At 43.2% G+C, this 576,716-nt stretch overlaps 1 protein-coding gene across 5 annotated transcripts; it reads left to right on the forward strand.

Moving 5' to 3' along the window:
* The first annotated feature begins 15,570 nt into the window (after nt 1-15,570).
* On the forward strand, nt 15,571-483,376 carry AFF2 (AF4/FMR2 family member 2). Of its 5 annotated transcripts, none has more exons than XM_041740303.1 (21): nt 15,571-15,713; nt 168,414-168,546; nt 177,869-178,729; nt 301,761-301,805; nt 329,821-329,907; nt 335,606-335,642; nt 335,969-336,002; nt 377,877-377,973; nt 395,925-395,962; nt 447,571-447,730; nt 449,490-450,497; nt 452,064-452,185; nt 455,548-455,767; nt 460,664-460,953; nt 461,503-461,566; nt 464,884-465,020; nt 469,327-469,398; nt 469,749-469,842; nt 472,338-472,390; nt 477,607-477,797; nt 482,890-483,376. In XM_041740303.1, exons 1-21 carry the CDS (start codon nt 15,667-15,669, stop codon nt 483,009-483,011), a joined length of 3,912 nt encoding a protein of 1,303 aa, XP_041596237.1. In that variant the 5' UTR covers nt 15,571-15,666; the 3' UTR covers nt 483,012-483,376. The 5 variants fall into 5 exon arrangements, with proteins under 5 accessions (XP_041596237.1, XP_041596238.1, XP_041596239.1 ...); XM_041740304.1 differs by having other exon boundaries at nt 168,414-168,534; XM_041740305.1 differs by lacking the exon at nt 329,821-329,907.
* The last annotated feature ends 93,340 nt before the right edge of the window (nt 483,377-576,716 follow it).

The following is a 576,716-nucleotide window of genomic DNA, read 5'->3' on the forward strand; positions in this document are numbered from 1 at the left end:
TCTAAATTTACCTCTGGCACCATATTAACTGTGTCCCACTGATTTTGATATGCTATTTTCCTATTTTTATTCAGTTCAAAATACTTTTTTTTGTAGATTTTAAAAATTTATTTATTCATGAGAGACACACACAGAGAGAGAAGCATAGGCAAAGGGAGAGGCAGGCTCCATGCAAGGAGCCTGATGTGGGACTCGATCCCAGGACCCCAGGATCACAACCTGAGCTGAAGGCAGTTGCTCAACCACTGAGCCACCCAGGTGCCTCTGTTCAAAATACTTCTTAATTTTCCTGGAAAATATCGCATTCACTTATGGGTTATTTAGCAGTATGTTGTTTAATTTACAAATATGTGGACATTTTCAAGATATCTTTGTTATCAACTTCTGTACTAAAACTGTTATAGTCTAAGAACATAATTTTATTATTTCTATTCTTTTAAATTCAACTTTTGCTTTATGGCTCAGATTATGGTCTATCATGGTGATTGGCCCATGTACCCTTAGAAAGAACATAGATCTATATACTGTTGGCAGGTGGAACATTCTATTAATATCATTTAGTAAGGTGGTCAGTAGCATTGTTCAGCTTATCTATATACTTTCTGCGGTTCTGTCTACCTGTTTTATCAATTACTGAGAAAGGAATCTTGAAATCTCCAACTATAAGGATAGATTTGTCTCTTTATCCTTTCAAACTGATCAGTGTTTTTGCCTCATGTATTTTGAAGCTCTGTTGTTAGGTGTATAAATGTTAAAGATTGTTATGTCTTCTTGAGCAATTGACCTCTCATCATTATGTAATGTCCCATTTTATCCCTGACGACATTCCGATGTCTACTTTGTCTGAAATTAATATAGCTTTCTTTTGGTTGCTGGTTGTGTGTTATATCTTTCTTCATATTTCACTTTTAACCTATCCACTTATTTCTAATCAAAGTGGGTTTCTTGTAGACATAGGGATGCATATTACTGCTAAAAGCCATGATTCACAATAAAGATATATCATTTATGAATATTTATGTACCAAATAAGACATCAACCACCTTTATGAAGCAAAAACTACAGGATATGGCACTAATAATGGAGAGATTAATAAACCACTCTCAGCATAAAAAAGATCAAGCGGACAATAATTAAGCAGAGAGAGGAGCTAAACAACACAGTCAATTGGGTAGATTTTATGGAAATATATTAAATTCCCTTATAAGAGCAAATGTACACTCTCTCAATAAACCATGGCACAGGCACTGATTGATACTAGAGCATAAAAAATATCAGTAACTTCCATAAAGCAAAAATATTACAAACAATACTCTCTAATAATAATGTAATAAAAGTAGACATTGTTAACAAAACAAAAAAAACAGAAAATGCTCATCAAATTGGAATTAAGAAAGCCTTCTATTAAACAATAGTTCAGTAAAATAGAAAATGTAAATTACATTACAGAATTTATAAAATAATTACATTGAAAAGACTATACATCAGAATCTATGAAATACATTCAAAGCAGTGATCAGAGAATAATTCAGTGCACTATACACCTTTATCAATAAAAGGAAAGGCCTAAAATAAATGAAATACTTAGCTCAAAAATAACTAGGCGGCAGCCCGGGTGGCTCAGCGGTTTAGCGCTGCCTTCAGCCCAGGGCCTGATCCTGGAGTCCCAGGATCAAGTCCCACGTCGGGCTCCCTGCGTGGAGCCTGCTTCTCCCTCTGCCTGTGTCTCTGCCTCTCTCTCTCTCTCTCTGTGTCTCTCATGAATGAATGAATAAAATCTTTAAAACAACAACAACAACAACAAAACAATAATGTCATAATAGGGGTGCCTGAGTGGCTCAGTTGGTTAAGCATCTGCCTTTGGTTCAGGTCATGATCCTGGGGTCCTAGGATCAAACCCTAAGTTGGGCTCCCTGCTCGGGGAGAATCTGCTTCTTACTCTCCCTCTGCCCTTCCCCCTGGCTTGTGTTCTTTCTCTCACATAAATAAATATAAAAAAAACTTAAATAACTAGGAAAAAATTAAAAAATGTACAAGGAAGAAAATAATAAAAACAGGAATTTATGAAGCAGAGGATAGAAAAAGAGTTAATTAGTAAATCAAAATCATTGGAGATTCCTTTTTGCAAATTATCAAAATAGTTAAATCAGTAACTAAAGAAAAGGAGAAAGTAAAATTGTACAAAACTAGGAAAGATAAGAGGGAAGAAATATAAATAAAATCTGAGATACTACTTTTCATGTCTTTATGTAAAAACATTTAAAAACCTTAATTAAGTGGATGATTTCTTATGAAAATCTAGATTACTGAAAATGAGCTTTTGATTTTTTTTTTTTGATTTAGAAAGCTAAGCTGACCAATTTTCATCAAAGAGATACAGAAAGTTTAAAGGTTTTACTCCCATACCAAAAGAAACACCAGACTCCGATGATTTTACAGGGGAATTATATCAAATCTTCAATTACCAGTTTGTCCTAATGTGCTGTAAATTCTTCCTGTGCATTGAAAAGAAAGGAAAACTTTTTAACTCCTTTCAGGAAGCAAGTATAACATGGGTAACTCAATGAGATGAAGGCAATATTAAGAAACAAAACTAGAGAACAGCATCACCCATGAATATCAATGCAAAAATACTAGATAAAATATTAGCAAACAGAATCCAATACCATATTATGAAAATAATAAACCGCGACCACGTGAGATTTATTCCAGGCATGTAAGGTTGGTTTAATAATAAGATGTTCATTAATACAGTGTATTAATAGACCTAAGGAAACAAATCATGTAATTATCTCCATAGATGTTAAAAAACCTTTTGACAAAATTTATTATCCATTCACAAATAAAACATTGATGAAAAGAATAATTTAATATGTGACAAAAGTGTTATCTCTAATCACTGGGGTCAAGATAGTATAAAGATGGACTTTTTCATAAGAATTTCCGGGAAAACTGGGAGGTTATTTGAAAAAAAAAATGTCCTTTTTTGTTCACATAAAATACATAAATAGACTCCAAATGGATTGGGATCCAGATGTCAAAAATGAAACCATACAAGTACTGGAAGACTGGTGGGCAAATTCCTCTTAACTTTGATATAAGGGATGCCTTCCTAATTATAGCTCAAAGTCCAGAGCCAATAAAATAAAAAAAAATCAATGAATTTGACTATGTACAATTAAAAAATACATGGCAAAGAACTATAAACAAAGTCAAAGATAACTGACAAAATGGGAGACAAATATTTGTGACATACACCACAGACAAGAAGGCTTATACCCTTTCTCTATAAAGAATTCTTAAGGGATCCCTGGGTGGTGCAACGGTTTAGTGCCTGCCTTTGGCCCAGGGCGCAATCCTGGAGACCCGGGATCGAGTCGGGCTCCCGGTGCATGGAGCCTGCTTCTCCCTCTGCCTGTGTCTCTGCCTCTCTCTCTCTCTCTCTCTCTCTCTCTCTCTGCATGACTATCATAAATAAAAAAAAAGAATTCTTAAAAACTTAGGGACAACCAAGAACCCAATATAATAAATGGGTAAAAGACACGAACAGACAATTCGCACACATGAACACATAGACACACGTACACACACATGCACACATGCACATGTACTTTCCAGATCTGTCTGCTGAGAGATGTAGGAGCAATGATCCCCTATTAGCAATGAATACACCCAGTGCCCAGATCTTGGTTTCTAAATCCCTTGCTCCCATAAAAGCAATCAGAGACCCTTGAGGAAGTGGTTGATTCCAGGGCCGAAGCAAAGAAAATGCAAGATGAATGTGGAACATGTTGTGGTAACTAAAAATAAAAAATTGCTCAAAACAGTGGGTGCTTGTCAATAGGAATACAGATTTCAAACTAAATGAGCTTCCAATGGCCAAATATCGTACAGTCTGTGAAGCAAACAAAATAATGATAGTATTAGATTATAACTTATAAAAGACAATAAGTGTACATGAGTCCATGGTGATATAAATAATTCAATAAATGGGGGCAGCTCTTCCTTAGAGAATGATGCCAATTGATAAATGAAGAAGGAAAGAGGAAAATAGAAAAATCACCATTAAAACATCACAATAATTGTTTCAGCACCATCCATTGATGGATATTAAAAATGATGGGCAAAGATTTGTGGAGAAAGATTATTTCCACAGTCTCAAAGTGTCTTCCCCAAGGTCTTTATTAATTATGATGGGCAAAGTCATTACTTTATAGTGGAGAAACCCAGCAGACACTTTAACTGGGTGATCAAGGTTAACATCACCAGAGATAACACGTTAGCACCATGAACCCCATGATATAATACACTGAGGAGGGTGCAGTATTACCTCTTTGATATTCTTACCAGAATTGCATGACCTCAATCTAATCATGAGAAAACAGCAGACAAACTCATATTGAAGGACATTCTCAAAATAACAAGCCTGTGCTCATCAAAAGGATCAAGGTCATTAACATCAAGGAAAAACTGAGAAATCATCACAGATTGGAGGAGACTAAAGTGACAGGGCATCTAAATGCAACATGGGATTCCAGATTGGATTCTTGAACAGGAAAAAAAAATGAGATTGGGTGGAAAGGGGTGACATTTGAATGATTTCTGTAGTTTAGTTACTAGTATTGTACCAGTTTTCCTTTCCTGGTTTTGATCATTTTAGTAGGCCTCTGTAAGTTGTTAACATTAGGGGGAGCTGGGTGAGGAGTATATGGCAACTCTTTGTACTACTTTTGTAACTGTTCTGTATGTCTAAAATTATTTGTAAGTAAAAAACAAAAAGACAGACAGATACACCTCCCCTTCTGAAGCTGTTGTTCTGATGGGGAGAACAGAAAATAAAGCATAGACATAACAATAAACTTTAAAAAATGGAACCTTCCCCGCCCCTCCGGAAGTACCACAACAACCTGGAGCGACACCCAATTTTAAGGTGTCACAGGGATAAAGGGACTTAAAATCCTGCACTTGAATAGTTTCTGTTTGCTGCCTTGAGCTGCCATCGTGGTTCTTTGAGGAATCCTTGCTGAATTCCTTTTTGGATGTTAGCATAAATACATGGAGCCTGAAACAGTTTGAATCGGCCATGACAAGGACTTGGCTGTTGTCTTCCCTCACTCCATTCAATTTCCTTTGATGGAATCCTCTCGAAATCAATTGTCCTTTTCACCCCTTCTGAGGAATATATCTCACTGAGGAGATCACTACCGATGTACATCTCTTAGAGAAACAAAGGCAGGGGCTTGGTCCCCAGAGGAGATTGGCCCTGGGGCTTCTGCAGACACCCTAGTCCAATCTGTGCACAAACTTTTTGATATGAAAGTTTAATTTTTACAATTAAAAGGTAATACGGGGCATTACAAAAATTTCTGGAAAGCACAACAAAGTGAAGGAAAAAATATTCACCCAAATCTCACTCCCTCATCTTCCCCGAGAGACTACTATATACTTTTCGATGCATTTGCTTCCAGTCTGCTTCCAATGCACCTGTTTTGTGTTTCTCAGGGCCACACTGTTTATATAATTGTGTGACATAACTTTTACATTCCGAACACAACCTTTTTTTTTTTTTTTTGTAGTATTACAAGCCTTTTGTAAACATAACTAGAGTGCCTCTATACCTCCTCGAGTTTGGGCTATTTCATTGGGAGAACTGACTTGTTGCTCTTTCTAAATGATGCCAACTATTGGCAAGTTTTGCAAAGAACCATGTGATGGAGAGGGACAGGCACTGAGCTTGATGCGGGAGACATGGGTTAGAAGCTTGACTCTGTTCCTTATAAAACTTTCAAACTGTGTTCTGCTCATTTTCCCTCCCTGGACTTTTTCATTAGCCGCAAAATGCCATAACTGATGCACCATCCCCCAGGGTTCTTCAAGCTCTAACATTCTATGAGAAGAATATTTTATTTTTTTAAAGGATTTTATTTATTTATTCATGAGAGACACACAGAGAGAGAGAGGCAGAGACACAGGCAGAGGGAGAAGCAGGCTCCACGCAGGGAGCCTGACGTAGGACTCAATCCCAGGTCTCCAGGATCACACCCTGGGCTGAAGGCGGCGCTAAACCACTGAGCCCCTGGGACTGCCCCGAGAAGAATATTTTCATTAAAATTTTTTATGAGGCTTTTTAGCAATTTTCTTTTTTTTTTTTAATTTTTTATTTATTTATGATAGTCACAGAGAGAGAGAGAGAGAGAGGCAGAGAAACAGGCGGAGGGAGAAGCAGGCTCCATGCACCGGGAGCCTGATGTGGGATTCGATCCCGGGTCTCCAGGATCGCGCCCTGGGCCAAAGGCAGGCGCCAAACCGCTGCGCCACCCAGGGATCCCCGCTTTTTAGCAATTTTCAAAAATTCTGTATGTCTATGTATCAACATTGACATTGATATTTACATGTTGATACCTCAAAGGTTATATAGGACATATTTATATGGTTCAGAATGTCATGTAATGGCACCCGCATAGTTTTGTTTTGCTATGAGGCACACTGTTTGGCACCTGGGAACTCTGAAAAAACTTTTAAAAGTTTTATAAATTATCCCCTGCTTTGTATAGAATGCCCCTGTTTATATATTATAATAGTTTGCATAGTCTTAGCCACATTCTCAGAGGTCCTTGATTAATGGACTCACCGTAAGATGTTTGTTCCTTATTTTGTGATTATCTTCAGGTCTTATTGAGATTGGGGACTTGTCCCTATAAACTGTCCTAATGCCTCTCCAGCCTTAGAAAATGTTAACTATAACCAGAATTCTTGCAGAAAGTTTTTATTGTTATGCTATCAGGAAACTTAAAGGAACTACACTTTGATGAGTGCTATGCATAGGTTCTAACTGGCTACATGGAAGCCTAATAATACAGGCTAATGGCTCTGAAAAAAACAAAAACCTCACTCATTAAAAATGTGCTTTAGGTCAAAGGCAGATACTCTAGCCAAAACCGTGGTACGTGAAAATGGAAGGAAAATACCAGGTAGCATGTAGGTCCTATATTGGCGGGATTTCCATAACCCACATATACTAGGAAAGGATACCACATTGGGAAAAACACACATTACTAATGAGATTAATGGGAAATGAAAGTATAGTCAGCTCATTTCCCTTTCCAGAGCCTGTGGCTTTGTTTTTGGTTTTATTCTTTAATTGAGAACTATTTTGGTACCTTATACTCCATAGAGTCAGTATAATTCTTTCCAGGAAGGCCTGCTTTAAATAAGGTAAATTGCATGTGTTTTCTAAGAAGAGCTGTGTTTTCTCTCTTCAAGCAGTGCTATGGGGCAAAGTGTCTACCTAACTTGGGATCTTTAGGAACTTAATGAACACTTGTTGACAGTTATTGACTAGAGACCACCAATCCTCAAAACAACCAACCACCTTGAAGATTCTATTACAGACTATTGGATGGAAATTTGTATTTTTCTCCAAAGGAAAAGACTTTGCTTAATAGGTCAAAGAACAAGTGTTTTATGATGTCATTACAAATGGTGCAAGATGCAACAGCTTGAGATTTCAGGACTGCAGGATTTAGGCATTCTGCAGAGGCTTAGGACACATGGTTATGGTTCTGACTCTGATAGAACTAGCTGTGTGATCTTGGTGAGCAATCCAGGCCCCTGTTGGGCTAGATATAATCAATAAGACTCCCAGTGGTGCTGATGTCCTATGATTCTTTTTTTTAAAAGATTTTATTTATTTATTAATGAGAGACACACAGTGAGAGAGGCAGAGACATGGTCAAAGGGAGAAGCCGGCTCCCTGCATAGAGCCCAATGTGGGACTCGATCCCAGGACTCTGGGATCGCACGCACCTAGAGCCAAAGGCAGACACTTAACTGCTGAGCCACCCAGGCATCTCTGATATTCTATGATTCTATGATCTATAAAACTAAGTGCTGACAGGAAAGAGAAAGGCAATCTTGGGGGCATTATCCTGCTGATAAATTCAAATTTAAGTACAAAAAAAAAAACCCAAAAACAAAACCCTCATCATGGCCTAATAAGTAAGGTCACAGGATCTGGTGAGGTGACATAAGGAAAGGCTACTGAGGCTCCAGGATGACACCCTGAAGTGCTGCTCGGGGAGGGATGTGGCCCTCTTCCTGGCTATAGTCTCTCAGAAGAAGGAGCTTTGGACTGGAAGACACCTTTTAATTGGATTCCTTGTAGCAGAGCAAAGTAGAGCATTGGGTAGAGACAGGCAGGGCCATCTCCCATTATCATTGGCAGTAGATCCAGAGGGGTCTGACTCATTGAGGTGGTTGTAGGTTTAGGAAAGGAAAGCCTAAGTCACGCTGTTGGGAAAGTGGTAGAAAGTCTTCTCAGCCGCGCATCTGCTCCAGTCCAGCTGACTGTGAGTCTCTCTTCCATCATCCCTATCTGGCCCAAGTGCTGTGAAAAAGAGCAAGGGACAGGTGCCTCCCTCCCCCCATAGAACAAATGCACTAATTGTACCTCTGATGCTCATCCTGGACTTTCAGTTAAAGGATGAATGAGTTCTGGGATCTAATGTTTGGCTGATATATAGGGATCTAGCATACAGAACTAATGGTACTATAGTTAATGATACTGAACTGTATACTTGAAATTTGCTAAGAGAATAGATCTTAAGTGTTCTCAACACACACACACACACACACACACACACACACACACACACACGGTTACTATATGAGGTGACCTGTGTGTTAATTAGCTTGATTGGGATAATCATGTTATGATATATATGAATATCAAACCATCCCTTTGTATATCTTAAATATATACATTTTAATTTCTCAGTTATACCTCAATAAAGCTGAAAGAAAGGAGAGAGTACTTCAAAGGAGGAGGGACTTATCAGTGCATTTTACTTCCTGAAAATAGAAAGGCAGAGCAGCTAAAATTTACTGTAGGCAGTCATTTCATGTCTTCTAATGCCACTGCTAAGGATTTGATTGTTAGCAACTTAATAGAAAAATAAAGGTTTCACATGATGCTAAGAACCAGGAAGCTTTAAACAAACTCACTGATTTAAAACTCTTAAATGTTTGATTATGAAAATCAATAAGCTGAACCCTTTCCAAAAAATGGTTACCAAGTTAAAAGAAATTTCTATTTCTTAATATTATTTTGACTCACAGCTTATTAGCCGGACTCAGGCACCCACGGCATGTGTGTCCCTTTGCCAAATAGAAACAAATACAAAACAAAACAAAAATACAAAGGCAATCCCTACAAACACAACCAGTGTAGTCAGCACCGCTGATCTCGCCTGATGGAGAAGCCTCTGAGACAGCAACCCTAGGGATGAAGAGAGCACGTATCTATATGGGGCTTTTTACCATTTACAAAACAGTTTCAGAGACATTAGGTTCCCTCTCTCTGACCACCGGGAAAATGCTTACCTTCCCTCTGGAATTCAGCCCTTCAGCCTTGCAGAGTGGGCTCCGGGAAAAGAAGACTCTTGGCAACGCTATGAGAGCAGCCCGGGGACAGGGCTCTGAGCTCCAGGAAGCAGATTTTTCAACCACCGGACCAGGAACGGAGATGATGGATCTGAGTAATCAAGGTGACTCTTCACTTTACCTTTCTCATCATTACAAATTACCAATCTGCACTTGGCCATGGATGGAGGGTGGGCGGAGGGTGTTGTATAAAGGGACTTCAAATCAAGGAGCCCTAGAATGTCAGGGCTGGAGTGTTTCCAACCCCCTTAATTTATAGACAAGACAGTGGAGTCCTCAGATGCAGGAGAGGATTCCCCAGTGACATCTCAGAGCCAACCACCAGGCACTCCCCCACAGTCAGCCTAAACACTATCTTCAACCTAGATTTCTAATCTCCAGGAAAAAGACCCATCTGAGTCTCCTTAAGTGATGAAGCAAGAATTACTCCACCATCTTCTTGCTTCCTGTTGCCTGACTGACTTTCTTTAATATGAGGGCATGGCTCAGCCAACTGCCTTCCCCCTCTTCAGCCACAGTTGAGATGGGGGAAATTGCACCATGAGAATTTTTTTTTTTAATCCAACAGTTAACTGATGCCACTGCAGTCCCAAAGTCCCAGAATCAGTTCCTGGGAATGGCCCTGGGACTGTAAACAGTAAGGTGGGAAGGAGAACACATGTTGGATTCAGAGCCTAGATGACCTTGTCTTAGCTTTCATTGCTCAGTGGTCCCATCGTATAATCTTGGCAAAGTCATTTAACGTGTTCCCTCAACTGTCAAACCGAGATAATGGTCCCTTCCTTGTCGCCTTCCCCACAGCCACAGTGAGAGGAAACCCTTTGTGGGTGCAGAATGGAGGGTGCCAGGCAGCAAGGATGAGTCCCTGAGCTTTGGCAGCAAACAAACTAAATGCTCTGTGACTCTGGGCAAGTCCTCGGCCTCTGAGAGCCTCGGTTTCCTCTTGCAAGATACATATGATAGTAGCGCCTACCTCAGAGGATCATGGTGAGGAATAAATGAAATAATGTACATAAAATGCTTGGCGCAGGTGACCTGGGCGGCTCAGTCGGTTCAGCGTCTGCCTTCGGCTCAGGTCATGATCTCAAGGTCCTGGGATCAAGTCCCACATGGGGCTTCTTGTTCAGCCCTGCTTGTGCACACTCTTTCTGTCAAATAAATCGATAAATTTAAAAAAAAAAAAAAGCTTAGCAGAGCTCCTGGTACATAATAAAGGCTCAGTTGACATAATCTCTTTTTTCTTATGCTAAATATGTCCAAGAAGTCATAGGAACGTGCCATATAAAAATCATGAAACACCATCATCAATACTGTACATCTAAATAAGCAGTGACTGACATGAAGTTTGGTGGTAGGTGATATTTAGGACTCAATGGAAGCCCAGAGCCGGGGACTTTGGAAGATCTCTGAAATGGGGTCTTTGTCTACAATAGTCAGAAAGCCCAAGAGAAGAGACTTTCCACTGTGATATATGATTGAGACCCAAAGTACAAAGTGGTAGAACGAGAAGTTCAGAGAATTGCCTTGATGTAATTTCAGTTCATCTCCTGGGATTGCCACCTTCACGGAGACTGGTCCGGTAGGCCCCGGAAGACTTGGTACACAGCAGATCCTGTGCTAGGCTTTGATGACACAGACCTAGGCCCTTCCCTCAAGAGGCTTTACAGTTTCTGGGGGCACTGACACAGAACAAGGATGGATATTCTGGATTCTTTTTCTTTTTCTTTTTCTTTCTCTTTCTCTTTCTTTCTTTCTTTCTTTCTTTCTTTCTTTCTTTCTTTCTTTCCTTCTTTCAAGATTTCATTTATTTATTTATGAGAGACACAGAGAGGGAGGCAGAGACACAGGCAGAGGGATAAGCAGGCTCCTGCGGGGAGCCCGATACAGGACTTGATCCCAGGACCCCAAGATCATGACCTGAACCAAAGGCAGATGCTCAACCACTGAGCCACCCAAGGGCCCCTGGTTCTTTCACCTGTGTGTGAGAACTGCCTTGAATTCAGAGTCACACAGGTCAATTCATTCCAAACTCATGACAGCACCAGGCTGCTCTGCCAGAGGAAGAGCCACAGTAGTGGAAGTTGGTGCTTCCCAAAATGGAGCCCATGGAACTCTTCCAAGCATGCTTGTTTCCGCAGGTGAGCTGTTACCTTGACCAGAATTTCTTCCTAGAGAGTAACGCAGCCTGACTGCACAGTGGGTCAGAGAGAAATGCTTCATATTTTAAGCAGAAATCTGAGGTGTGACAGGATGACACATGTATCACACGCTGTCGATTTGTTCATTTCTTGGAACTGACATTCACAGTGAAACTTTCCTAAATTAATCTTAATTTTAGACACTATCTACCAGAACCTGTGTGATAGTGCCTTTACTACAACTGCAAGAATGGAAGATTTCAAGTTCTTTGAAATGAAGATTAGTACCTGGAGACTCCAAATTAAACTCCTTTAGAAGTAATTCAAGTCAAAATCTCACTTTAGAAAGTCTGAGAATCAGCATTTCCATACAATCAAGCCTCTTAGAAAATGATTTCTGGTTTTGCCTCAAGAGATAAAAGACCCATCTAGCCTCTTCTTCGTTGTGATTCTGTTCTCTGGGGCCAGTGGTCCTCCCAGGAGGTTCTTTGGGTCAGGGTTTTTGGATATGGGGGGGATTGGTGAGGTGTGGAGCCCCCCACCCCCTCCCCCGACTGGGTCAGAGAGAATGGGAGAGAGAGAATGGGAGAAGCCAACAGAGCGAGGAAGGCCAAAGGAGAAGGGATTCAGCTTCTGGAAGTTGGGCTGAACTCAGAGCTCTGTGGCCAGACCAGAGAGGGGCTTTTCCAGGCAAAGCCAGAACAGCCTGGCCCAGAGGAATCTTCCACCTTAGCCGAGGTGCCCGAGGAGTGGAACCGGACGGAGGGAAGCAACATGACCCGAGGGACTGGATGTCTGAGCTGCCAGTAGGACAGCAGCACTTGGCTCTGCTCCAAGACAGCCTTATTTCCTTTCTCTTGCTCCTGCCCTCCCTGCAACCCGCTTTCCCTTTTCAGAGCTGCTGCTAAGCACACTGGAGGAAGCTTGGCTCCGAGGCATATCCGAAGGTCCTCTAAGGGGCTGAGTTCTAAGGCTCTGGGGCCCCATCAGAGCCCGAGCTGGGGGTGGGGGGGGGGAGGAGGAGGAGGAGGAGGAGGAGGAAGGAAGGGAGAAGGCGAAGCTGCTACCCTGTGTGGGAGCTGATGCTGACAGTGAGCGAGTGCAGGGCCTGGCAGGCTGGCTGGCCTCAGGGACAGCCTGGCCCCTTTGATGCTGCCTCTCTCAGCAGCCTCCCTGTTCCAGGAGGGTGGCTGGGAGTGCGAGCTCCTTCTGCCCAGCCCAGCCTTCCCTCCTGGTTTTGATCTCGGGAAGAGAAAGCCCCTGCCCCTTTTCGGAAGCAGCAGCAGGCACCACTTGTCTCTTCTCTCCTTCCCGCAGGCACTTCTGTTCCGAGTGCTGCCTCTTGCTGGCTCCTTCTGCTTCTGCTTGGTCTTCCCGCTGATTGGGAAGAAAGTGCACCAGTGGGGTGATGGGGGTCTGGAATTCTTAAAGGAGCAGCTTTATTTCTGTTGGAAATTTATTTACCCAGCACATAATTTTTCTTGTCTTTCCACAATCGATACAATCTGGTGAGAAAAGTGAATACAAAGTGACCATAATCACCACATTTAAATGTTAATTGTGGATGTTCTGGTTTCTCTCTAAGGATTTTCTAGCAGATCAAGCACTAGCCCTGGCAACAATCATTATTAGCAATCAAATCCAATTTGAGAATCGTTTACGGAGGGCACAAAGGTTGGGGGGCCACAGATCTGAGCAGGGCAGCCCCTGCCACCTCAAGGGTTCCCAGGCGAGGGCTGGAACTCCCAGGAATAAAGAAGCCACCGAAATCATTTGAAAATCCCCTGCACCAATTTTGCCAATAGCTTTTTCTCGATGGAGGCTTTGAGCAGAGGAGTTTACAAGAAGCCAAACTGGTAAGGCAAACTGAAATGTAGTCTTCCCCTGGTTGCTCCTTGGTCGGTTTGCACTCAGTCAACCAGTATTTGTGAAGAACTTGGTTTTTTAATGCAAAATACATAAACATTTGAGCAAAGCCTCACTGGGTGCTAGAGTAACCACATCTTAGCCCCCTGTTTCTGTATGTCAGTGATGTGCTTTTTTTCTCACACTGAGATTGCACAAGAATTGAAACTCTGGGCCCCTTGAAGTTCACATTCTGAAGGCAGCCACTTCTTGAAGCTGTGGTACCTTCTACCTACTTGAAGCTGTGGCTTCCTTGATTCGAGGTTCCAGTCCAGTTTCCCCTCTAGGAGAAATGTCATATCTTGAGCAAAGTACCCAGTCTCAGTGCCTCCGTTTCTTCTGGGGGGGGGGGGGTGGAGAGGAGAATAAAGTGAAGCCATTTGGATGATTTGGAGAATATGAGATAGTCTTAGAGAAACATATTCAAACAGAAAGAGAGTGGCCAGGATGGCAAGAGCCAGATGGCAGCTGGATCAAGTCTCTATTCTTAGGGATGAAGAAACTGAGCCCCTGGGAAGAAACTTTGCTGAGAGTCACACAGAGAGTCAGTGATAGGATCAGAACTGGCACCTTGCTCTGTCAATTCTCAGTCTACTGCTCTTCCTAGGAGTCCCAGCCTTAGGATTTCAATAAGGCGCCAATACGATTTCCTCTGCAGAGGAACATGAAGAAGGCAAGGGAGATGTCTCTAGAGCACGAGCGCTGCTGAAACGGAGAACCGGGTCGCGCCCCTTCCGACACCCCTACTGCCTTGTCCCACACCCCGACTGCCTTCGGTGGCCAGGAAGCCTTACCCGAGGGTATTGGCTAAAGGGCTGCACTCAGTCCTGGACCACCACTGGAGGCTGAAGAGAGGAATGAGGCTGCACGTGGGGACAGACAGATTCTCCGGCCAGGAGTGAGACAGGCAGCCGGCGGGTGGGCACACACCCGGTGGCTTTCCATTTGCCGGAGGAGGAAAGAGCAGAAGTCCTTTGCCCCCGGGCCCGTGGCGGCTGTGCGGGGAAAGGTGATAGCGCAACCGACTTTCCCAGCCCCCTAATGACGTACCCGTGGTTCCCACAGGGGCAGTGGCTGCCGCCTACCCGAGCAGCCCACGGAATCCGGGGCCCCGAGCGCGCGGACCTACTAGGTGCGCGCCGCACCCCGCAGCCCGGCACGACAGTGCGGCATGCCTGGCCGGCCTGGGTGCGGACACGCGGCGCCGCGGGGACGGTGAAGGTGACCGCCTTCTCCTTTCCGGCCCCGCGTGCTCTGTGCTGCTGGCCCGAGGGATGCTCGGGCCCGCCAAAGTTTGCTTCGATGCTGGGGAGCCGAAGGAGAGTCCCCCGGGCAGTGGGGGGTGGGGGCGGGGTCGACCCCCATCCACGCAGCAGTTTGTGTGCCCTTTTCTGGTTCCCACCAGTAACTCGCGTGGTGGGAATGGGCGGGGGTTCAGAGAGGGGGGGTCCCCTTCTCGGGGCCTGCGTCCTGAGCCCCTCGTCCGCATCCCCGCAGCTGCCCCTCGGGCTCGGGTCCGGGTCCCCAGCCCTGCAGCCGCTCTCGGCAGCTGATTTTGACAGAGGGGGGTCCCGGGCGGCGCAGGCGGGCGCGGCGAGCCCCTGCCAGATCCGGGGCCGATAACGTGCCGGCTCCATGTCGCGGCTTCGGGCTGCCCAGGCTCCGCCCCCTGTGAGTGTGTAAGTGTGTGATGCTGCCGCGGCCGCCGCCGGCGCCGCCGCCTGTGCAGCCGCCGCCGCCGCCGCCGCTGCCGCCTCGGCTGCCGCGCCGCGCCGCGCCGCTGCCGCTGCCGCTGCCGCCCCGGCCGCCCCCGCCGCCGCCGCCGCCGCCGCCACCGCCGGCCCGCAGCCCGCCAGGCGGGCGGCCCCGCCGGCCCGAGCCCCCAGCGCCTGCAGTCGCAGCGTCGGGGCGCTGGGCGCGCGGGCAGCTGCGAAGCGAGCGGACCCGAGCGGGCGGCCGGGCACTTCGTAGCCCCGTGCCGCCGCCGCCGCCGCTCCGGAGCGCAGGACCCGGCACCCCCGGCGCCCGCCGCCGCCGCCGATGCGGCCTGGGCACTTTTAGCCGGGCGGGAGGGCCGGAGAGCCGGGCCGCCGGGAGCAGCGAGCGAGCCGCGCCGAAACCCGCGCCGACCCGCCGCGAGCAGGGACGGACGCCCGCCTGCCGCCGCCGCCGCCCGGCCGCTATGGATCTATTCGACTTTTTCAGGGACTGGGACTTGGAGCAGCAGTGGTAGGTGTTGAATTTTGCCTTCTCCGTGCTACGCAGGTCCCCCGGCTGGGGCTGGGCTTTTCGCCTTTGTTAAGAGGAGCCGGGGCTGTGGTGGGGGCGCCCCAGACGCCCTCCCACTTGATCTCAGCCACCTCTGGCCCCGCCGCCGCGACTCCTCGGTCGGGTGCCCGGGCGGGGGGGGCGGGGGCGGGAGGTGCGGGCAGAGGGTGGGATGCGGGTCCCCACAGCGTCGCTTGGCACTCCCAAGTCCAAAGAGTTGCGTCTGGCCCAAATCGGAACCCGTGCCGCCCGGGGGGTTAGCCGCACGACCTCCGCGGGGATTTTGTATGCGCACCGCTGGCCCCGGCCGGTCCCCCGGCGCACCGGATCCTGCCCGTCCCCAGTGCTTCAACTTTCCAGGTGTCCAGCCGCGGGGACAGGCGGCGGCAAGGTGCCGCCGGCCTCCCTCCGCTTCCTCTGCGGCCACCTCCCCCCCCCCGCCGCCACCTCCGTCCCCGCGCCGCGCGCACACCTTCCCTGCCACTCGCTCAGCCCAAGTTCCCCGCTCTCGGGCGCCTGGTGGCTTCGGGGGCCACCAAGCGGGGGTCCCCGGGCCGACTTCGGCGTTGCCTTTCTAGCCTGAGGGGTTTTGAAGTTGGCCCCCCGAAGTCGGCTGCTCGGACGTCTGTGCACATTTCATTGCCGGCTGGACCCCTATCCGCCCCCACTGGGAGGCGGCCGCAGGTTTCTGTAATGGGCACCCACCTCGGATTCCAAGATTTAGTCAGCTTTACCCAAAATACCGTAAACTTGTCTCTGAGAGCGTTTTGAAAGATGGTGCAAAGGTGATTGGGGAGCCGGAAAGTTGTTACTCACTGCATGCTGTGCGCGCGCGTGTGCATAAATAGTGATATACATATCTATTAACTTCTTAAAAAACTCCATCTACTGCCACATGCGTTATTATTGTTAATCCGTCACAATATTTTAACATATCAATCGCCCCCCCACAGCCCGTGGAATGAGACGGGGGTGGGGGGGACGATGCGGCTGCACCGATTTAGAATTGCATTCTTGGTTATTGCCTTTTTAAATGTAGTTAGGGTAATCCACAATAGCGACCGATTGTGCGAAATCTTCTGCAATGTTAAACTGCTAGCAGCCGTTGGCTATGAATGCTGTGTATTTTTACAAGGATTTCCCTTGCTGATGTGATATTTTAGGCAATTTCCTTCTTTAGAAAAGGGTCATACTCTTAGCCAATAGCTTCATTATGCCAATCGTGACTCCCTTAGTTGCAAATCCAAGATAATCAGAACTTAAATGCATTTTATTTTATAGCAATTCCGGGTAAATCCTTGAAGCCACAAATTACGCTGTATCAGTATTAATCTGTAAGGCATTTTTGATACCATGCAGGGTTTTATCAGCCCTGCAGAAAAACATTATGTTACGATTTTTAATAACCATGCTGTTATTTAAAAGTAAGGATCACAATAAAATTACTCCTCAATTAAATATTATGCTCCTGCACACAGCCTTTACTCTGCTTCACTAATTTATTTTGCAGACAACTGATAACCACAGCATTACTATTTGCATACGATTTGCCTAATATATGGTGTGGGTAACATCATTAATTTAACAGACGTTGTTATAATTGATTTCGTGGGTGTAGTTCAAATGTCAAACATATCCAAGGTATTAGGTTTTTAAAAATGTGTTTGTTATATGATTTTAATTTCAATTGAATCTTAGACACATTCACTTGCATATTTAATGGGGATGGGCTCTTTTGATTTCTTTTTTCAGAAAGACACGTCCCCCCCCCCCCTTCTTGGAGGGCTATTTTTTCCCTTACGAAGGAAAATTCAAAACCTTTTCTCCTCCAGTTCTGTAACTATGCCCCATCAGTTAAGAAACATGTAGACTTGGACACTCTGTAGATATTATGTGAAATACGGATGAATTAATGTAACACATCTGCATAAATAAGCTGGCCTTTACCCCCTGTGTGCAGGTTCCAGGGAAAATTCTCCTTCTTACTGTTTGATTGTGAGGGGCAAACTTCCTTATGAATCTCTAAACATTTGTAATGAGGTTTGTGCATCAGTTTTGACCCCCCCGTCCAAAAAAAAAGGGGGAACATAAATGTGACAATAGTGGATGAGCTCAAAAGCTTGATAGTGCCTTGAATGGAAATCTGTCCCTTTCTAAACTCTGTGGACATCTAGAGCATGCCAATTACATGTTCATTACATGTTCACTTCCCCTCCTGGGGAGTAAGTAGCTGCTTAGAGTGCTGGCATCCATTTCCCCCCCCCAGGAGGTCCAAGGAGGAAAAAGGCGCCAGCCAAGTGAAGGGTCTCATTTACATTGGATCTTTTCTCAACATTCACTTGTGGAACAGAAAACTCTGAGCTGTCTCTCCCGCAACCCTAGACATCTGACAACAAATGCATCAGGCCAGCGCAAAAACAAACTCATTTACCTAGACTTAATGAAGGAAGACTTTACATACACAGGCATATGTGTTATTTGCAAACACTTGACTACAGTAAACAAAAAGTACATGCCCATTTACAAACACACATTTGTCAGGATGAATGCAAATGGGAAGGATGGGGCATGAATGACGCTGCAGTGTGCTTCTGTGCTTGATGTCAACGCTCAGTGCCTAAAGGAACAGACCCCCTGCACAAACTGCACAAGTATCTTAATGGGTCATGCTCTGGACTCGACGAAAGGGCCAAAGCACAAGTTCTTTAAGATTCATGGATGAATGAGCAATGTTCACCTGAGTATGAATTTAATATGAACCATTCTGTGAAAGAGGAGGAAGGTGCAGAAATCTTGTCTGTGTGCACCAAAGACACCATTGCTGTCACAAAAAAATGAAAAAAAGGTAAAGAAAAAAATGAAATGGAGCTGTTTTAATCATTGCATAGATTTGCCTCTAGTAACTCAGTAAATGAATTCTTGAGGTGTCTGGAGATCTTGTGGCTAGATTTAGGCTTGTTTACCAGCAGTGGGGATGTCATTAATTCCCATTTAAGAGGGTATAAAAAGCAAAAGCAGAGAGCCTACAAAGCGTACAGCCTGTCAGTCCGGTGAGCACCACCTCCCCCCCCCCCCCCCCATATTGATCGGCTATTGCTTTGTGACAGGCCAAGGTCCTTTGTGGGGATGCTTCTCTTCTTTTCATTAATTAAAAAGAAAGAAAGAAAGAAGGACAGACAGATACAGAAAGGGACACATTCTTAAACATCAAAAATGAAAAGAAAACCACCATGGCAGCAAACTCAAACTGTGAAAAAGTCTAGTGAAAATTGTGGTGAGGCAGTTGTGACGGTGGCTGACTTCTCGCGGCGAAGGCCGGCAGCAATTGCTTGTAGTTTTCAGTGATGTCTCACAAGTAGCCTAATTAGAGGCGAGCTTGCACACGGGCAGTTATACAGGAAGAAACTTAAACTCACTAAACTGTTATATAAATAGAAAGTTCAAAGGTCTGCAAGGGGCTGTCAAGGCTGGGAAGGGGCCATGTGCACACCAGGCTTCTTCTCCTGGGGGTGGGGGGATGCAGGCCCCCCCCCCCCCCGGGGGGCTGCCCCAGCAGCCCCTGCTTTCCCCAGTTTTCCTCAACCTCACGGGGGAGGGGGAGACCCTGCCTTTCCAGACAAAAGTGAACTGTTTCAGATGCAGCCGGGCATGGCCCGTGCACTGCAGCAGCCTGGCCGCCACCGCCAGCTCCGGGTGCACAGGTCCTGCGAGGCCTCTGTGGCTGGCATCCTGCGCAAGAGGGGAACAGACCTGTTTATAGATGGGAAGGTGGGAAGGGGGTGGGGGGAGAACCCATCCTGTCCTGGCCTTGGGGTGGTAGGAATGTGGAGGCCTCAGGGCAGGTCCCTGTTTTGATTAAGGCCCACAGGTTGCCAGGATTTCTCATTCTCTACCTGCAGCCATTTATCTTTCCCCCTTCCCCTCTGTTTGTCTTCCATTAAAAGGGAGGCAGTCTGTGGTCTGTTTTCTTTGCTAGTACAATCTGCATTCTCCAGTGTGCTCGAGCATTCATTCAGCCACCCATTGGGGGTTGGGTCTCTTAAGGGAGCATATGGGGAGGCTAGACTTGAGGCGGTGAAATTAGCTGATGTGATAAGGTCTCCCCCCCAACCCCCCCCAACCCGCCCCCCCCCCCGCTCCAAGAATAAAAGCTATTTCTGTAAATCTTAAAAAGGCCCATCTATTGGGCAAGAAAGAAAATTATCTCATGTTAGAAATCAGTTTAATGATACATGAATTGTTTTGCTAATGATTCAGTCAAGCATTTAACAACTTTAAAATATACAAATCAAGATTGAAAATGACTGCCTCAAAAATGAATCTGTCATTATAGACATAAACGAGATTCCAAACATTTAAGCATTTTGTAGATGGATAAAAATTATATTGTATTTAAACATGCTAATTATTGTTGAATAGAAATGACTTTAATGTGCTGAACCTTTATTTCATGCCCATTATTCTTAGCTAAGACTATTTCTTGCGTGCAAAATTTGTACGCATTTTACGTAATTTCAGAATCATAAAGGTCCAATAAAATGGCCATCTCTGGAACCGTCTAGAAGCTATAGCCCTGTGAGCTTGTAGTTCCTACCTCAGAAAGCAAAACTGCCGCATACCTGATTAGCCTGTCATGTAGACAAAACAACTGGTACAGTGACAACATTTTTCACTTTTAATTTTGTCTTTCTTTTTCTGATTGTTGTGGGATAAAGAAAAATGAAAAAAACTTGTTTACTGTTAATGGAAAGAAATGTGTTGCTGGTTCAAGAACTTGAAACCACAACTCAAGGAAACCTTTTGAAGTGTGTGTGTGTGTGTGTGTGTGTGTGTATGCATCTGTGTGTGTGTTTCACCTGTGCATATTAGAACGCATCGTCATTGTTGCTACTATTATTTGAGTATTTACTCTGTGCCCCAGGCATCACCGAGTGCTTTAAATAGTCAATCTCACTTTATCCTTCACACATCTTTATGAGATAGGACCTGTTATGATCTCTATTTTACAGATGAAGTGATGGAATCACCAGCTACTTGGTGATGCAGTCCAGGTTCTACCTTTGATGGAGTTGACCCCCAGAGCCTGCACCACGGACAACTGACGTTTTGTCTGAGCCTTTTCGACATGTGGAATCCTTTCCCGTGTGTCACCTCATTTGGTCCTTGTAAAATAGGATATGCAGGTGGTATTCCCATTTTACAGATGAGCAAACAGCCCTAGAGAGGTTGTTTGATTCACTTAAGTTCACGCAACCTCGTTAGTGGTAGAACTAGGTCAGACATCTACATCTCCTAATTTCCAGGTCAGGTACCTCTCCCTGAAACCTCATTGCCTGTTATTTATTGTTATTGCAGGATTCTGAGCATTTAGCTGTCACTGAAACCAATGGATTGGATTGTGTATATCATACTTGTGTTAAAAAAAAATCTGTGGAATTCGCATGTAATTGACTAGCCATGGAAGTCTACTTTTTTCTTTTAAATACAAAAAAGAACAGTTCATGTACTGATATAATCTCTTAGCACTTCTTTGGTGGATGCCCCTTTAATGAAAACATGTGAATGGCAGATTTTATATATATATATATATATATATATATATATATATATATATATATATGAAAGAGGCAGAACTCAAGTCCTTGGGAACTGTCCATTTAAATTTGAATGCCTTCAGTTTGAAGATTTGACACCTGCACATAAAGAAGACCATGGTATATTTGGTTGTTTTAGAGCCCCAAAACTGGGAATCGGAGATTGGATGACATTTCTTTCCAAAGCTTAGTCACCTAAGTCCTTTGAATTGATCCTCACGATAACCTTTTGGGTTTGTCAGGACCAATATTGTTAGCTACATTTTATAGATGAGAAAACTGAAGTTCAGAGAGGTTAAATGCCTTGCCTAAGTTTACACAGTAAGTGGATGGTCTTAGGATTTGTGTTCATTGCTCTTTCACTGCGTTACTGCTATTGCATTAAGTCGTTTATGTTTAAATTTCCACACTGCTTCCTAGGGAATGGTGTATCACCCTCTTGCATCATCTAAGAGCACAGTGCCTTTCCCATTACAGGTGCTCGATAAACATCTGTTGATTGATGTTAGAGCCCGTCAACTCAGAGGGTCCTATGCAAATGCTTGTATCTTTCAAAGATAGTTGCTCAGTAAATCCTGGTGCTAGTACTGGCCCTCTGCCTCTTTGATAGAGTTTTAATTGTGTGTAATGTTTTTGAAGGGCTCCTAGCCAGTCTGGCCTCTATTGCGAATGTAATGAGAAAGAAAAATGGTTACAAAAAGACGCTTGAGAGGACGAGGCAAAATTAGAACCCATGTTATTTATTGGTGTGATTTAAAAAAAAAAAAAAAAAGAATTCCTGTGAATTCCAAGATACGCGTAGAACTGAGAAAGCCAACTTTTAAGGCATAGGACACGGGAGCTAACAGACTAGAATTGTGTCTCAATCCGTACGGAGAACGTTAAAGAAGAATGTGTGACAAAAATCTGAAGGAATTGAATGGTGGAGGTTGGGATTCCTCCAGCTTTCCTTGAGTTTCAGCCTTCATGACTTGTATTTCATCACGGGAAGGCTGTTTTTCTACTTAACTGTAGCAGATCCACGCCATAAATTATCATGACTGTTAAACAAAGGTCCAGCACTAGGTTCCTCTAATGTAAAACTTTTATGTTGCACTTTAATGAAATTTTATATGCATGTTCAAAGCAAGGCACACTTTACGCTGCGGAGAGGGCGATGCTCTGAATTGTTGAATTTATTTTAAAGTAAATCTTTTCGATGACCTTAGCTGCTAACATCCACCTACTTACTGAGCTGAGAAAAATTATCTGAGGGCTTAAATAAAATGGCATGATTTAAGCAGGGCTGACAATAGCACTACAGCGAGAATCTGATTTTGATTATGGATTGCTCGGTTTATGGAATGCCATTTTTTTTATATACCTGTGCATTTTGCTTCATTTGAAAAAGAAAATCAGCCAGTGATTTAAAGTAATCTTTGATTTGGTTCTTCAAGAGGCATGTGCTGGTATAGGAAGGTTTAAAAGCCACACATTGGGAAGTAAGCTAAGGAAACAGGGTTGGCTTTCATTACCAACTCAAAATCACTCATCTGTTTATTTTTTCAATGTTCCCTTTGGTGAAAAAAAAGGATAAGAAAAAAAAAACTTATTACCTCTGTCCTATGAAGAATGATTCATTTTGTTGCATTTCCAAATAAGTTTTGTTGCATTTCCAAATAGAGTTCTCTGTATTGTCTATGATCCTCAGTGGAAACCAGATCTCAGTAGCAGATACTGGTTCACTTGGTGGCCTTGATTAAACTATATGCCTGGAGTCCGAATTTTGTGTTCTGTAGGCAGCATATCTCCTGGAAATAGCATTGAAATGGTTTCTTTCTTTTACATTAATAAAAAGTAGAACTCCACTTATCTGGTAGTAATACTGCAATTGCAGTGTCTGCTTTAACAATCATTGGAAGAAGAAGTTTCATAGGAGTCTGATGTCTGCTTGGTCTGGGGGTCTCTAGCATGGTTTGATCAGACCAGCCAGCCAGAAGGAGCATGTTACGAAGTCAGTTTAACCTTCTGACTGTGGCAATATGTACACGAGGACCTAGCTATCTGGTGAACAATGAAAAATGAAATCACAGAGGCTTTACTTCTCCTTCCAGGATGTCAGTCAACTAATTTTTTAAACAAATTAATTTTCCAAAGGGACTGGTTGTTTTCGTGCCAGGTCGGCACAGCCACAGTAACTAAATTAAATTCCAGCATGATGGATGTTTCTGATGAAGTGCCATGGAATCATGGAGAGGTCTCATCAATTAGCCATTATTTATTTGCTGGCAAAAGGCTTGGCTCTGGTGTTTAGAAATTAATCAATCCCTCCAACCTGGTGCTTAAGGACTGGAGGGTGCTTCAGAATCGTGTGGTCCAGCCTCCTCATTATACAGATCCGGAGACTGAGGCCCAGGATGAGGAAATTGGCTTGCCCAAGGACACACGATCAGTAAGTGACACAGCTGGGTCGGGAGCCGGTGCCCTCATTCAGTGTTTGTCAACTGTCTCAAGAACTCTTTTTTTTTTTTTTTTTTTAGGAAAGAACTCTTTTCACTGTGTACCTGCTCTGTGCTCAGCACTTTGTGAGGTGGCCACTCTCTGGGGGAGGTGAAAGGAATACCAAGCTTGGTACCTCTGGTACCTCTGGCCCCACTGAATTGACAGCACAATGTAGAACTAGATTTAGGGAAATAGCGTGTCATGGATATAAGTAAAATAGGAATTCAGAGAGAGCGAGAATGTGAACTAGAGTCAAAGAAGTGGTCCTTATTGAGTGAAACTTTGAGTACCATCCACACAGTCCAGAGTGTAATGGAAAGCCAGAAATCTAGATTGTTTAGAGGGCCAGGAGTAGCCAACACTCAATAGTAAACAATGACCCTAGCCCCTTGAGTTCTCTGGTTTGACAGTAGCTTACACTTGTGACATCATTACCACAGTTATGTTTCACCGTGTGGATGGAGTGTTCTCATTAACACTGACCACCATTTGCTGGGGGGCAACCACAGAACTCTTGACAACTATCTTGACTCTCTGAATTATGGAATTATTTGCGCAAACATTCTTCAAATAAATACCAAATGAAAATTTGTTTTCCTGAATCAGTTGAAATAAATGCTTGTAAATTAGTACAATTGCTGACAAAATAGCTATTTTCTTTCCTTTAAAAAAGATTTATTTATTTATTGGGGGGGGGGAGCAAGCGCACACAAGCAAGAGGAGGGGCAGAGGGAGAGGGAGAAGCAGGCTGTGGGGCTGAAGCAGAGGGAGAGGGAGAAGCAGATGTGGGGTTCCATCCCAGGACCCTGAGATCATGACCCAAGCTAAAGGCAGACACTTAACCAACTGAACCACCCAAGCGCCTCCAAAATAGCTATTTTCAAAAGAAGTGTATGTTGTGGCTCTTGAGATATACCCAAATATATTTCTTCTTTTGTTTTTCTTCTTTTTTTAAATGAAGAATTAACTCATTTTTCTGGAAAGTGGGTACCAAGATTTTGACTTTTGCATTTCCTTTCCCTAAAGAGTGAGTTGGTGCCTTGGCACCATTTAATTAGGGTTTATATCTGTGTTTATGATTTGTTGTTTGGCCACCAAATAATTCTTTGTCTGGCTATCTCATCTGTCAGATCAGATCTTAGCTTGGTCTCTGGGAAGCCACTGGCTGTCATCCCCCTGCCTCCTCTGCCCAACAAACTCACGTACTCCTGCCCTGTCGTGTTAGACTCCCCTCCTCGGTGCTGACGTATCACCTTGAACATGACTTGTGATGTACCTGAACTGTCCTGAGGGATGGGAATACATCTTTTGTTTCTGTATTCCTAGTGTCTGATCCATTCAGAGTGCAGCATCATTCATTTATTGGTTTCATTCAGGCACTGTGTTAAGTCTCAAAATATGAGGTGTAGGTGGGAAGCCATAGTAATAATAAAGTGAAAATAATAAGCAGAGCTAACATTTCCAATGGGACAGGCTGGTTTGTGTTATCTGATTTCCCAGTTATACAAGGTGAGGAGACTGAGACATACGGGTTCAGTGACTCGCCCAAGGTCACACAGGTAGTATATTGCAGAGCTGAAATGAACACATAGGCCACCTGAATCCTCAGCTTCTCTGCTAACCCGAGAGGATACCCCAAGGGAGATGTTAGGCAAGTGGCAAGCATGTTGTGGGGCACCGCAGTGGATTGGGTTGATGAGGTCTTTGTCACCCAGCTTTGGTATTTACAAATCAGGCTGGGTTTGAGACAATAGAAAAATCGGAGATGTAGCTGGCCTGGTATCTACAGCAAGAGACCGCAAGATTCTCTCCTCTTGGATGTAAACAACAGATTAGGTGTATGGCAGGGGACCGCGATGATGTGTAAACTTTGAGTTAACTCAAACTTGACAACAACAGGAGCTCCCTGGGGATGGGTGTTTTGTTTTGTTTAGTTATATTCTCTAGTGCTTCGGCAGTGCTCACAACCTTGCCTGGCACACAGTAGGTGCTCAGTGATTTTTGCTAACTGAATAAATGGATGGATCTATGGTAACCTGCTTCATGCTTTGTGTGGTCAGGTTTGTGCAGAGAGAGTTCAGAGATGTGCAAGAATGAGGTCTAAAGAGAAGAGTTAGAATCACGGTGGTCAGACAGGTAGGTACAGGTGGGTGTGTTGCCTTGCCTTCAATAGATATATTCTTGAAATAGCGTGCTTATTAACATGCTGTCAGTTAAATGCTCTATATGTGCATCTTGCTTGCCAGGAATCCTGTGGGGAATTCTTTATTAGGGCTCCCTGATAGCCCTAACTAAGCTTACCAGGTTTGTGATTTTAGATTTTTTACATACAGCATTCCCCCACCCCCAATTTATGCCTACATTTAGTATCTATGTAATGCTGTGATGGTTATTGTGGCAACTTTAAAAAAAGATGTCTCAGTTTATTGTCATCATTGGATGAGACAATTTTTTTTCAGGCTTTTGACTAGTACTAAGTGTTGAGTGTCGGGGGAAGAACACACCTTCAACTTTTGCGGAGTATTTTTCTCCACACTTTTATAGCATTTTCTCCTGTGAGCCAGATGCCTTGTTTGTTTGTTTGTTTTGTCTTTCTTCTTTGTCTTTCTGCTTTGGTGGCTAACCTAGGATTTGGGTTTTCCTAACATTTATTTTTAGACTGAACACATTTTCTGTTTCAGCCTCTGGAGGATTAAGATTTCAGTTTTGTCCCAAGGATGTGCAGAAAAGGTTCCATATGTTTTGTGAAATGGTTTGCTAGTTGAGGTATGAGACCCAGCATTTGCAGAGCATCATGTCACATGCTTTACGCACAAGACCTCATTGAACACGCACGCCAAAAGAGGTGTTTTACCCCTGCCTTCACAGAATTAGAATCAGCTATGTCTGAGCCGGACATAATAGAGTTTGATGGGTGATGAGGAGCATCTTTTCTTGTGTCCTTTGGCCATCTGTGTGTCTTCTTTGGAAGAATATCTGCTCATGTCTTCTGTCCATTTTTTTAAATTAGATTATTTGTATTTACAGTGTTGAGTTTCATTTTTTATATAATCTAGATACTAGCCTTTTATCAAATAGGTGTCATTTCCAAGTATCCATCAACTGATGAATGGATAAAGAAGATGGAATATTACTTAGCCATGAAAAAGAACAAAACTTTGCCATTAGCAGTGACATGGATGCTGCTAGAGAATATCATGCTAAGTGAAATAGGCAGTCAGAGGAAGGCAAATACCATAGGATCTTGCTCACATGGAATTTAAGAAACAAAACAGAAAAGCAAAGGGAAAAGAGAGAGAGAAATTAAGAAACAGCCTCTTAACTACAGAGAACACACTGATGGTCACCAGAGGGGAGGTGGGGTGACAGGATGGGGCAAATAGGTGATGAGGATGATGGAGGGCACTTGTGCTAAGCGCCAGCCAATGTATGGAAATGTTGAATTACTGCATTGCACACCTGAAACGAACAGGACACTATATTTAAGTCATTGGAGTTAAAACCTAAAAAAATATTCTAATGGGAAACTTCAAAGTATTAAAAATAGTCTTGGAAAAGAACCTCTAAACATCTGTTTACTGTTTTCCCAGTGCAAAATTAAAGGTGACACAATGGACATTAAGGAAGACAGATAAAAGGTAATGGAAAAATCTGGGACATTTTAGTCCAGATAAAACACCCAAGTAGTTCAATTAATCAGATATTAAGATACATAGTGGGAGGAAGGACTGTAGGTACTTACAGGTCTTTAATATGTTAGGTCTCATAATCAGAAACGAAACATTCCTGAGTAGCAAAGATCCAGGAGAAGTGCAAGAGCTATAATGGACCTTTTTTTTTTTTAGATCTGCTTATTTATTTTGGAGAGAAGAGTGCAGGGGGAAGGGGCAGAGGGAGAGGGAGAGAGAGACTCAAGCAGAATCTGTGCTCAGCGCTCAGCACAGAGCTGGACATGGGGCTTGATCCTACCACCCTGAGATCACAACCTGAGCCAAAAAGCAAGAGTCAGATGCTCAACTGACTGCATTCCCCAGACGCCCCCACAATAGACCTTTTTTTTTTTTCCACAATAGACTTTTTTAAAAAAGTTAAATATAGGGCAGCCCGGGTGGCTCAGCAGTTTAGCGCCGCCTTCAGCCCAGGGCGTGATCCTGGAGACCCGGAATCGAGTCCCACGTCAGGCTCCCTACATGGAGCCTGCTTCTCCCTCTACCTGTGTCTCTGCCTCTCTCTCTCTCTCTGTGTGTGTGTCTCTCATGAATAAATAAATAAAAATCTTTTGAAAAAAGTTAAATATAAACTATATCCCTCTTGCTACAGTTAGACATTTTGACCAGTCAGTTTTGAAGTTCTATAATGGTGCGTATATATTCAGACTGAATAGTAGAAGTCCCCACCTAGAATGATGAAGCCCATTACTTTTGGATTTTGATTAGTATTTTACTCAGAAATTACACTAAATGCCAGTGCACACTCTAATGCCATTGAAAATTGACATGACTGGCACACTTCTACCATTCAAGGTTTTGTAAACAATTGCAGTTATTCGTGTATTTTCAGCAAAAAAATAGAAATTTGATGACCCTGTTTCAAGAGATGTAAAAAGCTAAAGTGAATTCTAAATGTAGATTAGTAGCAAATGATGACAGCCAAACTAGTATTACCTCAGTTGATTAATCTATAAGGATACTGGTCAATGATTTTAACCAACAGCTATGCATAGTAGAATCCTAATGGGATCTGTCTGTTAAAATTACATAAAGTAGAGCATTTGATTTATTTCATAGTTTCTCAAGGCTCAATTTTAACTTCATACAAATAATGCATTAGTCACCCGGGATAAATGACACATTGAATAAAGTTGTGATTTTGTCTGCTTTTCATAATCTGATTTAGCACAGGATTACATCTGGCCTCGTAGTTTATGCCTATCCTAAACGTTTGGAGGGAGAGTGGGATCCTTACATCTCCTGCTTCATATGTCATTAGATGAGAATGGACTGTATAGCCCTTGCCCAGCCTATGATGTGTGTGGAAGTCTTTCTAACTTGGGTGTAGTATTAAGAACTACCACATCTGGGGTCGCCTGGGTGGCTCAGGCAGTTAAACATCTGCCTTTGGCTCAGGTTCTGATCCCCGGGTCCTGGGATAGAGCCCTGCATCAGGCTCCCTGCTTAGCAGGGAGTCTGCTTCTCCCTCTCCCTCTGCCTCTCCCCTAGCTCATGTTCTCTATCTCTCAAATAAATAAAATCTTTTAGAAAACAGAACTACCACAGCTACAGTAAGGCAGATGGAAGGTTTTAGATGTTGTCCCACTTAATATGTGATGAGCTGACACATTTCAGTTTTGGTTGGTAACCAATTTGAGGTGGGTTACGTTTTCAGGCCTGGAATATGCATTATTATAAAGGACATTTAATGAAAGAACACAAATCACTAAAATTCACTAAAACAAGTTAAAAAGCAAGAGACCACCAAACTTTGCCTAGGTGCCACATTCCAGCCCACCATCTCTGGTCATGCCTTTACCCTTAGCCCTGGGGTTGGGAAGTATTTCCCTTGGCCCATGAATGGGGTAGTGGTTGCTCCAGGGGGGTATATCCCTCTGAGCCTTACCATGTCACCTACTACCCAATTTCCGGGCCGAGACCTGACAACTTTTTCTACTCTGATCACTGTTATTGCCATCTTTCATTAGGTTCGTTGCCGTAATGGAAGGTGGAAAGGTGAGTTTGTCCAACAGAAAAGCTTTGAAATCTGTTCGGCCTATAGTTGCATACCAAAATTAGAAGAAAGGAGGGGTTTTACATTCATAGCTGACTGGAAATATGTGGGCTTATATTTTTAAGAAGTAAAAAACATGATTAGTAGAAAGTTCCTAGAACTTCATGGACATCAAATAACTCTTAAAAACATGTAAATGATGAAGTATGAGGTAGATTTCTCTAAATTGAACATAATCATAAAAATTCAGGGAGAAGCAATATATTCTGCAAAATTTATGAGTTTTTTGCGGGGGGAGAGCTTGCAAAGCTTGACAACCCCCAGTGCATCTGGCCTGGCACATTCCTGTTTGTAATGAGAACCTTATGAGGTTCTGGGCCTGCCCCCCAGGGGGTATCATAAATGATATGCAAGTCAGAAACTTCATGGCTCATGGCATTTCTCAGAGATGTTTTAGTTAACCCAGCCACAGGGGCAGAAGTTGGGAAGAGAGTCCACTCATAAATCTTCACAGAGCTTTCATTAAGTCATTTCTTTGCTATTGTTTATGGGAATTAGAGAGGGGAAGACAAAACTGAATGGATATACCCACCTGACCTCACAGAAATGATCCATGTTCTTGGGGTTGATGTGACTTTCATCATTTCATAGCCCCCCCCCCCTTTTTAACAACCACCACCACCACCAGAAAACCACAGAAGTGTAAATACCAGTAATGGAAACTCGAATGTACAGAGACAGAAAAAGAAGGAAGAGTGCAGTGCCAAAGTGATGGCTGTTTTTTTCCAGGTGTTTCTTCTGTCTCATCCTTCCTTATCTTCCCCGTGTGCTGTGAAAGATTGGAATCGACTTCAGTCTCACTCGTGTAGGATGGGTGGTGTCCAGTGGCTGGGAGGTCATGTGCCCGACGTTTGTGAATTCATTGGATTTGCTGAACGTAACTGTGATGCCACTTTATCATCAAGAGATGGGACCTTATTCCAACCCCGATGCTGCCTTTTGGGAGGGTGGGGAGTGGGGGTGGGAAAAGCTTGAGTTGACTTGGCCTGTGTAATGTTGACCCTTTAACGAGCTCCTACCTCCAGCTCCCCCGTGAATTCTTGCCCCTCTCTGCATGTGCCCGGGGCTCAGCAGCCTTTGGGAGAAGCCTGGTGTTGGTTTGAACTGCACCACCCTCCTTCTGGGGTGTGGGGGGTGCCTGACTGCCGTAGTCGGAAGAGCCTATGACTCTTGATTTCAAGCGCAAGGTCCTGAGTTCAAGTGCCATGGTGGGCGTGGAGATTTCTTCAAGAAGAAAAATGAATGACACAACCCTCCATCCTCTTTCCCCTGCCTTGCTCTCGCCATCTCTTGAATTCCTGACATCCATTCCTACAAACAGCTTAATTGGTCCAATTTTCTTTGCTTCCTTGGGTAGGTCTAATAGCATTCAGGCAAAGACAGCATGGGCATCACTGTCCTTTTCATTGTCTTCCTTTTAATCATATCTGTTACATCTGATCAATTTTCAGACTTGTTTACCCTTTATTAGTGAGCTGGGATACTTACAGCCGTGTTTGGAAAGGGGAAAAACAACACTGCTTTCTGGGAGCCATTTAACTCATTTCTCCTAAGGACTATTTGTGCATTTTATGAGAGACATGCTTAAAAGGTTATATGGTGAATGAGGCAGCTACCCTGGAAGACTGAGGAGATGAGACAACAAGAAACATTTTTTTAAAGGGAAAAAAAGAGCAGTTTTCCCCCTTCATAAGTTTATTTAGAAAGGGTGACAGAGAAACTGCGCTGTATCCTCAGCTGGGAAAGAAGTGGCAATGACATCTTGCAAAATGTTTCTGTGAATTCCAAATCGTCAGTTCCAAACTCTTGCAGGTGATAGGGATTTATGCCCTACCAACTCGAAGAATCGGAGAAGCCCTCTTTTTTTTGTCAAATTATTTGCCCTTCATCTTCAACAAAATGGAAGGACGCTGGAAATGGCAGCCATTTTGCTTTGGCCACTTCAGCCACACTTGTTTCTACTTCTGGTGTCTAATAGTGAGATGGAATTTTCATAAACAGAGAATGATGGTTTATGGAGGCTTCCTAGCACCAGTCCTGGTACTCTGCATCTACACCTCCATTGCATATTGACGGGAATTCAGGCTCTCTGGGAGGCACATTTGTTTTCTCACAACAATAATCTCCCATTTCAAAACTGAAATGTAAAAATCATAAAAGCTATAAAAATATAAAAAGAAATATGATCAATTTTCATGAATCAATTTGAGCTCCTTTTCAGTGGTGTGTAGGCAAAATGATAAATGCAGCTATGGCTTGATTCTCACAAAATGGGAGATTGTAAAGAGCTGTTGCTGTCTTTGAACTTGAGGCTCATGGAGCTCTTGAAGGTTGTTAGAGCGAGGCCCTTTCCTCAGTCTCCCCACCGGTGGGAACCCAGCCTCTGCCAGGCCAAAAAAACTGGAGGAGATTGAAAATATACTTCTTGAGGCAGCTAATTCCCTATGTGGACAGTTCTGATAGAAACTGCATGGTATGTACAAAAGGGGCCTCTCTGAGCTTCCAGTTCTGGGTTGCATTTCTGCCCTGGAGACCACACAGAATAAATATAATCTCTTTGGTTCACCCGAGCCCTTCGTGGGTTTGAAGACAGTCTTCCTGTGTTCACTGTGTTCTCATTTCTTAGGGCAAAACGCCCCAGCTTGTGGATAATTGCTCAGAGAGACTCATAGTGACCCTGCCTTGAAATGCATATGGGAGGTGGCTGTGCCCTGAAGGCTCTCGTCCTGTTTTTTTAGGGTAGTTAGACCAGAGGGAGGCCTCTCTGCCCTGTCCATACAAACTTTTTCAGAGGTTGGGGTGATGAGCAGATCCTCAGAAGCCCTTGCTCGAGGAAACTTCCCTCTGGATAGTTTCTCCTTTAATTGCCACAATATGGGAATCCCAAAGGATGGAAAGACTAACAGGAACTTTTCCAGAAGGAATCAAATAACTAAGGTTGAATACTGGGGCCTCCGGGGAAACTGTGTATCTCTCTCACTGTGGCCACGTTGGCTTATACTTGGCAGGTGCGATGGCCCCCGTGTATTGAGCAGCTACTGTCCATCAGACACTCTTTCTGAACACTTTCAAAGCATGAACTTTGTTCAACCTTGCAGTAACCCTGTGAGGTAGTAGACATGTTTATCATTGACATTTTTACATCAGGGAGATTGTAGCCCAAAGAGGCTAAGTCAGTTGCTCAGGATCACGTAGGTAGGTGTGGTAGCAGATTTGAACCCTGGCACTGTAATAATGCACTGTAAGACGGCTTCTCAGAGACAAGTCTTGAGATGTTGCTCCACACTGGCCACCTCCTAATAAGCTACTACTTGGATGGTGCAAAAAGCCCCTCTTCTTCTTGCTGTGACCATCACTTCATCTCACACTACACCCTTGACTGGTCACATTCTCCTTGTGGTCTCGACCGAAACCCAACCTTTGTGATAGATGAAATTCTAAGTGTTTGGTCTTCTGAACTGGGAAATAGATGTTCATTCATTCCTTCATTTGTTAAGTATGCGCTGGGTGTCTACCACTGGCCAGGCTCTGGGGATCTCATGGTGGCCATTGTAGAAATGGCCCCTGGAGACTGACCACTAAATGCTAGGGTGAGTGTTGGGCCAATGTTCTATCTGAGGATCCTTTCAGTTGTAAGGATTATGGCCCTCTTTACGATGACAAGAACAGATACCCCTTGACCAGTCCTACTCAGTACCACTGCTCAGGTTGGTATGTGCTGGAGATCTACATGAAGGAGGGAGCATGAGAAAGAGGATTGGCTGGAGCCACCGCAAACCATCTCCAAAGACACTATTCTGAAAGGGCTTGAGTCATCAGTCATATGTGGAAGCGTATGGCACAGGGCATCTGGCTCTCTTTGTGGCTTCTAGGAGGCAAGGATGACCTCACGCTGCCTTGAATAGTTTCTTTGGTGTCCAGTACTTATTATTTTGTGCACCTGTTGCATGAGAGGGATTTTTTTTTTTCATGAGAGGGATCTTAAATCAAAATCTATCCTCTCTGACATTGCACTTCAATGTTGGTTACCACAAAGTTTCATTCACTATTCAACAGACCATTTCCTGTACTGCACTACTGATGAATTTACTGTAAAGCCCCGAATTCAGCTGTACGGTAGGGATTCTCTGCGCCAATAGGAATCTAGATTATGAAATAATTTTCTCACACATTATTGTCACTGCTACTAGTGGGGCATCCTAAGATGAGTAATTTCTTGCTACTGAATGCTTTTTTGGTAAATATTTAGTTTAGAATCCAGACCAGAGCCTCGACCTGGGGGATGAGCCCAAGGAGACTTTAGATTCCATTTCGTTTTGGTCCAGTCTTGGCACTGGAGTACGAATTTTGCTGACAAGACCGAACACAGCCAGCTGTTTTTTTTCCAGAGAGTCACCTTGACTCTTGGTGTGCATGATAGACGACAGCCGTGGTGTTAAGAAGTTTATTTTATTTAATTGGACGGTGGTCTGTTGTATTTGCAGTGCTTTGCTGGCATGGTCTACCTCTTCCGCAAGAAAGTTCTACATGACCATGGGTCATTTACTGACTGTCAGACGAAACCTTTATAAGCCCTGTGCTCTTGTGCTCTGTCCCCAGCAGTGACCCCACAGATGTCTGACCCTTGATGGGGAGACGAAGGAGTGGCAGGTGGCGCTTGGTCACTTTCCACTTGAGTGGAGGTTACTTTGTGGAATCTCAGGTAGGGGAGTGTGTATGTCTTGTGTTTAAGCTAAGACTGGCTGACCCTTATCGGGAATGTTGTAGAGGGGATTCCAGCGGTAGATAAAGGTTGAACTAGATGACCTTTGAGGTGGTTTCAACTGCTGAGTTTTTATGATGCTTTAAATTCCCTTAGGAGAAAAGCTGTGGTGTAGGGCACTGGCTATGAATCTCAAGCTTGAAATTGTCGGAAAATAATGCCCCACTCCAATCACGCTACACTCACTTTAAATTTCAGAAATATACGGCTCACCATATTTTGACTGATTTGGGAGGAGGGACTGTGGTGAGAGGGAGAATAGGGAAGAAGATTACTTGCAACATGAAATACAACAGACAACGAAAATAGCATCAGCACCCCAAACTTTAAATTAAAAAACATTTTTTTAAAGGATTGGGAATCACTGACACATATAGTGTCTAAAAAAATGTTTGCCTCATTTGTGAGCTCGACAAATAGAGCCTGTTAATTACCATTGCTGCGTATTGGCATTTATTTTATTTATTTTTTTAATTAATTTTTATTGGTGTTCAATTTACCAACATACAGAAAAACACCCAGTGCTCATCCCGTCAAGTGTCCACCTCAGTGCCCGTCACCCATTCCCCTCCAACACCCGCCCTCCTCCCCTTCCACCACCCCTAGTTCGTTTCCCCGAGTTAGGAGTCTTTATGTTCTGTCTCCCTTCCTGATATTTCCCACACATTTCTTTTCCCTTCCTTTATATTCCCTTTCACTATTATTTATATTCCCCAAATGAATGAGAACATACACTGTTTGTCCTTCTCCGATTGACTTACTTCACTCAGCATAATACCCTCCAGTTCCATCCACGTTGAAGCAAATGGTGGGTATTTGTCGTTTCTAATTGCTGAGTAATATTCCATTGTGTACATAAACCACAATTAATAAAATCATGAATGAGAAAGGAGAGATCACTACCAACACCAAGGAAATACAAACGATTTTAAAAACATATTATGAACAGCTGTATGCCAATAAATTAGGAAATCTAGAAGAAATGGACGCATTCCTGGAAAGCCACAAACTACCAAAACTGAAGCAGGAAGAAATAGAAAACCTGAACAGGCCAATAACCAGGGAGGAAATTGAAGCGTATTGGCATTTAAATGGTGCCTTATCTAAATAGAGAGAGTGATGCTGGCTGCTTCTCTCCCAAACTTCTCTGTTCTTGCACTTCTGCCTCCATTTGGTTATTTGCAGGCTCGTTACAGAAGTGGCTTAGCTCTTCTCTGGGTCAGGAGGGAGGTGCTAACACTCTCAGGGTGGAGGATGTGTATTTACCTCCCTCTTAGCCACTCAATTTCTGCGTGTCTTCAAAAATCAAACCCAGGCGTCTTATCCTTCGTTGTTAATAACACCATGGAATAAATATTACAGTCTTGAAACACATTCTTAACAAAATCCCTTGCAGCGATTTCTAGCTCAGTTTGGTTTATAGTAAATGTCTCCCACTCATGTAGACCCGAGAACAATACAGAGGGGAAGAAACTACAAATTAAAAAAAAAAAAAAACCAAATGAGAAAATGAGAGCTTAAAAACTCAGGGAGGAATTTCACCTGTCCCTTGTGTTCACACATCATAATGTTCACCTGTGCCTATATATCGCGTAGACTTACACACACATGTAGACATACATATATGTACACACGCGTGCATACAGAAGTTAGCCATAGATTCTAGGCTTTTGTGAAACTTAATCTCTTTAGATATGTAGTCCTGATACCCAGGACCCACCTTCCTCCCCGGTACATACAAACAACCTGTCTTACTCTGTTAGCCTTTTTGTTTAGTTGAGGGCTGTTTTGTCTAAACAACTTATGTCATTATTTTCTTTTAAACACTCTTTCTTTTAAAAACAATAAAATAATCAATGCCAGCTGCCCAGACACTTGTGCATTTAAAGAAAAAAATTATATAAAACCAGCTTATATCGGAGATGCTTCAAAGGGGGAACTTTTACTATCCAGCATTTTTAACCATATAAAATCTGTTAATGTTCAGGATGCATTCTGGGCCTGATGCTTGTCTAGAATGATTTTCAAGTGTTTCTGAGTCCAGGAAAACCCCAAATGTATGTTGCCCCATGCCCTTTAACCCTCTTTAGTTTTGAGACCACTGTGTATTTGGAGGGAAGTGTAATCCATCTGTTTCTGATTCATTTACACTCAACTCATCAAAATGGTGTCTTGTAAGAGCCATTTGATGTTCAAGAAGCTTTTGTGCGTTCTTTAAAATAAGCTTTTGAAAACCTTCCCCAACACCCCCACTTCCCCTCAGAAAGGCGTGTTTTGCCGAGGATAAGCAGACTGAATTGCCAGGGGGCTTCAGGTGGCAGGCACTGGGCTCCCATGTTTGCGCATTGGGTTGTTGGGCTCATCAGGTCACAGAACTCTTCTGGCTCTTCACACTGGCCCAGCTGGCTCTGTTTTGGATGCAGTGGAAGGGATCTCTGAATAAATCTAAACAGAACAGGGAATTGACTGCCCTTAACCAGAACTTTCATTCACCTCTTCAGAGAAGAAGGGCATTTGTCCCAATTTGTCATCTGAAATAATATGTCTGAAAGTGGAAATAACTCCATACCTCACTCAGGTGCAATGTGTCCTTTATTTTTAGACCTTCCAGCTTTTGAAAAAGAATTTAATTTGCCTCACCGGCAGTTAATTTTTTTCTATTTACTAAACAATATGATATAAAATAATCAGAAATCTCTTTGATTTCTGCTGGTGGCAGACAGTGTCCCCAAGAAGAAGTCTGTGTGGAAGTCAGTTTAGTGGAGCATAAAGAGCACACATTGCTAAGGCCAGTGTGGGCATTTATCGGTGCACTGCCTACATTGCACTGAAAATGAACTTTGGCCTGACAGGAGCAGTACAATTACAGGGGAGCCTCTGATGGTGCCACTGTCACCATTCCTGCACCCTGTGACAACACAGAGGGCTGGCTAATTGCAAACCCAGTACGGCCTCTAGTAATTACTTCAACTCAAGATACATTCAGGTATAACTCATGATAGCTCCACAGCCTGGGGAAGAAACTTTTGCTTTCTTCTTACTAAGAAGTTCTCTTAAATATTTATTAATTTATTTGAGAGAGAGAGAGAGAGAGAGAGAGAGAGAATGCAAGTGAGCGAGGGAGGGGTATGGGGTGGGGGAGAGGGAGAGAATCCTCAAGCAGACTCTGTGCTGAGCATGGAGCCCAAAGTGAGGCTGGATCCCAGGACCCTGAGATCATGTCCTGAGCTGAAATCAAGAGCTGGCCGCTCAACCGAATGAGCCACCCAGGCTCCCCAAGAAGTTCTCCTAAAAAAGAATATGTCTACTTCCAGGAATTAACACTGAAACATATCATAAGAGATCATTTGAGTTCTCAAGAGACATTTTCCTTCTATTATAAACACTAAGAAAGTCTTAGGATCAAATTATATATATTCTGTAGTGTGTGTGTATGTGTGTGTGTGTGTGTGTGTGTGTGTGTAATCTCCAGGAATTTTTTTTAAAGATTTTATTTATTTACTCATGACACACACACACACACACACACACACACACAGAGGGAGAGAGAGAGTGAGAGAGGCAGAGACACAGGCAGAGGGAGAAGCAGGCTCCATGCAGGGAGCCCGATGTGGGACTTGATCCCGGGTCTCCAGGATCACGCCCTGGGCTGACAGCAGCACTAAACCGTTGAGCCACCCAGGCTGCCCATCTCTAGGGATTTCTAAACTTGATAACGCCAATCCTTGGATTTGTCCTGATGTGGAAGCCAGTGGCTCCCTGACTACCTAGGTTCTCAGTTGGGGCCACGTGAATATTTCACATGAATATTTCAGGTCAGATTCGATCTGCTCATGAGTTCTTATTCTCATAACTTGTGAGTGTGTAGCTTCAGTGTGAAAAAGAGAGGGGTCAAATGAGTTGTGTCTGGGAGTCCTGCAGTGAGGTTGAAAAAGCATCGCATGTGTGGAACAGGCTTCACCCCTCCACAGACAGCAGCCCTGCCAGGTCGGGGCAGTGAGCAGGGGCAGAGTTTCAAGTGAAACCTTTGCCCAAATGTAAGCATCTGTCACTGCATGGCCAGTGAGCCGGAGCCTTTCCCTCTGCACTGGGGGGTGCGCAAAATCTTGCAGCTGGCCTCCCTGGGTCCCAGCGGGTTCCAACTTGCCTTTGGGCTCTCAAAACCTCCCCCCCAAAGTTCTAATGCAAAATAGTCAAACCATGGCTGTTATTTGCCCGCCACCTGTCCCGACCTAAAGTCTTCACTTCTCCAAGCATGGCAGGTGCACAGCGCTCTATATTTAACTTCGTGGGCTCTCGCCGAGGCAGTTGACAAGGCTGTGCGCGCATTTGCGTGGGCTGGATGACCAGCTCTTGTCTCTGGTCCATCTGGTGATAAGGACAGTTTCACATTATGTGTATTTTGGGGGGCATTTTGTATTAAGAGGCGAGAGCGGGCTTTCTGGGCATGTACTCACTTGTTTATATAGAAACAGGCACACAGTGCATCTACGAAACATCAGAAGAAAAAAAAAACACAGGCTTGGAGGGAAAACTTTAGTTCCTTCTTGCTGGGGCATCATGCTGCAGGGACCTTTTCAGTTTCGTATTCACTATTTTACTATTTGTTCTAGGGCTACATTGGGTGGGACTTAAATTTTAAATGCACATTACGTCTTTGAAAAGACTTTTCACATACCATTGTACCACAGTTGCTTACAATTGATGTGGATTTCCACTGACCCCTGCTAAGCAGGAGTAGCATCACCAGCCCTGTCTCAGTTTTTGCAAAGAAAAAAATCCCTCAACAACCCTAGTTCATTAAGATATCCCTATCTTGTTGATATGATCAGGCGTATATTTTTAAAAAAGATTTTCTTTATTTATTTGAGAGATGGAGAGAGAGAGCGAGAGAGAGCATGGCAGAGGGAGAAGCAGACTTCCCACTGAGCGTGGAGTCGGACCCGGGGCTCTATCCCAGGACCCTGGAATCATGACCTGAGCGGAAGGCAAATGCTTAACTGACTGAGCCACCCGGGCGCCCTATCATGCTTATACTTTGATTTGTTGCAACCTAAGCTTTTTGGCACATACTCATTTATAAACCATTCCAATACCTTAGTGTACACACATACACAGAGGCGTACACATACATTAAAAGGAAACTGAGGCACAGAGAAATCATGCACCTTTCCTGAGGTCAGTGTTTATGTTGGGCATAGCAGTGAGAAATCATCCCTGAAATTGGAATTCAACTGCAGTTGCTAAAGCACTTGCTCCCTGCAGCATCTCTGTGGAATGCAAGGGTGATGTATATACATATAAATCTTCATTAAGATGAACGTGAGATATTATCATAACTGTTAATGTTAATATCTATTTTCAACATTAATAACCAGATGAGCAAAATGAGGCCAATAGATCTCGGTTCTGTATGTGATTAAAATTATTTATTTTCATTTCAAGTGAAAATGTTAAGTCAATTGCATGGTTTCCTCTGGATTTGTAATAGTGACATTGTAAAACATACACGTGCACATATACCCCATTCATGTAATTAAACCGATTCATCAAACATATTGTTGGAGAATCTCGGAAACGTGTGGGACAGAGGATTAATTAACTCAGAAGCATGTAAACTCCAAAAAGTTTGTCAGTCTATTTTTATTATACATATGCTCTTCCATGTATGATTTGTGACAGCTTAAGGACAGATGGCCAAGTGATTTACAACTCTGACTTCAATTATATACCATGTAGTTCAAGTGAAAATAGCTCTCTTGCAGCCCAAATAGAGATGTTAGCAACCATTTATAAGTGTTTTGAAATTCGAATCAAAGTCGAAGCCTTCTTTGTTTGATTTCAGGCAAAAAAAAAAAGTAGATCTCCTGTTCTTAAAATAATCTCTGAATATTAATTTCTGTTCCTTGGGCAGTTTTAAAAATGTGCAAGTTTAAAAATGATGTTTTTTCCCCTCTTTTGTGTAATTCGTAGCAGATATTTCAACCCTGTCACCTCTTAAGAAAACCCTTAGATCCAGCTTCTCCAGATTGAGGAAGAAATAAATGATCCACTGCTCGGTGTCATCATGTAGGCAGGGATGAGGAGGATGGTCAAGGGGAGAGAATTCTTTTTTGTGTTTTGACATGTAAAGGCACCCACCCCACCCTTATATTTTCAAAGTGGCAGTGTGATTCTCATTCAAAGCATGGGACACCATGGAAGAAACCCTTCTTTCTTGCCACTTACTGTTAGTATTTCAGTATTGATGCATAACTTATGTTAAAGCCTGTGGGGTGTGTGCGTTTGTATGTGTGCGTGTGCACGTGCGCATGTACACATGTGGTCTTGGTTGTGGTGGTGATTTGAGAAGTATGTGCCTCCCTCCTGCAGACTATAACCTAGCCTTTTAATGTGAGGAGAGAGAGTAAAAATAAATATATGCCTCAAGAGAGAAGAGGTGGTAATATATTTTTGCCTTTCCATTTTTAATTTGCCCATCCTAAATACCGTTCCAGAAGGGTTTGTATGACTTTATACTTTCCAGAAATATTCTATTTTTGTAGGCTAATGGTTCAGTTTACTTCTCATTTCTTCATTGCCTTTCAGATAAGTACTTCCCCAGGAACTTAGTATTAAAGTTTGCCTTTCCAAATGTACCATATGGAATTCCCAAAGGAAATTATTTTCCAAGTGTCAGTCTCACTCATGAATTTGGCTGTAGAGTTGAGTTCTTTTCCTAGCACAACCCCCCCTCCCCAATTTGAAACATTTTCATAAATGAAAATACGGAGGGACTGAAAAAGGATCCCTGGATACTTGATTTCCATAAACATTTATTCGTGTAGAATTTTCCAGAACATTCCCGTCATAAAGGGAATGTAGAGGCAAAATCTGAACTGACAAACTTAGAATCTAAGAGGCCAGGCGTAAAGAGCACTTTTCCATCCTCAGGGTTGTTTTCATACGTAGATTCAGAGACATTTTCTATGTGTACTGCTGATGCCTTCCAAACAGCAGGCAGCAGGCGGCATGTGTGTCCTGGGACACCGGTCTAGCCTTCCCCTGGATTCAGGACTTGTGGTTGCCACATCACCATTTGGAGCTACGACTTATAAAGTACTCAGTCTCCTTGTCGACAAGTGTTGCACCCCTCCCTACAAGTTCTAAGAAATCAGGTCAGTTGAATTTTCTAGTATTTTTGGAATGCAAATTACCCCTACAAAAAGCTTCAACTGCAGTTGTAATTGTGGCTTGTTAAAAGTGAAAAACAGAGTTGTCAGAATTCTATTAGGAAGGAATAGTTTGGGTAATATTTTTCTGCTGTATTGACCTTGCTACTCTATAAAAAGCAAGTGAGTACAACATTTCATTTGTGTGTGTGTGTGTGTGAGAGAGAGAGAGAGAGAGAGAGAGACAGAGAGAGAGAGAGAGACAGAGACAGAGAGACAGGGAGACAGAGAGAAGTTAGTCACTGGTTTCCTCTTCTTCCTTTCTATAACCAAACGTAAGACGTTAAAAGAGCTTTGACATAACATTTAAAGTCTAAACTACAGCCAATGTCAATATTATGTAGCTAATATTGAGTTTAATCAAAAAGGTCTGGCTAATGTTAAAGCTTATAAAAAACAAACAAAATTGTGACACTTATCACTAAACTACCACTATTCAAGTCTATGGGCGATAACCTCAGCTTAGTGAATGAGCTGACTTTCAGAGATAATGGTGCTATTAGTCAGATTTGGTCCCTTTACCTTATCTATATTACAGATAAATAGCTCATATTTAAATAATCAGAATAGAAGACTTCATAAATATACATTAGGTTTTGGGCTATAGATTTCAACACTGTCTAGCTGTAGATAGAGCTCCAAAGAGATGGATATTAAATGTAGTAAGTTATCACTTAAGTGTTTTGTAGTATCACTGAAAGGGATCACACCCGAACCATAATTAGAAAGATTTTAAATGTTAGAAAAACAATTGAGTGGTGCGATTCACAGGGAAAGGCAGGAAGAATGTTTTTGAACAGTTAAGCCAGCTTGGAGATGAATGAAGGCAGACGACAGGTTATGCGGGGTGTGTGTGTGTGTGTGTGTGTATACACGTGTGCACGTGCTTACCTATATAGTTTATTGTGTGGTGGGGTCCCAGTGTGTTAGTGGGCTACAAAGAAATCTAGAAGTCCTGAGTGCCCTGAAGGCTCAGAACCTCCACAGAGCACGGGACCTTGATTGCCAAGTTCGGGACTTCCAGGACTCTGCAGTCGCCCAGGCACAGCTCTCAGAGACATACCCTTAGATGTAGTGACATCCGCAGATGTTTCTGCGAGTCGTTGCAGTAGTTGTTTTGAGTCCATGCGATATCTTGGGTGAGCAAGAAAACTGGCTGAAATGGATTAGGAAATCCAGGCAAAAAACTTGGTTTTCTACTCAGAGCTTTTCCTTCTCCCATATCGATCGATTTAATCACTTAATCAGTTGACTCTTATTTTATTCCACTCTCCTCTGTTTGGGAGAATATTATTTTTGCATAAGTAGTCCATCCAGCACAGATTCCTAACTAGCTGGGTATTTCCCCTCGCCCCCGTGGCTGCTGGTGTAAATAAGCTGCATCTCTGCATTGGTAAACAGCACCAACACAATTTTCAAAAATGACTTTGAAAAAAGACATTACTGTCATTTGTATTTATTTCCAACATTCAAGATAACTGTCGATTCAGACACATTTGTCAGAAATAATACACAGAGATCCTCTGTACACTTACCCAGTTTTCCACTTGGTAATATCTTACAAAACTATAGTATAGTATTACTGTCTCATTATCGTGAAGCACATTGTCCCAGACTTCACCAGTGGGAGACCCTTCAAGTTGGTTCCTGTGTTCTTTTGATCTTTGAGCACCTCCTTAATTTCTGATACAGTGAGATGCTCTAGCTCATCTTGTGTTTTGTTTTTTTTTTGCCTTTTTTTGCTTTATCCCCGAGGGCCTTTGATTCCTTCTATTGGAAAATGGTATTTAGAGAACAAGACCTGGGGGTTAGGTGTGCCTTTTTTAAAAAAGATTTTATTTATTTGAGAGAGAAAGAGCACACGCACACACAAGCAGGGAGAGTGGCAGGCAGAGGGAGAGAGAGAAGCAGACTCCCTGCTGAGCAGGGAGCCTGATGCAGGACTCGATCCCAGGATCTGAGGATCATAACCTGAGCTGAAAGCAGACTCTTGACCTACTGAACCACCTGGGTGCCCTGAGCTGTGCTTTTTACTACTAGAATGACATTATTTGTATGTTATCTCAGTACACGCAGCTACAAGATACTTGTATGTGCTTATCCCCAGATACACACATACACATGCATCTGTATCTATATCTGTTCATCTGTATAGGTGGTAAAATGCCACAAGGTCGCACTCCTACCACCTATTCCAGTCAAAGACCACCATGTTCCTGTCTTCCCCCTTTGTTAAATGGTAACTCCTTCCTCTAAAATCGAGAAACCTAGCTCTCACAATCCACAATACACTTTTTTATTTGGGTCAAACCTACCATTACTAACCCACACCACTAGGAAAAAATGATTCAGTCAAAAGTCACTGATAGATTCTGAATGGTGGTGGATGGACATTTGAGGAGGAATGAGATATTTACACAATTTATGTGTCTCTGTCCACAAAATATCGCAAGGGGAATAAGAGTACCTTGCCATTGGTGAAAGCTGGTGGACACCACCTTAGCCAAGCGATCAAAGGTGCCATTGTTAGATTTGGGACAGGTTGACTTCATCTGCCTCCCGTTATGAGGTATTGGAGAGGATACAACATCACTCTTCTGTGTGGTTCTTGATGAAAATGTGCAACTTGAATCTGATCCTGAGGAAACATCAGACAACAAACCCAAACTGAGGAGCGTTGTACACAATGTCAGGGTCATGAGAAACAGAAGAATGTAAGGACTACTACTTTAGGTTGAAAGAAACTCAAGGCACATGACAACTACATGTACTGCATGAACCTAGATCAGCTCCGAAGTCTATTTTTAGTTTTTTATAAAGTGTATTATTGAGGCAATTGACAAACTTTAAATCAAGTTGGTAGATTAGGTCTAACAGTAGAGTATCAACATTTAGGTCTTGATTACATAGTAGTTACATTGTGGTTCTGTAAGAGAACATTTGTATTTTCTGGAAATATAACTGAAGGATTTAGAGATAGAGGAGAATCATACCTTGGTAAAGGATATATGTATGGGCTTTTGTTTCATATTTTTGTGACTTTTCTGGAATTTTGAACTGTTTTCAAACCAAAAATGTTTTTAAAAAGAGGTAAGTGAAGGTCTACTTGTCTACCCCTATCATTTTCTGGAATAGTCATGGGGTCCCTTCTAAGCCATCTGATGTCATCTTGTCTGCTTGCCCTCACTCTAGTTGGGCTCAGATGAGCGTGCCTCTATCTTCCATCACTTCTCCTGACTGCAGAGAAACAGTTGAGGGACAGTGTACATATTGCCCCTCTGCTTACCTCTCCTCACAAGCTCTCCAGTGACCATTTGCACCAAGACAGTGATGATGCTTGGGAAACAGGGGCAGTGTCCTCTAAGTGCAGATTTCAGCTTCCCTGATGAGTCCAGAGTAGCTGATGGCAAGTAACAATTTGTGCCAGGAGAAGAGCTAGGATAATTGTAATTAATTTTGTTTCTTAAATTCACCCCTGGGAAAGGAAGAACAAGACAGCCAGTAAACAGTTAAGGGCTTCATTCATTTGTTTATTTGGTATTTGCACACACAGGTATATCTCACTTTATGTATTTTGTCTACTTTGGGAAATCATTAGCACATTAGTCAAGTGTATAGTATTTTTATGTCTTGTGATGGGTTTTCCACTTAAAAGGGAATTGAGGGGTGCCTGGCTGGCTCAATTGGAGGGGAGCACGTGTGGCTCTTGATCTCACAGTTGTGAGTTCGAGCCTCACGTTGGGTGTAGAGATGATTTAAAAGTAAAATCTTTAAAAAATTAAAGGGGGACTGAAATAAATGCCTTTGAAAATAAGACATCCCTTCCTACTTTTGATAAAGGAAATATTTTTCTGTGTTCGTCTATCTTTTGCTGTGAAGTGCACTTATCTGTTAGAGATATTCTTATGATGTGCTTGGTGCCCAGCACCTTAGACAAAATTCTGATCACAAGGTCTTGAAAGGAAGGGAGAGGAAATTGGTGCTGGGCATGATGTTATATGGGAATCACCTGGATCAGGAAAGGTTCTAGAACTGTGGAGGGAAGGCAGTGCCTTCCCAGTAACATTTTGGATTCATTTCAGGTCGTTGTGGGTTTTTTTCCCTAAGTAACTATAATAGTTTAAAATTATGAATATTGCTAAAAGAAACCATTGGTCTTCCGTTCATTTAAACCAGTGTATTCAAAAAGCCACATAGATGTTATTTTCATTCAGAAAATGACACAGCTGGGTATGGAATTTGCTTCAACTTCAGCATGCTGAGTGCAGGGGCTCCTTCTTCTTTTTGTTTTTTTTAAAGACTTTTTTTGGAGGGAGGCAGGTGGTAGATACCTAAACACATACAGATACCATGGAAAGGATTCAAGTGAAACATCCCAAATGCTGATAAATTCTTTGGAAAACTTTGCAAGCCCAGGGCTGGCCATGGTGGGCGCGGAGAGAGATGTGCGGGTCGTGCCTGGCTCTACCATCTTCACCATCTAGATAGAGCTTTCCTTCATCCTTCGCTGAAGATGGCACAGGCCACGGTGTTGTCATGGAATGAACCCTGGAGTAGGTGGCGAGGGAAGCTCTGCTACCTCCTGGCTCTGGGCTTCAGCTTCTTGAGAGGGACCAGAGAATCTCACAGGCACCTTTCTCGGGCCCCTTCTCTGTTCCCATGAGACAGGGCCTCTATATGCAAACCCAAGGTACAGATACACACGGCCACAGCAACGGGCTGATGGGTAGATGTGTCGACTGGCTATGCTGACATTGCTGTTCCCAACCTGATCATTAGTTTGTTTAACCGATGGTTGTTAACATATCAAAACCAAGCTTGAAAAGTGATAAATTGGGTGCCTGTTTGTTCTCTTGTCTCTGATGCGAAATGATTTTTTTGAACAACAACCTTTTGATGTGTACAGATCCTCCAGTGAGGTGAGGGTAAATGAATTGTGCTTTGAAGTTTCGAGCACCCTCGCAATCAGGTTTCCAAACCAAAGAATGAGGCATCTTGCAAACCCACCCAGATTTTCCTAAGTATTGCCAGGTGGTCGTAAGGATTATTAAAACAAAATTGGAACATTTTTCTTTGCTTCTGTTGTTGGAAATGAAGAGACATAAATGTCTCTCTTGGCATGGCCTGCTGCTTCCTCATCACGTTAGTTGCCCGTCTCGCAGGGTGGTTGTGGCTGTTGGACAGGTTAATATGTAAACGGGCCGAGAGCCTGCCTGGCTCGTCATAAATAGCTGGGCCTACCTCACAGGGCTCTCGGGAGCATTAGATGAGTTGACACATCTAATATACATTAAAAAGTATCTAGAATGGTTCCTGAGTCATACTGTTATAATTATTACCCTCAGGTTATCTGGGGGCAGGTTTGCTACTCGTTTCATTTGAGGAGTAGGTGCTCAATAAATGGTAGCTATTATTATTCAACAGTATTAGGCCCAACAACATGTAATAAGTGCTCCATAAATATTAGTATCCTTACTATTAAAATTATTATTGTGCTATGAAAACTCCCAGAACTCTCCCATCTGGTCGAGTCGACATGTTCCAAGGTAGATGATTTGACAGGTGTTGCCTTGGGGTGATTTGCAGTTTGGTCATACTTCCAGTTTGTGTCTTCCCCTCCCCGTGTCGTGTCCTCCTCTCTCCATGAGAACTAACCCCATGTGTGGAGATCTCCTTACTCTGGTTGTAATTCTTGTAAATTAGCTCTTTTTAGCCTGTTTGCAAATGTCTAGTATAGTTAAGCTGCACTTCCTCGTGTCACCAGCAGGTGCTGACGACTAACAGTGTGTGTCAGCCTCAAGCTGGGAATTCAGGGAAACAAATTAATGCCGTGCTCAGTAAACGGGGACATTGGAACTTGTGTACAATGAATTGGCCCACAACAAGTAATGCCAGTAGGTGTGGTACCCTATTTTTTTTTAAATATTTTATTTATTTATTCATGACACACACACACACGGACAGAGGGAGAAGCAGGCTCCATGCAGGGAGCCCGATGTGGCACTCGATCCCGGGTCTCCAGGATCAGACCCTGGGTTGAAGGCGGCGCTAAACCGCTGAGCCACCGGGCCGTGTACCCTATTTTTGTCAGAGAATTTAAAGCTTAAAGCCTTCTGCTCTTGTTTGTTCAATCACTTAGCAAATATTTGAGTGCCTACTATCTGCATGGTGCTCGGTTGAGTACTCTGGGAACCAATGACAAGAAACCATAGAAAACAGACTTTAACTTTGCCCTGGGCTTTTCTTTTTTTTTGAAATAGGTGTGCACACACAGGAAAAATGGCTTTAATGGTAGTTTGTCCAGACAAATAGTACTTCTGTCATTAAAACAGGCTTTGTTGAAGGTGTATCAGAAAGATTAAAGAAAAAAATAAAATTAAAATATAGTAAAAAGGATACCTGGGTGGCTCAGTTGGTTAAGCATCTGCCTTTGGCTCAGGTCATGATCCCAGGGTCCTGGGATTGAGCCCTGAATCAGGCCCCCTGCTCAGCAGGGAGCCTGCTTCTCCCTCTGCCTCTGCCTGCTGCTCCCCCTGCTTGTGCTCTCTTGCTCTTTCTGTCAAATGCATAAATAAAATATTTAAAAAAATAAAATATGGTAAAAATCTGAACAGAACATTCAAATGCATTTTTGAGAACGAGGTAGAGGTGAGCCTAGATGACACAGTACCTTCCCACCCTCCTTTGGAAGTAGTCTTTATAAAACACTGGCTTTATTAGGAGGACTGAATATTCACTTTCACAAAAGAAGGCAATTTAACTTCATACTGATCTAAACAAAATGAACTCCCATGTTCCAGAACTCTGAATATTTTCCTGCTGTATCTTCCATGTGGCAATGATATATGAGGCACATTTTTCCAACCCGTCCTTTACCTTGTATTTATTTTTTTCTAATATTTATTTATTTGAGAGACAGAGAGAGAGAGAGACAGAGAGAGAGAGAGACAGAGAGAGAGAGCATGCACACAGGGGGAGGGAGGAGCAGAGGGAGAGGGAGAGAGAATCTCAAACAGACTCCCCATTGAGTTCAGAGCCCTACACAGGGCTCCATCCCAGGACCCAGAGATCATGACCGGAGCCGAAATCAAGAGACAGATGCTTAACTGACTGAGCCAACCAGGTGGCCCTACTTTGTACCTTAAATAGGAAAGTATTATTTATCAGCATCTTCAGGAGCTCTATGGTGCATTCCACTGGGGCAAGACTGTAAATATGTATTTATTTGTTCATGATCACCTCCTATAGGTAAAACGTGACATAGAGGAAGGAGCCTGGGACCTCTAGGAGACTCAGTCTTTCCATCTGTGTGATGTGGCTGTTATGAAGGCCCTAGGAGACAGTGTAGGCAGAAGCACTTGTAAAACTCTTAAGCACTATACAAATGTTGGGATTGGTTAAGGGGTTAGTTTTAAATTTGGAAGTTATAGCAGTACGGCATGTGTCTGTCCACATAATAAGTTGGAAATATTTGTCTTCTTTTTTTTATTTATTTATTTTTATTTATTTATTTTTTTAATTTATTATTTATGATAGTCAGAGAGAGAGAGAGGCAGAGACACAGGCAGAGGGAGAAGCAGGCTCCATGCACCGGGAGCCCGATGTGGGATTCGATCCCGGGTCTCCAGGATCGCGCCCTGGGCCAAAGGCAGGCGCCAAACCGCTGCGCCACCCGGGGATCCCTATTTGTCTTCTTATTACCAGGAGATCAGATATTTGGTGGCTTCAAAAGGCACACAACTCAGCTGATTTCACTCTACTTTTATTTTTATTTATTTTTTTAATAATGTCTGTGTACCTTTGTGGGAAGAATAAGTATTTACAAGAGATCATGAATTGCCCTTTTAAAAAACAAAATATTGGACTAGCGTCTGCCTGTCTTATTTGTTCAAGTGTTGTTAACACTCTTCAGGGGTGGTTTTTAATCAGTTCATCAGCATCACCAAAAAGTACATCATTGAAATCTAGATTTAGTAACACAGCTAAGGCAGATCATACAAATTGACATTTGTACATTTTCCTGATTCTCATCTTGTGCAAAGCTAACTTAAGATGCCAATGACTCACAAAACATATTGTTTAAACATGTTCAGATTGCTAACAGACCATACTGTTATGCCTTTTAGATTCCAATAAACCATATGAAAATGCTAATTATTGAGTCTACATTAATTTGTATAAATTATGCAAATTGAGTAGCAATTAAGCACTACTGTGGTTGAGGTAGATTCCATGCTATTTTTTAACTTAATGTTGGACTGACATAGACTCTGTTCACTAAAATAAATTGTTTTATTGTTGAGTGTTTACAAAGCAATTGCTGATGGTAATTGGTTGTAGATGACACTATTGTGCATTTCAGTAAGATTTATTTAACCATATGCACTGCAACTGAAACACACGCACATAGGAAGAATGGTCAAGGAACGGCTTTATGGCAGTTCATTCAGAAAAAAAAAATAGAACTTCTGTCCATTAGCATAGACATTCCTCATGAAAGTCATTTGAGAAAGATGAAAACAAGAGAATGGGAGAGCACTTGGAGAGATGGAGTTAGGAATACTTGAAAGTAGACTGTAGCAGGAGGTCAAAGCACAATACTCAAGTCTTTTAAACCGAATACTAGGGAGTAATTATAATTTTATTTATTTTTAATTTTATTAATTTATTTATTCATGAGAGACACAGAAAGAGGGGCAGAGACAGAGGCAGAGGGAGAAGCAGGCTTCCTCCAGTGTGCCCGGTGCGCGACTTGATCCCAGGACCCCAGGATCATGACCGGATCCAAAGTCAGATGCTCAACCACTGAGCCACCCAGGAGTCCCAGTAATTGTAATTTTAGATTGCTCTTTGGTATATGGATGGTCTAACCAGTTGTGTGTGCTTTGCTCACAGTGGTTTCTCCCAAATCTCTGGATGTGCACAAATACCTGAACCACATAGTATGCCTGCATGCACACACCCACACGTGTATGCATTTAGCAGTGGGTGGAAGGGCATCTTCATACTCGATCAAACATTAAATTATTAAGTGTCATTGCCCTGGGAGCAGCCTATCCAGTTAGAAGGCTAAAACTCTGCAGGAGCTCATGTCCACCCGTTTCTCTGGAAAACAGGAATCTGCAATCTTCTGTTCCCACTGAGCAGACCTCCAGGCCAACCACCTCTTTGTCTTTGGGATTCAGATCGGGTTTTTCAGATGCAAAGGTTAAGCACGTTGGTACAATAATGGCAAGAGGAAGATAAATCCTTCCTTTCCTCCAAAATTATTCTGTGAAAGAGTGTGTAAATTATGATTTGCAAGTGCAGTAAAGGCTTTAATGGTGAAACGTGGCATTGTGGTGAGAAGCAGATCATGTCAGCCTTTGGTAATTTATTTCATTTTAGTTTCTCTAATCGGCGATGGATTTGGGGAATCTAGATTCATAGCAAGTGATCTTCCTGAGACTTTGACCAACATGAAGAGAATATGTTATGGAATGTCTACGGAGGTTATATTTATGCCATTATTCTAATAAGAACTTTAGTAAGACAAATCTGGAAAGCGATTAGTTTTACTGGCTTCATAAATGTGTTTTCCGTAACCTCCAAACCAATTTTCATCGGTTTTCCTTGGCTTGAAATATATCAGAATTCTGAAAAATCCATTGAGTAAATCATTAACTTCAGGTTTCGTTATGTAATATTTTAATAATGAATGATAAATCTCCTCCAGGACTTTTTCATTTTAAACTTTATGGCTTGAAATACAGCTCACTAAGTCCTTTGGTTTTCCTTTACAAACCATACTTAATTATAATCCCTGTTACTTTTGCCAGATTTTCCGTTTCCCTGGCTAAATCCTTCGGGGGGAAACAAGGTTTTAGAGCAAGGTCTGTACTGTGAAAATGTCATTCACACTAGCTCACTAAATCATTTAGAGCCAAAGGATTTGAATAGACCTCTACTTCCAGGAAAAGAGGTGAAGCTGTGTATTACCACGGGAGTCAAAACTTTGTTGCAGCTCTCAGATGGAATGGCTGGGGGCGGTGGTGGGCCAGCACTGAGCCAAGAGTCCAAAGACCTCTGTTCCGGACCAGCTTCGTGGCTTCAGACCTATTCAAACTCTGTGCCCGAGTGTCCTCATCTGTGAGAGTCCTCATCTGTCGCTTCCATAAAGACCAAATAATCTGCATATGGAAAAGCTCTCTGGAAATCTGAAAGGATGTCTAAATGGCAAGGATTATCATTTGTCAATAGAGCGAGATATTTAAAAGTCAGCATCACGCGTTGATTGAAGCTCAAACCATGATACCAGACAGGCCTCAGTTTTCACATCTGTGAAATGGTGAAAATGACAGATCATCCACCTTATGAGATTGTTATAAAGATTAGACAAATTCATGTCTGGCGCAGAAAAGGCACTTAATGAAGGTTAGTTATTACTGTTGGGACCCATTGTATTACTGTTGACAAAATAGAAGCATTGCTCATTTGTCAGGTACTAGATGTCTGGTAATGTTTTATTTCTTTTTGTGTTTATTGTCTACCTACAGAAGCTTAGATGCTTAAAACTGTATCGAATTCTCCAGGCTACTCTGGATTTGCTTCTAGATCATGGATCCAATCTTATGACCTACTTACTCCGTTGAATAGGATGGCCCCACAAACGGCATCTTGAGGTGCCATGTAGTGAAATGATGTTTAAAAAGTGGATTTCTGTGGTCAGAGGGGCATGGATTCAGATGCCGACCTTTTTCTCATTGCAGAACGGAGATACTTGTAGTACCTGATTATGAGATTATCCACACAAGAACTTGACCTATCATACTTACTAATCTTGGCCACTACCACCATCATTGTGATTGTTCTTCCAAAGACATTCTTGTTTTGATTTTTAATAATTAAGTCCAAATTCCCGAGACTGGCCTTGATTGATTGAAGTATAGTTAATTCACAATGTTAATTTAATTTCAGGTGTATAACATAGTGATTCCAGAACCCGATATGTTATGCTGTGCTCAAGACTGTGGTTGCCATCAGCGTACAACGCTCTCTTCCTACTGCTGACTGTACTCCTCACGCTGTACCTTTCATCTCCATGACTCCTAAGACTGGCATTTAAAAACTCTGTATAATATGGCCTACCTCCATTCTTTTCTTTCTTCACACATCGACATTTTAAAGGATAAGTATATCCCAAATCTTGCAGGGGACATCCTTCTCCCGAGTAATAATTGGTTATTTATGTGATATTCAGATGTAACCTGGCGTCCTATATTTTCACTTGCCAAATCTGGCTGCCTTCCTCCCATGCATGTTTCTTCTTTTCCTGCTTCCTCCCCTTCCTCCAAGGGGGAAAGACCTCTGGGAAGATAGAGCCTCCCCACCCACCTCTGGAGTCTGCTTAAGAGCCGCTCAGACCCCTGATTGTGTGATTATAGCAAGAAATGTTTTTATTCTTTTCCCTTCATTTCTTTTGGTTAACTTTTTTTTTTATTCTTGCTCTGCAAATGTGCGATGTGTAGATGGGGGGCCCACCCACTCTCCTCGTGGCTCCTGGCTGCAGTGGCCAACCTGGGTCACTGCCCTGCCCCGCCCTGCAGCCCCGGGACTCTCCTTGCAGTGCTCCACCCTGGCCAGTGGCATCCGCTTCTCTGGCACCATGCCCCCAGCATTGGCATGTTATATAAGCTCTCCTGTGTGATGCTGATGTGTGGCTTGGTAGGGAATAATTGCTAAGCCCATGCTGCAAGCTGTTCCTTTGACCTGACGTGCCCTCTTCATTTCCATGTGCACATTTTTCTCGTTAAAAATACCACCATCCTTGAAGACCCCAAATCCTGTCCCTTTGGTCATCTTCCCTGGACACTCGTCACCACCTGACTTCCATCAGGGGGCAGCCTTCTTGTGTCTGGCACCTTCCCCCGTAATGTTGGAAGCCTGGAGGGCTGGGGTGCCAGCTGGGATTCACGGTCCCTTCCCCTTGTGCCACGGTTGGCTGCCCAGTGGAATTGACTGATCATGTAGAGACCCCGACCTACTGTGAAGATACTAGAGACAGAAACTTGGTATGACTGCTCACAGTATGTTTTCCTGGAAAATTAATGCAGATATTTAGCAATCGTTTTATAACAAACTAGAATTTTTAACTACCTGTATTAAAATTTTGTGTTTTTTTAAAGATTTATTAATTTGAGAGGGGGCGTGAGGAGGGGCAGAGAGAGAGGGAGAGAGAATCTCAAGCAGATTCCCCACTGAGCATGGAGCCAAACGTGGGGCTCGATCCCACAACCCTGAGATCTATGACCTGAGCTGAAATCAAGAGTCGGTTGCTTAACCAGCTGAGCCACCCAGGTGCCCCCCTATATTGTAAAGAGAGTAATAAATATCTTCATAAGAAACATTAATATTAGGTTTTGGTTTCTAGTTTTACCTTGCTACCTCAAGTCCTGTAGAAGTTGTTTCAAAACCAAAAGAGGAAGCATTGAACTGGCTTAATTGTATACTTCACAGTCATGAACTTTGGGAATTGTAGTCTCCTATGTGTGACTCCTAGACACCCATTATGATATCTGTGCTTTTGTTTAAAACCGATTAAGCCAATAGGAAAATAAAAGATCTTTACCCATGTCAGTGAGCAGTGAAATCTGAATCTATAGCTTGCAATTGAAACTATTTTTTTTCCAAAGCCTTTGAGGGCTGTTACTCAGTCTGGTGTAAACAATTTATTGTTAAAGTCCTAGAATATTTGCATTTTAATTAAAGAAAATTTTAATTAAACTAGAAACTTTGTTCAGAAAAGGCAAGTTTGGGCAGCAAGTACACTTGCATGCTAAAGCTCTTATTCAGAGATGATGTACACTTCGGGAATTCTGTGTTTGGTGCCATTTAAATGTGGCATATGTGTCTGTCTTGCTAACTTATTTGAAAATGTCTCCCAGGCACCTTTGGGGATCCTCTGCTGGAGCAGCCAAAGGAGGCTGGCCGCTGAAGGGCTGCAGACTGGCTGGGTGTTGAGATGTTTTAGACAGAGATGAAGACAACAAATTAGATTTTCTTTGGCAGGGGATGGAGGGAGGTTAGAGAATCAAAAGAAATACAAAAGCTATCTTAATAGAAATATTTTAATACATTTTTGTGCACTGTGACCATGGGAAATAGATTTGACTGCACTGAAACTAAGTGCTTTTACTAAATAGCCTCTTAAAATAGCACCCCTATCGGAAGTTGGTCACCACGATCCAGAGGCGTGGATCTAGCCTTGGATCTACAGCAAGAAGATTGCATTCAGGTCTGGCTTCTGTCCCATTTTAAAAGCTGTGTATCCTTGGACAGGCCACAGAATAAAGATTGTAGACCTAGCCTCTCTCTGGACCTCAGTTTCCTTGCCAGTGATCACCTCTGCTCTTTGAACCACACCAGGCTTCTGTGATGGTCAAGTGATAGAATGCATCTGGAAAACCAGGCAGACACAAGGACCATTAACGCGCCCTATCAGTTTAAAACATATTTTGGTAAGATCTGTGAGGAAATCTAATGTAAAGTACAAAAACGGTGAATGATTCAAACATTCAGGGGAAGTTCCTCATATTGTTGAGATGCAAAGTAGACGTCTTGATCTGTCACGATTCTTAGTCCTGCTAAGAGTAAACCATGGCTCAGGTGTTGAACCCAACTTTCAGGTTGCCCACAGTGATGCATTCGTTTCACCTGAATCTGAGAGTCCTCTGAAAGATGAGATGCCTCAGTTTCTCTAAAGAGAAGCGTGACACTGAGAAGGCTTCTTAATATCCCATAAGCAAGTTCTGCAGACATGGCGACAGATGTTAAAGAAGAGGTTTGGCGAGCGTGGGTCAAGTTCCGGGGCAGACAAGGCTTAGGTGAGAGGTGTATCTCAGCAGGAACAAGCCCTGCCTGAGCTCCTCCCGTGTGCTGGGCACTGAGTCACCAGACCTAAGGCTTTCCCGGACTGGTGATGTGGTCCAGCTCTAAGTTGTTGACCGCCTGCTCTGTGACGGTAGCGGTGGTATTGGAAAGGAAAGGAGGAGAAATGCACTTCTAAGTTGTCATTTGTCCACGGTGTTCTTCCGTCCAGCGAGCGCTTATGTAGGGGCAGTCCCGTGGATCCTGCCTTGGCTCTCTCGGGAGAATAACAGGTAGTGCAAGTTTTTGTTTATTTCCAGGAGCTTTCTTTTTTTGTTTTATTTACTTATTATTATTTATTTATTTAAATTCAATCAGTCAACATATAGAGCATTGTTAGTTTCAGAGGTAGACGTCAGTAATTCATCAGTTGCATATAACTCCCAGTGCTCATCACATCAGGTGCCCTCCTTAATGCCCATCACCCGGTTACCCCTCCCCGCCACCTCCCCTCCAGCAACCCTCAGTTTCTTTCCCATAGTTAAGAGTCTCTCATGGTTTGTCTCCCTCTGATTTCTTCCCATTATGTTTTTGCCTCCCTGCCCCCATGATCCTCTGCACTGCTTCTTTTTATGTTCATATATTGAAGTATTCACAAATTTCTATTTTATTTTATTTTATTTTATTTTATTTTATTTTATTTTTTATTGAAGTTCGATTTGCCAGCATATAACACCCAGTGCTCATCCCATCAAGTGCTCCCCTCAGTGCCTGTCACCCAGTCACCCCATCCCCCCGCCCGCCTCCCCTTTCCAGGAGTTTTCACTGAAGTCCATTCACTGTTTGTGCCCTGATGGCAGGCCTTGCTTCCCCTTCCCACTGCTTAGCTCCCAGCTGCAGGCAGAGGTTTGGCCATTTGAGGAGGTGGGGATGATGAGGGGGATGATGAGGGTGTCCCTTTGTCTTGAGATGAAGCTCAGAGAGCAGAGGAGGAAAAGGCAGCTTCAGGGAGAAGCAGAAATGGCCCGATCAGTAGCATCAGGATTATTCAACAGTTCTCCCATCTTGTGGTAGGAAATGAGGCATTTTCAGCCAGGCGAGCTCTGATAGCTGTGTCCTTGTGGTGCCACGCAGGATGTGCGGGGGTGTGGGTGGTTTGTAATGAAGCAAGTTAAGAAATAGACCCAGACGTGGGCCATTTTCTCCTCTCCATAAAGGCGGCCTGCAGTGTGATTAGACCAAGCCCCCCCCCATACCATTCAAACCTTAAACAGAAACGCTGACAGATATCTGACTGAACCCAAGAAAATCTGCCTTTTCTCATGTAGTAGCTGTTTATCAAGGAATGAATTCAAGCAAATGTCATGGAGGCCTGTAGTGAATACTTACTACATGTAAGGCACCATACCTAATACAGTCACTGCACAGCTAGAAGCTGTGCACAGATTGCTGGGCTCAGCCCCAGAGACTCAAATAAATGGGTCCATCGTGGGGCCCAAGAAGCCACCTTTTAACAGGTTTCTAGCTGACGCCCACGCTGCTGGTCCGGGGACCACACTTGGAACAGCCAAGTTGAAAGGCACCCTACTAGATTCATGCTTCTCCTACTTTTTAATGTGTTAAAATGCAGATTGCAACTCAGTAGATGCAGAGAGGCACTGGCCGAGTCTACCTGACTGTTTGAGCAAAGCCTCTTGATGTGCTCACCAGAACAATCTGATCCTGCCAAGAACAGCATTTAAAAAGAAAATAAGCCTTGTATCCCCAAATAGCTACCATTTATGAATTCTTGCTGTGTGCAGCGTGCTGTGCTAAGTGCTCTGCAGGCCTTCTCTCCTTTAGTCCGGACAAGAACTGACTGAGTGGAGACAGTGCCCATTCCACAGATGAGACAACTGAGCCTCGCTGGGATCGCTCCTGTGACATAGCTGTGTTAGTGGCAGTCTCCAGACCTGGACCCAGCTGTGGCTGACTTTGAAGCCCTGGACTTCTGGACGATACTGTCGCCTTTCATTGCTACCCCAATATCCCCCTGAAGACTTTCATCTGATACTTTGAGTACCTGTCCTTCGATGGGTTCTCTGCTAAAGCAGAATCTTTATGGCTCCACACAGATAAACAGACAGGCTCTGCTAACTGGAAATCTTTGCAATTCTCCAATAAGTGTGTGATGGATTACAGAGTTGTACTTTGTCTTCAACTCTGGGTAACCTTTAAATGTAGTCTTATGAGAGTTATGAGCAGACAAAACAATGTCATATATTAGGCCTTATTACATACCTTGGACTTTTCATATCTGTTTTTCATTTCCAACTCTCTTTACTGCCCTGAAGGTGGGAGTTATCTCCTCTCGTTTGAACAGATGACAACTACAGAAGCTCCTTGAGCTGCTCAGCATCCCACAGACAGAGAGACTGAGCTGTGCCCGGAAGCCAGTTCTTCCTCTTAGGCCCTACTGCCTCTCGGTTCCTTTTCTGTGAAATGGGGAGACTAATACCCATTACTCAAGCAAATCCTAGTGCGTGGCATTGAGGAGGTGTTCGGTATAGGGGAGCTGTGTAGTAGTTTGATTATTTTGATGAAGCTCCCCATGGGTCGGAAGCCCTTGCTCCTCTCCCTGCCTCCCCTCCCCACCCCGATTCTCTGAATTGAAATAGACCCTGCCTGGCCCCCAGTGTGGACTTCTGTATCTTCCGGTTCGTGGCTTTTGCTCTTGCCGTCACAGTTTCAAAGAGTGCCATTCACTTCCCTTTAATTAAGGTCAATGCCCCATGTCACTTGGAAAGTTTCGGTGTTAGATTCTGAGCTGTGGGTTTAGAAGGACCTGATCCGAATTGCTAGATCGAGACGTCATTTCTGTTCTCGTAGCCCTAAACACCAGCTTGTTCCAATTAGAAATAACTGTAAGGCATCTGCTGAAAATATGTGCACTTTTGGTAATCTGGGGTTACTCAAGAGAATGGAAAAGAGGTTTATATATTACGCTGGCTAATAAAGAGAAATGTTAAATATAAACAGTATTTCAAGATGAGGACTAAAACAAAATACCTGAAGCCTTACCAAGTCCAGCTGGTTCATATTTACATTGCCAGGAGGAAACACTACAAATGCACACCACCTTCTACATTCTTAAAATTAAAGGGACAAATCGTTATCTGCAACGAGCCGTGTGCCAGAGTGGGTGGTGGGGGTGGGTGGGTATAATAGGATCGGCCAGAACAAAGACCATCACTGACCAGCCAAAAAGATGGGCTCCCCCCCCACCCTCATTTTTTCCTGAATCTAAAAACGAATCCCATTAAGTTGCATCATGACATTAGGACCCAGCTATAACAAAGAAAAGCCAATACCGTCACAGAAGCGAAGTTTATACTCTGCCCCCCGCCACCACCGCCTAAGCAGAGATGGGCCTGTGGTATAATTCACATTGACTCCGCTTCCCCTGGAGCAGACCCCACTTTCTGGGAGTAAATGAAGCATTTTTGGTAGCAGTTCTCCCAGTTGGTCTCAGGCCACTAGGGTCCCATTCACTAAGTTATTGCTTCAGGACACCGAATGGTGCCCTGGTGGCCCAAAATGAATGAATGCAGCTTCCAGAAGATCCTCACTTTCAGGAGTAGCTGGCACACAAGGAGAATCTGCTTCGCATAAGCCACGCAAAATCCATGCCACGAGATGCTTCGGAAGCTTCCAGAATCCTGTTACATCCAGTGTGGGTAAGAATCGTTGACATCTTTCACAAAAGCAAAGCTGCCTTCTTGCTACTTCTTGCCTTCTCTGTAGCCAAGGCGGGTGGGCAAACAAGGCTTACAAATTTAAGAGCTTTCAGCTTCGCTGGATGCTTTTGGAAAGAAAGAGCTCAGTCATTCAAACAGCGTGATTTTATGAAGTGACATTTTAGATTATGATATGACATTGGAGATTTGACATGATTGTGCTAATTGTGAGAAAATGTGCTACTTTGATCAGACTGGGATAAAGGAAATAAAAAGACATTGTGGTTCAACTTGTAGTAAAGAGTGGCTCATCCTCATGGCTCTCGGATGGTTGCCATTGGTATCTGCTCAGCATGGCACACACAACACAGTTAACGTGTCCCCACCCGTAGCCTGTTGCGTGCTCAATGTTGAAAGGAATTTAACATGTGAGCTTTCGTATGAGTTGTTTGCCTAATTCTGATTCCTTGTGCTGACTGGCATGAGACAGGGAGCTGGATTGTATTTAACTGGTTTTATTGTGACGTGACTATGATGGATGTGACAAGGGCCTCTATTATTCGCTGGGGAGTGTGGCCGTTAATGAAGCCATTAGCTGAGCTAAGGCAAGTGAGGAAAATAGGGAAATTACCATTATTCTGAAGCCATTAAGTTGTAATCCACCACTTTCTCTCCTTACTCAAAAAGGCATCTTCTTTTTAAGGCCTCCCTGACTGTCCTTTAAAGATTCATTAATTCATTAACTTTCCAAGGAGATGGGGGTGGATGGCATAGTTGAAATTTTAATCAGTCCAGCATATCATATTATTACCATTATGCTGGTGTCTGTGTTCATTGCTGGACCACATCAGGTTAATTTTAAACAAACCACATTACAGCAGATGTTGTTCTGTTCTGTGTGTAACAGAAAGAGCTTCCATTTGTAGAGTGCTTCAGAGTTCACAGAGCTCTTTCATGCTCAGTAGGTACACAGGACAGGCAGTATGTACCCCTATTTTACAGATGACTGAACTGAAACTTAGCGAGCCTAAATCACCCGCGGAGTGAATATCAGGTGGGAGGAAATGGGTTTCACACTCACATTCTCCTTAAATGTTTTTTCTTTCTTCTTCTTCTCTTTTTTTTTTTTCTTGCTATTATGACTCGTGATTTCCCCATGTAAATTTTTGGCCAGAAAAGTGAAACTAACCCCTAGTTAGCACACATCTCTTGAAAAGGAACGTCTTGCATTGTATACCATACCAAGTGTATCCCTCCTGAGTCATAGCTAAGCAGGGCTTTGCAAAGTTGGTTAAACAATGCCATTGTGGGGGATCCCTGGGTGGCGCAGCGGTTTGGCGCCTGCCTTTGGCCCAGGGCGCAATCCTGGAGACCCGGAATCGAATCCCACATCAGGCTCCCGGTGCATGGAGCCTGCTTCTCCCTCTGCCTGTGTCTCTGCCTCTCTCTCTCTCTCTCTCTGTGACTATCATAAATAAATTAAAAATTAAAAAAAAAACAACAATGCCATTGTGCTAGTTCTGGCTCTGTTGGGCATGGTCTGCTACTTCTGCATTTCTGTGGAGGAGAGGCAAACGCTGTCTGGGCGAGTCATAGATGTCTTCTGCAGCACTGGGAAGCTTGCCCTGTGGTTGGTTTCAGTTGACTCAAAACACACACACACACACACACACACACACACACACACACACGTTTTGCTCAGTCAAATTGAGCAAAGTCTACTTTCTGGCAAAGCAGTGGTTTCTTAAAGACACAGGCCCGGCTCCTCCTGCCCTCAGAAAATTACTGTTAGGACAGCTTCTCTTTTAAAGGGATGGTGAGGTCAATTTCCTTCGCTCACTAGGCTTGGCATGGCCCCAGATGGATGCATCTCCAAACCTGTTAGTACAGGTATGGTGCATATATGATCGTGATTATATACTTCAAGGCCCAAATGGGTAAGGGGTAGAAATGAAAGGCTTCTGCACCAGGGTATCAGTCTCAGGCTGTCCTGAAGGGGGGTGAGCAGATCTGCGGTGACCACCTTTGGTTGGCCATCTGTGTATGTGTACACCGGCTCCAAGGCTGAGGGGTGGCCAGAGGACACAAGGTAGTGGGATGGGAACTGAAGTAAAGAATATGTCTGGTTACATGTTTGTGTGTTTCCCCAGGTGGGCTGGAGCCTAGCCCTGCCTAGAAGCTCTGTGCATATTCGTTAAAGGGAAGGGGCGCTGGCTGGCCAAGAGCGATCTTGAGGGCCATCCTTCTCTTCTTCACCAGCGAGTCCATATGTGGAAGTGGAGCTTGGTCCTCCCCATCACAGGGTGGGGCACCTGGCGTGGAGTGGGAGTCAGATCTCTGTTCCTGCTGCCACCTGGCCTTGGGATGTTTCTGTGTCAGGTAGTAAATGCTTTCCTGATGACTTTTCATACTCTGGGTGGCAGAGCCAGGACTTGAATCTGGGCCTTCCTGAATCCTCAACCTTTGCCTATCCAAACTGGGGTCTCTGGACCAACTGCATCTACCTTACTTGGTGTAGCCTGTATGAAATGCCCAGTCTCAATGTCTTGCCTGCAGCGTCACAGGATTCCCGGGGGATGCAGATGCGCAGGAAGGACCCAGAAGCCCAGTCCCTGGAGCACACTGCCGATAAAGCTTGACATGCTTTGAAATGTGAATCTTGCACTGAATGAGCAAAAGCTAATGTCCTTGCTTTACTTTTTCAGAAGAAGAGGAAGGGACCTGACCTTGACTGAGGCACCAGCTGCTGAACATGCTTGGTGTGTTAGAGCCGGGCTTGCTCAGCCTTCCCAACTGCCCGGTGATGTAAGCACTGCCTTCATCACAGGATAAAGTAGGAAACCCAGACCTAAAAGACGCGAGGCAGCGTGCCCACAGTCATGGTCATGGTCATGGTCATGGTCATGGTCACGGAGCCATGGTTTATGCAGTTCCAAAGCCTTCCGAGGATGGCACGCTGTAGGAGGGAGCAGAGAGGGGAGATCCAGCGCAGGTGGCATTGCCAATGCCTTCGGGTGTCTCCAGAGAGACCCCTTCATTATTATTACTTAACAACTAAAGATAAACATGTGGTAACTGTTATTGGGGGAGAATATAACACCGGGCTGTCGGTGTGTGCTTTTGTCAAGTGCTCAATTATCTGCATGGCTTACCTTCCACTTTTTAGGAATGGGGTTAAAGCAGGTGTTCAGACACAGGTGTTCAGACCCTTTGTTGTCACCATCGTTGTCGTTTATTTTTTTTTGTCCCCCTGTGTTCCATGAAGAGAGAAGTCTTTTAAGCCAAAGCGTGTAATTACCTTCCATGGGAGGGAGCTGGAAAGATAGAAAACTGCCACAAGGTCAGGTCACTTGAAGCTGGTGATGTGCCATGGTCTGAGGTGAGGCAGTCCTTTCTGAACTCGGAGTGGACAGTCACTAAGTAGGAGGCCTTCCATAACCTGCCTAATTCATTCTGCAGTCACATTTCCCCTGAATGAAATACTCACCAGGTTTAAATAGAAACTAACCTTTGTCTGAATTACTTTTTACAAATGATTTTGGGATTCACCATTTGTTTTTTTTTTAATTTATTTTTTTACTGGTGTTCAATTTGCCAACATATAGAATAACACCCAGTGCTCATCCCATCAAGTGCCCCCCTCAGTGTCCATCACCCAGTCACCTCCAACCCCTGCCCACCTCCCCTTCCACCACCCCTTGTTTGTCTCCCAGAGTTAGGAGTCTCTCATGTTCTGTCTCCCTTTCTGATATTTCCCACTCCTTTCTCCTTTTTCTCCTTTCCCCTTTATTCCCTTTCACTATTTTTTATATTCCCCAAATGAATGAGACCATATAATGTTTGTCCTTCTCCGATTGATTTACTTCACTCAGCATGATACCCTCCAGTTCTATCCAAGTCGAAGCAAATGGTGGCATTTCTATACACTAACAATGAGACTGATGAAAGAGAAATTAAGGAGTCAGTCCCATTTACAATTGTACCCAAAAGCATAAGATACCTAGGAATAAACCTAACCAAAGAGGTAAAGGATCTATACCCTAAAAACTATAGAACACTTCTGAAAGACATTGAGGAAGACACAAAGAGATGGAAAAATATTCCATGCTTATGGATTGGAAGAATTAATATTGTGAAAATGTCAGTGTTACCCAGGGCAATTTACATGTTTAATGCAATCCCTATCAAAATACCATGGACTTTCTTCAGAGAGTTGGAACAAATTATTTTAAGATATGTGTGGAATCAGAAAAGACCCTGAATAGCCAGGGGAATTTTAAAAAAGAAAACCATATCTGGGGACATCACAATGCCAGATTTCAGGTTGTACTACAAAGCTGTGGTCATCAAGACAGTGTGGTACTGGCACAGAAACAGACACAGTGATCAACGGAACAGAATAAAGAATCCAGAAGTGGACCCTCAACTTTATGGTCAACTAATATTCGACAAAGCAGGAAAGACTGGAAAAAAGACAGTCTCTTCAATAAATGGTGCTGGGAAAATTGGACATCCACATGCAGAAGAATGAAATGAGACCACTCTCTTGCACCATACACGAAGATAAATTCAAAATGGATGAAAGATCTAAATGTGAGACAAGATTCCATCAAAATCCTAGAGGAAAACACAGGCAACACCCTTTTTGAACTTGGCCACAGCAACTTCTTGCAAGGTACATCCATGAAGGTAAGGGAAACAAAAACAAAAATGAACTATTGGGACTTCATCAAGATAAGAAGCTTTTGCACAGCAAAGGATACAGTCAACAAAACTAAAAGACAACCTACAGAATGGGAGAAGATATTTGCAAATGACGTATCAGATAAAGGGCTAGTTTCCAAGATCTACAAAGAACTTATTAATCTCAACAGCAAAGAAACAAACAATCCAATCATGAAATGAGCAAAAGACATGAACAGAAATCTCACAGAGGAAGACATAGACATGGCCAACAAGCACATGAGAAAATGCTCCGCATCACTGGCCATCAGGGAAATACAAATCAAAAGCACAATGAGATACCACCTCACACCAGTGAGAATGGGGAAAATTAACAAGGCAGGAAACAACAAATGTTGGAGAAGATGTGGAGAAAGGGGAACCCTCTTGCCCTGTTGGGGGGAGTGTGAACTGGTGCAGCCACTCTGGAAAACTTGGGATTCACCATTTGAATTACCCACGTGACTTCTTAGAGTCACGATGGCTTCTTAAAGCATCACACATGGGAAATGATTTGATGCCCTAAGAAAACAAGGGGGTTTCTATCCATTCTTCCATTTTTTTTTTTTTTGGTTTCTTCAACTTGGACCAACAGAACCGTCACAACAGGCATCTGTGTGTGTGTATGAGTGCATGTGCACATGCATACAAGTGTGTGCTTGGGTCTCGAATCGTCTCTGCTTTAGAGATTGGGTCTGTTGCAGGGCAGCATTGTTATGGGCAGGTTTGCCTACATGTTTATTGCTAATCTTAATGTTTTCTCTTGTGTTTTGTTTTATTATTATTATTTTTAAGTAGGCTCCATGCCCAACATGGAGCCCAATGCAGGTGGTTGGGGGGGGGGGGCTTGAACTCACAACTCTGAGATCAAGGCCTGAGCTGAGATCGAGAGTTGGACGCTTCAACTACTGAGCCACCTGGGGGCCCCTTTGTCCCGTGTTTTGTTCATACAAGTCTGTGAATGAGCTATTGTCTTATTCTTATTTTGAGGCTTTGTCAATTGCCTTGAACTCAGGTTTATGAGTATTTCAGAAGACGTTTTCTCAAAAAGCCTTTAGTGAGAAAGACAGGAGACTGTGAGTCCATTGAGCTCAGTTCGTGTGGGTGGCCAGGCCAGCCATTGGCAGAATTGGTGGTCCTATGTGACAGTCACCACAGTCATGAGTCAATTTGGGAGGAGACACTTAGAAGCTGCACAAATATCTTGTTGCTCTTTACAGTTTCGCCCCAACTTTAGCATCCATTGGTGGATGTTGCCTGCAGAAATACTTACTGTGGTGTTCTAATGAAGATTTTCCACTTCCCTCCTTCCTTCTACTTTTATTAATTGGAATCATTCTCCAAAGAAGGGCTACCCTTTCCCCCTTTTACTTCTTTATTCAGTCATTTATTTATACCAGTAGGAACTCACTCATGGACATTTATTTTATTCTATGGGTTATAATCTAATACCATTGTTATTCATGTTCCTGCTCAGATTGTTCTAGCTTTAGCCATTGCAGCCCCTTCATTTCATACTGGGAAACTTGCGCTTCATAGTTGGGTGCAGGAGGAACATGTGGGTGTTGACCCACATGTCAACAGCTATGCTCAAGTCTGTCAAATACTCGGGACTTTGCCAGCACAATCCCTGAAGAATGGCATTTAAAATAAGAGGGGTGCATCTTGTATGCATTTTAAGTGGTTACCCCATCTTAAGGCAGCATAGGTAGGGGGGCCACATGGTCAGCTTCCTAGTTTCCCTGGGACAGTCTTAGTCTGTACCTGTTTTCCAGGTGCGATAGTCAGTAATGTCCCCTTTCTCCCTCAAAAGTATACAGATTTGGATGATCACTCATACAGTCGCCCCAAGCCACTGGTTTTCAATCTTTTGCTTCCCATCAGAATCATCTGGAGGGCTTGTTAAACCACAGACAGAGTGCCCCACCCCCACCCCAGTTTCTCATCCATGTAGTTTGGGACAGGGCCTGAGAATGGGAGTGTGTAGCAAGCTCTAAGGTTATGCCAGTCTGCCTTTTGGGGACTCCACTTGAAGAACAACTGCCCTAAGCATAGGACAAGCACTCACAGGTGAATGAATGGTTGAAGTGTCCACTGTATGACAGGCACTGTACTGGTTGCTAGTCTAGTGGGAGCAGAGGGGCAGGCAGATGCAGGGTGATGAGATACTGCAATGGGCAGTGATAGGGCAAGTACAGGGTGCTCTGTGATTGGACCCCAGAGGCACCTGCCATAGAATTGAGGCCTCTCTGCCTGGACTCTGAAAAGAAGGTTGTATTGAGCTTCCAGCACCTGATTGAATCACCTTTTTCCTAGTCCATTCTACAAATGTCATAATTCAGTCATTGGACACCAACCAAGGGTCTAACTCAGCATTTTCTACTCTTAATTTTTATTTATTTATATTTATTATTTTATTTATTTAGTCATGAGAGACATAGAAGCCGAGAGAGAAGCAGGCTCCCTGTGGGGAGCCTGATGCAGGACTGGATCCCAGGATCCTGGGATCATGACCTGAGCCAGACAGACGCTCAACCACTGAGCCACCCAGGTGCCCCAAGATTTTTATTTGAATTCAGGAGTTAAGGAAACAGTTGCTTTCCACTCCCAGGATGGGCATGTACTAGTTCTAAGCACGATACATACACATGCTTGTCAAGTTGAATTGGATTCCATGTCTCAGTTATGTCATGGAATAAGGATGGAGTCATTGCTGTCTGCTACCTGTGTGCATCTCCTAGGCTGAACAGTGTTCAAAAGTGACCTTGCATCTCCATGGGATCCAGAAGGATAAGTACCTTATTACTGTATTTATTAAGGCAGGAAACATGAAGGGTTATGGCACATTTTGGAAGGAATTTTAGCAATAAGAGATGGAATAAAAGATTTTCAACTAACTCTTTACTTAACCACAAAGTGTACTTAATCAGAACAACCTATCCCTCAAATAGTTCAGTAGAATTATGTTTCCTTGGGGGTTCATAGTTTGAATATAGTGATAGGGGGCTGTTTTTCATAACAGCACTAGGAAAAATATTCCATAGGCCGATCACTCTAGTCATGTACATTTTCTGGTAAGCACCTTGCCTTCAGACTCTGTTCTCAACAAGGTTTAAGTTCACATTGAAATCTGTCATTGAACATGGCTTTTCCTCATATCACCTAATGAGAGGAGTTCAAGCTGATGGCATAGTCATTGGCTATCTAGGGTCTTGCTTGGGGTTAGGAATATTGCCCTACTTTCTAGGGCTAATTATTTGGCTTGGCCTCCATCCATCACCTGTTGACCAGAATTACCAACAGGTACTCTCTGTACTGTGCTCTGATTTTAGAGCTAAGATGAAAACAAAAACGTTTGGAATTCATCACCTTCAGAGTCATGGATATACTGTGTGACTAGTAAGGTAACCTCAAGAAATGTTTCACTTGTGGGCATTATTAACGTTTGTTAATAGAAAGTGATCTTTTATTCCTTGGCACGATGCCGTGGGATAGATTCATTTAAAATATTTCTCACTTTTTCCAACCAGTAAATTATGTTTATAGAGATGTAGTTAGTGACACAGGCAAGATAATAGTAATAGCAATACTAATTATATTGCTGTACATAAAAAAGTGACATCGATATTATCAAGTACCATTAGTGGTTCCAAATGGTGTTGGATGCAGCAACCTCTGATTTGAATATAGCTTGTGAATCTTGCTAAACCTTTTTCTCTCCCTCCACATTTGCAATTTTGCATTGGTTCTGCAGTTAGTTTTTATTTAAAGAGAAACAGAACCACTTGGGAGAGTCAGCCTATCCCTTTTATAGTAGTGGCTATGGGGACAGAGTTGACACCTGCTTCCTAAATGGCTTGGGTTGATGACCTTTATTATCTGGTATGCTAAGGACAAGGTGATCTCATGCCCTGGTCCTTCATGTAAAGGAAGCACGAAAGATGTATGTGTGCGTGCACAGGTACCAGTGACTACTATGATGATGACAAACTTAGAAGCAGTCTTTCCTTTTGCTATTTCTTGGTAAAAGCCAGTGTTCCACCAATAGCATCTCTAGCTTTTTCGTGTCTGCCATGTGTGTTCTGCATCGCTCCCCACATAGAACTGAATTTGAGACCCAATATGTGTCATTGTATCATGCTGTGTTTCCATATTATTGTCTCCCTAACACTTTGTTAATGTTTGAATGCTTCAATAGTGGGTTACACATAAATTACTTTCCTCCTTGTCTCTGAGGGAGAAGATCCCTTGGATGGGTATCTCACCGTGGTTCTAATCAGATTGTCAATAATACAACAAAATCCTGAAGGCTTATGTCTCAAGTATTCTCTATCTGTAGGCCAGGTATATTTAGAGCCTTGGAGGAAACTGTGTTAAGTTGTGTGCCCCTGTTTTGTGTCTGCTTTGGTCACATGCAAAAAGATACCACTATTCAGCACTGACTGGGTCTCAGGAGTTGTTTGTGTTTATTGAGTGGCTGGTAAGTGCTAGGGGCTGTGAGAAATAAGCATGTGATCAAGACATTGGCTTGGCCCTCGAGTCCTTTGCAGTCTTGTTGGGGAGATTATACATGCCCAACAAACACTCTGAAAAGTAGACAGAATTAGGGGCTAAGAGAGAGCCTGGTGGGGATTCAGAGGAAGGACTGTTCCTTTCCCACGGTGAGGGGTGAAGAGCAGCCTTGAGATGGCCTTTGTACGTGAGTCGATGAGAAAGGACAGATACAGGAGAAAAAGGCAAAAAAAAAAAATATATATATATATATGTAGTAAAGTCCAGGGAATGGTTTGTAGATGTATGTGTCTGGTTGTGAGCCAGGAAATAGGACAGGAAGCCCTGGGTGGGCCGCATGGGCTGGGTGTCTGCTGTGAGGGTGGCCCACTGTTCTGCACACCTCAGGGCCCACTGTGGCCAGGGACACAGCAAACTACACCAAAGAGTCCAAGGCAATCCTGATGCAGGTGGCCTGGTGCTGGCCCTTGGTGAAACGCAGGGACTGTCCTTTCTGGGGCTAAAAAGGCAGTGGGTCTTTGTCCACCAGCAACCTGCCTGCTGTGGGCCCATGACTATGGTGGGGATCCTCTATACCTTTCCTCATTTCGTCCTCAGTGTTTCCCTGTGGCCGAACAAATGCAATTTCCATGAGTTTCATCTGGTCCCAAGGCCCCTCTGTAATTAAGAAGCTCTCAAGGGAGAAGCTTTGACTTCTCAAGCATCCAGGTTTAATCAAAATCACACGAGGAGAAAGCCCTTCCTTGAAGACATAAATTGAGCTGGAGGTGCCCCCTTCTCCTTTGTGTTCCCCGTCCGTCTGGGTGTGTAGCAGGATCAAGGTCACATCTCTCTTCGTCCTGCATCTGTGTCACTCTCCGTTGCTTGCCCTGCCAGCCTCTGTCACTGGACAGTTACTCATGACTCAACAGAGGCCTTGTGGAAAGCAGGACAGTGGCCCTTGTGACTCAGCTGTGTCCCCACTGCAGTGGGCCTGCTGTGGTTACCTGTAGGTCTTGTGCCCGTGTCACACTTTGGGATACACTGCGGTGGGAGGGCTCAGATCAGTTCATTCTGCTCTGGCCACCCATGGCCCTCGAACACTGCCCTGTGCCCACTGGGTCTCACCCATGGACACTCTGTGCTGGAGACATGGGCCAAATGCTTCGTTTCCAGCCACCGCTTCCCAGGGTTTCGCTACATGCAGAGTTCTCATTATTTGTGTCTCAGAGCTGGCTGTGACTGAAATGCCCACCTTTCCTGAGGACAGGAAGCAGCCCTTTCCTACCAAGTTTAAAACCTCATGTTCTAGTCCCACAGTGTAGCCATCTCCATATGGTGGGAATACTTTGCACAGAATGGACTCTGACCACTTAGCTCATGGAACCAAGAGGATAAAAATGTAATCTTCATGTTTGTGTGTCTTAACATACACTGGCCAGATCGATCTTTCATCTTATTGTAATTTTTTTAAGAGGGAGAGAGAGGGGGTAGGCACAGAGGGAGAGGGAGAGAGAGAATCTTCAGCAGGCTCCACACCCAGCATGAAGCCCAATGTGGGGCTCTATCTCACGAGCCTGAGCTCGTGACCTGAGCTGAAACCAAGGGTTGGGCGCTTACCTGATGAAGCCACCCAGGCACCCCTAGATCGATCTTTCATCATCTTTAAAAGAGTTCAGATGTGATCTGTCGTGAAAATAACTCTGCACTGGCATAAAGGTTTTGGTTTTATGATTATTTTCGGTCTTGATTAGAAAGGAAGGACCAGACAGCTAAAGGGAACTTTTAGAAATCATCGGACTTATCCTCACAACATAGAGATGAAACATTCTAGGCAAATGAATACGTAGTTTGCTCCTGAAGGTGTCCTGAGAAGTAGTTGCCACAGCCTTGAGGGTGGGTAACTTTCGTGTTTCCTTACCTGTGAATCACAGGAGCTCAACAAACACTCGTTGAATTAACGAATGAGAGTTTATTGGAAACACATTTAATTGGCCAGCAAATAGGTTCTGAACACGTTTTTGTGGAGTGGACGCCTACATGAAGAGTGGACAGACAAGCCAGTAGGAAAGTTCTCAGCAGAGCTAAGGTGATTTTCTCCTGTTGCAGATAAAATCCTTTTCGTCTTACTCAGTTTGTGAAATGTGAGTGAGTTCCCTTGGCTCTTCCCATCCCCTGGATATTTGAGGGAATGAATTCTTCCCTCAGCCCGGCCTTCCTCCAGCTGGGTAATCACAGCCTCATTTACCTTTCTTCGGAGTTTCATCTTCCCGGGCCTGGAAGAGTCTCTGTGGCTCTCTGAGCCCCGACTGCATCATAATCCTCTGTGTGTTGTGGATCCCAGGCCCGGGTATGCCAAAGTGAGGTTTACGGAGGATTAGTGAGTGTTTTGTTTCTCAACCTGGATGATGGCAATCACAGACTTCATTAGTGGCTGAAGGAAACCCTAAGACAATAGAGGTTTTGTTGGATTTGTGATGAGTTTCTCGAAATCTGGTCTGACCGCTCTTTGCTCTTCCTTCCCCCAGCTGCTATTTCTAGAACTCACAGTTGTGATTAGACCGCATCAAGAGGGGAGGCTACTGTGTTTCCCTCTCGGTTATTGAAAACGATATGCTTAATAGTTTATTAAGCATTTTCAAAGAGCTTCCTGTGAGAGCTGGAGCAAGATCCCCCCCTCCAGTATAATTCCGTGGCTCCAATATTGTCCTTTGGCTGGAAAATATTGATCTGCCATTGTTTAGCCCCCAGTGGATTGCTTCTTATCTCCGAGACTGGAGTTTTGTGAGAATGAGGGCTGACAGAAGCCAGATTCAGTCGAGAGAAGTATGTCAGGGTCGGCAAAACGGCCAACGCTGAGAACAAATGGGGTGTTAACTTGGGACATTTTGTGTGAATTTTGTGAAATGAAGTTATATCAGGAATCAGGACCTTTGTGGTGCATGTTTGTTAAAGCTAATTATTTAAATGCCCCAGTCTCCTGGCAGATGGAGGGGACTGGTTTCCCTGGGTTCGTTATATATATCTTATAAGTCGTAAGATGAGACTGAAATGGGAACCTGTCCAGATCTTCAACAGTAAGAGAAGAATTGCAGAAGTTGGGGATAGCCATATGCTAGATGATAGTGGATTTGTCTTCTTTGTACTTTTAGGAAATTTTCAGCTTTGTTTTACGGTGCCCCCAAGTTGCTTTTTATACATAGGCCTACAGTGAGCAAGGTCTGTGGGTCATTCTCCTCAGTCGTTGCAACTGAGCCGGGTCTTGGGGGGCCTGATGCAGATGTGGGTCCTCTCGCTCATGGGAAGTGAGGGTTCCAGAAGGTTAGGGGTGAACTGTGGGGTGAAGACTCCACATCAGTGCCTTCGCCGGTGTGTACAGGCTCCGATTGAGAGGCCACAACTGGCTGCAAGGCCCTCTTGGGGGCAGATGAGAAGGGGAGCCCAGGCCCCGGCCTGGAACACACTGCACTGGAGCCTTGGAGCTGTCTCCACCTGGGGAGGCTCGTGCTTGCCCCCCCTTCCCCAAGGAGTCAGACACATGGGGACCCTTGCCAGGGTTGCCTCTGCCAGGCAGGCAGGGCAAAGGCAGGCCTCTAATTGCATTTTGGTTCTCGATTGTCCTGAGCGGTGTTCCCAAATGGCTCGCCACGCTCCTCGGCCTCACTTGGCTGTTTTGTTTTGGAGTGGAAGGACCAAGTTCAATATTACAAAGTGAGTCTCGACTTCACGGTACAGATCAAGATACCTTTGCATGAAGGAAAGAATCAAATCTGGGAGAATGGGAGGCTTTCATGGTTTTCGAATTTTCTCTCACATGTTTTGTTCAAAGTCTGTCTGCCTCTAGATATGGAAATCAGGGACATCCCTCACTTATTTATTACCTCTGTAGTGACAATCCCTGAGTCAGGGCCCAGATCGCTTTGAGTCGTCATTGCTCTGTGGGAGAGCAAGCAGAGAGGAAACGAGAGGCTTCTCCCTGATGGTTTGGACTCAGTGGTGAGACAGGGACTTACACCAAAGATCTGACATCTAGTGGGATTCACAGAATGCTCAGGGTGGTTCTCCCTTTTATGTCAGAACATATTCTTTGAGGGTGAGAAAAGAGGAGACTCTCTTAATGGGCAGATCTGAGGCGTTCACTTCAACGAGTGTTGACGGTTGCGTCCACCCAGGTACCGATGACACAAAGCAAGGTAGAGATGAGCTCTGTTCGTTAGCAGTTGATGTCGCCACGTCCATAATTCACAGCGGTCTTGAGCCAAGTTAGAAAAGAAAAAAAGAAACAAGTGATGCCAATTTTAATACTAGAGTTTAACCCAGCCATTCCAATTTCAACACAGCATTAGTGTAGAAATCATATCAAGAAACGTTACCACACTTTTGAAACTTGGTGTACATGACACAACACAACTTAGATGCTAACTTTCTAAAAAAAAATATTGTAGTGAACCACACATAGCATAGATTTTACAGTGGCTTTCTCTGAAAGGAGTTTTGAAAAAGTGTTTGAAATGAATGAGTAGGGGCTGCCCGAGTAGAATACCCTCCCTCAGTTTCCACTTCCCAGTGCCACAGAATTCCGGATCCCTGTGAACAGAAGGTAGTCATGCCTTTCTGTGACATAATCTGAAGACATGAACTACATGTGAGCCTCAGGCTGTGCCCTTGATCTATTCTTTTTCTTCCCATCTCTGACCCCCAACTTCCTTCCACTTCTGTTACATTACTGAGTGCTTAGTGAGTGCAGGGAGCTATAGAGTTGCTAGCAAGGGAAAGACGGTGCCATTGTCCTGGTCCCAGAGCAGCTGACAACCCAGTGGAAGGAGACACTTCCACATGCCATTGTAGACAAATAAAGACACGGCCATTGGATTAAACTTCTGGAAGATGAAGCCTAACCTTTAAAGCATGGTTAGAAGTTGATGAGGCAAAGCAGAAAGAACAGGCACGAAGAGTGAATAGAGCCTGAATAGACAGGTGGCTAGCTCCACCATTTACAGGCTGTGTCACCTTGGGCCAATTGCTTTATATCTCTGGGCCTCTTTCCCATCACCTATAAAGTAGTGATGAAGAGACCTACGTACCAGAGCTGTCAAAAAATCAAACAGAAAAAGATGATTAAACACCTTTTACAATGATTGGGTCATTCACTCATTCAACTATTCAGCAAGTACCTTAAAACCCCTACCACATACTGGCACAAAAACAGACACATAGATCAATGGAACAGAATAGAGAACCCAGAAGTGGACCCTGAAATGTACGGCCATCTAATATTCGATAAAGGAGGAAAGACTACCCATTGGAAGAAAGACAGTCTCTTCAATAAATGGTGCTGGGAAAATTGGACATCCACATGCAGAAGAATGAAACTGGACCACTCTCTTTCACCATACACAAAGATAAACTCAAAATGGATGAGAGATCTAAATGTGAGACAAGATTCCATCAAAATCCTAGAGGAGAACACAGGCAACACCCTTTTTGAACTTGGCCACAGTAACTTCTTGCAAGATACATCCACAAAGGCAAAAGAAACAAAAGCAAAAATGAACTATTGGGACTTCATCAAGATAAGAAGCTTTTGCACAGCAAAGGATACAGTCAACAAAACTCAAAGACAACCTACAGAATGGGAGAAGATATTTGCAAATGACATATCAGATAAAGGGCTAGTTTCCAAAATCTATAAAGAACTTATTAAACTCAACACCAAAGAAACAAACAATCCAATCATGAAATGGGCAAAAGACATGAAGAGAAATCTCACAGAGGAAGACATGGACATGGCCAACATGCACATGAGAAAATGCTCTGCATCACTTGCCATCAGGGAAATACAAATCAAAACCACAATGAGATACCACCTCACACCAGTGAGAATGGGGAAAATTAACAAGGCAGGAAACAACAAATGTTGGAGAGGATGCGGAGAAAAGGGAACCCTCTTACACTGCTGGTGGGAATGTGAACTGGTGCAGCCACTCTGGAAAACTGTGTGGAGGTTCCTCAAAGAGTTAAAAATAGACCTGCCCTACGACCCAGCAATTGCACTGTTGGGGATTTACCCCAAAGATTCAGATGCAATGAAACGTCGGGACACCTGCACCCCGATGTTTCTATCAGCAATGGCCACAATAGCCAAACTGTGGAAGGAGCCTCGGTGTCCATCGAAAGATGAATGGATAAAGAAGATGTGGTTTATGTATACAATGGAATATTACTCAGCAATTAGAAACGACAAATACCCACCATTTGCTTCAACGTGGATGGAACTGGAGGGTATTATGCTGAGTGAAATAAGTCAATCGGAGAAGGACAAACAGTGTATGTTCTCATTCATTTGGGGAATATGAATAATAGTGAAAGGGAATATAAAGGAAGGGAAAAGAAATGTTGGGAAATATCAGGAAGGGAGACAGAACATAAAGACTCCTAACTCGGGGAAACGAACGAGGGGTGGTGGAAGGGGAGGAGGGCGGGTGTTGGAGGGGAATGGGTGACGGGCACTGAGGTGGACACTTGACGGGATGAGCACTGGGTGTTTTTCTGTATGTTCGTAAATTAAACACCAATAAAAGTTAAAAAAAAAAAAAAAAACCCTACCACAGGGATCCCTGGGTGGCGCAGCGGTTTGGCGCCTGCCTTTGGCCCGGGGCCCGATCCTGGAGACCCGGGATCGACTCCCACGTCAGGCTCCCTGCATGGAGCCTGCTTCTCTCTCTGCCTGTGTCTCTGCCTCTCTCTCTGTCTCTCTGTGTGACTATCATGAATAAATAAAATCTTAAAAAAAAAAACCTTTAAAAAAAAAAAACCCTACCACATGCTGACTGCTGGGAATATTGTAGCATGGTGTGTATCCTCCCAAGCTCGATGTCTGTCCAAGGCATTTAATTTACAGTAGCTGTTTTATTGAGAGGAGAGGCAGGCTGGAGAAAGGGAGAGGTTAGTGGAGGCAGATAAGATTGGTGGCAAGAGTGGGACCCACCTCACAGTCTCACTCTTGCTGAAAACATTTTGAGACTCTTCTTCAGTATTTACCAATATCTGGGATTATTTATCTACTTAAATAAAACCAGAATATGTTGTCGTGAGGATAACAGGAGACACTTTAGTTTGATTTGCATTTGCCATGTCTTACCATCCAGATTTCACACTGGGATGAGGGACCAGGCTGTATCAGAATTGTTCACCCCATTCCTATGCTAAGTCCTTTCATCATGCTACCCAGACTTAGGTTTTTCTTGACTTCAGTGAATGCATAGTCCCTGGCGTCAGACCTGGCACATGATGTTGACTCTGTAGATGTGGGTTGAGAAGCTGAATGAGCAAATGGGTGGTCCAATACTTGTGCGCATCAAGGCTGCTCTGTGAGTCAAGCCTTGCAGTGGAGAGGCATGTAGCTGCTCAACCAAAGGGGCCCTGGTCTAGAAATGAGGATGTATGGATTACAGCCCTATCTCTGTCTTTCATCTGCCTTGTGACTTTGGGCAAGTCACTTAACTCCTCTGGACCTTTTGCCCAACCTGCAAAAGAATGAGTCTTGACTCCATGACCTCTGGGATCTTGTTTCACATTCTATGATCATCCGGCTCCCAGGGTTCATTTCCTCCATGCTCCAGGCCCCTGACATGCACACATTGTGCTTTGGGCAACTGAACTCACACCTATTGAGGATGGAGCGTGTGGGCAAGATTTTAGTGGTGACAGCTCAATCTGTTGTTGCCACAGAGGGGTAGCAAGGGGATTCTTGTCTCTGTTCGGGCCCATGTTTGGTTCATCTGAGCTGCATTTAGAAGTACACGTTAGTATTGTGCCCGAGTAAGTCTGGATTCTGCCCTCATAATGTAGTTTCTATCCTGACCTTTTTGATCTTTAATATGTTCCGCGTCCTAATTTGGACACCAGACCTGGATTTGTGAAGACATGTCTGGCAGCAAGATTGACGTTTCTTTTTGTAGTTGGGTTACTGTGGAAGCTTATGGCACCGGGCAGAGGAGTGTGGATTGGAGGTGTCCGAGCCCAGGACCATTTTGTATGGTCCTCCCATACAAAACTAAAATAACCATAAGAGATTTTTCTGCATATGGAAGAGTCTGCATTTTCAGCCCTGGACTATCCATTCAGTTTTTATGCATCAAATTATGCACATACCAAGAACCCTGTAATTTATGGAGGCTTGCTATTAGGTTTTATTTCAATGAGTTCCTTCCAAAAGGAACCAGCTTCTGTTCTGAAGAAATAAATAAACTGCATGAGGCAAACTTTCCTACAACTGGTTTTCAGCGTGGAGTTTTCAGGGTGTAATTTAGAAGTAGCTGTGGTAGTTTACAACTAGAAAAAGGGTATGTAGGTATGTAGGTAGGAGGCTACACGGACGTACTTGTGAATGAATGGAAGCCAGGGGGCAGAGGGAGAGATCTAGTGGTGCGGATTTCAGCTCAGTTTCACGTCTCTACCCTAAGGCATTCGATGCTGCTAATTCTTCAAAAGCCAAAGATTTGTTTTACAGAAGAAATTCTGATTTGATTAAGATATTGCTTCCAGACCTAATGTTCCTTTAGCAAATCATGCCTACATCCATGATTGGAAATAAACTGCATGTTATCTAAGCATAAAAAAGCCACATGATTTGGAACTATTCTACAGAAGTAACATTTAGTGTAATTACAGTACATTTAGATTAATTATAGTGCTGGTTCCGGGCGCCACCACACTTAAGACCGTATCAGCGTTTTCATCATTAACCCTGTATGGAAGAAGTTTGTCTTCTGGCTGTATGTTTTTTCCTCCAGGAAAACATTTGCATCTGATATGGGGCCAGATCACAATTGAAAGCCCCTTCTACTTTTAAGGTAACTTTATGAAGATAGAGTCTCGGAGGAATTATTCTTAAGACTGCTACTTCTGTGTAGGACCTCAAAATAGGCAGAGATTCTTTTTCAAAAAGTGAAAACGGTCAGAATGCCTAGGTAGGAGATCGACTTGCTAATAAATGGCTTGTGCCTCCCTTTCTGGGCTTTCCAACATTGCCCAGAAGGTACTGAGTGGCTGCTGCTTAACCAGCGGGCCCAGAACCTACCTGTTCATGCTGGCTTTGGCTCCATTCAAAGTGACCTCCTTGGGAGGCCCCGCCTTAGTCCATCAGAGCAGCTGCACAAGGTAATAGTTGGCAGTTTCATTCGTTTTCAGTATCATTTATAGGCCTCAGCTTCTCATCTCTCTGTAGCGTCGGTGATTTTTTTTTTTTTATTTCTGAAACCACCAAAAGTAATTTGGAGCCAGATTTGGCTACGAAGGAGGCTGATAAGGTCGAATACACATTTTACTAAAAAATGAGCTATGGCTCTAAAATAATGAGCTTCATTTTCATGCATGGTTCATAACTACAGCTGAAGGTAATTCCCTCAGAGGAATTCCAAACTCTGTTGAGCAATGCCTGTCTCCTTGAAAACAGCGTATAGCTTCCTCTTGGCGCTGCTTCCAAGGTGCTGGTATTCATTTGAATGTCAAATGTCTTCTGGCTTGTTCTATGAAAAGTCTCATTATTTTATGGTTCTACACCATATAAATAAAAGGAGGTTTCTTAAGAATTCTTAGTGATTGACTTAAATGGCATGAAAAATCATTCCGGTCTGTTATATGTGTCTAAAAAATCCCCTAAAATATAACTTTCTATAAATGAATATACATATTCTCCAAAATATTAGTAGTAATAAATTAGCATCTTACTGAAGACTTGCCATGAGTCAGGCAGTGTGTTTTCTGTGCTTTAACTCATGCACCTGTAATTTTTTTTTCTGATTTGATTTTTTTTTAAAGCGATCTCTATATACAACGTGGGTCTTGAACCCACAACCCTCACAGCAAGAGAGACATGCTCTGCCAACCAAACCAGCCACCTATGATTTTTTTTTTTTGTAAAGAGCTTCACGTGCCCATCTCTTCACATGGTATCCGTAACACGACTTGTGAAGGGCCGATCTGATATTTCACCCCATGTGATGCATCTCTACCTGTGACAGGCACATGCATTGTGGGTAGAGCCACAGTATACTGCTTCCCGCCATCCTCTTGGAGGATGAAGGTGAAAATTGAGACCATGTAGACAAGTTTTACAGAGCAGGTTATGTTAAATGAACAAAAGAATCAGGGCAAAAGCAGTGCATTTTTTAAAGTCCTGACCTGGTTTGATTTTTCTTTTTCCCTTTCTACTTTGCCCTGCGAGGTTATATTTTCCCTTTTCCTGGTACAGTCGTGCAGGTGAGTAGTTCTTATCAGGAACAAATGATGCCATAAATCTGGACCGAAATCAACGAGGTTCTGAGCACTGAGAGTGAGATGCTGTTTTCCATGCTTACCATGCTGCATATTTGAAGGCAGAAGCCAGAGATTTGGGTGTAGTTTCATACACAGCTCTCTCATTTACGGCCCTATATATAGCTGCTCTGTCACCAAGCTGGGTTCCCAATACCCATCTCCCCCTTTTAAACATGAGGAATATTTAGAAGATATAATAGAGAGCACATATGTTCTCATGTCTGTCTCCAAACATATAAGAAAAGAAATGGAAAATGATGTGCCAAACAAAACCACCTCTTGGTAATAACGCTATAAAGTAAACACTACAGCCTAGAAGTCTTGGAAGTGGCTCCCTACCCACCCCTGCCCTCCCCAGAGAGACTGGCGCTGGCTCTTTAGCTTTCCTTGGCTGGGGGGAACTTATTTACCATTGCCAAATGCATGGATTTAGTAAAAGGGAAGAAAATAGCGATGGAGAACATTCAGCTTTCTGATGACTGAGTATGGCCATTTCCTAACATACTGACTTTACTTGGGGAAAGCCCCTGGATAGAGACCCCGGGAGTCTCAGGCACCAGTTAGGCCCTAGAGCTACCTCCTGGGTGCTGTGTGCTCCCGTTCTCAGTTCTCACCCCCTTGGGTGTGCTAAGTCACGAAAAGTTGGGGCAAGCGCTGAGGTTTGCCCTCCCAAGAAGACAGGTCCATGCCCATCATTTCTTAGGTCCTGTGGGGGGAAGATAGTTTGGGGGTTGGAGTGGGTCTTCTCCAGTTGAATTTGTGGACAAGTGGACCGATTGTCTCCTCTCTCAGCACAGACATTGCTTGACTTGGGGAAGGACCAGGCCTGGGTGAGGCAGGTGAGGCATTTGTCCGAGCCCTGTGATTCAGGTGGCACCAGAGCCTCCACCATTGAGGCAAGGGATACTGAATGTGGTATTTGTTAAAAAATAAAATAATCAAAATCAATGTAAAAAAAATCCATGATGAATGAAAGATCTAATTGTTAAATAAAGACAGGATCGGTAGCAGTGCTGTTCTGAGCGACGGTGGAGCCCGGGGCAAAAGAAAAAAAATACCACATTCGTTTTAATTTAAAAAAAAAAAAGTGCCTTAAGATTCCATTTATCTTGATGACTGAGATTTTTGGACACGTCCTGCTCTCCTGAAAGCCCAATTCTAGTGCCATCTCTCTCAAGTTTTCCTTGATTTCTCTCTGTCCCCCCTCCACTGGCTTCTCTGTCAGGAAGTTTTTTTTTTTTTTTTTTTTTTTTACTACAGGAAGTATTTTACCTCTGGGCTTTCACAGCACTTTCTGCAGGTCTCCTGACAGCATTTGCCATGGTAGGGTCTAATTATTTGTTTGGGGTTTCTGCCTTTTTCAGAAGACTATGGCTTCCTTGAGGATAAAGACCACGTTGCCAGCCAGACATTCAGGAGGTACTCAAAAGTATATTTGCTGGCTGTTGGAAACAGCACATGAGTGCACGAATGTCTTAAATGAATAAGTGAAAATGACCTTTGAGTCTTTAGGGCTGAGTGGGTGGCCATTTCCAGTTATTCCTCATTATCACCCTGGGTTGCTGGGGACCCTGTCTTTGGGAATCCCAGGTGCCAGAGAGAGAACTTCCCTTTCTGAGGATGGAGCCAGGAGTCCGGCCATCATTAAGTTGGTCACACACACTGGTCCCAGCATCAGGAGTGTGTTGGGGAGCCCCAGCTCAGCAAAGCCCCCAAGCCCAGAAGGATTGTGCCCAATGGGGGCTTCGGGAGGCCCTCCACGGCTTTCTTCCTCCCGGGGCCTGGCCCCTCCGCCAGGGTCAGAAGAGGGGGTCTCAGAAGGGGGGTGCTCTCCTGAGATGAGATGCCAGGGGATGCCCAGGCTCCACCTCGCCCCACCCCACAGAGCCAGAATTTCCAGAGGCAAGGGATGGGAGGGGGGTGGCTGCCCTGATTTTGAAGGGCCACATGCAGTAGTAATACATGACCACACTCAAGAACACAGCCCCAGGCTTCTGTGTGTGCTGGCTGTGGGGGTGGCGGTAGTGGTGGTGGTGGTGGTGCTTCACGTTCTTTGAGAGCCACATTCTCTTACATATTTTTGTGGCAGTGACTCAATGGTGAATTGCCCTGAACTGAAATGGTTCATCCTAGGGCCTCCTACTAAAAGGGGAAAAAAGAAAAGAAACAAACAAACACAGTGAGGCAAGTTATACAATATTCATGATAACTTCCAATAAGAGACGCGGAAGTAGGGATTGAAATGGCCCCTTGCACATGGAGCTCATGATTAACATGCAGGGGCCGTGGGTTCTAATCCTAGCTGTAGGACACTGGGAAATCATTGAGCCTATTTATGGGAAAATGTTAATGAAAGTGAGGCGGTCCCCAGCCCCCACCATTGTTACTTCTTCAACAATTTAAGGCGACAGAGTCATGGGGGCCTGTGGCAGCGTGGCTCTGTCTACCTGATGACAAATGACCGGTCTGACCCATTTCTTTCATAACTACCACATTTAATCACTTGGCAGGTTGCTCTGGCATCGTGGAGACACAGCCTGGGCTTCCCCGGGAGCTGCGTATTGATCTAGTGTTAAGGAGCTGGGGCCGAAAGGCGAGGAAGTCGCACAATCGTAGAATACAGACCCAGGTCACACAGCCGTGGGATACAGACCCACGGCAGGACAGAGACTCCACTGCTCAGTGTGTGGCCGAGATGCTCAGGAAAGCAGCCCCTTCGGTGGCTCCTCTTGGTGCCCTGTGTCCTGCCCGCGATCTCAGAAGTGGGAGAGGCCAAATCCAGCCTGGGTGGCCTGCGAAGGGCCCGTCGGAGTGCAGACCTGAGCGCCAAGGGGAAGCGAGCATCTTCGGGAAGCTACTCCAGGAGATGGCGGCACAATTACAAAAGGCCCCGAGGCGGGGACATGCTTGGCTTGTTGGAGGAACAAAACGAGCCTTGTCTAGGACAGCAACCTCTCAGTGGAGGAGGTCAGGACCAGAGCAGTGGGTACTTCAAAGGCTGACATAAGCGATTTGAATCTGTTCTACCTGCAGTGGGAAGGCATTGGAGGATGTGAGGCAGGGGGAAGACGCGATCCAACGTACGTGGAGCCAAGGCCAGGGCCAGGGCTAGGGCGGACTGGCTGCTGGGTGGCCGCCACGCCACAGGGAGGCAAGAAGGAGGTGATGGGGGTTTCAGGGTGGGGGAGGCGCAGAGGTGAATGATTGGAAGCAGAGAGTCCAGTAGGTGCTGCTGGTGAGGCCCGTGTATAACGTGGGGGGGAAGGCCAGGGAAAGGGAGGCATTGGGTGGGCCCTCTGTCTTCGTATTCAGTGTCAGCCGGTCAGCGGCTTGGTTATTTATCTGGGTGGTGGCCCGGTCATTGGTGATGCTTTGCATTCATGTCACTAGGGTGTCTGCTGAGATGGCTTTCGAAAACAGAGGACTTATCTTTGCCAAAGAACGACTGATGTTTTTTTGCTTTGGTTAAATAAGAATAAACTAAAGCAGAACTACTTGCAGCCCACTCACAGTCACCTCTCACCCCCCAGCCCACACGCTCATTTGGAGGCTCTCAGATGTCCTGAGTCAGTGCGTTCCGTGACGGTACATGAGGCACTCTGTCTCGTTCCTTCTGGAGCTTCTCGTGTCATTGTGAATGTCCCGCACATGGCAGGACTTTGGTAAGTGCTTGTTGAAAGGCAGGAAAGAAAGTCCCTCGTTAGGACTTGCCTTCCTCTAATTTGCAGGGGTTATCTCGAACACGAAGGGGATATGTAAAGGGAAGTAAAATAAGGGAATCTCCACAGAGTGGGAAAGAAACCTTGGTTCACCGAGAAGGGGAAGACATGATTGAAGACAACAAACATGCTGAAAATGATTTCTCTCTCCCTGCGGAAGCATTCAATAAACCTACCATGGCACTTCCTTGTCTGGCAATATGATAATGTTTAGAACTGAAGTTGCAACGCTAGTTGATGATTTGAATTCAATCCCAGATACATTTTATTAATTGTTTTTTAAAGATTTTATGTATTTATTCATGAGAGATGCAGAGAGAGAGAGGCAGAGAGAGAGGCAGGCAGAGGGAGAATCAGACTCCCTGCGGGGAGCCCGACGTGGGACTCAATCCTAGGACCCTGGGCCGAAGGCAGACGCTCAACCACTGAGCCACCTGGTGCCTCCCAGATACATTTTAGATGTATATTTGGTTTATGTCTGGACACTTAGGATGACAGGTATACTGCCTTAAGACTATATTCAGTGACTAATAAAGGAATTACTAACAAAGGGAATTCCTAAATGGCCAGGGAAATATGGAGGAGCTGCTTCATTCACTGGATGTAGTCAGGGCAATGAACTATCTAGAAGAAAGGTATTTTTCTGCAAAGCATTTGCTAGTTGTTCTTTTTTTTTTTTTTTTTTTTTTTTTTTTTTTAGTTGTTCTTGATTAAAGGGAAAAGTGTCGACATTACTCAACACACTGTTTTGGAGGTATCTTGAATTGGGCTCACCTGGCTTATTGCACGCGCCTTCTACTCTGCCATGTGACACCATTTCACATCCTTACTTCTTCTTTCATTCTTCTTCTGTGCCTTTACTCTTGCTCTACCAGTGGTCAAGAAGACCCTTCCCTTACCTTCTCACCTCCAGTCGCCTAATTATCCTTTAGTGTTCGGCTGAAGTGCAACCTCCTCCAAGCAGCCTTCCCGATTTCCCCAGGCCGAATGTCTAGTCTTCCCGTGTGTTTCCTCTGGCTTATGTTATGTTCATTTTTTTTTATTATTGGCTGCTTCACACGACTACACTGTACCTATCTTCCACAGTCCCTAGAGAATGAATTCCACAAAATAATGCTCAATAGAGATTATTGAATGACTAAGGGGGATTCGAATAATATCATGATCGTTTTTCTCATCTTCTTGCTCTGCATCGGAAGGAGTGTGTGTGAAGAGTTGGCTGCTCTCTGCCCTGCTCTTTACAGCAGTTCAAAAACAGTTGCAAGTTCTGATACATCCCATGCAATCGAAGTGAAGAGGCAGGAGCAGGGATGCTTGTTATTAGCAGGATCAGGGACATGAGAGGGAAAATGATGCCAATGACTGCCCTGTTAGTCTCAACCTAAGAAACTGGCGGCGCTTGACTTTGTGGCTATACAGCCTAAGACTTTGGCACAGTATATATTGGAAAATAGTTGAATATTTCTCAGTACTTGGAGGAGCATTATGTAATTCATCTCCAGTTTATATATATGAAAAGAACAAATTCTGTATCCTTTGTATTTTATTTTCTTAGGTTGTAAAAACTGACTTCTTTCAACCACTTTATTCCATATTCCCCCAAAGGCATCAGCAAAAATTTATAGATATATTTTATTAGAGATGATTTGGTTTTTATTCCTTGGAAACAGAGCCAGAAAAACTTTAAGGTCATTAGCCATAATAATCTTAAATACATAGTCGTTTGAGTACGTTCGTTTCAGCTTTTTGGTTCTCTGCTATCTTTAGCTCTTTCCATTTTAAGTTCATAACAATAAAAATAAATCTCATATTTATTAGCTTTTTTTCATCCTAAGGTGTTTCACAAACCTTAGGAGTGCAAATATAATGTTGTGATCCATATGCTCGCTCCTAGGTTTATGGCCCCGAGAGCGCTTGATTACAATTAGTTCTATTTGTTGCATAACAGCTATGTGTTGCATTCTGAGCTCAACCCTGCAGACCAAAAGGTCAATAAGGCTGTCAGAAGTATGGATAAGTAGATAGGGATGTGTTGTTTAGCTAGCAATAAGGTAGGTTGTATGTATATAGCAATAAGGTAGGTAGGTATCTGCACATATACGTATGTATATACAAAGTATGTGTAAATGTGTATGTCAGAAGTCCATTGTCAGGTGTGTGCCTATGCTAAGCCCTCATTTCCTTTTTTTAAAATTTTATTTATTTATTCTTGAGAGACAGAGACACAGGCAGAGGGAGAAGCAGGCTCTCTGCTGGGAGCCCGATGTGGGGCTCGATCCCAGGGGGATGAAAAGTATGAAAAGTATGAAATCAGTTGCATCAGTATGAACACCAAAGCATCTGTTTGCTCGATACGTGCTTTGGGGGTAAAGAGTCAGCCCCCAGGCACCGGTGCTCTGTGTTGGATTCAGAGCATGGAGTACAGCATTTCAGCGACTGCTGCATTCCCCTCTGTTCCAGCTGAACACCACCTTATTGAATTACTTTCTGGTGTGGTCCTTTCACTGTCATCATGGTAGCAAAGAGGGAACTTTTATACTTAAAACGTGTCGAAATGCCAGCTGAGGCACCAGGGTAGACCGTGAGGCCCCCATTCCTAAGGATCTCTGCGTGGAGAAAACCATTTCCTCGCGAGAGCTGAGCCATCGCCCTCTCAAGATCTCAGGATTTGGGACACCTGGGTGGCTCAGCGGTTGGGCGTCTCCCTTCGGCTCAGGTCATGATCCCAGGGTCTGGGATGGAGTCCCTCATCAGGCTCCCTGCGTGGAGCCTGCTTCTCCCTCTGCCTGTATGTCTCTGCCTCTCTCTCTCAGCCTGCATCTTTCATGAATAAATAAGTAAATCTTAAAAAAAAAATCTCAGAATTTTGCAGAACATGCACGTTTCAAGTTAGTTTCACCTGTCGGAGGTGGGGGTGGCACACCCCGCTGTGGTTGTCTTAGGATGAGCAAGGTGCCAGCACCACACCAGCGTGTCTCTGCAGCCCCAGAGACCAGCTTTTCCTGCCTCCTAGGCGCTTGGTAGCTCTGGCTTCGAAGTGTCTAATAATTGCAGTTCACCGTCGGTGCCACTATTTGCTGACTGCCCGTGTCCCGTGCTGGATTGGGAACTCGGGGGAAACAGGGACTGTGTCTATGGCTCAGCGCCGCACCTCACCTGCCATGCTGAAGACCCTGTGACGGGCACTCAATGAATATTTATCGAGGTGGGAATAAATGAATGGAATCTGGTAGCAGACTCGACACATGCGACCACGCGGCGGATTTAGTCTTGATTGATGCCACAGAGAGCCCCATTCTTAGTTTTGAAGAACAGGCCTCGCTCGATGCCTCTTTCATGGCCTAACAGCTCTGGGGGTTTTATGTGACGGAGGGCAGGTCTGTTTGCTCGGTGATTACAAGGGACAGATACAATATTTACTAGCCTTAGCAACTCCTGAGCAAATGTGGTCCCTGGAGAAGGACACACAATAATAAAGCAGGGAAACCCAGCCGCTATCTTGCAGCAGAGCCACCCAGGCATCACGGCCGTGACTCCTGATCCTGTGGTCAGGTGCTCCGGAGTTCTCAGGGATAATTCACGGCAACACTGTGAGACAGAATTCATTGAAATCCGGTGACGGCTGAAGTATTTTGAAGGGACAAAAGTCAGCTCGCGGCTGGGCAGATACCTTGTTGACCTCTTGTCGCTCTCCCATCCGGCAGTGCTTCGAGGGCTCATGCTAAAGTGCTCGAGTCCTGATGTGACCCAGGAAATGCGGACGGACCGCGGCTGCTTCGCGCGTTGGGGACCTGGGTTTCTGGAAATGGAGCCCGCGCTCGGCCCCACTCAGCCCATTGTTCCTTGATTGGTTAAATGACGCTCTAAATGGACAACTGTACTAGCGAAAAATAAATGTTTTATACAGCGCTAGAAAAAGCTTTGGGGGGAAATTTTAGCCAAAGAACAGATTCTTCTCTTGTTTCCATAGAAACCGGTAGCGATCGGGGGAGTGAGGGGTTCTTTCAAGTGTACACGGTAGGGAGGCCAGCTCAGCGGTCCCCTGCGCACTCCAGGGCTGGCGCAAAGCCCCGCTCACTGGGCGCACCCCCGCCTGTGTCCCTTTGATCTCTCCGGGAGCGGGGGATACCTCGCTGCCAGTCCTCGCTCCCCCACGGGCCAAGGAGGGCTGCGGTCTGCCCTCGCGCAGCATCCCAGGACCAGAAAGGCTCTTAGTGGGCGTCTCTTGTTGAAAGAGGAAGAGAAAGGTGAACCTAAGGGAAGCTCTACTGGCGGCTGTCAACAGGCCTTCCAGCCGCTGCCCTACCATCGTAGCACAAAGTGTCCTGCTCCCATCACGACCGGCCCCCTGATGAGTGGCCCAAGCAAGCATTGGAGCCATCAGATGGTTAGGACAATTTGCTGCCCTTCCAACATGCCTGCTTGCATACAATCTCTTTCTGAATGAAATTCGAATTAAAGGTGTCTTTTTTTGGTTTCGTTTGTGAAGCTGTTACATCCGTGACAAGGGAATGCTGGGCAAGACTTAAATCAGATTCTGAGGCAAACGCTTTTCTAAAGCCTAATCAATACTACAGCTTTAAAATGAAGTTTAGGTCAAATGTGATGACAGGATGAAACAGGCGTGTTTTGCTTCAATCTGACATGTCCCAGAAGGTAAGAGGAATATCTAGTAACTGACAAAAGGGTTTTCCCTTTGCTTGACATTTACTTTGTATGTAAACAATCCAGTATATTGGCATGTCAATGTATTAGTTGGTGGTGGTCCAACACATGATGTGAATTTAGATAGTCTATCTTTCTGTTCACAAAAACACACTCTTGATCAACAAGAGAACATTTATTGCAGTCTTGCCTTGCAGTTGGCACAGCTGAATGAATCATTTTGAAATATAAACTTCCTCACATCTAAAATATATCACAAGAAAACACAAGACATAAGGGGAGTGGATTATGAAATAAAAGGAACACAGTTAGGAGTCCATAGGTTATAAACATCGACTGTCGTCAATAAAATACTGGGACAAACGTAGAAGACTGCATTTAGTGAGCATGGCTAAAAGCTGTGTCACTTCTCGAAGCTGTCCATGGAGGCGGTGTGGAGGGTGTGGAGTGACCTGCTACTGGCTGTGTGAGTTCAGGTAAGTCACTTCCCCTCTCTGAACTTCAGCTTCTTTATCTGCGAAAGTGACCATGTTAGTAGTGGGCGTTTCTCTTGTACCAAGTATTCAGCTGTCATCTCTCCACTGGGAAACGAGATCCAAAGTTTTCCTGAAAGATACTTTGGCAGAAGAGTAAACAGACTTCCCTAAGTCAGAAGCTTACGTGGAATGACAAATACTCCATGTTTCCTAGATATGTTTTATTCCGGCTCCCCTTCCCCTGGGAGTAGAGTTCTGGTGTGAGAATCTATCACATCCTTCTATGGATTGCAGATGAAGAAACCTTGGGACCTGAGGCTTTTCTGGAGGATTGTGTGTGTCCCAGAATTCACTCTGGGACTAGAGTCAGAGCATCAGCCTCATCTGCCATTAGTACTCAGAAGCTCTTCCTATTTCTGGATAAGCCTTGGCTGCCTAGCAGGCATATAATGGGAACTCGATAAATATCTGTTGAATGAATAAATGACAGTATTATGGAATGAAATTAAAAGTGTAATGCTTACCAAACAGATCTCATGACATTTGTTTCAATGCTTTTTTTTCCCCTCCCATGCGATCCATGGGTCATATCAGCCCATGTGCAACACATGAAAAAAGGGTGGCTGTAGATAAAATGGGAAGAACCCTGGTTTCTATGTCACTGGTTTTATTGATATATATACCAAAGTCTCCTATTGATGTGATTGGATTAGTATTTGACTTAATTTTGACTGGACCATGGTGCAGGCTGTAGTTTCTACTAACCCAAAATGACTGGCATTTGTGTGTGGTGATCTGTAATCCCCAGTCATTACTACCATCATTTAACCTAGTTTGAACCCTTCTAGTTAAATCACATCATGATATCTATGTAAATACTAAGTCACTGATTTCTGGACTTACTTAGCTCACAGACTCATCAATTTGACCCACACGGCCATTGCTGGTCCTTTATCACACACCATACCCACAGCCAGAACAAGACCTGATGTCTCGTCATATTTAGTGAGGTCGACACATGTGTCTTCAGAGAAGAAATGTGGAATGTATACCATGTTGTTCCTTTTCATTACCAAGCTGGTGCTAGTGACGGGGCTGATGGGGTGGCCGTGCAGATATGGTTGGAAGCACTACCGTAGAACGCGACAGCCCTTCCACCTCAGGTACCTCAGAAAGTCTTCCTTTTTCCTAGTGCCTGGAGCTGTGTATTCGCTTCCTAAGGTTGCTGTGACAAAATACTACAAATCGTGTAGCTTAGTATAACAAAAATGTATTGTCTCCTAGCTCTGGAGGCTAGAGGTTTGAAATCAAGATGTTGGCATGGCCATGCTTCCTCCGAGGGCGCCAGGGACAGGCTTTTGGTAGCCTCAGGTGTTCCTTGACTTCTAGACACATTGCTCTAATCCTCTTTCATATGGCCGTCTCCTTTCTGTGTCTTCACCTGGCTTTGTCTGTGCATGCCTCTCTGTGTCTACATCTCTTCTTTTCATAAGGACACCAGTCACACTGGATTCAGGTCCACCCTAATGATGTCATCTTAACCTGACTGCCTCTGTGAAGGTCCTATTTCTGAATGAGGTCACAATCCAAGGTAGTGGGAATTAGGACTCCAGCAGGTCTTTTTTGAGGAGAGACACAATTGAATCCACAATGACCTGTCATCTCGAAAGGTGGTGATTTGCAGCTGTGCCTCTGACACCTGTGGCCCAGATGGAACGTTAGCCCCCTCAAAGCAACTCTGATCTTTGGACCTGCTTGCTGGGCAAGCCTGTGGGCTACTTAATTGTTGTCCAGGCCCCAATATGTTAGGCCACGTGACCTAAGGCCCTGCTTCTATGGATCCTTAGACATGGACATGATTGCCATACCCGATCAATTACTGCAGCATTGCTTTCCAAATATTCCGGAACTCAAATTTGTCATGAATTCAGCCTGGCTTGCCCTCTACTCCCCTCCCCTCCCTACCCTGCAGTTAGTCTAGGTTGGTAAGTATAAATGGATCTGAATGATATAAAGAAAATTTAAACTTTTGGGCAAATTTAGTTTAAATGGGAAACCAGATGGCAAAGCTGTCTTGGATTGCAAAGTACAAGGTAGTATTGATTAAAGAAAGGATTTCTAAAAGTCTTGCAGCTACACTGTGTTCCGGTGGGAGAAGCTGCTAAGTGAGATCCTCCGAGGTAAATAATGCCAATTTAGGAAAAAAAAAGTTCTGAGTTCACTTGTTCTGAAGCAAGCATTCACAAAATTTAGCATTATCATTTTAAAACTACTAAATCTTTTCAGGAAGTTTGAGAAGGTTCCTTGTCCTAAGGACAATGGACACCTGAAAAAGCATTGATGTTCCAATCTAAGGATCAGCTCAGGGTTAGAGGGCCAGTGGTAGAAGGACTGATATTCTAGGTCCATCTACACAGAGGAAGTACTTTGTAGATATAATGAAAAAACTCATGCAGCGGCATTAGCAATTATTTCATTTAAAAATTGAGAGGGGCTTTCAACGGACATGATCAAGAAATTGAAAAGGTATCCCAAGAATGAGAAGAAACGTTCACAAATCATATATCTGATAAGGTACTACTATCTAGAATACATAAAGCGCTGGTACAACTCAATGTTTAAAAAAGAAATGACCCAATTAAAGATGAGCAAAACCCCTGAATAGACATTTTTCCAAAGAAGATAAACCAAAGATCGATTAAAACACAAGAAGGTGTTCAACATCCTAAGCCATCAGAAAAATGCAAATCAAAACCACAACGAGATAGCACTTCACATCCTCTAGGATGGCTAGCCTCAAAAAGATAGACAAGAAGTGTTGGGAAGGATGTAGAGACATGAGAATCCTTATATATCAAGGAGGAGGTAAAATGGTGCAGCCACTGCGGGAAACATTTTGGTGGTTCCTCAAAAGGTTCAACATACAGTTACCATATGGCCCAGCACTTCCACTCCTAAGTATATATCCAAGAGAATTGAACCCATACATCCACACAAAATCTGTACATGATTGTGAATCGCAGCATTATCCATATTAGCCCCAAAGTGGATACAACCCAAGTGTCTGTCAACTGGTGAATGGATATACAGCATATGGTTTATCCATATATTGGGCTGTTAGCCACAAAAAGGCATGAGGTCCTGGCACTTGGTACCACATGGATGAACCTTGAAAGCCTTATGCTAAGTGAAAGAAGGCAGATCCAGAGGGTCATATATTGTACCACTTCATTTATGTAAAATAACCAGAATAGGTAAATCCCTAGAGCGGTTGCCAGGAGCTGGGGGAAGGGCAGAATGGAGAGCACTTGGTAATGAGTACAGAATTTCTTTTAGGGGTGATGAAGATGTTCTGGAATTAGATAATGGTGTCGGGGACGCCTGCGTGGGCTCAGTGGTTGAGCGTCTGCTTTCGGCTCAGGTCGTGATCCTCGGATCCTGGGATCGAGTCCCACATTTGGCTCCCTGCATGGAGCCTGCTTCTCCCTCTGCCTGTGTCACTGCCTCTCTCTCTGTGTCTCTCATGAATGAATAAGTAAAATCTTAAAAAGAAGATAATGGTGTCAATCGCCCATTTCTGTGAATATACAAGAACCGCTGGAGTATGTACTTCAAAACAGTGACTTGTATTTATATGAATTCTATCTCAGTAAAGCTGTTAGAAAGAAGCTTCACTCACTAACTTTCACATTGATGATTCATTGAAACAGTAACTAGATCCACTGTTTACAACTTAGCCCAACAAAATTTCTATCGGGGAGGAGTATTTTATCCCTGGCATTTAGAATCGTTGCTGCACGGTGATAATAAATAGCAGACAGCCTTAAAAGTTGTTAGGGAAGATGCACTGCAATACATTAATCACCCTAGTTAGGTAAGAATCACCAAGCTGCTGGAATAAGAAGCACAGAAAATTTTCAGCAATGGGCCAGGGAACAGCGGCAGTCAACAGCCAGTGGTTTGCTGGCTTTCCAGTTGGACGATCAGCCATTTAGGGTCCTGTGAGCCTCTGGGACCCTGATGGGGGGGACCCTGATGGTCCACTGGGACCACCTCCACTAGGCGGGGAGCAAGCCAGATATGGGAGACTGGAAAATCCAGGCTAAGCGTACAGTTTCTTGTGTGTTTCTGTCAAGGGCAAGTCGATACCAACCTTGTGCTCTTTAAGATGGTGATCAAGACAACATTTTTGTCCTCAGCAATACCATAGAAGAGTCATGAAAGTTAGAATCTGTTTCAGTTGAACATCGGGGTTATTCTGAATTATATGTTGTTGTTTTTGTTGTTTTAAAAAGCATGCGCGGAGGAAAGCTAACTTTAATGTGAACACAACTGTTAAAAAGCAACAGCATATTTAAGGTTAATATCTCTCTTATTTCCACACATGGAGACCTTTAGTGTTTTCTTGCAGTCCTGGAAACCAGTTCCAGTTAAGTAATATAGGGATTTGCAATTTCATCCTCTGGAAAGAAAAGCTGAATGATGGGGGAAATGGGACATTCTATATATTTGAGGAGAAGAAAAACCATAATTTGGCAATAAAATTAGTATTAGCTGTCATGTTCTGGTCCAACCACTGAAACTAGGAATGTGTGGCAAATGTGCATTTCTGAGACTCCAAACTGAAATGCTTAGAGCTGGATTTTCTCACCCTTAGCGTGATGTACTCTGCCTTGATAAGGAGGAGACAAAGGATAAGCCACCAATCTTTTAAGAGAATAAATACAGAGGTTATGTCAGAGGGATAGTGGAGATTTAGCCCAATCTATATTTCTCAGAGCGGCATCAGGGTTTATGATGACCTGAATCACCCAAAGAAAAAATAAATAGTGTTCAGTAAGGATTTAGTAACAACTGGATTTTATCATTGTTTGAGTCCTGAAAATTGGTAACCCGTGTCTATAAGCATACTGATGGTTCATGAAAATATTCAGTGATCCACATTAGCTCGTTCAGTCCGGACAGCGTATTGTCAGTTCTCACCAATCTATAAACTGATTTTCTGATATGTAGATTGCTTGTGGCTCTCATGCCCTGGTGACAAAGGGGAGGGCTGGGACTTTGTGAATGGATCTGATTGAATAGCCCTATAAGTGTTGGTGTTGACAAAGCCAAAGTTAGTGGATTCTTCATTATGATTCATGGCCTCTTGTAGGCAGCCGCACAACAGACTGAGCCATAACCACAGCTCTGGGTCTGGTTGCTTTGATCCCAGTCAGTGACCTGGAAATCTCTCTTAATAATAGGAGCACACACATTCGTTCTGTAGCACAGCAACTTGCTTATTCTTGCTTGGATCAAACTGTTCACGGAAGGGAATATGACTGAGGATGTGCTGGGGACAGTGGGCTGAACAGGTGGTGCTTTTTCCTGTCCCTATGCTTCGGGGAGATGACTGATTAATTTGGTGCTAGGTGACTTTGGCCTTAGCCTTGTACCCACTTGCTAATCTGTAACAGTGATGATTGCCATTAACTGGGACTGGACCAGGCCCTTTACTCACCCTGCCGCTTACTCCTCAGCAGAAAGCTGAGGGGTACACATTATTCTTTCAGTTTTAGAGATGATGAAACCGAGAGTTTGAGAAGCCCCTACAGCTGGTACCATTCCCTGCCTCTGTTAGGATATTGTGTGGATTCATGAATATATGCATGGTGCTGGTGGACCTGTGTGTGTGTGTGTGTGTGTGTGTGTGTGCTTCCACATGTGTGTGTGATTGGAAACTGAGCGTGTTGGGCTGGGACATGAGAAGGACATGAGAAACCCTCAGGAAATGAAAGCCATACTTCTTTTGTTTTGCACAGCCCTGAGTATTTTACCAGTGCCTAACAGGTTCGATAGATAGTAGGCGAATTGAATTAAAATCTTGCTAAATAGATTTTGCAAGTTGGCTTTCCTTCTGTAATTAGCTTTCTGACAATTTGGGTGGTAATTGGTTGATGGAAAGAATAATTAATAATAAAGGTGGTTTATTTGTGGGGTAAGCATTTATCATAGTTTTCAGTCCTTTCCATCAGCATTTAATTCACGAAAAGGCTCATAAGTTAACGACAGAGAAATTATATTACTAAATATTGAATAGTAATTACAATATATGATATGTTTTCCCTTTAATTAGCAGATAGGCTGTTCATTATGTTTTAGATAATTGTTACATATCATTTGATTTTATTTCTTTATCATTTGTGGCAGGTGATTACATTTCCACAGGGTATAATTTTTTATCACATTATTTTGAAATTTGATTGCAAGATTATGCCATACAGAATTCAGTGTATTCAGATCACCCTGAATTCTCTCACATTCTTTGCTTCTGGAAGATTTGCATTTCTTTTTTCGTTCCCTGTATGTGCGTGATACATAACCTCGATAATTGTGCAGCTCTCTCTAAATGCCCCAAATCAGAGACCTTGGAACTTGAACTTGGGAACTTCTGCTGGTTTCCTGTTGTGATAGCCATCGCTTTGAAAAATCTGTCTCTTTTGCTAATAAATGCAAATAACGTATCAATGTAAACAACAATATAAAACGATATATAATAATGCAATAATGTATAAGCATTAATGATCTTGTAATCTCTAACAGTGTTGCAATAAATACAAACGACGGTAAAAGCAAATGTTACGTCCACTCATCTCTGAGCCCTGAGGGAGCTCAAAGCCTGGTAGTGGTAGCGGCTGGCTTACCTCTCCCTTCTCTTTGAGTAATTGGGCTGATAATGCCCCTCATTGCCCTGCTACAGGATTGACACTGTGAGTTTAGCTATGACAGGAAATCAGTAACGGTGTGTGTGTTGCTTGAATACATTCAGACCTCCCTGCCTCTGCTTTGATAATGTTATTTATGATGAAGGCGAGATCACAGGCTGCACAAATTATGGTTATTGCGGTATTCAGGCATTGGCGGATATGGCACCCAGATGCCTGGTCACAATTTGTCTTATTAACTTGATTATCTGATTTCCTACAAGTTCTGCAATGTCTAAATGGCAGCCTTTGCGGGGAAAGTTTCATAGAATTAGCACTGTTCTGTGCAAGGCAACCGGCTTGCTTTAAAATAAGATCCAATCAGAGGAAGGGGCAGCGGCTGCAATTATATGGACTCACCAAGATTGTTAGGATATTAAATGTGAGACAAAACTCTTTCATTCCCTCATTTCATTTTGTTCCAAGGAGTTTAAATAATACTGCCTCATGCTTTCAGTTCGATGTCAGTACTTCAAGGGAATAACTTTGCTATTTAGATTTGGTCATACAGTCTGTTTAACAGCTATTCCCTTTATAATGGCATGTTGCGGTTCCCAGCATTCCTTAGGGCATGCAGGGAGAATGGCATGGACCTCTTGAATAATTAATATGGTTTTCAGAGCAGTAGTCATGGAAACCCAAGCAGTGTCACATATTTGGATTATAAGAATTAGGCACATTTTGAATATTACATTGAACCAAAAGAGGTGGCTATACCCCAGAGATAAAAGCGTTTTTCCCAATTCCCCCGGCTCAGTGAAATGAATCTGGGTTTGTTTGTGTGTTTGTTTGTTTGTTTGTTTGTTTTTAGGGTGTATGTAAAACTACTCCATGCTTCAGAAGAAAATTATTTTTATACTTTGGTGTTTGAATTGCTTAATTGGTTTCCTTTGCTCTATATTTGGATTCCCTGTCTAATTGAGATGTTTTCACATGCCAGCTTCTGTTTTCATACTTTATCTAGTGCTGCTCATGGTCACAGGTTATTACTTTTTTATTAAAGAGAAAATGTAGAACTTAATTTGCAATAAAATAGCATAGACCACTTGCTGCCTTGAGTATCTTCAAGGTATCACATCCTTTCTAATGCTGCCCCAAACCTCTGATGATATTAGGTGGAGAGTTCGATAGTTGCTCTGTACAAAAAGGCTGCAGTGTTCCCACAAAGTTTCTAGACCTGTTCTGTGAGACCACTTGTATGGCTCCTTTATTTGTCTCAAAAAGTGTCTCTTCAGAATCAATATCGTCATTACCTTGGGTGTGTGTGTGTGTGCATGCGTGCGTGCAGGTGTGTGTGTGTGCGTGCGCGTGTGAGCGTAAGAAGTCAACCAGGCAATAGCAAAAAGCTATCATCCAGTCTTCAGTAAGAGTGTACGTGTAAAGAATAAGAATACATGGAAGTTATTTATAGAGTGTAAACCCTCTGGTTTCATAAAGGATGTTGTGCTGTTATTTGCTCAGGTTTATCCCACAAACAACTGCAGCGTCTGACGCTCCCGAGCCTCTGCTTTCCTACAAGTGATGAAGGAAGTGATTAGTAAAACCCTTAGCACAGAATGAAAGAGTCAGAATGATAAAGGAAAGCAAAGGCCTCGTTTCCTTCCTACTGCTGGTTTTCTGCCTGCTGTTTAAGCTTGACTTTCTCACAAAAACGTGTCCATTCAGGGAAGCCCACCCTTGTTTCACCTGTTTCCTCTTTGCCAAGTGCCCCGGAGCAGCCGGGTCCTCCCTGGAGTCCCAGATGCTCCGCTTGCCTAATGTGGAACTTTCTTCTAGGATGCACACGCTCAGTGGTGTCATCCTTTCTTCCCAAAGGTTGTTACAGCAGTGCCACCATGTCTCACCTGCACGAGGCCCCACCTGCTCATTGCCCTTCAGCCCGCACTGGTGCTTGCTGTAGGATTCAGGCTGCGTTGCTGGCCCGGCTTCCACCCATCTGTTGATGAGTTGCAGCTTCTCTGCTATTGTTTTGGGAATTACCAGACAAGCACTGGATCAGTGCTTCTACAGAAGCTCTTGGTTCTTTCTCTGGTCGCCCAGCCAGTGCAGTGTCCTACTGCTTTGTTGTTGTTTTTATTTTTTTTAAGATTTATTTATTTATGATGAGAGAGAGAGAGACACACACAGAGAGAGAGAGAGACAGAGAGAGAGAGAGGCAGAGACACAGGAGGAGGGAGAAGCAGGCTTCATGCTGGGAGCCCGACTTGAGACTCGATCCTGGAACTCCAGGATTGTGCCCTGGGCCAAAGGCAGGCGCCAAACCTCTGAGCCACCCAGGGATCCCCTGTTGTTGTTTTTAGATTAATTTATTTATTTTAGACAGGGGAGAGGGGCAGAAGGAGAGAGAGAGAGAGAGAGAGAGAGAGAGAGAGAATTTCAAGCTGACTTCCCCACTGAGCGTGGAGCTGGATGACGGATGCAGGGCTTGATCTCATGACCCTGAGATAAGACCTGAGCCAAAACCAAGAGTTGGACGCTCAACCGACTGAGTCACCCAGGGCTACCCATTACTGTTGTTGTTGTTTTTATTTTTGTCATGTGTTATAGTTATTGTAGGTCTTGGCCTTTAATTTTTTCTGTGAACTGATCCAGTCAGAAAATTCTGAATTACCTCTGATTCGAGGTGCTCTACCTTCTTGGAAATTCCCAGTCTGTTTTCATGGAGTCTATCTGCTTGCAGGGGCTTCTGGAATTATTCCCCTCTGCCTCTGCTTTACATCCAGGGCTGTCTCTTGGCTGTTCCCCCAGTCCTGACTGCCTTTCATGGTTTCTTAAGGTCATTTGCAATGGTTTTCCAGCCTCCTCCCTCCATGCCCATTGCTTTTTATAGCCTGTCCATACTCATCTTCGAAGGTCCTAGTTGAGGGTCATCTCTTCCCCTTTCATGGTACCTGGTGCCCTGAGACTGAACCAAGTGCCCTGTCTATAGACACTGCCAGAGCACTAGCAGGTGTGTTGGATGGATCCACTCTCCTGTTGCCCCCACCACCCAGAAACAGTGAGGGTATTCAGGACAAGCACTCTGTTTTATTTTTGTGGTCCCAGCATTTTGTACAGTGTCCAGCACATAGGGGGTGCCAAATAAATGTCCCTGACAACATTGGTTCCATTTCAAACTATGTCAAGATTGTCACGTTGGTTTTGTTAGCTCAGGTGATTTCTGCTACCTCTGGATGTGCTCTGTTTGGGAAAAACAAGCAAACACATCATGGGCCGCTCCGAGAAAACTTGTCACCTCGCTGGTGCTTCGCAGGACAAAGATGGTTCGATACAGACTGTGAAACATACCAATTTAAAATTCAAAACGTTAGGGCAGTCCCTGTGGCTCAGTGGTTTAGCACCGCCTTCAGCCTAGGGCGTGGTCCTGGGATCCCGGGATCAAGTCCTGCGTCGGGTTCCCTGTGTGGAGCCTGCTTCTCCCTTTGCCTGTGTCTCTGCCTCTCTCTCTCTCTCTCTCTCTCTGTCTTTCATGAATAAATAAGTAAAATCTTTAAAAAAAATTCAAAAAATTAAATCGATTTGAAAATTCTCACTTAAGTATGCACAGCTGTTGAAAAAAAATGTGCAGGGTGTCCAGTGACATAAATGTTAGGATCTGGCCTCTTAGGCAAATGTTTTAGAATGGTACTTCCCATCCCCTCTACCAAATCACTGCTTTCACCCTAATTAAATACCAATCGAAAGATCTCCCCTGGAGAGGGGCTCCAGGAGTTACCCTAGGAAGGACACCTTTTCCCAGAGGCTGTGCTTGGGTGTTACCCTAGTTGCAGATTTTGTTTCTAGGCTGGAGTCAGCCACGCTTGAGCCGTGCCTGTGTTAGCGCGGTCGCTAAGCTGTTTTGACGCATGAGACACCAGGGCTCTTGTGAACTTATGGAAAATGTGTCTGTGATCAGGAATGCAGCAGCAGACAGAATCAAATAGTAACTTGAAATAGAAATGTTTTGTTGTGACAATTAAGCACCATTGTTAGTCTCCATATGCTGAACTGAGAACCCAAGTAAGTCTGTAATTGATGGCTGGAATGGCTGAATATAGCCTCCGTATTTGTTAGTAGATTGTCTCCAGTGCATTTTTGTCTGTAAATAACGTGGGAGTAGTACACACATCTATATGGAGCTAAATTTCACCTGAGATGCACGCTCACAATTTTCTCTGAGTTTAGTACAAGGCCAAGCACAGTTTAATTCAGTGAATAACAGGCTTTTATCAGCAACATGTATATCATAGCCACATGTGTTTTGAAAAATAAAGTGCTTGTTGTCATTTGCCATCGTGAAAAGGGAGTTGTCTGTAGTAATATATTTACATGATGCTATTAGTCACTTATGCCCCCAATATAAATGCTGTGTCCTGTTTGTTTTATTAAATATAACAGGATAGCAAAGAATCTTTTGATGCTCAGAGCCCTAACTGGAAACGGGGCTAAATAAAATTAAAGAGCAATCAGCGCACGCAGCGTGTGGGAACCAAGTGAAAAGAGTCTTGTGTCTTGTGATCGTGTGGAAAGCTTGTGATGAAACTATGGGCTGGGCTTTATCACACTGGGTCCGCGAGGTGGGCAGGTAGACATGAAGTGATAGAAATATTTGTTAGAGTGAACGATTGGGAGGTGCTAGGAGGGGCAAGGAGAAGCAGCTGAATCTGGTTCTTGGCGTGCGGGCAGTAGCCAGGGGAGGATGGGCAGTGCTTCTTTTGTGACCCTATTAAACTGCTTTCCTTTCCTGCATTTCTCACATGTATTTGAGGGATAACATGTGGCCCTTGAATTTTTCCATTGCTCAGCTATGTTATTGCTGTCTCCTCTGCTGCCAGGTTGGTCTTTGCTCGGAGCCTGCGGACTGAGCCGGACATGCTCTGCTGCTTATAACCAAGGGACTGCTGTGGGACTGGTGCTGCAGCCACTTCTCTGAGAAGCCCTGGATTTGCCCGGCTAAGCTTGGCCATTCATATCCAGTGTCTTTGTGCCCCATGCCTCCTATTTGCCAGATGGCTGCTACTAGTTATGAGTCAGTGACGCTTGTGCTTATCAAATTGAACTCAGCTTCTAGGAGTCTCGGCTTCTAGGGGGCTTATCCTTGGAATGAGCCCATCCACCTTTTATAAAAGGGTTCCCAAGGGAAAAAAAAATCCAGGTCATTGGATATGTCTTTTAAGGGAAAAATTGTTAAAATAAAATGAAAAATAAATTTTGCCCATTCTTTCAAATAACAGTGCCATCCAAACAGAGTTGCAGAGAAGGCCAAAAACCTTGGTTTCCCCCCCCCCCCAAGGGAAACTATTTAAAGTGAGACACTTTGGTGAAGAAATTAAGCTTCTAACAGTTCTATTAAAAAAAAAAGAAAAGAAAAACTAAACTCAGACCACTGGTTGACATTAAACTACTTAATGTAAATAATAAGCAAGATCAACTTTATACTACTATTTAGGCTTAGTTTTTATTTTAACTTTTAATTTTTAGAGATGTTCAGACTCACAGAAAAGTTGCAAGAATCCTGTGAGGAATTTCCGTATATACGTGTCACCCAGATTCCCCCAATGTTATCACTTTACCCCATTTACTATTTCCTTCTTTGTCTCTCTATATAACTGTCTATGCACTTTTTTTCTGAGTTATTTGAGAATCAATCATAGACATGGTACAACTTCACCCCTAAATAGTTGAATGTCTATTTCCTAAAAAACAAATGAATTCTCTTACATGAGCACAACACATTAGTCACAATCAGGAAGTTGACATCGATGCAATACTGCCATCTCATCTAGAGATAGTCCGAGTTTGCCAACTGTCCCAATAATGTCCTCTATAGCAGTGGCAATCCAGCATTCAGCCTTTATGTCTTCTTTTTATTTTTTTTAAAGATTTTATTTATGTGTCAGCTTCCTCCTCTGTAAAGTTAACATTTTTCTCTTTGTAATTAATATCTTATGGGGAGATACTTTAAGGGCATGTCAGTTATTTTGCTCCTCAGCACAGTTTTACCTACAACTCAATTGAAAAGTGGGCAAGAGCCTGTGCCTAGACATTTCATCAAAGAGGGTTTACAAAAGCAACGATGACCAGCATCATCAGCCACCAGGGAAATACAAATTAAAACCTCAATGAGATTGCAATTCATACCCCCTGGGATAACTCTAATCAAAAAGACACACAATAACAAGTGATTGTTGAGGAAGTAGAGATTGATGAGGAGGTAGAGAAATTTGAGTCCTCGTACACTGCTAGGTGGGAATATAAAACGGTGTAGCTGCTGTGGAAAAAAGTTTGGAAGGTTCTCAGAAAGTGAAACACAGAGTTACTGTGTGCCCCAAGAATTCCACTCCTGGGTATATATTCAAGGGAACTTAAAAGAGATACCCACACAAACACTTGTACACGAGTATTCATAGCAGCATCACTTATAGTAGTCCCAAAGTGGATCAACAACATATGCTGTATCCATGAAATAGAATATTATTTAACCTTAAAAAGAAATGGAATTCTAGGAGCCCCTGGGTGGCTCAGTGGTTGAGCATCTATCTGCCTTTGGCTCAGTTCGTGATCCCGGGGGTCCTGGGATCAAGTCCCATATCGGGCTCCCTGCAGGGAGTCTGATTCTTCCTCTGCCTGTGTCTCTCTGCCTCTCTCTCTGTGTCTCTCATGAATAAATACATAAAATCGTTAAAAAAAAAAAAGAAATAGAATCCTAATATCTGGCTAAACCTTAAAAACATCATACTGAGTGAAAGAAGCCAGTCCCAAAGGACCACATATTATATGATTTCATTTACATGAATTGTCCCCAATAGACAAATCCATAGAGACACAAAGTACATTTGTACGAGGTGTTTTGCAGTTGGTGGTGATGGTTGCACAAGCTTGTAAATGTACCTGAAGCCACTGAATTGGCATTTGTTGATGATTCATTGGTGACCCCATCTGATCAGTTATTATGGCGGGTGCTAAATGATGATTTTTAAGATTTCACCATTCTGGGCAGCCTGGGTGGCTCAGCGGTTTAGCGCCGCCTTCGGCCTAGGGCCTGATCCTGGAAACCCGGGATCAAGTCCCACGTCAGGCTCCCTGCATGGAGCCTGCTTCTCCCTCTGCCTGTGTCTCTGCCTCTCTTTCTCTCTCTCTCTCTCTCTCTCTCTCTCTGTGTGTGTGTGTCTCTCATGAATAAATAAATAAAATCTAAAAAAAAAAAGATCCCACCATTCTTGTGACATTTATGTTGGCTTTCTAACGTGAAGACAGTCGTTCCTTGTGTTGTCTTTCAGAAGTGTGGATTCTTATGTTTTTCAATAGGCTGTAATCCTTTACCCATCATCCTGTGTTCTGATTCTCAAATTGTTCCTAGTTTGACCAGGGAGAGCTCCATGAGGGTGGTTCTGGTATCTTTTTGTCACATGCCCATCATAATGTAAGTCTGTTCTTACTTTATACATAAAGAATAATCCTGGTTCATGCTGTACTTTCTCTGTTCCAGCCCCGGAACCAACTGTTTTCCAAGGAATACCGTCAGTGAAAACAGCATTTGAAAAGCAAGATCTGGGGACTACATGTGCTAATTACTACTGGGCCACAATTGAATCTAATCCCTCTTAGCAGATTGAGCTAGAAAATGCAGGTGCATAGAAATGTGTGTATGTACATACATACATACACATTTATTATGTATTTGTCTATGTCATATAGTCTTCAATATATATATATATATAGACTTCAATATATATGTATAAATGAAACCTATAATTTATACACGCCCCCAAACACACAGAACCATGAATTTGTACTTATACCTCCAATTCCAATCCAACAATAGGCTTCATTCTATTCTTTTCCCTTTCCATATTTATAACTCCTTTTTCTGACGTTGAGAAACCTGGATCCCTTTACTCACTGTATATTACCTTCTTTGCTCAATTCTAGAATACACAGAAAGTCTCAAAATTGCTAACCCATGATATTATGAAAAGAAGCCTACTAACTAGTGTACAGTATTCACTTGTAGCTTTCTTTTTGTTCTTTAACCTAAAGGTATATAGTTAAAAGATTGGTTTCAAAAGTTACCCGGGTTCCTTCTCCATCTGCCTTCTGCCCTCCCCCTCCCGCCCCTTCCCGAGTGTCGTTATATTCTTCATTTGAACCATAGTTCAGTTCATTTGTTTCTTTGGGGGGCGGTTGTTTCCCAATCTTCAGTATTTATTACTTTTCTTTTGAAATCGTTGTGAAACATTTTTAACATGGTTTCAAATGTTCAAGCTTTTTCACTTAAAAATATGTCTTGGAGCTCACTCCATAGCAGTTCATAGAGCTCTTCCTCATTTTAGAGCTTATTTTATTTTATTATTTATTTATTTCTAAGATTTTATTTATTTATTCTTGAGAGACACACAGAGAGGCAGAGACACAGGCAGGAGGAGAAGCAGGCTCCCAGTGGGGAGCCTGATGTGGGACTTGATCTCAGGACTCTGGGATCACGCCCTGAGCCGAAGGCAGAGGCTCAATCACTGAGCTACCCAGGTGTCCCTAGAGCTTATTTTAATTAAACGAATCTCTGGTAAAGGAATCTCAAATAACTTATTGTTTCTTTACAAAAAGTTCCCTTAATCTTTTATTTTGAAACTTATTTTCAAATGCCTGGGACTTTTAAAAATGATGGCAGAGAATATGAAGGCATCATTAGCAATCCAAGAGGGAGAACTAGGACAATGGCCATTGTAATCATCAAATAATCAAGGAAGGGATTGAAAAACTGAACTTTATTATGTCTGCTTACCAGCTGTTAATGTGAATCACCAAGGTCAGCATGACCTAGTTATGTGTCCTTGGGGATAAATCATATCATCACTTTTTTTTAACTGAGTATCTACTTTGTACCAAGTGCCATTTGGACATAGGAGAAACATGAGATATAGTCCCTGATATTAAAGAGCTTCAGATCTAACTGAAGAAAGAAGCCAAACATGTATAAACAAAAAAATCAAATCTTGCAGAATGAGGTGCTGTTCCAGGATAGTAGATAATTATTTAACAAATGGATTGTTCCAGCTCCCAAGAATGTCATGACTGCTCTGAGGGTTCAGAGTCCTGGCTCAGCCTGGTCCAGTCAGGATATATTTGAAAGCTGGCATCTGAGATGGTTTGGGAGAGCACTTGGGCAGGTGCAGGGAACAGGGAAGCTGTTGCAGGATGTGAAACTGCTAGTGGGTACAACAGAGGTGGTATACATCCAGTGGTTTTGAGGCCAGCACCAGAGCCAGACTGCCCATCAGTGACCTTTGTCTCTAAAATGCAGGGATAATGGTACCTAGCATCTGGAGAACTTGTGAAGCTTAAACAAGATCACGTGTGCAGCATTTAGCACAGAGTCTGGCACATGGTGTGCTTTCAGTAAATATTTGCCACTTTTGTGTGAAAGCACAAAGGCAGAAAGCAGGGGACATAATTTAAGAAGAGTGAGTAAAGCAGTCTGATTGGATTGGAATGTTCAAGATGGGAGCAGTGGGAAGCAGAGCTTGAAATATATGTTAAAGGATGCCTGGGTGGCTCAGTGGTTGAGCATCTGCCTTTGGCTCAGGGAGTGATCCTGGGTCCCTGGATCAAGTCCCACATCGGGCTCCCCACAAGGAGCCTGCTTCTTCCTCTTCCTGTGTCTCTGCCTCTCTCTGTGTGTCTCTCATGAATAAATAAATTAAATCTTTTTTTTTAAATATATGTTGAGACTCCCTCATGGAGGGAGCAGCGTAGTAGCTAATATTTATAAGGGGCCTACTGTGTGCTGACCACTGTACTCTGTGGTACACATATCAGTCTGTTTACTCCTCTCATGAACCTTGTGATCTAGGGATCACTAGTATCCCCAATTTGTAAATGAGGATCACTTGAGGCACAGAGGTGTTAGGGAACTTGCCCAAGATCACACTGCTTCTGAGTGGAGGACCCTAGGTGTCAGTTCAAGGAGTGTGAATTTTGTTCTGTATACAGTGGGGAGCTATTGGTACTCTATAATTGTATGTGTGGGCAGGTGGGAGATGATTTACATCTACTTGCTTGAATTAACTAATTGGTCAACCTGCCTCTGATCCTAGACGAAGCCAGAGAGAAGAGGAGAGAGTAAGGGAAGGAGGGAAGAAGACAGGATGACAGAGAGGGAGAGAGAGATATCTAGGGCTAAGTAAATGAATGAATAATGACAGTTCCTCACCTTGAGCTACCTGTTTTAGTGTGTATAATGGTGTGTAATGGAGAAAGCATCAAGCTTAAGAAAATATGATATTCTTTTAAAAAGTCTCTAAATTTGGATGCCTGGGTGGCTCAGTTGGTGAAGTGTCCGACTCTGGATTTCAACTCAGGTCAGGATCTCAGGGTCGTGACATTGAGCTCCACATGGGGCTCTGCACCAGGTGTGGAGCCTGTTTGAGATTCTCTCCCTCTCCCTCTGCACCTCCCCTCTGCCTCTCTCTCTCTCTCAAAAAAAAAGTCTCTAAATTTGTTCACTGTAGATTCACTGATCCTGAGTGTGAAGTTGTACAAATACTCTTGTAGGTTGTTAATAGAAGCACTAGCTCAGTAGACACACAGCATTAACTAGCCTTGAGTTATAGGGTTTGTGCGTACTCGGAGCGATGTCATCACGTCACTTCCGGGAGCTGTTAATTTGGAAAGTGGAGGAGTTAGTTGCGGCAGTGCTGTAATTAGTGGAAGATAATCTCAGCCACAGTTTGATGGAAAGACTTTTTAGGCTTTTAGAGATTCAAGAGATTAATATTCTACACATGTTCATTTTAGGTGACACGAGCTTTCTTTCCTCTCCTGAGTATACATTATTACAGGAGGATAATACTCAAATTGTTGAACTAGAGTGGTGACAAGTGTTTTAGTAAATCTGTGGAAACACTTTGGAATCTGAGCCCTGTCAGTCTACAAATTAAGCAAATATATGCCCAGTTCATCTTTCCAATGCAGTTTAAATATTTGAAACAAAGAATTCTCCGGCGTTTGGAGAATGGGGCAGATATTAGACTAATAAGGGGGGTGCTCTTCTGAATACTTTGACATGTTTCCATTGGCAAGCAGAGAGCACTTTTTAAATGATCTGTATTACCATTGACCTCAGTGGGTGGTTTAACTCCTAGAATCACAGACTTTTAAAGCTGGCAGGAATTTTAGCCATTGTCTGGTCTACCCTCTTCATTTGACCCACTAGAGAGGGAGGCTCCCATACCTAGAACAGCTGGCCTGCCTTCTTTCTTTATTCCCTTTTCCTTCCTTCTTCCTACACTTCCCTCCCCCCCCCACCAGCTCCCTTCTCCTTCCTTGTATCCTGGTTTCCTCCCAACAAACGTTTATGTCCTGGGAAACTTCTAAGTGCCCAGCAGTGAACGAGGCAGCAAAGCTCCTTGCTTGCATAACCTCAGCCTGGAACTCTTAAACGTTTTTCTTCCAGACCGGAGCACGTCCCCACCCTACTCCATTACTCTGCTAGGGATTCACCGACCAAGATGATCTAGAGGGGGAGGTAGCTTCTGCTTTAAGCAAAAGCACACGTAAGTAACATTATGCAGCCAGCATTTTGCATATTTTAGGGGATAGGTACTGGAAGGGGCTTTCTTGTTTACCCTGGTTCTGACAAGCATTTCCAAAGCCAGGAAGGCCAAGCACTCCAAAATTAGATGACCAGTGGGAAATTACTTTTGAACGTATCACTCATGATGAAAATGCATGCATTTTAGTGTATGAATATTTTATTGAGCAAAGTGCCTGTGAATAGCTCCAGAATTTTGTAATATGCAGCATGAAGTATGTAATAAATTTCATAATTGAAAAAAGAGAGGTGATTACAAAAACATGGCTTTAAGGGGTCTAATAACTCCTAGAAAGAGCACACCCAAGCGTAACTGCTTGAGCATTAGCGTGCTCCATCTAGCAAAAGGCCTGTAGTAAATGTTAGAGTTGAGTCCTTAAAAGAAAACATCACACTAAAGGTACCTTTATGTCTTTGCCACGGGAAAGAGGCTGCGTGGGGAAGAGCGGCTGACCTGCATAGCCTGGCCCTAAGCACCTTCGCAAATGGGACATATGGAATCCAGAGTCATACTGGCTCCTGTTGGAAAAGCAGACCTAGAGATATAGAGATGTATTAGGTGCCAGTCCTGTTCTCTGTTGACGTCCTGCAGTTTCCCGGTTACCTGGCATGTGCTTTACACAGAGGAGGCATCCCCTGCACGTGGGCTTGTAGGCCCAGTTTTCAGGGTTTCTGCTTCCCCCATGATGCAGCCCCCACCCCCACACCGAGGTCCTCTTTAGGGAGCACCAGTGTGTTTTAGCTGATATGGCTTCACTAGTCCAGAGAATGGCTCTCTTGATGCCCTCGGTGGACTTTGAGCAGGTGTCTGGCACAGGCTCTAAGGCAGCACGTGCACGCATGTGGCCATATACGTAGCATGGCTTTCCACTTTCGGGAAATGTCAGCCTTGATCCAAGAGCAACAATGTTTGCTCATATGGGTAAAATGTTAACATTTCTAATGCGGTGACAGTGACGTGAGCTGGCCAAAGTCACTCTTTGACATTATGGAGGGGCAGTAGTGCTGGAGCTTTAAAGGTTTTGTTCATGATATGTGCAGAGGCCATAGATGGACCCAGGCAGTGGATATTTCACTGTCATTGCTTCATCACGTGTCCCCTTTCGTAGCCCTCCCGACTTTTGAATTTGCCACTTTGCACCCCAAGACGAAACCGGAGGGAACCTATTTCTGTAGGTCGGAGAGGGAGTGGACCTATGATTCTGGATTCCAGTAGAGAATGCATTGATCTTTGGGGTTGGTCAGTGACTCAAGTCACAGAAATTATGTGAAATTTTTCCTCCAGACCAATCATTTTCTGTCCCCATTAAAAAAAAAATCAGGGGTACCTGGGTGGCTCAGTGGTTGAGCCCTTTGGCTCAGGGGTCCTGGGATCGAGTTCTGCATCGGGCTCCCCAGGAGGAGCCTGCTTCTCCCTCTGCCTATGTCTGTGCCCCTCTCTGTGTGTTTCTCAGGAATGAATAAATGGAATCTTAAAAAAAAAAAATCAAAATCTGAGTGTAAACATATTATTAGCATGCTTTCCTTCCAGTGTGAAAAGTTGTGCTCAAAGTCAAGCAGAAATACCAAAGCTTATGCAATTTACACTAGCTTACCAATGCAAAGGCCCAGTTGGTTTGGTCACCAACTCGCCACTGTCACTTTGTTTTCTCTAATCGTCTTGCCTTGGGTTGTTGGAGAGAGCTGATAGGAGAGGAGGCTAGGTTAAAGTGAGTCCCAGGACCCCCGATCCTTCTGTCCACAGAGTTTGTCTAGGTGCAACGACACCCTTGCCGTGGAGATGAGAGGAGCCGCTGTGTGGCATTGGCTAAAAGAGACTGACACCGTGCCATCCATGGAGCCACATGGCATGTGGCCAGTGGGGAGCTGAGCCAGCTTGGCATTCACAGCGGTGGGGTTGGAGAATTGCCCAGGTCACACCTAGCCCAGCGGGTCTCTCAGTGTGGTGACAAGACAATCAACTTGACAGACTTTGAGAACTTTCCTCTTGGAGCACACGGGAGGCGGGGGAGCGGACACAGAGGCAGTGCGAGGCTTTTTAACTGTGCTGATGTGACTTTTTAAATTTACCGTCACTGCTGCCGTGGATGGTAATTCTGGCAGGGCTAATTATGAGGAATTCAAGAGCCATTCGCAACAGACTGTACCCTTCTCACTTTGATAAAAATGAGGCTCCGGTGTGAGAACGTTCCTTCATTAATATCTGTCCCCGAAGGGCTACTGCATACGGTGTTCTGAATCTGAATCCAGATCCGAATCCTTTTTTTTGAAAGATTTTTAAAAATTTATTTATTCATTAGACACACAACACACAGAAAGAGAGAGAGAGAGAAAGAGAGAGAGAGAGGCAGAGATACAGGCAGAGGGAGCAGGATCCGTGCAGGGAGCCTGACGTGGGACTCGATCCCGGGACTCCCGGATCACGCCCCGGGCCACAGGCAGGCGCTAAATCACTGAGTCAGCCAGGGATCCCCCAGATCTGAATCCTTTCACTAGCAAAGGGTACTGGCTGAAGCCGAGGAGGCAGGATTCCGAGGCCAGAGTGACCATTTCAGGAAAAATCCTGTAGCTCCTGCCTGTAGATCACCCATCTGGTGACATCCGGAGAGGAGGTTGTATTTATTTGCTTGCTGACGTGTTCTGAGTTTGGCAATACGGTTTTGACCACATTCTGTGTAGACCCCGCGGCGCGTGGGCTCCCGGCGCGTGTTACCCTAGTGGCTCTAGGGTGTGCATTTTCATTTTTGGGAAAATTGTGCCAGCACCTTACAAACTAGGCATTTGTCCACCAGACTGATGCATTATACCAAAGAGCGATCTTGTTACACGCAAACACATCGCGGAAAGTCAACTGCAGAAAACACCAATGTGAACAGTGCTGCTGTGAGGCCGTATTATGGAGGCAACCCACCTAGAAATGGAAATCGGTAAAACTGTTAAAATGCTACCTTTCAGCCAAACTGCAGCTCTGTTGTTCAATGGGTTGGGCACCCAGGCTGGTCACAGATCAGCTCTCCACGTCAAGACTTGTCGGAAACACGAGTGTTTCAGTAAAGGCATCTGCTAATCATTACCAGAAAGCACACAGTTGGATAGACATTAAAATCTACTACCTTGCATAGAGAGCAGAGCTGGCATTGTGAACCCAGAGATCTTCTTGGATTTGCTGGCTGTCTGAGGAGCAAAGACAGCCATGGGCTAGTAGGAAAAAGAAAGAAGCAAATCCATCAATATGTGATTAGCCCTTCCCTTCTGTCTAAAGATCATATTGCTCAAGGGGACCTAGACAGGCACACCACTGTTTCTCTATCTGTGTGCTCTCTTTAACACCTTTCCCTGCCTGGTGAGTGGCCACCTACCTGGGCCCCGCTTCTGGTCATCAACTAACTCTTTGCCTATCCACAGTCTGCACACTTTCAGATCTTTCTCCTTCTTCCTCCCTCATCCCCTCCCTTCCTCCCTCCCTTCTTTTTTTGTTAATTTATTTTTATTTTTATTTATGATAGTCACAGAGAGAGAGAGAGAGAGAGGCAGAGACACAGGCAGAGGGAGAAGCAGGCTCCATGCACCGGGAGCCCGACGTGGGACTCGATCCCGGGTCTCCAGGATCGCGCCCTGGGCCAAAGGCAGGCACTAAACCGCTGTGCCACCCAGGGATCCCCCTCCCTCCCTTCTTATTTTCTTTTTTTCTTTCGTCTCTGGAGCCCCCGAGACACTGGAAATCCAGTGAATGTATCCTCACCTGCCCAGATTCTCTTTCTGGAAGTGGGAGCAAACCCAGCATTGCCTCCTTCATGGTTCCAGGGTGTCTGAGTGTGGTAATGTTCTCAGTGGCATCTTTCTGGAAGAACCAGAGAGTCACTAGGGCAAGGTGGAATGGAGTCCAGGGTTACGAATATCCCAAATGAGGCATTTACACATGTATTAGATTTCTTTAGGAAATGTTTCCTACACCCAAGTCTCAGTAAAATGGTTACTTTTCTTTATGATTTCATCGAGGGGTAAATGAAGGCAGGGGAGGGGTTGTATGTACAAAACGACTGGAACATAACCCCAGATGCCATGTGTATACTCTTGTGATTTTTCCATTCAGAAAGTACTTGCACATATCAAAGTAGTGGGGGCGAGGTGGGATGCAGTTTACTGTGTAACCCCCGTTTTCAGTTTCCCTCAAATGCACGAAATGGTTGTTTTTGCTTCCATTTGACTCACTCTTGCCGCCACTTGGGTATTATAGACATATCAGTATAGGTGGTGAGCTTGTATGGTTATTGAAACATTAGCAGTCCTCATTCCAGTGTATCCTTGGTCTGGTTTTTCTTCCTCTTGAGTTTCTTGTTCTTGGTGTACTGCTGGTCCTGGGAGTACCATCAAAAGATAACGTTGGAGGTAAGGTCCATCCACAGACACGAACCACAGGGAGTAAGGGAGACATAGGTCATCAGTTCTTGGGCAGTGCTGGAATCAAAAGAACACTTGAAGTGTGTGGAGGTTTGTCTGCAAGTCGGTCTGCTGGGTTCATTGTAGGGCAGAGAGTTCCAGAACTCTCGAGTCGGAAGAGCTGACCCAGCCCCACTACTGACAGCTAGGTTAGTTCACCTATGAGAACTTCAGTTTCTCTCTCTCTCTCTCTCTTGGATCAAGGCGATAATCATTTCTACCTTGCTTTTGTCACGAAGGATCAAACAAAATACAGAGCAAGCGCTTCCAGTACCAAAGAGTGTCACGCGCGTGCCGATTATTCTTGTGCACTGTATATTATTATCTACATCCTTTATTTAATGGCTTCCAGCCTCGATCAGCTCTTTTAAGGCATGGGCTGGATTTATTGCATCATTAGCAAAGAAACTTCCTTTTCTGAGAAGGCCAAGATTAGATTCTGTGTAATGTTGCCTTTCCTAAAAGTGACCACTTTCAAGTACTAATTTTACGTGCTCTTGAGCATTTGGCAAATGAAGTGGAACACTTTTGAAAAAAACATCTTTCCATTCAGACAACTGTTTCAAAACACAGACCTATCATTTCTGATCAGAGCAAGGCTACACACCGTTTTCGATGGGATTTCTTTTTGTCGTTGAAAAGGCAGCTCGCCCCCAACCTGTTCCTGTCTGGGGAAAATGCTTACCGCCACATTTCCTCATTAGCTTTGCCTAAGACGGGCTCCTGTGTCACAGCTGATGGAGCCTTTATGAGCCTTTTAGCCAAATGACTGATGTTTGCCTCGTTATGTCAGATCTGAGGGCACTCCTGGCATCTCTCTTTATTCCCTGTCTAACACCATCAATCGAGCAGCTGCCGTGCACCCATGATCAGGCTGATTATGAAAATGTGCTCAGGAGCCTGATGACGCCAATTGTCTTTTATCTGAAGAGGCCAGTAGATGCTGCCTAGAGCTTGCTGTTCTGTGAACAGCGTTTCCTGTTCCGGGACGGGCAGGTGAGACTCACCAAGTCCGTTGACACTGGGTATGGGCCATGTAAATGAATTTTGGTTCATTATGGAAGAAGTTCCTGGAAGGGATGATCTGGTCCTCTATTCACCCGAGAAGATTCTTTGGTCCTTTCATTTTGATTTCTTGCCCAATAGACAAGTTCATTATTCCTGGGGCTATGGGAAGAAAGATGAAACCCAAGGCCTGCTACATAGAGAATATGTTTTTCTAAATGCACTTTAAAGAAATGAAGGTAAACGCTTGTTTATAGAGAGCAGCGAATTCCAGCTGTACCTTCACAAAGTTTTCCTGAATGGGTAATGACAACTTCCTTCGTTGCTGAAGATAAAAGATGATCTGTGAGGTTTTGTGGTTCTGGGACTGCTCCAAGCCTGCCTGACAGGTGGACTGCTCTGCATGTAATGGGGCTTGGGCTTCCTTAGGAGATTTGCAATCCCCCCATTCCCAAGCCAGTTGGATGGGGTTAGGGGCTATTGGCCCCATGGCCTCTGGATAGAGCGTGGATAGGGTGGATAGGTGCCTTGTGCAGTGTCAGCTATGCAACCTTGGTCTCATCAATGGCATGTGCATCCAGTGGAGCTTGGGCAAGGTGACTGGTCCCTGATGGCTCTGAGGTTGTGGCAGCCTCACTGCCTTGCCTCCTTCTGGCTTGCCACTCACCCAAATGTATGCTACCCATGTAGCATTTCCCTCGTTGCCCCTGGGTCCAGCCTCCCTTTGTATCCTTCCTGGCTTGGAAAACCAGAAGCTTGTTTTTAAGATAATTTAGTTCGGGACCTCAGGTTGCCCTAATGGTGTTTGAAATAGATTGTTCTGCAGACCCTGCAGGTGAGTGCAGGCTGACTGTACAGAAGGGCCTCCCCTACTTATTCAGGGAAACTTGGAGAGAGTGTAGCTGGAACTTGACATGCTCATTTCTCGTCATTTCTGACCAGCTTTCCATTTTCTAAACCAGCAAGTTCCTGTGGTGGTCAAACAGTGGGGAGCGATCTTTATATCTGTTTAACATTTTGTATAAATAGTGTATCATAAAAAAAAAAAAAAAATAAATAAATAGTGTATCATGATTGCATTTGTCTGTAATGACAAGGAGTCTAGTACATGGGTGTGAATAAAGGCCTGGTGGTACATAAAATATATCATTCAAGGCCACCTGGGACCTAAGGAGGAAGTTTGGTAAAGAGCATAGGTTTGCAACTCTGGCTTAGCATCAGACTCGCCTAGGGAGATCAGAAAACATACCCAGGTCTAGAATGCATACCTAGCAGTTAGTCCAAACCTCTGGGGAGTGCCCTGGTGTGGGTATGTTTTCACAGCTTCCCAGGTGATTTGAGTGTGCAGCCAGGGATGAAAACCACTTGTGTTGTAGAAGAAGTGTGGGGGTTTACCTCAAAGATGGGGTTTTAGCCTAATCTGTGTCTTTCTTGGCACTGTGAATTTAGATCATTTAACCTCTCTGAATCTCAGGATCCTTATCTGTAGAATCAGAATCAGAGGAATAGCTACCATTTATCGGTTGCTTCCTATGCACCAGCCATGAGCTGACTGCATTACACATGAGGTCTAATTTAATCTTCACAGAACCTTCAGAACGTTTGAGTGCTACAGCTAACCCCATTATACAGATGTGGAAGCTGAGGCTCAGGGAGTTTGGAGAATTTGTCTAGGGTCACGCAGATAATGAACGTAGAACCAAGACTCTAACCCAGGTGACATGGACTCCAGAGTACCGAGCTCTTAACCATTATTCTAGAAAATATGGAGCACCAGGGTCATGATAGTTTCTTTGCAGAGTTTATTTATGTCTGAATACTCTTTAAACTGTGTGTGGATATGCACATGGAAGTTGTTTATTAGTAGTGGTAATAGTAATAAGAAGACTGGGCTGGGAATTTCAGTTTATGACACATCAGCCCTTTGGAACGGCTTATTTTGAGCCAGCCAGGTTTTACTGAGGTCTGGAATCAATTCAGAAATACATCTGGGACACCGTCCTCAGGACCCCTTTTTACCTCATGTTTATGTCTGCCAAATTTCAGGTTCTTGCTCAGTGTACAGAGGTAACTATGAAACATCATATGTGAATTAGCTGCTTTGACTTTTTTGAGTGCTGGATTGATCACACGTATCTAATTTTACTCTCTTCCAAAGCCATACCAAAACTAGTGAAGGGACTTTTTAAGAGGGATAAACCCCACAGGATAGGGAAGATGGGAGAAGAAATTGAATTTGGGAAACTGGAAAGCATTCAAATAAATAGTAACTGATTTAGCAGATCTAGAAATCGAAGTCCTAAGCCTCCAGTTGGAAAGGCTGAGAATCAATCCAGCTCATGGAACAGAATCTCCCAAAAGCCCAGGGATCGGTGGTGCCAGATATCCCTGGAAGTGGCAGTGACTAGAGTCTGAAATATAGAGGATGAATTGAGAGCTGTGTAAGAAAAGTAGACTTCCCACTCTCCTCCTTTACTCTTTCATTCTCCCACTTCTACAGAAAATGGGAAGTCTGTTTTCTGAGAGTATAAAACAGAAGGTTTTCCTGGGGTACTTCCCTGGAAACAGGGACATTAAGTGAACACATGCATATACCACCAACCAAATTCAGGGACTGCCAGGCTGCTTCCCCCAGAATGCTGGCAGCCAGGATTCATCATGATATTCTAGAAACAAAAGGAGATAAAGAGAAATGTCCACAAGCTCCTCAAACAGGAAGAAGGAGGAGGGGAGGGGAGGGAGACAGAGAAAGAGAGAGAATGCACAAGCACAAATCACACAAAGGGACAGAGATGTGTATGAACTTCATGGCAACGTTGGAAGCTAGAAGACAATTCTGAGCGAAAATTACTTCCAACCTAAGATTTCTACCCTAGCCAAATTATTGGTCAAGTGGGAGGGCAGAATGAAGACAATTTCAGACATCCAAGATCTCACAGAGATTTGCCTCAGTAAGCTACTGGAGGATTTGTTTGTTCAGTAAAGTGAGGGAATAGGATGGCATGGCATGGAAGAGGATGGCATGCATACTGGACGGGAACACAGAAGTGCCAACATGGGAGACAGGCCAGGACAGGCTGCTGGAGGATGATGGTGAAATGAATTCCACGTGTAGAGGGGACCAGTCTAGATTGGGGAAGGTCAGAAAGCTCTGAATGAAATTTATCAAGGATCAAGTGATGGTATTTTCACAACTGGTATAGTTCAGGTTGGGCTCAGTGATAAGTGCATAAAAAAGCCAAAGACAAGGATTAACTCCAAAGAAATGTGCAGGAAAGGAAAATCAGAGTTTAGTAGATGGCTTAGTGTTGAATGGCATATGTAATCATAAGAATGTAAAGAGAAATTTCCAGGGGGCACCTGGGCAGTTCAGTCGGTTAAGCATCCGACTCTTGCATTTGGCTCAGGTAATGATCTTATGGGTCGTGAGATCCAGCCATGTCAGGCTCCATGCTCAGCACAGAGTCTGCTTGGGATTCTCTCTCTGCCTCTGCCCCTCATCACCCCCCCATTCCCCTCCCGCCCTACTCGCATGCATGTGCAATCTCTCTCTCTCTCTCTCTCTGTAAAATAAAGAAATGCATCTTTAAAAAAATTTCGACCTAACCAAACTTTTAATACAACATGTTAGGAAGCTGGAGGGATGGGAAGGACATCAATGTGGTGGTGTAGGGACAGAGAGAGAAGGTTGAGTGCTTATCTTCCACTGAGGTAAGTCAATAAAAAGTATTTGAAACTGAAAAATCCAGAAAGAGCCATACAGTTGTGTCATGGAGAGAGAAATGGGGGCATATGTGTGGAAAGGATGGACTCAAGAAAAGTTACAGTTGCCTCTTGAGGAAGGAGAAGGAGATGGGGGTTAAGTGCAAACCTGGAGACTGCTGTTTGTCTTCACAAATCACTTGGAACCAGTTGACTCTTTAGCATCACGTGCAGATATAAATTTGATAATACCTCAAGCATCTTCTGCTCCTTTTTGCAAAAACAGTGAAAAATACTTTGAGATAGAAAATGAACAAAGTAATAGAAACAATCTCACAGCAAGAAAGTAGGGTCTGTGCAGCCAGGGGAACAAGAGGCTGCCCCTGCCATTTGTGACCACTTGCATATTGGCATGACTGCCTAGCCAAGGGGCCAGGAAAGCAGTGCAAGGACCCCTTCAAGGGGCCAGGTCTCTTCTTTCATCGCCTGCATACTCAGTGGCACTAACTTGAAGACAATGGACACTTTTGAGGTAGTCTCTGAAGAGTATAAAGTGGGATTGCTATGTCCCATTTCCTTTGTCTAGGGATCGGGATTGTCCCTGCCTTTACCATTGGCATCCCTCTTTAGTATTTCAGCTTCCTAAATGAGGCTGAATAGTGACGTGCTGAACTCTGGGACAGATCCTAAATGCCAGTTAGCAAGGTTTAATGAAATCCAAGTGCTCAGCTCATGGGAAAATTGTATTAACAGATATCTGTAGATATTTACATAATTGACATGACTCATTAGTTTAACCAGGAGAATATGGGAAATATTTGTTACTGTTTTCACCTCCTTTTGTCTTTCTGCATAATAAAGATGTGGCGATGGCGGTATGTGTTGACTAACTCCTCAGGGAACATGATATATCTTGCCATAATAAGAACCCTGATAAACTCGCAGCGTTATTAATGAGTGACTCAGTAATCATGCTATGTCAACACTTCCTCTTGGTCACCAGGTAGCCACCAAGGGGTTGCCGTAGCTGGACTCTCTAGAGAAAGGGCCAGCAACATCAGATGAGGCAGATGGGCATGAGGGTGTTCAAACTACTGTGTTTTCTGGGGTGAAGCTCCAGTGAGTTCATTTGAAACAAGTTGTGCCTTGGAGTTTCCAAAGGCCCTCCGCCTGCAGGGTTTTGTAACAAGGAGGAGGGCTTTTAAGCTGGAAAATGCTTAGGAGCATTTAAAATCTCTAGCCCTGCTGTTTTTCTGTGTTGCCCTAAGAAAGGCCCTGGAAGGGGGTGAGGAAGCAAAGGTGGGTGAAGAAGGGAGTGCAGTAATCTCAAAGAGCATGGTGGGCTGGCCAGGGACTCTTTTTCTGTGCACCAGGTAAAATCCACACAGGAACCCTTAATCGCATGTTGTTCTATGGTATTATTAAGTGAATACATTTTTCATGGCCCACCTGCTAGTGTAACTAATTAACAGCCATTCTCATTAATTACATTGATCAGGATCATAAAATAATTTCAAATTGCTGAACATGATCAGCAGGAGTAAAATGGTTTCACTTTAATCCCTTAATGATTTTTTCATGATTAATCAAACAAAATATATGTAGTTATTTGATCCATTTTTTTCATCTTGGAACTGCAACTCAGGGCAATTATAGTAGACATAAAGTTGATGCAAACAGAACTACATTTCGTGCAGTAGCTAATTAAGCAATAAGGCACAATGGGGTGGGGGGGATATGATTATCATGAGATAATCACCCCCCTGAGGAGTCACAAAGCAAAAGGTACAGTTGAGTACCTGTGCTCCCACAGGGCTGTGATTACCTTCGGATAACCACATATCCCGCTGGCGCCTTACTGCTGATCGGAAACTCATCTGTTTTACGCAGAAATACATTGAGGAAAAATGACTTTGATCATAAGAAATGGTTCACTACAGTATAAAGGTTTCATCTATTAATAGTGACAACATTAATGCGTGCTTTAGAAGGTTAAATAATCAATCATACTGTTCTCATGTCCTCCATGGGTGTTGGAACTATTTTCAATTTATTGTTTACACTTTGGAGAATGCATACATTTGGTGGCTTGGGCGTGTAAAACAATATCTTCAGATGCTCACACGTCTGATAATTTTTTATCACATCGGAAAGTTCTTGCCTTCAAGGTACTAAACATTTTTGGGAATGAAATCATACAAGGATAGTAGGGCAACTTACAGAGTCTAAGAAAGAACAAAATACATCTGTTATATTTTAGCCATGAGCTCCTAGATCACTTTCAGCTACGAAACTTTCACAGTATTGTACAGCCAGCTCCAGACGTGACAGTGGGAATGCACAACCATTTAAGCAGGGAGGATGATTTGGGTTCTTTCTAAGACGTGACTCCCCTTCCTTTTCTCCAAAGGAAAAAGGAATGACAAGAATCAGACCCACACAAGGAAGAACAAAGCAAACTGATGGATATCCTTTCTGTGCGCAGGGCCATCTGGCAGGGTAGAAGGTCCTGCTCTCTTGGGTGCCACTGTCTGTGGCATTAGTTTCTCCGTCCTCACCTGTGCTCTCCATGGTGAGGGAAACGTGAGTTCACCCCCACTACCAGAAAAGAGTTATTTCTTCATTTAGGGACACTAATGGGATTGTGGCGGGGCCATGCAAAAGGAGAACAAAATAAAAATAGAAACCCCACCAGTCGCACCAACAGCTTCTAAGCAGTGTTAGCCTAACACCTAATGGTTGACAAACTCACATTTGACGAGGGTGCCTGGTGGTGTGCTGTTTGCATTTACTGTACAGAACTATTTCCTTCTTGGGCACCTGGGTGGCTCAGTCGGGTAAGCATCTGCCTTTGGCTCAGGTCATGCTCCTGGGATCCTGCGATCGAACCCCACATTGGGCTCCCTGCTCAATGGGGAGTCTGCTTCTCCCTCTCCTTCTGCCCCTCCCTCCCTGCTTATGCTCTCTCTCTCTCAAACAAGTAAGTAAAAACATAAAAAAAAAACCCTGTTTCCTTCTTGCCAACTGTAAAGAGATACCCTGTAAACTTTATTTTGACCAACTGGTCTTCCTTTTTTGTTATTAAAAATCACTATATTTGAGTTATACCTAAAATGATCAGATTTATTTCACTTCATATTACCTTCCCCCTCTTTGGCTAAAATATTTAGTGGCTTTTTGTTGTTTTTTTCTATTTTCACTGTAGACCAGTAACAAAGAACTTGAATGATTGTTGATTGGTGAAGATGTTCATCCAAATTGGCCCAGGTTTGTTTCCAAATGAGGATGCCTGGTTTAGCATCTGTGGGCTTCCTGAAGGAAATGTAGCTGTGTACTTATTGTGACCCTGCAAAATGAAGATAAATTGTGTCACGTGTAGGATACATTACTGACTTTATGACATGCATAAATTGACAATTGAGTGCATCCCTTCCATAAAAGCATCCTCCCATTGCTTATATTGTGTTTTTAATGTAACTTTGTTAACAGTGCAATGCTTTGAAAAATGTGAAGGTAAAACAGTTGGACACCAGACCCAGGGTTTTGCCTTCAAGTGTCAGTAAGTGCTAGTTTTGAAAAGAACAGTCTCACTTTAACCTTACTAAGCATTCAATTCAAGCCATGTTGCTTGATCAAGTCAAACCATTTGGCTTCATGTGGCTCTCTGCTTGGCATGGGGCTCTCTCCCCTCAGAAGCACATTTTGGTCAAGGTTAAGAGTGAGCAAGATTTTATTGAAAAACAAAATAGGCGCAAGAGATAGGCAATCAGTATGATCTTGAAACATTGGCTTCATACTGAGTGTACTGGTCTCGAGGCTTATCTCAGGTTCGCAGCAGTACTTAGGCTTACATTATGCATTACGAAGAGGAAATGTCAGTTATTAACTTAAGTAGCATAGGTACGAATTGTAAAAGGGCTTTTAAAGTGCCAAACACTGAAAAAGGAAATTAAATGTAGCTATTTATGATAGAGCTTTAGAAATACTTCGATTAGTTCTTGGGAGACCTGGCATTTAGATTTGAACCTATGTGCGGTCTTCAAACTCGCACAATTTATGTACAAATAATAATGCAGGCATCTTCCAGTATAATCATCCACGTGTGCCATACATGTGTTTGGCTGTGGATAAGCCCTCCCCCCCAAAGCAACCATCATGACTTTAGCCTTCTCTACGATGTGAACCGTCATGGTAGCTGATGAGTGAAGAGTGAAAACAATGACAGATGAAACTTCATGGATGAATGAAGGTCATTTGAAAAACTCTATCAGTTGCAGTGAGTTAATTTTTTTGAATTCCTGCTAGTCATCAACATTCGGTGGAGACCGAATGCCAGACACGAAGGAAGAGCCAGGAGAAGAACAATCATTCAAGTTCTTTGTTACTGGTTCCTGGAGTCATCAATATTTGGTGGAGTCTGCACCTGTAAGCATTGCAGGTGTTCTGATCTTCCCAGGCTAAGCAGACCTGATCAAGTCGTTAGCTAGATAGTCCATATAATACCAATGAAGTGCCACTTAGGACATGCTCATTGGCCCCAACAAGTGGGAGGCAAGCTTGACCAGACAGATAGAAAGGGCTCCTTTAAGAAGGGATCAGGGAAGGCACTGCTCCTCCGCTGGCCTAAATCCACTAATCTGATGTTATTATTAGCGATAAGGAGCAGTGGCCAGAAGAAAATCTCATTCTCTGCAAATGTCATTTAAATAGGACTCTGATATTTTCTGGTCAAGTCGACAGGCTTTAGTCAAATAGTGAGCACTTTATTTGTAAATGTGGCCTGGTGGGGGGAGCGTTGGTGGGAGAGAGAAAAGATTCAGTTCAGCAGTTCTTTGGCTGTCGGCTTACCAGTATTGATTAATCGTCTAGCAGTGGCAGCTGCTTCTTTATTAAATGTGCGGCTCGCCAGACCAGAGCTATCAGGTGTAGGAAATGTTTGTTGACAATTCACCTTTTCTCCCAATATGGCGCACCAGGCTCTTGCACGTTTCTCAACTACTGTTCCTGGGAATTCGGCCCCTTCCCCTCTCTACTCACTGCCTCCTCAAGCATGAGCTACTAGGGTGAGCCACTCCCCAACAGGTTGTGACTGCACAATTAAAAAAATCTTTGGACATATTTTATCTTTCTCCTCCTTCTTCTTTTTTGGTTATTGTGAGGCTCTGTGGGAAGATCTTGCCACTGAAGTACCAATTGTAATTACAGATGTAGCTCATATATTGCTTATGACTCCTGTTCTCAGAGTTGTGAAGCTACTACCCCTTGCTTGGGGCATGAGGCATCTTAAGAAGCCCTAAGAGCACCCTGGGGCCACTGGGGTCCTATGTCACAGGTTACCTGCTTTTTGTTTTGAAATCATACCCCGGCGAGGGCAAAGCCTTCCCAGTTTCCTCCAATATCTCAAAGTCCAAGGAGAGTTGACACTTCAGAAGAATCTGACATATATGTCAATCTCCAATGGGTTTACCCCAAATGCACCTTTAAGAAACACAAATCTGATCAAAAAGCTTTCCAACCCCTTCCAGATCTACCTTTAGGGATTCCCCAGCTCTTTAAGCTTCCATGGCATTTCACTTCTGTGGCCTTCACTTGGCATTTGGTGTAAATTATGTGTGTGTGTTACAGGTGCCTTTTCTTCCACTTCTGGCTAGAGTTAGAACTTCGTGTAAGGCAATGACTTTGTGACTGGGAATCATATATTGTGAATGTTTATGAACAGTTCATTTAAAAAGATTTTATCTAAGCCTCATAAATCATCATGGTGCCTTAGAAGGGTCAATATCTCAGCATCCTAACAACCACCTCTAGAAGCCTCTTTTGGTAAGTGACCTAAAAATGTTTGGTTCTACCCCATGTCCTCATTATTGATACACAAAATATGACCAGTATACTGATTTTTCATTCCTCATTCAGTAAATTTCCACTGCATGGCTACTATGTGCGCCACATTCTAGGTACTTGAAGATATGGCAAACAGCATGACAAAGCAAAAGGTAATACGTACCATTAAGGAAATAGCACTGGCTAATGTTGACAGGGAGGGACCGGGTGCAATGATGGAGTGAGGCACTACCTTTGTTAGGGTGTTCATGAACGGTCTTTCAGAGGAGGTGAAATTTGAGCAGAGACATGAAGGAAGAGCCAGGAGAAGAGTATTCTGTGCCAGTTGTACAACACATACAAAGGCTCTGAGGTGTGAGGGAGAGAAAGGAGGCCGGTATTGACACGAAGAGAGTGATTACGTTGGACAGCAGCATGAGATACATTCAGAGAGAGAAGAAGGGACAGATACATTGCATTCTGAGTGCAGTGGGAAGCCATTGGAGAATTTAAGTCAGGCAGTGACAAGATTTGATTTATGTTTTATTAATAAGAAGTTGCTTTGGCTTCTCTGTGGAGAATGGATTGGAGGGGGGGATAGTGGAAGCAGGAGGTTATTACGGCAGTTGTCCAAGTGAGAATTGGTTCTGGCTTAGACCAGAGTCATGGACTTATTCTAGATGGGGAGGTAGACAGAGAATGAAGGGAGGGGCGGGCAATACGGTGTCATTGTTAGGAGCTCATGCTTTGGAATGGAGTGGCCTTGGTTTTGGGTGAGTTAGTTCACTTTGTAGTTCTGACTTTCTCCATCTGTAGAAAGTGGATAATAATAGTTACTTCATAAGACTTTTTTTTTTAAAGAATATGTAAGAACTACTGCCAGTAAAGGGCTTATTAGCAGGGTACGTCATAACAAGCCCTCTGAAGATACTTACAAAGGAGTGTTAGGAGATGAACAACTTTGGAACTTTGTGTAAGTTTTTATTAAATAACTGATTAGGGGCATAACCCCCAGACAATGTGAACTGTCTGATCTGATGTGTTTAAAAGTTGAGTCAGAAATTCCAGGGGCAAAAAAAAAAAAAAAAAAAAAAAAGAAAGAAATTCCAGGGGCACCTGGGTGTCTCAGTAATTGAGCATCAGGCCGTGATCCCGGGGTCCTGTGATTGAGTCCCACATCAGGCTGCCCGGACGACCTTGCTTCTCCCTCTATGTCTCTGCCTCTCTCTGTGTGTCTCTCATGAATAAATAAAATCTTTTTTTTTTTTTTAAAGAAAAACTCCAGTTAGCAGAGGGCAAAGTCTGTAGCATAGCTGGCTATCTTGAGAGATTTCCCTTACTCGAATCATAAGAAATAACAGCAATTGGAAAAGTAAATTCTACGCAACACCTACTGCTCAGCATAATTTGAAGACCAAGAATGCCAAAAGGGTGAAACAACTGTGAGTAAAAAAGGGAGAAATTTCCAGATCTCGGGGTGTGATCTTCTTCTTCCGCTCCACCCCCTGCTCTGACACAGGGCTTTGCATTGAGCCAAGGGAGACTAGAAAGACTTCAAAAGCAGCTCTTGAGTGTGGAATTCCCTGAGTTCTTGTATGTTGAAAACATTTTCCCCCTTTTTCTTTCTGTAGCCCTGATGTAACCAGCCAGACACAAAATCTAGTGACTCTCTTTCACTGAATTGAGTTTTTTAAAGGCTGCTCCATTGCTTCTTTGCTTTTGTAAATTCCGATGTCATTCTTTCTCTCTTGCCTTTGTGAGTTACTTGATGGTTTTTGTCTAGAGGTCTTGAGAGCTTTATCTTTATCCTTGTAATCGAATGGTTTTACCACTTTATGTCTTTGAGGTGATCATTCTGGGTAATTTTCCTAGGTATGCATGGAGCCCTGTTGGGTGAATTTATTCTGCTCTTGCTTTATGTTTGGGGAACATTTTCTTGTATTGTAAATTTAAACATTAATTGTTCTAGTGTTTTGTTTTTCTTTTCCAGGGACTTCAGTAACAGGGGTATTATTTCTTCTTGCCTTCTTTCCTCTTGCACTACTTTCTCTCTGACCTTTTACACTTTTGTGTCTATGACATTTTCAGTCTCTCTCTGTTTTCCCTTCTGCAGTGTCTTTTCTTAAATTTTCACTTGAATCTATTTTCCCCTGTAATTTATTCTTTATGCTCCAGATAATTTTGTCTTCTCCATTTTGTTCCTGTGTTTCATCAACTCACTTCTCATTCCTTTCTGTTTTTCTTGTATGTTTCTAATTTTAGATTTTGCATTTCTGATTCAAGGTGGTTTTTCATATCTTCAAAATGATGTCTTGAGGATGGTCTTTTTAGTACATTTCTCTTTACAGTGTTAGCTTAACACTTTTCTTGTGCTTCTTAATTGTTTCTTGGAAAGGGCATTCCCACAATTGATGAGTATAAATTTTCACTTCCTATGTGATGACAGCTTCACAAAAAGTTAACATATATTAGGTCACAAGGCAAACATCAGTAATGTTCATAAAGTAGAAATAGTGCAAATGACACTCTGCAATCATGGTGTAATAAAACTAGAAAAGTACTAGTAATATAAAAACCAGAATGCCACTTTTATCTAGCAATTTTAAAAGCTCCAATTACTTCCTTCGTGAAATAGGAAATACGAACTTAAAAATTATAGATTCAAAGATAGAAATGATAACACCACATGTAAGAATCTCTGGATGCATTTCGAACAATGATCAGAGGAAGATTCATCACAGTGAACACTTGTACTAAAAAAAAATACGGAAGACTGAAAATAAATGGGAAAATACCCAGGTCAAAAAACTGGAAAAAATACAACAGAATACACCAAGAGAAAACACAAGGAGAGAAATAATAAAGATAAAAATGGAAAATAATGAGCTAGGGAACAGAAAAAAAGGGTAAATCTAATCAATAAATCAAAGTCCTGTGTCTTAAGAAATTATTAAAGTAGAGAAACCACTAACTTAAAGAAAAAGAAAGGATGGGAAAAACTTTACAAAATAGTAGATAAGAAGGAGGAAATATCTATTTGAAAAAAATTTAATCTCAAGAGACTTCTTTTCAAACATCCATGGAGAGTAGAAAACTTAAATAAAATTGATAATTCCCTAGAAAAATACAGGCTGCCAGAATGTAGATGATTTGATTTAGAAAGCCTTGAACATCTTAACACCTATGAAAGCAATAGAGAAAGTTATTAATGAACTACCTCACAAAAGACCAGATGGTGTCATAGTCCTGAAACTATGTTTATGTTAGGGTTGATCACACTTGTGAATATATTATAGATAATGAGTGTAGATGTCTCGCTGTTGGAAGAAAGAGCTACACAAAAGCAAAGGAAGAAGGGTAGAATGAAATTTGTGGTGTTGGATTGCAATTGGAGGTATCTAATGAACTCCTGTAGTGGAGATAAGTAAGTGGTAAGTGTGTTGCATACATATATATATTTCCTGGCTTGATCTGCTATGAGAGCCTAAACGTAATGGCATTCTCATAGCAATGAGCACACCTAGCACCAAGATTTTGTTTTTTAAATCCCATATTCCAGGGAAACTAGGAACACTTGGTGAATAGATTGATTCTAGCACTAGGATGACAAAAGAATAAAATAAGTCTGAGATATCTTGTGTCAGAAGTAAGGAAGTGCAAAAAGTTGTCACACCTTGGCAGAAGGACATAGGAGCCAACATGAAAAACCACAGAACGGTCAAATCTCAGACAATTTGTACAATAAAATAAATAATGGTAGTAATGCAGTGTAATTCATAGAATAAAATTAATCTCCATTAGCTCCTGTTTCTAGGAAAGAATAAATGAATGAATGATTGAAATACAAAGTCCCTATTTGACAAAGACCATAGTATTGTGTAGCAGGCCAGATCCACCAATGACTATTGAATCTGTAGATGAACATTTGAGGGGAAACAAGATATTAGCGTGGTCACCAAATCTCTCCCCCAAATTTTGATCAGTGGCAAAGGAGAAAAATGAAAAAAATTAAAAATTAGCGATGTTGCAGACATCTTGGGTTAAACGATGGAGGTTCCTATCACCAGTAATAAGATATATGGACCTCACGAACTTCCTGAGGTGATGCATGGAGAAGAGTAAGGTGACTTGGATGTCACTTCTGTGCAATTCTTGCCTATGTGCATAACTTACATATAACTGTGATAAAACATCTGACATACCCAAATTGGGAAACCTTTTACAAAACAATTGACCAGTATTCATCAAAAGTGTCAAGGTCATGAGACTTTGACCTTGAGAGAAAAGATGTGGAATTGTCACAAATTGGAGGAGACCAAGGAGACCTGACTAAATATAATGCTGACTCCTGAATGGGATCCAGTAACAGAGACAAGGACATTAGGGGAAAACCTGATGAGATTTAGTGTTTTATTAATGTCGATTCCCTGTTTTGTAATAATTGGATTGCAGTTACGTAGGTTAACATTATGGAAGGCTGGGCAGAGGATGTATGTGCATTCGTTGTACTGTACTTGCAACTTTTCTATAAAATTCTTTCAAAATAAGAAAAATTAAGTCAGCCTTGCATATAGATTCATAACGCTTACTAGCCGCTCTCATGATTTTCAGTGTATTCCCAAGCCTTATAAAGGCCATAATGTGTTATTATGAATGGAATGTTTGGCTCTCCCCTAAAATTTGTATGTTGAAACCCTACCACCCAATGTGCTGGCATCTGGAGGTGGGGCTTATGGGATGTAATTGTGATTAGATGAGGCCATGAGAGTAGAGCCTCACAAATGGGATTCCTGCCCTTTTAAGAGTCACAAGAGGGTTTGCTTCCCCTCTGTGCCCCGAGCCATGTAAGGATTTGGTGAGAAGGTGGCCATCTTCAGCCCTGACATGAGGGCCCTCACCAGAACACAGCTATGCCAGCCTGATCTTGGCCTCACAGCCTCCATAACTTTGAGAGATAAATGTTGGTGGTACCCCAGTCTGTGGTACTCCTAGCAGACTAAGATACATGTGAAGGCCCTATGGCACATTTTTCACAGTTTCTGTGCCATGCAAGTACTACCAACTTTCATTCACTTAATGCTAAAACTCTATTGGATATAAACCTTCAGAGTTTGCATTATCTCTGGATCAGGATTGTGAATGTCTAGTTATCATTTTACAACATAAGAGACACACATGCAAGTGCCAGCTAACAGATTTCTGGTTGACATGCTGCCATGTTAGGCAGTATCCTCCCCCATTGAGATCTGAGTTAATGAGAGTGGAATAAATAACTTGTTCTCTCTCTTTTTTTAAAAGCATGAACCCTGAGGGCAATTGACCTTGCTTCTGGGCATTACACAGCTCTATTGCCCTAAGGCCATGAAGAAGACTTTGGCTTCCTATGCCATGCCATTTAGGGTCATGTGCATTAAGATGTAAGTTAGAACATTGAGGTCCTGCTTGGTGCTCAGTACTTCAAGATGGGGAAGCAGACTCTTGGAGAGGTACAATAACTGGCCCCCCATGCTCACTCAGCCAGTGAGTAGCCCTTTTTCCCAAAGCGTTCAGATTCCAAAACCTAGGTGCTTTGCATGATCTCAAGTTGTTTCTAGAACATGGGTATTAAATCATTTGAGGATATGACCAGTCTAGACATGGAGGGCCAACATCGGTGAGGCATACACCACTCTCTAGAAATCCTGGGGGAATGTCCTGTATGTCGCAGATATGTGACCTCATACAAACTCTTTCTTTCATCATCTGAAGATTTCTATCAGTGAGCTTATGGCATAAAAACTTTATTTTGTATTTAATTATAAAGGAACAGATCGCTTTGGAATGGTTCTAAAAGTCAGGGTTTTCTTTCCTTTTATGTAAGTTATATCCTGATAATGCGCCCGGTAGACCCTTGCTACTTGTTCAGACCTACAGGAGGGTTTGGACTCTGAAGGATTCCTACCTGTCATGTGTAATTAGAGAATGAGAATGATAAGATGAGCCTTGTAAGAAGTTGTGGATGCCTTGTCATCTTTGGAACTCCTGCGAAAAGGGAATATTTAACATACCCTATAGAGAGGCGATTGTGTTCTGTGCACTAGAAGTTCACTATACAGCTTGGATCTAGCCTTGTTGCCACTCCTGAGGTCCAGGAGACAATGTGACCCCTGAGAGTAGGGTCCTCGATTGCCATTGACCTCTCTCTGTATCTGGTATTTGATTAGAGAAGTTGACAACAAAGCCATGGTGGGTTATTGGATTACGTAGTCTAGCAAGGCTAATTCCAGGATTCATAGCCTTGGGTTTAACATGTCCCAGCGTGTCAGTGCATTTGTCCAGATGGTATGATAAAGCTATCAAATTCTGTTCAAGCAAAATTAATTTTATTTCATTGTATTTTTTAAAAAAGATTTTATTTATTTATTTGACAGAGAGAAAGCAAGAGAGTGCAAGCAGGGGGAGGGGCAGAAGGGGAAGGAGAAGCAGACTCCCCACTGAGCAGGGAACCCGATGTGGGGCTCCATCTCATGATCCCGGGATCATGACCTGAGCTGAAGGCAGATGCTTAACTGACTGAGCCACCTGGGTGCCCTGCAAAATTAATTTTATTTCGATTTTTTAATAAATAAATACAAACCATGCAGCACTTCTCTATAAAGGAATGGAGGGGTGTCATGAAATCTGAGGACACAGATAGGGGATTGTGCCTTCAGAATCAGTGGGAAATTCTGGCTGCCTGGTGACTTTGGGGACGTTGCCTGGCTCTGCAGGAGGCAAAGGTTTTAGTTAGTTAGTTAGTTAGTTAGTTAGTTAGTTAGTTAGTTAGTTAATTTGGCAGAGGAGTTGGTGAAATATTCCAAACTGTTCTGTGGACATCTCCACAGAAGTCTGCATTTTACGTTCTTGTCCTCAAATTCAAACTTACTTTGCAGTGGCATATATATGTAAAGGTGCCTTAAACAATAGGAATGTTTAGTGCAGTGTAGAGAGTCTTTGAGCCAAATCCTGCCTTCGATGTGCACTTAAGTTTCCATTAAAGGGGAGTTGCAACTGAGCTAGCAGAGCTGAGGGTAAAATTTGAATTCTGCTGTAGGAAATCAGAGTATTAGAAGCTAGGATATAGAATTTCACTTTTCCCAGTGCTGACATTGACTTTCCTCTGGAGCATCACTAGCTAGTGAGATCTAGTTCAGTTGCATGATTTTTTATTTTTCTTCACTAACCCAAATCCAGAGATACAAATCCGGGGCTTACGGGGGGTCTCATATAGATTTGCAATATTCCTGAGGGTCTGTGAGATCTTAATCACTTTCATATTTTATTTATAAAGCAAATGTTTCATGACATTGAAACATTAAATGGATTTTACTCAGTCATGTGCAATGTATAATTTTCTAAAATCTCCGATTAATTTAATATGGGTGATTTTCATTCTTTGATACGTAGTCTTACTGTAATTTACAACAAGCTATAAATATTTGAAATGCCGTGGAAATGTGGTTTGGGGAATAGTATTAACACCTGCCTTATATGCTAGTTGGGTTATATTAAGCTCTGAACATAAATGGGTGTGTTTCTGGGACAGCATTTGAATTGTGCTCCATGTGAACCTGTGTATGTAATGACTGGCTGGATTATAAGGGGTTCTGAGCATTTTCTTAGCTTTTGATCCAAAACCAAGTCTCAGTTTGGGGAGTCTTATGGCAGCAGTCTGTCTCTTATGCCCTTTTAAATTTGTGTCGAAGCAGAACTGCCAAATCTGATCTTTCCCTGCTTCTATGGAAAGGCAGGTAGAAAGACAGCCTACAACCCGGAGACGAGACTTTTCTCTGGGATCAGTGGCCTGCCCTTTGTCGCTCCGGCATCCAGCTTGTCCTTGGGAAGCACGGTGAGCGTGAAGCACTTGCCCAGTTCCACTGCTGAGTAATCTGAACCTCATGGAACCTTACGGAACCTCACTTCCATTTTCTGTAAACTAGGATTGTTTTTAGAATTAGGTATTACACAGAGGCGTGCACACACACAGTAAGGGAAGGAGAGCGCACAAGCTCCTGGTACATAGTATGGGAACATCATGATTAACACTCTTGTTCATTTTCTGCTGTGAATAATCTTGATCGTGAATGGCTTGGTATTAAGTCACAGGCAGTAAAAATGGTCTGTGTGTTGGTCCTTTGGTAACTTGTATTAATGACCAACCCACAAGTAGAATCTGAGGTGTCTCACTCCTACTTTACGATTTATTGCACTTGATCATGTGCTTTCTGCCCTCTCAAGTATCCCTTGGCAGATGATGTCTATTCTGTGATGCATTTCCTTTCCAAACAATAAAACAAAACAAAGGTTCTTGCAGATAATTAACCTGTAGTGAGGGCAAAGTGAGGTGTATTTCTCTTTTCTGTTTTGTTCTCTTTTATTTTGAGGGAGCTGTGGTAATACCAGTAAAAGGTGTGGAGCTGCCTCTTTTTTTGGCCTGCAAGATTAGTGATTTATGGAGTCAGCTGGGGATCGCTTCTCCCAAGTGTATTTCTGACATTCTGACTGCATTTCTAATGGGTACCATGCCGGGAGAGGTGTGTGGGCTGATGCGGCCAATGTGCCAGGTGCTGCTACAGCCTGGCATTTGGGAAGTGACACCAGGTTATCTCTGCACAGCGTGACACTGGTCTCAACTGGTCCTGTCAGCCTTTGCAAAGTCCACTGTGTTAAGAGGTAGGATGAAATCTATTTCTCATAAATTTCATTTCTCCATATAAACAAGAACGCCCCTTACAAGGTGATTCAGGGACATTATTAAATGGTAAATACAGCAAAGGAAGAAAGAACACTTTGAAAGAATTGTGTTGCAGATACCAAAACCCACAAAATTAAAAAAATTTTTTTTTTTAAAAAAGATTTTATTTATTTGTTCATGAGAGACACACAAAGAGAGGCAGAGACCTAGGCAGGGGGAGAAGCAGGCTCCCTGTAGGGAATCAGATGCAGGACTCGATCCCAGGACCCTAAGATCATGACCTGAGCCAAAGGCAGATGCTCAACCAACTGAGCCCTACAGGCACCCCATAGAAGTTCTTTATATATTTTGGGTATGAACCCTTTAGTGGATGTGTTGTTTGCAAATATCTTCTCCTATTCAGTAGGTTGTATTTTCATTTTGTTGATTATTTCCTTTGCTGTGCAGAAACTTTTTATGTTGATGCAGTCCCAATAGTTTAATTTTGCTTTTGTTTCTCTTGCCTGAGGAGACATACCCAGAAAAAATTTTTATATGGCTGATGTCAGAGAAATTACTACCTAGGATTTCTCTAGGATTTTTATGATCTCAGGTCTTACATTTAAGCCTTTAATCCATTTCCAGTTTGTTTTTGCATATGGTGTAAGAAATTGGTCCAGTTTCATTCTTTGGCATGTAGCTGTCCGGTTCTACCAACACCATTTGTTGAAGAGACCGTCTTTTCCCCGTTGCATAGTCTTGTCTCCTTTGTCAAAGATTAATTGACCATATAATCGTGGGTTTATTTCTGGGCTCTCTCTTCTATTGATCTCTGTATCTATTTTTGTGCCTTCCATGGTGCATCCTTGTGATGTTTCTTTCTAATTTATTAAAAATGACAACGATGAATGCTCTAAGACTTGTGATTTTGAGAATGACATACTTTGGAAGGTGACACTTCCAGGGAGGCATTCGAATTTTAGGAGGTAATCTCTTAGGAGAAGCTGACTTGTTGTCTCCTGCTTCTGGATAGTTCTCATTGTCTTTCTGTCTTGTCTATGATGTGTTGTAATTAAAAAACAAATTTCAGGTAGTATTGTCTAATGGTTAGCACCAGGCTGTGAAAATGAGAGATATATTTGTGTATACATATGCAATATTAGTTTTCTCTGGCTGCTGTAACAAATCACCCTACACTTAGTGGCTTAAAACAACACACGTTTATTCTCTTAACAGTTCTGGAAGTCAGAAGGCTGAAATGGGTTGATAGGGCTCTGCCCCTGGAGGCTCTAGGGGAGAATTCTTTTTCTTGTCCTTTCCAGTTCCCAGAGGCTGCCTGTTTTTCTTGGCTGTTGGTTCTCTGTCATCCTGACCTGTGCTTCCATCATCATCACCCACCCTCTCCTCTGATTCTATCTACCTCTTCTAAGGACCCCTGTGATAACAATGGACCCGCTTACATAATCCAGGATAATTTTCCCACCTCAGCATCCATAACTCAATCACCTCTGCAAAGTCCGTTTTGCCACGAAAGATAACATAATCCCCGGGTCCAGGGATTCAGATGTGGACATCTTTGGGGGATGTTATTCCACTGACCACACATATGATTAATCTTGTGCTTCAGTCTCCTCATTTGTAAAGGACTGGGCAAAAATGCCCCCCATTCCCCATGAACCCTTCTACTCCTTGGAAATTTAGTGAAGTATTTCCCCCAAAGTGCTTTAAGTGCCTTGGGAATTAGTATCTATGCAAATAAAAAGTAATCAACAATGATATTCTAGTTGATCTCTGAAACGTGAAACTCAGAATTTTCTTACCTTGCCTTAGGTTCTTCCCTGCCCTTCCCTGCATTACTTGGTATCTTCCACCCCCTTAATCCATTTTACATCTTCACCTGAGCTTGGCTGAAAGCATCCTTTGGCACAAATCATTTCTTCCCTGAGCTGTTTGATGGAGTCTGAACTCTTTGGCCTACACCCCACACCTTCCATGGTGCCCCCAAACTACTTCCCCATACTCATCTTCCTTTGCATTCCTAAGTGTCCTCTTTCTTCAGACAGACTCAGGCGCTCACCATCCCCTGGGTGGGCTGCATGGACTCCTAGCCCTGAGCCTCATGTCCCGCCCCCATCCCCTGGGCCTCCTTGGGCACCCTCCCCCTCTGGCACGGCTCTGATTTCAACTCATCCATGAAGCCTTGCTTGCCTACTCCAGCCTTCAAGGTTTTTTTTTTTTTCCCTTCTGTGAGCCCTCTAGGAGTTATAATCTATTTCACTCATTTTGGCCACTGTTAGGGAGTGTCTAATTTGGTTAATTGTCTTTGCATGTCAATAGGTCCTATTTCTCCAAACAATTATCATCTCGAGATCAAGGGCCATACCTTTCATACTGGCAAGCTCTCCACTCAGCATTTAGCACCCAGTAAGCCTTAAATACATATTTCTTGATAACAGTGTGTGTGAATAGGGATTAGATTTGCAGACCTTTTGTTCTGGGATTTATTTTCCTGTGCTATTAATCAGGCACTTTAGGCCATTTAAATATATGGACATTTAATTTCTTAACTTGCACATGGAAGTCCCCTCTGTCTGCTCTAGAAAATTATGTACTGCTTCATTTTTCTGACTGTGAAGCTGTATGAAAGTTCATGTAATTCTGTGATAAGCTCCACAGACAACCTTTTGTAGTTTTGAGAATTGGGAGGTGGTTTTTTTTTGTTTTGTTTTGTTTTTTGTTTTTTGTTTTGTTTTGTTTTGTTTTGTTTTTAGCTTCAGTCCATATTATCTGACCGGGCACATCTAAAGAGATTTCTCATCTATGGACATTTTCCCCCTGCTTGATATATCCTCTTTCCTTGCATTTTATTTTTGTAAGGCATCATCTGTTTCTGTTTTGTTTGATTTTTTTAGTTTTGAGAGAGAGAGAGCATGAGGGGGGTGGCCAGGGGTAGAGGGAGAGCGAGAATCCTAAGCAGATTCCATGCCCAGCATGGAGCCCAACTCGGGGCTCAGTCTCACAACCCTGTGATCCTGACCTGAGCCGAAATCAAGAGTCAGACACTTAACCCATGGAGCCACCCGGGCGCCCCAAGTAAGGCATCATCTTTGTAATTTCCTCCAAAGATGCCCCCAACATGGGAGAGTAAACTCTACGCAAGCTGTTGTGTACACACTGCTTTCCCAATAGGGGAGCTCCTACCTGCTGCTGCCCTCCTGCCAGACAGAAAGGTCTGTGTGACTGTGTTAGCAGATGAAGATCGACAGTGTTTTGGAGAAAAATGTTTCTAGGGGCTTTCAAAGTGATAGGAAGACATGATCCTTAGACCCATCACAAGTTTGTGGGTTCCCTAGAACTGGATTTGTGAGTTGATCATTCTCCTTGTGGCATACCGGTCACAGGAGGGAGCTGGCAGTGAACATTTAGTGCAACATGATTTTCTGGTTGGTAAGAGGAAATAACCAATGTGCAGATATTTACGAACCTATTGGTGGAAATTCCAAGTGGTTTGAGGCCCTGGAAAATGTGGCCTTCGTGATCTTGGTTTTCTCTTTTTCTTTTTTTTTTAATTTGGTCTTTTAAAAGGAAGGGAAGGGAAGGGGGGAGGGAATCGTCCACAGACGTTACAAAATAATCACTGTATTTGTGTCAAAGCTGCTTTTTGAGGCTATAATAATGATCACATCACAAATTTTAAGACGGTCTTTCACTCCAGTTTCTAAATTGGAGAGGCTCTTTCCAGGACACTCAATGGTGACCATAAGGATCGTGTTTAGCTTTCATTCTGGCATGCCTTCATTTCGCACCCACTAATATATGAGGCCATAGAAATCAGAAGTGTGAATTCAGCCTTTCATTTATCATTGCAGTTCCCCACTTACCATTAAATCCTTAATTTTGAAGGCTCAAGTGCCTATTGTGCTGGCAATTAGCCAATTGCAGGTGCAAAATCTTGAAGGCATCGATAGGGAGGTCTTGGTGGGAATCGTCTTAAGAAGTGGATCTTGTTATGTGTCGGGGTGCAGGATTTGTGAAGGGTGAGTATAAAGAATAGTAAATGGATACAGATGCCATTCCAGGAAAGAATTGCTGAAGCCAGCGAAAATGAACATGACATTGCTTGTCTGGGGGTTGACCTCCTTTGCTAGGCAAAAGAGACCATTCACCCTAAGCCTTTCACAATTGAAATGGCCAGGGAGGCGGTTAGAGGTGCACCACAGCTCCCCCGTTTGTCTGCCTGTGAGAGTTCAGTAACCGTGTGGCCTTCCTCTCTGTCCCATTCAAAATCAAGGCCGGAAAAATTAGAGAGGGAGACAAACCATGAGAGACTCCTAACTCTGGGAAACAAACGAAAAGGTTGTGGAAGGGGAGGTGGGTGGGGGGATGGAGTAACTGTGTGACGGGACTTGATGGGATGAGCACTGGGTGTTACACTATATGTTGGCAAATTGAATCTAAATTTAAAAATTTTTTAAAAATCAAGGCTGGATGTAGGGGCTTGGCTTATAAACCGAGGCACAACTTGGCTCCCAAGCCCCACCCCCCCAAACCCTGTGCCGTAGTCCTGCTTTTTTACCCAGGCTGTTCCCTCTTTCTGAAATGCCTTTCCCTACTCTATACCCCTTGAACAGTCTGTCAGGAACCACTTCATATCCTCATCTCTCCTGAGAAACTTTTCCAGATCCTTGCACCCAAAGGTGAAATCTTTGTCAGACACATTCTTGCGGCCCCTTGTACCTCTTTTTTTTTTTTTTTTATACTTAGGCCTGAATTAGAGTGATTTATGTCTCATCCATCTGTGTATTCCTATAAAACCTAGCCCAGTGCTTTGGCACCGATTCATTAATTAATAACAACCATATATCCAGCTTAGGAAAAACTTGGCATAAGAAAATCTGAGCACATTTCTTTAAATAAGGTATATGAAGAGTTGGCAGCTCATTAACGACTTAATGGAGAGGCTGGGGGCCATCGGAGACAAAGAGCTGAATTGTTAGGATAAACTATCAATTGGTGATCAATTGGAAATGAAGACAAACCATTTTTAAAACTACAGTCGATGAGAAAGTGGCAATTGACTAATGGTAGTTTAATTGGCACGCACCTTTGCAAGAACACAGTGTCACACAGCCCTGCGACAAGCTGTGTTTGGTTTTTTAGTCTGCTACACCTTTCTGAAATATCGGGCATTATTGTCGAATTAGATGGGAAGCTGCATTGTCCTTTGGAGAAGGAGAAGTGTCGTTAATGGCATTTGTGGGTCTAATGTTAGGGGTACAAGGGAGCAAATGAGATACAGTATCCCAATTTTCAGCAGGACTCTTGAAAACCAACCTCGAGAGTCAGCTGAGTCCAAATTTCTGTAGCAGGATACTTCTTGCACAGCTGTCTTCTATTGCTTATTGATATTCTCTCTTAACCTGTCTTTCTGGGCAAAGAGAAAGGACTAATCATTTTCCCTGAATGAATGATTCTGTGCAAGAGACCCTATACATCGCTTCCCCTTCCTTCCGTCCTTCCTTCCTTCCTTCCTTCCATCCTCTCTCTTTTTCTTTCTTTCTTAGATTTTTTTATTTATTCATTCATGAGAGACAGAGAGAGAGAGAGAGAGAGAGAGAGAGAGAGAGAGAGAGAGGCAGAGACACAGGCAGAGGGAGAAGCAGGCCCCATGCAGGGAGCCTGATGTGGGACTCCATCCCGGGTCTCCAGGATCAGGCCCTGGGCTGAAGGCTGCACCAAACAGCTGAGCCACCTGGGCTGCCCTTCTTTTCTTTTCTTTTCTTTCTTTTCTATTCTTCTTTTCTTTTCTTTTCTCTTTTCTTTCTTTTCTTTTCTTTTCCTTTTCTTTTCTTTTCTTTTCTTCTTTTCTTTTCTTTCTTTTCTTTTTTCTTTTCTTTCTTTCAATTCCCCAAATGAAAGTCCATTTCTGTTAACTGGAATAATTCTTTGCTTAGCTCCAACGATTTTGTCATCAGTTCCTGAATGTCTGCAGCAAGTTTATATGGCCTTGGACACCCCACACAATTGGTGCCTGCCTCTTACTCCTGTTATTTCCAAGCTAAGGGCGTTCAAGCCCTTTTTGGAGTTAAGAGAGTAAAGAGAATCGTGAAATGCAAGAATGCTCTCTCGGTGGCCAAAAGACAGACTCTCCTGGGCTCATGCACCATTGTGGCATCTTTTTGCGACTTGCTGCCTTGCACACAGGAGATGTGTGATTAGTTGGGAAGAGTTAAAATGGAACTTTCCTTGGACAGTGTCATTCTGGGTGTTTTAAAGTTTAGATGGAGTTGTCAATTATTACTGTGGCTCTGCCTCATGATCCCTAAAAGAAAATTACCGTAGGTGAAATTAAAATGAATCATTCCTGATTTTCCAGTCTCTTTTCTATTTGTGCCTTTAGGGGGCCTTTAAGGACTAGAAGGCAGAATATTATGAAAGGAGATATATTTGTTCTACTCCTGTGAAGGCTCGATGCTCTTGGCCTCGCCGCCTGTGAATCATCCTGTCTTTCCTCCCTTGAAGGATAAATATGGCATTCATTCCAACCCATTTAGCCCATTATTCTTTTGTATATAAAATAGGCCCAATTAAGACATTCTTGTGTTAATTTCTGCATTCTATGTATGGCTGGAGTTTAAAAATATCCATCGCAGCAAACGTCTCAAAATGCTCCGTGCATACTGAACATACAGCCCTGGCCCCCCTCCCCAACCGAAGGCAATAATTCACCCAATCACGGAGATTTGCGATTTGCTGTTTTCCACTTACCTACATTAACGGTCTGTCTATGCACAATCCAATATTTAGATGAAAACATGTGTTTGTAAATATCTAGGGTTTTGAGTAAAAATTTTAATTTTCATCCAGATGTCTGGCATTCTAGAGACCCAGACTAGGAGTCTGCTCTCTCTCTCTCTCTCTCTCTCTCTCTCTCTCTCTTTCTCTCTGCATGTGTTAACTCATTCGTGGCTACTCCAGTGCACAAACGGAAGGAGTTGTGCTCTCCCTCCTCCACCTCTGCCATCCCTGCTCCTCCCCCCAATGAGGGGGCAGGGTCATTGCTTCGAGGTGTCTAACTGAAATTCCATTTCGTGTCTGCTGTTGGTTATGCCAAGTCATTAGACAAACCGCATTTGACCAAGTCTGGAGGCCTGGGCTCTAGTCCTCCTCCTATCACTTACCAGCCATGTGCTCTCCAGAGATTTATTTAACTTCTCTGGGCATCTGGCTTCTTCAACATTGAAAAAGGGAGTCCAGGGGCGAGTTAGGCCCCTGTAATCATTAAGACTCCATTCTAACCCAAAGTTCTGTGGATTCCCTTGGACCTCCCCACATCTAAAAATTAATTGCTAATGGATATTATGGTGCCAGCGTGCCTTTTGGTATCCCTACCAGCTGTGAGGTTGCTTTGGCATCTTGTGGGTAAGTGGCTAAAGTATACGATAACTAAACACATGGTTTTTGAAAAAATTTTTTTCAAAAGACAATTCCATTTTCTTTATGTTGATGTGACTCACCATCGCCTCACATTCACTTCTTGTAAAATCTTTCTTATATATACCTTTTTGATAAACTTAGCATGTAAGAACCTCATATAAAATATCTATTTCCCAAGATGCCATAACATTTGGTTACTAGAAAGATTAGCTTCCAGAAAAGATTCAACAGAGTTCCTCTGAATTATGATATAAAGCTTTGAATTTCAAAATGTTGCTTTCTGTTAAAAGGTGTCTTATGGCAGGGAGAACATGATAAACCTTTAAACTTAAGTGACATTTAGTGAGAATATATAGAGTATTATACAATGAACCTTATTCCTCATTCACGTTCACTTGCACATGCGCACGCGCTCTCTCTCTCTCTCTCTCTCTCTCTCTCTCTCTCCAAATATATAGATAGATACAGATTATTAGAAGAAGCTGAAGGTTATTTATAACCTGAATTCTATCCCTCCTGTAACTAACTCTTACAAAGAATCTAAATATCTGTTTGAGTCATTAAACAAAACTCATTTTCTTACCTAGGGGACAATTGAAGCTTATAACCTTTGAGATTGAATGAATCTAATTAAAAAAAATCATACCGTTTCATTCCTGTATGAATCTTTCCCTGTATGATGACATCAGCAGAAACTGGTACAAGGTACATTTTACAAGAGGGCCTCATTTTAGCTGGGAGGGTTTATTTAGGTACGGCTATAATTTTCTTAATGAAGAAGATAAAAGGAATTCCACTACTGGAATACAGGGGCAAGTCCTACACTGGAAGAGATTTCTAGCTGAAATGGATACCCACTGATCGATGCTTCTGGACCTGACACAGTTTCTTGCTCCCTGTGCCTCACTGCAGGCCATAGACCCAGTGACTGTCCCACAGCCCTTCAGGAGGAAAGAAGCCCCTATGCTCCTGAGTGAGGTTGTGGCCCAGTTGTGCGGAGGCCAAAAAATGGGTGGGAACACTCAGGGACTCTGGGGGGAACTAAGATGAACATTGTTTCCTTCCTGTTTCTTCTCCAGCTGCTTGTATTCTGTTTTCCTTTACCATGGCCTGTCATTGATCTTCAGAATCCCTCAAGCTGTGGGGTTGGGAGGATTCCCCAAGTAGCCCGACATACAAGCCCTCTGGCTTTCAGAAAGACCTGATAATTTGTCCTGCAGGAGTCCCTTCTGACCTCTCTTATCCTTCGGCTCCCGACTTCCATACAAAGGGCTCAGGTGGTAATGTCAGCAAAGCAGGGACAGAGATGGTGGGTGCTTCATGGCAGTGGAGGGGGGGTGCCATCTCACTGTGGAAGCAAAAGTGGGATGGGGACTTTTGACCAAATACATGGCTGAGCCTGGAGCATACGTTATATAGACAAAACCCTCCAACTGCCCCCCTTGACGGCTTTTCCCCCCTGATAGCTCCAGTGTGTTCACTATACCTACTTTTTGGCAGAGCTGTTCACAAACAAATTGGGAGAAACACGAGTTTCATCTGTTGTTCCTGCTACTGATCTTCTAATAGGTGGTAGGATGGCTGGAAGACGAAGGATTGGTGGAAGAGGAGCCGTCAAATTGATCTAAGACTTTTCTGTATTGATCAGAGCAGTATATCCCACATATGCATTCTGGAAACAGCCATGTGGGGGTGCTTTGTTGTATTTTGTGTGTCTGAGCTCCCAGCTGCACAAGCTACATAGAGAAGTCAAGGAGGAAGATATGTGCCTAAATATATGACGTGTTTTTTTGTCATCTTGCATCTCTGGATGACTTCCCCAAGGGGCCCTCTTGGTGGCTGCTATTTCACACTTGGGCTATGTGTTTTTCTGAGTTCTGTGTTTTCTACCCACACAGTTTTGTTTGCTCTAGCAGTTTTGCCAAGAAATTCTTAATTGGGATTATTGTCCTGACAAAGCATTTTCCTCACTGTGATTAGAAGTTCATCATTTGGGAGAGTGACGGTAATTACCACCTCGATGCAAGCCCTTTTGTGCTTAGCTTGGGAGGACTATGTCCTCGACATTCCACTAAGATGAGCATGCAGATGTCGTTAGCATTGTCAAACTCTGGAATTCAGGCTGGGCAGAGCTGTCACCAAGATAGGAGTCAAAGGCATTAGTTTTTCTTGGGGGAATAATGCCTTGAGCCATCGGTTGTATAAAGTAGGGCTTGTTTCTCATTCCTACTCAGTGGTCTAGCAAGTGATTTTCTTAGGAAATCCGTATGTGGTGGTTTGTGGCTAGCAAATAGAATGAGCCAGGTGGCAGAAGAGTTGGGTTTGTCATAAAGATTGTTTCCATGTTTCCAAGAACAACCTTCTGTCATACCATTCTTGTTCATAAGCTATACCTTAGAACTTCCCCAAGATATAAGGCCAGGATCTTTGAAAATCTGTGTTAATCTTTTCATTTAGGGGACACTAGAATTATAAATTGGTGCATTTCGTCTCACCTGATTAATTTCAGAATCACTCAACATGCCCTGGGCTCAACACAGAGTATAGCCATATCCTCTGTTTATGGTGATTTTGGGGGGTTGCAAATTCAACTGGTCTTACTCTGGAATGATGTCCAGATCAGAAGGGCTGGATTCCAGTCTCTCTGACACTCTGATCCTGATTTGTGACTTGGAGCAAATGGGCTTATACATCTCTACTGGATCTTAGCTACTCTGCCCCTAGTGGGGCTCTGTTTTGGCTCTCTAGGAGGTTTCGGGACTCTGTTCTCCCCCAAGGAAAGCAGTGCCTGTTTAGCCTCCAGATTTTAGCCAACTGTCGTAACCACTCGTTTCATGAAAACCTTTTATCAGAAGTGCCAACTCATACCATAAAGGATAGATGGGCAATCTCAGCTCTTCTTTTTTCTAGTCTGCCCTCTGTTGGCAATACCAGCGAGTATTCGCACACTTAAGGACGCTGCCAGAGAGCGAAATAATGATAGAAAACACTCTCAAAGAGAGAGCCATCCAAGGCAGTAAAAGCTTACGAACCAGACAAGTGTATGAATTCAGAAGAGGCAATCTCTGGGAGTTGTATTGGTCTGGCTGCTGTAGCACAAGTGATGCAGTAACTAAGGGCATACCTTTCCTGAATTATGGTTCCTGCATTAGAACAGGAGCCCTTTGGGATGACATTGGGACCAGTGGTTGGTTCACTAATCAAAAAGTTAGAGCAGGGAATTATTGAAAAACTATGAAATATAAACCATTCTACTTTGACTTAACATGTACTTGACATACATATATATGTGTGCATGCATTTTATATGCATATATATTATTAATATTATGTATTATATATATTATATTGTATTAAGATTTATTTCTGAGAGAGGGCACGAGGGGGGAGAGGCCGAGGGAGAGGGAGGAAGAGTCTTAAGCAGACTCCAAGATTAGCATGGAGCCTAACACAGGGCTCAATCTCACCGCCCCGAGATCCCCACCTGAACTGAAGCCAGGAGTCAGATGCGTAACCAGTTGCGCCAACCCAGGTGCTCCATGCATAAAATATATTTACTCACTAATTTTTGGTGGTCTTTTAAAATGTATCAGATATAATAATATAATATAATATAATATAATATAATATAATATAATACCATATAATATATGGAAGAGTACGTCTCAGGAGATCTGTACTCTGTCTCTCTGGGCAAATCACTGTCCCTCTCTGGCCCTTAGTTTTCTTACATGTAAAATGAAGGGGCTGCATAAAGTGTTCTTACAGCTCTAACTGCCAGTGATTTTAGTTGACTCTTCATGCAGAAGACCATGTATGGTCATTAATATTGAGAGGATCACAGACTGGGTTTCCTAAACATTTGAGAGGCTTAGAGCTTGAAACAAATTGTTTTGCAAGGCGCTTGGCTGGCTCAGTCGGTAAAGCATGCAACCCTCGATCTCAGGGTCATGCATTCTAGCCCCACGTTGGGCGTGGAGCCTACTTCAAAAAAATTATTTTTCTTAAGATCTGTATGAATAGGCATGCCCTGAAAAAAAAATGACAATGTCTTTGCATCCCTCTAGTCCATGGTGCCTAGCTGAGTGCCTGGCACAGGGGAGATGTTCACAGAAATGGGAGGAAGCACAGAAGGACTGGAAGGTTTCTTTTAGTCCTTATGTCTTACAGAAGTGTGTTAGCAGTTCCGTTAGGTAGTTCGTACATGTATGTCCTGCACAAACATTTGACTTAAGATGCCCTCGTTCAGTTGGTCTAGAATGAATGATCACATGTTTAAAACCACCTCAAATAATTTGAGGATCGAGGAGAGTTATAACTAGACAGGGAAGTCAAATGACAAAAATAAACAGACGACCTCCTGGAGGGAAGACCCGGGTAGCTGTTAGTCATTAATGTAAGAGAAACGGCACCCTTCCAAGTGTCTCAGGCTGCCCGGGCCACAGCAAAGCCACAGTCCTCAGTGGAAGCAGCTCCTGTCCCGCCCAGCTCTGTAGGAAATTCTGCTCTTTTAAAACGGGATTTTGTAATTTGGGCAGCACGTGTGCCCTTTAAAGCCTACAGGGTTAGGGCAAGGGCTGCAATAAGCTGACAGTTTTATATTCAGATAGTGATTTTATAAGTGCAATTTGACAAATGCCACGCATTTAATTCTTAAGTTGTTTCTAAACCAGTAGCTCTAGACATCGCAAGCCAATGATAAATACCATAGCATAGGCTTTTTTTTTTAAAGGCTAAATCTTTACAATTTCTGATTTATTGGGCAATTTTGAAGTGTTGAGAAATGCATCTTCTAAAGTTAAGCTTTTGCGAATCAGCAGAGGTTTTGCAGTCTGCAGCCCTCCCCCATCACTGCCTCTAAACTTGTCACCAGCCACTGTTTGAGGCTTCTCTCCTTTACTGCCTACATTTTCCAAAAAAAAAAGTCTTGTGCACACAAAACTATAATGACATAGCTTTAAGTGTATTTGATCCCAACATGACATTTTTATTTTATTTTTTTAAAGATTTTATTTATTTGTTTGAGAGAGGGGGACGGAGAGCATGGGTGGAGGTAGGAGCAGAAGGGGAGTGAGAGAATCTCAAGCAGACTCTGTGTTGAGTGTGGAGCCCAACAGGGGGCTTGATCTCATGACCCTGAGATTATGACCTGAGCCAAAATCAAGTGTCGGCTGCTTAACTGACTGAGCCACCCAGGAGCCCCATGACATTTTTTTTTAAAGGCTTTGCTTTCTTTTTCAGTGCAACATTGAAGTTGCTTCCCACCTTTGGAAGTAACGTAGCCATATTACCAGCATGACTTTACTTTCTATACCTGTATCAGTATACCTTTTATGTGGCCTGCGCAGTTCATATTTAAGTTGCTCATCATAAAGGGATGAGTTTCAACTCATTTTTACATTTTTCCCTTTATGCTATGCGTCTCCTTTTTATAGAACAATAATGACCAGAAGGAAAGTAGGACTAGATTGTTCCAAAAAAATGTACCTAGTGTTCACTTCTCTTTACATTTCTTTTTGCTTACACATCAATAGAATTTATGATACCATGTTACTTTCAATGTAAGACAAATTACTACTGTCCAAAGACAGACTCTAGGGCACCTGAAATCCAGGTGGGAACTAAAATCTCTGACATTTCCAATCCCATCCCCACTCTTCCCCCATGATGGCAATCTTTCTCCTCTTTAGAAATTATCTATGCCTCAAAACTGTATTCAGAAACATGGATGGCCAAAAAATGGAGTTCTAAGCAGTGCTGAAGGTTGTCTGAAATTTGGTTTGTACTCAGCCAATAGCACAATACAAGTGAACACGAGCAACCCACAGCCCGCACTTTGAATCTCCGAATGGGAGCTCCCTTTTCTCCTGTTTTCTCCCTTTGTGTGCTAATCAGACGAGGTGCTTCTCCTGGTGTAGCTGTCCTACGGGGCTCTGATCACTTTCCTTGGAACGAGGAAGGACCTGCCACTCCTCATTGACTTCTTCCTTGTAATTTGTTTTCTCTGCAGCCTTTGCTTGTCCACAGGGATGAGCTACTCCAAAGGAGGGAGATCTAACTTGGGGCTCCCCGCACAGCAGCCACACCCAGTCATTAGTTGTGAATAAGGACTTCTAGGCATTGAGCTACAAGATTGATGTGTCTGTGGCTGATTGAGCATGCTGGACCAGCGTGACTTGTGGAATTGTTATCTTGTCAGTGACAGATGTGCTTAGTGGTGGTGACTTTTGACCCCCTCCTCCTCCCAAAAAGGCCAAAGGAGCAAAAGGGAACTTCAAAGAACAGGAGTGTGGTCACCCTTTGCAGACTGAGAGAACATGTACCGTAATCAGCCTCATTATCCGTCACTTTTTGCCTTGTGCTAATCGGACTACTTTTCGTTTAGTGATATAGTGCTGCCCCTCCCTGCCTCCTCTGGATTGGACATCAAAGGATTCAGATTCTTTTATTTCCCTCATCTTATTAATGTGCTGTAAAAAAAAAATCACACTTTCTTTCCACCATCGGAGAAATGTCTTTGTTCCTAAAGATAGAAGATCCTTCAGCCATTCTGACTTCGAAAGAGAAGTAAAATGCATTAGTTCAATTTAAGCACGAAAGACCGTTATCACCAATGACCTGTTTCAGCAGGGCATATCATGGGGATTAATGACAGACTCAGGGGACCTGATGACCCACAGCAAAACCAAAGGGCCATTAACCCCCATCAGTCATTTAATTCCCAGGGAAAACCCATTGAGAGGTAATTATTGCTGTTATAACCTGAAAAAAAAAAACAGAGGTGCATGAATTACATTAATGAGCTCTGATCATTTTATTTTATAATGTTAGCCCAAGAAGAAGTAGATGGACCTAGAAATGTGAGTTCCCCTATTAAAATCTCTAAGGAAATACTCTTTTGCTAACAGTGGTGGTCTCAAGACAAGCCCACAAGGTTCGGTGGACTCCCTCCAATATTCTGTGTTCGGTTCCTGATCCCAGACAGTGTGGACCACAGAGACATGGACTTCAGGCTGTATAGTCCTAGCATGTCCCCTCTGGACCATTTACTTTTGGTGGGTTACTTGTGCTCAGAGTAGAGATGAGGCCTATGAAGCCAGGCAGGCCTTCTGCTTTCCAGCCCACACCCGAGTCTCTTCCCCCTACAGATGCAGGGCCAGGTTGAAAGAGGTAGCCTTTTACATTCAGGTGTGTACAAGGATCCTACAGGGTGGGATTGCGTAAGTGTAGAGACAGGACAATGGAGGGATTGGGGGCAGAGTAGAGACAAAGGATTGCCTGTGTATACAGGCTGTAGAGAACTGGGGTGAGGGACAAGTTTGCAGAGATGGACCAAGGCCATCCTTCAGGCTTGCTTGAAAGAATAAACACGGCACGATAGGGCAAGAAACTGTGCAGGTGCTTACAAGAGAAAGGGAACAAATTCGAGCCAGGCCAGTAGCATAGAAACTGATGGGAAGGGTTGGATTCTGAAGGTAAAATTACCTGGAAGCCTGTCTATGTCACAGATGGAGTAAGTGGGCCCCAGGCAAGAGTGAGTGAGAAGAGAGCAGCAGAGATGAGGCCCAAATGGCAATCCTGCATGACTGGGATGTGGGTGAAATGGATGAGAGAAATAAGCAACACATGAAGAGGAGTGAGCATGGGAGAGAAGGTGAGACCTTGGAAGGTCAGGCAGGAATGCCATTCAACCAGGTGAGATTTCAGGGCTTGAGTTCAGAGGGATGTCACAGCCTAGGGATTTGGGGGTCTTTTATGTAGGGCACTCTTCCAAGCCCTGGGATTGGCAAGCCCTAGGATTGGCCGGTGTGACAGAGGGCACGTGTGTGGTGGTAGAGAGTGAGCAAGCACAAAGAGAGAGTTGGAGACCTAGTCCCTTAGGGACTAGGAGGAGCAGAAGGTGTCAAGAAGGAAGCCGGTGAAGGTGCCTTGCTGCAGAGTTCTGTGTCCCAGAAGCCAGGTGGGAAGGGGTCGGGAAAGTGGGACCTCTTTGGGGGAACAGCAGTTTTGGAAAATAACGGTGCTGGTCACACAGCATCTGTGAATGTCCATGCTGCCCCTGTGAATTGTGCACTTGAAAATGGTTAAAATGGCAAAACTTCTCATATATCTACTCTGTCTCTAAAGGTATTCTATTGTCTGAAGTCTGTATTCTATATCTCTATAGATAATAAGGAGTAGGAATTGGGAAGAGGAAGCGAACCGCTTTTAAAATCGTTGCCCGGCAGAACCACGATTGGAAAGGTCACGTAGTGGCCCCCAGTCGCCCTACTTCTTTTGGTCATTTGGAAAATCATATTTGCATGGGGCTTGTTTCCTCGGGTGTCGGTCTTGGCTTGACATTATAAAAAGACTCACGGGGCTGTGAATGCATGGCCTCCTTAGAGCCGAAGTGGTCACATTCGTGTTTAAACATCGGAGCAAGAGAAGGGAACTATGAGATAGGCCGTTAGGAGTGCAGCCACAATGCTTGTAGATAATGATATGCTAATTGCCGTAAAGATACAGTGGCAGTTTCTTCGAGACTTTGCCACCTTCTCTGGATTGATAGAACAGCTGCACTGTAGTGGAAAACTAACTTCTGTCTTGGCAGATGAACTGTGGCGGTCTCTAGTAGGCACCTCTTGGAATGCTAAGCTGTTAGTTTTGCTCTAATTTCTCTTGGATGTGTTGGTTGGCATTGCCATAGCAATGAGCCTTTGCACCAGACATACATGTAATTTTTTGATAACTATCATTGTCCTGTTCGGTAAATGGAAATGAAATACGAACTTCCTAAAATATGTCCCATTTTAAAACAATGATCCAAGGGCAATAGAAACCTCATAGAGACTATGAGCCGCTCTCACGTTAGGCGTCCGGGGTGACTGAGTGTGTGAGTGTGTGTGCCTGCACAGGTTGTGGGGGGTTGAGGGGAGAAATGGGAGGGGATAACCTCCCTGGGCCTTAGTTTTCTCATCTGTCAGTGAGGGCCCAGGACCAGCTGACCTCTGAATGTACTTTCAAGTGTAAATATTATGCGCTCCTAATATTGTGAATGGAACAGCAACAGGCATGCCTAAAAGTTCGAGATAAAGCCTTATATGCTTTCAAGTGGCAAGTTGTTTAATGAATCAAAACTTTGAAAAGTCAAATATTTGATTAATTGCACCATTAACCTATTCCTATTAGTCGATTGAAACAAATTGTTTATTAAATTAATTTCCAGTTGGTAATATGTAAGTTTGTAATTGAATTAAAATCCCATTATGTATTTTCTTAAGACAAAAAGGCACATTGATATATAGTTTGATGAGTGAAGCGTAGCAAATGCTAAGGAATCAGCTCAGCTGCAAGAAGGATGATCTCTTACCAAGCTCTGCAGAGGGAGAGGGGGGCCCAGGAACCCGACCCTCTCAGAATCGTGGTTAAGCAAGCTTTTTATAGAACATGCCCTCCAGTGCACATTGACCAGTGAGTATGGCTCACGCTGTCCTCAACGAATCTGAAAAATCAGCATTTCAGAGATGAGGAGGCTTTTTGAGATCATTGGGTTCTCTTCTTTGGGTGTGAATTAGCAGCTGCCAGTTTAGCAGTCCTACAAGCCTGCTGGAGCCCCTCTAGTGATGGGGAGTTGGTGCGTTGGCTGTCCTCCTGTTCTTTTGGGTGGAGCCAAGCCATCCCCTATGTCCCCCTATCAGCCCCTCAGAAGGCAGCTCCTTCTTCCCCCAGCCTGCCCTTGGGAAATTGAAAACCTGGGGCCCCTCCATGCCTGGAGCCTTGTCTTTTTTTAAAGCCAAACATCCCAGCCCTTTCAATCAAGCAGCGTGCACAAGCAGCGTGCACAGGCCAGCGTGGAGCCCCCTCCGCTTCCCTGGAAGCGGAGCACATTCCATTTTGCCAAGTTCCGCTGATCAGTGGGCCCATAGAAATGCTCCCTGTGGGGAGTCAGGGTGACCAATTAGACTTACTTTCCTTCGGGGCCTTTGTGCCTGCCTGGGAGGCTCCTTGATGAGGGGGCAGGTGTTTCCTGCAAAACATCCCTAAGTAGGCATTTCCCAGCAGGCATTCGGCCCTCACTGGGCTTTGAAATGCACTGGGGACCCTATGGGGCATTTGGCATTTTGGTTTCCATTTTCTGGGTAAAGGACCTAGGTGGTTGGGGAGATACAGGATACATTTGCACTTGCCTTTGTAATGTAATTCTGGGGCTCCAGGGGAAGTACTTCTCCTCTTTGTGGTCCTCAAAGCCTTCCCTGGGTCTCCCAGGTGGGGAACCCTGTGGGTCACCTGGGGGCACTCCTCCAGCGACTTTCTTACCCCGGACTGGCCCCTCGTTCCTCACCCTGTTCCTCCCACCCCTGCTCTGGGTTGACCAGGGTGTAGACCCAGTCCCCACTGCTGCGGGAGCCTGGGCGGGGCTTGCAGACACGTGACCTCCCCTGTCTCCCAACCCCACCCCGTGCCCCTTCCTGTCCTGGGCTGGCTCCTTGCTAACCTTTTTGGGGCCCTTTCTCCCGACTGTGGAGCAGACCTCTGGTCCAGCCTGATGTCTTTTTCAAGGCTGCCATTCCAGAGCTTTCCTTTCTCCGGGGGGCTTGTCCTCCTCTTATCACCAGGCTCTGAGCAGTTGGTCTCATCTTATTGTCACTGAGCCTCTCCAGCTCCAGTCACTTTCTGCCTCGCCTGGGGAGCAGAGTCCTGCTCCCTCCCACATTCACCCCTTGGTCTGGGAACACTGGAGCTTTCTCTCCTCTTTATTGTCAGGATTGAGTGTCCTGGAAGATTCTGTTTGCCTGAAGACTCACCACCAGAGGAGCTACACCCTGCATGCAAATAAATCCCTTCTCCATCTAAGAATATGTAGTAAGGTGATACTGATAAACTTTTGAGGCTTAAAGCCACAAAGGAAGGAGGACACAAATTCCTGATTTTGCTAAGATTGCTTTAGGGAAGTTTTCAGGGAAAGCAAAAAAGATATATATGGTTGCCAGGCATACACAATCAAGACAAGGCCAAGGCCAAAGCCTGATGGATTGGACTGGAAAAGATACTAAGGGGAGACAGTTTCCCAATGAGGTGGTTTGGTGCACACACAGACAGTGCGAGGCAGCATGAGCTGTTGGGGCCAGGTCCCCTCCTTCTTGGTGGACATAAAAAGAACATAGAAGGGGGAACCTGGGTGGCTCAGTGGCTGAGCGTCTGCCTTTAGCCCATGTCGTGATCCTGGGGTCCTGGGATCGAGTCCCACTTCGGGCTCCCCACAGGAAGCCTGCTTCTCTCTCTGCTTGTGTCTCTGCCTCCCTGTGTCATAAATAAATAAATAAATAAATAAATAAATAAATAAATAAGATCTTAAAAAAAAAAAACAGGGAAGGAAGAGGGTCCAGGTGAGCGGTGGGCACCCCTTTGCCAGAGTTCCAAGGTGGGGGGTGGGGATTGGCCAGAACCAGGAGTTGATGAGAAACTCTGTCCTAAGGGTCTTCCAGGGCAGATGGGGAGGTGATTGGGAGCAGGTCTCAGGGCCTCTCGTGTTCATGGAGGAGCACTGGGCGGGCCGTGGAGACTCAGACCAGCTGTGGCTCAGGCCTCTGCCTCCATACAAGGTGGCCAGGGTGCCGTGGCAGTGCCTTGGCCCTACAGCTGTGAAGGGCCACATAAAGCACAGATAATAATGCTGTGTCTTCCTGTCTGTTTTAAAGCCCTCCTGTGTGAGCTGAGGGATTCTGTGGAAATGCAGCCATCATTTTTGAGTTTCAGTGGCCTACGAACCCAGTAGCAAAAGACCGAAAACTAATTTCTATTTAACTTGAATGCTAACTTAATAATCATATAAATACCTTCATGTTTAATGCTTAGGCAGAATTTCATTAAAATTTCTTTGACGTTAAGCCAAATTTTGAAGTGAATTGGAACTGGTTTGCATTTCTTAAATTGGTCTTTCTTTGGAAATAATGAAAAAGTGTTAGAGTCTTGGCCGAATTCCAATGACTGTGACTCAACTTGTTAAAGTTAAATTTTAATATTTACACATTACATAGTATAATATTTATACTAGGCAACAGATTGGGAGTGTGGAATTCAAAATAGGATACACTTTGACTTGGAATTCCAGTATGGTAACCGTTACACCCAGAGAATCGGGGGTTATCTAATGCTGAGGCCGGGCCGTTGGAGCAAAGGATTTGGAAATACAAACATTGCTAAGTGTGCAGTTCTCGCTTGCACTCGTGTGTTGGGTTTCATGGCAATGTGTGCTTTGTTTACTGGATGATCGTTGATTTCTGTCTCATGGAGATACTTGGGGGGCGGCTGGCTTGTACACGACACTGGGGCCTAGCTTGGCTGGTATTAGATCCAGTGAGGTGGCCAGTGACCTGTCCCAAGCCTGCCGGCACCTGGGCTGCCCCAGCGGTGGTACGAAAGGGATGGGCTTTCCATTGGAGAAGGAAGAGAGAGCTACCAAGAGGTGAAAACCAACACACAGGACTCTGGAAATTAGCCAGTACGAGCACTGTGTTTTACATGTGAGGAAACTGAGGCCCCAAAGGGTGACATAATTTGCTTGAGGTGACCAGGCTAGTTTGGGATAGGTCTAAGATGGGAACCCAGTCTCCAGACTCCCACCCAGGGGGCTTTAGCACTCCCAGTGGGAAATCCGCATGCAGCTGCCTGAAGGTTACAGATTTGCTGCTGTAAAGGGCATTCAAGAGTCCATTGGAGGCTGAAGGGCAACTGGATGATGTATTTGTTCCTCTCTCCTCCTCCTCCTCCTTGTCTTCATCTTCCTCTTCATCTTCTTCTTCCTCTTCCTCTTCTTCAAGATCTGTTTGAGAGAGAGAGTGTGTGGGGGAGGGGCAGAGGGAGAGGGAGGAGAACCTCAAGCAGACTCCCCCTGAGCATAGAGCCCCACCATGGGCTCGATCCCAGGACCCTGAGATCATGACCTGAGCCAAAACCAAGAGTCAGCCACTTAACCAACTGAGCCACCCAGGCACCCCTCTCTGTTCCTTCCAAAGCCTCCCAGTCAGGGTTCCACGGGTGCTGTGAAAAAGCAGCTCAGGTCTGAAGCGAAGAGGGGGAGGATCCGACACAATGCTCTTTCTCCCCAGTCACGGCCATGCGCAGATGGAGGTTTTGTTCTTACTGAGTGGAAGGCTGGACAGCTGAACCAGATGACTTTTGGGGTCTCTTCTACTCTGAAATGCTCTGATAGAAATCCACCTCACTAAGTTGTGGATGCGCCTGTGTGGCCACACTCAGGGCCCCCCAGCCTTCACTGCATCCCGCCACTCAACCAGACTGTGGGGTCAAGAGCCTCAGATTGTGCCTACCAGACAACATTGAGGCAACCGGTTACAAGGAACACGTTCTGTCACTCACTTGCCCGTTAGTCGGCCCCTCCTTCTTTATTTAATAACTCTCTCTGCTTTGTGCCAAAGCATGGGCTTTCCTTGGAGGGCTTCCAAGTTACTTCTCCCCAAGTAATCCCACACAGTCTGGAATATGACAGCCTTTTCACATGGAGTAGGTTGCTTGCAGACACTAAGGCCTGCTTAGTTTTTAGTGATTCATGAGTGTTGGAGAGCAAATTTCCTCCACCCCATTTTCTCTGTTCAGCCTCCTGTTTACGAGCCCCTTCTTGGAAGCCACTTCTCCTTAGCCTGGCCTTTCTGTCCCAAGCAGCAAGCTGGCAACAGCAAGCAGGGGTCAGGGAACCTGAAAGGAGAGCACAGGGAAGAGAGCACTAAATTACGAGTTGGGACCCGGGCTCCAGTCCAAGTCATGCCACCACTGCCCAGGTGGATGACACCGGGCGACCCAGTTCCCCTCTTTATACTTGATCTTCCCCATAATGGCAAATGACAGCTTTGATCTTGACACCCTCTCAAGACCATGTGATTGAAGGTTGTTTTCATGCTCAATTTTCTCCCATTTTCACATTCTCGGTTTGAACGACAATGAGGGTTTTGCAGGTGTGTGTGGTCTTTCGGGATGACTTCGCTCCTACTGGAAGATGTATTGTCATCCCTATTGTTGTAATGTCATGGAACCGTCTTATTAATCAATAAAATTGACGGGTTAATGCGTACGACTTGATAAATGAGTAACAATCAGATTTCACACTGCTGTAATATGTAAACAGGGCGAACCCATCTTTGATTGTTGTGTTCAACTACAAAGTAAGAGGGCAAGTGGGGCCCCACTTATCTTGAGCAATTGAGCATCTAGTCATTTGAAGTAATTTAAATGTCTTGTGCCAGTCTCTTAAGCTACTTGCATATGAATAGAAAACGTACTTCAGGTCACTTTCAGATGGCTCTTCTTATTGAGATTTACTGAGTAATGATACCGTATATCTTCTGTGGAAGTGGGCCCTCTTCCCTCTTCTCTCTCTCACCCAAAGGTCTGGTGTGTCTTTTCTTAGTGATAACAAGGATCAGGTTAGGCAACTCAGACAGAGCAAGCTACCTTCACAGACCTTTTCACATACATTATCCAATTTGATGGTCACAGCAAGGCCCAGAGACACTTACTGGTGAGAAAAGTCAAGCCTTGGAGGCTTGTCACGAGCAGGTGCTGAGGAACATGGGCTTTCGGGCTTTGCCCTGCATCCCCCATTTGGCAGTCTTCGTGTGTGAAATACTTTCCAGAAGAGACCTTTGAAAGCTTTAATGAATCATTCTCGTGCCTTCACTCATTCATCCCTGTTAAGAATATTGAAGCCCTATTAATGCCATGTAATGGCCTCGGGCACTGGGAGGGCAAGAGTGATTTATCTGTGGCAGACAGAATAGTGTTCCCCCAAAGACATCCATGCCCCAATCCCCCAAACCTGGGGGTATGTTACTTATATGGCAAGAGGGACTTTGCAGGTATGGTTAAGTGAAGGTGCTCGAGCTGGTGAGGTGATCCTGGATTGAACAGGTGGGCCCTCAATGTAATCACAAGGGTCTTTCTAAGAGGGAGGCAGGAGGGCAGGGGTCAGAGTTGGGAGACGTGTCATCATGGAAGTAGACATAAGAGAGAGATGCTCCGCTGCTGGCTTTGAACTTGGCTGGAGGGGTCATGAGCCAAGGGATGGGGGTGACCCTTGAAACCTAGAAAAAGCAAGAAAACCTATCCCCCCACCCCACAGCCTTTTGAAGGAAAGCAGCTATGTTGACACCTTGATTTTAGCCCAGTGAGTTGCATTTCAGACTTCTGACCTCCAGAACTGAAAAAGACTAAATGTGTGAAAGAGACCAAGTAGGTGGCAGTTTGACATGGCAGCCTCAGGAAGCTCATGTAGTGCCTGGCTCTGGAAAGTCACCCTGTGTTTCATAGGAGGCAGTTCCAGGAGAGTGGAGTAAGTGAAGTTGAGGAGGAGGAACTGCCAAGTGCCGGAGACCAGGGGGCTCTGCTCCTAGCCTGGATGGAAGGTGGGGCATCCCGCAGCAAGGAACATGAGTTCCCAACATCTGGGGCACTCTAGGGGGAAATGGATCCCCTGAGGATTCCATTTGTCCTGAAGGCTGGAGGACAGAGCAGTGGAGGACCCACTGCTCCTGAGGATTCTGTGCCCTGCCTGGCCTTCCAGGTGCTTCCATGAAGGCCAGCAAGCCCACCAAACGGCCATCGGTTATAGAACTATGTGAAATCTACATACATGAAATATATATGAGTGTGCGTATCTATAACTCTGAAGATCCATCTCATGCAACACAGCATATATATCAGCACAATATTCAACATCCATTAACTTAGGGACACACTGTGGAATTTGAAACAGCTGAAGCTTGAAGTTGATCATCTCCTTTCTTTCCAGTTTGCGTTAGAGCATACATTACGATGAATGGAGGCAATTACAGGCGGATTCAATGACAGTGCCATCATTTATTGGAGTATAATTCCTCTAGCCAATCAGTGCTCTAAGTAACAATAAATTATATTAGACTTCCAAGTATTACTTGAGCATGTTGGGGGCTATGGATCAATGGGTATCTGATACTTGAAAAGCTTCAGCATTCAGGTCTTGTTGAATCTGTAATTAACAAATGAAACTAAACTAATCATAGCAAATTGTTCATTTGACTACATCCTTGTTGTTGAGCACACTGTGTGCTGAGACACAAGAGTGTGGAGTGCTGTGGAGCGTGGGCTGGTGCTCTTGTGTGTCGCGGTGCCCTTCAGCAAATGAATGCATCTATCAGAGCATTCGGATGGTGTGTTCCTGTGATCAAATGCTTCATCCTTGCAGGCTGCTGATTCATCTGGCTTGCACAGTATGTGTTAATCAATGATTGTTTTATATTAGAAGGCACAGTTTAATTTTGCTACAGATTGGCTGGCGATTTTCCAAGAAAATATCAGTAAACTGAGGAGTTCTAAAAGTAACGTGTGAAATGTATGTGAAACAGGTAGAAAGAAACTGCTGGTGGCTTATGCTAATCAAAATTCTTCCTAACTATGGCAAGCACCTTGGAAAGAAAACAAGCATAGAAGGCTTCAAAATTGTACAGGGTTTAGATTTAAAGGCACAGTTATTGGTAGATTAAGTACCACTCTATTATTTATTCTCTTTAGTCTCTATATCTGAACAAATGCCTTTGTCTTGTAAAATGGAATTGACATTAAGCCTAGAAGAGTGCTTAGGCTCCTTTGATAATTCAGAGAAGGGCCCGTGCTGGTACCCCCCACACGAGCACGGTGTTTGCAACGCTCATTAAAAGTATTAGGGATCACAGTGTTCGGCAACTACTTAGCATAATTTTGTTTTACTAGTTTACTATGCACCAGTGATACTCAATTGAGTCATAGCATTAATACGCTTATAATATACAGTGTAGTGCCTCCATATGGTGCATCGGGTAGAAGCATATTAAACATATTACACAAACAGAGCTCAACACCTCACGTACTATTGATCAACAATGCACCAATTAGACAATACCACAGTCAGGAAAAGAAACACTGGCATATGTGCCCAAGGCCTAACGGAAAATGAGATTGAGGGAGCAACCAAGAATAGAGACGGGGACTGCTAGGTTAGGCTGTTACAACAAACCCAAAGGTACAGAGTCTTTTATGGCCCTGGGGCAGAGCTCTGAAACCAGGATCATTCAAACTAAGTGGGTTATTGAGTAGAACTAGGACATGACTCTTTTGCGGCCAGTGCCGTCCAATAGAAAGATAAGGTGAGCCACAAACACAAGCCACACAGAAAAATTTGAAATTTCCTGGTAGCCACATAAAAAAAAAAAAAAGGTGAAAAGAAAATGATGAAACAGGTGAAATGAATTGTAGTAACATTTGACGCCGTGTATGCCAGATAGTATTTCAATATGCCATGGTATCAAATTATGAATTCTATATTTAATACTACTTTTGTACCAAGTCTTCGAAACCCGATGTGTATTTTATCCTTACAGCATGTCTTGGTGCTCAGTTTCCCCAGTGGCTGCAAATTAGACAATGCAGTTTGGGATGATCCCACTGCAGTATCATGTACTTCATTGGACAAGTGGTACTTTCAAAGAATTTGACCATGAGGCTGAATGTGTTCACTGCAGAGACAGGCCAAGAGGGGCCCAGTGACTTACTCAAGGTCACATAGCTTTATTTTTTTATTTATTTATTTATTTTTTTTAATTTTTATTTATTTATGATAGTCACACAGAGAGAGAGAGAGAGAGAGGCAGAGACACAGGCAGAGGGAGAAGCAGGCTCCATGCACCGGGAGCCTAACGTGGGATTCGATCCCGGGTCTCCAGGATCGCGCCCTGGGCCAAAGGCAGGCGCCAAACCGCTGCACCACCCAGGGATCCCGGTCACATAGCTTTAAATGACAGAACTACTCTCAGAGGTCTTTCCACTGTATGATATCCTCCTTCCAAGAGCCCATCCTGTATACATCCCTCCATTTTTTTTATATGAAGGCACACTTACAGGCTATTAGCTATGGACTACTAATAATGATAACCCATGGAAGGCAATTTTCAAAAAAAAAAAAAAACCCTGAAAGAATGTCCCTTCGCTGTCACACTTAGCAACATTTCCCATGTTCTAGAAGAATAGAATCAGCAAACAGTGATTAGAGCACAAGGTGGCACAGTAGAAACGCAAAGCACTTCCGGACACAGACAAATCCCCTTTGCTTCTTGTTGGCCACACCTTAGCTGGGCTACAAGTTGAATATTAGGCAGTTAACTCATATGAGTCTCAGTGTCTTCATCTGTGAAATGGGAGGTCACCCTCCTGTTTCTCAGGGTCGTTGCAAATCTCACGTAAGATCATGCTTGTGTAAAGTACTTTGTGAAGTGAGAAGTACCATGCAAACATAAGAGTCTGTCGCTTTTCCAAAGAGGAGCAAAGATTTAAAATGTTGGTATGTAGCCACTTCATTGATGTATTTATTTTGTCATGACGTCAATAAAATGTGAATCTGCTTACCTTCAAAAATTGCATTAGTACAAATGAGGCCAAGCCCCCCTCAACCAACCTCTTCTTCCTCCCCATAGCCACCCGCTGTGCATCCACCTATATGGGCCTTTTGTCAAGGTGGGGACGTTTGGGTTCAGGCACTAGATCCTGGACAAGCAGTCAGTGCACATGCACTGTGGAACAATAGGCTGAATTAGTGACCTCAGGTAAGCAGAAGGCCCTCCCCTGCACAGCACAGCATGTCTCAATGCCACAATGTATGTGCTTATTTTTTTTAGATTTTATTTATTTATTTATTCATGAGACACACACACACACACACACACACACACAGAGGCAGAGACACAGGCAGAGGGAGAAGCAGGCTCCATGCAGGGAGCCTGACATGGGACTCAATCCCGGGTCTCCAGGATCAGGACGTGGGCTGAAGGCAGCGCTAAACTGCTGAGCAACCCAGGCTGCCCAACATATGTGCTTATTAAGTGTGTGTAAGGGGGTGCACACACACACTGGGCCAATCCATCGGATCCCCACTGGAAGCCTAACGTAAACCTGCCTCTCCCATGTACTCCTTCTTTTCACGAGATGTGGAGAAACAAGAAAAGCTAGCACTCTCTTTTCTGTATTAATTGGCAGGAAGGTTGGCCCTTAAGCCTTCTGTGACGTATTTGCTGTAGAGAATTTTCTCTTTATTCAGTGATAATGGTGGAAAGGAAAGAAAAATCTGCCACCGGACACTGTCATGGCCCCTTCAGCGACAGTAAGATAATGATGATAATGATGAGAGATACAGGAACTGCTGTTTGATCAATGAGAACAAGTTAGTTTTGTTTCAGTGTGAAATATTAAAATATTACATTGCAAGACATTGTCCATTTGTGTTCACTGCTCTTCAGAGAGCAAATGCAATGTGACAGAAGGATTTTAATAACAATAGCAAGCATACCTAGAATAAGCGCTGTTAACTGATGTCATTAACATGTGTCATGTTTTCAAAGATGAACGTGTTGTTTTAATTTGCTTTTTAAACATCCACAACAGGCCCTCTCTAAGCATTTAAATAAAACAGAAATAGTTCATTAGAACAGAAGGAAACTATCTGGATAGATTGGTCACAACTTGCTTGCAAGCATTTCTGACAGCAGCCCTCTGTTGAAGGGAAAATTGCACAAATTGCCAGTTATTATCATTTTTAATAAATAAGCCTTCTATCTTCTCCCTCCCTCCCTTTCTCCCTCCCTCCCTCTGGCTTCTGTGCGATTGTGTTCAACAAGCATATTTTCAGTGGGACCATTTCTATTACAGAGTGATTGAGCTCTGATTTACACATCAATTACCCACCTTCATGGAGATTTTCATGCTCCCCTAGCTGACATCAATGAAGCATAACTGCGTAAACGCTTTATTTCATACCAGTTTTGGATAACTGAGACTGATAACTAATCATATCGAGAGACAATGTGCTATAATACAGGAAACAATAAATGCTTCCCTTTGAAATCTCATCTATTCTTTATGAGCTCACCATTCACATGCTTATCTCAGCCATCCATTTCTTTCTGTATGGTGCTTCCTCTCCGTATCACAAGTGCAATTAGGGTTTTACCCTTGAATATGAGCATCGGCAAAGACCAAACTCTCATTTTCCAGCTTCCCCAAAGAGCAGGAAATCTCACTGTTTTGCTGTCACTGTTGTAGACCAATTTCGCCAGACATGGGCCATCCCAGGGACGGGGCTTGGCTGCATCTTTAATCTTTCGTTCACGTGTCCATGTTTGTCCCATGGGATCATCTTTGGTTAGCATGTACTTGAACTGTCTGGTGTGCAGGATGTGAACCCTTCCATCACTCAAGGCCCAGCCAGAACCCAGCTGCCTAATTTTGCTTCCCACCCCACCCCAACCTGAGAATGTTCCCACAGCGCTTTGCTCCTATAGGCATAGTGTATCTCACCCTGTACCAGGATTATTTTGGAATGGGTTTGCCTTACCCTTCTGGGCTGTGAATTTCTCCAACACTTGCAACATGTCTTTTTTTTTTTCTGAGCACCAAACATGGTGCCCGATGTGACGTAGGCACCCGGTAAATGTTTGTTGATTAAATAGACAAGTTAATTAATATATTAATTAATAGATCTTTGTCAACATTTGTCACTGAACTTGGGCAGAAAAAATATGTTTGCCTGTCATTTGTTCATGCAGTCAGTTAAAAAAAATTTATTGAGAGCTGAACACTGAGCTTGGCACTTTTCCAGATAAATAGGAAGCAAAAATGCGTTAGTTCCTCTCTGGCGACAGTTTCATTGAATAACCACAGTTCTCTCAGAGCAGAAGAGAGGGGAAGAAGGAGAGTTGTGCTGGAGTAGAAGGGAGAGGAATGGGTGACATGTCATTGGGAGTAAAACAGAGAATCCTAAGGTCTGGATCATCTGCACGTGCTCTGATGTGGCCTGACGTTTTGCTTGTGAACTGGCTCAGAGGTGCAGTCTGAAGGCGGGTTAGTTGGCTAGGGCTGCCATATCAAAGTACCACAGACTAGCAGGTGTTAAACAATAGAGATGGATCGTCTGTCTCATGGTCTGGAAGCTAGAAGTCTGAGGTCCAGGTGTGGGCAGGTTGGTTCTTTCTGAGGCTGTGAGGAAAGAGTGTGTTTAGGCCTCTTCCTGGTGAGGGAAGAGCATGTCCCAGGCCTCTTCCCAGGGAGGGAAGAGTGTGATCAGACCTCTTGCCCAGCTTGCCATGACTTGCCAGCCGGCTTAGTGCTCCTTGGCTTGTAGCAGTATCGCCCCCATGTCTGTCTTCATCTTCATGTAGTATTCTCCCCATGTATTTCTGTGTTCCAGTGTCCCTTTCTTACAGTGTCACCGGTCATATTGGATTAGGGGCGACCCTTCTCCGGGACGACCTCCTTTTAACTTACCTAGTTTCATCCACACTGACCCGATTTCCAAGTAAGGTCACATTCTGAGGGATATGAATTTTGAGGTGAACACACTTCAAACAGCACAGGGCGCCTTGTCGGGCACCTCGTTTAGGCAAGAGGCAGAAGTGGGACCCAGGAGAGGACGTTCTCCTGGGCATGCGACCTGTGAGAAAACAAGTGTGGGATCATGACTGTAAGCGGAGGGCCCAACAAGCCTGGCTGCATGCTCAGGCCAGAGCTCCGGGGTGCCTGCCACAGAGGCAAGGTCCAAAGGGTGAGCTTTTAGAGGGTCGATTTTGCCTGGGTAAAAATTAGTGAGTACACGGGGATCAAAGGGTTTGGTGAGACTTGAAAATAGAGTCAGCCTCTAACTGTCATTTATCAACTGCTCGTTAAGGGCATTAATTTCCTTAGTTGGAACGTAATTCAGCCTACGATTTCTGAGAAAATATTGTTTTAAATTAAGTAGTTATTGAAATTGTCTTGCTTATAGCTAACTGAAAATAAAACACCTTTTAAAAAGTGTCATTTACGAGAAGCCAGGATCTATTAAGGCTTTGACTTGGAAAAGAATTCCCAATCTTTAATGGGCATAGGGAGGAAATCCTTCAGGGGGCTTTTTCCTAACTCAAAAGACAGAGTTGTGCAGTGTGGGTTGGCTGCAGAGGCAGCAGGTATGGAGCTGGGGACAAGGCACACGGGACGGTGCCAGGATCCACTGGGGCTCGACAAGTGATCATCAAGAGCAGAGGGTCAAGCCAAGCCCGGGGCCAGCCAAGCATGGTGCACTGCCTGCCACAGGGCACAATTCCAGCCCACGACAAAGACTTCTTGAGCCATCAGGAGCATCCCAAGCGTGGCATCAGTGTCTCACACGTGGATCCATGGACTTGTTTCTATTGACAAAAGCTGCTCAACGTTTCCTGCAAGTAGATCAAGGTTTAGATCGAGAAGCTCTTTAAAACTCAGCATGATTAGCCTCAACTCTGAATAGTTTAAAGAAAACAATGATAAATGAGATCATTTCAAGTGGACATGAAAGAGGGCATGGAGGAACATTGGACGAATAAACAGGAAAATAATGTAACTGGTTACATGTGATTGGCAGGGGCACACAGGGCTGGTGCTGACAAGAGTGGGGATGAGAATGTTCTATGGCATTTTGATTTTTATATAGTTTAGGGTTTTGAACCCATTCAAGAGCCATATAAGGAAATACATTCACTATAGTCACTCTCTCGTTGCGGGTACTCTATTCTTCGAGAAGGTGTTTGGAAGGCTTCTGAATCATGAAGTTGTTTGCAGCTGTCTTGGTTTGGCCACATTGAATGCAAGGTGCTTGTCAGACACTGGTTTGTGTTGACCGGTGGGTCAATGAGCTAGAAGTGATAGCGGCTTGTCATTTTTAATGAATGGATCAGAAGTAGAGTTAGTTTTAAGTGATTTTCAATAAAAATGGAAATCGGACACTTCACCTAAGAAAATGTTACAAAAGCTGAAAAGAAACTCCGGCGTGTTTATATTTGTATTGTGCAATGCTGTCTTCTTGTAGTGGGGTCCCTGAGTGTGGAAGAGGAAGGGGTGCTTGACATGAAGGTGAAGGAGATACAGGAACATGGTTGTCAAGGGATAGCTCACACATTCAGAGCCACCAAGAAGAGGAGCTGAGGAGACGGGGTCCTCTCTCCAGCAGTCACGGATATTGGACTGTGCCTCTTAACCAACGGCTAGAGTGTGTGAGTACAAAAGAATTTAATTTCACTGCAAAGACTGCTTTAAAAAGGCATTGTGACAGGCTTCTAGAAGGTTCTTGAGAAGCTAAGTGCCACTGCAGGCAGATGGGAACCTTTGGGTTGCCAGACTCATGGTCATTCTATATGAAAGTGGCACCTCAAAAAAAAAAAAAGGAATTTTAGTGAGCTCTGAGAATATTAATAATCAATATCCACTTGAGTATCTACCCACGCTTGCTGTTCTGAGAAGCTACAAGAGCACCTCCCAAGCCGAGATATGCTGCAGGGAGTTCAGATTTTAGACATTCCCCCCTGGATCGTTTGTCCCATGCCTATCATGTCAGCAGAGCTTAGATGTGTGCTTGTGCCCCCTCTGTCCACGCCATCTCTTCTTCGTACTGGCATCTTATTTTAGGCAGAGAGGGTGGCTTCGGAATTCTGGCAGCTTCCACGGCCACTCTGCTTGCACTGCATACTAACTGTGTGATGCTTGGCCTGTTAACCTCCCTGTCATTCATGTGACACAGTTTGCTCATCTGCAAAGTGAGGGTGGTAGTACCTCATCAGAGTTTTGGTGAGGATTAAGTGAGATCATACTCATAAAATGCCTAGCTTAGTGCCTAGCATAGAGGAAGGAGTCAACAGAGAGTAGCCATTGGGGTTATTGTTGTTTTTTCTGCCTGACAAGTCTGTTCTTGCAGTAACTGCTTTTCACCTTCAAGGCATTTCTGCCGACATATATTAGCAATGTAGATTTCTGAATAATAGAATACATCTGTTCCCTACAGGGGCCTGGTTCTTGATTTACCTTCATGTTAAGTCCATCAGATTTAAGCATGCCCAAATAGGTGCAATAAAGAAGTTTATATAAGAATGATCCTATCATGAACGAAGACCAGAAGGTGTTTTAGGCCGGATGCCTGAGACCCACTCTGGGACATTCTGATGCGTTTGGTCTCACGTGTGACCCGGGCGTGAGGATTTATACGATCTTCCCTGGGTGATTCCCATGTGCAGCCAGAGTTGAGAACCAGATGATAGAAGATTAATAATGTTTAGGAATATTTTAGATTAAAAAGTTATGACTTTAAACCTCATGTCAGTATTTGTGAATGAAGTCCATGTATTTGGGGCCTCTGTCATGTAGATCCTTTTTGAGTCTATGGAGAAAACTTCTCAGCGGGAATCTGATGGAACATACACTTTGCCCTCATCTGTTACTAGAAAGACTTTAGACCTCAGCAGTAATGAAAATTTGCTATAATTTTTGTGGAGTAAAGGGAACTTCTGCAAGCTACATGTGAATATATTTGGCATACACAGGCCTTGTAACAGTGTTTCAGACTTTGCAAGAGCGCTGAACTAGGAATCAGGCGAGTGGTGTCCTGGATATAGCTGTCATAGTCTGGAACAATTTTCTGAACCTCCATTTCCCATCCTTACATGGAAATCATATTCCCGGCCCTGTTAATTTGCCAGGTGTTGTTGAGGCGCACATGAATTAACATGCAGTGAAGTTCGCTGTGATGAAGGTCAAGTCCAGTCAGGGTGCCAGTCATCCCAGCCATTAGTAGTTTCCAAGAGCTCTTCTCATCCCCCATCATATTTAACCTTGATACCAGCTGCAGGAAGAGGGAAGAGGAAGATTATTCCCATTTTACAAATAATGAAACTGAGGCTTAGAAATAGCGCTCTATAAATGATCAAGTGATTTTGAAGTGAAAGAGGTAGAGCCCCAGCTCAGCTCTCCTGAAAATAGATAACATCATTTCTGGACACACTGCAGAATTCTTCAGAACGCAGAACCTGTTTTATTGGTTGATGTTGTTTTTTTTTTTTTTTTTTTTTTACCAAGTTTTTTGCCATTTCTAGATGTAATAAATTGCCTTTGCTGCTTGAGTATTGCGTATTTCTTAGAAGTATTACCACATTTGGGGAGTTTGGTAGGCTAGTCAAAATACTTTTGTCCTAAGCCTAAGGCAAATAGTTTTTAAATTTATTTTCCGCACAATGTCTGTATTTGACATGATTTATTTATGTACAGGAAACCTGTCGCATGACATAGAAGGGACTTAGAAGCCAAAGACCTTTTCTTTAAAGAGTAAAGTCTGTTGGGAGACAGAGAGGACCCCAGTGAAATCATTATAAGCTCACAACAGTGAATCCCCTTAATAAGCATGGTGTAATATAGGACCAGGAAAATACAGTGGAATATTATTCAGGTGGACAAGGGGTGAAGTACTGATCTGTGCTACACTATGGATGGGCCTTGAAAATACTATGCTATGTGAAAGAAGTCAGGAACAAAAGACCATATATTGTATAATTCCATGTATATGAAATGTCCAGAATAACCAAATTCATTCAGAGAGAGAAAGTAGATTAGTGGTTGCTTAGGGCTAGGCTGGATGGGAAGATGGGGGTGGTGGTGACCAGTAATCAAAGGATATAGGGCTCCTTTTGGGGTGATGAGAATATTCTAAAATGATCTCACAGTAATAGTTGCAGAACTCTGGAATATACTGAATACCTCTGGATTGCACACTTGTTTTAGGTGAATTGAATAATATGTGATTTATATCTCAATTAAGACTGTTACATTTCTTTTAAAAGAAGAGAGTGGGGACCATGAATTAAGGGGAGCTAAGGAACACAGACTCAAGATGAGGAGAGCGGTTCTTGGAATGACTGCCTGACCCCACTGCAGGATGACTTGACAATTTTTGCCTTTGTTTTCAGAAGTGGACGGAAGGGGGGTTCTCCCCAAGGTGCCCCTACAAGGATATATCAAGCCAGGTTCCTGCCAGGACTCCTGGGAGTATTGGTGTATGCTTCATTTTTAAAAGCACAGATTTAAGGGAACTCTCAGAATAAGCATTCACCCATTTCCCTAAGACCTACAGAAATTGGCATGACCGAATGGGCAACTGACAGATGTGTAAATGTCTTATATATTTTCTCTCCTTTTTTTCCTATCTTTTTTTTTTTTTTTAATGAGAGCCAGTGTGAGTGGGGAGAGAGTCCATACGGTAAAGAGAGTGGTTGTATACAGAGGTCTCAGTGAGTCCTGCTGTCTAAACATGAGTTAGAAGTTCCACTGATTTAAGATTTCATTTATTTATTTGAGAGAGTGAGAGTGCATGAGCTAGGGGGAGGGGCAGAGGGAGAGAAAGAAGCAGACTCCCCTCTGAGCAGGGACCCCCACATGTGAGGCTTGATCCCAGGACCTTGGTATCATGACCTGAACGGAAGGCAGATGCTCAACCACTGAGCCACCAAGGCACCCCTAGAAGTTTGCATTTAAGTGCTTGTGGATATTAACAGATAAAATAAGTACATAGCTAGGGGGTGGTGATTTTGAGGGTGTTTAATAGCAGAGATTTTCTTTTTTTTTTTAAGTAATAGGAGCTATGTCAAGATTAGGTCAATGTCAAATTCAAAATAGGGCTGGCTGTTGGGGAAAAAAAGTACCACTTGGAACTCTGGAACATGTAGTAAGTATAAATACAAATTTTATAGAAGGCAGAAATTCATTCAGGAGAGCCATAAGGGGTGAGTTATGGCTTATGTTTGTCCCTTGGGTGAATTAAATATGTATTTTTTATGCTTTTACAAAGATATTAGCCAAAATAAAGGTATTTTAGTGCCAGTTGGATTAGAAAATGAGATTGAATTATTTACCTTCATGTATGTCATTACTACAGTAAATCCTGTATGAGTTAGTGGTATTTTTAAACAAACTTGTCATTTTAAGATATCAGTTCTTTTTTTTTTTTAACGTTTCCCCAACTCTCTTTGTAAAATCACCAAATTAGGTAAACGATGATTATTATACTTCATGAAATACACAGAGCAAATGGACTTCAACTGGTTTTACTCTCTCCCGCTCGGCTTCTCCCCGCAGATGTAGTTAATTTTTACGATCCCTTTAGGGTCTGTGCATTTGGTATAAGGAAACTAATGCTCTTTCTATACTTGAATCCAAATTAAATTCCTAAAGTTTTTTTTTTCTTCCTACTGGCAATCTCTAATCAAACACAATCCTAAGGAAAGTTGACCAACAGCGTGCAAATAGGACTGGTATTTATTCTTGAGTGCGAGAGAAGTGTTCGGCTGCAGAAGGCGCAGACCATGGGGTGTTCGGAGGAGACAAGTCTGGGCACTGGAAAACCTGCTGCGGGTCCCATCACCTTTCCGAGCTCAATTTCCTCACCTGGAAAATGAAGAGAGCAGAACTGCCTGACTGCTAATGTCTCCTCCTGCTGACAGTCTTTGTTCTAAAAGATGAGCCTGCGTCGTCCTCAGCTGGAGTGCGCTGCCACCAGGAGCTAATGAAGATGGCATGATTGAACTTTCTGCATCTCCGTGAATCTACAGGTGCCCTGGGTCTTACATCCTAGCAATGCACCTGTGGCTTCTAGTGATGAGAACGGGGGTTACTGGTGCACATGACCCAGTTTAAGTTCCGGGAGCGGAGCCTACCTGAGAGGAGGAGAAGATGAGGAGAAGTCGCTTGACCTTGGAGGTGCTAGAGGTGCAAGTTCACATCTTCCTTTGCCTTTACCCTGATGAGGGCTCGGCTCCACTCTCTGTTTTTCGGGAGGACCTTGATTTCCTCCTGTGTTAATCAGGGCAACTTCTTGGAGACTGAGGCCGGAGGGGCAGACTGGTGTGCGAAGTCAGAGCTGACAGAAGAGCCCCCTTCTAGAGAGAAGCTTCTCACCATTCCACCTTGCGCTGGAGTGAGTCACAGAGTAGTTACATGCCTCTTGTTCTTTCTGTAGCTAGTGCAGGGCTCATTGAAATGGGCATTCCAAGACCTAGGCTGGGGAGAGGGAGAAGGAGAGAGGGAGAAATCAGAGAGGCCTTTGGTTAATTCAGAGTAAAGTGAATTGGGCACCTGGGTGGTTCAGCGGTTGAGCATCTGCCTTCGGCCCAGGGCGTGATCCCGGGGTCCTGGGATCGAGTCCCGCAGAGGGCTTCTTGCAGGGAGCCTGCTTCTCCCCTGTTTCTCTGCCTCACTCTCTGTGTTTCTCATGAATAAATAAATAAAATATTTTAAAAAAGAGTAGAGTGAGCTGTGAGTGGCCGTTGGTTCTGATGGCACCCTAATGTGTGACACACTGTATTCTGTCTGGGAGACAACCAGCTGGGAGGACATCCTAACTCAAGCTGAGCTTTTGGGCTCAACCTTCCAATAGGGAAGTGGGTTTTCACACTGATAGGACCCATGTCCTCCAGTCCTCATCAGAGTGAATAGGGTTGAATGGTTCAGATTACTGAACTAATTCAGATTCCTGGCTGGAGCATTTCTTCATGGGCTGTAGAACCCTTCCATTCTTTGGAGAACAAGCCCAGGGGCGTCAGGATAACTCACATCGTGGCGGGGTTGGGGGAGACATATGCTTTTCCGTGGCCCCCGCAGGGCTCACCAGTTCAAACGTAACCTGCCTGCATCCTAAGTAAGAACTTTAATTGAGTAGATAAAGAGGTCCTCATAATTATAAACTGCAGTAGGTATAACAAGAGGCTAAATACATAGCTGTGGTTTTAATTAGCTGGTGCTTCAAATTAGTCCTTTTGGTTTCAGTCAGAAATCGGTGACGTTCTGCACTGTGAAAGCCTCACCACCATGTAGCCCCTTCTCCATTATACCTCGCCCTGGGAAGCTTTCACTACAACGCCCTGCTGAGCGAAAGAGGAAAAAGTTGGAGAGATTTGGTTGCCTTCCAAGCGTGGTGGTGCTCTGTGGAGATTAAATCCATTCTTGCCAGAGATATGAGAATTAACTGTTCTTTGTTATATGTGTTAAAAAATGCAGCAGGCAGTTTGCTTGCAACAGATAACACCCATGTGCACACTCAATCTGCTATTCACATTTTCGTCTGGAATTTGGTAGCTAATGAACTGAGGCAAAATGGAGCCAAGAGCCTCCTCGCAAATCAAATCCAGGTCGAAAGCGCCCAAAGTGCCCTGACTGCTGGCCGCTTGAAGGGTTGTCATGCGAGTTGATGCACGTTTCCTTTTCTTCTTCTTCTTCTTCTTCTTCTTCTTCTTCTTCTTCTTCTTCTTCTTCTTCTTCTTCTTCTTCTTCTCCTCCTCCTCCTCCTCCTCCTCCTCCTCCTCCTCCTCCTCCTCCTCCTCCTTTTGCCTTCCAGGTTTTAATTATATCTTTCCCTTGGAGGAGAAGAAAGGTAGTTTGCAAAGCCAAGAGACCCGAGTACTTCAGTTCTCTTCATGGGAGGATTAAATGTGATCTATGGGCCTGTCATTCTGGGCTGTCAGGTGCACCGAGGGAACAGATCGCTAGCAAACTGACATCCTGCTTGCGTTGCTCAGAAGCGTGAGGTTTGGGCTCTGGTATTGGGGTGGAGCAGAGTCATCTGCTGTGGCAGGAGAAGAAATTAGTGTCTTCTTTTGCAACCAACCTTCTTGGTGCCCGCACTGACTGCTTTGCCTGCCTCCACCCCAGGACACCTTCTCCCTCTTACGTTGTGACACAGAAGTGATGGGCTTGGGTTGTGCACCGCCAGTGTATGGTGTTGGAGTCTGATCCCATGCCCCGTGTGCAAGATCTGAAGACGGGACCGTGTCTGGCTGGTCACACTTCAGCCTCCAACACAAAGATGTGGGGACCCACAGCAGCCGTTTGCAGCTCTGATCTCACCCTGTGCCCGGAGAGGAAAGAGGATGCCAGCAAGTGTTATACCTGTGGGTGGTGTCTGAGACTCCAAAGGACAGTCTGCCTTCTAGGATCTGGACTTGGCATCTTCCTTGACCAGATGGGGTCCAGATGTGGGGCCTGGGCTTCGTGTGTCTTCCCCAGATGGTGATAACACCTGCTGAGTACTCTCATGACTGGTCCAGCGAGCTCCTCTGTGCCTAGCATTGTTCGTACAGGGAAAGCATAATGTATGTTTGGACAGCCTTTCGATGTTGCCACTTTTTTTTTTTTTTTTAAATTGGAGAAATGAAGTGTTGTTGATTCTGGAGACAAGACTATCAAAGTCACTTTGAATTTGTCAGTTCAAGGATTCCTGTGGAGAAAGAGGGATGATGAAGTGTAGTGGCATCTTGCACTCCGTGTATATCAATATCTAGTTAAGCTGCCATGGATATTTCATGCTCTGGACTCTTATTTTGTAAATTAAAAGTTACGATCCTCAGGAGCAAACTAGGCTACCAAGGATAGGCATTAAGGTCTGGGATGTATTCAAAACCTGTCGACTATACTCTTCTATCAGTGTATCTCTTGTAATTCCTTTAGCTATTATGTTCATTTGCATACCAATTATCTAATTAAGTCTTAACATGGCAGTATTAACATGGGGAAGGAAAGCAACATTTGTATAGCACCTGCTAGGCATTTTACATACGTTTATACAATTTACACTTGCCCCCGTATATTTGCTCACTTTGGGTAAGATTTCAAAGCAGAGGGGAAAGAAGACCCAATGGACAAAATAAAATCAACCACTTTTGAGATGTACAGATTTAGTGTGATATGCACATCCTTGCATTCCCAATGAAGAAAACCATTGCTTCATCAGGAAGCATTTCATTGTATAAAATCCCAGGGCCTGGAGTAGATCTTCAGTATTGTCTGGAAGCTTCTGTACTGATCCTCCAATGGGAAAGCCTGAAATGCCACGAGTCACAGAGCTACGCAGCGCTTATAAAACACATGTGCCTTGAGGTCATTCAAGGCTTTTGACATCTTTCATTGTTAGTAGTTTGTCATTCAAGCCAGACACCTTTCTTTGTGAAGAGCTTCCTCAAAAGGCTGTCAGTTGCCTATGACTCAAGCTATGGGCAGAGCAAATCGACAGCACCACAACAGAAGAGGAAGCGTGAGCGAATGAGTGATTCAGGGTTTTGTCGACTTCCAAAAACATCCTTCAACTCTCCTGTGATTTTGTTACAACAGGCGAACTCTGGCTATGGGCTCAGGACAGAATTACAATTGGTCTGTGACATCTCAGTTAATTCCTTTCCCTTGGGACTTTGTAACATCTATGAATTCTGAGCCCTAAGTGGTTGGCAACACAGAGCAACTTGAGTTCAGTACCATTCTGCACAGTGGACTGACTTTGGGTGTGGGGGTGGGGAGCCTGCAATTGCCGGGAGTATTCAAGCAAGGGCAAGAGGAGAGGATTCTGGAAGACTAGCAGGCATGAGTATGGTCTCTAATAAGCCATTTTCTATGTTCTTCCGTATTGCAAAGAGTTGGTCAAAATCTTAAAATCATTTGGGAGTCAAGAAAAGGTTTCTCTGCTCTCTGTGTGACGTATCCGTTCGGGTAGCCTTGGCTTGTATTGTTTATCTTCTTTTTGATAACAAGGGAGATCTGAATGACCTACATGACTAATTAATCTTTTTCTCCTTTTGTCTTTCTCTTTTCCTCTCAGCCACTATGAACAAGACCGTAGTGCACTTAAGAAAAGGGAATGGGAGCGGAGGAATCAGGAAGTCCAGCAAGAAGACGATCTCTTTTCTTCAGGCTTTGATCTTTTTGGGGAGCCCTACAAGGTAGCTGAATATGTATGTAATTTCTCTTTCTGGAACATGGTTGCTTGTTACGTTTTTGAACACGCTAATCAACATTTAATCTATTTTTAAAGCTCCCAGATAATTTCCAGGAGAATATATTTGACAAATGAAATCTTTGCATACCCTGTACTGGGGGCAATTGCAGCTTTCTGAAGAAGTCTTCAGAGACCAATTCTGTCTTCTTGGGGGAGTACCGTCAAATGTGGACGGGACTAGCGAGACTCCCCATCTCAAAGGAACCCTCTCCCTCCCAGCACTTCCTAGAGTGGACAATGCCTTCTTGGCGCTTGTCCCCACTTTGACTATCAGCAAGGCAGCCCCTGAAGGCTTCATCAGAAGGTCAATGGCTCTGTGTCTTTTCTCCTCCCAATCAGCGCCATCCACTGCTGGCAAGGCCACTGCTTTCCTTTCCCATGTTAGGTTGTTAACAGCTGTGGAGTGGTTTGAGTGCTCTTTGAAAATCATTGTTCTAGGACAAGGGGAAAAGCCAATCATTTTTTTCCTGGTGGTTAATCATCCTGCATGGGGAGATTGCCTCAGCCAGGGAGGGGGGTGAGTATGCCAGGTTGATTGCCTAGTGCTATCCTAGCTGGTTTGTAGCTCCAGTAACACTCATGCCACTATGTCTGCAAGTACTGATTTCACAATGACTGCCTCTGAACTTTCTATTTGGGGTGGGGCTTGGGGGAAGGATCTTATGGAATTGCTGGCGGCTGGTGAGAGTTTATTGAAATTTAGTAGCAGTGTCATTTTTGTAATGAAACAAAATGATATAAGAGTGAAGACAACAATCCAGGGCAGTTTTTGAGAACCATGCTTTTACAAGGACACCAATTAGGGGACAGTGACTTTTGGAAAAGGAAATGACAGCATGGGCACAAATAACACTTTTTGGGTGGAGAGTAAGCTGTTTGGATCGGTGACCAGTGAGACCAGAGTCTTGCTATCTTGTTCACCATAAGTAAGCAGCTCTTGACTGAGACTCAGGTGCCTTCCAAGTTCAAGAAGTCTGACCAAGAAAGAGAGTTAGTTTACCTAAACTACTCTTCTCCAATCTGTCAATAGTAGTATGATCCTTAAAACAGCACTTTCCCTAGCTCAATTGATTAAATTTACATACTACCTTTGAATCCAAGTATTTAGTGATATGATGAGTTTAGCAGACATTTGTTGAAGGCCCTCTATGTACTAGTCATGTCTTAGACCAATGTAGAAAGAGGAATAATGACTTTCTGCCCAGTGGCAGACCTCCTCACGAGCGAGGGAAGGCACGAGTGCATGGTAGCTGCTACAGAGATAGGTGGGGGACAGGTTAGCGGAGACTTGGCACCTTCTGCCGAGGAGTTTGGACACAATTCTGTACCTGAAGAGAAGTCACTATAAGCTTTCAAGTAAGGGAATGGCCAGAGCAGACAGAGAATTTTCAAGACGATGTTGAAAATGTGTTGAGTTGGTTGGAGGTGAGGCAAACGAAAAGGCAGATAGAGAAGATTTGTAGTTAGCTAAAGGGCGTTCATGGCAGGGAGGATTTCAGGCAGAGCAAGGAAGTTGACATGACAAGACTGGGGATCTGACCGGATGCAGAGAAGGCAGGACAAGAGTGAAAGATTCACATATTTTTGACTTGAGTAGATGGCAGTCTCATCAACAGGTTGTTCAGGAGGAAACAGGGTTAGTGCTTGCAGAGAAAAAAAAAGAATTCTGTTTTGAGCATGCTTGGTTTGAGATACCAGTGGGACTGAAGGCAGATATGGATGTAGGGATCTAAAGCTAATGAGAGTGCTCAAGAGAGCGAGTTAGGTGTTAGCAGGTAGGTGGCAGTGGAAGCTGTCAGATTATTGAGCAAGAAGGACAAAGATTATCTTGGGGAGCAGCAACGTTTAAGCAGTGAAAGAGATGGCAAAGTAAAGTCCGGGAACCTAAAAAGGAGTGAATGATCACAGAGGTAGGAAGAGAACTAGGAGAGAATCCTTTAATAGAAATCAAGGGGATACAGAGTTGTCTGGAGGAGTGATTTGTTATTTGTGTCCCAGAGGTAAGGAAAGGTCAGGACTACAAAGTACCTGTTGGATTTGGTAGTTAAGGGAGGTGGATCAGTGACATTAGGGAGAGTTGTTTTATTTGTTGATGGTGGCACTCATTGTGGGGAGCCAAACTGCCTGGGGTCTGGAAGTAGAAGAAATGTGAACACGTTTAGAGATTGATGGGAAGGCCCCAATGTCAGTCAAGAGGGAGAGGGTGAAGGGACAGGAGGAAGAGGTGATGATGAATGAGGTAAGGCTTCCAGAGCAAGCACAAAATCAAGAACATGTGAAGAGTGATCAGCCATAGGAAGATGTTGTGGCCTCCATTTTTTCCAGAAAATGGAAGAGAGGCTAAAAGATGGTAGATGCCTTCTCCCTTCTTGAGGAAGAGGAATAACCAGATGAGTTTTACACCTCATCTTTGGATAAGTTAGAAAAATGAGCTTTACTCAAAGAGTCATTCTTAAAGTTCAAAACCTACTCCATTCCCAATGCTATTTCCATTATGAGGTGTAGAACCCTTGGTTTATCCCCCTTCATAACTTTAAGTCATGTTGAATTAATGGCCTTGTACCTCTAAGGTAAGGGCCATCTCTTGTTAACAAGCCTGTAATATAGACACGTATTTATTTTTAGATGTAAGCAGTGTATTTCTGAGTAAGCAGTTAAAAAACCTGCTATCACCATTTCCAGAAGTTTTCAAAAGTCATCTGTCTCACTATGACAAGGGTATATCAGGGAGAGGCGCTAGGTGAGAACATTTGTCTAGCTCAGGGCCAGGCCTATTGTGTGATTAGTAGCCTGTCACCATTATGTTTCCTGATGGGGAAGAGCTGTTATTCTTTAGTCAAGACTGTATAGGAGAGAAATTAAGCTAACAGTTGATGACCTAGTGATTCTCTTTCTTTCACCATTGCTTTGATGACCAGCTGCCATCTTTGCTGTGTCTGTGTTCAGGATTCTCTGAGAGATCACTGGAGAGTATGCTTTTCCTACCCCCTTCCCATATTATGATACTAGAACTGCTGTGCACCTCTATCAGCTCCCTAGACCTGGACTGATGTGGACACCCTTGGAGTATCTGGACATGCCAGTGGCAGGGAGAGTTTTAGAGCTGGCCCATGGTCTGTTGGTAGAGACAAAGACATATCCCAACCCTTCCTTAGGGTTGTGGTGGGAATGCTTATCAAATTAAAAATCACAACTTCTGGTGGTGGATCAGGACTTTCAGGAAACTTCTTGCCACCCTAAAGCCTAAAATGTGGTCTGATCAGTTGTCCAGTAGTGTTGGTAGTTCATGAAGTAACCAATGAGCATTGGTCCCTAAAACCCACTGCCCTTTCTCAGCAATTAGAAGAAACTGTGATCTCTCATCATCCTGGCTGATTTCTTTCCTTTCATTGCTTCACCCCTACCATTCACAGAATGGAAAGAATGTTGACCACCCTTATATTTGGTTGGTGATGGGTAACTTCTCTGGGCAGCTGCTTCTGTCACTTATAACTCCAATCCGACTTTGTGCTATGGTGTTGAGAAGGATGTCTTCAAAAGCACTTGGAAAACATGAAGCTATATGACGTGTGTAGGCTAGTGTGGGAAGACTGGGCGAGATGAGGATGAGGAACTGGCATGTATCCAGTGCCTGCTGTACACCAGCCACGTGCTAGGGCTTTATATGTGCTTGGTTAGTCCTTATGACACCTGGAGTACTCGTTTTCCTCCTGTTGCCCACGAGGAATTTGAGGCTCAGAGAGGTGAGGTAGCTTCTCTACAGCTTCATATCCATGCCAGTGGTGAATCTAGACCAAGTTCTGTGTGGTTCAGTACCTGTCACAGGAAGCTGTTTATCCTCCCACTGGAGGTCAGAAGACCTGATAAGCTTATTACCTACCTCCTGTGGGACTTTGATGAAGAAACTTCATTCCTCTGACCTATAGTTTCCTCCTCTGTGAATTGAATAATAATACCTGATATGAAATAATCCCTGATAATAGTAATAATAAAGCAACATCAGCAACTAACATTTTATAACTCTTTGCACTCTACGAGAATGAGGAAAGTGAGGCACATAGAGATTAAGTGGCTTACCCAAGGTCATTGGGGTTGGGAAGGTAGAAGCCAGAATGAGATCAGAGCTGCTCTGCTGACTCACATGATGGTTGTAAGGATCAAATCAAACGAGTTGGGAGACCTTGCTTTGAAATCTGGAAAGTGCTGTACAAGTTTGAGATATTATCGTTATTATAATTAAAGAAATAGCAACTTACAGCTTAACAGATTAACTGAAAAAATATTACAATTAGAAAAAAAAGGAATGACTAAATCACATACATTAGCCACAATGAAATAAAGGGAAAAAATGAGCCTCAAAACTTAAATTATTTTGCTTCTTTTTATCAAAAAGAAATATGATGGTACAGTCGCCTCCTAGCGCATTAGTCTTGCAAATGAACTTCTACTACTGATTTGTAGATAGCATTAAAAGCAAACTGAGGCAACTTTGTGTTTCTTGGAGTAGCGAGAGGAAAAAAGCTTAAATGAAGGAGTGCTGTTAGTCATTAGCCACAAACCAGACATGTAATTTATGCCTGAAAATACTTGGAAAATGCATTTCCTTGATGATGGAGTAATTGTGATTACTTAGAAAATAAGAGCTGCTGAGGTTACCTTTGAGAATCAACCAATTATCTAGAATGGGAAGTAAAGAATTGGCCAATTGAAAGAAGCCTGTAATTGATCGAAATGGCTAAATTTCATTTTTGCCATGTTTATAATGTCTGATCAAGACTGCCAAGAATACCTTGCTCCTTAATAGGATCACTGAGACTCTGGAGGGTGAAAAAGAACATTCAGTGTAAATCAGAAGTTGCTGTTGTGTATAATGAGAGTCCATTGTGCAGGTTTTCTATCCGGTGGCTCTTATGTGTACATCTTGAGAAATTTAAAAACTGCTTGACAGTTACCCAGCTCCAGTGGTGGAAAGACAGGGAGGTGACCTAGGCGACCTGGACTGTACTGTTAATTATTTGGAGATTGTTAAATGGTGGACTTTTTGAGGCTATCTGTCTGTGTGTTCTCCGTGCCTTACCCTGCCTCATGATTGTTTGACTTTACCAGTATGTGTCTTAAGCATGACTATGGTAATTTCTACTTGTAGCCACGGCACGTCTATTATGCAAAGCATATGGATCTTCCTTCAATCAGCAACTGAAAGTGTCACCAATGAACTCAACCTTGAACTGCCTGCCATGCAGTTCCGCTCACAAGTCCCTCTGAGGCCATTGCTCTGTGAGGAAGCTAGTATAAGGGAGTTGACATCCCTTCATTCCTCCAGGTTCTCCCAATTCGGCCCCTGTGTCATTTGTGCACAGGAAAACCCCACACCTGGAGCTATTAGCCTAGCCCCTAACTCCACATGTAGATGTGCCTTCACTGAATTAGACGTGAATGCAATGCTCTTCCTTTAATCATCATAAGAAAAAGCCACATGAAGAACATCATTGCATCTTCTGTAGAATTGGTGCTGAAAAAAATGTTTTATTGTTAAGTTTCTTTTTAAAAAAGATTTATTTATTAGAGAGCGCACACGTGTGTGTGCGTGTGCAGGGGAAGAGTAAAGGGAGAAGGAGTGGGAGATGATCTCAGTCAGACTCCATGCTGAGCTCAGAGCCCAACATAGGGCTCCAGCTCACAATCCAGGAGATCATGACCTGAGCCAAAACCAAGAGTCAGACGCCTAACCGGCGGAGCCACTCAGGTGCCCCATGTTCAAAGGTTCTTGTAACTGAACCAATAAGAATTTCTTTTTACATTTTAGTATCTGGAAATCATTTGTCTTATTTAATAAATTAAACTATGCTTCCTTCCATCAGACAAAGAGAATTCTGTAAGCTCTGAGCTTTTCCTTTTTGTCTTCGCTACCAGGGAGCTCAAAGTGCAATTTGATGTTTAGTCACGGTAATGGAATCAGACTGACTTTTGCTTTTCTATTTACGTACCTTTTACTCCAAGCTGTTTCAAAGCCTTTATTTTTATATAGGTAGGGTATGAATTATAATTTGATTTTGTTCGTGTTAGTAACAGTTTTTTTGAGTGCTTGATATACACCAGACATGGTGCTAATAAGTCTTGAGGATATAAAGGTGAACGAAGGGTGGTCTCTGACCTTTAAGAGCTCATACTTATATGCAGGAAAATAAATCATTACTGTAGTATACCTTCAATGGTGGGAGGTTGATTTTCTAGACCTAGTCAGAGAACTTTTAATTTTCCTCTGATTTTATTTATGTAGCTATAGTTTTAGACATTGGCCAGTTCTCCTAATTTCAAGCATATTTTAAAACCTGAGATGGGAAAAAGAATCTTTGCATGCATTGGAAACCCAGAGCATTATAACAGTAGAGGTAAATTAAGAGACATTAAAACCTAATCAAGGTTCTCTCCATTGAAGAAAAGATGAACATGTCCCTTTTATTTACTACTAAACAGGAACAGAAATGTGACTAGCTTGCTTGCAAGCAAATGAGTCTTAAGGTTCTTGAGTCTTGACCACGTTGGCCTGGAGAGAGTGAGTTACTTTGTGCTGGTCTCTTTGACATCTCGAGGCACAGTTCTGATTCTGTAGAACTCAGTTTCTTTTTGTTTTTCTCCCCCCCCTTCCCCCCCCCTTTTTTAAACTCCGTTTCAATGGAAGTTCAGGCAACTTTTAATGAATGTCCAAGAAACTTCCAATGAAGGTTCAGCCAGTTGAACTTTGAGCTTCCTGGTAGCTAAGGCAAAAATGGAAAAGTGCTTATCTTACAGAATAATCTTTGAGGGAATCTTTGAGTTAGGGGCTAGGCTAATAGCTCCAGGTGTGGGGTTTTCCTGTGCACAAATTCATGAAATGAAGCAGTGTAAAAACAAAGACATTTAACATGGAAAATGAAATGGTGTTGTCTCCCCCACCTTGCTGGGTCAGATCCTTGAAAATAGTCAAGTACTAGTGTTCATTAGGCCATCATCTGACCTAAGAGGTTAACTATTTGAGGGGCCAGAACAAGTTTGCAAGTATCTAAAGCTTGCATCAAATTCTTACTGGGCGCTCAGCATGATGAAATCTCTTCATTTTGAATGAAGGGACTGAATGGGGGGAGACTGGGTTTTGGCTGCTGCCCAAATGTTTTGTCACAAGCCACCATGGAAGGAAACCACCATATCCAGAGTTTATTCTGGCCTTAGCTGAAGAGTAATTTGTGCCATTAAAATGGACAAAACTAGGGATTTTCAGGGAATGTAAGTGATTTCTACCCGTCTCTATCCATTAAATAGGCCTTTCAAATGTACTTCTGAAAATGGAGTGAGCGATTATCCAGCCGAGGATTATATAGAATGTTAATTGTTTAATCACTGCTTTAGCACCAAGGTTGCATGTGATGCAATATCAGATGTTCTTGTGGATAAGAAAGGTGAAACGGACATTTATTGGATTTCCGAAATTCCCCATCCCCAAGAGAACCCTTTTAGCAGATATTGAGCATACTTTTCCTTAATCTCTGGAATCCTATTTCCCTCACTGCCCTCATTTCTTTGGAAATGTCTTATATGATTTCACACATGCTATGATTTGGATACCGCATACAGTACATGGAGATCATGTTAACAACGAGGCCAAGGTCACCAGTTTGATTACTTCTCTGGTTGCTCCTTCTTGGTATCCTTTGCAGGCTCCTCTTCTCTCGATCGCTTAAAAAAGGTTGATACATCCCAAGGTGGCCTCCTGAGCCTGATCTTCTCATTCTGTATTTTCTTTCTCTGGGTGATTTCATCCATTTCCAGCACTTCACCCTCCATTCATCTGCACACTTCCATTATCACATACAGAGAACAGCACACAGCCAGACAGCCTAGGTTTAGACTGAGATCCCAGACTTGGGTAGGCACACTCCCTGTGTATTGCCAGGAGCTTGGGCTGAGTTAAGGGCATGTGAGAAATCTGAGATGTTAAACATCTGCAGTGGAGGCTGTACCAGTGGGGAGGTTGTCACCCCTTCCCATGCATGGAGAGCATGCCCATGGGCTCTTGGGACCTAGAGGCTACATAGGGTGGGTGTCTTCCCCATCCAGTGGTTCTGCTGCCACATGGCTCCATGGATGCCTGTAGCCTTGTTTCATTGCAATGGCTCGTACCAGGGTAGTGCAGCCTGGGTACAAAGAAGTCCTTTGCCCTTCCAAATACAACAGCTTGTTTTGAGAACACCTCTGTCTTGTAAAGGGAATAGTAAGAAGTCACTTTCAAAGATGAACAGCTGAGCTTTCTTCAAAATCTATATGCCGTTTCCAAGCATATAGCTGTCTACAATTTTCTAGTTATGAAAGCAGTGCTTTCTGTATTACAAAAACCCATGCGGCAACTTAATGATTTGAAAAACAACCACAGCCATTTTAACAAGATTAGTATTTCCTACAGGGGATGATATAACTGGTCTGTTGATTGTCCATAGAATGATTTAGTTGCCAACATCACTTTGGAAATCTGACTTTGTTTTGATTTACGTAGGCAACAGTTTGAGTTCTTGAACAAATTTTTTCTAGATCATTGAAAAGACACAGGAGAGCTTGAGTCAGTGTTGATGAACAATTGCACTATTTCAAAGTAAACAAACATGAATCATCAATATATACACAGTTGCCCCCAGAATATGTGGGCTGACACCAGTAATTTATACAGTCCTTTGATGAAAAGGAATTAGATTCGCTTTAGTCATGTTAGCTCAATTAGATGTTGAGCTTTTCTAAACCAATGCATTCACGACTGCACAGTTTCACTGATTTCCTTATCCAATGGGCTAAGCCTTTTTCATGGTATAATGTGGCACAAAGGGCTGACGTGTCAAGAACAAATATAAGTCAAACGTTCCATTACAATTCCAGTGATCACTAAGCTGAAGTTGTTCATCACAATATGGAATATAACCATTCAGTTCATCTGACCTAAAGTAAGTTACTTTGCTAATAAAATTCATAAGCGACGTAATTTAAAACTTTCTCCCAATGAGCATGTTTAAGGACAGGCCAGGGAGTATACAGACGTTAATCACACAACTCATTCCAAGAGGCTCTTTCAATAGTGTTATTGATTTTTTTTTTCTTACATAGCACATGAAAAGTATGAAATTATATGGCAGCATGAGAATTTTAAAGAACCCTATATGCTAGTCTACTTAGGGCATCTGTTTGAAACATTAACATTAGGAAACACAAACCTATTCATTCTCTCTCCTCCCACCCCCATCTTTTTGTTATTTTAGACAAACAAAGGGGATGCACTTGCCAACCGAGTCCAGAACACGCTGGGAAACTATGATGAAATGAAGGATTTGCTAACTAACCATTCTAATCAGAATCATCTAGTGGGAATCCCAAAGAATTCGGTGCCCCAGACTCCCATCAACAAAAATGAACCAAGCTTTTTCCCAGAACAAAAGAACCGAATGCTCCCATCTCACCAGGATAGCACTCACCCCTCGGCACCAATGCCTCCACCTTCCGTCGTGATACTGAATTCCACTCTAATACACAGCAACAGGAAACCAAAAGCCGAGTGGCCCCGAGATAGTCAGAGTGCTAGCACTGTCCCAGCCAGCCAGGCCAGTGGTCAGCCAAACAAGTTGCAGCCATCTACACAGGACCAGCCCCAAGCCCGACTGGAAGACTTCTTTGTTTACCCAGCTGAACAGCCCCAGGTCGGAGTAGTTGAAGAGTCAAATGCATCTGCAAAGGAAGATGGTAGTCTCAAATCCAGTGCAGGGGATCCGTTCAAAGAAATCTTTCAATCCGTCTCACCAGAAGAATCTGAATTCACAGTGCAAGCTCCTGGGTCTCCCCTAGTTGCCTCCTCTTTGTTAGCTCCCAGCAGTGGCCTTTCAGTTCAGAACTTTCCACCAGGGCTTTACTGCAAAACAAACATGGGGCAGCAAAAGCCAACTGCGTATGTCAGACCCATGGATGGCCAGGACCAGGCATCAGACGTCCCTCCGACACTGAAGCCCTCAATTGAATTCGAGAACAGCTTTGGGAATCTGTCATTTGGATCCCTCTTGGATGGAAAACCCAGTGCAGCCAGTTCAAAGCCTAAACTGCCCAAGTTCACGATTCTCCAAACAAGTGAAGTAAGTAATTTTTAAAGTTTTGTTTTGTTTCATTTTTTTCCTTAGTTGACTGCTCTAACCTCTATAATCAAGTATTCACCAGCAGCTCTTATTTACCTTCTTGAGCCATAGAGGAGACTCTTCAAGATCAGAGTCTCAGTCTCGATCTTCTGTCACTTCTGACTTGGCTGATTACCATTCTGCAAATACAGTCAAATCTCCATAATGTGGAATGGCAACAGACAAGGTCAGTCTGAGTGAATGAGAAGTTGCACTTAGAAAATAGTCTCAGAGAGTGCACTTGTAGTGATATGTACGAACTAATAACACTGGAGATTATAACTGGTCATAAGCAGTGTGAGGTCCACGCAAAGATTGGGAGTCACCATAGGCCTTCACTAGCAGATAGCATCTCATAAGCACAAAGCACAGAAGCTCCTTAAGGTACAAGAATATAAACATGTGGTTTGCTGGCATCGGAAGTGGAAGGCATTCTTTAAGAATATTAGTTTCTTGAATGCTTACTGGGGCCATTCCTTGGCAAGATCCTAACGTTGTCTTCCGTATCCCTCAATCTTGCCTTCTGCACCAACCGTCTTGCACAAGTACCTCCATAGCCCTCTTATACTACCTTGATCCCTTCTGTCAAAGCCAAAGGCATTATACTCAACCACCATCCCACTGGGTTTAGAGTGACTAAATGTCCCACCCATCTCAGGAATCATTGCCTTATAAAAGAGAAGTCGGAGGGACCACAGCCTCTCCCAAAGGAGTGAATCGCTAATGATTGGATCCCAGGCCTTGTGGCTCCTGGGTGGGGGTCATATATTGGGTGCCCCCCAGATACCACCACGTAAGCGGCTGCCCTACTGCACCTCCAGCGCTTGATTGGAAGAAGCCACTGCTTTTAGATTGGATTCCTGTTACTGGTGCCTAAAGGCTTGAAAAGACACAGAGGAAGAAAGTAGGTTGAAATTCTTACTCAATGGGAGGCACAGACAGTCGGTGTGAATTGTTGCAGATTCCAAGTTAGTGGTGTCTGAATTAGAGAAATCTGACTGTATGCGCCGCTCTGGCTCTCACACCCTCGTTCACACTCAGCAGATGCGGGGACTTCAGAGGATGATGGGAACACCGAGGGAGGGAGGAATGGGGCTGTGGGTCATATTTTCGGAATGCATGCTTTTCATATCTTTTCATTTCTGAGGCCGTCTTGCTTCTTGTATCATTATTCATCAAGTCTTGTCAAGCTTCCTCCCAAAGATCTCTCCAGCCTGTCCCCTCTTTACCCTCCCTGCCTTCGGAGTGCCCGTGGGCCCCTGTGATGGCCCCTCCTCTCTGCTCTGCCTCTAGTCTCACCTCTCTTCCAAACCATCCTCCATTCGGGCTGACATCATGGGCAGATCCAACCATGTCACTCCCTGCTTTGGATTCTTCCAGTGCCTTCGCATCGCTTCCTGGACAAGGTCCAAGTTTCTTAGTCCTGCATACAAAGCTCTTCACTCTGATTCCATGCTCCTTCTCTGACTTCCCATTTCATCATTTCTTCACCTGCAGACGAAGTCTCAGCCATGTCGAGTGGCTACCTGTGGTTCCCCGTCATGTCACGCGATATCATGCTTCCTTGCTTTTGTGCCTGCTGTTCTCTCAGCCTAGAACGTCTTTCCCTCCCCTCTCCCTTGTCTTCTGGTGAAGCCCTGTTCCTCCTTCAAGTCTGCTAGATTGTTCCTTTCTCTGTGAAAGCTCCCCTGCTTCCTCTGGGCTCCTCTAGCGCCTTACCATTGATTTATGTGTCTGTCTCCTCTACTAGACTGTGAGCTCCTGGAGAGCAAGGAATGTCTCCTTCTTTGTATCCCGAGCGCCTAGCAAATGCCTGGCACCCAGTAGATACTTAATAAATATTTGTTAAATGAATGAAATTAAAAAATGGTTACTTGAGTACATTTTCTAAGCCATGGTGTTAATCAACTACCACAAACAAAGGGAAATGAATGCTTGAAAATCCATCATCAGTTAAATCTCTTTAGTTGTGCCCTATCTGCCTGTGTCTTACTCTGCTCTGCTCCTGCACAGTCGTTTCGAAGTCTTCATCCTCATTTCCACTGGATGACTTCATATGGGATTGAAATCCTTAAAATCCAACAAGAAGCCTGTCTTGGGAGAGGAGTATAATGAGAGGCTGGCATGTATCATTCTTGTCCCTTCTCTTGCCCTGGTATCTGGTGTCATTCCCTCCTGCCACAGCAATGCCATCACTTGGGGCCAGTCTGGGAATGGCACTGGCCCATTAAAAGGTCTGTCAGCCTGTGTCTGGACCTCATTAGCCGAGGGACAGGTCACAGACCCAGTGAGATTCACTCCATTGTAATCTCTCTCTTAGATATTCACAACATGGCTGACCCAGATTCAGAAACGACTTCATGCTTTTTCTTTTTTTTTTTTTTGCCTTTCTTTCTTTCTTTCTTTCTTTCTTTCTTTCTTTCTTTCTTTCTTTTCTTTCTTTCTTTCTTCTTCTTCTTCTTCTTCTTCTTTCTTTCTTTCTTCTTTCTTTCTTTCTTTCTTTCTTTCTTTCTTTTCTTCTTTCTTTCTTTCTTTCTTTCTTTCTTTCTTTCTTTCTTTCTCTTTCCTTTTTTTCTTTTTTTTTAAACTCAATGCTCTGGCACACCAATGAGAGCTACGTTTCCAAAGAGAGTCTGAGCTGTCTTCAACTCTGGAGATGAACATCCAAAGAGCCACCTATGTGCACACAACCTTTGGTGATGGTACAAATAGACTTTGGTAGAGCCTCGTACAAAAAATGGGTCAGATGTAATAATGTCATGATGAGAGATCAGTGGAGAGAGTACTTATTTTAAAATATAGGTCTCAAAGAAGGATTTGAAAGAGGGATGGTCAGAAGCTTAGGGCCCTCAAGTCAGGGGAACATATTGGCTTCAAGGGAAATGTGGAAACCAAGAATAGGATGCAAGGAAATGAGAAGTCTGACAGCTGGCCCGAGAACTTACAAGGGTGTAGGTTAAAACATGAGCATAAATATAGACAGGGTGGAGCATTATGGAGCATTGCACCTAATGGAGTTTATGTGGCTAAAACTCTGACCAAGTCTGGAAATTCACCCTATTAAATCTTGATGCACTTTTCAAAAGCACTTAGCATGAGAATTCAGCCCCGGTCCCTGGCGCCAAGAGGTCCAGGCATTGGGTTCTGGGTCCCCAGTCAAATTAGCCATCACTGATGAGTGGTAGCATTATTCCTTGGTTATTGCTAAAAGGGCTTGTCCGGAGAGCAGCCAGGGGGCTCTGTGAGTATTCCCCACTCTGTCCCTGGCTCTAGTGAGAGACGCCAACTTGTGTGTTCATGAAGTACATTTGGGAGCTGTGTGAAGTTGAATGACCAGAACACAGACAGTATTCTATGATGTACAAATAAGCAGATATGAATATACTTGTGAGTTGAGAGACTGAAGTAGAATGAGCATGTGCATGTGCCCATGTTTGCTTATGTGTCTATGCTCGTGTGTAGAGTGGGGAAATTTTATTTATGGCCCATCCTTGAAACATTTCCTTGCTTCTTAGAATTTCTGTATCCATGCTAAGGATTCTAGAAATCTAACCAACTTTATTGCAAAAGGTCAGCTTTTCAATGGAAGCATGCTTTTGGAACAAAATAATTTGTTTAAAACTTAGTTTTGCAAAATTTACTAACATACCAGGCAACCTCCCCCCCCCCCCACCCCAAAGACTGATGTGTTTTGCAGTTGAGCTTAGAAGAATTTTCTGGGAACTGCGTCTGAAACAGTAAAAGACCTATTTATATCAAGTGGAAACTGAGGGTAGCTTGCAGATGGTATTTTATTAGGAAATGAATTTGTTAATAAATGTAGCTTTATACTTGATTTTATTACAGATGTTTTACTTATGTTTCTCATTAGGATAAAAATCTTTTGGTGTGGCTAGCTTTGCATTTTGGCACAGTTCATTGGTAGGATTGTTTGGGGGGTAAATAATCACATGTAAATTAAAGGATCGATGATAGATATTAAGTATTTCCATCTTAGGTCAATAAGCTTTCATAAGTACAATACTAATGGGTGGAGTGCCATCACCATAAAGTATCATTTGCCTCACAAGCTGCTCTTGCCTGTGACCTAAGGCTGTCTGAGGCCACAATTGCCTCAAAATTAGGAATCTCTTAGAAGAGTTTAATGGAACTGATACAAATGATGGGATCTGCCTTTAGCTTATTTTAGTGGCTGGCTTTGTTGACCAGCTGAAAAGTTATTGCTTGCATTTGTGACTTGCTCTATTGGTTTTGCATCCTATGCAGTGAACACTGTGGGTATAATTAGCTTTATTTATTATGAGGTAGATAGGAAGCTCAAGTCTCTTGTGGGAGAACTGCAGAGAACAGCATTCATGTGCTGTAGCTTAGCATTCATGTGCTGGATGTGCCCCAGCAGCCCCACAGAAACCACAGAGGCAGCTCCTTCAAAGGATGGAAGGCCATCAACTACTGGGTGCAACCGGGTCAAACAGATTTCACTTGATATACATCACGAGTTTATTTTTGGCCCATTCTTATGGAAACAAAATAGTCTCCAGTCCAGGGTAATAATAGGATTTATTCTCACCTCATCGGGAATGAATGAAGATACCTCTGAAAGTCTTCACACATTCAGGGTACCAGCAGAGGCCTTGATCTTAGCACTTATTCCATGGAAGTGTAAGATCCAGAAAGCTTTGTAAATCCTCTGCCAGCCCATCACCTAGTGCTTGCTTTTTATTGAGGCTTTTTGACTAACTCTTCCAACCACATGGTGCCATGGGTGCTAAAATTCGTTTTCCTTACCACACCTCTTCATTCCCCCAGAATTTTAGTGTCTCCCTAAGCTGACTGAAGTGGCCCCAACTAAGCATCTGGAAAGGATAGCCAGTAAGACAGATAGAACCCAGCCAGAGCCTTGCATTGTTTGTGACTGAGAGGAGAGAGGTGCTGAGTAATCAGGAAGGGTGTCTTGGGGAAGGGTAGCCAAGACCATCCTCATAGTCTTAGGGCTGTTTCACCAGACATTGATGCATAGAAGCAACTCCAGAAGGTTTTACAGAGATAGAATGCAAGATAAATTTTGAACTTAGGACGCCTGGGTGGCTCAGTGGTTGAGCGTCTGCCTTTGGCTCAGGTCATGATCCTGGGGACCGGGATCGAGTCCCGCAGCAGGCTCCCCACAGGGAGCCTGCTTCTCCTTCTGCCCGTGTCTCTGCCTCTCTCTGTGTCTCTCATGAATAAATAAATCAAATCTTTAAGAAAGTTTTTTTTTTAACCTGACCTTGAATACTGGGTGGGATTACAGTAGGTGAAGAAGGATCAGGAGGGAAGTTCATACTTGTACAATTCAGTCATAGGTGGGGAGATTGGCAAGTACAAATAAGGGAGGTCAGAACCTGCAAGATACATTCTGAGGATGGGCCAGTTTGTCTGCAGCTGTGGGGTTATAGCACCAAAGTGCGATGTGGCAGCTGGATGGTGATGGTTAACTTGAAACTTCACCTTTGCAATGGCTTCATGTGCTCTGACCGAGGACCTCGCTCGAGCCTGTTGCTCTCACCAGCTCCAAGCAGTAACTTCTGAGCTCCGGTGTTCCCTCTTCCCTCTTTTCTTGCTTTGGAGACATCAGCTTTTCCTGACAGTGCTTTCCCAAGGCTCTTTCTACAGTAGTGCTGAAGTGGTTGTTCTGGACCACACTCTCCTTCCATGCTGCCCCCCAATGTGCATTGTCTCTTTCTCTCCATTTGCTCATCAGAACGAGGCAGACTGAGGAGTAGAGCTCAACTTTGGCTTTAGTAAAGATCTTGCAGATCCCTGGTTTTGTTTTTGAGTGTTTTTTTTTTTCCCTCCTCATTTCCTCGAGTCCTGTTCTTTAGCATCTGTATTTTCTTTTCTGAGGCTGGATATAAGTGATTGTAGCCCTCGGCATCCTGGAACGTCTGCTATTTTTTGCTGTGCTGTGCTTTTGAATCCCTTGTCACTTCTAACATTCTTTTGTTTGGAAAAAAGCCAAAAGATTGACTTGTTCTTATTCCATGAGAAAAAAGAAAACCTTTAATTCCTATACCACGCAAATTTAAGTCATCCTTAATAATGACATGTGTTTAAACATCACTGTTTATTAATAATTTCAGTGAATCTTTAGAAGCTAGCTGAAAGTCAATCTTATGTGATGGAACACATGGTGTACTAGCAAGTAGGGCTTGGATGATGTCCTACTGAGCTGTGGATTCCACGTCTGGCCTTGACTTGCTCTGTGAAGTCTTGAGAGAGCAATTTTGCCTCCTGTTACATGAGGAGTTTACGCTGGGTCTCCAGTGAGGTTTCTTCCAGCTGTCCATCTCTAAGGGCATGCTTCTCCTTTGCAACGGGCCCAAACCTGCCTTGCTTGGGAGGTAACTTCAGTTGTTCCCTGGTTGCCCACGCCCTACTGAGAGTCTGGGGACAGCGTAGAGGGATGTGAACCCTGCCTGCACCAGCCTCTTAATCAACCACTCTTCAGAACAGCTGGGGAAGTTTTAAGACTAGGTAAGTAGGGGAAAACTAGAATTGGATCTTCCTTTGGGGTTGGATACTAGCTCAGCCCAGATTCAACTAATTTTTAAAAAATATAAACAGCTATCTGCTATAATTCACTGGAAAACACCAAGCTGTGAACTCAGGAAATAGCCTCCTAATCCTTTTGTCGCCACCCACTCACATCATGAAAGATGGAGAACTTCTATTTTCACATTACTTCTCGGAAAATATTTTGACAAATTCAGTATGCAGTAAAATGATAAGCTTTTCTTATGTGTGTTCCAAATCATCCTGTTATCACTGGATATATCGATTAGCTTAGTACATTCTGAGCCAGTCATAAAAAACAGGCTGCTCACATTCTGTGTTAAAGAATAAGAAAAATTGACAAGTAGATAACCATATTGATTCAACCCAAATAGTGAATGCAAAGGGCTTTAGAAAGGAGTTATAAACTCTTTACGGCTGTTGTAAGTCTCTTTAGTATTTTTTAATTGATGTGAGAACAAATAATCTTTAATTAACTATCTTTTTAAGAAGTGCTGTGCTTTGGTTACCAATGGAGTTTATAATGTTGGTGACTATAATAAACACCTTTGCCTCTTGTACTTGATAATTTATAAATGCTTTCACATACGTCATCTTATTTTCCCCTAGCTACATTGAGGAGTGATTGACAACAATTGTGTCTGTTCAAGGTATACAAGATGTTTTGATATATGTGAACATTGTGAAATCATCCCTAGATTAGGTTAATTAATATATCCATCACCTTATATATCTTCTGGGTTTTGAGTATGTGGTGAGAACACTTACAATTTTACTCTTTTAGAAAATTTCAAGTATACAATACAGTATTGCTAACTGTGGTCACCATACTGGATAGTTGATTTCTAGAACTTAGTCATCTTCCATTACTGGAATTTTGTACCACTTGACCAACGTCTCCCTCTAGCCATCTTATTTGGATCAGATTCTAAGACCATCCAGGGTTATCATTCCCTTTTCATAGATGCAGAAGTGTAGTCTGAGAGAGACTTAGAGTTTCTCGCCTAAAGTCACACAGCCAGCAAGTGACTCTGCTGGGACTAGAAGCCAGGTCCTCAGTGTCGTTTTCATGATGGCATTTGGTGTCCAGCGTGCTACTATATATGTATGGGTTAATTTTCTAAAAGTAGCTTCTCTGCTGGCACATAAGGGGCAAGAGAATAACAAGCTGAATCCAGCTTAAGTTGAAATTCCCTTGCTGGGTTCATATTTCAAAAGTCTGGGGCCAAGCATACCAAAAGAGCAATTTTTCTTGTGGTATTACAGGTTACAGTCATATGTTTTTCATTTACAAATATGGTGAGAAGTAGTGTTTTTGCAATATTCCTAAATGAGTAACATATGACACAACTTGTTAGAGGACCTTTTCTTGGTTCATGAAGTTTCCGAGTTTTTGCCTATTTGGTAAGATGGTTTAAGCAGAGTGCTCAGACAACATAGCTAAAATCTGGATTTCTGGGGCTGAAACAAAACCACCATGGAGATAAACCTGACACGTGACTGAGAGGTCAGTAAAAAGCAAGCATGTAAATAATCGCTATAGAAGGTATGAGTAAGACTTCTCTCAAATGTCTGAGCCCCCCACGTAGACTGATGAAAACGGCTTACAGATCATCAATTTGCAAGAGTAGTTAGCAAAGGATGGGCAGGTTCCCTGGCTTTTATTTGTAGATACTACATGGGTGATTCTCCCTGGACGTCCACACAATAATGCAGGTCATCCATGGACTCCCTGCCCAGAAAGTCACTGTGAGCATAAGTGAGCTACGTAGCTGTGAAAGGTCTTTGAAAAATTTATAAGACTCTAGAAATGGAAGATATATTACTTTTCTATAGATGCCCTAACAAAGTATCATAAACTGGATGGCTTCAAACAGCAGAAGTGTAATCTCTCATGGTTACCGAGGCTGGAGATCCACAAGGGTGTTGGCAGGGCTGAATTCCCTCCACTTGCTCTATGGGAGAATCTGTCCTTGCCACTTCTACCTTCAAGGCGGCCCTTGGCTTGTTGCAGCTTTGCTCCCATTGCTACCTTCATCTTTACTCGTCTTCTCCTCTGTATGTCTCTCTGTGTCCTCACATCTTCATGTAAGGACATTAGTCATTGGATTTAGGGCCCACTTGATATCCAAGGTGATTTCATACCTAGAGCCTTAACTAATTACATCTGTACAAAGACCAGATTTCCAAATAGCCACATTCTGAGGTTCTGGGTAGACATGAGTTTTGGGGGGCCGCTAGTCAACCCACTCTGAGAAAGGGTCATTCCTCTACTTCCCAGGCCAGTAATGGAGGGAGGCCAGGCAGTGTTCATTGTGAAAAACCCAAGCCAGTCCAAAGGAGGAAGGTGGGCTCCTCCATCTCAGAAGCCACTTCAGGTTTGTAGCCCAGTTCTCTGAGCTCTTCAGCTTAACTGTGCCTATGTGAGAGAACATTTCTGTGAATAAGTGATTAAATACAACTGCAGAAAAGTGATTTTTAAAAATCTTCTAGAATAGTAAGTATAAAGGGTTTTTTTTCTCATTAAGTAATAAAGAATTTGTCAATACAATTGACTCAATTATGAACTAAAGCTTAGGTGGGCAAGCTTCTTCTAAACATTTTCAGTTTTGTGGGCCATACAGTCTGTGGCACATACTCCAATTTGCCACTGTAGTGTGAGAACAGCCATGGGCAGTACTTGAATGAACGGGTGTGGCTGGATGCCAGTACAATTTTACCTTTGGATACTGAAACTTAAATGCCATGTGTTCCCATGGGTCATGAAATGTTCTTTTCATTTCTTTCGACCATTTTATGGTGTAAAAGCCATTCTTAGCCTGTGAGCCATACACAACTGGGCAGCGGGCTGGATCTGATTTGGAGCATGTAGTGTGCCAAGCCCTGGACTAGATCTAGACAAAGCTTCAGACAGCAAAACACGCTTGGTGTCCTCTGCCTGTCATCACCAGGAAGATGTTTGAGCAGAGAAGGGAGGGAAGTCAGCCCTGCTGATGGTAGAGGGCAGTATCCTAGAGATGGGAGAGATAGCTATAGTTGAGGTAGAGTTGGCCCCTGGAGTAGAGGCGCTGCTAGGTCTATACACAGGTGGATAAAAAAAGGCTTTGCACCCAGGATCAGAAATACCTTTCGCACTACAAATCACATCACCATTCGAAAGGGTTCTTACCTTAGTAACTCATGAGGTGACAATGATGTGTCTTTTGCCGTCTTAGAGCTGGAGTGCCCAAGCTCCCAGGGCACTGAAGTTTGTGTTTGACTTGGGTGGGGCATCATACGGGTTTTTGAGATTCCAGGAAGAACAGATCCTCTTGCACAGCCTGAGACTTTGAGTTAAACGGGATGAAAGGACTGATGGTGTGTGGCAGCCTGCACTGGCTCTTCAGAGCTGCTGTGTCAGGGGGGTTGTGCACATGGGTATGCGTCTGGATGTGTCAGTGTCCACATGTCTCCCTGGGAGGCCAGAGAAAGCCATTGGACTTCTAGGAGGAGAAGGTTGGAGAATGATGGCTTTCTTGGTACTCCGTGAAGTTTTACCTAGCCTCCAGGAAGATATCTAGGTTCTGGAGGATGGGTAGGAGAAAGGATCTATCTCATTAAGGCTTTAAAGATGAAACAAGGTTAAGGTAAAACTTCAAATAGCTAAAATACGTGCGTTGATGAGAAAAAGGAAGTCAGATCTTAGCTAGATCAAATGAGCTAAACTAAAGCTGTAGAAATTAGTGGGGTTTCGAGGGCCATGCTCCTGTGATAGAGGGGTGCCATGATAGCTCACTACTTAAAGTATGTACTGTAGAAGAATTGTTACATCTGTGTTGTACTTTCATTAATTAGGTTGGTGGTGGCCAAAGTAACTGCCATCTTATACAGTCTCAGGAGTCACTGTTCAGTCAGGCTACATGTGTGAACAATGACTCCTGAAGCTGGTTAAGAATGTGGCCCTGGCTTTAAAGCAAACCTGCCATTGGACCTCCCCTTGCCTGTCAGCATGTTATTCACCCAGGTCTTGAGGTAAACTTACCGGGGAAGCTGGCATCCTCTGGGAGACCCAGAAATGTCCTCTCAGGCACCCGATAGAGATGCATACCAGGATGGCTCACCCAGAGTGGGGTCCCACTAAGTGTACCCATGTTGTCTCTCTGTATTTCTGCTCTATTTGCTTGAACAAATGTGATCTTCAGATCCTTGGGAAGATGAAGATATCTAACATCCTCCCAGGCAAGATTGATGGGTAAAGAGGACCCACATTAGAGAATTCAGTTTGAATCCACAATCCACCTAAAATAAATCTCAAAGAAAATGGTCTTGTTGGATATTTGAATACAACATTTGGCCCAAGGACAGACATAAAAAAAACCCCAAGTGTAATATTTTGAGTTGTTCACATTGAATCTGATATTATGAATTGTGATGTTTTAAATCTGAAAATATTGTCATTTGCATTGTGGGAAAGGTCTGTTAGAAGAGAATATCTGTAAGGCAGATCTTCTTTATTCTGTTTGTTTTATTCATTTATTCATTTGTTTGACAAACTTTTATTGAGTACCCATTGTGTGCCAGGCACTATGCCAGGAGCTTGAAGGCCGACATGATGAAGACATGTTGCCTGATCTTAAGTAGCTTAAGTCAGGTGATGTAGACACAAAAACCGAAATATCACAGTGAAATATAATAGATGGTTGTTGAGTATTCTTTGGGAGTGGAGAGCATGGCTGGCTAAGACTGTCTGAAGTGTTCAAGAAAGCCTCTTCAAGAAGGTAGTAGCTGGTGTGCTAGCTCTTGAAGCGTGATTGGAAGTTTTCTTGGTGAAGTGGCAGTACGAACATTTCCTACAATGTCAGCCCACATCAGGCTGTAAATGGGTTTGATGATTCCTTGAGAGGCAAAATAATCCACTGTGTTTGGGGAGTTCAGATGGAAGATTGGTTGGGAAGATTGGGGTCTTGGTGTCAGCCCTAGGTGTTGAGGATCTTTTTAATGCTCTAAGTATGGCAGGTGATACTTTAGAAAAGCCATGCTGGAGCAGGGATTGGCTGGATTGCAAGAAGGGAGTAGCGGGCATGATAGGGCTGGAGAGGTTTAAGGCAGAAAGAACACTGAACAAGCTATTAAAATATTCCAGGCAGAAATGCTGGCAATTTGAATTACAGCCATTCTTGAGATTTTTCAGGTTGATTTGATGAGATTCAGGGATCAATTAGATGGGCCATTGAAAGGAAGCCAGCAGAGAGGGTCTAAAATGACTTTGAGGTTTCTAGCTTGGGCAGTCCGTGGATGGTGACACCATTACCCAAGATTCTTTACTTTGACACCTAAATCTTCACAAAACAGGTAAGTTTCTTCTGTCTGTTTTACTGTCATGTTGTCATGATATTATAGCCTTTTAATGTCATGATATTTGATTGATGTTTGCACGGTGCTTCTTATGCAAGGCTTTGTACAAAAAGTCATGATAATTTTCTTATTCTTCAATGAAGGATTTATTTCCTATAAATGGCCTTTTTGGTTCTCCACTTAAAAATTAATATCTTAACTCAGGAAGATTATAGTATTTCAGAGAACATGGGAAATTATGCTGAATACTTTCTTAGAAATCATAGAATTGAAAGTGACAATTTTCTCTAAGTTATGGAGTATATTAAATGTTACATTATGTTTTGTATGTTGTAATTTTTGAAAATTAAATGAATGCATTTCCAGTTGAATTTCTCTTGTAGTGATAGCTGTGGACTCTACTATGATCCTTCCTGATTTTTTGTTCCTTTAGATTCACACTGTCTCCACAGGGAACATGTTTACAATGGTGGCGTGTTGCGGTAACTTTCTACTCAACACTATCCTCATCCTGGCCATGATATAATCTTAGGGAGAAATTTCATTTTTGATGTTGGTGGAGTTGGAGTAGGGTTATTGTGACTGGCTATTTAGGTAAATTGTTACCTTAAAAACTGTTCAGCTCTGCTTCCTTGCCTTTATTTGGTGGACATGGTCATTGCCTTTTCAGTTAAGGTCATGAATTTCTGGAAGTGGAAGCAGAAGAAAGGAGCAGAATTGAGTTTACAACATGTTTGCATTCCATGGTTACTAGGATTGAAATGATGTTTTTTGAATACAGGAAAAGATCATAATGTATTTACTCAGTTTTACTTATCCACTCCTCTCCTGTCATCAACTGCTTTAAATCCTCTCTGAAATTTCTACATACTTCCATATTTGGACATTCTTCTACATGCAGACTTTGGGAGCTGGAAAGCCTCACTTCCCACGTAGAAGCCAGGTGGGAAAAGATCTCATCAAAGGCCTCACTGTACCAAGTTATAGAGCTGAACCTTGAACTCCAGACTCGTAACTCTGGACGTTAAGTTAATGGAAAGAAGTGGTCACTATCTTAAAGAGCAATGGTACAGCTTGTAGAATTAGAGAATATTCATGCTGTAAGGACTCTGCAAAGCCAACCAGTCCAGCTGGCTTAATAGAAATGTGTTAGTCTGCTACTAGGCTGCACGTTCCTCACTCAATAATGGGCAAATCCTTAAAGGCCACACATGAAACTTTCATCTGAGAGTACTTGCACCAAAAATAATCATGTGCAACATGGAAGTTGGCCACTTTCCACATCTCAGAGATACAGATAAAAGTTCATTTGTTGGGATGTTCCAGCAAATATATTACCAATTGTGAAAAAACAACCTCTAGTTTCCGTATTTTGACTTATGAAGGAAAAGGCATCCATATCACATAAATATGTTCTTTTCACCATCTGGGAGGAAAAGAAAAAAATGACAACTGTGGTGTGTTATTGAATCTTCCAGAAATTAGCCTGTAGGGTTTGGGAAGATTGAAAAATTGAAGGCCAGTGCCTTCTACACACACAAAACCAAAAAAAGGCACGCTCTCCATTTGCTTCAGCACTGGTTCAGTTCTTAAATAGAGTTAGTCCAAATCCCTGTTCAAAATGTCCATGTGTTCTATATCAAAGCTTTGAGATGGTAAAATATATATTGGGTTGGGAAGAAATTACTGATGAAATATTACACTTAGTTTGTGGATTTTAATTGCAACATAACTTATTATGTGATTCCCATAGGTAGACATAAATACATTTCTTTCCAAATTGTGTAACGATATAACACACAAAAGCCATACAGTAAAACAAGCAAAAACTGAACTAGATCACTGGTAAGAAAAGATTACTGTAAATTTTTTTAAATGGCAAACTGATATTAAAGTCAAAGTGGCATGGGGAAAAAGAAAGAATTCACTAATAGGAGTTTAAAAATTGTGTCTTCAAAAATCAAGAGGATATAGTACTTGGAGCTAGAAATAACAGTGTTGTGCTTCCTGTTTTGAATACGCCATTAGGCATTTTTGTCTTTGCATTCCTATTTAATCTGTACAGCATTATTTATTCCAATAATTAGTGTTAACTTTCTTGGCAGTAGGCAATATAATTACCTTTAAAATTTAAATGGAATAAAAATGCCTTGAGAACATGGTTTAGGAAAACTCTTAATATTTATTTTCAATTGCCTCTTTAATTATTCATTTAGTAGTATTTGAGGGGGAAAAAAGGCATCTTGGAAACTGAGAGGCCACTGACAGAATGACATCCCAGATGAATGGCCTCATTTCCTCAGTTGGTTGAGTAACATCATAGACAGCGAAGAGCTTAGCAATGCCAAATGGAAACCTTGCTACCTGTGCACCTTGCCTGTCTAAATATACTTCATTTAGATCAGCCCATGCTGCTTTTTCTTATTCTGATTGGTTCTCCCTAAAATAAGTCTCTATCATCATCCCTGTCCCTCTCCCTTCTAGGTATGTAAAATCCCAAGGCTGTAACTCACTGAATTACAAGCTTTGACCTCTCCACTCCCTGGGCAAGGAGGCACTTACTTCAGTTTATTGGAAGCCTCTTTGTGCCATTTATGTGACTCTTGATTTCAAATGTAAATATGAAAGTGATTATTTTTATAACTATATAAATTCATTAGAAACCACTTTTTAAGCTTAATAAACCCTATAATTCTGAATAAGCATGCTTAGTTTCAAGGAAAATCAATGTCTCTAAAGATGGGAGGAATAGAACTGGCCTGTTCTGAGCCATTATGAAGAGCAAAAGCAATCTCAGGGTAACATTCATTCATTATGTAGTGAGCACATCCACATGCATAATGTAGTTTCAGCCTTTATGGGGGACTCGAAAATGTTAGAAGAGACGACTGGGTTTTTGCCAGTTCTAGTCAGAATACTTGGCACAGAATAGGTGCTCAGTAAACATGTGCTGAATAAGTGAATGAATCCCTCGAAAGAGTCAAGAGTCCATAGCGTGTCTGAGGTGACCAGGAAATGGTGACGAGAAAACGTGTCTTCTGTTGTGTGCTAACAAGGTACAAACGGAAGGGTATTTTTGACACAGGCCTTTCTATCAGATGAGGGCCCTAAGATTGACCAGCCAACAAGGATAGGACTGGAGGAGGTGACCCCACTAGGTGAGGGGAATTAGATGACCAAAGATGAAGAGAAGAAGTAAGAGCAGTTTTGATGAGGAGCAGCCAGTCACTGAAGCCGCCTTGTTCGACCTTGTCAGGCGCCCCTGATGTGCAGAGTACACAGGGTGTGGCTTTGGGAGAGATAGAGTTGGACAAGATTGTGCCCTGTATTCAATAAACTTATCTCTAGAGGGGTGACGGATAGTATGTGCACAAATATCCACAGAACAAGACCAAATACCAGGGTTCCAGGAGAGTGCAAGCACCATGGGAGCCCAGAGGAGGGAGGAGGTGGGGCAGGCTGGGAGGCAGATCAAGGATGGGTCTGGGGAAGCATTGCCATCTACTCCACATTCTATAGAGCACTGGGATGAAATAATGGCAGTTCATTGTCTTTGAGAAGATGATGAAACCTCTAGCTCCTTTCCCCAAATGAATAGATCCAAACATTTGTCTATACAATTGCTTAGATTTCCTGAGGACAGTCTGTGCACCTTCCAGGGTGTCCCTGTACCCCAAATTGAGACCTCTTGTGTAGTGGGGAAAATGGCTGAGCTACATTCAAATTGCAACTCCATAACCTCTCGCTATGTGATTTGGCCACGTTTTCAAGCTCTGTCTTGATTCTCTCATCTATGAAACAAGGACAGTAATACCCACTTCAGAGTATTGAGGCATGAAATGAGTCAGTAGAAGTCACGTGGTTACATTGTGAGGTGCCAAACACATTCCACTTTTCACAATACCATGTGGCTGTGTATGTTGCCCCGAGAGCAGGGGAATTGGCTGCAGAGCTGGGTTATTTTAGTAAGTGCTTTCTTTCTTCTGCTCGTTCCCACCAACCAACAAACTATTTGTTTTAAAATAATCCCCAGTACATAACAGGGGATGAGCATAGGGGGCACAATTAACTGGGAAATACAATCCCACACTGGATTCCTAGCATAAGCAAATTCAAAAATGAGCCTAAGCGTTCTCTCTTGATATTGTCCATCACAGTGTGCTAGAAGGGGCATGTGCGTGTGCACACATTTGTCCATGTATGCCTGTGAATAATGGGGCTTTGTGATCTCTTTGTTTCACCTTCCCCTCCAGAGGGCTTTGTGCTTTCACACATACTCGATATGCCTTGAAACCATCTTCCCGTATTTCCCCATGGTCTATTTTGATTTACTGGTGGATATCTCGAGATTTTGATAGGCGCATCCTTATTTGTACAGAAATACAAACAGAAGTACACATATATATTTAAACACACACAAAAGCCTGTATTACAACAGTACAAAAGCAGCAGGTGACAAATGCATACTGTAGTTGTGGTACAAATTCATAATGTAGCTTTACAAACATGATATTTACAGAAGTAAAAGGAGGGTGGCAATGGGTGGTTGGGTTTAAAAGCAAAAGTTACGCAGCTGGTCATCATACAGGTGACTCAGGTTGGTTTTGTACACTGTGAGCATTTTGATTACGGGGCTTAAACGTATGTAATCCTAATTTTAAGAAAACTGGTGAAATAAATACTTGTTGCACAAATAAAAGCCCTTCCATTCAGCTTTTCATTGCTTTGCAATTATTTTCTCCCAAATAAAATGAGTAATTATTGGAAAGTACTTTTAGCACACACACCATGGGGGCTAAGCTTGTTCCTGACATCCACAGTCCTTTGAATGGAAGTGCCAAAGGCTCCCTGCCACGATGGGCCACAGCCAAGTGTCCTGTGAATCTGCGTCTCACAGGTTACATGGGAAAGAAAGGACTGCCACACCAGCCTGCTCCTGAGAAAGATGCAAAATGCAAGGTCTAGAGAAGAGCGACAAGGTCTTGTGTGAGACTAGACACTGATTAGGTATTTCATACATGTATGTTGGTGGATGGGAGGATAAGCGGGCGGGAAGATTGACAAATGGATGGTTGGATGGATGGAGGATGGTGGGCAATTCGAGCCACCCAGTGAGGTAGCAAGACTAGAAACTTCAGAGTAGATCAAGGCATGGTTATTCACTTACACGAAAAAAGGAAACTTTCTCAAAACAAGATCTTGTGATTTGGCTCACTGTAGTGAACGCTCTGTGATTTTCTGATAAAAAAACTCACATAAAATGATCATAACCTGTATTATTTGGCTTTCTTTCCCTTTGTGCTGAGAAACTCCACAAAGTTGATGATTTGGGTAGGTTCTAATTCCTCCAGCTCAGGTGTTGGTGAGCTATACGATAGAAATCATGGTGCTCAGGAGATGGCAGGTAGTATTCTATTGTTGTCATCATTATTGGAAAGACAGTCTTTCTGGAGCCAGGAATCACAGCGGGTACATGTTTGGCTATACCACACCCTTACCCGAGGTGAACAAGATGGAGAGATCCAGCGAGAACTTTACCAGCAACTAGCAGATCTAACTTGTGGTCTTGGGTCTTCTTGTATCAGGCAAGTCTCATCTCTCCTGCGAGCCGTGTATTTCTCGGCTCTATAAGAGGGAGAAGTGATCCCTGCTTTTTTTTCCTTCGAAGGCTACATGAAAATATCCTGAGGTGATGGATGTGCAGGTGCTGTATAAACTGTGAAGTGCATTATGCATGCAAGACGAGAGTGTCCCAGATCCTTTTATCTGCCCACTTGACACCACGTATATGTTCTTCTTCATCACCATGGTTGTGAGTGGGAGTGTATCTGTCGGTGTAGTACTCAGTGGCTGAATGGATTGATCATTGAGGTTAAAATACTGTGTTTTGAGCTCTAACTTTGCATGTTTGCGAACGTTGAGAGTTGCCCACATGGAATTGCCTTTTCTGCTTTGCTTTCTTGTGGGGGGTTGGGGAGGGGCGGGTCTGGAGTGGCCCTGGATCGTTGCTGTATTAATTTGGCCCATATGCATTTTATATGTTGGTCTCAGGTCTTTTTAAGTGTAGAGTTTATATTCAGGGCCTGTTCTCCCCTCTCCATTGATAAGTTGTGACTGTGGTTTTTGTTTGTGAGCTTTCCAAACCTGGCTGTCCATCATTCCACTCAGCTTTTCTCTTGATGAAACAGGAGCCCCAAATGCTTTGTGTATTCCTGGCCAAGGTTTAGATTTGAGCTCTTCCTGAGTGGTAAGACACTTTTAGTCAGCATCTTGTCTCTCGGAAGACCACTTTGCTGGGATTGCTGACTTTTGTTGGCTTTTGAGACTTGGGGAACTATTTAGGACATTTCTTTTTATGAGGCAACATTGCCCAATGGAAACTGGCTTTCTGTTGACTTTACATCATTAAAATGAATTTGTGCCTGGCTTACATTAATTTTACCCATACCTAATTGCTCAGAAGATACCCCGTGTGAGAGCCTATGCAAACATATTAAATGAAGATAAGCTAATGCACAATCTCGATCTGAAAGGCATTAAAAAATTTAAAAGCATCGTCATTGGAGAGGAAGTGATGGGGAGGCTATTCTTAATCTGAGCAGGATCGTTATTGTTAGAAAATGATTAATGAATATAATTGGCCCTTCCTAATCAGAAAGCTTTCAAATTAGAGTCAGCCCTTAGAATTCTGACTCCTTTCAATTCAGCCATGCCCACCAGTTTTGATTTTGAAGGAAACTTTTGGTTGGCCTTTAAATCTGTACTTTTAGCTTCAAATGCAGCATCTGTCTGCAGTGTGATATGTGAGCCCAAATAGCATTTGCTGAGAAATGCAATTCGTTTTTCCAAAACATTTTTAAAAGGCAACATAGCAAGTCTGATAAAGGGATCACCTGTAAGTACATCATTAATGAGGCAGAGTCCAATTTCCTAACCTGGGCCCCCTCTTCAAAGCACAAATTCCTGTAACCACTCGAAATAGCACTTAGGCACTTAGAACAAATATATACCTGGCCACCTACACACCTATTTGATTTTCTAAATGTCAGAGCAGAGCTCCAGAGTTTAAAAGTGAACCTCAGTAAGCAAGTATCAATTTACAGAATAAGCACCCTGGTCACTAAATTGAGAAATGCATTTGTAATTATTTGGTGAAGTAGAAATCAGGTCATTGCAGTTACACGTTGGTTGTTGTACCATAAACTCAAAAGGGAAATGTCTTCATTTTTTTTTAAACTAACATTGCCATCTTTTAACCTCGAGTTTGTTAGAACCTATTTTTCCATGAGCCTTATCTGTATTTTTTAAAAGATTTTATTGATGTATTCATGAGATACACACACACACACACACACACACACGGGGGGGGGGGTTGGCCAGAGACACAGGCAGAGGGAGCCCGATGTGGGACTCAATCCCAGGACTCCGGGATCACACCCTGAGCCAAAGGCAGACACCCAATCCCTGAGCCACCCAGGCGCCCTGGCATTATCTATATTATATGTTTAGACACCAAAGCAGTTCTTAGGATCCAACAGCTAAGTAGAAATAAACATGTACTTTTTGAGAAGCTTTTCTAGTGTACAAAGAGCGACCATTGCTTTTCTGATTTAAGTAGTATAACTTAGAATGGGATCAAGGTTAGACATTTCCAACGAAAGACATTTCTGTAGGTGCTTAAGTTCAAGTTAAATGTGTTAAGGCCCAAGTTAGAATCAATCTGATGTGAGCCAGTTTCGTATGAGCCACAGTCCTGGGCAATGACAAGTGAAGTGCTCGATCAAGGCTTAGCTCAGCTCTTGGCACTGACACCATGGGGGAGGGGCTGAGAAGGGGGAAGGACAGATGGAAGAATAGTGACCAGTGGCTAAAAGTAATGTAATAATTAGTTCTATACATTCATTAGTTCTTGCAATATTTAAACAGAACCAGGAACATTTTCAACTCAGTTAGTTACACCTGTCCCATAACAGGGATTATTGAAGGATGCCAAAGGAATACCCCGGGTCACCTGAAACATTGGCATAGAGATTTTAAGGTTTCATTCCTTTCTGTCTAGCACAAATTAGCACAGGGGGTGACTTGATTTCCTATGAGTTCAACTTTTTTCTTTTTTAAAAATACTGGATAACATATCCGGAATTATGAATACCTAAATGAAATATCCAAACCCTAGAATGCGGTGATAAAATCCCTTTGGACAAAAATCTCTTCTGGTGAAATATCACTGTAGATAGGAGCCATTTCAGAGGTTGCATTCCTATACAAGTACAGGTTTTGGAACTTAATGCTCCAGTTGGCCAAATATCTCCCTTTTTCTGAAGAGCTCCCTTCCAGTTCCTTACCAGAATACCACTTTATCTTCATTTTTAAAAATTGCTGGTTGGGATCCCTGGGTGGCGCAGTGGTTTGGCGCCTGCCTTTGGCCCAGGGCGCGATCCTGGAGACCCGGGATCGAATCCCACATCGGGCTCCCGGTGCATGGAGCCTGCTTCTCCCTCTGCCTGTGTGTGTCTCTGCCTCTCTCTCTCTCTCTGTGACTATAATACATAAATAAAAATTTAAAAAAAATTTTAAAAAAATAAAAATTGCTGGTCTATTTAACTCTTGTGCAAAATTTCAGAACTTTAATATATGGCTTTCACTCATTCATTTCATTTACTCATATCGTTCTCCTTCTCTTTCTTTCCATCCCTCCACTTCCTCCCTTTCTCCCCCACCTTCTTATCCTACATTCCCTCCCTCCCTGCTCCCCCACTTATACTTTCATTTTCTCCTCAGGAGATTTGAAGTCAGAAGGCCTATGTACTTTTTAATTTCAGAAATTGCCGACATGGAATTTAGTAGTATACTTTTGGTGAAAATTGTCAAGTCTGTGATTTTTAGCAAAATCTAAATGAATCTGTGATAACTAATACAAATGTAATAACATGTTGTGTTTCTGTAATGATTTCCATTCTGACAAATTCATGCCAATTTCATATATATATATTTCGTGTGTGTGTGTGTATCTGCAATTCAGAAATTGAGGGAAGAAGTGAAATCATTGAACTCGTTGCATATGTGCTGAATAAGAGGCCCAGGCAGAAAGCAGGTCTTCAGACTCTCACATAAATGTATACAGCAGGAGTGACTCCTTCCCTTCTGCTTTTCATTCCAGAATGCAGCACCCAGTGACCGAGCACCTACTCTGTGCTAGATACTGACAGGGTGTGACCCATATGACAATATGAGTTGTTCTGAGTGGGATACTTTAGAAGTGGAGAGAGACATGAATCAGTGCTCAGGCAGTTGACACCAGTGGTGGGACCTTTAGACAAGTGACTTGTTAGCCTCTCAAAGCTTCACTTGTCTCAACTGGAGATGAGAATCACACAGACATACAGGTGGTGTGTGCGTGATGCCTAACAGTGCCTGGTTCACACAGTAAGTCCCCCCAAAGCATTCATTTCTTCCTCTTCCCTGGAAGCCTTACCACCACTGCAATCCTGTGCATTTTTGTCTAATACTTAAGGACACTGGGCAAATGCTGTCTTCTGTTGGGCTATGTAGCACGCATGCATGTCTTCTAATGCTATTTGGATCATGATTCGCTAGAGAGCTGAGTGTGCCTTATTTATCTTTGCATTTACCAAGAAACCGTTAATTGATTAGCTATTGATGGAACACCCTCATTTTGCAGCAATATTTTTGAAACAAGGTAGGTATAGATCAGCAGGTAAAATAAAGCATGCCTGCATGGGATGAATACACAAGAACTTGTGAAATTAAAGACCTCATGTGGCCTCCAAGCATGCTTTAGTGTCATGCTCCAACAGTGGCTGTGACCAAGGACATTTTGCCAACTAAATTCTGATATCAGAATCATCAGTTTTGATTTCATAAAACATGTGTTGGCGTTTTCATTAGAATTGGGTGAAAGTGAAGAAATGGCCATCTCTATATGACAGGATTTCTCTTAAAAAAAAAAAACAGATCAAATGATCAGGTTTCAGTTTCAACTATTTAAAAAAATCTTGCCAAAAACATGTTTTAAAACTTGCAATTTTGTACATTTGGGGATGGGTTTGATTTTTTTAGATGTTTAAAAATAACATATGGAGATTGCAAAAATCGAAAGTTTTCTCATGGTGGTAGCCTTGTTTCTTTATTTTTAATTAAAGTCAATTAGGTGCATATCAACGTGTTGATTTGGTAGCAGCAGAAAATTCAGTAGTGCCTTTCATACTAGAAAAAATGTTGAAAGGCATATTTTCAAATGTCATTTAGTTGATGAGATTTAGAGTTTTCTACATATTTAGTTTGCTCCTTAAGATGATATTGGTACTTAGATAAGAGCTCATTATCTTGAGACTTTGATTTCCCTTCTGCTTGATCCTGCTGTGAAACCAAAAGCTTGTGTCTGTAACTTCCTGGTCTCTTTCTATACAGTGTTTTTCCTTCATGGCACAACTGAGGGTGTAGGGAAGTGTGCCAAAGGGTTTAATTGACACTGATGTTTAAACAGATAAAGGTGTTAGAGAAAACCAGCTGGGTAAAGAATGTGGCCTTACATATGATAAATCTCATCTCTGCTTTTCTTCTCCTCCTCCTCCTCTCTCCTTTCTTCTGTTCTGAATACCTGGTATGCACTAGACATCAGATATGCATACACAGCTGCCTTTTAGACGTCTGGACTTGGATGTTCCCACAGGTGCCCCATACCTAACTAACACTGAATGGTTGATGGCCCTACCATGTAATCACCTAAGATACGTTCCCACTTCCTCTTGCCCTGTCCCCTATCAGTCATGATGGCCTACCTTCATTTACTTTGAAACTGTAGCTCCAACGCTTCCGCCATCACCTTACACCAGGTGATCGTCATGACTCAGCTGACTGCCATACCTGCTTTACTTGCCTCTGGTCTTGTCCTCCTTCTCCCCACCCCCCATGCCTTCTGTGCCTTGCAGCCAGGCTCACCTTTGAGTGTCTCTCATTGCCTAAAGGTAGAGGTGAAGCCTCCGGAACTCTCTTTTGACCTGACCCTTGCTCCATGTGTTAGAGTGGATGGCTTAAACAAGACACTTGGTTTGTGTGTGTGTGTGTGTGTGTGTGTGTGTGTGTGTGTGTGTGTTTGGCACTTCTTGAGGCTAGAAGCCCAAGGTCAAGATGTCAGCAAGGTTGATTTCTTCTGGGGCTTCTCTCCTTGGCCTGTAGATTCCCTCTCCTCCCTGTGTCGTCACATGGTCTTCTGTATGTGTCTTTGTGTTCTACTGTCTTCTTATAGGGACACCACTCATCCAACTTGGCCTGAATGACATCACTTTAACTTAATTACGTTTTTAAAGGCCCTGTCTTCAAACACAGTCACACTCTGGGGTACTGGGCTTTAGGGCTTCAATACATGAATTTTGAGGGGACAACTTATATAACACTTGCTTTTCAGATACTGGCACTCCAGCAGACACTTGTTCTGCTTAAGGCCTATCTTACTATATATGGAAACACAGGTTGGGCGTGTGATTCTCACAGTGGGTACTAGGGTATTGGGGAGTCCCGGGGTTTTAAGCATGTGTGTTCCCCAAGACCGCTGCTGGGCAGAGAATGTATCTTCTTCTAGGTCATGGATTCAGCTGACCTAATTGCTTGAGTGGCACTGCCAATAGGCTGTTCTGTAGAGCAGAGGTGAACAGATACCCTTTGATAATGTTGGTGGCACTGCCTAATCCCAAGGGCTTTTCCCTCAATCTCAGCACCCAAAGCTCTTGTCAACTATTTAACATGTGCCCATCAGCAGAATGCCATGTTGATGTAATCAAATCTAATCATTTGCTTTTTTGCAAGCATATTTGAAAGACTGTATCCTTAGCTCCTCTGGGTTGATTTGCTGCTGCAAAGCAGACATGGATACTCAGAGAGCAGTTGACTGGCCTTGGTGCATTAGTCACCTTACAGATGAATGGAATCTACTGGTTATTTGTTCATTTAGAAATGTACAAATTATCAATAGCCTATTCTCCCCTTGGTGTGTTCAATTGACTGGCATTGTTTGCAATCTCTAAAGTATTTTCTTTGTGTATACAAAATTCCAGAGTCATGTGCAGTTGAAATATGAAATTAAAATGTTATCGAAAGACTCAGGCTTTCTCAGCCAAGTCTGACAGCTCATCTAATGGAAGGCCTGTTTGAATCAATGGACCCCTGATGTCATCAGACCCAGACTGCTCTGGTCAGAGGAGAGGAAGTGTCTAGAATCATAGATCTTCCAAAGGAAAAAGGCTGCTCATTTGCACTGGCTGCAGTTTGCAGTGAGGGATTGTCAGTAAGAGGCCACTTGATAAATTTAGCAGTAGTGATCAAATATTTGAGGAAGAGAATGCCCCGAATGGTCAGCATATAGAGTTGATGCTTGAACAATGCTGGGGTTAAGGGGCCAACCCCTCCCTGTGCAGTCGAAAATCCTATCTGACTTTTGACTCCCCTCAAACTTAACTATTAATAGTCTACTGTTGACCAGAAGCCTTACCAATAACATAAAGTCAGTACACACACACATACTTTGGATATTATGTGAATTATATACTGTATTCTTACAATAAAGTAAACTGGAGAAAATAAAATGTTATGAAGAAAATCATAAGAGAAAATGCATTTGCAGTACTGTCCTGTATTTCTAAAATAAAAAAATCTATGTATATGTGGACCTGTGCAATTCAAACTTGTATAGTTCAAGGGTCAATTGTATAATCATTCAATGGCAAGTCAAAGATAACTGTATAACCTGGCGCAGAGCTTTTTGTTTTCCACTGAATCAACTGTTACTGCCAGCTCTCTGGCCATGTGGACCAGAGACTTGTTCAACTACAAAGGATGAAGGAAGGATCCATAGGGATCATTTAGTCCAAACCTCTCATTTAGACATTTGGGGAAAATGAGGCCCGACGAGAGCAACATGTTGCTTTGGACAGTGTGTTGTGCCAGTGACAGGGCAGGAACTAGGATTTAAATCTCCTGACCCTCAGTCCAGCCTTCTTTTCTCAGCATGCAGGGGGATTAGACCTCACCATTTAGAGGGACTGTAGCTGGCCAGCTTAGTGGAGGGCAGTATTGCTTAGTGGTTAGGAGCATGTACTCCAGGACCAAACTGCCTGAATCTGCATCTCGTATTAGCTCTATGACCTTCAGCAAGGTATTCTGTTTGTCTTAGTTTGCTATGGCTGACTTTAAAAAGTATCCCAGGCTGGATGGCTTAAACAAGAGGAGTTTATTTCCTTACAGTTCTGGAGACTGGTAGTTTAAGATCAAGGTGTTGGCAGGGTTGGTTCCTGGGGGCTCCTTGGCTTGCAGATGGCAGTTTCCTCCTGGTGTCCTCACCTGGTCATCCCTCTCTGTGCATCTGTGTCCTAATCCCCTCTTCTTAAAAGGAAACTGGTCATATTGGATGAGGGCCCACCACAATACCTCATTTTACCTAAATTACTTCTTTAAAGGCCTTATTTCCAAATACAATCCATTTGAGGTACTGAGGTTTAAAACATTAACATGAATTTTGGGGGGCATGCAATTCAGCCCATAACCATGACTTTAGGTCTTGGTCATCTTATCTACAAAATAGAAATGATAATAGGTCCTCCTCCAAAAAGGTGTGGGAATTAAATGAGTTGGCTCCCGTAGAGTGCTTAGAGCAGTACCTAGTATGTGGTAAGCCCTCATGAAACCTTACCTAATATTCTGGAAAGTCAGGTCCAGAATAGTTTTGAGGCTATTTTGTTGTTGACCTGTAAACACAGTAATAGTATACATTCCTCATTTCCAATGGATCTTTAATTTGTAAACCAACAAAGACATGATCTAAAAGATTGTCAAATCAGACTTCTCTAAATGGATCAGTATAATTTGAAACACACTGAACCTTCATGCTGACGGTTCTGAGAGTTGGAAATGTATTATGTTTAATGATATAGTCTTGGATAATGACCCCGAAGGGTAAAAATAACTAACAAAGGATAGAATTGTGGTTCTGTTTATGCTTCTACTCTCCTGGGCTATTATTTAATAGAGCCTTTTTTCTTGATCAGTTGGCTACCACCAGAAATCTCTTTTGGGCCCTAGCTCCCTAGTGGATGAAACATATGAAATACAGACTTTTGAAAATGTACATACATTTTTTTTTACTTTCACTCATTTATTCAACAAATGTTTATTTTATGTCCATGTATCTTACATGGTGGTAATTGCCATCTCTCACCTCAAGAAACTCATAGTATAGAGAGATACAGGATTATAAGTAAAGGAAATGAAGGAGAGATGAGTAGGGAGGCACCCTCTTAGAAGCACTAATTCGGCCTAAGAGAGCCTAAAATGTTTCCCAGTGGATGTGAGTGAAGAACTAAGTCATGAACTATGACTACAAATTGGCCACAGAGCCAAATGAGGGCACAGTATGCATGAAGGCTGGAGAATCTGGATGAGTGTGGTAGTGAGTGGACACCCCATAGTTTGCTATTGCTGGACCATCTCACGTGCTGGCTGGAGTGGTCTGTGCTGAGACTGAAGGTCTTGTGTCATCCTCAGGAGGTCAGATTATATTCTGTAAAGTGGAGTTGGCGTACAGTGATGGCCAGCATTACTGCTTGGTAGCAGCGCTCACTCCCAGTGAGCCTGAATGAGGCCTCCGACTCCACCTGGACACAGCCATAACTACTCATCACCTGAAATTGGCCTCTACCTTAGCTGTGGCAATGATCAATGAACAAAATTAAGGCAGAAACATTGTTTCTCCTAAAAACAATTAGTCTTGGAGTAGTAGTCTGAAACTATCCAAGTTGTTAGTTTTCAAAATGTTCTTCCTTGCTTGATTTGTAGATGCGAGAGAAGTAGTCCTTCGAAGAATTGAATTTAGATGAGATGCAACAATTTGGGTTTACAAGGGTTTCCTGAATAAAGGAGAAGATAGAACTATCCCTACATGTTCATTTGAATGTATAAAATTCTTTTTCAAAGGTTTTTAAAATTAATTTATTCATGAGAGACAGAGAGGCAGAGACACAGGCAGAGGGAGAAGCAGGCTCCCTGCAGGGCACTTGATGAGGGACTCGATCCCAGGATCCTGGGATCACACCCTGAGCCGAAGGCAGACGCTCAACCATTGAGTCATCCAGGCGTCCTGAATATATAAGGTTTTTAAAGTACAATGGAATGTTCAAGTATCATCATCGTTCCGCGGCCATGGGTATCTTGGCCTAAAACTCAGCATGAGAGAGTTTGAAGAATGATTCACTTAGTATTTTTACATTTTCTCCAATGGATAATGATTTTTTTTCCCACAAATCCAAACAAAACAGAACCCCTGAGATTACCCTCACCTGTAATAAGGTAAGCTTTAGAACACAGTATATTGGTCAGCATTACCAATTTGTATCACAAGGTCTATGGGATGCACCCAATATTCTGGAAAACTTGACTAGGTTTTCTGTGTGCTGTTTTGATACTTGTGTTTTAGTTCACCATGGGAGAGATTGCTATTAAGGTAATTTAAACTTAACTGGCCACTTCTGGTTTGGGTGAGGTTTATATAATCTTTAACAATCATGAGTTACTAATTTCTGGTAAGGTGAAGTCACATATATTTTGGCACTAGACATATATAAACATATAAAACCTAAGATATATTTGCACATTTTATTTATTTTCTGGTGTTATGTACACAGAGATCACAGATGTTATTGACATGTAATAATGTTCTCACAGTTCAGTTTTGCGAGGAAGCCAACTCTGAGATGGCGATTTGTATGTGGGAAGCATTTTGAGGAGTGCTTTTAGGGTCAACACCTATGAAGGAATAAACTGAAATAACTTTTCAAAGTTGTCCCAAATTTAGACCAGGTGCCAGGCCTTTAAACCACTGCATCATCCAGTTACTAGATACATGCTGTCCCCAGGAAGGGGATGCGACTTTGCATGAGGAGCTCTCTTGGGCTAAGGGCAATCCCTGGAAAGGTAGTTCAGTTAAGGGGAGTCAGAATGCTCTCAGTTGCTGGAGGAATGCATGCTTCTGCCTGGAATAGAGGCAGGGGTCTGGGACACTGGGGGCACTGCATGGACACATGCATTTATACAAATATGCATGTTCTTTGCATCTCATGGAAAGTGGTCTCTCCACTGATGGTGGTGTACCTAATAAATACTTAGCTTAGGACTTTTCTGCCTATTTTTAGTTTTTCCACTATTTCTCTCCGGAGTGCCCTGATTTACATATCTTTTCCTTAAACTGTCCCCAGTTGGTGTAACCCGATCCTTGTTTCTGGCCCCCTGGACCAAGCCACGTGAGGAAAAGCTTTCATTTGCTATATACTGTTATAATTCTTTTATATGCATGCGAGTGCCCAAGCCCATTGGCTGTGTCTGCCAAAGGACAGGAAGCCATTGTCTCAATTGAATGAGTGTTTCTGGCCTCACCTGCCAATAAGCTGTCATTTGGTATAGACTTATATTGAATTCAAGTTCCTTTCCTCATGCCACCCACCCTTTAAAAATGAAAGTCAAAATCAGAGTCCTGTTTAAGGATGAAATACCCAAGGGCAGAAAGCTGTGCGATTGGCTAGTACCAGCCTCCTGATGATGCCTTACAGGGAGAAGCTCTTTTAGCTGGAAAAGACCCTTCACTCACAGGCATGTGCTCTAGGGCATGACTCTTGTTAACCTGGAAGGGACCATTGGATACAACCTAGTGTCCATCCACAGTCCCAGGTAGGGTGTGGAAGAGGGGACAGTAAAGCTCATAAAGTTCCAAGGCTACTCATGAACAACATGTTTGAGTATTTTCAGATCTTAAAAAGAAAACATGGGCTTCGTCAGGCTTAAATTACCTGGGGTTTGTTTGAATGTTTTGATGCTCTAACTCCAGAGAGATACATTCACAGAAGCATTTGCATTCATGCAGCAATTGTCATTTAATTATAATGAATGAATTTCTAGCCTCATTTTAACTTCCCAAATATCGACCAAGTGCCTACCAAGTAGAAAGCAGAATTTGTCTGATAAGACCCCATCTGGTGATAGGTAGTGAGGCTATGCATTTGGATGGTGCTGACGCCTGGTCATGATGGAATCTGTGCCATTGGAGACGTTGCCCCAACTCTGTCTGAGATAATGACACTGTAGTGTAATGCATGTATATAGAATCAGAAGACAGCCCTGATGAATAACAATACCATCTGACAGCAAATAATCAACGCGGGAAATTTAGGCCACAGCAGCTTGCTTGCTCTTTACACTGTCATGGTTGATTGGTTATTCTCATCACCCTTTGTTTAAAATCATTTCAGAATTAATTGGCATTCATTAACGAGAGTCTTTGCAGTGGAATTGCAGAAACAGTCATTAATGTAGCTAATAAACATAAAAAAGAAAAAAAAGGTCCTATTACTGGGTCCCTACAGGCTGTTAACTAACATTTTGAATAAGAATACATAAACATAAATTAAACATTTTTCAAACTGCTAAGAATGTGGGAATTTCACACGGTGGTCCGCAATCATGCTTTGAACTAATTTGTTCCTTTTTAAAAAGTGTGCTCCAGAGAAAGTAGTTCAGGTTAGGAATCTTCGTCTTGGGCGATCTCTCAGAGAAGCCAGGCCAAGGCCAGAGATAAGCCATCCCATCAGCCAGTAGAGCTTACGTAAAAGTGGTCTTTTAACATGCTGGGTCTAACATCATGGCATTATTTGATCACGCAGGAGGTTCCCAAGGTAAGCACCTTCCTGAGATTTAGAGAAAGAATCATTTCGCAAGAGAGAGAAACAAATCTCTAAGAACACATGATGATTTCTTGACCAGGTGTGGCGTATCAGCGTTATAAATGCCAAATCTTCAACCACCTTTCATAAGAATGAACTCCAGAAAACATCCACATTTTTTTGCCATGATGGAATGATGCTGACCCCTCTGTTTCCACCAAGGACCCAGGCACTAGGACTCATGAATATTTTCAAATGAGCTTTTAACCTGCGTCCCTGAATATCTTCATATGCACAGATCCACTAATGCCCAAAAGGCACAGCATTCAGGAAGTGATCTGCAGCCAGGCTAGAGAATCCATCCAAATTTCTCATTTCTTTTTTCTATGATGCCACCAGGCATTTCCAGTGAGCTGAATGGAAGTGAAAACAAAATATGGTTTTAAAAATTCACTTGACTATTCAAAGGATAGGATATTTGTATTGTATGGTAATGTGGACTATTTGACTATTCAAAGGATAGGATATTTGTATTGTATGGTAATGTGTTTTTTAAATATTTTATTTATTAAATGAGGGAGAGAGAGAGAGAGAGAGAGAGAGAGAGAGAGAGAGAGAGAGAGAGGCAGAGACACATGCAGGCTCCATGCAGGGAGCCTGACATGGGACTTGATCCTGGGTCTCCAGGATCAGGCCCTGGGCTGAAGGCAGAGCTAAACTGCTGAGCCACCCGGGCTGCCCCAATGTTGTGTTTTTAAGAACAGTGCAAGGCATGGGGGTGGGAGAACCCTTGCTCTAACACCAAGTACCATACCAGCTTCCTTGACTTACCTCTGCCCAACTGCGAACCTGGAAGATTCGCCAATGTTCTCTAAGCCCTGTGGGCAATGTCCTGGCTGCCAGAGGCAACTTTCGGGTACACCTACTGCTTTAGCTCCCACCAGTTGAATTGTACGGCTAGTGGGAGGTTAGCTGTTTGTCTCTAATCCTGTTAATGACAATTGTATTTAGTATTGTAATTATGTAATTTAACTCAGTATTGTATAAGCCAGGGAAAAATGAGTGTGAAAAAAAGGAAATTGTTTCTCCTATGACATGAAGTTGAATGTTTTGACAAAACTCAGTTCTGTTAGTCTCCCATTGTTGTCGTAACAAATTACCACAGAATTAGTGGCTTAAAACAAATTTATTCTCTTCTTCTTAGAAGTTAAAGATCTGAAATGGGAATCATAGGCAAAACTCAGTGTGCCTGTCTGTTCTTTCTGGAGGCTTTAGGGAAATTTTTGGTTCTTGGCTGCTTTAGCTTCGAGAGGCTACCTGCATTTCCTGGCTTATGACCTCTTCTTCCATCTTCAAAGCCAACAGTGCATCATCTTCAAATCCTTCTCTCTCTGACCTCCGCTTCCATCCTCACATAGCCTGTTCTATTCCTGTTTTCACTGTCACTTTGCCCTCTCCAACACTGACTCTCCTGCTTCTCTCTTACACCTTTGAGGACTCCCGAAATTTTGTTGGCCTAGGATAGCCCAAGACAGTCTCCCCATCTCAAGATCCTTATCTTAATCACATCTTACAAAATTGTTTTGGCCACATAAGGTAACATATCCAAAGGTCCTGGGGATTGGGCTATCGGCACCTTTGAGGAGGCATCCTTCTCTCTACCACAATCAAATCTCTGGGCCCCAAAGATTCATGTCCATCCAACTTGCAAAATATATTCACCCCATCCCAACATATCCAGAAGGTCTCCCTCTACCTATTATTACATCAGTAAAGTTCACTTGTTTAAAAAATGCCATAAAAATAAGTATTGATGAGACAACTATTAAAGATTGAGGAAACAATTATAAGAACCTAAAAGATTCTGCACTAGGATTACTTCTTTTTTTAAAGATTTTATTTATTTATTCATGAGAGACACAGAGACATAAGGAGAAGCAGGCTCCCTGTAGAGAGTCTAATGTGGAACTAGATCCCAGAACCCTAGGATCACGACCCTAGCCAAAGGCAGTTGCTCAACCACTGAGCCACCCAGGTGCCCCTGTACTTGGATTGCCTCTTAAGCATCTTAAGTTCCTAGTCCACTTGCAAGAATCTCAAACAAGCAATATTTGAGGTTGCACTAGAGGTGTGGTTCATGTGAGAAGTATGTTGTGGAAATCCAGCCTGTGTTCTGTACTCACAGGCTTTGGCCTTGGATTATAGAGATTTATAAATGAATTAACAGTTTTATGGGTGAGGTTATAATACAACTTTTAACATACCAAAATGTGCTACACCATTTGAACAAAATCCTTTGATTCAGTGACCAACTACAGGTTGTAATCAAGTCCAGCTGAAAAAGCTTCCTTAACCATAGAGTGTAATTCTAGGCTGAGAGTTACTATCTCAGATGAATAAACAAAGTTGGGAATTATGGGTCTTGTGTTTAGGTCTTGCCACTACATCATCTTCTGTCAGCAGATTGGGCTACTCACTGACACCCAAACTCCTCATGCACATGTCTGTCTTTGGCAACAAGGGACATTTGTCTTATCTCTGGTTCTCTTTTAAAAGGAGTCAATTTAGGTAAATTTATAATTCTGAACTTTGGCAATTTGATGAATAGCTTCCATAGCGAAGTATCTGAGGTCACTGGGTCCGCAAAGACCTGGTGGGGGTGTTGTATATGCTAAGCAACAGAGTCCCACCCAGGGCTCTGGGTGTCTTGTCTACTGACAGTTATTTCGGAGCGTCTAGAAATTATGATACTGTAGCCAGTTTCTAATCTGTTATAAATTTAGCCTAGAAAAATATTTTGCTAATGTATTTGAGCATAAAAATACCAGGACCGGGTAATTTGTAATGGGATGCTGATACACTTTTAATAAATGCCCAGTCTCCTCAGAAGTTCAAATGCTGAATGTATTGCAACAAAACATAATTTCATTATGGCAGCAACTGTACACGCGTGTGTCTGGGGTATCCATGTAACTGCGGGCATCATAGTACAGAGGATTTCATATTTAACTCTTAACTACAACTAAAGTCAGTCCTGATGTGATAAAGAAAAATTGTGTTAACCTTTGGTAATTAGAATATAAAACCAGGAAGACTAAAAATTGTTAGTCTAACTTTTGTTTATTGACTAGAACATTTAAATGGCTTCAGGCATCACAAAACAATAAAAAAATGTGGCTTCCTATTGGGTCTTTGATCCATTTTAATTTATTTTTGATGCTGTATGCAGTTTCTGAATATCTTTTGTGGCTTGTAATAAAATAGCCGCAGTGCAATTTTGCATGTATGTCAAGCGACGCGTGACCTGCTATGCAAATGTAATACCAAGGTGCCAAAGCTGAATTCATAATGTTTCCCAGCTACAGAGCTGTTTAAGGCAGTTTAGAAATCAATGAATATGTAATATGAAGGTGATAAGACCTAAATAAAAACCCTATTTATCTACTATGAAAAAGTATTTATACACAGAATACTTAGCACAAGCAGAAAATGGACAGAGTTTCCAATTATATGGTTTGCATAAACAAATGTTAAACTGCGTGCTCTGCATAGATAATAATGTAGGCAGTGCCTCTGCATTGTACTTTAAACTTTGAAAATGTTTACAGATGTGTTCTCCCTCGTAGGATATAAATAAAATGAAATGTGCAGCCAAAGCAGTGGATGTCCTCTGAGTTCCAGTATTTCTTCTGCGTAGTATGTCAGCTTAGATTCTATACTGTATCAAGGACTGAATCTCTTTGATACCAGGGTAAACAGATATGTGTCTCCCGATGTCTTGCAGTCAGTTTTGCAATAAGAGAAATCAATTGACAGCAATTGATGAGAGTGAGAAAATCTTTTGGCCAGGTTATTTTAGAATGTGTAATATAATAAGGGTCTCACCTTTTGATATGCCACTATTCACATCGATGTAATGCTCTCGATTCTGAGGGAGTAGCTATGCCATAATTTGAGGAAACATCTCAGGAGCTTGCCGACTGGTTCCCTGTGTAGTAACTGGCTCTACCGTGAACAGAGACGGATGGGGAGGGGAAGGCAGGACTTGATTGATGGGCATCCGTCCTAGCTTTTTATCATGAGAAAAATATATTTCCACTTCTCCCTAGAGAGTGTTACAAAGCAAGCTAGTGTGTTTGTGTATATGCAGTGTGTGTGCACACATGCATATGTGAGTATGCATATGTGTGCAGCATTTTTGTGTGTGCACGCACGCATGCACACACATACATATACACACTCAATCTGCACTGTTTTATGACACCCCTGCCAGTCAGATTCCAGACACATTTATATCTTCTGGCTTAGAGGAAGCTACCACAATAATGACTAATAGTGTGTAGAGCAGTCAAGGAAAATGTAGGGATGGGATTTGAAAAAGGCATCCATAATGCCATCTGGGTGGTGCTGATACTTGGAAGAGCTGGAGATGCACCTATCTGGAGGCCAAATGCTATCATAACAAAGTCAGAAGAAAGTCCAAGTGATAGGGGAATATCACAACTCTTGGTAGATGGTGATAAACTTTCCTACTGGGTCTGTGTTTAGGTCTTTCAGGGGGAAAAAATCAGTTTCTAGAAACGTAGTGCGATGAAAGCCACAATTTGTCCTTAGACCAGTTGCCAGAGTAGACACTAGAGCTAGAAAACTGGTAGTCTCTGCCTTTGAATTTTCACTTGCCATATGTTTCCTTTGGAAAGCAGCAAACTCAATCAGAGGGCTTAAAAATCAGACAGTCATTCTGAGGAAGGACAAAATAAAGACTAAATGTATCTAATATAATCTCAAGATTTTCATAGCAAATTTTATTTGCATTGGTGTTTGTCATTGTGTATTTTCCATTAAAGCTTAAATACCCAGTAACTTATGCATTTCACCCGAAGGTTACATATTGCTTTCTAAACGAGATGTGATGTCAGGTACTGTTCATTTTATTTAACAAATGGGGAAGCTGTCAGGGTAAGTAATGTGATCCTCCAAAGATTGCTGACATATTTGGGTTGTGGAGACTGGTGAAATGGAGATTTGGCAATTATCTGGGTCATTTTATCAACAGAGACAGCCAAACTTGATAATTCAGACAAAAAATAATCTACCTTGGCCACTTTTATTGAACAGATGAACTGAAAAATTGCCAAATCCCTACTTCCTCATGCTCCGTTCAAACCAGCCTTGCCTGCAACAGTGCCAGGCAAGCAGGCTGACTCCCAGGGTAGGCTCTCGTTCTACTTAGCTTAATTAAATATCCCAGACACCCAAAGTGATGGAGTTACCCATGAGAGTCCTTGAGCCCCATATTGAACCAAAGAGAGGTGTGCTATTGGCGTTAGGAGGTGCCACCCCCCATGCCTAAACAAGCCACAGTCTTGACACGTAAGTCCTGGCAACCTCCACAAACTCTCCTCCCATAATGCATTCTTCCCAGGAAGCTCTTCTGACCCTGGCCTGGTGCTGATGCTTTTGGGAAGAAGTGGCTCCTAAGGGATGCTTTGGAATATAGCTACAGAAGAGCATTAAAAATTGTTGTTGTTGTTGTTGTTGTTGTTGTTGTTGTTGTTGTTTAGAAGGAACATCTGTAGATGCTATTTTTCAAGATTCAAATTTACTGCCATCAAACAGGCCAAATGACATTATCTGTATTTAGCCCTAGTCTGTTGCTGTACTCCTGAGGATTGAATTGGCAAGCAAATGTCCTGTCAAAATGCTTTCTGGGGCTGGAAATATTTCTACCTCTTACAGATTATAAGGCTCAAAATGAACTAGAATTCCCCTAATAAAATTTTAGTTTGTCATGTAGGGCCTTTGTCCTTTGTATTCTGTGAAAACCTTTCTTTCCTGGGTATGATGATAGGGAGTATGTATGTGTGTGTGTTGTGCCCATGTGCACATGTGCCCACACCATTATGGTAAATTGCCTTGGTGGATTCCACTCAGCTGTGCAAAAATCTGTAATGCTGGCAGGAGCAATTATATCATGTCCATAATATTGAAATAGACCTCCCAGATTGAGAAAAAAGTGGTGTTTGAATGGGCAGACAAAATCGTGTTCTAAGTGATGTGCTTGTAAGCATTTTGATGAGCATGAGCTTATGTGTGGAAAACATCTGAACTGTCTCTCAATACCTAGTCAAACACTGGCTGGTTTGAACATTTAACGTGCTTTTTTTTATGAGACTTTTAAAAACTGTATAGGGCCCTCTGTCTATTCTGATTTCCATTCCTTTGTGGATAAGAAAAACCTGTTCATTGCTCTATTATTTATTGCCGTGATAAATGACGCAATTTCGAGGGAATTCATATAAAGTCCAAATGATGAAAAATCCAAAGGGACTCTGCATTTAAAATATAACACATTGATCACTTGCAACAATTATCCATGATTGTGGATTTTCAAAAAAAGCAACAATGTTTTGAAGTTATTTGAATGCTCATGCAAAAGAGCACTATTTTCCTAAAGGAGGATTTTTCTAGACTCGTCACTTTAGAATGTAGTTTTTGGCGTGTCTTAGGGAAACCTCTTATGACATACCCATGCTCTCGTTTTTAACCCTGAAGTGTAATTTACTTAGCAGTTAAATGGATTTTATTTGCGGTTGTGTGTCTGTACATTAGTCTGTGACTTACTGTGAAATTTGCCATCTTTGCCATGACCAACCCATGAAATTTATCATCTGTCTTTCTGATTTACATAAAACTCCATTTACAGTCATCAACCCCAGTTCACAAGCGAAAAGTGTGAGATGACAATCCTCAACATGGAAGCATTTTGACTTTGTATTTCTTGTGCGATGAAAAGGTAAATTGTGAGAGTGAAGCACGTATAGATATTTTGACATTTATATATTTAGGTTTCATTTGATCCTAAGTGTGCCATCGTTATGAATTCATTTGCTATTACTGGAAAAGTACTTAGTATAATGGATTCATTTGGTATCCATGTGGATGTCACATGTTCTTTTATACATGTTCTACTATAATTTTATTTCAATTCCACTTTAATTCAGAATTGGTTAATGGACTCTATCATAACTATAGTTCATTTTTTAAAAATCCAAACCTCCCAACTAAATTTTCTCATACTTAAAGCTGTTGAGCATATGCCTTGGAAGTAGCAAATTTTACTTGGTCCTTGTCAGAACTATGGAGTAACAGCAGCTCCGTTAGAATGGAGTGCATTGTTGACAGCGGGGTGCAATGCAAGGGAAACAGAAATGGGTGGGGCACTGGGTGTCTCTTTCAGGTAAACCCTTGACTCTTGATTTCAGCTCAGGTCATGATCGTGGGGTTGTGAGATCGAGCCCCATGTGGGACTCTGCACTGGCCATAGAGCCTGCTGAAGATTCTCTCCCCTCACTCTATTTGTGTGCTCTCATGCTCTCTCTCTCTCTCTCAAATAAATAAGCAAAATAAAATAAATGCTGTTAAAGGTAATGGTGGTAAGGGAAAAACAAACACCATTTCCAAGCAAGTTTTTCTGTACTTGATATGTTATTCTGTTAAATGGTGCCTTCTCAGTCCATCCTTTGTTTTCCTCCCTGCCCCACCCCACCACCCAATCTTCATACTTTCTCTGTCCCTTCAGGGCTTCAGTAGGGATACTTTACCTGGTAGAAGGAATATTCAGCATGGTCAGGAGTGTCACATGAAAGCCCTTCCTGGTATCTCCAGACCATGCTGATCTGTCATCCCCTTGTGGAGGGTTCTTGGAAGTCACTTTGACACTTAAGCAGTACAATTACCTAATGTGGCAGCCCACACCCATGCAATTCACAAGGAATCTTCCTAGGGCATTTTCAACAAAAGTGGCTTCATAGCCAATTACATCGGAAAGGGCAGACAGTCTGCATCAAAGCTTTGGATTGCTGAGAAACAATAGCATAAGGTCATAATTTTAGTTTGTTTGTAGAGCGATCGTGAACTGTTTGCCCAAGATTCGGTCTAGGGTAAACAAGGCCCTCTAGACTCACTTGGAAAAGCCAGCAAACTCACTGAAGCTCTTCGCGTATTAGGCTCAGGATGAAAAGGCAAGGCTGAAAGCTGCCAATATTTATTACAGTATTTGATTCAGTTGTTTTATCTAATAGTAAAACCAGTCAGGGGGAGACAGAGACTTTGAGGGACCAGAACAAACAAAAGTATATATAGATATAGATATAGATATAGATATAGATATAGATAGATAGATATAAAATTACTTTATCAAGATGTGTTGTCAAGGTGTTCAGATCTCTTTATCCTACTGCCTGGGTTTCTTGTTGCCTTTAACAGTGTTGCCATTGGTCTACTCTATGGTCTATTGCAGTTTTCTAGTTCAGGAGCAGATTACATAGTAGAGTTCTTTTCATGTCTCAGGGCCATGACAACAAAGTAGTGCAAGTCTCAACCAGGATATTTCAGGTTATGACATGGGTTGTTTTTTTGTTTGTTTGTTTGTTTTGTTTTTTGGCCCTCATTCATAATTAAACAGGATCTCCTCCTCCCATTCTCAGTCAGAAAACATGCGTCATGCCAAACGCTTCCTTTAAAATCATATCTGGTACCTGTATCATGGCTGGATGTGTATCCCAAGGAGAATGATTATCATGACTTGGATGTAGCCCCCAAAGCACACCCAACTTGGAAGGTAAAAGAGTGGCTTTGATGTGGAGGGGAGTCATGAATTATGAAATTGAGTTTTTGTTTTATAGCTGTTTGAGGGTGTAAATGCCTTGCTTTATTCATCACTGATCCAGTGTACAGGCAGTATATCCATAATGGAATTTCAGAGGATTTACTGTATGGTTCTCAGCCTTATCCTGTACCCTCACCCTGCCACCGATGCTGGTGATGCTCAACTTACATCTCCTGTCCACGATCACATTTCTAACTGCACAGTAAATGTTTACCTCGATGCTTTGCATATACTAAGAAAGCCAACTATTTTATTCTTAACCACTACACTTATATTAATGAGTTATAATTATTAATGAAACCTTACATAACTCAGAAAGATGGACCCCCATAGTCTTTTACAACGTCATATTTTTCATTTTTGTCTGATGAAAGGCCACCATCCACACAGGCACCCAGACTCCCATCAGACACCCACTCCGAACATCCCATCATTCGCTTACCTGTCCATATACCCACATTCTCTTCCATCTAACTCATTTTCCGTATTCTTTGATTGACTAATTTAAAACAAAACAAAACACTTCTCACCATTTATTTCTCTGCTCAAAAACCTGGACAGTATTATGTTTCCTGAAGAGTGAAGTCCAACCTCATCTCAACTCTCAGCCCCAAGCCTATCCCCCATTTTCCTTCTCCAGAGCTCAATTCCGCCCCCATGAACCTTGTCTTCCAGCCTCTGATGTCCTTGTGTGTACCAAATGCTTTCACATCTCTTTACTTTGGCATAGGCTAGTTTAGGTTGGAATAATCTTCCTTCCTCCCAAAATCCTACTTATCCTTTAAAGTTATCTACCAAAGTACCTCCTTCTGGGACATTTATAGTGCTGCCACATCTCCTAAGCAGAATCAATGATGCTTTCCTCTTTGGACCTTTCTGAATATCTTAGTCATGATATGTATCACACTTTGCTTTTTTGTCATATCACCTCTGTCTTTCTTTCTGGAATGTGTGTTCTCTGAGTAGGCTTTTTGTTTTATTCATCATGGTATCCTCAATTCCAAACACAGTATTTTCACATACTGGGTACTTTATAGATGTGTGTTAATTCAGTCTGCTGGAGTCAAATGGGATCCACGTAAGCTGCATAAGGTTAGGGTACAACAGGAATGACTTCATGGTGGAGGCGTTATGCTTCTAGTGGTTAGCATGGGATGTCATTTCTTATTGTGATCAAAATAACAAATAGGTTCTTGGTCGGCCAGGAGGAAGTCTACAGTGTTTTGCAAAAGGTCAGTGATCATTGCAGTTGACTCAGAACTTTTAAGAGTGTGACATGAGAGTTTCACTGAGGGCTGAGTGCCACAGTTAAATGGAGCATAAGCTGGAATGGATTAGAAAGGGAAGGGAGGGCTCCAAGCTTTATCATAGGAAACAGAGGCAGTGAACTTAGAGGAAGAGAATATACATCTTCCAATCTGTCAAATGGAAGGGAAACTGGATTAAGCTTGTTCTTTGTGGCTCTAAGAGATGGAATCCCAATCAATCAGGGAGGCCAGTTTTGGCTGAGTGTTCAGTAATGTATGCCTCATCCTGAGGCAGAGGAGGTACAATGGGTCTCCTGCTGCAGAAAATATGTGAGGAGAATCTGCACAGGAGAGTCAAGTATCACATGGAGAGTTCACCTAGATGACCACAACTAAATGGCCCTTCCAACCCTACAATCCTATGGTTCTATACATACAGGAGGGCTCTCCTTCACATTCCATACAATGTATATGGACTCAAGTTGTCTGTGTACATTTCAATCCTCTATCAAGCGACTGGGTTTCTTAAGCCCCTTAGCTGGTTTATTTGGTTTATTTATTTAGCTTCTGATGTCATTTTTCTAACTTCAATGTAAGAAGCACCTGTGCTGTCCAGTTAAGTCTTCAACCTTGCATCTCGGGGCCTTGCACTGCATTTGCAGTTACAGGGGTGCATGCTTCCTGTGGCCCTGCTAGCTGTGGTTCTTCCTAGGAAGCCATATGGGCAGGATGTCATTTTGGACACGGTCCAACCAGCAAGGAAACAAGTGCTTAACCTTGGCATACAGAGCAGTAGAATTGTACACCAGAAGGAACCCTTCGTAGTTTCTGTAAGGGATCTCCCACTGTTGAAGCCACTGGCATTACTCTTACCATAAAAGCTACATGTCACATAAGCTCAGCTCTCAGAAACTTTGAAAACACCCACACATTAATGGTAACCTACAAGATGAGAAGAACTCCCAATGCTGTAATACCTGCATTTCAACTGAGTTGTCCCAGATACGTTTAAATACCCGAGTGTTTCATTTTCCAGACTTAAAATGTTCAGGTTAGAACCATAGGGTGTGTTGATGTCATATCTAGCCTGGAGCCCAAGGATGCTCTTTCTTTTAAGGCATAGAAAGATTAAATGGACTAGCTCTTTTGAAAAGAATATGGTTTTCTGTGTTGCAGTTTCTGGTTCACTGAGCATTTACAAGGTTATTCTATAGTTGATGAGTGATAATTTTGAGTTTAGTGGGAAAAAACTCATCAGCCACTTTGAATACTGTCTATAAATAATCTTAAAAAAGGGGGGGGCGGGATCCCTGGGTGGCACAGCGGTTTGGCGCCTGCCTTTGGCCCAGGGTGCGATCCTGGAGACCCGGGATTGAGTCCCACGTCGGGCTCCCGGTGCATGGAGCCTGCTTCTCCCTCTGCCTGTCTCTCTCTCTCTCTTTGTGACTATCATAAATAAATAAAAATTTTTTAAAAAGGGAGGGGATCCCTGGGTGGTTCAGCGGTTTAGTGCTTGCTTTCGGCACAGGGTGTGATCCTGGAGTCCCGGGATCGAGTTCCGCATCAGGCTCCCTGCATGGAGCCTGCTTCTCCCTCTGCCTGTGTCTCTGTCTCTGTCTCTCTCTCTCTCACTCTCTTTCTCTGTCTCTCACTCTCTCTGTCTCTCATGAATAAATAAATAAAATCTTTTAAAAAAATAAATGTGTTGTCCGATGCTTAAACCAAAGATTCTTATTTTAGGAGAGATAACATTCTTTCATCCATCTGGCTTTAGAACTAAGCCACCTCTCTCAGTGGTCTGTCATCTCCTTGAGGGCAGAGATTATGTTTTGTCTTTCTTTGTGTCCACAGGGCCCATCAGAGCCACTTGCACTCATGGTAGGGGCTTTGGAGCCGTTTGCCAGAGTGAATGGTTTTAATTTAATTTGGAAAGTTTTGATCTGCTCTAGCTTTTAATTCAGTTTTGGTTTCCTAACAATAGATCTGATGCACAAGTTGGAAGAACCTAGGCTGTTAGAAGAAATCTCAAAAAGCAATATGAATATACAGAGAGACAATTTAATTCTCCTTTCTAGGGATAATAATAAAGTGACCTCTGACACTCCTCTCAGTACCCCTCTTTGAGGAGTTGAAATGCTCTGCTTGCTGTATTTGTACAAGGATATCTTTTATTAAAGTTTGATCTACTCATTGTAGGGACTAGGATCTGTGCATTGTAATCCATAACATATTCATCTGTTTTAATTATCCAAAATAGGATCTCTTTGGCACTTCTGTGTTTGGAAATTCTGTCCCAGAATTAGGCAGATTTATAAAGAGTATATCCTGTTACAGAATTTAAAATACTACATGTTTTTTTTTCTTTTTCTTTTTGGTCATTTGGGGAGAGGAGTAGAAGTTGCATTTATTGAGTGTCTCGTATGTGCCCAAAAAATGTGATTGGTTTCAGTATGCAGCATTTCATTTCTACAATTCCTGGAAGCAGGAGTTGTCATCCTTCTAGTTCTATGAAGGTTGAAACTGAAGCTGTAAGGGATTCAAGTATCTGGCCTGAGGGCACAGAGTAAAAGAGTTAAACCTAGATCTCTCCAGTTTCAAAATAGATGTTTATACTACAATATATCCGTTGAGTTGGATTTGGGGCTTGCGGTACAGTGTTTTTAATTTAATTTAATTTAATTTAATTTAATTTAATTCTATTTTATTTTATTTTATTTTATATTTTTTGAGAGAGGGAAGTGGGACAGAGGGAGAGGGAGAGAGAGAAAATCCCAAGTAGACTCCACAACCAGAGTGGAGTCTGATGTGAGGCTTGATCTCATGACCCTGAGATCATGTCCTGAGCCAAAATCAAGAGTTAGCTGCTTAATGGACTAAACTGCCCAGACACTCCGGTATGGGGTTTTACATTAGCAGCAGTTTTAATGTTGATCCTGTGCCTGTCACCATTAGAGCTTTGTAACATCTGTCATTTATTCCAAGGATGGCAAAGATAGACAGGGATGCACAAAAGATGGTCTCTCAAATTTTAGTGTTGGTGGGGTCAGGGAGCTGGGGTTTCCAGTGGTTGAAAATATAAAATAGAAAGGATAAGCCATGTTGTCAGAATTATTGTGCGGCTCCTCCCCCCATCTTTTAGGCTTCATTAACTTATCGTTGTATTTGTCGGCTTGTCATTGTTACCATTCTTGTATTTCATTTTTTTTTAATGCATGCTCACTCATTGTTCTGAGATGCTCTGGTAATTAGATCTTTAAAAACATCTTCTGTATATTGTAGATGAGCTTGTCTGTAAATTTGCATGGATTAGAGCCTGAACTGTGTGTTTTAACCACTACACAGAGATATTTACAGCATCCTAGGAAGTTATGCCATGGAATAAAAAGGAGTTAAATTGAAGGTTTACCTTGCCTCATGTCACTCTATTAGAGACAACTACTCACATGTACCATTGTAGTCTAGGTGAAAAGTGAGTTTTACAAGTAATAACTTTTTTCTTATATTCTTTGATCAACTCAACTCAGTTGGAAATGCACAAGCAATAAAGAAATCTCCAGCAGGTTAACTCTTTGCCTTTCATCTACTTTGGTCAGAAAGATAAATCTAGAAATAGGGTAATATGATACAAAATGGGCCACTTCAGACCAAGATTTCAGGGGTCAACTTTTACAGTTAAATTGTAGGCTAATCAAATTCTAGAAAAAGTTGACCACTTTAGCCAGATGTGCTGGAGTCATTTAACTGCCTCTTGACCTACTGTTAACTTGAATGTGAAAAGGTAGTATCAGAATGAGTACAATTGACAATTTTTAAAACATGTCTTCATGTGTCCTTGACACTGAGACCAGTGGCTGGCCCTCAATAAGTGGTGGGCCCTTAATAAATGTGTTTTTTGAACATATGAATTAGTTCCTTAATGTGAGCACTCAGGGGGAAAACACAATGTACTATGTACCACCTCTGCAATATTATAATGACAATTATCTCATAGGGTTGGTATAAGGATAAATTATATAATCTTGTAAAGTCCCTTGAGTAGTATGTGGCATGTTGTAATCACTTAATAAATATTAGAGTATAAATCAGATAATAATGGCTTCTTACAGTGACTTTGCTGTTGGAACTAAGTTTGAGACATGGATGTACACACACACACACACACACACAAACACACACACACGGTGTGGCACAGTAGAAAGAGTAACATACTAGTGGCCAGGAGTAGTAGTTTCTGAAACCCATTCCACAGTTTGCATGTCCTCTGACCCCAGGAAAGCATCATTACCTATCTTGCTTCAATTGTCATGCCTGTAAAATGGGAATTATAGTACTTGAACTGCTTAAAGGCAAGGTTTTAAGCCAAAGCCCCTCTAGAGGGCTTTTCTACAATACTTACTGGCCATAAGCCAATGATAATCTTAACATAAATTGTGAAAGCCTAATATGAGAATAGATTGATGATCTAGAAATACTTAATCTGAAAATTGTGATTGTGGTGATGATCAAAGACTCTGGAACGGTGATAGATTCTTTGAACTGAAAGAATTCCTCACACAGCAGATTTGGAAATAGAGTCCCAGTTAAATGAAGTAAATTTGCCAAGGCTGGTCCCTGTTACTTACTAAGGGGAAGATTCTCGATTAGAAATTAGGTATTCAGCTGGTGATGAGCTCGATCAAGTTATTTTTATTGTATCACTGACTTGGATGAAAAGATAGAACAACAGAACTGAAGACAAATAAGGCTCTTAAAACATATGCAGTGATAAAATGGATCTCTTTGAAAATGGATGATTCTCTGTCCCCTTCCTCTCTGCCTCCCTTGATAGTGGCGCCCATCCATCACATAGGCAATACAGATCTGCGAGCAACATTTATAATATTTTCTAGGGTTCTGTTCCATCTTCCTGCTTAGACAAATGGAAACATTTAAATTCTTATGACTTTATAAATAACATAGCATTTAAATTCTTTTATTTTGGTGGAGTACAGAACACTAGGTTTACCATTTTTACCCATTTTTTGAAGTATGATTCCATGGCATTCAGTACATTTGCAATGATGTGTAACCAGCACTGGGATCTGTTGCCAAAACTTGCATTATCCAGAACAGACATATAGCATTTTGGAAAATAAAATAGACCTTGATTTTTGGAAAATTGTGCTGGGATGGTGCATTATCTCCACGTCGATAAGTGGATTTATTCCATGCATTTTGCTCCTGTTCAATTCAACTTAAACAATTGGTTTTATCTTCTAGGTCTCTGCCATATTCCTCTGAGGCAATCTTCACAATTTTGCATCTGTTAAATCTTAACAGTTCCAGGAGATGGGAGGAGGCACTGGTTTTAGGTCAATTGGCTGGCTGACCTATAATTATTATCTCTCTTGAAAATAATGACAGGGCCAATTTTAGTATTCTTCATACTGATTGCTGTTTTTATATGTTGTTTAATTATTTAGAAACCTCTTTTTGTAATAATGAATTATACCTGATGAAGTTACTAACATTACCATGTGTTTAAATGTGCCAACTGTAGTCAAACATAATCATTGAAATGCTTGACATACCAAGTTTAGACTGCATTGTCAAGAGCAACTGTGAATCTACAAGGGCTGAAGGCATTGGCTCCAATGTAGACTATCTTTTCCCTTGCTTGAATATATCATAGTTTAAAAATTTCTAGGAGTGAACAAAGTCTTCAATCCAATTTGGCGCTGGGAAAAAAATCATTTTGTAAAATGGATAAACTGCCATTTTCCATAGCCAGTGATTCATCATGTATTTCTAAATTCTGATAAGAATTGTTACAAGTCTTTTCTGTAGCATTATTTGAAAAATCTACATTATTATGTATGACAGACCATGTCAAAATAATTGTGTGCGGGACTAGTCTGGGTTAAGGAGAATCATATTTGATGTTACTAATTTTCACATTATTTCACCCATAAAAATTCTTCTAGCAGCAAAAGTTTTATTGCACTGTATTTCAGAGCCTCTAATTTATTCATGGGATAAATGTTTCATATAATGAATTTTCAAGTAAATGTATTCTGAAATTCATGCATAACCACGGCTGCTGTAAAACCATAAAAATTTGGTTAAAATTGAGGCATCTCTCTATTCCTCTTGGAAAGTGTAGTGGGGAACCTGGAAGATTTTATGCTAATGAAGACAATATTGTTCGGCTTTCCTTTTTATCCAATATAGCCCTTTTATTGAGTTCAGGCCATTATCACAATTAATAACTTTAAATGGAAGCACTTCATCAATTGTACTGAGCCACTACTACTGCTTAAAGGATAGCGTGTGCTAGATCCATTTGGTGTCATTGAACACATGCCTCTTGCTAGACAAATGTTCTCTATATTGCCTTCTGAATGCCTTGGGCGGTAGTAGTTCAAGAGCCCTCCCCCTTTTAGTCTTATGCCTTTATGCCTGCCCTTTCCCCCTCACTCCCTCTGTGCCCCACTACACCTATGGATGTTGGTAGTGGTGGCGGTAGTTGTGGAGCTCTATGCGTGGACCTTGCTGAGTGACTTCTCTCTACTGTGACCCATATACGATAAAGAGACATGAATAAAAGCAGGGGTTTTAAGCATTGGGTCACACCTGCCTCCATCCTCACCTATAAGAGTGGGATCAGATTACTTCACCAGGGATTTTATTCTAGTTTTCATTCTTTTCAACTCACAGAAGGAAGAGGTAATCCTAGGATTTGGAAGAATAGACTCTGTGTTCATCGCGAAGATCAGGAATCCTTGTGATGTGGGAATGTTTCTGTATGCCAAACCCATGGAATTACATTTAAAGATTAAGTTCACCAAAATAACTCCGATTTTGAAAGCATGCTCTAATACTACATTTGAGAAGTTTTTAAGTAGAATACCCCATTAAAAAGAAATCTGGAGTTCACTCATCCTCAAGACAGTGTTTCTTAGGGACCAGGACAACACAAAAGTTAAGGGATCACATAGCACATGTTCCTGTCTAGACAGCCTCTCTGGTTTGGAATCCTTCCCTGAAAGATGAACAATGATCACCATGGAATGGGCAACCCCCTCCTCAAAAAACCAAAAAAGAAAGAAAATGGGCTATTAGGTATTTTTTTTTTAGTGAGTAGAATCAGAAATTCAATATATAATTATCTGTCTCATTTGAAGAGAGAGGAACTATTGCACATGCAGACCTGTTCATTCATTCAACGTTAATTGTGTACCAACTATGGGCCAGTCACTTTTCTAGGCACCAGGGACGTGATAATAAAGCCAAGTCCCTGCCTTCATTAAACTTCTGTTTCAGAGAGGGGTGGGGGAGTGGTGGACAGAATACACAAAGTGTGTGTAGACTAAAATATAGACTATGCGGGGTAATGGCAGTGCTCAGGAAGGCAGCAGAGCAGGGAAGGCATTGGAGCACGGGTCACAGGAGCTCAGTTTTTAAGAGTGTGGTTAAGAGAGGCCCTGTTGAGAAGATGACATTGGGGAACAGACTTGAAGAGGTGAAGGAGCAAGCCGTGGGGTTCTGTATGGGAAGAATCTTCTAGAGAAGGGCAATAGCAGGTGCAAAGTTATGTCTAAGAAATACAAAGCAGGTCACTGAAGGTGGAGCAGAGTGTGCAAGAGGGAGAAAGGTAAGAGGTAGGGCAGAGAGCAGGAGGTCAGATAGACAGCAGGTCATGGAGCATCCTGCAGGCCATTTTTAAGGGCCCTGGATTTTGTTCTAAGTAACAGGAGGCTTTTGAGCAGTATGAGCTAGGCACCCTTGCATGGCATTTTGGTCAATTAAAAAAGGGGGGGGCATCAAATGTAGTCCTTTTCCTTGGTTTGTAACGTAAGCTTTAGTAAGAAGATATGGTTAAAAACTATGTCTCTGAGGGCCAGCACCTTTGGGGTAGGGGAGGTCAGCCTTGCCTGGAAGGATGCACAGTTGGCCCTGATCTTAAAAAGGGGGAGAAATAGATTTCACAGGAAATGCCTCTAGTATAGAATTTCTAGAGCTTCTTATTCTACCCAATGCACAAAATTTCCGACAATAAATTCTGTTCCCAAACCTCTAGCAGCCAGCCTAATTACAGGCATCTAAACAATCCCCTCTATCCATTGGCAGAAATAAACTTGAAAAGTCTGCCCAGTTATTGACTCTGAGTCCCCAGATCAATGTGAGGTAGTCAGTTCTCAAATAGAAGAGGCTGAGGAGGATGCAGAAAGAGGCTTGAAAATTAGCCTCTTCAGAAATGCAGGAAGAGGATGTTTGCAGTCTTCTGGGGGTGGGGGTGGGGTGGGGGCATACTTCCTAGCAGCCTGTCTTGGAGGGGCCCAATTGAGGCAAATGAGTTGATCTTAGTCTGCTCCAGAAGTTCTGTTCTAATGGCTTTCAGGGTATGAAAATGCAAAGTGAATCCTCGGACGACCAGATGCATGGAAGCAGGTTTTAAATGACCACAGTGTAATTGATCTATGCTGCCATCAGTTGTGACCCAGGTAATAGTGGAGCTAAAACAATTTCAAGTGGGTCAAGACATCCCTGGAGTACTTGCTGCTGTGATATAGAAATCTCCCGGCCATGTGTCTTAAGTCCTGTAAATCACGTTAAACTTAATGAAACCTTCTGCAGGAGTGTTCCATTTCTATGATGCATTTAACTGCAGTTGTTGACATGTTGTATCTGGATTGAAGAAATATGTAAACTTTTGATTAATTGCTGTGGTCCTAGGAAGATAAAATATACAAGCCACCAGTTTTTCCAAGGAAGGTTCAAGAGTGCGTGTCTGACCTGAGGTGTGGTCATCACAGTTACTGTTGTTGCCGAGCCACAATTGAGTTTGATTGAAAAATACTGCTAGTCAAGTCCAGTCCTGTGGATGAATGCAGTGACTATGGAGTGCCTACTCTGTGCAACACTGTGCTTGGGGAGCATCTTCACTGGGAACCGGTTAGAGACCACAGTCATAACACAAGGCTACTGGGAACCAAAATTTATTTATTTATTTATTTATTTATTTATTTATTTATTTATTTATTTATTTATTTATTTCATTATGAGAGACACAGAGAAAGAGGCAAGAGACATAGGCGGAGGGAGAAGCAGGCTCCCTGTGGGGAGCCCGATGCGGGACTCGATCCCGGGACCCTGGGATCATGACCTGAGCCAAAAACAGATATTTAACCACTGAGCCACCCGAGGCATCCCAAGAATCCAAATTTAAAGCAACACATGGCATTGTCTCCTGTCTCTTGCTCTCTCTCCCCCCTCCTTCCACCACACCCTCTCTCTCCATACACATACATAAAACATACATTTAATCTTTGGAGCAGAAATTTTGTCCATTCTCTCTTGTTTTTTTCCCCTCTTGGGCTTAGTAAGTATCTATGGCCAATGCTCCATAGCTGTTCATTTTCAGTCACAGTGATAATGGCGGTAGAAAGAGCAAGACATGTGCTATTCCTTGGTGCTTTTGATCTCATGTACCAAATTAAACATTAATGCTGCCATCAATTACTCCCCAAAAGATGGTGGAAGCATATTTGTTAGTAATATTTTGATAATAACTATATAAACATATTTGTCATGCTATTCTGACTCCTACATTTTCGTTCACGGAAGAACATTTTATTTACATTGTCAAGTAAGAGGGTGGCAGTTTAACCAGGACTTGCAATTTATCACTCACTTTGCTTTCCAAGGCAAGTCCTGGAAGTGGCTTCCCACCCTACCCCCACCCCCACCCCTGAAATGGATCTATGATCATTCTCTTGAAACGTCTGTTTTATGTTATGCTCAGAAGGGAAAAACAGCTATCTGTATGTATATATTTATATCTATATATACCCTCCCTCTGCATCCCAGGATGCAATTTTCTTTTGAGTGCATACTTCCCAGGCCACAGTGGGGTGGAAGCTTGGATGCACAAGAGGTAGCATGAAACCGAACAAAATTGGGCCAGACTAAAAAATATTACATGCAGACAAAGGGAAACTCGAACATGGCAGTGAGAAGCGCGTGTTCTGGAGTGGTATGGAGCCGGCTCTACCACTTATTGGCCATGTGGCATTGGGGAAAGTCTTTCTGGGCCACTGTCTGCTCACCTGTAAAATGTGGACAACAGACCCTGCCCCGTGGCACGGTCGTGAGGCTCAAATGAAACAAATGCATTTAAAATCACTTGTGAGGCTAACACTCCTGAGGATAACAGGAGATAAGGCTTAGCAGGCGGTGATCACATGGAATCACTTAATAGACGAGAGTAGTCAGAGCAGATGGACTGTCTGTGGCAGCCCCTCCTTAGAATGGCACCATCCACCTCAGGCCAGCAGTGGAGGGCAGGGAAGGGTTATGGGCTGATGATTGTTTTCTGACTTTTAGGGACAGGTCATTTCAGGCTTGAAGAGACAGAGTGAGCCTCATGGAGGAGCCAGGATTTTATTTTATTGTTGCGATTCACAGGTGTATCTGTTTGCTAGGGCTGCTCTAAAAAGTACCACAAACCAGGTGGCATAAACCTCAGAAGTGTGTCGTCTCACTGTTCCAAAGGCTAGCAGTCTGAAATCAAGGCAAAGATAGAGCCATGGTCATTGTGAAGGTGCCAGGGGAGGATCCTTCCTCACCCCTCTCAGCTTCTGGTGACCTCAGGTGTTCTTGACTCGTACCTGTGCACTTAGGATGTAGTTCAGCCTGACAGCAGGTATGTTTCAAGGTCCTGCTCCTCGCTGGGTGCTGGTCTTAATTGGGAAGGACTGGCAGGCAGAGCAGAGGAAGGAGGGCTTATAAGTGAGGGATATCACATGACTTGAGGTTCCAGAGAAGAAAAGCACAATTCTGTCCAGGAAGTAAGACGCCGATGTGCCGGGAGCCTGTGGGAGGAGTTGCAGGGAAGGTGGGCTATGTCACATGTGACAGCCTGCTGATATCTGGAATCACAATGGCCCCTTTTGCCTTACTGCCCAACCTGGGGACTGGCCTTGTCCTCTACTCACCCTCATAAGATGCAAACCTGCAAGACATCCAAGACTTCCTACCTCTTCCCACCTCCATGTGCCTCTCCTTGCTCAGCCTTTAGGGCTGGCGGGTTGACCTCTTTCCCGCATACTCTCACTGCCTGGGACATGGCTGGATATGTTTCTTTCTAAGCTGTTGCTCTGCCCCCAGGTCCTCTGTCTGATTGATCTAACATACCGCTGCACATTTCATCATGCCCAGCTCCACATGGAGACTCCTTCAGTGGTCCTCAAACACCTACATGATAAAAGTCAAATTCCTTGTTTTAGCACAGAGGCTGAACATACCTACCCCTTCACTACTGGACCCCATAAGGACTCTTTGTTCCTATCACTCTGAACTCCCATCTGGAGCACCTCAACTACCCCATACTGGGTCACGTGTAATGCCTTCTTCACATCCCATTGCTCCGAGGAGTGCCTCCTTCCTTCAGCCGGTTCACTGTCTTGTTAGTTCCTTCTCATCTTCAACACTCAAACATAGTCTCCTCCAGGAAGCCTTTCCTGATCCCCTTTCTGGTCTTCAACAAGGTGCTCCTTCTTCTTATGCTTCTCATGCTTCCTGAGCTGTTGTCACTTCTCTGCCCGGTCTCATGGCACAATGTAACACCAGCACCGATGACCTTGGTTTTGCACTCTACCACACGGTGAGTGCTTAAGAAGGGCCTGGGACTCATGTCTCTGTAGCTCCCATGCCTGATGCTAGGCCTGGCCCAGGGAAGGCTGTCGGAAGATGTTCATGAGCTACAGACTGGAAGGGTACAGGCAGGCCAACATCATGGCCTGTGAGCTACCCCAGAGAACTGCCCCCCTAATGTCTTCTGGCAAAAATGCAGGTAGAAACGTCTTCTCCACACCCCTACAAACACTGTCACTGAAGAGGAATGTAATGCAACTGAGAGATAAGGGGAGAAACTTTCTAATTATATAGCCCACGGGCCCCGTCATTTGGCAGGGACCATATGAAACACTCACTTTTCTCTGTTTTAATCCACCATTTCCCCAAGTCTAATTATTGAGAGAACATTAGGCAGAAGATGGGGAGGGAGGAAAAAACTTGAATAGACAGTCACCTTGTAAACATCTTGTGATGGGGATGGCTATTAAACCGGGACGCCCGGCACCAACTGAAGCTCGAGCGAGCTTAGCCAAGCAAATCAATGCAAGTTAATCTTTCAGTGTCAGCTGGCTGAGTTTTGGACGAGTGATGAATGCCTTGACTGGAAAGATGGAATGCCGGAATGCCAGCCAGTGCTCTGACAGCTACAGATGGTGCCAATTACTGCCAGTGGAGCCTGTCCTGCTGTGAGCCCAAGATGTCTGATTTGTGGCCACAGGAAAATGAAAAAGAGGCCTTCCAGCTGGGCCTGTCACCTGTCCTTTATTGTTTTGTAACCAAAATCGTATTCAGGTGTGAAGACCTTTTTGGTGATGATGGCAGGGGGGCGTAGAGGATGGAGAGGGGACAGCGTGCCTCATGTTAATTACACAGCCATGCTAATTGCCAAGCATATGCCCAAGAAGGGTGGGGCAAGTCACTATCAAGGTTGGCCACTCTGTCCCACCCCATTCCCAGCAAACAAAAGACTAACTATAATTCATCCTGGAATACTGACAAAGGCAAAGGAAAATATCCCATAGACTTGTGATTTCTAGGGAATTGTCTACACAGGAGTATTTAGTATGTTGTTTGATTAGGTGTGCACTTGCTAGAAGCATTGCTGTGCTTTGGTCCTGTGGCAGAGTTTAGAGCTGGGCTCTTCCTGTGTTTAGATCTTGGTAATGAATGAGCCCACGGTCTTCAGCAGTCACTCTCATTGGATGAGAGCTGCTGATGCACTTTTATCTGAGTTCTTAATCTTAACAACCTTGGCTGCGAGATATTACCCCACTTTAAAATGCAAGGACCCAGCAACAGAGTACCTGAATGGCTTTCTTAAGGGCTCAGAATCACCGAGTGATGCCACCTGGATTTGAGTACGATGCTCCAAATTTTAAGAATAAGTAAGGCCAAGAGCAGAGAAGAAGACTATTGGTTTCCATGCCACATAGTTGAAGAGTAAAGTGCTTGATAAATGTCGGTAGGAACAGTAATACATTTTTACTTATCATTTTACTAAAATCATTTTACTAAATCATTTACATTTTTTACTGTTTTTGGTAGCCATGCTTTCTCTCCAGTGGGTCACCACTAAATCTGACAGTTCTGGCCTTGGGTAATAGTTAGGCACCAGGGTGTGTTTTCCTGAAGTAAGGTGATAGAGACAACTGACGCTCAAAAGCTTGAGTCAAGAGGAAACACCAACCTACTCTAGTTGCTGAGCCTTGGAGGGGCATTGGACCCTTTCAGAATACCTGAAAGAAGCTACTCTGGCCACACTCATCAATAGTCTTGTCATCCCTTGGGAGCCCCATAGATGCAGGGTGAGGAGTGCCAAATGGGACTGCAAGGAACCCCCAGCCCATGGAGACCACATGGCCTGTTCTTCACCCACACACCTCAGCCCTGTCCACGTGGATGTGGTCCTCCACACAGTGTGGTTTCCCTGGACGGAGTGTCGTAGTAGGAGTCTGCTGGGATTCTCTTCTCATGATTTGGGAGTATGGGTCCCGTGTTTAGAGTATCATATATTACATTAGAAGACCATCCCCCCTTTGATAAAATATGAAACAAAATCAGGCTTCAGTGACCTCTGGGAAAGCCTCAGAGACTTAACACACAGTGTCTTCAAAGATAGTCCCTCCAAGTCTGTGGGCCGGTAGACATGGTGCTTGGGTCCTAAGGAAACTTGGCTCAGTAGGAGGTGGCTTGTGTCTTCAGACCATTTTGCTTTTCTGACACAATACTCCTCTTTGATAAACTTTCAGTACATTTCTCCCTTTCCTACTTTGTTCTTTGGTACATTTTTTTTCCTTTTTCACCACAAATTACCATTTACTGCACTTCTACATTTCTTTTTCTTTGTGATATTTAATAGAATTAATATCTAGGAACCACTAGATAGTGGTTCTAGGAACCACTCTGGTGGCAAGTTGGAGCTGACCTGAAAACCTTCTGAGGTTGAGGTGCTACCACATTAGGGTACATACACCAAGTATGATCCCTGAGGGCCCGTGTGGTCCCTTCTGCAGATCAAATTTACCATCCTAAATTCGATGTGACACAGCCTCCCATGTGACTGCTTCCCACCCACCCACCCCCCACCCCCCCGCTGCAAGGGGAAGTGGTGGCTCTAAGGGGTAGGGGTAGTCCTTTCCAGCTAAATTTAGATGTTTGCTTATCTACTTACATATTTATTTAAAATTAGTAATGATCTAATGATTAACCCAGTTTAAGCAAAATAATGTAGAGATCTGCTTTCTCTGTGTAATTCTCTGGCTGGAATTACCTAACTGCTAATAGTTTGTAAATTGAGATGGAGAAAACATTTCACTCTCATTTTATTAAATGTGACCTATAGGAATTGAGCTATTTTGCCCTTGACTTCAAACACAGACACTTTGCAGATTTTAGGATCTGTTTTACCATAGAGAAGTGGCCCTATAAAAATGACCCTTTAAGCACCTGGGAATCTAGTCAGAAGTCCCAAGAAGAGCCTTTGTTTGCCAGTTGCGTACGTTCAATTTCCAGCCATAACACTTTGGAGAATTGGTAGCTTCTGCTCCAAATGACTACGAATAGCTAACATGTAGTCTCTTAAGTGGGAAAAGTGGTTTTCAATGCTAGAATGTTTGGAAGCGAAGGTGAGCAGAGCAAGTGGCACAGGGCTCAATCAGGATGTAGCACTTGATAGTTTACAAAATATTGTCTCGTCAATTCCCACTACCGTCCTCTGCAGTTGGCATTCTCATTCCTACTTCATAGGTCAAGGAAGATGGAAGTGGGCACCTGCTGCACATTACTGTCAACCCACAGATAACAAAGCGGGGATCCAAACACAGCCACCTGCCTCCTTGCCTCCGTACCCTTCAGTGTCACCACGAGGCTTGGAACCATCCGCCTTCACCTGACTCCAGCAGGAAAATGACTTTAGAAAAAAAAACCACTACTTTGAGTAGTAGAGAAAACCTACTTTGTAGCCTCCTGGCACCTCTAGACTGATCTTTCCCTTGCAAATATTCCTCACTGCTTCCCTTCAAGGATTCCCAGCTACAAAGAGGTTGTATTTTGTAGGTTTTGGGCAGGTGACGGGATGGATGTTTGGGTAGATGAGAAGACACCAACTTGCCAAGACTTACGGACTATTATACAATGTAACCTCTGAGTGTCACAGGGGCTGGAGGAGCTTTTGGCTGGCAACACTCCTGCCAATAGAGGTGATCACCTGAACAGTTCCGTAGTTTGTTTGCCTTACTAGTCAGACCTGCTGCTGCTGAGCTAAAGTCACCAAGTCCCTCTGTTGGTGGTTTGGTGGTTTGTGTGAATGAAGCTGCTTGCAAGGTTCATGTCCATGCAGAGCTGCTCCCCCAGTGGCCCCAGGCTTTCTGGCCATTTCCCTTTGTCCTAGACCATTTAACAGCCCATCTCCAGGCTTTCACCTTCCCTGGGCCTGGCCGCTTGCTAAAGGAATCTCTGCCGTCTCCTGAACCCATTTTCATTTCCTGCCGGCAAGAAGAGAAGGGGTAAAGTTGGCGCAATCCAGAGGCCAGAGGCCCCAAGTGGACAGTTTTCTGCAGAGCTGGAGAGGACGATGGGCGGGTTTATGTAACATTAAACCCAGGCGGGCACTTACCCACTTTGCCTCAGTGTAACTCGTCTAGGACTTGGCACAAATTGGTGTGTTTGCGTTTCATTCCACTTGGCCACTGGCCAGCAGGGATATTCTATTTTCATTTTGAAATTCCACTTGGCAGATCCTTAAAAGTCACCAGAGAACTTTTCCTGAGTAATAAAAAGCAACTTTTATTGAAAACTAATTATTTTTTCAGATGAATATGCCAGCTGTTTGAAAATGTTCTGGTCACGTTAAAGCATATTTTAATAGTGAGCTTACAAATGCGGATTCAGTTGTGAAATCCTTTTTGACAGTCACTTATAAGCACTTTATTCCAAAGTGCTTTGAAGGCCTGGGTCAATGCAGGTCTAGAAATCTGATAAATGGGAAAAATAGCCACTAGTTTAATAAATCAATGAGTTGGGGGATGGGCAAATAGTGTACAATATCAATATAGAACTTGGAGCATTTTTTCCCTTTGAGCTAAGACTAACAGAATAAATCCACATTTCATTTGTTGAGCAGTTCTAAGGTTTTAGAAGCAAGTGGGACCCAATGACCTGGGAAGGTTTGGGTTATGCTAAGTGTACTTGGTTTTGTGTTTCATTATTTGGGGATACCTCTGCTGCTGTGTTTCTTGTGTTCTAGGCTCTGTACTAGCCACTAGGATGTGTATGAAACACTCAGTGGAATTAGACATTGTCTTTGCCTGCCAGGAATTTTTAGACCCATAGGGTGAATCAGAAGGGGGGTGAGAATAGAAATGTAAGCCAGCCAGACTGATGTGGATATAAAATGAAGGGTTAAGGGGGGTATCTTGAGCAAGACCAGAGCCTTGTGTACATTCTGAACGAAGGGACCAAGGGAGAACGTGAGAGAAGAGGGACCATTTGAGCGAGGCCTTGAAGGACAAGAAAGTTATTGGCAAGTGGGATATGGAGAAAGGCCATTTCTCATTGAAGGAGCAATCACAGAGGCACAAAGGAAGTGGAAGGGCATGGTCTGGAAGAGACAATGTAGAAGGAGATGAAGCTGGTTGGAGCAGATGATGGAAGGTCTAAATGTCATAGTATGGAGGGTATTCTCTTTTCTGCAGAGGTTTTGTGAGAAGGAGACTCACATATATAGGCTTCGTTTTAATTTCAGTGGAAAAGGGATTGGAGGGGCAGGAGACAGGACGGGGAAGCTGACCAGTTAGGCGCTGTTGCAGTAGTTCAGGGGAGGGTTGATGAGGGCTTGAGAGAGGCATTAAAACAATTATCCAGTGAATTTAATCAATGCAGAGTGTGATCTGACTAATCTGGGGGTGGGGGTGTGGGCAGGCAGAGGCACTTTACTCTCAATCACTTGTTTTTATTGGCTTGCCTTGGCCAGATAATTGTCTCAACTCTCCACTTTGCTTTGCCTTTGTCACAGCCATTGTATAGTTTAAACAAATTGCTCAGTGTCTCTAGGTTTCCTTTTTGCCAGCTGTAGAATAGGGATAATAATTCTTGCCACCAATAGTAACGGCCTCATAGGAATGCTCTATGCATTTGTGTGAGGGCTAGCGTATTCTTGGCATGAAATGATCATTAATAACATTTCTAATACTTCTGGTAATGTGCTTCGAGATCTTCAGAAAAGTCAACATCCCCAAATACTAAACATTTTAGATATGAGGAAACATTCCAGAGTAATAAAAGGGGACACCATTTCGTTAAGCAGCAATCCCCAATGGCCTTTCTGTTCATTTGCAAATCCTCTCTGATCCATTTTCATTTAATTCACAGAACTTCATTTTGTAAAACAAATGCAACATCCAAAGTTGTCTGGAGAACCTTTCTAGGGTTTTTGCAACAGATGGGAGGCTCCCTTCCACCAGCTCAAAGGGTACTCCAAACTCCCAGAGTTAGCCTGTCTGTCTGTGGGTGACAGCTGAAGTCCACTGGTTGTCTCCAAGCTTGGCAGAGTCCTTTGCCTGTGGCTCTAGTTTGCCAGGAAATGCAGGCAAGTGACAGGCTGAGCTCTGCATTACTGGGAAATGTGGCTTTCTGATGGTGCTATGGCCTCAAGAAGCCAAGCTGTGGAAGAGAGAAGCTTCATTTCAGCCATTAATAGTCCATATGATGTGGAATGCACCTTATTCCTGGATGAGAAGTTGAGCAGCCAAGAAGACTCTAAGTACACATATGGGTGAGATCCCAGAGGCCACCCTCAGAGAATTACCCCTCACTGACAAGTCATTTCAGGGAGACAATCACTTCAAGGAACTGCAGCCAGTTCCTTAAGTGGCCTAAATTCCCTTGATGTTCCTCTACCTGTCCTCCCCACCACCCGAGACCCTGTTAACCTTAAAAATAAAACTGTCAGTTATTGTACCAGCAGAAATGCGTTTATTCAGGAATAGCAAGGAATTGTGATTCAAAACATACAAGCTACAGCAAAACCATGGGCAAATCTGAAGAACAAAGGAACGAATGGGTCCTTTATAGAGGAGAGAGGGGGTGGGAGGGGCTGTGGCGAACACAAAGCCCATTGGAGTGAAGTGGGACTTTGGAGTGCAGTGGCTTCTCATTGGTTGGGCTGTTGCCAGGCAAGGAGAAGATCTTTCCTCCTGCTGGGGTAATAAAGTAGTAGCTTCATCCTGTTGAGAATAAAGGTATTCCAAGGATGTCTTTTTCTGGTGCAGTCTGCAGTCGATAGAGCACAAGAGCTTTCCCCTTTTAGCTTCCTGACTCCATTTGATATGAGGTTTCCTTTTACTACTGTTCATATTTCCAAAGGGTTCACCTCCATGCTTGTCCACGTGCCTTAGACCAGCTTCTAGAGAACTGTTCCTTTTCATGTGTGCCATCCTTGGGATTTGACAGCATAGAGCCAAGCCGTGTGTCCTTTCCTAGCTGGTTTTGCTGAAAGGTCAGTCCCAGAGAAGTGCATCTGGGGTGACAATATTTGAATTGATCAGAATGGGTTTCTTTAATAGGAATGGGAAGGAAGATGCAGCCTGCAAGACCATGGGCCCTAACCTGATACCGGACTACTGATTCACTGTTCTTTTCTTTTTTTTTTCTTCTTTTTTTCTTTTTTTTTCTGATTCACTTTTCATACCACTCTCCCAAGCATCTCAGAAGAAGTATTTTCCTTTAGAGAACAACCTTTATCTTGTCTTAGAAGTAACAAGAGAAAGGAAGCCTTTGGGACAGAGCATTTACTTCTGAACAAGATAGAGAGCCCTATTTATTTTTAGAAAGGAAGAGTTCAAAAAGCATCAGCTATAGATTCAAAAGGTGTGAGGTGCAAGGAGAAATTCTACTGATGGTTTTATTACTGTGATTTGGTGTAAGTCACTTCAGCCTTCTGACCATCTGTCTCTTCTCATAGAAAAGAGGAATATCTAGGTACCTGCTCCACTGGCCTCAGCATTGGTTAAAGGGTCAAAGAGGATATTCCCTATACTCGGTTCTTTGAAAACAATCAGGGATAGTTTATTTGGAGGCTTCTATTTGGGGTGAGGAATGTATTATGAGCAAATGGCCTGTGATTGTCCATGTTAATTACCTGCCAATAGAGGCAGGAAGAATCCAATAACCCAGCAGACCACTCATATTCAAACAATACTGAATGACATGTTTGTGGCTTCCTTTTTCCTTGTATATAAATAGCACTAGCTTAGAAGTGATTTGATCTTTGGTCAAGAGGTTATCACTGACTCTGATTTAAAGATGCAGTTAACTTTCCATCAATGACTGTGGTTGACCTCAAACAATTATAATAATTATTCTTTTCCCTGCAAGGTTTTGGCTGGAGGTAGGGTTAACTATTTTTTCTCATCAATGAACTGGTAAGAATAAAGTAATCAAATAGTTTATTTTGGCCACTCATGCAACATATCGTCCACGAGTTTTTTATCATCTCTTAAGGACATTTGATTATGGATGAATAATGTTGTCATGAGTTTATTCGTAAAATGTTTGTGACACAGCATTCATATCTCCAGCACTGTCACCTTAGGTTACTAAACAATGTAGGATTTGTGGGTTTTTTTTTTGCCATAAACTGCTGTGTCTTTCTCTCTTTTTTAAAGATTTTATTTATTTATTCATGACACACACACACACACACACACACACACACACACAGGCAGAGACAGAGGCAGAGGGAGAAGCAGGCTCTATGCAAGGCGCCCAATGTGGGACTCCATCCTGGGACTGCGGGATCATGACCCCAACTAAAGGCAGATGCTCAACTGCTGAGCCACCCAGGTGTCCCAACCATTGTGTCTCTTAAGCCTGGAATACTTTTCTGTCTTTTGTATATTCACTCATTTACTTGATAAATATTAAAATGAACCTTTTTTCTTTCTATGGAGCTATGCTCATAGTCTGGAGGTGGAGTTCAGTAGGCTTATCTATGATCCCTAACATGGAGGAATCTCTAAAACTGATTTTTATGAAAATGAAAAAATTCAAACACAGCTGATGAACAAAACTATAATTTTATTAAGGCAAAAGCCACACTTCCCAAAACTCCATGATTTGTGTTTTTCTGCCTGTAGGGTTTTTTCCCCTCCTCTGGAGTGTCACCACTGAGTTAACATATCAGTAGGTGCACAACTCACCAGAATATATCATGAATGCTTGGAAATTGTGGGTCTTACCAAGCACAGGAAAATGTCTCAATTTGACAGTGGGCCTGACCAAATGCTAATTATTCGTAAAGAAAAAACTATCCAGTTAGGTAGCTACATGCATATGGTCTGTAATCTAAATGGAAGCAGATCAAAATCTCCTCGGCAATTTCCAAGTGATGGCCCCACTTTCAGCAATAGTACCGTTCTCCATAAACCATTAAATATCCACGCAAGGCATGATTTTATGTAATTATAGTGGTATGGCATCAGGAGCCTGGGGACAGAATGTGTGTGCCCTGGCCCTGTGTCTCCCCAGGGGAGACCTCCCTGGCCGTATTACCCTCACACAGTGGGGATGGTGGAGAAGTATTTGCTCTGTACTTTCTCTGCCCCCAGTTCTTATCTTTGGATTCCTTTCCTGTAATACGCCCTTCTTTGGCTCTTGATCTTGAGATCTCTTGTGATCTCAGCTTAAGAGTCTGGTCCAAGTTTGGAGGAAGGGACCATGGGGATGGCAGTGCTGTGAGACCAACCATGGAAAAAGGAAGAGCGGGTGCTTGGGTGGCTCAGTCGGTTAAGCATCTGCCTTTGGCTCAGGTCATGATCTCAGAGTCCTGGTATCCAGCCCCGCATCAGGCCTCCTGCTCAGCAGGGAGCTGCTTCTCCCTCTTCCTCTGCCTGTGACTGTCCTTGCTTGTGTGTGCATGCCTCTCTCTCTTTCTCTTGCTCTTGCTCTCTCTCTCTCTCTCTTATTCTGTCAAATAAAATAAAATCTTAAAAAAGAAAAAGGAAGAGAAAGGATCAAAGTTATTAAGTATATACTATTGTGCTTGGGACTTTGTTGGGCCTTTATACACATCATTTCATTGGAACTTCCCAACATCATTGGGAGAAGGAGCTAGTATTGTATCCCCACTAGTGACCGGCCAGCCTTTCTAAAGCCATGTAGTATGTATGGAGTCAGGATTCAAACTCAAGGTCACATAGATGCCCCACGTTGTGCTCTTTTCTCTATGCCACACTGACTCCCTCTCCATCTTTCCTTGTTGAATCTGGAAATGACAGATGATCATGAATGAAGGCAGGCCATTTTGTTGGGTGGCTTAAGCTGAGCAGTGTCATCATTTTTAAGATGTTTACTTAAACCATTTTAGAACTTTAGAAGATTTAAAAAATCCATCTCAAGGTTTCCCAATGTGAGGCCCCCATTCCTACTATTTCTACCAAATAATGGGGGCAGTGAAACCCATCTACCAAAACAGTACATTGTAAACCTGGGTTTCTTTATATCTTGTGCCTTTGTATTTTTCGTGTGCATTCAACCAATTTGCATATGTACCAAGAAACAGGTGTGAGAACTAAAAGAAGCCTCCATGATCATTCAGCACATTTGAAAGACGGTTAAACTGGAATCCAGAGGAGACTCTTATTTCTTCCAAAGTCACCCGGCAAGCAAGTGGCAGCACTAGAACTTAACCCTGAAGAAAGTGTCACTGTGTGCCTTTAGCTATAAATTTGATCACCCAGACTCATTGGTGGCAGTTAAGAATAGACTCTTGGGTTTTGCAGTGGCTTAACAAGTATGTATGAGTGGCTTGTGTGGAAATTGGATACATTTTAGGCATTAAAGCAAGAGGCAGCGCATCATCTTTGATGAAAGGAAAACCAGAGACTTAGTAAAACAATTATTCATTGGAGAATGAGTACAAAAACTCTCTCATGTTTTTCTGATGTACAGTTCCCCTTGTAGATCTGTGTATACTTAGATACATACCCACCCTTTGTCTGCTCATTCTTTCAATCTTACATTTAGCTCTTTGGAATTTAAACACCGTCTGTGTTTTTTTGCTTTTGTTGTGTTTTGCATTTTGCTCGAGCACATTAAAGACAACATTGGAGGTAGAACATGGCTGAAGAATGGCTCTACAATACAGTTTACAATCTGTAAATAGGTCAACAGATGGATACATCTTAGAATATTAAAATTTGTTTCTCCAGTAACTTCACTTTTTTACTGATTAGTTAAAGAAACAAATACAAGTCATTGGAGACTCTTTTATTGAGCAGCGCAAATAAATTTTCTTGGTGTGCGTAAGTTAAATCAAGATGGTACCTCTGTACGTTCCAATCTATTAACTTTAAGACTTCTGTTTCAAGCAATTTACAGATAGAAATACAAATTAGTGTTCAGCAATGTTTGCTAGACAGCTTTCTGCAAATCTATATTAGTTTCTGGATAAAAATTATGCTTGATTCACCAGGTCCTCTTAAAACTTGGAGTCGTGTTTTCATAACAGGGAAGGAGAGAGTAAAACTTTGGGTCTAATAATTCCATTTTGTATGGATTTGTAGAAAGTGCTAGAAATGATCAGTTTTGAGTTTAAAAAGTATAATTAAAAGCTCTAAAGGGAAAGCAAACTTTTTATTTTCAGTTTGCTGAGACCAAATAGCATGTGATTGTGGAGTTACCACATCAGAGTCAGAATGCATTGGACATCTGTTTTCCTGTTTTTAAAGTAAAAATGGAACTTAAATGATCTGTAAGGTTCTTGAAATTCTGACATTGTGTGCTTGGTGAACTTGCATCTGTTTTGCAGGTAGGGAAATTAAGAACCATGTTTGTTGCAAAACAAAATGTGTTTTGAGTATGATTTTGCCACAGGAATAGGATGACTGGATTGTAATGTTAATCTTAAAAATCAAAATGCCTGGGGGCACCTGGGGGGCTCAGTCAGTTAGGCATCCCACTCTTGATTTCGGCTCAAGTCATGATCTCAGGGTAGTGAGATAGAGCCCCTAGTCCAGCCCTGCACTGGGCATGGAGCCTGCTTAAGATTCTCTCCTTCTACTCTCCCCTCTCCCCTTCTCTTAAATAAGTAAGTAAGTCTGTTACTTTACCAACAAAAATGGGTTTCTATGGGGAATGTTAGATAATTGCAGTTTGGGACATGTAAAGCTATGGCAAAACCACGAGTAAGTTCTGGGAAGGAAGGAGGGAAGCTCTTTGATAGAGGTAGAAGGAGGGTTGTGAGGGGCTATGCTAAAAAGTCGGTTGGAGTAAACTGGGAGCTGGCAGTATATTGGCTCCTCATTGGTCAGCTTGTGATGGTCTCTCCATTGGTGGGGGTGTTGCTGGGCAGGGAGAAAATCTTCTCTACTCTTCTCTACTCTAGAGCTACTTCTAGTAGCTAAAGTCAGACGGATTTGCAGGGTAGGGCTCTTCAGTCTGGTCTACCATTTTTGACTGACCCAACCAAGAGATCCGCCTGCTGTCTTCCAACTCCATTTTGAATGTGATATCCTTTTATTAATTATCACACTAAACAGTAGTGGTTCATGTTGACGATCTTGGATCACTTCATCTTCCTGCCAACACTCAAGAAGTCTGTAAGTTCTCTAGATTTCTTCTCTTGGCTTCAGAAATTTTATTTGGATTCTATTCTAGCCTCCATTTTCTTGATTTATCCAAAACTGACTGCTTTTTATACTGTTGCTGTTTTCTTCTTTTGGTGATTTGCTACTATTTTGTATTTATTGGCAGAGGTAAATCGTATACTGTTCATTTGTTTTCAGTTTTATATCTAGCCGCCTCTTCCTGCCCTAACCATCACTGTCTCTAATCTGGCCTTAAGATTTTCGTTTTCTTTTCAGTTTACAGTTGTTTTTTTCCATAAAGCTTTTGTGATACTACTGCCTTATGGGCCTGAGATATGATGGCATAGTATTGTAATGATCTAATGCAATCAACTATTGTGCAAATGAGGTGTTTTCAATGAATAACTGTATTTCTCAAGCATGTATTACTCCATTTTGAATAATGGAAGGCATTCACTGTCCTTCAATAGTAACAATAGTTGAAAGTAAAGACTTTTCTTATCAAAGTTTATATGTTTTTTGGGGGGCAGCCCGGGTGCCTCAGCAGTTTATCGCCTGCCTCAGCCCAGCGTGTGAGCCTGGAGTCCTGGGATCGAGTCCCACATCGGGCTCCCTGCATGGAGCCTGCTTCTCCCTCTGCCTGTGTCTATGCCTCTCTCTCTTTCTCTGTGTCTCTCATGAATAAATAAATAAAATATTTTAAAAAAACACAAAAAACCCCAAAGTTTATATGTTTTTTAATGAACCTGAGAAGTGTTGCAAGTGTTTATTTATTTTAAGATTTTATTTATTTATTCATTAGAGACACAGAGAGAGAGGCCATAAATAAAGGTATGTAAAAGAAATAAATAGAGGGACACCTGGGTGGCTCAGTCAGTTAACTGTCTGACTTTGGCTTGGGTCTCAGCGACCAGGTCCTGGGATCGAGTCCAGAGTTGGGCTCCCTGCTCAGCTGGGAGTCTGTTTCTCCCTCTGCCCCTCCCCCCACTCGTGCTCATGCTCTCTCTAAAATAAATAAATATATAAATAAAATATCTTCCAGAAAAAGAAATACATAGAAAAATGTGTAAATGTGTGCTTATATTATTATTCTTTTCACTATGTTGGGATTTCTGTATAGAAATAGCCTGAGAAATTCTATTCCTTTTTCTTTTTTAAAGATTTTATCTATCTATTCATGAAAGACATAGAGAAAGAGAGAGTGAGAAAGAGGCAGACACAGGCAGAGGGAGAAGCAGGCTCCATGCAGGAAGTCTGATGTGGGACTCAATTCCGGGACTCCAGGATCACATGCCGAGCCAAAGGCAGACGCTCAACTGCTGAGCCACCCATGCGTCTCAGAAATCCTATTCCTAATTATTTACATTTTACGTGTCCAAAGAAAAGAGTAAGTAGTAGTGCTAAAACCCCAAGAAGATTACATTATACTTTTTAAATTGATGCCTTCTACCTCCTGTCTTTCAGGGCTCCAAACAGCTGTGTACAGGAGGAGACCCTATGAGGATAGTTAATTTGGGGCTCGGCAAGGTTAACTAGCAATCTGCCCTGGAGTATACTGCCAGTGAGTGGCGGGCCTGGGGCTCAGACCTGACTTATAACCAAGCGTGTTGTCTATTTTTCATGATCGAATTTTATTACTGTATGATGTTAAGAATTTTGCATATATGTAAAAGCATATAGAAGAAAACAAAGCTAAGGCTTAATATCATCACCCAAAAATATCAGTGTGTTGGTTTATGTATGCATGTATGTGCATATAGATAAGAAGAATTCAAATAGATCATCACAATAGAGTTTTGCTCTTTGTTTTATGCCTCTTCATGTGACGTTATGAGCATCTTCCCCATGTCATTACATAGGATGCAGGATTGAAATTTTAAACTCTCATGCCTTTCTCCTGGCTTATGCTGCCTCTTTTCAAAAAAGACAATGCCGCACATGGAAACAGAACACATGCTGATGTTCTAAGAGCTTTCAAATATTTATGATTGTATTGTTGTGTGGAAGTGTCACTGTAGCGTTTTGTTTTGTTTTTTGTCTGTGTTTTGGTTTTTGTTTTTTGGTTTTGCATCTGTTCCAAGGAAGGAAGGCATGGAGAGAGGGGCCTCTGCAGCTAGTTGTCAGGTTTTCAAGCTGCCCTTGCTTCCCTTCATACCCCTCTAGTTGTCATGATCCCCCTCTTATTTCTTATCTGTAAAGTAGGCATGTCCCTCACCAGTGAGGGCAGGATTCAGTGAAGATTCAGCATCTCTGAACATGTAGGACTGTGGCCAAAGCCATAAAGGATAGTCTAGGATTTCTCGAGATATCTCTACCATGGCATGGTATGTGGTGACCTCTGTGCCTGGGTCCCTGCTTTTCTTACATAGAGTGACCTGTCAGGTGATTATTGCTCTTGTAAATATCCCCTTGTCAATATCCTTTTGAGAATCAACTGGTCATCAGCACTTCTGGGTTTTCCATGTTGCTTTGTCTAATTGCTCTATGGCCCCAGCCATTTTTTTCATCTTTGTGGCTTCATCTCTAAAATGTTAGACTCTCAAAAGATGGGACTAGCTGATCTCCACATACCTCCAAATTCTAAATTTGGTGTATGACTTTCATCTCCTGGACAGTGAATGGCTGACCAAACAGAAGCCCTCTAATGCAGCTCTGTAGGCAGGGATGCGGAGGTGGAAGACATACATTTTCTGATTGCCATTAATCCTTTCCCCCATGTACCCCCCACTTCAGGATTTCTTTTAGAAGGCAAGTGCTTCTTGGCTTCTTGCAAAACAATGTTTTGATGTGTTAATTTAAGATGGATCAGCAACATATGGACTCTATTTTACTTGAAATATCCATTGGTTTAAAAATGAAACAAACAAAAAGGACTTTGGCAAATGTTTTTCAAAGTATGTTGAAACATAACCCAGACTTCCTGTGACTATGCCTTTCTATGAATGTGGTGATTATGGTTCCCTTTTCATTAAATTCCCGAGGCCTGCCATGTCCATTACGATTATATGCGCACTAAAGAACCAGTAGGTATAAGCTGACAGTCATACTGTATCACTGGCAGCAGGCGCCATGTAGCTTGTCAATTAAAAAAAAATCATGGCCCAAGCTAAAACAAGGAAATATCAATCAAAATGGCTCCTTTATTAGCAGTGGGTGATGATGCTATAGGCAGACAAGGAGCAATAGTCTTCTACTTTATATATGCATTCTTTTTTTTTTTTTTTTTTTTTTTTTAGAGAGAGAGAGAGATTTTGTCTTTACATAATCTCCACACCCATCATGGGGCTCAAACTCACAACACCGAGATCATGAGTCGCATGCTTCACTGCCAGAGCCAGCCAGGTGTCCCTATTTCTGTCTATTCTTAATGAATCTTGAATCCCTGACAGGTTTTTCATTGAGAATTCTGCTTTCAGCCTTTGAATATCGGCTCTTGTTTGTAAGACGATACTTAGATTTCCCCTACCTAGAGCCTAACCTTTTCTGTCTGTTCTGTCTGAAGCCTTTAGAAAATGAATTATTTCATGGCATCATTTGCCTTCCTTTATGCCCAGAGTGTTTGGGAAACTACAAATAAGGGAACGCAGGTTGCAAAGCCGGGCAAAATCCTTCCTCTTACTTTTATCGTATCAATCAGAGTGTTGGTTTCTCTAAAGGGATCAATGCCGTTTATCTGTTGGAACACATTAAACCCCTGACTAAAGGATTTAGACTAGTGTTTTCCCTTCCAGAAAGGAATTACCACAGCCATACAAATCAGCGGAGTAAGAGGTTAAAGTCATTTTATCGATTGACTCATTCATTCATTCATTCATTCATTCATTTATTCTGCAGTATCTGCTGCTTCCTCTCTGGCACAGGAGGGAAAGCAAATGAACAGTGGCCACAGCATGCCCTCCAGTAGAGAAATGATCGGGGTACTGGGAACTCAAGCCAGGAGGGACTCAGTGCCATCAGGGAAGGCTTCTCAGAGTGGATTTACTCTCTGGAACCTTAGGGCCAGTTCACTGGTAGGAATCGGTTGCAAATGTCATTCCAGCAGGTAGAAACTGATTGTACTGAAGCATAGAAATGTAAAGGGTCTGGACTAACCTCAGAAAGATGGGAATTTTGGCCAGTGTAGCCGTTGGCTTGGTGGCATAGACGCAGATGATCTGGGGACAGGGTTCCCAGACACGAGAGAAGCATTAGGCATTTGATGATTTCTCTTAGAAAAATACGAATCTTTTTCAAGTACATGTTTCACTGTGACCCTCTGACTTCGACATGGAGCTTGCCAGACTCACCCATGCAGAGACACAGGTGTCGGTAAAAGTTATCATTGGCAGTAACACAGACTGCTCGTCACAAACTCCTACTCACCCCTGAAGACCTAGCTGAAATGGCTCTTTTGCAAGGAAGTCTCTCTTGATCACTGACTACGGGTACACTAACATAGCGCTTCTCACACATGACAGGCATTCCTTTTGAAAATTGCCTGTCCTCTACAGTAGCCTGGCCTGTGTGTCTCACTTGATGCTCCATCTTAGAGCCCAGCGTGCCCCCCGCCCCGTCCCTAGGAGGAGCTCAATACATAAGTTCCGAAGGTACAAAAGAATATGCGTTAAGCCCATTAAAATTCTTTTTTTTTAATATTTTAATGTCTTTAATATTAGGGTTTCACCACAAGTGTTATTCATTTTGTCTTTTATGGAACCTGTCCCTTTCTTTTTTTTTTTTTTTTCATTTAACAACATGCTCAACATAGAATTTTATTCTTTTTTTTAATTTTTTTTAATTAACTTTTATTGGTGTTCAATTTACCAACATACAGAAAAACACCCAGTGCTCATCCCGTCAAGTGTCCACCTCAGTGCTCGTCACCCATTCCCCTCCAACACCCGCCCTCCTCCCCTTCCACCACCCCTAGTTCATTTCCCCGAGTTAGGAGTCTTTATGTTCTGTCTCCCTTCCTGATATTTCCCAACATTTCTTTTCCCTTCCTTTATATTCCCTTTCACTATTATTCATATTCCCCAAATGAATGAGAACATACACATACCCATTAAAATTCTATGAAGGATGTAGGCACAAGCCTGAGCGAATATGCAAAAAAGGTAGAAACCCTTTTTGGCCTAAAGAGGAAATGGAAGTAACAGTTTGAGCCTTTCTGGCAAGACCTGGATTACAAGGCACCAAGTTTGGTTTTCCAGGGTCACTTCCCAGATAGTCCTGCCTGGGACTGTTTTGTTGTTTACAGATTTCTTCTCCCCCCCCCCCTTGCTGTTATTTCCATCAACAACAAATACTTCAATGGGATGCTAAACTGAACTATATTAGATCAGCTAGAAATCTTTTAGGCTCTCAAAGCATGGGTATTACATATTCAAAACAGGACCTAATGTTTCAGAGCTTCATATTCTACTATAATTATATGGTTCAATGCAAGTGATTATATCTCTTCTTCAGTAACGGGCTGAAAAGTTTTGGTTTGCTGGTTCCCTCATAATTTACTGCCTAGGTATAATAGGCCAGTCTTGCGGAAAAAAAGATGATAAATGATGCTGGCTAGGATTCATAGATTTATTAAATTTCTATCAAACAGTGCAACAAAAAAAATCTGCTTAAGTTAGAAATGGGCTCAAATTTTTTAATCAAAATTCATGAGTCCTGATGCTTGGTTCAGTAGGTCCAAGGAAGGCTTGAATTGAAGACTGATTAAAGAAAATAAAAGGCTTATTTGAAGTAATTTTTCAATGACGGCTTTTAATTGGATGTTAAATCAAATTCTTATCTGCCTTTCTGCAGATAGCACATTATATAAAATACAGTTAGTGGCACTACCGCTGTAACGGATACACTGAATAACAATTGACTTCTCACTTTACGCCGAGAGGGGAGCAGGGCTGCGGTTGTCAGCCTGTCAGAAATTAAGTATGTAAATTAATGCTTAAGTGTATGAATATGAATATGATTTACAAGAGGCTGGGAGTGTTGTTGGGGGAAAATACTGAGGTTTTTCTTTCCCCTTCAAGGTTAACAAGTGCTCAGTGACCTTTTCTAGGCGATGTGTGTGGCTGTGCCCATGTGTGCATTTTGCCACCGAGCCCTGGCTAGGCGCTGGAACATTCCCGAAGAGCAGACACTCTTCTCTCGTTCTCTCATGTCCCTGTCTGCCATCCATGAATGTCAGCCCATAAAGGCAATTTCATTAGCATTTCCTCATTTTCCGATATAAGCCGTGTGGCCTAATCTTGGGCTCTTATCCAGCCTCTGCAGAGGACGAGTGCTGTGCCTCCTGGAGGGAGGGGGCTGCCGGGGTGGGCAGAGGGGGGGTGCTTGGGGAGCACCCAAGTTGCCAGGTGGGAGCACTTAGGGCCCCGTTTGGGTTTGGGTGGGCTTTCCTGGAAAAGCCCGTTCCCTTCTGGAGGCGGCCTTTGCAGGAGAGGTGGAACTAATGCCTCTTTCACAGCTGACTTAGGTGGCCATGGTTTGCAAGAGTTAATAGAACTTTCTCGCAAATGCTGAGTTAACTCCCAGGATAGCGTTTACAGGCTGCGGGAATGGAGTTTGCATAGACTGGTTTTCTCATATACATTTTTAATGGTAGATCTTTAGTAGACAGCTCATTAATTTCATGGTTCTTTATTGCCAAGAATAATATCCTGTAGGCTTGGGAAAAGTTTCTCCTGTTTTTGTCCTGATTTTCGGAGGAACTGTAAAAGCTGCGCTTCATGGAATTTTAACAGGGGAAACCCTAGTACATAGCTCGGATCCAAATACATCTTCGTTTCCCTGCTACCCTAAATAGAATTGCATCTGTATTGGCTTTCTGTGTTTGAAATTACACACAATGTAGTCATTTTGCTGCTTGAAAATTATTCAACCTAGTGCAATTTATGTTGCCTGACAAGATAGTCTTTTTTTTATTGTGTGTTTTGTTGACCTTTTTAAAGAGTAGACTTCAGTTTAATTGCCTGATTCTGAATTTCGTTAATAATACTACTTACGTCTGCTTCATATTGAGGACCTACTTTGGGACCAGTCACTTTATTTTTTTTTTAAAGATTTTATTTATTTATTTACTTTTAATTTTTTTATTGGAGTTCAATTTGCCAACGTATAACATAACACCCAGTGCTCATCACGCCAAGTGCCCCCCTCAGTGCCTGTCACCCAGTCACCCCAACCCCCACCCACCTCCCCTTCCACTACCCCTTGTTAATTTCCCAGAGTTAGAGGTCTCTCATGTTTTGTCACCCTCACTGATATTTTCACTCATTTTCTCTCCTTTCCCTTTTTTCCCTTTCACTAATTTTTATATTCCCCAAATGAATGAGACCATATAATGTTTGTCCTTTTCCAATTGACTTATTTCACTCAGCATAATACCCTCCAGGTCCATCCACGTTGAAGCAAATGGTGGGTATTTGTCGTTTCTAATGGCTGAGGAATATTCCATTGTATATATAGACCACATCTTTAAAGATTCTATTTATTTATCCATGAGAGACACAGAGGGAGAGGCAGAGACACAGGCAGAGGGAGAAGCAGGCTCCCTGCAGGGAGCCCGATGTGGGAATCCATCCCAGGACCCTGGGATTCAGACCTGAGCCCAAGGCAGACACTCAACTACTGAGCCACCAGGGTGTCCCCAGGCCACTCACTTTAGATTGGTGGTCACAAAGCCAGAGATCAGTGCTAGGGCCCTGAGGAATGGCCCAAGGCCATGAGCTAATGCTAAAAGTGACCAAGCTGGCACTGCAGCCCTGTATGGACTGACCCCAGATCCAACATGCTGCTGTACAAGGCAGCATGCTTTTTTTTCCCTCAAACCTTCACCGCTCCAGCAAGGTAGCTGGCCTGAAGCCCATTTTACAGATGGAGAGGCTGAGGCTCGGGAAGGGGGAGTTACAAAGAGCATGACTGTGGGGGCCATTGTGCAGTCTGTCCAATTCATCCCTTCAGCCCTTCCTCCTGCCGCCGCAGGTACTTTGTCCACCAGCGCCCCTGATAACTCATCTGGAGCCTCCTAAGCAGTGACCCATCCGTCCACAGACCTTGTCTTTCTTGGGTTGACTTTTTGAAAGGCAGCACACATGCCACGGTTCCCAATCCTCCTCTCAAAAACTCTTTCGATGATGACATTGCATTCTATCTGTTCTCAGCTCCATCCCCCACCCCCACCCCCTATCCCCCCAGGTCTGTCCTCTCTCACCCACCTTTCCCTTCCATGCCTCAGCCTGGGGGATCTGGGGTTGGATCTTGAGCAAACTCAGTCATCAGGTTTATTCATTCTTAGGGCTCCAATTCTCTTAACCACTGATTCCTTCCTGTGCTGTCTCTCCCACGTTCCTAGCCATCCACTGCTTGCACCAGATTTGGAGTTAAACCTAGATCCTCCAGAGCACCTGCCCTGTAACCTCAGGAAAGTCAATGAACATTTGTAGGCCTAGTTTTCTCATTGGTTAACTAATAGTGCCCCACAGAGTTTTGCAAGGATTGAAACCAAAGTCATAGATATATAGGACTGAGTGCTACGCCTGGCATGGAACACGCTCTGCGCCAAAGGGGGTTGTTGTTATGGGTATCAACACTCATTGCCAGTCACCTGTCACCACCCGCCTTGCACTGTCATTTTTAATGGCTGTGTCTTGCCTCCCTGAGAGCCCATGAGCAACTGGGACTGTAGGTATCTATCAGTGTCGCTCAATAAAAAGGCAGATCCTTGACTCCTCTTTTGGTGGCCAGTAGTTCATTTTCATTCTCTGAGCTGAGCAGAACAATCTTTCCTTTTTTCCAAATTCTCCAGTGTTTACAGATTGTAATTGAAACCACATAAGATACCACGGTTATAACACAGAGCTAATAATTCTGTACTAACAATATTGTCTAATATTTTAATGAAAGAGCCAGTTTGTGTAGAGAAATTGCTAGTTTCACCAACGTTTATGATGAGGTTACTGACTTGGTTTGTTCAACTATGGCCAAGTCACGATGCTGGATTGGAACTGCTGTAGACAGTGGAAGAGGCCCAGCAGTGGTACGCAATGAGTTCGTAAGCCTCATTCTGATATATGCGAGCGCTAGATCATTCACTCTGTGGACTGTGCTGCTTTCCCAAAGATGGAGTTGCCTTGGGAATGAGAGAGGTGTGGTATCTCCAGAGCACTTCGGGATTCCTAGATTTCTTTTATTTTATTTTATTTTATTTTATTTTATTTTATTATTTTTTTTTGATTCCTAGATTTCTAAAGGAGTTATGTATACCTCTAAGATACCCTACTCTGGAGGACAGGGCATGTGTGTGGGTACGTCTGCCCTGAATATGTGTGTGTGTGTGTGTGTGTGTGTATGTGTGTGTGCGCACGCGCATGCACGCATGTACGTATATCAGTGGAGGCCAGGAGCTTATGAGTACAGAATACATCTTGTTTTGGGTGTCCAAATGTCAGGTGTTTAAAAACTACTGTGGTAGTGACACCCATCACCCTTTCTTAACTAGGCCTCTTGGATTCTGCTCCTTTCCCTGATATGACTTGTTTTTCTGTCCTCCATACCTTTTTAAAAAAGATTTATTTATTTAAATAACCTCTGTGCCCATCGTAGGGCTCAGATCCAGAAACCCAAGATCAAGAGTCACATGCTCATCTAACGGAGTCAGCCAGGCACTGCCTTTAAATATAAATATAAATATATATATATATTTATATATTTATATATATTTATATATATATATATATTTCCCCCCCCCCCAGGGGCAGGGGACAGAGTGAGAGGGAGAGAGAGAATCTCAAGCAGGTTTCACACCCAGTACAGAGCCAGATGCTGGGTTTGATCTCACTGAGATCGTGACCTGAGCCGAAATCAAGAGTGGGATGCTCAGTTGACTGAGCCACTGGGCACCCCTGTCATCCATGTCTTTAAGTGTGCTATTCCCACTGCTAGGGATGCCATCCTACTTCTTCTCTGCTAATTCATAACCATCCCCACTTTCCAAATGCAAGAGAGGCAACAAATGACTGTGTGAACTTTGTGCGTGCTCGTCTGTTTTCTCTCACTAGGCTGTCCACCTACCCGCATATGTCCAGTATCCAACACAATGTCTTGAACCTAGAGTGAGCTCTCTGACTGTTTACAGATGGAAGGAAGGGCATGGCGGGGAGATAAGCAGAAGAGGGGCAATTTAGTCACACCACTGGGGAATCCAGCAACTCATTAATAATCAACTACGGAGTTTGCGCATCCGGTCTTATTCCTGAATAGCATCCCAATTAAAAAAAATTGGATTTCAAGTGAGAGAATGTCATGGTCACATTAGTATTGAACGAGCCAGAGCACGTCCCTGATTTAATTATGTTATGTGAAAATCTAAGTAGTGATGTAAGAACATATCCCTTTTGGGGCATTTGCTGTTTTTTAATTTAACCTTTGTGGCAGCTGAAACCATCTCCTCCATAAAGCAGTATTATCTGGTGAAGACCTTAATGAACATTGGCAGAAATTCGTGTTTTTCTTTTAACTGCATAGAAGAAAAATAATATGTTACTTGTGCAGATATGTTTCTAATTATAGCTTTTGCATTATACTGTTTTAATTGTCTTCTTAAATGCAGTGTTTGACATCCTGCCAAGAACTGCTCAGTGATTTCTTCATCGAACAGAGGATTTTTCGACATTGACTCCACTTCTTAAAACTGTACATTTTAACAACATTAAAATCTCCTCTTTCCTCCAAGAGTCACGTTGCAGCTTGTACTCCTCCTTTCCCAGGGCACCTCGTCCCCTGGGCCTGAGTGCCAAGGCCAAAGTCAAGGGATCCTGAACATTTGTAAGGCCTCCTTCTCCTTTTGCAGCTCCAAGACCTTGGAGATGTTGTGAGCATATAGCTGTTTGTGGGGGAGGAAATAGGATTAAATTAAATGAAACCATACCAGAATCACTCAACTCCACATTTTTATAGTGTGCATAATCTGCTTTTTTTTTTTTTTTTTTTGCCCTGGAAGTCATGAAAGATGTTCTTTATTTCTTGTTTTACAAAAATAGCTGCCCCCGGGTGTTGATAATGCTAGTTTAAATTCTTCAAAAGAATCCGTGAATTGTAACTGCTCTGATAGTTCTGCGGCTATTTTTAAGTTTGTGTTTTTTGCTTGGAAAATTATACACTGTGGGGTAAATTTTATGCGCAATTATACGTTGCTGGAGGAAACTTTTGAGGCAAGAACATAAATGTACTTAGGAGACAGCCTCCTCATAATATGGCCCAGCCGATTTTGTGACACGTACATCTGGTCATATACGCTTTGGCACCCCTTCATCTATCTCATTAAACTTTTTCTGACATATTGTTTTCATGTTAATAGCTTTTCTGATTTCTGTGGTTGCCAAAACATCACCATTGCATCTTTTGCGGGAAGCTACTACCATCTCTGCCTTGGTCTCCTGGAACTGCAGAGCCTGCATTTTATTGAGTGGCAGAAGGACTGCTTGTCCTTGTTGCTTATGACCGGGATCACCTGTAGACATGAAAATTCCATCCCATGCCCTGAAATGACAGTTTCCCACAGATCTTTGATAGAAGAGGGCACGTGGAGTCTGTGTTGGTCGAGTGTGGCTCCAGATTCCATGGCAGCCACCACCACCTGGTCTGCCACTTAGCCTTCCAAGCCTCTCTCCCATTCCTTCTAGATAAATCTGACCTCCCGATCTTCCTATAGGCGTCTAGCTAAGATGTACATAATAAACTCCACAACTTCCCTATACTGAAGCAAGCTCTTGTTTTGCACATGAAGGGACAGTGTGAGAGCAGGCCTTTTGTTTCTGATCAAGAGCTCCCCATCCAATTAATCAGGGCTACTATCTAGAGTAGGCCAGGAAGGCAGAGAGCACAACTGTAAGCCTCCAAAATCACTGAACCTAGCAAAATTATGTTCCAAATCCTATTAAAAGAGCACTAATGTACAACACACATCGATTATACAAGAGACCTCATTATGCCACATATAATATGCAGCACACATGAGCAACCGTACTATTAAGACTTTTTATCTCTATTAATCTAATAAGCTAACTCTAATAAGCATTAATTCAACATTTAATTACCAATAATTGTGTTTGGCTTCTTAGAATTCTAAGGAACTTTTGGCAATTGATTTGGTTTTCCACATCTCTTTAAAGTCTTTTTCTGGGAAACCATCAGTACCAATGCCTTGCCCTTAGAACTGCTGTTCTGTATGTACCCCTGCTTCAAAAATAGCCATTGTTGTATTAAAACCACTAGAGGCCTTGCAAGAAACTCCATGATAGAAGTCTGGGGAGCAGAATCCTCTTGGTTCTTGTATTTTCTGTTTTGCGCTTCTCTGCAACCAACCAACCAACCAAACACCTCTCTCCAAAAAAATCGGGTATATCTCTGAAGCAACCAGCAATCACAAAACATTAAGTGGTGGCTGCAGAAGAAGATGAAACAGAAGGTTTTTTTGGCCCTGAGAATGCAAGGACTATTCATGGGCTCCCTGCATGGATCCAAACATCTGACCTTAATGCCACTAATGAAATTAGCCAGCATTGACCTCTTCTTCCTGCTTTCCCCTCCCCTCCCCCAGTTCCTTTCCAGCACCAGCAAGACGGAGCGCCCTACTAGACAATCCATTTGGCCTTTGGGTATCGATGATGCATTGTTGGAGGGACAGTTAGTCACTGTTGGAGGGGAGTGTTTCAAGTACTGAAAAGTGGGAACTCTTCTTTCCTGTTGTGAGATGGTTCCATTTAAATGCCCCGTTAAGGAATAATAATGAATGCCATGTATTCCCTGCCCTCCAAAAGCTCATCATCTATTAGGAGGGGAAGAAAAATATACAGGAAAGCATGATGACATCAGTAACAGGGCTCTCTCTTCCCCCCTTAGCATCTTTCTGGGCTGCGTATAAACCAGATGGTGGCATGAGCAGGCTGGTGGTGTTCACTGTCTCATAGATGGGAATGTTGGTTGTAGTGGTGATTACGTTTCTGTGATTGTCAGAGCGAGTTTGGGAGTTAAGGGGGTAGATTAATATATGAAACTTCCTGATTGCTTTCCATCTTGACATCGGGTTATCGTTTTACGTGTGCTCAAACCTGAAACTCCCATGTCCAATCAGTTCTTTCCATACTTTGTTTTTTGCCCTATCTTGATCATGACTGAAACTGCTTTTGTCACTTTTGTTTTTAAACCATGGTGATGCCAAGGCAGTTCAGTGCTTTGTGCTTAATTATGATATTTAGTTACAGAAAAATGTTTCCGTTTTTTTTTTCAACCTACACTAATCAAAGCCTTTGGTCTTGACCTCTTAGCTCTGGATCATGTTGTGTTTGCTCCGCAACAGAATAGCAGAGGGGGTTCCTGCTCAGGTTACACCAAATCGCAAACTGATGAGGGGTGACAGGTTCTGCAGTAAGGTGGAATCGCATGTTGTTAGATTTTTGCCTCTATGGGCCAAATTTCGACACACAGACAAAAAAGACATAGGAGGTCACTGCACATGTGCAGGTAGTCTGAAATGAGATCACAGCACCGCTGTGACAGCATCTTATTCTTTAGGTAAGAGAAGCATATCGAAGTTTCCAACAACAAAACACAAAATACCCAAACATCATTAAAGCTATTATACAGTAAAATACCCATGTATATATTTATATTGGTGTGCATGTGTTCTATATTATTAAATATCTATCTTTTAGGAGAGATACAGTACCTTTGTTCATATCTGTCCGCTTCTATATACCATGCCATCTTATGAGATGTTTCCTAAATTTTGCTTGGAACTCCTGAATACCTTCTCTGAAACAAATGTGCTGTTGGTCATCTGAGCCCTTTGCTCCTTCAAAAAAAATCATTGAAGCAGAACAGCTGACGTTGAGACATTGGCAAGTTTTAATGTTTGTGATTAGTGATTATTTACAAGTTTGATGGACTGAACTTGTCCAGCAAAGTATATAAAGAGAGTGGGCCCATGTCAGTAAAGAGCAGTGAAGCATAGGGGATTAGCATATACCAGACTGTAGACTATGAGAGCTGGTGTTTATGTCCAGGAGCTATTTCATACTAGTGTGGGCAAGATAGTGAACTGCCCCGAGTCTCATTTTTCATTATCTATAAAATGCAGATAATAATAGCACCTGCCTTAGAGGGTCAGTGAGGATCACGTGAAATAAAACATGCAAAGTGCTTAACAAAAAAAGTTAGCTATGTTTTCTATGTACTAACATTTAAATAGAGTGGTCTTGGGACACCTGGGTGGCTCAGTGGTTGAGCGTCTGCCTTTGGCTCAGGGCATGATCTTGGGATCCTGGGATCGAGTCCTGCATCGGGCTCCCTGCATGGAGCCTGCTTCTCCCTCTGCCTATGTTTCTACCTCTATCTGTGTTTCTCTCATGAATAAATAAATACAGTCTTTAAAAAAATAAATAGAGTGGTCTTGGTGGAAGAATGGAGCTGACTAGGGCTGCAGAGGATAAGCACGGTTAATGGTTGGAAACAGTAACACAGGCACTTTGCAGACCTTGAACTGGCATGATCTCACATGCAAGAGTCCACTCTGTTTTCCTCCTTGCTGATAAGTGAAGTAGGAGGATTCTGAATTTTTATGCCTTTGAGATGTGAACATTTCATTTGATAGTGGTTATTCGCATCCTTTGTAATTTATAAACAATCAACTTATTTATTCGCCATAAAAAAGGCAGTTCAAGAATTGCTTTATTTCTCTCTGTTATCTGGTATTGGTAAATTGGGAGGCTTCATTCCCTGTGTCTGAACAGTACTGAAACCTACCCAGGCATGGTAACCAAAGGTAGAGCTTTGGATTTTAAAAATAAAATAAAACCGATGCTTTGCAGCGAAAGCTTTCTCTCTGGATGATTTGATTGATTGATTGATTGATTTAAAGATTTTATTTTTAAGTAATCTCTACACCCAATATGGGGCTCAAACTTAAAACCCTGAGATCAAGAGTCACATGCTCCAGAAGCTGAGCCAGCCAAGTACCCCTCTGGATGATTAGATTTAGATGGTGCAGGATGAGTATTTTGAGGGCTCATATGGCAGTTTAGCATAGTGTGTGTTCATGAGAGTTATGTTCCAGAAAGGAACTAACACCTTAAACAGAGACACCTAAATGTGAGCAGTGAATGATAAGCAGCTAACTCTTGGTTTCTCAAGTCATTACATTTGACCTGTTGACGCCGGTCAGGGTGAGTGTTCAGGGAGTGACCACGTGATATGAGTACATGGAATCAGCAAAAGGGTCAGGAGGCCTGGATTCTTGTCCTCCAAAGGGGGTAGGAGATTTTGTTCTATAACAGTCTTGCTTCAGGGTATGATGCTCTGGTTGTGGCCAATACTATATCAAATTTCATTTGGTCTAGAGGAGGGGTTTACAAACTATAGACACCTGTTTTTGAAATTAAGGTTTTTTTTTTTACAAATAAAGTTATATCAGCACACAAGCATGCCCATTTATTTACTTAATGTCTGTGCTTGCTTTTGTTCTATGAGCGTAGTGTCAAGTAGTTGTGACAGGGACCACGCAGCATGCCAAGTTGAAAATATATACTCTATGGTCCCTTACAGGGCAGATTTGCTGTCTTAATGTGCATATGTGCATATAATATGCATAAAATATATATACATATAAATTTTAGAGCACCATATGTACATATTTATTGGAAAATAAAATAGATTACCATGCCATGCTCTTGGCATGGTAGTTGATTGCCTTAGGTGCCAATAAATGAGACTTATTCCTAGATTCTTAAGGAATAGGGGCACTCCTCAAATATTTGATAGATATTTTTGTGGTTTTGTTTGTTTTGGGGGGTGATTCTTTGGCAGACATTTCCAATAACTTGTTTTAATAAAAGTAATAGAAGCTGACTGTGGAAAAGTAGGAAACTACAGAAAAGTGTAAAGACTAGACTGAAAATTACTCATAATCTCACTAACTAGCAATGACCACTGTAGACATCTCCATGATCTCTCTCTTTCTCTCTTAACTCAGATATTTATCTCCTCCAAACAGAATCATACTATGTATACAATTTTCTGTCATGCTTTTTTGAGCATTCTCACTTACCATTAATTTTTAAAACTTTATTTTAGGGGCTGATAATATAATATCATGGAACATGACTACATCGTATTTGATTTAACCATTCCCCCTTTGTTGAACATTTAAACTTTCCATTCTTTAGCATAGTAAATAGAAGTTCAATAAATAGTATTATGCATGAGTCATTTCATGCATGTCAGGCTTTTTCCCCTTAGGATAAAATCCTGGAAGTAGAATTATTGAATCAGAGGGTATGAACACTTTTAAGGCTATTGATACTTGTTGTCAAAAAGTCTTCCAGCAGGGTGAGAGAATGCCAGTATCCCCTACTACTCCTTGATAGACAGCACTAGGTGACATCACTTTGAAAGTTTTGCTGTTTTGAAAGTTGAAAAATATCATTTTGAAATGTATATTAACAAAATTTTTTCCCTTACCTCTCCATTGGCTATTGTTCAGGCATTTGGAGATGCTCTGACATGTAAGACTGAGTCTTTGACCTTCAGGAGGCTTTGTAAGAAAAGATGTCTCTCAAAGTAGGAACATTGTATCTCTCTTTATTCGGAGCCCAGGCCCAGGCAATGATCCAGGTCTTGCTGCCAGGGAACGTATGTTCTAGGTAGGAAGACCAACTGTCCTACTTTCTTTCTTTCTTTCTTTCTTTCTTTCTTTCTTTCTTTCTTTCTTTCTTTCGAGCACAAGTGAGTGGCAGGGGGAGAGGAAGACAGAGAATCTTAAGCAGACCCCATGCTCAGCACTGAGCCCAACTCGGGGATCAATCTCATGACTGAGATCATGACCTGAGCTGGAATCAGGAGTCTGACGCTTAAGGGACTGAACCACCCGGATACATACCTCCACTCCCCTCCCATCCTGCATTTTCCTTTTTTAAAAGATTTTATTTATTTATGACACACACACAGAGAGGCAGAGACATAGACAGAAGGAGAAGCAGGCTCCATGCAGGAAGCCTAATGTGGGACTCGATCCTGGGTCTCCAGGATCAGGCCCTGGGCTGAAGGCGGTGCTAAACCGCTGAGCCACCCCAGCTACCCCATCCTGCACTTTCAATGCTCGACTGGGTAGTCTTGGCAATCCAAGACAGTTGTTCACTCTGTTTTGCTTGGTATCACCTGGACATAAGACTCGAATCCTGGAAATGTTAGGGTATTTGAAATGTGAGGGAGTCCTTACAGAAAGCTACATTTCTGTGAAAGAGTCTTTCCTGTGTTTCGCAGGATCCTTGAAGACATTTACAAAATTGTAAGCCATTCTACTTTTGAAGCTTTGAAAAGTTTGAGTACTGGACTTAATTATTTGCATGACTTTACGGGTTCTGGGACATATCTTATTTCTTTTGAACTATGGGAAAAAAAAACACATTTAAACCCCAAACCAGAAAGAATGAAGGGTTTTGCTCCTCCAGAAATATTGTGAAATGAGTTCAAGGATTGTTACTGAGATAAGAAGGTATGAATGCAGTGTGACAATGAGGGCACAATGTATTCAGAGAAGCAAAGTGGTTCTGAAAATGACATTTTCTGACATAGTCCTCAACTGACGCTATTGTAACTACAGAATGCACTGTGTGCAGATGGTGTTGATTCCAAATCACAGTAGGAGAAATAGAGGGTGGAGACAGTTTTCATTATCTTTTGAGGATGGAAGGATCATTATGTTATTCTAGGGATAGTTTTGTTAATGGAAATACCTCCGATCTTCCCTATATCCATCATAAATAGACTCTGATAGCTTCAAGGACACTGATCCTGCCTCCCACTCCACTTCACCTGGGTACCGTGATGATGAGAACATGCGAGAAAGCCAAGCTGCACTCAGGCTGGGATGAGAATCATTGTCCCGCCAAGTGAATCCCATAATTTCATCAACTTCTTAGGCACGTTGTGGAAAAAAAAAAAAAAAAAAGAAAGAAAAAAAAAAACCGTGAAGAGCTTTTCTTTTGACACTTGTGTGTTGAGCCACAGGTAGAAATGATGGAGGGGAAAATTTGCTTGAAAGAGCGTACTCATTTTTCTAGGAACGTTATCTGCCCCACAGCCAGTTTTACTCTTTTCATAATAATAACTAGCATTTTAAAGTTAAACGCAAAACATTGAAATGAAGCCATTTGCTGTTTTCTTTGTTCCAATGTGTCACCGTTAGAATTTTCACTGGATTGGAAACACCGCTCACTCCCTGGCTAAGGCCTGGTACACCAGGTTTACTAACCAGAGCCTCTGACCTAGGCGAACCAGGATTTGAAATGGAAACAGTGGCACACCCCTTGAAGTCTGTGAAGCAGCATTGACTGGCGCTGCCTAAAAAGCCAAAGTGGAGTTTTCGATGGATCTCGGTTCAAAGGATTCTAATTCTTGCTTGTGCTACTTGATTACACAAAGCGCTGTAAAGAGTGGGTGAGAGACACCCCATTTCTTCCTTCCTCTCTGACAGAATTTACAAAAATGTCCTCAGACTTTCAGCAGTGTCTCTGTGGCTCCTCCAGTAGAGACATGGCCCCCGGGCCTTGTCATATCTCTTTGGGGAGAGAGACCCCCTCACAGCCGGGCTGGCTCCATGGACTCCCAGACAATGGAAGGGTGAGCTGTTTGTGACTGAGAAGAAGGGAAGGAAGCTGCTGAGAAGAAATTGCAAATTTTCCATGTGTGAAAGAGTGGAAATACTCTGAAATATAGATGTACACACTTAGACTTTATAGCCTTCGTCTTCTGGAACGCTGGTAGCATTTTCAGAAGTGTCTCAAGCAAGGCCTTGTTGGTTGGATGGTTTGTCAATAAGGGTAAAATAAAAGCATCTGCAACTCTTGGGAAAGTTTGAAGTCATTTTTCCAGAACATAAATGTGCAGGATTTGAAAATGTGCCCATATTAATCTGCCATCCCAAGCCTACAGTTATGACACCTCAATGCCTCTACGTGCCAATAGAGGATCTTCTGCTTTGGGCTCTTTCCATGTTACTTCATGCATCCGCTGGTAGCTTTAGGAGGGTCTTAAACTGTAGTAACACTATTTCTAAGTGTTCTAGACTCGGTTTCCTTACATATCAAATGACCTTTATGTCTTCTGACCATGTTGTGGATTTGTGGTGGCAGTCAAGAGCGATAGTGTGTCAGCTGGCCCAAAGTGCTGGGACTTACAGCTCCAGCTGCAGTTGAAATATTCAGCTCTTTGGAGACTTTTAGAGATCGTAGTGTTTTTTTTAATTGTTTTCACCTATTCTTTCTAAGTATTTTTGGATATTGTACAGTTTGAGGAAAAAGTCATTGTACTTCTAGCTCAGTCCTGTGTATATATGTTGGGGGAAGGGAACCATGACACCACATAATGGTAGAGTAGATCTGCAGAATAGATCATGATGGCATATCACTCAGCTGAAAGGGTTCACCATCCAGTTTCTTTCTACTTCCAGTTCCAGTCAAACCCTGACCATTCAGTCCACTCCTGCCCATTTGCTAGCTCTCCAGACCACGAGGTCATTTGGTGGTTGATTCAACAGATGTTTTCAGAGCCCTGATGCACCACAGTCCTTAGACCATTGGGGCGCTGCTTGGGCAGGGTCTGTTTATGTCATTTAGCATCTCCTTATGAAGATCTGGAAAAGCAAGTCATCTCAGAGCTTTATCCAAGCCAAGGGCTCTTCCTTGGCATCCACTTGGCCCCTTCTAACTTTATGTGCCCTCACCCTCTCCTAACTTCTCAGGGACCCCTGTTTGCTCTGGCTGCCAGGAACAAGCTCCTCTCTTTTGACCCACTTGCAGTAAGTATCCAGGCTTTCATAGAAAGCATTTGGGCTAAAAAAAAAAGAAAAAAAGCATTTGGGCTACTTAATCTTGGCCTAATCCCACTGTCCTGATTCCTTCCATTTTTATATCCTTGCATGAGGTTTATCTCCACATGCTGCCTCGTACCTATCTTGTGACAGGCCAGGATTGAACTTGGGGAGTATAAAATCAAAGTGCATGTGGTATAGCCTAGGCTGATTAGGCTTTTTCTGGATAACTTAGTTCTGGAACTCTGGGTGTGCTTGCTGAATTACTTTATATTTTCAAATAAATGTACATGGCCTTTCTCAGAACAACAAACACTGACTTTTAAAAAAATACCCCTTCTTTTAGGATTGAGAACCTCAAAGCATTTTGCAGGCTAAAGACATCTAGACTTAACCATATGCTCCTGGTAATGACTTTTCTAGTACTTGGCATTGCCCTGGACACTCAAAACATGTTTGCTGAATTGACTTATTCTGTACATTTTACCTGAGGATTAGAAAACCAAACAGAAAATCTTGGTCCCTAAAATATGCATTAAACCTCAGGCTGGCTTTTAATGCTGGATTCTGGAATCCGTATTTTATGACACCATACCCCAAACACCACTTTTGGCTTCTCTTCATCTGATTAGTTTTGTGAAATAGCCAGGTAAGTTATTAGTAAGAGAAATTGAAAAAAAAAAAAAGAAATTGAAGATGAATGCAGGGATGTTCAAGTTCTGGACCTCCAGAGAGACTGCTTCGATTGCCCAGTGATCAATTTTTGTCTTTACCACTGCCTTTACAGTGGTTCCAGTTGGAAGCATAGCATGCAAGGTGTCACCCAATAAAGGAATTTGCTCAGGGAATAAACTATAACCATAAGGTTTTCCTGGGAGCAGAGGGAGTAATTAGAGCAATAACTTTTAGAGACTTGATTTCAGGAAAGTTCATGCTTTAATATTCAAATAATAATTACATTAATCTGTAGATTAGTCAGCTGAAATTTTAAATGCTTTGGCACAAGCTTAATGAGAATTGTCCTAACGGTGCCAAAAAGAAATCTTATGGTCGCCTTTTAAATACCAAAGAAATTCCCCATTGTTGTGATAAAATACAGATGTGGCTTAGAAAGGAACTTGCATAGTGAGCAGAAATAGAATATATAATTAGAACAAAGAGGGCTTAAATCAAATTAATCTTCATCTGACAGGAACAGTTACATTTACATCATTGAGTGCAAAGTCATAGCCAAAATTGAAATTAGAAACAGATAATTATGATAAGAGAGGACACTTATGCTGACTTTTCTCGTGCATAATTGGAAAGCATACAAAATGCAATGCTTGTTCTAATTAGAATTAGCATTAAAAGATGCCAGTTTTGATGAATTCTGGGTTTTGCTATAAAGTAAGTTGTTTAAATAATTGGACTATGGACATGCAAATTTATTGGCCTGTTTGTTCAGGATCAGAATAGGAAGCTAGTTTAAGAATACAACATTAATAGTAGCAGCAATAGGACTTATGTTAATTTCTTTTGTCAATGGCATATTGTAATTTTGTGGGCTTTGTTTTGTTTTGTTTTCAGGAATCTGATTTTATTCTTAAAACCTGCCTTTTGTTTCCTTTCGCGAAGCCTCTTTCTGCATGTGTACCTACATACACACATACCTCCTAAAAACAGAAGATCCACTTGTTCGCTTGTCACGCACGACTTTGTGACATGAAACTGTCTGTGACGTTTCACAAATGCAGATGTCAAAAGACTTTGTGATACAGTCCCGTTATTTCATCTTGAAGTTGAAATTTGCTCTTTCTGAATGATTGCGCTCAAAGGGAAGATTTGCTTCTCATTGACAGAGCCTTTCGAAACACTTGCTCCTGAATTCCTTACTGGAGTCAATCCCTTTGGCTGGGGGACATTTGCAGTGATGCTGGCAGTTGAGAGAGGCAGGACAAGGTGTTGGCCAACATTCTGGGGCTTCGAATGGAACCCCAGGAGGTCATTGCTCTATGGTACATGCTTTACCACTCTGTGTCCTCTGCTTTTCCTGATCTCTTGCCCTATTATACTTTACTTACTCCTTTTTCCTTCTTCTGGGTTGAAGATTCTGGTTTCTTCAGTAGCAGTAGACGGCTGAGCTGTCTAACTAAGCCTCCAGGAACCCTTGGGGGTGATTGCATTCTTTTCCATTAGACCCCTTCTGTCATATGTTTGGTGATGCACATTACTGTGGATTGGGAAACTCCTAATGCCACCTTTATCGGTAACAAATGGGTTCCTGGTAAGAGACGGACCAAAACACACACCAATGGAGTTTGATTTTTTCTTTTTTAAAGAATGTGTTTATTTGAGAGAGTGCAAGCAGGGTGAGGGGGCAGAGTAAGAAACAGACTCCCGGGGATCCCTGGGTGGTGCAGCGGTTTAGCCCTGCCTTTGGCCCAGGGTGCGATCCTGGAGACCCGGGATCGAATCCCACATTGGGCTCCCGGTGCATAGAGCCTGCTTCTCCCTCTGCCTGTGTCTCTGCCTCTCTCTCTCTCTCTCTCTCTCTCTCTCTCTCTCTCTCTCTATCATAAATAAATAAACTAATTAATTAAAAAAAATTTTTAAAAAGAAACAGACTCCCCACTGAGCAGGGAGCCTGATGCGGGGCTCCATCTCAGGACCCTGAGATCATGACCCGAGCCGAAGTCAGGTGTTTAACCGACTGAGCCACTTTGGCACCCCTGGACTTTGATTTTTATCTTATTTATTTATTTATTTTGGAGTTTGATTTTTAAAGCCCCTTACTTCTTGACTGTGGGTAAAGAGTTTTGTCTATGCATAAACAAAGGATACCTTGGTTGCTTTCTGAAAGTAGATGAATCAAGGTTTCTAGAACCCCTTTCTGCGTAGCATACAGGATTTCTTTTTAGGTCAACATTGAATGCCTCACCATTTAAGTGACGTTGTAGATTTCCTTCCTAAGAAGGTCTTTATAAGCAAGGATTCTGATCTGTCAAGGATGATTTAGGGTGATGTGCCTGAGGTTTCTCTAATTCTACGGTAATCCTGATCATTGTCCGCTTTCTTCTTGGCTTAGTGTTCTCTCAGAATTTTCTAGTGCTCAGAAATGCCAGAAGTACTGAAGTGTGGATTCTCCCTTTATTCTGAGTAGCAGCATCTTTCTTTGGCCTTCACATTTATGTTTGGATTGTATTTTTGTTTGTTAGGTTTTGGTCTCAGGGCAAAGGAGAGGGTAGCTAGTGTCTGATCTGGGGGAGCACAGTGATAGAATATGCAAAATGCCACCTGAATACAACTTCTCAAATTGTTGTCCCACACTGTGGTACAGGCAACTCCGTCCTCGCCAACATGAATTATAGGAATGATTACTATATTGTCCATTGTTTCAAGAAAGGCACTTGGGAAAAAAAGGGGATTTTCAGTGTTAAAATGAAACATGATAATTTATCATAAGGTTCCATTTGTATTATGAATACAGTGAGGCGATGTAGGTCAAAAGATCACAGTCGATTAAAAGATAGTTATAAAAACTAAGCATTAATAACTTCTTGAATTAAAGGTCTTTATTTGAGAAAATGACATCATGGGAGGAAGCATGACCGGGATGCAACGAATGGCATCAATGTGACCATCCCAGGAAGAGTTCTGTTAAGAAGCAAATGAACCCCCTCCAGTGATGGAGGCAGAAGAGAGTTTTCACTTGAGAGATGGAGATATACAGGCTGATTGGGGGCAGGGCCCGCTAATGAAGACCCCCTGCAACATAAAGCACAGCCTTATGAGAGAAAGGCGTTCCAAAGCTCGTGATTTCAGAATATCCTTGCAACCACTTGCCGAATGAACTCATTTGCTAAGAACTTAAAAGGGCTGGCAGACAAATTACAGCCATCTTGATAGAGGGTGATTATTGGCATTACTGACTCAGTTGGTTATTCTTAATGAAATAAGACAGCTTTATTTTCACAACTGGTCTTGTAATGTAGGTGAAGGATATTTAATGTTTTTTTAATGAGCAATACGACACAGCTCTATAGTGTTTTACATTTGCCGGCATCATTGAAGTCAGTTGTGTTTTCCTCTCCTTCTGATTCTTCTTCTTTTTTTTAAGGATTTTATTTATTTATTCATGAGAGACACAGAGAGAGAGAGAGAGGCAGTGACACAGGCAGAGGAAGAAGCAGGCTCCCTGCAGGGTGTCCAATGCGGGACTTGTGCATCTTGTGACTGCTGGTGGCCCTTGCATCTGAGACATGAACCGGGTTACCTTCTGGAGTAGAGATGGCAGGGGAGTGAAGCAGCATTTTGGGTTCACTGACTGAAATGCTTTTGGTTTGGCAGCAGGTTATGGGACATGTTTTTGCATGTGTGGTGATTTGGTGGCCATACAGCCTGTCGGTGAGGAGCCTGTGTCTCCTCCTGGCTGCATGGATTTAGGAATCACATCTTACATCATCTCACTTCTTTTTCTTTCCCAACCTTTGCCTTTGAATCCCCTTCTGCAACCCTTGCAAATAGGTGCTGTTCTCTCCCATTTCTGGATGGGAAGGTCGAGATTCAGAGAGGCACAGGAGCTTGGTGTGTGGCCACTGACCGTGCCAGGTGTACAGAAGGCCTGTGTCCTGAAACGGCTGCCTCTCATCTCACCCAGCACGATGGAGTGGGGACCCTGCCTGCCGTAGAGAAAGTTGATAGGTGAAAAACCATAGTACAGAATAGATAATTTTGGATTTTTCTTGTGAAAAGGCTTGCTATAAAAATCTTTACAGTTGGACTTGCTTTCTGGAAAGCCAGATGCACCTTCCTTACACAGGGGCTATTTTGAATCCACTGGAGAAAAGGCAGTTAGAGCGGCATGAAGGCTGCCAACCAGCGTGAAGCGTCAGTGGTTTCCACTAATGGCAAGAATACAAACCTGTAACAGAAGAAACTAAGGTGACAGGGTAGCAGCCAGTGCTGACAATGATGTATTTTTGTTCCCCATTGATAAACTGTTAAACAGTTTTTAAATGAATCATGCTTTATGTCCAAGTGTGTCACTGGCTACCCCGGGCAGAAATGTAGAGCCCTTTCTTGGTATGTAGGGGACAAAGACTTCACACACACACACACACACACACCAACGCTGGGCTTGGCTCCTGTCTCCCTCTGGGGGCTGTAGTTTCAGTGGGAGTCCAGAACAGACATTCTGAATGATTTGGGCGCGAGCCAGAGTTGTTTGAGTAATGTGGAAAATGCTGTTCCTCGGACCCAGGACTCCAAATTAATTGAACAGATTCCAAACCCAGACCCCTTCTCATTGCCCTGATATTAAATTTTGGGCTCTTTCCCAGGCAAGATCTGCAGATTTCCAGCTGTCCAAATGGGAAATTCGTTTCAAAGAAGTACATTTTGCATTCAAGTAAAAACGGTTCTATAGCATTGTGATTCCCGCTGCTGCAGGCAGAGCTTTCTTTGTGAACACGTGCCTTCTTTATAAGTCCAGTTATCAGCAAAATTCATATGGGCCAATTCAAAGCCTTTCCAGATTATTCCGTCATCCACCCACCCCCAACACACATTTGTTTGGTGCCCACTAGGTGTGAGTACCATTAGACATTAGTGGTGTGTGATGGGGAATGAATGAAGGGTACAGAAATTTATCCTGGTTGGACTGGACCCTGCCTTCATGCAGCTTGCAGATAGAAACGGAAGTCATGCATGTGGCAAGATAAACAACCCGAATGGTGGTGGTTTGAGGTAGAAACTACTGTAAAGGTACAGAGTAAGTCCATCCAGGGTCATTGGGGAAGGCTTCAGAAGAGGAGATGGCACTTGATCTGAGCTTTGAAATTTCAATGGGATTTGTAATTGTGGAGTTGGGGGAGGTGTGTGGCCTCGAGGTGTTGCAAGTGGAGGAAGTATAATAATGACATGGACGAATGGGTGGGATCCCATGCAGATTCAAATTGCACAGTAAGTGATGTTGCCAGGTAGTCCCTGATCCTTTGAGAAATTAAAGGGATGGCCATGGCTCCTTTGGCCTGGGAAGGCCTCACAGATGGCTTGGATAGAACATTCGAAGAACCTGAATGGGGAATGCATTTCATTCCTCCATGAGGATTGACTGAAGAACATATTTTCACGTGGAGCCTCCCTCGACTTGCTTATGATGACTTTTCAGGGTCCAGTTGCTCCCTGAAATTATTCGTGGCTTCATAGAATATGAGTGCATTTCACTGCAAGTGTATTTGTGTGGTATCGACACCATAATCTTTAGAAAAGCCTGCTTGCAAGGTTGGCCCTTGGCTGGGGTCTGGGAACTTGGCTTTGGAAACATTCCCTAACTGAAAAAGCTGGCTTACTGTGCCTCAACTGTTTCTTCAAGCGAGGTGATTCATGCTGAGTACCTGATTTCTTTCCAAGAGTCTGGAGTTTGGGTACATGTCAGGTAGACCGTGCCCGTGGGGCCAGCCCCAGATGCAGACCTGGGCAGAAGCATCATGTGCATGTGACGGTGTTTTCACCATTGGGGCAGAGCGTTCTCTGTGTGACCCTTCCCAGCAGGGAGAGAACACAAGGAATCCTCCAGACCCACCTGTGTCTTTTCCCCTCATGATTTTGCCATGTGTCCTTTGTTGTTGGAAACCTTAGTGGTGACTCTAACTGTATGCTGATTCCCGTGAACTCTCCGAATGCTCCAGAACGGGACTAAATGACTACCTAGGACTAAATGACTTCTCTGTGTCATCTAAGAGAAGAGAACATCCATTTTCGGATGCAGCAATTGCCACAAACAGACCCGAGACCTGCATTTGGTCCTTAATAACCATTTCTTCCTTCACTTTGCCGACTGTGATTGCAAGAAAGTGGCCCCTGATTTCCATATTGGACTGCCCGGTAATGAACAGTCCCTCCACCCTATTGCATTCCCAGAATGGAAGCCACCCTTTGGCCCCATCACCATCTTGTCTGTGTTGTAACTGGCAGTGATCCAAGTAAAGACAGTAGTAAAATTTTTTTCTCCTCTCACACCAGGTGATCCTCAGTCGATCTGATTGCTGACTCATTTCCTCCCTCACTGTAACGGATGTTGCATTTGGAGATGGAAATCAATGTTACAAAGTATTAACAGGAGGAGAACTTACAGGAAAGTGAACCCAAATGACTCCCTGCTTATTTAATACAGCATGATCTTGGCCTGTTGTTATGTCAGGTTTTGCCAATAGATTTCAAGGGACATAATTTGAAGTAGGCAATTAGTTCTGTGAAGTGCATACATGCATCCCAGATAGCCAAGGTAGGAAGGAAGACAAGACCCCAATTTGAAATGAAAGGACAGATCGAAAGTTTGCTTGCAAAAGACACCTGCAGAATTCATGCAAGACTGGATGTAGGCAGGAGACCGTTGGCCCTACAAATGTGTTATTTGACCCATAATAGGTTACAGCCTGATTTAATAGGTCACATTTCACTGCCTTTATGGGCATCCTTACATCTTCTTTTCAGGGTAATTATCTCAACACACATCTGATGTGGCAATGTAATTGACTCTTGCTTTGGTACAGTTATAGGTTAATGAACCAGACTGACTTTTTAAAACTAAATCACTCATGTTTTGTTTTTGAAATGAAATAGAAATGTATTTAGAAGGCGATGTTTGATACATTAAAAATTCTCAGATGGCTGACAACTTTGATTTCTCATCCTTTATGCATCCCAGTGTGTAGCCATGAAGAAAGGATTATAGAGGCATCTGAAAGCAGCTTGGATGTTTGAAATTTGGAATCCGAGAGGAAAGAATGGCAAAATGATGCTTTTTATGAGTTTAACATTGGACATATAAAATACCATGTGATGATTATAGAAGAGTGCTTTACACATTCAAGAGTTTGGCTTTATTTTTTCCACTCTTGTGAATTTCAGGTATAATATTTGGTTACGTTAAAATTTCTCTCAAAAACCTTTCCAGAAGTCTGTTTGGAACATAATCATTTCATCTTCTAATGAAAGCTGTGTGATGATTTCTTTATTAGGAATCTCCAGGTAGCTGAAACCAATGAAGAAATAAGGGATATTTAGGCTTAGAAGTGGATTAAGAAAACAGATGCCTTATGCATTTCGTTTTACACGTTTTTATTTGTCATGGAGTTGCAGTACTATGGAATCAAAACCAGCATAAGAAGACAAACTATAATGATAACAAATCATTCATCCATTGATCAAGAAGCAATTGATTATCTATGGTATAATCTATTTTACTTCTTAAGAAAGTTTATGTATGTAAAAAAGAACAAAACACTAGAAGAGCATACACTGAGATGTTCTCTCTAGTAATTTCTAGGTGGGGGGAGTCTATAGGGTCTTTTTCATTAATTGTATTGCCTAAATTTTATATAGATACCATGCCCTTTTTTGTTATAAGATAAAATTATGTATCTTTAGGGGCATCTGGGTGGCTCAGGTGGTTATGTCTGCCTTCGGCTTGGGTCATGATCTTAGAGTCCTAGGATTAAGACCCACCTTGCCAGGCTCCCTGCTCATTGGGGAGTTTGCTTCTTCCTCTCCCTCTGCCCTCCCCCAACTCGTGCTCATTCTTTCTCCCAAATAAATAAATAAATAAATAAAATCTTTAAAAATTATATATCTTTGTAAAAAGAAGTGATTAGTGTGAGGAGCTATGAAAGTAATAGTGACTATATATTTGAATGTAGTTACTTTTTACCCCCAAATCTTTAAGAGGAGATAGTACCCCCCTCCCAATGAAGGGCTGTTTCTAGCTCTTATTAACCAGCCTCTCATAACCAAATTGAAGGCCAGGGCAATTTTACAAGCACTTGTGAAGAGGGTAGCCTCCTGAGTAGTAAATGAGATTCATCCTGGAAATATGCAAAATTGGAGAGAGAATTAATCAGAATGACATGCAAATGATGCGTATGCTATAGAGATGTAAAGCTGCTATTGGAAAAAACATTGTCAAAGGTTTGGTGAAATTAGCTTTCACTTCAGGAGCCCTTAAAGCAGGAAGAGTTTATGGGGAGAAAATAAGACAGACAGTAACTTCTCTTTTTGTCCTGGATGGAAACCATCTCGAGAAGTGTGTTGGCTCTGCAGAGTCCCTCAATATTAGAAATATAGAGAAAACAAGTAAGAAAGGCCCTCAAATGTACAGAAAAGTAGGCCTCTCCCAGAATATCAGAGTGAGAAGTCATTCATTTTGCAATGACCTAAAATATAGGAGGTGTGTGACTACCAGGCTCCAATCAGTTATTTCATGTAGGCAGTCTTGAGCTTTTGAAAGAAACCCTCCATTTCCAAGAGTTTCCTCTTCGCATGAAGATGTAGGGCTCATCTTCAGTTGTTGCAGATACAATGAGCAGCACTTACTGGTCAGAAATGGCAAGTCGGTATGGCTGTCTCTATCCTATCATTTTTTTAAAGATTTTATTTATTTATTTATTCATGAGAGACACAATGAGAGAGAGGCAGAGACACAGGCAGAGGGAGAAGCAGGCTCCATGCAGGGAGCCTGACATGGGACTCGATCCCGGCTCTCCAGGATCAGGCCCTGGGCTGAAGGCAGCACTAAACCGCTGAGCGACCCCGGCCACCCTATATCCTATCATTTTTGTTTTGTTTTGTTTTGTTTTATTTTTTATTTTTTTATTTATGATAGTCACAGAGAGAGAGAGAGAGACAGGCAGAGACACAGGCTGAGGGAGAAGCAGGCTCCATGCACCGGGAGCCCGACGTGGGATTCGATCCCGGGTCTCCAGGATTGCGCCCTGGGCCAAAGGCAGGCGCCAAACCGCTGCGCCACCCAGGGATCCGCTATCCTATCATTTTTTAACTCACTCGCTATTATTGGTTTATGACCCAGCTTGCCCCCAAAATAAATCAAGGCAGCCAAAAAATTAAAATGAATATTGGCAAAGGCAATTCAGATAATGTTTAAAAGTGTTTCAAAAGCTATTTAGGAGAAGAAGGAGGAGACATACCAAAAACCTTATATATAATCATCATCCACAACTGAGCACTTACTTTAGTTCTGATAATTATCTTTTTAGCAGGAGGTGGACATCCTCTTCACCATATGTGAGCACACATTGACATGGAAGAAAACAAAAGAGTCTGGAGACATGTGCCCAACACCCTGTTGACCCAGACCATTTTTCTGTGCTTAATGACAAGCTCTTTAACCATCTTCTCTCTTTGCCTCCTTTTCTCTCTTCCTTCCCACTCTGCTGACTTCATATCCCATATTTCTCCCTCATTCATCAGCCTTTCTTGTGTATCCTGCCACATTTATATCTCTCTTCTATAGAGTTGGCTATTACTGTCACAATCCTGATGGCCACTTAAAAAAATCAGGGGATCCCTGGGTGGCTCAGCGGTTTAACTCCTGCCTTCGGCCCGGGGTGTAATCCTGGAGTCCTGGGATCGAGACCTGTGTCTACCTGTGTCTCTGCCTCTCTCTCTCTCTCTCTCTCTCTCTCTCTCTCTCTCTCTGTCTCTCATGACTAAGTAAATAAAACCTTTAAAAAAATCAGCCCAAGAGCAACTGGTGCAATTTTAGAATCCACCCCCCTTCCTTCTCCTTCCTATTTATGGGAGCATATTGGTTTTGCATATTCATTTCTTTGGCCTCAAGACCAGTAGGTTAGGTGTGAAGTTCACAACTAGCTGGAGAGGCCACTCTCTGCAGAAAAATTGCCCGAGGCTGTTCCTTATTCATGGGCCAAGCAGCAGAAAAAAAAATCAGTACATGTTCATCATGTAATGAACTTTGGGAGCCTTTTGCGTGATCAGAAAGAGCGAGTTGGACTTTATTGGACTGGAACCTGCCGAGTAATTTTTATGGATTGAGTAGTTCAGCTCTTTTGCCTGATTCATTGTAATTATGCACAATCAACACATCCTTATTTTGAATGATTATTCATGCAAATGGATCCGCCCTTAGTGAAAAGCTCTAAGGCATAGTGTAGCCCTCTTCATTCATTTACATATGGTTGATATCAGTGCTAGCGCACACTTTGCCTTCCTCAGTAGCACTAATATGGGGGCTTAAGGGTGCCGAATCCCTACACAGTTGAAAATCTGGGGATCCCTGGGTGGCGCAGCGGTTTAGCGCCTGCCTTTGGCCCAGGGCGCGATCCTGGAGACTCGGGATCAAATCTCACATCGGGCTCCCGGTGCATGGAGCCTGCTTCTCCCTCTGCCTGTGTCTCTGCCTCTCTCTCTCTCTCTCTCTCTCTCTGTGACTATCATAAATAAATAAATAAACCTTAAAAAAAAAGAAAATCTGCATGTAACTTTTGACTCCGCCAGAACCTAACTAATAGCCTATTATTGATCAGATATATGTGGACTTTCTTTGACAAATATTTTATCTCCCCTGTGATTTTCTTTTCTTTAGCTTACTTTATTGTAAGAATATAGTATATAATACACGTAGCATACAAAATACGTGTTGACTGTGTGGGCAGACTCATTCAGTTCAACCCTATGCAGTCCAAGGGTTAATTGTACTTATCTGCAAGTTGATCACATTCAATCTGTGAGGTAGACTTCACTGGGTTCATGTTACAGCCAAGCAAAGTGAGGTCCAGGGTTGTATTAGTTTCTTCTGGCTACTATAGTAAGTTAATGCAACTTGAGTGGCTTGCAACAACAGAAGTGTATTCTACAATAGTTGTAGAGGCTAGAAGTCCAAATTGAAGGTGTATGCAGGACCTTTGGAGGCCCTGAGAGAGAATCCTTCCTTGCCTTTCTCAGCTTTTTCATATGCTAAGAACTGCCAGTGGCTGTTCCAGTCTCTGTTTCTGTCTTCACATCAGATTCTCTGTGTTTCTATGTCCTCTCCTGTTCTGTGTCTATCTCAAAACTCTTCCTTTATATAAGGATACATGTGATTGTATTTAGGGCCCACCCAGATGATCCAGTATAAATTCCTCCTTAATGTAATCACATCTTTTGTCATAGAAGCTAATATTCGCAGATTCTAGGGATTGAACATGGACTTACCTTTTCTTTTTTTTTTAAGATTTTATTTATTTATTCATGAGAGACACAGAGAGAAAGAGGCAGAGACACAGTCAGAGGGAGAAGTAGGCTCCATGCAGGGGGCCCGATGCAGAACTCGATCCCAGGACTCAAGGATCATGCCCTGAGCCAAAGGCAGTTGCTTAACCACTGAGCCACCCAGGCATTCCAGGACTTATCTTTTTCAAAACTATAATTTTTTTGGTCTTCCACAAAGGTTATTCAGCCAGTAAGTGGAAGAACTGGATACCCAAAGCTTGTGTTCTTTCTAATAGCATCTGCAAACTATACCTTCTATCTGCACCAGAACAGATTTGGAGATCACCTTTAAAGGTTATGAAACTGAGTCCCTCTAAGGAGAAATGTTTTGGAGATATTATTAAAGTTTGTTTGTTTATTTATTTATTTATTTATTTATTTATTTATTTATTTATGGGGGAGGGGTGGGGCAGAGGAAGAAGGAGAGGGAGAGAGAATCCTGGAGTAGACTTCCTGCCAAGTGTGGAGTCTGCCATAGGGCTTGATCTCATGACCCTGTGAGATCATGACCTGAGCCAAAATTGAGAGTCGAATACTTAAGCAACTGAGCCACCCAGGCACTCGTTGGAAATATTAAGAAATCAGGATGATAAACATAAAAACAAGTCACAGTTAATACAGGCAGGTTGTTGTTTTGCTGTTTCTCTATAAGGGAGTATAGGTTTTCCTTGGTATGTTTCACACTGAGGACTTTGGGATATTATTTAGACTACACTAGGCTAAAAAGAATATTTTATTTCATTATGCATTTTAGTGAGCTTATTATCAGTAATATGTTTAGCATAAAATTTATTAGTGACATGCCCTTTAATTTAGCCTGTCTAATTGGTACTAATTTAGTTAGATTGCATTAAATTACACCATTTAATGTAGCTATACGTGGGTCAAGAAATCTATTTCAACAAGTTAGGTAATTTTTCATACAGCTGAACAGTAAAAAAAAATATGGCATTGAGGTGGCTGAAAAATGCAATATTCCAAAATAATTTTCTTGGAGTCTTGTTGGAAAGAACTTAGCACATGGCATTTATCTTTTGTCTCATCTCATTTTCCCAATCTGTAAAAATTAGGCAAGTACAAATGAGGAAAAGAGGATTGATACATTCACGCATACCAGAATCTTTACACGTGATCCTTGTTCCAGCGTTCCATTTCTGATTCACCATGTTAAGGAGTAAATAACGTTGGGGCGGGGAATGGTTTTCCATCTTTGATCTGTAGGCTTGCTTACCTATTCAAATCTTACCAGTTAGAGTTATTGACATTTTTCCCCTCAGTGGTATAAGAAAAAAGCAGTTGACATTCAGAAAACATAGAGGCAGGGCACCTGCCTCAGTGGTTAAGCATATGCTTTTGGCTCAGGGCGTGTTCCCGGGGTCCTGGGATCGAGTCCCGCATTGGGCTCCCAGCGGGGCGCCTGCTTCTCCCTCTGCCTGTGTCTCTGCCTCTCTCTCTGTGTCTCTCATGAATAAATACATAAAATATTTTTTTAAAAAAGAAAATATAGAGACAATTAGAATATCATCCCAAACCCTCTCGGGGGTGCGTGATGCTTAGAGGATGAAGAGCAGGAACAGGTGACACGTTAGCAGTCACCTTGCTGCATGGTCTCTAGGTCACGCCTCCTGTTTGCTTTTACCTCTGCTCTTCAACGACGTGTATCACACATCACCCATAGGTGACACAGTTGGTGCCACAGCATGGCTGGAGTTCATTCTAGAATGTAAGAACAGTCCTGGGGTGTGACTTGTGACTTGTCTCTCTAGAAGGAAGGATTGCCTTGGTCCCTGGGAGATCTACAGGAATTCAAATTAGACCCACAGGTGTTTTTTTCTTTGGTTTCTTTGTAGATAGCTAAGACACGGGGCAGAGCTGCTGAACTATATATACAGATTGGACAGACTTCCCGCTTTTTCTAATGGGGTCTGCAAGATCACAGACGAGTCAAGCCCTGGGTGCCTTGTAAACTGAGTGTGGGCGCTCCTCCTGGACTTCCAGCACAATCTCGCCTTTGCCTCCCTTCCTCGGCATTCTGTGGTAATGAGAGTGAATGCCTTACAGCCCAAATTGGTTTTGCCATTGTGCACATCTGAAACTTGAGCCTTTAAAGAATGTTCTTTTCAGTGGCAGAAGAGACACTCACTTAGCCTGGGAGTGACAAGAGTACAGAGTGGATTGAAGAAAACTTACTTAATTTCAGAGAACTAGCAAGGTGTGCCAGGCATCGCTGTCTACATCTGACAGCATTGTCACTCCCAGTTCTGCCCTACCCCTGGGGCCTGGCTATGGGTAGCACCCCGTCACTGCCACCCACTTTATGGGCCTCAGACCCAAGACTTACGAGAGAGGGAGCTCTGCCAGGAAAAACTGCAGGAAGCACGTGAATTGGAGGCAGCATTTTAAAAGAAATTGAGGAACAAGTTGGGTTTGCTGAACCCCCGAGCTAAATACCTTGGTGAGATGAGCCAGTCCCTGGCACCTAATGCTGGAGTGCTTTAAGGATTAGATCGCTCTCGCTGAGTACCATTCCTTCTAATAATAAAATTAATTTGACCATTTGGAACAAGATTTAGTAATGGGCCTCATCCAAGCCTCTAAATATGCATATTCCACTTTGGAACTGTACATAATTGCTCAATTGCACCTGCAAATCATGTTGTTAGCTCACTAATTATTCAAATAGTGGGGGCAATCCCACAATTGTGTGTGTAATTGTGTTAATTGTTAATGCAGTTAGGTACAGGTGCACCGTGACTAATTATACATGCAGGAGCGCCTCCCGAACAGCCCACTGTCTCCATGCAGGGGCTGTCCCTCTCAGAGACAGACATAAGTGGGTGACACACACAAAGCCACAGGCCATCAGTGGGGGTTGATCTGGCGCAGCTTTCACTTGGGAGCCACAGCATATACATTTGGGAAACAATTAGGTCTTTGACTGAATTCAGCTGTTGATGCTTTTGCTTCTCTTGTGCCCCCTGTGCCCCCCGCACCCCTGCCTCCCTCCCTGCATTAGCAGAGAGAGCAGGGGGTGCATGCTCCCATACAGTTACATGGTCACACACGGTCACAGAGTCACACAGTCACACACAACTTAGTTTGTGGAGCTGGCCCGACTCATCTTTTCACTGATGGTTCCCTTGTCTGGTGAGATTAGCCTTTAGTTGGCGGTTTTCTTATTTTCTTTCCCAGTCACCCATATGGTTTCAGGAATCTCATGTGTCGGAACCCGGCGTCTGGATATTTATGTCACTTTCAGGGTAAGATGCAGCCTGGGAGGTGAGATTTAGGTGATGTCTAGGACATTATGATGCTTTATGTTTGTAGGACCAAAATAGGGACTGCTGCTGTGTTCACATTTCCCCTTCTCACTCATCTCTTCAGCCCCTTCAGCCTTGATGTAAGGCACTGGGGAGAGTACCCCCACCCCCACTCCTCAGCCATCAGACAAGCCTGGTGAATACCAAGGGTTTCTGTGTCTGTTGGTCAGGAGCTGGGTACATACTCATGCTGCAGAACATACACTATTGATATGTCCTCAATGTTTCAAGAACCCCCGAATTTCAAATACTCTGCCCAAGCATCCCCCTAAGCCAGAAGTCTTTTAACCTTTGATGGATCACAGTGTATTTTGAAAGTTTGATTGAAATTATTTCCCTTGCCAGAAAATGCACATAGGCATGCACGCAAAATTTTGCACACAATTTCAGATCCCCTTAAGCCCCTTCATGGATCCCAGGTTAAGAACCCATTCCACAAATGCTTTGTGTCTTAGCACCAAACAAGGTACCCAGTTCATAGAAGAGCTTTGATTGCCTTAAATACATTATATGATGGACCTCAGCTTTCGAGTATATGGTAACTGAATGAAGTTGGTAAGAATTACAATGCAAATATACTCAAGCCTCTTTCTCTCTGTCTTTCTCTGTATCTCTCTGTCTCTCTCTGTCTCTCTCATGCACACACACACACCACACACACACACACCTGTGAGATGATAAATTCTACTTTTTTGTTTGGAAAGATACGGTCAGCATTAGCTATAGGTTTCTGTTATTGTCATGACCATCTGTTACTTTAATAACAGTTGGTAAGTTAAAAAATGAGTATTCACCGCCAAGTACGCATTTGTTGCTCTGGAGCTTTTGTGCTTGGGAGGGAGGGAGGGATCATGAGTTAGGGGGTGGATCAGTGTAGACCCATAGACTCACTTGGACACAGAGTGTGGGACTCCTGGGTCTGCACATTGCACCTGGGGCCCTTTAGCACTCCATGTCTACTTACTTTTGATTTTGTGCTCTGGAAGCCAGGCTCTGGAGAACTGGCTCTCTTAGGAGAATCTTTACATACCCTCCCTGCTTTAAGGAAGGAAGGCCAGCTGTAAGAAATTAATTAGCACTGGCTTGGAAGCCCAGTGCCAAAAAGGAAACGGACTACATATGAGATGAATCAGTCTGTGGGCAATACAGGAGAAGCTTTTTAGGGGATCACTGAGGATAGGGGTAAGGAAACCCACCTGAGCGTGGGCTTTGTCTGGAAGAAGAGGCACTCTGCATCCCTGCTGCATGGGGAACAGAATTGAGTAACTTCATACCCAAGTTTGTGTCTGGCAGGTGCCCAGTGGAACATGGGGATAATGCTCGCACTCACCTCCCAGGATTGCTGTGCGGATTAAATGAGATAATCCTTGTGGGACATTTAGCGCAGTGCCTAGCACCTATTAAGTACTTAGTAAATGTGACTATAATTTGTATCATTATTAATCATTACTGTTATTGCAGTTCTTATTTCTATTGTTGTCACTTTAATCTATAAATGTGGGGAATTATTCTGGCAGGGCTGTTGCCTTCTCCTCCCCCCACTCCAGCAATTAACACTGTTGCCCCTGCCATTGAACAGTGTTCCTACCTTCCTTTTGTCGTTTCTTTTTTTTTTTTTTTTTTTTTTTTTTAGTGAGGGAGAGAGTGGGGTGAAGGGGGAAGAGCAGAAGGGGAGGGACAGAGAGAATCCCAAGGAGGCTTTTATGCTGGGCGCAGATCCTGACTTGGAGCTGGGTGCCACGACCCCAAGATCACAACCTAAGCCAAAATCAAGAGTCACCCGACTGAGCCACCCAGGCACCCCACCTTTCATCGTTTTGTATAGTCTGCCTTGTTGCATAGGCATGCCTACGTTTGTTTTTTCCCACCAACTAGGCCAATTGACTATGTTAATTTGCTAAGGCCGCAGGAACAAAGTACCACAAAGTGGTTTAAACAATAGGAATGTACAGTCTCATAATCTGAGATCAAGGTGTTGGCAGGATTGATTTCTTCCTAGGGCTGTGAGAACTGTTCCAGGCTTGGACATGACTGTCTTATCCTCATGTCTTCACAGTCTCTTCCCCATCTGCATGTCTTTTCTTTATTGTGCTTTGCGGATACTGTGTTGTTGGTACTTTTTGCAAGATGAAGGTGGGTGACAACACTATTGAGCAAGTCTATCAGTGCCACTTTTCCAACTGTATTCACTCACTTTATGTCTCCGTGTCACATTTTGGTAATTTTGGGAATATTTCAAGCTTTTTCATTAGTATTGTATCTGTTGTGGTGATCTGTGATCAGTGATTACAACTCACTCAAAGTCCAAATGATGCCTAGCATTTTCTAGCAATACAGAGTTCTTATTTAAGGTATGTACATTGTTATTTTGGATATAATGCTATTGTACACTTTATAGACTATAGTATAGTGTAAACATAACTTTTATGTGCACTGGGAAACCAAAAAAAGTCACTCGAGTCACTTTTCTGTGATAGTTACTTTATTGTGAGCTGCAGTATCCCCGAGGTGTGCCTGTGTGAGGGCATCAGGCATATTGGAGCGGGGCCCACCATAATTGATCTCATTTTAACTTAATTACGTATGAAAAAACCCTATCACTGAATGAGGACAGATTCCGAGGTACTAGGGGTTATGACCTTAATGTGAATTTTGGGGGGACACAGTTTAAACCATAGCAATGAGCATTAATGGTCGGGCCTGTGTTTTACATGTCTTTGGAGCATTGTCTAGTGTCGTGCCTGGACTACAGTAGAAGAAGCAATGGGCCTGATGTGGTGGAGACCAACAGGCCTAGGTTCTCATCTCAGTTCTCTTTATCCATGGGCCATTTAGCCAGTCCTACCCTGCTCCCTGTCTAAATGTGAGGCACTGGTTCCTACCTCATGGACATTATGAACATTACAGTTTATATATGTGCCAAGCACCTGCACATAATAGACGCTTCAGTAAAGGGTGGTTATTAGTCACAAATGTTTACTGAATTAATTAATTAATTAAGAACCTAGGTGTCTGGTCACAATTTTTAGCCAGAATTAGGTTTTTAACTTCTTTATTAAGGTGGTCTCTCTATGATTACATTTCATGATTTTATACCCAGTCCTATGTAATGGAAGGGAACTTGTGCATCAGTATGGAATGGTGTAAAAAAAAAGTATGGAATGGTGTGAAAAGTTAGTCAACTTTCTGAATCAGTTTTTTGAATAACAATCAATATGTATCTGTGTGTGTATATGTGTATGTGGTGACGGGGGTGGGGGGAGCAGTCCAAGCTGCCTCTTTGAGATGTGATATTTATTTTGTGGATAGGCAAAGCTGTTTCATTATCACTCCAAACTGAAATGTGTCTACTACATTTCCAAAATATGTGTCATCATGTAAAACACACCAAACCTCCCAATAACAACAACGTATTATAGATGATTGGCCACAATGTCCAGTAGTTAAAAAGCAGAAGAAAGGCACTTGTTATGAGACTAGGAAAATTGAAAGTTCACATCGACGTTGTTCTTCATTATAGTTTCAGTTCATTAGCTTTGGAGTGTCAAAATCAAACTCAGATTTCCTTTTGCCTGCTAGTGTCAACATTGCAACAGTGGCTTAATGTGCGTTATTTGCAATTTGGTTGAAATAGATCGGAAAATCAGTAACACCAAAAAGCCAACCTCATAATCACCGATTTTTAACACTGTGTCAATTGCTATAAATCACAGAGATATAGATACGTGTAGTTGTCATGTTGAAAGTGATTAAAAGATGCTGAATCTCTAATCACTACAATGAAAGAGATTGTCATCAATAAAGAGACTCCAGAGCTGGGGAATTGTATTGATCCGAGCAGAGGAATTTGCAAACTCTCTTTCCCCATTCATCTTGTCCTTCTAGAACTGTAGCAGACACCTTTCAAGATAGAGTGGCACATTTGGTGGTTGAAGAAAGTCCATATTTTAGTTAAGGGTACTTTGTTCAGTTTCAGCTTCCAGGTTCTAATGTGAGCCTTCTTAGCGGATGGCTAAATCATCATTTGTGGTATCTGAGACTTGATGTATCTCTCCCCACCAAGCACAGCTTCAGTGCCTCTGGCAGCACATTCTGACTGGTTTAGACCTCATGTAAAAAATCATCTGGGGCGGGGAGAGGGACTTCAGTGATTGTTTATCTTTCGTTGGAATTATCCACAGGCGGCGATTGGTTTCACACTCACTCCAGAGCGGTATAGAATTGTGTGTAAAATGCATACTAAACGGCCTAATGCCATAAAAATGAAGCATGTACTTCCATTAGGTTTTCGGTTTCCAGCAGTTCCACAAAGCCACATATCGAGAACTGTGTCTGTGTGGCTCCCTATTCATATAGAATCTGTGTGATTGCAGGTCCAAGGGGCCCCGGCTGTTTCTATCTGGGGCCTTTACCAGCGTTCACTGTGCAGAGCCGACCCACCTTCCCACTGTCCTGCCCCCAATCGCACCACCCTCTTCTGCATGCTTGGGTGGTCAGATTTTGAAATGTCCCCAGGCCCGGTTTGTCATGCAGTCACGTTTCTCATCACATCTGAAGGCTGTTGTGCCTCGCATGGTAATGAGGCCCTCTTTGTTTGGCTGCCGCACTGCTCCCAGGAACTCCCATCCCTCACCCTCCCATTCTGCAGTCTGGGGGCTAGTGCGGTGAAGGCAGAGAGCCTGGCAGGGCCTCTCGGAGCCAACAGCTCACCTAGTTTTTAAAAACTGATTCCTGTCGGCTTCAGGTTTGAAGCTGTTATGTGTACTCTGGTTTGTTTGTTGTTGTTGTTGTTAACGCACTAACACAATTTAGGAGCATCATTTGCAAGCCCTGCTTGTATGGCACAGGCACGTTTGCCTGGATTATTGTGCTCATGGATACAACTTACTGCATATTTACTAAAGAGGCTGAACTAAATGACGCCCACTTGGATGTGTTCTAGGGAGAAATGATACCCCTGAAAGGCATTAATTTCTTGATGAATTTAAGAGCTGGGATGGTATATTTCCCACCAGAACTACTGAAGAAGATTATTGTCTGTCATCTCTTGGAATGAAATTTGGTTTTAAATTGCTTTAGAGTGTGTCCTTAGGAGTGTGTCCTAAGACCATGTTGCCTTTACAGGCATGTGGTCGGTCAGCTTTCTAAAATAATGCACCCACGCCCTATCTCAGCCAAGGAAGAATCTAGTCCTGCAGTCTTTATCTAAACCCCAGAAATGAGTGGCAGCTTGATGCTGGGAAAGGACGATGGATTTGAGTTTTCTATCCTACCAGTTTAGCCACTTGCTGATTGAACCACTGTCCCAGTGGGATCTGCGTCCTCTGATTTGGGACGGATATACTGGTTATCACCAAAAGTGATTATTTCGCCTTAACACTCCAGGAGGTCCTGGGGATCATGGGGATATAGATAGAGGCTCTTATACAGTATAGACCAGGGAGAGAATCAGACTCCTTCATTTCATAGCAAGGAGTCTTTGGCCTGGAGAACAGAGGTGATTCACCAAAGACAAACACTTGATGAAAAATGGACCCCAACTATCAGAGTAAATAGTGAGATTTGGTTCAGATGACATAGTTTGAAACTATCCAATGTTGTCTTGACAAAATGAAGAAGGTCTGAGAGTCCAAGCCTTACCGAGCACTCTGGATGAAAGTATAACTCGCCTTCCTAAAAGGAATCATTACTTGTAGGTTATTATAAAAAGATTCTCCCAGTCTTCTTGATTTCAGTATAACCAATTCATTTGATCACCAGCCACAGTATTATTTTGGGGAGCTCTGTAAAATCTGGGATATGTGTTCTTTCCAGTTTCTTCATTTCATGGGTGAGAGATCCAGAAGGAAGAGGTTCTTCTGACCTCGGCTGCAAGGTTCTTCCATTAGCTACCCCCGTCCTCCCTTGGTAAACCATACATTTTAAAAACTCCCCTCTATTGTTGGTAAAATCAGGCAGGCTAATTATGAAGTGTATTTATCACCCAATCTTGGGCTCTGGAAACAGGGAGTTGGAAATACAAGTCTCTTGGTAAGTTGAATTGACCAGACAGTGGAACCGGTTGTCAGAAGGTCAGCTAGAACATGATCAAAGTGTAAGGAGCATTGCAAACCTGACTGGACCACAGAGTTTTTCACTTTGAAAGCTTCCAGTCATGATAATACAGGAAAGAGTAGGTTTTCTCTCATGAGAGCCAAATGGAATAAACAAACAAGTAGTGTATCCATTAGAGGGAATTTGTGAGAAATGCAGCCTTTGAAAAATTTGGCTTTGAAATTCACTCAAAGAGGATCCATTTTGCCATTAGATTCTCAGTTGTGGGTCAGTATATATCTATTCCATATACACTTGCATCCATATTTCACATCTGCAGAGAGAAACACTAAAGTTTCAAATGCAGAAATCCATAACAGGTCAATTCAAATTTTTCCTTTTCTATAAACTTTCACATCTGAGTGACTTGTCTCTATTCAACAGGCTCTACATAATCTTACATTCTGGTTTGGTTGAATTTGTTCTATACAAAGTAAAAAATGCCACCAAATCCTCTCATGGCCATTTTAATCAGTTCCTCTTTGAGATCCTTTGAAATAGCCCATTAAGCTTACACATTTACTTTGTATAGATTAATTTGAAGCGATTGCATTGGCCATAGTAGTTGTGAATGCAAAGAAATAATCATGATATCTTGTTTATCCTACACAGCCGGGCATATATAATCTTATGCTCATCCAAACAATGGAAAAAATTGGGCTTGTTGAACTGCAACTTGTATGTTCACTACATTCTGTTATATTGGTATGGCAAAGGAGTTTTACAAAGTGAAAAGAATTAACACAACTTTAATAAGGGCTACTACGTACTTTACTTTTTTGTAATATAACTTTTTTTCCTCACCATTGTCATACAGACATGGTTTGCCATCTTGGCTTTATCACATGTTAACTGTGTGACCTTGGGCAAATCATTTAACCTCTCTGAACCTCACTTTCACCATCCATAAAATGAGGACAGTTATACCCATGTTATAGGTTTGTTGACATCATAGTTTGCTTGCGTAGTTTTTGCACCTTACCATTAGCTTAGTATACTGTTAAGCAGTTAGCTGTGAAAATAATTATGTAAGATGCCATTGCCGGGGTAGTTTGCATATAGCATTCAGTGTGCCTTGGGGGCAGCCAAATGTTCACTCTAGAGTCTAGATGGACTAGGCCTGGATGTTGCTGTCAGGCCATAGGTTGGTTAGAGGTTTAGTGTTAAAGTGGTCATATAAATGCTTATTGTTCACAGAAATGTTTGTGGGACACTTACAGGGGGGTGGGCCTATCTCTGAGCTTACTTCATCTCGATGAGCACACTATGATGTAGGCATTTGAAGGGTCATTTACAAAATGGGTTTATTCCTCTAACCTTCTCTTCTCAATACTTCCCAGTTTCTTGTCTCTTTACTTTGATTGCCTCAGGTGTTTAGACCAAACGTGGTGCTGTGGAAGCCAACACAATGACCATGACCGCTACACCCCTACCTACAGAGCCAAAGAATCTAAGCAGGACCTTTGGCCTGTTGCCCAAACCTCCCCCCATAGCTCCGGGCAGAGCTGGATTCTGACTTTCTGATCATGCAGTCTCTGGTGGTGCTGGTGGGGGAGGGTGGGGCCTGTGGTGCCCCTGACTGAAGTGTGAGCAAATCAAAAAGGCGCCAGACACTGCCTCCCTTTTAGGTGTCTTGTGGCCTGCACACGGCTTTCTCACATGTCTGTTGTCACACTCTTAACAATCGCTGGGACACCTGGGTGGCTCAGTGGTTGAGCTTCTGACTTTGGCTCAGGGCGTGATCCTGGAGTCCTGGGATCGAGTCCCACATGGGGCTTCCTGCATGGAGTCTGATTCTCCCTCTGCCTATGTCTCTGCTTCTCTATCCCTCTGTGTGTCTCTCATGAGTAAATAAATAAAATCTTTAAGAAAAAGCAGTTGCCACGGCATCACACCATTTAAAATTTAAATTTTTTGAAGAGATGCCTCATTTAGATCCTGTTTTCAGGAGTAAGGCCGGCATTACTCTGCCTGCTGCACCCCTGCTGCCCTCCTTCCACTCCACCACTTCCCAACAGAATACAGAGGAGACTGTGTAAATAGATCATTTAGATCTTCCAGAAGAAGCTTGAGCAGAGCTGCATTAGTTGTTTAATTGAATTGAAGTGACTTGAATCGGATTAAATGGAATCTGAGGTAATGAGTCTTCCATCATGGGGATTATGTAAGTTAGTGGTTGTATAATATGATGACAAAAACTTGACCTTTTCAGTCCGATGGACCAGAGTTTAGCCCCAGTCCTTCCATTCTACCTGGCCATGTGACCTTGAGCCAACTCTTTTACCTCTCTGCACTTTATTGGTTCTTAGTTTTAAAATGGGCTACACGTTGGAAGGTTGGAGTATATAAAACCTGGTCCTTTTTCTGGCAAGAGTATATTGTGAGATGAATGTATCCATTACTGGACAAGCAACTAAAAGCATTCCATTGAGAACTAAATTCTCAGGTGACAGATGGCACGTATATCACTAGAGAGTTATTTCACTTATTACCTGGTCTTTCTCCTCTCTGCCCTCCAGCAAATTTAGTAGGTCATGATCAAAACTTGAATGCTTTGGGCCAGAGGCCTCCACCAATACCTGTAATGGCCATCACGGGTGGTCTTCTTTCAGAGTACCCATCTTACTCCAAGGGACCCAATTTCTAAAGATGAAAAGGTTGCCCCTGCCAACTCTATTTGGCTACTTCCCCATTCCTTGAATGGAATAATAAAAGGGGAAGGATGTGTTGTGTTGGGTGAGCAAGTGTCTTTCTTCATTCCAGCCTCAGCCTGGCACCAGTAAGCTCATTTCGCCAGAAACCCATGATTTCTAAAATCAGTATTGACTGTGACTGTTCATGGGAAGACGGTTTTCATGGCCTATTTGGACTGCCCATGAATCTGTAGGAATTTCCTTCAATTGGATGAAAATGGTCGAGAAATGGAAGCCAAAGGGGGAGCAGAGTAGAGTAGCAAGGTGCTGACCTGAGTGTTGAACTTGGGAAGCCTGGCTGGAGGAACAGGGTGGTCTACTGGTGACAATAGCAGGTACTCTTCAAAGCGCAGACACTGATTGATGATTGGACAGGTGGTGTACCTTCAAGACACTCTTCTTCCTCTCTCAAGTTTTCAGTATGCCATTTCATAGGTCTCTCTTTAGACCACAAGTGATCGTTTTCCTGTTTTTGTTGATGGTTTGGAATTTGTTAGAACATTATTTGCCCTGTAACAGAGGTAAGTATCTTCTTGTCCCAGAGGGGAGCCTTTGATGCAGTCTATGAACTTGGCTCCTGAATTCCTGTAGCTTTCATGGGAACTCTATCAATCTATGTTTATAGACCAGCAGCACGAAATGATGCCACCAGGGACCTCTTCTTGGAGTTTTGAATTAAGGGGTTAAGATCTTCACATTAAGGATTTTGGAAATCTCACTTGGGGTTAGGTTATCATTTATAGAGAAGAGAAACTGAGAATTTTGAAAATGCTAATTGGAAAGGTTATCATTACAAAATAGATGTTTGATGCCACTCAAAAAACCTAGTAGCATCCTGATAAGGTATTATGCCTGCTTCTGGAGCACGGATTGTAAGACAAAGGTGAAACATTTAGAAATTGATGAAATGTATTTTTATAGGTACACCTAAGTGTGAGGCAGGTAATTTCAAGATGAGGGTGATCACAATAAATTTTACAGTATGCCCTCAGCCCAGAACCTTTTGGGTACCCAACTGAATGCACACTAAGTATTAGTAATTGCATCGTTTAAATTGGCATATTACTTTACATTTTAAAAGTCCCTCTTCTTTATGATAATCCATTTGAATGAAGAATGCCCTTAAAACTGATTCTAAAGATCATCAAATAACACTTTATAGTATAATATATATCGGTGAGTTTATTTATCTTGAGTTGGGAGCTTTTATAGATTCCAGCTATATGTCTCCACCACAAATCTTGTTTTTTGTGCTCATGGCATCAGTGAGAATTAATGGAAGTTGTGAAGTCTGTGAAGGCCACTGGAGGGGATTTCCCAATCTCCTAATATATCAGTATCTTTTCGTGTCTGTTTCTGATGGGGTCCAACAGCAGGTCAACATCCTTAGGTAAAGAAAGGCTTCCTCAGAGTGAGCAGCAGTCATTGAAAGTAAATTAATGAAAGCCAGAGACTGCTGATCTCTTTGACAAGACGGAATTCTTGCTGCCAACATTTAGAAACCACTAGAAGTGGTCTCCATTGGAAACCAGGTTTCGACTTTCTGCCCTGGGCTGCCAAAAGTATTGTGGTAGAAAATGCGAAAGTAAGTTGAACTTTGAATTATAATTTCAATGGCTGTCTAGTGAAATGGATTCATGCTCTGGCACTGCACCTTTCAGGCTCTGGGTTGATTCGCATAAGATAAAAATCTGTCTGGGTTGACAGTCGAAAAGGTCGCAAGCACACTTGATGTCTGGTTGTCTCAATACGTTCCCAAATCTTGATTAAAAAAGGAAGGTTTAGGAGCCATTATGAGATTTTTCAAAATCACCTTTTCAAACAGACCCATTTCTACATATTTTGGCTTCAAGTGTATTGACTTAGCCAAGTATAGATTATATTTTCACTACCATTTAGGAATAACCTCTAACTCAATGCGAAGATCTCACATGATTGAGGCACTTTGCTTTGGGGCCAGCGTGTTCTTTTTGAAAATGACATCTAATTGTCGTTGTGGTCTCCCTGATAATAAAAAGCAAACCGTTCACATTTTAAATGCTTCCACTGAAGTTCTAATGCATAGTGTCTGTCTGTTACCATTTCAAAAATACTTGCTGAAATGGCTTGACATTTTTACTTCTGTAGATCGTGTACACTCTACAACTTTGAAATTGATAGCTCTTAATTTTAGATTGGAGACTTCTTTTTTAATATAATGCTGTTTTTTTTTAAATTTTATTTTAAGTAATCTCTATACCCACTGTGGGGCTCAAACTCACCAACCTGGTGTCAAGAGTCACATGTTTTTCTGGCTGAGCCAGCCAAGTGCTCCTAGATTGGAGAGTTCTTTTAATGAGTGATCAGCTGATGAACACAAGTTGAAGTCTTAAAATTAATTTGTTTTGGACCACAGACTGATAGACTTGTTTTAACAGGACTGGAGTCACTTTTGAGGCTGGATTCTAGGCCAGCCCCTTTGTTTTATATCTGGAGAAACTGTAACTTGCCAGAAGGCATACAGTGCTATAGTTACTACCTGTCCAGATCTGTTCTGTTATTCAAAGGTAAGGTCAAGTCTCACTCACTTCCTTGCCTGACCACCCCAGATCCACAGACAGGTTTCCCTCCTGTGACTTCCTGTTACAAGTATTGTCAAAGCCATTCATCTGTCCTTTTTATTTTATTTTTTAGAATTTTATTTTTAAGTCATCTCTACACCCAATGTGGGGCTCGAACTCATGACCCCGAGATCAAGAGTCACACACTCCACTGACTCAGCCAGCCAGGCATCCCACATCCTTCTTTTTTTTTTTTTTCCACATCTGTCTTTTTTAAAAGCAGAATTGCCATTGGGATTTATGGGATAGTCCTTTTTTTTTTTTTTTTTTTTTTTTATAATTTTTTTTAAATTTTATTTATTTATGATAGGCACACAGTGAGAGAGAGAGAAGCAGAGACACAGGCAGAGGGAGAAGCAGGCTCCATGCACCGGGAGCCAGACGTGGGATTCGATCCCGGGTCTCCAGGATCGCGCCCCGGGCCAAAGGCAGGCGCCAAACCGCTGCGCCACCCAGGGATCCCTATGGGATAGTCCTGATGTGAAATAATCACTTTCATTCTTCCTGTATTAGATACTCTGGAAATTTGCACATTTGGTCATCCAAGTCATACCACCCAAACTGGCTCTCATACTCACTCAGTGAAAAATCCTCCTGTCCGTGTGCCTGGTTCAAAGATCAGAAAATATGTGCTAACTGGCACTGTCATTACTTGTTGTAGGTATGTAGGTCCTGTATGTTCATCTGGAGTATATGCTCCCTGTGGATATTTAGTCTTTTATCATCTACTGCATTTACTGAATTTCCCATAATGCTTAACACAGGGTACTCTGCGGAGTGGGGATACAGTATACATTTTCCATTTGGGACAATTTTCTTAACATGAATAGATTTTTTCTAAACTCCCCAAGTTTGGAAGTCCTCCAACCACACTGATTCAGGAATAAGTGTGGTTATCTCACTGAGTGTATTTTATTTGTATCAGTAATGTGTTGTAATTATACCTGGAATTATAAACACCTGCCAGGTGTCTGTTTATCCTGCAGCCATTCACAGCTCAGAAGTAACCAATCCCAGGTTTTCATGCGGATGTGAGACAAGTGAAGATCATTGGTGCCATGCATATGCTGTCCACATTAATTGGCATAAAATGTTAGACTCCATAGACCATGGTACACCATGCATCACTCCCTCTTTGGTCTTTGGTGTATAATACAGTGGTCTCAAGATGCACCACAGAGCAGACCCACACTTAATGCCACAGACCCTTTCTTTACGATGCTGTGTCAAGGGTCTGTGTTTGCAGAGTGATTTTCTGGAAAAATGCCATGCCCTTCCGCGAGCCAAATGTTTCAGAATGTCCCATAAATGCTCGGAAGATGGGGCCTTGGGGCCATCTCTCAAGCTAACTGCAGATACTAAGTAAGACCCAGGGGAAGTTTAAGAAACAGGAACTTCTTGTATTTGTTCTATTGATTTTTCTGCCAACAAAAAAGTGTAACCAGTTGTGGTGTTTTCAAATAAAAGCATCAGGAATAAAGTCCGGTTTTAGAGAGCAGTTTCGGGAAACACGAGCAGGTGCATTTAGGGGAAGTCTGGATGGAGCTGGAGACAAGTCACAATGCCAGTTCGCCTAACAAAGCAGGGAGTGGTAAGGGCCAGGATTGTGAACCATTATTTATAATCAAACAATGTGGTAATTTTGCCAACTCTCTGTTCTCAAACACGAGACCATCTTCATGGTAATCAAACTATTACTCTGACACAGTTTACTTATCAGGAGACCAATTTGCAATTGTGACCTGAAAATGGAGGTTGTCTTTCAATTCATTTGAATTGCAAACAGGGTAGACAACCTATAGCTACTGTGGCATATTTTTTAAAGCAAAATCAGGCACCTACATTGACCTCCTATTTACATTTCTTTGAGAAGAAAAAAAATCGCATAAAAGCTATCAAGAAACACATTTCACAGCAGGCAAATTAATTGGTTTTACAGTATTTGAATGGAGGGTTTGTCAAATAAAACATGCCGTGACAGTTAATAGTGTCATTTAGAGCCAGAAAATTATTGGCTTATTTGTTATTGGATAAAAGGAAGGCAAACATTTTGTATTAGGAAGTTTTAATGTGTTTAAAATCCTCATTAGGGATTAATGGACATGCTTGCTTAGCATAGCGCCTCATTAATTTGGGGCTAAACAGTTATTTCTGTGTTTCAATCTCAGTGTTGTTTCTTAACATTTTTTTTACTTCTCTTTAATTAGATCTTGCATTTGAGTTTGGTCTCTACACCATTGGAGATGTAGAATTAATTAATGAGATTTATAAATCTAATGGAAGTGAGTTATTCTTAGCTATCGTTTCATTTTAGCGAACAGTGAAACCACGTGTAAGTGGGCGCAGATCTAAGAGATTTCAGAAGTATAGGGAAAAAATGTGAACTTCCCTGAATATATTTAGCAGTGTCACTTGGCATTAATAGATAAAAGTGTTTTAATTAGAGTTATAAATAATAGGGGAGCTGGTGAAGATTCAGTCCCCATGTGTGCTGCTTGTTCTTTGGGATCATCACTGTCTGAGAAGAGCAACTGTAACTTTTTCTGTGGAATGCGGTGTCATCCGCTGGCAATTAAGACAATCCTAAATGCAGGGTTTAGAGAGCCAAGAAGGCACCAAGTTCATTAGAGGTTAGTCTGAATGTGGAGCCACTCTCTATCAAGTGTATGCTGTTGTCACATCTTTATTGAGGGCATGTATGGGTACAACTCATAGAGTCTGTTCTGCTTATGTGACTCTAAGGAGAATTTAGCTAGATAAAAATCCAACTGAAATCTGGGTTTCTTGTTTTACAATAGACATTTATATCATTAGCTGCGTATTCAGGAGAAGACCAGAGTGCTTTCTCTTGGGTGAGGGATTGTGAATGTCAAGGAAAGACCTTCATTTTCTGCAAGTTTTTCAAACCATATGATCCAAAGATAGATTAAAAGGTTCTTTTATAAATGGGGTTACAGCACTTAATTGAAGACCCCATAAGATGCCCGTAGCACTATCTTCAGGAGCTACCAGAAAAACAGAAGTCCTTGTACCTTTATACAACCATAAATGCTTTTGAGGAACTTGTCCATCCAAGGTGTATTATAAAAGAAAATCATCTTTTGAAACATCTTTCGTGTTGAGGCACCCGGGTGGCTTAGTGGTTGAGCATCTGCCTTTGGCTCAGGGCGTGATCCTGAGGTCCTGGGATTGAGTCCCATGTTGGGCTCCCCACAGAGAGCCTGCTTCTCCTTCTGCCTGTGTCTCTGCCTCTCTCTGTGTGTCTCTCATGAATAAATAAATAAAATCTTTAAAAAATAAATAAATAAAATCTTTCATGCTAATGAGCACATGATAAGTGTTTGTGTAAATGCAAAATATTTGAATAATTTAATGCAACTCCTCTTGAAACAATCTGGCAACTTCTTTTCCGTGCTGTATAGGAATGCTCTGTCTCAGGAGGCTGTGGGTTAATCGGGTTCTCTGCTTCCCTAGAGACCAAGTTGAATTCATTTAGCCCCAGAGAGGAGATCCTCCAGCTCTGTGGCCGTATTTGGCCCTGGGCTTATTTTCATCTGGCCTTCTGCGTAATATTATGGGCTTCACCACTGTGGGGTCCCAGAAAATCATTACTCCTGCTCCTGGGCTCTCTGCTTGTTTCATATAGAGTGAAGCCTCTCACGGATTAGAGCAGTTGGAGAACTGTGAACTGTAGGTAATTAGCTAATCAGTGCTGGAAAGGGCAGTACTAATAGTGGGGAGCAGAGTGTCACCTCCTTCTAAATCACTGGAGCTACTTGGCCTCCAGCTCTTCCTCTTTCCCCTTGCCTCCCCCTTCCTTTCTCTCCCAACTCAGGGTATGCACAGCATCTCCTGTGTTTCTCAGGTAGCTCGCTAGTGCTCTCTCTTCTCTCTCCCTCTCTCTGTCTCTCCCTTCAGCATCACCTGAGAGTTCTGTTAGGCATCCCTAGCAAATCCATGGTTCTGTTCTCCAAGACAACTATTTCCCGCCTTTCCTTTCTCTTCACATTTCCAATAACTAGCCCCCATCCTTAGCTGATGACCTTGCCGTGTACTGCATGGAGCAGAATAGATACAATCAGACAAGTGCCACCGCATCTTCTCATCTTTAATTGCTCTAACCCAACTGCTTCTGTCTATAGACACTCTGCCTTCCCTCCCTGTTACAATGGAAGGAGCATCCAGAGTGTCCATGCTCCTGTTTCAGGCCGTCTTCTCCAATTGTGTCCCGATGCGCTCTCTCCTCCTCAAGGACTTTGCTTTTACAACCATCCACTTTCTCTTTTGCAACACTTTTCCCCTCTCTCCACCCACCGGTTTATAAAATGCCTTAATATCATCTCTCTTAAAAAAAAAAAAGTAAAAACCTTGATCTGGCCCACATCACCATTTCCTCTCTCCCCATTTTTCTGCTCCCTTTCACAGGAGGAATCGATCATTTGCTCTCTCCTTCCATCCTCCCACTCCCTCCTCAACACACTCTAGTCAGCTTTGCGCTCACAGCTAGCCTCACAGCGTGCCACTGAAACAGCTCTGACCAAGGTTGCCCATGACCTAGACCTTGCCAAACTCAACCTCCAAGTCCTCATCCTTGTCTTACTTAATGGCCATTTTCTCTTTAAAGCACTTTCCTCTCCAGGCTTCTAGGACACTGTGTTACCTGATTTTCCTCCTGCCCCTTCCCCCACCCCAGCCCCTCCTAAGAATTCATGTTGGGCTTTGGAATACATGGCACATGATAGATCATATGCTATACTGTAGGGAATGTGGACTCTTAGCAAAAGAGACTGCAAATGGTCTTTCCTAAATGGTCTTCAGGTTCATCTTCAGGATGACTAAGGTGTGAAACCAGTTTCACAGGTAAGGCCCACAGGATGTGTGTGCTGTGTGTTCTGTGTGACTTGTTACATGAGGGTTGCTTTCTTAATTATGTTTCTGTTGATTGGTCCAAAAACGAGTCTGCCTCTCTCGTGCATTTAAAAACCATCTGCAGGGAAAGAAAACATGTATCTGGCTGGGATTTGACAGTTTGCATCAGTGGTCCATGGAGAAAATAATCCATGGGTAGGAGATAGAGAATTGACTGTCCAGAAGTCTACTGCTACGTAGAATAAAATATAAGTAATGTAACAGAATCAAATAGAAGGTGTGTCAAATTACAAAATGCAGAAGATACCCCAGAGATCATCTCACCTGGCAACCCATCCAAGACAAAGGTTATTCTGTGGCAAAATGGGAACTGTAAGAACAGTGGTATGTATGTTTGATGTTGGTTTAAGTTTGCTGTCTTATGTTTTGAAGAACCTGTCATGTATTTGGAGATTGTACCCTTCCTACCTTTTGGATATTGTTTTTGGAATGACCTCTCATGGCAAACTAAACAGTTGGTTATCTTATGTAGATCTCTGATTGTTTTTGTAACATCATGTGAGACACAAAACATTAGGAACTTGTAGCATGTTCCCCTGCCTTTCTTGCAGAGGCTGGAGAGCAATGAAGTGAATTGTCCCAAACCACACAGCTAATTAGTGCTGGAAAACCTGGACACGAAACTGTTTCCTGTCGGTATGTTTTCCTTTCCCTCCTTTATCAGATCATAGTTAGCTGAAAGCGAGATGGCTGCCTGGCAATGGTTTGGTTGCCATATATCATGAGAATTTGCTGTGATCGTGGGGTGTTAGGAGTATACGAACACTCTAAAACCTCTAGTGTTTATTCTTTAAATGACAAAATTCAAAAGTGAACTTGCTTCTTGGAACATCTTCTCGATACGTGTCCATCGTGCATGTTGGCCTCATTAACAGCAGCTATTGATAGAGTTCAGAAGTTGCCTGATGTCACTCCAGTCTCTGTATCTGTTGCTTTCCAGTACCCTCTTTTACTAGAAGATTATCGGCCTGCCCACAATCCTGCTGTTAACATTAATGGTTAATGGCAGTGTGTCAAGTAGGGATTTACTGGGATAAATTATTATTTTAAATGGTTCTTGGTTCTAGAAATCTCAAAGGGGAGAGACCACAGCCAGAGTATCTGTGAGTTATAGGGCGAGAGCAAGGCTAAGATCCCAGGCAGAAAAAGGCAAGCAAGGTGGGCCAAAGACTGGGAGGCTGGCAACGAGGAGGAGAATACACTTTATGTGTGAGCAACACAATTAAGGAATCCAGGCGCAAAACCTCGAGAATGTGTACTCAGGGGGTCTGGCCCTGGGGCTCCTGCACAGTGGACGGTGTGTAGCCTAGGTGTGGCTGTGGATAGCGACACAGTGGCAGCGGCCAGAATGACCTCGTTGCCCTGCCCAGGTGACCAGAGAACTTCCAGATAGCCTCTAGGTTTCTTAGGGTGATCTTTCTAGATGTGTACCTTATTTTTCTTTAAGACCATAATCCCGCTCCCCATTTATAGCTCACTCTTCTATAGAAGCTAGTTATTACACCAAATAAATGAACAGTGAGCTAATGGCTATTCAGAGCCCACTGAATTAAGTACTCTTCACTTGAAATTCCATCTGCCATTAGGTACTCTCAGCTGATGATGGGCCTTTCTGCATATGCATTCTGCCCTTGCCCATGCCTAATGTAATCAGAGAAGAGATGTCCTCATAATGAAGCACGTCGCCCACTCTTCCCCCCTCCCACCCCACAACTCCCTCCGCCCTGTCTCTCTGTTGTCCTACCCCCTCATGTTCCATCTTCAGCATCATTTGTCATCTTCAGAGAGAGCCACCAGATGGAGCAGCAGCCCGAGACTCCTTATATGTTGGGCCCCTCAATAGGCTTTAACAATTAGTGACATGCATGTGATGTCATGGGGGCCAATTTACAAGGAGACCAGACTGTCTCCTTGGTGATTCCAAGTGTCAAGACACCTGGCTTTGAGGCAACTTGCAATAGAAGTTGGGAAGGGGGCTTATGATGTACATCTCAGCCACATAAGGGTCCTAAAAGTGTATTTTTTAATTCCCCTCCTGTAGTTAGGTAGACACAGAATTGGAGAAGTTCAAGGATCTTGCCCCAGTTCACAGAGCAAATTAAATATCGAAGCTGAGATTAGAATCCGAGTCGGGGGGATCCCTGGGTGGCGCAGCGGTTTGGCGCCTGCCTTTGGCTCAGGGCGCGATCCTGGAGACCCGGGATCGAATCCCACATCGGGCTCCCGGTGCATGGAGCCTGCTTCTCCCTCCGCCTGTGTCTCTGCCTCTCTCTCTCTCTCTCTCTGTGACAATCATAAATAAATAAAAAAAAAAAATTAGAATCCGAGTCGGTCCAGCTTCAAAGACCGTATTCTTTCTGTTACCCCTTGATGCCCCCCCAAATAGAGTAAATTATCTCATTTATTTGCTCAAATAAATAAAATGTAATCATGCCCCCGTCCTATTTAGTTTAATGCCATATAAGATTCTAGACAGAGGGTCATTTTTTGGTACTTGGCCCATAGTGGTAAGTACATTAAATTCCTTTGTGTTTCCTCTTTTTCTTCGAGGAAATGGTGACTATTAGCTTGCTTTTACATGGGCTGTTTTGACCATGTGACTCTCTTAACTATTGGTCAAAAGGCGTGTTTGAAAGTAAAATTCAACTCTTTGGACAGCTAAGAGTTTGGCTAGATTAAAAAGATTATGCTGAGTGAAATAAGTCAATTGGAGAACAAACATTATATGGTCTCATTCATTTGGGGAATATAAATAATAGTGAAAGGGAATAGAAGGGAAGGGAGAATAAATGGGTAGGAAATATCAGAAAGGGAGACAGAACATGAAGACTCCTAACTCTGGGAAATGAACTAGGGGTGGTGGAAGGGGAGGGTGGGTGGGGGTGACAGGGTGACGGGCACTGAGGGGGGCACTTGACGGGATGAGCACTGGGTGTTATTCTGTATGTTGGCAAATTGAACACCAATAAAAAATAAATTTATTATTAAAAATAAATAAATAAATAAATAAATAAATAAATAAATAGAAAAAAAAAGAAATCAGAAGATGCGCTGGTTGGCTGTACCCGTGTAACCATCGTGAAACCTTTTTTTGTTTTGATTAAAGTTATATTACCTGAGGACTTTCGTCTGCAGCTTATGTAATATTAACTGTTCCTGTTTAATCAGAGACTCATGAATACCAACTAGAATAGGGACAGGTTAAGGTGAGGCAGGAAGCCAGGGGCTGATGGATCCTAATGTGAACTGGGTTTATGGTTTTCCAAATTAGAGAACCCGAGACTCCCCGGATGGGGCGCAGAGATCAAGGGATCCCCGGGCACATGCAAATCAGAGCTTCGGAGGCTTGTTGCCTCTTGTTTTTACGAATGACCAACCATGGGGATTAAACATTTTAAAAAGATGGCAAACTCATTTGGTAGTGCAATATCACAACCTGACTTTTCATTCTATTAGTGATTCCGTGTCGGGGGAGCTCTGTGCCCCAGAAATCAGTCCTGGGGATAAATGTGGCAGTTTGTTAATGAAAATACAAACGGAATTAGTCCGGAAGCACCGTGGGGTGTCAGTCATGCATATTGTTTGGCTGGGCGTTTAGGGTGGTATGTGGCGTTAGCCATGTGTCACTCAGTCACTTGTATTTGTTAGGGGAATCCAAGCATTCGCCGGCGATTAAGCTTGTGATTTTTGAGTTTTACTTTGCGAAGTCTGTGTCAAGGTGGAATATACCTAGAACAGTGGGCTTTGATTGCCAGATACTGTGGGACAAACTTAGGGTGCTTTTAGGGGGGGGGGGGAAAGAATGACCCTTCTGTCACGACAGTCCCTTAGTAGTAGCGTACTGGGAGGTATGCACTGAGCTCCCCCTCCCCAGGTTATGGTGTGATGATCATTATTCTTTGAATGTTTTACATCCATCTCTGTGTTGTCTGTTAGTGCTAGCTGCTGCTTATGTCTCTCAATGCCCCAATCAGGGTATTTCTGATATCTTGTATTACCCTAATCGCCAAGAAGTATGCTCCAAACTGATTAATTCCAGGATGATTAAACCATCCTCTGCAATTCGTTTATTGTTGCTGCAGTTAATTGAATATTTGATGCTTTAAAGGTACCCTCGTTATTTCCTGAGATATGTATTTATCAGCGGCCAGACGATCGGTGCATGGTCTCTCTGTGGCTACATGCAGTGGCAGCCTGCACGATCACGTGCAGGGGGGGAAGGCACTTGTGAAGGCTCCCCGTCAACTCCCCACCTGCCTGCTGGGCACCTGCCGTCCCTGGCCCTGGGAGGACCGCATCCGTGCCTGGCCTGAGACAGGGTCCTGTGGGGCCGGGCGGGAGTGCTCTGCCTCTCCTGTGCGGGCGTGCAGCCTGCTCTCTGCTCTGGGAGGAGGGGGCGGAGAGGGGGGCATGCAAAGGACGCCGACGCTCTGAGTGGCTAACTTGTGCTTTGTGGACTGAGTGCTCAGGAGTGGATTGAAAGGGAGGAGAAGGTGGCTCGGGGATTAAGCGGCAGCTTGGCAACTCAGCGGGCAGTAGTTCTAATCCCAGTGTCACCACTAGTTCTGTAGTCTCCTTTCCCACCTGTCCGAGTGACTCCTCCAGAAGTACTGCAAGAGGGGTGTGCGTGCGTGTGCGTGTGTGCAAGCTCGTGAGACAGAAGTGGGGGGGGTGAGAGTGCCACTGGGCAACATCCCGGGGCTGAGCCCCAGCCTCAGTGCAGCTGCTTTAAGTGTGCAGAGTGACCCCCGCGCGCAGCTCCGCAGGGGGCTGAGACTCAAGTGGCCTCAGGTGGCCCCACCACTTCCCGGCCATGTCAGATCCTTGGCTCCTCACTCCCATGTGGAGTGAGGACGACAGTGGGGACCTCAGCGGCTGGGAGCTTCTGTCGGACATGGCTCTGTCCGTGAACCCGGTAGGTACCCTCTCCCTGCCACTTTGTCAGCCCTCCTGTTCCCTATTGTCTGTGTCCCGTGTCAATGTTTGTCTCCCCAGTTTGCGTGGAGTCTTGAAGCCAGGAATTATGTTGTCTTCAGCGTCCTCAAGCCCTCCTCCCCTTGGCACCATCCTGAGCACAGTGTGAGCTCAATCAGGATTTGTTGTCTAAAGAAATAAATGGGGAGGACTGATGAATAGGCGGTCGGGCGCTGAATACGATCCTATTACCCTTGTCACGACTACCTTACAATGTATGTCCCAGTGGGTCTCTAATTGTTTGTTTTTGCTGTCCCATCCAGACATTTAACTCTGAGAGAAAGAGGCCAAGTCTCATAGCTGTTTGTGTCACCAGCCCCCACCACACCATCCCTAACACTAGTCTAGGCGCAGAGGAGATGCTTGCTGGTTAATTCAGAAGCACTCGCAGAAGGGAAAGCCCTTGCTGCTCAAATGTAGTTGTTTTGAGGGGAAAACAGCTGTGGGGCAGGCTAGACCAGTTGCAGGACTAGTGACTCCATGCCAATACTGGATTCTAGTATTTTCTCAAAAAAGAAAAACAATCTAAACAGTCAGCACAGACGCATACTTCTTTGACTGTCCTCATCCGTAGAGCCCTTCCCCATCCTGATTGCTCCTGACCCCAAGAAGTCATTATTAGATTTCCTGCAAAGCCCCCGAGTCAACAACTCTTTCTATTTTGACAGCGGTTACCCCAGAAGGAAATGGATATTTATAATAGCAGGTGTAGGAATGGTATTTGCAGTTGGTGAGAGTGAGTCAGGTCTTTCCTTGAAAAGATGGGAAGACTCGACTTTGTAATAAAGCAGTGAGGAGAACAATGGGACAAGGGGTAATAACCTAGATCATCGTGTGCGGCTTTGCGGGGTGCGGAGCACATGCACATCACTTATTTCATTTGCTGCTCACAGACCACCGGTGAGATTTGAAAGGAGCAGGTATTATTATGATGGCGATTTTATTTTATTCTACTTGGTTTTACAGTTGGGGAAACTGGAACTCAGGTAAAGTTTCGAAGTCCTGTTCCCGAGTGGTAGGGCCAGAACTCCCACCCACCTCCTTATAGACGCATAGGCAAGCGTTCTTGCTGTGTCTGCATATTGCGGATATGTTTTTCTCTGTGGTTTAAAAATTAACATTACGTTTTTGTGTGGAAGGAGAAAGAGCAAAGACCTTTTTATGAAAGTGGCACATACATTTTGAGGCCAGACAGCCCACATGGATGGAATGCAACAACGATATTGAAATGTTATTCTGCTATAATCATCTTGGCCTTTGTCCCGGGTTATTTGTTGGAAGTTCAAAGGCTGTCTTGGAAAATACAGTTGTTGGAGCATTGAGCAATGGAATGAGATTTTATCTGCTGTTAAGACTAACCAGTTGAGTTCTGTAATCCTGTAGTATGTTAGACCAGCACCTCCCAGAGTGTGTTCTGCAAATGCTAGTTCCATATGGAATGGTGGTAATTGTTGATTGGGAAACAAAAATCACAAAAACTAAAAACCCAGGAATTCATTGGTCAAGAAAGTTGGGGATGTGTTGCACTGAACAGTTAGATCCATGGCTCAGAGCCTTTAATTCATGTGGTGGATTTCCATGGTGGGGGGTGGATCACAGTATTTCCCACACTTATTTGGACAGGGAATCCTTCATTTGGCGATTCCTCCTATCCACCTTCCTCTTGAGTCTACAAACTGCATGAGGGAGGAAGCTGCGTGTCCTTTGGCTTTTCACTGTATCTGTGCCTAGCATAAGGCAAGAGGCACGGTGGGCCCTGGCCCTCAGAAAATTTGTTGAATGAGTGAATGACCTGTGCCAGGCCAAACTACCCATGATTCCCACTTTTTCAGCCTCTTTCTACTGTTCTTTCTACCCGGTACTGGAATATTATTGTGCCAGGAAGAGTAACTGTATAAGCCATCATCCAAACTGCGACATTTTTGAGGGAGAAAGGTGACACCGTCAATAATTACTTCAGGGTAACAGGTGTAACCTGGAACCATACAGGATAACCCATGGCCCCTTTGTTATTGGTGACTCTTTCTCAGCCTGCCTCTGCCTCTAGGGATTTTATGCTCCTGAAACAAAGACCTTTAAACAAAGGTTTAAATTAATGCCTGTACAGTAGTGACTTTAATCCTAAATTAAGATTTGCTGATGGTTGTAGCATGTCCTTTTTCGGGTTGAGGGGAACTGGGGCTATGTTCTGTTTTCCACTTCCCCCAAATAGAGTTATGTCCTTACCTCAGCCTATCAGGGTAAGTAGGGGTTCATCACCCAATTGCCCTTGCAAGAGGTCTGGGACATAGAGCCTCTGGCAGTGCTGTCTTTATAGGACTGACCTTTCGCCCTCTGAGGCAGTGAATTAAAGAGACCAAATGTTCTCCTTGCCACAACTGGAGAGAAGCGGAAGTGGAAAATTGCAGTCCTGGAGAGGGTGAAGGTGTGAAGGAGAGAGGGATGTTTGGGGGATGCCTGTAACTCACACAGGTGGTGTCATGCCTGCAGACCTTTCTCTGAGTCCCTCCCAGTTGCTGCTTTAGAGCTGGTGTCTCACTTTGGTGTTCAGCTTCTGGCTTTCACTGATTACAGAGCCCCTGGAGGATAGAGCCATGTGCCAGACCACCAGTAAGTCCTCAGTACATTTCTACAAGTTGCTTGAATTTCGATTGATTAGGAAGATGTCACGCTAAGAGAGATGGCTCATGGGATTCACTTTGTATGTTTGTGACATTCTCTCTAAGAGCCAAGGCACATGTGCAATTTACCCATGAGTTTGAGCCTTGGTTTTTTGAATATGAATTGTAGGCATCTGGCTAGACTCCTCTAAATAAAAAAAAAAAAAAACTTAGTCCTATCATAGATATCCTTCTAGGCCTTGTCTTTTAAAAATCTGTGATGATGAATAATACATTAAACTCTGTCAGAGGGTCAAATGAGCCTTAAAGTTAGGGAAGTCAAGCTCCTTCTTTGGATGAATGAGCCAAGTAAAGCCTGCGTGATGGGGGAGGACAGCCCTAGCCTCCTACAGAAAATTGGTGAAGGAATGAGTCACCCTCTTTCTGCACCTTACCCTGTGGTCTTACGGCTTCATTAAAGCAAAACAAAATTGGCCGCTAGCAGACACTTTCTACTTTGTACTTAACAGGAGAAAAACCTGCATTGATAGCTCTCATTCTTTTCCTTATTACCGTTTTTCCTGCTGTGTAAAATACTATGCAACAAGCTTCTCTGAGAACAACTAGATGGTGCTTAGTTTTTGTTTGTTTATTTTCTTTTAGGTAAGCCTTCCCAGTGATCCAAGCTGTGTTGAAGAAATCTTGCGGGTGAGTTTAAACCTTTATTTCTGTGCCTTTTAATAATGAAGCAATCTATCTGCTTAAGCTGTTTAAAGTAATTACTGTGCTGTTTCTGGGAGTATCCTGATGGGGAATCCTCACGCGTCACCTCAAGCCCCTGGTGCTCACACCTCCCGGCTCATTTCTCACCTGTCCTCTCCACATCCCCGGCCAAGCTAGTCTTGTCATCTCACCAGGCTTCCGTTTCATTCTTGTGACTTTCTGGATCTTTTTTCTGAGACTCCCCACCTTCCCCAGGAAACTCTCCCGATTCCAGCAGCCTACCCTAAATCTTGGGCTTTCTGCTCTCTGGGATCTGAGCCTCAACCCCCCTGCTGCCTCCCTCACCAGCATGGGTGGGAACGTGGTTGTGGGGACTGTGGCCCCTGGTGCGGGGGCCAGATGTGGGAGGGTGAGGGCGGGTGGTGAGGAGGAGAGACTTGAGAGAGAAGGCAAGTTGTAGGAACCGCTACTGATGGGAGGGAATGTGTGCCTAAGAATGGCTCGGAGGCAGCCCAGAGCTGCAAAAGATGTCAGTGACAACTCCCAAAGTAGACACTTAAGTGAAGGGAAGAACCAGAGCCCAGCTGGGAAAATGGGTCTCCTGTGTCTGGCTGTTAGCGTCATAAGGCGAGGTGACATGGTATATGAAGAACAGGAGTCCCAGAGCCTGCCCTGCTGTTTGTCACTCTGTGATTTGGACGGAGAACTCCCATCGTTCTGAATCTCCATTCCTTGTCCATGAAACAGGATAATAATACCTGTCCTAATTCCCTTAGAAGCTGCCAAGCGCTATAGATGCTCATTATTATGATAAATGATGATCAGTGTGGCCATGAGAAAAGCACGCAGGCTTGCCGCCCAGGAAAGAAAACAATTTGTGTGCCATTGAAAAGTCTGCACCCCCCTCCCTCCACCTACTGAAGTGAGGAGCTCACCGTCCCCGCCTGCGACACCCTGTGGTGCCTGCCTTTGCTCATGGCAGCCCAGGGTTCCTGGGGACCCTGTGACAGTGCAGCCCAAGGAATAATAAAGAGGACAAAGCTGTTTATTGTCAAGTTGACCTGAGCACCGATTTCACCTGTTGGGGATATCCGTGCCTCCTTTTCAGCCCACGAGCATTGTTACTGGCTATGAAAGAGATGAGTCCCATTACCCTGATCAGAGATGAGACTCTATGAATTGGCGATATGCTGGCTACTTAAAAAAAGAAAGATTCATATATTTGAGAGAGCATGCACACAAGACAGAAGAGGGGCAGCAAGAGAGGAAGAGAGAGAGAGAATCTCATGCAGACTCCCTGCCGAGCGTGGAGCCTAAGGCAGGGCTTGATTTCATGACCCTGAGATCATCACCTGAGCCAAAACCAGGAGTCGGACGCCAAACCAACTGAGCCCCCCCAGGTGCCCCTATACCGGCTACTTTTGTGAGAGCCCAGGAACCCCTCTGCCATCTCTCCTGGCGCCCAAGGGTCGGGGTGGAGGGTGGGGGGCTGTTGAGAGCTCCATCGGCATGCAGCACCTTGGGACCGCAGCCACCTGCTCCTTGCATTGGGCGGAGATGGGTCAAATAAAGCAGAGACAGCCAATCCTTGCTAGCATGTTGGCTGCCTTGCTCAGAGAAAGGTTACGTGGCAACGTTTTCCTCTCTTCCAAGTGAAGTCAGCACTCTTTTCTTAATTCCCAAAGGAATGTCAGACCCATTTCAAAATCACCACCTAATTGGTCACAACTGGAGTCTCTTCTTAAGAGCAGCCTGGCCCTGCTGCCTGTGTGGCTTGCACGCTGCCTGAGAGGGGAGCCAGGGGAACACCTGGCAGAGGCTGGCGGCCCCAGTCCGCTGGAGGAGCCACTTAGAGAAACAACAGAATGTCACTTAAACATGTGAAGAAAAGAAGCAGGTTGCCTTAATAAGCTCGTAAAAGATAGCACCCTTTGAGGAAGTAACAAAAGTCCTTCTGTTCTTGAAAGAGAATCTAGGGAAACGTATTTTTTTTTGAAGGGCTATAGATTGTATAGAATTCTGTTTTTTTTTTTTTTCTCAACAGTCCCATTAATGAGTGGGCTTTCCTTTATTGAAGAATACCATGTTTCATTTCCCATGCCTAGAATAAAAATAAGAATCCTGAAGCCAATGTCCTAAATTTTGTGAGGGATTCTTAAATCTGTAAAGCCCACATTGTATAGCACAACAGGCTTGTGTTCCTGCTCGTTTGAGGGCTGTGGAGCTGGGCGGATGGCGCCACGGTGCTCTGTGTTGCCCTGCTCCCCATCTGCCTCCTTCTGGGGTCAGGGGGTACCTCTTCTCTCCACCTCTCTCTGACCCCTTCTGTGCTTTTCAGACCGGCAAGTTCATGTTCTCCGTGGCTGAGGTGTAGGTGTGTAGAGGAAGGAGCTCAAGCCCGGGGGTGGGACGAGCTGTGTTCATCACTCTCTAGCTGTGCAGCTTTTTGATCTATTCATGTAGCAAAGAAGGGGTAATAACTCGCCCTCCCACCCCACTATGCACCTGCAGCGAGAGAACCCTTAAAGCGTGCACACAGTCTGCATGGGAAACCTGGAGATAGATCTCAATCTGTTTGCTCTCCCAACATGCCCACCTCACTGATCCACACACACCCCTTTTTTCCCTCCACAACCCAGCAAATGAAGCATGCAGACCCACTGCATCTCACATTGGGCCAGACTTCTTTTATTAAACCAACTACAACAACACTGGCCTCTCCCCTCTCTCAGACCCTCAATCCCGTAGCAACAGAAATACTTTGTCCTAATGCATTTTATTTCAACCTCCTTTTCCAAAGCACCATTCAGATTTAGACCAATTGGCTTTCTTTGCAAGTTGCCCTCACCTCTGATCGTGGTCTCAGCTCTCCCTCAGGCCACTTCTTCCACTTCTTTTTCTTTGTGTTCCTGCTTCTTATACTGTCCTGTAACCCACCTCCTCTGATAGAATGACCTGATTTTTCTATGGCACATGATTGCCTTGGCAAGCACATGAACCCCATTGTCTTTGATACAAAACTGCGGCGCCATCCCTAATTATTTCAGGAGATTGAGGCCCAGAGAGGTTATAAATGACCTGCAGCAAGGGTGAAGCTAGTACACAGCAGAAGCAGAAATGGAACCTGGTCTTCAGTTGACACTACACCAAACTGTCCACCGCCCTATCACAAACCTATGGGGAGAATCTCTGGATTTAAAAAAAACAATTGTCCCAGATGCTGGCTGACTTAGTTCTGGCAACTTTAAGAATACCACCAAACCAACAGAATTGGAGCAGGTGTCAGGAATTATTTCTTTCCCTTTGCCCATCCTCAATATTGTCAAATCTCACCTCAAATAATCAAATAAGAACAGTGACAAATTACTGCCACTAATGAAAACTAGTAGTAAAGTGCCACTTCCGGGGAGAGTAGTTGAGCACATTGAGTCGTGTGCCTCTCACGACAGTCCTGTAACTAGGCACTAATAGTCACAATTTGCAGAATAGGGACAAGTGGCACCTAGGGAGGTGTCAGTTCCCCCAGGTCTCCAACAACCGCCATGCTTTCCGTTCATTCTGTTCCTGTTGGCTCACTCAAACCCGCTCCGATTTCACACCCATTGCGATGGCATCAGCCACCAAGTCCTTTCAGCTGCTGCTGCTTCCTTAAGATGTACAAATCCAGTTATGCCAAAATAATTTCAAGTAGTTTGCAAGCAGACCAGAATTCCCAGCCTATAGCACCTCCGCCTCTAACCACCCTTCCACCATAAAACAAGCCACCCCAATTCACTTGTCTTTGCTACCTATCAAGTACATTGTTGCATATTATACATTTTACAAATCAGAGACTTAAAGGCACACCATTTGCTCTTTAGACTCAAGCTACCCTTGAGTCCAAACAGAAATGAAAACCAGCAATAACTCTGGCCCTGGTAGTGACGTTCTGCAGTTACAATTCATCTACTCCAAAGCTGTTCATATGTAATAATCTAGGCAGAGGCAGCTTCTTTCCTGAGCTCCACAGGGTTTGATGAGTCCTAGAGTCATCATTTCTGAAGGAGTTAAGCCAAGGAGAGCAGCAGGCACTAAATGCTACTAGCTGAGGATGGATGTTCAATGATTATTTGTTTTGCAGTACTATGATTTATTTGTTCCTTGCAAGAACTGACTTAAAAATATCAACAAACTATCAATTAAGTCCTTTCTCAAGTCAAAAACGCAGATAGAGCGCTTCTCTTAGGCTTGACGCTGAACAGATTGTGTTTCCTAGCAAAGTACCTTCAGTAGTTGATAATTTCATAGTCTAACATCTGTAAGGGTAATTCACTGTTTATGGGGAATGCTGAATTTGCTAGCTCAGATTTAGGGAACTTGATTTGATAAACTGTATCATCTTACAGATCTCTCCCTGCCATATGGATCAGGTTGGTAAACACCGACATGGGTACCACTTTTGGATTATGGCATGATCTGTGTTTACAGCATTCTAAATTATGGCAATTCCTCGTATTAGGTCTGTGTTTAAGTGCACAGTTTTAGCATGGAAAGATCCTACCAAATAATTACAGAACAATCGTGCACAGTACTTGCTATTTTTTTACTTATACGAGGGGGAAAGAAATGAAGAAGCCCATCTTAAGAACAAGAAAGAAACGAATTGGGGAACAAAATTGGTCAATTATGTCTGAAAGGAAATTTGATTATATTATCATAACTATGCACCATAATCAAGCACCTTTCAGTAGAATTTCTTTGATAAATTTAACCAATAATTAGGCAATTGATTTTATATCCTGTCAAATTAATGTATAAATAATGCTTAAATTGGAATCATGCAAACGATTTTCTGTATAGCAGTCTTAACTACTAATCCTTCCAGAATGCTTGAAAAAGGATCTCTCCTCTTCTGGTGTGGACTTTTAAAATTATAGTTTCTTGAAATAGTAATGTAGTGTTCCATCCAAGAAAGACAACAATTGCTAAATATAATTTAGACTATAATTAATGTTAACATTGATGGAGTCAAATAAATGAACTAACTACTGATTGCACCCTCTGTTCTTCTGATGACTAGCTCTTACCTAATGACATTGGGAAATATGTAAATTTATCAGCAGGTGAAAATGCCCTTGACTGGGTAAATTATGTGGAGTATTACCTTTTCTGAAGCTAATTCAAAGCACTAATGGACTTAATACGTAGCATGCATATGTGAGGTGAGCTATTCATGGGAGCAAATTAGCCCATAAGAGATATTAGCCATTATTTGCCTCCCAGTAATCATTTTCTCTTTTCTCAAACACAAACCAACCCAGAAGAAAGATGCTAAATTTAATTATAACAACTATTATGTGAACAATGTAGGTAAGCCATCCAGTGTGCTTCCAAATGCACTTAGAGCCTGTCAAGCAGTTTAAATATTTTCATGTGGAATCTAGGGGCTTGCAGCTAGTGTATGATGTGAATTTTAAATGATTACACAGACGTCATTGGGAAAATGAGTAACGTGAGTAACGAGGTGACTGGCCCGGTGATTCATGGGAACCTGTCAAATGTGGGACATGTCAGGGAAGAGATGATGTCAAATACCAGTAACTTAGCAACTCAGCATTTAGCTGTCCAGGGAGTGAGCAAGAGTAGCACCTTTAAACTAACTGAGTCAATATATGAGTCCCTATATATTGTAGGTGTGCTGTAAAAATAGGTCTGTTTTTCTGACAACCTGTTTCTGTCTGTGAATATGGTGATTTATTATTTTCTATTGACTTGAATGAAAGCAGGTGAGAATTTAAGCCACGTGTAGAATTTACACCTGCTTTCTGTATCTTGGGTATACAGAGGATAATGAAACAGTGTATTGGTTTGCCAAAGAGCAGTCTAGTCTTATCTGAAAGAAGTAATAGCTTCCAACTGTTGTTTGAGAACCAGCCTTATACTGTCCTGGCTGTGCTAGGGGGATTGGGTTGGCAAAAAAAGAGGTAATGCCAGGAGGCCAGCCATCGCACTTGCATCTGTGTGGAGGTAAAACCAGCATCTTTGGAGACTACATTGTGAATGTCACCTCTCCAAGTCAATTTGGCATGCATCTTCCAGTTTTGAAATGAAAGAATAGAACAAGGCTCACATCCTCTCTTGTAAATCACCAAAAGCATTATGGAGAACGAGAAAAACAAATGTTAACTCCGTAACTGTTCTAACTAAAAGACACACATACATAAGCCTAAATCACAATTTATTTTGTGAAGGTCAAACAGGGAAGTATCGAAAGGATGGTTCCCATGGTCATAGATTGAGAGCATAGCTGATGAAACACTGCTTTTTAGGATAAGTAGCACAGGGGTGCCAGGGTGGCTCAGTTGGTAAAGCATCCAACACTTGATTTCGGCTTAGGTCATGATCTCAGGGTCCTGGGACTGAGTCCCTCATCAGGCTCCCCACTCGGGGGGAAGTCTGATCGTCTCTCTCTCCCTCTGCCCCTCCCCCTGCTTGTACTCTCTCTCCCTAAAATAAATACTTTTTTTTTAAGAAAAAAGGATAAATGGCACACCATGTAAAGCAAAACCAATACGGGAATAATGGGGATGGATGTGAAGGTTTGTAATGGAAGATTCTATGAACCAAATCTGGAACATGCAGATCTTGAGAAGTGGGAAAGGCAGAAATGAATGAGAAGTTTCGTAACTGATCCACATTTGTGGAAAGCACTTTGTTGCTGAGGCAAGGTAGAAGAGTGAGGTGTTGCTTTATGAGCAGCCTGTAGGCCTTATGTCTCTTGATAAGACAGAAATAAAGGCCAAAGCACTTGATCGCACACACTGGTGTTGAGAAGAGAACTCCTGCTAGTCTGGAATGGAGCCACATCCCCTGCTGCCACAAAAATATCCTGCAAACCACTCTTGTCCAGGAAAAACTCTTATCACTAAAAAAAATTAGTAATAATGAAAAAAGGAACAACTGTAAGAGCTCTGCAGAAATACCAAACAAAAACAAAAAGGAAGAAAGGGGGGGGGGAAGGAATTTTAAAAATGTTGCTAGGGAACAAATCAAAGCTATGACCAACACAGTGGCATGAATTATTTTAAAATGAAGCAATTTTATCTTAAAAAAACAAGAGCCAAAGCAGTGATACAAGAGCCTAAAGATGCAATTTTAAAAGTAGATAAAGAGCTGCAAAGTAATGAATTTTAGACAGAAAATCATTAGAATTAGCACATTTAAGATACATCTTTTTCTGAGATAAAAGAGTAATAGCAATCAATGATTTGTTAGTTAACCTCACCAAGAGAAAAATGGGGGGAAAGCACAAATACATAAAACAAGGAATAATTAAGAGTAATAACTTTTCAGATACAGAGGAAATCAAAATAATTGTTAGTGGCAATTTACTCACCTCTGCACAAATAAATATAAGCATCTAGATGAGATGGACAATTTTTCTAGTGAAATGTAATTGACTCAAACTGTCTCCAGAAGAGAGAAAATCTAAACAGACTTATTACCATCAATGAAATGGAGTCCCACTCATTCATGAAATCATCAATCCCAGGTGAGGTTTCATAGGGAAATTAAGCCAAACCATGGAGGAACAATACAGCTCAGCGGTTTCAGAACATAGAACCAGAAGAAAATATTGCAAAGTATTTTTTTTTGGGAAAAGCCAAATCAGCACATCACATTGATGCCAAAATCTGACAAAAAATAGCATGCAAAACAGAAAATTACAGAGTAACATCACTTGTGAATATTGATGCAAATTTCTTCAGTGAACTGCTAATAGATTGAGATAGAACTTTTAAGGATATGAACCATGACCAAGTGGGTTTTATTCCAGGAAAGTGAAGCTGGTTCAGTATTAAGAAATCCATTAATATAGTGCTTTTTATGGATAGAATAAGAAAGAAAAAACTATGTGATCATCTTCATCGATGCTAAATGATACTTGACAAAACTCAACACTTACTCTGGATAAAGTAGAAATAGGTGAAAACATCCTTAATGTGACAAAATACATCCATCTCAACCCCAGAGCTAGTGTAACATTTCACAGAGGAACTCTAAAAGCATTCCCATTATAGTTGAGAGATCAGACTAAATGTTCTTTATCACCATTATTATTTAATATTGTCCTGGAGGTGAGCCAAGGCAATTAAACAAGCTAAAGAAATAAGAGGTATTAAGATAGGAGAGAATATGTAAATAATTATCTGTAGATAATATATGTGTATACACACACACACATACACACACACTATTTTCCTGAAATCCACAAAAGCACTATTACAAACAATACAACAATTCAGCAATATTTCAGTGTGCAAAATATATAGAAACAGTCTTTACATGTAAGCAACCAACTGTAAGATATAATGGGCCAACAGACTCCATTTATATCTTATGAATTCATTTAACAAGAAATGTGCCAGAAGCTATATGAACACATTAAGTCACTATGAGAGACACTAAAGAATAAAGAAATGGAAAGGCGTATTATTCTTAGATAGGAAGGATGGTATCACAAACATTTCTGTTCTCTTCAAGTTAATCTTGGATTCCTACCTCACACCACACAACAATAGTATTTCCAGATGCTTTAAAGATCAAACTCAAAAACTTACTAGAAGTAAATGTGGAAGCATTTCACAATTTTTTATTTCTAGCCCAAGTCTCCTGAAGAGCCAGTAGAGGTTGGAGGTAATCAGGGAAAAGTTTAGAGGTTTGAGGAGATTGGAGAAGGTTTGAAATAATCATTGACAGGGAGAAAGGGGGCTACCTAAGGAATACTATTAGTAAGATTATGAGGCAGTGTCAAGGTTCCAATCTAGATTTTGTGTGATTTCTCCAGAAGTGCTTTGGTCATTATCCAGAGACCACTGACTGATGGGCCAAGGGCAGCCTAGAGGCCTCAGAGAGGTTAAATAATTTGTCCCAAAGCACATAACCATACAGCTACTAAAGGGATTGAAACGGGACTGGAAGTCAATTTGGCCTGAATTAAATGTACACACTAGGGTGCCTGGGTGGCTCAGTGGTTGAGCGTCTGCCTTCGGCTCAGGTCATGATCCTGGGGTCCTGGGATTGAGTCCTGCATTGGTCCCTCCGCAGCGAGCCTGCTTCTGCCTCTGCCTGTATTTCTCATGAATGAATAAATAAATAAATAAATAAATAAATAAATAAATAAATAAAATCTTTAAAAAAAAGAATCTACACACTAATAATATCAAATGGTTGCATAGCAGATTTTTATACCTAGCACTGTTTTAAGGAGTTTACATATAGTAACTCAAATAATCACCACAGCAATGCCAGGAAGCTAATGCTATCATCATCCCCACCAATGCATGTAATGAAATGGAGGTACTTTGTGCTTAAGTGACTTTCCAAGTTCAACAGCTAGCCAGTGGTAGAACCAAGATCTCAACCCAGGGAGCCTGGATTCAGGGTCCAGGCTGTTAACCATTAAGGATTCCGTCTTTAACCATGAGGATATAGAGCTGAAGAAATAGATTTTAAGTGATTACTGCAGGGCTCAGCCCCTGACCCATGGGTAATGATGAAACTAAGCAAGCTTGCTAACAATACCATGTGTCGGAATCAGGAAAACAGCTTACCAGATGGACCAAATCTAATAAAATGAAGTTTCATAAGGGTATATCTATATGGTAATGCACTTGAGTCCACCAGTGTTTAAAGTAGATAAGAAAAAATTTAGTGGTAACATGTATTACTGCCCACAGATGTATTCATGCGAGTATCTAGAGCAGGATTCAGCAAACTTTTCCCATAAAGAGCTAGATTGTAAATATATTTGGCTTTTTAGGCCATATAGTCTCTGTCTCAACAGCTAAACTCTGTTGTTTTAGCATGAAAGCATCCATAGGCAGTGTGTAAAGCAATGCTTGTGGCTATGTTCCAATAAAACTTTATTTACAAAAACAGGCAGTGGGCTACAATTAGCCTGTGAGAGGTAGTTTGCCGACCTGTGGTCTAGAACTCCTAGAACTAAGAAGGGGATAGATCCACTCTGCCCTGTTCTACTTAGACCACACTTGGCATGTGCTATTAATTTCTGGCCAGATCTTTTTTTTTTATTCATTCAGCAAAATTTATCTTTTTAAAAATTACATTCATGTGGGCTTTAACATGTGTATAGATTCCTGTCATCACTGCCTTCAACAGAATATAAAACAATTCCAGTATTCCAAAGAGTTCCCTTATATCACACTTTTGCAGTCAGACTCTCCTCCCTACCCCTAACCCCTAGCAAACACCAAACTTTTCTCTGTCCCTACCATGTTGCCTTGTCCAGGATACCGTACATAAACAGAATCATGCAGTATGTAATCTTTCCATAGCGATTCTCTCACTCAACATATGCCTTTGAAATTCATTCAGGTTGTTGTATTCAGAAATAGTTTGTTCCTTTCTGTTCCTGAATATTATTCCATTACGTGGATGTTCCACAATTTGTTTCTTCATTCATCCATTGAAGAATACCTGGGTTGTTTTAGCTGTTTAGTGATTATAAATAGTGTTGCTATTAATAATCATGTACAGATATTTGTGTGATCATGTTGTTTTTTTATCTTGGATATATACCTAGGAGGGGTTTGCTGGGGGTCAAGTGTATGCTTAACCTTATTTTTAGAAAGTGCTGAATTGTTTTCCAGAGGGACTGTATCATTTTGCATTCACACCAGCAATTTGTGGAAGACCTAGCTCACATCCTTGCTGGCACTTGATCTTATTGTTACTTTTTTATTTAAGCCTTTTTAATAAATATGTAGTGGTATGTTATTGTGGGTTTAAATTGCATTTCCCAAATGGCTAATAATGTTAAGCATCTTTTCATGTGCTCATTTTCAGTTTTGTATATTTTCTCTGATGAATTGTGCATTCAAACCCGTTATCCACTTTAAAAACCAGATTGTTTGTTACCTTGGTGTTAAATTTCCAAGGTTTTATATGTATGTATATGCTAGATATAAGCTTTTGGCCAGATATGTGCTTTGAAAATATTTTCTTTCTTTCTTTTCCTTGACAGTGCCCTTCTAAGAGCAAAAGTTTTCTTTTTTTTTTTTAGCAAAAGTTTTTTTTTTTTTTTTTTTTTTTTTTTTTTTTTTTTTTTTTTTTGCTGGAGTTGAATTTATCAGTTTTTTTTGTTTTTTTTTTTTTTTGGTGGTTTATGATTTTGGTGTCAAGTCTGAGAACTTGTTATCTAACCCAATGTCATAAAAATTTTCTCCCATGCTATGTTCTAAAAATTTAATAGGTTTATGTCTTACATTTAGGACTTTGACCTATTTTGAATTAATTCTGGTATATGTTGCAAGGTGCCGGTTGAAGCTCATTGTTCATTGCATTCTGGCACCATTTGTTGAAAACACTATCTTTCTCTATTGGATTTATTTTGCAGTTTTGTAAAAAGTAGCTTGACCTTATTTATGTGGTTCTGTTTCTGGTTTCTTTAGTCTCTTCCATTGATCCATGCCCCTGACCTTTCACCAACACTGTAGTGTCTTGAATACTATAGCTTTAGAGCAAGTCTTAAAATCAGGATAATATGAATCTTCCAACTTTGTTCTTTTTCCTAAAATGATTTGACTATTCTAGTTTCCTTTTCTTTCCATATGAATTTGAGAAACATGTTGTCTGCATTTATAAAAAATTCTACTCGAATGCTAGTTAGTATTGCATTGTATCAATAGATGAATTTACCTTGGCGTGGCTTTTTAGCTCATGAACACAATGTGTCTCTACATTTATTTAGGTTGGCCATCCCATTTTTAGAAGGACATTGATCATCTATCATTCCATTTTGGGGAAATCATGATACGGGGGAAATTCAGACCCCTAGAAAACCTATGTGAACAAAGTTATTCATTACAACATGATATGTAATACCAAAAAAAAATGCTACTATATGTCCAACAATAAGGGGATAGTTAAGCAAATTCTGATTTATACACTCAGAAAAATAATCGGCCATTGAAAAGATGGCTTTGAGGATGATGTAGTGAAGAAATAAAAAAACAACCTTACCATATACTGCAAAGTGAAATAACCTGCTATAACATTTTATGTACTTACTTTTTATGGCCATGTAAAGATATGAATAAAAAGAAACTAAAGGAAAATACCCTGAAATAATAGTCCTTATTTTGTTAGGGTGACAGGATGATAGGTGAGTTTTTTCCTTTTCTAAATTTTCTCAATTTCTAAAATTTTCATTAGTTTCATAACCCGTTTTAAGAGGTATGCTGCTGAATTGAAATACATTTAGCAGAAAGTAAGTAGGATAGTGAGTGGTTTCACAATCAGAATGACTGAAGAGAGAGGTTATCCAAGAGAAGATGGAACTAGAAGAGGGAGCAGACCACTGCTGCCTGAGGGACTCACAGTGGTGGGAGCAGGGCTCAAGGCTGGATTTAGGCGAGGAGACTTCAAATGGTGGAACCCAACCCCTGAGGGGCAGTTACAAGGGGATAAGTATCTGAGCAATTAAAGGAAGAATGTTTGGGGGTCATCTGGGTGGCTCGGTGGTTGAGGGTGGTTAAGCGTCTCTCTTTGGCTCAGATCGTGATCCCAGGGTCCTGGGATTGAGTCCCACATTGGACTCCCTGTGGGGAGCCTGTTTCTCCCTCTGCCTGTGTCTCTGCCTCTGTCTCTGCATCTCTCATGAATAAATAAATAAAATATTTTAAAAATATATTTTTAAAAACCTGGGATAATACAGCCAAATTTTCAGGATTAATGGGAGGATCAAATGAGCTGATGTATGTTAGTTATTCCCTTAGGATGTGCTTGGAACACTGAGTAAGTATTAGGTCCTTCCTCTCTGCCCTGTTCTAATTGGTTAGTTTGTTTGAGGATGACGGGAAGTGACATTTCTGGCATTAGAAGTGTTCATGCAGGAGTATTGTGCTTCCCCAACACCTAGAGGATGAATTCCCAAATCCTCATCTTGGCAGTCGTGGCCCTTCTGACATGCTGTCATGGCTTGTACCTACCTCACCTCTTGTTACTTTTCCTCCATTCTCCAGAGAATTCTTTCCCCCTGCCTCCCACCACCTCTGTCTGGAACTCCATCCACTCCTGTCTGCCTGGCAAACTCCTATTCACACCATGGGAGAGCCAACACTAACATTGCTTCTTCTAGGGAGCCCTAACTGTCCAAATGAGGTGAATCTCTCTCTCCTCCTTCTGGGTCCCCTCACTACCTTTTCCACATCCATGGTTGTCACCTTTGTATGTGGGAAAAGCTGCCTCTCATGGCATAATGTGAGGTTCCTTTGATCAGAGTCTGTGTCACATTCGTCTTTCTGCCCCTTAGCCTAACCCAGGAGCCCCTTCTCCCCCCAGACACAAAGGTGACAAGTGTAGGTGTATTAAAAAATCCATAGAGTAGCTGTTTGTTGAGTGACTAAAATTTATAGAGGACTGGTTAGAGAAAATGGTGTCACAGTGCCATGTCTGCCCTTGGTGAAGTAATAATATGTTTTCTATGGAGCTATTATAAGTTAATAAGCAGATGATAGTGTTTAGTGAGTAGAATAGTGATACAAATGCTAGGCATTATAATGACTCCATTTCTTATTTCTTCCAATAATATATTTAGTGCTACTTTTTGTGCTAGGGTTTTCCATTGCCAAGTATTATTTAATACCTTTGCTCTAACCTATTTTTAATATTGCTCCTCAAAGTACAATAATGTTGGCATTGTCACTTTAAACAAGGCATTGATTAAAAGCAAAGGTGGAGGCCCCATATGCTACTGTAATCCCAGAGAGCTGATTTGAATCTCTTAAATCATGTTTTAAAGGGGCTGATTTGGTGCCACTACACTGTGCTTATTGTCATTGTGTTCACAAGAAAGATGCTTCTGTGACATGTTCCCCCCCCCCGCCCCCTCCGGAGGGAATTTTCCAGACCTTTTTTTTTTATTGTGGCTGAAAACCTGTATATTGTTTCTATTAGGCACTCTCGGCCTCACAGCAAAGATTGTATCAAAACAGAGCACTTCCCCCTAATCTCCTGTTCCTGGGGTGAGCATGCTAACACAGTCCAGCTCATCCAGCTCTTCCCTGGCAACATGTTAATTTGAAATTGCCAGCTCACAAAATACAGAGCAAAGGCCCATGGAACAGTAAAGCAAAACAAAAGCATCCCACCTGTCTGGGCCTCTGTTGGTTTTCTCTCCAGTCCCTTCCAACTTCTCAGGACCTGTTGGGGCTGGAGAAAACCCAAGAAGTTTGTCTACCCTCACATTCTGCAGCCTCTTTCCTGCTCTTCAACCCAACAGCCCCTAGCACAGCCTCACACACCCATAATTTTTAAAAAGATTTTATCTATTTATTCATGAGGGACACACAGAGGCAGAGACACAGGCAGAGGGAGAAGTAGGTTCCTTGCAGGGAGCCTGAGGTGGGACTCAATCCCAGGACCCTGGGATCACAATCTGAGCTGAAGGCAGATGCTCAACCACTGAGCCACCCCACATCCAACACTTTTGATACCAAAGTGAATGGTGGTCTGTGTTAAACAGCAAGACCACAGAACTCCAACCTTTGAAAGGACTGGGATTAAGAAGAAAGCACTGGACTGGGCACCAAGAGACCTCAGAGCTAGCCCTGACCTGTCCACTACCTTCTTTTGTAACCCTTGGCCGGTCTCTGAACCATTATGGGCTTCAGGTTTTCCATCTGTAAAAGTGGACTGTTGACTAGCGTGTTCTGTCCAGTATGGTAACGTGGCTGGTTAGTGATGTTTAAATCTGTTCAATTATAATAAAAGTTCAGTTCCTCAGTCCACGAGGCACATCATAAGCACTCAAGAGCCACATGTGGCCAGTGGCTATTGCTGGCCAGTACAGAATAACAATATTTCCATCATTGCTGAAAATTCTAGTGAAGAGAACTGCCCCTGGCTTCTCTCTTAACATCTGCTGCAGGTCTTCATTCTGAGTCTGATCATTAAATAAAACCCAATCTAGTTTGACTTTTTGATGATGTACCCTTAGCCATGTTTAGAGTCTATCTGAATCATTTATTTCCATCCTGAAGCTTATGTAGAATCTATTGGTCAAATGCGACTCTAGTTCTGAGCAGTACTCCTACTATATCAAAAAGAACCAAATATCGGGCTAAGTAGGTAGAAAGAGATAAAGTGAATGTACCCACAAAAGAGAGAAAAAGAAGGAAATCTGAGGCATGGATGCCTGGCTTGGTGGGTTGTGCAGGGAAGTGCCCACCTACACTCCAGGCTTCAGGCACGTTGTCTCCTCTGTGTTCAGTAGGAGTGATAATGCCTTTTATATCCAGGTTCTGGGAAGCAAACATACATGAGACCCTGAAAGGGCCCTTTCCAGAAAAAAATGGTACTATGAAAACCCAGCACCTGATTTGCCTGCACCTCCCCTCCTTCTCCTCTCTCTCCTTCACTTCCCTTTCCTACCATTTCCAGCTTATTTATGTCTTGAGGTAGTCACCTAAGTCCCACCATCAAAGGAAGGACCACGGGCAACACTTGGACAGTTCTGGAGACTCTAGATGACCCATGACTTTATTAGGGAAGTTGCTCACCTACACCATGATCTAGTACTCTTACAGGGCCCCCAAATCTGGATTATTAACCTTAACATGGCCTAAGTCCTGTTGACAGCCACTCATTGGATTCTATGTTCGTGACAAGGCTCATTTAATAAGTCAAGGCTTCTCCTTAGAGGTGGACTTATTGCCTTCGATTTGCCATCCAGATTGTATGATGCACACACATGACAATAAATTGAGAAAGTAGCATGAGTAAGGGCAGGGGTTTCAAAACAATTACAATGACCAAAATTGTAATGACCTTTAATGGTCTTAAAATTGTAATGACCTTTAATGGTCTTAAAATAACCAAAATACTATTAGCCTACAGAAAGGTGACCAAGCCTGCTTCCTGCGGCCTGTTTGACCATACTCCCTTTTGGAGAGCCCATCATCCTTATGGAGCACAGTGGTGGCACAAGCCCAGAGGGCAAAGCCACTGCTGGGACAGAGGTCTTTCGCCCGTCACGTGGTGGCTTCGTGACTCTGAGCCAGAGGTTGCTCTTCTCTAGGACTCAGGAACCTGATCTATGAGATGAGAACAAGGAGAGCTACTTCCCTGGATTCTGGAGTGGATGAAACACAGCAACATGAATGAGACTTCGGTGCATCCAAGGCATTCTAGCCACTATATACACGCAAAATTCTATTGGGTTGAATTGTGACTCTTAATTGTTCAGCAATCCCAAATATCCTTGAAGCATGGCTTTGAATTCCATGTTTCAAGCCTTTCACAGGCTCCCAATCCAGTTGAGCTGAGGAGTGTAAATTGCCCCTGTGATGGTTTTCCTCATGATTAAATAGATGAGCTCCATTCGTGTCTTTTAATACAGGGCATTTTTCCCCTTTTTCATTTTTGACCACTCCATGGTTCATAAGGCACTTTGCAGCTTTTCAAATTGTCACATTTGTTTAATTAGCCCAGAGACCCTGCCACGTCGGTTTCTGTCAGCTATATAACAGTCTCTGTGGGTAGCTTGCAAATCCCTGTCCGGGATTGTTTTTAATGATTTTGCACATTTCTTTTCTTGTTGAAAGCAAATGAAGGACAGACTAGATGAGCAGGAGCCAGTGGCACGAAGGGGCCAGGGTGCATGTGACTAGAGCCCCAGTAGAAGACCACTGGTTGACAACTGGCAATTGGACAAGAGATACAAGTTGATTACACACCATGGTCTGAAGCCCAGGCCTGAGAGAGGGAAGTTTATGGGGGAAGAGTCCTCCAAGTGCATTTATTTATCTCGAGTCCAATGTGACAGTTGCTCATTAGAACTTTTCCAGCAAAGGGTTTGATAATATTCTCTTTGGATCTTCTCTTTGGTGCTTTCCTATATTTATACCAGGGTGTAAACGTATTGGTCTAGTGACCCCAAGAGATGATATTGGCTGAAAACATAAGTTTAAAGAGGATTTAGAGACATCCATGAGCCGTGGGTTCCCACAAGGTCATTACCAAAAGCTTGGCGGGGTGGGCAGGGGGTGATGGGAGAATTGGAAAGTTTCCCTTTCTCGTGGTGTGCAAATGCTTTGGATGCCTCAAGGATATCAACGGGAAATTCTTAATAAAAAGACACTTTGATGACAGACTCTATGATTGTTACCTTTTTAATAATAATAATAATAATAATAATAATAATAATAATAATAATAAACCAAACATGACGAGGTGGTAAAATGCAAGAATCAGATTGAATTTTTGTTTAGTAAATGCTCAGTGTATGGTATCTCTGTGTTCTGATTTCCAAAGCCATATCATGTCAGTAGCTACTTCTAGCTTATGCTGTTTGGTAGGTAGCTGTTTTCACCAAGGCAAACAGGGACCAGCCTTCCTGATTTTAACAGAGGATTGAAGCTTTATAGCATGCCTGTGGAGCAAGGTCTTATGTCCACACTGCCTGTCCCCTAGAGCGTTCATATTGGTTTTAGAATGTTCTCTTTCTCTATTAGCCAGACATCCCTAGAAAAAAGATATGGCTCTCACTTGTGCGGCTTCTTTGCCAGTCTTAATATGGAATAAAGAAGCTATTTATTTCCCATTATTTGAAGTAATTGCAGAAAGAAACTAATCTGGAGAGAGGAGTGACTGTCCAGGCATTGAAGAATACTCAGCCTGTTAGGGGCTTGGAATATTCTGAGGGGGATTTCTGAATCAATTTCACTGAGGCTTAGACGTGGTTATAATGTTTTAAATTCAGGCAACTGCAGAGAGTGTGATGTTTCTGTTGGCTTATTTTTATTTTTAAAAAATTTAAAGAAGGTTTTATTTATTTGAGAGATAGATAGCACATGAGTGGATGGAGAGGGAGAGAAGCAGACTCCCCACTGAGCAGGGAGCCCAATGCAGGGCTCTATCCTAGGACCCTGCGATCGTGACCTGAGCTGAAGTCAGACAGTTCACTAGCTGAGACACTCAGGCATCCCTGGCTTATTTTTATTTTTACTGTGGGGAGTGTGTTGATGGAGGAGGAAGACCTGGTGTTCAGTAGCTACATCAAGACCTTATGATCAATTTGTTAGTTGATTTTTTGTTAATGGGACAAACCGGTTCCCTTTCATCCCCCTGGTGCTGTGATTCTGTGATTCCACGAGGAAAGACAATTCCATGCAAATCATATTGGCTGGAGTTTCAGCTGTATTAGTGGCCTGACACCTTATTTTTACTGAGCTTAGAAATAATGAGAGAGCAAAGCTATGGCCAAGTTGTTCACTGGAGGGCTCTTTCCATGAAAATAGATATTACTTCTTTTTTTCCTCAGCAATCGAGCCTTTGTTCCTTCTAAAAGCAGTTGTCATGAACTCCTCATTACCATTTTTCTTAATGTGATAAGTGTAAACTACAAGAAAACTATCATGTTTGAAAAGCTATGGCAGCCCTTATAAAGGAATACTGATGCCTTGTGTGTGTCTTGTAAAAGGCTTAGACTGGGAATTGCACGAAATGTTTCCTCCTGCCTCCCTTTGCCTGGACTTGTCTTTCACTTATGATAGAAGCTGTGTCTCCGCACCTGCAGGCTCAATCTGCCTGTCCCACGGTGTGAGATCAGCCCATCTCTGGTGATTTCTGGAACACGATAACAAATTGAATGTGACTCTTTTTTAAGCCAACTCTGACAGGTTTACTTTAGTTCAACTTTTGAATGATAACCAATAATTGCTATTATTTGATACCCATTCCAATTATGAATACTCTAGTTACCTAAGTAGAGCCCAGCTACACCCTGTGCCTGGACCTGGTCCAGATACCTGGCTCTTAGAGACCTTGCAAAGAGTAGACAATAATTTTTTTTAGATGAATGAAACTGAATGTAGATCATTAAAGATGGTGCTGGGGGAGCAGCCAATGAAGGTGTGTTAATTTTATCAAATTGCTTTGGCTGACCTGAAGCTAAGGGAGCAAATTGGAGGTTAACCCTAAAAAATTCTTTTGTGTTGTGAGGATATGGTGTGTCATTTCATCCAGCAAAGTTGCTCTGAAACAAAAAACAAGGGCCACACCATTATATTATGTTTTAAGTGATGGTCATTTGGATGCATTCGATGGCAAAATAATTTGAAACACAAACTCAACAGTGAAGCTTACAAAATCACTTTTGAAAACAAGTAATAGTGTCAAAATTAATTTCTGGATGAAGAAAACAAGTTCCTGAGTTAGAAAGGGAAGAGATGGCCTTCAAGAAACCTCAGAATCCTCTGATGCCTGGGCTGGACCACAGAGCAAAAATATTTCTCAATGGCCATTTTTTTTTTTTTTTACATTTCTTACTCTTGAACTCATGCTAATTTTGCCTTTACGCAGGAAAGCAATTTCGATTGAAATCAACCTAGCAGCATTTCCTACTGGTGTGGCCAGTCTTCTGTACTGGTTGCTTTGACCAATGGAGACAGATGTCCTGAGAAGGATCCAAATTTACAAGGCCATCATCTGTGGGGGTGTTCAACCCCATTAATTAGGTGAGCTGCAGCCTCAGGGTTCCCCTGCTGGAAACACATGCAGAACTCCATGGGTCTGGTTGAATTCAGCCCAATATTTCACCATGCTGGTCTGCCCACCTATTGCTGCCCTTGGAGAGGTTTCTTTGTGGATTCTGAGTGCAGAGCATCTGACAAGTAGCTTCCCATGGCTATACACATCCCTGTTATGTTTAGCGAATGAAATGGAATTCATTGCATCTGGCAATGGCAAGAAGATGGACTCATTGCCTGAATGAACACATGGTGAAGCCGTGGGATCACTGATCACTGAGCTCCCCAACTGTAAATTAGAATTAGGCCCTTTTAAAGTAGAATCCTGTTGGGGGGGGGGGTGCCAGGATGACAGCAGCCAGTGTGAGCTGGACCTTTTGCATGTACAGCCCTGGGGCTGATGAAGAAAATTTTCAGAGTCCCTGGAACAACTGCCAGCACTGAGGAGTTTTGAATAAAGCAGACAATTATTTATTTGAAGAAAGAAATAGCGCCAGGATTTTTATACCATGTCAGTGAAATTATAACTTAGTGTTAGAAACTTTTTTAAAACATTAGCCTTTTTTTTTTTTTCCTGGTGGATTGCATTTTGTGTTGGTCCATTATTAGGAAGTTATGTTTAACAGGACAGTTAATTTTATACCTCTTCCCTATGAGCACTTGCATAGAAATCGGAGATACACTCTCAGGAGACTGTCCAAAGAGAAGAATATTCATTAAATTTCGTGGAACAGCATTTTGACCACTAGAGAGGCTTGGCAGGAGTGTTAGTGATCAAGCCCAGGAAAGTCTATGGTTCCACTGTTGTTGGACTTTCCAAGAGCTGAGCGAACGATCAGACAAATGAGGCTGTTGTCTTTCACTGTGAGGTAGCAGGCCCTCCCTGGTACTCCTCCCCCACCGTCCTTGGGAGAATGATGAATCTCCTTAGCCAATGTCGCCATCCATGTTTGTATGTCATGTCAAAAAAAAAAAAAAAAAAAGCAGATGACAGCCCTGCTGTCTCAGATTCAGTTTGCCTCATAAATATCCTTGACTTCATCAAGATGAAGAATATGATCATAAGATCATTGGTCCTTAACCTCCTTGCCCCACCTCTTTAGGAATCCCTTTAAATCTCCTGCCTTTAGAGATGGGCCCCCATTGCTTTCTAGAGCCATCAGCTCCATGATTGGAAAGCTCATATGAATGGAAAATCTTTTATAGTTTGAGCTAAAATTGGTCTCCTGATAACTTCTACCCATAGGGCAAGCCCTTACCTCTTGGTCTATAAAGCAGGTCCCAAATCTCTTTCATATGAGAGCCCTTAGGGTACTTGCAGGCACCTGTCAGATCTTCCCTCTCTCCCTCTGCTGTAGACTAAATATCCCCTTTTAAAGGGCATTTATCCATGTGATGAGCTTTCCAGGCTCTTCTGGTTCTCACGGCTGTCCCTAGTAAGAGATTGCAGTCCTCCAATGCCCCTGCCAGCATGGGCCCATCCACAGTGGCCCTGTTTCCGATGCAGTCTGCCCCATATAGTCTACTGTGTGCTATTAACTACTTACTGCCTTCCACACCGTGGGCGTCAGACTTGCCCTAATATCACCTGTGTTGGCATTGGTTCTTTTGGCTGGTAAATCCCCCAAACTAAAATCCTCGGGGTTTTAGCCCATGAATTACATATAGCTATGTCAGGCGGGCTTTCTCATTCTGCTGTTTGACACTTGGTTTGTAGAACATCATTGTGATTTCCATTTACCTGTGCTAAAATTCATCTTCTTGGCTTCAGGCCGGGTTTGGCAAGCTCTTTCTGAATTTTGATTCCTTGCCGTTTACTGTCACCTACAATTTTGATAAGCAGACATTCTGTATGTTCTTAAGTTGTCGGTTAAATGAGATAGTGCTTCTGAAAGCGATGTCTTGCTATCAAAAAAGCACAATAAAGAGGAAGGCAGCATTCTCATTAAAAGTGGTGATTAAGGAAGGAGCACAAGTGGCCAAGCCGTATGAAATGCCTCCGGAGGCGGCTTTCAAGGTTGAACTTGTTGATTCCACAACTCGTGTAAGTTTGTTCAGGTGCACTGTAAATCTACCTGAGTGCGTGATGACGCACCTTGCACATCTCCACCCTCAGCCGAGGGAGTTGTATGTGAGGTTCACTCGATGCCTTACTGACACCAGGATGATCTCTGGCCATTTCCCAGTCTTCCAAGTAGGATCTTGTTTCCCCAGTGCTGTCAACGTTCTAGATTGTGGCCTGGCCAGTGTTAAAAAGGCCCTCGAACCTTAAGTAAGCAGCGTATTTTTGTATGAGCATATTTAGGACAAAACATTCTGGGAAACACAACGTCTCTCCTGGAGGGGTCCAGGGAGGGTGGGGGGAGAGAAAGAGAGAGAGACCAGTAGCTCTTTCCATGTGCCCTGCTTCTTCGCATGGGAACTTTTATGACCCTGGCCAAAGGGTTCCATCTTCCTGCCCTTGTCCTCCCGGGGCCTGTCAGAAGGAGAGCCTGCCAAGAGAAGCAGGAAGGTGCATGATTCTGCAGGGACTGCATGCTGGTGGGCCACGCTGGGAATAGCAGCCTGTGCGGACTGCATACAGTCAGCTCGTGGATCCGCTCCCAGCTGACTGCTCAGCTCCCTGCAGGCACCCACCCCAAGGCCTGCTCAGCTCCCATGGTCCATTTCCTAGTGAACAGCCAGCCCCACTGCTGCTGCAGGTAACAGAGCTAATGCTAATACTCCTGCCTGGCTTCCCTTTCCTATCAGGGGGAAGCAGAGCCTCCTACAGGCCAGCGAGCAACTGATCGCGGATTGAAGACAGGAATGACCTGGTTGCTGTTCCCCCGAGGCCCGATTCCCAGGGCCGGTCCTTCTGGGGACCCCAAGAGCCCTTGACCCTTATTGGCTGGCAACCCTCATGCCTAACTCCACTTCACTCCCCTGTTTCTGGCCTTGTGAAGAACCATTAGGGCCCATGGATACAAAGATTCTAAATCATGTATTCAAGCAACTTAGGTTTTCTGAGGAGTTATTAACACGTCCCCTGCCCCCACCCACACACACTTGTGCTTTTGCTCTGGAGAAGGGAGAGTTCTTTGGCTAAAGAAGCAGAGTTGACTCTAGTGAACACACCTTACTTGGATATTTGGGACCCATGGACTGGACTCACTAGTTTCATGTTGTAGTTAGTTTTGGACAAAGGAAGGTGCTGATGTTTCTGTATTGTTAGGCCCTTACAGCACGTCAGACTGCACAGTGTATATATTTACTTTCCTATCATGCTTCCTGGAACTAGAAACAGAAAGAAAAGTATCCCCTCCCCCAATAGAAGTTGGAGTCCAAGGTCATTTAAGTCCAAGTCTCAGTGAAAACAAACTCAGACCTGATTTTTGTGGACTTCTTTGTCTATTCAATCATATTTGTATTTTAAAACCACTCAGCTGTTCCCACGTATTGTTAGTCTTCCTCACAAGAATTTGTATTTCCAAAATGGCAGTTATTTTATTCTTAGCATTTCTTTTTTTTCTTAAGATTTTATTTATTTATTTATTTATTTATTTATTTATTTATTTGAGAGAGAGAGAGAGAAAGCATAAGTGGGGCAGGGGCGGGGGCAGAGGGCAAAAAAGAAGCAGACTCCCCACAAAGCAGGGAGCCCGATGTGGGTCTCGATGTAGGGCTCCATCCTGGGACTCCAGGATCACAACCTGGACTGAAGGCAGACACTTAACCAACTGAGTCACCTAGGTGCCCCTATATTCTTAGCATTTCAAGAGAGGGAAGGGGAAGAACCCTTCCCCTGTACAGAGCCCCTCTCATCTGGAGCTCCAGACAGAGCCTGAGCTGCCTGTCTGCTAGGTTCATACTGGCAGTGCCTTGGCTCTGCTTGTAGGGCTGGTAGCCACAAGCTTTGGGTGTTTTTGACCCTGTGCTTTCTGGACCCCTCACATGTGCATTAGCTCCCTTTCCTCTGTGGCAGGCCTGGAGACATGGCAGCAGAGGTCAACGGTGTTGACAGCTGAGAGAACCCCCAGAGGCCATCTTAGCCAAAGCCCACATGCTGTACGTAGGAAACTTGAGGCTCAGAGAGGGCAAGTGACTTGACTGGGGTCACTCAGGTAGCTTTCGGCCAAATGGAGACATGAATTAAGCTCTCCTTACTCTCAGTCCAGGAGTCTTTAGGGGAGCTTTAGTACTCTAGCAACAACAATGAAATATGTGAGATATTGCCATTGTATTCATTAGGATGGTTATTTGAAAAAATAATCATTTCTTCACTTAACTCTTTGAGGTAGGGACCTTAATATTTATGTTACGCTGTAGAACCTAAACATACACTGCTTGAACACGTAGAGTGTGTTCTGTGTGCCACGTAGAGTGTTAGCCTCTGAAAAGAATACACATGCAGACACACACACATACATGCACACACATAGCTCCTCTTGCCTTCAATATGAACCCTTTCTCAAAGGCCTCACACAACGGATTCCTTCTGATGCCTTGGCACATTTCCCTCTTGAGGTGGTGAGCACATCAAGCAGAGTGAGCTCTTCTTGGGGAGGAAGGATTTTGACTTTTTATCCTTTCTAGATCCCAGTGACTGGCACTGTAGAAGTTAGTAGAACAAAATACAGGGCATCCACCAAACAGACCCAGCCATTTACTAATCGTGTGACCTTGGCCATGCCCCTTGACCTCTTCGTGTCTCCAAAGGAGTATGATGGTAACCCTTGCCTCTTTAGTTTGTAGTACACGAATGCTGAGTGTGGGAACTGAGTGCCTAGCACTGTAAGCACTTGGTGAATCTTAATAATTATTATTATTAATTCAAACACACAAACTTCAGGCACTAATAAGAATATCTCAGATTAACCAGTTACTATATACTAGACACTGGAGATACAGAGTTGAGTAAAACAAGGCTTGAGACCACATCCTAGTTACTACAAAGAATAGCCAGACAGGGAGCTCTGTGTTGGGTGAGTACGGGATGCATTTGAAATTAGGAGAATCTGAAATCCAGACCATCTTCTGCTCCTTAGCCAGTGGCACACCCAGCAAAGTGATTGTATGCACAAGTTGTTTGGGATTCATTAGAATCCTCTCCGTGAACCATAATATGGTTAATATGCTGGAGAAGTAATCCCTGGTGGAAAATTGGTCATTATCTGGGGCACCTGGGTGGCTCAGTTGGCTGAGTGTCTGACTCTTGATTTTGGCTCAGGTCATGATCTCAGGGTTGTGGGATCGAGCCCCCTGTTGGACTCTGTGCTCAGTGGGGAGTCTGCTTGAGATTCTCTCCCTCCGCCCCTCCACACACGCCTCTCAAGTAAATAAATAAATCTTACTAAAACAGGGGCGACTGGGTGGCTCAGTCATTTGAGCATCTGACTCTTGGTTTAGGCTCAAATCATGATCTCAGAGCTGTGCATTGGGCTCTGCACTCAACATGGAGTCTGCTTGAGATTCTCTCTCCCTGTATCCCTCTCCCTTTGTGCCTCCCCCCTGCTCGTGCTGTAAATCAATCAATTGATCAATCAAATCTTTGAAGAATAAGGAAAATTGGGCTTTTTCTGATTTTTCTGGGTTCAATTTTGAAGTCTTCAGCTCACATTAGTTTAAGCACCCATCCTGTTGTTAGAGATTACATAGAATGCTCTGTTTCTTGTGAAACTCATTCTTTGTCAATTGCTGAAAGATAAAACATCATTACTTACCTAGTCCTTTCTCCATTGACTATGGTAGTCAACTTTATAATAACAGTCAACCTATCTGGTGTAGTGGAAAGAATGTGAACTTTGGAACTGGTCACCAGCATTCACTTACCACTACCCAATGGGAAGATGAGTCCCTGCTTTATTTCTCTCTCAGGGAGGACTAAGGGAGCCCAGAGATGAAGGAATTTCAGGCCAATCACATGCATGGGTGCATGCGTGCAAATGTATGTGTGTGTGTGTGTGTGTGTGTGTGTGTGTGTGTGAGGGAGAGAGAGGGAAGTTTGTTGTTAATGGAGGAATGACACTTGGTGTTAAGCACGGGTGCTCAGCACTGGAGCCTTTTGTAAAAGCCTTGGCAATACTGCGGAGCAATACTGTGCTCATCCCTACCTGATGAATAGACAGACAGTACAGTTGGAAAAGGGTGCATGGGTGTTCTTATCTTGGGAATAGCAAGAACATAAAAATAGATTAATATCCTTCAAGTGTGAATGAAAAGGATGACAATGGAAAATCTGCTGTGAGCTCTCCACACTTTACAGGTCTAGCTCATTTTGAGAAGCAAAAGAGTTTGCTCCAACGTTCCTGCCTGAAGATAGCCTTTCAGGAAATTATATTCCTTTCAACTGCATCTTCCCTACTCTAATCAAATGCATCGGTGGTAACATGGAATCAGCTTGCCATTTCATGAAATTTCACATTTCAAATATAGAGAATCAGTTGTAATTGAAAATGCAAAATGGGTTGCAGTTCTGTGTGGATTGGCCAGCAGGGTGGTGCACTCTGACGGTAGGTAGTTCAAGATAATCCCATTCTGCCACAGAGTCAATTCAGATGACTTGGGGGAGAAGGTACACATTTGAGAGGGAGTTCATCCTTCCAGGTGTCTGAAACACCTCTCAACAAATCCAGAGGCACACCTCTAAAGCCCGTGGTGAAAAGGGATGTAACCAAGCCTCTCGCCGATTGAGGCATACTCTGTAGGTGCTGGTAAGAGACAGTGCTTCTCGATTCCCACCGCTGGAGCTTATAGCCCCTTGGTTAGCTCAGCCGCGAGAGGACCAGTATGTTTGAAATGGGGACGAATTGTGGAGAAGACCAGCCTCGGTCAGAAAAAAGAAGACACCCAAACTTGAAAAGAAACTATCCAGTAATTGGAATTCAGCTTTAAACTGTTGTCACGTCGAGTTACTTTGGGCCAGTCTGGATGAATGCGTAAGGAGCGTTTGTCACAAACGTTATCAACTGCATATAAATGCACAACTCGAAAACACTTGAAAATAGTCTCTCTCTTAAGTAGGTTAAGCATCCCCTCTAAATCTTGTATGCATATTTAATGTCCTTAGCGCCTCCTTGTAAATAGTGCTAGGTAGGATCCAATCTGTGTCAGCCCTTGTCTGAATCATACTTACAAATTCTGCTTCAGCGCTGCTACTGTGAATGAATCTGTGAAGTATCTCCTTGCATTACAGCTCTTCATACATCAAAGGCTCTTTTTGAACTGGGTAATTATAGAAGGGGGAAAAAGTTTTCATGCTACCTGAGTGTTCTTATTAATATTACCTTTGAAATGACTAATTACGTTACCCATAAAGATTGGGGGAAAGTATTATGTAACTGACTCATTAAAAAAAAAAAGGCCTTTCACAAACTTTGATCCTCTCCACTCCTCCCCAAAGCTCTCCTTCTTTTTTCCCCCATGACTGCATTGATTTTGCTGTTGAGTGTTTATACACCAAAAATGTCTGATGAATACAACACATGCTGGCACCCTCCTGCTTTACAAACTTCGTCATCTCTGGTGCTGGGACGTGGAGCCTGTGATTTGATTACCCTTACTATTCGGGGGAAAGCATGTTGGCCATGAGCCCTCAGACTCGAGCAAGATTTGAACAGCAACTCTTTTCATGCCAAGTGTTTGGAGGCATCGAGAAGGTGGCCCTGCTGATAAGGAGTTTCTCCTGCTTTGAGACCTGAACTCAGAAAGGCTGTGCGGATGGCTGGACAGAACAGTGTTACCAATCTCATAGAAACCTTCTCGATGAATGAGAATGAATTTTCTTCAGTGGCCTTTTCTGTGCATGGAAGAATCAACAGCATGCTCCCCATCTTGTCGCCAAGAGAAATGAGTATCAGAGTCTCCGGAATGAAGGTAGTGACTGTGCTGCCCTTCTCTGAGCTGGCATATCACACCCGAAACAGGATACCATGAGTTAGATGAGCCTCAGGCAATCAGACAGTTGACAGAATGCAGAACTCAAGCATTAGAAGGAAAGTTGAAGTCTCCCAATGATGAATGAACAAACTACAGATGTCTCAGACTAGAGAAAAAGCAGTACCAGGGGACAGGAATTGCTGTCTTCCAACAGCCGAAGGCTTGTCATGTGAAGGAAGAGATGTATTCTGTGTGGTTCCAAAGTACAATCCATAGGTAGAAGCTCCTGAGAGACAGGCATTTAGTTCACCATCAGTAAGAATAGTGTGATCAGGTTGTCTCAACATGGGACAGGCTGCTTCAAGCATTAGGGAGCTAGCTCCTGTCACTGGCAGCGTGCAAGTGGATGTTGGGTGATGCTTTGTGCCATAGATAGGCTTCAAGCACCAGGACAGAGGTAGGGGGATGGAGCTGATGAATTTAAGTTCCTCTGAAAATAATTAAACCACCTAAGTAAGTATTTATAAGGAGTCCTGCTATATGTAGTGCCAAGGAAGTGTTTGGTTTTTTGGAGTACCCCAAAATAAAGTTGCTTTGTTTTTCTTTACCAGGAGATGACCCATTCCTGGCCTGCTCCTCTCACTGCCATGCATACTTCTGGAAACTCTGAGAAGAACACACTTTCTACCCCAGGACAGGTCAATTCTCTTCCTTCCTCCATTTTCCTTTATCTTGTTTCAGATGTATCAGTCTTCCAGTTGGAGTCTTAAAAATAAAAATGGCCTTGGTGTTCTAGTGCCATAAAATCTAGACTTCCTTAGGGCGCCTGGGTGGTGCAGTCGGTTAAGCATCCGACTGTTGGTTTCGGCTCAGGTCCTGATCTCAGGGTTGTGAGATCGAGCCCTGCATTGAGCTCCATGCTCAGTGTGGAATCTGCTTGAGATTCTTTCTCCCTCTCTCTCCCCCACCCTACCCTTCTCCCCGCTCATGCTCTCTCTCTAAAATAAATAAGTAAATACAATCTTTAAAAAAGTCTAGACTTCCTCTTGCCCCTTGGGATGTTAACGTAAATCTCATTTTTACTGAAGAAGAGGCTTTAAGATCATATATACACACAGAAACTGGCATGTGTATTGTACTACCTAGAGCACTGCCCCTGTCTAAGTCACTGCGCCCAGAATTGATGAATCAGAAGAGTGAGATCATCCCTTAAGAAGCCCAACTAGGTGATGTAACAACAATTTTCAATAATTTTTATTTTTTTATTTTTTTTAATTAACTTTTATTGGTGTTTAATTTACCAACATACAGAAAAACACCCAGTGCTCATCCCGTCAAGTGTCCACCTCAGTGCCCGTCACCCATTCCCCTCCAACACCCGCCCTCCTCCCCTTCCACCACCCCTAGTTCGTTTCCCCGAGTTAGGAGTCTTTATGTTCTGTCTCCCTTCCTGATATTTCCCAACATTTCTTTTCCCTTCCTTTATATTCCCTTTCACTATTATTCATATTTTGATTTAAAAAATCTATACTCTTCACTCCAATAGGTCGATTTTCAATTTTGTATATCACCTTCCAGTCCTTGCTCACAAGCACACAGATCTTTACACACCATCACATCACACTGATAGAACTTCTACACTTCTGTCGTCCAGTGTTTATTTTTTTTCCTCACCTGCTCCCAGTAAGAAGTGTTTCTCACCATCAGTTTTTCCAATGCCTAAATAACCATGGCTATTGTAATAACACACATTAAAAAAAGTGTCTTTCTCCCTTCCTTCCTTCCATCCCATTAACCATCCATTCATCCATCCATTCATTTATTCAGAAATCATTTTCTGAGGTCATACAACAGACTTAAAGTTAGGGATGAAAAAACCCTCTACTTGTTATCAGCTAATTGACAAAACAGTGTAGAAAGTGTCTTTGTAGAGAATGAAAGGTTCAGAGAAGTATCTAGCAGTCCCTGGGTGTTGAGGGAGTGCTCAGAGAGGTGGCAGTATTTGTCGGATGCTTACAGCTTTGACAGGTGGAGAATGGCCTAAGAGAAGAACACTCCACACAGAGGAATAGGATGGGTAAAGGCACGATGAGATGAGGGATCATGGCATGATCCATACCGGTGTGGTCTCGAGTGGCTGGTTCACAGTTTGAGTGATGGGAAGTAGAGAGAGATATGAACCCCAGGCAAATAAGTGCATCTCTGTAAAAAACCTTGAGTGCCAGCAAGGAGTTTAGACTATTTGCAGAAGGAGAAACCCAGTCATCCTTCAGCATTTAGGGTCATGAGTTGAGCAATAACATTGGCCTAAACTGTGTTTAATTATCCCCTTCTACCTTTGAAAGGGGTCAGGAGTAAGAGCAACAACCCTCTCTGTCCAATATCCGATGTGTGTGTCATTCCTTTCCATATGCCCCCTGTCCGTCCCTCCTTAGGCCGCTCTGGGCTTGGTGTCCTCTCCCTAGCATCCCGGCCAAGGGATCAATCCAGCCGTTTCAGGCGTTGAATCCAACACTGGTACAGCAATTGCAGTGTTTTCAGCTGTGTTCTCCAATTTTGGAGATAATTTGCGCAAGTTGCAATTTTGACATTTACAAGTGTATACAATAGAACCAGTTTAAATGGGCTTTTGTAGTTAGTGCACAATTTGGAATCAGGCACGATTTGCATTTTCTGCTAATTATCTGTGCTCCCATCACCACATGATAAAGGTAGAGGTGACTAGGATAAAATGGTGAAACCAGGATGGATACACACCCACTCTTTTGTTTCACTTGGTTCCTGCCAAAATGTTGGTTTAAATGTTGGTTTAGAGAAGTACATTTTCAATAACATTAATGACATCAACAACATAAGGTTGCGACGTGCTTCACCTCATTCTAAGCACATAATACCTAGTGAATAATTCAATCCTCATTGCAACCCAGAGATTGGTATTTCGACTCTCCAAAATTCACAGAGGAGGAAACTGAGGCACAGAGTAAGGTAATGTGCTCCAAATCCCCCAGCTAAAAAAATCAGGAGACCAGCCCTTTAGACTCAGGTGTTGTGGCGATGTGTTTATCACACAGATTTACAGTTGCCTCAGTTCAAATTCCATTTTCCAAAATGTGGCTGTGTACAGTAAATACACGTACCTGGGTGATCCCTCCTTCCTCAGGGCTTGCACCAGAAGGTGACCCCACCCTCTCAGGAAGCATCCATTTCATACATTCATGATAGAGCTTGAGCAGCCTAAAGGGTGCCATCTTCATTGCTTTGGGAGCTACAGACCTGGTTGCTTGAATCCTGGCCCTGCCAATTGCTAGCTTGGTGGTCCTGCTCAAGTTCTCCTGAGTCTCGTTTCCCCTTCTGCACTATCTGTGTGCATGTGTGTGTGTGTGCATGCATGCACGTGCTCCACGCATGTCTGTGTGTACCATATAATCCCAGTGGATTTTTCAGGTCAAATAGTAATTCTACAAACTTACAAAAACAGACACGGTTGAAAATTCCCAACTTAGTGAAGTTTACTTATCCATCCCAAACTGAAAATGCCATGTTTTCTCATAGAACATGGAAAAACTCACAAGGAAGGGAGTACTCCTTGCTAAGCAGGAGTGGAGCTAATAGTGTCCTCAAGGGAAGTTCAGTGAAGGCTTCATGGAGGTAATCAAACTCCAGACAGAGGCTGGCAAACTACAGCCCATGGGCTGTTAGATTTTTAAATGGTCAGGGTTTTCAAGAGAAAAAGAATGTGAATAGTTATGAGCATTATGAGTTACTGTGAATGATACGAAATAACATAAGTGATATGAAATTCAAATTTCAGCATCTATAACTCAAGCTTTCTTGGAATCCAGCCACACTGGTTCATGTAATGTATTAGCTATGGCTGCTATCACACTACAGCGGCAAAGTTGAGTAGTTATGACAGAGACTGTATGCCCCCCCAAGGCTTAAAATATTTCGTATCTGGCCCTTTATGGGAAAAGTTTGCCAATTCCTGCTCTAGAGTCTAGATCCTGTGGGAGTGTCTGATTGTGGGATTATCATCAAAGTTATTATGGAAAATATTCTCACATGAATTTGTGAAAACAATTTGACATCATTATATTCTATTACTAAAATTACCTATATGACATGTCCATGAAAGAAACACACAGATCAAAGTCAGGCTTTTCTTTTTTTAAAATTTGTATTATGGGCATCAACAATTATTGCATGAACAATTCAGATTTTTCCCACAACCAGGCTCTTTCCCATCGGAGTTGGGTGTGTTTCTACGGTAACTTGGGTAATATCCAAAGGTGTTTCATTTGTTTGGAATTCTAGTTTTAAAAAGTCTTATCTAGCTTAACATTAAAAACAGTATCAAGGGGCTCCTGGGTGGCTTAGTCGATAGAGCGTTTGACTCTTGATTTCAGGATTGTGAATTCAAGCCCTGAGTTCGGTGTGGAGCCTACTTAAAAAAAAAAAGTATCAAGAATACGTAACTCCAATGACTCAAATTCAGTAAATAATGCAATCCTCAAATTCATTTTATGAATTACTGCCCTAATTCCTTGAACAACTGACTGTTTGGGTCTAACATCCAGAATACTTGGCTGAAGGTTAAAACTTCAGTCTAGCTTTCTGGGACCAGTACTTGCTGCACATGTCACTCTCTAACCAAGTATTTGGTTTATTTGACTTTGGAACTTGTCATTTGTTTCCTAATGGTATACAAGCCCAATCTTGCCCCATACAATTGTAATGAAATCCCTTATAAAAATTAAACAGGTGGAAATATTGGATGTAGTGAAAGACATACACATGGCTAACCCCTCATTTATTTGGCATTCCGGGAAATGAGGTGTTCTGGATGATTGAAATTCTTGGATAACCAAAGGCCCATCCTTCCATAGGAATCCTGTTATACACATCATTTTGGGATGTAATTAATATTTTCCCACTTCTTATAACAATTATACCAAATATGCTTTAGTCTTTCTTGATAACTTAGACATTATGATGAACACCAGTTATTGGACTATGCTGTAATTATGCCCTCAGGAGCTATTAAGATGGATAGGAATACTTGCTTCTATATTCAATGGCCATAGACTCCTGTGCTTTGTAAGTTCTGACTTTGCTTGTCATTTTCTTTGGCCCCCCTGTGCTATGCATTTTCATGGCTTGGTGTTCCCAGCAGTTGTACCTCTAGGACTGTTCTCCCCTTCCTCGCCATCTATGATTTGCTAAGGAGTGGGAAGCAAATGGCCAAGCTTGTTAGAGTTTTTCGTCAAAAGTCAGTTCTCTATCAAGTGAAGGTAGAGGAGCCTTTGAGCAGCAAACTGCATGGGCTTTGTCATAGCTCTTTAGTTGAGAGGCCTTTTCCATCTCTTGTGGAGTTTATGGTCATCTTCTGGAGTGGTGATCTTGCTGGAAGTGAAGTCTCCTAGGCGCAGAATCATGCTAAATAGATCGAAAAATCCACTTTCCATTAAAACGCAGTGTAATGGTTCTAGATTACTTCTCTTAAAGACAAAGGATACTGTGATTCTCTCTTTTCTTCCATAGGGTGGCAAAATTAGGCTTCAAGAGTAGATTACTTACATCAGTAGTTGACATAACTAAATTCTTGTTTTACTTGAATTCATGGTCTCCCTTTCGAAGCTCTTGTCTTGCAGTCAGTATCCTCTCTTCTGTCTGCATACCCTGTCCACTGTCACAAGGCTTCTGCCTGCAGGTTTGGTCAGGACCCACACAGGTTTGCCATGCTTCCAGAAAGTCCAATGTGTAGAAATCTGTGTTTCTCAAAAACAGTGAATGAGCCATGTGCAGGGTGACTTTCAAATCCAATCTACATCCCTTTAAATAATATGCTCCACTTGTATATTTCAAATGACTTCCTATACTTCACCAAATTTGTAATGAAGTTTTAAGAACACTTCTCTCGTGAAAATGAGATCCATCTATCACATATGTGTCACAGTGAAGGTAGAAAATTGGAGTTGTTACTATAAAAGGGAATGATGGAGCAAATCTATTAATTAGGGTCTTGTTTACACTTCTACCAAAACCAGGATCGTTTGTTAGTTTGAACTGGGGCCCCTTTCCTTCCTTAGAGACACCATTGCCTAGCTAAGTGAGAAATTAAACACTTGAATTTCACACGTGTGGGTCATTTATTCCCATGCTGCACACATTTCATCAGTGTGGAATGGCAGTTATGGTCATGTTGCAGCAGGTTTGACTGGCAAATGTTTATCCTTCAATAGAGCTATGAACAGAAGCTTTACTTGATGGAATTGCTAATAGCGGTTTCCTTTTTGGCAAACATTAGGCAAGTTCTGTCTTCAACGATAACAGATATACCTTTTGTTCCCTGTGTAGCATTTAACTAATATCTGTATTGTGTGTTCTTCCTTATAGGAATCCCAACACCTGACCCCTGGATTCACCTTACAAAGTAGGTGTTTTTAAAACATTCTCCTTCATCCAAGCATTCATGTCATCTCCTCCCCCACTTTTTTCTCTTTCCTACCTGATATTGTGAAAATGTGAATTGACAGTGGCAAAAATTCAGATTGTGATACATCCAATTGGTTCCTTTACTTTTTCATCTGTGACTTATGATAGGATGCTGTTCTATCTATCTATCTATCTATCTATCTATCTATCTATCTGTATATGCATGCTTCAAACATGCTACACGTTTGAAGATGAATTTCATTCAGAGTGATCATTTGACAGTAGAAAACATGGGTAGTAATCATGTGTGCCCTTTCTTTTCAGAGTGGAGTGACCCAACCAGCAGAGCTTCTACAAAGTCAGTATCGCTTGAGTTGTGAGTATTTGGGTTTCCAAAGCAGGCTTCTTTGGGGGCATTTGGCAAGGAAACAGTGCCTGGCTGCTGAGTGGATCTTGTTCTCCTGCTCCGTGAAAATAGGAACCTTGGCTTATAATAATGTGGAGTTTGGTTAGAGAAGAAAATGAGATTTCCCACAATAAGCGAGTAGCAGTAAAAATGAATGAGGTCACCATTAGACTCTCTAGTGATGTAAATACAGGCTACATTAATAATACCTGGAATATAAAAACAATTGTGATTCTTGACTAGTTAGTCTGAACATTATGTAACTTCAGCCACAGACCTCATTATACACAATATTTAGACACCCCTGACTAGGATGGAGGAAGGACACATCTCAGCAGCCATGGTTGGACATGAAGTGTTGAGTAGATTGTTATGGCCAGTCAGCCTGAGACCTTGCTGTTTGCAGGTCATCTGGTGACTGTATATTAAAAATAAACAAGGACAGCCAGAAAGATATGGAATAAGAGCTTACATGATGCTGGGTTGAAGTTCAGAAGCCAGGATCCTGCAATTCTCTCAGCACTGGCTTCATTTGTTATTAATGCTAACTGAAGGAAGGGTATGGAGAAACCAATTTCCTCAGATTAACTACTGTAGATTTTGTAATATCCATTTGTCCAAGAACGTATCAAGGGAGTATTTCTCTCACAACTTCTTTCCTTCCTAATAATAGAAAATGAAAGTCGACTTTTCTATATGAGTAATAGTCACATACTTGAAAATTTTCAAAATGAAATAATTTATGACATTCAAGTGGTCTAATGGCACACTTGAAGTGAATTGCTCACCTTTTGGAAGATCACGAATAATTGCATAAAACAACTGGGAATGACTCCCAAATAGACCATGGCTCGGAGAAAGTCAGTGGCATTTCCATTGTCCTGGTTCTGTTGAACAGCAGAGCCCCTAGAGCCCTGACCCCATTGTCAGTCCTCTTATTTGGTTTTCTGGCCAGATCTGTGCCTTCTAATTCAAAGTTCAATTTCAGCAACTAAGAACTCTCATTCAAAGAGGTGAGCAAAAAATAAGGAAGGGGGGGAAATAAAACCATAACCCTGAATTAAGGACCAAATTATGTGGAAACGTGGAAACCAAAATCGTCTTTGATAGTGTTCATTTCAGCTTTTCCATTCATTGCATCTTGAATTTCCCTTTCCCTTGTTATTCTAGTAAACAATAGATCTTATTCTAATACCTAGCCCTCCTCCCATTAAAATGTCAGTAAAATTCACACACACACATGCACATGCTTGAGCATTTAAAAAGTCAACACAGGTTTCCAAACATGAAAAAATATAAAAATATTTTTCCCACTGTAAAATGATCTTACTCCTAAAGCAAGAGTATTAGGCTCCTGCTGTGAAATATGCTGATTTCCATATAGACCATAAAATTCCATATTTCAGTAGTTTGTAACTAACAGAAATAAACTCGTCAATTGTGATTTATAGTAAGAGGCTGCATTTCCAGAAAACAGCACTTCATAGCACAGGGAGTATGTTGCGTAATTCAGTAGGACTAAGGTTCTCTATAGGAAGCGTCGATAAAACTAGAAGACACTGAGTCCATTTTATGAATGAGCCGCTTTCTTTTTAGCTGCTGGATCTACAGACCAGGCATTGGCCATCAGACATCAGCTAGAATAAGTTCCCTTCTTTATGGTAGGGTGTCAGTTTAATACAGGACAGATAGAGTTACAGTAATTGTTTTTAGCTTCCAAATGATTATCCGCTTAGCCATTACTATCATTATTCCCTATTTTACTACAGTGTGCTTTTCAAGCCAGCTTCTAAGATTTTCCATGTGACAGGGTAATCTCCAGGCAACTAAGAACATTCTGTGTGTAGACAGACTGCTGGTGGCTCAGGTTTGGTGGGAAACAACCCTGAAGTTGGCCCTGCTGCAGGAGAGACACCTTCCCAAGGCTGGCAAATGCCCGGGATGTGCTCCTGCCACGTACTACAGTGAGAGAGAGGAGTCTTGCAAGCAGAATCCCTTAATTACTGGGATGCTTTATTAGTTTTTCTCATCTTGACTTCTCTTCCCCAGTTGATGAAATACAGATCTTCCTTTTGGGCCTGGATTGTTTGTAAGTACTGCACGCATGGACAGCAGGTTCAAAAACACTGATCCAAGTGTGTCCCAATCCAAACTGGGAACCAGCCAGGCTTCCCCTGTGTTCTTGAGAGCTGCTGCTCCCTCTGGGCTGACCCCAGAAGTCTGGCTTTTGGAGGCCGGGGTCTCTCCTCACTCAGTAGATTTCACTGACCTACAGTGCTTTTTATAGGATGTCCATCCTTGAGGTGACATCCTACCTGCTCTGTCTAGAACTCTCACTGCCCATGACACCAGAGCATTAGACTGGGGGACTTCCAAGACCTGAGTTCGCATCTCTGTTCCGTGGTGGTTATGGTGTTAGGAAAGGACTGACCTGGGATTCAGAGGACACAAGTGTAAATCAGGGGGGAACTTTATTTCAAAATATACAGGTAGAGTCCCCTGGGAGAAATTAAGCAAATTAATGAGCTGTACCTATGCACATAAAGGTACACACACTAACACTTGTCAGAATTCAAATGTAAATGGTTATGCTCTTTAAAAAGAAAAAAAGCTATACTCTTTAGTAATTAGACTTAACAACATAAAAGTGCCTTTACTTTTAACACTTGGTAAATGCTAGGGGATAGAAGGCCCAGTTTTTGTTTGCCTCCACCTCTGTGAGTCTTGAAACAGGCCTTATCCAGGGCTTCTAAATCCAGTGGAGCTTCTAGCCTCATTCCAAAAGAGGTCCCTATCCCAAAAGAGGGTGGACCATGGGCATCTGAAGGTCCAATTGTATTTTTCAGGGCTCTAGGGCTGTATATTCTTGCAATAATATCAGGTCCGTTCTGCCTCTGGGAGATCCATTTATTTCCATTACAAGATTCAGGGATTGAATGTACACTGTTAATGAAGCCATTAAGGACTGATGGAGGACAAAACTGATACCAAACCCAAAGAACTTGGATTTTCTTTGTCGAGTTGGATTGCTTCATCTTGTTTATAACATCTTGTCAATTCCTTGTCAGTACAGTGGCTTTACAAAAATACATGACCTTGTTGGTCTTTGATGAGCCATCCTAAATAGGAACAGGTAAGATGTATTCAGTTGCCCTGAGAAGAATTTTCAGACAGCATCCATGTACTCAAGGGTATTCATGTAGCAGTCCTTGACGTCAGCTAATTTTGTGAGTACTATTGAGAAGATGGAAGCTCCAAATATCCAGTGCCTTTGTTATACTTGGTTGTTAGCATCTGGACTCTGTCCAGTTGGAAACCATCCAGACCCCCTTTTAATCAAGCAGCTCCTGTGTTTTAAGCCATGCTGTCTCAAACGCCTGGCTGGTTTCCATAAAAGCCCAATATGAAGTCAGACGTAGCCATAATGCTGTTCTTTCCTGGCCATATGACCAGTTCTTACACTTCCGGTATTAGCTACAGGTTTGAAAACATCCCAGCCGTGGTCCCAGAAAAACGATGAAAGGCTGTTCAGAGATAGACTAGTAGTAGCTAGCCTCACTTCACCTGTGGGTGATGGACACACATGCCACGCAAACAGATCCTTGACGGTAGCACCAGTTATGAGGGAAAGATGATACTATCACAGGAATAGCAGAGGTCTCGGGCCCTTATGAGCACATATACCAGGCCCCATGCCAGTGCTTTTACACACATCACCCCTCCATCCTGGAGGGGCTCCAAATTATTTCCATTTTACAGTTGAGAAAAGCAAAGCTACAATAAACTCCCTCCTCATGAAGCATGCACAGTACAGTGTGAAGACAAACTGACCATGCACGCTTGTCTGGAATGGACATCTTGGCTCTGAGTATGCAGGAGGGCCGAGTGAGTCACACTGCTCCTTGGCAGGAAAGCCTGAATGCAGGCCTCTTCCTCCCACCACTGTGCCCTTGTGTGTGGGCTCTCATGAGTTCAGGGATTTGGAACGCCCCAGTTGGCATTTTGAACGTGGAAGACTTGTACAGCTGAAGTTAGTGGGAAGAAGTCCCACAATGAATTATACCCAAACCCGGTCCACATTGCTTCAAACAAAGCATTATTTCTGAACTCTTCTCTATGTGTTAGGAAGAGTTCCTTACTACAGAGAACAGAAAGATTATTAGAATGTTTTCCAGTTTATTATAACCAATAGTGAGCACTACATTATTTCTCCAGTGAATTCTGAGGGTATTTTTACACCCCCCCCCCAAAAAAAAACCCTCGCATTCATTACAACCCTGACCATCCTATCTAAATTTTTCTCTTCAAAAATGTTTCTTTTGAGAATCTGATTTGAGATTCGAGAACTGCCAGGGCTTATTATGGAGCAACTGGTGGCCCACATCTCTAGCAATTTCATATACTCTTCCCTAAGTAGATGTTTGGTCTACTTTTTAGATACAATTTTGGTAGCAAAGCCACTGTGCAATGGGGCAGGAGGAAAGAGGCTGTGATTTATTTAATCAGATGAATTCTTAATCAGAATCCGTGATTTGGCACTCAGAATTTGGAAATGCTATTGAGGAGTGTGAGGCTTACGAGAGTCCAACTCAACTCTCCTGATAAACCAGTAATTTCAACGGCCTTCACAAGTTGCAGCCATTCCAGTGTTCAGTCCGAGACGTATGCCAACTCTTGCTTTGAACCTGTCTTGTATGCCCTGCATCTCAGCACTTGCCAACTTTTCCTAAGGACTTAATATTTTTTTGGATGTTCTCCACCACATCAGGGACAGCCACCTGGGAGCAGAGAAAACAAAATTTGGCAGCCTGTTCAGGCTGTGAATTAAAGGTAATTCACAGTTTGAAATGAATCAGCATGAGGTCCTTAAGAAGAGTAATCAGACATCAAGAGGATTTTATTTTGAGGATTGTATATTGGCTAATGTGACAACAAGCAATATTGGCATTTGGAATGTTCGCATCAAGAAGCACTGAAGCTACTGGTGCTTGACAGGCGCCGATACTAAAAAGTGAGGCTCCTTCAGTGGGAGGGGTGGGTTTCCACTTTCCTGATAGAAGCTCAAAACCCGGATGTTTTTGCTCAGCTAGCATCAATCTGGAAAAATCAGATTTGATCTTAGCATTGTTCGGGTACCCAAGATTCATCTGTTTCTGGTGGATTGTGAGAATCTGGAATTAGAAGCCAGTGTTGCCCTCTCTTTCTCACAGGGAAAAGTTGAGTATCTCCTTTCTTTCCAGCTGATTTGCATCCGTATTTATTCATCCATTCAAGCTTTCATTCCATCCCACAAAAATGCATGAAGCCCCTAGTGTGCAAAGCTCTGGGCCAAGCATTGTGGTAAATTCACACATCCTTCCCTCAACGAGCTCCCAGGTCAGTGGAGTTTACGCTCCCAATGGTAACACCAATACCTCAACTAAACTATATTGGCCGAGTGCCTACTATGCGCCAGGCACTTTGTCCCTTTAGAACAAGCATGTGGGAGTCACCTCATTATATTCCACAGAGGCAGAACCCAAAAGTCTGAGGCATTGTGTGAGTTGCCCAAAAAAGCTCCAATAATGTGACAGGCTTCAGAGCACATGCCTTCACCTACACTAAAGCCACCCCATGGAAACTTTGCAGATGGCCCTACTAACTTCCAACCGGTTGTGATCTTGCCCAGGCATTAGGCCCTAGTGGACTGACCACAATTGCAGGCCAAAATGGTCACTCTCAGTTTGGTTTAGATCAGGGAAAGCATTAGATCGTAATACCGTCATTGAGAAGTCTTTCATATACTGCACCTGTGGACATGGATACAGTATAGACGAGCATGGATCTGTCCTCAGCTCAGGACCTAGAGCCCAACTGTGTCATCGTGCCTGTAGGATGCTCCCTGCAGAGGGGCAGAAGGGTCTGTGCCTCTCAGGGACCCATACCACCATGTCAAATCCCCATGAGGCTGATTTCTATGACCTGTGGTAGGAACAGCATCCCTCTCCAGAAATCTCCATTTTGCCATCTTAGAGCAAACAGAAGACAAGTGATGTTTGGGTCTGTTTCTATGAGAGGTTCAGCCATTGCCCTGCATACTTATCAGCTTGGTTGATAATTGAGACATTTCTTTATGTTCTCATAGTAGAATAATGTTTAAAAAGTATTCCCAGTGTGATCAACCAATGGCTTAGCCTCAAGTTCTCCTAGACGTTTTGAACAGTAACTGGGAGTGAAGGAAGTAAGGCTGGCAGAAGGCACTGAAGTTCGTAAGCAAGGCACCAAAGTGAAAATAATTCCAGTTGTATAATTGAATGTAATGTGATTACACACACACACACACACACACACACACACACACGTGCACCACATGCTCTGTATTACAGTGTCAGGTCCCTCTAATGGTGTCCAGTCTAATGAGATGCACACACATATGCACACTCTTTTTTTTCAGTTACTGATTGTAAAACACTACGGCCGGGGCTACTTTCCTGCGCACTGTGATTATTTTTTTAAGGATTTTTTTAAGATTTATTTATTTATTTGAGAGAGAGAGAGAAAAAGTGCATGAGTTCAAAGAGAGAGAGAGAGAGAGAAAGAGAATCCCCAAGCAGACTCCCAGCTGAGTGCGGAGCCTGACACAGAGCTCAGACCCGGAGATCATGACCTGAGCCCAAATCAAGAGTTGGGCGCTTAAGCAGCTGTACCACCCAAGGGCCCCTGTGTTTCATTATCATAAAGGTGCCCACACAATGCATTAGTCTCACGTGATGTCACAGCAATACTGATAGACAGCCACAGGTGAAAGGAAACCAGGCCGGGCTCGGGGAAGATACTTGCCTGACGTCCCCTAACCAGGGATGAGGGAGCTGGGATGGGAAGGCAAGAGTTCTGCATCCCCATTAGGACATGCTGTCTTGTCCCCAGAGTCCCCAGATGGCTGCAGGGCTGGAGCACATCATCCAGAGTGTCGACAAATCTTCCAAGTGAAGAAACTGCAGCAGCAGTGTAGACAAGCCCCTGGATTATTCCTAGGAATTAAAAAGAAGCAAACCAACCCAGCTGAGGCTGAGAAAGAATATCCACTTTGCTTCTAAACCGTTCCTTCTTCTTTTCCATTTCCATCTTATCAAGCATTTCACAAATGGCCAGATCCTTTGCCACAGTTACGTTATCAGGAGCGTTGTGTTTAAAGGGTCTGCTCTTGACACCTTTCCGGAGCTGCTAAAAGTCCTTCCATTTTACTGACGAGTGGGGAACGGTGTTAGTAGAATACTGCAGATGCTTGCACAATTCCAGCTGCACTATCAGTTGAAAAATCTGACAAATGCCTTTCTTTGTGGTTCATCCATCCACATCAGTAATGAGGACCCAGACAGGAGAAGGTCTCAAAGCTATTCAATCGACATCTCCAAATATGCTGCCAAGATGGGGCCAGAGGGACAGAGGGACAGCACGCCTTGCAAATCCAAATGAACATGGTGTCTTTTCTTTGCTATCCCCTGGGATCTTGGCACCCAGTATCCACCAGTGCAGCTCCTAATACATTGCCTGGTCCTTAGCTCAGGGGAAAGGGGATCTGGGAAGCAGGGGGGATGGAAGGTAATGATTTACCCAGATGCCAGCCTACAGTTGTGCCACCTCTGTGCCCAGTTTCAGGACTAACCCCAATTCTGCACAGGTTGCCTACTTCTAAAAATCCTGGGCTAATATCTCAATATTGTAATAACATGAAGTATTTCTAGATTTTCAAGAGAGAAATCCTCAAAAAGTCCCTCATACTCATAATATCTACACATGGTCTAGGATAGGTGGAACTTAAAAAGATTATTCTAGGGGAACCTGGGTGGCTCAGTTGATTAAGTGTCTGCCTTTGGCTCAGGTCATGATCCTGGAGTCCTGGGATAGAGCCCCATGTCAGGCTCTCTGCTCAGTGGGGAGCCTGCTGCTCCCTTCCCTCTGCTGCTCCTTCTGCTTGTTCTGTCTCTCTCTTTCTCTCTCTCATTTTTCTCAAATAAATAAATAAAAATCTTTAAAATAAAAAAGAAAAAGCTATTCTAGGTTTCTCCAAAATCAGTTTTGTGTATCCTGTAGTACAGCAAGAAAGGAAGCATAGAAACTGCATGTGAACAATGTGCTTGGGTAGTTCTAGCCACCACTTCTAGGCACCTTCCATGTGGCATCACCACCACTCCCAGGCTTGTCCTCACAAAGTTCTCACCCCAAATAGCCATGTCCACATGACTACCGTTAGAGCCAACTCTGGGGACCTGGCCTGCCTAGCATCCTTTGCCTGTGCCCCTTCTCTGCTTCAGCCACCACACCACGCTCCATCTTACAGTGCCTGTGTAGGAGATTTGAAGAGAAGGAGATTTCCTCTTAGCAGGTGGATGACTTGGTCAGGATCACAGATCTAATTAGTGACAGAGCTGGAATTTCACTCTAGGATTCTCAGATTACAGAACTCAAACTTCTGTTTCTTATACCTGCCACACCAGTAGCACATTTCAATTGAACAATCATTAATTGTTAAATACGAAGGCAAATAACACTGCTGATAATAATAATGCTTTCTAGGCCCATGAAACTTGCTGTTTGTGCACTTAATTATTACATTTGGTCTTGCCTCAATCCTGGGTGGCAGGAGATGGAGCAGCTCAGATCCCAGCCCTCTCACTCCTTGCCATGTGACTTCATGATGTCACTTGATGCTTCCCCAAGCCTTTGCTGCATCGTGTTATAAAATGGAGACTCAATATTACTCAGATTCCTTGTGAATTGTGCTGCTGTCAGACGAGCTCACGAATGGAATCACAGGCAGTTATTTGCCTTACTTCTCTGCCCACGGTAGAAATCAGGCAAGTCATACTCAGGGGGCTTGAGTGAGGTGCCCAGGCTTACACAGCGTGTAGTGTTGCAAGACTCAGTCCCAAGCTTCTTGAGTCCAGGTTGAGTACTATTTTTGCTAATATCTGTCATTACTTTTTGAAAGTGTCTCATCGATGTGGTTTGAATCAAAGGATTGATGCCCAGGGCTGACAGAACAGTTGACTTAAAATCAATCACTATGTTGCCACTCCTCCCCTGGTTACACTAGCTGTGCCCAGCACATTTCTGAACGTTTCACCTCATTGGCGAGAGTGAGTGCATTTTCCCACTTCCTCACACCCAAGGTACCATCTCTTCAGTTTTGTTATAGTTTGAGCATTTGTGGAAAAATTTGAAAACTCTCCCCCCCAAAATCACATACATATTATAGCCTCGCTGTCTTAGAACATGCAGTTTGGGGTTAGGATGGCCCTTTATCTTCATACTTTTTCGGGGTGCTCTCTTACTCTGAGATTGAAGGGGACCTGCGATCTGTCTTGACCTTTCCTACTGGGCTAAAATTCCAGGTTGCTCTTGTGGTAACCATACCTTGAAAATTAGATCTTGACAGTCACTACAAAATTTAAAAGTGCACTGCTGCCATGAACTTTGAAGAAACATTGTTTACCATTGTCAGCGACATCCTCCTCTTGATTGAAATAATCTGCCTTTCCGTCTGCTAGAAAGAGTTTGGAGGGGGGTGCAAAAAGATTATATCTTGATGGATTTTTTTAACATAAAAAATGGCTGTGCTTTGAAGCAAAGCTGTTTTCTGCATGAAATTTAAATCAACTTCAGCTCAATTTATACTATTCAGAGAGAACTGTGATATTTGGGGTGGCAGGAAGCCAAGATGCACACTAAAAATGTAGAGACACTGAGAAAAGATGCTTCTGGGGGTCCATCCCGGACAAACCTCAGAGGCCTGGGAGTCCAAATGTCACCCACTTCCAAATCACAGATTGTGGTGCCCAGGGCTTGGCACGGTAGAGAAATGCACAACAGCCACACGACAGACTTTCAGATTAAGGGGGCAGTCACTGACTTGCCCGGTGGCATAAAGAGCTTGAAATCGTATTGAGGCTCCCAAGTCAGGGAAATGAAACAAGCAATGCAGGGTATCTCACTTGTGAAGAACCTGAGGCATTGAGGCATTTGCAATTTCAGGGACTCTCTGGCTGCCCTTCCCTATCGCCTTTCCCTCCAGACGAGCACATTATGGTGAGTCTGGCTTTATAATTAGTTGTGGGCTATGTCTGTGGTTCCATAACATGATTTTTTTATTCGACTGGGCTTTTAAAATTTCTTTTTTGACATGCTCGTAACAAGATTTCAATGTTTCTTTCCTACACAACACATAGGAAATATCACTTGACCTCTCTGAAAGGGGCAATTTCAGACAGAAGTGATGCTCGCCCTCTGAGAAAGTTGGCATACTCTTTCCCACACAGCAGGTGTCAAACATTCAACCTGTTGGATGGTATCAGGTAGTTGGGAGGGAGGGATGCGGAGCAACAGAATACAAAGGGGTAGCTCTGTCTGAAGGCCCTTGGTGGGGTGGGGGGCGAGACTGCCTCTCACGTCACTTGAGAGCCTCTTCATTCCCGTTTGGCCAGTCTGTGTGCCGAGGAGAACAGGGTAGTGCTGAGTGGATCATTGCGATATTCCTCCAAACGTAAGGAATGTCCAGGAAAACCCAGCCAGCAGTCTTCCACTCATTGGCATTTTGAAATATTTTATTCCATTCCTCAGTCCACTTGGAAGAGGTAGTATCATAAGAAGTGAGGGGCACCTGGGTGGCTCAGTGGTTGAGCGTCTGCCTTTGTCTCAGGGCATGATCACAGGGTCCTGGGATTGAGTCACACATGGGGATCCCCTTAGGGAGCCTGCTTCTCCCTTTGCCTATGTCCCTGCCTCTATCTCTCTGTATCTCTCATGAATAAATAAATACAATCTTTAAAAAAAAAAAGAAGAAGTAAAAAGATATGTGTGGGTGGGTCTGAGTACAGTTGAGTCTTGAAAAGCAATATAACAGAGATTGAAGTGCATAGTCTGGAGTCAGATTGCCTGGGTTCAAATCCCAGATCTTGAGTCAGGTGATCTTGGGCAAGTCACTGAACCTATTACTCAGTTTTCCTCATCTGTAAAATGGGGATGGTAATAGCATCTACATCGTAGAATTAAGTGACTGAAGTGCTTATCACAGTGCTTGGTACATAGAAAGTTCTTGGTAGACATTAATTATTATTATTAATTATGCTCATGATTAGTCCTGAGTGCTCTGAGCCAGTATCATTTGCACTGGGTTCTAATCTCTAGCTACTCAGGGAGCCTTTCACTTGATTCCCCGAGTTGTTCTGGAGGTTCCCAGTTGGAACAAGACCTCTCCAGAGTTAGCAAACCTGGACTACATTGATCATTTCCTCTGTTGACCTACCTACCCCGGCCCCCGAGGATAAAGGTGATGAATAGCTAAAATGTCTGAAACACATACACTTTGGGTACTAGGCACATTCTTCTCCTTCTTGGAGTTCATCACAGCATCTTATCACAGCCTCTCTTGTGCCCTTAATTCTGTGATAATTTTTAAAAATAAAAGCTGGGCTTTATTCTGTGCCAGGCACTATGCTGAGCGCTTATCTCCACTAGCTAATTGAATAGTCACACCCCAATGAGTTGGAGGCACTACTGTTAGCCACATTTAACACAGGAGGAACTGAGGTTCGTGAGTTCAGAACAGTGGGTTCCTGTCTTGAACCTACGTCTAGCTGACCCTAGTAAGAGACCCCTGAACCCTGGCCTTTCTACCTTCCCATGGAATCACCAATTGCCGAATCCACCTCAACTTGATTGTTTGGGGGAAATGGCAGTACCTTGTCAGACATAATAGAACAAGCGAGGACCAGAGCTTGACCAGACATTCTCTGCCCCCGGTTCCCAGGATTGCCTCTCACCTTTTGTAAAAATCACCCCTGGTGTGCTTTCCTGAGTCATGATTGTGGACCTCTTGGTTCACATATATATGAATAACTGCTTCTGAAATATAACAAGCACGTTGGCAATTTAATAATTAGATAGAACAATCCTTTTCGGAATTCCCTCCCTTTTTTTGCATGCATAAGGGGATTTGTCTGAATAAGAAAACAGATGAATAAAATGTCATGGGCTAGCCCCCGCCATTCTGTGAAATAAACACTCTATTCCCTTGCCTGGGCAAATCATTTCTGATGCCGCATCTCCGCTTCTGTTTCCTTGGTCTAAAAAGACATTTCAGACTCTGCCTTTAATTATGATCAGGCTTGACTATGAATCCCTTGAGAAATAAGCTTGTTTTTGCTGGGAGGGAAGGTAAAATAACATTTAAATAGGTTTTAAAAATAAGAAAGAAATCTCAGAAGACACACTATTGTAGAACACACTGTATATCAAAATATATAAGCACGTAGTTGTAACAGTGACTTAGTAAACACATTGCTGAGTGAACTATGAAAAATAATCCACCGAGGTGCTATTTCCCTTACTCCTAAGCACTGACTTAAGAGAGCATTGCCATAAAGTAGATATGCACTGTTTAAAAATATTTGTGTGTGGTGGTTTTTTTTTTTTTTTGAATATCTCTTTTGGACCCAGTAGACTAATCTTTTTTCTTCCCTTGCTAGGAAAAGTACACTGTAAGGAATTTAGTTAAGTGGTATATTAAGTGAAGGTCTAAAACAGTTTTAGAAGATAGCATTTCTGAGCAAAGAAATGTCTTGAGCAGTTTGATACCGAATATGACATAGATCAACTATTAAATAGAATTAAAATTTGTCCAGTGAAACCTTTGCAATCTGTCGTATAATTTAGAATTTGACATCTATTGTATTTGCTACTGGCATCTTTATTAGTATAAGAGCTTGAAACTGTGAGTAGAATAAATATAGCAGTACAAGTAAATGAATTTCCATGTTCTGGAAAGTGATCTTTCTCTGTCTGGACAGCATGAATTCTGCTGGTTAAGCGACCACCTCTGTGGAAGAACAACCCTCTCAAAGACCATTCTTGGCATCAAGTTTTGTCTTGAACTCTTAGAAGCCCTGTTCCAAAATTACAGGATGATAGGAGGTATTCCTGAACATGCGTCCCGCTATAGCTCTTCCTAAAACATTTAGATCTAAGCTGTAAAGGAACTTGACTTTTAAAATCATGCCACAATTCAGGTTTGTTGTCTTTTAATTCCATGTTAAAAAAAAAAAAAGTTTGACGAGATAGGATGAGACAGTTCATTATGCACATCAGAGCACGTCAAGCCATTTCCAGTTTAAAGCCGTTACATAATCTCCCACGTTTGAAGCCGTGGCATAAAACTCTTTTCTTAGTTGAATTCCAATAAAGGTTTCAAAGAATTGTTTCTCACAAATAGCGATTCAACAGTTCCTCCTTTTCAAAAGAAGGCAAAGGACAAAGCCGACAAATCATGACAGTCTCTCATAATGAACAAACTGAGAGAATGCACAGCCACGTGCCTGCTCCAGTGCAGTGCTGTTTGGCTACATGATGGTTATCGCTGAATGATTATAACTCACAATTTTACGTGGGAGAGAAAAAAGAAAGACATATAGAGATGTTTTCCCACTTGAAGCAAACCTGTCACCAAAATTCTAGCATATATTTCCAAACAGATAAAAAGGTAATTTTTCACCCTTAAAAAGAATCCTTCACTTTGAAAGTGATTCACTGCAGGTTTCCTCTAAATAGTAAGCTCATCTCATGCATTTACAATATGGTTTGATTTTCAAAACATCAATTTACATGCACTTTCCAGAAACAAATCTATTGTGCAAAGTGGCGCTTCCTTGTATAGCATCGAAAGGTAAAAGTATTTTTTTTAAATTGGGGTCCATGGTTTATGGAGTGTGCCCATCATTAATATTAATGATTTTGAGTCCAGCAGCTTTTGCTAACGCAAGTAGAGATGGAGATGCCACAGGCTGCCTCAGAGGTAATTCCATAGTGCTCGTTCATAATTAGCGAAATGCCAGATTGCAGCAGCAGCCTATCAGATGCCGCCTTGTTCTTGTTCTCATGGGAACCTAATACTGGAGTCCCTTCTTTCCCCTTCAGTGTGCCTGGCCCATGGACACATCCCATGAGCTGAACATCTTATGGTAAATTACTGAGAAAATTAGGGCAGTTTTCATGACTACCACTGGAGATGGAATGCAATCCTCAGCATGCAGGATACTCACAGCCACCGTGAAGTGGACAGGTTGGGCACTAGAGATGAGGGGTAGTGTCTCTCGGAGCATGAATTCTCTAAAGCACCCCGGCAACCCATTAGGGAAACTTGCCTTAGTATCATCGTTCGAACGGAGCAGGATGCCACTGTAGAGGGAGGCAGGGCTGAGCCATGTAGCATCATATGACACCTGTGCATCTGGGAACTGCAAGCCAGTCTCAGTTACAGGGGACACACCTACGCACGTTTCCCGGGAGGTTTTCATCCAGGTGCTGGATGGTTTGGCTCTTTAAAATGTGTTCAGTCTTTGTCAGAGAGAGGGTCAAACCATGCAGGCACATTTATGGCAAGACAGAGATAGGCACTATATGGATTCTTTCTTCTAAGATGCTTTCTTTAGGAAACTTGTCTTGCTGTGCATGAAAATAAACAGCTCCAGGGGTACCTGGGTGGCTCAGTCCGTTAAGCGTCTGCCTTCAGCTCAGCTGATGATCCCAGGGTCCTGGCATCGGGCCCCAGGTAGGGCTCCCTGCTCAGCGGGGGAGTCTGCTTCTCCTTCTCCCTCCCCCCACTCATGCGTGTGCTCTCTCTCAAATAAGTAAATAAAATCTTAAAAATTTGTTTAATAAACAAAGTAAATGGCCCCAGAAGTAAAAGCAAGCATTTTAAAACCCTCATCCAACTTGGCTAAACAGTTTTGAACTTCCATATGGAACTTTTAGCTTGAGCAGTTTTGCCAAAGGTTTTTAAGAACCAATTATATAGGGTTAATCTTGGGTCTTTTATTTGTGGAGCACTGGTTTCAGACTTTTTTTTTTCCTTTTTTTTAAAGATTTATTTATTTATTTGAAAGAGAAAAATGGGAAGGGCAGAAGGAGACAGAATCTCAAGCAGACATGGGGCTCAATCTCACAACCCCAAGATCACAATCTGAGCCAAAACCAAGAGTTGGACCCTTACGACTGAGCCCCCCAGGTGCCCCTTTAGACTTTTTTTTTCCCCAAATGTAGCTGTCTCAGATCGTTTCCAAGAACACATTGAGTTACTCAACTATAAAACACAAAAGTCCATTTCTGTACTCCTTTGTGAGTACTGGGAAGGTTGGCCAGAGAGTCATGAATGTAGCATGGGTGGTTATTTCAAGGATTTTAGTATATCGATCTTCATCTTCTCATTGAGAATCAGGCTTTTACCAGGCTGTTTACAGTAATTTCCTATTAGTGTCAAACAATTTTCTTTGGAAGGTTTGGCTGTATGATCTTAAACTCATGCCATGCAAATGATGTGGATATTTGAGGCAAATCAGTTCAGTGGGAAAGAAAATAACCTCAACTTTTCAGTCAGTTATGTGGCCATGTAAGGCAAAAGTATTCTATTTTTATTTATCTATTTTTTTAAGATTTTATTTATTCATGAGAGACACAAAGAGAGGCAGAGACACAGGCAGAGAGAGAAACAGGCTCCCCATTGGGAGCCTGATGTGGTACCCTAGGATCATGACCTGAGCAGAAGGCGGATGTTCAACCACTGAGCCACCCAGGTTCCCCATGGCATTATTTTAGATATGAAATATCTAGATCCACCTTCCCTCAGTTGTTTATCATAAATATCACCACGGAACAGTAATTGTTACTCTGGGGAAAAAAGACTTTTATGATCCAATATATTTGGGAACCAGTGGGTTAAAAAAAATAACAAAACTTAACAAGTCTTTTCATGTAGAAATCCTTGGAGCCTTTAATATGCTAATGTTCACTGTGTTTCTACAGGAGGGATGTAGAATATGAAGTGTTTCCCAAACTGACTGGGCCATAGAATTTTTCCCCCAGAATACCTACCAATGCCCATGCAGATGTAGACTCTACTTCATTAGCCACCTGGAGTGGAGATGCTCCATGTTTGTTTATGCTGCTGCTCCTCCTCTGCTTTTCTTCTAGTCGCCTGGCCAGATCAGAAAGTATGCTTTAAATCTATAATGTCCCTTTTAAGCAGCTTAGTGAAATGACAGCTTGTATTCAAAAATCATGGAGGCTTTATTTTTTTTTTGAGGCTTTATTTTTGTATTGGTCACAAGGAAGGTATTCTGGAATCCCACCAACTTTCACTCTGAAGATTTCCTTTGTGAGGAGCCTTTTGTCTGTTTTTGTTTTTTTTCCCCCAGACCACCTGCAATTGTAAGTTGTCCCCTGAGTGGTTGACTCCAGTCCTCCCATCATCTTCCCTCACTGTGGGGAGAAAAGCTGGCTGAATAGAGAAAGAATCTCTGCATACTCACTGAACATTCTTGGCAGATAATTTGCTGCCATGTTTTATAAAACTAGGGACTGGATGTGCTTAAGAGCTTTTTATTAGATATTGCCGAGAGAGATAATAGTCCTATTATCCTGGTGACTTTTGAGACCATTCTGAATGCTGGTATTATTGAAAATGCAGTAATGAAGTCAACTCTCAAATCTAAGCATGTGGATTGTCCACTTCAAACTGTGTCTTCCCCAGCTGGCAGGTCTGGGCTGCCTCCCTGCACGTGCGCGCGCGCGCAGACACACACACACACACACACACACCCTTTTGGAGGAATGCATTTTTGGAATGCAACTTTGCATAATGTTAGATTGAGAAAAAATACAATGAAGAAGTTTTTTTTGTTTGCTTGTTTTTTGGGGTTTTTTGTTGTTGTTGTTGTTTTTAATTTTGGGAGGGAGGTTGCATCACACACAATCCAGAGTCTAAAGGGAAGAATTTCCCATTTGGCACTAGTGTTCTGTGTGCTACTTGGCTCTACCAGCACCAGTAATCCAGAGCTGATGTATTCCCTCCTAAACAGCCAAATCATATTTTCAACAAGGCTAAGAATGTGTCCTTTACTTAAGCACTTTCTTTATAACAGATCCCTTATTATAAGGAGCAGTAACTATGCAGTGAAGCTGGTATAAACTCCTATATTGGGATTTATTCTGATCTACAAGCTTAAAATGAAGAAGTTTCTGTGTACAGAGTACACCATTTAATTATCATTTTGAATTACTTTATTGACTGAAACATCAGTTTTGTATGCATTTTACAACAATGACTATAACATACAAGCCGTGTATAATTTTCATTATGTCTTATCTCATTCACATTATCTGAGGCATGATAGTAGCTAATTAGTTGATTGGGTATGAAAGTGCCCAAAATATTGATGGGCAGCAGAGATGAGCTCTGATTAGTTGCCTTCGCCAATTACATACTGCTGTTTGTATTTATTCCTGATGTATACTCATTATTAGTAACATGCTTCTTATAAAATTTGTAGAAAGTGAGATGGTTCAGTGATGGTATTTGGAATATATTGCAACAGCTACCTTATACTATGGAAGAACTCAAATATTGACATTTTTATTTCTGGGATTAACTTTTTGCCTTTAGATTTTCTCATGCATTATTATCACTATTTATTTTATGCATGCATGTCAGGGACACAGTTTTGCAAATACCGTGTTTCTTAGCAAATCAGTAGGGTTGTTAGGAAATGCAGCAGCAGAAGAATGATCCACCCCAAAAATAACAAAGATGAAAATACAAAATGCTGAGAGGCTGGCTGGTGCAAAAGTACGACTGGTAAGACTGGACCCTTCTCGAGGTTCGAAGTTGTGGGGCAGGATGGCTGACAGTCACACATCATGATCTCTGTGCATCATGCTCTTGTTTATATTATCTTGATTACCTGGACTAGGAAGTGGCCATCCAACCACAGGTAGTGTTTACAAAATCTGGCTGATTGATTGCCTTATTCACCGAGGTCTGGGAATCTCATATGGAAACATCATCCAGGCTGTGTAGCAAGTTACTTTTCCAAGGGCATTTTTTTTAAAGGCACGCCAGTAAACTTCCCATCTAGATTCATGATGATTCTTTGAGAGAATACCTGAGTAGATACAGAAGCTCAGCTTATCTTGTCAGGTCGTAAAGTCATCCTATTGAAGGGTTGCCTCTTACTGTGAGTCAAGCCTTCTCTTGCTGTCCTGGTGTTTTCCTTTGTCCACGGGGAAAAAAGGGCTAGGCTGGGAATGATACTGGAAATCCAGGTGGCAGTGTGAGCAGGCATGTGTATTTTCATCCGCAAAGAGAAGTCGAAATTAGATTCTTAGCAATCGGAAGACTCCTGTGTTTGCCCTCAGATAAAGTTCTGCCAGCTAATCAGCCCCAGGTGGACACGGCCTTGGGGTAGAAGGATCCTTATTTTGTGTTTCTCTCACTGCAGCTGAGTTCTGATGAAAGCCAAGAGAGACAAATTGAAAAGTATCAAACACGGGCTTAGAGACTCACTGAGGCTGCACTGTGTGTCCTTTGTTAAGGCCTGGTGCCCTCTGAGCACATCTTCATCATTTGGTGCATGTCCAGTGAGAGATATTTACCTCAAAGAGAAGCAGACAGAGTACTGATTGACTTTGACTCTGCCAGTTGGCCTACCTTGAAAGCCCAGAGTGGATTGGCTTCAGATGGGTAACCGATGCAGTTTTTCAAAGGGATGTCCAACTCCAACTCAGTGACTTCAAACCATCCAGAAAGGGTGGGAAGGCTTCTCTGCGTCTGTAACTGCTGATGTGGCAGTCAAGAACTGGGAGTCTTGTTGCTGATGTGGTTAATGCGGACAATGGGCATTGCCTCTGGAGAGGGGAGCCCTACTATGTGAGGTGAAGCCCAGTGGCTTGACTTTCCCCCACAGCCCATGAAAACAATAGTCTGAATGTATTTCTTTTTCACACATGTATGTCCCAGTGTCCTAGAAACAGGTATAGACTCATGCAGATTAATTTGGCATAGTACAGCAAATTACTGCTGCGAGATCTATTTTAGAATTACTTCCTAGCTCAGGCTAATGGCTAGAATCAAATAAAACATAAAAATAGGTTTAGGTAGATTGTTTTATAAATCAGAGAAAGCTTTATGTTACCTACCATTGGAACTGGACGCATTTTCGCAAGCAACGTTAAGGCTTGTTCATGTAATACTTTCATTATTTCCAGCAAGAGTGAAACAAAATAGAAACAAGTCCATTGAATTTAGCCACCATTAACTACCATTAAGTGCAATTTTTCCTGACAAGCTCTCTCTCATCTGATGATGAGTGAAACATTGGGAAAAGTCGCCTGAAAAATTGCATAAATGCTAATGAAATATGCCCTTGTATTTTAAGTGTGCCCAGTTCAGACATTTAAAATAGAGCAATTTGTAATGTGTTAGCAGCTGGAACTCCATCTTGTTTTAAATAAATTTATTTTTCTACTTCTTGCGAGACTCTAACTCATTGTGGGAAGGCTCATGACATTTCACTGCACTAGGCAGGTCACAAATGGAATAACGCAAAGTAACGTTATTAGGGAACCGAAGACAATGATATGGCAATAACGTGTTTTACAGTAAAATGTGATAGTTCTCTAACGATCAATGAGTGTGTTTGTTTACTTTGAAGTAAAAGGACAAAGGCTTCCTAATGGAATCTGGAGAAACACCCGAATTAAAGGAATCTTTGCCAGATGAAATGAACAGCTTTCCCAGTGTGCAGCGAATTCAGAAAATACAGCACGCACTTTGCAGTAGGAAGAAATATCCTAGGTGCTCTCTGTGATCACACACCATTATAAAACTACTCCCAAATGCATGCAAGTCCTCTCGTGGCCACACAGAATAAAACAAGCTGCAAGTCGCACGGGTCTTGTCCTGTCCCAAACATTGATGGAAGGGGCACTTTATAAAAGGAGAAAGAAACAGCGGGGCACCTTCATTTGCATCACCAAACGCTAATGATGGAGGCGCTTTTATGGACACACTGTGTACACAGAATAGGTTCAATTAAAAAGAAGCTATTTTACACTGGCCTTTACCCCACCAGGATTTAAAAGAAGAAGAGGATGACGACTATGACAAAACAAAGACCATTTATCTAGATAACAATACATTACTTAAAAAAATAATAATAAATGATCCCTAGTGTGGAATATAGGGTAAGCAAGAAGCATGGATCTCCCATGGTTTTCTTTCTGCCACTTCTCTTCTCATCTAGTACGCCTCTCAGACTTCATGAAGGCGTGTCTTTGTCGAAATAAGATAAATGTGAATGATGATTAAGGTATGCAGGAACGTGGTAGCTGATCCTAAGAACAGGATTCAGAACTTGTTATGAGTTTAAAATCAAGCTGCATTAGCAAGGACCAAAAATGAATTGCTGTCTGATATTTCTGGCTTTGATAAAATGAGTTTGGGGTTTGAGTTCAATGCTTATGGACAGATGTTCCACAGACAAAAAACGAGGCTCTTAATTGGCACTAATTAGCACCCTTGTTGGCAGGGAGGGATTGACAAGGTTATTTCTATGGTACCCTGCCCCCCTGCTGACTCCCAGAGCTGTTCTTTCCAGGACAAGGGGAGGGCAATGTAGGTAAACTTCTGCTCTTAGCCTTCAAGGATTACTTGTACCCCCAAACAAAGAGAGGCCTCACATTTCTAAGCTGTCAACTTAGTGAGATTCTTTGCCTAGGATATACATTGGCTTTTATTTTTAATTAAATAACGTGTAATTAGTAGGAAACGATCAATACAGTAGAGTGACAGGCACTTTTTTGTTGGTCTGTTTGTCCCTGCTTAAAGAAGTAGAAGCAGAAAGGAAAAAAGAAAAAAAAAACAGAAGAAGGTGTATTAAGGATGAGAAAAACAGTCTTGGCACATTCTAGATGCTCACACTCGTATAGAACATAGGCAATGTTTTGTACCAGCGCAGATCCCGGCAACATGCTGTGCATACATCTTTTCACTGTGCTGCTTCTAATCCCTCCCATCTGTAAAATGGGAAGAGCCACCAGCCTTGTAACAGGGCTCAAGTGTTGCCAAAATGAGGGAGAGCAGGCAGTAAGTGTGTGATGAAGGAGCCTGTGGCTGCATTCTAATAAATCTTTAGCAAAGTTATGTGGAAATATGCTTTAAGTTTCTGCAAATGCTCCTCACTGTATAATTGCAAGCTTGGGAATTATGCAAAAGTAGTTATTTTTGCATTTATTCAATTTAGTGCTAATAAGGAACTCAAAGAATGGATTAAAGCCATTTTTAGTAACACGACAGATTCTCTTATGCTGTAGCATGATGGTGTACATTTCTGAAGAGTTAGAGAGGGTAGTAAATCTAGATTAAGCCCTTATTTTCTCCCAGGAAGACTAAGGGATTAGATATCCCAAATGGAACAGACCCAAGAATGTCCATCCCCAAGACCCACAGGTGTGAGAAAGGATTGGGGTTGGGGCAGTCGGATGTCAGGTTCCTTAGAAGCAGAGCCTGATCCAAGAGTTTCTTGAGAATGCACCTGAAGGAAGAGCAACCTTTTTTTTTTAAGGTTTTATTTATTTATTCATGAGAGACACACAGAGAGAGGCAGAGACACAGGCAGAGGGAGAAGCAGGCTCCCTGCAGGGAGCCCAATGTGGGACTCAATCCCGGGACCCTAGGATCATGACCTGAGCTGACAGCAGACCCTCAACCACTGAGCCACCCAGGCGCCCTGGAAGAGAAACCTTCTAAGGAAGCAAATAAAGGGAGCAGGATGGGGGTGGAATGGGGGATGACGGCCAAGCAAAGTGGTGGTCTAGACTGGAGCCTGCATTTAGTCTGATCCCACAGGGAGGACAACAAAGGGTTGCCCCTTATCATTGGGTCATCAGAGAGACACTTTCCTATCCAAGAGCAAGGTGGCTGTTTTCTGCCAAGGGCAGTGCTCTGCAGAGCCCCTCTGGAGGTCGTGAAGAAGGACCCACAGCAGCCGGAGGACTGGTATGCTAGCCTGGTGATGGGGATGTGGGAAGGCCCTCCATGCCAGGGCGGCAGGCTGGCAGAGCCAGGTAGCTGGCTGCCCAAGCAGGGCCCTTAGGTTCCTGAGCAGCTTTTGGGAGAGCAAGATTTTATTGAGCAGAATGAAGTCCATCCCTAAATATCCTTCAGTGGTCAGTGCCAGCACATAGAGAGAGGAGCTGAACAGAATTTTCTTCGGCGAGAACAGTCTCATTTTAAGTACAAGGAGACAACACGCATGCTGATTTGGGTTCTTTTTTTTAAAGATTTTATTTATTTATCTATGAGAGAGAGAGAGAGAGAGAGGCAGAGACACAAGCAGAGGGAGGAAAAGCAGGCTCCACGCAGGAGCTGGATGTGGAACTTGATCCCCGAACTCTGGAATCATGTCCTGAGCCGAAAGAGGATGCTCAACTGCTGAGCCACCCAGGCGTCCCTGATTTGGGTTCTTAATAGCGTCTATGCTATAGAAACCCAAGATTTGTTAGTTCTGCAAATAAGCTGTTCTGTTTCAGACCTGCCCGTTCTTCTGTGGGCTTCCTGGGCTTCTTGGGCCAGTGGCCACTGAGTCCTTGTCTTACAGTCCTCCCACAGGATTGCCCAGAAACACGAGCAAGGCCTTCCAGAACACGGGAGCATCCCAGCAAGAAGTCATCGCGCAGGCTCTATGAATACCCCTGTCCCAGAAGCAAAGCTTCTCTGTCAACTGCACCCTTAAGTCTAGGGCCACCACTCCTACCAGTAGTCCCGAGCCCTGTGCCACTTGAGGTGCATTTCTTCTCCCTGAGGGTGTGAGCAGGTGCCACCAGGACACTTTTCTCACTTTCTCACCAGGAAGACCTGGCAGCCCTTCCCTGTCACATGTTCAGATTCCACTTGCTGCCAGGTACTCCACAGTGCTGGCCTCCCATCCCCTATCCCCTCGCCTGCCCTACTGAACAGCCTCTTCCAGATGCTCCAGGCCCTTGCTCCCTCAGAGCCACACCACTACTCCACAGATAATGGGTGGCCCAGCCGTGACGTTCAGGGTATGTGGCCTCTGTTGCCCTTGAAAGGAATCTTCCTCAGGAGAACTGCATGGCCAGAGTTGTGCTTTAGAAAGACCCCAGCGGCCCACATGAGAGATGCTGTAGGCTTGAAATAAGGTGAGGATAGAGACGAGAGGAGATACTGGAAAGTTGGTCTGGGGTCCCATCAAGAGAAGTGGATGACTGACAAGATGATGGGAAGGAGAGGTAGAAATCTTAAAATAACTCAAAGCTATCTTGCTTGGAAATCTGTCTTGCTTGGAAATCTGGGTAGCTGGTGACACAATCGAGAGATGCAAAAAGAAAGCAGAAGGACCAAGCGCTGGTTTATACTACAGCGTGGATAGATCTTGAAAACATCATGCAAAGTGAAAGAAGCTGGACACCTAGGGCCACATATTGTATGATCCCTTTTATATGTGATGTCCAGAGTAAGCCAATGCATAGGGCACAGAAGACAGATTAGAGATTGCCTAGGGCTGGTAGAGGGGTAGGGATGGGGGTAGTGATAGCTCAGTAGTATAGGATTTCTTTCTGGAGTGATGAAAAGGCCCTGGAACTAGATATACATGATCGCTGCACATTTCAAATGTGTGAAAAAGCATGGATCAGACCTGTTCTAAAATGGTAAATTTGAGGCACTTGGGTGGCTCAGTCAGTTGGGCATCTGCCTTTGGCTCAGGTCATGATTCCAGAGTCCTGGGACCAAGTTCCACATCAGGCTCCCTGCTCACAGAGAGTCTGCTTCTCCCTCTGCCCCTCACCCAGCTTGTGCTCTCTCTTGATCACTCTCTCTGTCTCTCAAATAAATAAGATCTTTTTTTAAAAAATGAAGGATAGGGATGTCTGGGTGGCTCAGTGGTTGAGCATCTGCCTTCGGCTCAGGTCGTGACCCCAGGGTCCTGGGATGGCTAGATACTTAAATAAAACAAACCAGGAATGGCGATAGGCTAGAGATGATGAGTTCAGTTTTGTTTTCTCGGGCTTGAGGCATTTGTGGGATGTGGTGGTAGACTGTCCAGTGGAGAGCTGAATCTATGAGTCCAGAGCTCATGAGAATGTTCTCAATTGAAGATGTAGATGTGGGGATCAGGGCAGTGGATGATGCCATCCAGAAAGAGTGGAAAAGCAAGCAGATCAAGGGGAAGAGTACCATTTGCAGATAGGTGGATGAAGGGGGAACCATGTCTGTACCCCCTTTCTCTTTCATCTCCTTATGTTAGGAGACCTAAGCGCTATTACTGGCCATGCCTCCAGCATCAGTAATTATCTTACATTCTGGCTTTTCCCTTCATGTCATACTCTTTGGCATCTGATTCCTCATGCTGTGTGACTCACTTTTGGTTTTGAGGTCTTCTGTCCAGCATGTTCCAAAAGGGTGACATTTAAGCTAAGGGGACAAAAATCATGGTACAGCAATGTTTTCATTCTAAAATGTCACATAGTTAAAGAGTTGGAATCTGCCTTCCGATGGCATTGTCAGAAATAACTGGAAAAAAATTCGGCTTTAGCACTCATAAAAATAGAAGTGAAATCAATGAGGATTACCAAAAGAAAATAACCTAACTCTGGGAAACAAAGGGTTGCAGAAGGGGAAAAGGGGGGTGATGGAGTGACTGGGTGACAGGCACTGAGGAGGGCACTTGATGGGATGAGCACTGAGTGTTATACTATATGTTGGCAAACTGAATTTAAATGAAATATTTTAAAAATAAGCAGTATCTCTTAAATAGGATGAAGAGGGCCATGAGGTTCAATTGAGTTTAGTTCAGGAGATACTTTGACTCAAGAGGCTTGAATGACCCAAGTTTCAATTGTTTCCTGCTTTAGAAAATTGATTCCCGGGACGCTTCCTGCCATCAGCTTAGTTGATCATTTCTCCTAGCAAACATGTTTCTATCTCACCCCCAAATGTTTCTTTCCCCGTGTCATTAGATGGGGAGCAAGTGTATCAAAAGGTAGCGATTAGGAGGATTAGGAGTAGGAACAGATTAGGAGTAGGAACACATTAGGAGTAGGAGCACGTCCTCCCCATGGGACATATCCGGGGGTTCTGGGAAGTGCAGTAAAGTCCCGTGTAAGTTTCTTGCTACATATTGTCTCCCAGTTCTGGAGATGTGAAATCCAAGGTCAGGTGTGGATAGGATTGGTTCCCTTTGAGGATTGGGAGGGAAGGATCTGTTCCAGGCCTCCTCTGTGGCTCGTGGATGTCTGTCTTTCTCCTTTCTGCATCTTCACATGGCCATCCTCAATGTGTCCATCTGTCTACATTACCCCTCTTTATAAGGACACCAGTGGCATGTGATTAGGGCCCACCCTGGTGACCTCACTTTAATTTGATCCCCTCTGTAAAGGCCCTGTCTCCCAACCGGGTCACATTCGGATGTCCTGGGGGTGGGGGGGTAGCACTCTGTATGAATTAGACTTCAACCCACAAGAACCTGGCTCTTGAAATCACGTTTTCTGAAAGGCAGTGATTCTAAAGGCCTTGGCTAAACGTGTCCCCTCAGATGGCAGTAGTGATCAGTTCCTCTGTTCTTCTCTCACATCCCAGACAGTGGGAATTTGGGGGGCGTGCAGTCGCACCCCCCAGCTCCCTTTTTCTCTGCCCCCTGAGAATGGCATAGAAGGAGGGAGCTGACTCAGGAGGCATCTGCAAGCAGGCATTTCCAGATAACATTGTTCTTGCAGTTACCAAGTTAAGAGAAGCCTGCCCAGCCACTCCTTGGGCGACTGATAAAGTAATGGGGGAGAAAAACACACACACAACAGATTTTCTTTTTCCTGTGGAGACAGACTGTTTGTAGGAAGCAGTCCCCACATTCTGTGTAAGCAGGACTGCCGTGGCTTTTCCCGAAGCGAGCCGAGCCTCAGACTGGCCTGCCTTCCTGTGCTAGTCCATTCTCGGGCTGCATGGTAGCACCTGATGCCAGTGGAACCCGCCGGAGACCCGAGACACAGATCAGGCTGTTGTCCCACATCCTCTCTCCGCTAAATCATGTGGGGTTTTTTTCTTTTTTGTTTCCCCGGGGAAAGTGGCTATTGTCAAACTGTCATGCTGAAGCCAGCACACTGGGCTGATGTCAAGGCCCCTGGTAGCAATAGCAGCTCTCACCGTGGGCACCAGCCCCGCACACAGTGACGAGGCAACTGGGCCTTGAAAAGTGAGCCATGCAAAATAACAAAAGGCGAGAAGGAGGAGAAGAGGAGACCCCTAGGACTCCGCGGGCCGGAAGCCAAGGGGGCAGCCCAGGATTCCGCGCTTGAATCTGGCCCCCAGACAGGACATCTTCTCTGAAGTGGCCCTGGAGGTGTCCCCTGCTGGAGACAGGGGATAGAAGGTGGGCCAGCAAGGTGTACATCTCGTTCTTCCGGCTTGACAACTGGAGCCTGCACAGGGGGAACCGTTCTTCACAGCATCCTATCTCAGCTCGTGAAGGAGACACAGCTAAAGGGAAATGCTCTCTCTGCTCAGGGGAACCCCAACTTAAACCAGTTTTGTGACCTAACATTTGCATTGCATAGGAGCTGCTCCCCAGCACTGGGTACCCCAATCCCCCTGCAGCAGGGTCTGGACAATTGATCCCAGGCCCCGGGCTCCCACTCAACAGAGGCGGGGACGGCTGTCAACACCAGCAAGAGGGAGCTCCTTTCCCCAACCTAGACACAGGCAGCAGTTTCCGTCCCACGTTCCCTTCCTGGGCTTAATGAGCTGCTTCACAAAAGGATCGGCCAGCCGAGGGTCAGCCCTGCCTCCTGGTCCCAGCTTCTCCTTCCTTTCACTGCTGTACTGCAAGCCTCCTTCTGTAAGTCCTGACATCCGCTTACATCAGCTCATCCAAATTGTCAGCCCACATTAAATATGTGCCCGGGGCACCTGGGTGGCTCACTGGTTGAGTGTCTGCCTTTGGCTCAGGTCGTGACCCTGGGGTCCTGGGATCGAATCCCACATCGGGCTCCCCACAGGGAGCCTGCTTCTCCCTCTGCCTGTGTCTCTGCCTCTCTGTGTCTCTCATGAATAAATAAATAACATCTTCTTAAAAAATAAACATAAATAAACACATGCCTGCCTGTGGGTTTTATGGGGTTTGGAGGAGGAGGAAGGAGAGAGGAGTCTCTTCATGGACTGTTTCCTCTCTTTACTTGCCTTGGGTTTGGAAAATCTGAAGTCAAGGAGGGATAGAGCGTCTTTGCTGAAGGGTTCCTGGCTTGGTCTCCACCCCATCCAGACAGCTGTCTCTTGAATGTAATGTTTTGTCACTCCTGGAAAACACAAAGCCTTTTTCCCTTGGTGCAGCTTCTGCTGGCTATATCAATTGCAGTTTTAATGTAGGAAAAATGGGAGGGTGAGAGAGATTACATGGAGCAAAATCACTCATTTTCTCTCAGCATGTTTCTCCATAGATGTGAGTAGGAATGTGCATGAGACCTCCTGCCAATCTCTTCTATGCAAGGTGGCACGTGCTGTAGTTAGGGACATGGGCTTTGGCATCAGGCAGGTGTGGGTTGTCATCTGGGCTCACTCTCTTCCACTTGGCCAGCTGTGTAACTTTTTAAAAATAACAGCTTTATTGAGATTCACATACCATAAAATTCACCCTTTGAAAGTGAATAATTCAGTGTTTTTTTGTTTTGTTTTTTGTTTTGTTTTTTTTTTTTTAGTAGTCACACTATTGTGCACCCACAACTTCCCTCTCTAGTCCCAGGATATTTTCATTACCCCTTGAAATCCCCATGCCTCCCCATTCCTCTTCACCCCAGCCCCTGGTGACAAGTAATCTCCTTTCTGCTTCTCTAGATTTTCCTGTTCAAGACATTTCATATTAATGGGATCATTTAATATGTGACCTTTCATGTCTGGTTTCTTTCTCTTTAGGATCATGATTTTGGTGTGCATCCATGTGGTTGCGTGTACCAGTACTTCACTCCCTTTTACAGCCAATGAGGGTAAATTTCATGAGCATTTTTAAAAATTTATTCATGATAGTCACACACAGAGAGAGAGAGGCAGAGACACAGGCAGAGGGAGAAGCAGGCTCCATGCACCGGGAGCCCGATGTGGGATTCGATCCCGGGTCTCCAGGATCGCGCCCTGGGCCAAAGGCAGGCGCTAAACCCAGGGATCCCTCATGAGCATTTTAAAAATAGATTTTATTTATTCATGAGAGACACAGGCAGAGGGAGAAGCAGGCTCCCCGCAGGGAGCCCAATGTGGGACTTGATCCCAGGACCCCGGGATCATGACCTGAGCCAAAGGCACACGCTCAACCACTGAGCCACCCAGGTGCCCCATTTCATGAGCATTTTGGTGATTTCCACTTTGTGTCTATTTCCCTATGACTAACAGTACTGAGTATCTTTTCATCCACTTACTGACCATTTGTAGATCTTCCTTGGGAGACATGTCCATTCAGATCCTTTGCCCATTCTTTAATGGGGTTCCCTGTCATTTTCTTGTTGGGATTTCCAGGCTTCTTGACATACTGCGGGTACTAGACTCTTATGAGATCTGTGATTTGCAAGTATTTCCTCCCATCCTCTTCTTAACTTTCCAAAACCCGAGTTTCCTTCCCTAAAAACAGAAAAAATACAAGTAAACCTTCCAGATTTCTTGGAAAGAGTCAATGAAGTGATCAATTCGTGTATTTAGCAAAGTGAATGTCTGGCATACATTAGGCTTCCCTGGGTAAGTATTGGCTAACTTAGATTCCTTGTGACACAGGGGCAAGATGTGAGCCCTCAAATCATAATTATACATCTGACAGGTATTGCATGGAAGGTTCAGAATGCTTTGATTGGACCAAAGTGTTATTCCTAGAATGACTGCAAAAGTTTTGGGGGGACTGATTACATTTTTATCACAAATATATTTTATAGTTCTAAAAATGAGATGATAACTACTGGCCAGTATTGGGATCTTACACTATCCATACATCTATATTTATAACTCTCTCTCTCTGTGTTTCTCTATCTAGACAGCTAGTTACCCATCTATCACGAAGGTGAGTCTATGACTAACAAGATAGAAATAGCCCAGAGATCCCTGGGTGGCTCAGCGGTTTAGTGCCTGCCTTCAGCCCAGGGCATCAGCCTGGAGTCCCAGGATCAAGTCCCAGATCGGGCTCCCTGCATGGAGCCTGCTTCTCCCTCTGCCTGTGTCTCTGCCTCTGTGTGTGTGTGTGTGTGTGTATGTGTGTGTGTGTTTCTCATGAATAAATAAATAAAATCTTTAAAAAAAAAAAGATAGAAATAGCCCTAGTCCTGGGGCAGATATTCAAAATTGACACTTTCTTACCTAGAGCCAACTCATGAAAGAATACATTTTTCAATTTTTTACAATGTTTACCTACTGTATGTAACACCTACTCTGATGGCTCTCTGTTGTTCTAAACTACTTTCTTCCACCAGAGTCGGGTGATCTCCTCTGTGGTGATTCTTTTTTTTTTTTTAAGATTTATTCATTTATTTTAGAGGGGGGAAGGTGCAGAGGCTGAGGGAAAGAATCCTCAGCAGACTCCCCACTGAGCACTGAGCCCAACATTGGGCTTGAGCCCACGACCCTGAGATCATGACCTGAGCTTAAATCAAGAGTTGGATGTTTTACTGACTCAGGTGCCCTGCTGCAGTGATGCCTTTAATGCTGCTTATGAATGCATTGTTCTAAGAACTGGTCTCCAGTTCTGATATCAGTAATAACAAAAGTAGTAGCATTTATTAAACACTCACCATCATCTTTTCACATGTTATTTGCATCACTCTTCACAACAACCAAGCAAAGTAAGTATTAGCAGCCTCCTTCTAGAGATAGACAACAGAGGCCTAGAGAAGTCAATCAGTTGTCCTAGATTTGCACAACTGAATACAAGGCCCAGACTAGACCTTTAGTCCGTCCAACTTCCAAGTCTTTGCTCTTTCCTTTGTATCGTGTCGCCTGTTAGGGGATTAGATTTACCAGAGCCCTGAATCATTAGGCACCTGGATCATTTCCATGTTTCAGAATTAGGAAGCCAATCCCTTCCGATTCATCAAGGAATGGTAGTACATAACAACTGAGATCTGTATGCCACTCAGTTGTCAACAGTGGGCCCTCCCCTATTTTGAGAATCCTCTCTCAGAAATCCAGCTCTTGTTTTGGTGTCAAGGGCAGTGATCGGGTGAGGACCTTACATGTATTCAGCAGGGTCCCAGGGTTAGGAAACTCAGTGTATCGGTGATCCACAGCAAATGCTTTTGCAATGAGTTGAGGTTCAGAGAGAGATGGCCAAAATGACTCAACATGGCTGGCTTTCCACATCAATGTGATTGTGCCATGTGCTGTAATTTATAGTGTAAACAAGTTTTCTGCAAAAGCTAAATATATCATGCAACTCATTTAACATGCACAGAAGGAGCTGTTAAATTATTTCAGTCCCATTACTCAAAATGTTCAGAAAATTCCTCTGTATTAGAGCCAGTGCAGGATTGGCTCTGCAGCCAAGTGCATCAACATAAATGTTGAATTCCTGGGGGAAATGCATGTTACTTAGGGAAAATATATGCCCAGACATCGTGGAGCCCCTTCTAAAACAATTCTCATTTTGTTCAAACAATAGGATCAAATTTTCAGTCATGTTACCCAGCATCTCTGCATTTGTAAGGCTTGCAGGCAGACATGAACGTCAATAAAATGGTGATGTATTTTTAAAGGATTAATACTTTATGAAATGTGGAAGTGGAAACTGAGGTTTTCCGTGTCATTTTCTAATTTTGTCTTTACCTGCATGGAAAGAATCCCTTGTGAAAACCATATGTGATGCCTCAAAACTGCTTAAATTACAGTAATGATCAGAGCAAATGGTGTCATTGGATATTAGTCTGTTTGTGCTCCTTATGTCTACCCAGTGAATCAACAATAATATAGACTTTTAGAAACACTTGAAACATAGTCATCTGTGATTTCATTTTTGATTTAAAAGACATGTTTAAAAATTGATCTAACCTTCCTACCTGCTTAAAACATACCTCTAGATCCCCAGTTTTTCTTTACATATTCCTTATCCAGAAAGGATGTACCCCTTCTCTACCTGGGTTTTAAAGGGCCTGGGTCAAAAATGTGGGTGAAATGTTATCAAGTATATTTTGGCATCCATTAAGATGATCACATGGTTTTTATCATTTTATTTGTTGATGACATGATGTAGTACACTAATAAAGTTCTCAATATCAAGCTGTAGGTAGTCCAGTTGCATTTTATATAGGTTTGAATTTTCCAGATTTGAAAATGTTGATATAACGATATTAATAAAGACTTTGTACCCCCAAAATTGTTCTACTTCTACTGGCATGCAAAAGCTATTTGTGGAGAAGGTACAGTTATTTTTCTTCCCGTAACTTGTGCTCTAACATGAGAACAAGTGCCCTAACACAAGAGAATTTCTCTTGTTTCTCTTATTTTCAAATAAAATGACATCTGTTATGTTTAGGGTAATCTAGGCTGAACTGTCTTGAGCCAGTAACCACAGTAAGTGATAAAGATTGGCTGATTTCTACGTGCTAGGGATGTGAAGTGGGTTCTTTCATTTAGTCACAGAAGCCTAAAAAAGGTGGTGCTGTTATGATCTTCTTTCAGCCAGGCATTTGGAAGTTCAAGGAATTTGCTCCAAGATGACCAAACAACTACATCTAGGGAGGGTTTGAACCTGGGCCTGTATGTCTGCAGAGAAGGCTCAGGCCCTACCTTCACTGTGCTCAGGAGTAATCTGCGAGTCAGTTGGCTTTGCAGAGAGGAAAGTTGCTGGTCTCCCAGGAACCTGAATATTGGCTCGTTCCTGCATATGCATTTCCTTGGACTCAAGCTATGGCTAGCTTAGCTCACATTCATCACTTTTAGCAGAGAATCAAGTCCATTAGCTTTTTTATGCTTCTGGTAATAATACCTAGCCTTTGTTAGAACTTAAATGTGGGCAGCACGTTTGACATGAGACATCAGTAAATGAGGACGTTCAGCATGGTGCTAGAATCTGAAAAGCAGCTCCCATGAGGAGGAGTTATCAACTGACTGAGATATCTGGTGGCATAGGGGAACAATCCTCCCACAGCACTACGGACATCCTGAAGGTATCCAGATAGGCCAGGAAGGTCGAGGTTTGAACCACAGCTAATCTAAGTCTTGGCAGAACATATAGTGATCCTCCCAGAAGAGGAAAGGACAAGAAGATCTTGAGATGTACTTTGAGTCCATCTGCCACCTGCCCCCTCTATCTTCTGGGAGGCTGTCATGAGACCATTTCCCATCACCTCCCCTGTTCTGATGAGGTAGAGAATGTTCTGTCCCACCCCCTGGAGAATAGACCCGCGGCCTATAAAGCCCCTTAACTGAAACCTGGAACAGACTCCTCTGGAACAGGATATCCCACAGCTTGCTCCGCAGTCCTGGGACACCTTCTGTTTCACGGACATATTTTCTGGTATAGGGAACAAGGATCCAAGGAGCAGACACCTTTGGCAAATCTTCCTTTCTTTCATCATGTGAGTACTAAACTGAATCAACAAGTGAATTACTGTATCTTCACCAGTTGAATCACTCAGGCCTTGGCCTTGGCCTGTCTTGTGTGTGAGCGTGTGACAGGTAGTGTGTAATGTGCTCATCTGATGGAATGTTCACAGGGCTATGCTCCTGAGCTCCATGTACCCAAGAAAGTCTTCCAGCTCTTGCATTTTACAAGGCTAAAATACCATCAATGTGGGCTGTGAGACAGTTCCTCCTTCTATCCTAAATGAACGTGTGTGTCAGGGGGTTCCTTCAGATGCCACGTAAAGCACCTGAGCATAGAAATCAGGTTGGGTTTTCGTAAAAAATGGGGCAATGTTGCCTGTCAACATTTTTGTTGGGCCTAAAATGTCAGGTGTGACCATTTCACTTAAACGATATGAAGTAACATGTGAATTCTTTATCCATCAGCAGAACGGAAATTCTATCTGCTGTGTCACTTCAGGTAAACAGACCTTCTGGACGACCTTTCTCACAAAATGGGGTAGAGGAAGAGTTTAAAGCACTCCAAGTTAAAGTGCTGTGTTATCAGCAGCTGAGAATTCACGATGTCTCGGATCTAAGAATTGGTCCTTGCCCCCTCTTCCAGAGTTTGATGTGAGGCACGGTGGCTGTCGGCAGGCATGACTCGTAGTGCACTTAACAGGGACTTAGTATTGCACTTAACAGTGACTTAGTGTTTCAGTTGTTTTGAAGAGTTTCCCTAGATAGAGATTAATGGACCAGCTCTATAAAGGAGTTCTTAATCCGTTAACAAATAAGAGCTGATGTACAGAGATAAGTAATGAAATGGCCTCTGTGACTGGGGGGGTACTTTGGAGGTAACCATGGGGATTTCTTCTCTCTGATCAGCTCTTGTTGCTCTAAGAAGCTGAAGGAAGGCTTCATGGCAAGGAGTCAGCACTTCCTCATCAATTAGGAATGCAGCTCACCGGGTGTGTGTCCAGAAGGGCAAGTTGAGAGCTAGAGGGAGACACTCCTTCTACCTGGCAGCCAAGGTCCTAGAGCAGTATCAGAGCCTTGGGAGAATGAAGGGACAACCATCAATATAGAGGGGTGGCCTAGGGTGGGGATGTGTGCATGCTTGGGAGTTTGGTGGGATTCATGATACAAATTCAGTGGCCTCGGAGTAGCTAAGTAGTCTTGGGTTGCCACAATCATCAGTGTCCCCAATTCAGTTGGTTCTAATTTTGACCTGTCTTGAGACTCTTGCCCCTTCTCTTCTCCACCCTCACTGTCTGTGCCCTGGCCCAGGCCATCACCCTCTGCCACCTGGGTTACTCCAGTGGTGGCCTAACCAGTTCCCTTGCTCCTTCCTTCCAGTTTATAGTCCCTGCTCTCAGATATCTCTACTTCTGACCTTCCATGCTCCCCACCCCCACCTAAAAGCTTTGGTTGTCCTCCTTTCTGTTCTTTAGAAAGAGTTTCACCCCAACCTACTTCCTCAGCCTCCCCCCTTTTCAGTAGCACCTACACATAGTATACTCCAGCCAAACCAAGTACCCTACTCTTCTCAAAACCTCTGGTCTTTTGATACCTATTTTTGTTCTCCTTAGGCTGCCCTTTCCTTTCTTACTCCCCTGGCAGATCATTCTGTCTCCACGATATTGCTCGAAGGCCACCACTTCTGTGTAGCCTTCCCCAGCCTCTCTGTGTAGCATTGAATTGTCATTGTCACTGTTTATGAAGGCTTTGTCCTTGCTAAAGGGCATGCTTCATTAGGAGGAGGGACCAGGTCCCACTCCTAGTTGCTCCCCATGACTGTGTTTCAGGCACAGTCATGGCAAGTGATAATAACAGTAACAGTCACTATTGAGTGCTTGCCAACTATTTTTCATACATCATTCCATGTAATCCTCATACCAACCCTCTGAAATAGGTCCTATTATTGGCTCCATTTTATAGATTAGAACATGGAAGCTCTAAGTTCCATAACTTACCCAAATCCACACTCAGTAAGTTTTAGAGCTGGAGTTCAAATTAGCACAGACCAACTCTACAACCTGTGTTCTTAAGGGCTGCAGTTGGGTCTCACCCACAAATATTGGGCCCAGGAAATGGTCTCAGGTGAATCTCTATTAATCCACTTGGATGACTCTCTGTTGCCAGTATGACTCCAGGAAGTTTGTTCAAGATGACTTGCATGGTCTTACTGAAGAGTACAATGTCAGATATCCAGATCCATGCCTGAAATATTTTTAAAGTCAAAGGATTCTCTTTTCTCCTTTGGAATTATCTCAACATTTGATTTCAGGTCCAGTTGGGTCTACTGGGTTATGGTCTTCTCTGGGGAAATCCACTCTTAGATGTTTTTTACACACACACACCCTGAAAAAAATGATACAATAGTGTTATGCTGTGTGTAACATTATTGAAAGCCATCTGAATTATATTAGGCAGTTTGTCATTTGCATGATAACTTGGGTTCCCGCATTGGGAGAAAATTATATAACCCAGAGAAATATACCAAGAAAATGAAAATCAAATTCAAAATAATGACCATGGAGCAGAAAATTGGTATGGTGCTGAATTTATGTGATCAATTCTGAGGAAGTCCAAGGTTGAAGAGATGGCAGTTTGATACAAGACAATAGTCATATATATCAAGGCTCATGCTATTAGCTTTGGCTTATGCATGTAGCATAGATATAAATCCATACGTACCACAGGTACATCTAGAAAAAGGATATTTATTTATTTTTTTAAATATTTTTAAATTTTTTAAAAATTTTTATTCATGATAGTCACAGAGAGAGAGAGAGAGAGAGAGAGAGAGAGAGAGGCAGAGACACAGGCAGAGGGAGAAGCAGGCTCCATGCACCGGGAGCCCGACATGGGATTCGATCCCGGGTCTCCAGGATCGCGCCCTGGGCCAAAGGCAGGCGCCAAACCGCTGCGCCACCCAGGGATCCTGAAAAAGGATATTTATTCATTTCTTTTTTCCTACTATTGCCTTTTATGTACTCTACACTCTGCCCAAACTGACTGTTCAGCATTTCCTGATCTCTAAGAGACATATTATTTCATTCCCATTGCACAGGGGAGTAAACCAAGGTTCCGAGAGGTTACATAACTAAAATTTAGGTTCTCTAACAAAGTTCTATGAAATATCCATGAAGCCAGAATTACTCCAACAAATAATATTTGTGTAGCTGAGTTGTTTTCACACACTATGTTCCTTTAATCCCTGGGGCCCTCCAGATGTCCCCCAAAACCTGGCTGTGACAAAAACAGTGCTACCTTAATCTCTTTTTCATTGGGAGCTCCTTGTAAGATTTCACTGGGCAGAGGAAGGATTCTTGAATTTAAGAGAATTTGAAACTATTGGCTTCAAGCAGAGGGTCCACAGACTTTGGTATGTAAAGGCTCAGATAGTAAATATTTCGGGTTTTGGGGGCCATGTGTTCTCTGTTACAACTACGGAACCCAGCCATTGTAGCATAAAAGCACAGCCAATATGCAAATGGATGAGCATGGCTGTGTTCCAATACAACTTTATTTATGGATAATGAAATTTGAATTCCATATAATTTTCATATGTCATGAAATATCATCCTTCTCTTGATTTTGTCTTTCTAAACCATTTAAAAAGGTCAGCGCCATCCTTAACTCACAGGCAACTTAAGAACGGAGGGAGGGTGGCTTTGGATGGAGAGCCTCAGTCTGCCAAGCCCTGGCCTGTATTATTCCTAAAGGAACTTCCAGTTCTCTTGCTAAGAAATCAGAATTACTTTACGGGGTGCTCATTTTATGAAACCCCTAAAGTCCATCAGTTACAAAAGACACTCCTCCTCTGATTTGCATGCACATGGCAGAGTGCATGATCTAGTTTAGACCCAGGCTGTGGGGCCCACTGGGCGGCACTGGGCTAGAGGGCCCCACCCAACAGGCCTTGGGAGATTCATCCCTCTGGAATATAGCCTAGATCTTCAAACCATTTGTCACTTCTGTGGCCCTCAGACTGGAATTTTCTAGGATTCCCAGCAGGGTGGTCATGGAAGCAGACTTTGAAGTTAAAACCTTGAGAAAATTAAATGCAACTTCTCCCACGAAAAAAAGCCAGAGCCTCCTTATGTAGGGAAACAGAATGAGTGCTTTGAAAAATATCACTGCCTCTTCCTCATTGCCCGCCTTGCTTACCAACAACTGATTCAGTGCTGCAGAGACTACATGGCACTAGGTAGGAAAATATAGAATTCCCCAAGTAATTCTAAACCAATCATGTTTCATTCCTCCCAGCCTACTTTATGAAGAAGTACCCTTTAAGGAGTCAGTAGGGCTAAGTTACTATTCTAGAAGAGGGCCCTCAATAAGATGATTCCTAATTTTTGTTTAGAGCCCCAAACCTACATGAAGCAGCAGCCCAGCTCCCGCCTCCATCCCCAACCCTCCCATCACACAGTGTAGCCAGCAGCACTAGCTCTGTCCCTGACACCATTCCATGTCCAGGCTCCCAGTGTGGGGTGTGGAGAACAAGACTCAGGCTACCACAATGGAAATGCTAAAAAAGCACAGGGCAGTTCCTAACTGGCAGAACTTTCTAACAGTTAAAGCTCCTGAACAATAGAAGCATTGCCCACTACCCATCAGACAACGGCTTCTGGCCATGTGTGAGGGATACTGTAGATTTGTCCATTGGGTGACAAGGTGGAATGGATAACCCTTCCAGGCACTTCCAACTGTGGGAGCCATGATCTGTCGGTCACTAGCATTGCAGCTCTTTCCACAGATACTTGGAAGCTGGAATCCAGCCAGTATCAAGCAGTACGCCTGACAAGCTGTCCACCCAGAGGGGCACCATTTTGTCATTCACAGAAAGGCAATCTGTAGGCTTGCAACCTACACATTTAGGGCTCTGAAGGTTGCTTCTGAGCAAGGATTCTGGATCAACTAACAGCCTCTGATCCTTCTGGATCAACCCTCACCTTTCATACAACAGTTAGAGCTGGATGTTTATTGGAAATGCCTCTTGAGAGTGGCATGCCCAAAGACAACGTGCTCAAGGTGAGCACAGCTTCCGGTAGGGGCCATCTTTTGCTCATATCTCTGGATCTACAGGTCACCCCACAGACAGAGGGAGCAAGGTATCAGGGCCACTCTTATTTTTATTTAAACTTTCACTTGGAACTGTCTATGTGTTTCATCTTACAATAAGGCTTCAGATCTCCAGGGGATCTTAAGTACTCTGGGAGGATCTTAGGAAACCCAAAACAGCCATGATGAATTTGAGACATTCTTGAAGTGTAAATCCAAGTGCGGAAACTTTCCAAACTCCTTCAGGATCTCTGAACCATGCCTCATCTGGCATCCAATGATGCTTGCTATTTGATACCTCTGCCAGTCTTTGGGTCACCAGCAGAGCCTTTTGTTTTATTGTTCCATTCTGTAAAGTATCGTTTCTCAGGTAATAATAATGACAGCAATAGCAATAATGACCAGTATGCAAACAACAGCTACTTATATTGACTCCTGGGTGATCTGTACAGATGTGCTTCTTCTAATCCTTCCCAAACTCTCCAAAGTGCATATTATTATTGCTTATGTTCACATGTGAGAAAATTGAGATTCAAAGAGTTGTATTGACTAGTTCAAGAGAGCAAACCCAACTAAAGGTTTCATTTCCATAGAACCTTCTATAATAATGGTCCAAGCCTTCTGTTTTTTCCTCTTCAGAATCACCTAAGCATTCCGCTATGTGAAGTGGCAGGGTTAATAGAGAGCGATCTTATGATTTTATGATTATAACTCACATAGGGCCTGTCACAGCGTCATGTGCTGGGATGTCCCAGTGCCAGGAGCCCTCTGAGGTTACCAGGATCAGCTTGAGACCCAGAGAGTTAGCAACAGAAGCTACCCTGGGTGCAACTCACCCTTCCTTCAGGGCAAGTATTTGGTTTTGTGGATGTAGTTTTTTGAACTATTTAACTTCGTAATAATATAGAAATTATGTCTTGGTAAAAGTAAAAACCAGAGAGTTTTCACAGAGACAGGCATTATTAACTACCAGATCCCGAACAAATATCTAAAGTCACTAAGGAGGCCTACTTTGTTCCATTTTCATTGAATTGAGAAGTGGAAGAACAATTGTCATTTTTTAAGATTACAGACATAGGAATACATGTGAGCATGATTTTCTCACACTGTGAGATACCCAGCGTGTGATGAATTTGTCTATGGAGCTGTGAACTCATGAAAAGAACTTACCATCTTTCTGCTGAGACTACCTTAACTGCAGTGGGTGTGAATGGTGCCGCCATAATAATTAAATCCAAAATCTTTCATAATCCTCCTCTTTCCCTTGAGTAATGTTCAGTATTAGCTACGGAAGGAAATGCAAACAAGTGCATGTATATTCAAGAATAAAGCTTAATAGGTCAGTGAAGGAGCAGAATGAAATGAATGCCTAACACATCCAGAGATAACTAATGGTGGTTTGCCATCCTAGTTACTTCTCAACTTGTGTTTACCAGGACTTTAATATATGCATCCCATTGTCCTTTATTAATAACCAAATCCATACCAAGCTTGTTGCATGGGGGAGGTGTTTAATGTCAATCACTATGGAGATCGGTTACCTATTTCCAAAACTGGACATTGGAAGACCTTTCACTTCCATGTTAGAATCACATAGAGTTGGTCGGAGAGGAAAATGACTGTTGAGTTCAAGTCTCTGAATTATGGCTCTGGATGTTGCTAGTTCTCCCCAATGAAGAGTAGCTTGAAGACCACAAGCCCATTTTTGGCTTTAGCTTGGAGATTTTAGGAGACATGGTCTAAGTCACCACGAAGCTTACCTTCTGATTGCTCGGCAAAGGAAGATGACAACAAAGTCTCATGAAGACTTGCTTGTGATTACTTGTTAGCAGTGTTAATGGTGTACATTATTTCTAACTGTGATGACATCTTTCCAAACTTAATGATACCCTGCATTCATTTTGTGCTTTCGTAAAGCATTTCACATGCTTTAGTTGATATTATGTTCACCACTGCCACCACCCTGTGAAAGAGTTTAATGATTATTATGCCCTTTAAGAGACAAGGGACGCAGATAAGGTTCAAAGACAGTAAGTGACTTTCCCAAGATATCAGAGTTTATGAGTAACCTCAGTTGAATCTAAATATCTTGACTCACCAGTGTGTTTTGTGGGTTTTCTGTTGTTGCTGTTGATTTTCTTTAATATGCCATCTTTTGTCAATTACACCCTCTAGGAAGACATTATATACTCTTGAGTTCTGGCTGGAGACGGCCAGTTCCATGTTTGCCTCCACGATTTCCTAGCTGTGTGATCATAAACAAGTTCCTTACCTCTCTAAGCCTCAGTGTTCCTTTCAGCCTGGAAAATGGGGCTAATGATAGCTGATGCTTCATACAGGCCAAATTACAAGCTTCTGGTCAAATACTTAGCACTTTCTGTGACACATAAATGGATCTTCTGAATGGAAGGAATTATCAATAATTTATTTTGCCCAACACTTCTATGGAAATTAACACATAGACATTGCCTACCTGTATTGAGGTACACACACATACACACACACATGGAAAATGAAACACTTCATGACCAGCATAGGTAGTTTTAAAATATTTATGTTCTGTAGCTTATGAGAATAATATAGTCTCCGTCTGTGACAATGTGTTGTAAAGAATTATTTGCTCGGTGTCATCAGCCTGCAACTGCAGAGGAAATGGGGGGATACATTTTGTCTTCTTCTCTAAGATCTTCAAAACATCCTTTAGTCTCATGAAGGACAGTCATAAATCTTGCAAGTTTAGTTTATCTGAAACCAACTCAAACAGCTATCCTTCCCACCAACCATTCTATCAGTCTTTGGTTTTCAGACCTCAGTGAACATATCCTGGTTTTCTATGGCTGAGCATGAAAGTGAGAGAGCCGTGCTTCCCTCAGAGACTTAAGAGTGGATACCCACTCTGACCTGGATCTCTTTTGAACATTTGAACATAACTTCTAAAATAATGTATTCTTTTATTTATCAAGTTAGAAGTTCCCTTTGCTTTCCAACTTCCTTTCTGGAAAAAACACTTAGGCAGAAATCAGGAGATGAGAGTTTTAGGACTGGCTCTAGCACAACTAGCCGTGTGACCTTGCACAAAACACTTGGCTTCTCTGAACCTTCTTTCCCTGTCTGCAAAATGAGGGTGGCAGGCGTTATCATTTCTGGGAAGACAGAAGTAAGTTGCAACCACAGCCATGCGGGAATGAGTGACCACAGTGGGCTTGCTCAGTGGAAAGCAGTGCTGTGCTCCAGCTGGACCCAGGGTGGAGCAGAAGGAAAAGGTGCTTTTTCTGAGCTAGGTGTTCTTTCTCAAAAGCTTTTTGTGGAGGACATGGTATCTGGCTGAGCTATGGAGGAAAAATAGGGTTTTCAGAGTTGAAGAAGGAAATTCTAGCCTGGGAACTGAGCCTGATTCTGAGTCTGGAAGTAAGAAAGAGCAAAGCATGCTCAGAAAATGGTCATTGGTCCAGGGAGGCTGGGACTGCCTCCATTTGAAGGCTGGGAATGAGGTCTAAAGTTGTATTTAGTACATAGAAATATTCACACCGATTGGCCTTTTGAAGGCTGTGTAACTAGAATTTTAAGATCATAAGTCACTCCTCCTACTGTGGCTCAGGTTTGGCACTGTGGAAACAAGAGGCTCTGTGTGCTCGATAAACAATTTTGAAAGTGCTAGTTCATTGCCAAAATTCGGACCACTCGTATTTTTTAGGTACCTTGCCTTAGGAGAGAAAGATTTCTCATCCACATCATGGGCTTACATTTCTTGGATCAAATTTTACAGGAAGCGATCGGTCATATATCAAAAGGTTAATGACTAGCCATTTCTCTGCCCAGCTATTTTGTGGCCACAGAACTGCCACGGTGCAGAGGGCACTGCGAGGCGGCGGAAAGTTTGCCGGGCCTTTTGCCTCTGTCATCCAGAGAGCCCCAGCAGGCTACGACAACAGCCTCTAGAGCTGGGGGCTGTTACCCTGCCCCAATTCTTTCATGGGAGGCTCACAGCCTCTTTTCCTGTAGAGATCCCGTGTCACGTGCCACTCCACACTGATTGATCAGTACATTTATTACACTTTCAGTAGTAAAAATATATAGACTCAAGTCATCTCTGGAGATGCTGAAATAGTCCTTTTTTTTCCCCTTGATTTAGGGGAAGGTAGAGAGAGGGAAGATGTGTGCCGAGTATGACACATAAATATAAGAGCTCAAATATCTAATTAGCTGAAAGAATCTTGGTTCCCTCTGCACCTTTGACAGAATTGCAGCTGTCAGATTGTAGCTTCAATATTTTATCCTCATTGCAAGATGTAGCTGAGGATGATTTAGAAAAGACGCCTTCTAACACGCACATCACCCTGCTTTTCTTATAGGATGCTTGAGGACGATCTGAAGCTGAGCAGTGATGAAGATGACCTTGAACCTGTGAAGACCTTGGCCACTCAGTGCACGGCCACTGAGCTTTACCAGGTAGGAGGAGCTTCACGCTTGGTTTGGGACCCAAAGGGAGGGAGCATAAAGGACCGCAAGGGTTTTGCCATCCGCCAGCCTACCCTCTGCTTCATTTCTGGGCTGCAGAGAGAGGGGAAAGCCGCACGGCTGGGCACAGTGGTCTGGAACAGGTGGAATCAGTTCATGGTTTCATTCAAGCTCCAGCGAGGAGATGCCGAGCTCTTGAAAACTGCTCACACCTCCTCCCTCCGCTCCCTTGTCAAACACACGTAGGGGTCGTCAGTAAGCGAGAGCCTGTCTTTCCCTCCCTTGGACTCAGCATTGTCTCGGGCAAGGTGTAACTTTCCCTTAGTGACGCCGACGCGAGGCTTACAGCCCACGCTCATTAATTAGGGCACCAACGCGAGGGCTGCGTTCCCCTCTCCCAGGTGCACCACTTCAGAGCATGTGCCGACACTTGGCACCCAGCCTCCTGCAGCGTGCACCAGCCTTCGGGCCAAAGGCGTTTGGCAAAAACTTGCTGCCGCCCCGTCTTCATCCATTCGGCATTCGTAAGCGTGTATACAGCACTTGCCCCCAAAGGAGAGAGCAGAAATGCCTTTACAGCATTTCTGGTGAGACTGGACTTGGGTTGGAAAAGGCCAAGGATCGTGCGTGAGCCATGAGAATGGCAGTGCGGTGGATGGTGTCAGCGATGCTTATGCATTTTCTCTGTGGCTGAACTGTCTCACGTGTGGGCTCCTCCTGGGTGTGTTCGTAACCTCCGATAACGAACACAGGAGGAGTGCCTTTTTTAACAGCTGTACCGGTACCTGACCAAGTTCTTTGGACCGTCAAGTCGGCTGTGTTAGGAAACTGGAAGCAGACGGTTTTAAGGAATGCTCATGCACTGGTGTGTCAAGATAATTATCAAATACAGAACCCCAGGGGTGCCTGGGGGCTCAGTTAAGCGTCTGCCTTCAGCTCAGGACATGATCCCGGGGTCCCACGATTGAGCGCCTCATTGGGCTCCCTGCTCAGTGGGAAGCCTGCTTCTCCCTCTGCTCTTTCCCCACTCCAGCTTTGTTCTCTCTCTCTCTCTCTCCTTTCAAATGCATAAATAAAATCCTTTTAAAAATACAGAATTCCATATTCACTAAATGTGTTGTGAGGAGACAGCAAAGAAAAGCTTAGGAAAATTTCTCAGGGCTCACCTACCCTGTTCTCCTATACAGTTGTGTGCCACGCCAGAACTCCCGCCATTTGGTAGAATTTTAAAATTGAAAACAAAAATACAGTACAATAAAAGAAAATTGAAGTCATTTGCCATGTTATGTGGCCAATACTTGGCTCGCCTTTACTTTCTCCTCCTTATTCCTAAGCTTGTGTTTTTTGCAACATGTAACAATTGCATCTTTGCACTGTGGTGCCTTGTCAAGAACAAGCTCCGTTGTCTCCCGGAGGCTTGCTGTTCCTGTCCTGGATGCAAGAAGTCCCTCTCCTATGTGAGTCATGGGCTTCAGAGTTGATGCAGAATGCATGCTGAAATTCCAGTGTCTGTTTTTCCTGTTTTCTACGTTTAATACACCAGTGACGAGCACAGTGGTGGTAAATAAAACAAAAAAATCCTAGATTATTGATTTTGACAGATGCGGCATTACTTTTTAATGGAAATGTTTAAAGCAGTAATCAACAATAAGTGAAAGTAGGTTTTGCGCATTGACTTCCTCTCTGTGATTACATAAACGCAGTCTGCTTTTCAGCCTTTCAAGTTGTTTTATTCTGTATTTACCTGAAGGAGTGGCAGTGGGTCTGTTGGCCTGAATCATCTGGCTTTTTAGGGTGTGTGTTTGCTGACTTCGTGTTGGTGCTGAGACCATCAGGGAATCCCAATTGGTGCATTGGCCAGCTGGCTGTGGCATGCCGCCCTTAGGCCAGTCATGCCTTCATCAACCAAGCTTCTCATCTGAAGGGGAGGTTGAATGGGGAGACCTAAGGCAGAGCAGAATGAAAATTTATCCCCCCTCACTGGGCCCTGGAAGCAAGAAGTAGATGCAAGGTTATAAACATTTACAAATGAGCCCCTTACAGAGTTTGAGGACTTGTTAGAAGGCAAGAAGGCTAAAGACCAAGGAGAATGTCCGTGCAGTAGCAGAAGTAATAGTACCAAGCAGTGTCTGGTAAGCTCTGGCTTTATGAGGCCTCTTTTTTTTTTTTTTTCAAAGAAGGATGCATTGAAATTATTCTCATATTTTTTTTTGCATTGTGGTAAAATTCACATGACATCAAATTCACCATTTTAAAGTGTACAATTCGGTGGTATTTGGTACATTTACAAGATTGCACAACCATGACGCAGTTCCAGAATATTTTCACCACCCCGGGAGGAAATCCCAGATACATTAAGCAGTGACTCACCATTTCCCCTCCCCCAGCCCTTGACAACCACTTCTCTGTTATGTCTCTGTGGACTTGCCGATTTTATATATAATATGTAACCATTTGTGACTAGCTTCTTTCACTTGCTGTAATGTTCTTTAGGTCCATCCACATTGTACCATCGATGAGCACTTTCTTCCTTTTTTATGGCTGAGTGATACTCCGTTGGATGGATATACCTGTTCCATAAACCTGTTTGGTTTACCTGTTCATCAGTTAGATGGATGGGCATGTTGAGGTTTCCACCTTTTGGCTACTGCAGATAGCACTGCTGTGAGGACATGTATTTAAGTCTTTTTCCGAGCACCTGGTTTTGGTTCCTTTGAACTGACTCTTTCAGGTGAGTTAACATAGTACTGTGTAGATAACAGGGTCCTCTTCTTCTGTCTTGTAACTGGGACTGTCATACTGCCAGCGACATCAGGAGGAGTGCTGAGCACTCCCATTGACAGAGCCACCCTTGCTCTGTGCCTGATATTAAGTTAGGTTCTCTGTCTTCTTTAAATCTTACCAATAAACCTTAGAGATATATTTGGGCCTCTGGTCTGAGCTACAGAGTTGCAGGATTATCCTATTTGTGGCAGGACGATTGAGGCAAAAGCATAGAAACAAATGCATTGGTGCATTAAGTGTTGTGTCCAAGGAGCCAGACCGTACCGTTGGTCTGAGCTGACATTGTACTTAGAAGCTTTCTCAGAACCCGGAGGCTATATTCATGCAGACATAGTCCAATAAAAAAGCCATTAGCTTTCTGGAGACCATCTCAGATCATCTGAACTGTGATCATTGTACCTGGACTCACCTCAGGAGACCCAGATTGTCCAGACTGAGTGAGAGTAGATACCAATCCTTTCCAAAAGCTCCTAAGACCTTAATGATAGAGTTTGCAACATAAGAAATCTTAAGGGAATGCATTTCCAATGTATTTATGAAAAGGAAACACAGGATCCAGACGTGCCAGTTCCTACTATGGCATTTCAGTGCCAAGTGTCTCAGAATCAGAACAACCTCCCCCCTCCCTACCCACCACTGGCTAGGCTGAACAGGTCCTGTGCAAGAACACCAACAGAGCCTTTAGAGTGTGCTTAAAAGTGAAGCATTATTCCTGCAAACAAGAAAATGAAGCGTGAGGCCGGAATGGGAGAATTATAATATAGAAATTAAAGATACCAATGGTCAGCCATGGAGACTCAAGGTTGTTTAAAAAACGTTTTTAGGGCAGCCCGGGTGGCTCAGCGGTTTAGCGCCACCTTCAGCCCAGGTCGTGGTCCTAGAGACCCAGGATTGAGTCCCATGTCGGGCTCCCTGCATGGAGCCTGCTTCTCCCTCTGCCTGTGTCTCTACCTCTCTGTGTGTGTGTGTCTCTCATGAATAAATAAGTGAAATTTTTAAAAAATGCTTTAAAGAACGTTTTTAACACAAGCTTTTACCTTCTAGAGACTTTTTAAAGGCAGAGATGCACAATCACATATGCACATGTTTTTTGGGGAAAAAGCGATAGTGATCGTACTCTGAAAATATTTGTTAAAAAGTTGTGTGTTCTCTCCACATTCCCTGCCACACTTTGCTTTCTCAGTTGAGACTGTTTAGGAAGCAAATATGTCTGTGCTGCCTTCTAAGATGGTGTGGCCCTGCTGACACAATGTAGGAAGGCAGAGCAAGAATATACATACGTAGATAGATGCAGCTTGAATCTGTCTCTGCCACTTACTGGATGACCTTGGGCCAAAGGCCTAAGTGTCTCTAAAATGGAGGTAACAATAGCACCTACTTTACTGAGTCCTAGTGAGGATTTAGTGACTAAGTGAATGGATGTGGGCTAGATCGTCTGACACTTTGCTCAGCACATAGTAAGTGTGTATCGCTTCACACAATCGTCAGTGTCAGTGTCACTATCATTAGTAACCATCTATAAGGTCTCATGTTCTTTGGGACGTGGGCTACATTACTTTGCCTTTTGTTGTAAGGAATAGGATGTTAAAGAGAGCTGCTGAATTCACTACCTAGAAAACAGTCAGTATGTGGCAACCCTGGCCATGGGAATTATATGTGTAGTCATAAAGAGCATAGCTTTTGGAATAGAGAATGAAAAAGCTCTGAAAACTATGAGCCCTACACAAATCAGTGGCTATTTTTCCCTGTGGCCCTTTTATTTTTATTATTGTTACTTTTTAAGATTTTATTTTTTCATTTATTTATTCACAGAGAGAGGCAGAGGGAGAAGCAGGCTCCCTGTAGGGAGCCCGTTGCGGGACTCGATCCCAGGAACCCAGGATCATGATCGGAGCCAAAGGCAGATGATCAACTGCTGATTAATTAATTGGAAGTCCCCTCTTTTGGCTCCATTGGTACATAAAGCTTGCCCTTTGCTTTGGCTTTGGTGTCCATAGGGGTCTGCTAGAAAGAGAACCCAGTGTCCCAACTGGGTGTGAACAACCTTTCCTCCCCTGTGACACCTGGCAGGTTTTAAACCAGACATGACAGGAAGAAAGGCCAGGTTGCCAGTGACACTGCACCAAGTCCTCTGGGAAAATTATGTGTCTCTCAACAAGAGTTTCTCTTCGGAGGACTGACGTGGGTGAGCAGCTGAGTCATACCTTCTGATCATACTTCTTCCCTTCTTTCCTCCTGCCCTGGAGAAAGACAGAGGGTGTGCTGTGATGCTGCACTCTCCGTGGCTTTCTCTTGGAGCTTCGCCGGAATGGGAAATCATCACTTGAAGTCCATATTGGAATCTGGAATGTTTCAGAACAGGGTTTGAATCGGATGCCGTGTTTTGTAATTAGACTCTGCGTCCATATCTGTGTTGTGGTAGGTTCTGTTTTTCAAGGTTGGACGTCACTAACATAGTTAGGAGCTACACGATGTCCACTGGCCAGCTGACTACAGTTTTTACCTCTCAGTTGGCTGCTCTCGACATCACAGACCTAAAACTCCAGCCTGGCCCTCCACATACCACGCTCACTGAAAGGACATCTTCCAGCCAGGCCTCTGGGGCGGGCAGGGAGTTCACGGTGTATCCACTGGTGTGTGGCTGGGGCAGCAGGACCCAGTGGGCCAGGCTTCTCAAGAGCGGGTACATGCAGGGCTCTCTGCATGCCCTCACCTCGTCCCACTGAACCTGCAGTTTTTCCTTGGGTTACATTTTTCTTCGTGTGCTTCTTGGGACTTAAAGGACCCCTGAAAATGAGGAGTTAAACCTGGAATCAATTTTCATTTACAGCTAAGAAGCAGTTATTCATGCTGTGCTTGCAGCTCAATAAAAGATCTAAAGATATAGACCTTGTGCTTCTCTTTCAATATAAGCAGCCTAATCAGTCTCAAATGTTTTCTTAACAAAGAAATTGTATTGACAGGTTTATTAAAATTGCTGTCTTTAAAGTTTTAAGCTACCCACAATTTGACCTATTCCAAAGACTTCTAGAATGTGTGGTGGCCAAACTCCTGAGCTCCCTCCAGCATCTATCCACAGAACCAGGTAGACATATGCTTCATGTTTCACCAAATGATGATCGTGGTGCTTGATTTATGCAGCTCTTGGCGTGCGGCCTCATTCTCGGCTGGCAGGACAGTCTGGGGGGCCTGGGCTCTGAAGGCAGGCTGGACCTGAGCATGGCACTCTCAATCCCCAGCCATCTCCAACTGGCACGAGAAGCAGCAAAATTTAGAAGTACAAAGACTAAAGAAATGGGTATTGTTAGAAACCACCCTCAGGGCATTTTAATATTAATACCATCTTGTTATTAACGTGAATTAGACTGAGATATTAGAGGACTTCATTTAGCTCCGGAAGAAGTTGAGCGAATGAGGAGTGTGATGGGAAGTGTTCGGTTAGTGACTGGCTCAGCTCTTTAGTGGAGATAAAGCTTGGAGTGGTGTTGGTGCTTTAAAAACACAGCCAGGGGATCCCTGGGTCGTGCAGCGGTTTAGCGCCTGCCTTTGGCCCAGGGCGCGATCCTGGAGACCCGGGATCGAATCCCATGTCAGGCTCCCGGTGCATGGAGCCTGCTTCTCCCTCTGCCTGTGTCTCTGCCTCTCTCTCTCTCTCTGTGACTATCATAAATAAATAAAAATTTTAAAAAATAAATAAATAAATAAATATCAAATAAAAACACAGCCAGACAATTCAGATTTGCTTTGAGCACAAAGGCATTCTAATGAGTTGTGTCTGGATACGTTGTTGCAAGTAGCTCCCATGCACCCCGGTAGCTCCCATGCACCCGGTTTTATTAAACTGGATCTTTCTGCTTTTTCTGCCTAAGGATTGCTCTGGTACCCTTAGAGATGGGCGCTTCTTTCAAAGTGCGTTACTGGGGATGTGTGGACTTTTCAACTGGAGGCTGGTGGTAGGTCTACCCCTCATCAGTGTTAACATTGACAAAAAAAAATAGTGTCTTCTCAGCTCTTGCCCTCCACTTCATCATTTTATTTTTTTGGCCAAAGATCACTCATTACCTCATGCACGGGTAGCTCACTTTTATTTTTTTAAAAGATTTTATTTATTTATTCATGAGAGACACAGAGAGGCAGAGACATAGGCAGAGGGAGAAGCAGGCTCCCTGTGAGGAGCCCGATGCAGGACTTGATCCCAGGACTCCGGGATCATAGCCTGAGTCAAAGGTAGATACTCAACCACTGAGCCATCCAGGTGCCCCAGTAGCTCACTTTTAATCCAAGTTCTTGATTTTGGTTTTATATTTGATCCAGTTTTGCTTGTTTTTGTTATTGTTGGGCCAGCTCCCTGGCCAGGTCCTTACTGGATCGTTGCAAATGAGCTGCCTTCCACGGTAGCAGAAGACGCAAACGTTCTGGCCACCTTGGGATATGTTTCTTATACCTGGGATGCATGTTACTCTTTCAAAACATGGAGTCAGGTTGAACTCAAGCCCACTTTCACATTTAAAGTTTGCTAATGGAAACGCTGCAATAAATGTTGCTCCTGCTATTAGCTGGCTCTTTGGAAGCCAATGTGCTGTCGCGAATGCATTCGTTGTGACAACAGACACTCTTCCCTGCTGTAATCGGTCCTCTTGTTTTAGCCACAGCTCTCCCTCATCATGCTGAACAAGTTGTTACCTCCCTGGGGTTTCTCTGCATTTCCATTTACTTTGTTATCAGCAGAAAGGCTGGGGAAGGCCCCCTTCAGTAATGACATCAATATGGCACACACAGCAAGAGAGGTCAGCCTGTCAGAGCTAGAGAAACAGCAGATGGATTAGGATGAAACCAGGTGCAAAATAACTTTGATAGAGTCTTTTAATGTAAACAGTTTATCTGTCATTGCCTTTCATTGAAATCCCCCACAAAATGATAGAGTTTGGGCAGTTAAGGCTGCAGAATGTAGCTTGAATAAAATCCATGCATTGTCATACCCTAAGTATCCAGCAATTAGAGAATGAGAGGACATTTTAATTTATTCATTAAAGACAGGAAAGTAAATAGGATAACATATAAGGTTAATAGAATAACATTGGCCTTCATATTCCCAAGATTGTGTTTCCCATTTGGCTGTATTAGCATAGAGACTAGATTAATAAGAAACTGCTTAGGGCTTGTATGATGTGATTTTTTTAATATGCTCCAGGCAAGTCTGTGACTGTTTAGAAACCTGCATGCTGATTTTTTTTTCATTGTAATTAGCTCTTCTACTTTTAGTACCAAATATTTTGACTTGTAATCTCCATAGATTGCCTTTTTATTGTAATCTCAATAAAATGCTTAGAGATAGGCGAGCAGCACGGTGTTTTTACATGGTATGCTTATCACAGCTGATGACCAGATACTGGCTAATGTCCACTACAGCTTATGAATTATCCATCTCTGAGCACTCCAACTGCAAAGCCACTGGCTCTTTTGCTTAGCCTGCCACTCCTCCCACAGTGAGTTGAAATCAGACATTGGCGAGGGTGTGCTGTGCACCCTAGGAGCCAAACAAAAGCAAAAATGGGTTTGATCGTTATTTCAGAAAGGGTAGCTCTCCTGTAGGACAGAGATGGCCATGGCCTTTTGTTACAGGGCACCTGTCTGTGAAGAACAGGGCAGGGACGGGGATAGCCACCACCTCCAGGATGTTGGGGATCACTCAGTTGACTTGAATTGAAGTCCCCAGAGATGGTCTCATCTCCACTCTCACCCCACCCTATGTTTGGTCCAAACATATCCTTTTTCTGAGGCCTCTCCATCTCCCCAGTTCGGGTCCCAAATCCATGGTTGCAACTTGGAGGTTCTGTCTCAGAGCCATTAGCCAACAAACCCGAGGCAATGTACCACGTGTACCGGAAGTTTATTGCAAGTTTCCAAGTCCTGAATTCAATCTGGGTTCTAGCATATACTAGAGCAATATGAACATCTCCAGCAAAAGCTGGATAATAAAACACTGCCAGACTGAAAATGTGAGATTTTGAAATTTATATGCTGGCTTTGAAAAATATACTGGGGCTTTGGTTTAAGGCCAAGAATGCTTTCCTCTGTTCCCCAAATATCTGCCATCTGCTGGAAAAGCTACCAGGCAGGCTGCAAACACCCAGGACGTTGTCCTGAATGGGAAACGGAATCCATCTTATTCTTAAGCAGCTCTATATTTCTTCTATGTATTTAGTGTAAGAGCAAAGAGCATAGGCATTGTAAATACACAAAAGAGGTATCCAAATTTGAGATTAGCTACCAATGTAAGATTAACCATTCAGAACTCAAGTAGATGGGCAGATCAAAGCAGCAGATGCTTCCAGAATGTATGGGATGGCATAACCCATATATCACAGAGTACTACATGGGACTCTCTGGAACATCAGATAGAAACATTTATGAACTTGGCAATAAATCTTGTTTATTGCTAATAGAAGTAGACTCAGGTTCCATATTTATCCCTGAGTCATATATGTGTAGAGAGACTATAATACCTGTGTATGAATATGGAATACCAGACCTTAAAATGACCATGGAGACCCTTTATTCCAGCTGCTTCATGTTGCCAATAAGGACATTGAGGCACAGGAAAGTCAGTTGGTATTTGGTGGTATAAGATAATAGAAAATATAGATATAGATATATAGATATATTGGTGTCTGTCCCTGGTTCCTGGCATGGGATCCTAAGACATTATAATTTTCTAAGTGATAAGAGCACTTAGGAGCATCTTTTGTTCTCACATTTGGCCTTTGACCCCTGTTGCTGATACAGGGCACCAAATCCCTTGGAATTTCCTGGGCAATAGGAGTGTTTTAATGAGGTGACTGCATGAGCTCCTGGATGGGAGCTTCTCACCAGAAAGACAAAGTCATTCTGGAACTTTAAGGCCTGTTCCCCCACTCACCCCTGAGACATGCACGCACACACACACACACACACACACACAAACACACACATTTCTGGAGCAGGGAGAGAACCTGGAAACTGATTTAATAACAAATCACATTTATGTTAAGCCTCCACAAAATCTCAATAGTATGGGGTTTGGAGTGTTTCCAGGTCAGTGAACACATCCATGTCCTGGGAGGGTAATGAACCCCAAGACCATGGGGATAGAAGCTCTTACACTCAGGACCCTCCCAGACCTCGCCCTGTGTATCTCTTCATCTGACTATCCACCTGTCTCTTCAATCATGTCCTTTAACAAACTGGCAGACATAAGTAAACTGTTTGCCTGAGTTCTATGAACCACTGTAGTCAAGTAGTCGAAACTGAGGAGGGGGTCGTGGGTTTGTAGCAGACTGGTTAGAGTGAAAGGTGACAACCTGGGCCTGCCATGAGCATTGGAAGTGGGAGGCAGTCTTGTGGGATGGAGCCCTTAAACTGTGGGGTCTGACACTGTCCCCAGGGAGAGAGTGTCAGACGTGAGTTAAATTATAGAACACCCAGCCAGTGTAACACAGAGCTGTTTGGTGGGGACAACCCCTAATACATCTGGTGTCAGGAGTATTGTGAGCGTGGTAGCAGTGTGAGAGGAAGGGAGACTCACAGGTGGAATACTAGTGGGTTTTCTAATACAGGTATATGGATAATGATGGATATAGTGTTCTCACCTGGAGTATAACATGCTCCAAAAAGACAGAAAGCCTAAATACATTAGTATGCTTGTGCTAAGGATACGTCATCAGTATTCACTCCCATGTAGGTTGTAGCATACTTCTATATAATTGAGTACCTACTATGCACTGAGAATATCCTTCCCATTTTTCTGGCCACAGATGGTAAGGAGAGAGTCTCTATTAGGTGTTGATCATCTCCCACCAAAAGACACCTGTCATTTTGCAAGGGGTGTCCCTCTAGCACCAGGGGCAGGGGGGCTCAGATTGGCAGGGGGAAATAAAATTGAATTTTCAAATCCACAACCCCCAGGGGAATGGGGTAACTAAATGCCTCTTACATTGGCCCTTCTAATGGGGAGAATAAATAATTCCAGCCAGTGCTGAGATGCTCTGCCTGGTGTCTCTATATTTACTCCACTTAGAGAATGATTAATGTCAATCAAAGACCCTTATGAGTGAAATGTGCTCCTTCACCAGAGACAGTGCATTTTTCCTTAAGTTACACTAGATCCAAACTTTAGTTATAAACAAAATCGCCAGTTGACAAATGGATCTCACTAAAGACACTTGAAAAACTCTTCGTGGTTGCCATGTTAGCAAAATACACACGTGGGGACAAGCAGGACCTGCAATGAGGCCACCATTGAGCAGGTGCTGACAGGGTCTAGAACAACAGGGTGGGTGAGGCTGATGAGTAATTCAGTGAGCAGTGGGAAGCCAGGAAGGACTCTGAAAAAGTTGTCATTAAGGGATAGCATCAGGGATGGTGGCTCAAGTCGTGATCCTAGGGTCCTGGCATCGAGTCCCGCATTGGGCTCCCTCCTGAGCATGGAGCCTGCTTCTCCCTCTGCCTGTGTCTCTGCCTCTCCCAGTGAGTCTCTCATGAATGAATAAATAAAATATTTTTTAAAAGGGGGGGAGCATCAACGGGGGTAAAACAGAGAGATGGGCAGACCAGTGAAGGGGCAGTGGCCATCATCCACTGATGGCGAACAGTAATAAAGATGGGGCCAGCGCCTAGCTGTAGGAAGAGCCAGGAGGGCCGTGGCCTGCTGCCAGAGCACAGGCTGGGAAATCGCCCTGTCAGTGCCACCCAGACTCCTTCTTCCTGGGGTGTGAAGTGGAGCCTCAGGGGTCCTGGCAGCTAGGATCCAGATGCATGCATCCTAGACCTTACCTTGGCTTTTGCTCCAGCACCCTTCCACGCCCAGAGCAATTCTCAGACCCCTCAGACTCACGGTGATCCCCCATTCATTTGTCCGGTCAGTGTTTATTAAGTGACTATTAGGTACAAGATGCAGTACCCTCCACCTGGGAATAATTTCCTCCAAGCTCTGCTGGTCAGGATTCTCTGGCCACCCCTGTTACATCTAGCATTGGCCTACTTCATATATGCATGGCAAACAGTGAGTTCAATTAAAATGGGAGAAGCCCAGTACTCTAAAGACAGGGAACATGTTTTTGCTTCCTACATGTAGGTTCAGTGTTCAAATACGTGACATTTCCACGTTTCCTTGTGGTCCCCTCTCCAGAGGGGTAAATAACAATAGGTTGTGTTTTGCTAAAGATTTCCAGCCCTAGATATGAAGTCAGAAATTCAGGCAGACATCCAGGTGTTGCAAAATGCTGAGTGACATCTCCTCTTCATCTGCAATCCCGGCTATGCGTGTGTGCTGCCAGCTGAAACCCCAGCCTATAGGAGATAATATAAGCCTCTGGCTGTTGTACTCATTCCGGTGAAATCTATTTAAATGCTGTAATTAAGCAATTCATTTTTATATTTGGGCAAGTGTTCTCAGTATATGTCTCTTTAATTGATTTAACCAATTCTGCAGGTATTGATTTTAGACCATCTGAATACCCTAATGATGAGTTCATTTGTTAATAGAGGAGTTTTCTCTTCTGGACTTAGGCAATCGATACGATTTACCAATACATGCCACTAGGTTAAGGTAGGGCTGCATCTCACAGAACATCCCTGTGAAAAGTTAAAGAAGGCAAAACATAGAAACTCAAAAGCAATGCAATCGACTGTCTTATTTCCATAGTGCCCAATATTTAGTTATTTAAAATTATCTGAATGATTGACTCCTTACTTTTTTTTTAATCAAGAAATGTATTGTCTAGACCCACCTTGGGCACATCTGCTAGGAAAATGCCAGGAAAAAAACATATAAGCAGGAGAGGTCAAAGCTATATGGAGCAGTGCTAATAGAATCACATTTTATGCTCTACTGACAACATTATTATTGATTAAGGAAAAAAGCAGTACCTGAATACATAGCCTTATGAAATGAGTCTACTGCTACAATATGTGTAGGCCCTCCGAGTACTCACCTTGACAGTGTCAACAAAGAGGAAACGTATTGCATGGGGTCCCTTTTCTGCCAATCTGGGGGCAAGGGGAAAGCATTATCACAAGTCTGGATATCACGGTTCAGGGTATGCTTCTTAAAAGCTGAAAAAGATTCTCTCATTTTTAAAAAATATTTTTAAAAGATTTATTTATTTGGGGGGGGCATGTTAGTGGGGAGAGGGACAGAGAGAATGGGAGAGAGAGAATCTCCAGCAGACTCCCTGCTGAATGTGGAGTCTGACAAGGGACATGGGGCTTGATCTCATGACCCTGAGATCAAGACCTGAGCCAAAATCAAGAGTCAGACACTTAGCTGACTGAGCCACCCAGGCGCCCCAACATCTTCTCATTTTTTAAATAAATGTAATGGACTAGAGTAACACTGGGACAGAATTAACAAAGAGGTTTTTTTTTTTTAATTAGATCCGTCTTTAGAAGATGATGAGCAAGTATATGTAGCATTTTCTCCCTAACGAGACATGATGTTATGTATGCCAAAGAGGATGGAACTCAATAGACCGCCACTTTGTATCCTTCCTTCTTTCTATTTTCTTGTACTAGCTCTACAGTTTTTATGGTTCACGTAATTCAGTATGATCCCTGAGTCACTTGAGCTTTGGTGCAGCCAGGAGATTCTCTGCATAACATAAAGACAAGGTCCTTCTTATTTTTTTAATAATAAATTTATTTTTATTGGTGTTCAATTTGCCAGCATACAGAACAACACCCAGTGCTCATCCCGTCAAGTGCCCCCCTCAGTGCCCGTCACCCACTCACCCCCACCCCCCGCCCTCCTCCCCTTCCACCACCCCTAGTTCGTTTCCCAGAGTTAGGAGTCTTCATGTTCTGTCTCCCTTTCTGACACTTCCTACCCATTTCTTCTCCCTTCCTTTCTATTCCCTTTCACTATTATTTATATTCCCCAAATGAATGAGACCATATAATGTTTGTCCTTCTCCGATTGACTTGTATTATGCTGAGTGAAATAGGTCCTTCTTATTTTTAAGAATATAGATTTAATGAGTGAGCAACTCTGAGCATGTCCTGAGCCACATCGTCCCTCCTGAGGAAATAAATTTGCTGCTTAGCAGGATACCATGAATAGTACAATGCTAGTAATAAGAGAAGAATCCATTCATAAATAGCCCTTGGAAGGAGGGAAGCACCTTCTCCCCGGGCATATAATTTTTCAAGATCCCATATGACAGAGGAGGTTCACCTGCAGTAGCATCCTCAGAGCTTCTCAATCTTAGGATCAAATGTTAGCGAAAAAGCACAGCACCCTCCTCATGGAGTGAGATTTGCAAGGGGTGGGGGGTGTGCTGATGGAGGAATCCTCTGGAAAGGAGGGAGGCTTCCTAGGCTTCCTTGTGGAGGAGGGTCGGGGAGAAGGAGGCAGACAGACAGATTTGAGTATACACACCTGCACTTTTCCCCCACACCACCTCAGGTGCCCTGGCCTCCCTGCCACCAACACAAGCCCCCGAGAAGATTCAGGGCAGAGGCCTATGTGAAGGTACAAGGGCTCTCTCCTGCTGGCCTAGGCATGTCAGGATCTAAACACATACCAATCTCCCTAGAGTAGGACTTTTCAGACAGCAGCATTCTATTTAGCCCAGAACTGCTCCTGACATGCCAAGAAGAACAGAGTGGCTCCTGTAATCCTGGTTGGCATAACTGCATAGGTTCGCTACTGCATCCTGGTCACTGACTCAGTGAGCCCATGAACTCTCAGGCCATGCAGGTGTGTGCACCAAAGCCCGAAAGCAGGCAGGTCACAATGCACTGTATCTGCATAGCACACAGTGGTTTCTAGAGCGCCGTCGCAGAATGTTGGCCACTCCCGACCACCCTTGATTTAGGCAGGACGGGAATGCTTATCTTCATTTTTTAAAACAAGGAAACAGGGGATCCCTGGGTGGCGCAGCGGTTTGGCGCCTGCCTTTGGCCCAGGGCGCGATCCTGGAGACCCGGGATCAAATCCCACGTCAGGCTCCCGGTGCATGGAGCCTGCTTCTCCCTCTGCCTGTATCTCTGCCTCTCTCTCTCTCTCTGTGTGACTATCATAAATAAATAAAAATTAAAAAAAAATAAAACAAGGAAACATAAGTATCAGCTGCCTTGCTAATGTCCTGATGATAGTAAGTGGCAAAGACAGGAGCCAAACCCGGGTTTCTGGATTTCTCGCTCATCACTCTTCCCACTGTAGCCCACAGCCTCTCGCCACACTGCAGTGGAGTCTATTTTCTAGCATGTTAATTTATCATATCATCCTTATACTAGAGCTTCCTTAATGGCAAGATAAGTATCATGTTAGGGAAACATGGAACAAAATAAGTAGAATATAGGTTTTAGAAAGCATATAGACGTTGCAAATTAAAGCAGCATGAGTGTTAACTATCTAGCCTCCATCTTCCAATCAGTTTAAATTACTTTAATGTATGTTTTTAAACTCAAAATGAGCTGTAATCCCAATATGCAACCCTCTTAATGTGTGGTGAATTACACAAGATCATTTCATTTTGATTCCCCTCCTTTTGAACGGTATCTCACATTTCAGAACTGGGGATCAGTGTTTTCATATCCCGTTATCTGCACAGAGGAATGTTCTCCTTGTATATTTTGTAGGCCACTTGTTAGACCTTAAAGACATATATAGTTTTCCTGCAAAGAATTCACTAAACTTTTTCTTCAAAGTCTCTGAGTTGAATAATTCTTTATAACATGCTTGACACAGTGTGGCATTACAGCGAGAGTAAAGAACACTAATTGTGAGCTCTTGTCTCTGGTCTGGTGGAGACTCCCTGTGACCGTTTAGCTTAGAGATGAAAGGTGGTGAGCACACAGGAGGATGATGTGAACTCCAAAGAAATGAGAACCTCTCAGCAGAGACATTTTCAATCAATAGCCAAGCAGCCCAGAAAACATAAATTTGAATGAAATTATTTTCCTATGATGGCTGTATAAAAGGACATAGGTTTCAAAGAAACTGGCCTTGAACATGATTATGTTCCTCTTGATCAGAGAAAACTAACTGGGTCTAATTGACAGTCCTGAAGCAAAGAGAAGAGAAGACATTTTCAAAAACTGTGTCACTGAATGAAAGCTAGGTTAAGCAATGTCACTTTGATTTCTCCCTCCCTGTCTTCTGCCGATGGCATGCTCATGCTATTGCATCCAGTGTGCTCTAAGAGGAAACCCCTTGAATACTGTGCTCGTGACTTTACGATCACCTAAGTCTTCTTCAAGAATCGACCTGTTTGGATTGCAAGGGATGGGAGAAAGCAGGCTCATGTCATTTCCACAATGACATGTCTTCAGCCCTCTACCATACCCCATTCCAAACCAGCCAGGACTGGGGGAGAAAGGGTGGTAGAGAAGGAAGCTGTAGGTGTGCATGGGGGCAGACTGGGTGCAGCTCCTGTTCCTTGCCACCATCCGCCTCTTCCTTCCCGCTTCCTTTCCAGGGCCAGACCTGCTCAGAGCCAGACCCTTGTACCCTTTTTTTAAAGAGTTTATTTATTCATGAGAGACACAAAGAGAGACAGAGACATAGGCAGAAGGAGAAGTAGGCCCCCTGCCTTCTCGCGGGGAGCCTGATGTGGAACTCAATCCCAGGACCCTGGGATCATGTCCTGAGCAGAAGGCAGACGCTCAACCACTGAGCCACCCAGGTCCCCAGACCCTTCTATCCTAACTACATGTGAGACGTGACTTGAGCTGGCCACACACATATTGCTTATTTTTATCATTTTCACCTGTTACCTCCCGCTCTTGCTTTCTTGCTGCTCTACTGCCTGCCAAAATTCAGCCTCAGACACAGATGGTGAGATGATTTTTGCCACTGAGAGCCAAAGAAAGTACCCAAATATTAATGGGTATTTACCTAGCAATGGAACTCAAGACTTAATAGAGGAGGGCTTGAATTTCCAACACAAATTTCTAAATTTGAGAAGTGTTTCGTTTAAAAAATGGCTTTGGAATGCGTTGAGCTGTTATGCATAGAAGGGTCCGGGGTACTTACTGCACCAGGCGCCCAGGACGCCAAGTCTGATGTTATAAGTAGCTGCCCTTGCCCACTTCCAGGGTTCACAAATATAAAGGTCTCCAAATGGATATTTCTGGAAAGAGTCTTAAGATCCTAGAGATTGCCACACCACTGCTTTAACACTCCCCATGTTAGATGTTATTTCTATAGTCTGCAAAAGTCTAGGGGAGTACCAGTTTGGTTCTGATTACATAATTATGCTACAGAAGTATGAAAAAAATCATCACTAAAACCCTCCAGGTGCTTAAACAGTTTGATAGACTGTAGCCATTCTGCCATCAGCGCCCCCAGCTGTGTTGCTTAGCAACATTTTAATTCCAGAAGAATCGAAGGAGATGCAGTCCCTGTGGAGAGGGAAACAGAAATAAGAGGGCTGTTGACAGATGATCTGAGTTGTTTCTTCTAATATACTGTGAAGATCACTAGCTCTTTTCATGAATGATAAATGGACTGTACACAGATCAATGGGTTCAGCAATAAACTGGAACCAGACTCCATGTCTAAGGCGACACAGGCCGAGAGGCCCACAGATTTCCTCATTTCGATGATTTGGTATGTGTTTTCTTAAAGGTTCCACGGGAGGAAATTGATCCGAGCAGTCGGTCATCCCTTGGCCTTTTGTGGTCTCTGCTAATAAAAATGATTTTAGAAATGGCTACTTTGTCCCTGCTCTCACCATGCAGGTGCGGCCAGGTGTCAGGAGTCACACAGCATAAACGAGGCCCCACTGCAAATCTAAAAATCTCGGGTGTGCCCATGACCATCCCCGCTCTCCCACCACCACCTTCTCCGCGCCCACCCCTCCCCCTGACTGCCACACCTGACTCCCCACTGTGTCAAAACGACCCAAACAGGCCCACCCAGGCGCTAAGATCTGAGTGTGAGGCAGGCAGAGAGGAATGAGCATCTGTGTCTGAAAGCTGCACTTGGACAGGTAACCATGTGCCTTGGGAAAGGAAATTGTGTTCTGTGTCTCCAGTCTGCTTATCGCAAGCAGCCTGCTTCAGTTAGGTCCTTATGTTTCGGAAGAGCATTCTATATTGCTTATCGTTTTGGTAACTAGTTACGAAGATTATGCCTGCTAATGTTGTCTAATTGCCTTTTTTCCTTCTGTTTACAGGCTGTTGAAAAGGCAAAACCTAAGAATAATCCTGTGAAGTAAGTTATTTTTTATTATTTGGAAATTTTAATTTAAATGGACTCTGCATGTGTCAAAAGAGACCTCTACTGAAAAACGAAAACAAACCAAGGGGAATGAACAAACTACCTAAAACCAAAACCCAAATCTCCGATTGAGCAGGGACCAGCTTTGATTTTGATTTTATTTTTGCCTGTGGTTCTGATGGGGAAGTGCCCCAAGTTGTGCCCAGTTTACATAAATTAATATGTGCCAACCATGAAGAGCTGCCAAAGACTATTATAATCCTATTCAATGCATGGTACTTCAAACCTTTGGGTCTTGCACATGCTAAAAAGATTATATTTTTAATTGCAAACCTTGGACCTATGACAGAGACTGAAATGGCTGAAAATGTGCCAAGTGATTTCCAGCCACGTGGGGAGGTTTGGCGCCTTGGCATCAAGAGCTCTTTCCAGGGCGCTTTATGGGACACTCTTAAATTATAAACAAGCAGCGCGGCACTCTTTTAAATCTAGTACATCTTAGACATCCTTGGAAAGTCTTCCACAGGGGAGACTTTCAAATTAAGAAGGCTGTTTGTCTTGTCATTTAGGTTTGTGACATCTGATTATGGTGTTATGCAGATCAGGCCCACCAGCCGTGTGGCCTAGGGAAGTCCTACTCTCTTTGCTGGGTTATCGTAGGCCTCGCAATATCACATCTCTGGGAGCTCCGTATTAATTTATAATCGCCAACTTCCGTTGTAGTGAGTACCAAATGCCAAAATGGGGAGTGCATTAAATTTTAATAGTTTCTGGGAGACTGGATTAGCTAATACCAATGACAAGAAGGCTGCTTTTCCAAATCACTAGGGTAGTGTTTAGCACACCATTAAATCCAAGCTCTAATTCATTTTTCCAAAAGGTTCTGTATACTTTCTTTTTAGATTTAATTTTCCGTAGGCCACGAAATAGTCCTTATCGGCTTTTGTAGCCTCTGGAGGAGCATCTGTAGTCTGGAGATATGTTATGCTAGAGTCATCCTATGGGATTATTTCTGGTAGCTGTGTTGTCTGGTTATTTGATTGGGGTTGAAATCTTCTCTGCAGCCTGATTTCTTTTCTGGCTGTGCCCTGAAGGCTTCTCTACTGCACGCCTGTGGCAGGATTAGAGGATGGTGCTAATGAGGCCAAGGCCAGGGCTGCCTGTCCCTGGGTGGGCCATTAGTGATCGTCTTTCCCCTAATCCGATTGCACCCTTCCCTCCAGTCTACCTATGTGCAAATGTGTGCCCCAGGTCACAAAAGATGGGGCAAGAGCTGGAAGAGTGTAAACCCAGGCCTCAGTGGGACAAACATCCCCAAGTTCAAGCCCTCCCTGTAGGAAGTAAGCCCCAAGCTCTGTGTGGGCATGTGCAGAACCACCCACTGGTAGTATGTGGAGCTACACAAAATCAGATTCCAGTGGCCCAGTTTTGTGGGACCAGTTTTGTCTCTGCTCCTTGGCAGGATTCGACCCTCCAGACAATTATATCTTTTGAGGAGCTCTGGTTAATTCACAGTACAGACTCTATTTAACATCTGGCATTTTATAGACTATTATAAAGAGCAAACAGGAAAACTAGAAGAACCAAAGGATTAGTAATAGAATATGAGCTTTGTACTTTTAAATCTATCTGCAAATCTGCTTAGTTATAAGCCTTAGCCACAATCAACTGGTAGATGTTTAGAATCGTCTTCTAACTAAATAAGGTACTGTTCTCCACGTGCATTCAGGCGTCCTGTTGCATGCAGGCTCACGATGCCTGACCCACCTGCCCAGCCACAACCACTGGGCACTTGAAGAAGGGAAGCTCCTTGAGACCTCAGCTCAGGGACAGAGATGCCAGAGCATGGTTCATATACACTGCCTGAGAGCAGAGCAGAAGCATAGTCTTGTGAAGTTTTATGCAGAATGGTCCTCTTTCTGTTTCTGAGGTCTAGCCAAGAATTCCACTTACCCACAGTGCACTAAAAACCCAAATAAATGTTTTCCTGAATAAATGAACAGGGAAGCAAATTGGACACATCCCAAAGAACGGGCCTTCCAGGATCCTGGCCTGGAGGCTTAATGAGACTGGTGGCCCTACACTAGAGTGTCAGACCAGAAGGGGCCACACTTTGTACCTGATAAAGGTGTCCATGACCCTCTTATTCTCGACTTACGCCATGGGCAAAATGCTCCCTACGCTGCCCCGGTTCATTCCCACTACTTTGCCCCTGATCAGGTGCCGGCTTGCTCTCGTATGCAAGAATGAACATTTGATTGAGTTTACAATGGAAAGTGTGTACAGTCTTGCCAGAAAAGCAGAGGTCTGGAGGCATTTACAACCAAAGCCTGAACACAGATTGGTGCAGATGATCATATGTGTGATTGGATGTCATCCTCTGGTGCAGAGTTTGGCAAATGGTTGGGGAAAAGAAATCAAAAGAATCTTTTGTGACATGTGAAAATCATATGAAATTCAAATTTCAGTGTCTATAAAAAAGCTCCATTGGCACGCCACGGCACGCTCATTTGTTTCCATATTGTCTGTGGCTCCTTTTGTGCTATGGTGGCAGGGATGAGTCGTGACAGAGACAGTACAAGCCACAAAACTGAAATTATTTCCTCTCTGTCCCATTGCAGAAAAAGTTTGCCAACCTTTGCTCTAGTTTCAGGTAGAAGAAGGCACAGAGAGTGAGCTTTTCCATGGCTGTAAGGGTTTAACTATCACCCCTCTGTCTTTTTTGGTTTAAAACATTGAGCAGGCATTGACCAAGCCCTTTTCCTGTGTTCTGGACTTTCTGGGGCCAATGTACACCCAATTCTCATTCAGAGCAAAGAGGCCACTCCAAATTTACCATATTTGAAGTCATTACGGGGATGAGATCCAGTGACAGGGCGGTGATGCCTCAGAAGCCAGTGAACACAGAGCCAGAGCCTACTTCTCATCTTCCAAGTTGTGTGTGGATGGATGGCTTGCAAAAGGCATATGCAGGTTCTAAAATTCTGTTACTCCCCAAGATCTAACTCAGGCTAAGCAAACTTTCCATTACAGCGATGGTAAATGATTTACAATATCCATTTTGTTTGTCTGTTTCCCTCTCTAAAGGTTCACCTCCTCCTCCCTATTTCTCAACTACTTGTTCAATTTACTTTTAATACCTTCATGGTTGTAAGCTTCTCTCATCACCATAGGGAGACTGTGGTACACATTAATTACACTCCATATAAAGGAGAAATTAAAATATATGCTTAGTGAATGTAAGCACATAATGTACCTGGATACACTAATGATTTTACCTTGAAACATTAAATATTACCTCTGAGGGTAAGAATCAAAATTGAATGTTCTTAAGATCAGTGATCAGGACAAGAGATGCTGGTGTATTTCTCAGTCTACTGGAGCCGTGCCGGTATCAAAGCTTGATTAGTATGTTCAAACTGTGGCTCTTTAATGTGTCAGAGAGACTTTCACTTGTATGTTAATGTTCTGCGGCAATTATCTTCAAGCTTTCATTGTGACAACAAGGCCTGAGAGATGTACAGATTTCTTCTACCATATGTGACTTATCACATACATTTTTTTAAAAACACATTTCTGTTATTAAGACATATGTGATAGTACACTTCTGCAAATGTGAATTGCTTTTGGCTAAAAGCCATGCACTAATAAGTTGAGTTGAATCTAACCGAGGTTGACATCTGTTACCAAAAGAGAGAGAGGGAAAGGGAGGGAGGGAGAAGGAGGGAGGGCGGGCGAGAGCACAGTTGTCAAGCATAACATTCTTCCTTGCTTTTACACTTTAACAACGTTAAACAACGTAGTTGTTGTCTTTCACAAATCAGGATCAGAATCCACTCTGCTTAGGAAATTACAGCTTTATTTAAGAACCAATCCATCTTCCAGATACGGTGGTTTCATTATTGAAAATGACAAATAGCCACAAAGATTGTCCTGACCGTGGTGTTTGTGCATTATTCATTTATTCATCCAATGAATATTTATTGAGAATCTACAGCATTCCGGGAACTGTGATAGATGCTGAGGGAATTAAAAATAAATCTGACACAGGTCTTACCCTCGAGGAGTTTAGAGTCCAGTAGGAGGGATAAAATCAGTTTGTAAAAAACTAAATACAAGATAGAGATGTTCGTTAAGTAGGAAACAGATAAAGTACTAGTGAAGCTCTAAGGACAGAAGGTGCTTCCAGTTAGCAATATTGGAGAAGTTGGGGTGGGGACATTCACACCAAGATTCTTTAAAGACTGTTGGTTTAAGCCATTGGTGCTGAGGTGGCAGCGAAAAGTCAGGTTGGAAACCAAGGCTCAGAAATGGTCACTTAGGGACCTCTGAGGGCTTATCCAGATGAGAGAGATTAGCTCAGTGGAGTTGATAGTGGTGAAGAACCCTAACTTATGACTGAGTCACCATTGAGTCCCCTATTATTAAACATAAACAGAGAGTCCATAGACCTGGGATCTACTCCTTAATCTAACACTAGCTTTTGGTGTAAAATTGGACATGTTCCTTCCTTGCTACAGACCTCAGCTATGATTTACACAGTTATTCCAGCTCTTGAAAAAAGCCAAAGCTCGAATGCCTATTTTGTAATTATTTTAGGAGATATTTGATGTTCAAGTTTGATATAGATGCATACAAGCACATACATTGGAAACGCATACATAATACACGTGTTTATTCACACACATGCACGGGCACACGCCATGTCTTTTCCCATCATTTCTGCCTTATATGCTTGTGAAATGAGGGCCAAAGAGCCACATCATTAGAACCTTCGAGAGATACATTAGAGAGAAGATGAGCATGCCTCCAAGGACATTGGGGTGAGTCATTTAGATGACCCCTTACAGCCAAAGAGAATTCTGCAGCTGGGGTTCATTTGTCTTGCGATGCTCTTGGAAAGATGCACAGCACAGTTGTGCAGCATGTCACTGGAATCAGCACATCTTCTCGGCTTGAGAAGGCAAAGGATCCTGTACTGTGAAGTGCCACACACTAGCCTTGCAGGATCATCTCCTTTAGGAATAAAAGGTTCCAGCACCACAGAGGTTTGGCACACATGATCACCTCCCTTTCTTGGAGTGCCCCTGTGCACGTCTGAATAATGCAAGGTCAAAGAAGTCCTGTAACAAGAGGCCTGTTTAACTTTGTCTTATTCAAGTTTTCCCAAATGTGTTTAGCCAGAGGACAGCCTTCCCTGACATGGTGCTTCATGGAACACAGAATAGGACGCTCAGGTCCGTGGGAAATAAAATGACCACATGGGAGCCTGGTAGTTCGAAAAACATAGGGCCTCATAACTTACATCCATCCCTGATAAGAATATATGAAATGAGCAGATGATTTAGAAAGTCAACCATGGAAAGGAAAGAAATCCCCCAAGTCTGAAATGATAAAGTATCTCCTATATCTCTTTTATGGTTTCACACTCTAAATGTTTTTTTATGAATTGGGACAATCCTGGGGGCGGTCCTCAGTGAGGGGAATGGACATTGAGGGTTAGGTCCCTCGGAGTCAGATCTGTGACCCACTTGTTTTCTGGCAGGCACTCAGCCCAGTGCACTGGTGGACTAGCTATAATCAGATGCAGAAGATTTCAGCAGTCATCTACACAGCACAGATTTCTGGACATCCTCCTTTTTAAAGACTTTTTAAAATAAGATTTTATTTATTTATTCATGAGAGACACAGAGAGGCAGAGACATAGGCAGAGGGAGAAGCAGGCTCCGTGCGGGGAGCCCATGCAGGACTCAATCCCAGGACCCCGGGATCATGACCTGAGCTGAAGGCAGATGTTCAACCACTGAGCCACCCAGGTTCTTCTCCCCATTTTTGTTGGCAATCAGAGTGGAGTCATGTAGGTGGTTCTAGACAAGGCAACTGAGATCCCGAGAGCAGACTACCCAGAGCCCCCAGGTGCCAGATCGTTCTCTCCACCTTGGACCCTCTGCCTCTTTCTCGTCACCTCTTAGGGACACACATGTCCACTTTAAAATTTGTGGTTGGTTTTCAAAGTCATATTAGCTAAGTTTACGTAACATGTATGGTTTTCTTAGAGTATGGCACCAACTGTTTCAAAAATTACTGAACCAGCAAGTTTCCAGGCACTTGGACAATTAGGCCACCTTCACTTCTGGTAACTTTATATCAATAAGAAAGAGTTTCTTCGAAAACTCCAAGCATGTTGGTTTGTCTCATTAGCATCACTGATCTTTTCAAAAGTATTAGGAGCACCTTTTTTCACGATGAAATGGATGTGGAAAGCACCCATCCATTGGTGAAGCAGAGGGACCTCACACAAGCCACCAAATGTGGGATCAATCCACTTGAAAGGAAGTTCAGCCACTTTTTAAGCAACAGCATTCATAAAATACTTCTTTATCCAGGACTTTATAAAACACTGTCTTACTTTCTAACTCTCTGCTTCTAAAGCATGTACTGCTTAGACAAGAACAGACAACCCTTTTATCCATTCATACAGTCCAACCCATTTTTTGGTACATAGGAGTTATAGCTAGAATTTGACTTCAACGTGACTGCTCGGCAGTCTTTCAGAAGGCTGTCACAAACTCCAAATCACATAGCGGATCCGCACAAAATGCAAGCAAGCCCTGCACATGTGTTTTGACAAACATGATGGTTCCAGGCTCAGTGGATGGGGAGGTGAGTAAGACACGGTGTCTGCCCTGGAGGTCCTCACACTCTCATATGGAAACAGATGCCCCATCGCACTACGGAGTGGGCAGGCTCTGCGAATAAAGTGGAGGAACAAAGTGAGCACCTGCTTGGGGTGGGCTCACACTGGCTCAGCAGGAAACCCCGGGGTGAACAGCGAGCAACACTTGTAAACAGCATGGTGAGAAGAAAGCAGAAACTGTGTTGTGAGCAGTGTCTGGTAGGTAGAGGCATCCAAGGAGAAGGGGACACTCTTCTAGAAAGCACGATCGTGAACTGCAGGAGAGGAAAGAAGGAAAGGAGGAGCTGTGTGTGCCAGGACACCCGAAGCATCAGGCTGCCAAAGCTCCGGGTCCCACTTTCAACAAGAAGAGGAGAGCAGTGCAATGTAGGTAGACATAACTAAGAAAACGCTCAAAAGGATTCTTTTGTTCTAGAAAGGTAAAGGTTAGAGTTAGGGAGGGATTAGAAACCACCCTTCTTAAACTGTTTGCAGAGAAATAGACATGTCAAATCCTTCCTGATTAGATCTGGCTAATCCCTCTCGGTGGACTTTTATGTAAATCTCAGCTCACGTAGGGTTCCTCTAAGCATCCGGCTGTTCCCTTGTGGCTTTATCCACCTTCGATTGTTTCTTACGTTTTTTAGAAATTTTGCTTCCGTACAGTTCCTTTCAGGTTATTCAAACATCTAGATTTTAGGCATGACACGAAACACTATTATTCTAGATTTATTTTCTGAATTCATTGGATAGACATAAAAATTCTCTCTGAATGTATTTTTACCAGCCACAGACATAAGCACAGTAGGGCTTTTTTGATTTCTAGGGAAATGAGGCATGCCCCCATGGTAACTACACACGGGGCTTCAAACAGTAAATCAGCCCTCCATCGACCACAAAATATGTTCAAAGTCAGGAGCCTAGGGTCATAAGTTATCATTTAGTTGACTACTAGTTGTTGGGGGCGGGGGGTGAGGAGGGAAATGAAGAACTATGGAGATGACTCCCTTTGGCCAGGAACTGAAACAGGAAGTAAAAAGTTTCTGCTTTATTAAAGCTTTTTCCCAAACCAACAGCAGTTGTCTAGAAACTCAACATTTAATAATAATAATAATAATAATAATAATAATAATTAATAAAGGTAAACCATCCTACCACAGTGAAGTGTTTCCATTTGTAGGATTTACAGCATGGGGATAGATGGCATGTCATTATGACCCAGTTTTATATATACACACATATTTATATACTTTGTGCATCAATATGGTCTCATGCTCCATGGTGATTTTTTTTATAAATTTATTTTTTATTGGTGTTCAATTTGCCAACATATAGAATAACACACAGTGCTCATCCCATCAACTGCCCCCTCAGTGCCCATCACCCAGTCACCCTCACCCCCCACCCACCTCCATGGTGATTTAAATCTAAGATGGAAGCACTGGTGATGGGCATGTGGAACAGTCCTAACTATAGAGGTCTTGAAATCTTTCTTTTTTTTCTTTTTGGTGTCTGTTTCCCCTGTCCTCATCACCCCCTAATATTTGACTTCTCCCAGGACCATAGTCCCACAAATGCATTCCACGTGGTTGGTGAAAATATTTCAGAAAAGCCTTGTGGCTTTTTGCTTATTTTTTTGGTGGCTTCAGGGAGCACATGACTGCACACTTCCCTGGAAGCCCAGGGTAGTCGGGGGGCTTCTTTATACTCACTGTCTCTGCATCATCAGACCCTACAGGCTGAGTTGCCAGGAATCTACTAATCATAGCACCTATGCTAGGAGCACACCTTATTCATCTCTCTCCCACTCCCTAGAGATATAGGTCACTACCAATACTAGCTAAGTGAAGGTTTCACTTGCTTCAAGATGCATGAGTTTACTCAGCAAATTAGACAAGCTCACCACCCTGCTTTAAAGATAGGTGTGGGGGCACCTAGGTGGCTCAGCGGTTGAGCATCTGCCTTCTGCCCAAGGCATGATCCTGGGGTCCTGGGATCAAGTCCCCTATCGGGCTCCCTGCATGGAGCCTGCTTCTCCCTCTGCCTGTATCTCTGCCTCTCTCTCTCTCTCTCTCTCTCTCTCTCTCTCTCTCTGTGTGTGTGTGTGTGTGTGTGTCTGTCTGTCTCTCTCTCTCCTCTCTCTCTCTGTGTCTCTCATGAATAAATAAATAAAATCTTAGAAAAAACATAGGTGTGGATGTGTGTATGCACTCTCTACACATACGGGCTACACTGCTCAGATATAGATCAAACCTTGCCCATTTCCCCAAATGGATTTGACATGACTGAAACAAGATCATAGGGGAGGATGTTTAAAGGCGGCAGAACACCCTGCTGTTTCCTAGCACTGTGGAAACACCTGTTAACATGTATGCAGCAACTAGCAAAATGCTATGTGTTTTTAAATCCACCCAAATGAGGGCTGGCCTACAGTGACAGAGATGCAGGGACACCGTTGTACAAAGCCTGTTGGGAGATCAACTTGCAGACCACCGGTCACACACGTGTGACCTTCTTCTGCCGGCGCTTAGCAATGGGTGTTAAATCCTGGAATGAGGGTTTAACTTTTGAAAACTATCCCAAGATGGGGACTCAGAGCCTTGACTTGAAAAAGTGGTCAGTAGGGAAATGAACATGCATATTGCTTCAAAATAAGAGTGATTTTCTCTTGTGGATACTGAATGCCCCCAAGAGGAGTTTTAAAGGCGTTGTGCAAGAGTGACAGCGTTGGACAACCACCCCATGCAAAATAGCGACTGCTCCCACATGTACCCTCACCATCCCCTTTGGCCTCCTTTTTTTTCCCCACTTTAGCAGTTAATATACTGTATCTGTCTGTCAGATTCATCTGTGTAGTGAGCTGTCATCTCTGTTTTCAAGGGTCACTTCCCACAAGAATGTAAAGTCCATATGGTTGTGAACTTTGTACACGCCACTGTAACCCTAGCACCTGAACAGTATCTGGCATGCAGTAGGATCTCAATATTTGTTGAATGAATGAGTGCAGGTATCTTGGGAGGGGGACTTTGAAGTTCATCCATCCGAGTTCGGTAGGTGTATGAGTTTGGTTTTAGAGTAAGCCTGTTTCGCACAGCCCTGTGGACAATTGCTGAACTCCTCACTCACCCTCATGTGAGTTACTAACTTTTTCTGGAAAGGAACCAAGCGTTCTTTTAAAATAGTCTGTGTTCCATACTGGATTAACTCTGAGGCATTTTAAAGTTCCAGTTCCTGTCCTGACAGCGCAGAATTTCACCTCACAGATGATTCATTCCTCTGGTCTATACCCACCTTCCAACTCAGGATATATTCCTTCTCTTAATTTTGAAGGGAGGGCACAGGGGTAAAGATGTTGGCTTTCCTATGAGTTGGGGTTATGCGTGGGTGGTTGCCTGAGAGGTCATTAAGCATTTTCAAGAATGACAGAAAGCACATTTTTTTGTCACTGTGGGACAAGTAATCAGAAAGGTTATTAAGCGAACAGCTGACAACACATGCTATTTCCTATTTTTGAAAGGCCACTCTGATGCTCAGAAATTAGCGGGATGGGACACAGAGCAGCCAGTAGCAAAACACCCGAACTTGCCCTCTGCCTACAGCTGGGGAGTCTGAGAAGCCCCCGATCTCCTCTTCCTCCTTCCCATCATACTTCACCATCAGAGCATGAAGAAGTTTCCAGTAACTCCCTATGGGCCGATTGTCCCAGGAGCTGGATGGCTCTGCTGGTCTTTCAGCAGGGCTTGATACACAGAGTCACAGACATTTCCAGCCACAAGGGTTTAGGCAGTAACTCCAAGGAATGGTAAAAGTAAATATGCTTTCTTTTACTTGTTATTGTCATGAATATGTAAGTGCTGTAATTGAGTCCTTTGGTCACATCTCCATGACAGGCTTGAAAAAATTTCCCTCACTTTATATCGATGTGTATGAAAAAAAAAAAAAAAAGAGAGAGAGAGAAGAAAAGAAAAGAAAAGAAAAAAAGAAAAGAAACAAGACCAGGTTTCAGGAAATAACACTGCTCCAAGGTTAATTTTGCCTCATACAGCATTTCCTAGAATTGAATTGCCTGATCTCCTCCCTCGGGGATTGCTCTTATGCTTGCAATAATCGAGGCTGATTTTATTGGAAAATCACCTCTGAATGAGGAACGTACTCCAGAGGAAACTTTGTACGGGGCAGGCTATTTTCTGGTGCCAGTGGCACGCTATCCAGGCCCATGCTGTTCGGGTTCCTGATCTTTCTGTTCCTTTAGGCAGCACGTTCAGTAGCAAGCCTTCAGGAAGAGTAGAATAACTAGACATATTAGGGAAATTTACTTTGAATTGTGTTGGGGACTTACTGGCTAACAAGTCGGTAATCAAACTGTAGCTTTTAATATGCACATGAAATGTTTTACTAGTTGTGGCCGGACTCACTGTAGTTTTACCATAAAACCATTTTGTGTCATGATTTAAGTCCTCAAAGATTCTGGGTGCATGTCAGGGGAGAATTATGGAGGGTAGGATAAGGGGGAGAGGAGGGTGATGCTGCATATTAAAACTGACATGCTACCTTTGTAGGCATGGCTCATCTATCAATCATTTCCTGCTTGTTGACTTTGTTAACTATAAGAAGGATCCAGAGTTGTCTGGATGGAGCAGTGCAGCACAACAAACCAGGAGGCCCCAATTCAGAAATGTATCCCAGCTCTCAGACTCCTCCCCCAAGTGGAAATTGAGAATATTATAGATGGAATATATGGAGCATCTAGAACAGAATCAGGGAAGGAGAAAACTGATAGGGAGGCCACACACCAGGGGACTCTGGTAACCCTGGGGTGACATTGACTCTGAAGGCTGAAGGAAAGGTCCTTGAAAGCTGATTTGATTCATGAAGACAGAAGAGTTGGGTGGAGGAAGCCAGAAAGAATAGTTTAATGTGCAAGAGAAAGAAGCAGAGCAGAGGGAATACTCCTCCCCCAAGAGGCAGTAGTCCTCCAGTTTCTAAGGCAAAACCTACAGTAGGTAGGAGAGAGATAATTCCCCCTATTGTGCTGCCGTTAATAGTCTCCATGCTTGGGCCACTCATCGGAGCACAGGAAAACTTGATCAGGGGCGATGGGCTTAATGCCTACTGCTGGGTTTGAAGTCATTCAGACACTCAGTGTAGAAGCCAAACTGCTGGTGTGTGCTGACTGGTTGGCACCCTTCTTTATGAGTTTTGTGCCCAGATTATTACTATTATTTACTTTAACCAAGAGAGGAAAAGTAAAACGATTCCCATGATCCAACAGGCACACAAAGCTTTTTAAGTCCCGATGTCAGTGGCATATGGCTTAGTAGTTGGGTTTCCAGCAATCAAGGAAAAAACCTTGTGCAATATTACGGGAGCTGAGTTCCCCAGTGGGCATAACAGAGATGATTAGATATATTGAGTTTTTTGTGTCATTCAAAGAAAGCAGAATCTCATACACGTTGGTGTTAGCTTCCCCTCACTTCATTTCAATTTTCAATAACCAGTGTCATCACATGTAACAGTTTCTTTGTAATGAAACTTCATGTCGAATTGGATTTGTCTTTCAGGTGAAAGTATATTGTGAAACCCCCTGAAATCTGATTTTTCAAATAATTTTTACTGCCACAAAAATCATAAATATAACTCAAATTCTCCCCAAACAAGAATAATGCGGCCAATGAATGATAAAAACAAAATCTCTGTGTTTTAAAAAAAAAAGTTATATTTCTGCTTTTGACTTTTGACAGGCCTGGGGAAAGCAGTGTTCCAGTTAATCAAAATGATTTGGTTAACAGAACTATCAGATGTAGAGAAGATGATTTTCAAGGAATTAGGAGAGAGTGAATGCCCTTGATAAGAAACAGTGCCAGGTATAATCTAATCCTCCTTCGATGGCTCGGCCACAAACAGTTGACTAACAGGGGTAGGCACTCGGTTACCAACAGTGAGCACCTAGAACTTCCAAATAACCAAGATTCCTGTGCAGACAGCAAAATGAGAACTATTCATAGTGTCCTCTCATAAAAACCACCAGAGATAACAAGGGTCAGCAAAGGTGTGGAGAAAAAGGAGTCTCGTGCACTGTTGTTGAGAGTGTACATTAGTGCAGCCGCTATGAAAACCAGCATAGAGGGTGCTCAGAAAATTCAAATGGGAACTACTGTACGATCCAGAGATCCCACTGCTGGGAACAGAGCTGAAGGCAATGAAGTCACCATCTCAAAGAGCTAGCTGCACCCCTGTGTTCATTGTAGCATTCTTCACCATAGCCAAGACATGAGATGAATGAGTAAAGAAAATGTGATATATAATGGAATATTATTCACACACACACACACACACACACACACACACACACACACCAGAAGGAAATCCTGCCATTTGCAGCAACATGGATGAATCCTGAGGGGATTATACTAAGTGAAATAAGACAGAGAAAGGAAAATACCGTGTGATCTCACTTATATATTTGGAATCTAATAAAACCCAGACTCATAGAAACAGAATAGATTGGTACTTGCCGGGGGACAGGGCGTGGGGAAAGGGTGAAGGTGGTCAAAAGGTACAAACTTCCACTTATAAGATGAATAACTTCTGGGGACCTGATGCACAGCATGGCGACTGTAGTTAATAATGCTGTATTGTATACCTGACAGTCGTTAAAAAGAGTAGATTTTTTAAAAGATTTTATTTATTTATTCATGAGACACAGAAAGAGAAACAGACAGAGAGAGGCAGACAGAGACCTAAGCAGAGGGAGAAGCAGGCTCCATGCAAGGAGCCCAATGTGGGACTCGATCTTGGGATCACACCCTGAACCAAAGGTAGACACTCAACCACTGAGCCATCCAAGCGCCCCTAAAAGAGTAGATCTTAAAAGTTCTCACCACATACACACAAATGGTAACTATGTGAGATGATGAATGATGAATGTGTTAACTGAACTTATTGGAGTATTCATTTTGCAATATAGTTTATCAAATCATCATGTACACCCTAAACTTACACCACATCATATATCAATTTTATCTCGATAAAGAAGGGACAAAGTTCTAGGTGCTTAGATGTGATAATGACCGGTCTGATTTCCTAAAAGTATCCAGTTCTGTTCCTGGATTTCGTAGTTTGTTAAATCACCCCTTTGCTCTACCTGCTTCCTCCCACCTCAAGGAAGCCATAGTCAATCTCACAGTGATGGGAAAAACTTTCCGGTGATATCCGTACAAATACTCCAATGTCCAGAGAAGTCAGGTATCACCTCCACCATTTGTATGCTCATTCTTAACCATGTAAATAATTGAATTTGGGTGGTTTTGTGATAGACTGTACAAAGCAGAACTTCCCCACCACTCCTTAGTGGCATAGATGACAGAAATGCTGATATATTGATCCTTGTAATCCTTGGGGTGGCAGGGCCCAGGAGCCATGGAGTCTGTTGATTGCAAACCATACCATTCTTTTGTGGACCAAGATGTGGAAAAGGTCAGGAAACGCTATTCTAAGGATTTGAGTGTTGTGCCTACATGTTCATATTTTTAAGGTTTAGCTTCAAGATCATGATTCTCTCTTCCTTTGGCTAAATTGATGGGCTAAATTAGCTTTTCCCCAAAGTGTGGTCTATGGTGAGTGTCTTAAAGGATGTTAATAGGTTATTCAGGAGACAAAACAGGTATTTGTACATGGGTGTATGTGTGTGGTGAAGAATTGTCAAATAAGTATGGGAAATGCTGGGTTAAAAAAGTTTTCTCCTAAGGTTGACTTTGAGCCCTTAATGTTCTAATGTATGTTGTGCATCTCTGTGAGGGGGAAATGTAGTTTACTGCAGTGCTTCCCAAGCTCGTTTGACCTAGAAGGCTTTTGGATATGGAATCTCACAATCTACTTTGAGATATGCTGCAGTAGGTAAAGCTGGATTGCATTAATGATGTCAACTCAGTAGCAAAGTAATTCTCACTTGAGGACAGCCCCATGAGCCAGAAACAGAAGTCTCTGTAGCCAACCTACCATTAGTATATGGAGCTCCTGGGACATAACCTAGAAGGTTCACCAGCCTGCCAAGGAGGCCTCTAAAGAGGCCACTAGTCTGAATCAGTAGCCAGTGGTCCTGAACAGAGTCTTGAAGCCAGAGCCACACTGTAAGCAGATCACGTGAACTAGAAAATTGGAGTTATGGTCTAATGAGTTCACTAAATATGAATACCCATGTCATCTAGATCAGCATCCCCTGTAATGTCTGTCTCCTCTCTTAAAACTTTCTTCACTGTAGCCATAGAAAGTGGAATTTTTGAGGTGATAATACAATCTTTTAAACAGCTATTTTGAGATATGCTCCACATAACATACAATTTAATGATTTAAGGCATACTGTTCAGTGGGTTTTAGTGTATTTTCAGATTTGTGCGACAATCAGCACAATCGATTTTAGAACATTTCCATCACCCTGGAAGGAAGCCCTGAGCCCATTGAGCCATCACTCCCCATTCTTCCCTCCACGCAGCCCTTACCACTCTGTCTATGGATTTGTCTATTCTTGGCATCCCATATAAGTGTGCTCTTATGTGTCTGGTTTCCCTCACTTAGCATAATGGTTTCAAGGTGAAGGGCAAGGGGCATGAATCAGTACTTCATTCCTCTTTATGGCTGAATAATATTGTTCCATCTTATGGATAGACCACATCATATATGTCGATTTGTCAACTGATAGGCATTTAAGTTTTTTTCACTTCTTGTCTATTGTGTGCAATGTGGCTGTGAACATGGGTGCACAAGTTTTTGTGTGAACATATGTTGTTCAGCTCTTTTAGGTATATACTTAAGAGTGGAGTTGCTAAGTCATATGGTAACTGTGTTCAGCCTTTTGAGATCATGCCAGACTGTGTTCTAAACTGGCTGTTCCATTTACATTCTCACCAGCAGTATATGAGGCTTCCCATTTTTTTGACAACATCACCCACACTGGTTTTTATCTGTCTTTTGATTATGGCCATCCTAGTAGGTGTGAAGAAAGAACTCATTGTGGTTTTGATTCACATTTACCTGATGACTAATGATGTTAAGCACCTTTTCATGTGCTTAGAGCCAATTTTGTATCTTTGGAGAAATATTTATTCAGGTTCTATGTTTTTTATTATTTATTTGTAATAATTCTTTTTTTTTTTGTAATAATTCTTTATATATACCAGCTACAAGTCCCTCATCAGGCATATGATATGCAAAAGAGTTTTCATTCTTAGGCCTTATTTTTTGCTTTTTGATCCATTTTTTTAAGATTTTATTTATTCACTCATGAGAGACACACAGAGAGAGGCAGAGACACAAGCAGAGGAAGAAGCAGGCTCCATGTAGGGAGCCCGACATGGGACTCGATCCCAGGACTCCAGAATCATGCCCCGGGCCAAAGGCAGGCACTTAGCCGCTGAGCCACCCAGGGATCCCCAAATTTTTTGATCCGTTTTGAGTTGATCTCTATGTATGGTCTGAGGTGAAGTCCAACTTCATTCTTTTGCATATAGAAATCCAGTTGTCCCAGCATCATTTGTTGAAAAGACTATTACTCATTCCCTATTGAATTATCTTGAGGCTATTGTCAAAAGTCAGTTGATCATAAATGTGAGAGTTTACTGCTGGGCCTTATTTCTGTTCCATTGATCTATATATCTATTCATAGTTTAATACCACACCATCTTGATTACTATAGCTTTGTAGTAGATTTTGAAATTGAGAACTGGGATTCCTCCAACTTTTTTCATTTCCAAGGTTGCTTTGGCTGTTCTGGGTCCCAATTAACACATTTTTAAATTTCACTTTACTTCTGTAGACACCGCCTCTTAGTGTAGAAGGCAACCCCTGAGCCAGTATTTGGACTTCACATATGGGACACGAAGACATAAAGCCTTAGCTCGGTGTAGAAGTGTATATTTCCAATTCTGAATTTAAGAGCCCCAAGAGAATGGGATTGGGAATTAGGCCTCACAACTTTCCAAAAGTCTCAACCTGGGTGGAATCGGGTGGAATCAAGGTTCTCTCCAAATCTGTGTGTTTTCCCTCATGAATCACCATGATTGCGATTTTTCTTACAACCATGCTGGAGGCTGTGATTCCCCAGAGCATCCATTATGTATGAGACCAACTAGTTGACTCTGACTAGGGAATGTCACCAAGAAAAGGGGAAAGCCTTCCCTTTTTTTATATTCCAAATATACTGAGGAAGAATTTAATAGTATTTTAAATATATTGGAGATATTACAACTAAAAGTAAATTATGACTTGATATTTAATGCTTAGAATAAAACAACTACGTCATGTGAATCCTTCTCAAAAGCGTCTAACATCTTATGGCTTGGTAAGCTGGTGTGAAATATGAATGGTGTTCTTCAATTCCATAAACTGATTCATTCTACTTACAAAACAGGGGGGCGGTGTGGCTATTGTATCACATAGCCAAGGCTTCGCAGTCTGTGTTCTTACTTCTTGGCAGTTTTCTGTAATTTTATGAAACATTTTAATATGACAAAGTCACTTCAATTACACAGTCATTATAAGTTTTGCCAAGGTTGAGTATGGATTGTTTTGTGTTCATTAGAGCACAAAATTAGAATTTTCATTGCTGCAACTGTAAACACTGTTTTTGGCTCAAAGGAATCAAGCGTTTTCTCATAAAATCTTGGATAGCTGATAATTGGTATTTTTGCCATTTTTCAGCATCTTTTAATTTTTTGAAACTATTTGCTGTTTTCCCTCTTTTGGTCTATTTCAGGAAGTTGAATAAGTGATTCTCTCCCAAATGGATGGTACTGCATGCAGTGCAAGAACTGCTGGGCACAGAGAGAGCGGTCCCCAGAGTCAGGAGAAAGAGAATAAATTATTTCTTTTATTTTCTCAGCTTTAGTTGGCCCAAAGTCTGGCAGTTAGACCTGAGTAAGTCTGGAAAAACCATCTGGCACACCTACATCTGTTCTCACATTTGCCAATCAGGATTTATCAAAAATCAATGGCTCAAAAACATGAAGCCCTTAAGAGGTGCTAATTTGTGGCTAAAGAATAATTCAAATGCTGCACCATTTGGTCCTCATGGATTATAGTTTGGTTTTGGGGAACTGAGTGAATCTGCTTTATCTTACTCTCTTACGTTCCCTGGAAAAAGAAGAAAATAGTGAAAAGTAGTTCACATCTGAGGATTTTCTTTTCCCTCCCTTTGTCTCTTCAGATACTGGAATGATTTTGCCAATGGGGTTTAGACACCTCAGTGCTATTCATTAATGGGCAGCCAGACATCCCTACTCATTTCCCAGTTATTAGGATGTTCTCAGCAAAACACCAACACTTGATTCTTTCTTTTTTTTAGACTTTATTTATTTATTCATTGGAGAGATGTTAAGAGACAGAGAGAGAGTAGGGGGAGGGACAGAGAAAGAGGGAGAGAGAGAATCCTCAAGCAGACTCCCTGCTGAGCACGGAGCTCAACGTGGCTCGATCTCACAACCCCAAGATCATGACCTGAGCCACAATCAAGAGTTGGACACTCAACCAACGGAGCTATCCAGGCTCCCCACCAACACTTGATTCTGAATCATTGGCCACTTACCATCTCTGTTCTCCAACCTTCTGCCTGCCACTCAGAGTCAGTCATCTATGAAGAACCCTCCCATCCTTTTCCCTCCCTACCAGCAAAAGGGAGAGGGCATTCATTATTCATTACAATGCTTCCTCTTGGCCAAGGTATATTCTCTTGCTTCAAACTCAGAACAGCTCATTGGCTTGCGGAGATCCAACAGCCACGGGCGGAGGAACAAGTTTATTATGGAAAGCACATGACTCTGCCAGATTTCACTGACAGATTTTAAAGCCAGAGCAAGCAATTGGCTGGCACTCTTTGTGCATTAATGTCCTTTGGCCCTCACCATGCTCATTGTTACACAGGTGCCCCTTATAAAGCACAGAGACATTTCTAAGATAATGAAACAAATAATGCCATTCACATACCAGCAACTATGGGGAGTTTATGCCTCAAAACCAAATCTGTACCACGACGGCCCATATGTAATAGATGAAATTATGGTTTGATACAATTATAGATTGCTTTTATCCGACCTTGTAGACTTGATGATTCAATGGTTTACTTTTGTACTTTATGTGGCTGTATGCCTGGCACAAGGGGTTTTGTTGCTGAACTGCCAAAAGCACCTGGTTAAAAGGTGATTTCCTGACAAATAAATGACTTCCGAGGTCCAGCTTTATGGTGCAAGAGCTAAGTACATGAATATTAAACTCTAAGTGCATGAATATTAAACTCTACTACTGTTTGCTAAAATTTGGAAACTGAAACACAGCAAACCATGTCTAACTTACTAGTAAGTAAAAACAAAGCATGTGTGACAGATCAAATATGGGCATGTGTTAAAAATCGCAGTGTGCATTAGCGGAGTTGAATGGGGTCCCACAGATAGAGCATAGGGAATCGAAAAATACTTCAACTCCTAGGAAAACACATGATTATTTGCTTTGTAGGATGTATATAGCCTCTGCCTAGAAGGATTTTATTCTCTGCCAGGGAGTCTGCCATGTACCAAACACTCCCTGTCGCAGGGTCCCAAATCACTTTCTAAAGCCAACCAGAAGCTTCTCTGTCGGCACGTGTTTATGAGGCTGTTATCTAGCCCTTAGAGGGAAGAGGACCGTCTGCATGGATTTGTTACAGAAAAAGGAGGTTAGGGGTGATTCTCTGGGCTGTTTATCTGTCATGGAGAAAATGGAATATGTCAAAAGGGAGCCACAGCTTAGACTTTGGCAATTGCCAGCAGCTAAATGGGTCTAATTATATTTAAGAGTTCAGCTCTATTGACGTAGATAGAATAACATTAGAAACGACCCCCCATATTTTAGAGTTTTCTATAGAAAGTGAATTGAATCTCACCTTTCTATAGATGGCTGAGCCTCAAATCCTCTTAAGGTGGAAGGGCAACTGTGAGAACTCAAAACTGAAACTCTACTGCACACATTTTGATTTGCTTCAGGGACCGAATTAATGACCAACAACCATGATTAAACCCACCAGCTAATGAAATGAGAATAGTGAGAGTTGTAAAAAAGAAAGCAACAAACTATCATGTGCATGTGCGTGCGCGTATGTGTTGTGTATGTGTACTTTTAGCAAGCATCGATTTCCTGTCACTGAAGGCAAACATGTTTAGCTTCAGAGTTCTTACCTGTATGTCATGGCTCCCATCTAGATGAACAGTGCTTGATTTTTATGGGATCATGAAAATGGAGATAATTTGGACAGCTACTCCCTCACCCAGGAAAAGCATTCGGTATGATTTGATGCACTTGAATGGAAATGTGTTGAGCCTCTACTCTGCAAGACACTGTAGGGGATGTGTAGGGGATGCCAAAATGGGGGTGCCAACACCCGCCCACAGGGGCATTAGGGTTTCGTTGTGAGGTGTGGGGGTGAGTTCAGATACACAGATGCTTCTACTTCCAGATAGATGCCAACCTAAGTGTGATACAGAATCAATTTTTTAAATGTTAGAATTGAGCCAAGCCTCGCCACCCCCCCCCCACACACACACATCCTGCTGGCAACAACAATCTTTTGGTAATGTGGGCTTGTGCAGCTCCCACTGAGGTCTAAAGTCTCTATGTTCTTCAGTTTTGTCAAATTTTACCAAGAGGATCTTCGTAGGTTACATATCACCCAACAACCCAGCCAGGTCTGCTTCAGAAGTGACACTTACACACCCAAATTTAACCATCGCACAGTGATAAGGAGATCGCTGTGATACTGGATTGAATCATTTTAACAATTTGCTTTTAAAAGCTGCTGTCCAGGGGGCACCTGGGTGGCTTAGTTGGTTAAGCATCTGTCTTCAGCTCACGTTATGATCCCAGGGTCTTGGATTGAGCCTTGCATAGGGCTCCCTGCTCAGGGGGGAGCCTGGTTCTCCATCTCCCTCTGCTGCCCCCACCCCTGCTTATGCTCTCTTTCTCAAATAAATAAATAAAATCTCTTAAAAATAAAATAAAAACTGCCTTCAGTTGGCCTCCATTGCCCCCTGAATTGGAAAACAGAAACCACATGAGTTCTGTGGCTCTGGGCAGCTCTGATCTTGTCTAATCTATGAATCCATTCTGTTAATGTGTAGCTCCCTGTCATTGAGTAGCCATAGGGAGAAAGCTGAGAATATCTCGTTGTTTTATTCCAAATTTTTTAAGTAGGCCACACACTGGGCATGGAGCTCAGTGCAGGGCTTAAACTCACAACCCTGAGCTCAACACCTGAGTGGAGATCAAGAGTTGGATGATTGACTGAACCGCCCAGGCAAATTTGAAAGATAGCTGCATAAGGACATGTGGTTATCATCTCTATGTTTAGAGGAAATTAGAAAAAATAGAAAAATAACTTGAACCTTTTAATCAATTTCGACAGTCAGCGTCTAGCACACAGTAGGCATTTAACATTTGTTTCAATGAATGGATGCAAGAAATAATGAAGGCAACCTCAACCTTTGGAACAGCACCTCTGCAGTGTGTCACATGTGCACACTTGTCCCAAGGGATGCTAGCGGTCACTTCTACAGCACAATTCTGGATGTTGGCCCTGGGACCAGGAGTCCCAGCCCTCTCTGTGAGGCTTTCAGAGAGTCCAGGTAATGGGAGGCATGGTGTGGTGACATGAGGAGCACAGGCTGAAGTGTCAGTCCAAATCCCACTGCTGCCCCTTCCCCACCACGTAGCTTTGGGCAGATTTGCCTCACTTCTTTTTGCCTCCTTCTCCTCATCTGGAAAATGAGGATAATGATAGAACCTGCTCCATAGGGTGCAACAGAGAATGAATGTGTTGATAATGCATAAGGCCCTCAGAATACCATAGCTATACAAGTGTCTGCCGTGATGTTGGTCCCTGTATCAGAAAGCCCACCGGCTGGGTTCAGTCACCAGAGCTCTGAACCTGGTGTCAGAAGACTAGTCCTTGAAACCTGGCTAGCTTCGTGGCCTTGGGCAATTTCCTTAACTTTTGTCAGCCTTAGTTTCCTTATTTCTGAAATGGGATAATGCCTCTTCTAATGTGCATCAAAATCCCTGGCATATGGCTAGTGCTCGATAAACATCTGCTGAGTCTGCTGGATGCAGGTTCTTAGAGCAGTTGCCACGAAAACAAGCCACAGTTCAGCCTATCAGATATTTCTAGTATTTTCCTGGCCTTGTCTGGCAGCTCTCCTGCTTCCCATGTTCTGTGCATTATGCAAAGAGTGAGTCCAGAGATGGGGAGGCATCAGGGCTGTCCTGGAAGTTCCATTTGAATTCTAAGCCTGCTATGTCATAAAAGAAAATAACAAAGTATGTGTTGGGTATCCTCTGCCAAAAGTAGCCTCGCCACATCAAAGCCTGACAATCCTACTTATTCAGGCTCTTCTGAAATGAGAAGGCTGGATAGAAACTCCCCTACTCTGCATCACACTGGTTACATGAGCTCCCTGCTACTAACACTATCCAAATGGGGCTGTAGCTCAGGAGGGAGACACACACACACACACACACACACACTCACACATACACGCACACTCCAAGTCACATCACCTTTCCTATGCAAAGCAGAAAGTCCTTAAAGTTCGTATGAGTGGCTTTTGTTGAGTATCTGTGGGGAAATCAGTTTCATCGCAGAGCTGAGGTGTAAGCGGCCTGAATGCCATCGTTTCTAAATGAAGATAGAGCATATGGAGAACACAGAGTGGAATTTATGGCTCATCATTATAGAGGCTACATTGAAGCGTCCGTCTTGCTGGTGTTCACAGCAATCTGCTCTCTCTCACATCAAAGCATGACCAAGTGGCAGTGACCTCCCCACCATTTCCCTGGCAGTGAACCTGGCCCACCCCGCTTCAGTCCATATTCATTGATTTTTGTCACTCAAATGGAAGCTCATTGGTGGATCTGCTTGGGTGACCTCTTAGAATAAAAGCCTCCACATCACGTGGAAAGCACAGCTTGGGACATCTTCCCTGATGCTCTCATTGAAAAGTATAGAAAACATTTGGCTGATGATGCCTTCCACCCAGCTCTGTTTCTTCCCTGATAATTTAAGATTCTCCAACCCTGACACCTAAGTCTTCTTTTCCCACACTGGTTCTGTTTGAGTGGGGCTTGGTTTGTTTTTTGTTTTTTAAATGAATTCTAATCGTTGGTTTACCTTTTGGTGCCACTTCGACTAATGTTAGGATTTTTTTTTTTGTATGCCAAAGACTTAGACTTTGAAGTTTATCCAGAGAATTGATAGATTCTGGAAGGAAGAGAAACTAGGAAATTGAACATGGACATATAGTAATAACTACTGAATGCTGTGGCTGGAATTCTTGCATGAGAGGGAGTACGGCCATGGCTGGGTTCAAGGTGGGAGCTATGTCTTGGCAGAGACCTGGCAGCAGCCAGACCAATGAGTTCCATCATTTTCCTCCTTCAGTAAGTAACTCAGGCCACCACAAATCGTTCTTCTCTTTCTATTTTTTTTCTCTCGCTTTTGTCTCTTTCATCGTATTTTCTCTTTCCTCTTCACTCTGCACCCACCTCCCTCTCTCTTACAGGTTTTCTCAGAATCCTTCTTTCACTTCTTGCCAGGACTCACACTCAGCCTTGTTCTCATTACGCTGCAGCCCGCAGCATGTGCGCAAAGCCAAGTGAGGGTTGGACCAGAGGTGAGGGGCCTACAGCTAGTCTCTTGCATTTGGTTATGATTTTGGTCATAACTACACAGAGATTCGATCACAAGGCAAAGAGATACCTCGCATTCTGCGTCCCAGCCAGATGTTGGCTTCTTTCGTGGAGGGTCATGAAAAATGTTAATAATGAAAGCACTGCCAAACTCCCTACTTTAGAAGACTCAAACAAATGATATTATCATGTTTTTATGTATTCACTGTCAACCTGGCCTTCATTTGACCATCACAGTATCGGGTAAGATTTTGCCAGTGTTCCAGTGCTATTGTCATGTGCTGAGTTTACAAAATGAATGCAAAGATGATTAGGGGTTCTCCTTGTCTTCCAGAACATTCAGATGGTATCCAAAATCCCCTCAATGGAAGCCCTGGCTCTGCTTTTCATAAGCTTCCCACTCTGTTTAGATACAAGACTGTATCTTAAATATAAACCTATCATCAGGTTTAGCAAATCAATACCATAAGAGTGTGAAATGGTCCCCAGAACTCTCCACAAGGGCATTTCACAGTAAAAGCAATTGAAAAAGAAGCTGCAATGGAATATCTTATGAGATAGCCATTTAGATCACAAAAGGGCCATAAAAGTCACAAGCAGTTTGTGTGAAGCAAGGTTCATAATATAACCATACAGGACTTGCTAGGAAGAAAGAGGAAAATTGCAAACCAATTTGTGGTTATAGCTTTTTCTGTCAATTCTATTGGGATTTAAAACTTGTAAAAGGTAGAAACTTCTGCCAGCTTACATTATGTAGAGAGTGTGTGATAACTATAATCATAGCAGCCAAACAAACACCAATTATTTGAAGCCAATAAAGTCTTTATTAACTTCAAAGCAATTAGTGCTTCTTGGGTTCATTTAGCCACAGAATGGGAAGGTGCCACCCAAGATCATTTGTCAGTAACAAATTTGGGAGACATCCCAGGATGTTTCATTTACATCTTTCTAAAATAGGTTTGCAAATGCTGGATGAATCGTTGTGAGACATAGTAGACAAAAGAACGGGCCTGCCTTTGAGAGCCCAGGCAGCCTCCAGGACTCCAAGATGGTGCACAGAGGCAGCCTCAGGTGGCATTTCCGCTCTCAGACGCCTTCTCCATTGTTACGGTCTCTGCAGACCAGCCCACCTTCTGAAAGCAATTACGGCCATAATTACAGTCTATACTGAGCACCTGCTGGGCACCACCCAGTCTACAGGCATCTTCTCACCTCGGCTCAGCAATTCTGCAAGACCTTGTTCTCTTTCTGTATGATAAAGCTGAGGCTTAGAAAGGTTATGTAGTAGTAGTGAAGAACCCGACCCAGAGCTGCTTGGAGTCCCCACCCGGGATCTCGCCAGGATGTCAGGCTCTTCCTCCCCTCGATGAGTCGGTTGATGGCCAGAGCCACACACCTTACACATTTCTTTTTCCTTGGGTCACCCGTTGGCATTACCACGTCGAGATTTAATCTTCAAGTTCTCCCACGCTGGAGACAGGAGCTGACGGATCTCCTAGACATGCACCATTCTGCATTTCTTGTGCTAGCTCTAAATTAATCTCTCCAAACAGTAAGAAAACTAATTAGATTACCATTGCGAGTCTTTTAGCATGAATCTTTATGATTTGCTGTTGATTACAAGCTAATGCATAGCCAGTCTACCCAGGTCTTTATTTCCATCTGAGCAATAAAAGTAGTTTCTGGTTTCCCTTCAGTTAACATTTCTCTTTAAAGAGCACCACTCCATTAATGAAGATATATGAAATGATATCCCGTCTCTGCTGTACTCAATCCGATTTCTTCAAATAAATGAAAAGTAATACTGCCTCTTTTAATGTCATTAGAAAACCTGACTTCTCGTAATTATCTTTAGATCCTAGTGTAGCTGATGCAAGAGTCCCCATGTTTTTGCACCACTTGTGATTCGCCGAAGTACTTTTCTTCGTGTGGCAAAACGGATTTCGCCAGGCACCCTTGTCATCTGTCTCCATCTAGAGTAGCCTTTCTGAGACCAAAGAGAAATGTGTTTCTGTGTTTTGCAGAATCCACAGTCATCCTGATTCCATGACTGAAGGGTCCTTTCTGCAGATGGTTCACTGGTCTTCACTAAGCTAGAGGCCAGCCCAGAACCCAGGTGTCATTATTCCTTTGCCTCACCTATGAAACCAAAGATGAAACCTAGATTCGTAGATAGTTCAGAAGAGTTCTGGAAGTTCCCAGCCAGGGCTCACAGCCAGCTTCTGGCAGACCCTACCCAGGAGTCCTGCCTGCCCAAGTGAACAAACAAAGCAGGTGTGCGGCCACTGCCTTCAGTGTGCCATGCAGCATCACAGTCTCAGGCAGAGCTATGACATGAGAAGCCAGGTGTCAGACAGACTCAGGCCATCCTGACACTGCCATGTGCTAGCATTATAGCCTTGAACTAGTCTAGTTTCCTTCAGGGGCATCAACTTCTTCATTGGTCAATGGGGATAATAATCTCTGTGCTGGGGAGTGATGGGTGTCAGGGTCATGCAGAGCATTTGCCATCTCCACAATGAAATGGAACTAACAGAGCTAGTGGGGGAGCTCTGTGCCCCCAAGCCAGCCTGGACCACTGTGGCCTGTGTGGAGTCAGCTGTCCCAGAATTCCTTCTCCAGTTTAGAAACTGGTTCACCTCAAATGGTCAGGGCCAATTAGTAGCTGGGCCCTGCCCATGAATCAGCCTGTCTTCAAAGGCTCTGTCCTCCATCCCCATTCACCACAGTCATCCTCGCATTTGGGTTTCAGTTGCATTGGTCCTAAGCCATGATGCACATCACAAATAAAGCAAGGACTCTGAGGCCTCCAGTGGAACTGGAAAAATGTCTTCTCACTCATCACTTACCTGCAGCTGATGGGTGCTGCCAGGGCACAGTGATCATGGTCTCACGGCCACTAACACAGTGCTGTTTCCGTACCTGCTGCTGGCCTACTTCAGATAGGGACTCAGGATGAGGGGTATTTCTGCAAGCTGCAAACGCCTCTGATTAATTAAGGGGTTTCATTCATTTCATTAAAGAGGGAATACATTGTAAAAGTGGTTGTGCTACGACAATCATTTAAGAACTCCTATGCAAGCCGTGTTTGTGATGTACGTTCCAACACTGAGTTATGTCACACTATCTGCCTATTGCAGTGCATTGATATGTTAAATAATATCAGCTTCTTAAGAGTGAAAAGAGAAAAAAAATGTGTGAGGGTTATAATAGCCATCATAACCTATTTATCAGGGTGGTACGTTTATAAATAGTACTTCTCCAATTAATTGGTAACCTTAGGCATTATATACACACAAATCATCCTGAGCAGGCATCTTCTCATTTGCAGGTCATATACCACTTTTATCATCTATAATGACTGACATCGGTGAAATAAATTTATTAATGCCGACTCCAAAAGACAAAGGCAAATTATTTTGCTTTTCCTTGGGTTTGTAAATAAGACAAAGGTTGAAATGCATGTTATTCATTCTGCTCCAGGTGTAGCATATCCACTTGGAGGGTGGTGGGGTTCTCTTTCCAAAAGTGCATCAGGAAGTCAAATCTTTTGACTGGCCGAGAGCATGTGAAGGATCAGCTCCAAACACCATCGTGGGAAGGACCCACTGCAGAAGAAGGGAGTGGCCATCACAGCACGTTGGCCCATAAGTCCAACCATTCATGTCATTCCCCTGCTATTTACACGTAACTGGGGCTTTATTTCTATCTTTTTTGGTGTTGCTGCTGCTACTGCTGATATCAGAAAACATAACTTATGCCAGTATCAGCCTCAGTATAGCAAATATGGCACAGAGTCCCCTGGGAACTCAGAGACTGGCACTCCCCCACCAAATCTGTCCCCAGCTCAGCATGTCCCTTTCCTCTACGGTCCCGGTCTGTTCTGAGTGAGAGGAACGGATGAGAAATTCTCCAAGTCCCACTCTGAAAACTTCCACGTGGAATGCTAGAAGTTTGGATTTGCTTCTGAGGATAAATCCTGTGGAAGCAGCAGTACCACGCAGTTCACAATCGGGTGTGACCTGGGGCCACTTCATCTCCTAAGAATTTTCCAGATTAGAAACAAGCGCGAGGGATCCTTTTGGCTTCTTGGGGTTTCACAACAAACTGGAGGCTGTTCAGCGGCCACTACTCTTCTCCAGGTTTGGAAAGAAGGGGCAGTGGGCATCTAACAGTCTTTGTTGTTCCTGTCTACATAATAGGAAGGGCTCTGGAGTCCGGCAGTCCTGGATTTGATTAGTAGCTCTTCCAGTTACTAGCTGCGTGGTCTTAGGCAAGCTTACTTCAGCTACCTGAGCCTCAGTGTCTGAGAAGCTGGATCCAGCTAGGTACCCTCTCAGGAGCCTTCCTTGCCCACCCCCAACATCAAACTTATCCACTCCTTCCCTCTAGTTGAGTCCGGCTGAGTTCCAGCACTCTTCTCATTTCTTTGGAGAATTACTGTAAGGCTAGAGGTGATTTATGTCAAGTACTCGGCTCCTGATACCGAATGGTTGCTCAGTAAACAGGCACTATTATTGATATTATGTTATTAGTGGTTTACTTTTCAGACATCGAATCCACCAACCTTACCTAATTCACAAAACACACACTTTGACACTTATTCACATTCATTCACACATGAGATATTTAACCAGAGGCCAGGCACTGTTTTAGGAACTAGGGCCAGAGCAGGAAACAAAACAGTCCAAAGCTCTGCTCTAGAGAGATTTCTATCAGGTGTAGATAGACCGTAAACAACATACAGATATAATGATAAAATATGTTTCAAGGTGATACGTGTTATGGGGAGAATTCAAAGAAGAGCGCTAGAGAGAAATGGGGGTAGAGTTGCGATTTCAGGATGGTCAGGGAAGGCCTCGCTGAGAACTGGAATCTTGGGCAAAGACCTAAAGAAAATGAGGTAATAAGCCCCTTAGAGGTTTGAGGGAAGAGCATTCCAGGAAGAATAGCACATGAACAAACCCTGAATCAGGCAGGTACCCACGTACCTGGTGTGCCTGGAAACAGTAAAGAAGATAGTTCAGTTGCAGCAGAAGTAAGTAAAGGTAAGAATGTTAGCAGAGGAGATCCGACTATTCTCTGGGAATCATTACATAAGAGATGGTAGGCCACTGGAAGATTCTGAGCAGAGGAGAGACCTGATCTGATTTCTGTCATAATAGGGTCACACTATGGGGGGGGGGCAGGGTCAGAAGCAGAGAGAACAGTAAGGAGACTATCGCCATAATCCAGCTGAGAATTGTGATGGCTTGGACAAGGGTAGAGGTGGTGAGGGTGGTGACAGGTGGATGGATTAGAGACATATTTTGAAGGGAGCGCAGATTACATTTACTGATGGGTTCACTGAATGCAGGAAAAAAATACAGAAATGAAGAATGATTCCACGATTTTTAACCTGAGCACTTGAGAAACAATACTATTACTATTAACTGCATAATTTATTATAATTATTATCAACAGCCTGATAACAATGAGATCATACAGAAATATTTGAATTTTTTTTCCTGATAAGTGAACCAGGAGAATGTTAGTCACTTCCTATCTTTCTGATACTAATATTGAAGGGGAAATGTGCAAAATACATCAGGACATTTCTCTTAAGCCAGCAGCTCTGAGTTTGGATGTACATCAGAATCACCTATGAAGCTTATTAAGAAATCCAGATAAGCGATCACCCCCTGAGATCTATGGAATCAGATTCTGTGCTTTAAGCATATGCACACATATACAAGGACACACGTCATGTTGTCACTGTTAGGTTTTTACAGCATTGAATTGGTCAAATGCCTGGTTTGTGGTCCATCACTAAGCAGCTTTTACAACAAAACAGCTGACTGTTTTAAATAAAATGTTTTCCTTCTCTGGGTTGTTTGCGCTCATCAGCTCCTGTCCACCACCAAAGCAAATTGGCCACAGCCAATCCTATCAAGGGAGGAGAGGTTAGGAGGTTGATTGACTCACTCACGTGACCTTTAGCTCACTGAACATACTACTGATTGGCTTCGGTTCCTCTTCTGACAATTGAGAGAGATGGATTCATAAATGCCCAGGGTCCTCTCTAGCTACAGGATTCTATGATACTATGATTCAGCTCTGTCATTATGAAATTGTTAGTAGAAGAAGGCTATTAAAATGGAGTTATTTACTAAACCAGAAACCCAATTGACAGTGGTGGATATTTTATTTAAATTACATATGGGGATTAATCCCCAACCCCTGCAGGATAGCATAGTAGCAAGAGATCACAGCCCTTGGAATGAGATCTTTAAGCAAGTTGCTTCACTGCTTAAGCCTCCGTTTTCTCACATGTAAAAAAGTATCGAGTGGGCTTCCCGGCACAGGACCTGGCACGCTGTAGGAGCCTAATAAATGGTCATCGTCCTCATTACCATTGATATTAACTGAAGAATAATTTGTAAGCATTATGCATTTTCAATTGTTATTACAGAAGGCTGCAAATAATTTTGTGAAAGCATATGTTTAAAGATTTTAGTACTCGTTCTCCAATAGATCTTTCTGAAAAGACACATATGGATGAACGATTGGCAGAAATAGAGCAGAACTTTTCAAAATGTGTTCCGGCAAAACAAACAGAAAAACAAGCAAAAGGAGAGATTGTTGCTGCCTAGCCTTTCACTGGCTGTAAGGCCTCGGACAAGTCACGTATTAAGAACTCAGTAACATTAGGAGCACCTGGGTGGTACAGTCAGTTGAGCATCTGGCTGTTGATTTCGGCTCAGGTCATGATCTCAGGATCATGAGATAGAGCCCTATGTTGGGCTCCATGCTCAATGAGGAATCTGCTTGATAGTCTCTCCCTCTGCCCCTCTCCCCCACTCCCACTCCCCCCTCAAATAAATAAATGAAATCTTCTTAAAAAAAAAAAAAAAAAAGGGATCCCTGGGTGGCGCAGCGGTTTGGCGCCTGCCTTTGGCCCGGGGCGCGATCCTGGAGACCCGGGATCGAATCCCACATCAGGCTCCCGGTGCATGGAGCCTGCTTCTCCCTCCGCCTGTGTCTCTGCCTCTCTCTCTCTCTGTGACTATCATAAATAAATAAAAAAAAAAAATTTAAAAAAAAAAAAAAAAAAAAACTCGGGCAGCCCCGGTGGCTTAGTGCTTTGGCGCCGCCTTCAGCCCAGGGCCTGATCCTGGAGACCCAGGATTGAGTCCCACATCAGGCTCCCTGCATGGAGCCTGCTTTTCCCTCTGCCTCTCCACCCGCACCCCCCCCCCGTGTCTCTAATAAATAAATAAATAAAATCTTAAAAAAAAGAACTCAATAACATTAAATATTATTAGTATTACCATGACTACATACAATGTGGGTAGTAATGGTGGTTAAAAAATATGTTTGGTAGAAGAATTTTGAACAAAAGATATGTGCCACCTCCTAATAATAACCTTCTGTAGGTCTTAACACTCAGGCATCAGAGGAGAGAGGAACTGATTTTGAAATTAGATTTATAGGAGACTTTCTCTTTATAGACTGTAGATTGTGGCTAGGCTAACAATAACCTGATTTTTTTCTGTCCTTTGAAATTACATATATATTCCATGTATATATAGGGTATCTGCTCATCCTCATGAACTTCCAAGCTCAAATTTCATATTCCTACCATCCTCCCATACCTCAGTAGCTCATTGTTAGAGGTGATGCTCTTGGGGCTCACTGTTCTCAGGGACAAGTTCAGTCCATACCACCTCATCCCGAACCTTCCTGCGGCTCTCTCTGGCTTCCTCCCCCAACTCTGTGATCAGTTCCAGGTGAGGACACAAACCCACCAACCACGCAATCTGTAGTGTCAGGTGAGCTCACCTCCCCCTAGAGGCTGGAAAAGAGATGAGGACCCTGTACAAGCATAGACTCCCAGCTCTGCCACTGCCGTGTAATCAGAAGCTTGCCTGCAATTTGACTATTTCACAATAATTGCCATGTTTTCAATAAGAATGATAAAAAGGCAGATACAAAGGCAAATATCAAGGCCTCTGGCTGACAAAAGCAGATTTCAGAGAGAAATGAGAAAATAGCAACTGACTTCAGCAATAAAGAGAGTATATTTTATACTCCAGGTTTTTTTTTTTTTTCGTTTTGTAAAATCATGACTTTCTAGTAAATGACATCCCAGAAGATATTTATCAAAGACGGAAAGCTGTGGAAAGGAGCACCTCGCATTCGCTTTAATATTTCGCCTTTTCTTTTGACATTTTCTTGCCTAGAGATCTAATTCCATTAAATATGTACATTTTTTTTTTTTGGCTGGAAGTCTTCTTCATGTATCTTTCAGATAAATCTTAAAAGTACATAAGGTCTGTAGGGCAGCTTTTTTTAAGTGCAAATGAGACACACAGTAGAATATTGTCTATGAGGGTTTCCAAATTATTTATATTCCTGCAGAGCTTTATCTTGCACTTTCTGTGATAATGATAAGAGGAAAGGTGAGATTCCAATGTGCCTTCTGTGGAGCACTGTCAAACCACATTAGTCATATTTAATGTCTGACAGGCAGGGACTTTCTTTGGTTGATCACTACTTTGATTGGCTTTATTAAGCATTGTCATGACTGTAACTTTGCCTGATGGACAAGGTAAATAGAAGTGTGACAAATTGTCAAGTTAGCAGTGCGCTGGGTAATATGCCATTGTGCCTTTGCAAATGGGCATGGGTTGACTATTCTGCTTCACTGTTAGACTTCTCTAGAATCTTGCTTAGAGTGAAAGTGTTTCCTAAATTGGAAGGATCATATTCCAGAGTCTATAAGCACTGTCGGGGGATTTGGGACGTCTTGGAGTAAACCTTTCAAGCCTAAAAACTTTTTAAAATTGATTTATTTTTATTTCTTGTTTTTTAACTTTAATTCCCATATGATTAACATACAGTGTTATATTAGTTTCAGGTGCATGATACAATGAGTCAACACTTCCATACATCACCTGGTGCTCATCACAACAGGTGTACTTCTTAATCCCCATCCCTCACCACCTCCCTCTGGTGACCAGCGGCGTGTTCTCTAGAGTTAAAAGTTTGTTTCTTCACTTCATCACCCCTAAAAATCCCCTGTAGTTAACCCCTCTGTAGTAAACCACTCCACCAATCCCAGCCTGTGGAAACCACTGATCTACGGTCCATCACAGTTTTATCTGTCAGAATGTCGTATAAGTGGACTCATACAGTATATACCCTTTCCAGTCTGTTTTTTTTCATCCATGTTATATATATCAGTACTTTCTTCCTTGTTTTCTGCTGAGTAGTATTCCATTTTGGGTATACCACAGTTTATCTTGTTGGAGGAGATTTGGGTGACTTCCAGTCTGGAGCCATTATGAATGAAATGCTACAAATATTGTTTTTAAAAAGAGTCTATTTCTTGGTTTGTCCCTCTATGTTTTCCATTTGCTCACTTTTTTTCTTCTTAAATTCCACGTATGCGTGAAATAATACAGTATTTGTCTTTGTCCAACTTACTTCACTTAGCATTATACTCTCTAGCTCCATCCATGTTGTTGTAAGTGGTAAGATTTTATTCCTTTTTATGGCTGAGTAATATTCCAATGTGTCTATATGCCACCTCTTGTTTATCCATTCATCCATCTCTGATACACTCAGGCTGCTTCCATATCTTGGTTATTGTAAGTAATGCTGCTATAAATGTAGGGGTGCCTGTATCCCTATGAATTAGTGTTTTTATATGCTTTGGATACACACCCAGTAGTACAATTACTGGATTGTAGGGCAGTTCTATTTTTAACTTGTTGAGGAATCTCTCTACTCTTTTCCATAGTGGCCGTAACCTACAAGCCTAAAATTTTGCATCCATAATTTCTTCTCTTTATTTTTCATTCCCTATGTTTTCAACTATCTCCTGCATTCATGTGACAGTAAACTCTCACCATGAGTATTCATGAATACAGGATTTAGAATGTCATCTTTCATGGGTGGTTATTGTGGTGGGATCAGGGGGTTGCATTGCGGGGGACCTAGAGTTGGAGTGATCCAGATTTGTTTGCTGCTATGCAACAGAACTACTGCTTCATTACTACATATTTTCTGGGTGTTATCTTTATAGCAGGTAAGACCTGTGTAAAACAAGAGAAAATGCCAAGTCATTGAATAATTAAAGTTAGTCATAGCACCGAGAAGCTACTGCAGGACAGAATAGTCAGGTTGGCATGTGACATTACTCAGAAACTCAGGGCTGCAGTGCAGGCTCCAGCCTCCTCAGACCCTCCAGCAGAAATTCATGGTGGCTGCTGGCCTGGGGCCCTATGGGAAAGGAGAGGAGATCACCGTGAAGAGTAGTTTTTCCTTTGCATTCCGAGAGCAGGAAACAAGCGCCTGTGATCAGAACGTTCTCTGCCTTCAGGTGACCCCTCTGAAGGCAGTGACACTGAAAACAGATCCTGCACGGTCTTACTGCACACAGGCATGCGTACACGCACACATGCACACACAGATTGTAATTACGCGAGGTGACAGAGGGGTTAACTAGCCCTATTGCAGTACTCATTTCAGGATATAGAAGTGTATCAAATCATCATGTGGTGCACCTTAAACTCACACAATGTGATATGTCAATTATATCTCAACAAAGCTAGGGAAAAAAATAAAGACAAATGAGACTAGACATCAGAAAGACAGATGTGAGAGCTCAGAGCAAAAGAAAGGGAATGAAGGGGGAAAATCTAGTCCAAAACGCAAATAAACCGTGTCCCCAGTCCACCTTCACCAGTTGGTTCATCAAAGACATCTTTCCACAAGAGGAGCTCGTCCTTCTTTTCTCCTGTCATTGGATAATTGCCATGGCATGACTCAACTAATTTTCCTATCACTGAAGACAAGGAAGTGTTGAAGTTACTACATGGTGGAGGAGATGGTGGGAATGACGGGAGAGCACAAAATCTGTTGCTTTTGCAAAATTGTCATCGAAAGGATAGCCAGAACATAAATGATACTGTTTTGGCTTCAAAAGGGTAAGCAGGTGTCTTCGAAGTCCCAAATGAGCTGTGTACAAGCTTGTACAAACAAGCGCAGAATCAGGCCTGTTTGTTATTCACACAAACAGAGTTTAAACCATCTGAATTCCACAGTTCCCAGAATTCAGATGGTGCACAATGGTCCATAATGAGCAGCACCTGTGCTTACCTCAATTAGCAGGCAGTTCTGAACAACGGCAGAAAGGGCTTACTAGAATTTTTTTTCAATAATAGATTTAGTTATGTCTTTCATAATTGGATTCAAAAGCTCAAAATTTCATTTTGCAACTTGTTCATAAAATTTGTATGAAAAAGTCTGGCATTTATTCAAAAGAAATAGTCTATGAAGGAAAAATTGCAAAACAGCCAACTGCTGGTAACTAAGCAGCCAAATTATAGTCCAAGCACTTGGCAAATACACCATCTTTTTATTATTTCAGTAATTGAATTTCTGTTAAAGCGTGGAGCATAATTTAACATGAGGAATTTATTTATAATACAATAGTGTTTCAGTAATAAATGCATTATTATTGTCACTTTTAATGGAGTCTTATGTATTCCCTCTGAGACTGCATGGCAGACTTTGAGACAGCCACTGCACCAGTGTTGTTTGTAGACAATTGAATTAATTGGAGACAGGGTCATTAACTCGACCTGAATACCTCTGATTGCTTCTGTAAATAAGGTTAGAGAGCAAATGGCTAATCTTCATCGTCATTATAGATTCCTCTTACATTTTCACACTGCCTTGTATGTTAAGATCATTTTGCTAAGCAGCTTTTCAGACTCTCCTCATATTTACAGTATTGTCTTGCGTGGCACATAACCATAATTGTATCAGACTTATATTACATTCTCCATATCTTTATAAAACACGATACTAGAAATGAACCTATGTTGAATCACAACTCATAAAAACCATCAGACCAATAAATGAATAAACCACAGTGTCTAAGCCATCATATTAAAGGAAAGTAAAATCACAGAGCAAAAGTTGCTTCAGTCTCCTCTTGCAGATCCATGTACAAGTTGGAAACACAATTAACACAAGATGGGCTCCCAAAGATGCCATCTCTAAAGAAAGAGCACAGCAAGGGGAGCTTTGATTAAAATCTCAGTATGTGCCAGGTGAGGCTGTGCCCCTTCTTTCCCTACTATAGCAGTGTCAATAACATCCAAATTATAGGAAGTTGGGTCCTTTTTCCCTGTTCGTTCTGAAATGGAGTTAACTGGCAACTATTTGAAACATAAATATTTAGAACTTTTAAATACTTGTTATTTTTCATTGATTAGCATGTTAGAGGAATATAAGATATTTAGGGAGGATTTGGGACAAAAAAAATTCTCCCATTATAATGACTCAAATAATCAAAAAGACATATACTGGAAACATTTCTAAAAATGGACCTTCTCAAGTCATTTTAAAATACAATTCAGAAAGAAAAGACCATTAAAAATGGACAATGTTATGTGGAATAATGAGACTTTTTACAAGATACCAGAACGAGGCAGAAGAAGAGGAAGAAGAAAGAGGAAAGAAAAGTAATTCTATACTTTATAATTTTTCTTGACAAAACAAAAAATTACTGGAAGTGTCAGATCATCAGTACTAGATCTGTACTACTAGATCATCTATACTACTAGGAGTGGGTTAATTCTATACAAGCCATAGCTCCAACACCAGGAATTTATCATTGTCTTACCACCAACTGGAAGCCTATCAGTTTTTTCAGCTTTATTGATATAAGATTGACAAATAAAAATCATACATTTCAGATGTACACTGTGTCGTTTTCATAGTCATATCCATTGTGGAATGATTACCACAACCAAGCTAATTAACACTTCTGACACCTCACATGATTACCTTCCTTGTTTGTGGTGAAAAGACTTGATATCTACTCTCTTAGCAAATTTCGAGTATACAGTACATTATTATGAACTATGGTCAACAGGCTGTACATTAGATCCTCACAACTTACTCATCTTACAGTGAAAGTTTGGGGCATCCCAGGTGGCTCAGCGGTTTAGTGCTGTCTTCAGCCCAGGGCATGATCCTGGAGACCCAGGATCGAGTCCCACATCGGGCTCTCTGCATGGAGCCTGCTCCTCCCTCTGTCTGTCTCTGCCTCTCTCTGTGTGTCTCTCATGAATAAATAAAAATATTTTTAAAAAAACAATGAAAATTTGTACCCTTTGACCAACATGTCCCCTTTTCTTCCAACTGCCCAGCCTCTGGTAACCACCATTTTGCTATCTCTTACTATGAGTTGGACTTTTTTGTTTTTAAGATTCCACATGTAAGTGAGCCCATGCAGTATTTGTCTTTCCATCTGGCTTGTCTTTCCATCTGGCTTAGCATAATGTCCTCCAGGTTCATCCACGTTGTCTCAAGTAGCAGGATTTCCTTCTTTCTTAAGGCTGAATAGTACTCCATTGTAGGGGCTCAGTCAGTTAAGCGTCTGCCTTCAGCTCAGGTCATGATCCTGAGGTCCTGGGACCGAGCCCCACATCGGGCTCCCTGCTCAGCAGAGAATCTGCTTCTCCCTCTCCTCCCTGCTCATGCCCTCTATTGCTATCTCTGTCTCTTTCTCAAATAAATAAATAAAATCTTTAAAAATAATACTCCACTGTAAATACATAGATTGCATTTTCTATATCCATTCATCTGTTGGAAAACCCTTAAGTTGTTTCCATGTATCGGAAGCCTGTCAGTGTTCATGAGTTTCATGGCTAACTGAAAGAGTTCTCATTTCCCTTGGCTACTTAATGAGTCTTGTCCTACAAATAGAAAAATAACCATCATTTAAGTTCTTCCAGATTTTTTTGCCTTTATACATTATTTATAAAACTAACATATGATGAGACCTTGAGTAATAGTTGACCCTCGTATATGTGAGCATATACTTGTGTCTCCTCTTAAAACATAACTTGAGGGATCCCTGGGTGGCGCAGCGGTTTGGCGCCTGCCTTTGGCCCAGGGCGCGATCCTGGAGACCCGGGATCGAATCCCACGTCGGGCTCCCGGTGCATGGAGCCTGCTTCTCCCTCTGCCTGTGTCTCTGCCTCTCTCTCTCTCTCTGTGACTATCATAAATAAATAAAAAAAAAAATTAAAAAAAAAAAAACATAACTTGAACCCAAATAGGGCTTAATGTAAACATTGGCTAGCGACAATATCTTCTCTATTAAATGCTGAATGCCCAGTATATACTACAGAGGCCAACATTTATGTCCTTATCCAGCTAATAGCAACATTATTTTTTAAATTAATATTATGTACCTCTCTTGAAGGATGATACTGCTCCCAATATTTTTCACTTCTTAGCCAGCAATCTTAATTGATGCTGAAACTATCTGACTTCTCTTGGTATTAACCATCTTGGATTTTAGCTAACAGATGTATACACAGTCACATATACTATCACTCACAGGCACATGGGCACACACACACACACACACTTAAACATGGGCACACACACATTCTCTCATTCAAATACCTTGAATTTGGGTATAGCTGTCTGAAATATGTATCAAAACATAATTATCATCAAAGGGAACATTTTAACATATAACCTTTCTGGAAGATATTTCTCCCAACAGATTTTGGTTTTTTGTTTTGTTTTGTTTCATTTTTTTTGTCCATGTTTCCAATTGGCAGAATCATATACCTGGATCTTGTCATTATGTAGCTCAAGCAGTGTAGACTCCTGGAAACTGTGAAGGAATTTGAGATACTGAGATACCATTGATACTGTCAGACACATAGACACACCTCACTGAAACTACCTGTCTCATGTGGTTTGCAAATGAGCATATCTTTCTCATGTTGCATGTTTAACTTATGCCTCTAAGTTGTGAATGTTTTGTCTTCACTGTGACTCCCTAAGGTGGACCTTTGTTTGGGCTTAGCTGGTGGGGCCCTGTATAATTGTGACTTGCTATTGACATAACTCTTGGGACATGCACATTCCCAGGTTTTTCTGCTGACCACAAATGTAATTTGCTTAGCCTCACAAGACATTTTTAATTGTCTGTTTTTAAAGTCCTTTTTATTCTAAATTCTACCTTCTTTGGAATTGCTGAATTTCCCAAATTCTCTGCATGACAAATTTCTCCACATGACAGATTCCTCTTAATGACAAAACCAAACACCCTGACCTTATTACTACCGGCCTGTTTGTCATTATCTCAGATCCTGCCAGTTCTTGGAGAAATGCCGAAGTTTGTTTCCATTTCTTTCTAGGTCAGCTTTTAAGTGGCTCTGAGTTCATTTGTAATATGGGATCGCCATTCTTGTTGCTGCTGTTCTAGATTCAAGTGTAAGCCCTGCCATTCCATATACAGGAGTCAGCGTTGGCTAAGGCTGCCTGTGCTCAGCTATCTTACCCCTGGTGGCTATGCCCTGACTTTTGTGTAAAGCAAGTTTGGGTGCAAGATGAGGCGAGTGTGGTTCCCTCTTCTTCTCTCATTTGCACTTGACCTCCTTTAATTTAGCACTGATGAGAAGGGAGGCTGTTAGCTGGAAGGCAGGATTTGGGGGCAGATAGCATTACGAGATTAAGAAGATCCAGTGTTTCCTTTGCTGTCATTCAAAATAACAGGAATAGGAAATTCTGTTTAAAATAGCTGGGTTTTTTTGACTTAGAGGGCTTCTGTATAGAAGATTTCAGATGTCAGCTTTAAATATGACATTGATAGTCTTAGGCAAAGAATGGGAGTGAATTCTTGTAGAAACTGTCATTTTTTTCCTGCCTGTTTATTAATGGTCTTTGTGATTTATAGTAAACGCTGGGGAGGATTTTCAGGACCATTTATCATGGGAAGGGAACACCTTCTTGTTCTTAATGTGAGTGTGTCATAATTAGCAAGGCATGTGGGCTAGGAGATTTAGTTCTATCTTTTGTGAAAGTCCTTCAACCTCATATTTAATCCCAAATTGATTGAATATTTTTTCTTCCATGAGGAAATTAATTATGCCACTAGGAAAACCATCAAGTAGAAAGGGAGTTAATATCAAGCACAATGTAGACTGGGCTGGTTAATGTATCAAAATGATATGACAAGAGTAGCTCACATTTCACACAAATCGGAATAATGGAATCATCATTTTAATTAAAAATAGGAAGGCCTGTGTGTATGTGCAGCACTCACTTTCAGTAAGAGCCACACCATTTATTTCTCATATTCATGCATGTATATGTACTCTGCAACCCATCGATGGCTGTTGCTCTAAATATTGATCACATTAAAAATGGCCATCCTGAGAAGTTGTGTTTTGCCAAGGAACTGAAGCTGAAGAAAGAGGCAGACACCATGATGGACCAGCATCCACTCAGCCAGTTGAAAGATTACAGATACATCATTGGGCAACCTATTTTCTTCATTATTTTCATCAAATTAACTTATAACTCAGGATATTTTGGTATTGCCTGGGTCTGCCTAAGTATAGACTTCTGTTGAGAGTCAGAAATACATAGACATTTCACAGTTAAGTATCATTCTTTACCAGGTGACCTCATTTGTGTGGATTGTCTACTCATTATGCAGCCATTTGGAATATTTTTTCATCACCAGAAAATTGTATATAGGTTATTATGCTAGGCACCTTAGGATATATGAAATGACTGTACAATCTGGCACCTGCCATCACAAAATGTATGGTTTAGTTATGGAGGCAAAAGGTTAGCCCAATGAAAGAATTTGAAAATAATTAAGTAACAAACAGTGATGCAGTTAGAGCAAATAAATCAGAACAGGGAGGTACCAAGGAGAATTAAAGTCATCGGTGAAGACCTGATATTATTTGAATTTGAGCTTAAAAGATAAAGATTTAAGCAAGCAGAAGCAAGGGGGGAAGGTGCTATCATAGACAGTGTAAATGGGCTGAGCACAGGCTTGGGGGCAGTGTCGGAGGAAGGAGGAGACAAAAGTGGCAGATGTGCTGGAAATAGAGGGGAATAAAAACCAGCACTAGGGTAGGGTGGCTATGGAGATAGATCTCAGCAAATCCCATGGAGAAGAGCACATCTACCTGTGAGGGAGTCATTGTGAATTCTGAAACCAAGAGATCTCATGTTGTATATGGTCCCTGGGACCAAGTACAAAAGAAGTCAAAGCTTTTAGTCCAAAAGGGAGTGAGGTCAAGAAGAGTAAGGGAAGGACACCTGATTTGCAAGGGCAAGTGTGCAGGACAGGGATTAGTGGCTGCAATTGAAAGCAATCTCAGTAGATCAAAGAATTACAAAGCCTGATTACTGGGTTTATAGAAGTCTCTATAGAAGTCTCTAGTGGTTAGGAGGCAGAACCAGCATGCGTTGACCACATCTTTAAGACGTGTCATGGTGGAGGAAGTTCAGTGACTGTTTCCTGTTTTGGAACCTGCAGCCTGGTCCCACCGAGCAGGGCTGTCTCAGTGCCTTCTATTCCTTATGGTATGTGTTACGTTACTGCCTCTTCCTCGTGCTAGGGTGACACACTGCACTGTTGCAAGTTGTAATTTTTGCCATTCACTTGAGGCTTTTACTGCTGATGTTTGTAATATATTTCAGGCACTATTATGAGGACATATTTAGTAAGGAGACTGTATGAGTTTTATTTTAGAAATTATGTATGTGACTTTGAATACCACACATTGAATGCCCTGCCATCCCACATACAGGAAGGGCTTTTTTTTTTTTAAAGATATTACTTTTATAATTAAAAAAACCTTTATTTTAGAAGTATATGCCTCAGTATTCATAAATATATGGGGCAATGGGAAGTAGAGGATCAGAAGATCAACTTTTCACTGTGTGCCCTTCAGTATCTTTTGGATTCAGTATCATATGTTTATTATCTATTTTAAAAATATATGATTTTTGGAATGACGCAATGGTGTGAAATCTAAAGGGCATTTAAATTTCCCCTCTTTAATCTTAACAAACTTTTCATGTATGTGGAAGAGTTATCCACTGTGAGCTATAAATCTCCTCATCTAGACTCAATGAGATTTCTCCTTTGAGTCAAATGCAGTACGGGTTTGCCTAGCGTAAAGCATTTATGGCCTTCAGTGTTTTCAGCATCACATTCTTGCAGACAATCTCATTTGGTCACTTGAATAAAGCATTTGGAATTAATTCTGTGTCCCTGTTGCCCTTTGATCTGATGACAAGGGTGGGTTTTGTAGTGGATTCCCAATCACTTTCATTTCCTCAAGCTGACTTGGCACTGCCGAAGCAGCCACAGCAGCCTGGTGAAACCCCTGCCTCCTCAGGCCTCAGACACATGACTTTGACTTAGAGGTCCTGGAGCTTCGTGGCCAAGGTGGACAGGATACCTGTTTTATCTACCACCCCCCCCCCCACTACTCACTGTTCTTATGGCAACCAAATGAGATCATGGGAGTGAAAATGCTGGAACATTATCAAGTGCTCCACAGTTAAAAAGTATTTTGGTCTTATTCATCCAATGATGAGAGAATGATGAGAGTTTTGGGACCATGGGGACATAGACAATAGGCAGTGGATATACCTAGGGACTGGTGTTCTCAGAGATATATAGAGAAGACTTATTTAAGGCTTTACTCTAGGGTGCCTTAGGTTCATGAGGCATTTACAGTGTGTGTGTGTGTGTGTGTGTGTGTGTGTGTGTGTGTGTGTGTGTCTGATAAAGCCTCTGGCTTTAGAAGCTTACCTTCTAAATCAAGTGTCTGTGATACATCAGGTAACAAATCAGACATGAAGGGGAACAGATAATACTGATAAGGAGATTGGCATTGAGAGACATCAAAGAAGAAATGTAGTCTAGGGAGAGACTAGAAGAGGGAGGCCCACTTTCCAAATCAAGAGACCACTCTAAGCATAATGGGCAACAGAAAGAAGCCATCAAGCAAAAAAAAAAAAAAAAAAGTAGAGGCTTGTGTTGAGCTGCTCTGAGCCCATCTCCAGCCTGCTCAACACTCTCCTGGTACCCTTTGCACTCTCCTGGTACCTTCAGCCTGCCTGTGCCCCGGCTCTCCTGCTCATCTCCAGACCAGTAGTGTGCATACAGTAAAGAGATTCCTGCATTGAGCCAGCTTCCAGGTTTGAGTCACCCAAAGCACATATACTCTGCTCCTTGTCAGATTTGTGACTGATGGAATTCTTTTTTGGAAGGCTTAGACCTTGTTTGAGATTCTTGGCATCAGGATCTCTCTGGGTTCCTTATGAGTGTGAATCATTCACCTTCTGCTTTGGTAGCAACCAGGGCTTGTGGGAATCGGTGTTCACAGCCACTTGCCTGCCTTCATTCTCTCCCTTGCTCCCATTTCTTTTAATTTTAAGATTTTTCTTTAATTATTCATGAGAGACACACAGAGAGGCAGAGACACAGGCAGAGGGAGAAGCAGGCTCTCTATGGGGAGCCTGAGGGCAGGACTCGATCCCAGGGCCCCAGTATCATGCCTTGAGCCAAAGGCAGATGCTTAACCACTGAGCCACCCAGGCGCCCCTGTTACTCCCATTTCTGTAAATGTACTTTGAAGGCAAAAGGGACAAAAATACTTGGCTGCCTATGATTTTTGGCCACCTGTTTAGCTGTTTGATTGAAGCAACTCTGAGCGACAGCAGAAAAGTCTGTGTGGCTTTTAATTATTTCCAGAAGCGTTTAAATGTCAGTTTATTCTCCCCAGTGCAAAGTGTGATGTTCTCAAGATATCACGGGCCCATTACCCAGAGCTGAGCAGCCTTACTGGGAGCACACCAGCGCCTCCACAGTGCTGGCTCACCACAGACTGTGCTAGGTGGGAGCCAGGTGCCTTGGTTTTCTTTTTGTTTTTCTTTTTGTTTTTTTTTTTTCATTTCTTTGAAACTACACATTGAACTTTATCCCATAGTATCCTTAAAACTATTTTTCACCTTGACATTGTTTGTTACTAAGTCTCAGTATTCTCGGCTGTAAAATGGAAGTAGTAAGAGTGTCCTAGATATGGCCATTCCTGCAGTGGATCCCACCCTGACCCTCGGCTAGGGTGGTGGCAAGCCGCCTTTGAGGATCGCAGGGAGCCACAGGCCACATTCAGGGAAGACAGTTGTGCCTTTGGCCAAACACTGGTTGCAGGCAGGCAGCCTCCGGAAAGTTGTCAGCTTCTCAGAAGGAATCTGATAAAAAATCTGATAAAACCTCTTCAGGCACAATTGCCCAAAGAAAGCTTAAACTTGACCAGGTTAGATTTAAAATAGCACAAGGAGATCAAATCTGTCTATTACTGAAGGAGGACAGAATAATTATGGAAACATAAAATCCACAGTCAATCTCAAAAGTCTATTTTTGCCCTTAGTTTCAAATTCACGAAATTACATTTTGTGCGAGCAGCTTGTATCTGAATAGCCCATATAGGGTAGAGCTTCACTCTTCTCTGTGTGGCCCACCGACCAAGAGTGTCACATCACCTGCCAGTGCATTAGAAATGCAGAACTTGGGATGCCTGGATGGCTCAGCAGTTGAGCACCTGCCTTTAGCCCAGGGCGTGATCCTGGAGTCCCGGGATCAAGTCTTACATCAGGCTTCCTGCATGGAGTCTGCTTCTCCCTCTGCCTGTGTCTCTGCCTCTCTCTGTGTCTGTCATGAATAAATATAGTCTTAAAAATTAAAAAAAAAAAAGAAATGCAGAACTCGGGGGATGCCTGGGTGTCTCAGTGTCTTAGCATCTGCCTTTGGCTCAGGTCATGGTCCCAGGGTCCTGGGATTGAGTCCCACATCGGGCTCCCCACAGGGAGCCTGCTTCTCCCTCTGCCTGTGTCTCTGCTTCTCTCTCTGGGTCTTTCATGGATGAATGGATAAAATCTTAAAAAAAAAAAGAAATGCAGAACTCGGGTTCCATCGAGGCCAAGCTAATTCGATTCGAGTCTGCATGTTAGTGTGTCTCCAGGTGAGTTGCACATACACCACAGTTTGAGAAAGCTCCTCTAAATGTACTCAGTCCTCTCACAGCCTATGTGATATAGTAGACCCATTCCACAGATGAGGAATTGGAAACCCTATGTTCAAGTGCTTAGCCTGAGGTCACACAATAATAAAGTATCCAAGGTGACATTCAAGAGATTGTCTGACTTCCAATCTCATGTCCTTCCCACTAGATTAAAACTACCTCTTTAAAACCAGTAGGGGAGGGAGCTCGCTTCTATTGGCTAGATGAGATGCTGCTTGATTCATGAGTCTTATTAGCCAATTAGATGTTTTAAATTAAAAAATAAATAGTAGAGGAAACATAGCTGTTTAGATGTGTGAAATAGATTGGAAATGGAGACAGGCCATAGAAGGAAAATAAGACAAGGGCCTGGGGCTGGTCAGTCCCCAAAAGGCTAACCAAGGGGCACCTGGGTGGCTCAGTTGTTAAGTGTCAGACTCTTGATTTCAGCTGGAGTCATGACCCCAGGTCCTGAGACTGAGCCCTGTGTTGGTCTCCATACTCAACAGGGAATCTGCTGGATATTCTCTCTCTCTCCCTCTCCCTCTGCCCCTTCCCTTCCCACTCCCCTCCCCTCCCCTCTCTAAAATAAAAAAATAAATAAATCTTTGAAAAGGAAAAAAAGGCTAACCCAACTGGTTGCAAACCAAATGTGATTATGCAAAGCCATTGCCAAAATCACTCATCAGTATCACCTCATGACTTGAGGGATCATGACTTGAGCCAAAATCAAGAGTCAGGTGCATGACCAACTGAGCCACCCAGGTGCCCCAGCTGTAGCATTTTAAAAGTCTTTCCTGATGTTGAGGTGAGATCTTCCTGACTAGATCTCTAGCTTGCTGGTACCAGTTTTACCTTGGAAAAAGGAAGTAGGTGTCGAGTAGGTAGGGACCAATAAGCAAAAACTGCTGGTGATAGACCAATAGGAGGATCCAGTCATTTTCAGTCTTTTTAAAGAGTTTATTTATTCATGAAAGACACACAGAGAGAGGCAGAGACACAGACAGATGGAGAAGCAGGCCGCCTGCGGGGAGCCCAATGCAGAACTCAATCCCAGGACCCCAGGATCACGACCTTAAGGCAGACACTCAACCACTGAGCCACCCAGGTGTCCCTCCTAGTGCCTTTGTGACACAGAGCTCTGGCTCCCAGAGACCCTGTGACTACATGGGGCCACCCAGGTGATCCAGGATCATCTCCCCATCTCAAGTCCTGAATATAATCATCTCTGCAAAATATCTTTTGCCACATGAAGTACCATAGTCACAGGTTCTAGGGCATAGGACATGGACATCCTGGGGGGGAGTCACTATTTTGCCAAGCCCAGATCTCTTTAGTCAGGGCTTTAAACAATGTCATGTTCAGGAACTTGCCCATGAAAATGAGTATGAGCAGGTAGGTGTGCATCTCCTTATCACTCCTTACAAATAAGTTGAGCAGATCCCATTTCAAAGACCATGATCAGACAAAAGGGAAGATGCCCAGTGTACACATGTTGGACAAAGATTATCTCCTGTGTAGCCCAAATTGTAACTGGACAGTGATTCACTACCCCTGCTCATCAACAGCGTGAGTGCTTTAACACAAAAGACACTCGATCCCAGGTTGCTGGCAATAATACTGGGATGTCAAGCATTTTACTTTCAAACTGTGTTTGGGGACCACCTCAGGGAGGAGGACATGCTGCTGGCAATGCCCTCTCCCAACTCTTTTCCAGATTTCTGTTGCCACCAGGACAACTCTGCCCTTACCTGTTTTATGTAATTACGCTTCTGCATACACTTTCTATTGGATGAGGGTGCTACATGGATTTTCTGGGGTAAGTAGGATAGATATCAAAACTACTGACTCAAACTAAAAATGGATTCCTCCTACCCTTCTGGCTGGGATAGGTTCAGAGTTCAGAGTATCTGCCTCTAGTAGCCTAGCGTGGTGAGGCAGGGGAATTGTTCCAGTTCCAGAACCCAGAGTTCAGAGAGGAAAATGAAGAAGAGATGTAAGATCAGCAATAAATGTTGATTCCTTTGCCCCAGGGCCATCCCTTTACAACCTAATGATGACTTCAAATATGGAAGCATTTCAGATTATCTGGGAGACAGACATTTGATCCCTATAAAACTGCAAAAAGGTAACATTGATGAAATTAGTACAAGTCCTAACTGAAGACAAGGGTTTAGTACAGGACACTCCATCAGACATCTCAATGTACAGGCCTTTGGCACATCCTGAGCCTTGTGAAATGCATTGCCAAGATCAGTAACATTGGGACTTGCTTGTCAGACCCTTCCTGTGTATGTTTCCCACTACGAAGTTGTCATCCATTCTGGAGCCTTTCTCGTTTGATGCCCACACAGCTTGATTGAGCAGAATGGCCAATTCATCATCCCTGTTTATCTCCTGAGAAAGGAATTTACAGTTAAATTAGGATTAGAATCAGCACTGATGCAGATGTTTGGCTTTCTGGAGGCTGTTAATCTGAATTAGTGAAAAGTCTGATTTATAAAATAGCCCTACAGAAATGCAGCGTTAATCCTCTGAGGCTCACACAAGAGCTCTGTGACTGATAAAGTGTTGCCAAGAGCAGGTCATTGCAGAGCTGCCTTAAGGAGCAGATTGGATGGTGCAGACATGTCCCCACACGCTTCCTCTAGGGTCCTAAAGAGTCCCCCTTATAATCCTTTATACACAATATTTTCATAAGGATCAGAATCTTTGAGCTGGAAAACATGTTAAAGATCACCTGACCCCATTGGGACCCACGATAGGAATCTGTCTTACAATGTTCTCTGTTCCCGGCTACCTGGTCATCTTCAGGTATTGAGCTCAGTGGCCTACAAAGCCTTGGCTTCTTTCTGTGGCCAGTTATAGATTTTTTTTTTAGACAGAGAGGGGAGGGAGGGGCAGAGGGGAGAGGGAGAGAATCTTAAGCAGGCTCCACGCCCAGTGCAGAGCCCAAAGCGGGGCTTAATTTCATGACCCTTGGGATCATGACTTGAGCCAAAATCAAGAGTCAGGCACATGACCAACTGAACCACCCAGGTGCCCCAGCTGTAGCATTTTAAAAGTCTTTCCTGATGTTGAGGTGAGATCTTCCTGACTAGATCTCTAGCTCGCTGGTACCAGTTTTACCTTGGAAAAAGCCCAGAACAAACCCACCCCCTTTCGCTCAAGACAGACCTTCCAGGTTTATTGAAGAAGGGGCCTGGTCAGTGTAAGCATGGAGACACTGTCATGTCTAGAGATGAAGGTGCCTAGACTACCACTCAAAACCCGCCCTTCTCCCCTGGTATGCTGAAGCCTTCCACACCAGGCCAACCGTGCCTGGAACAAGGCTTTGTTGTAAATGCCTCCCAATCTTCTCTCCCACCGGCCTGCTCTTTGATCCTTCCCTAGCCCTGAACTTCTCCCCTAGGGTCTTTGACTTGCCATGCCAGTTCCTTTGCCCTCAGTCTAGCCCCCGACCATGAGGACCTACTAAATGGACTTGGGGTTTCACTAATCAGTGAAGATCACTCGCACTGATGAGCACAACAGTGGAATCTGCTCTCTGAAAAGGTTGAGCTGCTGACCTTGAAGTTGTTATAAATGTGGGCCCTTGGAGAAATTTTATTACATTGGAGTGAAGTCACAGAGTAGAATTGTAATATTTACAGACTATGGAGTAGATGGTTTTCATACACCAAATGTCAGTGATTTTTTAGTATAACACATTGTAACCACGAGCCTTCTTTTAAGAAGCAGTTGATTAAACTATGAGAGGATATGGTACCTGGGAAATTATCCTAATACAGTTTGGTGAGTGAAGAATGGGTAAACTGCACATTCCTCCCTCATCTCCCAGGCAGGAAAGACCCAGTATCATGGGGGCTAGCTTCACTCATAGCCACTTTTGTATGCATTTGGGAAATAAATTGGCGATGTATGAAAAGAAATGCAGCAGAAGGGGAGGAGGGATTTAACTGGCTAAACAGCTAACGGTTCTCTGTCAAGACCCGGAAGTGAAATATTCTGCTGATTTGCCCACTCGTAAGTTCCACCGTGGCTTCTAGACAAGAATGTGACCCCAGGCCAGTCATCCACCTGTTGATGTCTGGACTGCTGGGGAAGGCAATGTTTTGGTTTTGCGTTCATTTTCTGTCCCCAGGAGCTGCTGCAGCTGGGTGCAGGGTAAGCCCAGAGAAGCGGGGGTCAGAGAGACTCAAATATGGGCCTCACATCCCTCAGCCAGGCTGCTGGCTCCTCCAGCCAGCTCAGGAACAGCAGGTGGATAATAGAGGCAGAGGGAGGTACTGGGGAGAGCAGTTTTGCTTGCATTTTCAACAACTCTTATTCTCTCCCAGGAATGCTGGCTCTACTCCCCCCCAACCACCACCCCCCCCCCCGCCGCCCCTTTTCCAACTGTGCAGCTGCCCAGAGAAAGCAATTCTTTCTCATTAAGATGCGCATGTCCTTGACCCCCAGTTGGAGTCCTCTTAGTGCCCTCTCTGAATTCAAGTCCATCTTCCTCCTTGGCCCCCAGTATCCATGTTCATTGACAGAATACAAAAAGCTGGCGAACCTCTTCCTATTCCTTTTACACACGTTTTCCTTAAGGGGTCATTGTCCACATTGACTGGCTGTGGGGTCCTCCTTGAGAACATGGCCATGGATTTAGCTGTAAGAAGTCTTAGGGACAGGGGACCCCTGGGGGGCTCAGTGGTTGAGTGGCTGCCTCTGGCTCAGGGTGTGATCTCAGGGTCCTGGGACTGAGTCTTGCATCGGGCTCCCCGCAGGGAACCTGCTTCTCCCTCTGCCTGTGTCTCTGCCCCTCTCTCTGTCTCGTCTCCACCATGAATAAATAAAAGCTTTAACAGAAAAAAAAAGTCTTAGGGGAAAAAATTTCAGGTCTCATTTTATTGGGTCTTGGTTAAGGTCACTATGACTTTTGAAAGTCTTTATTTTATATCCATATCTGTCTACATTTACATGTACATGTAGTGTCTGTTTTTTGTATGTGGTTTCTGTCCACATCCACAATCCCTTAATCACAATTATGAAATTGAGAAAGTCCTGAGAGCTTTCATTTTCCAGAACTTTGGGACAAACTCATTTCATGACAGAACCCAACCTCTTACTGTAGCAGTATTAACGAGTCCTACGAAGGGGTGCTTCCCCAGATCCCACTGGAGGTATTATATGTTTGTGGTAGATTCATGTTGTTAAAATTAAAAAATCCAAACATCAAAATTCTTCTCCCCTGCAAAGGGCTTTGGATAAGGAACACCTGTGTACAAATGCACACATACAAGTTTCCAGCTAAGCCCATGAAGCTTTATTGTGGTATAGCTGATGAATACGTTTATTCTGGTCAATAAAACGTCTGTGCTTCATGTGTATCACCTCAATGCATTCAGCTTTAAGGGAATAATCCCTGGGATTGTTTTGTTTCTTACAGCAGTTGCTCAAAAATAATCCAGTAAATGGAAACTCTATCCAGAAATATTCCAAAGTAAATCTAGACTTGAGTTTGGTAATATTAGGATGAGCGGAGTCTTACGAGAAGCCAGACATTAATGCACAGATATGAAACGAAACTAGGAAGCCACTTTTCACTTGCAAATCATAAATGTGAGTATGAGTTCGATTTTATCTCAGTCCAGCAGCCAGTCAGCTCAGGGCTGTGGATGCTCTGTGCCGGACTGGAAACGTTTCTTGGGGGGAATTGAGGCCAAGTTAGCATCATGTCTGGATTGGTCTCATTAAATCTGTTCCCTCCGTCTTTATTTAGTAACCAAAGACAAAAACAATTGATTACATTTAGAGGGCATTTTGCATAAATATGGAATCTTCACTGCCGTTAAGGAGAGACCTGAAAAAGAACGCAGGGAAGGAGAGTGCTGGGTTGTAGTCCTTGCCCCCCCCCCCCCCGTTGGGGACACACACGCTTGCACGTACGTGCTCATGCACACACACACACACACACACACACACACACACACGTCTCTGAGTGCACTTTCCCAGGGGATACAGTCCCCTATTTCCTCTGCTTCCCCTAATCTCTTGGTGTATTTGGCAGAGAAATGTACTTTCAGATAGCATTTACTTAGCAGATAGCATTTTAAAATGAGCTTTGCTATATGAAAGAAAATACCTACCTGGGAGATTAAAGGAGCAGTCTTTAGGGAGGGCAAGGCACATGGCATGAAAAGGCTCTCCTGCATCGGATAGGGACTGACTAGGGGGCCATGCTGCCTTAAAAGGGAACCTGGTTCCTCCCCAAGCAGCAGCTGAGCAGAGCTCCAGCTTAGCAGGCAAGAGCTGTAATGTTGGAGAGAAATAGGCGCTGCTGAGAGAGTGGGGTGGGGGCAGGCAAGGAGTAATGCTCTGTGCTTCCAGAAGCCTTCAGCAAAGGGGTCCTTGGAGACCCCCTTGGTGCCATTTGAAGGTGGGACCACAGGAGGCTGATTTGTCACGGGCACAGGGAGCAAACGATTGGTAAGGAAAACTATAGATTATCAATAAAGACAGACTGGCAAGTGGTGTCAATTTTCAAGTGCCTTTCATGGTCAGCTTTACAGATTTGAAATCAAGCCTTAGACTTGCTTAGTCCTTTATGATCATCCCTCCCAGTAAGAGGTGTTTTCCAAAGAGTTCACAAAAATTGGGGTGAGGGAGGCCAAGAAATGGGACTGTAGTTCCTTCGGTGCTGGGTGCTGGGTATTCAGCAGTGAATATGCTTTTCACAGCCCCTGTGCTTGGAGTTCCAAGCTCACTTATCCGCCTAGGCCTGAGGCAGAAGCAAGCCTCTCTCCCTATGGACCTAATTTTCTCCACTTAAATGGGGGTTGAATCCCCCCTTCTTGGTGAGAGGAGTGTACTGTGTGTATAGCTGAGATCACAGCCCCGTGACAAACCTCTGGGTTTCTCAACTAAATGGCAACAGAAAGTGAAAACTTACCCTATCCAAAAAAGCTTGGGATCGTTAAGAATCTAAGGCTGCACGTGGGTCTGTGGTATGTGCATCTGTGTCCAGAAGGCATGCGCCCTTGGCTTCAGGTTTTCATGTGCAATGTGGGAGGCAGGGCTTTCCCAAGAGGGACGGCAGTGTCGTGGAACCCAAGGAACTTGGCCACATGCAGGCTGGGTTCTAATGAATCATTTGACCTTTGGCCACACCCAGCGCCTCCTGAGCCTCACATTTCCCATCTGTGGAATGGGACGATGTGCTCTGCTCTGCCCGGACCTGACACATCACAGGCCCTTGTGCTGAACGGGGTGGGAGAGGGGCTTGATGTGCTGATTTGAGACACAGTGAGGCAATGAGTGATGTGATTTTCTTTCAGCCCACTCCTGGCCACACCTCAGCCTCCACCTGCGGTGCCAGCCAGTGGGGCATCTGGCAGCTCCAGTGACTCTGAGAGCAGCTCTGAGTCAGACTCAGACACTGAAAGCAGCACCACCGACAGCGAATCCAATGAGGCGCCTCGTGCGGCCACTCCAGAGGTGAGTGAAGGGACCGGGGGCCTAGAGTGCAATTTGCGGGTCCCCAGGGTGGCCCTCCTGGGCATGTGCATGTGCGCACAAGCACACACACTTCCAACACAAGAAAAATTTCAAGGAAGTATTTAAGCATCGGATAGCATTTTTCACCCTCTAAAACATGTACATGCACAGTCCCTACAAGCAGACAGTTCTTGCTGGGTGACTCCCAGAGCTCCTCCGAGCCTCCAGCCTCCTCATGTGTAAATCTGGAATAGTGATAACTGAGCTAGCGATTTCTCTTTTGAGAGAACCAGTCAAGACCACCTCGTACTCCAGGTTGAAGTGATGAATTGCCACTTGGCAATGAAGACCCAAGAAATGGGATGGCTTTTTCAAATTTCGACCTGCATCCTCCAAATGTATTTGATCATAATTCACGAAAGCATTCAAAACGGCTCCTTACAATACCAAAAATATACTTTCGAAATAAAAAACAAGGTGCTATCTTCTCCTCCCATCCTCTGTGAGTCCAGAATAACTCCTCAGCGCCCCCAAGGCTGCACCTCGTGCAGCAAGCAGATCCCTCCAGGGTTCCATGCACACTTGTTTGTAATAATCGGAAAGGAATAGTGGAGAATGCAATAGTGCCAATCGGCTGTTAATCGTAGCCAGCACTGCTCGATCACGGGCCCTGGGCCGGGCACTGCGAGATGCTCTTGACCTGCACTTTTTTATTTTTTCCCCATAACACTTCTCTGGGGTCCTTGCGATTAGCATCCCCATTTTATGGATTAGAGAATAAGACTCTGAGAGGTTAATAAAGAACTTTCCCGAGATCTCCCAGGCAGACAGTGGTCAAGCCAGGACTGAAACCAGGGTCAGTGCACTGGCAGAGCTGGTGCCCCTGATCAACAGCGCCAGCCAACACGATTTCCCCGACCCTGGCCTGCATTGCTTTGTGTGTGCTGGAATCACAGCTACTCAAGTGTTTTTAATTCTCTCACCCTCTGTTGGCTGGTGCCATAAGCCTCAGCTGATTGGCTTTCAAAAGAAGAACAGTTCTAATAAAAATGATGGCTCTTTTAGTTCAACAGGCAGAATTCAGAGTTGGGAATCAAGCACCTGAATGGTACGCCTCATTTCCGTGGCTTAACAGCGGACACTAATGTCTGTGTGCATGTCCCCATAAATTGGTTATTGCCCATACACCGAGGAAAGTGAGGTGGTTTGGGGGAAGTCAAATCTTTTCATCCTTCAGTAAAAATAGAAAAGGCTTGTTCTTTTTGCAGTGAACTACAACATCACACAGGAAAAACTGGCACTTTGGCAGATAGAAAGCCTTTCCTTTTGAATTACACTTGAGGCACACTTACATTGCTTTTCGGGACCCGAGATCATTACCTCTGCCTCCTGGTGAGAGGTTGAGCAATGAGTCCCACCAGAGGATTTGGGGAACAGGTTTCCCTGCCAGGCCTCCATGCCCACCCTCTGGGAAAACTCTCTGTGAATAATTCTTTCCTTCCTGGCCAGAGTGGAAGCTGTTTTCAGAAGAGGAGTGGAAGTTCATTGAAATAAGTAGATTGGGGCTGGTTTATGGGGTATTTGTCTATCTGGATAATTTGATTAATTGAGATTCCATGTGTGTGTGTGTGTGCATGCTTCTAAATGTGTGAATGGGCACTTCACATCCACTGCTTTTATCAGCACTCAGTGTACTGAGAGTCCTTCCAGATCCTTCCAACATGTGAAATTCCTTCTTGCCGTTGTTTCTCATCTGCAGCCTGAGCCACCCTCAACTAACAAGTGGCAGTTGGATAAATGGCTTAACAAAGTGACATCCCAGAACAAGTCGTTTATTTGTGGTCAAAATGAAACACCCATGGAGACGCTTTCTGTGCCTCCTCCAATCATCCAGCCAATGGAAGTCCAGGTCAAAGTGAAGACAAACCCCAGCCAGGTCCTGGCTGAACCCAAAGAGAGGCCTCTCCTCAGTCTTATCAGGGAGAAAGCTCGTCCACGGCCTACCCAGAAAACTCCAGAAACAAAGGCTTTGAAGCATAAGTTGTCGACAACCATTGAGACAGCTTCTCAAAGGACAATTGGAAAAAAACAGCCCAAAAAAGTCGAGAAGAACACCAGCATTGATGAGTTTACCTGGCCCAAACCAAATATTACCAGCAGCACCCCCAAAGAAAAAGAAAGTGTGGAGCCTCCTGAGCCACCAAGAGGCCGCAACAAAGCCACTGCCCACAAACCAGTCCCTAGGAAGGAACCGAGGCCAAACATTCCCGTGGCTGCCGAGAAAAAGAAGTACAGAGGGCCTGGCAAGATCGTGCCAAAGTCCCGGGAATTCATCGAAACGGATTCATCCACGTCCGATTCTAACACAGATCAAGAAGAGACCCTGCAGATCAAAGTCCTGCCTCCTTGCACTGCTCCTGGGGGCAATACTGCCAAATCCAAGGAAGCCTGTGGTGCCAGCCTGACCCTTGGCTCCTTAGTCAGCAGCAGCACCAACAACAGCGTAGCCGCCAGTAATGAGGATCCAGCTTTCTCACCCATCCCTGTCATGCAACCCGAGCTTCTGTCCCCTCTGCAAGATCAAGAGAACATGAAAAATCTCTGGGTGAAGATTGACCTTGGCCTGCTGTCTAGAGTACCTGGCCACCACGCACTGCCAGCAGCGCTGGCCAAGCCGGACCACAAGGAGACCGTGTCCAAGCCCAAGCGCCAGAGTGCTGCCGCGGCCACGGAGAAACCCATCCCTAAGGGCAAGCGTAAGCACAAGGTGAGCTGTGCCCCGGGGTTGGCCAAGGGATCACGAGCAGTGGCTCTCAGTTGGCCAAGTTGATCTTGAGCCTCATTTGCAAGGTCAACAGCAATGGTTTGCAGTTTCTGGTGAAGGCAGTGATGCTTTCCATGGGAAATGGAGTACTTGACATGACCTGGAAGGAGGTGTTAGGAATAGTCAGGGCTTGGCAGCCAAAGTGAAGAGTATCCTATATGGCACATGAGTGGTTATGATGTGTAGGAAAGAAGACTGTGGAGACTGTCCCTGGGATCAGTTTCTTAAGCTGCTCCTGCTTCTAGGACTCACGGGGCCACACCCCACAGTCCCCACCCCACACCAGCAGGGCACCCCAGTACTCCCAAGTGCCTCAACATGCCTTTTAATTTGTCCGGACACATGTCAGCATTCTTGCCCCCCAGTTACACTTCGATGTCCCCAGCTCCTAGCAGACGCACAGTCAGCCCAGCCTGCTGGCACCCTGAGCTGTGTGGTTGGCCCGACTTGTGGAAACCTCAGCTGCAAGACATTAGGGTCACAAACTATCAGCAGAAGGGCAGGGGTGCCTGGCTGGCTTGGTCAGTAGAGCACGCACGCTCAGTCTTGGCATCATGAGTTCGAGCCCCACATTGGGTACAGAGCTTACTTAAAAACAAAACAGAAAACTCTCATCAGGAGGGGAAATCCAGCATGGCCTCTTCCATTTCAAGTACATTAGTCTCATTTTGTTGTATCTCCAGACCTCAGGGCAGTTTTTTAGAGTAACAGCATCTCATGGTGATATTTGGGTAATATTACTTTTAACAGCTGCCATAGAAAGTCTGGGGCTCCTGCTGCTCACTGTTTCCCTGCTCTCAGGGATGACAGTGGTGCAAGCAGAGGCCAAAGCGTACCTTCAGAACCAGCATATGCGAAGGCACGCCTTGCACATGCATTTTTGCCTTGCATGTTGTTGATCCTTTAAGTGACCTTTATATGTAACCCACAAACCCCAACGCTACTTGCACGCCTTTATGCCGTGTTAGAATTGCAGTGGGTTTTTTAAAACATTTTATTTATTTATTTATTTGAGAGAGATAGTGAGATAGAGCACAAGCAGAGAGAAGGGCAGAGAGAGAAAGAGAGGGAGAAGCAGACTCCCCGCTGAGCAGGGAGCCCAACATGGGACTTGATCCCAGGACCCTGGGATCAGGACCTGGGCCAAAGGCAGATGCCTAACCGACTGAGCCACCCAGGTGCCTCAAGGTTGCAGTGGTAGTTTCTCTACTACTCATCTGTGGGGGCATGGTTGATGGAAGAAGGGTCTGAAAAATGATAGGTTCTCTTTACTTTGGGTAGGAGACTCCTGTGCCCCCCAATCTTTAATCAGAGGTTCACAGCATAGCGCAGCTTGCTCAGATGCCAGCTCCTGGGCTGATTGCTTTTCTTTCTGATCAAAGGTGTGCATTTAACTCCCCTAGCTAATCTAGAAGTTAAAATAGAAGCAAACTGTCTACCTTGCTCATGGTTTTTAAATGTTTGCATGTGCCATGTATTTCAAGCTCTATATTTTTCTTCCCATTAAAGCCAACAGAAACTGCAGAGAAAATCCCTGAAAAGAAGCAACGCCTGGAGGAGGCCACCACTATCTGCCTGCTGCCACCCTGCATCTCACCAGCCCCACCCCACAAGCCTCCCAACGCTAAAGAGTGAGTTTGCCCTGTCTTCGTATCACCCCCCGATTGCTCAGACCCTTCAGAAATCTCAAAGCCTTTTGGTGGTGGTGGGGTTGGGGGTTCCTATTTCAGAGGAATGGTAAGGAAGGAAACGAGAGTTGCCCAGCCCATCCTGACAGCTGACCCTGGCCACCAGTCCCGCAAGCATGGGATAAAGGGTGGAGTGCAGGCTGTCAGATTTTGCATGACTCCATGAGCTTTATAGCAAGATTTTTTGACTCCAACTAATGCGGAGGACCAAAATTAGCCAAAGCGAACTTTTAGCACAAAGGGGGGAGTATAAGGGGTAAGGGAGTTGAAAAGGACCAGCGCCCAGCCACACCTGTCACTCAAAGCAGATCACTGGCTTCTGGGCAACTTTCAGTGTGGTTGGTAATGAAAGCAGCCCCTTGGTCTTGACACTATGTCCCACTGCTGCTTCCACTTTGGTGCCATTCCTTAACCTCAGTACAGAGCTTGAGGACTAGGAGGTACATCCTGGCCTTGTCAGAGCCCAGGGGAAGGGGCTCTGACCCATTAGAGAAGGCCAGGGAGATGATATGTCTGGGAGTCATCCTCCCCGAGGGGGTTGTGTGTCAGGGAAAGCTGACTGGGGGTACATTGGTTAGTTCCAACCAGCTGGCACATCTGCTGCCTCTCCCACTTTGCGTAAAGTACCAGAGTCAGGTGGGAGGCCGCCCAGGCCCCTCCACACTCACATGGCCCCGGCCTTCCCTGGAGAGGTCCCAGCCTCTGTTGCTACCAAGTGTTGTGACCAAGTTCTTGCATCTTAGAAATACCACTTCATTAACAGTCACATTGGCTACTGGAAGTGTTCTGTCTGGATAATTATTTCCATAAATTTATTCACTGTTAGAGATTACTTCCATCAAAGACCAGTTCCAGAGCCTATAAGCAGCCCAGAGCACAGAGGCAATGTGGCTAACTGCTGCTGACAATTGAGCTCCCAGATTCCTGTTTAACATCATTGTTCTGGTACCAGTCCACCGCAAATAAGACATTGGAAATAAGTTTTGGCTTACAGTTTAGATCCTTCTTGTTTTTGAGATAAAAGGTAGGAAAAGATCAATTCTCACTGTAGCCCCTTGGGATGATATGGAGACTGGGGCCCTGAGCTACCCCTTCCCCTGATGATCCATAGCTCTTTGTGTAGTGTGTCTATACCCCTGGTATAACTTTGCTTTGAAGCATCCCATCATGTACTCAGAGTTCTCAGAATGAGTAGTAGTTCTTCCTGTGGGCCAAGCTGATGAGTGAGCCAGGCCTGTGGGGAAGCCTGTTCCTTCCCCAGTGATCTCGCGTGGATCACCACAGCCCTCCTCCTTCCCTGGAGGATTGACTAAATGGCATGGCTGTGGTGGCTGTACGTCCCCAGTTCCCGGGCTTTGACCAGTTCAGGCCACCTGATGGCACAGGTGTTGCCTCAGCCATCAATGTCCAATGCTGGTCTCCCTTAGCAGCCCAGGGACTTGTCGCTTCTCCCATCTCATGAAAGAGACAAGAACAAGCATTAAGTACACGTCTAATAATTTGAATTTATTCTTCACAAAATGGTGAAGGTTTTTGCAGTCTCTTCTTCTATTCTTCTTCACAAAATTCATGGTTTTTGCAGTCTCTCTTCTATTGTAGTCATTAGAAAAGCAGTGTTTACCTAGTAGCATTTCTCATTCAGGAAGGGCCTGGAGCAGATTCTCAGGCTTCTCAAACAAACCCAAGTCCATGGTAAAGAAATCTCCATAGCCGAGAGAGAATGAAGTGAGGACTAGCCTCTCAGGGCTCTTCTCTTGGGAACCCTCTCCTCAACTGCCATCTAGTCCTTTGTGCCTTGTTGAGCCTCCAAATGAAAACCTTGGAAATTTGTATGGGACAGTATTTGCCTTTCTAAATGAATGTTCTAAGCCCAGCAAAGATTGCCATGCCAGATTATGACAGCTGCAGCCCTCCATCATCCAACAGGAGGGCCCTGCTGAGTACACACACACACACACACACACACACACACACACACACACTGGTTCTACATGTCAAAGCACTTTTTAAAATCCATTGGCAAATATTTTTCTTAATTAATCTGAACTGATGAAGGTAGTGGCAGAAATAGCTAATGCTCTTAAATATTTTGCTGCTTGAACAAAAATTGATGTAGGGCCATGTTTATGAAACAAAAGATGAAGAAGATGGCGAATATTATTACAGTGGCAAATTTGGGCAACACAGTGGAAGGGGAACAAGGAGACTGCATTGACTCCCAGCATTTCAGGAAATCAGGCCACTGGAATGCTTGTTCATCTTTGATTTGTTGCCTTGAGATATTGCAAATCTATATTCCTAGACACTGACTGAAATTGACCAAGAGGAAAACATAAATTCTTGTTGACTTAATTTGCTATTGAAAATTGTAGTCGATAATCATGGAAAGTAAATGGCTGCACAGTGCAACCAGAGTTGTCTAAGAAAAGATTAAAATTCAAGTAATCTTCATTGATTAGGCTAAGACAGTAACTAAAATGAAAATCCATGACCCAATTACCATGTTAAGCAGCTAGCATAAGGTTTTAGTTGTTCTGTTTTATTTGAAGTCTCTGTCTCCTTGATGGTACCCATTTAATGGACAGATAAATCAGTCTGAAAGTGCGGGAGTACTTCCAGGACTACAGATGTCTTGTGACGATATGACAAAATCGTTTTCAAATGGGTTCTGTAAAGTGGAGTGCACGAGCACTCCAGTGGAACAACTTAAGGTCAGGGGCTTCTTATGCATTGGCGTGGCCATAGAGCATTTTGAACAGACAGTTCACAATGGGTCACAGACGTATTTAGTGTGTCACTGATAGCTGAGAAATGTACAAGTGTAATATTTCTTAAGAAAATATCCCTTCACTAATTGTTTATTGTACCATTTACTGTGTAATTAGGCAGTCAAGTCCTAGGGCAAAATAAGTAGGGACCGTCCTAAAAAAATTGACAGGATTAAAGTCTGCATTGGATTTTCCATAAAAAATCTAATTAAGAGGAATCTTGAAAGGTTGCAAATATCACACTGTAGCACCCTCCATTAGACGTCTACATGTATCATGGAGTTCTGCTTCAAAGACATGTGTTTATTCTTGGATACATATATTTGCATTTGTTTATAGCAATATTTCTCTATCAGTATCTCTGTCAACGTGTGTTTTTTTTTTTTTTCAACGTGTGTTTTTATATATACTCTTCACCATAGGTAAAGGACCATCAACTAAAATAGTGCTTAAGCTGAGAAAGTACTAGCATCATGGGGAGAAAAGCATGAGGGGGAGGGAAAACTTTGTGACACTCTACACTTTTTGTTTACACAGAAACAATTCATCCAGGAGAGCGAATAGAAGGAAAGAAGAAAAGCTGTTTCCTCCTCCACTTTCCCCACTGCCGGAGGACCCTCCACGCCGCAGAAACAGTGGCAGCAATGGCCCCTTTGGTCAAGACAAAAACATCCCCATTGTTGGACATATCACCTCTACCAAACCTAAGAGGAATGAAGGCAAATTCTGTGCTACTTTCAAAGGGATATCCGTAAATGTAAGCATCTCGGAAGAAATATTATAATCATCAGGTAGAGACGAGTTGACCCAGCTTGTCTAACTGGATGTGACTGCAAGGGGCTGAGAGGAAGAGGCAGAGAGAAAAGTATACAGAAATATACAAATTCTGCATCATTTCAAACCTTGATTATTCTAACATAGGATGAATTTTTCATCCAGATTATTATGTCGAGACTCAGGGCTTTGGACATCCTTTGGTCCAATATTTTCATATCTCGATAGTGGGGACACTTCCAAAATAGTGATCACAACATCGGGCCCAGTGTGCAGGCACTGATCATTTAGTGAATGAAAGAACAAATGGATGGGGTGGGGTTGCCCAAGGTCACTGAATTGGGGCTGGAACTCCCAGATGCATCTTCCCACCACCCAGCTTAGCAGGTGTGAATGGAGTTCAAAATAGTGACTCAAAAGGCTGGAATTTAAAAGATAAATCCGTTGCTAAAAGCCACACAACTGTGGTTCTAATCTCAACTAGAGAATTACCCAGCCCTTTGGATTTTCTGCACTGCTGCTCCATTAGCATAGAAAAATGAGACTTTGTATCACTTTCCACATTCACTTGATCTTTCCATCTGTCTCAGGTATAGGTACCTGAAGCACAGAAGCCACAAACCAAGTGTCGCCAGTGAATATTAATGGCAAATACATCTGCTTTTCCATGTAAATGCATCTATGTGCAGATGTAGCATCCATATGCATCTGGTCTCCTTTAAGTGTAATATAAAAGAGCAAATATGTGAAAATCAATGAGCTTTTGAATGTCTTGAGGCCAACCTGGTGGACTCTAAACCAAGAGTGCCAATTTGCCACTCCATAAAAAGCCATGAGGCCTCTGAGCTTGAAGGACTCCAACGGGGAGTCCTCCATCATCTGAAATGACTGGCATGGCATGCATATCTAGGCAAATTTCATCACTGGTATAGAGAAATTATACTATTATAAAATAGTCATTTTCCATACAAAATTGTGTGTATGCATGTGAGCGTGTGTGCGCCCACATAATATTTGCATTCACATTTAAAAATGCTGACTTTGTTAGAAATTAAACCATCTATTCTAAACAGTAATTATACTATCAATCCCATTTTTCATACTGAATGTAATTAATACTGTAAACTCCAACGGGGGCTCTTTTCTACCACGAGCTTTGGGAGGGCATATGCCATACCTAGGCAATTCTCTATACAGTGCCTGGTATATTGGCACAAAGAATTAGATGCTTAATACAGTTGTGATCATGACAGTGGTAATGCTTAAAAGAATCTGCAAAGTCATTTCTACAAGAGCTAAAAGCTGCAAGGGAAACCCAATAAATACAGTTACATCTGCACCTAGAAAGGGATTGTCCTTCTTAAGGAAATCACTGGAATCTTCCATGAGAAGTCATGACTGACTTCCCATTGCCCCTTCTTTTTTTTTTTTTTTTTTAATTAACTTTTATTGGTGTTTAATTTACCAACATACAGAAAAACACCCAGTGCTCATCCCGTCAAGTGTCCACCTCAGTGCCCGTCACCCATTCCCCTCCAACACCCGCCCTCCTCCCCTTCCACCACCCCTAGTTCGTTTCCCCGAGTTAGGAGTCTTTATGTTCTGTCTCCCTTCCTGATATTTCCCAACATTTCTTTTCCCTTCCTTTATATTCCCTTTCACTATTATTCATATTCCCCAAATGAATGAGAACATACACTGTTTGTCCTTCTCCGATTGACTTATTTCACTCAGCATAATACCCTCCAGTTCCACCCATTGCCCCTTCTTTGGCCACTTCTTCTTTTCATAAATGGCTTGGAAGCTGGAAGATGAGTACATTTTTGGCCTAGCTTGGGAGTTAAGAGACTTGGTGCACGGTGCTAAAACTGCAGCAGGTTTTCTGTGGCCTTGGGCAAATTAGGAAACCTCTCCGAGTCCATAAAATGAGTGGATTTGACTAGATGATTGATAAGGCTTTTTCCACCTCCCAAAGTGTTTTCAATCTTCTGTTCTCAGTGTCTTCTGTATTCTACTTTTGCATGAAGTCTTGTCTTTTGACTCACTGGTTGGCTGAGCATGGACAGAGGACATGTTCATATAACTTGCATGATCATGGTTGCAGTCAGACTCACCAGGGATGACATGAGTGTTATGTGCACAGTGGATGCAGTACTTCAGAGTCCTTGACATGTATCTTGATCATAGAGATGACTCCACTGTTTGGTCTGAGCCATCTGGCTTTGGCAGTAGAAACATGGAGCTGGCTTGGGAATTTTAGAAACCTTCGATGTTTTTATGTGTTTGGGTCAAATAAAATCCATGCTGATTTGTCAACTGTTTTCTCCCTGTCCATCATAACGATTTTTAGATGTGTTAGCCTCTCACCACCTTTCTCTCAGTGATAAGAATTTCTGATAATCAGAAGATCCAGGATCAAGGAGAAAAGATAGACTTGTGGATGTAAGAAATGGTCACATTTGGCTGCTGTTTTTAAACTGACCCTTTTGATGAAGGCAGGTATAAGTGCATGCACTCAGCAAATTACTGGGAGCATGAGGCTGTGGGGCAGGGGGATGGGGTGAGGTAGTGAAGTCATAAATCAGAGATGGCTCCCGTGTTCAGAGAGCTCTCAATTGAAGGCCAGCAATGAGACATGTGCTCAAAAAAACCCACGATATAAAATGGCTGCTGATTGGTGTTATGGAGAGGCATTAAGACAGATTTCAGATCTCTAAAGGGACCAAGGGGAATTAAAGCACTTCCGGCTGTAGACATGAGGTGGCTTTCTTGGAGGAGAAGGCAATTTGTTGATCTGGGCCTCAGTAGATGAGTCCAGTTCAGAAATGAATGAGGTGGTTAAACAAAATGTGATCTGTCCATACAATGGAATATCATTCAGCTTTGAAACGGAAGGAAATTCTGACCCCATGCTATAACACGGATGAACCTTAAAAACTTGATGATGAGTAAAATACACCAGTTGTGTGCATTTTACCACAATTCTTTTTTTAATTAAAAAGTAGAGAAAATTATCACAAGGCGAAAAAAGAAAAGCCATGAAGGGGAAGTTCTTTCAACTCTAAGACTCCACATGAACCAAAGCAAGAAAGTGAAGAAAGCCGAGTGTGTTCAGTTTGGGGGAAGGCCCATGGGAATAAGTAGTGGGAGATAAAGTGGAAAGCTGATGCCAGATCAGGAAGGACCTTACAGGCCAGCAAAGAGCTCAGCCTCGGGTTTGTGTTTGGTTGCAAGGTGGTGAGATACATGGAGCTTTGTGTAAGAAGCTCAGGCTGGCCGGCAGCAGATTGAGAGTGGATTGGGAAAGCTATCTCAGAGGTCGGGGGTCCAGCCCCGAGGTTGATAGTCTCAGGCAGAAGCCACGAGGATCTGCACTTGGAGGCTTCAAAGGAGGAAGAGACTGATCTGAGAAATAGTGGGAAGATGCAATGAATAGGACTTTGTAATTGATTGGATAAGGGTAATGGAGAGGAAGAAATTCAAGATGAAATAAAGCAGTAAAATTCACTTTATTTTGATGCTCTTTTCAAAAGAGTTTTAGGAACATTATCATTTTTTTTGACATGGAGGAATTTACAGAACTTCAATATACAGAGCTGATTAGAGCAGCTCAGATGGAAGGCAAGCTGGGGAGTACACTGGTTCCAATGCTCCTAGCCCGGGGATGACCACAGCCCCCTTACTGACATGGAGAAACCCAGCCTCAGGGATGGGGAAGACCATCCTGCCATTAACAGAAAGAGGAAACTGATTTAGTTATCAATTTTATTTCAGGGCAATTTGAGGTGTTAATGGGCCTTCTTGGTGATAATGATCCAGCGGTGATCACCACACATCTGGGGCTTTAGAGAGAGGGTAAGATTGAGGTTTCCATTTGGCAGTGATCTGTGTATTGTCAGATCTGTGCCAACAGATACAGGATCAGCAGATCCTGTCAAGGTCAAGAAAGAAGAGATCTGAGGAATAAACCTCAGGAGATACCAACCTTAGGGAGATACCAACTCAGAAGAGCAGAAGGAGGAGGAGGCGCAGTGGCAAGCATGATCAGAGGTAGAACAGTCAGGATCACCCCACTGTTGCCAGGTGGGGAGGGCGGAGTCTACCATGTGAACACAGCCCGTGGTCTCCTGACACACACTGTCACAGAAGTACAGATCTTGCCACCTACTTTTTTCATCTGGAGTCCATTCTTCCCATGGCAATGACAGTTCTAGTGAACCCCAGAAGCCTCTTCCCCCATTTGGTTTTTGATCTGGTCAAAATGAGCTTTTATCATCCCAAGACTTCAAAATGAGGAGGCACTCATGTAATGTTCACATGGCCAGACTTCAGTCAAGGCGTCAAAGAACAAAAGGGCAGCTTCAGCCTTGCTTCCAGGGTATAAGGCCTGGTTTGCTGCACTGGATTTGATATTTTGCAGAGTGACTGGAGTACTTTATTTACCCTAGTGAAAGTTTCTGTTCCCTTGTCAAAAATACAGATATCAGGGTTACCTCTTTCTCTCTCTCCCTCTCTCTGTCTCTCTCTCTCTCTCTCTCTCTCTCTCTCTCTCTCATATGCTCACTCTTGCCCTGTCTTCTCTCTCCTTCCTCCTATGTCTTTCCCTCCTGTCCCCACCTACATCTCCTGCCAGATTTGCCAATGGTTGTCTTCATGGGATCATGAGGCTTATGTAATCATAGCACCTGAGTAGCTTGGTGATTGGTGTCATCACAGAACAAAAGCTGGTGATATACCAGGGTCACCTGTTTATTCTCAAGCTGTATGCATTGTTTTCTTTCTCTTGCCTTGTTTCCTAATGTGCTCAGCATCCAAAGTATATATGAAAAGATGTTCCAAGAGGCTGGACCTTATGGCAACTGTTTGTCCTTTTTCCCAGGATGGAGACACTCCAAAAAAGACAGCCTCTGCCACCGTCACAGTCACCAACACTGCTATTGCCACTGTCACTGCTACTGCCATTGTCACCGCCACTGTCACGGCCACTGCAACTACCACTGCCACAGCCACTACCACGACCACTACCACAACCATTTCCACCATCACCTCTACCATCACTACTGGCCTCATGGACAGCAGTCACCTGGAGATGGCATCCTGGGCGGCCCTGCCTCTTCTGTCCAGTAGCACCGCCAACGTCCGGAGACCCAAGCTAACCTTTGATGACTCGTATGTTGTCCCCAGATTATCATGGGCACGGTGTGAGAGTGGGGAATGGGGGTGGGTGCAGGCAGTCTGGCTTTTCTAGCACCGTGCACATGCCACTCAAAGTAAAACTCAGTGGCAACTCCTCCTCCCTACGCACCTCTGTCCCCACCAAGACATGTCTTTTGGTCCATTGTAGTCATGAAGATCTTTGACCATTTCCAAGGACAGGTGCTTCATTCTAGGTCGCTTTGTCCCCCTTTCTTATCTGTGTTCTCAGATTGGACAGTGTGCTAGCAGCAGCTCAGTTCATTGGGGTCCACTGAATATTTGCACAGTGGAATGGTTGGGTTGGAGGGGGCACTTATTAATCCCAATGGGCCATCATGTACTTCACATCCCACTGCCAGGCTTCTTTTGAGGTTGGTGATTCTATGAATGATTGCACTCACCTAGCCTTTCAAAGGCACTATATTAGGATGGATTTCAAGCAAAACCACTTGTGGCTCTTCATTCTTTCAGGGAAAGATGAGATGGTGGTTGTTGAAAGAGCCCGCTTTTTTTTTTCTTTAGGGTTCACAACGCTGATTATTACATGCAAGAGGCAAAGAAGCTCAAGCACAAAGCTGATGCGCTGGTAGGTTTTCCCTCTCATAGTGTTCCTCCCATTGTGTTGTTGTGCTCTGAAGGAAAACAGAGCTACCTGACTTTACAAATGGGTCAAACTTCCTCATTGCTACTCCGACATAGGGAGATTGGGGCTAGTTAATTCCTTACCCCAGAGTTCCCAAGTTCTTGCCATATACTGTTGTTGGATTTCACATGAATCTGAAACGACTTTTGAAACCACCCTGGAGCAAGTGGGAACTCCCACTGGTTCCAATAAATCAGGACTGGTATGGGCAGAGAGCAGGTTGTGGGGAGCTGGTCAAGTGGCCCCCAAAATTGGCTTGGGGAAGCCCAGGCATGTAGAAAACAAACACAGCCCCATGCTGCGTTGATGACATGTTTCTAGACCAAGGCCTGTAGCCAGGCTAGGCCCCTACACAGACAAGGGAAGTTCTGTCATCCGGAGTTCTGAGGATGCATGGACCCTGCTGCCTCTGAGGGTCTTGGCCACTGGGATCAATGATGAGCTCAGCACATGGAATTATCATGATTGCTCCTCCTAACTGGGGGTCTCAACCACCTGTTATAATTACTTGGGAGGGCTTTAAAACAAACCTGATTCCCAAGCCATACCCCAGACAAATGGACTGAAAATTTCTGAGACGGGGGCCCAGACATGGATAGTTGCACTCTCTGCTGCCCTGGAGAGCACACTGGCTCAGTTCAGAGTACTCACCTTTGAGTGAACCCGAGCACAATTAGAGGTATTAGTCCAACTCCATTATTAAAAAAAAAAAAAAAAAAAAAAACAGAAACAACAGCAACAACAAAAACGGTATCCTCCTTCATGGCAGTGTGTCCATCCAAGACTAGCTGACCCACGGTGTTTGACACCAGTGTGGGGCTGTGCTCAAGTACCACAACAGCCCCTGCACTATGACTCATGTCCCCATCAACTATGTCTGTTGCTTCCCTACTTTCTGTCATATTCTCACCATGGTCCAGATTGCTCTGGTATGGTCTACAGCTAACCTTTCTGTGGTATAAACTGGCCTTTGAAAGCTATTGTCCCCTGCTCCTGCAGACAAAAATGACAAGGCAGGCTAGGTGCCTGCTCCCCTGGAGATGCTGGGGAGACTGCCTGGGTGCATAGTCTGGGCAGCCAGAGATTTGGAAGGCACTGGGTGGCAGTGCTGCTGTCTTGAAGACCAGTGGTCTTCTCTGCATGTCCCTAACTGCGGCACCACATGGTCCTGGAGATGACCCTGTCCAAATCAGGGCAAGAGATCACATACATGTGCCCTTGAAAAGCTGGTCTGTGGGCTCATGATGAGTGGGGCACACATGTGAGACCACGTAGGAAAGATTCAGAATGGAGAAAAATCAGAGCCACAGAAATACGTACAAAGGATTCAATGAACCAACATCACTCTGTACCTTCCAGGCTCATGTTTATGTATAGCCCTAAAATCACTTTTGGTCCAAGCAATTTAGAAAATGCATTTTAACTTGGGGAGATTCCATTCCTCCATGGGGTACAAAGACCAGTTTTGGAGGACAAAGTCAAAAAGCCAGACATTACAATGGTGCCCCACCCTACAGGCTACAGTATGTGAAGAGATACTGAGTATATTTTTGGTATTTAAATTTCGGTGGAGATGTGTGAAAAATATATCTCAAATAGCTCCCACAGTGGCTGTTGGGGAGGCAGTGATGATGGAAACAATGATTGAGAAACACTCATTTAGAGGAAACTATCTTTGCTAGGTTCATGTTTGTCCCAGAGCTGGAAGCCCCCCTGTAGTCTGAACCCCTCACTTTATGGATGGAAAAACTGAGGTTCTGAACCACCGATTGGCACTATGGCCGTGTAATCTTCTCTCTGGACTTCAATTTCTCCTTTTGGAAAAAGAGAGGTTTGGTTCAGGAGAGCTTTAAGAAGCTTTCCAGCTATGGGTTTGTGAATGAAAAGTCACTTCGAAAAATCAGGATGCAAAGATTAATTTCCCCATAGGAGAGTCAGTCAGAGCTCGATTACCGCAGAAAATGATCTTGTATGGCACAAGAAGGAGATAGTTTGCAAATACACGTGTAGGTTTTTATAAAATCACTTTGAATTTGGTTGAAACCAATATTCTTCCACAAGAGCTTACAGTAAGGCAACCGCAGAATTCCTGCAGTGTGTAAAAGCTGAAGAACATTTATTGTAAGGAGAGTCATTTACAACAAGCGGTTCTGCAGGACCTGTAACTCATCATTTTATAGTTGTACTTAATCCTTTGCCAGAGACAGCCACTCTGCCATTTTGAGAATTGAAACCTTCACAGTTGCAAGAAAATATTTTGATAAAAGGTATACAAGAAAAATAAAATAGCTAAATCTGCATTATATTGGTTCTTTTACATAAAATTCTCTATTAGTAGAATTCTTACATCCAGCTATCAAAAATTGAAAACATTAAATACTGTTATAAAATACTCACTATAAAAGTGTCATATATAATATTCATTACACATAAAAAAGAAATCAGTATGTCTAAGTCAGTTTAATCATGACCATTATCAGGGCTAAAACCTTTTGCAATAAAATTTTACTAAACTAAAATATTTAGGAGTGCTATATTTTTTGGCGTTTTGACACACTATTTCAGACCATCATTTACAATGAAAGTGATGTGATTATTGTCAAGAGTCACACGGAAGCTTCACATTTTTCATGACAATAGCATCAATTTATTACTCGTTTCCTGGAGGTGGGGTTGATGTGCTCCCCAAGAGTTCCAAGCAAAGACTGTATATGTCAGGTGTCCCTGAGGCTTAAAAAGAACAGAGTGCCATTTGCATGCTCTATCTGGAGGACGCTACAATGCCCAGTGCAGTCAACTCAAAGGACAGAAACTAGTCAAGGCAATGACTTGCATTCTGGTCCACCAAAAACTAATCACAACAGCAACAGCACCACAAATACGTTACAAAACCACACACGATCCCTTGGCTGCATTTTTCTCTTCTCTCCCATCCTCGGTGTCATGACATAAAACCTTAGATCAGCTGTGCCATTGTCAATACAAATTCACACATCAACCCCCCCCCCAACTCCATCAGGGTTTCTCAACCTAATAATTCTCCACTTTGGGGGAGGCTGTCCTGTGTGCCTTGTGGGGTGCTCAGCAGCATCTCTGGCCTCTGCTGACTGGTCCCTCGTGCCAAGGACCCCAAATATCTCTAGACGTTGCCAAATGTGCCCTGGGCGAGGGGTGCAAAATTGCCCCAGGGTTAAAACCCCTCCTTTATATGAGGGAGAAAAGAGACAATATCGTGTTGATGTGTCGCCTTCCTGTTTCAGTTTGAGAAATTTGGCAAAGCCGTGAATTATGCCGATGCAGCCCTGTCCTTCACCGAATGTGGCAATGCGATGGAACGTGACCCCCTGGAAGCCAAGTCTCCGTATACCATGTACTCCGAGACCGTGGAGCTCCTCAGGTTAATGGCCTTTCTGCTGCCATCTTCCCAAGCTCATTTCAGTCATAATTAGAAGCTGCTATGTTTTTTAAAAATATCATTTCCTCCTCCTAATGGTTTGTCCTCCGCATCTTCTTCTTGGAAGTCATCATAATTAGTTCTTGCCATTTTATTAATGTCATGGAACATTTATAATTGATGGACACTGCTTTTATAAATTATCCCCTTCAGAGGTTATAATGTGAGTGTGATCATTTGCAATATTCATAAAATTAAAATGGAAACGTAGCGGGTGGAAGTAAAGTATAATAATTTCACCATTTGGCATCGACACGTGTCTTTGCAAAGCTCACTTCTATAATTTGAGAAAGGTGGCGCTAGCAGGGTTTTTGTTATAAAGCCCTGTTTTCTCAGAATTTCTGCCAGGGTTATTAAAAAGGGGGGGCCGCTGTTCCCACACAGAGTTGGCGTTGAGGGCCGCAGGTGTGCGGTGAACTTCCTGCGCGTCTGTAATTTCAGGGAAACAGACAAGGTGGTAGCAGGGGGAGGGGTAAGAATCAGAGATGGATGAGAACAGGAGCCAGTATATTAACCACACAGATTATCAGTCTCATTTGCATGGGAAATGAAATTTCCTGGCCTATCCTTGGTCTTTCTGGAGTAGAATTTGTGAGGAATCAGAAAAATTCCTGGAAGAAGGAGAAAGAGAAGAAACGCCCACAGTTGTGTATTTTCCAGTAACGTGCAGATATTTGTAAAATAATTTAATCCCGCTCTGAAGAGTGGAAAGGCATCATCACTTGCTGGATGGACTAAATAATTGCTTTTGTTGGAATGAGCAGTTCCTCACCTGATAGGTCCTTCTCTCCGGGTCATCACCTCCGGCTCCACTAGTTGCTATGCCAGGCCTGGTTTTTCCTATGTTGCCTGTGCCTGCATAAACTGTTACAAATCAGAGGTCCTTATAATTAAACCTTCAGACAAACATTGGACACATTTAGCAAGCATATTTTCCCAGCAAAGCATTCAAAAGAATGTAAACCATTATAAAGTGGGGGGGGGGGACTGTGCTTGCATAGAATCAGAAGATGAAGTTAAAGCCACAATAGTAAGGGGGGGCGGATTATGACGAAAGCAGCCTTACCTTGCCAGGCCAGACAGCCACCTTTGGCTTTCCTCTGTTGGGAGAAGCATGTAAAGCATCTCTCAGGCCTACTTTCTGTTCTGTGAAAGCCACCACCATCACAATTCTGTAGCTTTTAAGGGGAAATTGATTTCTCAGTGTATTCGAGGCTGCCAGTGATTTGTAAAGATGCACAAGATGAAAATTCTGGCAAAAATTAAAAATCGTGGGGCGGCATTATTGAACAAACAGGGAGAAAAATCAGGGTCTTTATCCATCCAAAACTGCAAACTTTTTTTAAAGGCACTTTAAATTAATAAGAAAACATAAAAATGCTAATACCTAGTGTTCATATACACACACGTGCGCACATGCGCGCACTAAATTATGGTGACCTAGGCCTCTCCTTTGCTGGTGGTGGAAATGGAAATTGATCGTTGTAAATTGAGGGCAATTTGGCATTGTGGAGGAAAACCTTTACAAATGAGCACTCATATCTTTTCAGCCAGTAATTCAACTTCTGGAAATGTGAATTTCCTCCACTGAAGAAAATAATTGTAAGAGTAGAGCGAGTTATCTGTATGGTGTTCAGTTTGGCATATATTATAGCACACAATTAGAAGCAAACCAAATAATCAATCATAGAAGAGTAAGTAATTACACTGTAGTACACTCAACAGAATTCTTTGCAGCCAGTGAATTGCGGGCAAGGATGGAGCCTACGTAGCTGCAGAATTATAAACACACTACATTTCTGACCATGAAAAGCATGCTTCTGCCTGTGGCCCAAGCAGGAGGGGAAATGATTTCAATAGGGTGAAATTATGAGTGTTTCCCATCTCTCTGTATTTTTCTTTGTTCTTCATTTTCTTGTAGGAAAACACATGCTCTCTTAAAGATAGAGGAGCTGAGCATCATATTTTGTTTCTGGTAAAAATGCAGTGTGAGTCTTTGAGTAATATTTATTCCCATTAGAAAACACTTCTGTTTCCATAATTATTTACAGTGGAGAATGTACAGACGTTCACTTTAGAGTCAATATTTTGCACCTTTACCTTGAGTTAATTGTAGATTCCTGTGCAGTTGTAAGAAATGATCTGGAAAGTTCCTGTGGCCCCACACCTGGTTTCCCCCAACACTATCACAAATAGGACAGTGACATTGATAAAAATCAGTGGACTTTATTCAGAGTTTTACATGCACTCCTTTGTGTGCCCTCCGTCTATATGTACATTTCTTTGCATTTTCTGTAAAGCGTATATGGGTATAACTTTTTTTAGAGAAATTTCAGTTGGGAAATAAAATGGGCTAAAGCAACTAGGTCTTCTGGTCCATGGAAGCAAACTGAAGTTTCACCATCCACTCACTTCAAAAGTGGTTGCAATTAGAGGGTGACTATAACATGAACATAGTTTTTAGTAGCATAATATTGTGTTGGAGAGATTTTTATTTCTCTCTTTTTCTCTCTGACAGTATGCTGGCCACAGAGAGCCCAGTTTTCTTCCTTCAAGTAATTATAGTGGCTCTGAGCCCTGGGAATCTGCAATAGAAATGTATTGTGCAAACAAGTGGGGCATCACAATGACTTGACATTTCTGCGATCCAACTCAAAGGCAGTTTGATTTATTACATAATAAAAATCCTTTTGCTTAATATGGCAACAACAGCAGAAGGGACCCACATCAAGTGTGCAAGTCCTTTTATTGGAAAACGTTCCCTTAACAGAAGTGGAGCCATAAGCAGGAGAAGGAGTGCCGAGTCTTGGGGGGAAGTCCCAGGGTCCCGGTGTTCTGGGGAGGCTGTTGAAAACAGGGAGTCCATGGTTCAGGCTCACCATCACCTTCTCATAAATGAGAACTAGTCCAGGCTGCCTGCACACTTCCAACTTCCTTCTGCAACACTGAACTCCATTACTTATTCCTCCACAGGCACCTGTGAAATTACATTAAAGCTCAGACAATGATTTTATGCAATGAATTGATTTTCAAGAGTCTAAATGCCCAGAATGGGATGTGCTCAGCTAGAAGAAAAAAAATGAGAACTGCTCCACCTTTGATCACCCCAGTGTGGAACAGTAACAATTAAAGAGAATGGAAAGACAAAATATACAAGCACCATAAATTAAGGGTGCTTAGACCTTCAAATGCTGTGAAATCGACCTTCCTTTAAAAAAAAAAAAAAAACCAAAACCACTTTCTCTAGGAATATATTCAAAACCTGAGCCATTAGAAAGGGACCTTTTTAACTATGTGATAGTGGGCTCCCTGTGCCCATGTCAGTCGTAGTTGTATATTATTTATCTCGTCTGTCATAAACTCAACAGAGACTGACATCTGTGGCCACCTGTCATTGCAAACCAGTCATGCCGCTGTGATGCTAGAGTGGTCCTAGGGGACAGCCTTTTGCCAATGTGTTTTTTCCATTCTTTTTTTTTTAAGTTTTTATTTAAATTCCAGTGATCAAATAAATAAGTAAATAAATAAATTCCAGTGATCACTGGATGTTATACTATATGTTGGCAAATTGAATCTAAACTTTAAAAAAAACAGAAAAAAATTAAATTCCAGTTAGTTAACATAGAGACGGTGTATTATTAGTTTTAGGTGTGTGGTATGGTATAGTGACTCAATGCTTCCATGCATCATGAGTGCCCTCCTTCATCCCCATCACCTGTGTCCCCCGCACCCCCCACCCCCACCCCACTGGTCACCATCAGTTTGTTCTCTATAGTTAAGAGTCTGTTTCTTAATTTGTCTCTTTTTCTCCTCCCTTTGCGCACTTGTTTTGTTTCTGAGATTCCACGTATGAGTGAGATCATGTGATATTCACCTTCCTCAGACCGACTTCACTTAGCATGATGCCCTCCAGGTCCCCCCGTGTCATGGTGAACAGCAAGCTTTCATTCTGTTATGCTTTTGCCACACCAAACTAGCAGTAGTCCCACAGCCCCATCCTAGAATGTGGGTTCCAGATTCAGCTGACCTCTCCAAGACTAACTTCTGTGTGTCATTCTTGGGATCATCGCTGTGCACACATTTCCAGGAAAGCATGCTCTTGGCCATGAGCCTGAGAGTGTCCTCCCTGCCCCCCACCCCAGAGCAAATGTGGCACTAAGCTATTCAGGCGATGGGAACACCCGTGATTTCTGGACTTTTCTGAGGGGTCATAGAGATGGCACTTGAGCTTGTCCTTTCTCTTCCAAAGGTATGCTATGCGACTGAAGAACTTTGCGAGCCCCTTGGCTTCGGATGGGGACAAAAAGCTGGCAGTATTATGGTAAGTGTCAGGGAGGCTCTGAAGAAGCAGCTGAAATGTCACAGAAGGATTTGAAAACTCCAGATCGACTTAAGCTGCTTACCCCAGATCATTATTCTTGTTTTCCATTAAACTATTAAAGGATAACTAATGGATTTCTTCACTCGCTGACTAAACGTTTACTCTCCTAATTTACGCCCTTATCAAGATGGGATTTTAATGCTCACCCCTTCTCTTTGAAAAATTCTTTTTTTTTACTTCTCCTCCATAACCGTAGGAGAGTAACCACAAACTGTGAATCAGCATTTTGCTGCCCGTGTGTAGCTTTCCTGAAGCCCCGGCATTAACATAATCCTCTCCTCCTCCCACAGCTACAGATGTTTATCACTTCTCTACTTGCGGATGTTCAAGCTGAAGAAGGACCATGCTATGAAGTACTCCAGATCACTGATGGAATATTTTAAGGTAATCCTTATTTTGTATAAGTACCGGGTGAATAAAATCACTAATGAGACGTGGCAGGCATGTTATTAAATGTTAAGGTTGTTGCTGCCAGAGGCTTAACCTCCATCATTTAAGCCGGCCGTGGCCCTCCTGCCTCGCCTCCAGGACTCAGCAGAGAGTTCAGGTGTGATTTAATTCCAGGATGAGAAGGTGCAGTGGTACAATCCCCTGATTATCTTCTAGACTGACCAAATGGCCCTTGGCATCTTCCTGGTTACAGTCAAGGGAATGATGCCTTCTTCTCTGCTCTGTATTATGGACCCACCAGGAGACCCAGGGTGTGACTGTGGCTGTGGCCAGTCTTGTGTTAAGTGAGCGGCCAGCCCAGAAAGTTCTCAATAGTGAGAAAAGTCACTGTGGCCACCCTGGGCTCAGAGAGGATAGCCATTCCAGTAGGAGCCCTTTGGCCATGGGGAGTCTTGGAGCACAATGGTTGCACTTTAAAACAACTGATCAAGAAGAATAAGAATAGAATAGAATAGAATAGAATAGAATAGAATAGAATAGAATAGAAAGAATAGAATAGAACAACTAATGGCTCTCATTACCAAAATAAACAAGCATACAAACAAGAAGCAAATAAATAAATCCGTGGTCTAGGGAGCTGGAGATTTTAATTTGCAAGCAAAAAAAGGAAGAAAGGAAGAGAAAGAAAGAAGAAAGAAAGAAAGAAAGAAAGAAAGAAAGAAAGAAAGAAAGAAAAAAAGAAGAAAGAAAGGTAGTTAAACTGCAAAAAGAATGCCATTATTTGGGAATGAGCCCAGATAAAAACCACAAGCCACTCAAGTGTCACCGGCTTGATGGTCTCTGAAGCTTCGGCTTCAGTTGCCCCCCAGAACTGGCTCTGATTTAGATTTGAGAAGGCTCAAGGCTCCTGTTAGGTCTTGAAGGAAAAGCTGGTTATATTATGATGATGATGATGATGATGATGATGATGATGATGATGATGATTTTCTGCCAAGTTCATGAGACTGCTTGGCTAAATTACACCAAAGCAGTTGTCTGAAATGAATCAAACCATCACCAGAATCCCATGAGTGGCAGTATGTAGCCATATGAGGACACTGCCTCAGTTGGGAAAAAGCAAGTTGCAAGTTCGCCAGCTATTATGCGGTGTGGCCATGATGCCATAAAGCTGGTGCTCATGTAGGTGAACGCATCAAAGATAACAGATGCCCAGCCCTTCCTATGTCTCTGGTCTCCACTCTGCTGTAGAAAGGCGGTTCTCAAACCTGAGTGGGCGTCTGGATCCCCTGGAGTGCTCAGGGAACCAGAGTCCTGGGTCTCATCCCCCGTGTCTGACCCTGGAGGTCTGGGACAGGGTCTGAGCACTAGTGCATGTAACGAGTCTCCAGGTGATGCTTATGCTGCTCATCTTGTGGTTATGCTTTGAGAGCCACAGCTCTAGTATCTGTCCTCTTTGGCTTGTTCTTTGTGGCCAGAATACTGAACAGATGTTAAATAAGCCACTTTCCTGGCAGCATGTTGAACTTCTTTTAGATTAAAAACTGGAGTTTGCAGAACACACCTTAGGGGTGAGTCTCTATGCTCCAGCGAAGTGTCGCATGTTCACTGGGCTCCTGATAATGCCTGACTCTCCCTAGCACCCCATTTGCAAAGGGGACTGAGCCAGAACCCAAGAGGCAGGGGAGGAGCACAACCTTGGTCTCTGGGCTGAAAAGGCCCGTCTGAGTTAGGCTCAGGGCCCCAGGGGTCCTGATCCGTGCACTTGGGGCTCTGATCTGGTGATGTCACTATAATGAGCTAGACCACTGTCCTAACGTGGTGGTGCTGGGTGCTTCACAACTGTGTGCCTCTCCCCTCCACCACTACCCCCGCCAATGCAGGAGGCCCATTTTTGAAACCAGCTCAGTTCCACCCAGAGGGACAAATAATGCTTAGCAGTCCACGACAGTGCAGTCCCGGACCAGTTGAATGGTTCATCAGGGACTTTGCATGTAAAGATAGCAAATCAAAGTGATGCATGACAAAACAAACCACGAAACACTGCTCAGTCCTGGCACATTCCTGGGATGTCAGAAATTACAGCCCACCTTGCATCCCATGGAAAAAGTTTGCCACGGGAGCTAAAGGTGAAAAGCTTGCCAGTACTCTGAAGAGCTTGTTTTGCAGAATAAATTTCAGATGAGGATAATTAAGCCACTTCTTGGAGAACTGAGTCTGATTTCACTGGGCCTTTTAGTATATAAGATCTTTCATCAAGTGACTTGCATGGTCCTGATTGGAGCCCGCTAATTATCCTACCCAGCTATTTTCATCGAGTGTGCGTCGTGGTGTGCTGACGCGCACGTACATCCCAGCTCTGCTAACGGAACAGGAGGCATCCCGAAATGCTGCAATCAATATTAATGTACTCTAAATCACACTTCCATCTGTTTCTGAATTAATAAAACACAAAATAGATGTCCTTATTTCCCTCTCTCTCTCTCTTTTAGCAAAATGCTTCAAAAGTCGCTCAGATACCATCTCCCTGGGTAGGCAATGGAAAGTAAGTATCTTATGAAAATTGCTTTTTCAGAAACTCAGTGATTGAATAGAGCCCAAATATTTTGTATTGACAACTCAGGAGCGAAGGTCAAGTCTGAGACTAGGGTAATTTGTGTGCACATGAAATTCTGCTCAGGTTTCAGCTGATGGCAAGACAGAAAAGTTTAACATGATGTGATTCCAAATTTGTTTAACTATTTGATCTTTAAGCCAAATTATTGCCATAAAAATATCTGTTAATGAGATGGCAAGCACCATGCTATTTTGAGGGAGGCAGGGTAAAGTTAACTCCACGGCAGTGATTTTTCAATGATTCACTCAGTAATGAAAGACCAATGAAATATTCATTGATACATAGTAAGTGCCGTTTAATAAAACCGAAGGCATAATAGTGTTGAGAATGTGAAGGCACTTAGTCAGCCAATTATCTGAGCCTTAATGGTGATTCTTATATTAATACTAAAACACCCTGACCTAAAATACATAAAAGTATCCACTATACTGCTGATCTAAGGCTCGATGGACTCCCCCACTCCCTCGGCCATAGTGGGAGCAGTGTGTGCCTGGGTCACAGGGTGTCCCTGCTGTGGGGTCTGAGTCCACCCATCCGGAGGCTGTCCTGAGCTCCCTGGGGGGCTGAGGGGTGGAGCTTAGGACCCCTTTCCCACACTAGGCGTGTTTCTCTGGCTCTAAAATGAAAGGGCCAGACCCAGTGGCATCAGAGGCCCCAGTGAAGAGATGTTCCTGTAAAGGAAGATTTAGAATCCCAATTCTATGCCGTAAACTGGCTCTGTGCTTGCCAGTCTTGAGCATCAGAGTTCCCTCCACTTCCAGTGCCTTCCTCCCCACCCCAGGCCTACTTGCCACCACCAATGGGAAGGAAAACTCATCCTGGCTGTGGACCCAGACTTGGGCAAAGAGCTACTTTTTCCATTTCTCATCATTTCAAAATTCTTGTGTCTCTGATCCATACACTTTCTTCCAGAGAAGACTAGTCCCATTTGCCACTCTATAAATATCTACAAAGTATCCTCCCAAAGCAGTGGGACTTGAACCCTACTTCGAGCTCATAAAAACATTCCGAGTGAAGGAACAGACCCATTAAAAACTCTGCATTAACTCAATCACTGTATTGAAAGGAAGTACCATTTAAATTGTTGATTCTTACTTTTATATTGACGAACAAAAGCAGAAAGAATGCTTCTCTCTGGAAGTTGAGAAAATAAAAATAACCATTGAAAGGCCCAGAGAAAGCTATTTTCTCTGAGCTCAGACTTAAGCAAGGGCAAGTTCAGGTAAGTAGCCATTAAAGGATTTCTGGGAAATGTTTTTTCTTTTATTTCTGAAATGAAAGAACTCCAACACATCCTAAGCTTGTGAAATCACATTAAAAGCATCCAGAAAGGATGTTTTTGACAGCTTCTGTGTGAAGAGAGCACATTCCCTTTGGTAGGCCAGAGAGGTTTTGTATGAGGCAACTCCAAATGATCACCCAGGAGTTACCTCCCATTCATTCAGCAGATGCTTCAGGTGCATTTCCATATGAGGGGCTGGGGGTTCAGCTGAATTTGATGGGATCCCTGTACTCTGGAAGCTCACAGTCCAGTGGAGGGAGGTGGCAGATGGGAACAAAGTTCCATGGAAGCCAAAGAGAAAACGAGCTTGGGCCTCCATGGATGGTCAGGGAGGGTTTCCTCCATGTGAGCAAGATCATAGCCTGCCTTTCCCAGCACCCCACAGTAGCTGGCACCACACAGGGCCTCACAGGTACCTTCTAGAAGCATCAACCCTGACCATGAGGGCTGGGAGAGAACATTGCAAAGGAGCAATTGGAAGAAGAAGAAAAATCTACTTAGTACCGAGCAGGGATTGGCAAACTTTTTCTGTGGCTTAGAGGTAATATCTGAGCACCATGCTTGGTACATGGTAACTTTACCATTGGAGCTGGAAGCATACCCTGTCGCACCCCTAGAACTCCCACAGTTCATGGTGTATACTTCGCCTTGGGCACTTACCCTAGATTGTCAGAAATCCATGGATCTGCTCTCCTACTAGACTGTTCGCCCTTCCCAATAAGGGGCCATCCAGTCTTTCCTTTGCCACCTATTTACTGAGTGTGTACTATGGGTGAGACACTCCGCCAGACACTTAATAGACACACCCTCCCATCCTTGCATTATACATTATTCGCCTACCCTCTCCAGAGCATCTTCTATGTAGTGGATACTAAATAATGACAGAGAGATGGTTGGAAGACAGTTCATTCATTTATTTAACTAACATTGTGTACCAGGCACCATTCTAGATGTTGGGTATAGACATAAAAATCCCTGCCCTCCTTGAGTTTAGTGCAGGTCACATTCTTTTGGAGAAGCACAGCAACAACAACAACAAATATATATATATATGCGGTTTGCTAAATGGTGGTAAATGTCATAGAGCAAATGGAGACTGAGAAGGAGGATAGGAAGCTCGGCTGTGGGATGGGGTTGGGGAACAGGACACCTGCCTTGATTAGGGATGTTAGAGAAGGATGGGGGAGAGCAGTCCATGTAGACACCTGAGGGCAGTACATCCCAAGCAGAGGGACAACAATCACCTTCCAGAGTGGCCTGTGCTAAATGAGTCCCAGGAACAGCAAGGGGGTGAGTGTGGCTGAGAGGCAGATTGGACAGGCCTGCTAATGGTGAAAGCAGTGGGAAGTGTGTGCCTGTGTGCACACCCTCATCTGCGTGTGCCATGGAGGTGTGAAGAGAAAGACAAGATCAGCAAGTAGACCCTTAGAATGAGAACAGGATGAGGAACCCCAAGCAGTGCAGAGAGCCCAGTGGGAGTTGGAGGCCTCCCACAATAAACAGGGCATCACTCCTTCATAGCCAGAATCACAGCTCCATAGGCAGCTTTGGATTCTTTCAGCAGTGCAATGTGGCGTACAGATAGGCTCATGGGGAGCACACTCCCAGAGCCTTGTGCAAGATTGGCCACGACCAACAGCAAACCCATGACCTAGCTCCCCTTGCCTCCACTATTGACCATGTACAACAAAATAGGCAGTAAGAGGCAAAGAAAGCCCCTCAACTGGCACCCCGATGTTACCAACCAAAAAGGTCTTTTGGAGATGTAGAAAGGAAACAGAGGTGATGCGTTTCCCCATGGGACTTCTGGACATGCCCAGAAATCACTCGGTCCAACCTTGGCTTCCAGTCAGGGGAAGGCTTGGCAAGGGGAAGGGACACACCCAGGAGCACACAGTAGTTTAGTGCAGGGCTGGGCTTAGAATACAGGGCTGCCGGGATTTCAGTGTGTACTTTGTTCCAAGCATGAACGGTTCCCCTTTCAGCATTGGAGACACCCACCAGCTCTGTGATTTTTGTCTAGCAATTACTAATGAGGGCGTACTCTTCTTTTGCCAGAGGCTGGCCTCTAAGAGTTAATGAGCACTGCTTGGAGAAAAGAAAATAGCATTTGCAACCAGCCACAACAAAGAAATTTGGCATTCACTGTCTGCTTTTTTTGTTTTTTGGGGTGGCTTTTTTTTAATTAAATTAATTCTATTCTATTCTATTCTATTCTATTCTATTCTATTCTATTCTATTCTATTCTATTTTAGGTCATTAGTTAACCCTTCTGTGTTAGGCTCCTGAGCTTGAACATCTCTCCCCACCCCACCTCTGCCTTGAGAATAAATCTTTTTTTTTTTTTTGAGAATAAATCTTTCTATCAAGAAGTGCCAGAAGGCCTCAGAAATTATACACAGAGCAGGAACACCTTCGCACCCTCTCACAGACCAGTGCAGAGCCAAGTGTGAGGATCTACTTTCCCCCTCATACTACAACATACCAGAAGACATACTGTTTCTGGAGATGAACCAAAGCTCTCACGTGGCCTGGCACAGCCTGCATGAGTATTTTAGTCCATTGTGATTGCCACTGCCCCCAGATCCTATGTGCATGGGGCCTGGCAGGGTGCACACCCATGCTGTGAACATGGATTGGCTCTGAGGAAGACAGTCAACCTGGAAATCTAGAGTTGCCAGCAGCCATGGCTGGGAACAGTGAGGTAGGGGTTGCGGGGGGAGAGGTTGCCTCAATTATCTGCTGGGTATGTTTGGAAGAATAAGGAGTCCCAAACACAGCTTTCTCTGTTTCTTCTACTCTCTCAGAATGTTCTATCCTAATAAAGTGGTGGTGCATTTGGGCACCACGAGGTAGTCATTCAAAGTCTCACTGAAGGAGGATAGGAAGGCTGGGGGTGTGCAGAGGCCTTGCTCATGTGCACAGAAAGTCACCCAGGCCCTCCCTGCTATGTGCAGACTGCAGAAGACTCTTTGTTGCCGACGTCAATTTAATTAAAGAATTTAACTAAAAAATATATCCAAACATTGGTTCCACCCAAAGTAGGAACCGCAAAGGCTTCCTTCATAAACAGGGTGCAGGTGAATGGTCAGCAATTAAGAAGGCATCTCTGTAGCATGTCTTAGAGAATCTCAAAGAGACAATCAGAATCTTACTTTTTCCAGCTTCCCTAATCCTGCTTCTTGGGAGGCTTTCAAGAACTGCACTTTGTTTATTATGGTGACTGGATTTGGAGCAAATTGTCATTGCAGTTTCCGCAAAACACTTTGATAATAGCCCACTATTGTACATCAAGTCTTTCCTAACTGCCAGTAGCCATTCTGGCAGCAGGTAGAGAACTCATCATAACTCTGAGCTGTTTCTTTCTCTGAAGCATCACAACGCTCGTTATGTGTATTCAAAATCAGAGCTACATTTGCAGATAGAATTAATGCCAGAGAAAGATTCACCCGGCTCCCTCTGGTACCTTAAAACAAACGGAGCAGTCCTCACAGAGTCACCAGGGCTTGTCAGAGGCAGTGAGAGGTCAGCGTTCCACTGGGTTAGGAGAGGAGCACGGCTCATTCTGGAGCCCGGCCCTGTCACCCTGTGTGGCTTGGTCAGACAAAGCCAGAATGCGGTGATAACACATAAGCTCTTTCTACTCTGGGGCCTCAAGAGAAAACTTACATGTTGGCAGAAGCTACAGGATGGCCTCTGAGAACAAGCCTCACCACACTTGGTCTCCATGTGTGGTCACCATGCGAAACCTCACATGGCAGTGATGTTGTCGTGAGGTCTCAGTGTGAGGACGGAGGCCTAGAAGGCCACTGTCATTCTTGGCGGCCAGCCTAACCAGACCTGTGTCTTCCCCTCTCCCCAGGAACACGCCATCTCCAGTGTCTCTCAACAATGTATCTCCCATCAATGCGATGGGCAGCTGTAACAACGGCCCAGTCACCATTCCCCAGCGCATCCACCACATGGCCGCCAGCCATGTCAACATCACCAGCAATGTGTTACGGGGCTACGAACACTGGGACATGGCTGACAAACTGACAAGAGAGAACAAAGGTATGCTCTCTGCTCCACCCTTGCTCACAGACCATGGCGGGCTCCCCCGTGCTTTGAAGCCCTTGAGGTTTGCGTGGTGGCTTTACCTTTCTGTCTCTGATTTCCAGGGTGTAGATGAGGAGAGAGGAGTACATGTGTCCTCAGGGGGGACACAGTGACCAGTTTTTTTGCTGAAGGAGTGAACAAGGCCTGGGATGGTTTTCTTGTTTTGTTTTGTTTTGTTTTGTTTTTCCCTCCTTCAGAGCTTCAACTCATCTGAGCTGCAATGGGTGGGCAAGTAACTGCTTCAGATTTTCACTGGGTGGTCAGGGGCAGCACTGATAAACAGAGACAAAGGGGAAAAGAAGGATTTGCAAATTAATTAAGGTCCTCTTAGTCTTTGTTGTCAACTTGAATTCTTTTAGATTTTATTTTATTTTTTTGGAATGGTGGAGTTGAAGCAAAGTCTGGCCACTTTCATTATAGCTATCGGCTCTGGGGAGCACATGATAACATGGCTTGTGCTCAGAAGCAGAGGCCAAAGCTCCCCTGGTATTTTCTGCACACTGACAGCTGGGATGAAGGACCAGGGTCCTGCTTATGGTAGCACGTGGGGTTTGCTGCAGAACAAATGCAGGGAGGACCCCGCTTCACCAGAGAGTGAGTCAGTGGTCTTTGGCAACTCCCGCTGGACTCTGTGCCCTTGCTGTCACCTAGGTTCTCAGCGAAGCCTCACTGTCCTAATGAAGGTGGGACATGCAAATAGACTAAGCTCCTGCCCTGGCCCTTCGTGTGGCTTGGCTGATGCTGGCTCAGGAGTCACAGACAGTCAAGGTGGGGACAGATGTGGGACTTTCAGAATCAGGTAGCAAAGAGGTACCCAGCAGTCAAGAAGGGGGAAACTGTCTGGCCAGGAAGTGAGAGGCACTGGCATCCCATGGCCCGGGATGCATGATGCAGTGCAGGCTGCACTGAGTCATGGGTGCGGGTGCTACTAGGTCCCCAGTAGTGACCGGGCTTTTCAGGAAGCGAGCTGGGGCTGCAGGACACCAACAGGCAAATGGCAGTTCTGTGGATTTGACCAAAACAGACTGCTTGTTCCCCCCCACCGGCCCTATCCTTCTCCCAGGCCCCAAAGTCCTCACAGCCCAGGCGGCTCCCCTTCCCTTCCTCCTCGGGGACTGAGGTTCTCTACAGTGCCTGGTTATGGAAGGGCACACACTTCCCAGTAGTTTGCACTACTCCCCCTTACTCCTGTGGTGCTGAGTGTGTGGAGAAAACAGCCCCACTGAAGTAGGAAGTATGCAGATTTTGAAGCCTAATCATTTAAGTTAGAATCTTGCCTGGGTCGTGCAGTGCTGGGCAACCTCAGGCAAGTGACTTAAATCTCTGACCCACTTCCTAGCTTCCTTTCTGTGATGGATATCCTAACGTATAGAGCAGCTAGCATAAAATAGCAGGTATGAGGTACAAAGCTGACAAATATTCTCTCTTAATCCATATCATCATGTATCTATATAACTCCAGGATTCTGTGGCTATCAAAGCACATTCCATAATCTGAGACATTGACCCACAGCCCAGTCATACACTGATGCTGACCCCTGGAACTATCTGCACGTCTTGCTTACATTGGTGACTGAGAAGAAATCAGGCAACAATTTCTACAGACCAGCCACTATACTATTTACCCGGTCATGTGTTGCCTCATTTGTCCCTGTTCTGTAGATAAGGAAGCTGAGGCTCTGTGAGGTTAATAAACTCACCCCTGACATCACAGCCCTTAACACTGGAAGCGGGAATTGAGTCTAGAACTGTGTGATTCCAGAGTCTGAACTCTTAACCACTAGGCTACACTGCCCATCTAGAGAGCAATTTTTTTTAATAATAAATTTATTTTTTATTGGTGTTCAATTTGCCAACATACAGAATAACACCCAGTGCTCATCCCGTCAAGTGCCCCCCTCAGTGCCCGTCACCCATTCACCCCCACCCCCCGCCCTCCTCCCCTTCCACCATCCTTAGTTCGTTAACCAGAGTCAGGAGTCTTTATGTTCTGTCTCCCTTTCTGATATTTCCCACACATTTCTTCTCCCTTCCCTTATATTCCCTTTCACTATTATTTTTATTCCCCAAATGAATGAGAACATACAATGTTTGTCCTTCTCTGATTGACTTACTTCACTCAACATAATACCCTCCAGTTCCATCCACGTTGAAGCAAATAGTGGGTATTTGTCGTTTCTAATGGCTGAGGAATATTCCATTGTATACATAGACCACATCTTCTTTATCCATTCATCTTTCCATGGACACCGAGGCTCCTTCCACAGTTTGGCTATTGTGGACATTGCTGATAGAAACATCGGGGTGCAGGTGTCCCGGTGTTTCATTGCATCTGAATCTTTGGGGTAAATCCCCAGCAGTGCAATTGCTGGGTCGTAGGGCAGGTCTATTTTTAACTCTCTGAGGACCCTCCACACAGTTTTCCAGAGTGGCTGCACCAGTTCACATTCCCACCAACAGTGCAAGAGGGTTCCCTTTTCTCCGCATCCTCTCCAACATGTGTTGTTTCCTGCCTTGTTAATTTTCCCCATTCTCACTGGTGTGAGGTGGTATCTCATTGTGGTTTTGATTTTTATTTCCCTGATGGCAAGTGATTTTCCCTGATGGCAAGTGATGAGAGCAAAATTAATAAGAGGTCCTCAGAGATCTTCAGTGAGCTCCTGCCCTCACTTACCTGATGATGGGCAGTTCTTAACTTCTCTACTTCTCTAAATCGACAATGGCCCAGATGGCCAGGCCCATCCAAAAGTTCTAGAATTGCAAGGGAAAGCAAAAGCATCTGAACACTTGCCTGGCTTGTCTGTCTCCACTCTTCTCCCCTGATTTTGTGTTGGTACCTGGGGGGCAGCTCAATATTTATGGATTTCTGTCATAATTGCATCCATTTTCAAAATCTGTTAAAGTAATTCCTTCTAAATTAACCACAGGACTTTCCAGGAACTGTGGGGTGGCTGTGCTGATATTCAAGGGAAATGGTGCTGATCTTGTCCTCTGCACAGTGTGCCAGGGGTCATTAGGTTCCCTGCCTAACAGTGACTCAAACCAGCTCTGCATGCTGCATGGAGTCAGAGAGCCTTCTCCCATCTGTCCTGTCCACATGGTGATGGGGAACTGAGGAGCTTCCCTTCTGACTGGTACTCTGCATCCCAATGGGGACAACTGTGTACTTGCACTTCACCCCCTCCCCCAGTGGTGCAGTCGAGGTGTTGAGGTTGGCTAGCTTCCCCCGGTGGAAGGTTCCCACCCCACCCCACACTCAGCCACCCATGCAGCCGCACATGGCTTCTGGCAGAGGATTCTAGTGCTCACATGGGCCAGTGGGGGTGATGCTGCCCCCCAGCCTTTGATCTAGAAGCCCTGTTTGCTGCCTCCCCAGCTGCTTACTCTAAGCCACTATCAAGATGGTGACTTGGGTATCTAGTTAGGAATGCCACGACGGGCTGGGTACAGAACACCCAGGGGATGTCCCGGCTCACATGCGGCTCACGTTCATTCGGCAATGACTAGGTCCTCTAACATTCCCCCTTCATATTGCATTACATAAAAAGGCATTTCGAAAAAAAGAAAAAAGAAAAAAGAAAAAAAAAAAAGAAGGCATTTCGGATGCCAAAAATAATTTACTCCTTTATCAGCAGAAATTACTTTTATTGCATAGTGCGGGTTTAAGAGTATCACATAATCAAATGAAGTTGATACCTAGAGAGGGAGCCCATATGTTATACATAACATGAAGAATCGATGCATTGTTTAACGAAATACCATCCACTGGTCAATCAAGCGCATGTAGCCCCTGCATGGAAATCGCCTTCCTGGAAGGTGGGAGAGCATCCCAACCACTTGAAGGTAGACCCACCCCCCACTCCAGATTCCCACTCCCAGCCAGAACAGGCCTGGCGTCTTCACAGTTGGGACTGCTTCTCCTGTCTAGAGCTGACAAAGAGCCCTCTCATAACCAAGATCAACGCCGTGGCAGACAAATGCATTCAGACATGGAAAGGGGGCACCTAGGTGCCTTTCTAGACATCAGATAGACTTCATGTATCTCCCACCCCACTCCAAAGCAGGTGATGTAAAACTCCAGCCCCAGTGGCTGGCAATGTGGCCTCAGCACTACCCCTTCTCCAAATCAGCTGGAGGGGGATCAGCAAGGGAGCCTTACCATCTTCAAGGCATGGAGGGTGTTAGCGACAGATATTTGCAGGTCATTGCCCTTCCCTAAAGGAATTGGTAATAAGACTTACCGAATCAGACTTACTGAACGCCTTCTAGACGTTTATTCAGCATTAGATGCTGATGGCTATAATTGCTGTCCAGGTTCACTGGCTTATGTCTGCATGCATCATGCCAAGAAAAATCACTAAACTCAGTTCATTTAGAGAAAGGGAAAAGTGAATACTTTGAATTCAGTAACACATATGATGGCAAACAGCTCGATATCCTATTGACCGTGGCCCCCTACCATTTTGGGTATATGGGCCTCTTTCTAAATATAAATTTGTAATATCTAAAAATTCAAATTCTCTACATAATTTTAATATATATTCAAATATATTTTATTTTAATATGTAATTGATGTGTATCCTTTGACTTCTACAAATGTTATGCATCTTTATTATATGAACATATACAAATATATAAACAAATATGTTTTTATATATAATGTTGTGAGGTGTGTGCACACAGACACCTCCACAGGATTATAATATACTTGTAGAATCCACTGAGAGAATATATAGTGATTTGAAAAAACTTGCTGTGAATCAACAGATTTAAACGAATTTGTGTTTTATTAATCACAATAACACAAACATTATTTATGCTGCAGAATTTTTGGAGCTACCTAAAGATTAAAATAATAGTGCCTCCTATACATAAGGAGCTTCAGTCCCTTATCACATAGTCTATAATTTTTTGTTAAATGAATGAACGATGGAAACTTTTTCAGCATCCGCGTGGTTGTGTAGTTGTGCAAAGGCAACCTGAATAATGCAGTATATATTTCTATGATGATATTTAAAGGCCTGACCAAGGTCTGCTCTGATTTTCAGAATTCTTTGGTGATCTGGACACACTGATGGGGCCTCTGACCCAGCACAGCAGCATGACCAATCTCGTCCGCTACGTTCGCCAGGGACTGTGTTGGCTGCGCATCGACGCCCATTTATTGTAGTGGGTGTGCCCTGATCTCCAGCATCACCACCCATCACTCTACCTCTACCAGAGCACCAACGGTCACTGGTGGAACTCCACTCATTTGGGAAAGTTCTCTTTGATTATGTTTGTTTTTACGCTTCTTTTGATATCTGTGAAAAACAGAAGTCATTGTAAGTGGACACTACAACTTGAGAGCAGTATATGTTTTATTACTTAGTCATTTTTCAGTATTTTATATGCATTTCTCAGATCCCACCATCCTTTTGTGCTTGATACAATGACACAGTCCCTACAGTATTGTTTTAAGTTCATACTACCCAAAACAAAGAATGGGAAGTACTTGTGATGATAACAGGTTCCTGAGAAATGAAACGTCATATATATATATATATATATATATATATATATATATATATATATATATATAGACACAAAGGACCTACAAAGATTCAGATTTTCCATAACAGCCATTCCCCAAACTGTACTCTTATGTCCAGAAAAGAAAGTATTTCAGAATCCATTGTTAAGCTTTTGTGGTTCCCACAGACTCAGTCTTCAGGTGAGAATTTTCATTTTCAAAACCCACTGGTTAGATGTTATAGCCACATCATAAAATCAAGAGTATTAAGAAAATAAACGGGCATAGCAATGCCACTCTTAAAACAAAACTATGGCATACAACCAGAGGACTTGCTTGCTGGCATCCCTTCCCTGATGCCCTATTTTTAAAATTTTAATGAGATGTAGTGGCAACATTTATTTCCACAACTTTAAGGCATCAGCTGACATTAGATATTTTTTGAACTCCCTGATCTGAAGCGTAAATCCTCACCTGGGATTCTCTTTGTGTAAAGCTCTCCTTTTGAGGGGCATCTGAGTGGGTGCACACCCTAGGAGCCAAAATTTGGCACCCTAGTCTTAGAGATGAGAGATAGGAGAGATCTGGAAATGTCCAAGGAACTCATACCTCTGCCTCTTTTGCAGTTGATAGGCAGGTCCATTACTGGCAGGATATTTTTTATTCTGTTTTGCTCAAATCTCTGGAAACAAAAGTCATCACTACCTAGGAGTTAGAATATACAGTCTGCTTCCAGTTATAATCCACATCTTCTCATTCACAGTGCTTCTCCTCCTCTTTTTTTTGTCCTCTTCTTTCTCCTCCTCCTCTTTGCTCCTCTTCCTCCTCCTCCCCTTCCCCCTCCTCCTCCTCCTCCTCCTCCTCCTCCTCCTCCTCCTTCTTCTTCTTCTTCTTCTTCTTCTTCTTCTTCTTCTTCTTCTTCTTCTTCTTCTCCTTCTCCTTCTCCTTCTCCTTCTCCTTCTCCTCCTACTCCTCCTACTCCTACTCCTTCCTCTTTTCTTTGATCTTTCTTTTCCTTTGTTTGGGCTCAATAACTTTTGACTGAAATACTGAGATCACTGATTTTATTCAAGTCTATATTAGCATGAATCATTTCCATGAACATTCCAGAGAAAACTCCAAATTCTCTAAGTAGTGGCTAGCCCTTTAACAAAAAAAAATGAGTCTTGGGGTAATGCTTCACCCCAGGGTGCTTTGAAAGACCCCTGAAGATCGGGAACAGCTCACCTAATTTGGAGACATTTCCACATCACTTATAACTAACTATTCCCACCCTTTCTGATCCTCCATATTCATTTATGTCCCCAAACATCACAATGTAAATATCATCTTTGGTGTTCCATCTCACTGGAAGAATCCCCCACATGTAGTCAACACTATTCATACGTTAGTGCTTTATAATTACCTGCTGGTATAGAATTCCACATCGCCTTTAATCTGTTGAGTTTATTGAATTCTGTTCATGAGTGATGACCAGATAAAATGATAGACATATGCACACGAAAGGTGCAAACTTGTATGATTTTTAAAGCAAGTCATAGAAGTCTGTGACAGGAACAGCAAGGGATCACCCTGCACTCTCATTGTCAAGGTTAGCTACATCCCCAGTTGCGAAAGAGCCAGACTCAAGCTCCACTCTGGTCATCTTTGAGTTCAAGACCCTTTGTTTTATAATAAGGTTGTGGAAGTTGTACTCCAATGGCTGAGGCCATGTTGTCAGGTGACTGCTGGGAGCATCCCAGCAGCTGAACCCAGCACTTTCTATGCTCCCAGTGTGGTTGAGCTTTACACGCGCAGTCTCCGCAACAACAACAACACACACACACACACACACACACACACACACACACACATGCAGACATGCACACAGACAAATGAAACCTGAGAGAATCTTCTCTGAGCCTCTTAAATGGGGAACATGATCACATGAAAGACTCTAAACACCCAAGGTGGGTGTCACACATAAAAGTTAAGCTGATGGTTTTGCAGGGACTCACATTCTCTGTTAGGTTTCCGTGGCTTACCAGGTAGAGTGCCTCTTACTATCTAATGAAGCCCGCTGGCTTGACTTGTAAATTCAATCTAAACTATGATCCTAGACCATCATGGATTTAGGGGTAGATTCCTCTTGAAATTCAGTCTCCAGAAACTAGACACTCAAATGCTAAGGGCAGTTTCCAAGAGAAACAAGCATCTTGCCTCTTGGATGAAAGACTTGTGGCTCTAGTTTCAGCGAGTCCTTTTATCTACTTTACATACAACGGGGAGGCAGCAGCAGATCCTGCTGCCCAATGTCACCTCTGGTGGCTGACCATACAGTGTGTGCCAAATCAGCAGCACGATGATCAAATCTGACAGTTGAGCCCAGGTTCACCACCTGACTATTCAGTAGACCCATTTGTAAAGCAGCTTAGAAACCAATTAAACATGGAGGATGAATGGCCTTCCCATCCCTGGAGATGAGACATCTTTTGGTTTCACAATTAGGGATTATTGCCATTTTCTGGGCACTGTATCCATCACACTGTGAATGGTGATGTGTGTCGTAGATGTGCGGCTATGTGAGGGATGGAGATATTTTGTGAGGGATGGAGATATTTTGTGAAGTAAATCTCTTCAGTGTACCAGTTTGTGGGAGGGATATAGGACATGTGGATGGCAGTGAGAGATTCTGCCTCGAGACCTTGACGGAGGCTTGGAGAGACACGTCTCCATGAGCACGCGGAGGCAGGGGGATGGGCAGAGTAATGGGAAGCTCCACTTGAGCAAATACACAGAAGGATCTCGGCCCTGCAACGTGACCCAGATAGGGCCACCACTATGCCTTCCTTTGTCACCCAAGCTCCAACCACAGAGAGTTTGACAAGTTTGTGTTAGGATGTTGGCTTGGCTTTGTATTTTTACTTAACTTTGGATTTTTTAGTGGTTTTGTCATATTACTGTCTGAGTTTGGTAGGTAGGATTAATTTGAAAAAAAAAAAAGAGTATACTAGTGTGGTCCTTGGGGTAGAATTTAGCCGTAAGCATGTTGTTAGCCAGCCTGTAGACTGTTAATTACTTAATAATCTCATTGGGAAAATACTCGTAGTTTTATATTTGGATGACATCATTGGAAAAGCAGATTAGTTGCTGCTAACGTTTAAAAGACTTGAGGTTGACAGAAAAAGATTCACATCTTCAGTCAATAACCAAGTTGCTAAATTAGAAACCATTGGCTAAAGTGTGTTTTGTTGAGTTTCAAAATGGACGGATTTGCACGTGGACATTGCACCGCTAAATGCATTGGAAAGATACTTGCTCTAGCACATCTTTCCCAAAAGCTGTCTGATTCGGAGTTTGTTTTATTCAAATTTGCATCCTGGAGGTTGAAGTTGAAGTTGGAAAGTGTTTTTGAAGGCAGAATCAATTTAGCTGTGAGGGCTTCCCCCTCACATACTTCTCAACAGACATGAGAACATTCACCTGCATGAGTTGGCAGGTGGGAGAACCAAACTGGATCACTGGGTAGGACTACTCAGTGAGGCAATGAACTGCTCACTTAGAGAAGCATCACTATCCCCATTGAGAAACTGTGTGGCGAGACAGTGTAGCTACACAATATCAAATGAATGGGTCGATTCAGTGCCCCCAAATTCAATTCTGTGGGGGCAAAATATTGAGCCAGTTGTCACCGCTCGGTTACATGACTGGCAGACAAAACTCTTCGTCGTTATGGTTGTCGTCGTTGTTGTTGTTGTTGTTGTTGTTGTTTGTCATTTCCACCCGCACAGCCTTATTCTCATAATTAAACCCTGATTCATTTTCTCTTTGGTGTTAGCAAACTCCAACAGCAGAGATAGCATCTGTGTATTGATAATTGGCATTTACCCTGGCAGGAGGCTAATCGGATAGGCTGGTCTCAGACGTGGATCCTACCATCTGATATTTTTCAGGGAAAGAAAAAGTAAATCCCTTTCCATTCTCCTCCTCGCAAATCTAGAAGCCCTCTTTACCAAGAGCATCACATTTCCTCTGTAATCCATCGACTCACAGAAAATTGCATCGTGGGGAGGGCGGAGGGGGGTGGGGTGGGGGGTGGAGGGGAGGGCAGTTCTTCCAGGCCAGGCTGCAGTTCTTGCCCCTTTCTGCTTCTGACATGAGATGTTAATGAATCATTCATCAGGCTCACATGGGGTTAGGGGACACTGAACTGCTTTTCCGATCCATGATCAATCATCGTTCTTCTAAGAGATTGGAGCTTTGCTGTTTCATTAACTGTGCAGTGTAGACTAATGGTGTTTAATAAAAATCATTCAAAATTTCAAACTCTTTTGCCAGTGACCTCAATTTTGTTGGCTCTTTGATTCGTACTAGACTTTGAGGAGGGAAGGGGGAAGCAAAGGAAGCCTGCTACCAGGTGCCTGGCAGGATGCTGCAGGGGCAAACCCAGTGCCTGCCAGCACTTGCTGGTGAGTGGCAGCGTGCAGACCAGCTGGGGGGAATCTCCTGAGGAATGCCACAGTGGATGCTTTCAGCCGGGGATAGCTTGTTCCTACTGAGGGACTCATTCTCCAAGCCTCTGCAGCAGGAAGCCAGCTGCCATATCCGGAGCTTAATAAGAATTGTAAATGCTCTACCTATCTGGTTTTGGCCTGCCCCACTTGCATGGCTACCACATAGGAGAAGTATCTCTAAGAGTAGAGCCCCGGGGGTGACAGCAATGGCCAAATGCATCCCAGATGCTCCAGCCTTCTGGGCAGGAGGTGAAATCAGAGAAACCCCCGCCCCCCAACACACTGAGTTGGTGCTGTGTTGCCCAGAGAACTAGCTTCTCCTTTGGTCAGCCTGACATGCAACCAGTGGAGTACTGCTAAAAATGTTGACCAGCCAGCCCTCTGAGAACAGAAAGCACCTGACTTACTTGTAGCGTTGGCCAATTTCCGTAGTGTCAGTATCGCCACTGTGGCTGATTTCGGGCTCCTAACTGTGATGTCGCAGATTGCAGAGTTGGGAAGGGATGCACATAAAGTTGGGAGTCGGGACAAGGCCACTCCAACACACTGCTGAATGCAGCCATCCAAAGAGGATTCCAATTTCACATTTATGTTCATGTGGACATGCGTGCAAACATACAGCCACACACACACACACACACACACACACACACACACACACACACATACACTTCCGTGACAGACTGTTCCATCACTTTCAAATGCGAATTGATCCTCTATGAACGTAGGTAGTTTGTGATATGGCCCAAGAGGAACAGATTTTAAGCAGGAAATAGCAAAGAAGAATGGCCTCTTGAGACCAAAGCACAGACAAATGGGGGCGGGGGGGGTCATCACATCTCAAAGGAAAAACAGCAGTGAGATCAGCCCTTAGAAAACCCAGATGGTTGGTTGAAAATAGGATCGGTGAGTGTTCTTTTATTATTATTATTATTTTGTAACTGTCCAACTGGTATTTCTAACTTGTAAATGTAACTTGGATAAATGATTTACTCTTCATCCTTCTGATGACAACCTCTGTGTAGTTAGGAGGCATTAGGGCCTCTATGGAGAATAGCACAATCCAAAATGTATTGTGTTGTTTTCTTGTAACATGGAAACTCAGTATTTCTCCTGCCTCCCTACTGTTGTTCAGAAGAGTTTTACTTTAGTTATTAGAGATCGAAGTTACGTGTTTAAAATGTGTTTTTAGTTAAAAGTAACTATTACTGTCCTAGTTCTGAATTCAAACCAGAATGTCTCCTGTATCAATTACATGACTAATACTTAGAAATGATCATCTAAACCAAAATAATTCCATTTTCTACTCAATATTAGGAAAACCAGAGTCCCTAACAAGAAGGTATAAACATCAGTATACTTTTTTAAGAGAATGAGATTTTCGTTAAATACTTATACATACCTATACATTCCCTTAGGCCTCCTCATTATAAATCATCCTGAGAGTAGAATAGAGAGTCTCAAAGGGCCCATTCTCCCAGTCCTGTGCATCTTCTGTGGCTAATAAGAGGTCTATATCTGGAAATGTTGAAGAACTTGCCCTACAATCCTATTTTTCTTTAAACATTTCCACATTCTGTCTGAGCCTGTGCCCATGGTCGAATGTCAGCCCTGAAGGGGACCCATGTCTTACTCTTTCCTTCTGGCCTCTCTTTTGCCCTTGTGGTTCCTTCTGTGGCCAGTACAATAACAGGGTTGCAGGGGGTCTTCTATCCCCTCGTGGTGTTCGTGCAACATTTGTCCTACTAGAGAATGGTAACAACATCTGGGGCTGGTTTAATTGACATTATACTCACTGAGTCCCTGTAGGCAATGGACCGGTTTGCATGGATACAGAGCTAGAAATATGTTCATCATCATCTGGTGATTGCCTATTTCAAAACCATCCTCACTAATCAATCATATTCACCCACAAATATTACAAATGAGATCGATTCTGTCTCAAGACAATTTGTCAAATAGTTTTCTTCCTGGATGATTCGACTCTCTGGATACTTTAGAAAGCGAAATGTCTAAGATGAAATCCCTCACATTTATTCAATTCTGCAGATTGCTATTTTTATTCCTATTTTCATCGGAATAGTGGTTCTGGAGATTGTTTGATGTGTTGTCTTCAGATAAAATTAATACATAAAAAATGAGCCCAGTATCGATACTATGCTCATAATGTTCCTTGGGATCAGCAGATACCTAAAATTCTTCCCCTTGGCACACTCGATTAGTTGAGTGACATGTCCTTGAGATCCTCCAAAGAAAAGTCTGGTTTCTTTTCTGGTTTTGTGGTGGTTGTGGCTGTGGTTGTGGTTGTTGTTGTGATCTGTTTCTCTCTCTCTCTCACTCGCTTGCTTTGGCTCTGGCTTTCGCTTTCCTGCTCGGGCTCTTTCTCTCTCTAAACAAATGAGTAGTTGAGTTAAACGTGAGCTTCTGAATTGTACTTGTTCATGCTTTTAAGACATAACAGATTAATAAAAATAGATGTGTTCTAATTTAAAACATGCCACCTGGAAAGGCATGCTGTATTATGAAACCATGACATTAGAAATATTAGTCTGTTGAATCCATTTGTCCAATTGTATAACTTTGTGGAGCAGTGTTTTGACCTTTACGACATAATTTTGGAGCAAGTGGAGTGGTTGCAGGCAGATGAGACAGTTTATATCAGGATTTTTCAATGAACTTTAGTTGGAGGCCTCGCAGTTGTCAACATCTTCAGATGTTGCTGTAACCATTATAAATATGAAGAACAAATTTCTGTTCTAGAAATTTCCCAGAACGTTTCAGTCAAGAATTTTTTTTAGGTTCGTCTTTTTTTCTTTTCTTTCTTTTCTTTTCTTTTCTTTTCTTTTCTTTTCTCTTCTTTTCTTTTCTTTTTTAATTTCTTTTCTTTTTTTTAAGCTGTTTATTATTATTGACTGAAGAAATATTTTGATTGTACTGTGTATTTCTGTTCTCTTCTTTTTCCCTCTCTCTCTCTCTCCACTCTCTCTTTCCCTCTCTGTCTCTCTCTCCATTAAAATATTAAAATCTGGAGTCTTTGGTAAATCTGCATTAGACCAGTCTGTAGGCCAGGAATGAAATCGAAATCTAAACAAACCCTGATGGGTTTTCAAAGAGGAACACTCTGTGTTCATTGGGCCCTTCCACACTCCACATCAACAAATGACAAGACAGAGGTACTTCTTGGCAGAGGGGCACTTTTATAATATTCTCTGATACCTGATGCAGTTTAACAAATGACTCCACTTGTTTTTCCAGTAAAGTCATTTGACTGAGACTTGAAAAATACCCCTGAAAGTTGCCAGGGGTGTCTTCTGCTTGGTCTACAGTGTGTGTGTTTGCTTTGTATCTAAAAGGCACAATCACGTCTTGTGTGCTCATGTGAAGTGTTTCCTAGCATTCCCATCAGCCTGTATATAAGAACCAGAAAAGATAATCCCAACATGTTGTAAATGAAGATGTGACTCTATAAACCTTTCCCTTGTTCTTCAAAAGAGAAGACATTTTCATGCATATTTTAAACAGAAACTTTGTATATTTAAGTGTCTTGGAAAATTTGTATTGAGTAACCAGGATACAAATGGGAATTCAATTGTCATCATAAGCTTTGTTGTGTGCGTGTGTGTGTTTTTTTTTGGGGGGGGGGTGCTGGTCAACACCATGACCTGGGACCATTGTGGCAAGCCATAACTGTACAAAAAGAACATGTCATCTATGTGTGTGTGTGTGTGTGTGTGTATGTGTGCGCATGTGCAACATGTCTGGCTTGCCATGTCCTTCACAGGATTTTAGCTTTCCCTTCTTGCAAAACATTCATTTACAGTTCCAGGAGGCCATGGCTATGTCGCTGTATGAAGGCAGTGATTTGAAATGAAAACTCCTTTCCTTTTGGGAGTTTTTATCATAACATCATGATTCAGCCACATGGGTCCTCTGGCCTTTGTGAGGAAAGAGGCTTTGTTCAAATCTGAGTTTCCAAGAGAAAACTGTAGGTCAAGATGCATGGGAGGGAGGATAGAGGCCACCTCAGCTGCAGCAACGTATGAGCTGAGTTGAGCCCTCTGGTTTGGGCTGAGCTCGCCCGAAGCTACAGCTCAAACCCCTGGAACCAGTGTCTTGGCCTGGGATCCCTCCACATCCATGGACAAGGAGAACCATCAGAAATAGCCTGGCCTGGACCCTGAGAAGAAAATTTCTTGAGGCCCTGCCCCTAGTGGGAGACCCTTTCCCACACTGGTGGCAGCCCAGGTGGCCATGAAAATGCACTGGATAATTCAAAATGTGCCCCCTTTGTTTTGCCATGCTCCAATTAGTCTTTTGAACCACTTTTTCTTGAGTGTAGATCTCCAATGTTAATACTCATTGCAGACTCATCATCACTGTGCGTAAGCATGCTCGTCTCGTCAGAATTTCAATAAATTCAGATGTTTTGTATAGACCAAGGTAACTGTCCTTAACATCCGGCGATGAATGAAATGGTATCTGGTTCCTGAAACTGGTTTCATGTGCTTTATATGTATAAAACTGTATCTGCCTGTGTTGCTTTGCATTTCAAATGTGTGGCGCACAAGCGTTTTGTTGGTGCTTTGTTCTCAGTACAGTAACTCTGTGTACAAACATTCTAATGTAGTTTTGTTGTTTTCCAACACGATGTCTCTGTAAAAATGATATTGGCTGAGCTGGTGCGTTGGTTTCTCTCATAGAGGCATTAACTATACTGCCAATGCATTGAATTATTTAAAAATGCAAAATAAAATTTTTATGAAAATCTCATTTTAGACATGTAGATTATTCTGCTTACAGACTTTCCAGCCTTAAGTCCCTTGTTAGCACCCCTTTCAAATTATAATACACACTCCGTGCTCTCACCTCAACAGCTTTAAAACTGGGGTTCTGTAAAGAAATCAATTCTCTCAAAGCTGATGCATTTTATAAGAGAGACCCTTGGCCAATCATTCAAAGCCCACTTCAGAGCAAACTTTCAAATGTTTAGTTATCTGGATCCCTGGTGCACGGCACCAAAAAAAAGCTTACAAAACTGAAAGTCATAACTGTAGCAGGTGCTAAGGGAAGAGGAAATCCTCAAATGAGGCTACAAGGTTAAAAGCACAGCCGCCAATGGCCGTCTACTGTAGGGGCATGCAGCCACTGGCCTAGAAGGCTGGCAGATGTAATCATTCAGTTCAATATATGATTTGAAGTCATCAGGAAAAGGTTATCTTGAGTATACCTGTTTTACCAAGACAGAAGAGCATGGCATGTTGTAGGACTACGTCTTTCAAAATGGTAAACATTTTCCAGACCCTGAAAGAGGTGGTCTTGGATATCTAGAAATTTCTGTGGCCACACAAAGTGAAAAAGTGCAATGTAAGACATCATACAGCACTTACAGACACTTGTGAGTGAACACAACATTAATAATTGGCAAAATTTTCTGCGAACAAATGAACTACACTTGGCTTGGCCAGATGTTTTGAGATGGCGCAAGGATAGTCCATGTGTGAACATTAATGCAGGTGCGTGTAGTTGAAACTGGTAGTTGTAACGCCATCCCTGAGTTCCAAATTCTTTCCAAAATTTGAAGCCTACAATGTCAGTAAACATGAAACTTTTTCTTATGAGATAATGAAGAACTATTTAATCTGAGTTGACAGAGCTCAATGGATTATAAATCCATTCTCAAGCCACCAAGTTGTTTTCTATGTCTCTCAAAAACCCCATGCCATGGATTTCAGGCACACGTAGGTAAAAGTATGCTTGTGTGCAGAGGAAAACTGAAGGAATCATGTAGAATGACATTTTTGAAAGGTAGAGTGCTGAGATTCTGCTAACTGGTCAGGCACTGGGTCCACCTTCTGGAAGCGTCTCTTTCCACGAAGAATGACAGCAGGTGGCAGGTAGAGTCAGAAACTCAGGAAAGGGTGGGTAAGGAGTACCCTTTAGGCCTGGAAGTAGTAGCAAAGAGAAGTGATTGCACCACCTTCTCGGCTGGGCACCGCAGCTGGGGTGATAGCCAGGCCTTGATCAGCCTTCACATCGGTTCCCTCGGAGGCCTGCATGGGGTGGTTGAACCCCTACTCTTGTCTCCAACCCGCCAGCATGGGTTCAGAAAGGAAGTGGGACAAGCCAGGGGAGCAGATGCACTGAGCTTTGAGGCAGGATATTAGAGCCAGCCTCTGGCTGCCTGCCTCAAAGGAAATGCTCGACTTCCCTGTGCCTCCCTCTCTTCTTCTGCAAAGTGGGCTCCGTGATATCAGCCCTCCCCCTGCTCTCCAGAGAGGACCAGTGTTTCTCATCCGACATCCCATCTTGGCAACTCTGCAGGGTGGGTCACCCCAAAGAATCTCCCCAATGTGCTGCCATTGTCAAGGCCAGCAGGCAGCCTTCACCCTCTGAGGGTGCTCAAGCAGTGAGGGCAAAGGCAAGGTTGCTTCGCCAGCAGGTGCCACGCCACAGTGGGTCAGCGGCTGGCAGCAGGTACCACGCAGATAGCTAGCAGTGCCCCAAGCCCCATGCTTTGCACAGAGAACACGCTTAGTCCTGCAAGTTGCCCCAGGAAATACATTTTGGGCTTGGGTGGGCTATCTTGTCCCCCTCACCCTCTTTATAGAAAAGAAAATACAGTCATAAAACCTTTAGCAGTGATACAAGGGATCTATGTTATTTGTGGAAGGGGATTTTGCCTAGAAGTTTCAAGTGTAGACATCTGACCTTGACATGTGTTCTCAGGGCCCTTGCAGCTGTGATTAGTGATGTGAGGGTCATGACCTGGAGGTGTGCTAAGAATGACAATCACAGGACCTAGTGTGTGACTGAGGAGGCCTAGGGTGCGAGGGGGGCAGGAAATGACCTGCAAGCCCTGTCTTTCTAGCTCTGTGACTCTGTCCTGCATCCTACCCACCTTCCTGAGGATGGCAGGGTGGTGGGAGGGAGATTTTAAGAGTCAAGAGGGAACAGGACAGAATGGTACTTCTAGTGCTCTAGAATCCAAGGAATCCCAGCACGCTGCTCGGGAGAAGAGATTCCCGTTCACATTTCCTAAATAAGACAGGCCTTGCCCCAGGCCAGTGAGGAAAACCCCAAGAGGAGGCCTATGACACCTCTCTGAAAACATAATCTCAGGCGGGGCTGGACCTGGGCAGAGGAGGATGGTGGTGAGCGGAGAGTCTCCCAGAATTCTGGACTCTGGGAGCACAGCCAAACCGAGGCACCAGGAAGGAAGCTCCCCTGACACAAGTTCATTTAAAGACACCCCCCTTGGGTGCTTGGGTGGCATGGTTGGTTGAGCTTCCAGCTTTTAGCTTCATCTCAGGTCAAGAGCATGGGGCAGGATAGAGCCCCATGTCAGGCTCCTCACCCAGCATGGAGTCTGCTTGAGATTCTCTCTCTCTCCCTCTGGCCCTCCCACATGTGCTCACTCTCTCTCGTTCTCTCTCTCCCCCCTTCAAATAAATAAATATATATTTTTAAAAAAGATACCCTCCATCCCCGCAAGCCTTAGTTGGGCTAAAGTATTGGTAGGACAGTAGGCTGGGACTGGTTTGCCCAGAAGCCCATTGACAGGGGCCCCAGGGTGGCTCAGCAGTTGAGCTTCTGCCTTCAGCTCAAGGCATGATACCGGGGTCCTGGGATCAAGTCCCGCATCAGGTTGCCTGCATGGAACCTGCTTCTCCCTCTGCTTATGTCTCTGCCTCTCTCAGTGTGTCTCTCATGAATAAATAAATAAAATCTTTAAAAAGATGAAGCCCACTGAGAAAAAACAAAATTTTACACATCCCTTTGTTTTACATAGAACCCAAATAAGCAGATTTTGACCCGTTTAGAGCTTGCCTGCTCTAAACTCTATCCAACACCTGCTTGCCACAGATAAAGTAAACCCTAAGGCTATGAAGACCCCAAGCCTCTGCTGCCCTTCAGAACTGTCTGGTCTGGGGGCCCTGATGAGTGGTGTCACCTAGGCACTGAAGCGCATGCACTGACCTCCTGTCCCCCGGGAATTCTTTTGTTCTCTTCCTCTTCTGGGTAGAGGCCTTTGAAAGTCTCATCTTGGGAGGGACACCCCCACTGCCATATGCAAACCTACTAAAGTGTCACCCAAATAAAGTTTGTTGTGTGCTCCTGCCACCTCATGGTCACATCTTTTTCCTCACTCAGCCCCCAGATCCTCGAATTCACGACACCTAGGCAGCCAAATAGGCCCTGAGAGATCAACTGATGGGGAGTGGTGACAGGCTCCATCTGGAGCCTCCTCCTGGCAGCCTCCGGGTACCCCAGATACACCCTGAACTGGCCAAGTCTTGGCCTCAACTCACCACAGCAGTACGGTAATAGCTGCCAGACACATCCTAAAGCAACATCCACCCTCCTCCAGTGTCCCGCTGTGGCTCAGGCCCAGCTCCTCCTGCCCTGCCAGCTGCCTCCCCAGGCCCCTGTCTCCAGCCAGCTGGATAGGGGGTCTTTGCCCTGGTCTGGACTTAGAGCTGGGCTCATCTCCTACCCTCTGACAGAGGGCACCTCCACCTTGGCTGAGCTTAATACCTTACCCAAAATTCTGATGTAGTTGATTCAGGTACTACTTTCCCAGCCCCCAAAGCCCCCAAGAGCATAGTTTCTAAAGCTCTACAGGTGATTCCAAACTGCAATCAGGATTAAGAATCATTTTTTCCAAAGCTCATCAGGCTGGGGCTGTACCCCATATCTCACCACTCTTTATCCCAGTGTCTAGGATTGGTGGACTGGATCCTTACATATAGCTGAATTTCCTGGCTCATAGCCGGTCTCTGGCTGGGCATCAGAGGTCATTCAAAAGCCAACAGATATTTGGGCTTGGTAGCTCATGTCTGGATGCTATGGCGTCTTCTTTGGATCCCTGAATGTTCTTAAAATCCCTGTGGAATCTGTTACCAACTGTGAAATAGTCATCCACAAAACAATTCTAATTTGTAACCAACCATCAAGTACAAATTGCACCAGTTTATGACTTAGGACATGCCAGTTCTTCCTTAGAATATAGCCTTTATGTTATATGATATATATATGTTTTGCTCTCATCCTTTTCTACTATATGATACACTATATATTATAACCTGGGTGGCACAGTCGGTTGAGTGTCTGAGTCCTGGTTTTGGCTGAGGTCATGATCTCACAGCTGTGGGATCAAGGCACGCAATGGGCTCTGCGCTCAGCACAGAATCTTCAGATTCTTTCTCCCTCCCCCTCTACCCCTCCTGCTCTCGTGTGTGTTCTCTCTCTTTCTAATAAATAACTAAAATCTTAAAAAAAAAAAAAGACGAATATAACCTTTAGAAGTGGAAACCTAGGATTACATCCAACCTTCAGCTGAGGACAAAGAAGAAACCTAGGATTACATCTGACCTCTGCACAAGCTCCCTGTGATGATTCCTTCTCTGGACCTCAGTCAGTGTCCTCTAGGAACAATGAGAATGACAACAGCTTTGCTTGGTGCTCAGTGGGAACAAGGATTAGGGCATGGCATGCTGTCTCTGACATAGGGACCTGGGACCTGGGCTGGTTCTTCTCTGGCTGGAACCTTTCTCTCCTGCCCATCCTCCCCCAGGGTCTGAGGCATTACCTACGGGAATTTCTGAAAGTAGACACTTTCTTTTAAGCCCCTGCTTCACCCTCAAACTGTTGAGTAGTTTGCATTTATAGGCTACATAAATTCCATGTTTGTTTTACTGTAAGAATTACCTTTTCCCCTCCGAACCCCAAATTCCCACCCCATGGTGATGTTCCTGGCTTCCTCGTAGCTCGGCAAACTCCCAGCATGTTGCCTTGAACTGGATACCCTTGCCTCCCTCGACCTGTTGGCAGGACTTGCTTCCTTGTGGCTGTAGAACTCGTGTTACCTTGCTCGGTCAAGGCCAGCAGGGGAGAGAATCCATCCTCCAGACCCTCTTTTAAAGAACTTGCTGGATTAGGTCAGGCCCACCCAGGATAATCTCCCTTTTGATTAACTCAAATCAAACTGATTAGAGGGCCTTAATGACTTCTGCAAAATCCCATCAGCTTTTCCATATCACATAGCCTAATCACCCAAGTGACATTCATCTTCTTCCTGGGTCTTGCCCATGCTCCAGGGGGCTTCCACAGGGCATGAGGAGCAGAGGCGAGAATTTGGGAGCCCACCTTAGAATTCTGCCCACCACGTGCCTCTGAGCACCCCAAGACTTCGCCTCCTGCCTGGCAGACGTCCCCCCCCCCATGATCTCTGCAGTAGCAGACCTAGACTTCTTGAACTGTGGCCTTGCCACCCACATGGTCCCTTTTGCCCTCCCTTAGTATCTCCAAGCAGAAAAAAAATTCTTCAAGCAATCCGTCCTTCCGTGCTGCCGAAGGGAGCATAATAAATTAATGAATTAATTGTGTTAAACTCATTAGTCAGATGAAAGGTGCTATCGAAATGCAAATTATTATTATTTTGAAGTCTTGTGGCTGTCACTGTAAAGTTTGCACTTGGTTATTAGACACTGTGCCTTTGCCATCTATCAGCCCCCAGTTCAATAACAATGCTCGTATTTTGTTTCAAACCATTAATTTGAAAATAACCACCTTGGTGCTCATGATGTGCTGATGGGGAATTATCTGCCCTGGGAAATTGCCAGCAAGAATTATAAAAAGAGATGTGCATTAGCTGAAGCTCAAAGAGAGGAACCAATCAGGAAGCAGGAGGAGCACCCCCTGCCCCCGTGTTTGCCTCTCTTCCCTGCAGAGGACAGCCTGCCAGCATCTCCCACCTCCCGGGGGCGGGGGGAGCTGGTGTCCCAGTGGGCCAGGTGCAGCCCTGCGGCTCCTGCCTTCTGACTGCAGCTGCAGCTGCCCCGAGATGATTTGGGATTCCTAAGGGGGGCAACTGTTTTTCCCGGTCCGTGCATCCCAAGCCCTCCTTGGAAGATCCGAGCCCTGCTCCCCAGGCAGCTTGTCTCTTGGTGGGGCCAAGCCTTACCCTTCTGCAGGGTCCCTCTGGAGCCTCTGCCCCCTTCCGGCCCTTCCCATCAAGCTGGGCATCCCCTCCTGAGCTCTTTCCTTGCAACACCCCCCACCGTGCCCCCATGTTGGTTGTAGGAGAGCTCTGTTCCCCGGTCTAGCCCTTACCCCTTCTGGAAGCCTCCTCTGTGCAAGCCTACACATTAGTCAACAGCAACTGGAGAAAAGATGGAGTGGGTGGGAAGGGAAAGCAGGCCTTGACCTTGAGACACCCAAGCCTGAGGCCTTGTGTCTGGCCTCACCCTTCTGGGTTGTTCCAGCCCTCCACTAGCTGCCAGAGACCCCTCCACAATCGCCGCAGGGACAGGGTGATTGGATTTGAACGTGCAGGGAATAGACCTGTTATTCTTCTTAGCACTGACCTGGAAAATCATTCTGAACACTTGCTATCGAGGCACCTTAGGACTTTCTGCTCCCGGCTTGGTGGACTTCTACTTACAGATTGCATTGTGTCTCCCTAAAATCCATATGTTGGAGTCCTAACTGTATTCAGCACCCCAGAATATAACCTTCTTTGGAGACAGGGTCTTCACAGACATAACCAAGTTAAAATGGGGTCATTAAGGTGGGCTACAACCCAAGATGACTGGTGCCCATACGAAAAGGAGATTTGGGGAGACAAACTTGCATCCAGAGAGAAGACCATGTGAATGTGAAGACAGCTAGCTGAGACGGTGGCTCAGCGTTCGAGCATCTGCCTTCATCTCAGGGCATGATCCTGGGGTCCGGGATCGAGTCCTGCATTTGGCTCCCTGCAGGGAGCCTGCTTCTCTCTCTGCCTCTCTCAGGAATAAATAAATAAAATCTTTTTTAAAAAGTTATCTCTAAGCCAAGAAGAGAGACCTCGAACAGATCCTGCCCTCATAGCTCTCAGAAGGAACCTACCCTGCCCCCACCTTGAGCTTGGACTTCTGGTCTCCAGAACTGGGAGACAACACATTTCTGTTGTTCAAGCTACCCAGTCTGTGGTACTTGGTTACAGCAGCCAGAGCAATGGATGAGGACATGAATGAATATACCTGTCCTCCTCCATTTGTCAGGCAAAAACAGTCACACAGTATGAGGGCCTGGGACCGCAAGGGGGAGCAAAACCAGATCCTGCTCTGCCCCCGTGCAGCTTAAGGCCAGTGAGAGAGAAAGCCCTTCAGCAGATAATTACACAGATACATGTGAATTTGCATCAAAGATGAGTACTGGGAAGAAAAATTCCCTGGCGCTGTAAGAGCTTGTAATGGGGTTAGGTGGCAAATCAAGGGTGGCTTCACCGAGGAGGTGCTGAGTGAGCTGAAATCTGAAAGTAGCCAAGGAAGAAAGGGAAGAGCAGTTCAGGCCTCGGGAGCAGCAGATGCAAAGGCCCTGTGGTAGACTTGACACAGGCCCCACTCAGAGTCACTCTCAGGTAGCCCTCGAACATCCATCAGCCTCATGGGCCACACAACAGTGCCGTTTAGCCATTGCCAGCTGTATGAGGGCACCCCAAGTGACCCTCACCAAGGTATACCCCTTGATGGAGGAGGGAGAAAAAAAATCAGATGATAAAAAAGCCTGCGAGCTAAGGCAAGAACTGGCTTCAGTCCTCAGCGCCCCGGGGCCATGAGACCCACACCAAAGACAGCAGAGGCATTGCATGGCACAGCCACGAGGAGGTAGGCCTTGGCTTGAACTGCCTCTGCCACGTATGAGGCAAGTTATCTCAAACACGTCGCTTCCCCTTTCTGAATCTCAATTTTCTCATCTGTAAAATGGGGATGATAAGAGTGCCTCCCAGTATTGAGCTAATCTAAAGGATGCAGCGCCAGAGAAATACTCCATAATAAGTACTTTTATTATGAATGGGGTGAGCCCATCCCCCCCACCCCTGCCACACTCATGTTCCATATTGGTAGTGTTTCTGGAAATGGAGAGGGGCAGATAGCCAACTTCCTTAGAGTCACAGCAGACCACAGGCGGTGCTGGTCAGGCAGGTGGGGCCCCCTGAGGAGAGGGCACCTCCCACCAGGGCAAGGGCCAGTGGGGTGAGGATGTGGTAGCCAAGGAGAGGAAGCAGGACCAGCCTCCCTCTGCAGGGCACCTGGAGCAGCTCCCTAGACCCAGGCCCAACCAAAAGTGATTCAGGCCCACCACCTCTGGCCATTGGCTATATTTCCTTCCTGCTTTTCAGGGACCATAATTTATAGCTCTGCAAACTCTGCCTTCTTTGTAGTGGAGCCATTGTGTTTGTTAGCATAATCATTTCTCAGAAAGGATGTCAATAAAGGCTGGGGAGTGAAACACAAAACCCCCCACAACCCCAACTGCTAAATAATTTCTGGAATGAGTTGTCAGGAACCTTTTATTTACTGATTTCGCGCATTTCATTTATTTCTGGCACGGGGCCAACCTTCCTGACAGTTAAGATTTATTGATTTAATTGCCTAGGGTAACCATGCAATAAAATCATCTCAAAGATAAATTTTCATGGCACTGTGCAGCATGGAGGTAATTTTTCAAATGCTACGGCTATATTTCTGCAGGTTACAGGTGCAAAATTTGCTTAAAGCAGGGATGTCTCATTATTGCAGCTCGGGAACATCGGGGCCAGCTCTTTGGTGGAAATTCTTTAGAGAGAGAAAGAGCAGAGAGAGAGCCAGAGGAGACGAGAGGGGAGGAGAGCATGGGAGGAGAGGGAAGGAAAGGAGAGGAGAGGAGAGGAGAGAGAAGAGAACACAGGCTTTTCGGGAAAGAAATGATATTTCCTTAATTGGTTCATATATTCAATGCCCCTGAGAAAGTGGGGCTCTACTTTAATTAGGAGTGGGCTTGGAGGTTATTTACAGTGTTCTGAGGATTCATTTGTTTCCAGCTGTGCGACGCTGTGTACTGCACAAGCTTCACAAGGTAGATGATTGCCACTTGTGACATTCGCGTTTATTGCTTCTTTAGATTTTTTTATTTACCCTGTTAAAGTGCTCGTTCGCAGCTCCAAACAACGGGTAAATGAAAAAGTCTGATTAACTCCCAGGTTAATGGTAACATTTCGGGAAGTTGGAAATAGCATAAACTTTTAACAATGTAAAATCTTTTCTTATCTCTCTTGATTTATTTTACAGTATTTCTGCTTTGATTGCAGGTTTCAGATGGTGCCGTTTAATAGCTTATTAAACTTGCAGCCTAGCAGGTTTGCTGCTTGGATAAAATTTCATTTTTGCTCAGGTGTAAACCTTTGGAGCAGGTTGGGATTTCTTTTCTTTCTTTATTTTTTCTCCACACCTACTGAATTCCCGCAGCAAACAAGGGTGTGGCCCGTTTTCTCGGAGGCTCTTGGCGCAGCACAGCATCAGAAGCAGCAATGTGCAGGAGCTGCTCTGAAACTGCTTCCCCTTGGGGACCACATCCTCGCCCAGCGTGGAGAGGGGTGACACCGGGGAGGGGCAGTGAAGGCCGCTTCAGTGTCTGCAAGGGTCATGTGCTGTATTTGCATCCCAGCCCCAGGCCCTTATTGCTCAGAGGGAGAAACTGAGGGCGGGGTGGTTAGGAGCAGGGGCAGGTCTAAAGGCAGATGCCCACACACTCCGGGCACACCAGCCCCTTCTTCTGCTCCTGTGTTGCTCGGTTCCCACTGCTCGAGCATGCAGCACACTCGCACCCTATCCCAGGCTGTGCATCACTCCTCTCTGTACTTCAGTGTCTGTTTACAGACTAGGGGTGCTGGCGTAGATGCTCCCCAAGGGCTGGCCCCCACGTGCACCCATCTGTGGCTCTGGGGCATGGGTGCTGCCAGCCAGTCTCCCCCACCACCGGCCATTTGCACCACCGAACCATCGGCCCCAGAGTGGCCAGACCTGGCAAATTCAATCTCCGCACCTTGCAGCTGCCCACCATTTGGTGGCTGCGTATTGTCTTCCGAAGGAGCAGGCTTTGCCTAGTTCCCAGGCTGGGACTGGCTGAACCACAACAGAGTGAAATTAGGCTACGGCTAAAGAGACAGCGGTGGGAGGGAGTTCGAGATACGATGACATGGTGCAGCCAGGTGACCCAGGGGACCTGCCGCCCGGCCACAGCCAACGGCTGTCTGGGAAACCCATGTGACCTGGGCTGTCTGTGGCCACGTGCCTCAGGCTTGCTGCTAGGACTGGTTGCTAGACATAGGGACTGTGTGTGTGCACACTCACTCGTCCCACACGAACAGGTGAGGTGGCCTGCAGGCCTCTGCAGGAGGCAATATGAAGACAGGGGCCACATGGGCGTCAAAAGGATCAGACCTCCACCCAGCTTAGGTGGCCCGACTGGCACCCGCTCTGCAAGCTCTGAGGCTCAGAGATCTGCATTGTTGCCCTGCAGAACGGCCTCCTGCCTCTGCTCCTGCTGGGTCCCATGTGCTCTGCCTACACAGCAGCCGGAGGCATCTTTCTCACATGAAAGTCTGATCATGCTGTCCCCCACTTAGGATCCTTAAAAGACTCCCCATCACCCCCAGGATAAAGTCCAAAAAGCCTTAGTGAGACTTGATAAAGTCTGGATGACCTGGGCCAGCTGTCCTCTCCCTTCTCATTCAACCAGTCACCAACTCCCCTAGAGCTTCGTGAATCAACCCAGGGGCTCAAATCTCTCAAACTCTCTCTCTCTCTCTCTCTCTCTCTCTCTCTCTCTCTCTCACACACACACACACACACACACACACACACATTGTCCTTAATTTTCTCCTTTCCATAATCATTCCTATCCAATCCATCAAGCAGCCCTATCAACACTACCTCCAATTCGGATCCAGAGCCTGTCTCCTCCCCCCACCCCATTGCCACTGTCCCCAGCCTAGTCCAAGCCACCATCATCTCCCCCACCCCTGCCTACATGTTAACATATTAAAGACTGAGAAATCTCTGGAAAGGGAAAGCAGTTTATGGTTAACCCATATACAGTTGACGATGGCTTTTGCTGAACAGCTATGATCATTCATTCAGCAACTATTTATCGGGTGCTACGTTGTGCTGTGAACTGTCTAGGTGTCGAAAATATGTCACCAAAGACACAAAGTCCTTTGTGTCTTGCACAGGATGCACTCACATACCCAGGACATGGGTAGTAAGTGTGAAAGACAGGAGGATGCCTGGAGTATAGATGGACTTTGACAGTGACCAAAGGGAAGGCAGTGTGAAGTGGCACATGCTCCTCAGAATGAAATGTTGGCATTCCAGGAAATGCCGTTCATGTGTTCAGAAAAAGCTCCCTGGAGGACAAATGCCTAACCCAAGAAACTCCTTGTTCCAGCTGAGTCTCTCGGGCATCCTAGCTCTGGCCCCCCCACCTCCCCAGCTGCCCTGATATGCTCACATGTGCTCCCCTTGGGCCATACCAACCATGTTCCATTTTTCCCAAACTACCTTGTGACTTCCTTTGCCCACACGGTTCTCTCCACCCGAAACGCTGTCTCTGAGTCTTCGCCTGGCAAAATTAGACTGGTGATTGTGTCCTTCACCTTCCTCCTGGCAGTTAGCACAAGGCCTTGGCTCTGAATGTAACTGTTGGCTTGAACTGTCCCACTTCTCCCTCTGCCTAGTTCATGCCTCCCTTCCCGCAGCCACACCATGGCCCCCAGCTTTCAGGGGAGGAAGCTAAGCTGCCCCAGAAGGTTGCCTAGGCCAACAGGCTGTCATATCCCATTTGAACACAGAATGACGTCTTAAGGCCTCCGGCCAGGCGCAGCCCCAGATCTCCTTTGGAGGGAGTCCCATGTGAGGCACGGGAAGCTCTGAGCTGTGCTGTCTCCTCCCCTCCATGAATCCTGAGAGTCAAGGGCCCAGCCCAAAGGCACACATCTGAATCTTGGGTCCTCGCCACTCATTCCTGGGTCACTGCAGAGGGATACATGAGCCCAATGGAGGTCTTTCCCCAGCCAAAGAAGTCAGTGGCCAATAAAGGGCTGACGTCAAGAGAGGAGTTAGGGGACCACCTATGGGCAAGGCAGAGAGCCGATCCCCAGTGAAGATTTCTGGGAACTTGTTAGGACCCAGTTAGTCTGAGGGCAGGGGTGGAAAAATGAAGGTCTCCCTCATATGGAAGACATTAAGATTGTAACGCAGGAAGTTCATGGTGGGAAGGATATTAAAAAGCACACACTTGTACTAATTTGGAAACAGTCAATTGGAAGAATGTGCGGGAACGGGGCAGGTCTGGCAGTGCTCTCTGGCCTAGAAAGCTGGGGGCATATTTCTCAATTGATCAAATTCCTATGGGCGTCAGGCAGACTTCTGCCCCTGCGCCATCAAACAGCAGCCCGAATTCCAAATGCACCGAAGCATTTATGGCTCTGCTTTTTTTTAATTAATTATTTTTTGTATATGTTTTTATTGGAGTTTGATTTGTATGGTTCTGCATTAACATTTTAAAGTCCACTGGGATGTCCGTGTCTCTCTAATTAGAAAGTTCCCATTGTTGATGGTGCCAGGCTCCGGCCTGGTAGAACCATTACAAATCTTTCCATTGTAGTGGCCTGCAGGCACCTGCATGGCAGGAATGACCAGGTTCCTTGGCTCGTCCATGCGGGACATTGACCAACCTATCTGGTCTGTTGTGCATGACAATGGCCATTACAGAGTGTGCACGACACATGTAAATTCAGGCCAGACAGGATTAAATGAATCATGCTGGCACAGGGTAAAGCCCTTTCTGTTACTGAGTGGGTTCTACTCAGAGGCATGTGTCCACACAGACAGCTTCACGGACCTTCCTGAGCCAGGCTGGGGTGGTGGAAGCAGCCAGGACAATGCATATTGGCCTCTGAATTGGATCATTGCTACGGAGCCACGAAAAACACATCATTTGTGGTTTCTTGTCCTGTAACAGTCCTTCCCCAGGGGATCTGTGGCTCAGCCTGGCCGACCGGGAGAAGCCAGGGGCATAAGCCTGGACAGCTGGCCCCACAAGCAGGAGCGGAGCGGCACTTCGGAAGGAACTGGGCCTTCGAGTACAATCTCACGGTTTAGTTCCACCCACACCTGGCTTCATGTGGGACTGAACTGCTCTTCCTGACTTCGCAGGCCCCCATCTTCTCTGAAACTCTCAGGGGTCTTATCGGCTCATGCCTTCATGAGCTCAGTAGTCACTGGACACCTGCTGTGTGCCAGGCACCTCGCTGGGCATGGGAGATATGAAAATGAATGCCCTAGGCTCCCCTCCTCAAGGGAAGACAGACGAGAGGCTCATACAAAACCTGTGTGCAGTGACCTGTGGTTGTTACCGTGGACCTAGCCACATGCCTCATTCCTTCCTCTCCATTAGTAGACCTCAAGCTTTTGGGTCTCAGGGCCCTTTTATATTCCTAAAAATGATTGCTTGTATTTATGTGGGTTATGTCTATCCTCATCTATCACATTAGAAATGAAAACAGAGTTTTAAACAACATTAATGTGTTCGTTCACCTTAAAATAAAATCAACCCAGTACCTGGGTACATCAAAAAGATATTGTTAGAGAAGAGTAACTGTTTTCCAAAATAAAAACAATTTAGTGAGAAGGGTTACACTACTTTACATATGTGCAAAATTTTTAGTATTGTATTAATGAAAGGTTGAATCTCCTATAATATGTTATTAGACTTGATGGCATATGAAGAAAATGCATGTAAACATGCATTTGGAAAAGGGAAATCTATTTTAATAGGCTTTTCGGGGAATGGAGGCTCTTCTTTGGTACAACATGAGACTCAACAAGAGGAAGTTTATTAAAAGGTTAGTAATAAAGATTTAAAAACCATATCAGGGACACCTGGGTGGCTCAGCGGTTTGGCGCCTGCCTTTGGCCTAGGGCGTGATCCTGGAGTTGCCGGATCGAGTCCCACGTCGGGTTCTCCGCAAGGAACCTGCTTCTCCCTCTGCCTGTGTCTGCGTCTCTCTCTCTGTCTCTCATGAATGAATAAATAAAATTAAAAAAAAAAAGAAAGAAAACCATATCAATGGGGGCATGTGAATGGCTCAGTCAGTTAAGCAACTGCCTTGACTGGAGTCATGATCTTAGGGCTGTTGGATCTAATTCTGTGTCAGGGTCCCCACTCAGTGGTCGCTATCTCTGTCTCTCATAAATAAATAAATAAATAAATAAATAAATAAATAAATAAAGTTTTTAAAAAACGATATCAATGAACATTTTCTACTCTGCTATGTTAAAAGCCAGTGGTCTGTCTTTCCCCTTGAATGGATCTTTTAAGCAGTCATGATTTGGTAACACTGTGCATTTGTTATTTGGAAAATACTGGTACCCTGAGTTATGTCAGTCTTCCAGAGGACAACACCGCCTTTCATTATGCAATACCCCAAAGTCGCATTTCTTAATATTACCACCTGTCTGATGGGAAGTCTTTGAGTATTGGGAAGCTGTCAAACTCATAGCAGTGGATTCAAGCTGTCCAAAATAGTAATTTTTGCCTGAAAGCCCAACTTTTATTGCTAGGAAAGAAAAATGCCTGTCAATTGTTTTCCTTGAAGTGATGGGCTCACTTTGTTCCTTCTCAAGAAAATCCCTACCAAATGCCCAACTCGCAATGACCATAGTTCATCCCGCATTCTTTCAATTAAAAATGGAAATTCTTTGCAAAAAGAAAGTCAACCAGTTCAGATCAGAACTCAGTTGCACAAGTGATTTCCTTTGAGGCAACCGTGGTGCCGCGATATGTAAAAAATGCTTTACACACAGCTCCCACTTTGTTGTACCGAATGTTAAAAAGTTAGATGTGCCAGGGCTGAGCTTTAATAAAATTAGTATTTGCTTTTCTACTTTATCAAAGACTTTCTTAAGTGAAACTGGCAATCTTTTCCCCCCCTTTTTGCTAACTACAAGTGTAAGAGTGAAAAAGACATAGACTTGGGATTCCTATCGGTCCATGGACCACACTTCAAGAATCACTGTTCTGTTTCATTTTCATGCCACTCCCTTTAAAAATGGGTGACTCACCTCCCCCCCAGTAACCCCAAATGGTAGGATCCGAGTTCTCATGTGTGCAGACTATGTCAGGACGGGATTCTGCTTGTTGTTGTGCCCCTCTTGCCTAGCACAGTGTCTCATGTGCTGTTTGCAGACTAGATAAATGAACAAGTGGATGAGTTGCTCAGAGCGCAGCAGGACACAGGGCACTAGGAAAGGTCCAGCCAGAGGTGGTTGCCCTGATCCCTAGCTACTTCTCTACCATGCCCGTTTCTGCATATGGAAGGCTGGACTACACCTCTCATGGAAGAGTGGGGCTTCCATCACCAGGTGGGCAGAGGCTACATTCACAGAGCCTCTTCTGCAGGGAGTGTTTGCAGTGGTCCAAAAATCGCTAAATGGGAACTTGGTTGGGGGGAGGTGCTGGGGAATAAGAAATCCATTCTTTTTCATGCAAAGGCCATTTCATTTTTCATCTTAAAATGCCAATGATGCCGGCCTAATGACATCTGACTCACAGAGGTGGCACCAGGAGGCCCCCGGAGAGACAAGGCTATGCCTAATGAGTGGGTTGCAGTGACCCAGGATGGAGCTCAGCAAACAGCTCTCCTGAGCAACTCTACAGAGAGCCTTACACAGGAGAGCCACATTTGAAAATAAATTTCCCATTTAAAAGGTAGCTCCCAGGGAAGCCCAGATGGCTCAGCGGTTTTGTGCCACCTTCAGTCCAGGGCGTGATCCTGGAGTCCCGGGATCGAGTCCCACATTGGGTTCCTTGCATGGAGCCTGCTTCTCCCTCTGCCTGTGTCTCTGCCCACCCCCCTCTCTCTTTCTCTGTCTCTCATGAATAAATAAAACTTTTAAATAAATAAAAGGTAGCTCCCAGAGATCACAAAAAAAGCAAGAACTGTGTGCAGGAGTGATGACAACCCACAGGGAGGTTTCTTTCTGTTCTGAGCTGCACAGATAGTGAATGCATGGGTCACAGCTACTGGTGTAGGTGACCCTTCTGTCTCATTCGTGGTGACTCAGCATAGCGCCTGACCAATAGCAGGTCCCTATCTATATAAACAATTTAATGAAACTCTATATGACAAAACTCATGGGCTCATGTGACATATAGAGACTTGTTGCCTAAGATTTAGCATAACAGGGAGAAAGGAGGGATTTCCCTGTTTGTTTCTTGCCCCATCAGTGTGTGTAAAGGTTCATGTAGGATTCAGGCCCCATGTCTTCCTGTTCAGGTCCAGAAACTGCCTTTTCATGTTCTTTATTGTCCAATGAACTGTGCATAGATATTTTCATATCTCCCCATGGAGAAGAAAGGTAAGTATTGGTGCTGCTCACATGCCCTGGCTCTTCAAAACCTGCTGCTATTGGAGGAACCTAGATCTTGGCTCTGCAGGCCCCTGACGCCATGAACTTCATACTGGCTATACCATTACTTGGGACACTGTCATTATCCATTGGGCCACTTGTGGGCAGTGGCTACCAACTGACAGACATTGTTACTGTGCTTCGTTGATGATGACCCCAAACATAAGCCTTCCCCAAAGTATGCAGGAACATTGAATGACAAGTTGTTTTCTGGTCATATTCAATGGAATGTAAGGCATTTTATAGCATGAATGTAGAACACCGCATCTTCCCACCATGTCCTCTCTTGAGCTCCCCAGGATGTCATCACTGCGTTTCCTAAGTGGGCTCTCTCCATGTTGACTTCACCCTTGCATTCCATACACTGCCACCAGAAGGAAGGAGGGGTCCACTGGCAAACCATGAAAATGAAGAGTGGTCCCTTTCATGTAAGAAATGAACATAACATCACCATGTGGTTGAAAGCAAAAGAGGACATTTATCAGAAGGGCCCCTGGAGGAAGGAGGCAACAGTTGCCTCTGTATGATACGACTTCTTGACAAGTGGCACAGACCCACAGAACGGATGGTGTTCTGGGTGTTGATGACAGGGGGACACACCAGCTAAAGGATTCCTGCTACTAACCTCCACACTCAGGTGCTGTAGTCTCGGGGGAGGGGGCATGGCCAGAACACAGATGGCCAAAGGGCCAATGTACAGGCCCACACAGGTAACTCAAGCCTTAGGCATGACTCCTGGAGCATCTTGGGACATCAAGTTGAACCCATGATCAGGAATGAGGGCACCACAGGAAGATAGTTGGAGAGTACCCAGAGAAGAGAAATGGGGACTGGGAACTCTGCCAGTCTCGGGGTGCCCTACTCAATTAGCACTGCCAGTCTGGCTAGTCACCGTCACTGAAAAGGGACTTAGAAATTTTCAAGGAAGGCTTTTATAGTGATCAGGACCCATGGTGGACCAAGTCCAGGCCTGGGACATCATGCCTGGGTGACATTGCTGGCCCTGGCTGGTCCCAAGCACCAGAAGGGGTCTTGGAAAATTTTGGAAGGCATCCCAAATGAGGAAATCTTCTCCTGAGCAATGGGGACTGGGACAGATGACTTGTTTGTTCATGTCTGAGTGCAGTAGCACCATGAGAAGCTATACTTCCAAGCTCTCCTTAAATCTAGGAAGTTGGGGCACCTGGGTGGCTCAGTGGTTGAGCATCTGCCTTTGGCTCAGGCCGTCATGATCCCGGGGTCCTGGGATCGAGTCCCACATTGGACTCCCTGCAGAAAGCCTGCTTCTCCCTCTGCCTATGTCTCTGCCTCTCTCTGTGTGTGTGTGTGTGTGTGTGTGTGTGTGTCTCTCATGAATAAATAAATAAAATCTTTAAAAAAAAAAGATCTAGGTGAAATTATAACACTAATGTCTACCAATGGAATAAGTAGAACCAAAGTGTGCTGCTTCTGGACCAAGCTAGTTAAAGAACAAGTGTGACTTTTCCAGCCTTTATTGCCACTTCTTTTGACTGGAAGCAGAGTTCTCTGAGGTCTTGGTGGTAGTAGAGCCACGAGATGGAAGGACTAGGCCCCAGAGTCCCCATGTGGAGGAAAGGTTGCCACCCAGCAATGTCCACAGTGCACTGCTACCTGAATGAGAAACCAGCTTTGATTGTATTAAGCTCCTGACATTGGGTTCAGTTTGTTAATGAACCAGTGTAATCCAAATTGTATGGCCCAAGTTTATGTTGGCTTACAATTAGAACGAGGCTGCACAGTATTAAAGCTCTCCAAATGTGTTTGCTGGCATTCCAGTCTCCAGCAACCTCATTAAGGCTGACATAGCTTGTGACTCAGTGGGACTGCATTAGGTGAGGATACCAAATGCCTAGAGGTCACAGCTCAGGGAAGAAGGATCAGTAAGAGGGACAGGTCTGTAGCATTTTGGCATTTCTAGATGTATTCTGCAAAACTGACTGCTCTTCTAGGTTCTGATGAGTGAGTCTAAGCCCTCCACAAAATTTCCCCCAATCTCCAGGAGCATTTTAGAAACAGGGAATCTAGGACAATGGTGGTTAACTCTGGGGCCGAAATAGATGGAGAAAGGTACTGAGGTTGATTTGCGTTCCTTGAATTTATTAGGCAAAGCTTTGATGGACTACATTCCTGGCCCTTCAGAGTCTCCATTTTTCCGTGAAATATAGCATATAGAACACTAATAATGGATGATATTGATTTAATGGGGGACTTTCACGAGGAACAGATTTTTATGAGATGCAACAGTACTTATTTGAAACATATTGACATTTTTAGTGGTTGACAGCATACATGCTGAGCAGTTTCCAGATTTGCAGGATGCAGTCTTGTAATAGGAAAAAAGACAATGAAAATAATTAAGAATTCTAAATTAAACTGGGAATCTTTTAAGAACTGTAAAGTTTTAGTCAGAAAGTAGCTGTCAAGCGGGCCCCAGGTATTAACTCTGGGATTTCTGGTCACAGCCATCATGCCTTAGAAAACAATAGAAAGGACAATTCATTCTTAGCTGTTTTAACACAGGAACTCATCTCAATAGAAAATGTCTTGGCTTGACTCCAACCCTGGGAGTTTCTAGCAAGTGCGATCACTTATTTTGTGGTTACCCAGCTATCAGAGCCCAAGAAACACTGAAGAGCTAAGTGATGGGGTTATATGAGCGAGACGAAGAGATAGAGGCAGTGTGAAAAGCAACATCTTTATCATCAACTGGGTTGTCAGCTTCTAAATATATCACGAGTCTCTTGGGGCTGGAATATTGTCAGCTCCTCATCTTTGTACATCCCTCCAAGCTATCACACAGTAAGCCTAACTCAATGATGTGCACATAGTAGGAATCAAAGGTCACTTATTCATAGACTCACTCATTCATTAAATGCATATTCCCTGAGGCCTGCTCTGTGCTAGGCCCTGGGGATACAGGAAGAGACAACAAGGCCTGACCCTAAGCCTCTAATTTCACAGTACAGCAGGGGAGATCTACATGTAGGTCACCACAATATAGAATAGAAGCATGCCGTTGTAGAATAATATTTAATGCCATGTGGAAATGTTCAAGATACAGCAGATTAGAAAAAAGGATAGATAACACTGCTTCCCTGTCATACAAAAAGTAATTATGCAAGCACCTTTTGCAAAGACAAAATTGGAGCTGTCTGCTCAGGATTGCATTGTAGATTCATACTTTGAGCCCTGTCCTGTCACATCACCTTTTCCCCTTTCCCTTCCCATTCTTCAGACCCACACTGTTGTGAAATGAAATGTGGGGAGAAAATGTCTCTAAAAATGGAGCCACACTCCAAAACAAAATATCATCTATGGACTTAAAATGGTACAGAAAAGCAACATAGCAAGCAGGGATGAAGTGTCCAGTAAGGTCTGTAGGGTACTGATTTGGAAAGCAAAAGGTGTCTGAGTGTTCAGTATCTGATGGGTAATGCAACACAGAAATACACTACACAATATGGAAAAAGAGGTAAGGCTTACTGCTCAAAATGATGGGTGGGAATAGGACTCCTCCACCAAAAAAGAACCTGAAATATCTCAGCACATGGAAGGAAGCAGACCAGAGTGCTCAGCCTGGCCTTGGGCCAAGGTGTGGATAGTCTTATGGTCAGATCTGTGACAGTCCCAGTACTGTAAAGGAGGAGGGAACCCTACGCTGGATTGGGGACTCAGGAGGCTGGACAAAGGCAAGTGCAAAACCATAAGTATGTTTATAATCCTCAAAGAGAAAAAGGAAAGAATAACTAACGAAGTGAACCAGACATTATGAAAAACATACATGTAGAAGGAAAACAACTAGAAGCTTGAAACACTGGAAATTCCACATACATATATGGAATACACATATGTACATATACATATAGAGCAAAAGAGAGAGATGGAGAGAGAGAGACAGAGACAGAGAGACACTGGGAGAGAGAGAGAGAGACTGAAAGAAAAACTCAATAGATGGGAGTCAAAGAACAAATTAGTAAACTGGAAAACTCTTCTACAAATCAGCACAAGAGACAGAGATACTAAAAAGTACATGAAAGTGTATAAATAAAAATGTAAGAAAAACATTGAGACATAAAGGACAGATTTAGAAATGCCAACATACATGTCTTAAGAGTTACAGAAGTAAAGAAATAGCAGAAAATATTTGAAGAGTTAGTGGCTGAGAACTTTCCAGAACTAAAGAAAAATATCAAAGTACGTCAAATCAATTTCACATGGATTACTGATAGAAATATTAAAAGAAAAACAGTAGAGCTTGTTAAAAAATAATAGAATAACACAAGGGAACATATGTATGACCTTAGTGTAGGCAAAGATGTATTAAACAAAAGAAAAAAAATCATGAACCCTAAAGGTAAATTTTCAAAATGAACTACATTAGAAGAACTTCTATTCATCCAAAGATACAATTAAGAACTTGGGAAACACAAGAAACAAAGTAGAAAGTATATCTGCGAAAAATATAAGTGATAAACAACTTGTGTACAGCATTTTGAAAGAATTCCTGCAATTCAAGAAGAAAAAGACAGTACTAGAAAAATAGGAAATGACTCAATCAGACATTTCATAAGACAATTGTCAACAAGCATAGTAGAGGTACTCAGTGTCGGGAGTCATCAGGGAAATTCAAATTAAAACCACAGACATTACCACACTTGCCCAACTGGTTAAAAAAAAAAAGGATTCACAACAGTATCACATGTTGGTGAGCATGCAAAACAACCAGAACTCTCTGACACTAGTAGGGGGGGAGTAGACATTGGCACAGCTATATTGGAAACCTGTCAGTATCTGCTAAAGCTGAATATATGCATACTTTATGGTCCAACAATTATATTCTTAGGTAGATATAATAGAAAAGTATATATGGTGCACCAAAAGTCATGCACCAGAATGTTCTCAGCAGCACTATTTTTAAAGCCTTAAACAGAAAAAAAAGCCCAAATGTCCATCAACAGGACAGACCAATGAATTATGCTATAAGAATGGTCTGCCTCCACATACAACATGAATGGGTCTCACAAACGGTATTGAACAGGTGCATCCAGACACATGTCAGTAGATACCATATGATTCCAGGGATATAAATTGTGAAAAGTGGGCAAATCAGTCTAGGATGGTAGAAGAAGCTAAAATGATGGTCACCTTTGAGGAGGGGAGTGTGGAAAGTGACCAGGAGCGTGCGAGACCACAGCTTCTGGGGGCTGTAAATCCTGTACTTGGTGATCTAGATGATGCTCACATGGATGTATTCACTTTATGAAAAGTCTTCAAACCACACCTTTAGGATCTGTGCACATTTCTGTAAGTAGAAATTTATAACAATCAAAAGACTTCTACAATCTCCAGGATGTATATACTGCTAATGAAACAAATCAAGATAAGAAAAAGGTTTGTTTGCTTTCATTTTATCTTTAAGTAAGCTCTACACCCAATGTGGGGCTCGAACTCATGACACAGAGATCAAGAGTCATGTGCCTCACCAACTGAACCAGGTAGGTGCCCCTATATGTTCTCATCTATCTAAAAAGGGGAAGGAGATGAATACACACAAACACACACACACACACACACACATACACACACACACAGTCTTTGCTACACCCTTCTCCAAAAAAAGGGATAGCCATAGTATTTTTTAAAGGGCCTCTTATAGGGAAAGAGGGGACACAGGATGACAGTAAAGGGGGGAAATCCATACCTTTTTGAGTATATTGGGATTGTATATCAAACTTTGGAATGATATAAACGTTCTGCATAATTATAATGCAGAATTAAATGAAAATGTAAACAAGAGCCACTCCTACAAACTGAAAATGAAGTTAAACAAATGAAAAGAACTGTTGTTCATTGAGTTGGTGGCAGAACCATACAGAAAGGAATTATTCTTCATGGCAGGGATTTGATTGTTCATCCCTAGCAGGATACACCTTAGGGAGGAAAAAGCCAACGAAACAACAACAAAACCAAACAAACCAAACTCAAACCCCCAGAACAACAAAGCAAAACAAACAAGCAAAAACAATCTTTAAATTATTTTCAGTAATTACATTGGTAACTTAAAAAACAGTTTTGTTGTTCTGAATATATGGAAGTGTGTTAATGCCATTAGCAATTAGGATTCTCTGCACAAGAGAAAAGAAATATTGGGAAAATATTTCAGATATTTCAAATCTACAATCCTGATTTTGAATTGGAAGTATGAGTTTAAATTCATAATGTATTTGGGTCTTGATTTGAACAAACCAAGTATAAAACGTTAATAGACAATTCGAAAATGAATTTGACTCATGACTGAATGTTTGATAATATTAAGGAATTATCATTTTAAATGTGAAATAGTCTATAAGCTTTTTAAAATGTGCTTAAGATCAGCATAGGGAAGAGAGACAATGGTATTATAATAGGGTTGTATGGTGACAGATGGTAGCTACACTTGTGGTGAGCACAGCATAACTTATAGGGAAGTTGAATCACTATGTTGCACACCTGAAACTAATGTAACATTGTGTGTCTACTATACTCAAATAAAAAAATATTTTTCGAGTGTGCTTAAAATGCCAAGCAGGATAAATGAAACCAAATCTTGGCTCTGCGTACCTATACACATAATAAATCTCATGTTCTCATATGGAGGAAAAAAAGAAAATCTTATACACTACCATAAAGGCAGTATATTGCTGCATATGAATTACCCCCCAAGCTTAGTGGCTTAAAACAACAAGTCTTATCTCACAGCTTCAGCGGATCAGGAATGTAAGTGCAGCTTAGCTGGTTGACTCTGCCTCAAGATCTCTCACAAAGCTTCAGCCAAGGTATCGGCTGGGACCTCAGTGTCATCTAAAGGCTCAGCCCAGAGAGGATCTGCCTCTGCACTCACTTATGTGAGCTTCATGGGGTTCAGTTTCTCACTAGTTATTGGACCAGGTCCCAGCTCTTTCCTAGCTACTGGATGGAGGGGCTTCCTCGGAGCCTTGCCACGTATGCCTCTCCTTAGGGAAGCTCACCACCTGGCAGCCGACTTCATCAGAGCAGGAAAGCAGGAGAGGAACAGAGGCCATCCAAGATGGAAGCCAGATCTTTTCTGTAACCCAGTCTTGGAAATAACATCTTATTACTTTTATTATATTCTATTCATTAGAAGAAAGTCACTAGGCTCAGCCCACACTGAAAGGCAGGGGCCTACAAGAGGGGACACACACCAGTAGCTAGAGATCACAAAGCATCATTCATTTTAGATGTAGCCTACCACTGGCTATACCTGATAAAGCAACAAAAATTAGATTGGCAGGTTTTTCATCAGCAATAATGGATCCTCAAAGATAATGAGAGACTATCTCCAAAATGCTACAGGAAAATAGCCACTCGTCTAGAATTTTATTTCAGGCTAAGTCTGGTAGAATAAAAGAGGTGTTTCTTCAAAAGGCAATGAAAAGTAATTTTAAAAAAAGACCATAGCTCTGGAGTAAACAATATTATTCAATATATCTAGAATCCTATATCAAGATAAAGTGGTATGGCATTTAAGACTAAAAGATAAAACATGTTTTTCTGTACAAAAAATAAGAGACCTTACTAGGATATCCTTTGGTGGCATGAAGAAAAGTGATCCGAGAAATGACATTAAACCTGTCCCATCAGGGGAGAAAGGAAGCTAAAACAGATGTCATGAAGAGAGGACTTCACCATGACCAAAGAGATCACTACGTTAGGGTGGTCACATGACTTGCACCTGGCACAGGGCAGGGCTTCTCCCTTCCTCATTCCCTTCCTGGAATGGGCCTTTGGGAAGTCATAGGAAAGAGTTGGAGGCCGTTGATATAAAATCTCACTGAAATTATTCCATAAACGATGGTACATATCAGCCAGAAAGAGTTTTGCTGCCTTACAGATATTTCACTTTGAGCTTCCCCTCCCCCGCCATCAAGGGGAAAACAGGAAGGAATCAACATTTTCTGACTGAGAGGCCTATGGAGAGGCCAGAGGAGGGAAAAACTGAGGACAGCCCAGTCAAGACAATGTATTTTTAGATTTAGGAAAAGAAAAATAGGGCAAAACAAGACAAGGAAAGACGGTAAGGGTAATGTTCCAAATGCTGACAAAGGTTATCTCTAGGAAATGTGACTAGGGATGATTTTTCCTTTTATGTATATTTTCTTAAGTTTCTAAGGGAATAATACATGTGTTTGTAATAATACAAAAAACTGTCTCTTCAAAATTGAAAGGAGTAAATTACAAAAACAACCTTTATCTTCCCAGCGTCCTGAGGGTTTGTCATAGCGTATTGGGGGTAGGGTCGCTGAACATGGTTAACAGAAATAGTATAAACTTGTCTCATCCCAGTCCCCCAACCGCCAATCAGTTTCAGGTACCAGATGGCATACACCGTCCTGTGGGAGTCATTGGTGCTGCTCACCCAGTGTTTCTGGCTCTCTATCTTCTAGGGCACGTGATGGGATTGTACTTCTCTATCCTTCTTTGAAGTTACGCTCAGTTGCGGGACTTGATTTGCCCACAAGCTCTAAGTGCAAGTGACACTGTCACCTTTGGGTGCCATTTGCGGAGTCACCCTTCTTTTATTGAGGTAATGAGGAGATTGCACGCTGAGGTGGAATCTCCAAGGGCTGGAAGACTCTGAAGGGCTGCCATGAGTGGTCCAGGTCCTCTCTGCTGACCCTTGCTGGATGCATAGCAGGTGCAAAACAAAAACAAAAACAAAAACAGACTTTCATTGCATTGCGCCACTCCGATTTGGGAGTTGTTTGTTATTGCAGCCATTCAGCGATCCTCTTGAGAGATTGGTCCAGCTGATATTCTACTGCTATTAGGGTTTCTCATTTTTCTGCTGACAAATTTAAGAACCAAATGAATGGAGCAAAAATAGGTCTCCCCTAATATCTTTCAAATGATAGGCTTAAAATCACCTGATGGCTTCAACTTAAACTTTGAACACTTCACGCTTAGAAGATTTGCTCCAATAATGGCCAGGGCTTCGGAAGGATCTGTTCCTATTATTTACTCACAAAATGTCTCCAGTGCTCACAGAGAGAAAAAAATCTCAGGATTGCTGCACATCAAGGCCTCCTTTTCCTCCACACAAATGGCTAATTGCCTTGGAATCCCAGAGGCAGTGCAAGGCAGAAGGGAGAGGAAGAATAAAAGAAAATTGCTTTAAATGGGCTAAATATACCTATGAAAGAAAAAAAAAAGCAAATTTTCCTACAAGGCAAGTGCATCAATTAAACCTTTCAATGGGGAGATCTTACTTATGCTCTCGGCATTAGTCTGGAATATATATTATGGAACTCTATTTACTCCTCTAATTAATATAAATGAGCGGTTACCATAGCAATTATTGCATTATATGATGCACATAAAACTCTGGCTATGCTTAGAGCTAGGGTCAACATTTTAAATCACTCTTGACTCATCATGAATCAAATGTCCCTTTCTGGATATTCCTATGCACGAAGGTTGAGCATTTATTAGTAATAATGGAATGTAGAATTAATGTAGCACATTGTATCTTCAAAGTGCTTGAACTGTATTAACTAGCTAACCTCCACAGGATCTCCTTTGTGTCTGTCTCACCCATCTTTCCAATGGGCAACCAAGAGGAGGCCTGCTGACAGGAGGTCCCTGGGGGGCCATTCCCAGAAAGAATAACATTTTGGAACTTAGAAATCCAAGGTCTAGTATGTTATTTGTCATAGGAATGATAGAAGAGAATTTGTCATAGGAATGATAGAAAAGAGAAGATTTGACATCAAACCAGAGTCTGAGGAAATGTGAGGAGCCCAGGGTAGCCAGGTAGGAGCACTGTGGTAGAGAAGGGAGAGGAGGTATTGGGGGACGGTGTTTGGCCTAGAACATAGCCTGATGGCCTTGGGCAGGTCGGCAGTGGGGTGAGTGTGGCACACAGCCTGGACCCACTTGTGCAGTCAGGGCCAGCGCATGGGTGTGAGGCCAGGGTGTCTGCCCAGGGTTTGAGCTCAGATGGGCTGTGGGCTTGGTTTATTTATTTATTTTGTAAAGATTTTATTTATTTATTCATGAAAGACATAGAGAGAGAGTCAGAGACACAGGCAGAGGGAGAAGCAGGCTCCATGCAGGGAGCCCTGGGCTGAAGGCAGGTGCTAAACTGCTGAGCCACTCAGGGATCCCCTCTGTGCTTGGTTTAATGCTCTGTGCTCACTCTGAAATTCTAAACGATGTTATCTCTGACTTTATGTTTTGTAGGCAAAGTCTGCTGGGACAGTATATCTGGTAGCCTTACCTTACTCCCCACCTCCCTCACCTCCCCGAGAGGGTCCTTGGCTATCTGCTCCCCAACCCTGCTGCTCCTGAGAACCACCTTGCCTCACACTCCACAGCTCTCTGTCCCTACAGGGGCCCAGGTATAGGCAGACTTAGGCACACGTGTGCCGTGGAGCAGGACCCTGCCCCAGGCTGGCAGCATCGCCACACATTCAGAAACTAGACAGAGGTAAGCCTCATACCCACCCTGATCCTCTCTGCATGGGGGCGGGGGTCTCCTACATGCTATGGGTCGGGATGGTGGTGGTGTGGTGGGAAAGAGAAGTGCCTGGCTTGACTTCCCTGCCCTCAAGCCCTCAAGCAAAGCACCGTGTGGCCATCTGGAAGCTGGTGGGCCTCATAGGGCCTCCTGGGCACCTTTGAGGGTTGAAGGCAAGTATCTCTGTGCTCAAATGAATGTGACATTGAACAGCAAATAAAAATCACCAGGATAGGTCCAGAGAGAGATGGCAGAAGAAAGGAAGAAGGTTTCATATTTTTGTAACTTCAAGAATCCCTTCCCTGACTTTTCCCTGACTTTTGAACAAGTGGCCTCTTGCTAATTTTGTGCTGGCTCTCATGAATTATGGAGCCGGCCTGTCCTTACTACCCTTGTAACTTGGGTGTTTGGGGTCCAAGTTACTTAACTTTTCTATGTCTCAGTTTTCTCATCTGTAAAATGGGCCATCTGAGATTCAACTATATGAAAATGCTATTTTTATAAGTCAGAAATGGTCAAATCTTCTAATTTTGTACGATTCAACTTAATATCACCTTCCTCATAGGAGTCCAGGGGTGATTCAATGACCTAGCACGGAAAACGGATTGAGAAGGGGGCCCAGCTCATAATAAGCACCCAAAAGATGTTCAGTACTTGGTTTTTATTCATAGTGGTGATGCTATTAGGAGGACACGAATCTTCTTTTTATACAAACCTGAGGCCCCTAGAAAGTAGGTACCACAGCCAGAAGGTGATAGGCCACCTTGCTTTGCTTCCATGGGCTGTTCTGAGAAAGCACTGGGCTCTACACATCCTGGTACAACGTTGGCCGAAGGAAGTGTGTCCTGAGCTGATGAATGTCTTGTCTCTGTGGCTGACCCTGAGTTTGAGATCCAGCCTGCATGTCATACTTTGAAGCACACAGTCACATGGTGTTCTCATTGTGTCTAAAACGAGAGGAATATCTCCAAACGGACAGTTGGCATGCAATGTCTCCAATGCAGTTGGCATGTTTGCATGCATGCGGGGTGAGAGGCAGCTTTGCCAGAGGTATCGTCTCAGGAGAATGAGTATTTTCCTTGAGTTTGACCCAGTTTTCCAAGGACAGACACATCTCAAGATTTGTCCTCTCTGATGACTTGCTTCTTGGAGGACTCAACAGGATTATAACTTCAATTGATTTCTTTTTATTAGCTGAGGATGAACTGCAAAAGGGTAAAGGTTCATTTTGGATAAATCCTCAAAAGTTCGAGAAAGCTCCCAAGACTCCTGCTGAACTTTCTTAATCTCTCTACAGCTTTGTGTTCTGTGAAATTATCCATATTTGTGAAGGGTAAACCACTCTTGCCTTCATCTCTGTCACTGCCGATGGCCTGCTGGTCCCAGAAGCCCCACCACCCTGGTCTCTGCCGGTCCACACAAGGTCGCCATTGTCTGGGAAGACACAGGGCAGCTCCTCCCCAAGGATGCCAGGCCTGAGAGTGGACACCGTTCAAGTCATGGAGCTGGCAGGCAGGGGCCAGTGAGGGAAAAAAAACCCTGAAATTAAGGAGATTTAAAGAACGAAAGGCCTCTGGAAAACGAATGTGGTGCTAAATTTTCCTGGTATGACCTGAGTGATGGTCACCATTTCTCTTATTTACGAAGCAGTGAACAAAAATGTCTTTCCTGCTCTCCTTTCTGAGAATTTCCTGACACAGCCATGCCAGCAGGCTTGCTGAGGGATTTTGAGACGTGGTTTCTCATCCAGCCTCAGTCCTAAGGCAATGTTGTCTCTGACAAGCAAGATGAGACAGGAGGGAAAGTGACTTTGAAATGTTCCATGCCACATTCCATCCTCTCACATGAGGCAATAGCAAGGGTTGGAAAATTCACTGCAGTGTCTGAGAGGCCTGGGTCCTCATCCCAGCTCTGCTGGTCTCTAGCTTTGGGCCTGGTAACAAAGCTTCTCTTCTCTGAACCTTGATGTCTCTGGCTGGAAAATGAGGGGCAGGTCAGCCAGAGGGCCTTACAGGCCAGTCCTGCCACCATAGGATTAAATAATTTCAAATAAAATTTGATCCAGAAACTAGCATCGATAGCTCCGACCACGTTAAGGAAATTACTATACCTTCCTTAATAGAAAATAAAATTTATAGCCTTCAGGGATGGCAATCTCTGCTGTGGACTGAATATTTGTAACCTTCCCCTCCATTCATATGTTGAAGCCCTAATCCTTCATGTAATGCTATTTAGAGGGGAAGCCTTTGGGAGATAATTAGGTCATGAGGGTGGAACTCTCATGATGGGATTAGTGCCCTTATAAGAAGAGACACTAAAGTGATGGTGTGTCTCTTTTTCCTGTGAAAATACAAGATGGTGGCCATCTATGAACCAAGAAGAGGGCTCTCACCATAACCCAGCCATGATCTTGGACTTTTAGCTTCCAGCTTCCAGAAATAAATGTCTGTTGCTTAAGCCCACCCAGTTCTATGTTATTTTTGTTATAGCAACCTGAGCTAAGACAATAGTCCTTCTAGAGGGAGGCTCTTCAAGTGAGGAAGTTGACCCTCCAAGCTATATTTTATACCCTAAGCTGAAGTCAAGAGCCCCACTCATCATATGGCCTGCCTCTTCACTGATTCCTGACTTTGCTCACAGCCGGCCATATTGCAGGTTGATAGTGGGCATGTCGGGGGGTGGTTGTGATGGAGGTGGGGTGGCAGTTGGTCTACCCTGTTATCCATCATTCTGGCTAGGAGGGTGGGCATAGGACACTACCCTTTATCACTCATAATGTAAAAGAAGCATGGCTGGAGCATTTAAATAAAAATTTACAGGACTTTACTACAGGGTCAGGAATAACAACTGGAAAATTGACTACATAATCTAGGAATCTAAATAATTGTCTTGCAAGCTTTATTTTATTCTCTAAAGAATGCCTCGGCCCTGTCCCATCCTAGCTCCTGGCCTACCTACAGTCTCTACAAGAGCAATCCTGGCAAGCACCCAAGAATACTAGCTCAGAGATGTGCACTCCCTGGATGGTATACGCAAAAAAAAGTCAGTTTAAAGGGAAGTCGGGTCACTTTACAGTCTCTTGCCCTCCTCAAGGTCATCTACCTAGTTATAATTCCCTAAGAATCCACCTTTCTAGGGATAGACCAGGGCAGAGCACAGCTACCAGGGACTACCCAGACAACTTGAACCCAGTTGCAATGTAACACAGCCACGCCAAGAGCTAACATGTGGGAGCACCTATCATGCCCCAGAGAGGCATCTGAACAATTTCTCATATGCTAACCAACTTACTTCTCCCAACAAGGCTATGGGATTGATACTATTATACTCATTTAACAGATGAGAAAATTGAGATCCAGAGAGGGGAAGTAGCTTGCCTGAAGTCACAGAGCAAATTATAACAAAGCTAGGATTCAAACCCAGGCAATCAGACCCCAGAGACCACACACTGCATTGTGACACTGTGCTGTGCACAGTGGGAACAGCACGGGGCTGAACATGCCCTGAGATGAGCTAGAAAGATCAGTCCTCAGACATGGAGAAAAATAACGGCAATATAATGCCATAGGGCACAGATAGGATGGTTACTGCCTGCTGCTGGAGGGTTCATAGAAGGCATCAAAGAGGAAGAGACCTGGAGGCTTAAAGCTTAAAACAAGCAACTACTAGGCCCTTCCTCCCAAGCGAGCACACCAAGTCTCCGGGTGCACTGTTGCTGTGCATACAGAGAGTATATTGTTCCTCGTTGTGTTGGTGAAATTCTAAAAGATAGGCCACATTTGATATGTAAAGAAGACATTAGATATGTTAAGAGATTACTGCAGAGCCAAAAGGTAGGTGTTGGTGAGGATGTAGAGAAACTGGAATCCCTGTTGCGGGAAGGGAAGATGATGCAGCCGTCATGGAAAAAAACAGTATGGTTACTCAAAACATTAAACATAGAATTTACCCTACGATCCAGCAATTACATTTCTGGGTATATTTCCAAAAACAATGGAATCAAGATCCCAAAGAGATATTTGCACGCTAGCAATGTTATTTAAACTACACAGAGGTCGAAGCAACCCAAGTGTGCACCAGCTAATGAATGGCTAAACAAAATGTGGTCTGTACGTACAGGGTGATGCTATTCAGCCTTAAAAAAGGGACATTGTGTCACATGGTACAACATGGATGAATCTCAAGGACATTAGGCTCAGTGAAAGAAGCCAGGCACGAGAGGACAATATTGTACATTTCCACTTACAGGAGGAAGTCATGTTCTCGGAGAGAGAAAGAAGGGTGATACCAGGGGTTGCAGGGAGGGGAAATAGGCAGTTGTCCCACGCCAGGAATAGAGCTTCAGCTTTGCAAGATGAAAGATTTCTGGAGATCGGTTGCAAACGATGTGAATATACTGAACAGTACTGAACTGTATGCCTTGACATGATAAAAGATGGTGAATTTTATGTTATCTGTTTCTTACCACAATTATTAAAAAGCCTACATATACACTATGGCGGTTGTGTCCTATGCCAGGATGTGTTACCATCCTGCCCAAATACAAACCCACAATTTCGAAGTGATGTCCGCTGATTCCTAATGGATCTTTGTTCACACTGATGCTACCTTGATTTCTAAGCATAGCATGAAATGGCAGCCAGATGCACCTGGAATCCATGAATGAATCCCACTTTGGCCCTTTTGTTTCTAAAAGCCTTTTTCCCCATATTAGTACATTATTAACAACAAACATGCCAACTGCTTAATTGAGAAGACATAGCCACAGCATAATGATCGATGTGTTCAATAACCATAATGGTATTTATCCTGCACAAGATAAAGATCATCAGAGTCTTGTAAAAGACCTCAAACATGGAAGCTATTGTCTTCCCATTTAAATTGAAAAGAGGAGTCCATTATTGGTGCTGCATGTTAAACAAAAAAAGCCCTTGAAAGGCAGAGAGTAGCCTCATGGAGTAAAGACTGGGACTTCCCACCCCCCTACCCCGGGCTTGGCTACAGCAAACCTTGATCCTTACCAGTGTCTAGTCAAGCAGTCTTTGGGATGAATGGGGCTGGGCGAAGTTTCTGCAGTACTCAGCAGAGGAGGGCTTCATTCTGCCCTTCTGAGGGGCCGATCTGACAGTCACCACGTGCACTTTGGAGTGGAGTCTTGATGGATCTTCCGCTGGAGCTCCCATTCTCAGCAAGGGCACAGTCCTGTTGGGAAAGACAGTAATGTGCAATGTTTGAGAGTATAGTTTCTGGAGTCTTAAGCCCTAGATTCAAATTCTAGCCCTTCTGCTTCCTGGCAATATATCAGAAGCCATTTTCATCTGAATGTGTCATTTTCTCCCGTATTTCAACGTCCCTCTTTGTAAGATATGAGAATCACAGTAGTGGGCTTGCAGAGGTGTGAGAATGAATGTGCCGGATAATAAACATAAAGCTCTTAGCATGGTACATCTTTAATACATTATTCCTATTTTTATTGCCTTTTTAAGATGGTGCTTCCTAAAAGGGAATGCCCAGTGGACTTCCTGAAGTATTTTTGTGGCTTAGATTTCCTGGAAGAGGAAAAGAGTCTTCAGAAATCACTGCACTTGGATATGGTTCAGTCAGACAACAGGTGGATCCCGGGGACTCAAGGGGCTCTATCCCAGTACTTCCCAGGAGCACTGCTGTCTCTTTCCCTTCATCTGTCCATGAGTCATGCTGTACTTAGTAGGCCTCTGTTAGTGTGGCTGAAAGGAGATGTCTAAGCAAGCACCAGCATGGCTCAGAACAGAGATCTCTGCTGCGTCAGCTTAACCCTCAAGCCATTGTAGCTCTTCATCACCTCCATGGCAGGTGCCAAGTTGCTTGGCTTGGAGCCAGTAGTAGAAAGACCAGAAAGGCAAGGTCTCCCTCCTACAGACAGTGCAGGTATTTCTTAGTCAGCCTTAAATAGCTAGACCACCAAAGAAGAGACGCCTTCCTTAGCTGCTAGAGCTTAGTCCCTTCTCAAAGGATTATGAGGGCTTCCCCAGACCAGTTGGACAGTTATTTGACAGCCATGAAGGCAGGATGTTGGCAACCAGCACACCCACTGGCCAACATTGGTGGGCTCTGAGCTGCACCCAGCAGAAACCAGGTCTTCACAGATCTTACACACCTCACTCTCATTCTGAAAGCATGTATCACTCGCCAGACATACTTCTAAGCACTTGACATGCATTTGCTTAAGAGATGCTCATAGACAACTCCTGTGAAGTAGATGCTTACACGAGTCAGGGCTGTCAGCTGCTTACTTCCTCAAAGGGACCGAACAACACCACTGCAGGAGATTCTCCTGGGAAGTCGCCTTCCCAGTCCAAAGAGCATGCCCTCTGCTTGCAGTAAGTTGCAGAATAAACATTATTTTTGAAATGAGTTATGGACAGGATCTGAAGCCCTGGCACCTGGTGTACATCCCAGAATACAATGTACTATGGAGATGGTATGTGTGGGGTAGGTGAGTAAATGAATGAATGAATGAAGCCTGTTAATGTTTTTTCAGCACAGATTTATGTTAAATGGTCCTCACTATGGTCTGCATGTCAGTGTCCTCCCCAAATTCTTATGGTGAAATCCTAACTCCCAGAGTGAAGGCATTAGGAGATGGGGCCTCTGGGAGGTGCTTTCATCATGCAAGTGGAACCTCATGAATGGGAGTAGTGTTCTTCTAAAAGGGGCTCCACAGAGATCCCTCTCCTCTTCCACCATACAGGGATATAACAAAAAGTCAGTTGTCTGTACCTCAGAAGCAGGCTCTCAGCAGAAAACAACCATCCTGGCCCCCTGATCTTGGACTTCTAGCCTCCAGGACCATGAGAAATAAGTTTCTACTGTTTATTAAGCCACCCAGAGTGTGGCTTGTTGTGATAGTAGCCTGAACGGACTAAGCCAACCCAATAGCTAAATAAACAAAGAAAGCAGAGAATAAGAAGAGACTTTTCACTTCTACTTTGCAGGACCCAGAATTCAGGACACAGAAACCTAATTCTGTTGGTTCCCAAACTTCCTCCGGGCACTGAGATGGAAATGAGAAAAGACTTAAGGACTCAGGAACAGAGGGGTACGACGCTTGGAGCAGCTACGTAATTTCTACACAGGACAGTGGCACAGGAAGTTGGATGTTGCCTCTCAAGGCAGAATTGGTCCTGGCCCACTCTGTTCCCTGAGCTACTGAACATGAAGTTAGGAGATGGACGCTGGCCTCCCAGAGCCTTGCATCTGGCCAAAACGGCACTGACAGGCTAGTCTTTGTGCTGTTTTCAGGGGGAACTCCTGAGGTCCCCAGCCCTGCATTATGAGCTTCAGATGATCTAGGTAACGCAGATTTGTCATCCTTCATCCAGTGCTTCAGTCTGATCCCCAAGAAAGCGCTTTGAATCCTGGTCTCAGTAAACATCTTCCCTCTAATCTGTAAGCTATTTATCAAATATGAATGTGCTTTTTGAAATGAGTAACTCATTTCCCTGGTGTTTTTGTTCCAAAAATAATTGGAAGTGACAATACAAAGAATTACACATGGAGTTGAATCATCATAGAATAAATATAAAGTTGGAAGTGCCCTTGGAGGCCAGCTCTCTTGTGCAGCTTCCTCTCCAAGGAGGTGCGGGGACTTCCATAGGCAGATCTGTGTTCCATTATTGATTAGCTTTTAGACTCTTGTTACATATTAGATTAGGATGGCTCTCTGGATAGAGAATGAATAGTCCAACTACACATACAAACATCTTACAAAAGAGCTTCCAATGTGATTTAAAAAAAAAAAAAAAGGAAACCATATTGGGACAAAATTGGAGGAAATGACAGAGTCCATTAAGCCCATGCTCTAGGTGATTATATGCATATTCTGTTCTTTCCAGAATGAAGCTCAAGATCACTTTTACCAGATTTGGCACAGAAGCATGTGTGCGTGCATGTACTTGGATGTATGAGTGTCTGTACACATGTATATACATCAACCGCTTTGGGCAGCAATTTGAAACTAAAGCATTAGAAGACATTCTGAAGGCATAAATGAAATATAAGACTATTCCCTAAGATTAAGCCATTAAAACTCTAAAATTCATGTTCAGAAGAGGTTCTGAGGGATGCCTGGGTGGCTCAGTGGTTGAGCACCTGCCTTGGGCTCAGGGCATGATCCTGGGATCCTGGGATGGAGTCCTGCATCAGGCTTCTGGCATGGGGCCTGTTTCTCCCTCTGCCTGTGTCTCTGCCTCTCTCTTTCTGTGTCTCTCATGAATAAGTAAATAAAATCTTTAAAAAAATAAAGAAGAGGTTCTGAGCTCAAATATCCTGAATGTAGCCAAAAACATTTGGCAGCTCACTCTTAACTTCTGCTTCCTCTCCCTCTCCTGCTCTCTCTCAATTTTCCTTTCTTGTTAGTGGATTTGCCGCAGAAACTGCAGGGGTGAGACACCAGTGAGCCTTGGAAAGTTGTGCTGGTTCTAATGGTCCAGTGCCAAAACAACCAACTGGATGTGGGCCTGTTGATTTGCAGCACTCCTTAGACATGGTCCCAACTGCAAAATCCTGGTTGCTAGACTGAACCCCACTTTACTCATTCTAGAATTTATTTCTGCTGGTTAGAGAGGCATGGACAATGCTGTCTTATTTGTCCTCAAATTGACAAAATAACCTTCCTAACCACACACTTATCGATCAGTCTCTGAGCCCATGTTGGTTTGTATTGCTGCTATAGCAAATTCCAACAATTTAGTGGCTTCAAACAACACAAATTTATTACCTTATTGTTCCAGAGGTCAGAAGTCAGACATGGGTCTCACTGGGCTAAAGATCAAGGGTGTTAGCAGGGCTGAGTTCCTTTCCAGAGGCTCCAGGGGAGAATCAGTTTCTTTATTCTTTCAGGCTTCTAGAGGCTATCTGCATTGCTTGGCTTATGGTCCATTGCTCCATCTTCAAAGTCAACAATGTCACATCTCTCTGACTCTTCTTCCATCATGACATCTTCTTCTGACTATAGCCAAGAAAGTTTCTCTGCTTTTAAAACTCATGTCCCTTTATCCATATGAGGTAACATATTCACAGGTTCTGGATTTAAGACATAGATATCTATGTTGTTTTTCTTGGTATCAGTCATGCTAGAAGAACCTCCTCACTACTAATGGATCTGAAAAGAACAACAGGGCTTACGCCACCCATGAAACTCAGGGAAGAGCCTCTTGACCATCATGGTGGTCACTGAGATGCTCATTGGCCAAGGCCTAACAACACGGCTTATCTACGCAGCTCTGATGGATGGGCTGTCATAGTTAGGGGGTATGTGTCATGGGGTCTATGACACAACTTGGTCCCTTCAAAGCCCCTCCTTCCTGAGATTAGGTATTGTTTCTGCATGGATGGATGTTTCCAACTTTCATAAAATCATACTTTGAAAGTTGTCTGTTGTTAACAGATATATAAAGTTTGTGTACATTTCACATAAAAAAACACATTTTCTTTTGCCAAATTAGAGCATAACATGTTTTTGCCTTCACTTGATAAACACCCTTTTCCATTTAAATCCTACTAAACAGCAACATAATTGTACAGAGTGAGGGAATGCAAACTCAGCCAAGGGGCCTTAATCACCCTTCAAGCCAAATTATGAAGCTTTCATTGAATCGTGATTCCACGGCAGTTAAAACAAGTGTAGGTGGCTGCCCTTGAGCAGATCAACAGCATTTTTTCAGCACATGGAAGTTACATATTTGCCCCCCAAAAAGGTGTTTAATACAATATTTCACGATATAAACTGGATAGTGGGGGAGGGAGGAGGCAGGGGTTCCCAGGTAGGTTCAGCGTGGGAGCTGACATGGGCGCTACAGCTCACCTAGACAGATCCAGACTGCCAACTCCCAAGGACTGGTGATGTCTGTATCATTCAGGATGAGAAAATAAATAATCTCCTTCTCCTTCATTTCCTGGATAATTAAGGAAAACACTGACTTAGCAGCCTGTATAATCACAGGCCCAGAAACCCAGCCTCAGGCCGTCTATGCAAGTGCCAATAAAATCACCTGAAAAGTGCAAAATATAAGATATGCAACCGGTGGCTTTGTTAAGCAGAGCAACTGGTTTAAATTATTTCCTTCCCCACCCCCGACCCCATCCCTTTTGAACAGATGAGAATAGGCAAACAAGTCTGAAGTGTCTGCTCTGATGCCCCATACTCTGCCTCAAATGTGCACACGCCTGAGCTATGGAAGATGATGTGCTGGCTGTGTCTGGAACCTTCGGCAGGCTGGCTGTCCTGTTCACCTAAACCTTGTTACAACACCTATTCCCACCTCTGCTCCTGCTTCACTGAGGAAATCGGGATCAAGGGGTATGAATTTTACCTCAACTTTCTGCCCTTATGCTAGAGTGTCTATCCCTCTTCCTAGTTGTGTGGCTTTGGGCAACTCCTTTCACCTCTCTGAACCTCAGTTTGCTCCTGTGTAAGTGAAGCAACTTGCAGGCATAATGCAGTAAGTGCCAGAGGAAACACGACCACAGATGATGGTGAGAGAGGTGTACCCAGTTCTTCGCCGTCTTCTGAGGGAAGGAGAAAACTGACTGCGGTGATGTGAGGGTTGCCCACCTTGACAAGTCTCTGCTTGCATCTTTCTCCACCTCTTCTCCCTCTATCCCATCTCAAGCCTCCCAGTTGAGGGCTGGGAGGGGAGAAGGGGGTGAGAATATAAGAACTCTCTCAGACACATGATGGCCAACAATCCCGAGAGAGGCCAAGTTGCCTCTTGTATTCCTTCCTGTCTTCTGGGAGAAGACATTAGCAAAGTGGGATGACCGAAAGCATTCTGTACTTGGAGTTAGAGAGAGATCTGAGGGCCATGAACCCCCTTCCCTTTTGAAAAGCTCACACCAAGTGGTTAAGATGCAACAAGAAAAAATTTTGGAGGCCAGATGTGCCTTCTGGATGGAGAGTGGTCTAGTTGAGTGTCAGAGGGTGACCACTGGGTCCTACCTCAGGATCCTGAGCCATCCTGGAAGAGATCTCACTTTGTAGCTGTGCCCACATCACCATTCAGTCCTCTTGCCCCAGACAGATGGAGAAGACAGGTTTCACCCTGTGCAAAAAAAAGCTCTCTTTTATTTAGTTCAGTCTCTTTGAGTGTTACATCATAGATTTTGCAGAATATGAGATTCAGAAAGAAAAAAAATCAACCAGAATTAGAACCATAAGGGACACCTGGGTGGCTCAGTGGTTGAGCATCTGCCTTTGACTCAGGGTGTGATCCCAGGGTCCTGGGATCGAGTCCCACATCAGGCTCCCCTCTGCCTATGTCTCTGCCTCTCTCTGTTTCTTTCATGAATAAATAAATATTTTTTAAAAAAGAAGGAGAACTATCTATTTCATAAGCCAAACATGCAAACCAAACGTGACTTACAATGTAGTGGCATTTCTCTACTAGCTGGCTTCCTTTAAATTCAGACCGAGGCAGGAAAATCATGGGCTATGGAATCAGGAAAATAGGGTTCGAAGTCCTAGTTCCTTGTGTATGAGCCTTTCTAATGTTGAGCTATTTGGTCTACCTCCCAAAGACTTGCTTGTCTTACCTCTAAAACGGAAGTTAGGATTATTGTTGTCCTAGCTACTTTTGAATGTACTTTTGAATGTATGAAACATAGCTATAATAGCTTATTTTCTATGTTTTTAATGAACTTTTAAGTTTAGAATAGTTTCAAATTTACAGGAAAATTGTGTTGTAAGGTAATGCAAAGAGGTCTTGTGTACTTCATCTGTCGTCCCTATTGTTAACATCTGATATGGGCATGAGACATTTGTTACAACTAATGAACCAATGTTGATACACTATTATTATTAAATCCCATACTTAATTCAGATTTCCTAAGTTTTTACCTAATGTTCCTTTTCTGTGCTAGGATCCCATCCAGATTATATTTAGTTGTCGTGTCTCCTTAGGTTTCTCTTGACTGTGACAGTTTCTCAGTCTTTCCTTGTCTTTGACAGTTTTATGGAGTCAGGTCAAGTATTTTGTCAAATGAGGCTCAGCTGGGATTTGTCTGCTATTTCTCTCATGATTAGGATGGGGCTCTGGCTTTTGGGGAGGAAGACCAGTCACAGAGGCAAAGTGTCCTTCCCATTTCACCATATGCTATCAGCATGACTCATCATTGTGATGTTAACCTTGATCACCTGGCCAAGGTAGTTGGCCAAGTTTGTCAGGTTTCTACACGGCAGAGTTACTCCTTTCTTCTCCTCATATTGTCCTCTTTGAGAGAAAACCACTATACATAGCCCACGCTTAAGGGGTGGGGAGTTATGCTCTACCTCCTTGAGGGGGTAGTAGCTACATAAATTACTTGGACTTCTTTTGTATAAGAGATAGATCTGTTTGTTCTCCTTCATTTAATAATTGATTTTATCATTTATTTATGTCAGTATAAACTCTTGAATGTTAGTTAACGCCTGGAGTTATAATCTAATATTCCTTTATTTATTTTGTTGCTCAGTTTGTTCTAGCTGTGACCACTTGAAGCTCCTTCAGTGGCTCCTGTGTCACTTTGACATGCTCCACCCTTTTGTGGTTTTGATCCCATCCTTACTCTCTGGCGCTACAAGATGGTCCAGGCTGATCCTGTCTATTTCCTTCCCCAGCCTTGGAATCTTCCATTTCTCTAAGGAGCCTGGTTTCTTTCTTTAGATAATGGAATTTGAAACCAAGCTCTGGGTGCTAGCTATGCTTGTTGCTATGGGGATGCCATTGTTTCTAGTCTGTCTCAGTGGAAAGAGTTAGGTAAATATGTCTGTGCATACTAACCCACATGTATACATATATCTGCAATTATTTTTATATCCATCTGTATATGTATCTCCATCTATATCTATAAGAAGTTAAACGTGAGTCTCGACTCTACTCTAGGACCACAAGGCTCACTCTAGCCTGGCTTCCTTGTTTGTCTGTGTCGCTCACTCCCACACTGACAAACCTACCTCCCACCATCTGCCCTCCATTTACTTATTTTGTGTGATTCCATCATACGTGTACAGTGATTTCAAAATTGTCAACCCATACAATGGGAAACAACTTCACCAACTAGAATACAGTACTGATGTACAGTTCCTTTTGTCTTTAGACCTAACATCTCCATTCATTAACAAAGTTACTTAGGCCAGCACCTTTGCACACCACCCGCTTCAGTGAAGTGATGCCATGCCTTTGTGATGCAATTACATTATTTTGTCATGGTTTGCCCATTGGGGTTCATCGTCTCCCAGTTGAAAGAGATTTATAATTTGGATATTTATTTATTTAATTAATTTTTTAAAAAGATTTTATTTATTTATTCATGAGAGACACAGAGAGAGTGAGAGAGAGAGAGGGAGAGACTCCATGCAAGGAGCCTGATGTGGGACTTGATCCCGGGACTCCAGGATCACGCCCTGGGCCAAAGGTAGGCGCTAAACTGCTGAGCCACCCAGGAATCCCCTAATTTGGATATTTATACTTTGTGCCGTAAGGTTTTTCGGGTTTTGACAAATGCCATATTGTTGTGAATCCACAACTACACTATTGTAGAATAGTTTCACCATCCTAAAAATTCCCTCATGGTTCACCTATTCAGTGCTACCTCCTCCCCAAACCTCTGGCAAATGCTGATCTGTTTTCTGTCTCTGTTTCATCTTTTTCCAAATGTCACAGAAATGGAATCATATAGTATGTCCCCTTTTCAGACTGATCTTCACATCTCATTCCTTTTTATCACTGGGTAGTATTCCATTGTGTGGATGGACCAGTTCATTGATCCATTTACCAACTGAAGTCTGTCTTGCTTGCATCCAGTTTTTAGTGATTATCTTCTGGGATTTCCTATGAAGTACTCACTCTCCAGAAGTCCTGCTAAACCTAAAGGTTATGTTTCTAGGTAAGCACCTCAGACTGGCTGAATCCACTAGTCAATTAGGATCACAGGCCCTGCAGTGAGGCCCATAGCCTGTTTCCCCTTTCTTCTGGGGCTAAGAACCTGAATGGAAGACCTTCAACCTAGGGAAATATATGGACAGGATCAGATGACATGGCGTCTCCTCTAAGAGGATGAAACTTGTTGGGCACATTCATAGAAATGAACTCTACTGGGGACACCTGGGTGGCTCAGTGGTTGAATGTCTGCCTCTGGCTCAGATTGTGATCCTGGGGTCCTGGGATCAAGTCCTGTATCAGGCTCCCTACAGGAGCCTGCTTCTGCCTCTGCCTGTGTCTTTGCCTCTTTCTGTGTCTCTTTTGAATAAATAAATAAAATCTTTTTTAAAAATGACAAACCATGAGAGACTCCTAAATCTGGCAAACAAAGGGTTGCATAAGGGGAGGTGGGTGGGGGGATGGGGTAGCTGGGTGACAGACAATGAGGAGAGCACTTGATGGGATGAGCACTGGGTATTATACTGTATGTTGGCAAATTGAATTTAAATTTTAAAAAATGAACTCTACTAGTGTTTCAGCTGTGATACAAGCTCCAAGGGAGGTAGGATGCTAATAGTGCCAACAGTAAAGTCCGATGAGAAAAGTGGTTTGTGAGGACACATGTTGAGAAGACCTGTGCACATGAGGCTCACACTCCTATGGTTAAGCTAAAATCTCCCCCCACAGAGCCCTGCCTCCCGGAACGCCCATCAGTCCTACTTTCCTGAATGCCATCACCCAGCACTTCTGGCACATGGATACCTGCCTCATCCCTCTACAGAGTTAGTTAACACCCAAGTCATGAGCTATGTCTAATGAGAAGAGCATGACCCCCAGATCTGAAATAAGACTGGGGTGTTCAGTGGGGGCAGGTTTATTTGCTGAAATCTGACAGCCCAAAGGCAGTGATTTCAGACTGGAAAATGGAAAATGGAGCAGAGCTACATGGATGCTAGGAAAAGCAGGTGGAATGGGAAAGTTTCTGGGTACATAAGAGTCATTTGTAGCCAGGAAGTGGGATGATTCACATCTCTATAGAAAGCTAAATGTGACCACATTACCTTGCAGGGATTTTCAGTTAGACATACCAAATCTAGGTAATGGTGGGTGAGAGACAACAGAATGAGTCACTGAAAAGGATTACTGTGAGAAAAGGCATAGAGGAGATAGGTGATCCTGCCAGGTGACCCAGCAGAACTGACTTGTGGAGATGAACAGGGTGACAGGTCAGTCTGGAAGGCTGTTTAGGAGGGTGATAAAGAAATGGCCCCTTTCTCCCACCAAAACACCTTGGCCTTAACTGCACTGCCTCCCCCTCACCCATGAGGGTGTCAGCATGGTGCTTTGTGATGTCTGCCTGCCCCTGAGAGCTGCCATTGGCTGAGGGAGTGACTAGATGACCACATAATGCTTAAGGGCGTGGCCCATCATTGCCCTCCCAGGAGAGTATATATAGGGGGGTTCAGGGCCTCTGGGGCATACCACTGGGAGTCTTCGAAATGGCTAGGGTGACCAGGAAAACTCAAACTCCACTGGCTTCTAGCACAGTTATTCAGCAATCCACCTCAGGCACCAAAGGGAGAAAACATACGAAGACAACCTGTAAACCCAGATCCAGGGAGAGTGGCAAGGTGAGATGACCCCACTCAATCTCTTCCCCACTGTCACCCCCCACAAGACCCCTGCTCTGTCCTTGCCTGGCACATGCCCCTTCTTCAGAGCACCCTTGTTCTCCTGAAGTCCCTGTTCCCATCTGCCCTCGACCCTGTCCCCCCAAAACCAGTGCCCCTCTGTGATCACTCTGTTGTTCTTCCAGGTGCCCAAAACAACTACAAGGGTAAAAAGACATCTTCGAAAGAATTTGACAGGAAAAGCTTCTCCAAAACCTTCCACCTCTTCAAGAAAACTCAAGAAAAGTAAAAGAACAACACTGTTTGGACACTACCACAGGCTGAAAAAAGCGCTAAAGCACAATGAGTCAGAGAGACGCCAAGAAAGGGGGGAAAAACCCACCACTTCACGTGCTTATCTGGGCAGCCAATAACTCCAGAGCAAGGCCAGGGATCTCAGACCTCCCTGCCAAGTCTCTGACGTTTGGCCCTTGAAAATTGGCCAACTGTCTAGACATCGAGTATTACACCGATGGGATAAAACATTTGTGAAAATCAAAATAAAATCAGCCTGTTACAAAAATGTACGTGTCTCTGTGAGTTCTCTGATGGTGGGGAGTGGAGAAGGAAGGGAAGAGGCTGGCTTGTAGGGGAGGGAGCTGGGTCATGTGGGGTTGGGGGTTAGACCAGTAGGTCAGGTTAGCCAGAAAGCAGGGCTAAGGACTGGGTCAGGACTGAGCACCGGAGACAAACTTCCCCTAGAAATTGGTACATCTTTGGGTGTGTGTAGGTAGGGGTGTAGACCTGGATGGGGAGAGGTGTTATGTGTGGGACAGCAGTGCCAATCCTCTAAAAGGTGGAGAAAGTCACTGCCTGCAGGTCACTTACCTCACAATGGTGTTTCTTATGCCTCACCCTGTTATGTCAGCAACTAGCAGTCCTCAAAATACCCAGACTTCTCACCCTAAAAGTTAGTCCAAAGGACTAAAATAATGGTATCTTTGAAGACCAAAAGCCCAACACTGTTTAGGCCACTTTCCTCCATATATAATTTGGGTCTTTTTTATGTCTTCCATGACTCTACTGAACTGTCTGAACATATAGAATACATTTATCACAACGATTTTAATGTCCCGGTCTGGCAATTCGAAAATCTGTGTCAGTTTTGGATTGATTTCCTTTTCTCAGGATAGTTTTTTTCTTTTTCTTACCTTAGTGAGGTGAAATAGCTTTTTTTGAAAAGAATTATTGATTTATTTTAGAAAGATCTGAGAGAGAGAGAGTATGAGTGGGAGGGGCAGAGGGAGAGGGTGGGAATCCCAAGCAGACTGGTGCTGAGCACAGAGCCTGACACAGGACTCAACCCCACAACCATGAGATCACAACCTGAGCAGAAACAAGAGTTGGATGCTGAACCAATTGTGCCACACAGGTGCCCCCAACTTTTTTTTAAAGATTTATTTATTATTTGAGAAAGAATGTGTGTGAGTGGGGGGTAGAGGCAGAGGTAAAGAATCTTCAAGCAGACTCCCCACTGAGCATGGAGGCCCATGTGGGGCTTGATCTCTGGACCCTGAGATCATAACCTGAGGCGAACCAAGAGTCAGGCGCTTAGCCAACTAAGCCACTCAGATACCCCTGAAACAGCTTTTAATATAGTTAAGGGCCAGTTCTATATACCTTTTGTGAATTGTCTGTATTTTTTCACATTTTTCTATCAAATTTTGTGTCCTTCATCCATTGGTTTTTCAATCTTTAAATGTAAGGAATATTAGCCTTACTATTAGCTCTAATTAGAGATCTAAGTTGTTACAATGTTTTCCCCATTTATTGTCTTTTGATTTTTAAATTTTTCTTTAAAGATTTTATTTATTTGACACACAGAGAGAGAGCACAAGCAGGCGTGGTGGCAGGCAGAGGGAGAGGGAGAAGCAGGCTCCCCACTAAGCAGGGAGCCTGATGCGGAACTCAATCCCAGGACCCAGGACCCTGGGATCATGACCTGAGCTAAAAGCAGGCACTTAACAAACTGAGCCACCCAGGTGCCCCTGTCTTTTGATTTATTTTTTTTAAAGATTGTATTTATTCATTCATGATAGTCAAGAGAAAGAGGCAGAGACACAAGCAGGGGGAGAAGCAGGCTCCCTGCAGAAAGCCCGATGCAGGTCCCCTGGATCATGCTCTGAGCCAAAGGAAGATGCTCAACCACTGAGCCACCCAGGTGCCCTTGATTTACTTTATGATGTATTTTTGTACGTGTGTCTTTTACAATTTTAAACAGTGTGATGCATCCTGGCTGAGTAAACAATGGGTGGACACCAGGAAGTGAGTGTTTCAAAAGAAACCCAGGAAACCCCACTAAGCCAGAAGGTTGTGCCCAGGAGAGTACTCAGGCTGGCTGAACCTGCTAATCTCCAGAACATAAGGCCTGCAGAGAAGTCAACCATGCCTTTCCTTCAGGGCCATAAACCCAAATGGACAACCCTCTATCTAGGGAGCTATGTAGACAGGACATGATCACACAGTGTCTCCTTGGAGAGGCTGGAAGCTTGTTGTAGCCAGAGCTGGCTTCACGGGGGGTGACAGTGAGTTTACACAGGGTGCCACGTTTAGAAAGGTTCCATGTACTCGGTTTGGTGCTCTGCTGTTGGAATGTTAAAATTTGTTATAATTTTTTAACAGGGACCCACGATTTCATTTTATGCTCAGCCTTGTGAAGTATGTAATTGGTTTTGTCCCCACCCCCTGGCCTCTGGAATCAAAATTTCTGTGATTGAGTGCCAGATCTCTACGTAAGAGGGCTTGAGTCCCATGGCTGTACTGCTTCCCAGCTGCAAACAATTCTCTGACTCCCTTATCCAATTTCACGTGCAAAAGACATAGGTAGATGCACTGAAGTCCACAGCAAAAGAAGTGTGTGGTTCTCAGGGCGCTCTTCCCAGCAGGTCCCTGTACTGGCCTGCTTCAACGCCCAAAGGTGGCATCTGTGCAAAACCAGGACCTCAGCCATTGGCGCCTCCTGTCTGCATCTGAAACTCATCCTTCCACCTTCCAGTTGAAGCCAGACCTTGAAACCCGGGGCAGCCCCACAAGCAGGCAACACGGGGCTGCCTACCAGAGTTGAGCTCTTTCAATGCTCTTGACTTCTAAGTTCCGAAATGAGGCCATGACCTGCTGGACTTTGTGGTGTCCTCCACTTCTGAGTCAGAAGAAAGGGGTTGGCAGAGGCTTTGTAGATCCGGAGGACATCTGGCAGCCCTTATGACTTTTTTATCATTGTGAAGGATTCAGCAACCTGTGGAGGAAATGCTGCCCCAAGCACTAACAAATTCTAAGACGAGGAAGAGGGGTTGAACAAAATACGCTGGTCGGACTCCAAAAGCAGCAGAGGTTGTGGGGGACCCCAGATGATGAAGCCTCACTTGCCTGTTTTCTCTCCAGCTATCTCAACAGCCACGGAGATCTGAGAAGGCAAATTTCAAACGCTGATGACCACATGTTCCGGAGGATTGTACATTCAGGGCACCACCAGCTGCTCCTTTCATACCTTCCCTTTCCGAACTTGCTAGCTGAACATCAGAGCTCTCGCCTGCCCTGTGGAACGTAAGCCATATCATCTCTTTCATAGTCGCTCCAAGCTGAAAGTGCCCCAACTACAAAAACAGGCATTTTGCACCTGCCGGGAATTTACTCTGGAGGAGTTTCTTTCTGCACTGCCTCCTCTGCTCGGCTTCTGCCAAGGCTGAGGATGAGCATGAGGGTTCCACCACTCAAGTGGCCTTTGACACAATGGCTCCAAAGCATAGTAGTGTGTCCATGCCGGCTTACATTTTAGCATCTTCTTTAATGGCTTGAGCAGGAACTTCTGAGGTTTGGAAGGATATGTATTTTGTCCCCTCTCAGTGTTCAGAGCCAAAGCGTCGTGACAGTGGGCCTGACAGAGGCAGGAAAGGTACTGTGGCAGATGCAACAGATTCTGAGTAGGACTAAGTAAACCCATTTCTCCTTACAACAAATATGCTCCAAACTGGTAAAGGCAGATGAACAAACACGAATCCCTCCCAAAGACAGACAAAGCCTTTAAGTTGTGTGGTCTCTACACTGGTGCTCTGTCTCTCTTCCTTTTAAGGATCTTGCAGTGCTCCTGCAACATGCAAGAAATGAACAAACAAACAAAAAAGGTAACCCAGCTCACACCTGGTAGGATGATCATTATTAAGGAAACCAAAAACAGAGGTGCCTGGGTGGCTCGGTTGAGCGTCTGCCTTTGGCTCAGGTCATCATCCTGGGTCCTGGGATCGAGTCCTACATCGGGCTTCTTGCAGGGACCCTGCTTCTCCCTCTGCCTGTGTCTCTGCCTCTCTGTGTCTCTCATGAATAAATCAATAAAATCTTTAAAAAAAGAAAAAACCCTTCCAGATGCTTCCTAAAAGTGCCATGGTATCGTGGTCAACAGCAGGGACTTTGGATCTAGACTGCCTGGGTTCAAATTTCAGTTCTGAGAGCTGCTCACTTTGCCATGTCTGCTTCCTCACCTATATAATAGGGATAAATAACAATATTCACATAAAAGTATATGTGAAGCATATAAATATTGGATCATTATTACATGTCACAAATTTCTAATGCCTGTATTATATATAATGTCTATATTATAATAAACGAATTATAAATTTATTCTAAAATGTAACTAAATCTAAAATAGTTTATTCTGCATTTTCTCAATCAGCTGATGCCAAAAAGCATAATTACTGTCTAGTGAGGGCATCATGATTGATTTGGATCTACAAAATAAAGGATGGCGGGCCTCCTTAATGCATTGCCCCTTGACCGTAGTGTCTCTCGGGCCATTTGTCTAGCTGGACCGAGTCTGAGATTCAGGACTGGGTGGGCCCAGCTTCTTATCCCAGCCCCACTCCTCTGTCAGTCATCCAAAAACTATTTATTAGGAACCCAATTATAGTAGGCCAAGATGAGATTCTCCCTCTCAGCTGGGGAAGTTATACATTCCTTCACCAGCCTACACCTCATTTTCCTTGCCTGTGAAATGGACATCTAACTCCCAGACTGTTTTGCAAATTAGATGAGTAACATCTGGAAAATCATCTGACCCAGTTCCTGTCACAGAGAAGATGCTCAATAAATGGCCACTATTTTCCTAACCCACGAAATGGCAATTGAAAAATGGCCATATAACTTGCCTCATCTCCTAAATATGAAAAATCAGATATGGTTCCATGGTAGTCATAAGAGGTGAAATGCACCCTGCCCTCTTCAAGCAGGGGCTGAGAAGATTGAAAAATTAGATCCCATAAATCAGATCTTAGCCAGGGGCTGCTGTTGCCCTTTGTGGGAAAGAGCCCAGCACACAGGCACTGGGAGGAGAGACCCTAGACTGGAAACACTCCATGGCTGGAAATGTAATCAGGTTGAGTGTCAACATTTAGTTATAGATATGACTCCTAAAGGAACTCTGAACAATATCAATATCTTTTAGATAAACCTGTGGGGCCTCAAGGCCAAAGAGAAGAGTGGGGCTCTGAGTGCTGGGCTGAAGGATGGGAAGATAAAGGGAGGCAGACCAGGAACATCAGTTAACCTCAGGCATGGAACAATCATTTGTAATCTCATCCCTGTGGTTGACATGACATTCAAGTATATGCACAAAGGACACTGCAGGAATGATGATAAATCCCCCACTACATCAGGCATCAGGGTGACATGTGCCATAAGCTTTCTTATGGGAAGAAGCTAGTTATGAATCCCCCAACATGGTATGGAGGATCCAGTGGTGAATACATTGGACAAAGACCCTGCCCTCATGGAACTTGCAGTCTAGGAAGAGACAAATAGCAAACACATGAACATATAACATCAAGGGAGGTGATAAGCACATGAAGCAAAATGAATCAGGGGAAGGGGTTCATGAGCGACACAGTAAGTGAGGCTGGGGGGTAGAAAGTGCGTTTTAAGATATAGTGGTCAAGAAAAGTGTCTCTGAAGAGGAGACTTTTGAACAGAAGGGTGACTGTGGCAGGGGAGCAAGTCCCGCAAAGGTCTGCAGAAAGTGTTCCAGTCAGATGACCAAGCAAGTGCAAAGGCAGAGGCATAAATGAGCTGATGAGGCCAGGGACGATGAGTTGTGAGGGAAAGGTAGGAGAAGATGTCATAAAGGTAGCCAAGATACGATCACTAGTAGCCACCACTATTGCTACCACCTTGGTCAAGGGCTGCATCATTTCTTGCCTAGATGACTATAATAGTCTCCTCAACTAGTCTTCGAGTTTCTGCTCTTGGTCTCCTTCAATCTGTTCTATCGCCTCCCAAGCTTTGCTGTGCATTATAATCATTTGGGGAGCTTGTAAAACTTCGCACAACCATGTAATGCTCCAAACTGATATAATCAGAAAGCCTGGAGGTGGGTGCCAGGCATTAGCATGTTTATTGATCCTCAGGTGATTCCAGGATGCAGTGAAATTTAGGAATCACTGGCCTGTTCTCAACACTGTACTATTTACCCCTCTCCTCCTTAAATCCCTCCAATGACTTCATTACACTTAGAATAAAATCAGGCTTTTTCCTGTGACCGACAAGGCTCCACATGACCTGATTGGCCCCTATTCATCTCTCCATTATTATCTGGGGGCATTTGTCCCCTCACCATGCTCCAACCACTGGCCTTTTTTCTATACCTTAAACATGCTGAGATTTTCCTGCCTTAGAATTCCTGGTACTTTGAAATTGGAACACTTTTCCTGATAAGATGTGCAAGACTGGATTCTTCTTGCTAATCAGGCCTCAGCCCTAATAATATCACCCCCGAGAGGCCTTCCCTGACTCCTCTGGCCAAATTTGTATACACACACATTCTGTATGGATGCCATGGTGTGCCATCCAGACTCTCTATTAGGAGAACTTATTACCCCAGCTGCTAGGAATGGTGCCAGTACTTGACCTTGGCTGGAAAGACCACACCTCAGGTATAGCCTGCATGCAGCGACTGGTCACTGGTGCAGTTCAAGGACACAGCCATCTCACTGCAATGTGAGGGATTTTTTCCAGCCTCAGCACTCATGAAGGTAGTGGTAAAAGCTTTGAGCAGATGTCACAGCCAGCGTCTCCCTCTTTCCAGTCCTGCTTCCTACCATTCTACAAGAGCACTTGATCACAAGAGCATCCCCTAATATTCTAACACCCTAATTTCCATGTCAGAATCCAATATAACTCATACTGCTGAAGCTGGTGCCAGGAATCTGAAAAAGCAAATGTTAAGACAGCGTTCTGGGGCTGAAACACCTGTCAGACAGCTGGCACCAAGGCTCCTTTCACTGGACATAGGCGGCCTTGTAATAGCTCTGGGACAAGGTAACAATTCAATTGTCAACATTTGTACCAGTGGGAACTGGGATGTCATACTTGGGGAAGGAAATTCACTCACAAGAGTGGAATTGGGTGGCTTTTGCTAAGCATGATTGATGCTTTGGAGAAAGACAACCAAAGGCTGTGAATGATTAATTGGAAATTAAAAGCTAGGTATGAAAAACAGAAAGCTTCCCTTGTAGAAGGTAAAGAAGTTTTTATCTCTTGTATCCAGAGAGCAGAGAAAGCTGAGGTCCAGGCCTAGAAGTCATCAGAGTAGCAGAGCTCCAAAGAAGCTCATACCCCTAACCCCAATTCTGTTATCCCTGACTGGGAAAGAATTGGGTCCCAAATCATGGTGTGTGGCACCTGAGCTGATGCAACTAAAAATCTGGAATCCTCAGGATTCCCCTGAAACCTCTGCATCTGCAGAAGAAGCCTAGTTTTCTGTAAATGCTTCTTCCTTTCTTGAGGGTGATACATAGGCTTCTCCCCTGAAGGGGACACATGCTCCCTTGGGATCTGCACCTGCCCAATAGCTAGGATTATTTCACAATATAATCTGGCTGGAGGATGTGCTAGGTCTGTTAAGGGAGGAGAGGGACATGACCTCATAGAAGCATCTGGACCTAGCCAGCATGAACCAGCAGGAGTCAGGAGAGTATGCTTGGGTCTGAATCCTGAGAGTACTGGGTCAAGGGGGAGCCAAACATCAGACTGGATAAAAGATACTGACATGGGAACACTCACTAGAAATATCGGACTTAACCTAGCAAGGAGCCTAGGAGATGGTATGAAAACGCTGCTTAGGATGAATCTTAGAAATAAGGAAAAAGCAATGGTTCACACCAAGCAAGGTAGAAATGCCAGAATTGTCAAGGCAGACAATAGAAAAAAGAAATTAAAGGCTCCAAGAAGTGGGCCTACTCGAGTAGCTATTCCATGGAAGTCTGGATGGCTTATCAGGCAACTATATTCTATAGGAGGCCTTGGAGTATATACCATTCCCCAGGCTATCAGGAAAACAGCAGTGAGAGGGGGATTGGCATCACTGAGAAGGTCAGTGGCAGATCTCCCTTATAGGACAGGGAAGATGATAAGAGAGGTGATCATAGCTGCGCTCACTGACAGCTACACAGACATAAATAGAGGCCAGGTGGTGATGTGTTAGCATCAGAAACCACAAAATAGAGGGGTAGCTAACAAGGGTGGGACTCAATCTACACCATCAGAAGAGATCAGGATGGGTGCAAGAGGATGTGGGCGATCACAACCACAAAGTCAAAAGCCCCTGCCTAGTTTCCAAACTGGAGCTACATTTCAGACCTGAAAGCCATTGACCAAAGGGTCTCTAGGAGGGAGGATCTGGCAGCAACATGCAGATGTATGTGGTAATTGTTCCTCTGGGGTTTTCTTCAGAAAAACATAAATGGTTATTTACTTGGGTAACTGTATATTCATGAAAAGGGACTATCTGAAACGTTTCACAGAATCCAAGTTTCTAGGGACACCTGGGTAGTTCAGCAGTTGAGCATCTGCCTTCAGCTCAGGGTGTGATCCCAGGTCCTGGATCGAGTCCTGCATCGGGCTCCCTGCGAGGAGCCTACTTCTCCCTCTATCTGTGTCTCTGTCTCTGTCTCTGTCTCTGTCTCTCTCTCTCTCTCTCTCTGTCTCATGAATAAATAAATAAAATTAAAAAAAAAGAGAGAATCCACGTTTCTATTGACATCCATGGTATGGATATCCGGGTACTTGAAGGCATCGTCATAATCGTTAAAGTAAGGGCATATGATGACTAGATAATAAATGGCCTGGTCCAGTTCTGGCTCACAATGTGCCCACTGGATCCAGAGACTCATGTGACCATCATTCCCCTAGTCTCCAAGTGTACAATTAGAATGGACATACTTGGTAGTTGGCATGAGCCCCGCATTTGTTTCTTGGCCTGTGATACAAGAGGTACCACAACGGAGAAGAGTAAATGGAAGCCTCTGTGTCAGCTGGGTTTATAGAAAGCCCATATAGGAGAATAACAACAAAGACCTCTAGGGCTCTTCAGCAAGGCCATGCCATCTATGGTGAAGAATTATACACATTTCATAAAATAGTCCCTGGTTTGCTACTGGGCCCTGGTAGAAATAAAGTGCTTGACCATAGCTCATCAGGTGGCTATGCAGCCAGAGCTGCTCTCCATGCACTGGATTCTTTCAGATCCAGATGACTTCATTGAGGAATTCTATCTTTAAGAAGTTATTTCAGTGTTACACAAACTATTCAAGAGGAAAAATATATTATACATCAAAGTTATCTTATGAAGATATCTTATGATATAAAACCTGACAACTACAATACGAAAAAATTACATGTCAATCTCACTCATAGCCATGGTAAAAATCTGAAGCAAATACTAGCATACCAAACCCAGCAATATGTGAAAAAAAATACATCATGATCCATCTGCATTTATCTCAAGAATGCAAAGTTCATTCAATATTAGAATATGAATTTATGTAATTCGTTATTAATATAGAGAAAATATTAAATTAATAAAAAGGAGAAAAATCACATGGTTTTATCAATTGATGAAGAAATCACGTTTAATAAAACCCAACATATTTTTGCGATAAAGCATCAAAATCTCTCAAGTGGTAGAGCTTTCTAAATCTGATGGCATTTCAAAAAACCTACCATAAACATAATGATGAAACACTCAAATCTTTCACTTTGTGATAAAGAAGACAGAGACTGACCATTATCACCACTTCTTTTTTTTTTTTTTTTTTTACTGGTTTTTTTTTTTAATTAATTTTTATTGGTGTTCAATTTACCAACATACAGAAAAACACCCAGTGCTCATCCCATCAAGTGTCCACCTCAGTGCCCGTCACCCCTTCCCCTCCAACACCCGCCCTCCTCCCTTTCCACCACCCCTAGTTCGTTTCCCCGAGTTAGGAGTCTTTATGTTCTGTCTCCCTTCCTGATATTTCCCAACATTTCTTCTCCCTTCCTTTATATTCCCTTTCACTATTATTCATATTCCCCAAATGAATGAGAACATACACTGTTTGTCCCTCTCCGATTGACTTATTTCACTCAGCATAATACCCTCCAGTTCCATCCACGTTGAAGCAAATGGTGGGTATTTGTCGTTTCTAATTGCTGAGTAATATTCCATTGTATACATAAACCACATCTTCTTTATCCATTCATCTTTCGATGGACACCGAGGCTCCTTCCACAGTTTGGCTATTGTGGCCATTGCTGATAGAAACATCGGGGTGCAGGTGTCCCGACGTTTCATTGCATCTGAATCTTTGGGGTAAATCCCCAACAGTGCAATTGCTGGGTCGTAGGGCAGGTCTATTTTTAACTCTTTGAGGAACCTCCACACAGTTTTCCAGAGTGGCTGCACCAGTTCACATTCCCACCAACAGTGTAAGAGGGTTCCCTTTTCTCCACATCCTCTCCAACATTTGTGGTTTCCTGCCTTGTTAATTTTCCCCATTCTCACTGGTGTGAGGTGGTATCTCATTGTGGTTTTGATTTGTATTTCCCTGATGGCAAGTGATGCAGAGCATTTTCTCATGTGCATGTTGGCCATGTCCATGTCTTCCTCTGTGAGATTTCTCTTCATGTCTTTTGCCCATTTCATGATTGGATTGTTTGTTTCTTTGGTGTTGAGTTTAATAAGTTCTTTATAGATTTTGGAAACTAGCCCTTTATCTGATATGTCATTTGCAAATATCTTCTCCCATTCTGTAGGTTGTCTTTTAGTTTTGTTGACTGTATCCTTTGCTGTGCAAAAGCTTCTTATCTTGATAAAGTCCCAATAGTTCATTTTTGCTTTTGTTTCTTTTGCCTTTGTGGATGTATCTTGCAAGAAGTTACTGTGGCCAAGTTCAAAAAGGGTGTTGCCTGTGTTCTCCTCTAGGATTTTGATGGAATCTTGTCTCACATTTAGATCTTTCATCCATTTTGAGTTTATCTTTGTATCACCACTTCTGTTTAACATTTTATTGGAGTTCCTAGTCAGCACAGTAAAGCAAGAAAAAAAGAAAAGTATAAGGATTTTAAAGAGAGAAACAAAACCATTACTCACAGATGATATAATTACATACATTGAAAATCCAAAATTACTTACAGATAAATTATTTGAATTACTAAGAGTTATCAAGTTTACTAGATTCAAAAACAATACTCACAAAATTGAATTTCTAGGTAAATATAACTTTTAAATAGATATCCTTTAAAATAGCATTAAATTAATACAAAACCTAAGAATAACTCTAACAAAATGTGCAAGTCATCTGTGCACATAATTGTAAAGTAACATGGAGAGAAATTAAAGAATGTGGAAATAAATGGGGAGATATTCTATATTCAAGGAATGGAAGATCCTATATGGCAAATATATTAATTCTTCCCAAACCAATCTATAGATCTAATGCTAATTCTACTCAATAGTGTGTGTGTGTAGAACCTGAAAACTGCTTCTAAAATTTATATAAAATGCATAAGGCCAAGAATATGCATTGAAAAGAACAACATGAGAGGATTTGCTTTGTTGTATATCAAGACATGTTATAAAAGTACATTAACTAAAACAGTATGGTATGAACACAAAGTGAAGTAAACAGGTGATCAGAATAGAAAGCCCAGAAATAGACCCACACATATATGGATACTTGTTTTATGGAAAAGTTCACTGTAGAGCACTAGAGAAAGGTTAGCCTTTCCAAGAAATGGTATTGGATCAACAGGATAGCTATTTGGGGAAAAAATGAAATTGGGCCTGTCTCTCATTTATACACAAAAATCAGTTAGTGTGTTGTAGAGCTAACTGTGAATGGCAAAACAATAAACCTTTTAGAAATGAATATAGGGGAGTATCTTCAAAAGCTGAAGATTAAAAGTCATTTTAAATGGATCACAAAAAGTACTAAAAAATAAAGGAAAATATTAATAAGTTATTTTTATAAAAAAGACCTCATTAAAAGTGTGAAAAGGCAAACAATGCTCTCACCCTCACCCTTTTACTCCACTTTGTATATAGCAGACAGAGCATTCAATGAAAAATAGAAATCGGATCGTATCACCGCCTTGCTTAAAACCTTCCCAACTTCTTACCCTAGCCCATACTTTGTCTAGCACCACTCTCTTCCTTGTCCATTTTAATCCAGCTATGCCCCAAATGCCCTTCCTACCTTGGGACTTCACACACGTTGTTTTCTGTCTGTTTCTACTCCACTCTTCATTGAACTTTCATTCCCATCCTTTAGATTTCAGCTTAAATGTCTCCTTCCCAGAGAAGCCTTCTTTGGACATCTAATTTAAGTAGGGCTTCACATTATTATCTCATAGAACACCCTGGTTCTTCATAATACTTATAGTATATATTTTCATTATATAAATCAGATATCTTGCTTGTTCACTGCCATCTGTCTGATTACACTTAAGTTCCAAATACATGTTAAATGTGGATGGTTGGATGGATGGATGGATGGATGGATGACTAAACTAGTAACAGTCATCTTCCTAATCCAGAATTTGCTCTTCATATCTGGTGAAAGGTCTGCATTTCCAGACCCCAAATTCAATAATTTTCTTTCACTGGATATCTTTTCAGGTGTGTAAAGGATCAGTTATTTATTTTTCCATTAAGTGAATGAATTCAATTCAATGAATTAATCAATGAATATTCAATCATTCATTCATTCAAAAAATGTTTTTGCAGGACTTTAAAAAAGACTTTATTTATTTATTCATGACAGAGAGAAAGAGAGGCAGGGACACTGGCAGAGGGAGAAGCAGGCTCCATGAAAGGAGTCCTATGTGGAACTTGATCCTGTGACCCTGGAATCATGCCCTGAGCCGAAGGCAGATGCTCAACTACTAAGCCACCCAGGGGTCCCTCAAAAAATGTTTTTGAAAGGTTTTTTGCATAAGAGAATATGGGTCAAGCCATTGGATGAGCAGATTTATAACTGAAAAGAGAGACATGAAGGGCACGGTAAAATCCCTACATACATAAACACGTTAAGGACCCATAGAAATATGATTTAGGGGAGAAGTTTTCTATGTTTCAGCTGTGGCTTTCTTGGCAGTTAAAGAGTGAAAGATGACAACATGCTCCGTAACATCAACAACTTTTTATTCCAAATTTGCAAATGAGTCATCAGTTACTTCTGTCAATTTTTCTCAAGTATCATATAACAGCTGTAGTTTGGAAATTACATTGTTTACTTGAGTCAACTATTATTTCCGGTGATTGTCTGAAAGTGGCATGTGAACAATTTTGGCAGCATCTTCTGAGTTATTCTACTTCTTGTAGCAGGCACAGAAAACAGTTAAGAGAAATTAAGATGTGTGGTGGTTGTAAAACATGGCTGCAAATTCTTCGACACTCTTCCCATTGAGATACTGGGTCGTGCCCCCTCTCTTTGATTCTGGGCGGGCTTGTGGCTGCTTTGACAATTAGAATATGGCAGACGTGACTCTATGTTCCAAGACTAGGCCAAAAGTCTATGCAGAGTCTGTCCCACTCTCTTAAAACATTTGCTTTATTTGAAAACTAATCTCAGGATGCTCTCTCTTAGGAAACAGCTGTCATATCATAAGAGATCCAAGTCATAGTAATAGGCCACATGGAAGTACTCTGGTCATCAGTCCCAGCTAAGCCTATCCTTGAAGGCATTGCAGCCTAGGTGTCAGATGGGAGTGAGGAACCCTTCCAGATAGTTCCAGTCCCCAGCTGTTTGTTACCCCGGTTATAGGAGTCTCCCCAGCTGAGGTCCCAGAAAAGGTGAAACAATCCTCACTGTGCCTGGTCCAGTTCCTGACTCACAGAATCCTTGAATGGTTGTTTGGGGTAGTTTGTTATGCAATAGTAACTGGAACACAATGATAAAATGAAAATTTTGGCTAAAGCACTGAAAGATGGCAACATCTTAATATGGGATGTGCAAAGATGAATAAATAAGTAGACACGTTATAAAAAGATTCACTAAGCAGACTGGGAATGATGACTTAAAGGCAAGAGACTCATTTTCAGGGTTAAATTATTGGACTGTGTCCCTGCATTACGTGGTTAGTAATATTTGAACCAAAATTTAGGAAGAATCAAGTAAGTACACTATTACTTTAATTATCCAAAGGTCAGTGTTCTCTGACACCCTCCAGCTTCTGGAACATAGCCATTAATCTAGAAGTGAAAAAGATATGTAGCCACAAAACAAACAAACAAATAAGATGGGCTGCTGGATAAATAGAAGGATGGATCGATGGATAGAAGAATACAGCAAGCATAGTGATAAAGCAAGTGTAGTAAGAGGTTAATGATAAGATATAGATATGTGTGGGGGGATGATATCTATTGCTGTATAATAAATAGCTCCAAAAGTTAGTATCTTAAAACAGCACCCACTTATTATTCCAAAGTTTCTGTGATCAGAAATGTGGTCGTGGCTTAGCTGGGTCTTCCGGACCAGAGTCTCTCACAAGGTGGCAGTCGAGGTGTCACTAGCCCTACATTTATTTTAACTTTGGACTGAGGGGTGGACCAGGTCTACTCAAGAGGTCATTGGCTGGATTCAATTCCTCACACACTGATCACCACAGACCTCCTTTGGTTCCTTATCACATGGGCCTCTCCGTAGGGTGGCTCACAACATGGTAGCTGGCTTCCCGCAGAGTGATACAGAGAACTAGAGAGAGTGCTAGCAAGATAGGAAGTCAGTCTTCTGTAACCTAATCTTGAGAGTGACACCTCATCGCTTTGGCCATATTCTATTCATTAGAAGCAAGTGATTAGGTCTGGCCCACCCTCAAGGGGAGGGGATTGCACAAAGGTCTCAATACGAGAATGTGGAGACCACTACAGGAGGTAGGAGGGGTGGGATGGCAGAGGGGATCATCTGTAAAGGCTACGTCCTGCATGAGGTCTGCTGTAAAATGAACATTTCATTATAAAATATTTGGGGAAATTATTTTATATCTAGATATATACACCTAAATCTGCATTCTCTACTCTGTGGGAAGCCATAGCAAACTTCAGGCTTTAATGCGATTATACAAAATAGGGCACCAGCCTAGAAGCATTGAGGCATAGAGACAAAGAGAAAAGCAACAACTAGTATATAAAACGAAGAATGAGAGCTTGAGAGAGAGAAAGAAAGAAAATGTTACCTAGGGTCATGTAGTGTTTTTTTTTTTTTAAGTTTATTTATTTATTTTAGTAATCTGTATACTCAACGAGGGGCTCAAACTCATGACCCGGAGATCAAGAGTCCCATGCTCTTCCAGCTGAGCCAGCCAGGCACCCATGTGTCAGAGCAAAATATCCCACAGAGCTCACTGTCCCTGAGAGTGTATGTAAAATAGAAAACGCACCATCTTAAACCCTTTACACGTAGTAGCAGATTTAACCCACACAACAAAACAATGAGGAAGGTAATATTATTAGCCCCATTTACAGATGAGAAAGTTGAGGCGTAGAAAGGTCAAACAATTTTACCAGGGTCATAATGTCACTCTTAAATCATCAAGATGAACTTATAGTCACTCTTTTTCAAAGGCAGGGAAGCCTGCCCTGTGCCTTAGAAAGATTTCCAGCTGAAAGAACTCAAATCAAAAGCATTCTTGAGCTGAAGGCTATAAACTTGAGTTATCTGAAACGTCCCCTTATAAGGACTTGCAGCATTCTGCCGCTTCCCTGAAGAGACTCTCTGACCTCTGAAGATTCCATCCTTCCTTGAACCGCTGGCTTTGTGCTCCAGAATCCTTGTAGTCCTGGCAACCCACCAAGCCTGTGATCCCTACCCAGGGAGGTGAGATAAAATACGGGGACTCAGGTTAAATTAGAATTTAAACAACAAAGACTTAAAAAAAGAAAAGTAAGTATATCCCACGTATTGCATGGGACATACATTAAAAAGGATTCATTGTTTGTCTGAAAGTCAGTTTTGGGCTCCCAACACCTTTCCTTGCTCATCTGGTTGCCCTAGCCCTTGCAGAGCTCTCCTGCCCAAGCCCCTATACCTCCCACGCCCCCTCTCTTTGATTCCCCCAGGACTTTCCACCTTCCACCTTCCAAGCCTGAAGGAAACGAGAAACTGGGGAGCTTAGGCTCCAGCTGCCAGAGGCTAGAAAGGGCTGGGGAATTGCTTCTGGCATCCACAATTAGCCCTGGGAGCACATTTTCCCAGAGAAACAATGATCCTAATGGCGGCTGGCTCCCTAGTGCTACGGGCCCTATAGTCCAGCCATATTCTGGGTTAAATAGGCTTTTGTGGACTGGCCTGGGAACCTTCTCACCATTTGTAACATTGTTTCCATGGGAAAAACGCTTCTCAAGTTCCAAACAACTGACTTACAAACAAACTTTTTGAACAAAATGCTTTTGGTTAGTTGGGGAAGCCTGTAGACTCTCCCAGAGTCATTCAAAGGCCTGTGACTTCACTCCAAGATGTTAGCAACGTTTAGGACTATTTAGCATACCAAAGGGAGGCCACTGGATTTGCCAAAGAAACTTTAATAAGCAAACAGACAAGATTGACAGAGCCATAATAGACAAGCTGACTCTGCCTTTGATTGGCTACATAGGCCAGCATTTACATTGAATGATTTCCCTTAATCAAACACATGCCTTATCTGGACAGGCAGGACACTTATCCGACTAAGTGGGTGGTTATTAAGGAGATGGCAGGTACTCTGTATCTAATTGTACATGTAGCACCCTTTCACAGACACCAGCGCGCCAGAGGAAAGACAAGCTTATTTTTTCCCTCCATTGTCTGATACTTTCAATGTTTCATTGGTTCGTTCACCTTGATGAAAACAGAGCAATTATGCAGCTTTTTCATCTGCTTCTTTGAAAGGCATATGGAAAATTCTGCTTTCAGGAATAAAATGTTAATTCAGAAAAAGTACTTCAAGGCATTCTGAGAGGCGGTCTCCCATATTGCTGAAATTACATGCATAGCAAATGTGGCAGGATGGTTACTTAAGAGACCAAGACAGGAGGAATAAAATGTATACAGATACCTTGTTTCTCATTAATTATTATTTGAAATGAAATGTAATGCCAGGAGCTATAGGGTGCCAGAAGTAGAAGAAGGAAATATATCATCATGTATTTAAAAACCTTTGCAGAGTATAATAATAATTAAGAAATTATTACACTACTGATCTTTTAGAAGCAGTGTAGCCACCTGTTCATGCCTTTATTAATCACCAATTTTCTTCTTCTTTAACACTGCACAGCAAAGATTATTAAAGGGAAGCATGCAAAAATGGAGGTGCTGAGACATAATTTATATCGCGTAGCAAAAGTATATTAAAATGCATCATTTTAATTAAGACTTTCACTAGTAGAGAAAGTCATATTTTAGGTCTGGTTTATAGCAACATATAATTTGACTTAAAAGAATAGCAATGCATATTAGTAATTATTATTGTTGATATTATTAATTTGCTCTAAAATTAGCTCAAAGAGATTCTTTTTTTTCTCCTCTGAGCAGCAAGCAATCACTACCATAAAAGTGTGTTTCCCAGGTAGTTCAGAGGGAAACATTCAAGCCAGGGCAGTACACAGGGGAGAAGGCACTGTGTTTCTCAAGGGGAGGGTGGCCTAGGGATAAGCTGGCACAGCAAAGCTTGGTCCCCACGTCCCAGTGGGCTTAGTCCCTGCTCAGGTAAAGTGTGTGGCCCTCGTGGCTACGGGGGGCACACTGGTGCTACAGGGTGCATTAACAGATACCCATTTAACGGTGTTGGGAAGGAAATGGTGCATAGAGTCACAGCTCTCTGTTCAGGTTTTGACAGAGCCATTTTCTTTCTTTTTTCTTTCTTCCTTCCTTTCTTTTATTTTTATTTATTTATTTATTTATTTATTTATTTATTTATTTATTTATTTACAGAGATAACATGAGCAAGGGGGTGGGGAGAATAAAAGGGAGAGAGAGAATCTCAAGCAGGCTCCATACCCAGGGTGGAGTCTGACATGTGGCTCGATCTCATGACCCAGAGATTGGAGATCATGACCTAAGCTGAAATCAAGAGTCAGGAGCTTAAATGACTGAGCCACCCAGGCACCACTTTTGATTTTATTTTTAAATTCACACAAAGTGAAAGTGACATTTGGGGGTATACAGTTCTGTGAATTTTGACATATGTATAAATTTGAGCAACTGCCACCATAATCGGGGCACAGAACAATTCCACCTCCCCTTAAAACTGCCCCCCATCCCTTTATAATGACACTTTCCCCACCTAGCCCTGGCAACCACTGATCTGTTCTACATCACTACAGTTTTATCTTTTCAAGACCGTCATATAAATGGAATCATAGAGTTATATGACCTTTTGAAATTGGCTTCCCTCACTGAGCATGCCTTTGAGATTCATCCAGATTGTTGTGCATATCACTAGCTCTTCCCGTTTAATGGCTTTGTGATAATCTGTTGTATGGATGTACCATAATTTGTTTACCCAATCATCCACTGAAGGGCATCTCAGTTGTTTCTAGTTTGATTATGTTTCCAGTTGATTACTCAGGGAATTATGAATAGACCCATAGACATTCACTTGCAGGCTTTTGCATGAACATGACTTCATTTCTCTAGGGAAGAGCAATTGCTGAATCATATAGTAAGTACATGTTTAACTTTATAAAAAATTGCCTGTTTCTCAGAGTGGCTCTACTATTTTGCTTTCCTACCAGCAATATGTAAGAATCGGAGTTGCTCTGCATTCTTGTCAGCACTTCATATTGTCAATATTTTTTATTTTAGCCATTTCATAGGTTTGTAATGGCATCTCATTGTAGTTTTTTACATTTTATTTATTTATTCATGAGACACACAGAGAGAGGCAGAGACACAGGCAGAGAGAGAAGCAGACTCCATGCAGGGAGCCCGACATGGGACTGGATCCCTGGTCTCCAGGATCATGCCCAGGGCTGAAGGCAGCACTAAATGGATGAGCCACCCAGGCTGCCCTTCATTGTAGTTTTCATTTACATATCAGTACTACCTAATGATGTTGAACATCTTTTCATGTTATTTTCCATCCATATATTTCCACTGATAATGTGTCTGTTGAAGTATTTTGTCCACTTTTTTTTAAATTGGGTTGTTTGTCTCCTTAATGTTTAGTTTTGAGAATTCAATATATATTCTGCACACAAATCCTTTGTCAGATATGTGATTTACCAGTATTTTCTCCCAGCATATGATTGCCTTTTTATTATCTTGATGTGGCTTTGGCAGAGCAAAATTATTTAATTTTTTTCTCTATATTTTTTATTGAAGTTTGATTTGCCAATATATAGTATAATACCCAGTGCTTATCCTGTCAAGTGCCCCCTCAGTCACCCTACCTAATCACCCAGTCACCCCACCCTCCCACCCACCTCCCCTTCTGCTATCCCTTGTTCGTTTCCCAGAGTTAGGAGTCTTTCATGTTTTGTCACTCTCTAATTTTTCCTACTCATTTTCCCTCTGTTCCCCTATAATCCTTTTCACTATTTCTTATATTTCCCGTATGAGTGAAACCATGTAATGATTTTGATGAAGTTTGACTTACTTTTATATTTTGTGTTTTTGGTGTTATGCCTAAGAATTCTTTGCCTAAATTTAGGTCAAAATGTCTCTTTTTTAAAAAGCTTTGCTGTTTTAGGGGCTCCTGGGTGGCTTAATCAATTGGGAAGCTGACTCTTGATTTCAGCTCAGGTCCTGGGTCCTGACATTGAGCTCTACATCAGAGTCTATACTCTGCAGGGAGTCTGCTTCAGGATTCTCTCTCCTTCTCCTTCTGCCCCTCCTCATGCTCTCTCTCTCTCTCTCTCTCTCTCTCTCACACACACACACACACACAAATAAATATATCTTTTAAAAAACTTGTGGTTTTACATTTGGATCTGTGATATATTTTCTATTAATTTTTGTATAAAGTATAAGTTTAGGTCAAAGTTTATTGTTTTGCCTATGGATATGTGTCCAATTGCTCCAGTACCATTTGTTGAACAGGTAATCCTTCCTCCATTGAATTTTGTACCTTCGTCAAAAGTAAACTAGCACCATCATCTTTTGCCTAGACCAGGGATTAGCAGACTATGCCCATGGGCCAATTCAGCCCATTAACTATTTTTGTATTCAGTTTTATTGGGACAAAGATACACCCATTTGTTTGTCTTGTTTACGCATCATCTATGGCTGTTTTTGTGCCACAAGAGTAGAGTTTTATAGTTGTGACAGACACCAAAACTTTCCTATTTGGCCTTTAACAGGAAAAGTTTGCCAGCCCCTGGTCTAGGCCACAGCAGCAGCTTTTACAGTGTGATGAACAGAACTGTCAGACTCTGACCTTGGCAGTTCATTTTGGCTTACCTGGAGAATGAGCCGGCTGGGGCTGAAGGTTTCCCCATCTCCTAGAAGGGAAGAGGCTGCACCCAAGCTCAAGTTCTCTGTGTGTCTGTCTCTCATGAATAAATAAAAAATCTTTAAAAAAATAAAAAAATAAACCAAAATCTTTTTTTTAAGATTTTATTTATTTATTCATGAGAGACAGAGAGATAGAGGCAGAGACACAGGCAGAGGGAGAAGCAGGCTCCATTCAGGGAGCCTGATGTGGGAATCCATCCCGGGACTCCAGGATCACGCCCTGAGCCGAAGGCAGACTCAACTGCTGAGCTGCCCAGGCGTCCCTAAACCAAAATCTTTAACATGGCTTCATAAGACCCATATGATCTTGCAACTGCCTTTCTCTCTAGTTTTATCTCCTATCATTCTTCTTTCCTCTCTGAACCCAACCAAACAAACCAGGATTTAGCTTATTTCAGTGAATGTTTCACATGCACTTGAAAAGAATATCTCTTCTGCTGTTGTTAGTATTCCATAAATGTTGATTAATTCCTCTTGGTTGATAGTATTGTTCAGTTCTTCTATATTCTAGATTATTTTTGTTTACTAATTCTATCAATTACTGAGAGAAGAGTGTTGAAGTCTTCAATTATACTTGTGGATTTGTCTACCTTTCTTTTTAGTTCTGTCAGTTTTTGTTTCATATGTTACAAATATCTGCTGGTGGTGCTTACACATTTTGGCTTATTACTTCTTGGTGAATTGATCCTTTTACCATTATATGATGGCACTCTTTACTCCTGATAATCTTCCTTGTTCTGAATTCTAATTTCTGTGAAATTCATTTGTCCACTCTAACTTTCACTGGGTTAATGATTGATGATATATCTTTTTACATCTTTTTGCTTTTTTTCTTTTTAAGTAAGTTCTACACCCAACATGGGGCTTGAACTCATAACCCCAAGATCAAGAACTACATACTCTACCAACTGAGCCAGCCAGGAGCCCCTATAACCTTTCACTTTTTATCTACTTATATACCATTACATTTAAAGTGAGTTTCTTATATACAGCCTATAGTTGGATCCTGTGTATTTTTAAATGTATTCTGACAATCTCTATCTTTTAATTCATATGTTTAAACCATTTACATCTAATGTAACTGCTGTTAGATCTGAATTTGAAACTACCATTTATTATTTGTTTCCTCTATTTTTCATTCATATGTTGCCACCCTTCTGCCTGCTGTATGGTTATTTGAACATTAGTAATGCATAGTAATTTATATCTTGTGTTTTTGATTCTATATCTTTGACTAGTTCTTTATTATTATTTGTTGTTATAGCAATTACAATATAAATATTTTACAGTCTACTTAAAAACAGTGTATCACCACTTCAAAGGAAAATAGAAACCTTACCACTCTATCAGTCTCTTTACCTTCCACTATTTTATGCTGTAAATGTGTTATGTGTTACATCTTTGTTCATTACAACCCAATCAGGCAATATTACAACTTTGGATTTCAACTTTCAAATATGCTTACTCAAGATGAGGGGATCCCTGGGTGGCTCAGCGGTTTGGCACCTGCCTTTGGCTCAGGGCGTGATCCTGGAGTCCAGGGATCGAGTCCCACGTTGGGCTCCTTGTATGGAGCCTGCTTCTCCCTCTGCCTATGTCTCTGTCTCTCTTTCTCTCTCTGTGTCTCTCATGAATAAATAAATAAAATCTTCAAAAAAAGGAACTCAAGATAAGAATGATCTATTCTAATTATGTTCACATTGCTCTTCTTTAGTTCCTAATATTCCAGGTTTCCTTCTGGTATCATATCCCCCACCCAGAACTCTTGGTTGATAGTTTTTTCCTTTTAATGCCTTAAAAAAGTTTTACATTTTCCTTCTGGCCTAAATGATTTCCAGTGAATGTCAAGCACTCCCTGAGCAATAGCATGGTGACAGCTGCTAGGTTGGTTTATCGCACTTTCATAGATTTGACTAGTAAGAATATAGTGAGCCCAAATGGAGTTAGACAGTTGATTACTATTTCTTAAGCCAGAACTAGAAGTTTTCTCCTGGAGCCTTCTCTGGGTCCCAGACTATTGTGGGCTCAGGAATGAAGATACAGAAGGAAAAAACTGGTAAAGTTACTACCAATTTGGCACACAGCTTAATTGGATTAAGATCATGATCTTACCATTACATGAAATTCTAATCCAGGAAGATTAAATATATATATTATATATCTTTCCCCTCCAGGGGCTTCCTGAACATTCATTGATTTGAACAAAAGGACAACTAACTTTCATCAGGATAATGATCCTCTTCTCAAAATGATAGGTCATTCAACAGACTTTTTATATGATTGTTACTCTTCGAGCTTACTTAAAAACCTTCACTTCACTGTCTACTAATTCCAAACTATTAATATATCACAAACTATGCCCAATTCTAATCATACTTTAGCATTTATTTATCTACCTTACATCAGATTTTGCTTGATCAACAGCTTATTATGGTGGGGCTTATTATGGTGGGTTTTGCTTTTGAGGTTGATAGTTGACAGACCTTACCCCAAAATAGTCTGGATGGACCAAGACAGCAGTTAAAACTCCTTAACAATACTTTCTACTTTCACAAAAATAAAGCAGTTAAGACAGCTCACTGAATAAAGATTTCGAGTGTTTATGCATCACAAATGAGAGACATGAAAAGTGTCCAATTCATTTACACATACCAACCTTTGCTAACTAGGAAGTTCCCTGGATCTCTCTCCCAGCATTGCCAATGAGAGGCTTTTACATTTGTTTTGCTTCGTTACACATAATATGGAGAAGATAATTTTATTTTTATATGTCTTGTTTTTCATTCAAGAACTTTCCTATACTGCAGTCCTGTGGTTAACTCCTACTGGGTCTCTCCCAAGCTCCAAGACACCTACCACAAAGCACATGTTAACTTCCGTTCTCTTCTTTATCAAACCAAAGTTCCTTGTTTCTGTATGTGCAAATCTATCACCTCTTTCATAGAGAACCAAACCATAATTATTGTATGCATGAATTGTAAATGCCACACACTAGTGTGTTAATGTAGGTATGTGTGTAATTAAATAAATATGTCTGAGCTAAAGGAAGAAAAATAACCTGTTCAAATCTTATTCCAATTTAGTTACAGGTAATCAGATTTGTCTGTTCTTTTTATTTTGCCTAATTTCCCAAAGGCTCTTTTCTTTCCCTTTTGCTTTTTATTCTGAAGTAGACTGACATTGGGGTTTTAAAAATTATTATGTAAATATCATGTCATGCATGGTGTAATCAAGAAGTGAGGCATCATGATTTTTAAATCTGTGTCTTTAAAATTTTACTTTGCATTTTAGAAATGTTCCCTGTAGTTTTAACTGTCATGTTGCAGTTTCTTTTTCATCTCCAGCTTCATTTTACTACCCTAAAGTGTCCACTCCTGTTTGAACACCCACTCCACTTTCCTCTCTGTTTCCCACTTGGGGCCCCTCACTCTAATTACTCCTATCAGGAATGACTCACATTTTCTCATCTGGAGATTTGTCTCTGGTCAAGTATACAGAGATAACACTATCTACATTAGAATTTTGCTTGTGGGGAACTCACAGTGGGGAAAGGAGCAGTACAACCCCATTTTGAGGGAGGGGAGCTTTATTTATCTCTGTTCTCTGGGCTTCTTATTAAACAAATTCACATAGCTTTTCTGTATAATATTCGTGTTTCCTGTTTACAATCACTTTGATATGCATTTGATCCATACAAATCTTGACTGTTTGAGACAGAGAACATCATTGCTCTTCTTGAATAGATTAGGAAACTGAGGCTTGCTGAAGAAAGGGGTACCATGGGCTATGTGCTAAACTAGTATTGGGGAAGAAGAGAATTCCTCTACTTTTTGAAGTCCTTCTACTTGGACTAAGTATCAAATTAATATGAGGCAGGTGAACAAGAGAAAGTGAAATTTGATTTCCTATGCATAGGGAACCCACACAGGCTTGAAATTTCAAAGACAAGCAACAGGAGCTAAGGAATTGTGACATCTGAGCTAAGGAGAGAGGAGTAAGGGTCTGAGGATACAAAGTGGGAGGAAGACCATTAGCAGAAAATTGAGAGGAGATGTGCGGAAAACAAAAGTTGCTCTGTTATGGAGACAGGTTTCTTAGGTAAAGAAGAATCTGTTAATAGCTGTCTTCCTGGTGCAGTCTCTCCCTTCCAATATAAATTTAGGCAGTGACAGTGACGGGGGAGGCAAAGAGCTTACCTTAAATCTGCTGGGTTTTGATTGCTTTTAACTAGAAATAATTTTCATGCCAGAGTGGCCCATCTTGGAGAGGCCTTCCCTTGGGCTCTATACAAGCAGGTTTCCCATGATTGCTTTTTTATTCATTTTTTTTTTACTAGATAAATGTCTTCTGCACTCTTAGAATGTGCCAGTTTCTGTGCTAGGTGCTACGACCAGCTCCAGTGTTTCTCCCCAACTCCTGAAGGAGACAGATGAGACGCCTTCCTTTACAATATAGACAATGAAATTCTTTTTATTTCCACATCAAGCGCAAGCATATTTCAGCCCAGCCCAAGTTGAATTGGAAATTAATGAAAGCAAGCAGAAATAGCAGCAAAACAAGGCTCAAGAGATATTATGTACCAAACCCGACTCAGCCTTTAACTCCAAGTATGACTTTAGACAAATCCTTTCTCCCTCTGGGCCTCAGTTTCTCCATCTTTAAAGAGAAGTGTTAGACTAAGGGTATTAATAGCTCTAAGAATCTGCCTTTAAAGATTTGTGTTAATTGGCTCTTACTATTTATTCCAAGATACACTAGGTCAGTGACTCTCAGTGGTAGAGGGGGCTACATTCCCCAAGGTGAGGGTGTGTCAGATTCTCAGAGTGTGTGGAATTTGAAAAGGCACTCTTAATATTATAATTAAAGATTTCAAAGAGGGAGAAAACCTTGATTTTATATTGGAAACTGCAGAATGCAAAGTTCATGTAGTCTCCTGGACTGGTAAGAACAGATGGCGATATTAGCATCAATAAGGGGTGGGGTGGGGACAAGTGGACTATCTGTTGATCTACAGGATCTGTGGGTTTTAAGAAATAGAAGATGCTATGCTTGGCTTGCAGAAGTGGCAGCCCAGGCTAGGTCAGGCGACACAGACCCTTTGGCCCTCCGTCTACCCCAAGGATAGAACCCTGGTGGGTTGTGTGCTGGGTGTCACTCCCCTTCTCCTTCCTCTAGGTCCCTGTCTGTTATGTTGCAGGGAGGGGGTTCTACTACAGGGCTGTCTCCCTACTGCAACAGCTCCCCTCCCCAATTGAAGTACTGATTAAATTACTGCCTGCTATATGCCAAGTGGCTGATTACTTAACAACCGTTTACCTTGTTTTGCTGTCTTCCTTTATAGATGATTTAATTTTGGTTTTGATCTCCATACTGTGTTTTTTTCTTTTTGGTCTCCCAACTTGTTGGTTTCAGCGAGGATGCCCTTGCTGCCCAATTCACTATTTCATCTCATTTCATTTAACCAGTCTGTTTACACGTCACTCACTCTCATTGTTTTTCATTCCCTCTTCACCAATTATCACCTCGGTTTATACTCCCTTTCCCAGCCTCATCTGTAGCTTTTGTTCTATCTAGCATTTATCCATCCAGATCTTTGTCATAGTCTTGCAGCCTGCTAGACCTGAAGCAGCGATTTTCCCCCTTTTTGCTTGAGAAAATAGTTGCTAGCTAAATGATTGTGCTTTTCAAGCCTCCCCTACTAGAAGCCCACAAATTATCATTGATCAAGGACTTTCATTAAGTGCATCATTAAGCAAACACTATTCTTTAACACACCCGAAATCTGTCTCTCCCAGAAGAAGGGAGCGGGGAGAAGCCCAGGGCAATTCTGTTGGCTAAGTTCTTCATACAAATGCGAAGGCGGCATAAAGAGCGGCCCTTCATCTCAATGGGGCCGCTCTCGTCTCCACATGAGCACATAACTGGCAGTGACATAAATCGATTTCGTACGGATTAACACAGGCTTCCTTGCAGAAGACAGGCAGGGTTCCTGGTGACTTGCATCTGAAGAATGCTCCTGATTTCTTTCCTTGCCCCCTTTCAAATAAAATAAATGTAGAAGCTTGGAGCTGAAAGTCTCCTGGGTGCTAGCAAAGCTCTGTTGAATGAAGCAACTTGGCATGCACTGCTGAACTCTCCTTGCTCCCAGAAATGCCACTTGAGCCACCTTCCAAACCTCCACCTCTGTGGCACCCCTTTGAAAAGCCATTGTTTCTACTTCAACTGCTAAATGTGGCCACTGACTCCTCATTTGCCCCTTTGAAGCCCAGCAAAAAGGAGAAGTCAGAGGGAGGAAAGACCTGGGAAAAGCCACCCAAGAGCAAACATCAAAATGCTGGCACCCTGCGTGTGTTTAAAAAAAGTCAGGGAAACCCAGTGGGAGCCGGTAGCGTGTGTTTCTTATTCCTAAAACTCCAGCAGGCTTCACTCTGCCCAGGCCAACTTTTGAAATGGAAAGGAGAAAAAAGAAAGAGGGGATGATTAACAAAGAAGAAAAGCCATGCTTAGGTGATGATTTCATTTCCCAGATATGCCTTTCCTGCCTCATTAATATACCTCTGGAGTGGATGAAAGTCCTTGGCATCCAAAGCAGGTAGTAATGGCCCATCAAGAGATCCCATGTCAGTTTCCTAATGCTTTATCAAAGGTTTATTGAAGAATACAGTCATCTTGCTACTCTCACTGGTTTTAAAGAGTTACATGAAGACAAATGAAATGTCCCTTTCCTTCACGCATTTTTCCTCAACCATTTCTGACAATATCTTTGATGTATAAATCATACTTTTCTGATAGCATTTGGCTGGGTCTACCATATTAACAATGGGACCAAGACAAGGCCAGAGGTCTTTGTAAATGTGTTATGTTCATTTAAAGATGCAGAAACATGTTCACAGCATATTAAACCCCAGAGAGCAGTGGGCTGTGCTACAATTTTACTGGTGCTACAACTTGGGATTTGTAAGATGGTAAATATATTATTGGAATGCTATATATAGATATAGTTGAGACTACATTATTAGCAATAGTAAAATGGAAAAGCAGTTCATACCAGGGGTTTTATTCAACCCAAGCTTGAATCACCTTCTGCCTGTTTGTCACTATTGAAGGATGGAGGAAGATTTACCCAGGTGCCCAGCCTTGGGTGGTTCAATATTCCAGACACTAGCAGTGGAGCTCAAGTTTCTTGTGTGTCAAAGACTGCCCATCACACACACCCCACCCCCTACCACCTGTTCCTCTGGCCCTAGGCTTTGAGTCTTTTGGCTCCTTCCTATCCCCTGTTCTCTGCCTTTTATCAGTTGGTCTGTCCTGTTGTTTCTCTGTTGTATTATATATAGATTTTTCTTTTTTAAAATAAATTTATTTTTTGTTGGTGTTCAATTTGCCAACATATAGAATAACACCCAGTGCTCATCCCGTCAAGTGCCCACCTCAGTGCCCGTCACCCAGTCACCCCCACCCCCCACCCACCTCCCCTTCCACCACCCCTAGTTCGTTTCCCAGAGTTAGGAGTCTTTCATGTTCTGTCTCCCTTTATAGATTCTTCTATCTGTTCCATCCTCCCTATGGCTGTCCCTAGTCAGTACCTCATGACCACTTATTGGAACTGTTGGGGAGGAGGAATTTCCTCTGCTCTTCAAGATCCTTCTAGCTGAACTAAAAAGCAATTTGATGTGAGACAGATTAATAAGAGGAAATCAAATTTGATAGCATATGTACAGGGAGTCCACACCGACATGAGATCCCAAAGACAGTGAGGCAATATGTTGCTTACATGAGCTCAGGAGAGGGAGAGGGGTCTGCAGATACAAAAGGGAGAAAGACAATTAAGCAAGAAGGTAAGAGGAGATGTTTGGAAAACAAAGATGCCCTATTAAGCAAATAAGTTTCTTAGGTGAAGAAGAATCTCTGTTAACAGCTCTTTTCCTGGTACAGGCAGGCAGTAGAGAGGGAGATAAAGAGCTTTTCCTAAATCTGCTGGGTTTTGAGCGCTTTAACTAAAAATAATGCTCGTGCCAACTGGCCCAACTAGGGGTGGCCTGATTTTGGTCCTATAGGATACTGTAATAATCTCTCTGAGGGTCTACACATACACACCATTCCACCCAATGAATGCACCTGTGCCGATCGACCCACCATGCTGTGGCTGAGTGCCTATCCTAAATGCAGCCCTATCACATGCCTCTTTACTCACCACTTCCACTGCAAAATCTTGAAAGGTTTTAATTTGCTTGCAGAAGGAAGTCCTACTTCCTTGCCCTGGCATTCAAAGTCATCCTCCATGAGAGTCCAGAAGGCTCACCAGTACAACCTTTCCATACTGATATTTTGTTACTACTCCTCTTCCACTCAAGTGAAACCACTTGCTGTTCCCCATATGACAGACTTTCCAAGTCTGTCACTTGCTCAGCTATTGGCACTTGATCAAGCTATTCTTTCCATAACTCTCATCCTGCCCCACCCCATGCCTACATGTCCAAATCTTACTCATCTTTCTTTATTTTTTTAATTTTTTTTTAGACAGAGAGAGTAAGCAGGGTGGAGGTACAGAGGGAGAGGGAGAGAAAGAATCTCAAGCAGGCTCCACACTCAACTTAGAGCCCAACATAGGGCTCCATCTGATGACCCTGAGTTCATGACCTGAGCCCAAATCAAGAGTCAGATGTTTAACCAACTGAACAGGTGCCCCCAAATCTTACTCGTCTGTCAAGACTCAGTTCACAGGTCAGGCCCCCTATGCAGTCTTCTCTGCTTCCCACAGCTAGGTGATTGCTCCCTCTCTGAACCTGCAGAATACTCTCTTTGCCTCTTTTGTGCTTTGTCACTATTGAGCTTTTCAATCCTCCTTATACATACGACAGCATTTTTTATTTCCAAATATTGTCATATACTGTAGTTTATGTGACCTTTTTAACAGCCCTGTGACATAGGAAGTCTTTGCTATCCCTATTTTACAGATAAACTAAGGCTTAGAATTATAAATGACAAGATTCCACAGTTTGTGGTAGAGTTAGGAGTCAAACCCAGATTTGTTCCCAGTTCTTTTTTTTTTTTAAGATTGTATTTATTTACTCATGAGAGACACATAGAGAGAGAAAGGCAGAGACACAGGCAGAGGGATAAGCAGGCTCCATGCAGAGAGCCTGACGTGGGACTCGATCCCAGGTCTCCAGGATCACACCCTGGGCTGAAGGTGGCGCTAAACCGCTGAGCCACATGGGCTGCCCTGTTCCCAGTTCTAATTCTTTATAACTCCTGCTTGTTAATAGGGAAAAGAAATGTGGTTGAAATTTCTTATTGACAGAGAAAGAGATTTTTATCTGGATAATGAGTTGTCTGACTCAATTCATCTACCTATCACCTCGCTCTAAGTAATTTGGGTGTATACCTACTGTAGGAGAGTGGAAAGGATACATTTTAACCTGTGTTTATTCTCTGCCACCTTCAACTTATACGTTCTTGGCAAACCACTTTCTCGCTCTGGTCTTTACTTTCCAGATCTGTAAAATGGATATGTAATCCTGACTCTCCTTAGCCATGATTAAGAGGAAAATACATTCACTAAGCACACATGAAGTACTCAACAAACATTAGAGGATTGGTCACTACCATTCTTTCTCTTATGTGCCCTGGGCGTTCCCTGGGGTTGGGGGATTCATCAGAGTTCTCTGCCCACTTTGGGAAATGGAGAGTGAGGAGATAAACACTCCCATCCCTGCCACCAAACACCTGACTTCTGTCCCAGGATACATCAATGGAGTAGATTATTTTCTGACCTTTCCTAAGTGAGATAGTATCAAAAGTATCCCAAAGAGCCAATTTTCTTTTTCAGAAGCAGCTTCATGCAAAAGATAAGGTTTTGTTCATAGGTCTGACCAGAGCATACCTAGCAATAAGAACCAAACTTTTGGATTTGATGCAAAAAAACAATTTGTGATGGGGCCACTTTGTGCTAACTGGCTTAATTTAACTCAATCATTTAGAGAGTACAGTGCTCAACAGACCAAAGGTTTCAGACTGATCTACACATGGACTGCTTGGCCATGTAGCATGCTATCCCCTTAGTTCCCTCTAGCCCCCTGCTACTTTGTCATAGGACAGCTACCTGGCTAGTTACCAGGAAACTGAATTAATGATTCAAAGTGGGAATAAATAATAGAGACAGATCGGGGGATCCCTGGGTGGCGCAGCGGTTTGGCGCCTGCCTTTGGCCCGGGGCGCGATCCTGGAGACCCGGGATCGAATCCCACGTCGGGCTCCCGGTGCATGGAGCCTGCTTCTCCCTCTGCCTGTGTCTCTGCCTCTCCCTCTCTCTCTCTGTGACTATCATAAATAAATAAAGATTAAAAAAAATGTTTTAAAAAAAAAGAGACAGATCAGGGCAAACAGGGTAGGATTTTTTTTAAGTACAGTATACATACAGAACAGTATAAAAACCAATGAATTTTTAAAGTGAACACATCCATGGAACTCCATCCAGGTCAAGAAACAGAATACTACCTGGATCCCAAAAGTCTTCCTCATGCCCCCTTCTAACCACTACTCTCTTCTGCAGGGAAAATTAATTTTGCCAAAAGACAGATCAAAAAGGGGTGAAACTTCTAGAAGTACCATCAGTACGGGAGGCAAGACACAGCACAGTGAGTACAAAGTGAACGTAAGTTTCTTAACTGTTAGGCTGGTCTCTTTATAGCCACACTATGATAAAAGAACAAGTAAAATGGCAGCCTGGGAGAGTAGAGTGAGAACTGGACACACTGGAAAATGGGGGGAAAATAATATCTACCTCAGAAGGTTATTGTGATAATTCAGTGAAACCATTCATTTACATTTTTAAAAGATTTATTTTAAATCTTTGAGAGAGAGAGAGAGAGAGAGAGAGAGAGAGAGAGAATGAATTGGGGGAGGAACAAAGGGAGAGAATTTTCAAGCAGAATCCACACTGAGTGGGGAGTCCGATGGGGGGCTCAATCCCACAATATGTGAGATCATCACCTGAGCCAAAACCAAGAGTTTCAACTGACTGAGTCACCCAGACAACCCTGCATTTACATTTTATTATATAAACCTAGTAGATACTCAATGAATAGGAGCTACTATTTTGCCTTCATCATTCTTGGTGAGTTTAGAAAATGTAGCATAATTTTATTTTATTTTATTTTTTTTTTAATTTTTTTTTTGTAGCATAATTTTAAACTCAAGGCACATATACTCTCAAAGCAATTGGTTATAGTTACCTTTATTCACTACAAAAAGCATGCTATTTCTTTACCGTTTATTTAAACCATATCAAGTCTTTTGATCGAGTAGAGAGTAGTTCAGTTCGGAAGTTGACACAGCACTATAACAACTGATTTGTATATTTTATTTAGCAAGCAATTATCCTTATTCATTGCCAAAACATTTTAAATTCTATTTCATGAACATTGTTATTTGAGGACAGTATCTTCAGAGTGACACCTGTAAAAACAACACAGTGACCCTTCCTGCACACTTGAACTTGTTTGACATCTTGGAGATTACCTCCCTTTATTTCAACAGGCCTCAGTTCTAACCCCTGAAAGTCCCCTTCACTAGAGCTGTAAGCCACTTTAATTGCCACCCTAGCTTTAATCTATGTCAATAGCAGTGGCTGCAAGAGGGGAAGCCACTGTAAGTGGTTCTCCTCACTGACAGACACAAGGCCGGTTCCTACAAACATCCCCTAGGACCAGGCTACAGATGCCCAAGAATTAATTCTACCTGCTTCATCAAATAACCAACATGTTTCTGGGCAATCAAGGCCCAATCTCGGCTCTGCCACTTGCAATTAGTTAGGACTGCAGGCAAACATTGAACGGAAACCAATGACAGTTCCCCATGGGGAGGGCTGCAGAGGCAGGATGGGGAAAATAGAACACAGAGGGTCCAAAGGCTATGATGGGTGAACTAAAAAAGAGTAGGGTAGTGTGATCAGAATGTCCTTTTCATACCATTTTTGTGAGTTGCTCAGATCTTGTTATGGCCATCTCTTTTTAGTCATATGTATTATGATGAGTTGAGATATATACTATCTTCTCTGTTCTTCTAAAGAACACTTAGAAGCAAGTGGGGTAGGGACAGGTTTAAACCCTTTCTAAAATTAATATCAATAATCTTGCCTTTCTTTTTCAACAAATGGTGCTGGGAAAACTTACTAGCCACATGCCAAAAAATGAAGCTGGATCCTTACCTAACACCTTACACAAAAATTAATTCCAAACGGATCAAGGACCTAAACATAAGACCTAAAACAATAAACAACAAAACTCTTAGAAGAAAACATAAGACCAAAGCTTTGCAACATTGGCTTGTGTAACGATTTCTTGGCTATGCTACCAAAGGCACAGGTAACTTGTCTAAATAGACAAGTTGGGCTCCATGAAAATTTTTAAATTTTGTGTATCAAAAGACATTCCGTAGAGTAAAAGAGGCAACCCACAGAATGGGAGAGAATATTTGTCAGTGATATCATATATATGATAAAAATTAATATCTAGAATACATAGAGAGCTCAAAAACCCAAACAACCTCATTCAATAATGGACAAAAGACTAGACTAGATATTTCTACAAAAAAAAGATATGCAAATAGCTAATAACATGAAAAGATGCTCAATATCACTAGTCATTAGGGAAATGCAAATCAGATGTACACTGAGATACCGTATCCATTAGGATGACTACTACCAAGTGGGAAACATCAAGCGTTGGCCCAGATGTGGAGAAATTGGAACCCTTATGCACTGTCAGTGATAATGGAAAATAGTACAGCTGCTACGGAAAACAGTATGGTGGTTCCAAAAAAAACTGAAAATGTAATTACCACATGACTTAGCCATTCCACTTCTGGGTATATACCACAAGAATTTAAAACAGTGTCTTGAAAAGGCATTTGTATACCCAGTTTCATAGTAGCATTATACACAGTAGCTAAAATGGAAGGCAACACAAATGTCCATTGGCCAATGAATGGATAAGCAAAATGTGGAACATACATACAATGCAATATTATTCAGCCTTTAAAAAGAAGAAAATTAGGGGCTTCTGGGTGGCTCAGTGGTTGAGCATCTGCCTTTGGCTCAGGTTGTGATTCTGGGGTCCTGGAATTGGGTCCCGTATCGATCTCCCTACAGGGAGCCTGCTTCTCCCTCTGCCTCTATCTCTGCCCCTCTCTCTGTGTCTCTTATGAATAAATAAACAAAACCTCAAAAGAAGAAGAAGATTTCACAATATGCTACAAAGATGAACACTGAAGACATTATGCTAAGTGAAATAAACCAGTCACAAACAGACAAATATTATATGGTTCTACTTATATGAGCTACTTAGTACAGTCAAAATCATGAAGACAGAAAGCATAACGGTGGTTGGCAGAGGCTGTGAAACAAGGAGCCTGGGGAGTTATTTAATGGGGACAGACTTTCCGTTTTGCAAGATGAAAGGACTTATAGGGATGGCTAGTGGTGTTTGGCTGCATCATACTGCGAATGTACTTAATGCCACTGGACCATACACTTAAAAATGGTTAAGATGGTCAGTTTCATGTTATATGTATTTTACCACAATTTGTTTAAAAAAAGAAAAACAAATAACCATGGCTTTCACGATGCTTTGCTCTGAGCCTTCAACAAAAGCACTTGGTAATATCTAGTAGGATGATGCTTCTTGCCCTCAGAAGAAAGGAAAGATCTGTTTTTTGCTTTCTGGCTTCCTTTTTACAATGTCTAGCCTTTCCCCCAAACAATTCCATCTTGTCTTCGGGCCCATCCTACCTCAAAGCTCCCACAGGCACCAGCCCCTGTCCTCTCCCTACTACCTATGGTCCTTACTCTTCAGGGGCCAGACACTCTGGCCTTTCCAGTTAGGCAGCTTGGAGGTTTCTCTACAAACTCTGGTAGTCCTGGCAAACCATTCCTCTTTATAAGGACAAGATTCAGCTCATGCTTCTATCCCTTTGGGAAGCTTTCCCAGACCCACCTAAGAAAAACTTGATCCTTCCTCTCCTTGTTGCCACCTTTACCTGACCTGGAGTCCAGCACGGACTCCTTTGCATGAGGAAAGATTATTCATCTCTTGGTCTCACATTCTGTGAGCCCCTTGAAGAGTAGGGACATATTTTTATTATTCGTCTCTGTACCTTTAGCTTTTAACTCAGTGCCTAACACATGAAAAGTATTCACACACACCCCCCCCCATTGATGAATGAGTCTTGGTGCTGATCATACCCTATGAAAAAATTTAGTTGCCAGTTTCTTTTGTCTCAACTTTTCTCAAAAAGTAACAATAAAGTAATAATAATTTCAATCTTTCCTACATTTAACCTGAAGTCTAAGCTTGTTTGATGTAGCTACTTATATTTAAAAACACAAACAAACTAAAAATCCCCAACCAACTAGCCCTCCTGCAAGCCCCCCCCCTTTACTCCACCCAGCCCTCCTTTCCTCTTTCCTTTTTTCCCCCCTCACAGACATTCTAGGGCCTGGTCTACTTGGCTCATCACACTCCTTGACTTGAAATTTGACTACTTGACTGCATGTTTCAGGGGCTGGAAAAAAAAAAGAGTTACATTCAACTCTCACTTTAGCTACGTATCCAAAGTTGTCCTAAAACTAGCCCACAAACCACTTTTCCAGCTTATATCACAGCACCTCCTTAAAGTATGAGTTATACTGGACTACACCCCCTTCTATTACTTCTATCATCAGCTTTCATGCTTTCATATTTTTGTTCAAATGGGTCACTCCTATAACTTCTTTTCCTGTCCTTTTGGCTCCCTGCCATCTTATTCAGGTCCATACCAATCTTTAATATCACCTCTACCATGGAATTAACTGCCTCCCCTCTACTCCTGTAACACTTTGTATACCATTCCTTGAATCCATGTATCCTTTGTATGTTGTAAGATGCATTATTACTTCCATACCTGCCTGCTACCTGCACTAGTCTCCATAATTCTCTGTCTTGTCTGTGTTGGTATCTCTAGTATCTGCCCCAACTGGGTACCCGACGAATGATGGTTAAACCAAAAAGACCCATGGTCTGTCCTCCAAATGTCATTTTATTTAATATAGATTTTAGAAAACTTAAAATGTGTTTTAAGTCAAACAGGTTGTGATTTTAAAACAGAATTTCTCTATGACCTTTTTTGAAAACAGTCTCACTTATCAAGAGAAATCAAGTCCATCATTATTACCTGGGAATTCTTTTGTAAGATTTTTCAAATGAGAAAAGATGTCATTAGCTGAATCACATTGCCCTCATTACTTGATCATATATGACAATGATTCAACTGTCATTAAGTAAGAATTAAAATATTTTTCTGATGATCTTGATTTTAACATGCATTTTAATATATATTGATGGCACCCTAACGAGGACTATAGGAGGCAGAGTTACCACAGATTAGAAATCATTTTTTTCCTAATGTCAATTATTAAGGGTCAATTGACATTTTCATCTTGAGATGTGATTTTCAGGTACAACTGGCCCAGAGATGCGAGCTGAATGATAAATACTTGATTCCAAAAGGCAAGTCACAAAAACCATGCCATTTTGGGAGATTAAAAGTTGTCTGTGGTTGTCTTTGGGCTTGGCCATGGAAAGAAATAGGGATTGGCCATGGAATGAAATAGCCGTGCATGGGATGCCTTGGCTTTGGGGAATTACTTTTGTTTTTCAGTAAACCAGACTTATCTTCAAGAATGAAATGTTTTTCTGGAGGATTTCTGAAGGCTGTGCTCTGACTGAAGCTTGCCCATTTGGCCTGTTTGCCCTTCCACATTGTGCCACCCCTCACTCACGACCTTCCTGGCAACGAAGTAACTGGGAGCCTCCTGATAGTGAGAGGGAAGAAGAGATGGAGAATGTACTAAGGATGACTTTTCCCACAAGGTCTCTGCTTCAGAAACTCCCCCACCCAAGGTGAGGGGGAAGGCTTTTTGAGGTCCCTGAGCTGTTTTCTATCCATTTAGGTCACTTAACACCTTATCGAGCCAAGTCATTTATAGAGCATTAAAATTAATGTCCAAGAACATTCAACGTAAGTGAACATATCCGGGAGATTTAATCACTCTGTCTAATCAACCTAAAGGCTCTAAAAGCTAAACAAGCAGTCTATCCCAGGAGTTACAGCAGAAAGGTCAATGGGTACCTACTTCCCTAACACCAGATCGCAGGCTTCAAAACAAGGGCCAGTCAAAAGTGACAGAATCCAGCCGTGATGATGTATGGAGACCTTCTCGGGTGACCTGAGGTGGCAACCCACAATGTAGTGACTCATCAGTGAGGAAGAAACAGTGGAGAGAGATCAGGAAAACAGTAATCTGGTTATGACATGTAATGTATGCCTAGAAACGAGTGTCAATTTCACTCAGACGGCCTTTTTAGCCTTGAAAAATTAGATCAACACAAATGAATGGAGTTCTGAAAGTTCAAAAGGTTTTTTTTTTTTTTTTTTAAGGGGGGAAAAATCGCTTCCTTAAAATCAAGCAATCACTCAGGAGGCATACAATGCTATTACTTCCAAATGTCTCTCATTACCACTCTGAATATTTTTGTCTCAGATTTATGGCAGTTTGAGTTTGTTTTCCCCAAAATCTTTCTTTATCCAAAGAGCCCCTTTTAATTTGTAACTTGGAAAAAAATAAATTCCCCCACAAACATTCATAGGCAGCTGCCACCTCGTGTTGCAAATTCCACTTTCAGATGGGATTCCAGTTTTGCTCATTTTCACCTGAATTCTTTTGTTCTGTGCAGCAGAAGCATGCGTTCTTATTTCCACTGCCTTCTGGACTTCTCTTGTTTTTTTTTTTTTTTAACGTTCTTTTTTTTTTAATTTTTATTTATTTATGATAGTCACACACAGAGAGAGAGAGAGAGGCAGAGACACAGGCAGAGGGAGAAGCAGGCTCCATGCACCGGGAGCCCGATGTGGGATTCGATCCCGGGTCTCCAGGATCGCGCCCTGGGCCAAAGGCAGGTGCTAAACCGCTGCGCCACCCAGGGATCCCTGGACTTCTCTTGTTAAGACTTCTAGGTCCTGAATAAGACAATTCAAGCTTTTGAAGGCAGATTAAGAAAAATCAGAAACAGGAACTGATTTCTGTTTCCAAGAGTGCACATAGCCACCCTGAAGTCACCAAGAGCAGCGGGCATCAGAGACCAGAGTCTGCCTTGGCAGGCAAACGTATTTATTGCATCTACATCTTAGTTACTTGGATCGAACAGGCAAACTCACTTAGCAATTCACTTATCGCACCAAAACCCCAAGGCTTGTTTCATCTTAAGAGAATGTTCATGTGTCTTCCAGATGCTGGCAACATGAGGCAGTAACCATGATGTCTGTTGGATATGTGTGTGTGGGGGGGGGCAGAGGGTAGCAGAGGACGTCCCTCAGGAAATTTCTAACCGGAATGGTTTTGTGCATGGCAGTGAGTACTGTCTAGATTGCAGTCTTTGTGTTGGTGGGAAGGGTTTAAAACGCAGAGTTTTCAGAGGGAAAATGATAACGACAGCGTGGCCCTAGACAATCCACTGTATAATTAGCTTCTGCTGAAATTAAAGGCTCTTAAGTGATATGTTATCTTGTTGTCAACTTGAATGTGATTGCAAGAGATTTAACACAAATCTCACTATCCTCCTTCTGCACACATCACCCCCTCCAATATACATCACCCCCAACACACACAGACATACACAGACACACACAGACACACACACACACACACACACAAAGGATTTGTAGATTCCATGTAGAGTAGGTCCTCCCTTCCCCCATGCTGCAGAATAAATTTGCTACTTATTCTACACCGGGGATTGTTTTTAGTCAGCTCAATATAGATGAAAGCCACACACCCAAGGAGCCCACGTGTAACATTTTCCTTTGAGTTGTAACTGATGTTATTCTCTATGTCTAACAAATGTAGATCCAAGCCAGTTTGAGCTGGCTCTGTTTTTAAGAGTATTAGAAATATCTCACTTTTTGGGTGGGGGGAAGGTTATTGTAATTTAGTTACACTTGGGATTTGAGACTTTAAAATGATTCTTTGGGTTCAGTTCCAGGTTGGGGTGGGGGATGGGGTGAGGTGGGAGATCAGTTTAGGCTGGTTTCCAATTCAATCCTGTTTGCAAAAAGAGAAACTTGATCTCACATACACAGGGCTCAGGATGAGAGACCTTTGCTATTCGAGGTGGGGGTCTCCAATTTCAATTCTTTTTTTTAAAAGGGAAAACCTGGACTCAATCCATCTAAGTGAAGGGTAGGTTTTTTAGCTTATTTAAGTCTCAAAGGAGCCCCCTTAGACACATCTCTTTGGTTACAAATCTGTTTTAACCTTTTCCAGGCAAGTTTCCAGTCTATAAATACCAAAATGCATAGGAACAGCCCTTTCCCGATCATTAAAGCATACAGTTAGTGGATCCTCTGTCAATTATTGGCCAAAACAATATTATTTACAGGGATTCTGTCCTCTTCCTCCTCCTCTGCTCCCACCACACATACTGTGCAATCTCCTGATGGATTGTCTTTGAACATGGCCACCTGACTCATCGTCCGTGGGATTACCTACTGCTTCTTACAGCCTATATTATTCCAATTCTCAAGAGTTAAAAATGTCCAGACAGAAGGAAACATTACAAAAGGTAAAGGAAAAATAAACTAGCAGAAAACCAGCAAGCAGCAAAGGAAAATCTAAATCGCATTCCACAGATATATGTACACTTGGCTGAAACATGGCAAAGCGGAGCCAAAAATGGAACATTTTAAATCCAAATGCTGCATCAATCCATTGGTTTAATATAATACCTCACTCCTTATAAATATGGTTAAAAGTTATGAGTACAAGTCTGAAAAATGACATAGCCAAAAATGAATGCATGAGATGGGCTGCTGGGTTTAAGGCACTGGGTCTGTCAGGCAGGAAGGAGGAAAAATCTCCTTTGGGAGGAGAGAGACTGTTACATCATTTGTGAATTGGTCCTGCTCATTTTATGAGGTGTGTGATAGAGTTAAAAAATAGTTTATGCACAAATGTGTGGTCCATAAATCAATAGATTTATCGTAATTTCTAAAAGACAGAACAACATTGATTAAATGACTATTTCCTTACTAATAATATTAACTCCAGAAATTGTTTCTATCCATTCCAGATTTTTATGAGGAGAATTTACAACCAGATTTACATAATACTTCATGCAAGACATCTTTGTTTGAGGGAACACTGCATTGGGCCAGAGTGCATTGACTCCATTCTGACTCAGTGTCTTGACTTTATGTGATTGGCTAATAAAAGACCAGGTTGAGCACCTACAAGCCATGTCTCAAGACACTCTGGAATCAGGTGCAGTGATCTGGACGAAGCCTTCAAGATATTTTTAAAGATAACATGGAGAATGGCCAGCAAAAAAGATCTGACAAGGAGGCAATGTGTCATAGTGGTTCAGCACGCAGAACTTCGAATTGTTGGGGAGGAAATTTTTTTCTTTATTCTTCAAGGTTCTTTTGGCTAGTATATGAATTAAATTGACAAGAGACGGATTAATAGGAGATAATCAAAGAAAAATTTAATAACATGCATACCTCCTGTATCCATGGGAGAAACACAAGAAAAGTGAGTACTTCTTCAAAATGGGCAAAGTCAACACCTTAAATTCCATCTTCAGCTAAAGACAAAAGAAGATTGGGGGGGGGGCAGGGCGGTGTGGAGTCAAGTATGAGAGATGACTAGGAAAAGCACAGTAATAAGGAAGAGGTTGTTATGCAGATTTAAGTCATGTCTTCTCCATTGATACCAGTTTCTTTTTTTATAATAAATTTATTTTTTATTGGTGTTCAATTTGCCAACATACAGAATAACACCCAGTGCTCATCCCGTCAAGTGCCCCCTCAGTGCCCGTCACCCATTCACCCCCACCCCCCGCCCTCCTCCCCTTCCACCACCCCTAGTTCATTTCCCAGAGTTAGGAGTCTTTATGTTCTGTCTCCCTTTCTGATATTTCCCACATATTTCTTCTCCCTTGATACCAGTTTCGAGTGATTTAGAGTCAACTCACCCTTCCTGGTACAGGGAGGGAGACACCCTTAAAAATGGTGATTTCTCTTGTAAATGTACCTCTTACAAAGAGGTAACTTTACCTGGTTTTCAGAACCTCACCACAACTGCTGTTTTTTTTTTTTTTTTTTTAAATAACCAGCTCCAAATAACCAATATACCATAAAGGCATGTTTTGGGTTGGTACATCCTGCTCCTCTTAAGAATCCAATTGTCTTAGGGCAAATCCTGGCTCTACCACCACAACTATGTGCCCATGGGCAACTTAATGCCCCTGAGTCTCAGTGTTCTTATCTATAAACTGGAGATAATGAAAGTGCATACTTCAGAGGGTTGTTGTAAAGATAAAATGAGACAACTTATATAAAGCACTTAAAAGAGTGACAAGGAATAAGCACCAAGTGAATGTTAGCTCTTGATTTTTTTTTTTTTTTTGCTAATGTTATAGAGGAAGGATTCTGGACTACTGCTGAAAGAATTTACACATGGCTGCCTTTGAGATTGTATCCACAGGGTGCCACTGGTCAAAAGCTTATTCTGGCATTCATATAAGAGCAGGAGAAGAGAAGCATGAGGGCATAACTGACACCTTTTTGCTGGGCAAAACAAATATGGCTCAGGCACAAGTAAGAGAGAGTAAGAAAC

This window comes from Vulpes lagopus, chromosome X (assembly GCF_018345385.1).
Source record: "Vulpes lagopus strain Blue_001 chromosome X, ASM1834538v1, whole genome shotgun sequence".
NCBI lineage: Eukaryota > Metazoa > Chordata > Mammalia > Carnivora > Canidae > Vulpes > Vulpes lagopus.

What these genes read in the sequence shown, in the direction of transcription:
- AFF2 (XM_041740303.1), top strand. Translation starts at nt 15,667, where the DNA reads ATGGATCTATTCGACTTTTTCAGGGACTGGGACTTGGAGCAGCAGTG. An exon ending in CGATTCTCCAAACAAGTGAA is followed by an intron (nt 178,730 to 301,760) that starts GTAAGTAATTTT and finishes ATTTTCTTTTAG; the next exon opens with GTAAGCCTTCCCAGTGATCC. An exon ending in CCCTGGATTCACCTTACAAA is followed by an intron (nt 335,643 to 335,968) that starts GTAGGTGTTTTT and finishes CTTTCTTTTCAG; the next exon opens with AGTGGAGTGACCCAACCAGC.